Source organism: Corvus moneduloides, chromosome 3 (assembly GCF_009650955.1).
Source record: "Corvus moneduloides isolate bCorMon1 chromosome 3, bCorMon1.pri, whole genome shotgun sequence".
Classification (NCBI taxonomy): Eukaryota; Metazoa; Chordata; class Aves; order Passeriformes; family Corvidae; genus Corvus; species Corvus moneduloides.
In genome coordinates this window covers 85,719,151-86,295,866 of record NC_045478.1, presented here as the reverse complement: position 1 = coordinate 86,295,866, position 576,716 = coordinate 85,719,151, and the positions used below count along the sequence as shown (strand labels likewise).

At 39.8% G+C, this 576,716-nt stretch overlaps 5 protein-coding genes and 1 long non-coding RNA gene across 17 annotated transcripts; 5 read left to right on the top strand and 1 right to left on the bottom strand.

Moving 5' to 3' along the window:
* The first annotated feature begins 246,242 nt into the window (after nt 1-246,242).
* On the top strand, nt 246,243-423,372 carry CRIM1 (cysteine rich transmembrane BMP regulator 1). The gene is given in 19 exon segments (XM_032102594.1): nt 246,243-246,314; nt 246,316-246,426; nt 246,428-247,055; nt 260,925-261,098; nt 331,554-331,796; nt 336,928-337,048; nt 354,592-354,713; nt 367,279-367,461; nt 371,521-371,718; nt 387,749-387,877; nt 400,377-400,533; nt 403,150-403,271; nt 406,857-407,066; nt 410,546-410,761; nt 412,469-412,690; nt 417,135-417,329; nt 418,322-418,444; nt 419,822-420,009; nt 420,427-423,372. Coding segments are annotated over 19 exon segments (3,576 nt in total). The 5' UTR covers nt 246,243-246,257; the 3' UTR covers nt 420,604-423,372.
* Nucleotides 423,373-425,604: 2,232 nt separating this feature from the next.
* FEZ2 (fasciculation and elongation protein zeta 2) lies at nt 425,605-453,855 on the top strand. 3 transcript variants are annotated; one of them, XM_032102588.1, is made up of 10 exons: nt 425,605-425,890; nt 427,386-427,494; nt 430,557-430,673; nt 432,077-432,221; nt 434,877-435,145; nt 437,890-437,970; nt 443,199-443,274; nt 445,475-445,540; nt 451,237-451,265; nt 451,714-453,855. In XM_032102588.1, exons 1-9 carry the CDS (start codon nt 425,655-425,657, stop codon nt 451,245-451,247), a joined length of 1,110 nt encoding a protein of 369 aa, XP_031958479.1. In that variant the 5' UTR covers nt 425,605-425,654; the 3' UTR covers nt 451,248-451,265; nt 451,714-453,855. The 3 variants fall into 3 exon arrangements, with proteins under 3 accessions (XP_031958479.1, XP_031958477.1, XP_031958480.1); XM_032102586.1 differs by lacking the exon at nt 451,237-451,265 and having other exon boundaries at nt 425,607-425,890; XM_032102589.1 differs by lacking the exons at nt 437,890-437,970; nt 451,237-451,265 and having other exon boundaries at nt 425,607-425,890.
* LOC116441061 lies at nt 437,977-443,192 on the top strand. Of its 4 annotated transcripts, none has more exons than XM_032102590.1 (2): nt 437,977-441,146; nt 441,277-443,192. In XM_032102590.1, exon 2 carries the CDS (start codon nt 441,357-441,359, stop codon nt 442,371-442,373), a length of 1,017 nt encoding a protein of 338 aa, XP_031958481.1. In that variant the 5' UTR covers nt 437,977-441,146; nt 441,277-441,356; the 3' UTR covers nt 442,374-443,192. The 4 variants fall into 4 exon arrangements, with proteins under 4 accessions (XP_031958481.1, XP_031958482.1, XP_031958483.1 ...); XM_032102591.1 differs by having other exon boundaries at nt 437,977-441,174; nt 441,349-443,192; XM_032102592.1 differs by lacking the exon at nt 437,977-441,146 and adding an exon at nt 441,176-441,261 and having other exon boundaries at nt 441,378-443,192.
* A 17,184-nt stretch (nt 453,856-471,039) lies between the features above and the next one.
* Nucleotides 471,040-500,815, top strand: LOC116441059 (opsin-5-like). Its single transcript, XM_032102585.1, has 6 exons — nt 471,040-471,295; nt 480,465-480,670; nt 494,095-494,194; nt 496,278-496,382; nt 499,323-499,546; nt 500,207-500,815. Exons 1-6 carry the CDS (start codon nt 471,175-471,177, stop codon nt 500,645-500,647), a joined length of 1,197 nt encoding a protein of 398 aa, XP_031958476.1. The 5' UTR covers nt 471,040-471,174; the 3' UTR covers nt 500,648-500,815.
* Nucleotides 500,816-508,109: 7,294 nt separating this feature from the next.
* Nucleotides 508,110-537,712, bottom strand: LOC116441058. 2 transcript variants are annotated; one of them, XR_004238864.1, is made up of 6 exons: nt 537,410-537,712; nt 529,286-533,646; nt 527,908-528,011; nt 516,553-516,612; nt 511,371-511,710; nt 508,110-511,272 (listed from the first exon to the last, which is right to left on the bottom strand). It is a non-coding gene; the product is annotated as an uncharacterized LOC116441058 (long non-coding RNA). The 2 variants fall into 2 exon arrangements; XR_004238865.1 differs by having other exon boundaries at nt 511,410-511,710.
* VIT (vitrin) lies at nt 523,735-574,596 on the top strand. 6 transcript variants are annotated; one of them, XM_032102571.1, is made up of 18 exons: nt 523,735-523,959; nt 537,801-537,870; nt 539,606-539,671; nt 540,644-540,800; nt 542,687-542,820; nt 546,970-547,047; nt 550,258-550,338; nt 552,102-552,302; nt 552,794-552,844; nt 557,531-557,569; nt 558,324-558,386; nt 560,134-560,181; nt 564,573-564,635; nt 567,326-567,473; nt 567,668-567,771; nt 568,272-568,498; nt 570,548-571,061; nt 571,427-574,596. In XM_032102571.1, the coding sequence occupies exons 2-18, from the start codon at nt 537,840-537,842 to the stop codon at nt 571,603-571,605; spliced, it is 2,184 nt and encodes a 727-aa protein (XP_031958462.1). In that variant the 5' UTR covers nt 523,735-523,959; nt 537,801-537,839; the 3' UTR covers nt 571,606-574,596. The 6 variants fall into 6 exon arrangements, with proteins under 6 accessions (XP_031958462.1, XP_031958465.1, XP_031958463.1 ...); XM_032102574.1 differs by lacking the exon at nt 550,258-550,338; XM_032102572.1 differs by lacking the exon at nt 557,531-557,569.
* The last annotated feature ends 2,120 nt before the right edge of the window (nt 574,597-576,716 follow it).

The following is a 576,716-nucleotide window of genomic DNA, read 5'->3' as shown; positions in this document are numbered from 1 at the left end:
GTCCTTTTCACTTGCTTTGCATTCTTGGTAACCATTCTACGAAAATTTTTTTGCCTCAGTTCCTGTAAAGAATTTTGTGATAAAACCATATGGACTTGAAATGAAGCAGCTATAATTTTTAACCCTTCAATTATTTCAGGCACAGCATCTGCAGCACTGGGAACTGTATTTCTATACCACTGTCACTTCCTCTTGGAGCCTTTAGCACATACCTCACAAAGACCCTATAGCAGCGCTCAGTGAAAACAGAAGTGAGGGCCAGCCTGTGATGTTTTGCTGAAGCTATTGCAGTCTTTTTTCAACCTGGTAAAGCAGAAGACAGTAGGTAAAGAGGTTATAGATGGGGAAGCAGCAATGATATACCAAATGAGAGAATAGCACTGTGGGTTACTCTACACAATAGTAATGACGTTTTTAATAATATTTTCTCTGGTTATCCATGTTGTTGAGAATATGTCTTATGTGAGAAACTTCCTGTTCCTTCCTCAGTAGAAAGTAAAAAATTAATATTTCACCAGAATTAGTGCAGCATTTTGGAAAATTTTGTATAGTTGTGGACAAGGTAAGAAACATTTTGGGGAATGCTGGCAGAAATTAAGGAAGCAATTACTAAAGGAGGTACAATGTAGATATATTCTGGAATGTATTTGCAACACTTTCCCTCTGGCATTTTAAAGACTCCTGAAGACACTTGCTGTGTCAATCTACTGGAAGAGAATTAAAATGTGTGTATATTACTAGTTAGCTTCCTTTGGGGGTTCAAATCAATCTCCAGCAGCATTGGTAGGTTAATCAATGCTATTTCCCTAAAACTAAACCAGTTGTTTCCAGCAACAGATCTCTTCTGCCCTTACAGGTGTTCTACCTTGACTGCAGCAAATTGGACAGGGGGCTAATCAGGTTTTTGAGCTCAGGGTAGCATATTTACTTTGACCTGAGGTTATGCAGATGTCAATCAAAGCCAACCATTTCCAAACCAAAAGAACTGCAACAGATCTTCTTGGCCACCTTGGCTTGCCTCAGACAGAAGTGTTACCTAGCTGGCCTCAGCCTACCACTGTGGAGGCCAGGAGGATTTGTAGAGGATTTTTCTTGCAACTGGCAAAGCATCTCATATTTATAATTAGTGCCTAGTACTGCTATGGATGAGCTGGCTAAAAATACTTTGAAAGAGAAAAAGGGGATAAAATACATAAATGAAAAATAGAAATGCAGTGTCTTTGTCCCTTTATATTTTCTGGTTTGTAAGAATGTATCTAGCCTAAACTGTGATGAAGTTTCCCTCTGAACCATTATTAAGAAGTCCAGCATATAAAAAAGTATGCTATCCATAAGCCAAATTTCATAAAGCAAATGTAAAGTAGGCAGATTTACCTTGAAGAATCTGTAGTCAGGGACCTGAGTACTTACCAAAAATTCATGGCTTCCCTTCTTCAGAGCATTCAAACTCCAGTAACACAACTACAGGAAAGGAGAGGGAAAAATTCAAACACTCAGTGAATCAATAGGAAGTAGGCGAGAAGCGGCTGTGAAGTAACTCGCAACTAAGTGGATTAATCTGGCACAAAAATTGGCAAGGTTTTTTCTGCTTAGCTTTACTAGCTGAAATTTGAACTGAACATGGAGCCTCCTGTGGCCTGTTTAACCTCCTGCAATCCTATTAATCTGAGAGATTAAAATGTTCCATTTCTTCTAAAGGAAAAGCAGTAGCCCAGAACACATGCTTACATGATTCATTAATTGTGGAGGAAGCTATTCCTGTTTGATATTTAACCGATTTATTATTATTATTATTATTAATTATTATTATATACAGTCAAAGTAAACATAAAAAAAAAGGTAATTTGAACTGAGAAATCAAAACCTAGGAAATCTCAGAATAAAACACAGATTTTTTTTTAATTTTGTGTGTGTGTGTGTTTAGTGATTTTGTTTTATTCCCAAAGGAAGAATGTGGTAAAATCAAAGCAAAATCACAGAGGGTTACAACATCCATGAATCTATGTTTGAATATAAACTTTTTCCCCATATTAGAAACCACAGTAGTTGTGAGAGTAAATAATGCACAGTTAACCACTACAGTCAATGAGTTGTCACCACAGTGACTGAAGAAGTTCACGTACACCTTCCAACATCAAAGCCTGCCACACACTACACTTAAAATCCTTGCTGCTAAGTGCCTGTCCAGCTCTTCTGATTAACTGGTTGGAGCATGGATTGCAGCCAGAGATTGCTCTTTCCTTCATCCCTTGCAGATGTCACCATGCATTGAAGAGAAAAGCATTATATTCTTCTGAGCAACAACTGCCTTTTGCTGAAACGAGAATCTTTGCTTCCTTCCAGGCTCATAGGACAATAGAGCTACAAAGCACAACCTGGTTTTCTTTATGGAAGCAATGCAAGATACAGAGGAAAGAATTTACAATAATTTTACACTCAGACCTTCTTCATTTCTTTTTTTTTTTCCTGAAATTTGATGTGAAGTTCCTAGGAAACTATGTGCTTATGTTAATGTAACATTAAGGTTTATAAATCAAGTTCTAAAATGTCACGAAATGCAGAAGTCAGGCTGTAGGCTCAACCTTTACTCTGGCTCTTTGCCTCTTTCTTAAAATAGAGTCAGTCTTTATTCTGTTATAAATTATTACTCAGACTACATAGGAGTCAGTATAACACAAACTAGAATTCTCTACAAAGGTTTATAAATAGTAAACGCGACAGAAAATGCTGTGCAGCTGGGCTATATAAGGAAAGGAGCAATTTACTCACAAATGCTTCAGTATGTTCTTCCTCAGGTTTCAGTTTGGCTCAATCATCCCTCTGTCTTGATCATCTCTCTGTTATTATTCATGCAAGGAGATTTTGGATATCATTGGTATCATGGAGTCCTGCCCCTCACAGTGATACTAATATTCATGTGCAAATGAAAGTATTCGTATGTGAATACAAGTATTCATTTTCTCCTTCTGTCATAGGTTAGCAAGCATAGTCCCAGAAGGGACGTCCTTGCTAAGGGGTGCTTACAGCTTCCTCTGGGAACTGATAGAACCTATCAGCTGGCCAGTTTGAATATGGACAATTCTCTAAGCCACTTAAAATTGTGATCACCTCTGTGATCCACATTTAAGAATAGGCAAACTCCCCCTCCAAACGCTCTCTCGTTTCCGGCGCTGGGACAGGTGGCTGCGGGCCCCAAGTGGGGGCCAGCGGGCCCGGCCAGGCCCTGCTTGGGCCAGGCCGGGCCGGGCCACGGCCATCCTGGAGCCATGGACCTGTTCCAGCCATGGAACCCCCCCCCCACTGCCTTGCCGTGGGCAGCTGGAGCGGCTCGGCTCTCCCCCCTCTCCACTGCGATAAGAAACATTCAACATTCCAGCTGCAAAGCTGCAAGGCCGAGGTGAGAGTAACCCTTTTATTGCTGTGAAGAGCTGAAAACCTGAGAGAAGAGAGAGAGGAGATGCTTAAAGCTGAAATTCTGTTGTGAAGCTATGATATATCAGAGTATCCTGTTGTAATTTCATGAAGATATGGGGGGTGGAGTGTTCAACTCGTAAGCAAAAGCACCTGCGCTGAGATAGGCAGATGCTGACGCAGCTGTAATTTCATGAGAAGTTTGGACAGGGAGAGATGAACCAGATGAGGACTTTTGCTCCAAACGGGAAAGGAGAAAACCTCAGTCCGTAGAGATGAACCAGATGAGGACTTTTGCTCCAAATGGGAAAGGAGAAAACCTCAGTTCCTAGAGATGCTCCCAGAGATAGTCCTAAAGATGAAGATGATGAAGACCCTTTGCTCCCAGGGAAGGAGAAGGGCCTCTGTTTTTGTTTCTGAACGGCTCAACCTTAAAATTGTACCCCAAAAAACTTCAAGAGTGGACCCTCGAAAGCAGTTGCGGGAAAAGCTGCAAGTCGGGGGAAAGGACTCACACGCAGGCAGAGAGACTCCTCTTCCTAAATGGACTGAACAATATTTGGAAGTGGGCGGCTGTCTCGTTGTGATAATGTTTTCATAGCACGAGCAAGAAGAGACTTCTCTTTCTAAATGGACTGAACAAGGTTATTATGGAAGTGGTAAACAGACTGAACATCTTAAGGGTTGTCTTTTCACATTGTCAGTGGGAGAAGGGAGGAAGGTGGGGGGAGGAGGAGAGTTCTGAAGGTGGTATAATTTTTTTTCTTCTTTTAGGTCTGTTAATAAACTTCTTTATATTCTTTCAAGTTTGGTGCCTGTTTTGCATTTCTCCTAATTCTTATCTCACAGCAGATAAACAGTAATGAGTATTTTGGACCAAACCACTACACTAAATTGGTGTTTCCGCCCGGGAACAAACCGAACCCGCGACAAATGGTGGAGAATGCGGGCAATTGATGAGAACTGTGAGATAATGATTAATTAGGAGGAATACTAGGCAAAGCAAGTATTAAGTCATAAGTTAAGTAGCATGATAGTGAGAAACTTATATTGTAATTGTATTGAACTATCTAGGGGTGGAATATGGTAGAAGTTGAATGTAATTTTGATAATAATTCTTAAATGTGTCTTCACAGAGGTGAGGGGTGGAGAATGTCATAGGTTAGCAAGCATAGTCCCAGAAGGGACGTCCTTGCTAAGGGGTGCTTACAGCTTCCTCTGGGAACTGATAGAACCTATCAGCTGGCCAGTTTGAATATGGACAATTCTCTAAGCCACTTAAAATTGTGATCACCTCTGTGATCCACATTTAAGAATAGGCAAACTCCCCCTCCAAACGCTCTCTCGTTTCCGGCGCTGGGACAGGTGGCTGCGGGCCCCAAGTGGGGGCCAGCGGGCCCGGCCAGGCCCTGCTTGGGCCAGGCCGGGCCGGGCCACGGCCATCCTGGAGCCATGGACCTGTTCCAGCCATGGAACCCCCCCCCACTGCCTTGCCGTGGGCAGCTGGAGCGGCTCGGCTCTCCCCCCTCTCCACTGCGATAAGAAACATTCAACATTCCAGCTGCAAAGCTGCAAGGCCGAGGTGAGAGTAACCCTTTTATTGCTGTGAAGAGCTGAAAACCTGAGAGAAGAGAGAGAGGAGATGCTTAAAGCTGAAATTCTGTTGTGAAGCTATGATATATCAGAGTATCCTGTTGTAATTTCATGAAGATATGGGGGGTGGAGTGTTCAACTCGTAAGCAAAAGCACCTGCGCTGAGATAGGCAGATGCTGACGCAGCTGTAATTTCATGAGAAGTTTGGACAGGGAGAGATGAACCAGATGAGGACTTTTGCTCCAAACGGGAAAGGAGAAAACCTCAGTCCGTAGAGATGAACCAGATGAGGACTTTTGCTCCAAATGGGAAAGGAGAAAACCTCAGTTCCTAGAGATGCTCCCAGAGATAGTCCTAAAGATGAAGATGATGAAGACCCTTTGCTCCCAGGGAAGGAGAAGGGCCTCTGTTTTTGTTTCTGAACGGCTCAACCTTAAAATTGTACCCCAAAAAACTTCAAGAGTGGACCCTCGAAAGCAGTTGCGGGAAAAGCTGCAAGTCGGGGGAAAGGACTCACACGCAGGCAGAGAGACTCCTCTTCCTAAATGGACTGAACAATATTTGGAAGTGGGCGGCTGTCTCGTTGTGATAATGTTTTCATAGCACGAGCAAGAAGAGACTTCTCTTTCTAAATGGACTGAACAAGGTTATTATGGAAGTGGTAAACAGACTGAACATCTTAAGGGTTGTCTTTTCACATTGTCAGTGGGAGAAGGGAGGAAGGTGGGGGGAGGAGGAGAGTTCTGAAGGTGGTATAATTTTTTTTCTTCTTTTAGGTCTGTTAATAAACTTCTTTATATTCTTTCAAGTTTGGTGCCTGTTTTGCATTTCTCCTAATTCTTATCTCACAGCAGATAAACAGTAATGAGTATTTTGGACCAAACCACTACACCTTCCAAGACTCCTGGCTACTGAAGATAAGCCTGTCTGGCTTAAAAGGAAAGAATGGGAACACCTTGAAAGTAAAAAAGTCTTTAAAGCCTTCTGCTTCCTGAACAGCTGTCAGCAGTAGCAGGACAGGACTCTGCCCAAGGTTGCATTTGTCCAGGATCCCACTTACAGCCACAGTAAATACCAACTGTGTGATGGCAGCTATCCTCAAGCATGGGCAAGGAAGACAGGACTGATCATTATTTGCCTCATGGCCCATTCTTTAGTCACCAGTCACCCCACATGCATCTTTCTTACTCCTTCTCTGAATAAAACTCTTTCAGATCAGCAGAGGAGGTATATATTAAGGAAACTTCCCCATCCAACCATCCAGGAGCCAATCTGACAGTCATACTCACACCACCTGAGCTGGGACTGAAGATCATTTGCAGCTACACCACCCTGGGGGTTGCTGGCTTCTGCTATATCTCTGTGTCTGGTCACCTGGCTGTGCCACAGGTCCCTGGGCCCTTTTTCTGCAAAGGGTTGGCAGTTCCTGGCCTCTTGCCTGGGGCTTCTGCCACCCAGAACTCAGTCTGCAGCTTGCACTGCAGCTTGCACACCGAGCCACCTGCACTGAATGTATTCCTCAACATATATTATAAATGGGGTGTTTCACAGACATATGTATAGCAGTTTCATAAAAGGGTGGCATGTAGGGCTCCATCATCTGTCAGAACTCCAGCCCAGCATCCATGCTGTTTGAACTACACCGTACCTCAAACTGGGAAAAGTACCACAATAACTGTTCATGTATGTGCAAAATATCTCTTCCATGTGTGTAACAAAAACCACAATGTGCCTTGGTGGAAAACTGGCCTTACATCTGAAACAGTCAGAAAGAAGCAAGAGAGGAGAGGCTTAGATACTGGTAGCAATCAGTTCTGTTTCGAAAATGAAGCTCTTGAGAGATAAAGAGTATATGAGAAGGCTGTGCTTTAATTTCCCAGCATGTGAAGGAATATAGTCTAAATAATATCCTGGATATACCACATCTAAATATGAATGCACTATATTAGAAAGAAGTCAACTTCTGGTCAAGGTTATTACCCTGGATAACATCTACTGAGATTTTTCAGGCTCCCAACAGCAATCTTCATCACACAAGTAAGCACAGTATTATTATGTCTGTGACTTTTGAAATTTTGATAGCTTTCATTCAGATACTTATCTCTGGACAGAAAGAGAAATTTTACAATTGTACCACTGCACAGTTGTCCCAGTTATAAATAAATTATTTCAATTGTAGTCAAAGGCATAATGCATACTGCTTTGTAACAAGTACCTGCTTCATAGAGATTTTTGAGTGGTCTCAGATTTCTCTTTGTGGAATATTTTTACCTGCTGTGCATAAGGATGTGTACTTGCCTTGAGGATATATTCAAGGTAAAAGCTTGCTCTAAGTGACATTTTTTCATTCTGCATCTGTATTGGAAACTAGGAGAGGGAAAGGCATCTCCAAGTGTTGTGAGGAGGTCACAGAGTCTGTTCCAGAATGAGAGTAAGGTATACCTCTGGACCAGGCGGGTGAGATACAATGAAGAACTGATAGACTCTACTCTGCCATCATCATACACTGGTGAAAGGAATGAAAGCCTATGCATTGTGAGATAAAAGGATGCTTCACCACTGAGTTTAAATGCCACAAATTACTTCCTGCTGCCACTGTGTGCAGTGAGGAAAAGCTCTCCTCCAAGGCTCAGTGTTTTCTGTACTTTTCACCATAGTCTTCATTTTGGGCGTTACCCATGACATGATGTAGCCTAACGTGAACAACTCCCTGGCTAAACCAACTTTTCTTTTTTACATAAGCCTGTTGGCATATCATAACGTCATGTTTAAGTTCCCATCCATTAAATGCTATTCTTTGCATCTTAAATTATTTCAGACACTTTCCTTTCACATTAACTAGAATTAACATTGACGTTGTGATATATTGCAAATGACATCTGTTGGAGTAACTTTTTCCCTAAGAACTATATTTCTTACTAGCCATAACCTCAGAATTTTGGGGAATTATTATATAATGTTGTTTCCAATCAAAATAAATGTGTTCAGTTTTCCTATATGCAGTGACATTAAATAAGTTACACAGCTCAGTCCTCTTCCCACTAAATTTGGTGTCAAAACTCCCACTGACTTCATGGGACCAGGATTTAGATCTTAGGTGATTACCATTCATAGAAACTATGGGTTAACGTCTAAAAATAGGAAAAGTTTGGCCACATAAATCTCCTAAGACCTAGAAATTTTAAACATATCTGTCGCTGCTACTTATACAACACTCTATATGCTTTCAGCCCCCCTTTCACATGCTTTCATTAATTGCATGGAAATACTTGTGAATACAGTCAAAAAATTAAATAATTTTAATATTTATTTTTAGGGGCAATTTTAATCAACAGGAAATAGAAATTTACCTATCCTCCTTTCTCCAGACAAGGAAACAAATCTTTTGAAGGTTAGCTGCCAAAGTAATATCCAGAGAGGGGCTTTTGCATGTTTAACCAGATGTGTACACAAACTTTAACTCCCTTATTGTCCCCCTAATCCAGAGGTGTCTAAATTCCCTAGTCTCTTAAGCGACATCCTATGTTCTTGTGCCAGAAAAAAAAATTTCCAGCTGTATGATATTTGGTGTGCCTTTTTTTCACAAGATTATTGCTGGTTCTGACCATGCCCCAAACTTTCCCTGGTGTCAGGTCTGCCATTCCTCACTCTAAGGAATGAGCAATGTGAGAAGTTGTTTTACACAGAGGAGCCCTCCACCGAGGAAATACTTAAGTCCTGACCCATGCTGAATGGGTGAGGAAATTCTCAGTGCAATTACTCTAAACCCTTTCAAAGAAAGACTTCCCTCAGGAGAGTCCCTGCAGGCTAATCTTTCCAGGTGTCCAGCGCAGTTTGTGGAGGACAGTGTTACCAGACATAGGCAGAACATTTCAGAGGATTCTAACCTTTAAGACTGCATAAACTACCTCATTTCTGCAGAAATCCCAAGAGACAATATACCTCCAGAGCATGAGGCCCTCCCTATTTTTTCAGGCTTCAAGAAAGGGATAGTCATATGTTGCAGGCCCAAATGAACACTAAATATCAATATTTCTTGCCTAACTCAGCTCTCCTATTTAGTGTATTGATCTGCCCTTCCTTTCCCATTCCTACTGCTGTGGAACAAGGGAGGAAAAAGAAGCAGGTTCACAGCATTTATGTCAGCTCACCTCAAAACTACTCCCAACAAGAATTCCTATTTCTTCCCTTTTCTTTGCAGGGGTGCAAATTGCAAGTTGCATTCTAGCTTGCCAAACACTCTGCTCAATGTTTGTGAAAAAAAATAAATTAGGGTAGAAACCCAGAAATGTTACTGGAAAGGGCACATGGGGCAGAAGTTGCCTGCACTCTTGCATGTCCCAGTACCTCTACCTGCACTGCTGGATGAGGAAGAACACAGAACTTCTCTCCTTCATCACAGCTGTAGCCTGCCCTGGTTGGGAGCACAGTTACAAAAGAATTGCAATCTCTTATCTCACCATGCAGACCATTTAGAGGAATAATGTCAGGAAAAGCATAAAAACCAACCAGTCAACCAACCAACCAACCAACCAACTAACCAAAAAAACCCCAAAACCAACCAAGCAAAAATACCCCAACAGATAATTTTTCTCTTAGATTACGATTAGTTAATAATATTACTTTACTGTCTTAGAATCTGAATTCTTTGTTATAACTGAACAAACTGTAATACATATTTTTAAATGTCAGAAATCCCTTCTGTATCCAAATCAATATAGAATAATACTAATAATTTTCCTGTAGTGGTAGAAGAAATACCTGAGGCAATAAAATGCTTTGAAAGGATGCTTTCCTTATCAAAATTCATAAAATCATGAAGGCTTAGTGGATTCTAGTTCTTCTTTTAAACAGATATTTAGAGAAAATGGGGAAAAGGGTTATTTTGCCACATTCAAGTGTGGCTTTTTCTCAAAATTCTAGGAATCTTACGCAGTATATCAGATAAGAATTCTTGTCCTTAAGAAAATGCAGTGGCTTTGCAACTAAATGTTACCCATCTGGCCAAAAAATTCACCACAGAAATTGTATTCAGTCATGAAAAGAAAAATTGGAGACAAGCATTAATAACATTTTTATACTGGTTTTGCTCCAAAATTTTTAACAGTCAACACAAGGGACAGAATATGAAATAGTCATGAAACAATAATAAAACCCTATGCATTATAAATAAAGTGAGAGAATCATAGAGTGGCCTGGGTTGGAAGCCAGAGGTGAGGCTGACAGGTGGGTAGTTCACACAGTCCTCATTTCTCCCCTCTTTAAAGATGTGTACAATATTTCCTCTTTTCCAGTCACCTGGGACTTCATCTAAATGCCATTTTTCAAATATCATGGCAAGAGGCTGGGCAACTACATCAGCCAATTCCCTCAGGACTCTGGGATGCCTCTCCTCAGATCCCATAGATTTATGGTGGTCATGAACTTGATCTTCCCTTTCAGTGGGAGGGACTTTGCTCTCCCAGTCCCCATCCTGCTGTCCATCCATTTGAGAGGTGTGGGAAGAGGGGTTGCCATTGAAGACTAAAGCAAAAAGTTACGTACCCCAGCCTTCTCCTCTTCCATAGTTACCAGTTTTCCAGCACTGTTTATCAGGGGGAGCATGTACACCTTCTTTGACCTTCTCTTTCTGGTTAACCTACCTGTAGGAGCCCTTCCTGTTACTCCTTGTGACCCTTGCCAGTTTCAGTTCCATGTTTGCCTTGGCCTTCCTCAGCCCATGCCTACACTACTGTCCTTCATCTCTATACTCTTCCTACAACCCAAAATATTTAATGGGGAATATTTCTTGTTTTATTTAATTTTACAGCAAAAATACCTCCCAATCTATCTTCCTTTTATTTACTCTTCCCTAATATCCTAATATTAGTGAAATATATCAGGACACTTAGAGCAGAAATTGGTTGAATTGTCATAGGATCATTCAGGTTTTGCAAAAGACCAGGTAGTCATTATACCAATGTGACTATAACTGCTTTTAGACATTACTTTGGATTTTCCTTTGTGATCATCTTAATTTTAAACAGCAAGAGAAAAACCTAGTGGCTTTTCAAAATGCCAGCTACTGCTACAGGTTTAGAGACTTGTCATAAAGTACAAATATGATAACTAACAGGGGGGTGCCAGAATTAACTGTGGTAATAAAGCTGACTCTTTAAAATACATTGTTCTCTTTCAATTCGGAATGCAGAAATTCAGTTAGAAAAAAGAGTCAAAGAACCAACATTTTCCACTTTTCTCGACTGTTGAAGCATCTTGAAAGTCAGTGGAGATAAGTAGTTTAAATTGTTGAATCTTTAGTGTTACTTTTTCTTTTATTTTTAATCATGAAAACAATACTTCTGGGTTAACTAAGTGTAAAAAGATTCTTTACTCTTTGTAGTCAGAATATAATGTGAAACAGAGCTCCAAAAGAACTTTTCATTTGATCTCAACACACAGTACCTATTCAATCCACATTTTCACAGCATTTATTAGACTGCAGTTAGTATCTATGGGCAACAACCAGTTATTCACTAATTTACTTTATCTTCTACATTCACGATGAAAAAAAAAAAATTAGACTTCAACATCTCCATATATGCAGTGGGATGTGGTAATTGATGTCTCGCACCATGGGAGTTCAGTCTTTACTGAGAATTATTTTATCAAAAAAATAGCTCTTCTATAAAATTTGTGTAATTGGTATACCCATTAAACTATTTTAAAAAATGAGGAATGCAGCTTTGTGCCTAGCTTTTCTACTTTCAGGAAACTTCTCCTACAAAATTTACTTAGAAATTGCAGTAAGATATTTCCCTGGAGGGACACAGATTTTGGGAGCTGTAAACAGTCAGTTTGGAAGCTGGTCCACACAGGATCTTACACAGAGCAATTTCACCATTTTTGTACTTAAAATGCTTCCTAGCCCCTCCCTCCAGTCTGCATTCATTCAGATGAAACAACCATAATGAAGTTTTGACTGGGCAGGGGAAGTCCCAAAGCCAGCATCAATCAGCTAAGCTCTATTGAAGTCAATGAGCTGAGGTATCCTGGCTGAGGTACAGGCCCCTAATCTCTAAAAAACGTATTATCTACACATTTGGTACAATAAAATGCAGCAAAGCTGTGAAATTTCCATTTCCAAGTTGAATAGGTCTGTGGAGGTTGGTGATGGATGGAAGCAGCCCTGATCTCAGTGCCAGCGGGGGAAGGAAGGATCCCCTCTCTTGCTGTGGCTGGGCATTATCACATGAAAGGCAGCATGTGATAATGCCCTGGGAAGTATTAATCTGGAGTGCAGTGCCACTTTTTCCTCTGCTAGAGTGAGGCCTCTGTGTGTACAAACAAACAAGCTGCAACAGGGCCGGGTGTCCTAAGCCTTCCACCAAATACAAACTTTCATGTATTTATTTATTTATTTATGCAGTGTCTGCAGGGCATTTAAAGGTCAGTATGGATTACCTTGACTTGATAGTGCCTGGAAAGTTCTGTCAACTGTAAGTGCTTAAACTGAATGCCATGGAGCTATTTAAAAACTCTAACTTGCATAAAGGTACCTCTCAAGTCACTTTCCTGTATCCTTTGTTTATAGGTATGTCTTGGGAGTTCTAGTATTCCACATTCCTAACATAAATTTTGCAAGTATGAAAAAACATCTGATGAAAACGCTTTTGTAATCCTGACTCTCAAAAAAGATACCATCAATTACAGGCCGTTTTGTGTCTGTTAATATTGGGGTTTCTTCAGGTTTTGGGTTTGGGTTTTGTTGGGGATTTTTGTAGTTTTGGGATGTTTTGTTTTGATTTGGCGATTTTTGGTTTTGTTGGGATTTTTTTGTCTATTGCTAGTTTTGCTCACAGAGGTGACAAAGGAACAAAAACCTTGACAAAAAAGCCACATTAATTCTCCATTAGTCTGTGTTCTCATTTACACCAGGCTTAATTTGAGACCATATGTGTATTTCACATTGTGCCAGCATAAATGACTACACAGGTTCAGGGCAATACAAAGTCTGCCCTAAAACCAGAAATGTTCAGATCATCCATGAGCACTGTTACCCAAGAGGCCAGTTTATGCAGTGAGGTTAAAGGAGATAACTGGAAGTCTCACCTTGAGCTAATGATCCAACATACAGGATTTAAAAAGTGAAAATTGCAGAGCAATAAATGAGTGTACAAGAGTCCCATCATGCATACAGCTGAACAGACAGAAATGCATAGAAATGGGCTTACTCTTTCAAACCCCAGGGTCGTATGTGTGGGAATAACCTCAGTTAATCTACGTCATCTAGGACAGACTGCTAAAGCAGTTTTTAAAATTTATTTTCCAGTAAAGCCACTCTTGTATAGCTTATGACATCAGGACAGTCTCACTGAATTGATTAGAATGTGGCATAAACAGGTGGATCACTGGAGGTGCAAGGACTGAAAGCATGCTGGAAGGGAAAAGGAAGGAATAATTAGTGGTATAATCCCCTAAGTGTTTGAAAATCCAAAGGAAGAGGGCCACTGGGAGTGAAGAAATGAAGGTGACTGCATTTGCTTGTGCCTGAGAGGTGCTATGGAGGTGGTGAGCTGAGAAGTTTTTTGTTTGGGAGGAGGTGGTCAGTGATGGCTGAGTCAGGGCCTTCCATGGGCATAGCACTGGTTTCACGGGTGTTTAGTGGGTATCTCCCCACCAATACTCTTCACCAGACAGGAACATCAGAGGGATCACAGACAATGGGTGACAGCCAGACAGCAATCTGGCTGCTGGGGGTTGCTTGCTCTAGGCAAACCAGGACCTGTCTGGGACCACACAGGCAGCTGGCATCATGGTCCTTCACCAGTTTGACCTGATTTGCTTAGATAATTTACCACTCTACTCTTCAGTCCAAATACAGATTAGTGAAAAAGTCCTTCCTCTTCATGTTCTGATTGAGAGGGTCTCTATTTTCTCATCTCTTTTAAAGTGATGATTTCATCCTTTTGCTAATAGTTCTATTCTCAGAGACCATCTAAAAATTCTCTAAAGAAAATCCCATTCTCCTTCTTGAATGCTTTCCCTTTTACTTATTTTGCTGTTCTCTGCTTTTATGACTATTGCCTTCTTTTTCTTTATTTAGACCACATGCTGTATCATTATTTCAGCTCATTTTCTTGTACTTTAATAACTTTTGCTCATTCCCACAGTAAATGTGATTTGCAAGAACTGTGATTTTGGAATCCAGAGTCTCCTGTCATTTTTCTTCAATGTTCAGCATTGCAATACTTTTTCTTTCTTTTTTTCAAGTCTCTTTGCTTTTCATGTAATTAGACTGTTCCTTTTCTCTTATGCTTTCATTGTCCCATATATCCCTGATCATGTCTTTCCTTTGCTCCTCATCACTTTATTTTTTGCATTTGTGCTGAACTAAAACAAGGGATAAGTGCAAAGTTGCCCTCCCCACTTCAAATCCTTCTTGACATGCTATACTTTTGACCCCCTTTCCACCCAGTTGTGCAAGCCTACCCTATTCTTCTTATTGAACATAATAATTCTTTGTTTTAGAAACTGCTTTACCCTCTTTCACCTCCATTTTCTCATTTATGCAAAAAATATTGCATATATGCAATATATGAGTTACCAAAGTTACAAGTTCTAATACCAGCTCTGAATATCTTTATTTCTGTATCACCTCTTAAAATATATTATTCAAGTTGTGATGATGTGAAAAATCTTTTGTATTTAAGTAGAAATAGAATTCAAGTGAGAGCATCTTGTAAATTAACTGCTAACACATGCATTAGGCAGAATAAGTTTGATATAACACAAAATGGTATTTTGATACAGCCTTTCATTTTATTATGAAAAGCGTACTTCAGTCATTCAGGTTCCCAGGATTATGAATTGACAGTTGACACTGAGGAAAAACAGATTTATTCTACTTTGGGCTTTTTTAAGCAAAGATCTAAAGAGTCCCCCCAGATTGTTGGACTTGAGACTGACTGTAAAGCTAAAATTTATTTTACTTGTCCCTAAGCTCCTGCAGAAGATACAGGTTCTTCATACTTGTCACTGTTTTGCTCAATTTAATACATATTCTCAGAGAAACCCTTGCCTTGAGCCTGGCAGAAGGGGTGGTCTTCCCAGGCCCAGCCAGTGACACTGTGACCTGAAACTGAGATCCCAAGTCTGGAAATGATTCCTCTTAATGCACAGGCTCTTCTCACTCCAGCCCAAGCAGCAGTTAAACATTTTAAGCATAGCAAACAACTTCAAAGAGGCAGCCTAGTTTTTTTGAAAACCCAGGTAAATACATCATTCCACATACCTATAATAAATCAGATGTGATCTTCTGAACATCAGCCTAAGCAGCCACTCCCTGGGGTTTTTGCTAAAGCAGAAATGCCTGAACTTTACCTGGCCCCATTCATCCTGCCCTGCTTGTCTTCCCTCATACCAGCTTAAATCCCATGGGCAAGCCAGGACCAGAGCAGCACGGCACGGCACTGGGCTTTGGAACACCAGTCAGGGTGGGCTTGCACACCAAACCCTCAGGGCCAGGGTCTCTAGGTATCTGTAGAGTGGTATCTGTGGAGTCTGATGGTGCTTAAGGGTTGTCCTTAGGAACCTAAGTTGCCATGTAAGTACGGGCATCCCATATGTGAAATATTTCACAAAAAATCCTGTTTTCCAGGATGCTAAATGTTGCTTGACAAAGCATGACTTAAGTATCTTCAACTTGGCCTGATATCCACAACAAGACTCTCAAAGTAAAACATTTCTGGCATGGTCATTAGCACTTTTAAGTAGGGTTTTGAACAATTAACGTTTTGTTGTGTTCCCAGAAGACAAGCCAGTTGCTTTCTATTTAATGAGTGCCAATTCTGATATTGTGACTGGTTTTTTCTGAGCAATAGTGAACACCCACCTAAACTCTGAGGATGTTGTTGTTTTCGGAAAGCAATGCTTCTGAGGGAAACAAGATTCGGTTTTTTTCCTCTGGTCTAACTTGCTCAAAAGAAAATAAGTGTTGAAAGTGTTTTAGTGACATAAATAAAGCTCTGGAAAATTAACACTGATACTGAACTTTTCCACCCCATAAAAGTCTAGATTCTCAACCACAAGGAACAAAACTTGTTTTCAAGGTAACAATGTACGCTGAAGATTTTTGTTGCTGGAAATTCTCTGAGGTAACTTCCCCTGAGAATAAGGCACACTTTGGAAAAGAGGACAGACAGAATAATTTTTCTGTATTTACCAAGTAACTGAGTGTTTTCTCAGTGAAAAGTCAAGTAGTTATATGGTTGGATTTTGCTAGTCATTGACTGTGGGATTAAGTGATTTCTCCTATAAAGTATTTCTCAGGTTCTTATGACTTATGTATAGTCTGTATTGATTTCCTGTATATTTAATCAAAATTTCTCGTATCACATACTTTTGCTGTCTGATAGTTTCAGCAAGTAGACTCATTGCAAACCTGTGTCTCCTTAGAATACAGCCCTCCCTTCCACTGGCAATAGTAATGTTATAAAATAACAGTGATTAGTCTCTGTCACTGTAAAGCACTTAAACCATTTTTGCCAATCCAGCCTTGGTTTCCAAGGAAACAGAAGATAGTAACACAGGAGAAAGATTTTTATTTTTGGGGGGGGGTTGCTTTTGTTGGATTTCATCTGTCTTCAAACTTCATTCACAAAGATGTCTTTCCTCCATATTTTTTCCTTTAAACCTATAGATTTTAGGGTTCAGTCATCTGGTTTTCATTTTGCTGCAACTGGTTTTAAAGAAAATTTGTTGCCAGCAAAATTTAACAGGATGATAGACTTGGATATTGGAGCCCTGGGTTAATTCACAAAGTTGTCTTAAGTCAGTTTCTCAGAGATAAAATGAAGCCTTAGTGGAGCCTGTTGCTACTGTTATTATCAGGAGTAGGAGAGATAAAAGCTATTACCTAGATTACCACTTTTACCATATTGAGATACAAGTGTAGAGATGAGTAGATGAATACGCAGTCAAATTAGATTTGGGTTACTATGTCCTTAGAAGGAGGGTTTCGGCCTTTCTGAGAAAATGGAGATACTTCTTTAAAGCCATTTGAAATATATTACTATCTCACCCTTCTGCATTAAGGACTTTTGAAAGGTTATCTTATCAATTAGATTGTCTTGATTTTAGGTGCAGTCCAGAAGGCACGTGTTAAAATTTTAGAAATTTAATATATCAGATCAAATTAGCTGTCTGCCTCTGTAGACAAACACTTCTAAAGGTCACAAAGGTGAACTAGATACAAAGCATTATTTAGCACACAGTAATACTAAAGAGAAGTACTATATTCCAAGAATAAAGAAGCTGAGCTGAGCTTCTTTTCCATGCAAAGCTTGTTCATGAATAAAAATGTAATTTTTTTATCAATTTTTTCTTACCAGTAATTTTGTGACAAAAGCTAGGGGTGACAAATGAGATACCCAAAATAACCAATTCAAAACATTGTCTGTTCAAAGGATGAATGATCATATAAATTACTTACAGAATAGGCTGCCATGCTACACAAACAATGAGACAGGTCCCTCTAAAACAGAGGAGACTGATTGCTTCATGTGGTTTTTATTCTTTTCTAATTTGGAAATATACAAGAGATAGAACAGAACACGAGATGAATAGGGAAGGTGAAAAAATCTACTTATAACATACTCTTTCCCTCTCCATATTTTTAAAAAGTATTGTGGCCTGTGGAAGCTAAGAATGCTTCTATGTTTTTTCATTACCTCTCTTATTATCTGCGTTGTGTACTATATGGGAACACTCACTGTGAACTAGTGTTTCTCTGTGACAGGTATAGCTGTTCCTGCCTTGAAAAGCTGATGACTTTGATTTCAGTGAACATCACCTCAGTGTTTAGGTGCTGTGTTTTGTCTGTTATTGTTGTAAAGTTGTTTATTTCCATCCCTGGGCAGGGGAAAATAAAGCAACATAGTCAATATACATATGTATTTTTTTACATCCCCAAACGATAACTTATTTTCATATCTGTGCGTGTTCCTCCATAAACAGAACATTGTGGCACTTTATCCTTTTTTTCACCGCTCCTAGAGAAAACAATCATATTAAAAGTCTGCTCAGGCTCCCAGTGCTCACTTGAGGCAGCTGCTTTAGGCACAGCAGCACAGGCAGCCCAGCACTGCAGCAATGACACAGAAGAGCATATCCTCTCTACAAGTGGCAGTTTTGAAATACCTCCGATTTTTCCTTTGTTGTCCTAGAGGAGACCTACAGAAAGCACAGCTCTAGACTTGCCTTCCCATTCCTTCCACCACAGTGCCTTCTGCCTCCCTCAGAGTCCCCTCCAGCCACCCACTGACTTCTGCATTTGGTGAGGGTCATGGTGCAGCCCAGGTGCCAGCAGCGGAGCAGGACTCTCACCATGCCACAAGCAACTCCTGGACCAGAGCAGCCAGACCTCTTTGGCACCACCAGAGATGCCTCAAACCCCAGGGGTGAGAAGAGCATAACTCTGAGCACTGTGACACTGCCAATTTCTCTGAGAAGCTCACTGGCCTCCACAGCAGGTGCCACCAAGGTTTTAGCAGCTGTTGGCATGGATTTACATGGTTAGCAGCATCACTTTTTTAGCACAGCCATTCTCATTGCTGATGGGACCCCTGTCCCTAACTGCTTTAGTCACCCTTCAAATGTGCATTACAAGTGAAATAATTGTATTTTCTGATGAACAAAATAAAATTTGTCTCCCAAATTTATGTATATGAAGAACAACTATCTTGCAAGATGTTCAATGATTTTTATTTCTTATACCATTATATCCCCATGGACTTTTTACTGGGACCACCAATTAGCTTCACAGACACAAATGAGAAACAAAGATACGATTTTTTGCTGCTGTCACCATGGGACTCATTTTAGTTAACGATAGAACAGGGAAACCTTCCAGGTCTTTTTCCCAATTCTCTCAGCTGTCTAGACCCACAAACTTGATTTTACCTGAGTAAAGACTTCATCAAATATATTTATTTTCTTCCACAACAACTAAGCATAGCAGTTGGCTCAGCTAAAAGGAGCCCAGATTTTCACATTGGTGATATTATAAGGGGAACCATTCCTGGCCCATTTCTTTCTCTTTACAGCTTTTGATTTACAAGAAGTAGGCTGCCTTTAGAAAGTAATAACATGGTATCTTTACAATAAGTGTTGTGCAGCAGTATCACAGAGTACTTGTTTTGGAACAGATTCTTATGGTCTCTTCCACCAAGAAACAAAAAAGCAATTTACAGAAATAAAAGTCGACAATTTGAGAGATTACTTCACCCATTTTTGCATCAAGGCAAAGTGGGATTGTGTGGAACTGCATGGTGGCAGGTAGTAAATATGGCACAATGATGTCCATAATAAAAATTGCTAAAGGGAAGTGAATATCACATTACAACGCACTTTCAAGAGTTTCAGTGAAAGTTTTTATCTTAATATTATCACAGACTTGATACACTAAAACTGGTACTGTTTGGTGTATGTTGTATTTTTATTTAGCTAAAACTTAATGCCAGGGGAAATATAGCTACAGGCCTTAGTAACAAATAATATGAAGCATGTAAATTTAAAGCAAAGACTGCAGTACTGACTGAAAATGTATCGTTTGAAGTAATTCATAATTTTATTTGTATATTGTGAGATAAAAGAATTCTTTTTTAATGTATTTTTTCTGCTGCTACTTAGATTTGAAAGAGAAATTAGTAAAGAAACTTAAAATGAAAATTAATGCTAAGATTTAGGTGTTAATGCCACCCTCATTTTAGATTGTAATAAATCTAAAAATTTTTAATAAATCTGTAAAATAAACTTGTATTTGATGGTTTCCTATTCTGAAACCATAATATTTTACCTGACGAGTACTCAGTACTCTGATTCCTTTTCTTCATTATTCCTGTTTAAAGTCTTACAACATGAATGGTTATAAATCTCTGATGGCTCAAAACTTATCCTACAAGGGTTTTAACAGAGGGATTTCAGTACTGTGTGTTATGAGAACAGCCTGCTGAAAACTCATGCCAAGTTATAAACAATCCTTCCCAAAGGATATCAACTTTCCATCACAATTCCCTTGTGATTTTCAGAAGTCAGTATGTGCTTTAAATTTTGGCTCTGTGAATGACTTTGTTTTCTGTTCTGGCTTGTGGCATCCATTTTCCGTACTCTCCTAATCTTCTCGGGTAAACTCTGTGAAAGATAATTTAGGCTGGCAGCTCTCTAATACTCCACCCAATACATTTCTGCAGCACCTGTGCTCTGTCCTTGCTCAATAATCTACCTGAAAATTTTAACAATTAGGCTTGCCTCCATGATTTGAATTTAGAAAGGAGTGGATGGGTTTCCAGAAAGTAGGACATCTACCTGCACAGAGAGGACTGAAATACTAGTGCCCTCTGAGGATGCTTAATTACTACAAGCAACCCTAATTAGTGGGAGGAAATGGGGGAAAAAAAGGCAGCAGGATGGACATCTGGTACAGTTTCCTGATCTCTACCTCTTCAAAATGTAACTTGCAGACAAAATCTGTAAACTGAGCAGTAAACCTCCTGTGTCCTAATGGATCATGATGTGAAGAACACAACACTTTGATGATTTCCCTCTATGTATAAAAAAACTCCATCTTCCATTCCTTTGTATGCTTAAAATAAAAAGGTACTTAGCAATTCATAAGCCAGAAAACTTGCCCATTAGTTCCCTTACTTCTACAGTAATGCTGTCTTATGTGCTATGAAATTACTTCTACAGGAGTCAAACTACAATTTATAAAGAAACTGTGTGCACATAGTGACAGCCAGCAATGATCAGAAGAGGAGGAGGAAGGTTGAAGAGTTTTTGCCCTCCAAGTGTGGTATCAGCCAGCTTGGAGGAAGCAAGTGTCAGAAGTGGACACGTCCCAGGGCATTAATTTCTATCTGAGGTAGAGCAATTCGGATCTCAGTTGTTCTGCCTCCAAGTTCCCTACACAGAAGTTTGTTATGCCTTTATTTTCTGAACTGTATGTCATATTATTTTACTTCTCTCTCCACTTAGAGATTTGTGACCAAATCATCATTTTAGTCTAAGATAGAATATTTTGTAATTAATTAGGCACCCTTAATCTCCCCCAACTTGTCCTACTTCTTGTGACGCAGCAGCAGTAGAAGATCCACGGGATCTGATCTGCCCTTCCATCTCATGGAAAATCTGCTGAAGAATGTGAAACAAATTGTAAATGAGAAGTACCGTGTTGTGCTCCTGATTGCTGCTCTCTAGTTTGTCATCCCTTATTTATCCCAGGAAAAAAAAAGCATGATAACACATAAAACAAAGTATTCCACTTGGGAAAATAAACACTTATTATCTGTGAAAAATACGGAGGAAGTTATTGGCAGCTTTTAGATGTTTTTTAAATGTTTTGGTAGTACTCCTGGAGTTTTCTTCAATCATTCTTCCTTTCTATTTTTCAGGCCTGCCAGTCTGTAATTTATTAGTGGCCCACAACCCAAACAGAACAAACCCAAAAAATAAAACTGAAATAAATATGTGTTTCTAACTCATGATAAGAGCATCATGTAATTTCAGATTAAATTACATGCTTACAACTTTTAATAGTTTCCATTAGTGAGCAAAAAAATTACTCAAAAAATCATCAACTACCTACAAATTGACGTATTTTTTTACCTGATTAATTTAATTATCATGCTTTGTTAAAATTGTGCAAGTAATTAAAATATAAATCAAAGGTGAATCCTTCACCTTCACCTTTGATGGAGCATGCCCTTCATGCTCCATTTACATTTTGGCATCAAAAGTCATTACTTCTACATTTGCCTATTGCCTCTATTTCCACTATTGTTTCCTTTTTTTACTTCATTGTCTTTTTATTATATTGTAGTTTTATACATAAATGTATCATTCAGAAAACAAGCTTTGGGCTATTTTGCTATAAATGTTTTATTTCTGATAAGCTTGAATGCTTTGATGTGGTTTCTTTAAATGAATAATTTCAGAATTATGATTCTAAAAAAAAATTCTAAGAAAATAGGGTTTGTAAATCAACTTTCTGACAAGAAAGAAAGAAGGAAGATGAAAATCATAAAATTTTACCTCCAGGAAGGAGCTTTTTTGCTTTTTGTGTTTAGAATATTAGATGTTTTGAAATAAATTTTAATATGTCCTTCATATTTCTACTTCTTTTTTAGGCAAAGTCTGTTAATTGGTTTTCTTTCCAGAAATCACCTTCCATGCCATGAGAACATATGTAATACCAAGCATGTACTTGAAACTCCCTGAACAAAAGGCTCATTAATAGAGTTTAAAAGTTTATTAATTGGTTTCTGTAATTAGGCCATCTGTCACAAGAAGATGAAAACCTATGTGAAAAGAGTCATTCATTTGTGAATTGGGAAATACTTTCAGTGTTTTTACTGTTTACATCCTTATTATTTCCAAAGACAAGAATTTTTTCCTCCAGTACCTGCCACTTCTACTCAGAAGGAGATATGTACTAGAAAGGCAGAGAAATACTACAGCATGTTCTCATTTCACATTGTTTCTTGAAACAAAAAGCCTCATTCTGAATTATAGAATCCTATAGGTTGGAAAAGACCATTAAGGTCATTGACTCCAACTGTAAATGGCCATAGGCAGCTATTTCACAGAGAAATCAGTGACATTCAGGTGCTCGACTACTGATTAATGATATGAGCCATGAGGCTATCCTCCCAAACATGGGGAAAAAAGAAGACAAATATTTTAATGTTTTGCTTTATAGACAAAGTGTTAAAAAAGGTGATCCTGTAGTAACTTTGTCTCCTGGTTGTTGGGTGTTAGATACCATACTAAAGTTGGTTTTGTTACAAACTCCTCAGGGTTGCCTTAGTCCAAGTCTGTAGATATCAGAGGGTGGATTTGCTGCTCCTCTGGAGAAGAGATGCTTAAGTGGGAAAATATCCCATACTATTTTAGCAAAGACAGAAATGTTTCAGAGCACAATTGGTGGCTGTGGTACATTGTTTTTAGGGACATCAGAGCTGTGACAAATATGTCCCTGTGCTGGAGGAAGCTTTAATGTTTCAGGGCTAGTAGCCAAAAACCTAGCAAAAAAAGATTTTCCTGAAATTTTCAGCCATCTCTGAGCTCAGTTTTGTTCCCAAATTTTCCACTTAATTTTTTGTCTTGGACTGAAGCTGTGAAGTTCTCTGCCCAGGCTGAATTAAATCTTCCTGCAGTTTACACTTGTAAAAATCATGGATGACATAACTGTAAACTTGAGGGAAATAAACATGGAGGATGGCAACTAATCAGACACAAAACAGACTATTTCAAGCAACAATTCATATAAATTTCATATTGCGAGAGCTGAGTGAAAAGCTTCCATGCTTATGGCTCCTGCTCAGCAGAGTTTAACCCTGGTCCCATTTTCTGGGGTTCCTTGTACCTAACCAGTATCAGCAGATAATATCAGACAGTGTAACAGACCATGCCGAGTCCATGATAAGGAGTTGAACTTAGGATTTAAATGCTAAGAGCACTCACCTCCACAGCTGGAGCAAAGGAAACCAATTTCTTGGCTGGTAGCAGTTCTCAAGAGCTGACATATAGAGCTACTAGAAGGAACCTGGTGTATCTACATTTCTAATGGTTCTACAAGACTCAAGTATCATGCATGACTACTTCTGTTTGTGCAGATCACCCACAGGAGACTGGTGGCACTTTCTTTAGTTGGACAGTCCAAAAAATTTAGACTTCAGTGTCAACTCTGACATGCATTTTGATAACAAAAAAAGTGACAGTTTTCATATTTGTCATAGTAAATCACCCAATACTAAGCCAATAGAAACATTAATAACCAGTATATCCTCTGCAAAGGAGGTCTCCAGAAAAGTGCTTCTTGAAAGTCATTTTCCAGCAAAACATTCTGCAATGAGATGATCTCTAGAGCTCTCTGGAACTCCTAAAACATTAGAGTTTAAAAGACAGAAGCTGCTCCTGGAACAAGGTAAAAATGTGGTTGTGTGTTCATAGGCCAAACATGTCTCTCTACAAACAGTACTTTGGGAGAGGCAAATCAGGATTATGTAGCTTCATTGTACATTGCATAGTATTTCAAATAGACTGGGGAGCTGGCTGGATGAGAAGATGGGAATTTGGCAAGCACTCTACAGGCTATCTGGAGCCAGGAGTATTTATCATGGTCACATAACTAAAGGCCCAAAAAGTATCTATATACAAATGGAATATTAAATTACAAATCAATCCCTAAAAAAGCAGTTTCCAGGAATTTTGAGAATTTCAGATTGATTGTTGTCCTAGCTTTTATTAACATTACTTGTAAGAAATAAAATTTTCAATCATAAGCAAAAAAATTGGGATTTTACCAGGGATTTTGGTGTTCATTTCAGATACCATACCTATTTTCTACAAGGGTGTAAGAAATTTTTTGGAGGAAAAGGTCTTGTATTAACTGTCAAAGAACTGAGGCACACATACAAACCAGCCATATGTAAAGCACTTGACTTGCTGTTGTGGTGGCCACAGTCCTGTGTGTTGGTTTGCAACACACAGATTCCCTTTCTGTGACTGACAGGTGAAGGTCTAAACTGTGCATTCAATTAACAAGATGTGCTGGAGCAACAAGAAATGACATTACCTGACTCTCAGTTATCCCTACCTCTTTTCCACAATCAGTACTGCTGAAAAAAGGTTAGTTCAGCAAATGGGTCTTATAATATTGTCAGCTTCCTAGGTTTGATTTGGATTTAAAGTTAGTACATTTTCCAGCTCTGAGGGGTTGCAAAGAAAAACTGAGAAACAGAATCCTGGCATCTTACACAAACACACACACACACACAAAAGACAAATAGAAAGAACCAAAAACATCTTTGCAATTAGATCTGTTTCTTTTTAAACCAAACTTTATAACATTTCAGACCTTGGTTAATATGTATTTTGGGCTTTTGAAAAGCTTGGAGTTTAAAACACGATTGCTGCTGCTTCCCAAAAGAGGTTACTTAGGAAGAGGCATCACTAATGGCTGGTACCTTGTGAGGCTGCATGAGAAGAGTCTTGAAGCATGGAATAGCAAGGAACAGAAAATACCATGGCTTGCAGTGATTCATGGAGGTTCATACTGACTCTGAAAACAGGGAAGTTATGTAAGTTTGAAAGGGATAAATAAATGACAGGAAAAAAAGGCAATAGTTCCAAACCATGATAACTGCAGGCAAAGCCTGAAATCATTGCTTTATGAATAAACCTGCTGCTGCTGCTGCTCACTCAGCATCTCCTTCTCTTGTACATTTGCTCTGACACAGTCCATGCTCAGAGTTTGCGTCCTTTCCTTTCCTTCTTCTCCTGGAGATAAAAACCTAATTGCATTAATGAGTTCATGTAAGGCATTCATTATGCCATAAAACACTGAAAGCATCTTTGAACATTTGCAATTTCTTTTTATTTGAAGATATTTTATTAGAACATTAGCAACAGGCCCAGTAGTTTTAATGTCTCAGTTATTTACCACTGATTTGGTGATGAGTTTTTGACTATTTGGGTTTGGACAGTTTTTTTGGTTCCTTTTTTTTCTTCTTTTATGACAACCTACAGGAATAAGGAGAAGGAGCTCTTGATAAAAGATAGATATCTTTGAAGCTAAGACAGAGTGAAAATTTGGAAAAAAATAGAACCCATAACAAAGAACTTAAATCTGTGTAGCTACCTTAATCACTATGTTTCCTGAATTTGGTACTGAGGATAAATTACAGGGATGAATGTGAATTTTCTTATATTCTTTGCCTTGTGAATGTTCCATAAACACCAATTTCTACAGAAGAAGTTGATTTATCCACCTTCTCATAATGTATTTAGCAAGTTACTTAAGCACATGCTTATGTACCTTTAATCACATTGTTTTGATGGATTTGGTTATAATATTCCATCAGCTTCTAAAAATATTCAGGTACTTGAGTGCTTTGTTTAACGAGGTGGTAAAAGCAGGAAATACAGGCTACAAATTACCTATGCAACTTAAACAGGAAAATTTCCAAGAAAGAGTTAACAATCTTCCTAACTCCTATATGTATAGCACCATGGGGAGGACAAGGCTTGATATCTTGGGATTAAGCACAACCATAAGCCAGCCCTGAATGCTGCAATGGAACTTGAGTTTTCTATGAGCATACTGCTGAACTTGTGTTCATCTCTAATCGATGAATAATAAATACACCTTAAGCCTACTAATTGTCTAGGGTTGTCTTACATGGCCTATGTCTCAGAATAATTGAAAGCATTTCAAAATTCTTCTCAGTTCAGAATACATGATATTATAAAATAAACCTAGTGATTATACAGTCATTAATTTCCTTCAATTATTTCTTTCACTTTAGCAAATCTTAACTATCCAGCCTCTCCACAAAGCATCATGGCTTTCCCACTTGAAGTCAGATAGAGAAAACACTTTATAGGCTAGCATGAAATTACTTAATTTGGTTTTATTACACAATTTATTTTTAAATCCTGAAATGTGAAGGTACACTCTCAGTTTTATTTCCTTTAAGTCTGTTCATTTTAAGAGAGACATCTATTTTTGTTTGTTCTCTGCATACTCCTACGAATAGAAGAAGTAGCTATGCCTCTCAACAGAATGAACTAGAGGGTTTGTTTTTGCGTGTGCAGTTGCTCAAGAAAAGGAAAACAGAATTTTGCCAAGAGAGGGTTCTGTTTGTTCTTTTAAATTTTTTCATATTCTTAAAATGACATTGCGCTATTGAGTCTCCTAAGCTCCAGTGCCATACATCAACAGCATCCTAGGGCAGAGACAGACTGACAGGCATCCTGTCTCTTGCTGCCAAAACTTACACAGATGCCTTACAGAATGCCCCACTTCAAGATGAAAATCATTACATCCAGGACAACAGAAGAGGCATTTGCAAGTCTGGTTCTGGGACCGTAAGTCACAGAGCATCAACATCTTGAGTGCAATAAATAACAGCTCAGCAAAATCCGCTGTGGTCTGACAGCGCTTTCTAGACGTTACTACAGGACTATCAAGGAGGTGCTAAACATTTCAGCACTATGAGCCCTGAGCCTTGCTGTACCAGTAAACCACAGCAATGGAAAGGATGCAGGCTGCATGCCTGGAAAATTTATGTGTTTCCCAAGCTCTGTGAATCACTGCATCATATCACAAGACTTTTTGCTTTTGCATTTAATTAGAGGACAGTGATGATTTTCATAGTGATTGCTGCTAGAAACGCACCCAGTAAATCAGCCATGTAAAAAGTGGGTGAGGTTTTGAATCTATAAAGGCACATAATATGGAATCTAAATTTTATTACAGACAAATGAAAACAGCCATATAATTCAGATTTACAATCACAGATTTTCTTTGTTTAATTAAAACACAATTTTCTAATTGCAAGAGTAGAAAATCTGGCACATGAGCTTTTTCCAAGTGCATTAACAATACAGTAACAACTGTGGTACATACAGACAGGCAGAATTTGATTACTGGAATCAGCTATTTTACCCAAAGTCTGCCACCCTGGAACTTTATTTCAAGAATGAAGCATCATTTCACAAGTGGTATAATTTTATGGTGTAATAAACATTGAAATTGTAAATACAATTTCTGGAAAAAGCTCTCTTTACTGTTGCTTGAAACATTTTTTTTTTATATGTAACTTTTTTTTTTCTTAAATTGCATTTGAAACAAAAGCCAGTAAATTCGGCCCCTGCATGGTTATATCACTCCACTTTCCCTAAGAGTAAAAATCAGGAATAAAGAAGCAAAAAAATAGAAGTGTAATGTGAGAATATTAAGGCCTTCCATTTTTACATTTCAAGACCTATAAAATTATCAAGTTTGTCAGAGTTATTTTCTGTAGTAATTTAGAATAGATTCTACTAGTCCCTCTAATCTGGATCATCAGTCTAACTGTGTCTTAATAGTGCCAATATTTCACTGAGACTATCAGCCATTGCTCAATAAATGATGATTGCTTAAAATACTCTTCCTGGCCACTTTGCTTTTGGATATGCTTAGTTAAGTTACTTCTGATCCTGCAGATACACCAAATCAGGATATGCTCCGTGGTGCTTGCTTTCAAAATTGTCAACATAACAGAGCTGTAATTCTAGGTAAGACTCTGGATGATACTACAATAAAAATACTAAAACAGAAATTGCTGTAACATTTGAGTGGTTGTAAGAACTTAGCCTTTTCTTGCTGGTTGCTTGAATTAAAAACTGCTTGGGTCTAGCTGAAGACTTTACTTTCATTTCCATGCTTTGACTGGCTTTCTGTTCAAGGACTTACAGAGAGAAAATGTGTACCAGAAATCAACATCAGCGTTTCAGTCAGTGCCTCAAAGCTAGCCACCTATAGCTAGGTATCAATGATGTGACCAAGATGCAGAAACTGAGCAGCTTTTGCCAACCAGGGTCACAACTCCTACTCATTCTCTGCACAGCTCAACTTCACCAGTATGTAAAGCTTTGAGCTGCCTAATCCAGCTACTTATACCTCTTCAACTGGCTCAGCCTCTGTATGAGAAGAGCCAAATGGAGAGCAGTGGTCATGCAGAGGATATCTCCCACTTCCTGTTTTCCATGAACACATTAACTGCCCCCCACCTTCCTCCAGCACCTTATTCTGTGCTCCTTTTTGGAAGGTGATGGAAGCTCTTCCACCAGATAATTTAAAAAGGGTCAGATCAGTTCACTAGGTGTTAAGGATTTCTGAGACACCAGTTATAAATATGACACCTGCAATGATTCTCTGCTCAGACAAGGTAGAAAGTGCCTGAACTTGTAGTGGAGAAGGATTATGATTCATTTTTCTTCTTTAAAATTGACAGGGGAAAAAATAAAGTGATATAGGAAACGGCTGATACCTCAAACAGCTGGAATACACTACAAAAGAATTTACACTAGGCTGGTCCCAGCTACACAGAAACATGTTCATTCTAGATTCTGCTAAAATGAATAGAAGCTCCCAGTGACAGGCAGAGTTGAACGCGAAAGTGTGACCAAAAGCCTAACCAGCTTAGAAAATAAAAATATTGTAAAGTCTACACAAATCAAATTGCATGTGAAGTTGCTAAATGCAAACACGATGGACATTCAGGAAGAATGTACATGGACTGGATGCTAACCAGCAAGAGGAATTGTGCTGACTTAATGTCCTGAAGTACATACATCACCTCCACACCTGCTGCTTCCTTTTTTCTGCCACTATTGAACTGTGATTGAAAATCAAGTTATGTCTTTGCAGTCTCAAAGTCAGTCAGGACCACTTATGTGATTTCAGGCTCTTTTACAATTACAGTCATCCAGTCCCTAAATTCAGAGATACATGAAAACCACTGAAACAAACAAGGTGTTCCTGCCACTTCTGCCAAGGACGGATGATCAAGCCATAGTGATGCACTTCACATCAATTCCAGTGCTCTAATGGCTACTCTGTAGAAAGCTCAACAAAAGAGATTACAAGATTAGAGAGAGGAGGCAAAGGCAAATGTTGAAGCCTTTTACCGTGTTCTAGCTAGTGTGTGCTTCAGTTTGAATAGACAGTGTTCAGCTCTGTGGTACTCGGAGGACTGTGAGCAGTCGTGGTGCTATGCTGACAGCACAAACTGCACTGAGCCTCATTCAGCCAACATTAAAGGCTTCATCTCAGTTTCTTCTGTATGTCTGCTCAGACTCACCCTTGTGCTGGGTCTGTAACTGCAGACCCAGACATCTTTATTCTGCCATCAACCGAATCAGAAATCTCAGCTACAAATCTTCTTGTACCCCAGGCTCTGAGATAAACATCCAAATCTAAATCCAGTCCATTGCATTGGTTTTAATTTTGGCTTGGGATTGGGTTTTGTTACAGAAGAAGATTAAAAATGCAAAATACTTCTCAGAAGAAGTTTCAGGGAAAGATTAGACTCCATTTTATTTTATTTTTATTTTAGACTATAATTTTATGGACATAAAAGTTCACTCCACTCAAAGTCAGCAACATCTGTCACAAAACAAAGTGACAACATTTTCTGATTAGGACAAACTTCTCAAAGGAAGCTTGGTGCTATAAAGTGAACATTCCCTGCCCCAGTGGGACATGCACCCCCAAGATTTGTACCCCAGACCCCCAGGGAGATTTGGAGAGCAGTGGTGCCATGCTCCAGCTAGCTAGCTGACTGGGAATCTACCAAAGCATATTAGGTTCATAATGGGGCCAGGATCTTGGCCTCCTGCACCCCAAACCAACATCCCAGCCATCCAGCTATCCCTTCTCTGAGATGTGTCTTACCTGATTTCTCCTTGTTGGAATTCCTCTGTGCTCGAAATTCTTCCGTAGGCAGGTACATGGTCCTCCTTTCTTCATCACCAGTGCCTTACCACCTTGGCAGGACACTTAAACCTTTCTTTCCCTTTTCCTGTTCTGCAGAACTGCGTAATTCCTTCAAAGGGAAGTAATGACCGTCCCCTTTCTGCCCAGGTGTCTAGACTATTACCCTCGAGGCAGTAATCTCTCTTGGCTTCTGTGGGACCTGTTTTGGGTCTTTGCTCCAAACTAGAACCATAACATGAGTCACTATGAGAGGCGGAGGGCCATCAGTGCCATGCAGCAGGGCTGTCCCCAGCACTACCATTTTATTGTTGTTACCCTCGTGCCGCACAGCCACTCTTTCAGAGCACCTCCTCAGTCCTGACGCTAAAGGGACACCAAGTTTAAGCCTCTCACAAAGCTTTAAATATTAGCTAGCAATGGTGATATCAGGACCTTGGCACGGCAACCAGAAAAATGACTTCTCACAGATTCAGGTGGCTGATAAGAGAAGGGGTTTGAGATTCTCTGTGGTGCCTAAATATGATGCTGAAAGTAGCCCATTTGTGGACTGAATTCTCAAAGCACTGATTCAATCAAAACACTTATTCTTGCAGTTTAAATTTACACTAACCCAGCACAGTGCCCTCCCCAAATCAAACAGATTCATCACATGCTTAAATTTGAGTATATGCTGTCTAAGCTCTTTGTAGAATCCGGATCAAGAGAAATAGCTGGAGGTGGCAAAAGTGCTCAAAACAAATACAAAGCCATTATTAACATTGAAAAAGAAGAACCTACATAGAGAAAGAAAAAAGCCCACCCCTAGGGCATGTTAAAGAAAGTGACTGGGCAATAGTTTGGACAATAAATACAGAAAGTTCACTTCTTTTAGTGATTGAAGGAGCAGATTGATGCCTGTTTGCTGGTTTTGCTCAAGCCCAATTTCTCAGATTAATCACCACTATATTGTGTTATAAGAATCCCAGGGGAAAGCATTTTTCTCATTTAGCAACATTTCTGCCTTTGCACATATAAGGTGTTACAGTTTCTGGTAAATCTCTTCTTTTTATTTCTGTTTTTATCTAGTTATGGGTTATTAGTTGACTAGGTACACAGTAAATTTTGGGTTATAATTTTTCCTGCTAATGTTAGTTTTTTCAGAAACATCCCCACCCAGAGAAAAAGCGAATCCCCAAGGCAGTAAATACTGGACAGTGAGAAAATAAATTTTCAGGATGTTTGGAGTAGGAAAAAGCAGACCTGATCCAGACCTGACTACTTATTATCCAAACCCTTTTGCAGCCCTTTATCAGTGTTTTAAGCCTGCACCAAGCAGTAGATGTTTGATAGCTGATTATAAAAATTCTTACTTTTCCAGATTAGCTGTAAACCACTTTTAATGTATTCCTTCTGTTTGCTCATACAGCCAGTTTTTATTATTGCCACTGCGGAAAGAAATTAGTTTATCTGCAAGTACAGATGTAGTCATTTGCAGAGATAGCAAACCAGAAAATAATTGCTTACCAGTGTGCTTTCTTTTGTTTGCCCTCTTTCAGAGAATTCCTTCTGGATTTATAGATGTGATCATGAGTTACTGTTAGAACTCCATTACAAAAATCCAGTATTTGCCTCTCCTGTATAATCACTGTTACTCCCCACTGATCACTGGTAGTTCATGGGTTTTCTAAAATTTACTCTTTACTCTTACTCGTTCACAAAACCTGACCTTACTGCTCTAGCAGACACCCCAGTGATGCATATCAGTGCTGGACATGTGCAACTCATCTTTTCTTATCTGTTTTACAGGCTTTTTCCCTATTCTTGCTAGAATAGGGACAACTGTTGCAACATAATTAAGATTCCTGCTAATCAGTTTGCTCATCCAAGCTATCTGATAACATCATATATAGACAAGATAAACAGGCAATTATCATGGAGAACATTTGCTAAACAAAGCTATAATTAATAATAAATGAAACTGGGTTCCCAACTACTTAAGTACAGTAGTTATTAATTATCATGTGGCCCCAAGCTATTTGTGTAGAGTGTATAATTTACAATTCTGCATGATCTCAGCTGTGCTCCCTGAAGCCTACAGAGCTATCTTTTGCATAACTTTAAACTCCGATATGTTGGCTGTGAAAGTTTCTGCTGTCTTCTGCCCCAGCTTTCTCCATTATAAGGCCAAGAAATTCAATCTTGTGTTTATGTGGAAGAAATTACAACTTTTAAACAGCGGTATGTAGAAAATGCCAGAATATAGCATGCAACTGAATTTGATCTGGTTTTGTCACCTGTCATACACAATCAGCCTCCAGCTGCGTAGTAAGCAATTTGGAGGTATCCAGCATTGTCCTACATATTTTTCACTTAAAAAATTATTAACAGTCCTGTTTTCATCACCAGACAGCTTTACCAGCCAGTTTCCAAAATCCTACATAATTTAAACTTTTATTGCACATGGTAAAACTCCTTCAGAAAATTAGATATTCTGTATGATGTAAAACCAGATATCTTTCCCACTAGAGGTGACAGTGTCATCATAGACCCATGGGCCATGCAATGCCTTCAAGGTTTATGCACTCACCTGAGAGGGGGATGAAATACTAGGCTGCTGGCAATACTACTCACACTACATTTTTACAACAGTACAGTCCGGAGCTCCAAGATTATCACTTGCTTCCACACCTTGATTTCTCACTGTGTTTCTTTCAAATGGTTCCAAGAAGTCATAAGCATTCTCCTGGAGGCTTACCAAATTTAGAACTCAGACTACTGACAGGCTGTGTGTTTACAGTGACAAAGACCAGACATTTCCAGAACAGGCCTGTTCATATTTGCCTGGTGACGTAAGACACTGTATAACTCTGGTGTAGAAGGGAAAACCACAGCATCCACACAGGCCAGACCCACTGGCTTTACTCACCACTTTCTGCAAGCACACCCAAGTTCTCTCTTCATCTCTCACTTTCCTGAGCCACAGAGCTCCTACTGCAGTTCCCAGCAACTAAGTTCTTTTTTTTAAAATGCACTTATTTTGGTTTTGCATCTTCTGACTGCCTTGTCAGCTGCTCCTTGAGAGAAAACACCCAGTGGTGATCTATTCTACCTCCAACTAACTGTGGCTTCTCTGTCTTTAGCAATTTAGTCCTATCAACTGGTCTTGCCTCCCTGTTTCACATCTATGTCTCACTTCTCTGTCCCACTGAAGGTATTGAATCTCAGTATTGAGTCAGTTAAAAAAATGGTCAGTGAAAAAAATTAATTACTTAATTTTTTTTAGAAGACCCAGATTCTCCACAAACGCCTAAGCAATTTAAAAAGATATTGTCTCTCTGGCATGCAGCATCACTGTGTTATCTGGTATTCCACAATGTTTCCCATGTAATTTTCTTTTAAAATGATTAATTTAGGAAGATGAGTCAAGTTGGCAGTAAGCATGGTAATTACCATAAACCATATAACAACTTCTCTCTGTGGCAGACTCCTGCCATTCCCCTTGCCAATTGTACAGGAGAATTAAAGGCAAACTTCAGTCCAAAGTAAATACATTTCTAGTCTTTGGAAATGCATGTACTTAACTAAAAGTGTAACAGGATCTTCAGCCTCTGTGGCACACCACAAATGGCAGACTTGAAATTATCTGGATGTAATGGTGGCAACAGTGACCAGGTGCTTGTTACAAGCATAGTCTGAGGCTGTAACTGGATGCTGGTAACTGTTCAGAGGGTTTATTGTGTGCCTTATTTTGTGGGGGTATGGTGGGCTTAAGCTATGTGTTGTGAGGGACTTTCCCAAGTAATAATAAAAAAACAAATAAATGAAGGGAAAAAAAAGAAGAAATAATTAAACCCCAATATTTTTGCATATTTTTATTAACTTTGACTTTTTCCAAAACTTTAATCCTAAATACCATGTAGAGAAATGAGGTGAAGGAATTGAAAATTCCAAAATTCTAATAATGATTTACTGTCACATCTGGAAATCTCTCATAGGTAGCGTATTTCTGGGTCAGGAGACTCATCCTCCATACCACAGAAGTTTGGGGTAAAAAAATAAAATCTGATGTCTCTGCTCCCCACAGGTTCCCCAGCTGTCTGGTTCTTTGCCCACACCTTCTGCCCTGTGAGGGTCAGAGCAAACCAAGATGGCTGGTTTAAATCACCATCTCGTGTTTTTGGGAAGCCACCGATTGCATGAGGGGATACCATTAGACATGGGTGGCAACAACAGCATTAGTGGGAACTCGAGGTGAAGCGAGGTGAGACTGACCAAGGCAGCAGGTGCTTTTCCAAAAGGAGTTCCACACAGCACTGAGAAAATATTCTGGCAGTTAAAATACAAACACTGGACAATAGCTCAGATAGCCCTGTACAGTCCAAAATCAAAAGAGAATGTAGAATTTGGGAAATATGGAACCATGCAGATGGAAAATGCATTGTGTTGTGATCAGGTACCTGTGGTACCCATCAATACATTTCACCTGTGGCCAAGGGTTCGAGTAATATGATACATTATTAACAGATGCTGCCAAAATTTCTGCCTCTTGACTTGGAAGCTGGCTGAAGCAGGTGGCTTCTGGAAGTCTACTGGCAGTGGTGTTTTAAGTTTTTCAGAGATAGTACAGGCTAACACAGAGTTAGAGAGATCTCTTCCTTGGTAAAGGAGAGAAAAAATGGCTTGGACTTTAAGAGTGTAGAATGCAGTCAAACCACACAGGAGCTTCTACTCCAAACAAGGTCCACACTGCCTCTTGATGAATAGGCTGAATATCCAGCATGGTGCAGCTTTACTATCCAGTGCATGGAGTTAGTGCTTTTCCTTCTCCTCCAGAACATCAGACTGCAGCCCTGTCCAAAAAAGCTCTTTCGACCTCTGTGTGTGTGTGAGAGAAAAACTCTAAAGGGGCAGCCTTTGTATCTAACCCCACTTTTATGTCTTTTGAGTAGACTCTAGGTCAGAAACATTGATCTGTGAATTGGAGAGAATGTACAACTAACTCTGCCTGTAGCCAACTCTGTCTATCAGCAGCACATTTTTTCTGTAGGTATGTGTAAAAAGGAGTACTTTATTGGTCCTCTAAAAGAAATTTACAAATAGAAGGCCTTTCTCAACCTCTTGAAATATCGCTTAAACTCAAGTACTTCTGCAAATATTAGTTGAAAGTAAGAAATGTCTATTTTCTATGAAAAAATTTCTGGTCATATGATTCTTATACATATTTTCCAATGAGCTGAAACTCTTTAAACAACCAGTTCAACATTCTTAGGGACAAAAGTACTCAGTAGTTAGTTTTATCAGCTGGATCATGTATTTATCATATATGTGATTTATCAGGTATGTTTCTGGAAATACCTCTGTGACAAAACTGTTTTTACAATTTTGCTTCCCCAATATTTCTAATTATTTGTTCTGATTGTACTTTTAAAATCTTGTTCCATTTAACTAGAAAATTTAGTGGGTGGCAGGAAAAACATTTTTTCTCTGTTTGCACAGGCTGAAAACAGTTTGGGTAGTTAAAAATTGCAAAGAGAAACCCAAACAAACCCTATGATAAAATTACTTTCTCATAACCAATATTGTAAAATACTTCAATTCTTTCATTTTTTAATGTATGAAATAATTATTAGCATTTCTAGAGTTTATTCAAAATTAACTGTCAATTTTTTTGAAAGATTTGCAAGAGGGGAACCCTGGTCCCATTAAAATCAATTGAAGTTTGCTGTGTGATAGCAATAATGATAGCATTTTACTCAGAGATCTGAGCCATCACTGGATTAATGTTATGTGTATATCAGATCCCAATATCAGACATGAAGGACAGATATACTACTGTATTAATTCACAAAAATTAGTTATTTTTGTACATATTGTAATTGTTTTATGTTAATAGTTTTCTTATTAATCTCCCATAAAAATAAAGGGAAAAAATACGAATTTTAAAATCATCTATGTTTTTTATCAATCTCTTAATGTAAAAGTAGGAAACATGAAAATTGTAGGCAGTTTAAATAGTACTCTGGAAAGACCTCAAAGGAATGATGAGCACATCACTATTTTGGAACGGGAGTTTTCTTAGTTTGAAACACTTTTGTTAAGTTCTGAGCTTCAAAATTATAGTTTCTGACACTGACCCACTGGATCTCACCTTCTCTCAAGATAGATTTTGAGGATGAATGGGCAGTCACATTCTTTTATTCATCTTTCATCTCATAAAAACAAAGTGCTATGCCAATGCCACTGTTCTATTTCCAGGACATGTTGTCTCAGCAGGAGGCTACCTGTGAGATATGATCTCAAAATACCTTGGTTATTCAATTTTTCTAAATATTTTATCCTTCACATCAGTAACACAGACAAGTTTTTCTATGTCACAGGCTATGGCAGCAGTCCAAGATGCTCTGAACAGCACAGACTGATAAAGGGCAAGCAGTTCAGTCCCCAACAGACTTCTTTTCCTTTTTTCCACCTGTAAATCAAATGTTTATCCTTATGAATTACGAGTCACAAAATTTTCTAGGCCAACAGTCAGACCTCAGTGGGTCTAAAGATCTTGTTCCACACGAAAAAATCATACAACGAAGTTAAAAGAGTTCGTTAATCACACTGAAGGAGCAGGATCCTTATGTCCATAACCCATTGTATATTTACCCTACTCTTTATTGGAAACTGGACAATATGATTTGGCTCAATAGTACCAGAAATTAGTAAAAGTTTAATGTTGCTAAACCTTTTCAATATGTTGTTTTGGTACTCAGCTTTTTTTAATGAGACCACTGTGAAAGTCAAATGCTTTTGTCTAAAAACTCCCTGAAGACAGACACAGGATTTGTTTTCTTACAACTTCCTGTATTGATCACCAGATATACCTTAGTAAGGGATCTTAAAAAAAATTATTCTATCAAAACTATAGGGAAGAGAACTGCATATTTGTTGTTATTCCTAAAAATTAAGTTAATAAATTAAATTGCAGTAAATTCCATGTAGTATGCTGGTCTTGTACTCAGCAATGATAAATACCATATGGGGCTATCATTCCAGTGGGATTCTGAGATATAAGAATTTTTCTCCTTGATTAGGTTGCTGTAATGTCACAGAGAAATAAATCAAACAAATAATTTAGGTGTAGCTTCTTCTTAGGTGCCAATATCATGTTTCATTTCTAATTCCCAGTGGATCCCACTTATCACAGGGAAACTTCACCTCTAAGTGCTTATAAAAATATTTTTAATAAATATATTAGAATTTTATTAAATTTTTCTAAGCTTAAGGAGAATTTTTTCGTAGGCTTTTTGTTCTGCTCCAATGCTGACCCTTGTAACAGATTAGCTCTTCTATTAGCAAAGCCAAATGCTTATCAGAACTCAGGAAAAGAGTTGAACTGACACTTGACAGAGATTCTTGACATGTGCATTAATAATATATGAATGTTTATTTTCAATTTTTCACAGTAACATAAGATCACATGTTCACACACTGGCTGAGGTTGGAAGGGGCCTCTGGAGGTCATTTGATCCAAACCCCTGCTCAAGCAGGGTCGTTTAGAGCAGGCTGCCTGAGACTCCTCCACACAACTTTTAAGTATCTCCAAGGAGGGGCACTCCACCACCTCTGTGGGTAACTTGTGCCATTTTTTTGGTAACTCTCGCAGTGCAAAGCATTTCCTGATGTCATGTGTGTGCCATTGCCTCTTGTTACTGGGTACCACTGAAAACAACCTGGCTCTGTCTTCTTTACACCCTCCTTCAGATATTTGCATACACTGATGAGTTACCCCCTTAGCCTTCTCATCTCTAGGCTTAACAGTCCCAACTCTCTTAACCTTTCATCGTAGGAGTGGTGTCCCAGTCTGTTACATATCTTAGTGACCCTTTGGTGGACACTCTCCTGTAGCTCCATATCTCTCTTGTTCTGGATGCAGTAAACTGTGATCCGTTCAGGAATAACTCCACTGACTATAGCATAACCTCAGGGCATTGCACTTTTGATTGAGGGACTGAATATGGGTAGTAATAAAAGGTAGCATAAACAGCCCTTTTTCTCACATAACAAATGGATGTTATTTGGTGGAGGAGCGTAAGAGATGGTTTTAGTTCAGGCTATCACCCAAATCAAGTTTTGAACAGATTTTGTGTACCGGGACATGAAGGAACTGAAGATATTACAGCCTGGTAGCATCAGAGCTATCTGAAGAGAGGTCCCTATTGTAGAGTTTTCCCCTGAGCACAATCCAATCCATTCAGCTCTGTACAGAGAAGGCCTAAAATCTCACCTTTACTGATGTCACATATAGGCTTTTGCTCTAAATATTCTTTGTTCTGAACATTTTATCTGTTGCTTCTGCACCAACTCTTATTATTGACCTGAGTTTACACAGAAGTAGGATATAGTCCTTCTGTAACTTTCAAATAACTTATCCCAGTTGTTCAATAACAGCTGAACCCTTTCCAAGACAGGGATGCACAGCAGCTTAGGAAATATGATGCACATATGACATAAATATGAAACCTGCTATCACTTTTGTAAGGAAACATGGACTAGGATTTAAAAAGAACTGTATGGATTTTAGCATCAAAAAATTATTTTCAGAGAAGTCTGCAGTCAAGGTGAATGTCCAGTAATTTCAACAGCAAAAAAATGGCATTTCCTTGGCAAGATCTTTTACTATCTTCCAGATGCCTTTTGTTTCATCTGTCTTTCATAGACAACAGATATTTAAACCTAGCATTATCACATCAAGACCTAAACACATAATACGCATGTCTTTTTCCCAAAATAAACACTAGTCTCACTCATATGAGCGTGTTTAAAAACAAATTAAAATCATACTTTATTTAGCTCACACAAGCAGTCTGGCTCAGTTCACAAGGGAGACTTTCTCCTACTGAACCTGCTCTGCATTGGGTAAATAACCAAGCAAATAACTCACACACCACAGGAGCAGAGTGTGGGAGCTGGCACAGTGCATCCTGGCGCTGTGCCTTAAATCCCAAGCTTGGGACCTGCTCAGCCCCTCCCTGGCCTCATGAATTGTTACTGTATGCAGCTTGGAAGAGTTTTGAGAGCAAAGAATAAGGGAAACCTGCACTGCAGGAGCTAGAGGCTTGCTAAGCAGGCATGATACCAAGATGTGAATTCAGGCCTCTTAGGCAGGAGAGGGTCCTGAATTGGTGTTTCCTGAATTGCAGGGGCCAGTTCTGTCCCTTAGAATTTGGGCCAGTCCAAAGCATTTCACCCTTTCAGGAAAAAAAAAAAGGAGAGGCCTGTGCTGTTTGCAAGGCACCCACATAAACAGAATAAACAGACAGACCATTTAGCATGAAGAAGTACTTACTACACTCTTTTGGCTTTGAAAGATTAGGATTGTACTTCATACTGGGAATAGGCAAGAAACCTGATCTTTTTAAGCAGATAGAAAAAAAATATAACTGTAAAGCAAGTGAGGGTAGGAAGTCAGATAAATTCAAAATTAATATTCTCCACTGACATAGTTTGGTTTTTTTTAAAGAGAATACCAACACCTTAGTTATTCCCAACCATTACACCAGGATCCGAATTCCACATACCCTTGGAAATGGCTCATAACGTCAAATCCAGCTTCTACAGTGTTTGTAGAGATAGGTAGGTATTAACCATTCAAAAACTCCATAGAAAAGGTGGAAAAGAAACTGTGAGAAGCTTCCACGTACGCATAAGAACTTTTACTAACTTGGTGGGTTTTCATAATGTAGCTTTTAGTAGTAGACATCATCATTACTGAAGTACAGCTAAATCAAAATTGCTGCAGTATGCTATTACCCATGATTGAGTAACACTGCAATTGCCATAAGGATTCAAGTGTGGCAGCCAACAAATTTACAAGATAGTCTTGCACAAAAAAAAGGGGAGTAGGTGGGGGGTAGCATTAAAATTTTCTTTATAGTTACCCGGAACTCTGAACTTCTTGACTGAAGTGCTTTGGCTGGTACACAATTGCATGACACAGCAATGCATATGGACATACTTTGACAACTTTAATGCTCTGCCTAGAAAACAAAGGGACTTGTTGCACATGCACACACATATATAGATATATATATATATAATTATCATAACATTTACATGAAGGTTATGAGACAAAAAATATCACAACACTGTGATATCACTCTGGCCTCATGTTCTGTTTCAAACACACAGTAAAAACACCTGCAGCTGTGAATACAGGTGCTTGAAGCAAGTTTGTGTGGTTGTAGACCTGTGGAAGGCTAGGTATAGGATGAACATTGCAATAAGGTGCCCAACATTAGGGAGTTCATAATATGTGTTATTAGGTGCAGTAACAATAAGGCATCTTTAAGTGGGTTAAAGAATTGTCTGGTAGATCCAGAGAATCAGAACTGGCTGGGGATGGCTCTAAAGTTGTTACAGTCAAGAATCAATACCTTGTCCCACAGATATCAGACTTCTTTGAAAATACTGTTGTTTCATGCGTACCACTGACAGGTCTTTGTTTCTTTGAAAGAAACACACACAACAACTGCTATTCAGCAACACTGCATCTGATATGTGGGAAGGTTACAAGAAGAAGTCTACCAAAGAGTTTGCTTTTCCCAGTGGCCTTTTTGCCTGTGATCTCAGCCTCTCTCAACATGACCAGTTAAGCACTGCAATGTTTTAGGAACTGTTCTGTCCCTGGCAGACAATACTGCAGAAAATGGGTGCCTGGCCCTCCAATTTCACTCTGGTACTGCCTGTCTGGTCTGTCAGAACCCTTTTTTGTTGATGTTGTTGCATTTTTTCCCCTTTAATGACTAACATACTTTAGTACAGCACAGACTGGCTGCAATGAACAACAAAGTAACAGGGTGAAATTTTAGCACCTGCAGGATACATATCAGCTAAGTGGATCCAGTGGTTCTTTCCGCCTTACCACTAGCTTCATAATTGTTTAATTCATCTGTATTTTGGCTACACCAAATAATTCACAGTATTGTAGAAGTTATCAGGATGGAGGGATTACTATTGGCATTTTAGTACATAGAAAGCATAGAAACTTATTGGGCATCTAAGGTAGCTGGATTTTCCTGGTAAAATAGCCACTGGTGATATAATTATGACATTCAGATGTTCATCTTTATGTCTCAAGCTTAACAGTCCAGTGAATGGATGGAGCTGATTATGGCTTGCAGAGTTACTGTTTCAAGTTGTCTGTAGGTTCATTAATACAGTATTGCATTGCATGTGCTTAGTTCACACTTTCAAGGTGAACTCCTACCAAAATGACTAAAGATCCTATCTGTGAAATCTCCTGGTATTGTTCCCTCTTCCAAACTGCCTTGGCTAAGATAACTTGCCATTGCATCTGCTGTTCTTCACTTAATTGTTGTTTTCACAAATATTTAAATACAAGGCACACACTTTAAAGAAATGGTTCCTTTTATTTTGCCTTATGCTAAGCTACACCTGGTGTAAAAAGGACCATGCTACAGCTAAGAATATGTAATTGACAAACAATATTTTCATTTCTAATTCAAACTTCCAGTTATGTTATAGAATTATACAGCCCCACAGCATATGGATTGGCAACATTCTCCCATGTACACACTTTACAGAGGTTCAGTGATCTTGGAAAGAGAAGATGGGGGATGAGACATTACACAATGCAGTAACACAGAACCCCATAACACTGTGAAATTATTGCTGTTGCTTTCCAGCATGTTGGAGGAGTTGGTGCTAATGCTTATTTTTTGCCCTCTTAGCCAAAATGTCACTAGCCACAATTGCTCCTGACAAAATTAATCACATTTTGCCATATGTTTCCTAATGATCTGCAGATGACAGTTTGATAGCAGCTGTTGTACACCAAAGGTATGAAAAATAAACAAAGAATGCATCACCATTAAAAAGCAGAAAGGTTCCTGTAATTACAGATCTCTGTCAGAGTGCAAAGCCTGGGGTATGTAGACAGCAAGGTCTTTTCAATGTATGGATAAAAATGATTTGTTGTGATGTTGGAAGAAGGCATGCACGTGTCAGTAACTCTGCAGTAGTTTGCTTAAGTGAATAAATATAAATTATATCAACTCCTCTATCCTAGCACTCCATAAGAAAATATCCTTACTAGTCAGGCACTATCCTTACGTATCAGTCAAAAATGATTGGTGAAACTATAATATTAGCATAAAATTTGTATCTTACCACCTTGACTCTGAATCCCTTACACAAAGTTCATGCTGTTGTAACATTTTTTATTTCTGATGAGTTTCTTGTGAATTGTGCAAATTAATCATGTGTAACTCAAGTTATCAATTTGCTATGAAAACACTCATGAATTTAATTGCTGATAATTGCATTTCAAAGTGAAAATTTTTCCATCAAATATTTTAACTCAAACCTTGTTTTCAACTTTGATAGTCACAGGTTTTTTTTTATTGAAGATCATCTTATGTTTTGAAATCTATTCAAGCACAAGATGAAATATAAGGGAAATGCCTGCATTGGGAAAGAAACCCAATCCCAGTGCCTTTACTTTAAAATAAAGAAACAGAAAAATAGCATTTCACTTTCTGGGGAAAAAAAAACCTAATAAATAAAATTAGGTAAGATATGAAAAGGTATTTTAAGAACAACTCTTTTCAGTTTAGGAATTATCTGATGTTTAAGGTCCCTTCCAAGCCAAAACAATCTAAACTAAAATTTCAGAACATTCTCTAGAACACAGTATATAAGTTAAGAGTACTTGTTCAACAAAGTCTGAACTTTGATAGTGAAAATTTAAATTTTTCTAGGTTGAACCAGTAAAGTAACCAGCTGAAGACGTGCAGAAAAAATACCATTATAAAAACTAATACAAAATTCTAAAGGTTATAATGTCTTCTTCTTAGGGTTTCTGCATACTCTCTTTCCTTTCACTCTGAAATTCACAACTACTAGATATGATGAAGATTTGCTAAAAAATATTAAAAGATGGGTTCTCTTTTGTCATGCTGAAGCTCTTTTCTGAGTTCATGCTACTTTGTCCTGGGAGAAAGAATTTTTAAATTTTTATAGCATTGAGGAGTTTTTTTTCCTCACTAGAGGCATCTAAGAGAAATGCAGGGTCAAACATCCAGCATGCCCTCAGCAAGGACTGCATTTTTTTTGGCAATTTTTCAGGCACAGCTGAAGTTATTTGAACATCTATTTGATTTACAGATGCAATCAGGTACCTGCATATACAAGTGATTGTAACTGCAGGTGTTAGATTGGGGACTGTCATTTAAATTCTGCCTCAAAATTTACAAAATAATTATTGTTGAAATTATTTATATGGGTTCATTAAACAAATAATCTTTCATACTTTGTATTTTCCCCATGCCAGGAACTGTTTAAATCCTTAGGTAGCTTTTCTGTTGCTCTCTGCTCTCATTTTCTTCCCTGCTCCATTTTTTTTATATCGAATACGAACAAAAAGGCAAAATTTACTCTGCGTAGGCTGTGCACCTGATTCAGTTGTAGACTTCCATGGCTAAAGGATGGGTCACTTCCTTTTCCATACAAAACCTGGGAACAAAATTAGACACTTACGTAAAAATGGTGCGAGCCATGCATGATTCAGGCTTCAGCTGCGTCAATGAAACCATTCTTACTGACACTGGTAAGCCTTTAACAACTGAGCATGATGGCCAAAATCTGGCTCCCCATATTATTACTCCATCTAACAACCAATCTCAAAATCAAAGGTAATGTTTTCCCCTTCTGTCCTTTTTAGCTGTCCTTTGCCTGCACTTGTAGGAAGATAATCAATACACATGAAACAGAAAGATAATGGAAGACCTTGCTCTTCAAAAGTTTGGCATGAGACAAAGTGACATTACCTGATCACAGAGCAATTCTGTCCCACAGACAGCTAGCATAAGGACTAATGCCACCTTACCCATATCTGTAAATTTATGTCCTAACAATTTATAAATTACTAAAAAATACCAAGCAAATAATGTGTAATGATACTCTCTGCACTCTTACAAGAATAATATAAATCTTCACCTGCTGTCCCTGGGGGCCTCTCCTAACATTTCTGTGTTTTCTGGACTGCAGAAGGACCATTAGAGTGACACATAGTTCAGCTGTATTGACAACCCCTGTATTTACTGTTTCTGCACAAGACCAAGCATTCCACTGGGCCTGTGGAAAACTCTGTGGCCTGTAGAGGAAAAAAAACCTTCAACACTAAAAACTGCCTTTTTTTATGGACTCTACCAAGTGCTGTACATTTTAATAGTGTAAATTATTCCAAAAATTGAGCCATGACAAAGAAGATTTTAGTATTTCATTTAATTATCTCTGGTAATAATTTTGTTCTTTCCCTCTTACATGAATTTTATCTCCTTTTTTTAAGATAATAGAAAATATAATCCTCTTCTGCAAAAGTGGTGTCTAACTCATTCAGTTTAGCCTGGCAGTTTTCCAGGTCATTAAAGATATTTTTCAGTCTTAAATTTTGGCTATGACACAGTCGTCTCTTTACTCTGTCTAGATGAAAGTTAGGAGTATATGTCATATGTTTTCCTTTCATTACTCCCTTACAGGATGCATGTTGGTAAAATTCATTAATAGGAATTACAAAAGCTATTCTTACTTGCCTGGACTCCTGTGAGGGCAAAGACAAGCTTTCCCCAAGCAATACTGAAAACAGCAGAAATGAAAATAATAAAAAATAAAATTTAAAAACCCACCATTACATTTGCCTAAGCAAAAATGCAAATTAATTAATCAGGTTATCTGGAGGAGGGTAACAACAATTAAAATCAGCATCTCAAGGAAAGGAACATCTCTGGGTGGTACCAATGCCAGGAGAGCTTTAGCACAGTATATGAGCAAGGAGCCAGACAACAAAGATTTAATTTTCTCAGGGCTTCAGAGCATCTGCCAAGCCCCATTGAGAAAGGAGTGTCTTCTGCAAAGAGAAATGGTATCCCTACAGAAAGCAAAGCTCTGGGCATGCAAAGTTGTGTGAGGTGACATTTAATAGCCATGGGGCTGTAGCATGTCCTTCTGCTAGCTCCTGAATCATACCACATGTCATCAACAGGATAATTAGAAAGATTTCTACCGACATTAGCAGGCCTTTGGCCAAGCTCCAAGCAAGGTGTAAGTGTATGACTGGTGATGGCAAACAGACAAGGACTTTGCATCAAGCTATAGATGTTATCTGGGAGGTAAATGCAGAATCTGTTTATTATGATTCCTCACTGAAATCTGCAAACATATTTCTGCTTCTTAATATTGTAAGATAAGCATAATTACAAAGGAAATTAGAATAGAATGACAAATGTAGCTAGGGGGTTAGTAGTCATTAACATATAGAGATTGGCCAGGATATTGCAGTGGGGGAGAATGAGACATTAAAAGGTGCAAATGCCAAAATTGTCTAACATCATTTTTCTTAATACAAAGAACAGTTAGTTGAACAAAAAAAAAAAAAAAAAAACACCCCTATATAAACTTTAAGGTAGAAATGTAATGCTTTTAGGAATTAGAAATTCCTTACTGAAAATTTCCAGTTACCCTTTATTTCCAGTTATACCCTCTGTAGATTAGCTTGGAGAAATTGTAATGTTCTCTACAGCTATGGAAAATTCTGGAATGCAGCAAAACAAACAAATGAGAACCCTGTAGAAATTAATTAGTGCCTTTCATCCTTCTCCAGAACCTGGCATGCTGTATTGGAAGGAATCATGATCCCAATGCCACCAACCACACACTTGGTGACTGCAATGGGATTTTCGGTGAATCCAATCTCCCCACCGTGTACAGTCCTTCATCTTTCCTATTGTGACATCCAGAGTACTTGGAGTCTCTAATACTCTGTGCAATTAACTTTCATAATTTGATAAGAAAAAAAGCTGTCCTTTTTTGAATATCTCGTTGTTGGTCATCATGACCTTGGGAAATCATCTCCCTCATGAAGGCTTAAAGAGCAGGATAGAGCACATCAGAGACAAAACAATACTGTGGAAACTTCCCTCTTTTCGATTAACATATAAAGTTTTCTTTAATATTACCAAACACCTTTGATTGTCAACTCTTAAACAACTCAACAGACCGTCCTTCCCTCTGCAGGGCATTCACTTCCCTTTCCCTTGGGAAGCAACAAAACTGCTATTAGAGCTGCAAAAAGACAACACAATTCTCTCTTCATCTCTTGCCACATGATAGAGACAAGCCCTTGATTATTTCTGGCTTTTGGAAATACAACAGGTACACAGCAGCCTATGAAATGGCTGCAATGTGCAGCAAAAAGAAGGACAGAAACATCTAAAGATGTGTTGTGTTTTAACAGGCTGTGACACAGCCTTGGCATGTGCCAAGGGGGAAGGCAGAGGGAGCTGCCTGGGAAGCATGTAATGTTTACCTTCCTGACACAGAAACATTTTTCCTGGGCCTGTCATCACTTCTCTTGAATAATTGCCTGGAGGAAAGCAAATGGTTTACACTGCTTCTGTAAGAACAAACCAGTCTGCCTGCCAGCATCACTGGGGCAAGACTGCCCCACTCTCCAGGCATTGGGCTGGGTCTCAACTTGCTCAATAAGCTTTGAAGTGAAATACAGAGTGGGTATATGATGTAAGAGACAGTAGCTGCAGTTAGGGAAAGGAAGGAAGGAAGGAAGGAGACGGATGAGACATGTCTATGAAAAATTCTCCTTGGAAGATAGTGCCTTTGCAAAGTCTAGAAAATAACCACTCCTTGGTGGATATGAGAAAGCACAGGGAGGATGTTTCAGGTGTCTGAATTGCCATGCCAAGCACATACAGATTCACTGCCCCTCAAATTGTCCTAGTCAGGACAGACAGACAGGATGATGCCTGCAAGTGTGCAACTGCACTCCAGACAGTATCACTGGAACTTGTGCACATATTTAATGACTGACACAGTATAATGTTGCCAGGGTTGACCACATTTTCTGTTGCAGAGGGAAAGGTGTGTCTAAGCACTGGGCTTCTTTTGAGACCAAGCATCACACCTGCCCCACTGTTAAAAGTACTAATGTGAATATAACACCCTTCTTTCAATCTGTCTGGAGAGACTGTTTATTTGGTAGTATGACAGATACATCATTCTCCACCAACATTTAAAATCAGATCTGAAGAAACACTTCAAAAAATAAAATGAAGATGAAAAAGGACCTAGGCTCTCCAGCCAGGTGATTAGATGCTTTTCTTTTGTTCATGGTGTTTTGCAGAGAATTCAGGCAAAAAGGGAAAGAAGGTAGGATTTTCTGATGGGCAAATGTGTGTGTCTCAGCTTGGAGTGGCCACAGAGAGAATCCCTCTCTGCTTTTCAGTGAGTGACTGATTTGTCTGTGACAGGACAGGACAGTTAGATGTAAGAAGCCAATGTTTGTTACATAGTGTAAAATCATTGCTTAGATTCCTTTTATTTTACAAAATTTTCAACCAGGAATGCACCCTTTGCGTTACAGTGCAGGATAGGAACTCGCCACCCTTAAGAGCTGCTAGAGAAGTGGTTCCTTGGTGTGATGAAAAATGTGTGATCTTTTATTTCAAACTGAATTTAGAGAACACCTTTTATTAGACCAAATACATGGTTGCCAGTGAAACTTGCATATGGGTCCAGAGATTTTCTTTTTTCACTTATTTTATGCCTAGATCTGTGAGTTTTGATGATGCCTAATCGAATAAAAAGGAAATTAGAGAAAAAGGCAGGATGGAGAAAATAGTAGAGGCATTTATGCATTTGGTAGAGGTACAGAGAAAGATAATAGTCCCTTTGCTACCAAAAGAAAATGGGTCAGCAAGGTTAAAAGGCACTGGAAACAACACTGGTGGCAATGTAATTTCTGAAATTGAAAGTGGTTAGGATTTTTACTGGCCTGTATAAGAACTATATGGTAATAGTACTGCAGCTGGTGAATCTTAAAAGGCAGCTGAGGAATAAAAGCATGAGGTGCTGCCAAATGACCTCCCTGGAAGCCATGGTACCATCAGTTCCAGTGAGGATGTACTTTACAGACTTCCCTACAGGATGCTTTGCTTGGCCCTTCAGCCCATCAGCTCTGGAAAAGGTGGTAGGCACAGAAGTATTCATTTTAGGTTTTAACACTGTAAACATTAAAAAGGATTTTTTGCTCCCTTTTCCCCTCCACTTCCCTTAGCCATTCACGGTCCCTGGCTGCGATGGGATCAGAAACAGGCAGAAATGCAAGCCGCCAGTGCCACTGGCAGTGAGTGGGTGGCGCTGGGGTGGACAGTACCCCATCTCTCACCACACATCAGCTCTGGTCTGATCTGCTGGGAACAAACTTCCTCTTTCTTAAGTGCCTGCAGTCCTCACTGCCATTTGCCCGCTGGTGTATGGAGACAGATCACTTTTACAGGCAGTGGTTGTCTTCCTCTCCATCTGTTTGCGCACTGAGAAACAGGGGGAGAGCCTGATTGCAGTCTAATCTAACTTTACAACACTCCATCACTTAAAATAACCCACCGAAGTGTCCTTTCCACTAGAGCTGGCATGCATGCGTAAAGCATGGAATCCCATAGACTTTAGCCCAGTTCACACCACTGCTATGTAAGCTTGGACACAAAGGGATAGTAGGAGAAAGAAAACATTGAATATTTTCATGGTTTAGTTCACTATTTTACCTTAACTGGAAATAAAACACTTTTGTGTTTTAGAGCTGTTTGATCTTTGCAAAAAGCATGAAAATGGCTGATGAAAACAATTGTTAGGGAAAGATTTTCTATTGGGAAAATAGAGGCTCTGCAAATCAACATATCTCCAGGGAAAGACCATTTTTATGGAATTTTCCCCATCATGATAATATAAATTTAATACTTTATGTTTACATTAATTTCTGCATCCAGTTAGACCAGCATTGTGCGTGATGGCACTTGCAGCCAGAAAATACTCTTCCTTATTCTCCCCAATGAGCCAAGCTTTTTGTTTGATCTGCATCTCCCTCATGCACCAGAGTTTTTCACTGATGATCATTTGCTCTGATGAATCCCTCGATTTCCAACTGAACTCAGAAATAGGAATGGAAGAGAAGGGAAACCAAGAACCACATTACAAACAGGCATTAAAGAAGCCCAGACATAGTGATAGCAAAGTCAGGCTGAGCTAGATGGGCTGATATTGCCAGTTCCCTTTGATTTTAAGTAATTTAATTCTGAAAAAGCTCTTAAATTCTTGATTGCTTGTTCTGAATCAGGTTTGGATTTAAGTATACTTATATTTTGCTTAGACATATTTGACTGCTAACAGAGGAATCAATAAAAGACTGAGATGGAGAATAAATTCTGTAAATGGTGTGGCAAGTGCAGGGAACATAGCAAGGCAAAGCCCTGATGAAGCACAGAGGGGTGAAGAATTAAAGGGAAAACATGAAAGGACAAAACTTGCTTGATTTCAGTAGAAGTTTGATTGTGACTGTCTTTCAAACTGTGTCATGCACCACTGTCGCCTGACGTTGCCATGGAAGCAGGAAAGCTTCTCACACTGATATTTGTGACACCAGCACACTGGGATTTCCTGTCAGACTAGAGACAGCTACTGAAATCCTCTTTCACCTGATCCTTAGGTGTCCCTTCTTAAGGGTTCACAATGGACAAGGAAGAGGACTTTGGGTGAAAAGTCATCATCCCTTTCAGGAGCCATGCGGACACCCCTTTATGGCAGAAGAGCTGTGACAAGCCATGCCTGGGAAGGTGCAGTCCTCATGGTATGTCGTGACCATCTGGTTAGCTCCATGGGTCTGCACCATCTAGAAGAGCTAGAGGCTGCCAGGGTTAAGTACAGAGGCTTTCTGTAATTCTCAGGCAAGGAGAGTGCTGCTACATTGGGAATACCTGGGGGTATGGAGGGTGGTGTCCTTCTTTTCCTGTGTTATGATATAGTCTGTCATATATAATCTCTCTGCTGTAATTAGGAATAATTCCTAATCCATGCTCTGTACTAAATATATTTCTTTAATATATTGCTTGTTTAAACTCTAGTTTTATGATATGTTTTTCCTCTGTTTTAATTAGGAAATGTGATAAAGCTATTCAACGAAGTGGAGAACAAGGTCTTATCAAATGAAAACTTGCAAAGGCTGCTTTATGACAGAAAAGTGATAAAATAATAATGCAAGTTCTTTCATTTTCGACTGGCCAGATTTACCAGTACACCACAGACGCATCACTTCTCAACAGCCACAAAAAACAGCTGTAAACCTGGATTAACCAGGCTGTTAAATCGAGTTTACAGCTGCTTTGCATCACCAGAATGGCCCAAAGCAGGCAGCACATACCAGTGAATATGGGTCTAATTGTACACTAATGAACGATGAAGTAGTTTAGGATGCAGTATTCACTTTGGCAGAATGAAAACGAAATCTTTATATAGAGCAGATATGTTAGAATTTATCCTGGCTTTGCTCAAGGGGAAAAATTCATCCTCTTTTATTCTGAGTGGATTATAATTAAGAAAAACATCAGAGAGAAATTTTTCAAGGTTAGAAATTTAAAAGAGCTTTAAGAATACATCCACTCTTTCCAGATAAATTAATGCCTGCTCAGACTAGAGTTACAACAAGTGGAACTCATAGTTTAATTATAAAATAACGGTCAAAAAAACCTGCTTAGGTAAGCATGTGTTTCCATTAGGGAAGAAAAATCATTACAGAAAACAAGATTAAAAGTTAATGTTGCAAATCTCATTGTCTGTATAACTTCATTAATGCTGGATAACTACTGTATAATTAGCACGGTGTTCATTGTAGAAATCTATTAAAACAGTTGAAATTAAGTCCACCTGCTTAGTCTGTAGTTACCTTAAAAAAACCCCAAGATCAGAATATCTTTCCGTGCTTTAAGACATCTCCTCTGTAAATAAAGCTTATGGCCTTAAGGCATTCGTTTTGCTGGGAATCCAACAGTCTTCGATATAATTTGACAAACACAGAAAGCATAAAAACTCCAGATGACTGGTTCTGGTTTGTATATGCAATGAATCATGCTTAAATTGCAGGGAAAAGCTGGGACAGGACAACTCAGGAGCAGAGTAGTACATTTCCCTCTTCACTCTCCCAAGCCTTCACCAACAGTAGTGCGAGACATGATCTGGAGATCTGGGCCCTCTGTAGTGAAGACTCCTGCATCACACATCCCTCCAGGTCACTCCTGAAGCTGAGAAGGACCTGGCCTTTCAACTTGACTTACCTTGGAGGCTCTGCCTTCCAAAATCGATTGCCAAACCATGGTTTTCATTGAAGCAGAACTGAGCCTATTTTCCCAGGCTGGGCACAGTCTGACTGTGGATCCATTCATGCAGCCAGGGTTACTGTGTGATACTGTGTTCCCTATCGTCCGGCTGTACCTTTCAGGCAGATCGAGAGAAGTGGGGGGAAGGTGGTGGAACTCCTTCGGCGGCTGTGTTCAAAACCACAGATAACTCGCCTGCTCTCTCCCCAGCTCTCAGCTCTGCAGCAGGGCAGAGAGTTGCATTCTCTTGCTTTTTTGCTAGCTTCTTGTTTGTTACCTGAAGCAAGGAGCTTTCCTGGGACTGTGGCTTCTTCTTTTTTCTCCTAGAACAGTTCAGCTCCGGGCCAGATCACCATCACCAGGAGGCCCCACACCGTGGCCCAGAGGGGCCCATGCAGCACCCCAGCACTGGAGAGAGCAGAGCCACACCTACAGAAAGGACTCTGGATCTACCAGGTCTTCTCCACAGCGAGAGGTTTTATTGTCTAACATTATTCATTCTCTTGTGCATGTGTGCACCCTGCTTGTTAAATAAACAGCTTTTTTTCACTTTTCTCCAAGAAATTTCTTTCCGAACCTGGTGGCGGAGGGGCTGTTCTATCAGAGGACCCATTCATTTTGGACATTTCCTCATAACTTGTCTCAAACCAAGACACAGGCGCAGGCTGAGTTGAGCACAGCTTTGCATACTGAACCTTAGCCCCCATCCACACAGACACCCAAGGCTCTGCCAGCTGTGCACGAGCCCATGTCCCTCCTCTCAGCTGGATGGTGGTTAGCTTAGACCAAGGGCTGTTCCCACCACAAATACGTCTTCCCCTTCGCAGCTGAGCAGCAGCCAGCTGGCCCAGAGCACGAGAACAGAGAGATGTTCGCCTGTGAAACACCGTGTAAAGTACCAGTAAAATATTACATTCATTTTGAAAATGTATTACCCCAAGAGGGATAAAAAATATACCAGCTTAAAGAAAAAGCCAGGAAAATCTGGTCTTTAGGCTGTAAGATATTTAACCTTTTTCATTGCTGAGTGCTGAACATCCCACACACTTTCAGTGATAATAACAGCAGTAACAATAATAAAAGGAAATCAAAATCTGAAACAAAGGTGGAGCTGAACTCAAAATACTAATGGTATTCTGAAAATTATGCACCTAAAAGGCACAATTTAGAAAATCATACTTAACCAATGGGAAGAGAAAAAAGGAGGAAAACCTTATGAAAAAAAAGGAAGAAACTATTCAGAAAAGTCTTTTGTTAATGAAACTACAAAAGTGAATGATGAATCAGATTGTGGCATGTCATTAAAAGGAAGTGCCTCTTCCCTATGAAAATGGCTTTTATCCAACTCAAAAATACAATTTTCATGTTGTATTTAATGGGGATCTCACTTCTTAGGAAAAACCCACATGCACAAAAAATACATTTCCAGGGCCAATATAAAACCTTTTGATAAAAGTAACTGCTTCAAACAAGCAAAAAGCTTGTGGACACATTCATAAATGACAATATTACAACAATAATAGAAGATGGTTGTTTAAAAGATGCACACTGCTAGTGCTTCTCTTTTTTACACAGCCCAAGACATACTTTATTATAATAAATCCAGTCAAGTCCAAATGGAAAGATACTGCTAACAAATATGTGCAATTCTCTGACTATAATCCCACAGGAAATATATTGCTGCATGTCCTTACAGACCAGTCTCTCAGCTAGCATAAAATTTTGTCATCACCTTGTTCTCAAAAGAACGAGCCCAAATTACACCCAAGGAGGATCTGGACTCCCATTTGTTGTGACTATGTCTCTTTTAGTGCTTCATTATCATCTGCATAGATGAGCAGATTAACTGGGTACCTCTGTCTGGGAGGATAAATATACTTGTATCTGATATCTAGGAGGAAGGGTGGATGTTTTTCTGGATACCTGCTCCCAGAGACTAGATTGGTTTATGGAGGAGTCTTCTGATTCTCGTTTAGGGAACAGTTAACTTTTGGGTCAGATTGCACGTGTTTTGGGAACAGTTTGCCTTCTGGAAGTAGGATCTTGACATGACAGACAGGGGACAGAAGGCAAAAAAGAAGAAATAAGGTGCTATTTCACTCTCAAATTAGGGCTATGCATCTGTGGCTGCTAGGCAGGGGCAGCCACAATTTCAGCTGCCAACAAAAGGCCACGGCTAAGCTCTCCTTCACTGCTCAGTGGGGAAAAAGAGTGACAGAAGCCTGATGTGCAGTGGATGCTCAGTGAGTCCATGCCCATCCACCAAGGACATTGAGAAAAATCAAGCACGTCACTGTGAGTTTGTCCCTGCATATGCTTTCATGGAAACATGTGTCCTGGGGGATAGAAGATGTTCATCTCCAGCTACAACAGCAAGCACTTAAGCATTTGTGTAAGTGCATTAGTACCGTATGGAGCTCTCAGTCCAACCATTCTCCACTTAACCCATACTCTAAGAAATATTCAGCACTGAAAAGGCACTGAAATATTTTACGGTGCACGGTTAGCCTGCAGTATGAAACACAGAGAATTTGCCAGTAATACAGTCCCTGGTACCCGAGACTTCTGTTAGGTTAGAGTGAGAAGAGAAGCCTCTCCCCGAATGCTTTGTTCTGTTATGGTAATCTACCCCAGTTCTGCATTCCCGGCTGGCTGTTGGCTGGTCTGCTCCCTTGCTACCTAATATGTTTCATATCCCAGAAAGTTCTCCACTCCAAGTTCCTCCCATTGGCCTTTGCCTCTTGCCACACCCCCAGAGCTTCCCCATGGGTCCCCATTCCCTAGTCCTGCCTTTGTACTGTCCCCCGTGCTGTCAGAGCATTGGTTTCTGTTGCTAGCCCCAGGCCCATACTTAAGCCTGAGCTTTCCATTGTTGTCGTCTTTGCCTCTGGAGCCCTCCACAGCGTGGATGCGATAAACTGCTCCTGTGGAAATCTATGCAAGACCCTTCCTGCCTCTTTGCCATTGAGCCATATTACTGCAGCTACCCGTGTGTTTGTGCGTGCACGCGTGTGAGCGTGTGTGGCTGATCCTGCTGAGCGGCTTCGCTTTGGAGATGCTTTTTAGAGATCACTACACCTTGCACTCAGGCACAGAAGCTGCAGAGCCAGAGACAGCGATATATTTCAGGATCTGTGTCTCTGTTGGAGTCAAAATGGCTCAAGGTGAACCTTACACTGATTTAAAATAACTTGGAGGACATTAACTCTGAGTGTGCAGTACAGCAACCAGCTATTGCCTCCCTTGGTTTAACTTATTTAAAGAAGTTGTTTTGCATGCCTCCATCACATGTGAATGTAAATCCTTACACTCATCTCTGAAATGTCTGAAAATGGCCCTTTCTGGGATTAGATCACTGGATAACTCATCTGATCTGGTACCACATTTCATGTGTTATAACTAACACAAAAAGAAGGCTGGTGTCCCACCTGTCTGTACACCAAAAGCTAGGAGGATGCAAACAAGAAACTGGGTGAGATTCCTCTAAGAGAAGTGTTAATGATCAGACAAACAGGGACTAATTACAGGCAAACCAGAAGGCCTACACTTGACTCCAGGAATACACCAGACCTAGTGGCAAAAGAAGGTCCTATCAGATTCCTAAGAACATATCCTTTCTCAAGAAGAAACATAGAAATTCAATTAATACCACAGATTTAATTCAAAGCACTGATAGAAAATCTACTGTGAGCGGAGACAAATAGATATTTAGCGCGAAAGCCGAAGGTCGGACAAGGCAGATTACTGATCTTCCCCCTTCTAAACTAGCTTGGTTTCTACATTGCTTTAAACATGAAGCTGCAAGTTATGCAACGTGATTTTGCCAAGATGCAAGTTTGGAAAAGATCTCCATTAGATACAGTTGAATATGTTGGGGTTTTCATACCAATGCTACGTCTGATTTTCAACCGAATATAACCTCTTGAAATGTGATGTAAAGTGGAAAAATAATGACAAACATGCTATTTTCTCATATAAAGGGAAAAAAGCATTTCATACACTATTTTGCAGTAATAATTCTTGGTTAAAGATCACCTTTTGTTAAAACATTACATATGAAGAAACTTGGGAAGAGTTTTGAGATTTTTTGTTTCTTCATTTTAAGTTTGGATAAATTACTTTATTTAAAAACAGCAAGATTGTCTGAACAAGATAGTTCAGCTTCTATGGAAAAACACAGTTGTCAATCTAATCTAGTTTCCAATAAAAGCAAACAAGCAGGTTAACTGCACTGAAGAGATTTCTCTTATAAATGAAACATTGTGTGTGTTTCAGGTACAACAATCCTCCAAAATCCCTGCATTACCGATTTTTATCCATGTTCTGACAGTTAGATACACTTAGGAAGGAAGATCTTCCAGAACCGCTATGTCAATATGCTAAACACTGCTAATGAGACCTAAAAGATTTGGGTTGGGTTTTGTTGCAGAGGTAACATTACAATTCTTAATTCATAAGAAAAAAACAAGAAAAGATCACTTTTTAAAAAATATATTTATTTCTATTCAAAGCATGATTTACGAATAGACAGAATGATGGACCATATCCCATTATAGATATAATCCATGGGGTCTGGTGTATCATATTTATCAACAAAGATTTGAGAGCATTACTGTTACATCCAAGTGAGTTCTGAAAAAGCAAAAAAATCCATGTTTTCTGTATATTCTCTCTAAATATACATCTGTGTTTTGACAGGCATATATATACATGTGTATGTCTACAGACATCTCTACAGTGAAAAAAGAAAAGAAACGTACCAAAAGAGTGAGAAATATTTCTGACAAAGAAATAACTAGCACATATGTTTCTCACTTAGACTACCGGGACAGCATTGGAGAAATTGGGTTTCTTGTAAGGTTTCTGCTTTGATTTGTCTCCAGAGCACAGGATGGACACCTGTCTCCTCTTATTCTACCATGTGCTGGCAGAGATTGCACATCTCCTGTCACTAGGTCCCTAATGCTAAGGAACCACAGCAGGGTGATGGCAATCCCCTCTATAGTTATCATGTCTTGGGCACATCTGTGGAGACAGAGAGCAGTGCTGAAAGCCACAAAAATAGGCCATGCTACATAAAACAGCTTTTTAGGAGTATATGCTTCAAAACTTCAGCTTGAATATCAGTCTTACAACTGCAAAACTCTCTGTCTCAGGCCTTTTTAGTGCTAGAAGTGAATTCTGGGTGTCTTTGGTATTATCCGCTTCCTGTCATAGGAAATATCCATTTCCTTTTCTTTAATTCTACAGATTATGTAACTCTTACGTAAACAGAATCTGACAGTTTTTCAGGACTCTTTCTTGGTCTTCTGACTTTAGGACTACTGTATCTTTAGGGAGAAATATAGGTGTTTGCTCAGGAAAGGAAATAAATGTGTGGAAGGTTAGCCTGCAACAAAGAGGGAAAAAGATGTCAGTTTGAAACTGCTCAAAAGTTTGGGTGTTGAATGAAGTTTCTGGAGAAGACAGTAGCAGGCAGATAAATTTCTTGAAACCACCGTATTACATTTCTAACCTAAAAGATCTCACCTGCTTGACTTCCCAGTGACAGATGAAATCATGTAACACATACATTAGAAATGTATGTAGAAATGTGTATCAATCAAAAAACAGTGAAAATTTTCTACCCTTTTGTCTTTCTCTTTGTTACAGCAAGAGACAACAGAGGAATGAGCCAATCCATCATAGCTTGTACACTCAGACTCCTAAGGCTTGCAGGATGCTCTGTAATTCGTGATTTGACCTCTTGGTTCCTTCCTCTTGCTAAGGTTCTCACAGAAAAAAATTATGTGCCAATGAAGAGTGACACAAGATTCATCTTGTTTGACTGGCTAGGTCACAACAACAGTTTGGGTTAGTCTATAGCCATATGTGATGTCTGGGAAAGATATAGTGAGGCTCTGTGGAATTACTTCCTACAAGCATCACCAGCAAAGCCACAAAATACACCTAGATCTATCAGATGGAAGATCAGGTGATCCATAATACGGCAGCAAGCAGAACAACATAAATATCTTGGATTAAAGAAAGCAAAAACCAATCTGAATAACAATGGGTAGCACCCTGCACTGCAATTGTGTGCCCACTGCACTGCTCTAGCACATGCAATGAATATGGTGCTGTAAGACTAATGCCATAATTTCCATGCTGCTGCCACTTGGCTGCCAGAAAAGGAATGGTCAAATTCAGAAACCAGGACAAACTACTGACCTTGGGTCTGGCTAGTCCTTAGTTCCTCAGTGGGTGGGCTGAGCTCCCTGGCTGGTGCTTGTTTGGCCTGCAAAGTGCTGCAATGTCCTCTGGGAGATGAACCAAGGTACACTCACTGCTGGCCCAGGTTCAAGAGTTGGGAGTACATGTTTGTGCTCCTGTTCACTCAGCATCTTCTGCACCTGCATCTCCTACTAGCTCATTATTGTTGTTTAATCAACCATTTGTCATCCTTGGACACTATGGGCCAGCAATCCCTCGGGTACCAGCCTCTTGCCAGGGCAACACAGAGGCACTCTATAGATCTGCTAGCTCACTGATAACAACAACCTTCATGGTGTTGTATAAGCCTGAGACCCAGATTGCTAGAGATATTTGCTTACCCACTAGGAAGGCAGCAGTGGGAATCACAGAGGGATAACATGCTCTTCCTATCTGGCCACCTTTGCTCTTCCTATCAGGTCATATATTAATTTACTGAATACAACTGTATACAATGAGTCCTGCCACATCCAGCAGTGATGCGCTGCCCTCATGCACACACACACCTCACTCACTGCTCTGCTATTTACCTCTGATTTATGGTCCACTGGCAATCCATATGGAATGGGATTGAAAACGTTGCACCAACTGAATCAATTATAGAGCACTAGATTTATAGCCCACCTACTGTATTTAAAAATAATTGAACTGTGAAATGATTAAGTTAACTGAGAATTCCTGTAAGTTTGAGGGTTAGTTAATTACAAATGGCAATTATGGAAGAACAAAAGTATATTAAGCAATAGTGGCAAGAATAATCTCTGGTACTTCAGAGGTCTGTTTTTAACTTCAGTATGTATGAGCACTCATCAAACCAATGAATCTACAAGGTTTGAATCTTCAAGAAAGAAGAGTTAAAATAGCATCAAATGTACTAGAAAAATATATTAATTTCTGAGAAAGCAATACTGAAAATCAGGCTAATAATGAAATAAAACTAAATAAATATTGGGGAAATAGGCAAAAGTGGGAAATTGCAAATACTAAAGAAAATTGCAAATACTAAGGAAAATATTTGTGCTGAAATAGTTGTATGACAAATATGGAGACATACATGGAGAAACAGATTCAGTGCATCATTTTTAGAAAGACGTTTTAATAATACAGGATGGGGCAAAGAAGACAATTCAAAGTGGCCTTTATTGAAATCTGTGATTCTGGTCACCATAAGAAGAAATATTACAATAGCATTTTAAGCAGAAAAAAATAATTGGAAAAGCTCAGATGATCTTTACTTGTAACAAAGGACTGAGTAATGAAGTCACAAATATACTCTGCTAAAAAAAGTGAATACACAGACAATATTGTCACAGACCTAAATGTTTTCTTCTCCTTTGTATTTCACCAAGTAAAATGGGTGACATTTCTGACTCTCAGACACATTTACTATGGAGTGAAAGCTATGGAAGAAGTCTCCTAAATGTCACCTCAAGAAAAACTATGTAATTACACTTCCTTGAGAAGACAAAACTTTGGTCATTGCAGAAACACTCTAGCATTTCAGGGGCCCAGAGAAGGGAATATACAGAAAAATCTTATCAGGACATCCTTTAGACAAAGTGTTTGCATTCAATTATGTCAACAACAGGCTTCCCATCTGCTTCAGAAGGAAGAGGAGATTAATAAAATTAGCTTTCACCAAGACAGAGTTAATCCCCACTTCCCACTCCTGTCACTGTGGAGAGGCAGGCTGCAACATGGTCCATGTGGTTCATGAGCCACTTGCCCCAGCACCCTATGCTGGTGGTGAGATCTCAGGGACATGGCAAGGTCACAGCTGTCCTTCTGGCCCTGCTCTTCCACCCTTTTCGTCCCAAAGTCCATTCATCACTTGGCCCAGTGCAGATGGCCCCCCGTCTCCTGATAAATCTCCTCATCTTATCCCAGTATGAAGTTTTTTTAACATCCTCTCTGGCCAGAGTGCCCATTTGACAGTATCACAAAAGTCTTGTTTACTAGATTGAGAACAGAGCTAGTCAAAACCTTGTATTTATTGGAAACAGTTATATTTTGCAAAAAAAACCCCAAACTGAGGTGAGTTACAGAAATAGTACTGGCGTAGTATAGATGTCCATTTCAAATGACCTGATGTTTCATTATGCACTTCCAAAAAGTTTTCTGGTTTCTTTTTTTCATGTTTACATTGATTTTATAGAGTTTTGCAACATCAGTAGTGGGTGCACACTGCATGTCATATGATAACCTCTTATGTTTATTTTATAGTCAAATTATCAAAAGGCTTTATTAATAATGATTTACCATCTTCTTTTCAGGCTCAAAATATCTTCTCTCTGAGTTGTATTGACAGTTTGTGTGATAATAATAGCTTTTTCCCTAAGAAAAACCTTTTCAAGGATAGTTTCTTAATAGCCTGTAGAAACTTCATTTATCCTGTCAAGTAATTATTCACAGAAGTAATATCATGAAGTCAATATGACATGATCAAGGGGAGAACTGATGATCACATCTGGGCCACATCTCCCTAGTGATTTGAAAAAGCCTGATATGTGGAGACCCTTCTTTGATTATTAGGTTCAGCAGGAGCTGAAGGGCTTCAGCAGCATTAGAGGCACTCAGCATCTCCCAGGATCAGCACTCCAAGCTCCAGTAGTCAGGTATCTCTTGATGTACCTGAAAGAGGTTCTTTAACACTTCCTTATAACAAAATCCTAAACATTTAGTAGATTGTGAAAAAATCTGTCATAAGCAGTAAGCCCTTTAGAATAGTGTAAATTGACTAGTCATGGGAAAAAAAAACCCCACACCTAACAAGAGAACACCCAGGAAAATGGATTGCTACCCTGACTTCAGAAACCTACTGTGCAGCCGGCGAATTGTCTGTGCAGTTCCTTGGCATGGTGTTATTAAAAAGAAAAGCCAGGAGAAAGTTCCTCATAATCACTTCCACAGTTTTGATGGTATCATTGGAATATACCTTTGGAGCAGAAATCGCACTGTGAAAGCACATAGCATTATTCTCCAATAATTTTGTTTATTATTTTCATCTGCTGTGCATTTTTTACCATATATTAAGTATGTTGGCTTTCCCAGCTGTTGCATAGCAATGGCAATGGCTGATCTGTACAGTACAACCAACAGCCCATGCAAAATTTCATAGAAGCAGTTTTCGGGGTGCATTGAAGGACGAATGGAGGCATCACAGATGTTTGGATGTGATTTGTCTTCATTTTATCTCTTAAAGAAATTCAAATACCCTTTCTGTCTAGCATGATAATTTGTTTAGCGTAATGTGCATTTGGTAATGATAACAAGGGAGACATGTTTAACCTAAGGTACTGCACATTGCACTCAAAAGAATTGACTCTTTAAAGTGTGCTTGAATAAACTGAGAATTTAAACTCTCAGTCCCTGTGAACAGCTCCTCTGATATTGTGTTTGTACGAGAGGAAAACTTTTAGGACATCTCTAGGAAACTAATCCCCAGGAGGGCTGAAATTCAGAGGAGGCTAATATGTCTGCACCTTTGATTCACTCTCCACACAGCAAACCCAGATGGGATTATGTCAAAGCCTTTAACAAAAATACTTGGGGAATTTTAAACCCAGAAGTATCTGCAACCTTTAGAATCAGGATCCTTTTCACTAGGTCTTCTTTTGTAATATTTCTGACTTACACATATGCAAGTCACTTTGCAGGGATGACAGGAGTAAATGTCATTAAAAGTCTCCGTGTAGTCTTCATGCACGGCCATGTAGCAGACACTGCTGAAGTATGTCAAAGTAAGGGTTAATTTAAGGAAAAGAAGCACATTTAAGCTTCTTTACTTTTGTTTGTCTCCCTAAAATTACTAAATTTACTGTAAATTTAGAAGTGCAACCAGTGATTTGTTCATATACTGCTTACAATCATTTTACAAGGCAAGAATTTACGTATGAGAAAATGCCTTGAAAAATCTGTCTGAATTAAGTTCTTTTCCAAAACTTTGATTCACTCACTTAGCACTACAATACAATGCATAATTTGCTATTTATTGACAGCTCAGTGTCTGCACAATAGTATCAAAGTCATACTTTCTGAAGAGCAGTAAGTATGCAGCAGGAAGGTTAGTGCAGCAGAGCAACTCGCCTCTGGTAAGATTAGAAACACCACTAATTTCCAGAACTATGTTTTGACAAGCAGCAATACAGGAATCTTTGATAAAATCCTTTTCTTTCCAGTGAGAGAGACCACTATGTCATTTAATTGCATTTGAAGAGGTTTTAAACGACAGGTTTTGTTCTGAGTAGGTGGTGACAGTACTGCAGAATTTCACAAGATGACTATGATAAATGCAGCAGCAAAGGCAAAGACGGCTTAATAGACAAGGAAGCTCAGCACCTATTATTACTGCTCTTTCAAGAAGTGGGATTTCCTTAAATCAATTTCATATTTCAAGGGGTTTTAGTCAGCATTCAAAAAAATTGTATTTAGAACTTAACAGATGAAAATCTACAGACACAGCCCTGGAGATTCTGGTTAGTGTAATGGAAATTGGCTGTGAATGTCTAAAGAAATATGTTTGAAGATCTCACTGTCACATAGAAATGAAAAGTCAAGCCTACTTAGCACTTCAGCTTCGTGTCATAATTATTTTTCCTTGTCCAGCTTTAAGTTCTTGTGATCTGTCTTTTCTGGAGGGATCGGAAGATTTTTTTTTAAACATTCATCTCTCAAAATGGATATTTCAGGTTCTCAGAAAAGCCCTCCATAGCCCCTGGAAACAATGTCATTCAGGTAGCCAAGGGAGCCAACCCAATGTCCATTTCACATTTTACTAGTGGCATTCTGCTGTAAGATCAGTCTCATTTGGAGACAACCCTAAGTGATTTTGCTTCTCTGTGCAGGTCAATGGATAACTAAATGCCTGTGAAATAGTACCATGGCAGCAAGGTAATACACCTATATTTCCTTTAATGACAGTTTTTGTTTTTCACTACCACTCTACCCCATTAATCCCACCCTGAGAGCTGAAAAACGAGGTTCCATATATCCAGGTAATGGGTTGCATGTTTTCAAGGTCTCCTCCATATCCAAGTCTTCCTAACTCTTGAAGAACCATTACCAAAGTTCCTGAATTCTTTCTCATCTTACACAATGCTATAAAGCACTTTATACTTCAATGAATTCCTGATGAGGGCTGCTCTCCACCTTCCATATGCCAGCCCCAAGATCTGCTGAGTAACAGGATACAAAGTCAGCTTGCTCTACATTTGCAATCTGTAACAGGGAAAAATACTTGCGCATTAGAGCTTACTCTTGTTGGAGTACAAAGCAAGTAGAATTTATTCTACTGAGATTATAGTAGGCAAACCCATGTTTCTTCTCAGAAGGAAACAAGCCTGTTCTCACCACACGGCTCAGGGCCTGTGTTCTGTCTCACTGCCCATCCAGCTCAGCACTGAGCCCAGACTTTGACCCAGCATGGGCCAGGGTGGACGACCTAGAGTTGTTCTGCTCAAATTCACTTGCAGTCTCTGTTGGGTTACCTTATTTTTAATGGCACTGCAGCCCAGCAGCACCCTGCTTTGGAGCTTCCCACCATTCCTGGGGAGCTCGAAGGAGTCATGGGGCAATGCTGCTAGCAAGCGCTCCTTTTCCATCCACAGCTGATCCTTCACTCCATAAACACCTGCAAAGTAATCTCAGAGTGTGGTGGAAAGGGGGTTTGCGGCAGGCTGGACACAGATGTGTGTCCACAATGTGATGTGGGATTTGTCAGAGGCATCTTTCTCTCAGATGGAACAGCCGCATCCTTCCCTTCTGTCCAGGATGGCTGCATGCTGACTCGTACAGTCTGTTCTGAAGTTATTCAAGGTTTTTACTTCCCCCTCACCCTTTAATTTTATATGACATGGGGATTTTTGGTAGCAAGTCTTGGACCCTTGTTTCTATGAACACGCCATTCATGGTTACCTCAGAAAGCCCTGCCTGGACTTGTTTAGAAGAGTAAGTAACAAATCAGATAAAGTCTGTGTGACAGGGCAAAATAGAGTAAATCACTTTAAGAGCATAAATCAGCCTCCTGCTGCTTGTCCTTGTAGAGGTTAAAGACAAAGTGACAAGCAACAGAGATCAAGGAATAGAGTAGCTAAGCTGTCTTGCAAGGAGTTTATAATCTTCTGGTAATTAATCAACAATAGTGGGGTCTGATCTGCAAACACCTACAATAACTGCTATTCCTCACCCTTTTGCCCAAATGGAACAAAATACAGAAGTGTCTCAGATCTGTGAAAATGGGCAGGGATCTTGAAATATCCCGACATACCAGCTGGAATAATTCAGATGAAAATTTTTACACAGATAGGGTTTTAGCTTTGAATAATAGGAGATGGGAAACTTGGAGCTTCTTTTTCCCCCTTTTTTTGTTTGCTTGTTTCTTTAATTATTCCTATATAAAAAAAATCTTATTATTCTATAAAAGATTACTTAGCATCCATTAAAGTACTTTCCTGGCATAGAAATTTGCAGAAGGAGAGTATTCATGGTGAATAAGAAAACACTATTTTTAGGCACTTAGGTAAGGCAGGTTACACAGGTATCTCCCAGCCAGAAATGAAACCTTGCCCTCGATCCTGGCCCATGGCACAGTCACTTTACACTGCTCCATTGTCTTGGGGTGACCTTATGATGTGTATCCCATATCGCTGCCTATGCCCAGAAATTAATTTTTGTGCCTTTCTATGCCTCTAAACTGAGCCTGAAAGGGGGAAGGAAAAAACTGAGCAAAACTTTCTCAAAGCAGTTTGCAGCTCGTTCAAGGTTACAAAAAGATAGCAGGTTTTTTTTTTCCCTAGCTGGGGCAAGGGAGGGAGGAAGCACCCGGCTTGTTTTTTTTCCAGTCAGTTTTTTTGGCCAGTTTTTTTTCTTCTTGTTCTCCGGAGAGAGACTGAGAGTTGGACTTTGGGTTTCCTTCTCTGGAATTCCGGATTTTTTCCCCTTTTCTACTGGACTGCTTGATTGCTGTAACATCAGAGCACATCGGGAGGACTTTCCACCGGGCACAGAAGGCCTGGCCCCGGCCCAAGCCCCAGCTCCGAGGAGACCAAAGGGAGGACTCGAACACTTTCCCAGGTTTTTTCCTCTACCGCGAAAGATTTTACCATCTAACATTATTTTCCTTCCCATGTGTTTGTTAAATAAATAGTTTTATCTTCTTCACTTTCCTTCGAGGAAAATTTATTTTTTCCCGAACCTGGTGGGGGAGGGGTAGTTGTGCCTTCTCTCTGAGGATATATATATTTCTAAATTTGCCCAAACCGGAACAAATTTAGTGGCGCCCAACTGTGTGGCCCGAAGGAAAGTGAAAAAAACCTGTGCTAATTATATTTTGGTTTGAATTTACTTATTCTGTGTTGGGGTAAAGTAGTCACTATGCTGATTGAGTTCATAATGTCTCTCTGGCTCGATGTATTCATGTCTTTCTGGTCCTTAGGCTTCATTGAGGTACTAGTGCTTTTTTGGTCCCTAGGGTTGTTTGCCTATCCACAACTTGCTCCAATCTTGTCCCTGGTATGTAAATTTTACAGAGAAGGGAGACGAATCAGGATTTCTATTTTGCTGTGCTCGGTGATAATGATTTATAAGAAGTTGATAGAGGTACAAGCAGCTGTTCGAGGTGTGTATGATAAGTGGTTTCTCCGTCCTAACCCCAGTCCTAGCTTCAGTAGCCTATTTTGGGAATTTATTAGTAATTGCACCCAGATTGTTAGAGGAGGAGGAGATGGGGTTTCCCTTCCCTTTAAATTTGATAGGTTATCTTTTGAGAATGTTCAGTATCCCCTGGATGTTAAAGAGACCACTCTCCTGGTATTTAATCTGGTAATCTTCCTCTATATGATTCACAGCTTGTCTAGAATACGAGCTCAGATTTCCAGGGTGACTGCTGAGACACCTGACCCAGAGGTGGAAAATCCTGAGTGGTGTGGGGAATGGGAGGACATCGGCCAAACCCTAAAGAAATTCTCTGACCCGATAGTTTGGGATTTCCCATCTGAACAAATTCAGAAACCAGCTGAGGTGGGAAAATATCTGAAAGAGAAGTACAATGACAATTCTAATGAGAACAAGCTCCTTGCAATATGCTGGGCTTTGGCATATGCCTATCGCACACTGCAGCAGGTAAAGGTAGAGAGGCAGGAAGATCAATCAGCAAAGCCTGCAGACACCCCAGTCACTCAGGCTGCAGATAAACCAGACAGCAAGCCCAAACCAGATGGAGAGTCTAAGCCACTGACAGTGGCTCCTGTCACGAGGAAAAAGCACACAACCAAAACTGATCGCCCAGTGAAAGATGATGATGATGCAGGGGAAGGAACCTCAAAACCACCGACGGACTCCGGCACAGAAACCATTACTGAGTCCATGTCCATAAAGGACCTTCACAGCCTAAGAAAGGATTACACCCGACGGTCCGATGAATCCATAATAAGTTGGATGGTCCATATTTGGGATGCTGCAGGTGATGATGTGATGCTGGACGGTGCTGAAGCGAGGCATTTGGGATCCCTGTCACATGATCCAGTGATCAACCAAGAGATGAAAAGGGAGGCTAACTCTACCAGTCTCTGGAGACGGATTTTGACAGGCGTGATGGAAAGATATATGTGCGGAGATGATCTCTACATGCAGCAAACCCAGTGGAAGACCATAGAACAAGGGATCCAGCGCCTGAGAGAACTAGGGGTGGTAGAGGTTGTCTTCACAAACGACCCAGGATTGAGAAGTCCAGACCGGGCCAGAGTTATTCCATACATGTGGCGAAAACTCATACATCTTGGGCCACCAGAATACACTTCTGCTTTAGCAATAATGAAACCAGACTACGGTGCAAATGAGACTGTGAAGGATATGGCAGTGAAGCTCCGAGCATATGCAGACTCTGTGCATGGCCCAACACATGCAAGAATCGCAGCTGTGGAAACACGTGTGCAGAAATTGGAAGATAAGATAGAGAAGAATCACCAGGAGATTAAAGAGTGCCTTCTCCGCGGACGTTCCCCAGAGAGAAGGTACATCCCACGAAGTGAGCTGTGGAATTTCCTGTGTGACAGTGGGGAAAACATGAGGAAGTGGGGTGGACAGCCCACGTCTGCTCTGGCAGCACGAGTGAGTGAATTGAAGGAGCGCAAGTCTCAGAAAGGAGGATCTACCAAAAAGGAAGTAGCTCCAGTTGCCTGTAGCCAAACTGCCGGAAATGATGGAAAAGACGATGGCATGTCCAATTCCCATGAAGGAACCTCTAAGGTGCAGGCCCAGGGAAAGAAGGATAACCAGGCATAGAGGGGCCCTGCCTCTAGCCAGGTAGAGGTCAGGGAAAACCGTGTTTTTTGGACTGTGTGGATTCGTTGGCCTGGTACATCAGAACCACAAAAATATGATGCCTTGGTTGACACTGGTGCGCAGTGTACAATAATTCCATCGCAGCATGTGAGGGTAGAATCTGTTTCTATTTCTGGTGTAACAGGTGGATCACAAAATTTGACCTTGGTGGAAGCTGAGGTGAGCCTGACTGGAAATGAGTGGAAGAGACATCTCATTGTGACTGGCCCAGAGGCCCCGTGCATTTTGGGCATAGACTTCCTCCGGAACGGGTATTTTAGAGAACCAAAGGGACTCAGGTGGGCTTTTGGAATAGCTGCTGTGGAGGCAGAGGGCATTAAGCAATTGAACGCTTTGCCTGGGCTATCAGAGAACCCGTCTGCAGTCGGCCTTCTGAAGGTGGAAGAACAAAGACTACCAATTGCTACCTCGACAGTGCATCGCCGACAGTACCGGACAACTCGAGATGCTGTGATTCCCATCCACAAGATGATCCGTGAGCTGGAGAGCCAAGGGGTGGTCAGCAAGACCCACTCACCCTTCAACAGCCCCATTTGGCCTGTGCGCAAATCTGAAGGAGAATGGAGATTGACTGTGGACTATCGTGCCTTGAATGAAGTGACTCCACCATTGAGCGCTGCTGTGCCGGACATGTTGGAGCTCCAGTACGAGCTGGAGTCCAAAGCAGCGAAGTGGTACGCCACTATTGACATTGCCAATGCATTTTTCTCCATTCCTCTGGCAGCAGAGTGCAGGCCTCAGTTTGCTTTCACCTGGAGGGGCGTGCAGTACACCTGGAACCGACTGCCCCAGGGGTGGAAGCATAGCCCCACCATCTGCCATGGACTGATCCAGACTGCACTAGAAAAAGGTGAGGCTCCAGAACATTTGCAGTACATTGATGACATCATTGTGTGGGGGAACACCGCAACAGAAGTGTTTGAGAAAGGAGAGAAAGTTATCCGGATTCTCCTGGAAGCTGGTTTTGCCATCAAGAAGAGCAAAGTCAAGGGACCTGCCCGAGAGATCCAGTTCCTGGGAGTGAAATGGCAAGATGGACGACGTCAGATTCCCACTGAGGTCATCAATAAGATCACAGCAATGTCTCCACCAACCAACAAGAAGGAAACACAAGCTTTCCTAGGTGCCATAGGCTTTTGGAGGATGCATATTCCTGAGTACAGCCAGATTGTGAGTCCTCTTTACCTGGTTACCCGCAAGAAGAACAATTTCCATTGGGGCCCTAAACAGCAACAAGCCTTTGCCCAGATCAAGCAGGAAATTGCTCATGCTGTAGCCCTTGGCCCAGTCAGGACAGGACCAGAAGTGAAGAACGTGCTCTATTCTGCAGCCGGGAGCCATGGCCTGTCCTGGAGCCTTTGGCAGAAGGTGTCCGGTGAGACTCGAGGTCGACCACTGGGATTTTGGAGCCGAAGCTACAGAGGGTCTGAAGCCAACTACACCCCAACAGAGAAGGAAATCTTAGCAGCCTATGAAGGAATCCAAGCTGTCTCAGAGGTAATTGGCACTGAGGCACAACTCCTCCTGGCACCCCGACTACCAGTGCTAGGGTGGATGTTCAAAGCAGAGGTTCCCTCTACCCACCATGCCACCAATGCCACATGGAGCAAATGGATTGCTCTCATCACACAGCGCGCCCGTATCGGAAAACTGAATCGCCCTGGGATTTTGGAAATAATTACAAACTGGCCTGAAGGTGAAAACTTTGGTCTCACTGATGAAGAAGAACAAGTGACACGTGCTGAAGAAGCTCCACCGTACAACCAACTGCCATCAGAAGACACACGCTACGCTCTTTTCACCGACGGTTCTTGTCGCATCGTAGGGATGAAACGAAAGTGGAAAGCAGGTGTATGGAGTCCCACACGACGGGTTGCAGAAGCTACTGAAGGAGAAGGTGGATCAAGCCAACTCGCTGAACTCAAAGCTGTTCAACTAGCCCTGGACATTGCTGAAAGGGAGAAGTGGCCAAAGCTCTACCTCTACACTGATTCATGGATGGTAGCCAATGCTCTGTGGGGATGGTTAGAAAAGTGGGAAAAAGCTAATTGGCAGCGTAGGGGAAAACCAATCTGGGCTGCTGAAGAGTGGAAAGACATCGCTGCCCGAGTAAGAAAGCTGGTTGTGAAAGTCCGCCATGTAGATGCCCATGTCCCCAAGAGTAGGGCTAATGAAGAACACCAAAACAACAAGCAGGTAGATCAGGCTGCAAAGATAGAAGTGTCACAGGTAGACTTGGACTGGAAACACAAGGGAGAGTTGTTTCTAGCTCGATGGGCCCATGATGCCTCAGGCCATCAGGGCAGAGATGCCACTTATAAGCGGGCACGAGACCGAGGGGTGGATCTAACCATGGACAGTATCTCCCAGGTTATCCATGATTGTGAGACATGCGCTGCGATCAAGCAGGCCAAGCGGGTGAAGCCTCTGTGGTATGGTGGGCGATGGTCCAAATACAGGTATGGGGAGGCCTGGCAGATTGATTACATCACACTGCCTCAAACCCGCCAAGGCAAGCGCTATGTGCTCACAATGGTAGAAGCCACCACTGGGTGGCTGGAGACCTACCCTGTGCCTCACGCTACAGCCCGGAACACCATCCTGGGCCTGGAAAAGCAGGTCCTTTGGAGGCATGGCACCCCTGAGAGAATCGAGTCTGACAATGGGACTCATTTTAAGAACAGCCTTATAAACACCTGGGCTAGAGAACATGGCATTGAGTGGGTGTACCACATCCCTTACCATGCACCAGCTGCAGGCAAAGTGGAACGGTGTAATGGATTGTTGAAAACCACTTTGAAGGCACTGGGTGGGGGAACTTTCAAAAATTGGGAACAGAATCTAGCAAAAGCCACCTGGTTAGTTAACACCCGAGGTTCCACCAATAGAGCTGGTCCAGCCCAATCTGAATCCCTGCATACAACAGATGGAGATAAGGTCCCAGTAGTGCATGTCAGAGGTCTGTTAGGAAAGACTGTGTGGATAAATTCTGCCTCGAGTACAGACAAACCCATCCGTGGGGTTGTCTTTGCTCAGGGACCTGGTTGCACATGGTGGGTAATGCAGAAAGATGGAACAACACGTTGTGTACCACAGGGAGATCTGATTGTTGTGTGAAAACCACCTGTAGTGTGAAATGCCAGTATATCCCTGCTTGCTGATTATCACTATCACTGTTCGTATATAGCTGTGTATATATATATATATATGTATTAATGTGTGTGTAAAATTGGAATATCTTAGTTTGGGCATTGAGCCAACAATATGGGATAAGGGGTGGAATGTCTTGGGGTGACCTTATGATGTGTATCCCATATCGCTGCCTATGCCCAGAAATTAATTTTTGTGCCTTTCTATGCCTCTAAACTGAGCCTGAAAGGGGGAAGGAAAAAACTGAGCAAAACTTTCTCAAAGCAGTTTGCAGCTCGTTCAAGGTTACAAAAAGATAGCAGGTTTTTTTTTTCCCTAGCTGGGGCAGGGGAGGGAGGAAGCACCCGGCTTGTTTTTTTTCCAGTCAGTTTTTTTGGCCAGTTTTTTTTCTTCTTGTTCTCCGGAGAGAGACTGAGAGTTGGACTTTGGATTTCCTTCTCTGGAATTCCGGATTTTTCGCCTTTTCTACTGGACTGCCTGATTGCTGTAACATCAGAGCACATCGGGAGGACTTTCCACCGGGCACAGAGGGCCTGGCCCCGGCCCAAGCCCCAGCTCCGAGGAGACCAAAGGGAGGACTCGAACACTTTCCCAGGTTTTTTCCTCTACCGCGAAAGATTTTACCATCTAACATTATTTTCCTTCCCATGTGTTTGTTAAATAAATAGTTTTATCTTCTTCACTTTCCTTCGAGGAAAATTTATTTTTTCCCGAACCTGGTGGGGGAGGGGTGGTTGTGCCTTCTCTCTGAGGATATATATATTTCTAAATTTGCCCAAACTGGAACATCCATCAACCTAAAACAGACTTCAATCTTAATTTATCCAGCTTCAAAGAAGTACTGCAGGCTTTGCAGTGTTGCCATTTCAGATTCCATGGTGCAAGACCCCCCAGCTAATGGCAGGGTGTGGGACCCTGGCAGGAGTCTGCAGCCCACACCAGCTGCTCCAAGCATAGGCTGTGCTAGTGTTCTCCAGCACAGCCCTGAGCAGACTGGTGATCAGAAGACCACGTACCGTTCCCTTTTCAGTCACCACTGAAGACTGGGCCCCATCATTCTCATGCACAGAGAGTTACAGGCCAGAACAGAGTGCTCTGCTCACAGTTGTTCCTGAGAGCACTGCACATCCAGTGTGTGGTAGGCATTGTCACACATGTAATACACTCAACCCTTTATAACAACTAACCCACCCAACTGACCCATTCCTTAAATTATTTAAATTAGTTGTCTGTGCAAATGGTAATTTACTCTAACATTCATCAGCTTTTAGGATTTCCAGATATGACCATTGCTGAAACCCACCAAAGCCACCTCCATGAAACATTTGTGTCCCCTGCTGGAAGGACCAGCAAAGCTCCACCTGTGGACAGTGAAGGTGGCTGCTGCAGGGAAAGGACAGCAGCAGAGAGACAGGAAGAAAGAGGGAGGAATCTTGAGCTTCCTCCACAGTCGTAAGACTGTACATCAGGCTTTCCCTGGAAACATCCTAAGGGAGATTAAGATGCAGGGCTTTGCCAGTCAAAATCAACTTCACCTCATGCATGTGGGTGCTTAGCTTAGCTGGTCACCCAGAAAGGATGGTCTTTCAAAACAAGCAAACTGTTTTTTGAAGATCATACAATACCTGGTGCGTTCTCTTTCTTAGCAACTTTCGTCCTGTGCTAGCAGGACTGGAGTGTCTTTGCTAAATGCAACTCTGTGGGCCCTGATTTTCTGTATCTCCTGCTTTACCTGTGTGTACCAAAACCCAGCAAGGTTGCCTTGCCTACTGCTGCAGTGTAGACACACATCCATTCATGCAACATTCTAGACAAAGAGAAGAAAGGAAGTGCTCTTTCCAAGCAGGAAGACTGTGTTATTACAGGATCCTGGGGACAAGGTTTCATGTCAGTTAAGGACACCCCATTGCTTAATGAGCAAAACAGGGGCTGTTGATAGTCCACTGAATGGAGTTAAAGGGACAATTTGTAGTAAGCTGATTAATGATGGACATTATTCCATCTAATTAATTCACAAGAAGGAGCTATGGCTGACGAGATACAAGAGTCTTTAAATTTCTCAGTTTGCAGCTAGAAATTGACTTTAATAAAAAGCAAAAATCTGAGAATGACCAAAAAAACATATTAGCAAGAATCAAAGTGGTTTTAAAAAACAGCTAATCAGAGGAAGACAGATTTGACACCATGAAGACAAATTATCTACTAAGAAAAATTAGGTTGAAATATTATGACCAAGAAAGCAAATCCAGCCTTGCAGGCAACAAAATGACTGCTTTAAAAAGAATTCAAAACTCAAATTAAGGTGTAATGAAAATAATGTGGAAAGAAATCTTAACATATGACTGACAAATCTGGACAACTCGGTAAGGAAGGCAGAAGTTCTGGAATTTCATTTTGAGATGAACTAAAAAAGAGGGGAAAAAACATGAACCTGTAATGCTTTATAGCCACCAAAAATAATGTTTAATCCCTTTACAGAAGAAAAAATATCTTTTTCACTGGTTTTCCCTCTTCAAAATTCCCTCTCAGTGTATCCTGAAAGTCTCAATTTCTACTCAAATAACAGTAGTGATGGTCATATGACAACTGAATTAAAGAAGTGAAATTTTATTGAGATAGGAGATGCATATGTCAAAATGCTTTACTTTGTTTTTTTAGTGGGTTTTTCTGGTTTTTTGTTTGGTTGGTTTTTTTTAATATTAGGGAAACTATAAGTTTTTATATACACTTTATATACACTTTCAAAACAGTTTAGAAACCCGAAGTGCTGCACTTGTCACAGCTAAGTCATTCCCCACTCTCTAAACAAGGAAGATCAGTCATGACATTTCTGGCATTTCTAGAGTAACAGGTAGAACACAAACATGCTTTAAGTAAATGTTTTCTTCCACGCAACATAAATGAGTGAAAAAAGGCACTATCACCTTTTCCCCAAAGATTGCACACAACATCTAACAAATAGTCATAACATATTACTCTGCACAGTCTTTCAGGGAGTTGAGCTTCACCACTGAAGCTCAAAAGTGAACCACTGTCGACATGTGGGGGTTAGCCTGGATTGTCGGCCAGTGCCCACACCAACTGCCCAGGGACCCTGCTGATGTTGTGCTTGAGACCTCAGGAGCAGTGTTGGCTCTGCCTGGCACCCCAGGCAAGCAGAAGAGGGCCCTGGTTTCTGAAACCTCAGTGAAATCCTGTCTGTCTGCCTGATCATTTGTATGGTGCTCAGTGGCACATCCTCTGAGCCCTCAGTCATTTACTCGTCCCTGAGTCTCATAGTAATTTAGCTCTTACACTGAGCCTCTGAGTAATTAACTAACACTTTCCTATCTTTTCTGATTCACCTGTGTGTCTTAAAACTTCAGTGCCTCTTCCATAACACATTAAGGTAGAGATCCCTGGCTTCTCTACTCTCTGTGTCACACAGAAACACACATGCTTACTTGGGAGATAAATACAGACGAGCTGTATTTATCACTGCCTACATTCTGCCCCAGACTACTTCTTCCTCCTCCTTCTCCTGCTCCTCCTCCTTTTCCTCCTCCTCCTTCCACATCCATGCTCCAGGGGTCTCCAGGGGTCTCATGCTGATCATTTCATATCATTGTGAGAAATGCCTTCACATTTATGATATTCTGCCTCCATCTAATAGGCACATCACTCCCCAGGGTAATCTTGGTGTCAGCTAGAGCCACACTAGCCTGTTTGTGTGTTGCAGATGAATTGTTCTTGGACACCTTTCTACTTACCAACACATCTAGCAACGAGGCACTACTCTGGTGATATATTGCTAAATTTGCTGGGTTTTGCCCTGTCATTGTGAAACTGGTCTTTTTCTTTTTTTTTTAATCCTAAAATCCCAAATGTCTGAAATGTTCAAAGCAGCTGAGTCTAGACAATGGTCTGGCTTGGATTTTCCAATTTTATCTCCATCTTTTCTCCGGGCTCAAGCATTAGGACGTAAGCAGTGACAGGATATAAATCCAGATGACTTATGCTTTTGTTTTGTTGTTGTTGTTTTTTTTTTTCCCCAGTAATGCACTATCTGGGAATAGAAAAAATAAAATTAATTTTATTTTCCTGTAAAACATGATGAGAGTGGAAATAGCAGGTTAAAGAAAATGAAAAGCAGAGCATGCAGCTTTCAATCAAGGGACTTTTCTCTGTAATAGATGGGGAAACATAAGTAATGTGTATCAGGAATCTGAGCAGATAGACTATAAAATATCATTTTTATAACTTGCAAACATGAAATAAACTGGGTTTTCCAAGTGAAAAGATAAAGCAGAATCACATTAGAGATTACTGAAGGACTCACTGCTGTTGACTTTTTTTACAAGAGCAGTTCGGAATATGTGGGTGAACATGATGTGATGATGGAGAGTTTTCTCTTTCTGTCCTATGGTAATCTGCACAGCAACATGAGGTACCCTTGCAAACTAACCAACACAAGCAAAGACATTAAAATCTCTGAGGACTCAGAAATATAAAAACTTGTTAGGACCTGCAGTGCTGAAGATGGAGCACTGATACTCACTCCCTGCTCTGGTTAGTTACGCAGTCTGCATATTCTTTATCATAAGGATTGCTAAAGTTTTCCTTGAGGAGGACCATGTAGTGCCTGAGCCATGTCAGTGACTGCAAAGCAGAAACATTCTCTTCACCAGTTCCTGCACTACAAAACAATTTGGAAACCTAAAAGTGAGAGGAGTAAGATTGTGCTTGTTCCCAAAAAAAAATGCACCAAGAAAACCCATACACGTGCAGAAAGCCCTGCCTCACCCAAAATGTGAGAAGGAGATACTTAAGCACTACCTTATGCCATTATGTTAGTGTGTGCTTTAGAAATGCAACTGAGTCCTGAAGAATAGGAAACCCATGGAGAAAAATACCATATAATCACCAGATACTGGCTGCCATGTAACTCACGTGTGTGAGGACATAGAAAAAACACAATTTTGTCACCAAGCCTGGGATGCTGCTACCTAACGCTCATGTTTTCACAGAACTTTTTCAACAGGGAAAAACATGTTACCTGACAAATTACATTTCCCTTCCCTAGAATAGATATATGCAGAAGGTGTCAAACCTTCTGTATAAAATCATACTGAATAAGAAGTTTCAGCACCCTTACTAGGAAAAATGAGACTTTTCCAAAATACACTAGGGGAAAAAAATCCCCCTTTAAACTAGTTTATGTTAAGAAATTACAGTTTTTCTACAGAAAACACAGAAACGTCATGACTGCATGTCTTTCTTTCCATAACTTTTTCATTCTTTTTTTATTTTATGGAGGGGTGTTATGTTTGGGTTTGGGGTTGCTTTTCTGTTATAATTTGTTCGTTACGCCAGTACTAATGTAAAGGTTCTGTATAATGAGCTTTTCTCAGTAGTTAGTAATCTAATACATTGCTAATGCATTTTCTTAACATTGAGCATATATCAATATTTCCATTTGTTGTTCATGCCAAAAACCATGATTTTGTGGTAAATGTGAATGTAACTGCAAAAGTAGATTATTCAAATGTTACCTGGATGTGTCAGAGCTGATAATATTATTGGATAATGTTTTACTAATTGATAAGATAATGCTGTACTAATTATCAAGCCACAGCTTAGAAAAATAAGGACACATCATATGGGAATATATTGAGACATTACTCTTATCCTTTGGCATAGAAATCAAAAATGATAACTGTTAGTATGGGCATGTACTGGCATTTTTAGGAAGCTTATCTTACATCAAATGAAATGTGGTAAAACCACAAGGCTAAACTTCAGTGTTGAATATGGTTTGACAGTCAAGCATCTAAAATTAGATAAAATTTCATCACTAGTTCATCAGTTCTGTAGTTTCAGCTCTTGAGTCCTAAAACCCCACCTCTGAATGTATTGTCTCAGTTGGTTGTGGAAGATGGTATTTCACACACCAGAGGCCGCATTTCCCTGACTGAGATCAGTTTAACTGCAAGCAGTTTGTGACATCATCTGTAAACACAAAATACACCTTAATGGGATGCTCACATGATATTATTTTTACCTTATATGTGGCCCATCTAACATCAAGAAGCTTTAAGTAACTCTTAGGAGGAGGGTGTAAGAGCCGGCAAAGCAAAGACAAAGATAATATGGTGAACTGGGCCAAAATTACAAAAGAAAGATATGCAGGTTTAGAGCTTGTTCTAGCCTCATCTAGATTCCAGCTGTAAATCCAGTTGGAATCTTTGAGCTGACTTTAATATCTCATTAGTATTTAATTCTTTGATCAAACTCCATTTAAATAAATTTGTGTTTATATATATATATGTATATACACACATTAATATATGTATATACACACATTAATATTTGCACTTTCATACATTTATGTGTGAGTATCTATATATATGCTGTAGAGGAATAGAAAGACAGATGTATAAATGCGCTTTACAAAATAAAATTATATTATAAACTACAGGAAGATAAAAAATAAGCCCGCCTTCTTCCTACTTGAATTCTATCAGAAAAGCACTCTACTTATATTTCATTCTCTTTTTTTTTTATGTATGTTCAATGCTTACAGCATGCTGTTTTAATTACAGATTGTCAGTGTGCTGGGAATTAAGGCCATGTTACACACAGACAGATGTTATTTTATAGAGTGTCATTCAATGTAATGGTACCAGATTTTAGCACTTAGCCTGCCTCCAATTACCCATTAACAGTTTGCGTAATTGGGGAGCAGGAAAATACCTACTCTGCATTGTACAAATTATTTCAGGATATCTGCTTCCCAAACTTTGTGTGATGAGAGTCTTTCCCATGAGCAGTAAGCATTGTTTAAAACAAAATGTTTTAACCAGGAAAGGAGTAATTGAAAAGCATTTGAGTATTTCTTCTGGGCAAAGCTCCCCTTATTACCTTTATTTCCAATCCATAATGAAGCAGAAGTCTTGCCTAAAATCCTGTGCAAATGTATCTGATAGAAGGAAACAATCTGAGATAGAATATTCTGATGGCACAGTTAGCTGGTTGTTTGCATTCATTTCTGGTTTCTTTGTGGGTTTTTAAAGGAAAATTTGTGTATGTAGGCAACTGTCACTTTTATTCTGTCATAAAACAACCACACATCTGGAAATCCCTCACATTCAGCACATCCTTTGTCAATGATGCTAAAGCAAGCATCTGCTATGTGCCTCTTCAACAGCACGCAAAATGTTATTGAGTATCAGGCAATGATATGTGGTTATTGTTCTCTTGGCACATATTTTGGATCCCAATTTGTGATGGTACATACAAAGATGGATGGAGTTTTCCGAAAAGTTTTACCAGATCCATAAGCAAGTTTACTAGAAAAAGCTGTATGCGTGGGGCTGTAATGGCTCATCCAATACAACTGGGAAAAATCTAATGATGCCAAGCTTGATAGCCCAGTTTCTGGTGAAGAAAAGGCCAGACTCTCCAAACACACATTCAACAACAGGTCCTTATTTTAAGTCCATAGTCAGAGTGCTGAAGCCATTAATATCTTCTAGAGTAGTGCTTTTCCAGTGGGTCTGAAGTGGAAGCAGGTCTGCACATTCATCCTTGTTTGTTGCAGTGCCCACACCAGGACCTGGGCAGTGATTACCTCTAGGACAGCCCAGTGCCCCAGGGTCAGCTTCACCCTGGCGGCAACCAGTTGCACCACAGCTGGACTCTTAACTTTCACTATTGTTTTGTGAGCAACAACTTCACTGGAAATTATCTCCTTCCACAGGTGGAATACTTGTGTCTGTGTGTATGCATGCGCATATGCTTGTAATCAACTCTGAACCGCTTGTGAAAAAAGACATTTGCTGGGGAAGAAGTTTATTTTTCCTTTTTGGGTACTCCTACGGTTTCTAAATTCTGGAAAAATGTCAAAAGACAGTGCACAACAGGATCATCTTTCTTCATTAGACATTTTTTGGTTTTTTTCTAACTTGCTTATGTTTTTCCCTTTGTGGAGCATTTTTTTGGCAGTGAAAAAACAGAATTATCCAAGCAGGAGCACAAGCAAAGCTTGTCAAGGGTGGTACTCACCAGCTCTTAGTAGTGAGTAACAATGGCATTGTGTGAAAAGAACGAGCCATGCTGGAGAGGCTCACCCCACCAGGTATCTACCTACACTCAACAGTGTTCTTCAAGACTGAGAATCTCTTCTGGGGAGTTAAGCCCCCAGAAGTACAGCCTGAAAGGCTGAGGAAGGGCTGCTTCACCAGGGGAAATAACTTGAGACACAGAGCCATAGACAATATGAAGAATGGACAGAGTGATCAGTGCAGTCCCTGCCATGGGCAATACCAAAGACAAAGCTGGGTGTACTTATGGAATGATCAGCTTTAAGGGAACATTATTTTTTTACATAACTTGTCCTAACTGATTCCCAGAATAAAATAATGTTCTGACTTGCTCCAGTTAACAAAACCCAAATATCTCTGGCAATGACAGACCATTGTCCTTACCTGTGGCTCACACATATTCAGTTGCCACATTCAGTGCTCCTCTCTGAACACTGAATATATCCACGGACACAGGAAGGCAACATTTTGCACCCTCTTTCCACAGGATCTTATGCCATTTGCACTGCTTGACTACTGATCCTAGGTTAGATTGGGTTAGACGGCTGAATAGCAGAACAGCAGAACTGAGTGTACATCTGTACATCTGGTGCACAGACACCAGAGTTCCCTTAATTACAGGGAATCCTTTAGAAAAAAAAACAAAAACATACTGGATAAAATGTGCAGAGGTAAGTTTTCCTCTTCCTACCCTGTTTTTCCTGCTTTGCCCTCCCTGGGTTGTAAGTCAGAAGGGCCAAGGTTTTCTTGAGTCTTCTCACTCCCTTGCAGTTACATTTTGAGGACCTGGGTACAGAGCCCAGGTCACAGCAGCCTTGTGATAGTTCTAGCTCCTGTGAGGCAACCTGTTCATTCCGCCTTCAACCACAGCTAAGAGGCTGGGACAAAATGTGAACCTGGAGGTATACAAAGAGCTGCACAAATCAAACAGACAAGGAACACAATTTATATAACCAACCAGACAGTTTATTTTACAGATTCACTTATCTCAGTTGCTTTTTTAAGGTAGCACTCAAAGAAAACATCTTTGTTACAATAATGTGCAGATCTGTGATGTAATGTGTCAAATTTCAATATGCTCCAATAATAAATCTCTAATCTTTACCACTCAATTGTGGTCAAAAATCTCCTGAGTCAGCCTTTGAGACATTTCTAGTGGTAACTTGACACAAGAATATTGTGTACTTTGCATTGTGATAAACATCATATTGCATGTGCTGGGTTTTTTGACTATTTTAAGTGTCAGTCAAGTTTGTGGCTAAATGTACCAAATAGGCTTGCGAGAATATGCTTCAACTTTACTCATAGGCCTGGATATTTTTGACACACATTTCTCTAGTTTTTGATTTAGCTTCATCAAATATCGTCATTTCTCTGGGGAATTACCATCCTTCTTTTGGAACAAGTATTCTTGTTTTCTTCAAGTTATTTTGTACAACAGCTCCTAAATCATGAGTTTCTCCAGTCCATTGCCAAATCCAGACAGCATGTCAAATTCCAGTCCCAAGTACACTGGTGTTAATTTGGGTACTAGACACAAAGGATATACTCCTGATTTGTGCCTGTGAAAGGCAGAGAAGTCTCTGTAATTTTCTGAAGAAGAATTACAGGAAAGTACTGCAGCATCAGTGGGGAAAAACTGGTTTTGTATGAAAGAACAATTGTTTTGCCCTATCAGAAGTTTTGTCTGCAGGACTTACCAGATAAAATGAACATTAAAATCTTTTTAAACCATAATAAAACAAACAGAGGAATAATGCAGGCATTGAGCTCCCTTTTGTCTTATGCTCAAAGCCCTGGTTCATCACTGTATTCCTCTCCCTGACTTTAGTGACCATCAAGGTGGTCAGAAGGCAGCATGCACACACTGGCATGCCCTCCTGCCATACTCTTCCTGAGCATACACTTTGGGAGCTGTAGCTCCCAAAGGACATGGGAAATGTGCACATCTTTGCATTCATTATGTCCAGATGACTTTGCCAAAATGCAGTAGAACCATCTGATTTGCTAGATACTCTGAACTTCTGTCATATCTTGAAAGTAAACTGTAATGTTCCTTTGCAAATCTGTTTGTTCCACTCTTTAGGTTCCCAGCCAAGGCAAAGTAACCATTTTTTCCTTCTTTCCCTCTCTTTTTTAGACTCTCAAACAATTTGATTCGCACATTAGGCTCATCTATTTTTGTGAATAATTTCTATTTTTATCAGTCCATTTCCATTATTTTTTTCTGGAAATAGGCACTGCGGGTTGTCAGTTAAAATCTGTTGATTAAATATCCCAGGTCCTTAAAGGATTTATCAAATTATGGCAACTCAAACTTCCTTACCCCCCTTTTTTTGGTAGTATATTATAAGTTGATAAGCATCAGCAGTTGACATTTATCAAGCAGAGATGCAGGTTAGCTACTGTTTGGCAATACTTTTCCACACTTAAATTTGCTCAGAATACACATCCCTTCAATCTTCAGTTTATCTATTGCAAAGTCATTTTTTGACACTGGAATCCTGTCTTCCCTGGGCAGTGGCAGAAGGGATTTAATAAATAAGATAATTGTGACAATCACATAATTCCCTCCAGCCTCATATGTCAAAGACTTAAGCCTCATGCAAGCAACAGAGTTCTTTAAGGACTGACCCTGCAATAACAGTCACATTGCACCTTTAATTCCAGCTAGATCACATCCAGTGATTCAGTTTCAGTTTATGTTAATACTCCAGGCCATGAAGTAGTGTGTCCAGGGAAGAGCTGAATGACTTGTTCATCTCCTCTAAATCCAAGGGAAAAGCACATTAAAACTCAGGCAGAAAACCAGGCAGGAAGCTGAGAGTAGTTCACATTATCCAGGGTTAAAACAGCCCAGAATGATTAACTATGTCCTCACATAGAAAAAGCATAAGACTAGAAATATTTTGATAAAGTGCATCTTTTTCCCCAGATCTTAAGGTAATAATACCATGAGTATAAGTTAATAATACAAATCAGCAATCCTTACTCTTTAGATGTCCTAAAACCAGTAGCTGAAACATTGGTTTCTCCTAAGGTAATAAAATAGTGTGTAAAGTATGAAAAAGAGTAGAGCACGGAAGGCTGGACACTGAGTTCTGTATAACTTACCAGGAGGGTGTTAGGGCCTTTTTTCTTTCATTTGTTCCAAAGCTGTATTTCAGATCAATTGTGATAACTATAATACAGAACTACCTTATGAGGAACAGCTGAGGTCACTTGGTTTGTTCAGCCTGAAGAAAATGAGACTGAGGGGAGACCTCATTGTGCTATTCAACATTGTCATGAAGGGAAGCAGAGGGGCAGACACTGATCTCTTCACTCTCAATCAGCAACAGGACTCGAGAAAACAGCATGAAGCTGAGTCAGGGTAGGTTTAGGCTGGATATCAGGAAAAAGTTATTCACCCAGAGGGTGGTTGGGCACCGGAACAGGCTCTCCAGAGATGTGGTCACAGCACCATTTGGACACACACACACATTTGGACAACATATGGACACGTGATAGGATCTTTGGGATGTCCGGTGCAGGGACAGGAGTTGGACTCAATGATCCTTGTGGGTCCTGTCCAACTCAGGATATGCTATGCTATGCTATAATTCTATACTATAATCCTGATGGGTCCCTTCCAACTCAGCATGTTTTATTCTATAAATTTAGTGGGGAGTTAATTTCATCATATAGAATTTGGTACAGAAGGTATAATTACTCAGTTTATCCTGATGATTCAAATAACACACAGAGAAGCTGTAATTTTGTAAGTGATTTAGTAAGTTTTTTATGATAGAAAAGGTATTAACAAAGGAAAAATTAACAGAGAATATCAGGAAAAAACTTCCAGATGGCAAGATGTATTCGTTGGTGAATAACTTCCCAAGGGATGGGGTGGAAGTTGCATTGTCTGCAACTTTAAAAATAGACTCTGAGAAGTATAAGAAAACCTACACTAAGCAATGATCTTGCAACAACAAGAAGAACTGTTCAGTCTCTTCTCTCTCTTCTTCTTGTTCTTATTTACAGTTCTCATCCCCTTGTTCCGGGACTGTCCTCTCTGTGTGTACTTACACGGCTCCAAAAATCAAGAACAATGGCACTCACCTTCATCACCAGATTAGGCGCTTCCAGATGTACTGTGTGTCCTATAAGGAAAAAGGTGGTACAAAAATAAGAGGTAGCATATTTGCTTTTTATGAGTACAAAAGCATCTTGATTCTCAAATACTGAGAAAAATTACAAGAAAAGAGAATGTGTAAGATTGTCAAACATCTTGGTGATACTAGAAAGCAGAACAAGGTTTAGGGTGGCACACACAGTTAATATTAATTGTTTAATTTGCAACTGACCTAAAACATGATATGTTAGACAATGATTTATTAAATGTTTTTAAGAATACAGATGATACAAAAATCAATCTCAATTTTTATAATTACACCTTATTTCAAGGAAAAAAATAAGATCATACACTTACTGAGTGATTCCTATTCAGACAAAATAATTTTCTATATTTTTGGTGCTGTAGGACCTATGAATGAATATAGTTCCAAGGTCTTTTAATATTACCTAACTTTATTTTCAAAAAGAATAGAGAAATCTAAAAGCTTGACTTTCAAATACTCCTTAATTCATCCAAACAAAGAGTTTGTGGTGGTACAGATGCTTTCCTACAGGGGTGCCATCACTTGTATCCCTGGCATGGATTTTGTTGTCAGTCTGAACAAAATTATGGAATAACTACTTAATAAGCTGGCCAATCATCCATTTAGTGAATTGTAATTCTTGCTGTATGAATTGGCAATGGAAAACTGAGCTAGATGGTCACTCTAATGCAAGAGGAGAAAATTGGCCTTCACACAACCTATTTGGCTTCCAAACTAGGCTGCGTAAGCACTCCCAGAGCACCTAGGCAGTACACTTGATGAAAATTAGGCTGTTGCTTAAACAAAAATGTTTAAGAAAATCAAACCAGAAATATTTTTCTATGAACCATTTAAAATTTAAAAATAGAAATCAGGCATATGTCCACCACTTTTAAATGCCAATTTCCAGAACTCCTATATCCCACATTATGCCAGTGAGGTAACTGAGCTTGATCCTTTCCTGTACCTGGCTCTTGTTTGCTGAATTTTTGAGCAAAACACATCATAGCCAGAGTTAGAGCCATGTCCGTCAGCTTCAGTTTCTCTTGATGGCCTGCAGCCTTTAATAGAAATGCAGAGCTGCTGGGGCACCTCTTTGGAGTTTGCCCTTGTGTGGAAAAGTCTCTCTAAAGAAGACCTCTCTCCTGGCCAGCTGTGACCTCTTTGTACCTGACATTAGATGTTTCAGCCCACTCTGCTCCAAGCACTGCTCTGCTGCATGTTGTGCATGGCATTTGTCAGGCTGCATTTGAGCCCAGATGAAACTTTGTTCTGCATCTGCACCCAACCCACCAGCTATCTGCTAGGAAAGGAACATCTTCAGCAGCACACACTGGTTACCAGGTCAAGCGTATGGGATTTAAACCACAGAATCATTTATGGGATAAGCAGAGGGTACTTCAGAAACCTTCTCCCTCCTTGCAGACTGCACCAAATGGGACAGGCTGCAACTTTGAAGGAGCAGTTCCACAGTTAAGACACTGGATGACTGGGTGAAAGCAAGTCCTTTTTCAAAGACCATTCATTGAAGGAAGCCAGCCTGCCTCTTCTTCCAGCAGAAACCAAATGTGCTGGCCAGCAAGTCATGCATAAAGCTTATCATCCTGCTCAAGGTGCTCCCACAGGACTCTTGACTGGGATTGGGGACAGAAGAGAAAATTTATTATTCTAGAGAATTGTTGCAGTCTGCATATGAGGACAAGTCTGGTGGAACTGAATTTTCATTTTTTTTCTTACTGTTCATGCATGGACAACTTGGAGCAACAGATTGTTATTTACATCTGCTGAAGTGCTACAAAGAGAGACAATTTTGCAGGGCCACATAGCACCCCACATAGCAATGAGCAGCTAAAGCTGAACATTAAATGTCATAACCTCTGTGGAAACCTCAATGAAGTAAAAAATCTATATGCCTCAGTGCTCACCAGAAAAATTATCATGCAAAGGGAGCACCCTGTGTGTTTTCTTGAGTAACACTGAACAATTACAAAATGCTGCCAGCGTGAGTAAGGGTGATCTAGCAGAAATCTTTGTACACAGAAGATGGCCAATTACACCATGCTTCCTCATCTGTCTGACCCCTCCTCACTGCTTTATGTGGCAAAGAAGAAATTGCTACCCCTATGAATTGTGTGTAAATTTACAGGCCACATCAGCTGAAGTACAGAGCAGGCAGTTTCACAAGGTTTCAAGCTGTTAATGGCTAAAATTCTGGCAAACATTAAAGCTTCTTTAGGGCTAAGCCTTGTTCTTGCTGAAGTTAACACAGCCAGTTCTCACCCTTCCTGCCAGGGTCAGCAGGAAGGGCAGCTGGGATAAGTATCATGTGAAAGTCTGGTTGGGAGCCGGGACACCTGTGGAGCCTGTTTGGCTCTGGCCTCTGTGTATGTAAGGAAAGGCAAGCTGGAAGGGTCTGTATTTTATGAATACTCTCACTCACCTCTCCCATAGTAACAAGGTGAGCAGTGCTTTTAGGCTTGTGGCACTTAAAGCAGAGTTTTTCAAAGTCTTCCTCTCACAGAAAAAAAAACTGTAACTCACCTACTATTAAATAGTGTCTGAGTCTGCAGCTCCTCTGCTTTTCCATCTATAAGTAACCATGGATATAACTGTCACTGTCAATAGGTTTCCATTTGGGAGACTACCTTTGATCAAAGTGTGCACAAGAAACTTCTTCCATTGCAAAGAATGCAGTATTTATTAACCAAAAAGCACACAGCCATTAGAAAAATACTTAAAACTTTACATGAACATTTAAAATACTTCATATGCCCATAAGCTTCCATATATTTATTAATTCCAGCTTGAGCTGGTTCACTTTACCCATCCCCTAAAAAATGTCGGGCTTGGTAAGACTTCTTTCATTTCTAGAACTTATGTCTCCTCCAGCTGATATCTTTTTTGCTTTCTCCTTTAAAATTAATTTCTTCTTCATCATACCTAGGTTTTATTTCTTTTGTGCTCCTACTCAAATTCCCTGGAGGCTGTGAGCCTCCAGGTGAACCTTACCAAACTGGTTTGCTCTTCTCTCTGAAGGGGAGATGGAGGCTGTTTTTAAGAGGTTTTCTAGAATTTTCTGCCTGGAAAGCAATAACTTCAAGTTTGCAGAGTTCTCTAAATAGTTAGATATGCAGCATTCGTGGTAACATATGTGGAAACAGCTGGGCATACACAAGACAGGCAGCATCCTAAGACAGAAGACTGTCAGGAATAGGAAAGTGTATGGGTTTAGCTCCAGCTGGCAACAAAGCACCTCATGGCCACTCACTCATTTTGCCTTGGACTGGAGAGAGAATTGGAAGGGTAATAGTGAGAAAACTCACAGCCTGAGATAAAGACTAATAGGTAAAGCAAAAACTGCACACTCAAGCAAACAAAATTAATTCACTACTTCCCATGAGCAGGCAGGTGTTCAGCCATCTCCAGGGAATCCAGGCTTTGGGAAATGATTACTTAGGAAGAAAAATGCCATCACTCTGAATGTCCCTGCCTTCCTCCTTCTTCCCACAGCTTTACATACTGTGCATGACAGCATATTGTATCGGATATCGCTCAGGTCAGTTGGGGTCAGCTGTCCTGGCTGTGTCCCCTCCCAACTTCTTGTGTATTGCCAGCCCGTTCACTGGTGGGGTGTGGGGTGAGAAGCAGAAAAAGCCTTGACTCCTTGACTCTATGTAAACAGTGCACAGCAATAACTAAAATATCCCTGTGTTATCAACACTGTCTTCAGCATAAATCCAAACCACAGCCCCTTACCAGCTACTAGGAAGAAATTTAACTCCACCATAGCCAAAACCATCACAAAAAGGACTGCACTGTTCACACTAGATGTCTATGACTTGATGGTTTATGACAAGGGAGCAGAAAAACAGAATAGCTACGGATATTTTCAAGGGAGAAGCTGTGTGTTTGGGATGGCAAACTCTCCTGAGACTGAGGGTTTGTGTCCTCTCCAGAAGCACCAGTTATTGCCTTCACTCCACTCACACCTCTGAAAAGGGAGATTCAGCCACTCACCCATCCCACACCACGAGCAGTTCATATATGGCCAGCCCCCATCTCCTCATCCTTAGGGTAGGAACATTCAGTTCTGTGTCTCTTGAATAATGAACACACACTCCAGAGTGACTGGCATTGGTCAGGCCTGCAGCAATAGAAACTTTGTAAATTACTCTTCCAGATATGCACAGAGGATTTTCTTCACACTGGTTAGTCCTCAAGACATACCATTTGTTTGCAGATAACCTCAGGCTTGAACATAAGTTATTTTTCACTGAGAATTACTTTGAGTCTGAGCAGGCACTAATCTCCTAAGAGGAATCCTTAGCAAACAGAGCAACTCCTTTTGTTTGGTTGGTTTTTAAGTAATGTATGAAAACTCACTTTTGCCAGACCTGTAGCCAAATGCCTAGACAAGAGCATGCATTTCAAAACCCCACTAACACATAATGGAATCATAGCTTATGTTTGTTTGAGTCTGCATATTTGAAGAGAACTTATAAAGTCACTTAACTCACAAATTTTTGAGAGAAGCCTTGTCAAGGGCATATGAAATAGAAACACTGGCCTGATGGTGCTCAAGAATCACTGGCATCAGGCCTAACTCATTATTTTATGAAGGACCTGGCAGTCAATCAATGGGAAATTATCTGTGCTGTATTGACATAAATCATAATTGGTCTCCCTTGAATGCCATGCCAAATCCTTAACAGAATGAGTTACTGTATGCTTTATACAAGTTTTCTTTCTTTATCAGTTCAGTTTAAATCCATCTTTGAATGCAGATGAACAGTGGCAACCTCAGCAGAGCAATCCCTCGGGAGCACAAGAACTGCCATACCTAACCCAGCATCCTGCATCGTACAAGAGATAGTATCTGATGTCTCAGAAGCCAGGGAAGTGAGAAAGAAAATGCATCTGTTCAACCATGCATTGGGATTACAGGAAGCATGATTTTAAGAGACTTTTGTGTTTCTTCTCTAAATGGGAAATGTGGCTGCATCTCTTTTTTCCCCTTTCTGCAACTTATACATAGCATTTGCATATAGGTGCCTATCAATACAGTGTCACATTCACAGACTCAAATTTTGCTCAGAAACTGATTTTTTTGCTGAGTATGACCTTTTTTAAGAACCTGAACGAAGAGCACGGCAAAGCAGCACTTTTATTTGTCCTCTGGTTCTCAACTGACAGTTTCTTCTGTGGGTACAAGAGTTACTAAAGGTCATGGTATCAACCTGGACTTCCAGTGCTGCTTGTCACACTCTGCCCAGCTGATGAAGTGTCTGAAGAGCACAAAATAAAGGAAGCTTTGCCTTGAAGACTTGCCACCTTGCTCGCAGTCATCTTAGCAGTGGAGTTTCCTCCAAGAGCACTGCTAACACAAGGACTGCCAAACTCTCTTTGAAGTCTGTGGCATCTCTGATGATCAGTACCAAATGAGGCTAACACCGGCCTCTCTTTCTTTCCAGATTTGTTTTCTCCAATTAAAAAAGACTGGAGAAGCAGGGTTGATGGTTACTCACCAAAGCCCTGCTAACTCCCTGTTCTGGGACAGAAAGAATGAGAAAATGAGAGAAAAAGAAGGAAAAAGCTATAAGAAAGGAAAAGGATGGGTATGGCAGGGTTTCATATTCACAGCTTTCTGGTGAATGGGAATGTTTTCCATCATGCTACAGGCAATGAATCAAACTCCATCATGCCAACTGGCTCTGCCTTCCTTTCTGAAGCAAGTCCCAGGGCCTGGAGCAGACCTTGTCTTGAAGAGCCACTGCTGAAAGGGTCAGCTGAGATGCTGTGGTCACATTAAAGGAAGAGCAGCTTCAGTGAGTTCATGGCAAGTGAGAGCAAACATAGGCTAATGCAACACTAACACTGCAGTAAATCTCTCCTCCTGATGGCTCTTTTTTCCCCCCTGGCTTTTGTTCCTGTATTTATTATACATATTTTCCAATCATACTATTCTACTTTTAAATTTCTGGTGAATTAATAACTCCTAGACCAGACAAACTGGCATTCAGAAACTTCTTGTCTTTCTTTTTTTTTTTTTCAACAAGATGTTCTAAGTTGAAAAACACATTCCAGGATGTACTTCCACCAGCCAAAATAAGCATGCTTTGTATCTGTTCGGGCACAAGGCATACATCTTAGATGCACTTGTATTAACTCACTAGCCAACACAGACCCAGGACTCAAAATGGCCTGTAATTTCTTGGCTCTTGAACTCTGTACTTACAGTAATATCACAGGCTGACAGTTTGTTGATTAAAAGCAAGCCAAGTAAAGCACATGCAGATGTCAGTGCTTGATTTAAATGATTATTCACATACTCTCCTAGGTTAGATGGAAAAAAACCCACGTTTCATTCTGCAGCATAACAATGTAATGCATAATCTGGAGTAACAACAGGACTTTATTTCCCCTCTTTAGTAAAATTGCTCTTACTATAGGTTTGTATAATACCTACATCAAGTTTTAAGTGATCTTTTGAATATCTTTCCCCAGTATTGTATCCCTGGAGCTATTCTCAGCTTTAGAAAGACCTGCTTGTTTTAAAAGAAAACAGACAAATAAACAGATTTATTTTTAGGTTGTAATAAGTTAAAAAATTAAATAGACTATTTTTTCTTTTGCAGAACACCGGAAAATCTTCAGGCCATATAAATATATGTGATATATACTTTGCAATAATAAGACACAGTGGCCTTGAAGAAATTAGCAAGCCTTCTGATCCAACAGTATTTCATACAATAAAACTAGAAATTTGAAAATATACTCATCATGTCAATGTATGATAAGAATCACTTATCCTGGAATGAGATAACAAGATAAAAGATAATATAAAAAGGTAAAGAAATACAGAAAAATATTGTATTTCGTAGTAAAAAATGCAGAAACGTCTTCCCCATGAATCTACATGAACCCAAATTGTAGAAAAAACCCAAAACATTTAACTGTCCTAGGTAGGTAGGAAATTATGTCAGTATTGGAGATACCAAAATTGTCTCAGAAAAATTTCCAGGCACAATGTGGGAGTGTGAAGAGCTATGAAGAAAAGAAAATGGATAAAGATAATAAAACCGTGATGCACTATAGGAAAGTAAGCCTAGGGAAAAAAGCTCTGTGAGCAGGTGAGTGAGTGATCTGTTGTGATGTTATTTACTCTGAAAAATGGTTATTAGTAGTTATCTCTCTCTTCCAGATATACAATCAGACCAAGTCTTCATTCCAAGATACTAAAACATTCCCAGGAAATATCTAAAATAATAACAATACAAGAGGAACTGTAAGCAGCAGTGAGAAGTGATAAAATACAAAAGCATACTTTCAACACCCTTGCCAAAACCTCCATTTTATATCAAAAGGTTAATAATATTTTCTTTGTTTTTTAATAGTTACATAAAGAGAGACATCCTCAGAATAATTTCATGCACAGCTAAATTAGTCAAGAGAGTCTCAGAAGAATGTCTAAGAAGAAAAGAGATCTGTCTCACTCCAAAAAAAACCAGCATCTTGGGACAAAAGCTTGATAGCTGGGAACAAGTGAGAGAAATAAGTGTAAGCAGTGCTGATTTGGATGAGGGACAAGATTAACAGAACAGAGGAAAACAACATCGTAGGAAGAACAAAAAAGGCAGAGAACAGGCTGCATTTCTGAACATCTCAGATGCCTGTGTATTAATACAAAAAGCATGAGGAGCTATCTGGCAGAGCTGGATGTCCTTAAACAAGAACAAAATTATGAGTCAACTAGAATAGGGACCTGGTGGGAATACTCACATGGCTGGAATATTTACCAGCTTATTCAGCCAGGGAAAGGCAGAGAAGAGGTGCTGCTGAGTGGCAGAATGTAAAAAGTTCTATAGAGAAACATCTTGATAATAATGAGGAAAAAGAGCAAAGGTGTTATCCTGGCAAAAACAGCCATCAAACCAGGGGGATCAAGTGGAAGACACTTCTGTGAGAAATTAGCAGAAAGCCCCCGGGTACAGGGCTTCACAGTAAGAAGCTTGAAAGCTCCAAGCATCTCTTGGGAAAGAGGAGAGCAGGCTCTCCAGAAACTTCCCAAAGAGGAAGTTTGATGATTTTTTGATGCAGAAAATTGTGCAAGGAACCAGAAGGGAAGTAGATCTGCAGCCTAGCCTGTAGGGAACAGTTATTTGAAAATGTCAGAGTGGAAAGGAAGAATAGGAGGGAGCTGAGGAAATGAGAGTTAAAGAGTCTCCACGAGTGAAAAAAAAAGCAAAGACAAGAAGATATTGGACTGCAAAGAGGGACTCGAAGACCTAATAAATAAGATCCCATGGGAAACGGAAAACAAGTTCAGAAATGTTGACCCCTAAGGAGATAATAAAAGCAAAATTGTGGGATATTGTAGTCTGTCAGGGAGGAAATGGGTAGGAAATGTACCAGGAATAGTTTGATAAACCATGAGGATCTCTGAGAGAGGAAAGAGGTATACCAGAAATGGAAATAAAGTTTCACTGCTCAGAATTACTACAGTCAGAGAGATCATTGTGTGAAATGAGATATGACTCAAAATAAGTCATAGGGATGACAAAAAAATCCAGAATTTCATTGGCAGGTTAAAGAGAGAGAGAGAGGCGGGGGGGAGAAAGTTTGAAAAAAAGGATAGCGGAAGCTAAATGGCTGAAATGCTTGGTATATTCCTTTGCTTCAGTCTTCATTAAATTCTACATGATAAGAAAAGCTATCACACACGAGTAAAAAGAATCTGGATCACTTAAGGGAGAAACAAGCTACTGAGCACTTCAGTTTGGTGTGAGGATCTGTTTACCCATTGCTTTTCCTATCCCACATTGTTCCCCCTGTTCCTTGCCCCTAGCCCTGGCCACTCCCTCGGGCTCTCCCTATCGGTTCCTGTACCCCAACCCTGCCCATGTACCGCCCCTGAGCCCCTGACAAAACCCCCTGCGCCCGGATCACAGGGTCTCTCTGCCTCGGGGGGTCTCTGGGACAAGCTGTAACCATTAAAAGTGCTCTGAAGCCTTCATGGGGAGACCCTTCTGGCCTCCTTCGCCGTCACTGTGTTGTAGAGCTGAGAGCTGCCGGAGCAAAACCGCGGAGCCGTCCCAAAATGGACTGCGGGAGGGCGGCAATGGTCACACTGCCCTAAGCAGCTCTGCTGAGCTCTCAGGGAAAGCTGCAGCTTGCTAAACCAAACCTAGCACTACGACAGTTTGGGGTCTGCTTTTCTATTTTTTCCAAATCGCTTGGCCTAGTAGATTCACCTTACCTTCTTAAATGTAGTGAGTCAGTGTCAGAATCATTAGTGATTGCCTTCATGAAAGTTTGGTCAGGAAAACTGAAAAAGATCAAACAAGCCACCTATTTCAAGAGCTGTAGAAAATAAAAGAATGGGAACTTCAGTTAACATCAGTTCCCAGGAAATGCCAGAAAATTAGACAACTATTTGCAAAAACTCAGACTCCAAAGAAGCAAGTAAGAGGCCAGGTTGGTCTGTCAAGCACAAATCAATCTGAAGCTGTACAATTTCCCTCTTTGACAAGGAACAGGCTTTGTGGACAGAGGAAAACATGTCAAATGTCTTCATTTCTGTAAGGTTCTTGACGTTGTCTCAAGTTACATAACAAAGAAACTAGAGAAACTTGGTCCAGGTGAAACTACTAAAATGTGGGGAGAAAAGCTGCTCAGATATGCAGAGGAAGGTTCACAGTCAAAAAGGAAGTCAGTGTCAAGTAGCATTTCACCACAGATGTATCCTGAGCTCACACTACTCTTTATTAATGGCCTGGAAACTGTGCAGAAGGTATGGTCACTACATTTGCATATGACACAGTAAATTAGAAAATGGGGTAAGAATTCAAAAAGATCTTAGCAGACTGAAAAACTGTTCTGTAGAAATATTCACTTGGCATCAAATCTGCAGGAAAGGAACTCTGAGACCAACAGACAATCAAAGGTTGAACATGAGTTACCAATCTCATATTGTTGCAAAAAGTGTAAACATTGTGCTGGCACATGTAAACAGAAATATTTTGTATGAGACACATGGAAAGTTTCTTCCACACAGTTTTCTAAAATTCTTTGTCCAAAGAAGGTATTCTTTAAGTAATATTAGTTCAGTGCCATAAAAGCATATCAAAATCCTCTTTACAAAGAACGATACATCAAATGAATTATTCCTATACTGAATACTAAAGTGAATTCACACTGGCAAGAATACAGAGATGCTGTCAAAGTCTGTGACATGAATACTGTCTATCTCTGTCATGAACAGATTTGGCATTTGGAAAGATACACAAAACTCAGACATCAACTTATCACCAGGAAAAGGCAGGAAGATTGAAATCAATTAACAGTAAAGCAAAGACAAGTCCCCTTTATCGTCTTCTTCTATCCCCTCATTTTGTTACCACTGTCTTTTACAAAGCCAATGACAACAAATTCATTGTGGCTTATATCTATGTTTATAGTCACATTTTGATCTCCATGCACTGTCACATTTTAAACCACAGCAGAACACCATTTCTTGGCTTCTTTTTCTGAAGATGAAAGCAAGAAGTATTTTGTAGAAATGCAGAGAAAATCCCTTATCACTGCATTATTAACTGAAAGCCAGTATTTTTTTGTCTCCAGCCAGGCTGAGATGCCCTCCAGGTCACTCAGCTGCCAACCTGTAACAATGAGAAATAAATCACCCAGCTGCTTCGTTATGGTTTTCCCAGCAATGTTAGAATCTGCTCTGCTGGATTTCAAAAACAGAAACAACCATAAAGGTCCCCAAAAAAACCCACAAGCTTGGATGGGTTTTCTGAAGGCTTCACACTCTTTGTTGGCACAGGAAACCTTGTTCAAACCTCCAGCTCTGGCAAACACCTCATAGCCCCATGGGTCACACAGAGATGATTGGAACATCTTCTCCAGTGTCTGTACCAGGGGTTTCTACATTAATGAGAGCTCAGCTCCTCAAAACAAATGTTAAAATAACGAGACACAATAAAACAAATAAAGACAATTATAGGTTTGGGGTTTTTTTAAATACACTGATCCCAAGGAAGAGAGAATAGATGTGCCTTTGAGACATTGCCTGTATACAGCTACCTCAAATTGAGGAAGAACATAGGGGTAAGAATGGTTGACAGTAGGCTGCCATCACTAATCACATGCAGTTGGCACGGTAACACTTTCTTATCTTCTTTCCTATAGAACTGCATTATTCCCAATACTATGCAGCATGGCAATTCTGAGTTACTCATGAGAACATAGGAATTATTGCATAATTTTTAAAAGCTTTTGCTGACTTGTGTTAAATAAACTGACCTAGAGTTCTGAATAAACACAGTAAGAAAAAAATTGTTATTATTAAAGTTACTGACTGCACATTGTTATATAAAATATAGAGCTCCCCAAAGTTTTTAAACATTTAGAGAAAACAAAATTGGGCAGAAATATGTTGTAAACAATGTCTACCCATACACTCAATTAATAACTCATAATAAATATGTCATAGGTAATTTTAAAAGGCCTTTTGAAACATCAAATTATTCCGCTGCAAGTAATGAAATATTGGTTTGCAATATTTTAAATGTGTGTGACTGATGAGCTGAATTCAAATCCTTGAAATCTATTTACCTCAACTTAATTTTATTTTGAAATATTTTCTGAAGCAGATAATTCTACCTCGTAACACCTGTGTTTTACTCACTCAAATTGTTCTCATTTTCAATGTTGCTCGTATACTCAACAAAACTCCTTCTTCAACATGTCATTTGTTCTGTGACAAATGGAAGCCTTCATTTTCATCAACACCCTGAAGAAGGTAAGACTACTATAGGACCACTGGGAATAAAATAAATAACATCCCAGTCATCTCACAAACTACGATAAACTGTTATCCAAACCATCTCAGATTATCTGAATCTGCTAAACTAAATTTGTGAGTTTAGATATCAGATACATTGGAGTAATTTCAACAGTTTCTACTTCTCCCTCCTTCCCTTCCTATTTCTTTAGCTCTTCCCTGTTTCTCACTCTTACTGTCATTCTTAATGACATTCCTATGGTTGCTCCTATGGCCAGACTGACTTAAACCTTTATGTGTGTTTTAAGCGGCCTCTCCCATAACACAGAACATTTTTACATCCTTTTAACAATCTGAAATCTGTATTTTTCAACTTTGATAATGCTGAGATTTGTGGTAAGGACAATACATGCTTGAACTTTTAAAATTACTGCTATATTCCCAGCTTCAAGACCCAGTTTAATGGGTCCTTTTAGGCTTATCGTATAGCACCCCATAGAGTTTTAGGCAGCTACCAAAGCAGATCAGCCATAATTGCTTCCTTAGAAATTTTGCATTAAATATGTCACAATTATAAGGTCCAAGTGAAGCAATGGGTTATAAGTTATCATTAAAGTAATGAGATTTTTCAGCCAAATTTATTTAGCTATTTATGTAGAATAAGTACCACAGCTGTTTGCTATTGGAAAGGATTTGACTAATAGGGGAGTAGTGCCTTGGATGATATATCCTATATCCAGGATGGATATAGGGTAGCTGAAAGAGGATAGGCAGCTCTTGGAAAGGTACAGAGAGGCTGAAGTAACCTAGGAGAGAGGGAATGGAAGGTAGGACAGGAAGGCAACAGCAGCTAAAGCCCCTGAAGGTGTGGAGGAACCAGATCTTGAAGGTGAGAAGTAGCTGAGAAGGCAGCCAGAAGATGGAGTGGTGTGATGTCACCTCTAAGATCAAGAAAAGCTTATTCCTTTAGAAATGTCCAGCAAAGCAACTTCTAATGAGATCTGTCATATGTTAATAACATACCATGTGTGCTCTCCAAATACAGCTAAAAATGTACTAGAGACCATGGGCTTCCTCGAGTATCAGCCCTGTTACTGGTATAAACTTTAATAAATGTTACTAGTAACTTCATTATGGACACAACAGTTTACATCATTCACACAGTAGAACGTATCAAAAATTTTAAAAAAATATCTGTAATGCTTCAGAAACACGTCCAGGTGGAACTCCCATAGTATCTTCTAGCCAGGACAAGGAGGAAATTGCCATTATTAAGCAGCCAATTAATGTCCAGTTTCAGATAGAGCCATCAGTCCTCAGGATATGTGTATGAACCTCATGTAAGACTGTCCAAAAAAGGGTGTCACTGCAAACTCCAGCTGTCTGAGGATGTTGCTTGGGCCTGGGATTGTGGCTGTGGGCAGTGGAGACCAGGACTGACATCTGGCAGCCAGGATATGCTTTAACTGGATTAACTACACAATAAGGTACCTGTTGGCTGAGTTTAAGTCAAACTGCATTTTTCTCCTTTTTTATTTGGTTCCAATCTTTCTTATCCTTAAATATTTTAGAGGTACCCTTAAAGATTTTAATACTCTGATTTAAGTTTGGCTGGCACTTGTGGAAAAGGATGAACCAGAACAAAACAATCCCACAGCAAGTGTTCAGGCTGCAGGGGGGCAGCAAAGCAATTAAAGCTGTGTGTGGGCAGCCCTCAGGGACCCTAGAAGTGCCAGAGAAACCAGGGGACAGAGCAAGGAAAAGCAGTGTCTGGGGACAGTTTCTCAGCAGCTCTGCACAGGGTGCCAGAGCCCTGCCTGTAGCCAGGGTGGGCACCAAACCACTCCTCCCGCAAGGAGCAGCAGACTGAGAGCATTGCTGCTGCTCAGACTCACACACTGGGAGGGTGTTTGCAAAACTGTGATTCACAAAGGTGGACATGCTTAGAATCCAGGATGTGAGGGACAGAGAACTCACAGCAGCAAGGCAGGAGTCAATTCCAGCTGACTTCTGGCAGAGGGAAAGGAGATCCTGGCACAGAAACTGAAGCTGGCCTGGCTTGGCACTGTTTGGGGACCAGCAGAGGGGAGGGAGGTAGAGAAGAAGTGAGAGACTACATGGTCCCTTGAGGGAGGAAAGTGCAAGTGTTTTGGGTAAAAGATCAGGAAGTCTGTTTATCCTGAAAGTTGTGAAACAGAGTTTGCTAACATGATATGCTGGGACAGAAAAATATAAATAGCTTACTTAGAATCTTTCCCATAGTTGATAACATTATAGACTACTACGTAAACCTAATGAAAGCCCAAGGTGGACTGAGTTTTCATTAGCAGACAAATGGTCCACACAGGGTACCCTGAGGTGTTTGTGCCCATAATTCTGATGACTGCATAGGTAGAGACATAAACAACTTTATGCTTTTGCACCTATCACAGAAACATGCAGTTTCAATAGTTCATGAGGTCATTCAAATATATGAGTTATGAATACATTTATGTCAACCAGTATATACACAGAATAAAAATTTAGATCTTGTTACAGTACATATAATTTTTCCTACATCCCAATTTCAATTGATATGGAATTGAACATCACTAGCCTTGGCTGGATTTCCCTTTTTACAGTTGAGATAAAGTATTTCCAGTATTATCATTTTGCCTTCCTCCTCCATTGCATTTGCTTCTTCCTCCTCCATTGCACAGTTGATACCTGGTCCAGGATTTATCATTCAAAAGCCCAAATGTTTGTGCTAAGAGCCACCATTGCTAGTCCAGGATGAGTTTATAGTACGAATCAAAGGTTGCTTCACACTCATGTAAGTTGGCAAGTGTGAACCTGCTCCTTGGAGCAAGCCAGCAATGTCTAAATGAACCAGAGTCGACAGCACCCCTATACAGCCTCTATCTAAAAAGTGTTTGACTGCCTTCCATGCTGGAGAGCTGATCAGAGCAGAGAACATAACTAAATAAAAACATTTACTTTAAAAATCCATCCCCTCCTCCCAGAAAATACTTGGTATACATCAGAGCACAACCTGCATTGTCTGCAGGCAAACACAAAAAGTGATGCTGTTTTATGCAAAAGCCATCTTGTAAACATTCCATACTACCTAGTAAATTTTTCTGCATTTTATGGCATTTTTCTATGGGCAGGGACCTCTAACCTATCTTAGAGTACTAAAAGCTGAATAAAATGTATCTCATCTAGACAATTTTAAAAGTCATTATGTACCTACACATTTTGCCTGGCTTCCCAAGTGGAACAAAGTCATTTTGTGGAGCTGCTGGTCCCGCCAGTGGCAAAAGAAAATGTCACAGCATCTTGCTTGTTCCTGCCTCACTAGTAGCAAATAAAACCTGTTTTAACATCGTGTGTTTGTTTAAGCAAGAAGCTTTTACAAAATTACTTCTCACTCATGGAAGAGCCTCCCAGGAAGTCTGTCTGACTACTCATGACCCAGTTTCATTTTATAGCTCTGTAGTAGGCTGGGATGATGGGAGCTGGTCATCTGGTCAAGATGCCAACAGCTGCCCACTGACTTCACCCATTTGTGGCTTCCTAAATACAGGTTCAATCAGCACTTACATGGACTTCTTTTGGCCTCACGTTCTGTTATGTTTCAGGTCTCCATCGGCACCAGACCTTCCCCATGTCCATCTTTTTCACCTCTTGCCTGTTATTAAGTTTGGACTGGAGTACTGGGACCATCTCCTGCAGTACCTGGGCATCCCAGCAAACACAGTGGAGTACTGGCCCTGTTTGAAGAATCAAACCCAAATGTTGCTGATTTTAATTTTTTTTTTCTTTTAGTTTTTCTTTCTCTTCTTCTCTATCCTTTCTTTGCCATTGTGTCATGGTTTTTTTTATCTTTGTGTCACCTCTGCTGTGTCTGGAAGTATGTTAAGAGCCTGGAGCAGAGCTAGAAATGTAAGAGCTGACTTTTAGCCATTTGAGGTTCTGGCCATGAACAGCCGGGAACTGCTGACAACACATCAACAGGCCAGGGGAATAAATTCTCTCTGGTTGCTGAGAGCACTGGTGTTAAGATCCAATTATTAAGGTTCTTTAGAAATTCCTCTTCCCAAATTAAGGTGCAAATGAGACCATATGCCAGTGACAATAGTAAGGGTTTTATTTGATGAGAGGGAGAGAGAGAGAGAGAGAAAAGGAGAGACAAGAAGAGAAAGAAATAGAAAATAGGTGGGGGGACAGAATGGCAGTGAAGGAAAATATCACCACTACATGGATCCCAGTGATGTTCCACTGATCCTCTCCAGCTGGTCTTCTTGGTGGTGAAGGTCCCCCTGAAAAGCATAGAATCCCACGGCTTAATATACCCTTGAGCCAGGTGGCAATGTCCCGGCATGTTCCCCAGGGGGAGGAGGAGCATCTCTTACAGCAGTCTGGGGATCTGTTGCATCCAGTGGTGCAAAGCCTCTGGGGAGCACTTTGGAGGGTTATGACTCCCCCTCAGCTGCCTCTCATGTGAAAGTCCCGTGGATGTGGCCTGTGGCGTTGGGGGTTCCACAGCTGGGCTGGTTTGTGTAACGGGATGTCGCGGATCGTGCGGCTTGTCGGTGCTGGAGCGCAAGGTGCCGCGACCTTCCTGAAAGCATCTCCAAAGGGAAGCCGCTCGGCAGGACCTCCACACACTCACACAAGCATACACACACACACACACAGCTCCAGGAATGGATCGACGGCAAAGAGGCAGGAAGGGTCTCCGTATGGAGTTCCACAGGAGGAGTTTAATGCAGCCACATGCGTGAAGGGTTCCATGGACGAAGACAAATAACATGGGAGGGTCCAGGTTTAAGTACGGGAGAGGATTGAGTGTCAGAGACCAATGATCTGAGGGCACAGGGATGGTACACAGGCGGGACTAGGGTAAGGGAGCCAATGGGGAATTCTGAGGGAGTGGCAATGGGGCAAGGGCCAATGGGGGGACCTGGAGTGGCGAACCATCTAGAGCAGGAACACATAAGGTATAAAGGGGCAGGGAGGCCAACAGGCCAACTGGGGAAGCAGAACTGGGGTACATTAACATAACAGAGCAGAGCATCTTGGGGGAAGCCCTTTCGGTCACCCTAACCTGGGGAGGATCTCTTGGTACTAGGGACTGTCCCACCAGTGGACTCTCTTTGTTCCTTGTACCACAGGCTCACCGGCCACCACAACAGGGGATAGGTGTTCACTGTCTCTGACCAGAGGTTATGCCACGCATCTGAAACCTCCTCCCCCCGCCTCGGTTGCGGCGGAAGTCTGTGTAAGCCTGGCTTCTGTGAGCTGTGCTCTCTCCTCACCCCAAACTCAGCCAGGGATGATTGAACAATGGGTTTCCCTTTATCTAATCAGCAGTTTGGCTTTCAGTACAAAGTCCCAGGCTTCAGGGAGGCTTCTTTGGTTGTAGCTTCTTTATAATGAGCAAAACTTTATATCAGTGTTTGAGGCATGAACTATTTTCAGTCTCTGACAATTGGTCCCTGCTGAAGGTTTTATAGAAAGTATAAGGGATGGGAAAGGAAAAAACGCAACAGTTGTTCTCATCAGTCACTGATACATCGGGGCACTCCTCCTAAGATTTTTGCAACTGAGCACATTAATTGTTGCTGTAGCTAGGGTTAGTTGAAAATGGCTTAAGTCAAAGCAGCGGATGAAGCTTGGAACAAGAATTAGAAACCAATGCTCCAGAAGTTTCAAATTTGAGTGTGAACTTCTGCTGTTCCTGTATTTCAGAAGAATTATCTCTGATGTCAAGAGGCCCAGCTGTAGAGCCAAAGAACGAAAGGCGTTCTCCACACCACAGCCCCTCTGTCATTTTTCTGTGTTTAAGCACACAGCAGGCTGTGCCTAAGCACGGGCTCCAATCCGTGCTGAAAAGGAACCAGCAAGGTGACTGATGCTCTATTTCAGCACCACATTTTTCTATCTGTCTGCTTGTTTTGAACTCTTTCAGAGTAACAAGCAAGATTAATGCTAAGATTATTACTGGTAATAATCTATAAATATTGGTGAAGTGATAACATTTTCCACTTGGTGGCAGATACTCCTTTTAAAAAAAGCACAAACCTCAAAGACACATTTAATGCAGTTTTTTACTGAGGAAAACCTCTGTGGTGCCTGATGAGCACAGAACATGTGGATTCAGGGCTGAGCTGCAGAGTTTAGGGGCAAGGACTTGCCCCAGGAGCCACATATATGGCAGGCAGCCATGCATGGACACATTTTCTCATGTGCTTCTGAACCCACCCATACCTATGAGTGTCCTCTAGGGTTGACAGGAAGATTTTGGCTTTACCATTCGAGGAGTCCATGACACTCCACGAAACCCACAGGCCTTGGAGAATGTCAGAGCATGCAGGTTTTGGGTGTGTCAGCAAATGTTCAGCTTCCTGTAGGCTGTGTAATTGAGAGGAAATGCTCCCTCTGCTCCTGCTTTCTCCCACCTACCTGCAGGCAGGTTGGAGGCAATTTTTCCCCATTCCCTCATGCGGTGCTGCAGAGCACCCAATAAAGGACATTAAATGCGAGGACACTATTTCTAATTCAGGCCACTTGGAACACAAGCTGCTGGGAGCTGGAGAGAGCTCTGGGGAGGTATTGCATGGCCCTTGCTTCATGTTCTCTCCAAGGCATCCAGTGTCATTCCTCTAGGAAACTGGGCACTAGACTAGATAAACTGTTACCCTGCCCCAGGACAACCAACCTTTTCCCTTTTTCTTCTAAGATCCCACCACAGTGGGAATGCAGAGGACAAATTTTACCCTGATAGCTAACAATGAACATCTCAGAATCATGTGAATCCATCTACCTGCAAGCAGGACTGTTGCACATTCAATCAGGTTGCTGACTAGAAACAAGGTCATTATACTAGCTGGCAAGCAATTAGTCAATTAAGTTCATGAATGTCAATGCATTTTTCTATGAAAACTTTTCTTATAAAACACACAAAATATTTACGGTCTTACTCTTCCTTCAATATTCAGCATGGTCCTTAAAATGCAGCCCTTTTTTTTCTGGTGAAAATTAATGTTTGTCCTCAAAACAAGGCCACTGCTAACCAGTGTTCTGAGAATACTTCTTGAAGTAATACTGTGTCAGCTGGGGAAAAAGAAGCAAACATTGCAATGATACCTCTCTCTTGAGCAAAAGACCGTGGTGGAAAACAGCTCTGTCACATAGTGCTGTGGACAGTCATGTCCTTTCTGCAGCAGGACATCTCAGTTTCTAGGTAATGCCTTCATCTCTAACATAGCTGCATATTCTTTCAACAAAGAAAAGATATCCTGAGGCCATGACATGTACTTCTGTAGCTGAGATTTATTTTTAACTGTGTTGAACAAGAACACAGCAATGCATCCTCTCTTAGCACAAAGCAACACTCTCAAAGTTCTCTTCTCTCACAACTGAATAGGAAGCTGAGTGCTTCTGTCTAATTATTCTGACCTTTCCACTATCAGGATTTGACTAAGACTATTCAAGGAGCAGAGAAAGAGGCTCTGATTTTGCTTCAGTAATGTGTTGCTTGGTGGGATCATAGCCGTCTGACACTGTACCATCTCTCCTCAGCATTCACTTCCTCTTGAGCCTCTTGTTTGATACCAAAAAGAAAATATCCACCGAAAACAAAACAGCAGGAGAATATAAACCATTCTCATCAATCCAGCACCTCTCCTGTGTAAGCGTGGCTCTTTGCCATTGAATTTTAATGCCAATGAATCCCATCCCAGAAAGGGCATGGGCCACTGCTTAGTGATGCTAATGAAATCTCCCTCCCTCTCTATTACAGCCCTATCTGCTTCAAGAACTGATGGTGGAAGGAAGGTGGCTTTCTCTCAGTGAGAGAGTCATATGTGATATGCACAAGTGATAGGCCCAAGGGGGCTATTGGGAGGACCAGGTGCCAGGTGCCAGTCATAGCTCTGCCTCAAAACCAAAATTACATTTATTTCCACTTTCCAGATAGTTGGCATGGTGCTGCCTTTGTGCTAAGTCAACCGCATCATGTCTCTACACAGGGAGTTTTGTGAGGGCTTCCAGTTAGAGTCACATTTTCTATCTCATTACTTTGTCTCTTGCTCATCCTGACCTTCTCACAGGGCTTATTTTCCCCTTCCTGTTCACTTTTCTTTGTCCCCCTTTCTGCTGCTTATGATAGTGACAAGGTACAAAAGTGGCTATCTAAATTTCCTTTCCTTCTAACTAATTACTTTTGCAGTCCCAGAGGAAAAATATTAAAGATAGGTACCATACGAATTGGACATGAAATTTTATTCAGAATTCCCCCTGCTCCATGCTTTTGCTATCTTGTATTGCCTGGGACTAGACTGGTGGTTATGATGTAGAAAAATGAACTGTGAAAAATGACCAAGAGCAGAAATGTGGAAAATGACAAGTAAGTAATTAGCACAGTTTAGCCCACTGATCTGAATTTGTTTTTATTATTTATCTACTGACATTTTTGTACAGCATTGGAAAATTCCTTCTTCCATCCAGGTGGACTACTGAATACCCATGCCATCTGCTTAAATGTCTAATTTGCAGTATGTCATCTATATGACCTTCAGTTTTCAAATCATTTTATAACCCATCAGTCTGTGCATCTGGCACAATACCCTCTGTGTACCTGGTAACTGGTTAGCACATTTTAACCTCTCTCATGGCAAACAACAAATATTTTCTATGCTCATCACAGCTTTGTTCCTTCCCATTCCTTTGCTATTGCATGAGGGCAACATAATGAATTTGTCAGGATCAGAGTCATTTTCATCTGACATTTTTCAAGAATCCATTTGCTCACAGCACTCAGATTTTTTTATATATTTTGGCTGGTCTTACCTGTCCTGCAGACTCCGTGAAAAAATACCAATTCTGCATTTTTAAAAAGGAAAAACTGTTCAACTCAGCACAGAGACTGAGACTACAAAGATCATGTAAGACAAAATACTGTGGACTGAGAGCATTATTCATGCAGGTGCTCACCACGTGGTATTCTTCATAAAAATAGTATCCGGTGCTGTCGTCACTAGAATTGTCCAGAAGAACAAACAAAGCCAAACAGCTTGCTACGTGCTCCAGATGGGGTTAAGTGAATGTCTGTCCCTTAAAGCATTTTCTGAAAAGTTTATATGTCAAGTCCTTCAGCTGCCTGGCCATCAGTGATTTTTCAAATGCATTCACCGTTTCCTTCCTTGCTCCCAGCCAGTCAGATCCTGCTGATGCGGCAATACCAGGAATGTGACTTATGTTAGAAGGGAAAATGCTCACCCAGCACATGTTCAGCATGTGTCACAGGGAAGACACAAGCCCGAACAGATAGCAAGAGCCAAAAGATGCCTCCTAGTTCTGATCTCTGACAGAGTGAAGCACTGGAGCTCTTAGAAAAGCTTTTGTGCTGAAGGAAGTAGATCGTCAGGGCAATGCAGGGCAGTTTGATGAGAAAAGGTTTGCATCCAGCAGCACAAGGCAGCAGAAATGGAGGGAAATTAAGCTTACTATCTTCTGTGGGGGCAGTAAGAAAATTGTCCATATCTTATGGTGTAACCTAGGACACTGGAAAAAGGCGTTAATACTCTTTTTGTTTAAACTGGAAAGCATGGCTCATATTTCCAGTGGTCCTGCTAGGTTTTGGCATGAAATAGGTAAAAATAGTCAGTGTGAATGTGCCCTAGAGATGCCAAAATGAATATTGATAGGTCAAACATAGGTGTGCTTCCTCATCAAAAGAAAGAAGGATAACACTGAAGACCATTTCCCTGCAAATCAAGATGACAGCTGGTAATTGACATCAGAGCATTTCTTCTGTCACCTCTGATGCCTTGGTTAAATCTTCTTAAGTCTGCTGAGACTAAAGTAAACATTTTCTAGTCTCAGCCAGATGTTGGCAAACAGGACTTGACATTGTGAGTGAAACTGGCCAGGAGTTTTCTGGCTAGTTCCTTTACTGGAAAATATGAATTTGGAAAAACTGACACTTTAGTCCAAAGAACGTTTCTAAGTTAAAAGATAGAGAGAGGCGTTTGCCCCCGCAGTGATAATGAGGATAGTAAGAAGGATATCTTATCCTTGCTTTGTCTTACTCAGATCACAGACTTTGGTCTGGGTCTGCTTGGTGAGAGCCTGGTCCTTGACTGCAGACACAGGGGTCAGTCTGCCATCAGCACCTCATGGGTTCCTACTTGATACCTGTGCAACTGTTAATGACAACAGTTGATGTGAGAGACAGATTTTCTATAAATTAATGCGCATACTCTGGATGAAAGAAGAGAGCTGAGCTTTTTCCCTCCAACCTGCTGGAATTACACCTATCTCTAATTCGTGGTCGAAGTGTGACTTTCTAGAAGAAAGTATTCAGTTTCATCCAGTCATAAGAAAGGAGGGATGCTGAAATCTGAGCAGAGTTTGAGCACAGCCCTCACCACATGTGACTCACCGTGCTGGTCAGTGCCAGCCAGCTGAAACCCACCAGTGGTAACCTCGCTCATCCCTTCTGCATTTGACTGGTGTAACGCCCACCTTTTATGAAATATCCTCTCTGTTCTCTTCTTAAGCCTTGAAGATTTTAGCAACCTGCTGTCATCTATGAAACCAAGATCAAAGGCAAAAAAATGCCTGTCTAATCTTGAATGTAATCCTCCTTACGTGCATTTGTTCCTGAGCTGTGGGTCGGTGCCAGCAGCCTTTATATCCCCGTCTTTGAGCTCAGGGATTAAGACACTGGGGTCACTCATTAAGACACTGGGGTCACTCACACTGTTGCCACCATGGATCTGACTATTTTCCAGCTGTCCAGTTTTTGCTACTATTCATGGTGTGTAGTACATAAAGACACGAGCAGAGTTTGTGAATAGTCCCACAGCATATGACAAAGCTATCAGAAACTGGCCTGGCATCACACTTGTCATACTGCTTTTCAAAATGAGAGTTCCTGTCATTAAACAGCCACTGACCCCTTGGCAGCAGGACCAGACAGGTGGGACACTGCAAACAGCTTCCCCTGTAAATGCCAACACATTGTCCTTATCTGACACTGTACAGCTCCAGGTGATAAAATCTGTTTGACAAAAGTGGAAGCTGGGAAGCCTGCATCATCAGACCTGTAGGAAGATGGAAAAGTAAATAAATGCATCACTTTATTTCCCTCTTTTTTTTCTTCCAGATGGATCTTTTTTTAGCTTTCATTCATGCTGTATTTCTCGCACCTGCGTGCATCTGTTGTCAGTAAGGCAGAGCATTCAGCACAGACCACAGATCTTTCCTTGTGTGCATCCTCTCAGAGCCTGGCCAGGCTCTTCCTTCCTTGATGGGGATTTAACATCACCCTTTTAATATTCCCAAGATTTTCTTGGGTTTAAATATTCCAAATATTATGTAGTTCTAATTATTCCAGTAAGACTGCAAAATCTCAAGTGCTTTTGTTCCCTGAAAAGCTGGCAAGGGATGTGTAAGTTGTCTGTGCTTTTGTTTCACTTACTACACAATTTGTTTTCTCTGTCTCTCCCACTTGACAGTGCAGAACCAAAATCTGCAAACTTCTCTCTAAACCACCCTGTGCCAAATCTTCCAGGAAGTGATCTGTAGTACCGAGTCCCATAAGGAGCGGTTGTTCCCACTGCAACTGACAACAGCACAAGAAAAGATGACTAAAAGCTATGCAGCTCCTATATTCTTTACATCTATGTGGCTAAAACCTATTTAGGAAACAAATTTCAAAATTTCTGTTGTGATTTTTAATTTCATCTACAATTGCATTTTTTGCGTATAGGAATTATTTTATCCACTGCCTTAAAGAAAAAATTTACCATTTTTATCTAAGGTTACAATGAATTCAACACATTGATACTACCTAGATATAGTGCATTTAGGATAATAATTCTAACTTTAAAAAACAATCTTTTTCTTAAGCTTTTAAAAAGAAAGAGTTGATTAAAGTGTTTATCTCTTAGCTAAGTAACATTAGTCATTGTTCATTGTGAGAAACATAGCCACATATTTAGTGTAATACAGATTTCTGTTGATTAATTATGAAAAACAGTACCGCTTTTTCTTCCCTGGAGTTAAGAAAAAGACTCCTGTTTAAAAGAAGGACTCTTGAGAAAACAAATTTCATTTCAAAGGTCATTAGCAAAAAGAAGCCTTTGTTTTAATCTTAATGGAATCATTCTCCTAGGATGACACAAATATCCATAAAGCACCATGATTTCATTTGGGTTTTAAAAAAACAAAAACAACTTTATTTTCCCTTGACACAAAACAAGATTAGCTGGGGTGGTTCTTTTCTGCATTGAGTAATACAATAATGGCTAGGTTGTTTTTCTCTGGCCATCGCACGAGCATGCAGGGAGCAGGGATGAAAACATAAAGTATTTCCTCTGCAGAGCCGCTGAAGAGCAGGAGGCGTTGTGCCTGGGGCACAGCCTCCTCCTCCCACAGCTCCCGGGGCTCGCTTCAGCATCACACGTGCCTGCCGGGCACAGCTGGCTCCCAGAGCCATGCAGATTCACCCCTGCACATTTGCAGTCATGGCCAGGGAGGGAGCGAAGAGGAGGTTGGGCTGGGGTCTCGTATTCTCTCGACCAGCCCACAGACCCCACCTGGTCGCAGCACGCAGAAGATGAAGCTGCAGCTTCCTCCGTGGAGCGGGGTGGGATTGCCCTGCGGTTTGCAGCTGTGGGGGAGGCTGTCCTTCCCCCAGCCAGAAACCGCCAGGGGCTCTGTTTACATCACTGCAGCTGTGAGGTCCTCAAATGCAGCCCAGCTGTTAAAAGCCAAAATGAGCTCCAAATAGTGTGAACCAAACTGTCCTCCTACATCTGCCTCTTCAATCCCATCCAATAAAATGTCCACTGGTAACAAAATAGAATGAGGCTGTAAGATGCAGAGCACGTGCAATGGTTGGTAGATATATCCTACTGTGCCTCCATGGAAAAGGAGCTATCCCAGCCCCTGCCAAGGCCCTGGAGAGGACCCCTCACCTTCACAGAGGGTAAAGTGACCAAATTTGAAAATATTTGCCTGGTTTTTACCAACTCTTATCTGGGAAAAATCTCCAAAAATAATTAGGCTAAGATAAGTAACTGAGTTTACTTAATTTGTTTACAAACCTCTTCTGTTAATAAAGAAAAAAAAATAGGGAAAGGTAATAGGGGTTTCTTCAAACAAATACTGTAAGGTCTTCAGACTTGAAAATATGTTCATTTATCAGAGGGCAAGCCCTTCGAAAATACTGGAAACGCCCAAGTGCTGAAAAAAATATACTGTACCATGTTAGTCAATTATCTATAAAAGCAAGGGGCCCAATTGAAAAATATTGCCAAGGTGGAGAGGATCAAAATTTGCTCATACCCTATGGCATGAATCTGAGAATCTGGCTGTACCTAATAAAAATCTCCTCCTTGATGCATATTGCCCTATGAAAATTTGTGATTGCTAAGTTCAGGGGGATTTTTCTTTCTTTGAAAGCATCTACAGTGAAAAAAAGACACCATCAAAAAATCTTTTAGAGCACAGAAAGAAAGAGATTATTGTGTTTGTAGCAGATATCTGCTGGAAATTCTGCTCCAGGTATCATAACCTGAATGTGTTGTGAAATAAAACTACTCAGAAAGTTCAACAAATAGAGCAAATTGTTTTCTTCATGGTTCATTGTGAGCTTAGGTACCTTATACTTCCTCAAGGAAGAGCTAGTGCTGCATTTGAGAAACACGTCATGCTCCAGATTTATTTGCATATACAAGAAGAGTACTTTGCAGCACAGTTTGATAAGCAGTTTATAAATAGCAAATGTTACTGATAAAAAGAAGAGGGAGGGTATTTTTCAAGACAAAGGTTTTCTTTGGGAACAACTGAAAGGAGGGCATGTAGGAAGCCTTGTACCTCCTGAAGCCCTCCTGGAAGTAAGTAGCACTCTAAACAAAGGCATTATCAAAGGAGTCCTGAGCATCTCAGGAAATTAGCTGTGCTACCTTAACCACATTTGTATTCAAATCTCTATTAACATGGGCATCAGATCCGTGCCACACTTTCATGATTTTGAGGCCCTAGCACAGACATGTGACAGTCATTTGCATTGTATGCTTTGAAAAATACTGCTCAATATAATAAATCTATTTTCAGAATGTGCAAGAAAGGAAGACTTCATTTCTAAATAAAGAAACCATTTTCAGGAAATGCAGAGTTTCTGTCAAGTTGTTAGAAAATAATTTTAATAAAGCATTTGCAAAATATTAGAAAATATAAATAATGCATTAATTATTATTTCATAATAACAATAAAGGTATTTGCTTTTAATACGGACTTTCCCCCTTCAAAAGGGCATTTTTTTACCAGTGAACAGCTGATGTTTTGATCAGCAGGAATAAGAGGAAAAAAAGTTGTGAGTAAATGTTTTTAAATGGACAACTAGATAAATATGCAAATAATCTATGCAACATTCATTTCCTATTATTTCCTAAGTAAAAAAATACAGAACTGTTCCATCAGATTCTTCAAAATAAAGTCCTGAAGGGTTGTTAAAAAATGACCCATCTATTCCTACATCTGCTTAATTAATGCAAGTGAACGTGTCAAATATCCATTCTGGTAATGGATTAAGAAATTATCTACAAGCGGCTTTGGAAAGCTGTAGGCAAACAGAATTTCTCAGTATCACTATGCAGAACATCCTGCCCTACATCAAGGCATAGCTTAAAAAGTTGAGGTAAAGCAAGCGGGTTACAAAAATATGTACAGCTTTAAATTTTCCTGTAGCAGACCAAAGCAGCATTACCATAATAGTTACATCTATCATGTCTTCTGTCACATACTTTCTGGCTCTCCCGCTCCAGTTTTGCCAGTCTCAAATGCATATTTCTCTCTTTTTTGCTGGTGTATCTATAAAGCTTCAGGCGAATTTCCCTCACTGATCCCCTTGCATGCGCTCCCTGAATTAAGCCAGAAAGATGCTTCTTATCTCCTTCAAATTCCTCCTCATGGCATACATATCCTGTGATGCTGACAGGGAATAAAAACCTGTAGCTGCTAGGAGCCTAGGAATCACCTAGGAGCCACTTTGAAAAGTGCCTTTATGAAACAATGTTAGTTGGCAAAGACATGTATGATTATGTTGCTCATGCCCAAATTGTTTCCTTCACTTAACTGTTGTATCCTGGCCTCTGCTGATGAAGGAAAACAAACAGCATAATTTTTACAGATAAGGAGAGCAGAAGGTGAAGGAAACATGGCAGATGGGCTTTCATAAGAAGAACATTGACCTAGAGCAAATAAAACATTATCATTGAAGGAAGTCACTCTTTCACAAATACAGAGAGATTGCATGGGACATTTTTCTGCAAAATATTTAGCCATTGGACATGCAGTTTTAAAACAGCTAAAAGCCTTTTCAAAATTCAAGTCTGGTTGCACAGAGAAGAAAATGAAAAAAAAGGACTTGATGAAGCAATTAGTTTCAGCATACCATATGAGAAGCTTCCATTGTGGGTGTTAAATTCACAAAAGGGTTGGGAAGATCAATGCATCTGGTTCTGTTATATTGTCACCTCTTAGGAATATGAAGAGACAGTAACTGATGTCCAGACATCTCTGGTGCCCAGATTTTGAGATGTTCTTCCAAGGAAACCAGCTGAGGCATGCAAGATACCAAGTCCTGAAGGGATGGGGTCAACAGTTGAAGACCACAGCTCTCTATTTAACACTCCTCTGAGGTGCTTCCTTGTTTCTCAAGGACCCTGGTCAGTAACGTGGCCCCAGCACTCCATAGGGCCTTTTCACAGAGAATCAGCTCAAGATATTCTGGCATTTCTAACAAATTTGTAGATGCGTGGGGCCTTTGGTGCGAACCTTCCTCTTTTTTACCAGAATAGAGGACAGGCTGCAAGAGCTCTGACCCCTCTCTAAGGGCAAGTCTTTTTTGTACTGCCCTCCTGTCTCTCCTCTCCATCATCTGGCCTTCTTTCTAATCTGCTATTACAGATTTAAAAGATTAAAAGGATGAACTTTGACCATAGCAGCCAGAGGGCCTTCAGATATGACTTGAAAAGCAGGATGGTCTCTGTCCAGCAGAGTGCCACTGAACAGGAGACGAGGCAGTCTTCAGAAGGGAAAGGGACAGATTCTTTCTCTGCTTGTTTCACTGGCTGGGTAAATGCTGGCTCTCCTTTGCGTTTTCAAGAGGTGTTGAAACAGAGGAGCAGATCGTAATTAGCATGATTGTTTCTCCCAGCCATTATGGACAGGGACATCTCTGCCTCTGGGACATCTCTGCCTCTGGGACTTCGACTAGGAGAATCCTGCAGTTTCTCAGGAGTTTCTTACGTGCTGTAAGAAGTAGCCTAATTAAAAAACTCAGTTAGGAAAGAGCACTCTGCAAATGGGATACAAAAGTTCTTCCTGGATGGGAGAAGATCACATTATTCTTCCGGCCCACAGGCTGCCTCACCCTTCCCTGTCCTGTGACAGAATGCAAACAGGAGGGACAGGAAGAGCCTGTGTCTGGGTATGAAAACTTGAGACATGGGACATCAGAAAACTGCAGAGAAGTGCCACAATCACGAAGAAAACATTCCAGCTAACTGAGGAGGGGGAGAAGATGCAACACTCCCTACAAGACCCAGAGGTTTTCTCTCAGGAAAACTACCTAAAAGAGTATTGGTCCCTTGCTTGGTTGCAGAAGAGACAGTTGAGCTGTGTAAGCCTTGAGAAAGGATTTATACCATGAAGCCCAGTTTACAGATGTACTAAAATGAGGCAAGAAAGTGTGTTTTGGACACATCTGTTGTACCTTCTACTGATTAGCTTTTTGTGTTCCTCTGATGAACATCATGGCTTCTCTGCAGTTTCTTCTTAGATATACAACTGTATAACTGATCATAAATGTCTATAGTGCCACTTCACTGTACAAATACACAATAGGAGGCTACAAGCCTGACACCTGAAAGTTCATTCAATTCCAGGTCTGATATTTAGGCATCATATTATGTGTACATATTTTGGATCTCGCTCCATGATCTTGTACATGTACTGCTTTTTGGTTCCCCAGAAAATCAGTAACCTTGTCAATATTTAAATATCAGATTAGTCTGGTGTGAACTGGTCTTTGGTGGGTTTTGTTGAATTCTGTCCTCTGTTCTTTTCACCTCTATTTTTCATTATCATTTCTTTCAAAATTCTTTCCTCCTCCACTGAGTGCTCCTTAAGTTTTTTTTATGGCAGGCTACTAAATGATCCATTAGCCTGAGAAGCTAGCTATTCATCTGTGGTTCCATACTTTTATACTCACAAGACTGGGTAGGCTACAGCTTAAATGTATGTAGTTAAAATACAGGAAATTCAGCACACCTACTTTCTTAATTTCTACTGAGTGAGACTAACAAACTGGCTTTTACTGGCAAATTTCAAATCCTGTACTTGTTTTCTGGTGCTGCTCTTACACAGAGAAATCACAGGGTATGTTGAGAGAACAGAAGAAACCCCAGGACTGTCCTCTAAGACTCTCCTGTGCCAAATTCTTTGTTCTTGCCTGTGGTGTGTGCCCAGACTTCGTATTGCATCCTCTCCCTCTCAGCCTTGGCTCCATCATCCTTCACTCAGCTCTTGGCCTCTGATCTGTGTGCAGAAACCAGTGCCCTACAGTAAGAGCCTCAGCCTCACCTAGGGCTGGGGCGTGCACAGACTCCATCTCTCACTCTCATCCACCTGCTTCCAGGACCAGGTGTCTCTGCTACTGCTGCAAACGGAAGTACAGAGCAGCTCCACAGATGGCTCCTCCTTGATGCTACAGGGTCTGAGAAAGGGCCTGAGATTGAAGGTTCCAAGGCTGAGTTTCCAGCTGCTCAGTTAGGACATCCCAGAGAGCTCAGGGACACATCCTCTGCTCCTTCAGTGCCTACAGGAGCAGATGTGCTATTTCAGAGATATTTCAGAATTACGGAAAAAATTCCTACTGCCAGCTGATTTTCTTCTCTCTTCTAATGCCTTCTGCTGCCACTCCTGATTCCTAGGAGCCATTTTCTTTCTCTTTCTGGGTAAAAAAATACTTCTGAATTTGAGCTACTCTTAGTCAATTTGAACCTTTGTCCTATATTGAATGTACTACTGAACAGGTACTACTGTACTACAGTACCACCTGTACTACTTTTTTGAAGCCCAGCACTTGAAGGTTAAATAATTTTCTCAATATGTTTTAACACTTTTCTTTAGAAGGCTTATGTCACCCTTATATTTGGTGGTTTTTACTTTGTCCTGTGCTTTCTGATCTGTATGAACCGACTTCTTTGCTGATGTGTCCCTGTAATAACCTTTTGTTTACTGGGCGCTCACTCCTATCATCATTCAGAAGCAGTTGTTGACTCAAATAGCTTTGGGACTATTTTCTTACAATTTTCTCCCTCTGCTTGTTTGGCAAATTCCTTCTAGGTTTTATAATTTTGATTAGAGGAGACTTCAAGCCTCCTCCACATTCAAACCCCTGAACACTTCAGTCCAGTTGACTTTACAAACCACTTCCTTCAATTTCACAAACTTTGCCCTCCTGAAATGACTCTATTTATTTTAAACTTAATCTTAACTTCTGTTCATACAATGCAAGGTAATTTTCTACAATCAACCCCCTTAGAAGGTCCTTAAGCCTACACAAAATTTAGTCTGAAATAAGTAAGTGCAAATTCTCTTTTCCCTTTTGTGATTGTGACAGAGAAAATGAACAGTGTTTAAGGACTCTGCACTTTTATCATCATAATGAAGCAATAAGATCTGTAAATACAGTTTTCATTTATCATGAGCCTTAAATTTGTACATGTTTCATCTGGAAAACTTTTGTTTTGCAAGTGAACTGAAATAACATATTCTGAAGGTAAAATCTTGGCTTTATGGGAATAAACAAGGAACTGAATTTAGTAATGTTAGGACTTTGCCCAAGAGTTGTGAAAGTGCTATCAAGTGTGGAAGCTTTCAGCCCGCTCTTAGAGAAGCTGGCTGTGCATCACACCCTATGTGTCAGGAAAAACAGGCTGATAAAAGGCATCTGGGAGTGGACTCATTATTTTTCACTTTTGCATGTACTCTGTGTATTTTTGCAGAAGTTCTAGGTAATTGTTAGGAGTCCAATGTGGCAAGAAAATGTTGACCTAAAAGTGAAATGTGAGGCTTAAAACACAGGCCCCAACTAAATCATAGATGTTATAGTAATGTGCACTGGGGCTCAGACATTATCTTCACGAGGGGATACAGTTTTTTTTCTTTTAGCTTAGTCGGTGTTTGCTTTATTAGTCTTGTAACTAAAGATGGATAAAAAATTCTAAAAAGAATTCATTTGAATTTTCCTTCCTCATATGAAAACCACGGGCATAGACTACCCTAATTTGTAGCTTCATGATACTCAGTATTCAAGAAGCATTCAGGTGTCTAGGCTGCACTCTAAATGTCCTTGCAAGTCCTAGAAATTCAGTGCAACTGTTTACTCCACAAAATATTCCAGGCATTCATTACCTTGTTTTGCACAAGAGTTTCCGTAGTTTAGCCAGAAAAGAGAACTGTTATAGCATGCCACAAGCAACAGACAGAAAAATCCCAGTAACCGATAGGCATGAGGCCATCTTCCCTCTAAGACATCTATGTATTTGGGGGATGGTGAGAACGGGTGTGAGGCAGGGGTGCAGGGAGCCACTGTCCAAGTTGACACAGGTAATTCCAAGATAGTTTAAATATCCTTACAACATGCTTCAGTCCAACCCTGGTGGGTGGGACGTCACAGAAAGGACCGAGGAGGTGTCAGATCCTGTCTGTGTGGCAGCACAGAGTAGAGAGCAAGGCAAACCGTCCCACCACAGGCAGCTTCCTGGGTACCAGTCACACAGCCCCTTGCAGGTGTCTGCACCATGTTGATGGTGTCCTTGCATCAAACATTCAAGACTTAGGAGCATTAAATACCATTAAAAATATTAAGTTCCCATTCTTCAGTAAGATGCTTTTTGCAATGCAAAATTGTTTTTAACAGTGTTACTGTCCTTAGGCATTTCAGATTCTGTGTACAATTACAAGTCAGATTTAAAAACTGGACTTGAACTCACGGTTTGCTTAGGTTCCTGTGAAATTTTCCCCAGAAGAAATTATCCCAGTGTGGGAATTATGTGAGAAATGCCTACAAATCCTTATTACTTGGCCCAAGGAGCAAGTTCTTAATATATTCACCAGTTTTATTTGAAGCACTCATACTATGTTTTTATTTTATTTCCTCGGTTCAGAGAGATGAGCACAGGGTCTGAGACGCCTGAAGGAGCAGGCCTGCACTCAGCTCAGCAGGTTTTCACATCCCAGGCATTCCCTTCCACCCATCCACTCTATACCATGAAGCCTGTTCTTCTTTGCTACCTGTCTTCCATCTGAGAACAAATATACGTAAGATAGGAAACATGAGCAGGAGGAACAAATCAGAGGGGACCACATATTGTAATGGAACATACATCTTTTCTTCTTCTCTAGTATTTGCTAGAGAATAGATATCAGGTTTCTGACTGACCAACCCAACTGCAGCAGGCTTTATAGAAAAATGATGTTTTAAAAAGCCTTTTAAATCCAGGTTTCTCATGATCGCTCCTGGCAAAGAATTAATCAGTTCAACATGTGAGGGGGTGTTTTGGTCACTGTTGAGTTGATGTCTGAACTGCATGCAGACAAAACAGTCTGTTTTTCTTTCAAAGAAAAAGCTCTGTTGTTTCGTGAAGGACTACAATTCATATTTTTTCCTGAAAGGATAAAAATAATATCTATATTTATATTTTTGTTCTGTGAGCATATTTTTTTTACTTGGGTGGTAAGCTACTAACATTGTACTGAATAAATTGTGGCCTTTCATAAACCTGCCCTCAAAAACATAGTAGCTTAAGCCAGCTATCAATGTTGTCAATAATATGTTTTACAATTTCATGGTTGTCATGTAAGAATTCAGATAAGTAAAACAAGAATGACTAACTGCTATGGCAAAATGTTACAGACATTTACAAATAATCAGTCATTGTAATGAATTACACCCTTGTATTACAGCTAATTATTAATGCTTGCTTAACTGTGGGGGGAAGGAGGTGGTAGTTATTTGATTACTGATTATAATTTTCTAGTTACAGCTGAGAGACAAATAGTTTTCTTCCATTTCCAAATAACAGCTAATGGGCTAAAATATGTCTGGGCAAATCTCCTGCATCTTTACACAGTTTTGCAATAGGAGCCCAGCACAGGGTAAAAGCCAGGGTTCAGGGTGGGACACTGTTCTTTCTCACCATGCAAATGCATGTTTTTCTGAATGCATTTCTCTTTCTCTCCTCTCTTATACCACTTGCAGCACTCATATGTTATGAGGTGGTTTCTCCAGGGAATGAAACTCATGGAGAAAGAGTGAATGTCTTTTAGCCAGTGGCAGTCAAGAAGGTTCACAACAAGACTGTGCAAAAGCTATTTGTGGCCACTGCCTGTAACACAGGGAGCACAGGTGTTGGCAACACCTCTGTGAAGGGTGGCCCAGAGCAATGGACCAAAGACAGAGATGTGTGCTCCGGGGGAGAACTGTTGTTGGGTTAAGGAGAATTTTAGAGAGGCAGGTCTCCAATTCACCCTTTAATTTTACATCAAAAGTAATGTCTGCTAATGACTGCTAATCTCTTGCCTCCTCATACATTGGTTAAGAGGTTAACTTCCAAATAAACCTCCAGGTAAATTCAGCATGGCACTACTCTTTCCATTTCAATTTTTAACAAACACCTTGTTCTACTATCAAAACCCTCAGTTATTTTTTCTTCTTAACACACTATCCAAACATATCCAGTGCCATTTTGTTCATGTGTATGCACCACATTGCTTTGCCACATCAGCTTGTCATCCTTACATTTCATTCTTTTTGTCAGATTCCAGGTTCATTATCTTTTCATAGATCATCATTTCACCTCTGTCACACACAATGTTACTCTTTATTTAAAGCAACCCTGGCTTGAAGACATTTAGAGGAATTGTCTCTGCCACTTCCACTAATGCACTGGTGAAATTCATACAGTCCTTTTAGTCCTCAGAGGTATTAATTTTTATAAGGCTTTTTGTCTCCTCAGAGTGTGGGAAACCCTTTTGTCATTAAGTAGCTGAACAATACATGAAACATAACCTTGTAACTGTTCATGCAATTATTCGTTGCCACCCTGTGTCACTCTGGACATTCACTAGGGCAGCTGAAAGACCTCAAACACAACCACTATATGGTATATATCATTATTTTTATATCTAATCCTCAGCTGTACCACCGAGGATTCCAACAAATCAACACATATTCGAGTCAGTGAAATCAGGACCTTCCTGTGTAAAATTTTTACTCCTCCATTTCAAAAAATAATAATTAAAACTACTGTACAAAGACTTCCACTTACTTTGTGGAAATCAACATAAACCTAAATAATGGTCTAACCTGATGCAGTGAACAGCAAACTCCCACAGCAGAGGGGCAAGTCCATGGGATGCTCTTTGGCCACTGTGCAGGGCCAGTAGCTCTGGCAGAGAAGAGGGGCCAGCAGCCAAGGGAGAACTCTTTCATCTCCCTTGTAAGAAATATTGGAGCCTTTACATCTGAGTGCTCAGTGACCACTCTCCTGTCCGCTTCAGAGATAACTGAGGTGTGAACAGGAATTATTTGCTCCATTTTGGAATGTGATTGAATTACAACTAGAACCAATGTCAGTTGTGTAGATTTCTGAATTATCAAATTCCTTCAGTAGATAAGCAGACTTCCTTTCTTAGCTCTTTGACACTCTTTTGGTGATTTTAATGTCTTTATTAAATTACAGGACCAATTTCCATCTAAGAGATGTTCAGACATAAGCTAAAGAGCAACTTACTGGATTGAAAAAAACCAGAGGCTAATTTAATGGTGGTATTATCAATCAAATGATTAGCTGCCATCTCTTGCTTTACCTTGAGCATCAGAGTCCTAGAAACTAAAATTGTAATAATAATAAATAGAAAGCCCAAGAACAATCTGAGTGCTAAGGAAATGTGGCAAACTTTGAACAGAGCCAGAAGGAAAGGAAGATGAAAAGTGTGAATTAATCTTAGCCAGAGAGAAACTTAGAAACTCTAAAAATACTGCCTGCTGTCTTTTCCCATATACCTTCAGCAGTGGGCAGCTACCAATGAGTCAGTCTGTGTTTGTGAATACGTGTAAAGATAGCTGATATCCCAAGGCATCAGAAATAGCTGCCACCAAACACAGAAGTAGTCCAGAGGATCCAGTAGAGACCCTGGCAATAACAGATAACAGTGATGGGAAGGGGAAAGGCTGCAATTCACCTGTATTTTCACACATTCCCGACCATTTTTCTCAAGAATATGACCGTCATCCCCCAACTATTAAACCTTCAGGCTATGCAGCTGTATACACCGAAAACTGACTACAGCAGCTGCAATTCATCTTTACTCTTCAGCAAGTACTTCTAGACTAAGAGGTAGCTTTTAACAGGCTGATACTGAAATCCATGTGGCATTTGAAAGTGCTTAAGTATTAATGGGTGTGTGGGGCTGAAATGTTACCAGGTGGGCTTCCCAAGGGGCCTCCTACAAAACCAAGCTCAACAACTGGCAACCAGCTTCTCGCTTATAGTCGTCTTCTTCTGAGCGATGTATCTGAGTGAAATTAAACTCTCAGGACATGCCACCTGTAATGCTTACAGAACCAAGAAAGCATTAGGAAAACATGTAGAAAATGAACACATCATCTCATTTGCCTCAACTGGTCTCCATCTGCAGCTGAGCAACGGGAGCATACTCTACCCACCTTCTCATCCAGATCCACCTCACACACTGGAAGGGGCCCTGTGCAAAAGCCTGGGCACCTGGAGCTTTGGTGGATTGCAGAGTTTCAGTAGAATATCTGTCCATGACGGCGTTCCTGTCAAACAAGAGGAGAAGACAAAAGGCTAGGAGTTTTTGCAGCACTTTGAGCCAAAGGAGAGACACTAACTAGGGCTTGACTCCAACCTAATGCGAGGCTGAGCCCATTGGAGGCAGGCCTCTGTCAAAAGGGTGGAGGTTTTCTTCAGTTCTGAGTTTTGCCCACAGTTTATGCTGCAGCCTGGCCATCTGCGAAGCATCAGATTATAGTTGTCTGTGAGTCTCCTCATCTGACAGGAAGGTGTGAAAGAGGATTTTGAAAAAAATATGCAGTGGAATTTCTGTTATTTATGACTTTTTCCTATCAAAAGTCAAGGGGTTTTATATGTATTTAGTGAATTGATTTTTTTTCCTGCCTTCCTATCCCTTCACTTTTTAATCTGCTCAATGGAAATGCTGAGAGGGAGCCGATGGCCTGTGGGGAAAGCGGGTAAAATCAGAAACACATTCAACATGAGAGTCTGTGAGAAATCTTAAGAATTATTTTTTTCCCTGAGAGAAAATATTTCTTTAAAGTCATCTCTAGTTTTACATAGAAAAGGGACTTGGTTATGTCAGTTTGGCCCAGAAATTTTACTTTCATCGAAGCTTATATTGAGCTAAGCTGTTTAATGTTTCTCTTCTCCCTGATCTTTTCCCTAAAGGGGGACCAGATTGCTACTGCATTTTAACTCTGCCAAGTAGATTTTCATACAATTTTCACCAAATTTCTTCCTCCTTTCTACAAGTTCAGTTACTGCCATGCCACAGGGTTTCTTTATAAGAAAAAATGTAAAATCTCACTAAAGACGTTTTTGTGCCAGCTTCACTGTCAGACTGAATCTGTTATGACCAAGACCTCAAAACTTCGAATAGAGGATAAAAATTAACATATTTAGCTTCTGTTAAATAATACAATAAAATAACAAATACACACACCATTTTGAATTATCTCCATATCATATAAGAATGAAAAAGGATTGCCTCCCCAAGTTAGCTGTTAAACACTTATGGATGTACTGTTCTTTGGAAATATGATAAGCAAAAGAAATCATGCTTTCAAAGTGCAAAATAACCAGTGGCTAACATTATCAGCAGTGTGTCACAGAACAGTTTGGCAGGAATTCATACAAGTTTCCTTATTACCAATGTTTGGTTTTCTCCTAAAAGATAACTAATTTTCCATGAAGTACAACATATCAAAAACTCTATTACAACCCAGAAGGTGTTGGTGGCTGCTTGTGTACTATGGGGGATGGCATATGGGCTCTGAACTTTGCAGCGTTCATGTCTCCATGAATACTGTCAAGTTACGCATCAAGCCTCTCTTCAACCTCAGCCTCCCCTTCATTGCACAACAGTAGAACCCTTGTTATCCTTTTTATTTTATGGGCAAGTTCCTAAATCCCTATTGCTCCCTGCTGGATTGCAGCTCCACTGGCTGTGACCTGGAGAAAATTATGCTATTCAGGCAGAAGGTGGTAGGATTTGGCCCTCAGAATCCTTAAGGTCAGGAAATATTCAGGAAAAGCCTCTTCTTCTGAGGTTCTCACCTTGATGTTCTTCACCAGGTTTGTCCTGCTGCCTCTCACTCTTAACATGAAAAGGAAGGAAAGAGTTGTTCATGTGATGGTTTGGGTGAAAGCACTTTGAAAAATTGAACAGGAAAAGAAAAATACAGGACAAAAAGAGACTTTACATTGAAGATTGTATAAAGGTAACTGGTGGTACGACTTAAAGCCTCTGCACAGTTGAGGTATCATTTAGAAAATTACATTTTTACTCCATAGACAAGAAATGTCAGCCTTTGGTCTTATCTAAATACTTTACTTTGGGGTATTTGTGATTTTTCATCATCCTCCTGAACTTCTCTGAGGAAAAGAAAGTGATGTAGCAACTGACAATCAGCATAAACAACCTCTAGACTTTAGTGAATTTTCCTGCATAAACAGCAGGAGGTCTCTCATAGAAAGAGGCCTTCTTTTCCTGAATGTCTAAAGGCAAAGATGCATGTAGGATTTATTTGTAGTACAGCAACACAAAGAGGCTCCAGCTGAGATAACATTGCTTTTTTCCAGGTGCTCTTTTCACTGAAAAATAGAAGTCCTTGTGTCTGAAAGTTTACAGTCTATCTACAGGAGACAAAGTAGATATTATTGCCCCTTTTCTTGCACAGACGGCATTAAGATGCTAAGAAATAAAATAATTACTCCAGAGTACACCAGAGGAGTCCAGAATCTAAATTTCCCATACTTATTGCTTGGGTAGAATGACCTAAATTTTCCTTGCCTCCTGCTCTGGCCTCTTGGGTTTGATCTGACGTGGTGACAAACGTGGCCCCGTAGAGGGTGCATAGAACAGGCACAGAGCCAGGAGCAAACCACTATCCCCTCACGGATGCTCCAGTCACCACACAACCCTCCCACTGCAATGTCTCCTACTCAGGGGAAGCGAGGGCTGTTTGCTGTAGAACACAGTGCAAGAGGCCCCTTGAAATGACCCATGTCTGCAAACAGGAAGTCTTCTTCCTTGCTCCCAAATCAGAGATTTCCTTCTACTCCAAAACATAAAGTTTTAGGCCTTGTGGGATCCTCTTATTACCACTATTAGCTTTACTTTGGATGATCTCATCATTCATGTAAAATTCCGTTCCTACATGAGAAATATATACAAATGGAGGGATCAAAGAAACTCATAGGGATTAACACTCTCTGATCTCCTTTGGGAAACTGAAAAGTATTTTATTCATGTCCTGTTTTTCAGACCAATAACTTTCTGTATTTATTGAGTCTTCTGAGAATTTTCTCCCAGCTTTGAAATTTAGCCAAACTGCTTTCCTATTCCCTATGGATATCCTGGCGTTTCTTTCAGTCACCTGTACAATACGTTTTTGTTAAACTAGTATTGATCGCCACCAAAGTCCTCAACATTTATTAAAGCACTATTAAAATTTTATCTTGTAGAGAGTTTATTTATCGGAAAGAGATAGTACACTTGAGTCCCTTCATGCCCTCAGTAGACAGCAAAGTTGAGTTACCACTGTCTCTACCCAGCAGAGCTGAAAGGCATCAGCAAGATTAAATATTTCCACAAAAGGTCACATCCATGCACACAAAAATTGCCTTACCAACACCTTGCCTCTTTTACCCTCTTCTAAATACATGTATTATCTTTTCTAATATCCAGCTTTATGATATTAACACATCGTGATGATTTTCTTGAAGAAATACACAGTTGGACTAGCAAATTCATGCAAAAGTTCTGCCAAAATTCTGGGAAAGAATTTATCCCTCGTTGACTACAGGAACCTCTTGCAGTTTTGCTTCTCCCTTTAGCATCCATTGCCAGATGTATTCCTGCTATCAGTCTTGTCTTTATCTCCCTATGCAGCCTCATTTCATCTACTGAAAAGAAGTTGCAGTATTTATTTGAGTTTTGAGTAATACCTGCCTATTTTGAATCTGTGTCCACTTCACCTTCTCTTTCACTATTTTCTTTAAAAATATGCAGCTGAAGAACTTCATGCCTTTTTTTGAGTGTCCTTTCTGAGTTATGAGTCAGCTTGACTTAGCAATTCTCACCTCAGCACTACAATTTTTCACTTATAATACACAGCTCTCTTCACCCACCACCAAATTTTTCTGTTTCTTAGATGCTCTCTATCTGACTGCCTAGGCTCAATATACTTATGGCAGTTATTTATCTGTTTACATCCAGTGCTTCTTGTCAAAAATATTTCTATGTCACTCCTGGTACAAACTTAATGACACAAACAGCTTTGTGAGCCTCCTCTGCACTGATGCCCTATATTCTCCAGTCCAGTCTCATGAAAATTATCTGTCACATTTAATCAAACTTAAGCTTTTCAACATACTAGTCTTAGCTGTCCTATTTGTGTCTCAGATGGGATTAGTTCATGTTCACTTGGTCCACGGTTATTTTCTATAATGTCATTTCTTTTACATCTTCACTCACTGCTTACCTAAATCAAGTCTAATAAGATATTGCCTCTTCTTGCTTCAGTGATTATTTAGTGAATAGCTGCTGGTTGTTACACCTTTGAACATCTGAGCACAATTAGTAGTATTTTTTTCTCCCATCTATTAACTTACATGTTAAGGCCATCCAAAATTACATTTTCCATGCTCAAATAAGTCATTGGGGTCTACAAAGAACTGACAGTACCTTCCTAGTAGAACTTTTCTTGCAAGGCATCTGAGAATTTACAGTGATCCAAAAAGTTTCTTTTTTAGCCATACTTATTTCATTTTTCCAAGAAACACACAATGAGGTATCCGTATGATATCAGACAAGTGTCCTGTTGCAAAGTGGTTGACTAGGGATTTTGTTTAAAAATTATTTGGTAGTTTGTGGATTTTTTTTTTCCTTTGCTGAGAGGTGTACAATGACATATTTGATTTTCTCCTTAGCCAGATTAAAACCAGATAAAAAGATTTCTGCTCATGCCTTCAAAAATATGCATTTGGGTGGAAGCCAAGAAAAGAAAGCAGGATCTGCACAGATGAATCAGTCTTAATAATTTATTAGTCTAAGAAAAGAGGGTTTATAGCTGAAACCTTTTCGTATTTTTAACATTTGGTTCTAAGGCTCCGTATAAGATAACTATAAACTATACATAAGGTTGCCAAATTAATTATTGTAGAAGAATGTAAATTCAATTTACACCAGTGATAATCCAATAGAAGTTCACACTTCGGTAAATAAAAATTTTTCAAATAGAATTGAAACATTTTATTTTTCAGATACTATTTTACAGTAAGACTTGCTACGTAAATTTTGTGTTCCAATACAAGTTTTTTTCCAGGAGAAAGCCATAGAACATTTACATTTGCATTTATGTTAAAAATGTGGCTGTCACTGATCAGGGAATGAATGCATAAATCTTTATTTTAATTACCAAAGTAAAACAGAGGAACCCTTATTTCAATTGTAGGTGTGCTACTTGGAAAGCTGCAGCTGACTGATATCTCACTACTCTCCTCAACTGGAAACTGACCATTTTCACGAAATAACACACAATTGAGCTTACTTTCCTTGAAACTCACAAGCAATGCAAGTGTATAATCTAGGTCTCAGTATAATAGCTGTGCTGTTTATTTTAACCTCCAGAGAGCTCTGTTCAATCCCATCTCTTGGGTGCCTTTCTTAAACTCCCAAAAAGAAAATAAAATCTGACTTTCTGTGCTCCAAAGGCACTTACATTACATTGTGTGTCTTTATAATTAACTTTTTTTATAACAATGGGGTTTTTTCCCAAAGGCCTGATTTCTCTCACTGTTTAAGAGAGTGGCACCCAGCTGGGCAGTTGCACTGAATGGTCACAGGGTCTTTCAGCTCTCCCATTAAGACCTGCCTATTTGAGTGTTTTATAATGTGGCCATTTTTATTCACATCAGGCTAAATCTTGGCAAGTGTGTTCCCAGCTTAGGAGTAAATTGTTTGTACAGAACTGAATTGATCTAGTTGTTGCTCAGTGAGAAAGATGCCAAAAACCACAGTTCCTGAGGTCAATTTCCACCTTGCAGGCAAGCCGGAGGCTAGCTAGGCATTAAGTAGACCTTGGTCTGGGACACCTATGCCCTCGATCCCTCCCATTTCTGTCCTGTCCTCCCAGTCAGTTGTGTCTTTTCTCTTTCTGCAGGAGCCTAACTGAAACCCATTTCTTTCCTTATCAGACTATTTGGGGAACATCCATGTTATTCTAAACCAAAATACCGCCATGTTGCTGGGAACAAGATGGACTCCAAGGACTATCTACAAGGTTCATCTTGATGTTAGCTTCAAAACTAGATTCACAAGCAGTGCAGATGAAGGTGTGGAACAATCAGGCATGGATGGTCCTGGACAGGTCACGGAGCTCATCCCCAGGAAAGCTTGCCTCTGCCACCAGACCACTACTTGGGCATCAGACAAGGGAGCAGCCCAGGCTCAAAAAGCCTCCAAAAGTCTCCCGTAACAGCCTGCAAACCACCAGTCCTCAGTACCACTTTTCTGCCCTCAGGTACCCTAGACTGTATTTTTAAGATTAATGCATTTTCATTTCAGCAGTTCTTTTAAATTATTATTTGATGCCTCTCTGTCATCTCTTCAAAACATACTGATTGCATTCTAAATACATAGTATTTTATTACAAAGAAAAGAAATAAAGTAATAGCCTACTGTTGCAGTACTTCTTCCCACTGTTGTTTTTATCAATATAAACACCATATTCTGGTCTTAGGGCGGTTCATTGCTGCATTTTTCCTTTTTACTTATGAGGCCCACTTTCATTTCAACTGAAACAGAGATTATTTTCTGAGTACTAAGTAAAATCTAAGGTGTTACTTAATCCTACTAGCAGAGTCATCTTTTTATTATCTGTAGTTCATCATGGAAATTTCAGATGCTCTCTTGTGTCCTGTTAGACATGCCTACAAATGGAATCAATCCCAGTAGTGCATATCTAACACCAAATTGTGTTGATCAGCTAAGCTGGTATGTTGCTCTATATTTGATTAAGTTGTTCTTTTGCTATCTTAATTGTAAATAATTTGTCAGTTTTAGTTTCCCAGTTCAACACTGTTAACAGACAGATAAAGTTTGCATATTCCCTATGTATCCCGCTGTGAAGCTAAAAGTGTGCTGTCAATTGCCATGTAAAATCAATTATTTTTAAATGCAATGTCTTACAATTATTTCCTCTACTTCAATGCTTTTAACCTTCGTCCTTTGGAAATCCTTCTACTACTGGCACTGTATCTTCAACAAAGTAAATTCAATCCTGTATCATTTTATGGCACCTCTGTCTGCACAAATATTGGGGTTTTATATGAAGATGTGGCATAAGAAAAAAATGTAGTATTTTTCTTATTATTTTCCTGTTTGATGCAAACTATAAAAAACGCTTTTAATCAGTGGTGCTGCTTCCTGAGAAACTAACTCTTCCCATGTTTGCTCACTCCAGGTAAGTACCAAATAGAGGTAAGCTTGGTAGAATTTAGTTTCAAATGCTACAGTATAGACTGTAGCTATCCACAACATCCCAAAGAGTTCAATAACCACATTGAACTAGGTCATCTTGTTCATAGACATGACACTCTAAAATTAACCTAAAATTAAAAGTCTGCACACAGTTTTTTCTTAAATTTAGTTTTGACCAAAGCATTTAAGCTTTTGTAGTTCATTGTGGAAAGTATTCTGCAGAAGGGTAGACCACAACATCAGAAGGTGTCTTCTGGAAACTTTAATCTTCCTCCACTTTATTTACCCTATCCCAGTCAATAACTATTTCAGGGCTGCCCTCAGACATGGCCCTCCTTTCACCTGACCTATTTGCATGCTAGGCACAAAAAAGATGAGATATGCTAGGATGCAGACACACACCCAGCATCTGCTGCCAAGGCAACAGGAACAGGATACTTCAGATAAAGAAGGGATGACGTTTTGGTCCTGCCAACACCCATTGTTTCCTTCAGGAGAGGCCAACTTTGCCAGTAGATCTGGAAGTCATCTAGGATAAACACTTTGCACTTGGCTTACCTTGAGTTTGTCTGACTGAAGCAAGTACAAAGCATGACTTTCAATAATGCTATTTAGAAGCCGGAATCTGGGCGCTTCCTTCCTCATGTATATATAGCCTGAGCTCACGTGCCTTCTTCTTACATCACTGCCTGAGAAGACATCATCTGATTCTTGCAGTATGTGTCTTCAGCATAACGCTGGCTCACATCTTTGGCCACTTGTGGTATTACTTCATTTCAGCTCTTTGATCAGGTTTGTGCAAATTAGAAAAGGACAGTTTTAGATAAACACATGAAAAAAAAATGGGCAAGTTCAGTGAAATTATTTTCTTATCCCTCTTTTAAATTTCACAGAATGAAATGGGCTGAAATTTTTTATTTCACAGCAAGCAACTCTGTTGTGTGATGTTGGGCATGGAAAACTCTTGCCTTTACCTTCCTGGAGGACTGCACACAGAGTAGTAGCTGGGAATGTTCTCGGGAACACCAGAGCACAGGAAAGAATCTTTTAATTGTCTTTTGGAAGCCATTTTATGAACACAGGAAGGGAGTGCCGTGTCCATTTGGAGAGAAATGTATGCGCTTGGAGCACAACATTCTCTATGAGAAGTCATTGGAGTCTGGCATTGAGGAAAGCCTTATGCAGCCAGCTCACATGGTGTCAGATACTGGTGTTTTTCAGCCTCTCAGATGTCATCACAGTTCATCAGAAAACAAGTAGAAAATCCTCTCTGTGTACCTCCCTAAATGTACATTATGTATTGTTGAGGCATGTCTGCTGAAAGACCTCAAAGCCCTCTGAGCTGAAGCGGCTGCAGAGTGCAAGGGGAGAAGTTGCACACAGGCCCCACTACCCGAGACAGAAGACCTGCCTTAAGTTGTGTCAGGGGAGGTTTAGATTGGATATTATGAACATTTCTTCATGGAAAGGGTTGTGAAACACTGGAGCAGGCTGCCCAGGGAAGTGGTTGACTCACCATCCCTGGAGGCATTTAAAAGACATGTAAATGTGGCCCTTAGGGACATGGTTTAGTGGTGGACTTGGCAGTACTGGGTTCATGGTTAGACTTGACGATCTTAAAGGCTTTTTCCCACCTAAATGACTCTATGATTCTAAGATGCTCTCCTCATAGCCTTCTGCCATCTCCAGTGTACCTAAAGAAGATAAACATTTTTATGCTATGACATTAGAAACTACAATGGTTGAATGTGCACATGGTGTATTAGGGGACAGGCTACATACTGTCACCACAGGTGATCAAATCTCTAATGATGAACCAGATTTAGATTGTCTCACACTCCTTAAAAGCAGTGATATAAACCATTATAACATTCACCATAAATATTACTAGCATATTTAGAGATATCAGGCAAAAATGCTACTTACTATGATTATGATGATGATGATTATTATTAGGCAAACTTCTAGTTTGAGTCACAAAATTAGATTTTTTTTTCCTTGATTTTTATTTAACTGAGTAAATAAATGTAGTTGATGCACCATGGAGGAAACATTTGATTATCCGTTTTAGTAAACCACAATGGAACATATGAAAAATTTTAGTGGTTTTGGAAAGACTAAGACAATGCTATAGGAAATATTTCTGAAAGCAAAGTAAGTTTGAAAAGTTGTTTCCAAAATGTAAGTTACACTTAGCTGAAGCAAAAAGTTTTTAGTGATCCTCTGTCCTGAAGTGTATATTAAAAAAAAAGAATATACAAATATATATTTTTACCTAACTGTAGTCACTGTAAGGTGCTTTTAGAAAGTTTGGGTTTTTTTATTGAAACTATAGTTCTTGGCAATATTTAAGAGACTGAAATAGGAATTTCTGGTACTACATGCTTATCCTGTTACATTTTAAATGTACAGAACTATCCAAACAATCTGCCTAACTGTATTAAATTTGGGAAGTTAATTGGCTTTACTGGAAATATAATTATGTATCTGCATATTCAGGTATTCTATGTCCACTGACAGTTATTTTTCAGCCATGGTGTTTTCATTTTACCTAAGCGCTTATTTGGAAGTTTCATTTAGAATAGCAGATAATAAAGGTTAGTGTTAACATTCTTGGCTTCAATGCAAAGGAAATCCTCCTGAAATATATCTCACTGTACCTTGTATCTTCAGGATTTATGTATTCCCATGTCCAAGTTTATATCATCTAAACAGCAAGTGGCTATTCCACTCCGCCCTTTCAAAAGCTTTCCAAAAGCTCTCAGCGAGAGGGTTTTTCCAATATCTTTCCTTTCTTCTTGTATCCAACAAAAGCATTTTAATATTACAGCAGACAAAGCTTCTCTTGTGAAACTGCCCTCACTTCCGCAAAACATTAAGCACATGATTAGCTTTCAATGCATTTTTTAAATTTAAGCTCAAAATATATCCCCATATGACACACATAGCTGATATATCACATATGTGAAAGTAAATGCATGCCAAAGTGCTTTACCAAATATGAATGGCTGTCCTGTAGGCTGAAAGATAAGTATGTGCTTAACTACTTGGACACTCTTAATACCAGTAGAGTTTTGTTCCCTGTATTTTTTTTATTTCTAAACAAATCCCACTAACAAACCATAAAGAGGTTTTAAAAAGGAGAGTTCTGATGGCTTTATGAAGGGTTTCCATTCAATGCTTAGGATCATGTTTTTACAATTGCACATTAGTGCTTATTTTGGGGGATTTTATACTACTTAAATTAATTACTTCTATGACGTACAGTACTTTATGTTGTACTATCTTTGATTTAACTGAGCTAAATTACAACCTTTCCTTTTTATTGATTTTTTTATATATAAAGTGTAATTTAGTTTTCTCTTTTTTTGCTCTTTCTTTCATTCACTTAAACTATTACCATAATGCTTTTACTTCTGTATGTGTCAGATTTACCCTTAAAATGAGGCAAACAAAAAGCCCCCAGAACGTCATGGGGTTTTAGTTAATTAAAGATAATAGTTCCACAAGGAGTAGATGCCAAAAGTTACACTCTTTCTACAAGACCAGGTAACAATTGAGTATGTCAGAGATTATGTGCCCAAGCTCTATAATTATCATCTCCCCTTTCTTTTACAAGTTTCTGATCAGAAGACTGTGTGCTCCAGGAAAAAAATTTCAGTGTAATTTTTCTTATGTTGTTGATCTATAAAAACAAAGATCTCATAATACTAGCAATCGTATAAAGTTTACACAGGTGTGTTTTCAGAAAGAATAGATCATATCCAAATATCAAAATTTACTCAAACTCTCTTCCCAGTTAACTGTGAACTTTGCCTGTCACAAGAAATGCAGTCAGTCTCATACCACCTAAAATATTTTCTTAGATTCAGAAGAATTTCCCACAAATCAGATTTATTTTCAGCACAGTACATTGTCATACAATAGAGATTATTTTGTATGAAGAATTTTTACCTACTGCTACAATAATCAAAATTATTGATACATTTTCACTATCATCTGTGTTCCTTCAGGTCAAAGCTTGCTTCTGGTGCCGCCAAACCAAAAAGAATAAAGAGGCACAGCTGAAAAATCTGTTACAAAGCTATAGTTTTATACTTGGATTTCTTGAACCTCTTTTATCTATACAAGGGGAATCCCCCTGCCTCAGTTCTATGTATACATTGCCTTTCAGAAGCATCTGATTAGTTTTTCGGCCTCAAGGCTCACCCTAAGTATTCCACCAATTGCATTGTTCAGTCCATGCCTTGAAGTAAGACATACACAACAGTTGCTGGCCCCCTTTTACACTGTGGAACATTTTTACTGTTAGCAGCTAAACCATCCCCAGTATCTCCCACATCCTCACTGAAATACCTTCCCTTCTGTCTGTACGACAGTCTTTATGAGAAGCTCGTTCCTGAGTGCTGGTTTCACTATTCTAAATAGGAGAAACCTTCTGACCTTTTCCAGAAGCTCACAGGCACCAGGAGAGCCATAAGTCACCCAAATCTGGCCGTAAAACTGCCTGCATGTCTACTCTTTCTTCTCTTTCTCCTGTGCCTTCATATTTCATTCTGTCTCTTGGTGGTCATGGATGTATATATTTACCTAATAGCAAAGTCTCTCGTGTGCTCTTGATAAAGAGCCTGGGGTCCCACCTGGAAGGTTTCATTGGCACAGGCACAGAGATGTTAAACAACCACAGACAAGCTGTAGGTAAAGGCTTCCGGAGCTCACGGGGTTGTGTGATCCCAGATGTGATTATCTTTAACATGGCAGTGAGCCATACAAAACAGACACTGCTTTAATCTGGCCTACAGCTTGCAAAAACCTGGTGATAAGCAAGCAGGCATGCAGTCCTGCTCCTGACAGCTTTGGTCCTGCCCACAGGTATCACCCAGAGAGCGCAGACAGGGAATGACAGAGTCAAAAGAAGGTGACAGATCCCTGTTAAGAGCTAGTTGAAATGTTTTCATTTCCAGTTGTGATTGATGAGGCTAAGGAAAGGGTCAGCACACGGATCACTGTTTTCCTTCATTCTCTGAAGAGGCACAAGATAAATTGCAACCAGACTGTGGGTTTTTTTCTGTACTTTACAGCAGTAATTAGTGATTCCAGTAAACAATATATTTAATAACATTATTTGAAGTAATAGTGTGCACCTGTGTTAATTTACAGGTTTTGCAAAAGCAGGGCCAAGGACTACCCACTGGAAAAATGGGAATGAGATCCAGCCACGTCTCTCCTGGACAAGCTCTTTTCTCATCATTCTCACCTGGCAGCAGCAGAGCTCTACATGTAGCTGAGCATTTTCAAGGGGTTTGCAAATATTTTATTTCTGAGTAAAATCTGCTTTTCATAGTTATTTGATTCATTCTCAGTTTTGCCTGTTGTATTGGTCATAAAGAAACCACCTAACATTTTTTAAAATGCATTCAGATACATCCCCGAGTAAATAACACTGTCAAAAGTCTTGCTGGCTCACCCATGGTCCATTGCTTCTATTACAATGAAATCAATGAAAGAGGCACAGCAGTGTCTTGAGAGACCCTTTAAACCTGCGCAATAAAGTGAAAGGCTTGGATAAGGATGTGCCATTAAAGATTGTGGATTTAAAGGCACATATGTGGCAGATGTGTTTGATTGTACAGAGAATACACAGCAGCTTCCTATTTCCAGTGACCAGAGTCCTGGCATATTAACATGGAACAAGTTAAATAAATGTCAGAGCTTCTAATCCTCTAATACAACCATAGTAAATGATTGTTATTTACTGCAATAATGTGACAGTGATAAAATAAAACAGGACATAAACTCAGGTAGGTAGGCACTAAGACGGACTGCAAATTTTCTCTTTCTCAAGTACAGTACAGGTATTTTTAAGTGGATATACAAAAATAGTCATCAAATATCTAAATTTAGGCTCAGGAGTTTATCACACACACACACCAGCTCCATGCACCTCGCTGAGAAAGGTCAATGCAGCACGACCCAGACTGTGCAAAGGGTTCTCCAACTGGGAGTCAACTGTTGGGATCAGTGGAATGGCCACAGGAGTCAAGCTCGGGGATTACAACAGAAATCTGTAAGTATTATGAAAAATATTTCATTTTTCAACAAAGTAAGGGAAAGATTTATAAAGGAAATCTATATCTTTAGTTCCCTAGGCAAGCCATCTTTTTCACTGAATAGCTCAAGCAGTTTTCCCTCTGCTTGAATAACCTGCAATTATTTGCTTAATCAGCTGTTCTGTTCATTGAATCTGGACACCTGATTAGGAAAAGGAACTTCCATCTTATGAATTAGATCATAAGCCAGGTTAAAAGAAACTACTGAATTTCAGATGGGCTGCATGGAAATTTATGAATTTCTGCAACCTGAGAAGCTTGTTTAAAATCATTTGGCAAACAAATATAAAAAATTAACAGTTTTGGGAAAAGTCACCAACACTGCATGAGAGTCCAAGAACAGGAGAAGGAACTGACCATTATTTTGTCCAAATATAGAGGTCTTCAGCTCTGTATTTTGGGGATTACTGAGCTTTGAATGGAAGTATAAGTTTCACATGGGATCTTCTAAAAGAAACTCCCACTGAGCACACAGTGCGCCCCAAAGCCTGGCAACAGTCCATTGCCTTCGTAGCTTTTCAAAACAACTTTTTTTGGCCAATACTGGTTTTAAAAAGAAACCATGTAACTCTCTCAAACGTATCAATAGATCCCATGTCCAACTTGGTTTGTAATCGTTCAAGTAGATCTGTCTTTAACTCCTACCCTCCAGAAAGATAGATGGATGCAGTGGACTATGTAGGTAAGATTTAAGTTGGATTTAATTAAAGAAAACTCTTAAATAATCAAGATCCTTTCCCTTCCAATGTAAACATGAACTATGTCCTCTCATACAATAGTGCTCGCAGCAGGGACTTCCTGTGGATGTTGTGTTAGCATTTTCACACGTCGTGTGCCTGCCTGTGAGAGTCCAGGCTGCTGCAGCATGGCAGGATGTCTCTGCTATAGGCAAAGTGCCCTGTGGCAGTCACTGCCAAGCACAGCACATTATCGAGACTCCCAAGGGAGCAGAGCAGGTGTGCCCTGTTGGTCTGTCACCATGAGTAAGCAGGTTCACAGCTTTCTAAGGCCAGAAGGGAGTGTTATGATCACACCCTAGCTCCACATTTCTCCTTTTGCATGCGAAGGAATATTTAAGCAAGACTGCAACAGGACAGCGCTAGAGGAAACAGATACCCTCATTTTTCAGTATTGAACAGAAATGTCAGGTTAGAACCTTGTTTTTCTGACAAAACAAGAGACAATTATCGGCACTTATGTCTCAGTCTATAATTTCCACATGGGTTTTACCCATTTTTCCTATGGTGAGGGAAAAAGCTCTCTGTTTACAACTAAACTACTCCTCGCTTTCAGGGACAGACTTCCTGAAATTTATGAGGATCACTAAGAAAAGCATTCACTTCTTCATTCTCATTGAATGTTCAAAAGATAATCACAGGAAAACAGTCTTTCAATAATTTGGAGCATTAACTTACTGCAAGAATTAACTTAAAATGCAAAGTCCTAGCAACCAGAGCTACGTAAAGGCTACTGGATGGTCTCTAGACCCTCCAGGCACCTTCACATGTAAGATTATACTAATTTTTAAGACAGGCATCATTTATGGGAAGACACAACCATAATATGAACTGGGCAAAAACAACCATGGCACATGTCCAGGGATGTGCACTGCCAAAGGGCTGGTGGGTGAACTGCAACCCTTTTGACTCCCTTTTCCTCCTCATCCTGTCCATAAACCCTTGTGTCCTCAGCTCTGACAGATGCTATGAAAAAGCTTCACTTCAGGTAGAGAAGAAGTCATAGCTGGAGAGCATCTCTCCTTCCCTCTCTTTTTGGAGCAAAGTGGGATAACAGAAAAGAGCATCAACTTCCAATGAATACATCCTCATAGGAGGCCCTATAACAGATCGATCTATCTATCTATCTATCTATCTCCCAACCAATGTGGTCTTTGAGAGGACATTTTTCTATACCCTCAGAAACACTGTAGGTACATATATGTGTGTATATACACTCACACAGCTGCACTATTAGATCACATTTAGAGCATAATATACAGTCCCAGACTGGCAGGGGATTTTTCAGTCCATCAACAACAAACTGGTGTTCTATCAGCACTATATTTAAAATAAATCATGTTTGAAATCTGGTGCATGTCACTGCCACACAATAGAGGATCCAGGGCTGACACAGCTGCCAAGAGTGAAAGACTACTGCTTGTGGGTGTAAAGAAGGAGGTTGATTAAAAATATTTGGATGTATGCAAGCAGGGCTAAATTCAGGGAAACACATAAATCAATAGACATCAGCTTTCAGCCTCTCTTGGGGAAGGCCAGAAATTACTCTCACCTGTAGGAAAGTAAATTCTAATGAACACTTGCAATATAATGATAAAAACTTCAATTCACTTAAATGGAAGCACCTGACTATAAAAAGTAATTGATTACATGCTATAAAAGAGAAAAGGCAATTACAGACACAGAATGCAAGAAAATTCTATTATATACAGGATGAAAATTGCTGTACTGTAAATAAGAAAAACTCTCATTTATGTATTTATCTAGAGAAGTTCTGATCTATGATGGCTACCTCAGAAAACCATTGTGCCTTGTGAAGTTGTTGAGTAAGTAAAATGGAATTTACATCCCAGTGAACCAGAGAATATAATGTTATCAGTATAAATACTTTATTTTTTTCCCTTGGTTATAGTAATATTTTTTCAAAAAAACCTGATTCTGCAAATGTTATCTGTCCTGCCCACAAGCAAATTTACTGATGTCTAAACATTTCTAATTTGTGCTTGCTCTCAAATAGTCCAAGAACTTACTTAGAACAGGACTTTTATCCAAACATGCGGATTCTCCAAATAATTTGAGTAAAATACTTTTTAATCTTTGGGCAATTATCAAAAATTTTCATTTAGACTCTACATTTTTGGGAGGGTCATTGCATTGGACATTGCAAATTATATAATGCACGACTCCTCCCTCCTTGAAACCTTTTAACCTGCAGACAGCATAGAAGCCAGTGAATTACACCGTCCCCCTGACCTTTAGGTTAAGCCAAGTCTGCTCTGCAGTACATCAATGAAGCAGTCAGTTTTATCACCCCCCTTCCAAAAGGCTACTGAGTATTAAAACTATACAATGGCATTGTATTCAAAGGGCAAATCTGAACACATGACACTGATTTCAAATGCACATCCTTACCGCTCATAACAGACTTGATCCCATGCCCACTGAAGTCACTTGGGATGGAATTCCCCTCTTTTAACCTTGCACAGTTAGCACAAAAATATCAACACCTCAGCCAAATCTTTGCCATTATAGTCAATGGAAGAAAACAGGTCCTTTAGGGTGTGTCTCGTCTGACCAGTTCTTAACTTCTACACGAGGATGGAATAAATCTCCCTCCTGGAGCTCCTCTATTATTTCCATTGATTGTAAAGTGATCACAGCATAACTCAGATGACTTTATGGATATCTAAAGTTAGTAAAGAGAAACTGGAACCTCTGGCTCACAAAGGTATTTAGTTTTGGTTTTTTTACTCCCTACGAGGTAGCACCATGGTGCAAGTGTGAATCAGGACATGGAAATTTTCAGTCTCTACAGGTGTACTTATGATGAGGAAAACTTCAAAATAACCTGGAGAAGGAAAGGAGTCTCCAGTTCCTTTCTGAGAAACCTTAAGTGCCCCAGTGTGCATCTTCAGGGTTACACAGATCTCTCGAGATGAACAGCGAAGTGAGTGTTTATTTAAATTAATTCAAATGCATTAAATGTAAGTTCTGAGTTGCCATACACTAGGTCAGAAAACACAGTCTCATTTTACACAAAGACACCTTATGCGGTCTCATGCAAGCCCCACACATCAGCTCCTCAGCCAGCACTTGTCACAATGTTTGGGGAAATCTCAAGCAATTGCAGAGTTGTACCCCAGCTCTGTGCCAGGGCTGTCCAGCTTGTCCCTACATGTGGACATTTCTGTGTTTTCAGTGCTCCCCAACAGTACTGTCTGGCAGATTGGATTGATGGGCAGCAGACAGGATGAGCGTGGCCAGCACAGGGCAAAGAAGGGTACACAGCAATCACTCAGGGGCATGACCGTTTCATGAACTTGATCCAAAGACTGTGAGTGTATAAAACTCACTCTGGTGTGAACTTGCAAAGTGTCTGTTCTGTATAAACAGCTTTCACCGCCCCTGCATTTTCTATTTGCAACATTTCAGATGCAATTCTAAGTTGTCATCAGTGTATCTAATATAATTCAGAGACTGGGCACTGAGAGAGGCGGGTAAAAGCCTATCCCTTTTATTCTAACTCTGCTTCTGCTTAAAGTAACTGAAAAACCATATTAAATTACTTGAGAACAGAGTTAATCATCTTCTTTTTTGTTCTGTGAACTGCCAGGAGACACTAAATACAAATATAACACTGTAACATGAGGCACCTTTTCTATTCCTTAATATTTTAAGAGCTAATTTGGTTTTATACTAATTATTTGATTTATTGTATTTATTATTGAAATTTACATGTTATGAGAGAAAGATTCTAAGTCAGGAGTTTTGCCTGAATAAGAAGTACAAGCCTATAGCTTCTGTAAATGAAAAGTTGGCTTGTTTTTTCACAGACAAATGTAACATGCTGAATGCAACAAAAACAGATTTAGAAAAAGGAAATAATATGAAAAGGAAAAGAAAGAGATTGAATTTCCAGTGATGTACTTTCAGGCATTTGCATTAATACTTAATGCTTCCAGCTCTGCTCTCTCAAGAATCCATAAACAAGATAACTGGCTTCTTTATGAAAGGATAACATGAGATGTAGCTTCTTTTGCAAAAATTACTAAAACTCTAACTGCTAACACAGTACCTGCCCTTAAGAAATGCATATACTTAAATACATTAATTATAATGTGTTGACTGTATTATCTAAGAAATTGATTTATTTTCTTTCCTTCCAAAATTGTTAATCATGTCCTGTGGCAGATTTGTTTGAGTGTACAATTCCCAAGCTTTTATGCTTTAATTTAAAATAAATTCTGAGATGCAAATTTCATTCTCTTGTTTTCCTTTTTGCTTGCTACTATATTTCCTCCTGTGCTCCCCAATCCATTCTGGAGATGAACTCCCCATTTTTTTAAGTCCTGTTCAGAGATTTTAGGCACAAAATCCTCTCTAAGCAAACACAATTACAAATTTTACATTAATTACTTTTGTGATGGTAAGATTCTCAAATAGTTACTCAAGTACACTGGTGAACAGGTTTGAATTTTAACACTGATAATATGAATGTATTTTATTTTTATACTTGGGAAAGCCATCTCTTGACCTAAAGCTTCATAGAGCTCTGTGCAGCATCAGGTGATCAGCTCTGAGCCCTGAGGACAGATTTGTGTGAACATAAAGGCTTTGTTGCTGCAGATGAACCACAGTTCCAGTAACAAGTGTTTGCAGTTGGTCTCTTTATTTCTTTATTGCAAAAAATACAAATGAAATAGAATATAATCTCTGCTTATTTTCATCATTGTGTTGGATGGATCTATCTAAGATATGTCATCCTTTTTTTCTGACCCAGTGCATGGGAATGGTCCTCCAGTCACACCTGACATGTGTAGATAGGTCAGAAAGAATTCTGGTATCTGAACCACTAAGGCATAAATTGGTGTTTTAAAATAGGAAAGAAACTAATTAATTTAGTCTGTTACACTTATTGAAACTATATTGTGATTTAGCTTCATTTCACATCTTTATTTCCTGACATTCGTCTTAGACTAACTCTCGATTCTGCACAAAACTTCAGCACCCAAGACCAAGCAGAAATAACACAGAAATCCAATGCTTAGTAATGCTCATATTTATTGTGTTAATCATCTGAAAGGTATTCTTTAAGTTCATTCAATAACTTCCACAGCTTTCCATTCTCCAAGGAATGGCCTTGAGAAGATAAATGTACCCTGAATTCCATGGAGAAGACAGGGGAAGAGTGGGGTAGCTGGACTACAGGACTGAGCAATTATCTTACATAGGTACTACTGGACAAAGAAGCAGATTGGGACTTGTAACTCCATGGCTGAATGTTGGAGAGCCTGCTAATGGGAAGCAACTTTGGGAGATTTGCCACAGAAAGGGAAGTTTGCTTCTGTCTTTTCTCCACTCCATTCTGTTTTGTTTAACTCCTTCTTTCCCAAGGTGAAACAGGTCAGTTCATAAATCTGGCCGAGTTCAGCACAGAGGAGAACTGGTTAATAATGATTTTGCACCCTTCCCATTCATACAGATCAGGTCAGTGTTTTGGCATGTTGACTTGAACAGGAACCTCAGTCTCAGGTCTCCATTTACAGCCCTGAAGCAGGTACTTACTTTCAGATGAAATTGTGAGGAGAATGCCTCTTCAGATGGATTTAGTTTCTGACAAAATCCTGTTACATGTGTTTGAAATAAAGTTGAACCAGGCTGGACCTCCTTTCCTCTCTATTTTTTTTTTTCTTCTTTTTTTTAATTGTCAAGCTAAATGTGACTTTTTGTCAAGACAGACTAGGCCCTCCTAAAAGAAGAAAAGTTGGCTCAGTCCAGGCACCGGCATGAGGCAGCATCTTGGGCACAGAATTAATTCAGGAAAGCATTCACTGGGAAGACCAAGAGCAGTTAAGTACAGCAGCCATAATGTTTGATACACAGGCTTGTTGCCATCCTGCCACCCTTCTGCAGTCAGTCTCACCCTGTAACTTGTACCTCTTTCTACAGAGCAGCGTGGCCAAAATGGGATTGAAGTCAACAGAATTATTTCAGCTTCAGAGCCCCATGCCTGACAATAATCCAGCTTTCCTCTGCATTTAATGTGGCCCTAGCAGACCACCCTGAGCAGCAGCATATACAGACAGGACTTTCTGTGGAAGCGCCCAACTAGCAGTGCCTGCTCCCCCTCCAGCCACAGCAGCACCAGCCCAACACCTCTGATTCTGGGGTTCATTTTGTTTAGTGTAGGGAAAAAAAAAAGGCCAAAACTTTTCTCAGTGAACCACATGCATAGCTGAGGGAAAGGATGGGAGATGGCTGATGATCGTCAATTAAATTCAAAGTGCTCACTACTCAACAAAAGCACCATAGGAATCCCAAAGGTGACTCTGTGGTATTTCAGAGTGGTTCTGCTGCTGCTGCTGTTGCTCTTGGGGTTTTTTCTTAAATCCTGAACCAAGATTTTTCTTCTAGAAGTGAAAAAGAAATCCTGAGCTAATGTGTTATTGAAGCACTGCAAAACAATGCATTCCCTTTACTTCCGGGGCACATTTTTGTTCAAAATAAAACAGTAACAAAAATAAAATTACTTCTATGCTGTTCGGAAGGGGACTTTGTTAGGCAGCCAAGAATCTTCCCTCATTATTTCAGGCTGTCATTGAGCCTGACTTTCATAATAATAATATTTTTATTACTTTGCATTAATAGGAAACACGAGCCAACACTATCCAGATATAGCTGAGATGAGTGATCACAGCTCCCAGGACTGCACACATAGCTCACAGCTATGTTGTCTTCCTCAACACAGAGCACACCACTAGAACTGCAAAGAAATCCCACCACCAGCCCCTGGCACAACTTGGCAGGAGAGTCTTCAGGACTGCACATAGAAGCTCCCATCCCAGAAAAAAATGAAGGGGATCTTCAAAGGCAGCCTCAGGGAAAAGAAGCAGGTTTAAGAACATGGGGTATCCAGGAGATACCACATGTGCCAACAATCCCTTGAGAGGCTTTGGGCATACCTGTAGTGATTTCCTCACTTGAGAGTGATGAACCTCCTATGTTTTTAGGATATCATGTTCATTCAGATCCCTCTATCTTCACCTTGCACAGCCCTATGTCCTTCTCTCTCTCATCACCCGTTACAAAGTCCCCATCTGTAGCTGGGTGTGTATGCTTGCTCCAAAGGGTGTGTATGGGTGTATGCTCCAAAGGCTTACCACCCTTCCCCTTCTATCCCATCCTGTTTTGGTTTGGCCATTATTTCAGCACCTGCTTACAGGAATATAATTGATGCCATTGGCTCTTGTAATGAGTTGAAGGATCTGGCAGAAGTTTCCTACTTGTTCTTCCCTTGGTCACTCTATCTGATAAGAAGTTCATGATACTTTCCTGTCTCAAATTTCTATTTTAGATGTACTTCAGAACAAAGCATACCCCAAGTTATTTCAGTAAGTTTCTGAGGGCTGAGAGCAGATTTTCTGTGTTTTCTTTTTTATTGTATCTAAACTAAGGATATACACACTCTGTAAATGTTTCCTTCTTTTAAGGAAATACAGGGTGGAGGGGGGTGTTTCTCTGATCTGACACCACTATGCTACATGCCTCATGACTGCATTTGTATTCCTTCCATCTACACCACTGTGTTTATTGTCACCCACCCCACCCCCTGCACTCAGCTCTCTTAGACTCTACAGAAAGCAGGCCTTCATTTCTCTCAATAAGACAAAAATTCCTACAAATACTTTGCCCAGGTTTTAAACAAGCTACAAACAGAGCCAGAAGCAATTATCACCATATCCATTAAATGATGATTTTAGCAGGAGAAAATCAGGAGAAATCATGCTTTCTCTGGAAAACAAAATAGCCCGTCAATCTGTAATCTCTTTTCCAAAGAATCCCTGCATCACCATTAGCTAAAGGAAACTACTACCTCACCACAGCCTCCATCTCTTCTCCAACAAAAAGGTTAGAGGTATTTCAAAGCAGTTATGACCACATGTGTATAAACTCTCTGATTTCTAATCTATGGCATGGGGAGAGCACTTTATACTCTTTGTCCCCTCTAACATTATCCTGCTGTCTGAACATCCAGACTGAAGGTTGCATTTCTCGTGTACCTGGTCTTGCTTCCACAAGATGAGTCATTCTCCCTGTAACTACTCACTGCCACACCATCTAACAGTTCTCTCCATCATATCCATTAAAATTTATTAAGCTGAATCAAATATTTTCCTTAAAAACGTCCATTGCCCCACTAAAAGTGGAGAATCCCACCTGAGCTACTTGAAATAATTATTAACTTTTGGTATGGTTAATATCTTGTGGTTGCCTGATTTCCAGGCCTCTTTCAAGAGTAAATGGTTCATATAGCAAGAGCCAAAAAATTATTGGGATGTTTTTTACAGTAAGTATGAGATTCTGAGCTGACACAGATGTCCTGCTAACTAGCCAGAAAATGTGACTGCCCTGACTACTGTAGTGCCATGCCAGTGAAAGAATCTGCATCTTCATCTGGCATTTTGAGGATAATTTGAGACCAAAATCTATACCCAACTGAAAGAACAAGCTGTGTTCAACCCAGAAATTACAAACAGCTATTCCTTCAATTTAGGCAATCCATAGGAAATAAGCACTTTGCCTTCTGGCTGAGTGCCATTTGCTCAATACTCTGCTGTCTACACAAATGGAAAAATAGATATTCCAGTACCATCTGATATATTTTCTAGGTTACGTGCAAAGATGTAGTTTTATCAGTAATTTGGTTTGTAGGTACAAAAACTGCATCCATGAAGGCTTTTATTAAATACCATCAAGCACAAAGAGATTTGTCACAAGCACCTCAACTTCCTACATAGGTTATGTACCAAATCAATGGACCTTAAATCCAATACTTTAATCCTGGTTAGTACTCTCTTCCTTGAATTTTGCCAGCCCATGTCCATTTCCACACAAAGCCCAAGAACTCAGATTCTTGTGCCCATCCTTTCCCCCAAACAATTATAGATAAAGGATGCATTCTCCTCACATTACTTCTTCTGTAACCCATGGACATGCTAAGACAACTACCCATGGCCACTACTTGTTTCAGGCAAGTACTTTGATGTGAACTACATGACAACTTCAGAATTAACAGTAATCTGACACACAAATTATTAATTATAATTTCCCCAGTTTACAATGTCCAAGCTTCTTAGACTGTTAAATACCTTTGCCCATTAACTGGCTTTAAAAGTTGTGTGATTAGGAACAGTGTGCCTTCCTGTATCAGATGCTTCCATAATAATCAGACCAGTCTGTAACTCTCACCACAGAGAAAATAAGCTCTTAACTGTATCAGTACCATATATTTTCTCAAATGAATACACTGACTGAACATGTGATATACATAACGCTTTTTCTGTAGATGGTTTGACAGTCAAAGACCAGGCAAGTCCTAGGGGTTTTTTTGCTTGAAAACTCTGTTCTTAGCCATATATTTCTGTTTTCTTCAAAGTTATATTGAGATAACGTCTTGCATTTAGAAATATAAATAAAAAAATCCCTCTCCATCTCCATCTTATCTTCACATTGTTTGTCAGGCCTTGTGGCTGGAGTCTGCTTCACTGTGTGCACGGTGGGCATGTGTTCTGATTCCTGCTCCCCCATCATGCACCACTCAGCACGAAGAAAGCAGTGACTGGAGGGATGTCCACTTATCAGTCATTGTCAGGAGCTGGTGGTGACAGTGGGAAAGCTAACAGCCCAGAAATCTCTTAAACAACCAAAGTGCAAGAGAAGAAAAGAATCAAAATAAAATAAGGTTGCAGACAGTGGAAAGCAAAGACTGTTATTAAAAGTATATGAACACTTTATTGGCGCAAAAATAGGTGTTGTTGGACTGCCATGTGTTTGTACGCACAGAAGTAATTAATTGATAAATTGGCATTGTTCAGTGTTCAAAAACATTTTTCAAAGTTTTTCAAATTAAAAAGTCAAATATTATGTATTGAAAATATTTCATATTTTATGTCTTTGGGTATTTCTTCATGTCACTGTTTAGTAGGATTTCTTTCAGGCATATGTACTGGCTTACAAATTATTGTAAATTCTATTAAAAATGTTATCTTGAAACATTCACTCTCAGCAGTGTTTTAAAAGAATATGCAAATATATTGGTCTTCACTCTTCTGAATATTGAGGAACTAGTCAGCTAATCTTCCTTAAAGTAAACCAAACTATACCTTTTAAAAGGAATTAAATTAAATTTTCTCCTGAAAATTGAGGTGCTCAATAGTGGTGGAGCTGTATATAGAGCTCTTTCAAATAGTTTGAGAAGGAAGACTACTCCTGCAGTATTTCATTTTTACGCTATTATTAAAAAAAAACCCTTGTACAGTTTTAAGCAGATATAGGGCTCCTTAAAGGTGAGTAAGTCACCACAAAGCAACTAAGAATCATGCAGTGAATCTCTGCTAAACTCTAACTAAACTATTTGTCTTTGTGGTAGCAGAATGTGTAGACAATGGGAAGAGCTGAGCAGTCTGCTCCAGGAGGGGTGTTAAAGAGCAACTTAGACCGTATCCATAAGCAGTGACATGCTGTTTCCTTGCACAGAGGTGCAAAGCATTGCCTGAGGGCCTTTTTGCAGCTTCAGACTTGTTTCCACCACCCTGATGTGTCAGAGATGGGAAGCAGTAAACCATCAACCCCACCGCTGGAGCAGGTCATCATATTTATAATCTCCGTATGTGTACACACTGACCCACCTCAATTCCTACTTTTGCTCCTCTTCAGTGCCATGTGCCTTTGCCAGATAAAACAACGTGAAATAAAATCCCACAACTGCATATACATTTTTCTTTAAACAAGAACAAACCTGTCTTCAGCCCCTGACTCACCCTAACTCACCCAAGCCATAGGGTAGTCCTTGCTTGGGGTGAGCTTTTGGCATCCTGGAGCTCAGCAAGGGGAAAACTCTATACACAAGCCATGGGGGATCATTCAATGTACACTGGTGCCTTGAAAGTAGCAGATGCAGTTGTTCCCACCACGACCTCATCCTGGCTTTATCAGCAGCTGGATATGCACAGCACTTTGCAGTCCCATCTGGCCAGAGGTTTCAGCTTGTTCTGCTTAGCTGAGGGGCACCACACACTGCAGCAAGGTGCTACAGGAGAAGAAAGTGAGTGAGGAGGAGGCAGCAGAGGATTTGCAGGACAGACAGCTCTTCAAGTGGCTCTGTGCTCAGCCAAGGGGAGTCCAGTGCACTTGGGGTGCAAACTCAGTTGCCTTCAGGACTTCATGTCATCCAAACAACCTGGAACAATGAAGCCATTCTTCAGAGGAGTCTGCCTCCAGGAGCTGAGCAACTAGAGGGCAAGATTTATCCCTCCATGATCAGGGATAAAGCAGCACATCTTGCAGTCTTTTCATTATTTTGGCTGTTAAGGATTTGTCTTAAATCCTTACACAGTGTCAGCCATGTAAAACTTCACTGTAGCATCTCCTGTTAAATCTTCATTTTTATGTTGGGAGGTACAACTAAACTCCAAATGGATTTTGAAGCATTTCACTTAGCTGAGAGTGGCTTACTGCAGTCCTAATGTATTAATTTCATATGCTGAGCTTTACTTCAGAGTGACGAGATAAACAGTTTCAGAAAAACATTTTTCAGTAATTCATAAACAAAAATCCCAGCACTGGTCCAGCTGAGAAATCTTTTTCTCATAAAAAAGTGTGATGCATCTAAAATATGTGTTGACCATCAATGCAATCTGTAGATAAACAAAAATCTGAGAATTTCATTATTTGCACTTGTCTATATTTGGTATTAATATAAAATAAACAAGAGCAGACAGTCAATTTGTTTTATACTTAAAAAATATCTGAAAATATAGATGCATTACCAACAATTATTAGCTTATTATTCTAAAAGGATTTTGTAAATTGTTCTCCTTAATATACTACCACAATTTTTATAAATTGCTCTATTAGCACAATTTATGGAAATTCTGTCATGCAGACTGTTAGTAAATTGAGTCTGTTTTTCTCATTTATTTCCATTTTCCTTTGTGAGGGCACAATTCAGCAGAAATACAAGGATCATATTCTTCTCTCAGCTACACCAGACATTTTCTGAGTTACTACACTGGACTAATTTTAAGAAAGTGAGCCTAGATCCTGATTTTCCATGTTGTTAATTCCATAAAAGACAAAAAGGTTCTTCAAAATGTTTCTGCAGCTGAGATGAAATTAGTTTACCCATTACTAACAGGATGCTCAAATATTTCTTTTTTTTGTCTTATCATAGTATTAGGCTAGACAGTAAATTCTAATTTCATCTAAAATAATGTGGTTAAATTGCCCATAGAATTATTGTCATTTAACCAAGTTTTGAGCAAATTATCAATGCTGGGGGAAAAAAAAAAAGCACGTAATAAATTAGCAAAATGTGTAGAAAAGGCAAAGACAATTAACAAAAATGGGGAAATTATCCTCACTCTAGGCTGACTTCCAAAGACTCTGGTAGCAATTCCCCATTGCACACGAACCTGAGTGAAGCTCCTTTCATGAGACTTTTTTCTCTATCATAAACAATATGGGCCACATTTCTGAAGACATGCATTCCAGAGGATACAGCATCGCAAACAACTTAATCCCAAATATTTGGAAAATGTGGGGCTAGAACTTGAGTGCTTTCAAAGACCAAAAAGAATCCCATAGGGTCTTCAATAAGTTTTGTGTAAAATCTTTAATGTTTCCTGTCTAAGAACAACATCCTGGGATCTCCCAAGAAACACTGCAAATTGCTCTGTTTAGAGGACCTAAGGAATAAGGATCATGTTTAAACTGAAAGAATATGAAGGGGAGCCAGTCACCCCAAAGAGGAGGGGGATGATTTTGCCTCTTCTATCTCCAAAGGCTCACAGAGGCAGCAACAGACTTGACATCAGAGGGAAATAAATGTCCCTGTAACTTCCCTCCATAAAAGGCATTTCATGAAGGCGAGGCACATGAAGCCAGTCTTGTCAGGGAAGGTTAATAGAGGTGCTGGAGGTTGGAGGCACTGGGGAGTGGGGTGTTACACAAGGAGACAGCCCAGAAATGCTGCCAAAAGCACCCTGTCTCACCAGCAGCAGGGCAGAGGAAAGTAAGAAGAACCTGAGATGTCAGAGGGGAGACAACAGAGACAGGCACAAAAAGTAGAAGGCATTAGAGCAGGTGAGGTATAGAGGAAATGCATCCAACTGTTGGAGAAGGGTGAGAAACAAGATACACTGGAGATAACATTTAAGGACAGCTAATAGTTTCAGAGCAGGACCAGGCAAGGCAGAAAAGTGAGACTGCTGCAAGATGTGATTTTTCATCAAACCAAGAGATTTTGGCAGGTTTTTGCCATCCTGAGTGCTAAGGGACCTAGTAATGAGCCTCAAGGCTTTGGGGTAGGAGTATTCTTTGCAATGCAGAGTTTCTGCAATTTCACTCACCCACACCTCCTGCCTTTTGCCCCTCTCGCCTCTCTAGAAACAGCAACTGCTTCCTAAAATGTTTGTGTATTACTTAATACTGAGCTCAAAATCAGCGTCAGTCTTATTTTAATGAGCACAATAATATAACTTGTGTTCTTTCATCTGATGGAAAGCACTGGTAAGACAACTGGGGCCCTGCCTCAGATGGAGCAATTTACTCTTATTGTTATAGGAGCCATTTGTAGATCATTTGTTTCTCTAATATAAAGGCTTACATGAGAAAAGAAAATACATCCTGATCAAGATACAAACATCTTTTAAAAGGGAAAGAAAATATATAAAATGAAATAACAAGATCAAGGATTAAAACCAAAACTGACTTTTTTCATTATTTGTAATAATTTTCCCTTTAAATATATATTTTTAATTATGTTCATGGTTTCATAATTTGATTAAACATTTACAGAGGAATATATAAATGCAAATGTTATAAGAAACCATGCAACAAGGGTCCTTCAACAATAGTCGTGTCACTGTAATACAAGCATGAACGGAAGTCACATAACGTCCTGGTATATAGCCCCCTAAGAAGAGAAACAAAAGTTTCTTTACTTTTCTTTCATCTTCTGACTTTAGCCAAGAATAACCAGATCACCAGTGGGTCATCAGGTAGCACTCTCCGTGTTCACTTTTCCCCCCACTAGTTTTCTTTTTTGACAGCTTTACTATCACAGGCAAAAATGACACAAATAGAATCATCACAGAGTCATAGAATGGTTTGGGTTGGAAAGGACCTTAATGATGAAAAATTTTTAACCCCCTTGCCATGGGCAGGGACACCTTCCACTAGACCAGGCTGCTCAAAGCCCCATCCAACTTGGCACTGAACACTGACAGGGATGGGGCATCCACAGCTTCTCTAGGAAACATGTTCCAGTGCCTCACCACCCTCATGGTAAAGAATTTCTTCCTAATACCTAATTTAAACATTCCCTTTTTCAGTTTGTTATCATTCCTCTTTTTTCTATAACTACACACCCTTGTAAAATGTCCCTCTCTGACTTTCTTGTAGGTGCCCTTCTGTTGGGGTCCCTCCCCTGCCGTGTAGCCCTGGGAGAGGGGCCCTGAGGGCACAGACACGGGGTTTCCCTGCCCCTGCTCAGCCTCGTTCCCACTGGTTGGTTTGTGTTCCCTGCGCGGGCAGAAGGACCCTTGGTCCCGTGACTGGAACAGTTCCTCAGCAGAGCCCCGGCCATGCGGCTGGAGAAATAAACATCTCTGAAACAGCTATCAAGAATCTGTCTGTCCATATATATTTCCTTTCCACGGGACTCCTGGTTTGATATATGTATGTTGCAGGATCCCCACTGCAACAAATGGTGGAGATTTGTGAGCAGAACGATCCCCGACCCCTAAGCGACTGATTTGTGTGAGTAAACCCTGGAAACTTTGGATTCCTCTTCTTGGTTTTGCTTTGCTATTCCATATCTAAACTATGGAGGAACCGTGGGAAGACTCTTGGCTCTCAGAGCCGCATATGGACATTTATCTTAAACTTAAAATGATTCTTGAACAACGATTTGTGAATTTTAGCTTGATTCAAGCTCAGAAAGAACTGAAACACTTCCTGGCATGGTTGTTTAAGAACTTTTTCTATGTTTCTTGGGATTTAATTCTTACCAAGGGCTTTTGGAAAACCGTTTGGACACAGTTAATACTGGAGTCAAAATATATGCTGATGGAAGAATATTTTCGTGAATATTATTTAGTTACCAAGACGGTTGAGCAATGTCAGCTGTGTCCTGGCGAAGGGAAGCCTGGCGCAGGGACCGTGCGGCCCAGGCCACGTGCACCGAGCGCTCTGCGAGCAGCAGCGAGGCAGTTCCCGCGCGCGGGCGGAGCCACGCGAGCCGCAGTGTCGGCAGCGGAGCGAGGCGCGGCGGGACCCGGCGGTGCCCGCACGGCCCCGCGCAGCGCGTGGTGGAGCGAGCCCCGTGAACGCCCGACCGAGAGGGGCGGCGCACAGGCGGCGGCTGGCGGCGGTGGCGGTAGAACAGAGCCGCGCCCAGCCGAGACGCGCGCTGGAGCAGGACACGGGGGGGTCGTCGCTCGGGGGCCCGGCCGAGACGTGGGTGCAGCGCCCGGCAGCGGCAGCGAAGCTGCGACCAGAGGAGGCGACGCACGGAGAACTGAGCGGCGCGGCCCGGCCCGGCCCGCGCAGCCCCGAACGCGACCCCGGGAAGAGCCCGCAGGCACCAGCAGCCCCGACAATTCCAACACGGGAGCGACCGAAAGAGAGAGCAAAGACGCAGCGAGACAGAAAACAGCAGCCACTCGGAAAAAGATCATAGTAACTAAGACCTTAGGGATAGTAAAATGGTATAATGTTAAGCAAAATTATGGTTTTATAACAAGGTGTGACAACCAGCAAGACATATTTGTGCATAGAACTGCTATTAAAAAGAATAACCCTGAAAAATGCATCCCAAGCTTGGGAGATGGAGAAGTCGTGGAATTCAAAATTATACGAGGTAGAAAAGGGTTACAAGCATCGCAGGTCACTGGGCCTGATGGTGTTCCTGTAAAAGGCAGTATATATGCAAAAAATCGTAGTCATGTTAGACAATATCTCCATTGTAAGCCCCCCCTACAGTTTCCCTTTCCTAATCCCACCTTTCCCTTTTACCCTATGTCCTATTACCCCCAGTGTATTCCCAATCCGTTTTTTCATCCATGGTTTCCCTCACAAAACCATGCTTTTGCCAACTGTTTCCCCAAAAATCCCTTTCCAATGCCGAGTGGAGGATGAAAAGGGGAAGGGAAGAAGTTAAACCCTCTCCTGCCTCAGTTTCCCCACAAAGCATGCTCAGAGTTCTGTCTCCCTTCTGTCAGCCCTAAGATGTTCCACAGAATCTGATTGGACATTTAAAGACTCAGGAGGGTGGCTTGTTTTGTCTTGAAACGGTTCTTGTTATGTTTATCCAGTTGTTTTCATTCTCCTTTTATTAAAATAAAACGGGTGAGGTGTTGGGGTCCCTCCCCCGCCGTGTAGCCCTGGGAGAGGGGCCCTGAGGGCACAGACACGGGGCTTCCCTGTCCCTGCTCAGCCTCGTTCCCATGGGTTGGTTTGTGTTCCCTGCGCGGGCAGAAGGACCCTTGGTCCCGTGACTGGGACAGTTCCTCCGCTGAGCCCCAGCCATGCGGCTGGAGAAATAAACATCTCTGAAACAGCTATCAAGAATCTGTCTGTCCATATATATTTCCTTTCCACGGGACTCCTGGTTTGGTATATGCATGTTGCAGGATCCCCACTGCAACACCCTTCAGGTACAGAAAGGCTGCTATAAGGATCCCACAATCATATTTGTGTAAATGAATGTACAGCAGAACGCAGGTCTCCACAACCATCTGTGCTTTATTTAAATATCACATACATTCGCATACTTGCAGGCATCTAATAATGAGCAAGCAATGAGGTGTTTGAAGGAGCAGGAGAGGATGCATTTTAGGGAAGCTTTTGCCCTAACTCAAATCACTGTTATGTTTTCAGGGTGTGTGATTCATCTGATGAGCTTTTTCTTCCCTTCCCCACATAGGCAGAACAGTGAACAAGAATACGTGACAGGGTTTTACCATGTACTACCAGAGAGAAATAATTAGTAACTCTGAAGACGTAAGAAAGGGAGCTTTCATAGTAACACTCAGCTTGCACTTGCAGGCATTTTTTTTATTCTCTTGTTAAAATGAAAAACAGGATAAGGACTCTTGATCACAGCTTCTGCTTCACTTTCATTGCCATTGATGGCAATGTTTAAATAGTTTAAAATATTTTCTTAGTCCCCAAATTCTTCAAATAAGTACCATTAATAGATTGTTTTACACAGGCACCAAGAAATGACTAAAAATTCTGTAGAATAGACATTCCATCCAGAACACTAAAAAAAATTTATGATCTGGTAATGGAGATAGCAGGAAAGATTTCGAAGCATCATTAGTGTCTAGGATGCAAGTCTCTATGCAGACTTCAAATACATGTGCATGAAGTCAGAACCTGCCCTATTACTGAACAATGAAGGATATAAGGAACCAGCTGAAGTTCTCCCACTAAAAAGCTGATTGCATAGCCATATCTGGTAAGAATCAATCCTCTCTTCACAGGGTCTGAACTTTAACTACTGAACTTTACCTGCTAAGCACCTCCTTAGAAAAAAAGAACAGTAAGTTGTACCTAAGGTGAAGGATGAAATAATAAAATATTCAATTCTAAGAAAAGAGGCATCTGGGAGAGACCAATCCAGGCAATTCAAAGACAAAAAGATGAGCAGGTATGGCAGAGAGACAGTCATTACAGCAGGGAAGGGATGAAGACAAGTCTGGAGAGAAAAGGATGAAGTAGAAGGTTGAGCAAAAGTAAGATAACCAGAGAGTAGTTGAAAACTACAAAGGAGGTCACAGATAATAGGTGGGAAGTCAAAAGAGCTGCTTTTAGGGAAGATTAAACTCAGATTCAATTGAATTCCCTTTACAGGGCAGGTGATGGGACTGTTCATTCAGATAGCTGGGCAATAGGGTTAAGAAACCCTAGTATTTGCTCAGGGGACAACTCCAGCTGAGACAGAAGTCTCTTGGAGCACATCTTTCCCCATCCTTACTCTCATGTATTTACCTTAGGAGCATGTTTAAAGGGGGGCTTTGTCTGCTCCAGGCTTTTGCTACAGCAGGGAGTTTTAAGCTGTTCAAATACAGCTGTTCAAGCGTATCAGATGCTTGCTTTGCTCTGGGGAATTTGGAAATTTTATAAGGGCACACTGCACATTTGACCCCTATGGAGGGTACATAATAAGAGAGCCCTGCTTTTGCAAGTGGTTCTTAATTTAAATGACCCACCTTTCCCTGGGATTTTAAATTAAGAGTTCTGGGATTTTCTCTCTGTTTTTCTCATTTTTGGATTCTTTTTTCCCTCTCCATTGTACCAAAGTCTGTCCCATTGCTCCAAAACTAATATAGCAATTTGACAGGAAATGTTCCTTTTTTAAAAAAGGGTAGGGATGTGAGTGATGCCTTTTCCTGGTCTTAAAATCAAGAGTCAAACATGGTTAGAAGGGAAAAAGGGGTTTTACCTTGGTATTTATTTTAAGGATCCTTAGGTGCACTATGTCCAGGTCATATGCATCGAGATGCACCCTGCAATGCCCCTACATGATAGATCAAGTATAACATTATAGGTCTTACTAATTAGCATATCTATCAAAAATTCCCCAATGAGAGGCTTGAGTGAGCCTCCCTTCCCCAGGAACCTTCCCCTGGATGGTTCTATCTCAGTTTACAGAATGTGTTCTGGAGACGACCTTGGTGTCTGGGGCACACTGATCCCTAACTATGAGGCTTCTAAGATGTTTAGTCTCCTAGCTTGACAAATAAGTCTAAGAATGTAGGCTAAAAAACATTAAGAATACAAAAACCTATAAAAAGGTATATAAAAGGGGTATAAAAGAAAAGGCAAAAAATTAGCATAGCATCATGAGAAGGTAAAAAATTAATTCAGTAAATACTCCAGAACAACAGAAAAAATAATCAAGGGACAGGGTGAGGCAAGTACAATCTTTTTTCTTTCTGATGTGGTTTATACACATCCTGGTTTTGCTCATTTTCAAAGCAGTCTTTGTAACCATCAAACCATATAGTAGAGCCCTCTTATTCTGTCTGTAATACCTTTTTATACTCATGCTAATTTAAGTCAACCTAATTTCCAATTTCTGTACAAATGCTTCTTGGGCTTGGGTAAGTGAGAAGATGGTGATTCAGCCAGTGCATCTCTCGCTACCCTTCCTCACTGTCCTAGCACAGGGAGGGTTTGTAGCTGTGCTCTTCACACTGTTCCTGTCACACAACTCTCCTCAGCTCCTTTTACTCAGATTTGCTTCCTGAGGATCCTGAGCAAGCTGGCCTCTGATCTGGCTGAATCCAGCTTTCTGCCCACCTGGTCTCTGTTTTGCTGCTTTTTCTCCTTCCTACCCCAGGAGTCAGAAGCTTTGTGCTTTCCTCCCCCCCCAGGACTCACAGCCTGCTGGTTAGGAGTTAATTAACCCCAGACCCTCTCTTCTGCTTTCTGCATCTTCTGAAGAAATGTCACCAACTCTTCTTAGTCATCTCCACCTAATCTGTTGCTTCACTGTATTCCTGGATGGCTTCATAACTAAAACCCTTCTTCCCCATTAGTTTCTGCAGGATCACCCAATGTGGTGATCCTGTAATAATCAATCATCCTCATTTGGGGATCACTGGACAAGTCCTGACATGGTTTTGCCCTTGATGATTACTCATCTCATTGATCCACTCTTCAATATGATTCCACTAACATTTGTACTGTCAGAACTAAGGGGATGTGAAACAGCATAATTAATCTGAGAAGAAAGAAAATGTCTCTGCCCCACAGGAAAAGGTTTAAAACAAATTATAGTTTTGATAAGTGCAGGACTTTCAACTTTGTGCTTATATATCGGGAGCTTTTGTCAGAACAGAAAGAACTGGAAGAAAACAGCAGCAAACCAATATAAGCTATTTGCATAATAGACCTGCTACTTCCAAATACTGATGAACAAGGTTCCCCTTGGCTAAGTTTGAGGGCAAAGGCAATTTTTCTTGTTTTAACATCAGCCCTTTCTGTTCCCTAATCAAGCTGCCATTTTCTGGTCTCTCTACTTCTCATATCCAAAGTTTCCTTACTTTTTAACAACCAGAAAATTTTGTTCAGAGCTCATTATCAAAGTAAATTCTCCCACAATTAGTTTTCTAGACATACAAACACAGAAAATATGCAAGTAATAATTTGCATTTCATTTCTCCATCTTCAGAAGATTCACCAGGAAAAAAATGCAACCCTCCACTGTGATTCTGCAAACACACAAAAGCATCCATCGCCTAATGAGAACACCCATCTTATTTAGATACCTGAACTTGAAGTGATCAATTACAAGAGAGGGACTGTATCTGTACATGAATGCCAAATATTGGTGGAAGACATGCTGGGACATGTGGGCTAACAGCATTTTGGGGAAGTTGGGCTTTTCGACATTTACATAAGCCTTCCAGATTCTGTAAACTCCACGTGGGGTTATGCTGCCTTACTGAGGCAGCCTAAATGATGGATGAGTGACATGGCATCCCATCCATCAGAAGACAGGGAAGACAGGAAACGGGGAAGGTAGGAATAGTTTTGTCCAGATATGAACTCTGCCTTCCTTTTAACTGATGCAGTATCACCAGAGTGGTTCTCCAAAAACAAGTAAAGTTTGTTCTGTGTGCTCTCCAAAGCCTTTCAAAGCCCCTCCTGTGGTTTTCCAGGACTTCTGTAGTTTGGTTAGACACACCTGCACACTTTCCTGCCATGTGCTGTTTTCTATTTTCCACTTCCCCACTCTCTAGGCACGACAACCCCTAAAAAAGAAAGCAGTGACCCCCAACAAGGAGTTTTCTTCACAAAAAACTGTCAAAGCCAGTACTGGACTGGAGAACGTTTTTTCATCTTCAAACCCACAACTCCATTTTGTATAATTTCAAAAGTATTGCTCTTCACCTATTATGACTTTATATGTTTTCTATGTCTGCACAGGGCTCAGACCAAAAGCAAGGCTGTCATGGTCAAGCACCACCTGAGTCAGAACTTCGAGCTGTCTGACAGATTTTCCATGTCATGCAATAGCTCTGTGTTCCCAGCTGCAAACTATACATAATGACAATCTGTGTTGCTTCCAGAGACTGTCCACAAGCCAGAAGTGTCCAAAGCATGGATAAAGACAGTCCCTGTGAGCAAGGCCAAGAATAGCAATGTCAGTCTGGTCTACCAGGCACACACCTGAGGTACAAACCAAAAAATCATCAAAAAAGAAACGTCATTGCTCACAAAGGGATAAAGGCATTTCCTTCCTGTTTGTAGAAAATTTTCAGATATGCAGCTGTGAAATGCTGGATAAGAAAAAATCCTTCCTGATTTACATCTCCTGAAACAGATTTAATTAGTTGTAGAATATCATAAAATGCCTAGGAAGCAGGCACTTGCTGATGTATTAACCTGGGAGCAATTTGAGGAACTGTTCTTCAGCCCTCTAGACATGCGAGATGAAAGAATAGACAGATCATTAGCCAACAATGAAATTAAAAAGAAAAATACAGAGACTAGAAAGAGCAATTATCACCTCCATTAAATTTTATCCAATTCACTGTCAAGTGTGGCTGGAAAAAGGGACAACAGCTGGCGTCCTGACACTTCCTTGGTGAGCTGCTGCATTCAGGACAAGCGGAGATGAAATGTAGGCCCCTGCACTGAGGGTTAGGTAGGACTTTGGCATAGCAAATCACTCGCTCCCAGGATCACAAAATGTTCACAGGGAGCTGGAATTAAGCTAGCACTGATGAATAATTCAGAGACAGGACCTGAATTTGGAGTCGCTACTCAGACCTGAAGGGAGTAGCTGTTCTGCCTACAGAAGAGCCATTGGGTGTCGTAGTGCTAGGTTTGGTTTAGCAAGCTGCAGCTTTCCCTGAGAGCTCAGCAGAGCTGCTTAGGGCAGTGTGACCATTGCCGCCCTCCCGCAGTCCATTTGGGACGGCTCCGCGGTTTTGCTCCGGCAGCTCTCAGCTCTACAACACAGTGACGGCGAAGGAGGCCAGAAGGGTCTCCCCATGAGGGCTTCAGAGCACTTTTAATGGTTACAGCTTGTCCCAGGGACCCGTGATCCGGGCGCAGGGGGTTTTGTCAGGGGCTCGGGGGTGGTACATGGGCAGGGTTGGGGTACAGGAACTGATGGGGAGAGCCTGAGGGAGTGGCCAGGGCTAGGGGCAAGGAACAGGGGGAACAATGTGGGATAGGAAAAGCAATGGGTAAACAGATCGCCACAGTTGGGACTTCTAAATAAAGTCATATTTTTCATAACGTGTATAAAGCAGTCAGCAAGAGTCCTCTTCTGCTCTCCATGGGCAATCCTCTTGCAGGGCAGAGGCTTCCTTCTGATGACTCTTAGTAATTGCATGACTTGGTGAGCAGCCACAAAACCTTCCTGCATGCTGCTGGACCATGGCAAGGTCTGTCTGAACCTTCTCTCAGTTCCAGGTAGTGACTCCTGTGCCTGTCTGCACCTAAGGGACTTCCTCTCCTGAGCCATGACACAGTCATTCTCCCCTACTAAGGTAACAGACTTAGGGCTACAGCTACCTTGCACAGAACAAGCTTTAAAATATTTTATTAAATTACCAAGAACGCGCACCAGTAATTTTCTAGCTTGTTCTCTTAACTGTATCCAAGAATATTAGTAGATCATCATGAGTAGATCATCCAAGAATGCTGTCAAATGAGGATCTCCAAACTAAGAGGAAAAAATTTATTTTGAATACTTGTAATGTCTGTGATTAAATATGTATATCTCTTATTTCTATTTTTCAGGCTTGCTTTGAAGAATAGGTCATATTTAATGTCCACCATATGGGAAACAGCCCACCAAATGAAACACTACTTGGGATAATTTCATGGGTATTCAGAAGAACACAAAATTAATTAATTTTCCTTCTGGTTCTCAAAATGTACCTAGACAGAAAGGGAGGTTTTATGAGATACTAATTTTCCTTCTGTCCCAAAATACCACAGGAATAATTTTCTTGATATATTTTGCTATTTCAAATGCTTGTCCTGATCAGAAATGAAAAAATTCAAAGGATGAACAAACGTGAAAGGTTAGCAAAACATATTTGAACCTCAAAAATGTTACATTTGCAGTTTTGGAGAAATCTAAATGTCATTTCATGCAAACAGATTTTCCCACAGCTCTCCTTAATTCTTAGAGAACATGATAACAAGGATACAGTCAAGAGGTAAAACCAAGATTAATGAGACATAAGTGAGGCACTTAATAGTTGTATCTATGGGATGATATGCACAGGAAAATGATGAAATGGTCATGAAGCATGATTCAAGAGTGAACTTCACAAGAAAAAATATGTATCACAGGAAATATATTTGCATTTTAAGAGGAGAGAACTCAATAACCCAGCAGGGCATTTCCGTTTCTAATTACTTGCTACTGTGATTCAGTGACTGGATTCTGGGTTTTGTGAAAATGCTTCTGTACACTGCATGAAAGAGATCAAAAGTCATCCGTTTTTATGCTAATATAAAGGAGCTCAACCTCAATACAAGATCTGCCTTCACAGACCCTTATAGAAATACAGCATCCAATTAAAAGCAGCCCAATACCTTTATTGACATAAAGCTCTACAGCAGCATGCACATTTGCAGAGTCCTACATCATCTTAGTCAATTCTTTTTAAGTAATTCATTGTTCAGGTGACAAATTTCTCAGCTTTGTTTGCTGACAAACAAAACCTGTGCTTTCACATTTCCTCTCATCCAAGATCCTGGACCAGGACTACAGAGCTAGAAAGTACCCCACAGAATATAAGAAAGAGAATAAATTATTTTGAAATACTTTTGACAACTAGTATAAAACACTGAAAGACCTCAAATATTCCTTTTGCAAAATATGGGCTATTTGTCCCATTTGTCCTAACATTTTCCTTGGAGAAAAATATATTCTTTTAATGTTGTGATTTTTTTTCTTTAATGACAATGCTGAAGATTGTCTTTTCCCATTTTTTGTCGCACTGAACCACCAATCATAATTTTTAGATCATTTCTCTCAAAGGAAACACATTTTATCCACACTGATAGCACTCTGATGTGAGTACTAGCTGATAGTAAGCAAAACGGGAAATTACCAAGATGCCAATATTTTTCAAAGATATTCCTGAGAACAGATGAGTCTAGGTTTTATATTAGCCTTTAATTCGCTTTAATATAAAGTTTCCTAGTTCAAATTTAAAATTTATGAGAAACACAGTCGCTCTCTGTATCACAAGGTGCTACAGTTCCATGGTGATTTTGGAAGGTGACTTCTCACTACTTTCCGGGTGTATGATTCTTACTCTATGAATGTGAGGGGGGTTTTTTTATTCTGGAAGATTCATTTGTTGAAGATTAATTAATAAGCTTCAAGCAGCCTACTTTTGCCCTAATCCTCTGTCATGTTAAGGACTTCACCCAATCTGACAGCATGAATCAGGAACTGATAGAGAGGCCTCTCACTGCACCTTGTAAATGAAACACATACACAGGTACCAGAAATTAGTTTCCTTCCTCGAAGCCAGAATGTTCTGGGACAGAAGGACAGGAGTACAACCCAAATCACTAAACTTTGGAAGGAAATTTGAGACAGGACAGGTAGCAATAAAAGAGAAGAGACAGAAGAAAGTCAGTTTTTTCCTTCCTCTAGGCTCTACTGACATAGTAAAGTTTTATTAGAAATGGGATCCATCACATCCATCCATGTTAAAAGGGTTCAAAACCTGGCTTCCTTTTTCTGCTTTGCTTTGACAACCAAATGCAACACCCGGAGAAGGGAAGGAGGAGGATGGCAGCATTTGGCACCTGCTGCCATAAGGTGTTCAAGTTCTTGGGGAGAGAGGGCTATGGATTTACATGTACCTCACTTATGCTACAGTTTGTAAGACAAGGATTTGATATATGAATTAATACAAAACTGGATCTAGGAAAGGCAAAAAATAGTATTATTAGGACAAAACAGGCCTCTGAAAGGTAGCTGCAGTCCTAAACCCCTCACTGCGCTGTGGGGCGTGCAAGTGGCTGTCCCCACCACTGGCCCCTTGCCCAGGGAATGGGGCTGCATCCAGCCTCAGAGCCATGGCAGCCACGGATCAACAGAGAGCCCTACTCATCCTCTCCATCCTGCCTCTGGGATCTGGGGAAGAGGCTCAGCCCCTGTCCCTCTGGTGTCCCACACAGAGACCAGCCTGTAAGAAGACTGCAGATGTGACTCACTCACATCCCTTCCAGGGCTCTGGTTGCTGCAGATGTCTCTGCCACCTGGGAAGACCAACTGGGACATGTTTAATAAACTCTGTAGCACTGACCAGATTTGGGGAACACATATTTTACTGTGAAAACATGGAGCAAGGAGCCTTACTAAGAATGCAAATACAGTGCAAGACATTATGTATGAAATATGTTTGAGTCTCAAAAGGGTACTCAGAGGAGTGTCACAGCTGTTAAACAGCCCTATGCCAAGTGCTCAGCACAATATTGCTCTAAGACACTGCACTCCTCAGGAGCCACCTGGGTGAAGGGCATCACCTGGGCATCCCTGGTGCTACTAAAAGCTTTATGGTAAAAATGAACCCATCAGGATACATTCTTTGTCCTGACTTACTTCCAAATTGGGTTATTCAACTATGACCTAAGACATCAGCTGGATTCTGTATTTATCCCTTCCCTCAATAGACTGGTATAGCATGTGGCTATACACCATTAAACAGCTGTTGGCTTTCCACCAAAGCTGGCCATCATTCAGCCATGGATAAAATAATTATGTATAGCACTTCATTCTGTCTAGCCATCCCAAGACAGCTGCTCAAGCATTAAAGAAACAGATTTCAGGGAATTTTCCCCCGGCCCCATTTCTGAGGTGTTGCATGACCAGCACTCTCCAGCACAAAGGTCTGTGTAGTAAGGCCTCTTTTTAACTTGCAAATGGGTGTGTGCACAAAGGCCCACAACAAACTTCAGTCTGAGCTGGGGAATTTGGTGTGGTTTTATAATGCCGCTTTTTTTAATAAGGTATCCAACTCTAGAGCTGCTCTAGGTAATCCTAATAGGTACTTAATGATTTTCTTCATGTTACTGTTTAGGCTTGAAGTAAAATAAAGTTACTGTGCTACACGTGTTCTACAGATAAATCTTTTTGCATTTATTATTTTCTGATTGCCTCTTGGACATTATGTACTTTTTTCTTCAAACTCTCAATTTGTAAACTGCAGTTGAGAACAATTTATGAAGCACCATTTGAACCAAAAAGCATTTTTAATGAGTATATTTTGCAAAGGGCAGCAGCACCACAAATAACACTAATTAATAGCTTTATTTGATCTGGGGAGGAGGAAAAAGCAAATAGAAACTCAGATATTGATTTGTTCAATGGTCTACTTATTGTAGAAAAGTAATCCTCTGTGTTCTCCACGGAGTTCAATTTTCATTTCTTTGCACAGCATATGCAAGTACAACATCTGAGCAGAAATGAGAACTGGGAAATTCTCCTTCTGACAGCATACAGTAAATGACGTTTCTTTTGGCACTTGATCAGAAGCAACTTTAGTTTTAATACCGCTGAAAAAGCCTTGATTAGAGAGACACATTTTCATTTCTTGCCTATTTGTTCAATATCTACAAACTGGTAAAGCCAAATAATTAGACTGGGCAGTTTAATTCTTAAAGAAGAAAACAAGCAAATACTGCTTAGTTCTTTAACGCTTTCCCAGTTGTGTTCTTTATTTCCTGCATTTGTCAAAAGCTTACAATTTTCTTTCTCTCCCTGCTCCTTCAAGACCTTACTTAATGACTTAGTAAGTAGGATCCTCATGAGTAAATGAGGATGCATGGAGAATACACAAGGGCAGTTTTCACAGTCAAGGGCAAACAAGCCCTTCCCAAAGGTCTGTACTTCCCGCATTGCCACACAGAGCCTGTCATTTTGCAGCAGTTTGTTCTGCCTTAGCTCAGGCTCCTCCAAAGTTGATACTGAATGCACTGATTCCCTAACTCTTGAGCAACCCTTCTAGCATAGCCCACCAAATTTGCTGCTCTAATTGCAAGACTTACTAGGTTTTTTGTCATGACACCTAAGTTGCTTCTCAGATCTTTCTGAGAGTATCTTACTCCCCCTGTCCCCTCTTGCACTTCACACAAAACAACAGCCCCCTGTGTGACAGAATGTAACAAAAATTAAAATAGACTTCTTTAAAAATACTGTAGATCTGTAACACAATGTAATATGGAACACAAAGATTATAGAGATGATTCTAAAATATGTCAAATAAAAATTTTAAAACTACAGGGGCTTTGACTATATCCATATCTCTTTGGTATAAAAAAAAACCCTAGATGTGGAGAAATAGTTATAGCCATTAGGACATTTTCAGGGCTGCAGTAAGTCTCTCCATCTGCAATCACCCTGAGGGACTAGTGTCACACTGAGAAGTAACACAAATACAACACATTTTACTATTGTGATTTTCTGGATGCTATTTTTTATGTAGGACACCTGGTAAGGGGGAATAACAGAGAAATTTCCCCAGGCCCCAGGGCAGAGTGATCCAGGAGTGACGGATGTCCTGCACCCTGATCACTTCTTCCTCCTTCTCCCCAGCTCCTTGTAGACAGCTCAAGGGCTCTAAAGCCACTGGCTCTACAGGACTGGCTCTGGGTTACAAAGTTAAGGAAAGCAAAGAAAGCATTTCAGATGGCAGAGACAGATCAGCTGCAGAGAGAGAGAGAAGTGAGGATTTGGTTTGCGACAGGACCACAAACCATTTCACTGAAATAGCCTCGCTCCAGGTTTTTTCCATAGGGATGCTTTCTGATCAATAGAAGGGAATGCCTATCTGACTGCTTAGCAGCATTCTCTGCTTTGTAAACTAAATTAATAGCATTTCTCAGGTATGCACATTCTAATACCAGTATGTGTTTGGATTTCTTCCAGGTTTGACATTTACTGTGAATTTCCAGGATTTATGTTCTGGAATTTCCTTTGTAAAGCAATATGAGATTTACAGATAGTCAAATACCGCTCTACTAGAGCAGGCATTGTTGTTGTAACAACATGGTCCTCAAATGCAGAAATTTCGTATGTGAGTCCATGACGGACCTATATGTCTGATGGGACTTATAAAAACCATCAATTGTTAGTTACATCAAGGGCCAAAATTCAGTCAGCATACTGATATCAAACACATGGTGCAGCCTGATGAAAGTTCTTCTTCTGTCCAAAGCCTAAAAGGCCGTCTCAGAAGGTTCTCTGTGATGAACCCATGGTCAGGGAGAGGAGGCAGTGGCACCCCCAAAGTCAGTTGCAAGTTCAGCAAGGCAGAGACATCACCCGAGCTTCTGCATTCAGGGTGTCTTTCTGTGGCAGATATGCAACATATTCTTTGCTCTCCATGTGATTAGTTTCCAATGATATTAGAGGTTTTCTGCTGAATGTTAACCTCCAGTTATTAAAGCCAGTGATGCTGCCTGCTCTGTGCATGACACCACCACCACTGTACAGGTGATCGCATCTTTCATGGACTTTGCCCATCCATCCCAACTGCCTTGCTGAGCACTGGGTCCCTGCAGCAAATCAGAATGAAGGGCAGGTTCACTGGCTAGTTCTTCCCCTACTTTGTGTCTGTCTGTCCCCTGGACATTTCAGTGTGTATTGAAAGAGCAAAATTGGGCAACGAGCCTCTGGCTGTCTCTGTATTATTTTAAACAGGTATTATGGAGGCAGAGAAAGACACGTATTTAGCCAGAGCTGCACAGAAATGCTGTATTTCCTTTTAAATATGCATAGAAAATTTAAAAAGAAAAATGCTATGCTTCAGGACTGCCTTTGGCTCTGATTAGAAACAGCTGAGCAAAGCCAAATGTTCAGCTGTTTCTGCAAAGAGATTAACACCTGTTGAAGATAGAATAAAAATATGTGACAGAGTTTAAGAGCAAATATCAAAAGACCATTATTGTAAAACTAACAGTAACACCAGTGACTGATCGCATCCCCACCCTGTCATGCTACATCATTCCTGGGAGGGAAAAAAGCACTTTAACACATCCACAGCACATAAGTAATATGTGCACATATTGTCAGCTCTTCATCCACAGCTGGGAGAATGGCTCCTCAACCCCGTTGTCCAAAGAATATTTACAGATGGTATCAGGTTGTCATGAAATAACATCTACCCAGGCATGCCATGTACGCTTGAGGCAGACAGCTGTATTATAGCATGTGTTGTTATAGTTCATGCTAGCATCCCATTTGGGCTAGGAGGAGCATTCTTAGTGTTTTACAGGGAAACCCTTACAGTACATAAAGACTGGGGAACGAGAAGTTGGAGAGCAACTCCATGGAAAGGGACCTAGGAGTCCTGGTCAATGGCAAGTTGAACATGATTCAGCAGTGCCCTGGGAGCCAGGAGGGCCAAGCATGTCTTGGCGGGCATCAGGCACCGCATTGTCAGCCGGTCAAGGGAGGGGATTGTCCCACTCTGCTCTGCACTGGGGCAGCCTCACCTCGAGTGCTGGGGGCAGTTTTGGGTGCCACAATATAAGAAAGATATGAAGTAATTAGAGAGCATCCAGAGGGCAACAGAGATGGTGAAGGACCTCAAGGGGAAGCTGTATGAGGAGTGGCTGAGGGCACCTTGTATTGTTCAGTTGGAGAAGAGGAAACTGAGGGGAGATCGCATTGCATTTTCCTCCTGCCAGGAAGTGGAAGGGCAGGCACTGATTTCTTCTCTGTGGTGACCAGTGACAGGACCCAAAGGCATGGCCTGAAGCTGTGTCATGGGAGGTTTAGGATATTCACCCAGAGGGTGGCTGGACACTGGAACAGGTTCCCCAGGGTGTGGTCACAGCACCAGCCTGACAGTGTTTGTACAACGCTCTCAAGCACATGTTGTGACACTTGGGGTGCCCTGTACAGGCCTAGGAGTTGGACTCGGTGATCCTTGTGTGTCCCTTCCAACTCAGGATATTCTGTCATTCTATGTGTGATTTCCACATTTCTATTCCCTTGTGCTGCAGGCACAGTAGGCACAAGTTTTACCTCTCTGTCTATTGGCTGAAGGAAGCTTCCTGCCTCAGGGACCAGAATTTCCCCTCAACCCCACAATGCCAGCCTTGCCCCAAACGGTACTGGGAAAGAAGGCCTGGCACTGCCAGAGCTCCCCTACCACCCTGAAGTGCCCTCCCAAGGGCAGCAGAAAAGTGCCAGGCCCTGTGGGCTGCTCTGCGAGCTCACTGCATTTCTCTGAGGCTGATGCTGAAACTGAAATAAGTGACCTCACATTTTTGACCCCAAATCAGAGTTTATTTCCTGATGAAGACCAATTGCGGGAGCACTCCAGGTCCCAGTGGGCTCGTGTGGCGATCTGTTTACCCATTGCTTTTCCTATCCCACATTGTTCCCCCTGTTCCTTGCCCCTAGCCCTGGCCACTCCCTCGGGCTCTCCCTATCAGTTCCTGTACCCCAACCCTGCCCATGTATCGCCCCCGAGCCCCTGACAAAACCCCCTGCGCCCGGATCACGGGGTCTCTCTGCCTCGGGGGTTCCCTGGGACAAGATGTAACCATTAAAAGTGCTCTGAAGCCTTCATGGGGAGACCCTTCTGGCCTCCTTCGCCGTCACTGTGTTGTAGAGCTGAGAGCTGCCGGAGCAAAACCGCGGAGCCGTCCCAAAATGGACTGCGGGAGGGCGGCAATGGTCACACTGCCCTAAGCAGCTCTGCTGAGCTCTCAGGGAAAGCTGCAGCTTGCTAAACCTAGCATTACATCATGCTCCCCAGTTCATCAACATGGAACTCTGCAAAGTAGGGGCTACCAGGCTCACCCTGTGGTGTGCCCACACTTCCAGAGAGGGAAGCACTCTAGACAGTGTTGAAGGTTACGCTTGCAGGGTCACTGAGAACACACCTCAGGAGGGCCCTGTGGTGCAGATATATACCAACATGCACCACACCACATGGTGGTGGCAGGGACACAGCCCAGGGCTGCGCTCTCTCAGTACTGATTGGACCTCCACAATCTCAGGCATGTGAATTGTCACTTACTCCCCTCAAGAGGAAACACTGCAATTGTACCTGAGGCACATTTGGGTGTGTTCCAAAGCTGCCTGTGGTGGCAGAGAAAATGAGCCCATGCCATCCAGGCTTCCCATCAGCATCTTCACTCCAGCTGCTAGAGACTGCTGCCACCTCTAGTCACTTAAAAACTGGCTGAGGCAAAGGCCATGCCTGGCTTTCCTGTCCCTGCAAACTGAGGAACTGCAGCTTGCTTCTCTCCTGACGATGTGTCATTCTTCGGGCTGTGCCCAGATAGAAAAGCTGCTTAAATGGCCGTGTCCAGTCCACGTCCCTGCACAGGTTCCCCACTCCCGATGGAGGCAATGACTCAAAGATTTACGCCAGCTAAAAGTTTTGAGGCACATTTCCTGAAAGCCAATTTCTTTTTATTCCAGAAGTTATTAATAATAGAAAAGCCTGAGTTTTGTTGGCTGATCTCTTTATTTTTTTTCTGGTCATTTATTGCAGCTCCATTTATTTCTTCCTCTGATTTCAATTTCTGTTCTTGTTTCATTTTGATTCTAGTTTCCTCAAATATTATGCACATAATTTAAGTAGCAGTATTCAGAAAAAGAAGACCTGGGAGACACCTGTGTAACCTAGAAACTATGAAAGGATGCAAAATGAAGAGAGCACAGAGAATGAGAAAAAAAATACTGACATTTTTATTCTATTTTCTTTCAGTGGTGTATATGGAATGTTGTATTTCTCATGTTATTAAAAAAAAAAAGTAGATATAGGAAGCGTTCTGAAAATATACTTTGAAAGGATAAAGAAACTGGAAGACTATCCATAAGAAGACAGACTATAAAGATTTAGAGAGAAATTAAAAAGATGATATGCAGTAGGTATATCTAATAATGGATTTTCAGAGAAAGTAATTCAGTACATCCTTTTTCCATACCATAAAGGAAAGATACTACCCCTTTGGACTAGAATTTCTTTCAAGACTTTGTGAAAGTCTATTTATTTATTTAGATTGTCAAATTTTCACAAAGTCGCTGGATAGGTTTAAAAGTAATTAAGAATAAACATCCAGACATTATTTTTAGCGTATTATTAGAGAACTGATTGCTTTATACTGTTCACCTTGAAATATCTTGCTTACACCTCTGGAACAGCTAATATTATCAGTTTCATTGTTAGTAGCTGGACTAGGCCGACCAAGAATGGAAATGTTGGGGTTTCTGTAACTGTACAGACTTTTCCAGGTCCAAGTGAGAAGAGTAAAGTCACCTATTTATTCTTAAATGCAGTAGTTTATTACTTGGAGCACTTGGTTTAAAAAACCATAACATTTTGCATGTCAAATACTGCAAACTAAAAAAGTAGAAAAAAAGAGGCTACTGAAACTAAGACAAGGTTAATAAATCTTTTTAATGCTTGAATAGCTAACAAGGAAGGGCATGCAAGGACAGACTTAGTGATATAATCATTACCAAAAAAGGATTTTGTGTCACCTACTACAGAAGTGTAGAATTTAAAACATTTGAAATTATTGCCTGAACACGAATTTCCTTGGGCCAAAATACCATATTTCTGGTAATTGCTTCATGCATTATCTGCAATCACAAATTATTTCACTCTGCCATTCACATGAAAATGATCCAAGGACTGTTGATGCAAGTTCAAACCTATTTTTTCTCTGAGCTGTCACTTTCAGGTGAATGTTGTAGAACAGTGATTTTAATTGCCAGATTCCCTCAACCAAAGGGGTCCATCTGGCTATGGCACAGAGAATCAGAAAAGAAGTAGTAGAACCCTCTGTTTACAGCTTTTAATGGTTCCTTTACTTCTACAATTAGCACTTTTCATAACTGAAGGTAATCACTTAGTTCTCACATCCCAGTTTTAAGCGTCCCCCATTTTAAGGATCATCAGATCTCACTGCTGGAAGAGGCAGTCATGGAGTTTGACTCACTGAAACCAAGAGTTACTGTATCAGAGAGAAATTGCCACCTACATTGATATAATAGTGTTCTCCCTAAAACGACTCTTCAGAGCATCATTTCTGTACAAAACTTGCACGAAGTAATCAAAATGAAACTTCTGTTAATTGCCTAAGCTATCTGAAGTTCCCCAGTAATCTGACAAGCAATTAGCTGCATATTTTCCAGAGGGACACTTGGGGGAGGAAACAATGCGGGAGGAATGAGGTATCCTGTAGAAATGTGAGATTTCAATGACTTGCATTTTCTTGTATTTATGGATATAACCCTACCAATGTAGTTAGAGCTTTTGTTACTGCTTGTGGCAAAAGCTTGCATGTACCATAAAGGAGCCAGTCTTTAGACCCCTGTTTGAAGCACTGCTGGGCAGGCAGCCATGGCAGCAAGCTCTGCAGCTGCCTGGGAAGCCAAAGGCTTGGCAAGGCCTTGGCTGTGGACTACTACAGTTACATTATCATCTGTTTCAAGCCAGGTTGGGTGTGTCCATATGAACAGCAGAAGCAGTTTTGGCAAGAGAGCAGATATGGCTACACAGCTCCACTTTTTAAAAAAGCACTTGAGTTATAAATGCTGGAGCTGAAAAACACTGATGGTTTCAGACCATGCATGAAAGACAGCAGAAGGCAGAAGTTATTGAATCCACATGTGAAATGGAAGAAATTGAACCCATTTCTTTGTGAGCTGGTTTGGTTATTACAAAAGTAGTCCACCAGGTAGAGCATGCCACAGACAGGGCTGTAGACATACAGTAACCTGCCAGCCCATGTCCATGATGCAGAGAGAGGGGTTCTGGTAGAACAACCTTCTCACAGAAGGCTCTGTGTGTTCACTACAAAGGCAGCAATAGCTCCACATGCTCCACATGCTCTTTTGAGAACAGCCCAGTCAAAATCCAGGATTTGTTCCCCATGGACTCAGGTACCAAGGTAAGCATCTTGGCAAAGGAAATCACATTTTGTCTGAAAAATAGTAACGATCTCATTACCAAGAGTTGGAGATTTTCTTTGATTTTGTCTTTTTTCTCCCAATTTGTTCAAAGGAGAAATCAAATGGACAGGTTTAATAATTATAGGCAGTGTGGTTTGGCAAGCTCAGTATCTCTTTCCAAGTAGTAGCAGCTGAATACAGTAGGCAATTCCCAACCTCCTACCCCAGAGCGGGCAATCTCGGTCTTCCCTTGCTGTGTATTTCCTCAACTGCCAAGTACAAAACAAGTATTGAAGGAATGCTGTCAGGTCACATCGAGACCTGAAAATTTAGAATTTCTACCTACCAACATGAGCAAGACTGCAGACAACAAAAACCCCTTACTTTTACCTCTATATTAAAAAAAAAAAAAAAAAGAGCATGTAAGGTAGCAACCTCTGTATTTCAGAACTGCAGAGGTTCATCTCCTCACAGGTTCACTTGTGCAATTGAGTAAATTGCCAAAGAGAATTTAGGTCTCTCACTGTTGCTAAAGGTGAGGGAATTGGGGGAAAGGGGGGAAGAATACAGAAACGGAAAGTAAATTACATTTTATAAAATCCCTCCATGTTTCAAGCTGGGGAGTTCGATTTAATGTGGTAGATGTTCTTGGAAGTGAGCATTCTGGATTTCATGTGCTTTTTGAGCTTTAATTAAATAATTTGAAAAAGAATACCATATGTGCACAGACTTCTCAAGGGGTAAGCATGTAAATTTCTACGTTGATATTTGCAGACTGTTCAACTCATACCAGTGTGGAAGAAGGCATAGGGATTTTTCATTTGTTCCAAATAAATGCCTGAGCAGTTAGGAAACTAAGTGGGCATCTAGTAATCTTTGTCACATTCTCCAAGGTTCAAGTTCCCCAACAAAGAAGCTACTGCATTACTGAAAAATTTTGCCAGAAAGAAAACACACCTTTATGAGTGTTTTTGTTCTCCCATAGTAATAATAAAAAAGCATTAAAGCACACATAATGCAGCAGTCAGTACCTATTCTACCTGTGCAGAAAAAAGCAAAAGGAGCCCAGAAGAACAAAGGGAAGGCATAAATAAGTGCTAACACGGGCACCAGGTGGAGCGGCACAGCCATCTGTACCCTGACTGACTCACTCACCCGGCTTGTTTTTATATACATCAGCCACGAGGCAAACTCCCTGTTATGTGTGGCTTTGATAATACGTAATTAGTTGGTGATTTAGCAACCCTCAAAAAAAAACAGGATAGTAATCATGGCAGGGGGAAAGAATGAAAAGGAGCTGAACTAGCCTCTGCAGCAAGCAATTTTTGAACTCTTTGGGTAGTTTGTCAGACTGTAACAATAGAAGTGATTTTGGAAATAGGAGCAGTTGATAAAGTGGCAATGCTGATGATTGACACCCCTCTTCCAAACTAAAGAAATTCTTGTGAATCTGCAGTGTAGAACTCTCTTAAGAAAATATTTTAAAACCTGAGTAACTACTGCAAGCATTGTTTCTCTGATCAGAAGGATGAGGTGAGCAACAGCTACAGAAATGGGGGTACAAGGAGGCAGGAGACAACCAGGCTTGAGGTTTAATTCTGGGAGAAACTCACAGCTCTCTCATCAAAAAGAAAGCTCATCTCTATTCCTCATGATGAATAAGATAAAAAAAAAAAAGTATTAAAATTAACAAAAATTATTCCCAGTCTTCACTGCAACCAGTGTGGAATGTGCCACTAGCATCAACTGATGTAAATATCTGTTCAATTCTGCTATTAAAAAGACAGGAAATATTCTCTGTTAGGAAGAAAGCACTGGAATTATCCTTTGCATTCATTAGAGGTACATATTACAGGGGATACGCATTTATTAAAATATGTAACATAATTGCAGTTTTAGGGAAAGGCTCTGAGGGCTTACAAATATGATCACATTTTTTTAGTTTGTGATCTCTGGGATCACAGACTGGGAAGAGAGCTTTTACCCAGTCACTTTATCATTCATCTCAGCTGCCTCTCTCTGCCACAGAAATTCTTTCCAAAAAAGCTAACCTGAAGGCTCCAATTTAACTTGCTGCTCTGTATTTATGCTTAGGTATGTTCCCTTATGGAAAACTATTTTTGAGCAAGCATTTTATATACAAGTGCAATTTACTGTGCAAAACTTTGTGCAGGAGAAATAAGAGCATCATGTTTGTAACCTTAAGACTCAATATGAGCAGAGTTTTGTGGTTTGTTTTGGGGTTTTTTTTCATCTAAGCTCTACAAAGCAAGAGATCAACTCAAAAATATAAAAATGGTGTTCTGGAGTTGGAGGCAATCCTCGACTTCCAATTATCTCAGACATTATCTCAGAATTTTGTCTTTTTGCCCTCAAAACAATTCCAAATTGTGAGATCTCTAAGTTAGAGATGGTTTTGCATTTAAGATCTCTTAACATTCCAGTGCATTCTAACTTAAATTCAATAGTAAACTCAGCTTAAGAGCTTCAATGTAGAAGCTAAAAGTTTGATAAAAATTATCATAATCAAAAGATCTATCAAGGCAGGCTTCTCTTTTACTGGCTGATTTTAATCTTGAGTTTTCACTTAAATAAAGAAAAAAAGAAAACCTCACACTTTCCTAACTCTGAAGGAACTTCATTAGAATTAAATTTACTGACCAAAAGTTTATTCTCCTTCAGCTACTCTTGCTTAGGCACAAATTCTCCTTACACTTCTTCAGTCACCCGTCTTCACCCGTCTCTCTGGTGTTCTGCACAGTTTTGAAAAAAACTGTATACATACACACACACACACACACACACATATATATGTATGTCCACTGGGGAAAAAAAAATTAAGCATTAATTTTACTCTTAATAAAATAGGAAATACACACTGCCTTAAATCTCAAATATTAAATCAGTTGTTTTTATGAGATAAATTTTTATTGTCACCCCAGTTGCACAGACAAGAGCCACGAGTCAATGGTGTAATTGTTTGTTCAAAGGGAGAAGCAAGTGTGTGTGCACTCATGCTAGCTAGAAGGGTGAGAATTGGAGCTGCACAATTTCTTCCACAGGACTGACGGGATGTTGTCTGTTGTCTACCATACCAAATAAAAAGGGGGAAAAAATCAGAACTTTACATTTGAAAATTGGGCACACATGATATCAAATCAGTAGCTTTCAGGTAGGAATCATACTGCCCTTTTGGTCATGTTTTGGTCCCTTTGGCATTTTAACATCTAGCAGTGACTCTTGCAATAAAATCAAGAGGAACAAGAATAATAACGAATTCAGAAAGGGTACTATGAAAATATGAGATTAAAATACAGTTTTGCAAAAAAAGAGCTTATATGCAGATTGCATATAGAATGTAAGATTTCACAGTAGTTTTCATATTGATAAATATTGTATAAAGCATATGAAGACAAAGATTCCTGCTGAGAAGCTGTCTGGTTCATTTCCAAGACATAAAGCAAGAACTTCTAAAATGTAGCTGAGGTGATGAGACACACATTTCAGTTTTATTTCTTAATTTTGCTGACAGACAGTATCGACACCACTTGTTGCCAAGTTGTTCCGGAGTTTATTTTTCCCAAACAGCTCCTTTAAAAAAAACTCTTTTGAATGTTGAGAGCACTCCATAGATAATGGCATGGTGCAATCTTGAGACCTCTGCCTCACCAAAGATAATGGCAGTTCCCTCAAAAGCAGTCAGATGTGCTCCTGTTATTTAGTGATATGTATCTGTGTGATGCATTTGAGTCTATTAAGGTATATTGGTATATTTGGGATATTTCAAAGCACAGCATTCTTGTGATTTAAAAAGCTTTTTTTCAAATTATACATGATGTGTAAGAGTGCGTTTGAATCCTGTTATACCAAACTGTAAGGCTCATCCTTGGAAGAAAGTACTACAGATCTGGTTGAGGGACATCTGAAAATTCAAACAGGCTTTGACTTCAGGACAGAAGCTTGTACTGCTGGAAAAGGACTGAAATTTAAGATCTTCTAAAAACTCTGGCTATTTGGAATTATGGCACCAGCCAGCAGCATCAGCATTTCACGAATCTTTTCCAAAAGCAGGGAACCTCTGATTTCAAATAGGGTTGTGACCACTTCCATTTCCCTCTTCAACTGTAGTCCTTACCTTTCTTCTGCAAGTGTGAAGGAGTAAGAGAGTTCAGGAGGCAGTTACACTCATTTGTCTTAGTCATCTATTTTTTCTTTTCCTATTTTTTAGGTAGAAGACACCCAGCTCTTTCTATGCTCTTCAGTTTCCTAGTGCTAAAATGTAGTTTTGTATTTCCAGATGTGCACAAATTTCTCTGAAAAAGAGAAGAGCTGGGACAGACAGTTCCTGAAGCTTAGAAGTCATAGATAACATTGCATAAAATTGCTCTTTAATGTGTTTTTGGGGGCATCTGTTTGATCCTGAAAGACCTGAAATTGTCATCTGCAATTTCTGATAACTTCTGCTTATCGGGAGTGTCCTTTTCTAAGACTGTGCTACATATGATGGCACTTGGGAGGTGGTAGTAGGATTTACTCATTACTGAGGAGTAGGATCTGATTAGATAATTGGCTCTGAAATGGTGGTTTCGCCATAAAATAACCCAGCTCCGTGCTACATCTCTGTCTAGCTCTGGGAAAATATGCTTTTTGAAATTCCTAGCTAAACAGACACATGCTTTCATAGATCGTCGGAGTTCGTAAACAGTGTGGGTTCATCAAGTTGGCAATTTGGTTTCATTCTGATCCAGTGCAGCAGTCAATTTGTTGACTTGATTTTGATTTGATGTCTGTAATGCTCCACTTTTACTTTCGTGGAATATTAATGCTAGATTGGCTTTGATTTCATGGTTCTATTTTACTTCAAGTTTCTTAACAAAATATATTGAACTGATCCTTCAAATGGGATTTTCAAAAGTGCCTAATCTGCACAATTTTTTCAGTATGCAGCATCATTGCAGAGTATTTGAAGACATGAGCTAGCCAACCCAAAACACCAACTAGCTCTCAGTGCAGCAAGGAGTTTGCTCAGTACAGCAGTAAGCAGGACAAATACATCATCCAATGGAGTAGGTATTTGCGGGGGAGGGAGGAGGAAAGCTTTGTTTCCTTTTAACTTATTTTTATTTTTTCTTAAGAGTAATTGTTTTCAACAATGTCCAAGACAGAACAGAACTTCCGTGCTTGTATACCATGAGCCACCCAAGGATGCTTCTGGACGGAGAAGAGGGGTGTTTGCACACCCGGACATCGCTATCTGAAGTGGCCAGCTAGAGCCCGCGTGCCACCGCACTGCAAGAGGAGACAGAAGGCTGCGCTCACACTCACTGCTTGCAAGGACTTGTTTCTTCCACCTGTCAGAGACCAGTCCTCTAAATTATATGCCTAACCCTGAGTAGAGCAAATAGTCCCCAGAGCATGCAGAAATGCAAAGGCAATTTCTGTGTTCAGCTGAGGGGTTTCTGATAGGAGGCAGGGATGGCTGAATTGTGAGGAAAACACCTCATGGAATGTTTTGTGCCATTTATTTTCTTCACAGTGAAGGACATGAAAGAGTGATTCAGGTCTGCATACGCAGCTCCCCACCCCACATTCACCTATAACACTGATCACACTGAGTACACTCACTGCCAGCGGTGACTGAGTTGACAGCAGGACTGCAATTTCACAAATCTTCACCCTGTGCTTGAACTGCAAGGCAGCCTTGTCTACTCTTCTGCGCTGCGTTTGCAAGCATCCCACAGCTAAAGTGAGGCTAATTCACAGCTCTCAACACCCTCATGCACTCCTGTCTTGACTTGGTATTTTAAAAGATTGAGAAATGTAAATGTTCATGACCTTAAAACTGAATCATCTTTTCAGTCCAGTTGCTCTTTGTCTTTCTTCAGGCTCTAAAGAGATTGGTTAAAGAGATTGCCTCTAAAGAGATTGGTTTTTACTGTATTACTATGCTGAAAAGCTAAGTTAGTGCTGCCACAGGTCACCTTCTTATCAGTTAGTTTTCATCTGGAGTTGTCACTTATCATCCTCAGCTCAGACCAAGCACCCCCTTTTCTGAGTAACAATTACAGAACCACAGAATCATGGAATGAGCAAGGCTGGAAGGGACCACATGGGGTTATCTGGACCAACCTCCCAGCTCAAGCAGGGTCATCCTAGAGCACATGGCATGGGATTGTGTCCAGATGGTTCTTGAATATTTCCAGTGAGGGAGATTCCACAACCTCTCTGGGTGCACAGTCACCTACACCATAACAAAATTCTTCCTCATGTTCAGGTGGAACTTTCCTGTGCATCAGTTTCTGCCCATTGCCTCCTGTCCTATTGCTGGGCACCACTGAGCACAGCCTGGCTCCATCCTCTTGGCACCTCCCTTCAGATACTCACAGACATTGATGAGGTCCCCTCTCAGTGTCTCTTCCTGAGGCTGAACAGGCCCAGCTCCCTCAGCCTTTCCTCATAAGAGAGATGCTCCAGTCCCTTAATCATCTTTGTTACCCTCCACTGGAGCTGCTCCAGGAGCTCCACGTCTCTCTTGTCCTGAGGAGCCCAGAGCTGGACACAGCACTCCAGATGTGCCTCACCAGGGCTGAGCATAGGGGCAGGATCACCTTCCTTGACCTGGTAACATTCTTATGCTGGTATATTGTTTCTGTAAATCAACCAAATAATATCAGTCTCTGTAGGAAAGCAAATTCACCTGGTAAACAGGACTCACAGTGGTTACCTGATGGAGTTTGTTGTAGGAAACAAGTTCCCATCTCCTTTGCAAATTTCAATCTGGTATGTTCGACTTCACTTTCCTCAAGATCCCATCTTCCCCTGCCTTCCTCTCAACACTTCTTCCCACTGACTTCCCAGGCCTTTTTGCTGCATTTCCTTCCCAGGCTGCCTCCACTCCCTCTCCAAGAGGCCTTTCCCAAGTATTTGCCATATGCATGGCCCCAGCAGTCAGTGCTGCACCTCTCATAAGTTTGTATTTTTCAGCTCCCACAGTCAAATGATTAGGTGAGAATCTTGGCTAATGGTTTTAAGTAAGTTTCCTAGACCTTGTGGTAGCAAAGAGAAACTTAAAAACATGACTTAAGTGCACCCTAAAGGCTAAGAAACCTAAAGGCAATACACCACACCCTAAACTTATTTTATTTTTAAAATCTCAGTTTTAAGTTTTTAACCAATCTCAGGCCTTTCTCAGGCTTTTCTTGTGATTTGTGAACAACTGGGATTGGCAGTGCTGCAATCTGAGCAAGCAGGTTGGAAAATGTATTCCTACACTGCAGCTGATCCCTAGGGTCCACTTCCCACTGTTCCCACCAGACTACGTCTCCTGAAATGACCTTCTTCTGAGATGCACCAGGGACTCCACAGCATCACATAATGAACCACTGCATTGCCTGAGTTTCTGCTTCCCCATTGCTATCTTTGGAAAAGTTAATGACCACGTTGGTTTTTTGAACTATCCCAGTGAGAGTAGTGTTCTTCAGGCAAGCACAGATATCTGGAAGCAGGAAAAAGAGGTGTGATCAAATCCATGTGTTTTCCATTCCCAGAGGGGTATATTCAGCCTTCACCAGCAAAATTGTCCTCACTTGCTTTTCTTCTGCAAAAGAATGATTCCAGGCACTCCTTCAGCTTGGTAAACATACATAACTAGAGGTTGGACTTTTCCAAGTAATAAGTTTTTGTTTCTTTTGTTGTCATTTCCAAACATAGGAGGCCCAGAATAAAGGTTTGTATAAGATTTGCCCATCAAAGATTATTGATTTCCTGCCTAAAAAACACGGCATTTCACTCCAGCTGCTTACTCTGTTTTTCTTCTGTATCTTATTCTGCTCTCAGATCCCCCTGTCATGCTGGGCAGAAGAGCCTGCCTCCATTATTTAATCTCTAGCCTCGGTAAGTGCTTACATTTTAAAGTTAAATTGATTTTTCCCTCTGTTCTGTGAACACTGTCACTTGGTCTTCTAGCTACACCAGTCCACCCACAACAGCCAACAGAATTTGCAAAGTGCAAAGTACAAAGTATACATTTTATAAGAAGCCTGAAGAATGCTGAATTCTAATGAAGCAAGGCCAATGTAATAAAAAGCACTGAAATTCAGTGCTGATGCTACTAACGTCACTGGTAGACTTAGCCCTGCTGCGATGAGAACTGCAGGCATTACTAAGCATGTCTTCCTTCTTAATAGCTCAATTGATGGTTTCAGTAGTGATGCACAAGTTGCTGCCACGTGCTAGATAAAAATAACTAAATACAGTATGTTCACAACAGTGATGATCAATGTGGGTTATGACAAAGAGTCTTCTAAAGGGAAAACACATTTCCCAACTTTGGTCTACTAAGAGTTAGCTGCTTCATGAAACTTACTTGAAATAGAAAATAACTTTTTTTCATTTGTGCACAGTCTTACTGGTCATGACCCATTACTGGAGGGCAATAGCAAATAATTTATTTATTATTAATTTTTAATATAAATATACCAGAAAAACCAAATCCCTGATATTTCAAGGTAGGGGTTGGAGCTTAAAATCACAGAAGTCTGTGGCTTTTTTTGTTGTTGGGTGAATAAACAAATTACCACAAAACCGGAGGATGCTCCATTGACAGGAACCCAGAGCTCCTGGGATGGAGTCACAGAGGATAGAAGATGACTTGTGGCATCTCATATTAAAAAAACCTAATTTCTTGATGTCCAGACAGAAAGGCTGCACCAAAAAAAATCAGACAGAAGAGCATATCAGAAAATTTGCAGGTCCTCTGCCTACCAAGGAAATGTCTAAAGTGTGACATACACAGCTCACATTAAGTAATTAATGAAAGACTTGATTATGCTACTGACCTTGTGAAAAAATATGCTTTCTGTCACTGAAAAAAATCAAACTCGTGAAAATTAGCTGCCCCTTCCTTCTACAGATGAACTACAGCGACCTCCTCCTTAACTCTCTGCTTCACTAGATATAAGTGGGGATAGCAGGAAATCATCTTATTACTGTTAGTTGTTGGCTACTGAGAGAAGCTTCAGTAGTAGCTACATGAGGGCATTAAAAGCCTTGAAATGGAAGCAGACAGCTGAGGGAGGGATGGGCTGGGAAGGAAAGTATAGAGAGAAATGAGACTGCAGCCTACTCCGGCTGCTGCTTGATCTGTGAAAATAGTAGAGCCTTTTCTTAATATATGCTTTTAGGATGGGATTGAAACACTCAATAAAAATACACCTGGAGCTAACAGACAGTTAGGTTTTATTGCTGCTTCTTTTTGTCTGTCAGTACTCCTTAGATTAACCACTTTGCTTTAATTTCAGTATTTGAACAAATGGTGCTATTACAAGCTTCTCCTCAGAAGCAGTGAGGTGGTTTGTTTTGGTAGCTGAGTACATTATACCCGCAGACTATCCTCTAAGCCCTAAAAAGAATAAAAACCTTTGTACTGTGCTAGATAGTCTGTTAAGTGAAAACTGAAAATTTTAGAGGCAAAACACCTCTTGCAAAACATGACTTCTACCAGTGGCGTTGTTCAACTTCATGAGGAGTTGGGTTTCCCACACAGTGAGCTTCCCACTAATTGAAATCAGTTCAAAAAAAGCACACTGTGAACTCTTACAAAATTTACAGGAATGCAAACCAGTGGATGCCATTACATCCACGCAGCCTGAAATGCATGTTAAGATAGACAAGCTCCTCTTCTGCTGAGTTTCCCCAGAGCACTGCTCTCACCTGGTGAAGCATCAGAGCAGCATCATTTTTCTGCTGACTGGCACCAGATGCTGCTGTCCTGCAGGGATGAAAGGGATCAAAGGGAGCTGGTTCTCTAGAGAGCACTGCCAGCTTTCCCAAAGTCTGACAGTGGCAACATATGCTTACATTTTCTGGTTTTTAACTTGTAACTCTTATTCGTGCAACCCCAAGACAAAGAGGAAGGTAGCAGTAGCCATTTTTGGTCTCTCAAACTCTCTGGTAGCTATGCTCCTTTTTCTGTTCAGAAGGCTGCCTTAGAGGAAAGCCAGGTAGTGCCTATATTTGCATGCCAAGGCTGTGATATTGGCAAGATCAAGGCCAAAACTGTGCCCACTTTTTCCCCCGGTAGAAGCTGATTCACCGAGAGCTCTGTTATGTGCTGTGTCTGCTGTGCCACATATCGTGAAGCAAAGCCAACAGCCTGGCTAGGGATCAGTATTGAACAGAGAGATGACACAAATCACTGGGGAACTGAAATGACTCACTGACTTTGCATTCAGCTCCACACCTACAGCTTCATGGTTATTACATTAAAAATAAATTAAAGCGCTTTATATTATCTGCTTTATGAGGTAGTATTAGTGACAGCTACCAGAGTGCTGTGCTTCTGTAAAACCCACACTTTACAAATATTAAATTACACAATTATTTATAAACACAGCAGCTTTGTAAAACAATAGAGATATGGTAAATGTAACTAAACCCATGCACTAAAGTTCAAAAGAGAGAAATAATGAAGATGTCATCCTGTCGTGAAAAATGAGTGACAGATTAATAAATTTTTCCACACATTTCAATATATTTATCATAATCCTTCACTGAGCATTTCTAATTGTGACATGTTTGCATAAGATCCCTTTCTTTAAATTGAGTTTTAGCAAGTGCTTGCTCTCCTAGAAGAATAATAATGCCAGACTGGACCAGTTGTCCACTGGGTGAAATTCATAACGACCACAGTTCTAATGTAGCTGGATGATGAACTTGGTCTTCAACTTTAATCTTTTAATCCTTGTGATTAAAGCATAACTATAAATGAAAAGAAGTTAATTCCTAACACTAAAGTTGTCAGCAGGATATTTTCTTCCACTTACTTCTCTAGCAGTAAAATATCACCCATAACTGTGACTGGGAGTTGTTCTTAATGTGTTGAATTGGTTTATCCTAGGGTTTTGGGGTTTTATTTTGTTTTCTTTTCTTTTAAGATTTTTAACATATTTGTTTTTACTTTGACCTCCACTTAAAATAGCAATAACGCTTTGTTCTTCCTCTTTCCAGAGCTGCTGAGGCTATGTTTTTCCAGTTATTTTTTCTGTGTTCTTTGCCTTACATTACTCAGGGATATTTTTCTGCTTTCACTCTACCATGCTTTAGCCTGCTTTTGTTCCTCCAAGTTCCTCAGTCATCTCTCATCCAAGCTAACCTGGATCACTTTGTCTACTGCATATTTTTCATCTCAGTGCTCTACCTACTTTTCAAGAAAAATATGCATGTAAATACGTGTATTCAGAGAGGGAGCCAGAGGCACTTTAGTATTAACCTTTGCCCTTACTAAGAATTAACCATTTAATCCCACTTTAGCGAGGTTTTCTTGTTTTTCAGTCAGGATGGTGCAGCACTTCAGCTCTTCTTCCATGAAAACCTATTATCCTCAGTCATACCTCTAATGAAGGATGAAGAATTTTCTGAAAGGAAAATCCAATTTAAATGCCATCCTGTTCTTTAGTACTAGATTTGTGTTAACTTATTCAAGGAGTTGGGTTTTTTTTAATAGAGAAGTTATGATTTATCACATGAAACACAATCTCGATTAAAAATACCTGAATATTATTTCAGTATCTCCAGGTGTCAGCACTCTGATCTTATAACATCCTTTACTTTTGTTCCTTATAAAGAATAGGTTTCAGAAAAATATATCTGCTATTAATTCACGTGGTGAAGATTAAGGTGAATCTTTCGCCATTCCCTCTCCTTAGCTACAGTTCTGCAAAGTTACAGGTTTTCATGCAGGCTTTCTGATTTCACTTTATTGAAGACTGAAGCTTTATTTGGTCTTCTGTATCTCTGGTTATTTGTGTTGCCCAGGTCTCCCACATTTCTGAATTCTCATATTTTTTTCCCTCTTTATTTCCTTCAGTTGAGCAAAACTACCATTTTTTAAGAACTTCTGTTTGCTTAGGAAAAACCACTTGAAGCCTTGCCACTGAGTCTGGGGTGTTTGCTCTTACCATCCTGCTTTTCATTGTACCTATTTCTGTCAAGAATGATTCCAGGTGGCCTTCACACTGGTTTCTAATAATTTTCACATTTTAAAGTACCTTTATCTGTAGGAATTTTTTTGCCAGATTTCCTATTACACAAAATACTTTTTTTAAAAAAAGCTAAGTGTTAGGGTGATAATTAATTTCTAATAACTTATTTCTTTGGAACACTCATCAGAGCTTTTTAATGCAAGTGTCTATATTTAGGTTGAAAAATAATTTGATTTTTCTAAAGCACTGAGCTCTCTGGAACCAGATGAAACTGCTCAGCATTTTAAAATCTTTATATTTGGAAGTAAAATTTTGCATACCACTTATTTTTAAAGTCCTGAACCACATCATTTGGAGAAAGAAAACAAACTTTACATGGCACTCCAGATGTCTAAAACAAGCAAATAACATTAACAAAACTAGGTCTCTAACAGCATTTTAGAGATTTTAGAGAAAGCTTGTCTGGTCTGTAAATGCTGTAGGGCCAGCTCATAAGCAAAAACTTTATGAGCAGAAATCTAGAGACACTAAGTGCTAAAGATAAGAAAGCAATTTAAATCTCTTCCGCTGGAAATATTATTAATTACCAACATTTTTACAGTACTGCCATCACCAGCACATACCCAAAGCCCCCAGAAATTATTTAGTGACCTCAGCCTTTCTTTCTTACAGCCCTGTACAGACTGACATACTTTCCACAGAAGCACTTGGCTTCAGTTAATGAAGTTATCATTCAATGAAAGATAAAGGCTTGAACAAAGCTTCTGGTTTTGCTATTTTGCTATTTTTCCAGAATCTCGCATAAACAAGACTGTTGTAAGAAGAGCATTTGCAAAGCAATTGTAAAGGGCATCATTCTACCACACCAAAATTATTTAGTCTGGAGCCCTCCCTGGCTTTCTTCTTCAGCTTTATTGTCAGTAGCTATGCCAAAAAATCGTAAGGCATATGAAAAAAAGGTCAAAGTGAAACAGTATTTTGGGGTTTGTTTTTAAAATAACTAAATTCAAAGCAAATTTTTTATTTTAAGTAGATTAAGCATTAAGATTAAGTAGATTAAGTTCAATAGGAATCTCTGAACTGAGTTCTGACTCACTTCAGCCTAGCTGTCATTGTTCCACAAATTTCACAAGCCAGTAGACTCCTTGACACGTAAAAACCTTTTAGTTCTTTAAGAAATTCTACAGCAAGCCAAAGTTAAGAAGCTGCTTCAGTATTTTACACAACTTATTCCAAGTCATTCTTCTAAAGTCCCTTCCCTTAATAAATCACTTGGATAATTCCAGCTCCGCCATCAAAGATAAGTGCTGTCATGCATAGGTACTAAAGCTGTAGTTTCCCTCTGTTATTCCAAGTAACAGATTAGATAGCAATCTAATGTGATCTATTTCAAACATAGGAAAAAGAGTATTCATTTTCATTCAACAATAGCATGTTCATGTTCATCATCATTATTATTATCATTATCAGTTTGATGGCCTTCTTCCCCAAGAGGCTCTTACCTTCTTGAGACAATTATCTTCTGCTGCTGAAAAGATTAAATATATGGTGAGATGTCATGTTTGAAAACTATATCAAAAGCAATTTTTTTGGTTTTTTAATATTTGCTCAAATGCCAGAGAGTGTTTCCTAACAAAACCATAAAAATCTTTCAGGTAGACTTTGGTACTGAATACACAGATGGGAGCAAGTTCTCAGGGAGGATAAATATTGTGTCTTCATCTAGTCATGAGTGATTTATGCCCTCTAATGTAGCCCAGTTAAATAACCATTTCCTGTTTCCTTAGTTACTATCTGAAGTAGCAAATGATGGCTACTGCAGAAGCAGACGTCATTCTCAACAGTGAGTAAAGTGACAAATGGAATTACATGGATTGACTAACTCTGAAGATGACACAAAATGGAAATTCCTACCAGAGAAGTGCTTGAAGACACATTGTCAATAATTTCCTCAGTCATTAAAAGAGCAGTGCATTCAGTGCTGGCAAATCTTTTGAGAAGAGATGTAAAGCTTTTCTCAAAAGAGTTCACACAGGCTCGTCCTTGAAGACCTCATCTGGGCTCTCCACTAATGGAAAGACAGACAGACGGGCATGTCACTCACTTTCTCGATCTGCTTGAGCCTATTTATAACCCCATCTTAGTGTGTGTCAAACCACAACAGGATTTTCACCTGCATCCCAAGTCTGTCTCCACAACAGTCAGAACTGGCAGTAGTATCTTCTTCAAAAAGAAACCCCAAACCCTCAGTGAGTGACTTGCTAAGAGCAGATGTGGCATGTTCCACAGGTGGCATGTCACATGGGTTTCTTTGCCCTGCAGTCTCTAACAGACTTGCTGGTTTGTCAATACTTTTCCAGCAGCAGATTTAATGCAAAGTAGATTATTTCATCTTAATTCTACTACGAATTTAGGAAACGTAGGTATTGAAAAGATGAGATTTGGCATCGAAAAATACCTGGAAATAACCACTATTGTAAAGTTGCCTCACATTTGTAACTTTAAAATTCCCACCAGCTGGGAAGTTAAAATACAAGACAAAGGAGGTGAGGGTAGAGAAGAACTAAAAATCTTTTCCTTCTTTGTTTTTAGTCTGTTTGCATCACATGTAGCCAAATCATTTTCTTTTAGGTTAGTCCCAGGTGACAAATTGCTGAGCAACACAGTGTCACCCTTACGAAGAGCAAGCTGCCCTGTCACATTTAGTCAACGGGCTCTTCATATTCTAATGGATTTATATCCATACATTAAAATGGTTTGGGTTTATTCATCACGATTATTGCAAGTGTGGGCTGCCCATTAGTTTGTCTCTTCCAAATTGAACTGCTTTATGGAACATTAAGGTAAAATAGGAATGCCCTGTGGGAAAAGTAGGAGTACTCATGGCCAGTCCAGGCTCCTCTTGCACAGGGAACCTGAGGAACCACCTTGCAAGGCAGCCGCAGGTGCTATCCTGCTTTCATTCCCATTGCAGCGGGCTCAGGCCATGCCAAGGTGGTGCCATGTTGGGGTCCCGCTCCCTCGGCGCGGGGGAGCCGCACCGTGCTGTCAGCACTAGAGGGCACTCCGGCATTAGGAAGTGCCGCGCCGCTCCGCAATCCCCGGGGTGATGGAGGCTCCGCCGCTGTGGGACGGGCCGGGTGCCCATCATGTATTTCCCACCGGGAGACCCTAGGCGTGATGAAAGCAATGCTCTCTCCCTGCCCAGCCCAATAAAGGGGACGTGGGGGGTGTCATGCTGCCAGTGAGGAGCTGACCAGGTGATACTGCAACCTTGCCAGCAGAGATAAGCAATAGTCGCCTTAGGCGTGAAGCAGCGTTTGGAAGAAGCCACGTGGCTCTTCCCAAAGGAATGGTTAGTGTAGCACTTCTCAGTCACTGTGTTGGGTTTCTTTCCTCATGGCTTTTCCTTCAATACCCTGGTTTTAAAGAAGCTCAGTTTGCAACTACTCACCCGTCTTGCAGAAAATGCCGCGTCTTTGTGAATGAGCATCTCCACCTCCTCTCCAGCAAGGCAGGGAGAACGGCACATTTCCAGACGATTGCTTTTCCTCAGATGCTAATGAGAAAGCTGTTTAAGAAGTGTACAGCTAATGGGCTAAAATACGAAGGAGGAGAGAGGGCTACTCGACCAGACAGTCACTTTCCAGAAGGGAGAAGAAGACTGTCACTGAGGTTCAAAAAAACAGCCCATGGCTAGAACGTGAGAGGAGCCCATTCTCAGTAAGTTCCGCTATCCTTTTTGTGATGGGAGACTTAAACTGACCTTAAACCATCTCCAGCTGTGCTTTAGGAAATTTAGCGTTAGTCTAAATGATGTTAATTCCAAAATATTCCCTTCATGACTAATTCATATTTTTCCTTGATATTTAATCTAATTTGCTGCAGGCTAATCCCTTTAGGTTTTGGCCTGTTGACAAACAAAAATGACTAGTCCCTGTACTCCTGTTCCTTCTCTCTGTGGATCTATGGATACTTATTATCTCTTTCAGGTGTTTTTTATTTCTTCAACAACTCTTAGAACATAAAAACAGCTGCTACTCTTCCTAGTTGAGGGAGAAGAAGATTCCAGGTGTTCAGAGATGACTGAGGGAGACATTATCAGCAAGTTTTTGTAAATGCTACATTCCGCATACATCTATCTGGACGAAATTATTTTGTGTCTAAGTGCCTTTAATTACCACCTATAGGCTCTAACTGAAATACTTCTCCCTGGGGTGTTTTCCTCCTTGCTCTTCTGGGTAATATATCAGGGTATCTTTTTCACTGCTTCTGTTGGCTTTAGTTTAACAGCTATTACATACTTCATTAATATTTTAAGTAACACATAATAATAATAAATAATAAACTTAATGCTTAATGTGACCCTTTCAAACGGCAGTAGCTTTGGTTATGATCCTGGACTACAATATTCCACAGATCCTTTGCAGAGAGTTTCTCAGTGATTGATATATATGGAAATTTGCTCAAGAAAAACTGGCATGCTATGGCCACCAAGTTTCTGTTGCCTAAGAAGACAATGTCTCTCTGTCATCCTAGAGCAAGGTTTGTATTCTTTTCTTTTGTTTAGAAAATACTCTGAAAATTCAGACTGCAAAAAGGTGGCTCAGTAGTTTTTGCAGCAAGTGGAATGACAGTCCTAATTTCAGCCCAAGTTTTCATGGGCAGCCTTGGGGAGCTATTTTACCCAACCTGCATCTCTCAATTTCACTTCTATAAACTGAAGATAATGTTCCTTTCCCGCCTGGGAAATACACTGATACTAGTGAGATATTTGGATGCTATAAAAGAAGACCTAGGCAAAGCTTGTGCACAGTCAAATTATGAAAGTCCTGAAAGATAAACAAAATAAATCAGATTTAATATTCTTCAGCTTTTGTTTACCTACCTTCAACACTAGAAATTCCCTGGACTTACTGCTATTCCCTTGTGCTGTCTTCATAAGTGAAGCCTTGAGCTGGTCAGATCACTTAAACTCAGACAAAGCTTTTTCCACAAGCTGCCTCATTGTGGTAGCTGGTTTAGGCACCCCAGCCACAGCAGTGGCTAGAACAAAAACAAAAGAGGTTCTTGGGACATAGATTTCTTTTTGGTTTGGATTAGCATGCACTAAGCAACATATAATCAATGCAAGGAAATTTTTAACCCATTTTGGCTACATTTTAAAGAAGAAATCATTTGGAGGCTAAATTGGAGAATGAGAAACTTCATCTCAACAGGCTGATTTTTGTAATAAAAAACATTTTGCCTTACAGGAGGAGAAAAGGAGAGGCATTCCCACCTGCTGCAGATGATGGCTGCCTGTGTCCTCTAAAGTAATGATCCATCCTACAGGCCAAATTCTTCCAATCTTGGTCTTGGAGGCATCACCTACAGAAAAGTGCCCATATGCTTTAGCATATCTTTTTTAAATGAAAAATTGTTAATTTAAGCATGCTACAGGTATACACGTGAAGCCATAAGGAAAAAAGGAAATCATACAAGCTGAGCTTAATTTCTAAGCCCTTGTCCCACAGGATTACTTAAACACATGAGTGCAAGGTTTTTCGGATAACTGTGGGGCATTTGAGCAGTATAAGGCAAGTCCAGAAAGTAGTGGACCCACTGCTCATGCCCTGCAGAGTCTCAGCGAGTGTGCATGGGGAATGTGAGGGCCTTCCTAAGAACATGTGTGCACTGTGATTGTACAGGTCTGCCAGGTAGAATATCTGGCACTTGCAAAATTGTGCTCATGTATGCCAAAGGGCTGGATCACAGGGCTGGAAATCCCAGGTAAAATATGGAGGTCCTCAGAATCTTCCCAAGCTTTTCATTTGAAGAATTAATAAGAGAAAAAATAATTTTCAGGGAAAAATGTGCATATATCAACCCTGTTATCAAATATTTTATTTTGATTTCTTCAACCCCCCTGGGCAGCAACCAGTTCTAAGTTACAACACTGAACTGGATGGAATTACTCACATATTGGCATGTAAATAGGTGTCTGCAGAATTCTGAGCCTGCTTTAAGATTAAACTTTACTGCCAATGGCAATAAAGATGTAATTAGCATTATTGTAATAATGGCATCATCTTTTGTCTTGTTTTTTCCCAGTCAGGAATTAGAAAAAGGAAATAAAATTATGTCAGTCTGCATGAGAAGAGTGCTAGACCTGCAGAGTTATACAGAGCACTGCAAGCATCTTGCTAGTGCAAACAAGAGCAACTCACCATAAAATTAAGGGAACAAACACTACCCACTCAACAGCATAGAACACAATGTTGTTCTTTATTATATTATTTAAAAGGGGCAGATTTAGTCAGTCATAAATTAATAATTCAGAAGGTGTAAGAAGGCACAGCCAATTAGCTGCAGTAATTTGCATTTTTATGCTCCTTCATTAGTTTTCTAAGGTTCTTCTCTCCTATTATAGCAATGCAAATGCCATCTTCCAAAAGGTGAATAGCCAACCTGTTTATTGTTTGCATGGTAATGAAGCCTTTTCAATTATTGAAAGACCAAACAATTTAATAATTTTTAAGACAAATTTTTGTTGCTACAATATCTCTTCCTTGTGTTGTTTTTCAAGAAACATGCTTTTTAAATGTAATTTATTTTAACCTGAAGCAGGGAGTTTATCAGGCAGCTGATTTTCTGAGGTTCCTAGAATCATACCTAACTTTAATCATGTGAGTAAATCTCTTGAAGCAAGGTATTAAAATCCTTTCTTAATTTAGAGGCTGACAAATAACTCAGTGTATGATGTCTTTGTTTGCAGCGTAGGGTCTCTTTATCCTTTGTGCAGGAATGAATTGAGAAGGGTTTGATATATGAATTTGACCATTAGGGGAACTTCCCTTTCTTATGCCCATGCCCCAGGTATCTGCTGGCACAAACACCTTCAAAAGCTTCCTGCAGCCTGCCCCAGGGATCTCCCTTTTGGTCTTTACTATCTGTGGGCACAGTCTTGCTAAAGTTGACATCTTTAGCTTCTGAGACATATTCCTGAGACCAGCAAGGTTAAAGTCTTCCTGCAGGCATAACTGAAGTCCTGGTCACCAGAGTGCTGCAGGGCAGCTGTGCTTGCTTGGTCTCTGCCTTCCCATGCAGGGCACCAGCAAATCCCACTGGCTTCCCAGAGAGCTGCTCCTAACCTGCAGCTGGCCTGATACGTACTTATTTTTCCATTTTTACTCTGGTATTTTCCTTTCCAAATGCTTTCCATGTGAGGCCATTTCATTTTATTTTTATAATTATTTTATTTTTAATGCGGCCCCTCATTCCAGATGTAGATAGTACATACACACACTCAAACACACGTATAAGCAAAGTAATGCTGAGGCTGCACCTTTATAGAAATGTATCTGAGGCAGAGGGTAACCCAGGAGAACTATACAGCTGTTTCAGAGGGCCAGTGGATACTAATCTCAAAAAAAAAAAAGGGAAAAAAATTAAAACCTGGAGAATGAAACAAAGATATGGTATGTTTTCTGAGGCAACCTCAGAAGGGACTTGCGTGTTCAGGTTACTATGACTGCTATCAGTTGGCTGCAGAAGACAGGAAACCTGCCCTTCTCTGTTTGCATCAGCAGAATGCTTTTCTTTTGGGATATTTGGTCTTTCTAGGGGCAACCTGCAGCAGTGCTTTCTCCTAAGGAACATGGCACCACTCCCCAGCCCACTGAAATCCACTCCATCCTGTTCCCCAGTTGCTTCAGCCTTTCTTTCTTTTAGCAGAGGTGGAGTTCACAAACTGCACAGATTGTCTTGGAAATTTTTGGCAGCAAACAACATACAAGAAGGCACAGATTTTGTCATTTCACTGATAGTGCAGAGAGCAGGCCTATAACACAGAGCAAATGACCAACCATACAAGAAGCAGGGTGTGTTGGTGTGTTTTAAAAGGCTTTCTTCCTTTTTTTTTGTTAACTTCTTGGTGAAGGCTGCATGTGAAGGCCAGCCTCCAAATCACTTCAAGCAGGAAGGGCAGGGTGGCAGAGAAATGGATGGCTGAACCAGCTACATGACTCAAAGGCAAGTGACATTATGCCAGTGGGTATAATGAGGTGAAAATGGTGCCAGCAGGCGCAACAAGAAAAGAGAAACAAAATGGCTTGAGTTAATATGTAAGTTGAAGTAGAACTGGCTAAAAATAAAATAACCAAAACTTTGCAAACTATACAAATAAAGACATCTGAAAGTATAAAGGAGAATATTTTCTAACATCATAGTAGTGGCAGGAGTCTCTATCTGTGCCCTTACTCCAGCCCCGTTACCTCTTCCCCTTGCCCCCAAGGCCAGCCCCAACACATCTCCTGCATGACCCCATGCAAGGGGACAGGGGTGGCCCACAGGCAGGCTGGGGCTGTGGGCTGTGGGCTGTAATCCCACAGCAGGACAGAGCCTCCTGACTTGCAGAGTTAATGTCAAGAGCTGCAGTGCTTTGTGCTTTCCTCTTCCTACGTGGACAGAAAAGAGGGTCTCTGAACATGCTTATTTGGAGACAAAAGACCAGATTTTGTGATCTAAGTGAATTTCTGTTCTTTACATCAATCAGAAAAATCAGTCTTTCATTACGTAGTGGAGAACTTAAAGATTTCATATCTTATATGTCTGATACTTAGCTTATAAATTAAAATTATTTGCAAAGCAGGTTTTTAAAAACATCACTAAGACCTTATTGCAGATCATCTCAAAAAAATAACGTGACCATTCATATCTCTGACTGAAATATGTTAGTATTAGAAGGGATCTGTTGACTATTGCATGTGACTTCTTATATCTCACATCTACAGGACTCCCCTAAATGAATTTCTGTATCAAGACCAATAGTGCAGCTAAGCCAGAATAAAAACTGATCATGGTTTCAAATTTTCTCTTCAGACAAAGTCCATTACAGTAAGTTTTTCCAGTGGTCAGTTCCCTTCTCTGAGGTTAATTACTTCAAGGCTAAATTTCCCTAATTCCAGGCAATGGATTTTGCTAATCTTTTCCAGAGAAATTAGAAATGCCTTGGTACCATTTTTCTATTCTTCAGTAACTCAAGAGTTTGAACTGTAGTCCTTCATTTTCAGCATATTTTCCAGCTCTATAAGCTCATCCAGAGTTGCTATCAAACCCTTCTTTCTAAAGAAAACTAAATAAATAATGTTAAAAAAAAAAAATTAGAAAAAAGGCCAAAATCCTTTTCCACACGGTAGGATGAGCAGTGATGAAGTACGATGACAGGCTGCTGGACTCCAGCAGGAGCACATAGGAGGAGCTGTGCAGTACCTCCCTTTCTCCTCTAGCAGAGGCACAAAGCCTCAAACTTCCCTTGCCAAGGGGCTACAGTCTGTGTAGCACTTCCCCTTTTCCCTCACAGTAAATCTTTGCCTGAATAATGCAAGCTCTCTGCTTTTATTCATATTCTCCTCGTTATAGTCCAATGATCATTTTAGCACTTTGGCCGTGGTGCACCACAGGAGCTCCACGTGTATCTGATTATCCATCATAAAATCAAATCCCTTTCAGTCCCTTTTTCCCAGCATGGAGTCTTTTCCATCCTACAAGTGTGGCTCACACTGTTCTTCACTGCACAGGCTTCCAAAAAAATGACTTGTTCCATTTCGTAAAGAAAGTCAGATTGCTCTGTCATTCACCAGCCTTATTTATCATTTAATCCTCCACTAGTTTTAGTGGTATAAGAAAACTTCATGGAGAAAATGTCAAGTTTTCTTGTCTCATCAAAAAAGATAATGTCTGAGAGAGATGGACCTCACGAGGGCCAAATCCTCACCATGATCATTCCTTATTTGCAGTTATACCAAAATATACTTACATTATATTTTAAATAAAATTCATAGGTATTAGGTTGATTTTCTATTCCTTTATTTTCTTCACAAAATGTCTTCTGGCATGAGTGAGAGCACAGCCTTTCGAAAAGTTTATTGCGTCAACAATACTATCCTGATTGAAAAGAACTTGTAATCTTATCAAAGGATGGGATCAAATTAGTCTGACAAAAATTATTTTTGTGAAACTAATGTTGATGGACATTAATTGTGTTAAAGCAATCTCATCTTGATAGGCCCTTAATTTCCTGGCTTAGTCCTATTATCATTTTTGAATATTGGTACACATTAAATTTTTCCCAACTCGAAATTTGAAAATTCTCATGTTTCAACACTGTGATCACCAAAATAAAATGCCTATGAGGGGCTTTTGCTAGTTCTTTTAAAACTATCAGATGAAAGTTAATTAGACATGCAGATTTTAAAATGTCTAACTTTAACAAACTGCTGTGTAACTGGTTAGAATTAAAAGGACTGCATCATCATGTCATATGACTCTACCATGTGGATTTCCCCAAATGCAGACTCCAAGTGAATGAGATTCTGCCTTTCATGAATTCTTGTCAGTTCTGCTATCATCATACAGTCATGGAGCAATAATACTATCAGGATTCCCAGTACAACTGGGAACTCCTTTCTCTGCCTTTTCATTCTTGGATCTCCTAACCATAGATGTTTGTCTTTAACATTTTGCTTCCACTGTCTACTTCCTAAAATCCAAGAGAGTTGTTACTATGATTGCTCCAGCTTTTTTCACATTTCATTATGATTTAGAGAAATTTTTCATTTTACTTTGACCCATACTGTTCTTTCCTCAAGTCACTGCAACAACATCATTCTGAAGTGTGCAATTTGGGCATCTAGTAAAATGTTATTCAACAATGGACAATTATGTTTCTCATGTTTCTGTTTACATTTTCTCTAGTTGATTGTCTCAATATTATTTTCAGCTTTATTAAATTGTCCTTTTCAACCCCCTGAGAATATGTATTCTTGGCAGAACTCACAATAAAAATGTAATCAAGATAAAATCAGTTTCATCTATTTTTTCAGTTCTTTGATTAACTCTTCACTTCGTAAGGTCTTGAATAGAGTTAGGCCCCATTAGAAACAATTTTTGTTCATATAGGAAATTGTTATATATAAAATTTTAAAAATTCAAAGGCTGCCTTAAAATCAGCTACTTATATCACATCTTTCAAACTGATGCCAACCCATAAAAATACTTGTTCTAGCCACATATTGTAGCTCAATGGTTGCAGAGCCAATTTCCTTATTCTCTAGTGTGTTTGTGCATTTCTGGCAGGCCAAAGCAGGCCAAATTCTCTTGTGCTTTGATCCTACAGAATCCTTCTCTTTTTTTATCCGTGGCCTGTAATTTGAACTTGATTGAGGCCATTTTAAAACGGAATCTGTCTCATACGGCTGCATGTTTCATTCAACCTTTTCCACACAGACTGTTACAGCCATTAATTTTAACATTACCAGCATGGGAATCTTCTTATTTGTTTTCAGAACATCTAGCTTTATGCTAATTATTGAGAAATTTCCACTGTGTATATAGCACAAAATAAATGAAATGCTGTATCTATTAGAATCAACAAGTTGCAATTAATCTATGTTATTTAAATATTTTTAAATTTCACTGTTATGGTTATATTTGCCATAGACAAGGTCAGATAAATTAAACCAGTGTGAAATGCCAGGAAAAGCAGATATTCCCTATTTATTTCTCTACATTTCATATTCTTACAATCCTTCCACAGGTTATAATGAGTATGAAATATGACTGAGTCTAGACAAATGTGTTAAGGTCTTCTATTAGCAAATTTCTTGGTACAACTGTCATTATTTTTTTAAGTTGCTATGGAGACTTACAAGTTTGAGGCATCACTGTTTCAATGATTTTCCATAGCAATACTGCTTCGGCTCCAGTGCACACCCCAAAGCAAACATGAACGTCCTCCAAGATAATTTATGTCCAGTTGAACACACTAAAATATCTACACAATTTCCTAGAATATGGTAGTAAGCAATAAGATGTGAAAAAGGACTGACCTACTTGATAAACCTATTGTTAGATAGAATAAGTTTCATAATTGAGATTTCAATAAAATAAAAGTTAAAAATACATAGCTGGGAGAAAATAGGAAAGTCAGAGTATTTTGTCAAAATAATATTTTTATTCTTTTCCAGTATTTTAGATTTTAAACCTTAAGACCAGGTCACCCCTGGTAAACCTCAGACTTCTCAGAAGATAAAATACTAGACTTTTTCAGGTATATTTTCTTCCTCTTTATGCTTAAACAGAAATAACTATTTTCCTTTTCCTTTTTAGCTAATTGCTGCTTTATGGAATTGTGGAAGTAATAAATTTTAAGAATTGTGTAGCTCAGTGGCAATAATATCAAATGACAAAATTCTAAACTACCTTTTTATGGACAAAGCTTGTAACTATTATGTGGATGAATGAGGAACTCTCACTCAGGCAGACATGTAAAATATTATGTTCTGAATTTAAAATACTCAGAATCTGATGTGTCTTTCACCAAGTGCAGAGAGATATAAGCAGCCAGGAGTAACTAATTTTACACCAGTGGAAGTCAGAGAAAATACAGGAAGTCGCTCCAGGCTGGAAGTGAGGTAGACCTCACCTCCCAGAGGTGCTGGGCAGGGGCAAAATACACTGAAAATTTTGCTTCCCACCATTTATTTTCACTGATGCTTCTCAGCCTTTTGTTGCAGCCTCCATCTGTTTGCATGATGAACCCAAAACAACCTTCTAGAGAAATAAAAGAGAGCAGTTCAAGTGAGAACCAAAAGCAAAGTCAATCAAAGCAATTTTTGCCATTGTAGTGATACTTCAGACCATGGTTGAGTAACTCAAATAAGTGATTCATGAAACAAAAAGGCCACAGAAAAGTTACCTCTCCTAAGAAAGAGATCAAGGTTCTCCCTCCACCATTCAGCCCCATGATTTCCACACCCTTGGTGAGCAGCAGCGGAGGACATGCCCTCACATGGACATGCAGCCCTTGACTGGGGTTCTAAAGGAGCAAGAGCAGCCCTGCTCCCTCTTATTTCTCATCATCACTAACATCCACACACCTGGCCTGCCTTCCTGCAGCTCTCACATAACTCAAGGCTACAGCTGGATGTTTTTCACACATCCAGCTTTTCTTTTTTTATCAGTTTACTGAAGTCTATTAATAAAGAGAAGTAATAATAACAATAAAATCCCCTTCCTGTGTTTCTCTTAATCATTTTATTTCACTGTTTGGAAGAAGCACCAGGAGACACCTTCAATTTTTTAAACATGTTCTGGCTTTTTATTTTCCCAATGTTTCACATTGAGGGTTAATTTTGTTTGCAGGTATTTTGCTTGCATTGCTAACATATTTTCCATTAACATACCCCTTTGTAGGCACATCAGACCACAGGATGCTCATCTAAGAACTTTTTTACAATGAAATTGCTGTGTGGTGTGTATAACTTTGAGTTTTCACCTCAGTAACATTTTGTTAGAAAAAAAAAGAGCATTTTTCTTCAAACAGCTTGGACTCTCTGCATGCTGGAGATACTGGCTTATGGGAAGACTACACTGGATTGCAAGTCTCTGCATGGGTTTTGAACTAGTGACTAACCAATTGAGTGGCCAAACTGGTTCTGTGGACACAGATGTGTAAGTTAATTAAATTCTGTGACAAGGAAGCAGAACAGCACTTTCATTTATAACCATGTGGAAAAGTCTTATAAATGTATGACATAGGGCTTAACTTTTTCTGAAAACAAGCTTGCATGGAATACCTCTATTGCAATGCAAGGGAGCAAAGATGCAAGATTGCAGCACCTGGTGTAAATGGGCACTGTACAGAGTATGTACAGGACTAGTATACACGGTCATTTCCTCAGTACAGAGTACATAGGACATGCAGCAAATAAACCAGTGTCGTTTGATACCATAGATCTGACACTTTTTGGTGTGGAGAATGAAAACAGTCTGTATTTTAAGGTTAAGGGTGGACTTGTTCCCCTAGTTATTTTACTTGTTTATACATGGACATCAAAATGACCAAACTGTGTCAGACCACACATTCATCTATTCTAGTAGCCTAAAAGGGTCCCTTTAAATTCATCAAATCACCCTCTAAAGCTGTGATAACGTGGGAAAATTCTGCTTGCGTAAGTAATGTTTTACTTGGAATAAAAATAGTCTGTGATACATGACAATAATAGCACAGTTGAAGTCTGAAGTATCTATCCATTCAAACACTATTAAGAAGAGAAGAGTGGGCTTTTGCTATTTTTTCAGCCTCTCAAAAGAAAAGAAAAATCAACATAGCTACAATATGTAAAATGGTAATAATAAGAATTGAAAATAATTCTAGCTTTCCAATGAATTTGCTCCTAGCCCAGGATTATAAAAGCCATGTACTTAGAAAGTGGATTGCATTTGCAGTTGAGAAAAAGCATTCCTATCACCATGCAAATCTCTTAGGAGGAATATCCCAGAAATGGACATATGAACACTTATTTCTGTCCAGCAGCTAAAACTCGTACTTTGCAAGGAAATTTTTAATAACTTGTGTGACTCTGAATTAATACAAGCAAGTCAGATGCAGCTGTGAAAAAACACTCTCGTACAGAACTGATCTGAGGCTATGAACTATTATAGACTAATTGCACCCATGTGATTGATCCCTATAGGCACAGATGGACTCTCCCCTCCCAGACACTGATATGTGTCCCCAAAGGAAACAGGCATAAATTAAATGAGAATAATCAGCCTGTTTCACAGAAAGCTCAGTGAGACTTCCATGCAAAGGGAAATGTGCCTTTAGAGCTCTAATCCATCTGAGCCAAGTATGATTAAGAATCATGAAGAAATGGCTGAAACTCTGGGGTAATGGTATTTGAGTGAAGGTATCACTCTGCTTGCACACCCTGACTTTTGACTATTTAACTGTGTATTTTATGTCTACATAGTACATTGCAGAAGAACATGTACTGACACTGCCTTTCAGCGAGGAATATAGCTAGGACCAATGAAAAAAAAATTCTAACTAGCTGCTAGGGTTCATTTTGAATCCATCTACTGAATACGTGGGACCAGATTTCATTACAATTATCTCAGGAGACACCCGAGAGCCCCTGGGCTTGGAAATGATGGCTGAGCTCTGCCCAGGGTGAGGGTGCACCCGTGGGCATTCTGCCTTCTCACAGCTGACCTCCACCGGGAGCAAAGCCCACTGCTGACTGACAGCCAAAATGAGACATCAATCACAACGAATTGTGCAGATCTTCAATCCTCCCCTTTCTTACAGGGAAAAAAAAATGAACAAAATTAACATGAAATTACTGAAACTCCACTGAGATGAACAGAATAATTCCAAGCTCAATAAAATTATTCAGAAAGCGGCTTGGGTTTTTTTACCATCTGACATCTTCATATTAAAAGACTGACATCTTCACTTATGTCAATCTTTTGTTCCATTTTGATTTTTCATACAGGAAATCACACAAAAATCAGTATAAATAAAAAAAAAAAAATAAGGCTTGCCAAAACCCGCATAGGCTTCTTTTTCAAAACAGGTTTGATATTATTTTTAACTAACAGGATCATCCTTTACAATACCTGTCAAAAGAAACTGTAACTAAGTTCTCCTCTATTTCAGGATCTGTACAGAAGTACTAAATTCTTTCTGTAATGGTTAGACTTGGTTTATCTTTATCCTAGATTCTCTTCACAGGCTAAAAAGATGATGAAATACAGACTTCCTTAAACTAAAAGTGTTGGAAAATGCAGATAGGCATCTAATGACATCCAGATACATAATTCTATGGATAGGATGGATAGGGGAAAGATCCTTTTATTTCAGGTCCAGGTAGCCCTTGATACTGGACCTGACATACAGGGGATCCTGAATAATGGGAGGTGTTTCAGCTCCCTGTGGTGATGCCATGCACTTCGCAGCATTTATTATCAAGGAGTAAGTGGGGAGCCAGAGGCTGCCTCTTTCGCAGAACGAGAACCAAGCGGCCACAGCACCTCAGGACAGGCTCTGTCAAAGGTAGCCGTGAAGCAATGCCTGAAGTTGCAACTCACTGTTAGTTCTTTTTCTCAAGTAGATGATCCTTAGACTATAAAAACCTACAGTTTCTGTCAGCTAATGTAGGAAACCCTTTCCTTTAAGTCAGTGGTGTCTGTGCAGTGAAATTTAAAGTCTGGATCCAAACACAGCTGATGACTCACTTGGAAAGCTGCTACAGCCACACATAGCAGCACTTGTAATACCGGCCACCTTCTTTTTTTTGGAAAAAATAATCCCAATATTTTATATACAAAAAAGAAAGCAGATTCTCCTTCATTTATGTTAATAAGTTCTATATTAATTGTTGTCTTTTTCCTGCATAGTGAATTTTATGACTTTAAACTCTAAAGGTGAAAGAGTAAGAAGTTATCCTCGTGCTATGAATATATATTAGATTAAGTGCAAATATAATTCTTACAGTGGATGTGCATTTGGTTTGTATTAATTATACCTCTGTACATCTGCCACCCAGTTAGCTCCCAATATAGCCACACAGCTCCAGCAGCTTTACACAACTGAAAGGAGAAAATAAATCATTGCTCTAATGAGAGTTCAAAATTTCATTAAAGAATTTGCTGGAAGAAATATGAAAATAATTCTATCTGTAACAACTCTGGAATAAAAGAGAATATTTCAGCATGTATTGAAACATGACCTAAAAATTCCAGTAAAGCATTCTTCTTTTTCCTATTATGTGAACTGTAAGAAGTCTCTGTACTCTCTAGAGTAAAAGTAAGTTTTCACTCCTGGTAAAATCACAGCATGTGGATTTTTCAGTATGTTCTATTTTATGTTACTGAACCTCAGATTTTTAAATTGTCAGTTTCGTTTATAAAACACCAGAATATACTAAAAAAAATGTTTGAAATACCAACATTTATCCTTCAAATATGAGACCTCAAGAGCACTAATTAATATAGATTAATTAGTCAATGTCTCTGACCAAGATCTTATCACTTGAGAGAGTGTGTGTGTTCTAAGATGTTAGTACAGGGTGTTTCTAGTCAGCTTGGCTTGAGAAGAATATAGAGGTGGAGGAAAAGGGAGGGATTTTCTGTGTAAAAAAGAAGAAAACTGATAATGTGCATGATAAATCCACATTTTTGCTGTATTTGTGTGCCGTCAGCTTGCTCTGAGATTCTGAGTTTACACTAACTGATTACAAATAAGCACACAACTGCAGAAGCTCCAGTTTTCCAATTGCTATTGTAAGGAAGTCAATTGTCCTACACATGTAGGGCAGCCCTGGATGTGAGAGATATATTGGCATCTCCACTTGTGACTTTCTGAACACTGCACGATGAACGATGGCTTGGGGAATCACTCCCAGCTGTTTGCTTGTTTTCTTTTGAAAATAGAAGGCGTGTTTGACACTGGTATGTTATCTCTGCAGCATAGCTGCAAAGCAATTCCAAGAAGCAAGATAAATTAATTTTTAAGAGGTAGCACATTCCTCTGTGTGGAATATAGAAGACAAGTCACATTTCAGCTTTAAATTAGCTTACAAAACCTATCTTTTAGTTACAAAAAGTAAGATTTTTAACTGCAGAAACACAACAAATTAGGAGGATACAATCACTTCTTAAGGGTTTAAAAAATTGCGAGTATCAGTTTGACTTTTGGTTGTTTTGTCACACGTGTCACATGTGTGATGGGTCATTTCTGGTCATGCAAAGAGGGTAAGAAATACTGCAACCTAACCCTGAACTCAAGGAAAGAAACAATTAAAGCATAATGTGGCTGTACAGTAAACCAAATAATCATATCAAAAATTATCGCAGAATGGAGCAGGGTTCATTCTTTCTAAAATATGTGCTATTGGTTCACCAGTAACTTCAAATTACTGATATAAACTTGATAACACTAAAAAAGTCCCCCAGTGTTCTGTACAGGATATCCAATTGATTTTATGTTTTCCATCATTTGTTTAAACAGAGTGGCTTACTTTTGTGCAGATAAGCAGCAGTTTCAGGTGCACAAACAGCAACACATCTGAAAGGAGCCTTATTCTCAAAGGGGTAGCAGCCAGTATGCACTGGACTAGGTCAATATACCCTTTACAAGTTACCTTCTTTTTCAAAAGAATTTTGGTTACATCCTGAGATTATCACAAAGGAAAGAGGGACAGATTCCAAAGTCTTTCAGAAACTGTGAGTTTAAGGAACACAATCAACACATACTTTGTTTGATGTTCACAAAATAAAAACTTGGAGTGCACGACAGAAACTGACTCTCCAAAAAAATCAACAAGAGATCTTCAACTATAATGCCAAGAATGTGAAAATCATGCTTTGCTTATGTATAGTTACAGCGAGTGCTTTAGTGAACAAAAAGCAACTGCCCAGAAGCCAGCTGTGTACATGTTTTTATCCCTAAAGCAGCTGCTGCATTTGACTATGCCCCTACGAGAGAAAGAGTCTTCTCTCCCACTGGCCACTATATTAAGTAGCTCGCTGTAATTGCTGCACAGCACTTGGCAGGGGCAGGCATGGTAACAGTTAGCATTAATAAAAGTAGAAACTGTTTTCGCAGTTGCATGTCTCACAGTCCCATGTGTGAAACATTCCACATTTCGTGTAGACAAACAGGAAGGACATCTACAGCATGGATGACTGTGGATTGCAACAGAACAAATGCGCGCAGCAAAGAGCGTGTCCATGTGAGCACAGACAGTATCGAAGTTAAGTAATTATGCAGTAAGAAAATATGCAAGTATGATGATTTCAGAAATCACTACTTATTTATTTCGTGTTTCAGTGCTCAGTGTGCACTAATAAAAATTAATAACCTCGAGGGGCTCTTTTAATTTAAACATTAATCTCTTAGTGCATGAAAAATAATGTGTCTGTGTGCATGTTTCGATAGATTTTTCCTTACACCTTCATCCGTAGGGAAGGAATGAGTCAGAGCAGCCAGCATATAGCTCTATCTGTACCTGTCTATTCCCAAAATATCACAACAAATATTTAAGGATCTTTTCAAACGACAGAAGTAAAGGTCAGGGTCATAGCAAAGGGCAGTTTGTGGAGGAGGAGATTAGCATTTCTCTAAGTGATTTCTTCTTCCATCTACTTTTTTATATCCTCTATAAACAGTCCTCTCTAATTTCAAACACATTTTTTGAATTTTGCAGCGAAGTCAGTTCTAAAAAGGTATCGTCCAAAATAAATGTTTTTCTTGGCTCATTCATCAGCTATCCTGTCTTTTCTAGTATAGATATGGGTGGAAGAAGGCATCCGTGTGTGTGTGTATATTCTGTATATACACAAATATCAGTGTTGCCCCTATTTAGCATTCTGTACCCACACACTACTTACGCAAAGGTATTGACTGGAGAGCTTTGTTACTAAGATTTTTTTTTTAGTCTCTATTTCATTGAAAAATAATTATTTAATAGATTGATTAAATTAGGTTTTATCTGTTTTATCTGACTAGTAGGCTAATGCCAGCAGAAAGTTCCAGGTGCTCAGCTCCTTTACAAAACAGATCTTTATTTTGCATATCCAAACACAGGGCAGATCTCCAGCATCCCACACACACACACTGAATTCTCCTCTTTTAAGCAGCTGTAAACTGTGTGCTAGGTCGTCTCTGAATTCATACAGACTGCATCCTCATTTCATTTATTTTTAAAGATTGCCTTTAGATCAGAACTTGGTAAATGGCTCGGTGGAAGGATGACACCTCCACTGCCATCCTCTGCCTTGTCACCATCCAGCAATAACCAGCTGCTTCTAAAACAAAACTAAATGCAGTGTTTCCTAAAGACTGTGGGATAGAGTGTTCATTTCATTTGTGTTTTGGCAAGCAGTTTTCCAGGTTTCAGATGAAATTCCTCAGTAATAGTTTTCTCTCTCTCTCTAAATGTGTGGCCAAAAAGCATAAAGAACTTCATTCTTAATAGTTTTTCAGTTCAGGTCTTCACCTACTATTTCGCAAAATGAAGAGAGACAAGGAAAACAGAACCAGTGATCTGACAGCAACTCATAGGCATCTCACACAGGTATCATTTATTCCCATTCAAGCTGCTGCCACCAGCTGCATTCAGCCCCATCCCTGCCTGGCTTTGAGCATGTTGGCACAGCCACTGACAGGCCCTGAGTAAGAGACTAGAGGAGTCAGGGATGCTGAAGAAAAGACTCCAGAAGCCCCAGCCCTGGCCCCGCACTGGCCGTCAGCACTCTTGGGGCAGCAATAATCCACCCATCCCACTGGCACACCTAAATGTAGGGCTGCTCCCCAAACTCATCACTGACAGCACCTGTGCCTCTCCCCTGCCCCAGGAATGTAGGCCATGGCCTGCCTGCTCATGTTTCTGAGGGCTCTTGGTGAATATTTCCTTCAAGCCTCCCCCAGTTTTTAGCCCTGTACTACCTTCAGCAACTGATCAGTGCTGAGCCCATGAAAAGCTCCAAACAGAACAGTGGAGACACAGCCCAAGAGTGCAAGAAGATTTTTCTCTACCCTTTGGACTGCACGTGTGACAAAGTGTATAAACATGATGAAACAATACCTAGGCTAGAGAAAAAAAAGAAGAGACTGTATCAGCTTAAAATGCAGAGTACATGCAGAGTAGCTTGGGAATTTGCTCCTGATTTCAGGCAAAAAGGTAAGAATTCAGGACTTTCTCTCACCACATAGTTTTTGGAGAGAACTAGAAGGGTAACTATAAAGAGGTAGAAGTCAGTTCTGGAAATGAGTTTTTGTGTTGTTTGGCTGACTTTCAAAGGATCTGATCATTTTAATACTGTATGTATTAAACTGTTCTGTTAATGATGTGTTAAGGCAGTCATGGATTTACTAGAGGTTCTAGGCAGATCAAGGCTACATCTTCCCCACTGGGCACACAAAATCTTGGACAGACATCATTTAGCTATCATTTCAATCAAGGAAAACATAGTAACTCCTTTCTAGAGCTAAACTAATTATTAACATTAACTTTCCTTTTGTTGCACATAATTTCTGCTAGAAGGATGACTCCAGGAATGTTTCATTGCAAATTTTCCATAGCTTTTTCTTCTTTGGTTGCCTTGGTGTATGGCCCTATACTTATACTATTCTCTATGGCCTGGCAATATAGCCAGAGGCATTTTGAATCACTTCACGTTCAGAAGGAGTGGCCTTTGTGGATGTGGTTTTAGCCCACTGGAAAAATAAAGGCTGAAACATACTTGCTAGCCACAAATTTTGCTGTTCCATTGGAAGAGGATGGGTTTGAGCTTTTGAGCCTGCAACATCACCATTAATAATTTACGGAAGACAACAATCCTGTATCACTCATCAAACAATTTAGGCAAAAAACAAAACAGTAAATTATCTGCAAAGGTGAAGGGACAGATCAGAGGCTATTGATGATCTCCTACAGATGTTGTTAGAGAGTCACATGGATACACAGAATGAAAAGGCAAAATAGATTCCTCTTTATTGGTCAAGTTCTTAAGAACTGTGAAGATGGTTAGTTTAATTCTGTGCTCAAGCATGAAATCTGCCTATGCTAGTTATTAGATTAACAGGATTTTTTATTATTTACCTTGAAATATTAAGGAACACATTCTTAGTACCAGAAAAGTCCTTTACAAAGAACAGGACACCAGCACATACGGAAAGCCATGTTTCTCATGTGCATAATTGCAGACTGGCATTTGGGAGAACTGTTTCCTTGTCTCAGGTGTATCACTGCTTATCTGGGTAACCATGGAGAAGTCATTCCCTTGTCTTCTACCACAGCTTCCCCATCAGAAGAGTATGAATAATAATGTCAGGCTTCTTTGGAAAGAACTTTGAAATCTATTGGTGGAGAGCATTGTGTAAGGACAGGGTATTACAGGTAATTTATTTATGGTTTGTTCAGCTGTGTAGATACTAGTCTAAGCTGCCCTACAGCAGTGATCACAACAGACTTACACTCCTGGCAGTTAAAGTTCTTCTCTTGTGTTCACTGCCCAAACTCTTGTTCCAATTCCCCTGTCTCCTGCAGCTGACAGGTAGAAGATCCATCACAAGTTCTGGCCCATTTTAGAGCTGTCTTCATAAGTCCTGGGTATCCCAGTGTCCAACCTCCACTGGCTTGGGTGCTTCCTTCTCATTCCCACACTCCATTTTGTGACATAATGTCTCACAAGACCCATCCCTTTTAGTGCCACCGGGGCAGTGATCCCCACTGCACTACCTGCACCATGCCAGCCAAGGAACGAACCTCCTCCTCCCACTTTCTCAGTCTCTCTGGCAGTTGAGGGCTGCCACAGTTTGGTTAAAAAAAAAGGAAAAAAAAAGGAAAAAAAAATAGCAAAGCACCAAAGTATTTTCTTGTCTGGAAGCACAGCATCTGATAAGGATGTGCATGACTATAAGCTGCTGACAGCAAATTGGATGAATGCTGGTTTGCACACATCTCCAAGCAAGCAGGAACTCTATCAAACTTGGTTCCCCACCCCATGAGGAAAGATTTTCAAAATAAGCAGCATTCTCCAATCCAGTAAGGTTGAAAAGCATCACTGAATTAAAGGGGATGACAGGATGGTTTGCATATTTGACCATTGTTATATGAATTTGACTGGAGAGGAGGAGACCAGCCACCCTAAAAACAATGGCTTCATTAACAATGTGAGAAATCTGCAATGTTAGGATGAAGCCAACCTGGTTTACCTGAAAAATAATATAAATAATGGACAGGATAAGGCCTTGAAATTGCCATAGAAAATACTTAGGGGGGCTCAAAACCTATGTAATAATTAGTCGCAGTTTCATTAGGTTTTCCCCCAAAGTTTTGTCTCCCTTTTCAAGCACTACCATTCATACGATACAGCTTAGTCACTACCAATTGAAAATTAATTATAGGTCTGATCTAAAAATTAAATCTTCCATCCTGTCTTTATTAATTCCCAAGGCAATTCCTTTCACTTCTTTTTTACCATAATCTGTTTTCAGCCCTACATCACCACTGCCTTCAGAACCGTCATTTTACTAACACAGTATTTACATTATTTTGATTCATAATACACCATCACAACAGAGTCATTCTTGGCGGTAGGTCTGTGCTGCCCTCCTCCCTATTTTTTTAAAATCAAAACAATCCTTTACCATAGCAACTTTTCTTGGCTACCTCCTCATTCCAATAACTTGTGAGCAGCACACACTTGACAACACTGATCAGACCACACTGCCTCTGTGCCAAACTGAAAGGCCACTCCTCTTTGGAGCAGTAAATGCAATCCCAAAGTTACAGGATGAAGCTGTTGCAGGTCTCTCAGAAAGCTCATATTCTTTAGAAAGTTACTGAACATTAAAAGTTGCTTGTGCCAAAATTTCGGAACTTAGAAGTAACCCAAGGGAGCAACTCCTCCCTAAGCCTTTTAATTTATGATAGGAAAGGAAGAGCTATAAAAGCTAACAAACTTTTCATAAAACTGGAAAAGGAAAAAAGTGTTCAACTCCAGAAAGTATCAGACAAGGAACAAAAGGTGCCAAAAGTCATGCTGAACCAACTTCTTCCAACAATACTTAAGTTACTGCCAGTTTGACATTAGATTTCTGGGTACATGTGAAAGCAAGAGCCCACTTATTTAACAAGGGTTGTTATTTTACCTATCTAACCATAACTTTCACAATTACACTTTATGCAAAAATATCACAACATTATATTTTCCTTCAAAGGTTTTCTACATAAATTTCCTCATGACTTAAAGCTATATATATTATATATATATATAAAAATAATTTCAATATTCACACTTATGTTTTCATACTGCAAAACTTTTTCAAAGTTAAAGTGCAAGAAAAGGGGCTCTGATTGTTATTGAATGATTTGAAAATGATTGAGAATTATTAATTATATTTGTACTATCAGAATAAGAAACAGCACTGAGAGTCTCAGTAAGCCATTTCATACTTCCATATCAGTACAGTTAAAATAGTTTTCAATTCTTTTTATAGTGAAAAACTAATATTTTTCAATTTATTTTTGGTCAGAAATGCCATCATTAGCCTCTGATTGCAAACCAACAACTTAAAGAAAAAGACTTTACCTGCCATTAGTAGAGTTGGATGAAGATAAAAAATATTCAAGAATGTAACATTTCAGTGTAGCCAAAAACCTGTGGAGATTATTAAAAGTGAGAGATTTTGAAGAGGAAGTAGCTACTATGTAAACATAATAAACAATATCACCACATAAACAGAGAATCCCATAAATTGTATGGCTGTAAAAAGTGGTAGGTTTTTTTTATTGGTATAATCTTAGTGATGCCATGCATTCCCTATTTTTCCTGAAAATGACCAAGGTTTTGTAATTCTTTCAAGGTTCAGTTTCTAGTCTTGTTGCCAGAGATTTGCATGCAGAGATAAGACAAGTGCGGCAGCAGTGGTACAGATATAGTCAAAGGATATGGAGCAGTCATGCTCCTTCTTCTTAGAGCAACCTAGCTCTTACTGCTCAGGTCTACACCCGGAGTATTTGTTCTCTCCAAAGCCATGAAAAACAACAATAGATTCACCTCCACTCCTGAAATGAGCCCTTCTGTCTCTGCTCTTTCTTATAATTTACCAGGGCATCTCTCCTTAGTGTTTTCCTTACTGACTCCAGACTTTGCTCTTTCTAACTCTTCATCACCTCATCTGGCAACTTCAGTTGTTCCATGAAACTTGTCAGGCTCTTCATGATCTCCCCAATGCCTTCAAATGCAGCTAATACTGACTGTTCCCCTGGTCCAGGAAAGTTTCTGTTTTCATCTTTACTTCCGCTACTCAGACCCCCGCCAATATGTGTGAGAAAGTGTTTCTGCAAGGCTTGTCAGAAAATTCTCCAGGTCTCATTCTTCAACTTCATTTTCCTACCATAAACATGATCTACATTGGTTAGATTTTTTCTTCTTTGTAGCCCATAAATCCACCTCTGCTACTCCATTTGCATTGCTAATGTAGGGCTGCTTATCCACTCTTCTTTGGCAACCTGCATTCTCTGCTGTTCCTGAAATAGAAAAGATTTCTCCTCTCCTCTACTGTCCTAGGGAAAACCTCCTCATTGCACATAGCTTAACCAAACTAGGATCAAAGTGTTTTGTTAATGACATTATTAACTGGCAATCATGACCAATATCAATAAAAAAACAGATAAAGCATAATATTATATAACACGAAATGCTCATAAATATCAATGAGTTTCAAAATTGCCTTCTACAAGTAATCCCAAGAAGGACTGTTACCCCATACACACAACTAAGTACATACTCATGCACACACACATACAGTGGTGTGTAGATCGCAAGCTCTCCTGGCAGCTCAAATACTTGCAGACACCTCCAGAGGGAGATGGGGACGCTGTCACTTCCTGAGGACCCGTGCTGCACCCTACAATCCACAATGCACCCCCTGCACCTGCTGAAAAAGCACTCCAGAATGGTGGATACGCACACTCTGAGTTGCTGCCCCCCACGCCATCAGGCTCTCAGCTGGCTGCAGACTAAAAAGCAAGTTGTTAAAAGCTCTTTTTAAACTTTCTCAACAGCATCGATCTTATTTTGACTATTTTTTATTCAGCATTGATAATGCATGAATTATTGCAGCAGACTGATGCTTAGGCTATCAGGTCATGGATGCCTCCTCTGCAGTCTACAGAAGTTACCTTGTCTGATTTTTCCTCAATTCATTGTTTTGCATTTTGCACCCTTCTCCCTGTAAAATGTGAGAGTTGCAGGGACAATGGCAACAGCCAATTTGGATAGCTGCAAAAAGAGAAACAGGCTTCAATCTATAACCCCAAAACTCTGTGTAAAGACCCAAATCCGTCAAATCTGAAACTTGTTAGAAGAATATAGTGCTTGTCAACATTTTTGTGAACTGTTCCAAAATGTGAATGCTAACTGATTCATTTCAAACTGTTTTAGACATTCCAAGGTTGTTTGGAGTTGTTTTTCTCAGAATGACAATGGAGTATTTTGGAATGAAGCCTGATATATTTTTCATAGGCTGAGAAATTAATAGACTAACTCAGTGAGAGCTCACTTTGTTTTTGGCAAAACTTATTGTGTTTGCATTCTCGATCCCTTTCTTAGTTTGTGTATATTTCTTGTTTCAAACAACCAGTAATATATAGTAATTTGAACTCTGTGTCATGGAAGTGGTTACGTTTTATCAATGCCCTTCAATCAATCCCGAGTTTCATGTTAGTTCCAGCCTCTTCTCTGATCTGAGATATTCTGTATCCTCCCAGACCAGTACCTTTCACAAAAATCAAAGGCTTATGCTTCAGAAAAAAAAAAGTATCTATATTTTACCTTTCCTTGTCTGACATTTTTGTCTGGGAAAAAAAATCACCTTAAATCCTAATTAAGAAAGAATTTTATAAATAAGTAAGATATGCCTTTCAGAAATCAAAACTTGCTTGGTAAGCAGCAATTGATTCCAACTTTAATAACAGAAGGTGCTTTAAACCACTAATACTGTTACCAGAAGATTATTTGTGAATCTATTAAAAAAGACCTAAAATTAGGTTTATCCAGAAAACATAAAAGTAATTAGCTATATAATATTCACAGGGACTTAGTTGCAGCACCTCCTGTCTGAATATTTGCATTATATTTCTGTACCTTGCTGATTCACTATTTAATTTCAAGCTCCAGAAGAAAGCTTATCTTCTGTCCTGTATCTTATTTCCTCTATGTGATGTCCTAAATTGCACTTGAAGCCGTGCTTCAGAATTTTTCTAAAGAAAGTTACTTCATTTGTTTTGGCACTTTCTCTTTGCAATTTTTCCAGTTGTCTTCTTGCTTTCGTTATTATTTTTCAAAACATGACTCAAAAGGATTCCATCATGCATTGCAGATGACAAATAGAGATCCTATCCTACCAGATGAACATTTCTGCTGATAGAGAGAAAGTATGACTCATCCTGATTTCTTTCAAAATTGGGCTGCATCAGACCTAAAAAATCAAAATTCATTAGCTATCCCCATGACAAATGCATGTGAAAGATGGTGCTATTGAATTAACTGTGTTTCTTTGGCCTATTGTGTGCTATCTTTCCTTGCACATCTACTTAGAGCTCAGTAGTTCAGATTTAACTCAGTGCCAGTGTTCCTTTGTTGTATTGCATGGCATCTCCACATGGAAAGGACAAGATTTTTTTCCTGCTATTATTCTCATATTCACAATTATAACTTCCTTTATATTGAAATGACCATTTCTCCAGATGCCCTGGGGCCATTCCACAGTCAGGGTACCCCACTGCAGTAGGGCAGACAGGCGACTCCCTGCCCCAGCACGAGTTCACAGACCTGCAGTCTTCATGCACACACAGAAGGGCCCTGCACTGCCAGCTTCTGGCTGCTGAAAAGGGATATCCTGGGAACTCTCAACTTTCTGAGAAGCAGCATTGTTTACCTGAAAATGATCGCTAGGAGTCAAAGAAGGGGTGAAAAATAACAAGCTGCAAAGCTGATCAGAATGTGTGAACCTAAGATTCAAGAGAAGTCCTTTCTTCAGAGTTTTAGTTTTTCTTTTCTCACAGTACAGTTCCTAGGACCCTTCTCCCTCCTTAGTTTCAGCCCATACAAGAGACATGCAAACATTACATTTCTCAGCAGCAGACCCTGGCTCATTCTTCTAGTGACTCCTATCAATGCCCACCACTACCTCTTACATATTCACAGGAAATCCTCTGTTTTCCTCTGTTTATGCTCCCTGTTGTCCCACTGAGCCATGACAACTACACTTAGACCGAGCAAGGCCTCTAAAATAATCTCCCAGACATGCTGTCTGATCTAGTATCTGATCTCCTAGTCTCATTGAATGGGAAGATTTTACTCACCATCTATTCAGCGACATGTTCAGTGTTCCAACTGGTAAAAACGTTTGAAAGGCAGAAAATCTGCCAGAGATCTTTCAAAATTCCTCTCATAAAACAACCTCCATTCACTTGATAGATTGAGATGAGATGCTTTACATGGTCAATATTGTAAGTATGTTTGTGGGCCCTGTTTATGGTCTTATTTCAGTGCAAAGAACAACAGATGAGAACATAATTGAATAGAGAGTTGAAAAGCACCACAGATTAATAAAAAATGGTAAGAACTAAATAATTCAGCTTCTGTAATAGTAAATATGTCTATCCTATTAAAATCCTTAGAAAGAATTAATACAATGATAGATAAGAGCAAACTGATGGATACAATTAATTTGTTCTTTGCAAAGACTTTTGAAAACCAAATCTCCTACAAGTGGCTCTTAAGAATACTTGGAAATCATTGGAGAGTGCATCTACAACAGAGTTTTAATTCAAATCTTCCCCACTTTCTGTGGTTTGGGTTACAACGTGGAGCTGCCTCAGAATGCACAGGTTTCCTTCCAGACAGAGCTAAATCAGAAGATGCAGGCATAAAGCAGACCTGTGATACTTCAAATGCTACCATGTACTTTAGCTCCAGACTGTATCAGAAGAAATCTAGCTGAGTACAAACTCCCAAAATGCAGGAGGCATATACATGAAGAACTGCCAACTGCTTTGGTCTACAGACTTGCTCACCCTGAGATGTTCTGCTGGCTGATGCAGCCTGAGTCTGGGGCTGACATTCATCCTGTAAAAGTTACTATATCAACTTGTCTGTCCTAAGTTAGGATGTCCCTTTGGGGCAGTAAAAAATCAGCCTCATGTGACTAATCATCTGCCTTTTGGGTGGTAAAACTAAATCCCTCAAAGCAACTATACAGGGAGAACTGACTTGTCCCAGGGAATGTACTGTAAGGAAGCTGGTGGTGGGAAAAGACTAAGGTGGCTCAGCAGACCAGTGGAGTGAAAGGACTTAAAAGTCAGCTAATGGGCACTGGGGCAGATGGTGGGGCTGGAAGATTTTGGAGAGACCCTGGGGTGTGAGGGTCAAACTGAGATGGAGCAGTGGACCTTTTTTGAGGTGTCTGTAAAACAGGAATTTATTGCTGCTTGTCTTTTGGCAAACTCTCACCCCTTTCTCAGCCACAGAACAGAGGAGGAGGAGGAAGAGGAGGAGGGGAAGGAGGCAGGAACTTGTTTATGCAGCAAGCTCTCCTCTTACACACAGTCCTTGTGCCCTTTGGCATAGGCAAAGCTGTTGCTTCTGCTGCTGCTGGCTATTTACTACTGTGCATGAGCAGCAAGTTGGCCCTGTCTGTCTTGAATGAGACGCCCAAAGAACAAGGGTCTTCTCTGGTGCACCAGCTTACAAGCTGCCTTGCCAGCTCTCCTGACTGACACAGGCTCCAATGGTGGCTGTTACGACTCCCCTCTGCCTGCAGCCATATCCTCAACAGCCTACAGTTCTAACATTTTGATGAGGCTAATTGCAAGTGTCAGAGATGACAAGTGTCCTGAGATAGTTCACTGCAATGAGATCACATCTAGCAGCTAGTCTAAATGATAGAGGCTGAGAAAAATGTATGCAAGGTCAACAAGCATACCAAGTGCCCCTGATACCAGGCTCTTATTCTCATATTAAGAAGTTCCAAAAGTTCTCTAATTGTTATATTTGCATTTCTTTGGAATTTAAACACTTAAAATACATTTCTCTTCACCCATTCTCAGCAAAAAACCCACATTCTCAAGACTGTAGTCTTACCTTGAACATTTCCCTGGTATTTTGCTGCACTTTGGGTGTCACTTACCCGGCAATGCATCCTGGCCAGCAATCTAAAAAGGGAATTCCAGGTAGTGTTTACACTGGCACTTTCCTGCAGTTCTCTCTTTCCCCTCTGATACAGCTTCTCTGTGTGCAGCATCAAATTACCATGTTGTTTTTCTACTGCCATATTGTATTGCAGTCATAAGAATTTGCTATCTACATTTAGGCCTGTTTCAGTATTCCCTCAGAAGCCAATATTAATAATAATCATCATCATACTTTTCAATATTAATTCTCCATAAAAGATTTCACTAACTGCCTACATGTGCGTTGGATCTCAGCCTCGTGACTCTGTGCTTATTCATAGAAAATATTTTACATAAACTCAGTACAGTGTCCCACTGCTTAGAGAGAGAGACAGCAGTTCAAACGGATCTGTGAAAAACAAGAGAATTAACTTGTTTTGATGAGACCAACCAAGAAGCTTGGCTGAATGTGCTACATCAGAATCTCTGGCACATCTCCTCCACTTTGAGGTACTATGACATCAGCTATTTTTTGTTTATTGAATATCTTGATAAACCAAGGTTTATTTCCAGCAGTAGTTATTTCAGTAGGGTTGCTTCAGTAAAAACAAAGGCAGAACTTGCACCTAGTGTGTTGTGTTAGGTTTCTACATGCTCTTTCTCTCTCTTGCTTCCTCTCAATTTTTAATGTCTCCTCTTGCTGCCTTTTCACTGAAGAAGCATAGCCAATTGCAAGATAGCTTGCTCACATTTGAAAAAGCAAACCTGGCTGCTCTCCAAGATTTCTCATTTTCAGTTACCTGGAGCATTGTTTTAAACAGGAACCACATGTATTTACTGGTAGGCAACCCAATAATTTCATTCTCCACAGGAATTTTGGGATGCATACATTAATGGTATAAGCATGGGGGAAAAAAAGTTATTCTGAATGAGAAACCTAGTGTTTACAAAAGCAGTGTTTGATACTTCAGGGTGGAATTTGGTTTCATTCCCCAGCATGTTAAATCATAACTAGGCATGTGTGATCTAATACAGCAGAGAGATTTCCTGATTTGTTTTTAATTGCCAGTATACACAGACAGCATTTTCAGCACAAGTTATTTTTACTTGAGATGAAAGAAAATGGGAGCAATAACAAAGCCTTCATGAGAAAATACTTTTCTGTAGCATATCACATTGACTCTGTCTTGCAAAATGTGAGTTTCAAGAAATGTCATGATGCCCAGAAAAGGAAAGTAACTGCCTAAGGTCCCAGATTAAGAAAGGATTCAAGCACAGCTCTAAATTCAATGGGACTTAAATACAGGCTTTTTTTAAGCACCTAATTCAAAGTCTTCATAAACCAGGATGTTTTTTTATATATACATACATATATAGCATATATATTTATTAATCACTGTTCATTGTAATGGATTCACAAATAAGAGAGCCACATGTAATATATACCTAACATGGTTCCCATGACATGTTTAAACCTAAGTTTTATTCTGTATTTGCCCTATGGCTGAAGGTAGCTTGTTAGGAAGGGAATTGGCATTTGTTCATTCTCAGCCCTTCATCTGTATTAAAAGATTCACATCCTACTGTAACATTTTCATTTACAACCCCTTCAGGCCAATAAAAAGCATAATCATTTTCCTCCCCAGTAACTTCCTGGACATCAGCTTTAATTTCAGCACACTTTTCTCTTCCTAAACTTTTTTGTCTGGTAACAGCTGGTCAATATATTTCTTCATTATGCCCCTTTTTCCAAAAACAGCCATGCCATGCTCCCAGTAATATACCTTCCTGACACCGCCTTTGTCCTAATTGTTTCATCCTTTGTAATTTTATGCACATCCTACTGATGGATGCGGAATGTCTGGGAGGCGTACATTATAGATTGTATTTCCTGCACCAGATTTATCCAGTTTCTGTGCAAAATACATGCTATCTGTAGCAAATCATAAAGTCTAGAAAGCCTTTGAATAGTTTCCAGTATGGTGGACTTTGATACAGAGTTTGTATTTGCAAATAAAATTCTGTTTAATTTCCCCCAGAGCTTTTTCAAAGGTATGTACAAAAACCTCATTTATCCATTTGATCCTGGGAGATAAGCAGCAGTTCTAACATGCTTTAGTGAATGTGTCTGAAATTGTTTCAAAACAATTGTGGACTGTTATCAAACAATTTCTTCAGATAATCCAGAAACAATCAATAAACTCAACGAGTTTTTGATATTCTGGCCAGTCGACAAAGCTATGTGCTGGGACAAGCACCAGATATAGCTGCCTACATGACTGATTACTAATCTCTGTGAAATCTAGATAATTTCTATCTCATTTATGTGTCCTGCTACAATGTGAAGGATTTCAATCCCATTCATTTTCTGTCACTTTACCATCCAGAGCAGCTATTAAAGTTACAAACTGCATTCTCAGGAAGCAGCGTATTTTCTGAGGCTGCCCTTTCAAAAGCGTACTTATTCAAAGTAATTCTGCATACTAACCCATGACACTCTTTCAGTGCCCTCTCTTCCATGCTTTAGGAGTATTTGAACTCTTCCAGTTCTAGATGTACAAACTCTGGCATATTTGTTAAAAGAAATATTGAGCTGCTAGCATGCTAGGCATGTTAACACTGGATAGAACCTACTAACTGTTGTCATCCTTGTCAAAGACCTTTTTCCTTGCTCAGAGATCAGAGATGATGTTTAAATTAAGGCAAATAAGAAAAATTAAATTTCCATGAAAGTGCTAAAAGATTGTCCCATAGCTTAACCTGATGGGTCAAATACTCTCACTGCTCAAATTCCCAGCAGAGAAAGAAATAATCTTTTACAATTATGAAAAAGGTAACAAAATCATACAGGCCAAAAATATTCTACAAGTAGCACTAGTAATTTTGGTTCCAGTTTCACATAGCTCTTTAGGACATACTTAATTTGTCCAGTTTTCTGAATCAGAGTCTTAATCAATATGTTCTTTATCACCTCTTTTATTCAGTGAAGGAAAATTATTTTAAGACCAAATCAACTGGAGATTGTATCTAAAGAACAAATAAAAGTTATGAAATTGAGTGATTGGTGAAAAACATGCCTCTAAACTTTAAATCATTTTAGAAACACATGCTAGTAGATAATTATTATTTAAATATTACATTACCTAAAACCCCCCACCCCCTTCCTACCTTCCCCTCAGGTTAGCCACCATTAGTGTAATTGGCTGATTTTCTGAATGCATTGTCCTTATGAGGAATCTTAAGGCAGATGGTCTGAAGAGCATGAGTGGCTCTCCAAATAATTTCAAGGGAGGGTCTCCATAAACACAGAGTAGCACAGGATGAAGCTCGGTGACTTCTGTACCAGAGACTGACAAATGCAAACTCAGTGGGGAGAGAAGGTGGCTGCTGCAGGGACTGACTAAGGAACCAGGAACTCCTAAGGACCCATGAAGTAAGGACAAAAAGCATGGGAATCCAGAGGAAGTATTTAGTCCAGGCAGGAAGCTGAGGTGGTCCTTGCAACCTGATTGTTACTGAATCATCAAACTTCAGGCTGAAAGCCTTCTGTGCGGCCTCTTCAGGCCTGATGAGAGTGTTGTGCTTTCTCCCTCTTCTGTGACAGGGACAAGTTACATCTCCTCCTCTTTACTATGTATAAAGAAAATGTTGAGGAACAGTGTAAAAATCTCAGAGCAGTTATTTTGGTTCTTTTGTTCATGATAGGTGATGTCTGTCAGGGCCCTGATTGCACTCAGGGACTCTGCAGCCTGTCTCCTGCTCCATCTCTGGGGCTTGGCTGCCTGTACCTAAGGACAGCTACCTTTTGGTGCAGTGGTGTCACTTTGGTCAGACTCTTGGGAAAGAGCTGGGAGAGGCCTCCATGGGGCCTCCATTCCTTGCCTTGTAAGATGCCTTCAGGCTTAGGCCCTTGCTTCTAGTCATTGCTTTAGAGTGGTCTGTTTTACAAATATTTGTGCCTAGATCCCAAAATCCTCTTCTCAAAACTGAAGACAGCTAAAACACCCAATAGATCCTTCTGCCTACTTTTAAGACAAATCTCCAGGCACAGTAGCTCGATTAAGGAGAACACTCAGACTGAGGGCTCATCTCCACGTGAAAGGAGAATTTCTTGACCTTTAGCTAGTGGTTAATTGAAATCCCTTCAAATGAAACTCAAAGCATTTCTGTCCATGGAGAAAGGTGTGGCAAGACATAAGGGTAGACACCATACCTCTTGGAGTCATGAGGGAGAAAGGAGACCGTAAAAGCAAGAACCTCTCAGGTTTCACATTATCCAAAACGTAAGTCAATATATATTTTTATTCGTTGGCAGGGTATTACATGTGTGGTAGACACAAACACAGACACAATACCTGTTTGTGTAACAGCCCACTCAAAGCTGAGTAGCTACCTCTCAACATGCACACTCCCCTCACCCCCATTTTCCATCCCTTTGATCCCTGAAAATATTTACTTTACACTGAAAGCCAAAACCTTCTACCCAACTAAACTAACAGCTGCTCAAACTTCTGAAAAACAGCTCCTAAGTCTTTTTCTACCAAAAAAAAAAAAAAAAAAAAAAAAAAAAAAAAAAAAAAAAAGCCCAACCTGATCTGTTTCGTAAGAATTATTCTCTATAAACTTGTTGTCTCTGTTTATGGACCTGTTCCCTTCTGGAAATATAGGTTGCATCTGCTTGCTTGGTTGCAAAGGGCTTCTGTGATGAATCATTCCAACATACGCCTGTCCCACATACGAACTGCCTTGCAGAGATGTATCAAAAATTGGCTTAACAGTTTGGAGCAGCAGCTACAAGTTTGGGTCTGACTGGGAGTTTCTCAACACTTTATACTTTGGCCTGTGTTGTAAATTTTGCTGTTTGAAAGTATATTTTTGAACTACTACAGTGAAAAGGAACAGAAAAAGGAAAAAGCAATCACTTAAATATGTGAAATGGCACACTTAAGTTAGCAAACTGGCTCCAAATAACTAAGAGTAAAATGAGGGTGGCCAGTGCATTCTGAGCATAAATACCCATGTCCATCAAACTGTCTTAGGCCCGGGTGCCTGAAAACAAGAAAGTGTTAGCTCAATATGCAAAAAATAATAATAATAATATCCCTGAAATGGCTGAGAGACTGACTAAAAGCCTCTACATTTTGCAGTAGACAAAAAGGAAAAGAAAACAAAAATGTATCAGGAAACATGGAGGAGAATTGGCACAAGGGGTGGTTTTTTTGGTGGTTACAACAGAATTCCCACTACCAGTTTACACTTCGAATTTACTAACATGAATATAAAGCATTCATGCAGTTTCATCTGCCATGTACACCATGTGTCTGTGCTGTCAATTTTGTCTCCGGCAGGGATTAGACTGGGACACCTCCACAAGCAGCACTGTTCTCTCACTCACACAAAGCGGCATGCAGCTTACTATCAATAGTCAATCAAACCATGTTTTACCCCTATTTATCACAGCATGGTTCAGCCAGGAATTGCAGGTTTCAACAAAAATGAATAATTTTACCAGCAAGCAATACAAACTTGAGATGCCCTTCACCGGTCCCAAAATATCTTGTTTTCCTGGACCACATCCATACCCTGTATGTCAATGGTAGCTGTAGTCTAGCTGAAGTGACTCAGATTCAAAGCACGAAGTGGGGGGTTTAACAGAGGAATTTATACTGAGCCTCCGATTACTTCATTTTCACATAAACTTGCGGCATTCTGGGTGTAGCTCGGAGCCAGCTCTGATCGCGTTCGCGGCACCGCGCTCCCTAACACAACCCGGGGGACACAAACTTTAAAAGCAGGGCATTACCCCGCGCTTCGAGACACTTTGCTACGAGGAGCCTAGTAAATTCCAGCGGGGCTGGTGGAAAAATCCCGAAGTTGCTGGCTCGCCGGGCAGGCGGGGCTCGGCTTCCCACCCAGCTAAACAAACGGCTGATAAGGCGGCGCGGGCGGCAGCGCGGAGCTCGGAGCGGGGCCGCGCTTTCCCAAGGTCAGCTATTTAGGGACAATAACAGGAACACGCGGCGGCGGCGCTGCCCCGCCCCGCCCAGCGCTGCCCGCCCGGCCCGCGCCGCCACCTGGCGGCACCGGCCCGAGCCCGAGCCCGAGCCCGAACCCGGGAGCCGCGGCGGGCCAGGAGGGCGAGCTCCCATTCTGCGGGCGTGGAAGCGCTGACCCGGCCTGCCCAGCGCCTGCCTGCAGCCTGAGGGATGGGCCCGCCGAGGCCTCTCTGCCCTCAGGGTGCCCTCAGTCCGGTGTCTCCACAGTTTTCCTGATGGTCCCATGTCTTCTTTCTTGTGAAGAAATGGTGGGTTTAGATGAATTTTCACAAGCACAGTAGTTGGCTTCAAAGAAGATGGACAATCTGGTTAAATACCCTGACGCTGTGTCCTTTTTTATCGCAGTAGGTCTATTGTACTAAATGTTACGGGTTTGTGACCCCCCCCCTACATCTCATGCACACTGTGCCTTTACTCCCATGTGGGGTGTACTTGGAGTTCCTGCTAGTCCAATGTCCCATAAGTTACACTGGCATCCCTGGCCCTCAAATAACAGGGGCTTCAACTGTATTATACCAACAGTTTGTCTCTGTGGTAGGGGAAGCCCCTCCATGGTACTGAGCAAACATATGCTCAAACTCAAATGTGAGTAATTCTTCATAACAAGAAAAACTTTGCACTTCCTGGTGAACGGGACAAGCAGAGTGCTTAAATACACTCGTTTCAAAGAACTCTGCCTAATCTTCTGAATAAATAATTTCAGAGAATAAGAGCAGTAACAATCTATTCATTTTAGTAGCAGAATAGCAAGAATATATTTTAAACCAACTATTTTTTCTGTCCCAGGAAACGGCCTGCCTACCTCCTTTTTTAAATACTATTTTTATACTCCTGGTGGCCTGGATTCAGGATGGAGTTAATATTTTTCTCCATGACGCAGTAGGCAGAACATGCTGAAACTTTATGAACCCAGAAGAGTATTCTCTATGATAAACAAAAACAAACTAAAAAAAAAATCTCTTAAGAACTCTGCAACTCATATGGCTTTTACCATCTGGCACACAGTCCTGGCACACTGTAAATCTTTGCAAGTGGTATCTCCTTTACAGACCCTAATACATAAAACCCATATGCCAGTGGCTTGTAGAGGCCACCCCCTCAAGTTGCCGTCATCACGTTATCGCGATGTGAGAGCTTCTAGGAAGCCAAAGCTTTTATGGTATTTCAGATGGTAAAAAAAAGTCCCTTGCCTCCAAACTGTAACAGTATGGACATTGACAGTGAAGCAACTTTCAGTCATGATGCCTTTCTTTAGAAATGTCACCAATCACACTCAACACAGAGAGCTGGGAGTTGAGCAAAGGCAAAACTTGAGAGGGGGATTGAATGTTGAGTGCTTTAAAGATAATTCCAGGGTTATCTCTGGAAAAAATTAAAACAACTCACATTGAGACATTTAGTAATACAAGATACTGAGGTTACATTTGATGAATACCAACCCTAATGACAAATATACTCTGTGTAAATCTGAGCTCCATGACTTTTGGCAAGGATATTTGCCAACAGCTCAAAAGTCCTGGCACAGAATATCCACATGCCCATAAATTTCTGCAGGCACAAATACATCTGTTAAATCATTCCTTCATGCTTCCCTTCAATATATAAAATCCTAAGTGTTGAGCACTTCATCACCAAGCTGTCATAGGCCATCCCTGACCTCCCCAGCACAAAGGGATTGGAGCTCTGAGAGAGCTCAGAGTAGGTTCCCTGGAGCAGTATGTCTTCATCCCCAGCAACTGAAAGGATACGGGAAAGCAGAAGGCCCTTAAAAAGTTAGATTACTCTGAATGAGGGCTGTCCTCATGGATTACTACTAGATTTTGATGCCAGAAGGCATAATCAGGTCTAAGCCTATGAATAATACACACGTGGTAATGGATCCAGCCTACCTCCTCTCTATAGTCAGGATCTTTTTGATCTGCTAAAATGAGGCTAATGAAAATAAGGGATGTCTACATCTTCCCCAGACATTGTTTGCTTTCTCTGAGGAGCTGTCACCATTTCTTACCTGAAGTGGGGAAGCAGTAGAACTGTAGTAGGATAAACACAAATTGTTTAATCATTTACTTTATACATAGAGACATTTTTCTCAAATGTTGAGGTCACACAGCAGCTCTTTCTTACGGCATCACTGATGAAGGAGCATCCTGTTAGATTGCTGATGCTGCTTCTGGATTATCATAGAAGGTGGTTGTTGAACAAGGGGACTTTATGCAAAACATCAGCCTACTATCTGTACACACACAGAGGGCTGCACAGATTAAGGAGCATATTTAGGGTGAAGCATAATAAGAAAACAAGAATCCAGTCTGGAAAACCAGTGTTTCTTCTGTACTCATACATCCACTTAAAATCTGCAATTAGTTACATTTTTGTTCTTAGATAATTAGACAACCTGATCTCTTCTTTGTATAAATATAAAACGTTATTAGAATTCCTACCCTGATAATACCAGCAGCAACTTCCATAACCATTCATGGCTCTTTTCTTTGACTAAGGGCTGTACCAAGAGAAGTGAAAGAAAGCCACTTCTTCAAGTGACATCAAGTGACTTTCATCCCAAAGTGCATTCTTCATTGCTCACAATTTTCAAGTACAGAAACTCTACCAACATTTTGGTATTGTAATATTTTTATTGAAAGGATTAAGAGATTTTTAAATAGATAAAGCAATTTTTAATTTGATAGAACACTAACTTTTGTCTGGTCGCAAATGTAATACTAGAGGAATAATAAAAGACTTAGAGTATGATTATGGGATATTACTCTTATAAGCTCAAATTAATAATTGTTAATCTATTATAATAATTGATTCTTCTTACCATAGCAGCCACAGCCTCTGTCATAGCTTTCTCTGTAGTAAGTACTGTACCAGAGAAAAAAAGTGGGAAAAATAATCCTTTCTCCAAAGCCTTTAAATTTAAGGTTACATACAGCAAGTCCGTTGTAGTAGGGGGTTATGAACAGGGAAGTTCAAGAAACAGTAAAGCCAGTTTGATCAACATGATGGATTGACAGCCTTTGACAGAATCTGTCTGCTTTCAAGGATTTGCAGAAAATTTTGCCCAGAGACTTTTAAGGAAATGTTTACAGGTAGATGACATGGTAAATTTGCACAGGTTCACAGGGAGAACCCATGGCCTTCTCACTATGTGAAAAGCGAGCTTGGAAAGGCATATTCCAAAATGCTAACAGGTGGATGATAAATGCTAGAATCTTAATGTGACAGGAAGCAGAGGCAAGATTTTAAGCCTGATCTAAAGAAATGAGTGGGAGAAATGATACGGGAGGAAGCCTGAGTGGGAAGAGCAGGACACTGCTCTGTAGGGTTGAAGAACAGGGAGGCCATGTGTTGATGCACAGGAACAGATGGGTCTGTCAAAGACAAGAAAGAGAAAACCAGTCTTTGCAGCAGAATTTTCAATTAATCTCCTTCCTTTTGTCAACCTTAGAGGGGGAAAAAAGGAAGAAATAAATAATAGTAAATATTAAAAACAAGAATAGTTTTGAGATGTAGCAGGTGTCTGACAGGGTAAAAGAAATGGCATATTCAGAGGGAGTGTAGTGGAGAAATTGGTGGGTTTAGGCACAGCACTACAGCACAGTTGCAGAGAAGCCTGAGTGATATCAGAGGCATGTGTGATGTTGAAGCAAATGGTGCTACTTATTGTCTAGGAAAGACATTCTGGGTAAGGATGGAGAATTACCTCTGAGCCTGAATATGAGTAGGTTTTAAGAGGTTTTATTGGGAGCATGATAAGTAGAATGTCTTTTGCTCTTAAGCGTTGACTATGAGTTTTAATATAAATAGGAAAATATATGTATCAGTGTAAGTCTTGACAGTAATATCTACCACTGATATAAAGAGCAGCACCATGGTAAAGTGAGTGATTGAAAACGGGGATTATAACTGAGGAAGTAAGAGAAGGTAAATATGGTTCTGGAGCTTATGTTCAACAGATGTAGCAGAAACTACAGTGAAAAAATGTTCTATATGTCCCCTGTCATTAAACAAGCAAGAAAAGTGAATAAAAGCCCGAGTCAGAGTTGGTTGAGAAATTTCATATCATCAGCATTTTTATTGAAGTGAGGAAACCAAAGCCTGTTCATATCATATTTTTTAGACATCTTGTTGAAGACAAGTTTCGTGATGAATTTAAGCTGATCTAAAAACAGCCTGATGCTGAGATGCGTGGTCCAGCTTTCACCACATTTCTGCTGCTTCATTTCTATTACCAAGGTAAATCAATTTAAAGTTAACCCTGGAAGAATATCATGAGTTTTAAGCAACATCAATGCATTGATCTGACCTCCCTGAGACTGAACAAGTCACTGTAGCAAGGGAGTGGACAGAAACAATCAGTTCTGGGTGGAATGGAGAGGGAAAAGACAGGACTGCTCTTTTCCAGGGCAACAGTATTAGATCAATTTTAAAACAGCGGTACAGAATTCAAAGCTGGTGTCAGCTTTAGGTGTTCTGAATGATGATTAGGAGTATCTAGATTTCCTAGGCTTTGTGCATTTCTGTCCTCTCTTCAACAGTATTACAGTAAAGGAAAACAAATTTCAATATAAAAGACCGATGATTAAAAAAATGACATATCCCATAAATGGCAATTTTTCATGGAAATTTTCTTTCCATAGATTTTCTTCCACATTTTTCATTCATTTCAGTCCTTACATTCCACAGAAATGCATACTTACTTTACATTGATTTCATAGTTCAGATTGTTGGGGGTTCAAAGGCTGTAGCAAATTTTCACTTTTGAGTAATTTGTCTATCCTTACTGTATTTTGAGATTTAGAAAAATGCAGTATCTTATTCTGAACAATTGAATTTTCTTTCTGTTTTTTCAAAGTATCATAAAATATTTAAGAAGTTGTTAATATCTTGTGTATTCTGGTTTATGTTTCATCATTGGTGTTTTTACCCATAAATAGCTTTGAGTGTGTGCCTAATACAGTGATCATGCAAAAAAAACAAGAGACAAAAACAAACCAACCAAAAAAAAAAAAAAACCCAAAAACATGTGAGGATATTGTTGCAAAAACTCAACAATTATTCAATCACCCACATTAAAAAAAATACACAAATACAGCCCCAGCAAGTATTTTCTGGGTATATTTAGCAATTAAAATTTGGGACATTCAATGTTTACTGAACTTAAAAACTGGAGGCTTGAGCTCACAGAAATAGACTTTAGACCACTCATTTTATTAATACCCGCTTGCATGCTCATCCTATCAGGTAACATGAATAATGTGTGACTTATAATGCTTACTCAATTAAGCATACCAGCTCATAGTTTAAATATCTAATAATGATACTTGAGCAAATTATAATTGAATTTAAAAATGCATTGAATGCACTCCCATTGTGGATAATTTGGGGAGGGCGCTCTTATTTGTTTTGGATAAATCTCAAGAACAACAAATTACATTTTTCATTTGAATTAAATGTTTATTTCCATCAAAATGACACAGAGCTGATTTTAGTTATATCCATAGGTGCCAGTGAGAAACAGCATTGTACTTTTAAACATATTTTATCAGCTTTGATTTTCTGTCTAATCTTAATTCCTTTTCCTCTTCTTTTCCCCCCTCATTTACTGTTACATTTCTATTTTTAACTATTGGGATCTGAAGTATGTTGCCCATAGTTTGCATTTTGATTTTATACCAACATGCTATTTTTTGTATCTTTCATTTGACGTGTCTTAAACCTATGAAGGTTTCATGAGAACCATGACATCATAAAAAAGTAATCTGAATTTAATACTAGGAAACCAAGTGGGGAAAAAACTTAAGAAAAGTAAACAAGGGCTTCTATTGCAGTAATTGCCATGAAAAGTTTGCAACATACCCATTCTTAATGAAACAATATACTGAACAATCCTTTAATGACACAAGTGTACACAATATCTTTCCTATTTTAGGAATCCACACAACATCTAAAAAAAAAAGATGTTCAGAAATCAAAGAGATTATGTAACTCTAAAGTACTCAATTATAAAGGAAGACAAAATAAAAAGTGCGGAAACAATTCAAACTTACAACAAAATTTATTAAAGCAATTAATATATTCAAGACAGTACAAGCAACATTGTTGTGAATTCTGAACAGAATGAGAACTATTAAAGAGCAAAACCAAAAAGGCAAGATCATTCTTGTCATGAGCTGAAACCACTCATAGATGCATCTCTGGCTTTGCCTTTGCTGTTGTGATTCTTTTAGTGGTTCCGGTGGTACAAGGGAGACTGTTAGACATCAGCTTATAACTTCTGCCCTGTTTTCTTTGGGAGCCTAGCATATTTCAGAATATCCTGTACCCCATTTTAAGAGGCCCATATTAATCCTTAAAGGCCTCTGGTTCAGGAAAGTTAACTTTAAGCATGTGCTTAATCACTTTCCAGAATCAAAACCTAGAAAATCAACTTTTTAAGTGCAATTTTTAATAGATATTGTTGGCAGAGCAATTTTTATCATATTAGTAGAATCAATCCACCTTGATGCCCTTATCCTTTTTAATAATTTGTATTCTCATCTGGCATTTTTACAATCCTACATTAAACATGAAGATTTCCTATTGGAGGTGTAAAATAGCCCTTCTGAAAGACATGGGCGGGAAACACCCCAACATTATGTTAGCTAAAACTATGCTGATTCTGCTTTGACATTCACCAAAGATAATGAGATACAGTTACCTACTTATTTCTTGTCACTTTTGTTATTACTGAGGTTGAAGTACTTTTTCCTCCTATAAATCTTCACGTGTGTATTTACATGAAATCAATAGCTAAAAAAAAATCCCAAACCTAAGCCTTTTTATTTTCAAAGGACATTCACTTTTATGTAATGCTCCTGATATGATTCTTGGGGCTTTCCTGTGCAGGGCCAGCAGTTGTGTGTCCCTTCCAACGCAGAATATTCTTTGATTCTGTACTACTTGACCCACTTTATTCAACCAGGATGATCTATCTATCAGTAGAATTAGCTTTATTTCCTAGAAATTATGATAAATGCTAGGATATTGAATAGCTATCCCATGATAAGGGATGTTGTTTAATCACTGTCTGTATTACTTGAAAAAAATAGAAGTTCACCCAAATATAAAGTAATCTGATAAAATCATCTCACTGGTCTCTGAGATTCTGATCAATTTATTATTCTTAATCCTTCAAATTTTAAGAAAAATTACATCCTTTCAACAATACGTAAGGAATATACTTCTCTTTTTACAGAAATTCCTTCCCATCAAACTCTGTAAAAAGCAGCAAATCATTATACCCCATCCAGAGCATCTGTTGCTAAATTTGGCTCTTTTGCTACTTACTCAAATGTGAGGAATATTTCTAGAGGACTACACTTTGTAGAATTGACATGCCAAAAGTTCACTGACCACACTGTCTTCATAATAGCTTTGTTTGCTAGTTAGTTGTTTCTGAGTGCACTTATTCAAAAGGATTTTGAAGCTGCTGATGTGTTGTATTTGGTTCTTTTGAAATGCTGAAAACAGTGTCTTATTATGTTTAGATTTTAGCTTACATTTGTAACCAGTTCTAATTGTTTCATTTACTCATGCTCTTTTAAGGTGGACGGCAGAAAAAATCCTCTCTTTTCAAATTATTTGAAGATTATCCTTCAGTCAACCGTCATTACATTGAGTTAGTAAATAAATAGCTTTTGCATTGAAACTAAAATTACAGCTGTCAGGTTAATGTACCCAGATGAAACTTAAAGAGTTCAGGGCTTGGCCAAAGTTTCCCTGCACAGCCTGGGACAGAACTCTTCATCTTCTTGCACTTAAGTTTACCTGTTGTAAAATGGAAAAATGTAGCTCGTGTCTTCGTCCCCACCTTTTTGCATTACTGCAATTTTATGCAATGAGAATCAAGAGCTTTCACTAATTATATAATAAGAACCATAATTTGTGAACAAATGTAACAGATTCATGATTTTAAGAATTAGGGTAGTACCACTGAGATGCTCTCTATGTGGCCTGTCTTTTTGGGGTCCTTAGGATTAGTCCCAAAGTATGAAGACTACTGTGGTATATTTGCAATTAGATGCTAATAAATTGCCTCCTTGCTTCCATTTTCAAGAAAGACTTAGAGACAGCTCCTGGCTTAGCCAATATGCTAATGACCAAGATAGAACGAAAAGAAACTGCATCTCCCTTTGTATCATGACATTCTGAATCCAGGCTGAAGGTTAGATCTAGCCTACCTTTTTATGACACTGAAAATGATACATGGTTATCTCTAAATATCAGGTGCACTTTTCTTCAGCTGTCAGTTAGACTTAATTCTGTTGTTAAAGGATTTGGCAGTTTGTGACTATTAAAAACAGTTTGCAAGGGATATTGTTGCCCTTGGCTGAGTTTTGCATTTTAGCTGTATCCCTATTTTAAACCACTGTATTTTCCATGTCGCATGAATTGTCAAGTGTCGTCTTTCAGAAGAACGGATAACAGCCCTCACTACAAGCACACAGAGTATACCTATGTTCCCGGTATGCTGTTTATGTATTTTATATGTTGGCTTAATATTTACTTAAATGCACGTAAGAGAAAATAATATCCATATGTTGCAACAGTGAAAAATGAGCTATAAAATTATCACAAAAATGAAAGTCAGAATGACAGAATATTCTTTGTATATTCACACCAGCAACAAAATGTAGAAATGATCTAAATTCAATCTTCCCAGATCTAAAACTTCCAAGTAAACACCAACTTGGGACTTTCAGCATTTCTCATTTCCAAGTAACATGGCTTCTAGGAGAACAAATAAATTTAAGCTATTTTAGTTTGGACAGAAAATGAATTCTAATTTGCAGACACTTTCTCAGGGAAACCTTTAACAGTAATGTCTATTCTTAGCAACAGAGGAAATTCTGAGTACCTCTGTGACTTACGTTATCTGATACCTAATGTTTCTGAGCAGTTTTTTGGGGGGACAAGGTGAAGTCCCACATGAAGACACCATACGTATGCAAGTATTTGCTCCATCTATGAGAGAGTAAGTTTCTTTTAGAAGAGGAGTGTCTAAAGGAAAAGAGTGTCTTTCTTTAATTGAGACAAACAACCCCTAACAATTCGTTTGAAATCATAAATTTCTGCTTGGAAAATATGCACTATCTGCATTTGTATCTTGTTTAAATAAGAACTGATTTTTTTCCTATTCACATTGTTCGTGAAGCCCTTAAAATGAAAAAGAATCACATCTTATTCTGATAAAATACGTGTGTTTACATGAGTATATTTTATATATATATATATATATATTTGCGCAGACATATATGTGTATATATGTACATAGATATATACATATTTCCAAGAAAGGACTAATTACAAAACAGGCTCAAAAGATTTCTCCAATCTCTTACTTTCTAGTATGTTATACCCTTAGTAGAGGGAGGCTTTCCAATCTTTGGATATTTAAAGCAATATCTGTCAGCATTGAGTATGAAGTTAACACCAGTTGTGAATACAACCTTCCTGCTGGGCAGTCATTAGAAAGTTGTTCTTTCCGATTCCTGTGTAAATATCTAGGTTAGATTCCTAATAAAAATTCTGTGAACTTTAGCTGAAACAAAAATAACAGAACTATTTGAGGTTTGTTACAGTCACTTCTATATCCAGCTGACCTTGTCCCAATTTTAGCTTTGTTTCCCTTTTCTGTGTGGCTTCTGGGAAACTGCTTTGAAAATAAAATCTTCTCAGAGGGTCAAATCCTGAACTTCTTACTCTGACAAAACTTCTATTTAGCTTTGCCTTGCAAACAGCTGCCTTTGCACTCCTCATTTTTTTCAGAATCAGTGCTAAAGTTCAACTGCTAAGGCAATGGTAACCTAGAACAAATTAGGATATATTGAACACAGCCAGTTTGTGCCAAATGAAGATTCATAATACTGGAAAAAAATTACTACTAGTTCAAGCATACAGGAACCTTAATAGTAAATAATGGTTGTACATTGAACATAAAGAATTTGTTTACTTTTTTTTTTTAAGATGTAGAAAAAGTAGCAAACTAACTTTACCCGAGAAACTAATATTAAGTTCAGCAAAGTGTTTTCATTTCAGACCATATGCTAAGGACTAGACTATGCCTTTAAAAATCTAGTACAGAGCACTCTTCCCAGGTTTTCATCCTGAGATGATGGGAAGAAAGGGCTAGAACACATTGCTTCCCTCCTCCACAGGGGAAGCTAACATTGTCCAGTCTTTAGCATTGCACTGGACTGTAAAGCAAGATCAACACAGGTATCTGCCTCTTTGTCCCTTCATGTCCCATAGTGGGAGTTTGTACTACTTGTGTTACCTACCTAGTTACACTGAGAAAAACATTGGGAGGTTGTATTTTTCTTTTCCTTTGTTTCTTGCTCTTCCTCAGTTTCTCTATTACTATTATCTTGACCTCTTCTGTAAAGTGCTTTAAAATGTTTAATGAAAATACTACATTGCTTATATTTATTTTTAATTGAAACAATAGGAGACAATTGCAGAGTCACTGGTAATTGTTAGAGCAGTTTTCCTTTTAAATAGACTGTCAGTCTGTTCAATGATGATCAAGTCTGTACCAGCAAAGTTTAAATTTCTGTCTCTGTTTCTCAAATATGCTAAAAATGTACATTCTGTTCTGGTAAGCTAAAAGAATCTTAAAACTTAAACCTCAAAGGTCTCATAAATCAGAGTTTTCCCAGGGACATAGTATACACTTACTGTGAAATGCTGTAATAAAAAAATCAGGATGCCTAATTTGTAGCCACCACTGCACTTGTGAGCATTTTGTAAGCAGAAGACAGACTTCTAACTAATAATTTTCACATAAGTTCTCCCGATCTCGTAAGCTGTCGCAATAGACAGCACAAATATTCATGTGTGCAGTCCTGGCCCCTGTTAGTGTTGCAATGCTCCATTAAAATGGTTGCTTGCTAAGCCTCAAATGCTGCTGCTTCGAATACTGACAGTGGCTAAGGATAGATCTTTCACAGCCTCACAAAGCCACAGCAAATGAAACACTCCCCAATGCAGACCTGAGCTGCTGTGACCTCCACAGTGGCAGAAATAGACTGTACAGACTCTCCAGCTTCCCTTGCCTTTACCCAAGTCAGATGCATGCTATTGTCCAAAAAAAAAAAAAAATGCTGAGGATTGCATAAGGCATCTGTGAAAGCCATACTCTGCAAACCCTTTCTCTGTCTCCTGTTGTTTTTGCCAGAAACACAGAGGGAAGTATAGCGTTGGCATCCTCCCCACTTCACCCAGAGCAGTAAAAAAGTCTAACAGAAATAGCCAAAGGATTGAGACAAGAAGGACCTGTGGGCCAGTATGCCATACTCATCTGATGTTTGTTTCTTCTAGAAGTACAGCTGTTGATTTTGTGGGACTACCAACAAAAACCGGACCAGATGATTTATCTACTGGAGTAAATGCTAGTACTCACTCATAAGGAGAGCAGGCACCAAGAACTTGTGAAACAGGTGCTACAAAACATAGCTAAATTGGGAAGAGATTTTTGGATACCACCTACATGGCAGAACATACAGTATTGATTTCAAACTCTTCAAACGTTCATCTTGAGGAAAACCCCCACAAAAAATACTTTGGGAGGAAGTCTGCAACAGGGTAGATACACAGTCACAAAAATATGGCAACAATTTCATAGGATGATACACTACTAAATGAATAATAAACCACCTATTCAGGATGTAACATTCTACGTTACATTTTATGACCAGAAAAACATTTGCAAGAAAAACACTGACATACTTAGAGTTTTGAAAAATTATCCTCTTCAGCATCCAGTAGGATACAAATCATTCCCTAGGGCACCATGAGTTCTAACATCCTTTGAAGAACAACAATGGATTAACCTTATATTGTATGCCACAGGTAAATTATGGTCTGTTAACTGAAGTAGTAGATTTTAAAGCAATCAGATGCACTTGATTTCAAATAAAAATAGTCTTAAAAGAACACTAAAGTAGCAAAATTATGAAATGTCATGAATTTAAAAACTTTGATTTGACCTACTTGAGCATATGCACTATAACAGTCTTGTTCTGCAGTACACAAAAATTCTTGGCAAAGTAAAGCTTTTGCAGGTCTCACTTTGGTAAAACTAAGTAAAAGAGAAAATTTCTTTCTTCTTTCTTTTGCTTCATTCACCATCTATCTCAAACTCTAAATGGCAGAGAGGGATATGGCGTAAATTAGGCATATAAATTAGCCAAATGAATGTTACACAACATGTTATGTGCACAAAATTAATGACACCCACTTAAAGTGTTTAGTCAGAAAGTGCAAATGAGAAGTTTTGAGACCTTTATCAGAATGTCTTTAACAAACTCTACTGAGAATATAGAAATTATATTGTTAAAGGATTATAATTTGGATAATTCTGCCTGGATGTTCCTTAGATCAGCAAATTCATCTGTCTTATTTCAGGACTGTTCTTTTTGTCTCTTAAAGTAATCTTGATGTCAGTAGTAGAGTTGTACTAAATATTGATTTTTGAGAAGAGGAGATGACTGAACATTTGCACAGATACTTCTTTACCTTTCGTTCATTATTTTTCTTTGGAATTTAAATATAAAATCTGCTTGGAACAAGGAATAAATGTGAATCCTCTGTTCCACTCACCTGGGCAGCCCATTCCAATGCCCAATCACTCCTTCTGTGAAGAACTTCTTCCTAATATCCAACCTAAACCTCCTCTGGCACAGCTGAAGACTGTGTCCTCTTGTCCTGTTGCTGGTTGCCTGGGAGAAGACGCCACCCGCCACCTGGCTGCACCCTCCTTTCAGGGAGTTGTAGAGAGTGATAAGGTCCCCCATGAACCTACTTTTCTCCAGGCTAAACACCCCCAGCTCACTCAGCTCCTCCTCACAGGACTTGTGCTTCAGGCACTTCACCAGCTCCATTGCCCTTCTCTGGACATGCTTCAGCATCTCAACATCCTTCCTAAACTGAGGGGCCCAGAACTGGACACAGGACTCAAGCTATGGCCTAACCAGTGCCAAGAGCAGGGGAAGAACCACTCACTGGTCCTGCTGGCCAGACTATTCCTGATACAGGCTAGGATGCCACTGGCCTTCCTGGCCACCTGAGCACACTGCTGGCTCATGTTCAGTCTGCTGTCAATCAGTATCCCCAGGTCCCCTTCTGCTGTCCAGCCACTCTGTCCCCAACTGATAGTGTTGCAGGGGGTTGTTGGGGACAAAGTGCAGGACCTGGCACTTGGTATTGTTAAACCTCATATTGTTGGATTCAGCCCATCAATCCAGTCTGTCCATGTCCCTCTGCAGAGCCCTCCTACTCTCCAGCAGATTAACGCTTGCACCCAACTTGGTGTCATCCGCAAATTTACAGATGGTGGACTCAATCCCCTCATCCAGATCATTGATGAGGATATTGAACAGGACTGGCCCCAGCACAGATCCCTGCGGGACTCCACTAATGACCAGGGACCAGCTGGATGCAGCACCATTCCCCACCACTCTCTAGGCCTGGCCATCAGCCAGTTCTTAACCCAGCAAAGAGTGCACCAGTCCAAGCCATGGGCTGCCAGCCGCTCCAGGAGAATGCCATGGGAAATGGTGCTGAACGCTTAGCTGAAGTCCAGGTAGACAACATCCACAGCCTTCCCTGCATCCACCAGGTGGGTCACCTGGTCATAAAAGATCAGGTTGGTCAGGCAGGACCTCTGAAATCCATCCTGCCTGGGTCTGATCCCCCGGTAGTTCCATAGGTGCTGTGTGATGGCACTCAGGATGATCTCTTCCATAACCTTGCTGGGCACCGAGGTCAGGCTGACAGGCCTGTAGTTTCCCAGGTCCTCCTTTCAGCCCTTCTTGTGGATGGACATCACACTGGGCAGCTTCCAGGCATCTGGAACGTCCCCGGTAAGCCAGGACTGATGATAAATGATGGCGAGTGGCTTGGTGAGGGCATCTGCCAGCTCCATCATCACCCTAGGATGGATCCCGTCTGGTCCCATAGACTTGTGAGCATCTTAGTGGCTCAGCAGATCACTAACTGCTTCCTCCTGGATTACAGGGGGGCTATTCTGCTCCCAAAATTGTGTTGATGGGCACCAGCCCTTTAGCCACTTATTGATAACATGGGTTTTCCTGTTCCTTTGATCATTCATCCCTGCTACTAAAGGAATTGAGTAGAATGCCACCTGCACTCCTGTCTCATCAACCGATTGACCCAGAGCCTTGAAGTCCTTTTTATTTACCCTGGTACCCTTCTTATCAACCTCATCACTGCCAATGTGGACAACCAGCAGAGAGTAGTAATCAGAGGGATGAATTAGTTCAGAGAGTCTCCTGGTAATATCCCATACCTGGGCCCCAGGGAGGCAACATAAAAGTATCTACTCCCTAATAAGGAAATGTGTTGGAATTAAGGCTTTTATGTTTATGGAATGTCATAATATGTTCTCAATTATTAATTATTAATGTAATTCATTTTTTAAAAATGTAAGGATCAACTTCCTTCAAGAATAACTGAAGCAAGGTCAATTCCAATGGTCAGACTTCTGAAGCAGTCTTTTTGTAAATGGAGGCTAGAAGGATGGAAAGAATGAAGAAGAATGAGAAAAAGACCATAAGGTCTGACACTATGAATTCTTCATTTCCATCTTCTAGCTGGTTTAAGGACTCTTCCCTTGTTCTTAAGAGTGCATTCCCCAGAAATTAAGTAAAATCATTCTCTATTTTGCTTACCAAAGTGCAGAGGGAACCAAGCCAAGGTCTGTTCCCATCCTGTTCCAGCTTACAAAGCAAGTCTTAATTCTTGGTGGAGTCAACTTCTCCCAAAGGCATGTAGCAGCACCATAAATATTTCAAATACCAACTGTGTGCTGGGAAGCTCCGGGAGGCATTGGGGTCTCAGTGGAACATGATGCCTCCCCTGGGAAGTCATGAGGTTGTGTAATGCTGAGCTGTGCTTACGGGGATAACCAAGCTTCCTGTGTTGCTTATTAAAACTTAGATTACTTCTTGTTCCTTTTAAGTCTACGTTTGTGGTTTCTTATTAACCATTCCTTTAGCATATTATCAAAGTCTGATGATACAAAGTCCAGTGTGTGCATTCCTTTACTTTTAGTCCAGTTTCCCCAGGAATATATCTTGCAACTAGAGCATTTGTAAGCTTTCATGTTGCCTATCTGCCAGCCCCTGGTAAATCTGTTAGCTACTTCTGCCCAAATTCAACAGGGAGCTGGAAGACTCGTCTGTATACATTTCCTACAAGTCTCATGAACTAGCCTCAAAGGTCGAGGGGATACAGACATTGGTGTCCTGGCAGCAAAGGCTGCAGTGTGAGTGCAATCATGGGTAGGCATAGGAGAATCCACACAGAAATTCACCCTTAGAAAAAAAAATCATATAAAATATGCTTCATTAATGCCACTGTTTATGGAACTACTTGATTTAGGTAATATATCTACATTGGAAAATCAGATGACAGGAATATCTTTGTTAATTTATGGATCATTAACAATTTTGTATACTTATACTAATGTATGTAAGTAGCAAGACATATTGATTGCCTGATCCAGCTCCCATCAACATCAAAGGGATCTTTCCACCAAGTTAAGAGGGAATTGGACTAGGCCTATGCATAAACATTTATAATAGCAACATTAAAACATAATTATTTTGTAAAAAGCTCAAAAGCAGAAACAAAAGAAACTTTTTAATCCAGTTTTTAATGCTGTGGTAGATTTCATTTATACAAAAAACCAGCATAAAAGGAAACCACAAATTCATATTCATAAAGTCATAAATGAGTGTACCATAAGTGCAAGTAATGTTCACTTCCTTCACTATTCCTGCAATTTTATTATATTTTGGAAATGAAACTTTCCATTATTCTGTAACACTCTGCTTACAGAGGTGGTTTTCACTAAAGTACAAGATCGCCAAAGTTACTCTGCTGGATGGAAAATTAATGTATATGAGGTATGGGATTCCATTACTCCTTTTTTAAAACATCTATATAAATTAACAGGAAAATTTTCAGAAGGCTTGGCTTTCATGGATTCATGGAAGTCCTACAGAGGCTTTGGTAAATGCCTCCATTGAGGAAATATTTCATATCCTCCAGTAGCCTGCTATTCTACCCAAGAGAGCATTCATATGCTTTTGAACCTAAGTTGAAGCTCAGCTAAGAAGCCATTAACTGTCCAGATTAATCCTGTATTGGAAAATCCTTCAGGGGGGATGGAAATTCCAAGGCAAAGTCTTAGCAGATTTTCCGCTGTATTGTTCTTGTCGGGAGAAAGAGAGGTTGTATTCCCACAGAACCATCAGTGGGCCCAGTCCAAGGGGCTCTCACAGGATTCATCAGGGTCTAGGAGCAGCAATCACGCATAAAACTCCCGTGTCTTCTGATTGAATTTTTGATCCACTTCTCCCAAAAATTGTATTATCAAATTCTCCCTCTCTTGTTGTAACAGTCCCAGGAACAAAATTCGGGAAGTCATTGTGATGCCTTTTCCTGGTCTTAAAATCGAGAGTCATACACGGTTAGAAGGGGAAAAGGGATTTTACCTTGGTATTTATTTTAAGGATCCTTAGGTGTACACGTCCAGGTCATATGCATCGAGATGCACCCCGCTGAGTCTATCTCTGTCTCCCCCCCCAACACTGGGTATAACATTATAGGCTTTACTAATTAGCATATCTATCAAAGATTCCCCAATGAGAAGCTCAAGTGAGCCCCCCTCCCCAGGGAACCTTCCCCTGGATGGTTCTATCTTTGTTTACAGAATGTGTTCTGGAGAGGACCTTGGGGTCTGGGGCACACTGATCCCTAACTACGAAGCTTCTAAAATGTTTAGTCTCTTAGCTTGACAAACAAGTCCAATAATGTAGGCAAAAAGCACTAGGAATACAGAAGTTGTAAAAGGTATAACAGGGGTATAAAAGAAAAGGCAAAAATCTTCACGGCATCAATTGAAATGTATATAGTTTAAATGTGCTCAGGGCAAAGCTAACATTAGTTAAGAACTTCTGCTGGTAGGTCTAGGTCTCTGGTTTTGTTTTTCCTCAAAGGAAATCTTCAGGCCTATGAAAGACCATCAAAAATAGGAGGAAAGTTCCTGAGAATAAAACACTTTTTTCACCCATAGAATTCATCTTGGGGTTATGTTTTTTGCTACTGGAAAGTATTTAGACTTCTTAAGCCTGTATTAAACATCTGATTATTGTATCAGTACATATGTGTGCACACCAAATACTCTTTAAAAAGGGAAAAAGAGAAAGGTTTAAATATAAGCTATAGTTATAGGAATAGTTTCCAGTGCAGGACTGTGCATGGACTGAATCCTGAATGAATAGCTGGGCAACTGTGTAAATTAGCCCTTTCTCCCATATTCGTGCTCTTCTTGCCTCCATGAAAAGAATGCCCTCACATAGGCCAGACCATAGCATGCTCCCATCAAGTCCCCTGAACTGGGTAATCATGGGTACCCAGTAGCACTCAAGTAAACCTCAATAGAGTCTGGCTGTCTTTGGAGACTAGAGCCTGACTTCAAATCAATACAAGCATATCGGGTTTTGCACAAAGTACATTCATCACCTATATACATTTAAAATCGAAACTGTGTCTTGTTTAAGTCACATAGGATGTAGGTTCTTCAATAGGTTTCTGAACACAGAATTTAAGTTCCTTAACTAGCCAGGGCACTCTGGAAATTTTTAGATACCATTTCTCTGCTAGTGTACTTTTTCCAATCTCAATGAATGAATTCTTCATTCCTATGCCTATGACACAACTACAGTCTGTGAATTCTCAGAAGAAAGACATCTTAAAATTCAATATTCATTCATGACAATATTAATTTTGGTTAATTAAATAGGACCAAGCGCAGGGTATATTAGCAATGAAACTGTGACTACATGGTAAAAAAGCAGACCACAAGACATAGCTGCAATTCTGTTTCTTCTGCAAAGATGGATTATTGATAAGAGATCTTTTTTTTCTAAAACCTGGAGGTACTATTGCTGATTTTAAAAGAACACTTAGTATGTTTCAGTTCAGCTGATTTTGAACTACTACTTAACTACCCTAACAGATAATTTTCTTCAGAAACTTAAATTATAAACCAAAGGTTTGTAAGCTGTCAAGCAGTGACTGACCCTGCTTCCGGCTTGGATAATATATTTTCTTTTTGATACTCCTTACACTAAAATTGGTAGTTTGACTGCTTCTTTCTAACCTGTCTTCTCCTATATAGAAAAATTTTCCAGACAAGCTCAACTTGCTAAATGGCATATATAAAATTGTATTTTAAAAAAAAATAGGTATTTTTGCTTATAGTGTGAGCATATGAGGTGTCAATTATAAGAGAAACTCATACCTTGGTTGCTGATTTTACTTGAGACCAAATTAGCTGGGAGGAAAGTCTTCAGGTGAGAAGGTGTGAAAAGTTATGGCAAAAGTATTTAGTTTAAAATATTTATAAGCGGACTCCTATTTTACTCTTCTTGTGTGGCAGTAATTCTGAGTAAAGTTCTTTCTATAAGGAGGTCGCCATGTCCTGCAAAGAGCTAAAGAGGACACCATGACACTCAGTGCTTAGGAGACTGCATTACAGTTTGGTTTACCCAAAATATATCAGGAAAAGAGAAGACTGCTGTAAAGGAGACCTGACTGACACAAGAGAATACAGTAGAGAAACTGGATCAAATTATTACCAAAACAGCAAGAAATCAGACTAACATGTCTATGAATTGATTAACCATGTCTATGAGTAACTTCAAACAACTACATCAAGGAAGATTATCTGAATTATCATTTTTTCTCAGGAAGGCAGAAATAGAAATGAAGTGTTATGAATTCCTGATTTATTCTGTGTGGCAATAATTCTTCAAGTATTCTTATGGAAATGGCTTTCCCTGGATAGTAAGAATGTAATGCGGTACAATTTTTTGTTTGTAGAGTTCCCTCTTATATTTTTACCTTTCTGTAATATTTTGTTAAGAAGTCTTGTTTACTATCATTCAGAGTGTATTTAGACTTCTTGTAGTGGCTTTGCTGCAAAGGAACTGACATTATATATTAATAATATTTTGGGAGGTTTTCACCAAAGCATACAGAAAATGGTCACTAGTTTGCTTTGAATTTGCCAAGTCATATTAGCAGAATAATTTTTAAAATATCAAAAAGTAGTAATTGACATCTCTACATAATGGATTGTTTCAACATGTCATTGTTTATGTATGTAAAAGAAAAGGCAAAGAAAAGAAGGGCTATGTCATCCAGATGAGAAAGGATGCATGCTGCTCTCCAGCTTCTTGAGAAGTTTTGAGCTAGTGTTACTCAAGGGTGGCACTATCCCCTCACTGTTCCCTAATACACTGTGAATGAGGCTTTCCCAATGCCTTTAACTGATGCTGTCCATTGTGAGAGGCCTGTTAGAAAAAGAGGCACTTAGAGACAATATAATGATTGGTGGCTGGCAAAGACATGAAACATCTGGGCTCCGTGTTGTACTTTAATGAAAGTGGAAGTGTCCCCACCTAAAGAGACTGAGGATCTGCCCAGAGTCATCTGTGCTGTGCTGTGGCCATGCTGCTCAAGAAGGAGGATAATACAGATTCAAGTCCTCTAAGGTAGAGAAAGGATCTCCTCAACATTTTCCCCCTTCCTGGGCTGTCTGATATGAAGAAAAGCCCTGACAGTAATACCACTAGGAATCTAGTTTTCCATCTCCTTGAATTTAATCAGTGTGTGCCTAAAAACTGAAATACTTTAGAAATGGCAAACTAATCAAGATATTTCAACTTTGGAGAATCAAATATAAGATTTCCTCAGTCTGGATGAATTAGGTTCCATTCAATTTTCCGGATTTTAATCTTGGTGAGAAGAAATAAAAATATTCAAATGGCTTTATCGTCTGTGTAATTGGTTTGACAGCTGAATAAAAAATTGCCACAAACCGAAACCCAAAAATAAACAGAAAAAACCCACCAAGAAACCACCTCAGAGTCTTTCCCCCCCCCCAAGCAAGGTTCTTTGTGTAATGCAGCAGAAATGAGTGTCACCCTTCAAAGACAAATTCTTTCAGATTGTGTTGAATAATTCATTTTCTGTTTTCTGACTGAATTTTGTAACAGTTGGTTGTCTTGTCAAGAATCCATGTGATCATGTAGAGCACATTTGGATACACGTAAAGATGTTCAGTTTTCTCATCTGCCTTGCTGGGGTATGAAAATTGTCTCATTATCCCTTAGATTTCCAGCTGATTTTTGCTGATGGAGGTGAATGGTCACCGAGACACAGTATTATCATTGTTGCCATACCTCCTGTACTTGAAAAGATGTTATTACTACATTCACTGCTATTTGCTTTTGTATAAAAAGAAGAGGCTTGAGCTAAAAACGTCATCTGTTGAGCACATATGCTTCTATTTCCAAGAATCTGGATAATTTAATTATATTATCTGTTACAAAATGTTCTTCATACAAAAAGCGCTATTTGAACAAATTATTTTAATTAATACTGAATTTCAATGCATGTCATAAAATGTCAATTTTTCTCAGACAGAATATGCTTTTGTTGACTGATGTGATATGGGTAAATTAATGCAAAATAAAAATTTAGTCTATTAACTACCATTTTTGCCAACTGGCAACATTCACTCTCTACCTTTTTTTATGTGATATGTATTTGGTGCCAGAGAATGCTGTGTATAGGATCTTATCTTCAGCCTCTCTTCTGAGCTACTGTTTTTCCCTCATTTACTACTTTTGCCTGTTGCCTCAATTTCTTTACTAAGGTTACACTTTTAGACAGCATTTTAAATAATTCCAAAAACCTTTGGGTGAACTTATACATAACATAATAGAGTTAATTCAAATAAGAAATAAGTTCTGTTAAATACGCAAAATACAGAAATCTTCTTCTCAGTTTTTTATAAACTCAGTTTCAATTCCACAGGACTGTGTGAATAGAAATAGCTGCAATTCTGTGAAATCTGTAGAAAATATGTGCTTTTAAACTTGCCTATCACAAATCTCTTCAAAACAGTTCATATTTACAAAAAAAAATAAAAAAAGTAAAAGGAAGAGGAAGAGGAAAAGGGGGAAGGGAGGGGAGGGGAGGGGAGGGGAGGGGAGGGGAGGGGAGGGGAGGGAGGAATTAAAGCCAGGATGCTAAAGAAGACCAAGGCTGAATATTCACAGAGGTGAGAAGTGTCTTGCAGCTACAATGGCAGCTTGGAGATAGCTCCCCTAAATGTCCAAATTTCATTGCTTTACACATGCAAATATACCTGCATCTTAGAGAAATTTTGTTTGTATTTAGTAAGGCTTCCCTTAGGCCACAGCAGAGTTCCAGCTAAAGAAGGATTTGTAGATGTTGCCTCCAAAGGTCCCAGTACCTGAAAGATGAGACTAGGAACCAGTGGCACCCCGAAGTGTGAAGGTAGCTGTACGACCCAAACAAGACAAAATTGCCAGGTACCAACTGCCTTGTCACATCTTACCCAAATGATGCAACAATGTCCAGCCCTCCTCTTCCACCACTGCAACTCCCTTCCTTCAGCAGCACTGGCTCTAATTGCATTGAAAGCAACACAAAGTTTAAACTAACATGCAGTTGTGACAGAAAATCACCATTCTAGAAGTTCAGCATTTGTTAGTGGACCATAGAAATTACCTACTTTTTCATATATTAGGTTGAGATTATATTTATTTGTAATTGCTGATTTTTCAATTTTTGTATTTGGAATATTTTAATAGTATAGTTTTAACCCTCATATATCCGGAAGGAAGACCTACAAATACATGTAGATATAGAAACAGCACTTTGACTAACATTAACATTGGCCACTCAATGTGATTTTTAAAGATACTGGTGATTTTGTTGTTGTTCTAACAGTAGTAACACAGAGAAAGGAAGTGTTCTGCACACAGTATAGCTGTGAAATAAGCAGAAAAATACATCTAAATGGAGTCCTAAGAATACCAAAGAACCATTTCTCTGCCCCTCTTCGCCAAACATATTGACAGTTTCCGATTTCCTTTAGGTTTCACCCAGCAGTAAAGGTCATCAATAACCTGTCCCACCTGACAGTGCATGGTAGAAATTGAGCTTTCATCTCACTCATCTGAAATACATGTCACAACAGGTGACAGCAGTTGTCTGCACTGCCCCCAAATTGTAGAAAAAGCTCATTTTATAGCCCTAGTGTGCCTTGGTATTGATCGCAATGAATGAAAGCTCTGAACTCTAGAACAGGAAAGTGACTGCGAAAACAGGTAGAAATAAAATAGTATTTTGGAATGAATGGGAAGTTTTGCAAAAGACAGAGCACCTGATTGCTCTGATTTGATTTGCAAACAGTAATTTCAGATAATATGACTGCAATGTAATCAAATATTTCCATATCAGATGTGAAGTTCTTTGTAGTGAGCTCCCAGGAAGTGAAAAATCATCCCTGTCTGCTTCTGAATGCTCTTAAATACAATGCTTAAGGAGAATCTGAGATCAAGTGAACACTATTCCTCAATGAATATTTTCCCCAGCAGAAGGTTTAAATAGAGAGACACGCTTTGGCATTTAAAGGAATATAATCTAAAGGACAACTGTCAGGTTTAACCTTTTACACGTCACGACTGTTAAATGGTTGAGACTACTGACAGACAAAATGTATAACAGGGAAAGAACAACTTAGAAAAATTAACCTGTAATAGCTTATAGTATAAGAAACAATATGAATAACTAATGGCTTGTTCACATCTGAGAATTTCAAATACCCTGATAATATTCTATGTGTTGACATTTCCTGGGTAAGTAGTCTTGTTTCCTATTTATTCTACATATGCTATCAATATTGTCACGGTTACAGTCCAGCTAAATTATTAATACATGTGTACAAAAATTCTGAGAGCGGTTAGATTTAGAATGAAAGTAAACATTCCAGATTTGTACATTGCTTCTCTACCTACAAAAAAAAAAAAAAAAGGAGAGATCAGAATCACAGTTGAATAAAGTTACATGTATTCCACTTAAGAAATTATTAGGTAGAACTTTATGAAGTTAATCAGAGCATTTTTACCAGCTTCACTAGGTGTTCTGTCCTTTAGTTACATGCATAAAGTTCTGGTAATTGAACGTTAGCTTCAATGGGTTTTAGGAGTGAGACAAATTAAGATTTTTCTACTAAAAATATGTTCATCGGAGTGTTAAACCAAACGCTTTTTGTCACTTTTAGGCTTTAAATCTCACTTACTAGATATTGCATTTTAATAGCAAAAAGGCAAAGCACTGACTATAAACTGAGATGTCTCTTTGAAATATTCATGGTGATCTGGAAAAATTAATTGATACAGAGAGAATAATGAATGTCCAAGGAACATTCCTTTTGATAATTGTCACTTTTCTTTGCCTATTTTGTAAAAAAAAAAAAAAAAAGAAGAAGAAAAAATTCCTTTTCTTATAACAAATTTAAAATATCAAAGGTATTACGGAATAATTTGTAATATAAATACCCAGGTGGACTTGAAATACTGCATACTGCATAATTACAATTTTTTAAAGCTTCAGCTAAATAATTAAAAATACCCTATCTTTTTAGTATTTTTAAAATTAATTGTGTCTCAGAATTGTTACATTGCGAATAAATATAACAGAGCTTTAAGAATTAGAAGAGTCCATTTGTATAGTTTGTTTGTGTTCATTCCAAAAGGTTCTCTATAAAACATATGATCTAAACCCAATTGCATCATTTAAGCTGAATCAAGGACACAGTTTCTTGTATAAATGAAAACAAAAACAAAGCAAAGAAACAAAAATCCCACCAAAGCTGCAATTTGTGAGATAAGAAAATGTTATTAAAAGAATAATGTATTGGCACCTTGATTTGCTGAAGCAAATATTGGATGACCAAGGAAAGGAAGGTGATTCAAGATGCTTTTGCCCTGCCTTGATGCTGGATATAAAAACTCAGTTGTGTAGAGAGGACATGGACTTTTTACATCCCACTGCCAGCTGTTCTGAGTCTCTTTCATGTAAGTCAGGGGAACTGTGAATTGTTGTCCTCTTCCTGATTGCCTGCTCAGGTTCTTGAGACAGTACTGTTTTATCTTCATAAAATCTACTACAAAGACTAATACATCAACAGGACTGGAACACCACTCTAGTCTCAGTCTGATCACAAGATCCAGCTGAAGGCTGAGAGAAACATTTCCAAAATGCACATCAGTATGGTGACACTGCTACTCCAAGTGCTACCAAGATGGACAGTAGCTGAGACAGAGGATGAAAATGCTGTATACAGCCTGTACAATAGTCACAAGTGTGATCTGCTTGCTGCATGCAAATCTAGTAATGAAAAATCACCTGTAGAACCAAATCAAGTGGACAGTAAAAAATACCTTTTTACTCCTACTCTGCATTGCTGTGAAGAGTTAAGCAGACACAGCATAACAGCAAATCTTTCTCCCTGTTACTAAGTAAGAAAACCCTAACAGCTTCACTGCCATAGGGTAACAGGAGCCCTGTAGCAGTGTTTCTGGTAGAATTGAAGATTAGCTCGTGACAGTTGACTAACTTTTTTTCAAACTTTTAATCTAAACTCTCTGTATCTCCTTTTCTGAAGAAAAAAAAATAAGATTTTTTTAAACAATAAAAAAGTAAAAAGAGAAAAAACCCAGTCAAACGCTCAAGAGAATATATTAATTATATTAAACCTTACAAAGTCTTTCATAACTAAACTCCCTATCATGAGTTAAAGCATGCTAAAATCTACCTATGTGCTCTAGAACCTAGTTACACTGGGGGACAGTTTATAAAAGGCTGTAATCAGCTGTGGGGGCTAGACCAATTAACTAGGAAAGGAGGTGGGAATTGTTGCTTTAACATAATCCCACAAATAAGGCGTTTCCTAGAACGGGGGTCTGCTTGAGCTCAAAAGCAATGATGACTGGAACATTGAGAGAAGAACCCATCTGATTTAAAAGGGATGGCATAGTAGGCCATTGACATTCATCCCCTATATATTATGACAGGCAAGGACTGGGAGAATAATACTGATAATGTCTTGTGGTTTTATTCTTTTATTGTTAGGAAGTGATAGAATTTGAACTATTGAGGAAACTGCTAATATATTGCAAGTACCTACCAATGGTAGGATGCTATTCCCCATAACTCCATCCAACCCATCTATCCCCCTGCTTTGAGAAAGTTTTCTTGTCTGCCTGTTCTCCATGAGTCTGAACTAATCAAACCATCTTCCTTCCCATCTTTCTTATTGCTGAGACTTCTCTGCTCCTCAGGGCTTGTTTCCCCTCACCATCATTTTTCATGCGAAATCGTAATTTTTGAGGCAGAAATATTTTGAGAAGCAGGAGATGCTGTGTTCTCTTCCTAACTGCATCACTGCCCCTGTTACAAGCAAGTCGTCTTACCTTCCTGCTTGTTTCCGTAACTCCCATCCAAGTCTCTAAACTTAAGATTCTAAGGTCACACTTGAACAGATACATGCTGTTCAAAACGCTGAGTATACAGCTACATTCATTTGCTTCTTTCAGCCAAGCCTGACCAGGAAATCTACAAAAGTGTCTTCCTGCAGACTGAAACAAAAGGTGTAAGGCCTAAATATCCTTGGAAAAAAACAATAATAATATGTGGGGGGTTGCCCTAAGATGTTACAAAAACTAACACAGACTAAACAGTTGTTATGAATGTTGACCTATACTACCTTGTTCTCTCACTGTAACCATACCCCAGTAAAACTTAAGACACATGAACTTTGCATACGGTATCTAAGCTGTACGTGGTTCTAACCAAGATACTAAAAAGCTGAGTAGTTAGACTGTCTGCTAACTATCTATCAAGAGAAATAAAGCTCAAACAATTGATAGAAATACACGTTTACTCTGGGAAAATGTCCCTGCCTTACTCTCATAAGCAGCATTATCTCCCTACGATTAATGGAGGAACTAGAAAAATCTGATTCCCTCAACATTCTTGGTAGATACCAGAAGACAAACCTCTTAATTTGGCATAGGTGAAATTGCTGTAATCAGAACAGCCTTTCACATTGGCATAAACATTTTTGCTAACCCACATCATCATCCACAGAAATTGAGAAGGTGATTATAGACATGAATGGAAGCAATTCAGTGGGATAGGTGGCTTTTATGGCCAGTTATATTTATCAGCATTAAAATCTACAAAGAACTAGAAAAAAACACTGGAAATTTGCTGTGATTCGTTGGAATAGAAGCTTCTATCCAGCTTTAATAAAGATATCAAAAATAGTTTTCATTTGCTAAGTAAGTAATGAAGCAGGTTGAGATTGTTGTAACAACCTCTAGCATCTGTGAGTTCCAGCCAAATACACAATGGTGCCTGAAAAAGTTACAGAAACATTGTCAGGAAACTCCCAAGGGGTTATATTTATGGCAAGATCCTCTTGCCATAAAGCAGGATCAGCTATAATTGCCTCTCAATCAACTGCTGATGAGGGTTGTGGACTACACGTATTGCAAGACCAGAGACTCCTGAAATGCTCTGCATGAGACAGCTCACATCCATGAGCAGGAGAGTTGTGTTGGCAGGACACTGACACACTGGTGTGCTCCACATCCGCTGGGTCCCCACCCTCTGCAGTCACCATTGTCACCAGCTCTCTCTTTTCCCCCTTTCATTCTCACAGAGTGATCCCAAAGACCATCTTGCATTCATCCTGTACCTCCTAAGGTTTGAGGTAGGGTTGGGTTTCAGGTGTTTTGTTTCTTTCCCTTTTCAGGTTACTCTTAATAATCAAAAGCTGACTAGCCCCACACATATGAATGTACCTGACTTAGTGAAATTTCTCTAACACAGATGATATACTTTGGAGATGTTTCATAGGTATAATCCTCCTAGAAAAAGAAAGAGGGAAGATCCTCATTGTCATTGATATTATCATTATAAATCTTTTTTCAATGGTTGCCACTCACTCATTATTCAACAACCTTCCTTTCAGCATTTGATTGAGCTGAAAACCAGAGGACAAGCCATTTTGCCCCTATTTGAATCAGTTGTTTGAAGTGTTTCAAGCTCAGACAAGTTCTGATGAGTTTGAACTGAAAGAGAAAGTATTACAGCAGGGCCCTGACTTACCTTGATAAGCAGCTACCCACCAGCTTTGTCTGTACCCACCAGCTTCAGCCCTTCTGCTTTTCCTTCAAGAGCTCAAAACAGTGTTCAGAATAGGAAGTACCTTGCTTAGAATGCTATGAACTTTCCATGGACCTACTAAACTAGGGGAATAACTATGATAAACCCACATTCACATCCAGTGTATCCCTGATCCTATTTGATTTCATCTATTTTATACTGCACTTATTGATACATGGCAGATTGCAGTGAAATAAACACAGTATTTTCAGATTCATATTTTAACATTTTAAATCTTATCAGTATGCAGCACTATGAAGAGGATTGTGGATGCTGATCTAATCCACCTACTTCCTGGTGGCCAGATTTTCTGTAATAAAAATGCAAATAATCCCTAGAATGACATACCAGTTTAAAATACTTCTACTTTTCTTCTGTAAACTGACAGCAAATTGTCTTTCCTTGCTAAGTATGCTTATTTGTTAAGAATATTTTCTTCATGCTAAAGAAGCTAAATCCAACGTGACCTTGAGTGTGATCAATTTAAATACAACACTGCATTTCTAGACATAGCAGTTATTTCTCCCAATATGCTTCTGGTACATATCCTTAAATAGATATTGACTTCCTAGTTCCTTAGCTTTGCAATTTTAAAGTTGTATATTCTAACATGTTAAGGTCTGAAAAAATCCTTGGGTTGAATCCACAGTTTCAGTGACTTAAGTGCAGTGTGAAGAACTACACCTATAAATGGCCAGTCCTATTCATTTATAGCTTATTTATTTATAATTTGTATTAATATATGGCTTCTAAATTTGAGAAAAAAACATTCACAAATAAATTAGTCATGCAATTGTATTTTAAAATTTCTTATGCAGTTGCTCTGAGGCCATTAAAAAAGCAGATACTTTTACTCCTATTTTCCACATGAGGAATCAAAGATGTATTAGGAAAAAGCTACAAACCTGCTTGTTAGGTATTCCAGACTTAAATTTTGAACTACTGAGCTGTCCCAAGCTAAGGATTCAACTGAGAGGAAATACTTGCAGGGCTAAAAAATACCCCAGAGACTTCCTGATGGAATATTTATTTCTTATGAAAAGGTTCAAAACAATTCATACAAAGATTGTTTCTATTAAAATGAACTCTTATATTCACTTCCTCAATTTCCCACCATTTTCCATTTAGGGGTTTTGAAACACCTTGCAGCTACTAATGTAATAAGCCCATGGTATTTCTGTGAAGATGACAGAAATTATTCTCATGTGGTTTAGACTGATTCAGCATTGCTTGTATTAGTGGCAGGTTTCATCTTGATCCTTTTTCTTTTCTGGTAGTAGAGATTGCTCATGTGTATAACCTGTTTACGAAAGAGTTTATGTCAAGAGACTGCTACAAAGGAGACATAAATGATCTTAACAAACTAAAAAATATAAAAGAAATTTAATGTGCAACAAAGACACGATGAGGTACAGAATAGAAACAAAAATTTGTGTAGGAAAAAATACAACTTTGGTATTAAAAGCACCAGTGTTCCCAAATTCAGAGATATATAGGGAGTTACTGGCATATATCAGCACAGTGGAAACAGTCTTTTGAATTCAAATGGGGACATTTTGATATTTTATTTAGGGGTTGGGGGGAGAGATGTTTTTATTTTTGGTAGTATAAATATCCTCAACCATGTAATAAAATGAAATCAATTCAGTTATCATTATTGTGAATTTCAGACTTACAGGAGATTTATGCTGAAATATGTATCTTTCACATGGGGAGATTTCCCAGAAGGAAGGGTAGTGAGTACAGAACTGAGGTATCAGTGAGGGGGATGGTAGTTTTCTCATATCACTGTGTGGTTTCACAAAAGCTCCATGATGGCCGAGAAAGCTGTACAGCTCCACTCAATTACTGCTGCAACTTCATCCAGCCTAGATGTGGCTTCAGTACAACACTAACATTACAGGAGAACAAGCCCAGGAAATTTCAGCTGCTACAGCCTGTTTATTAGAATGCTCTTCTTCCTCCCACAGTTGTATTCAGCAGTATTTACTAACCTGTTTCTAGGGGAAATAAGGAGCCGGGTTTCACTTCAGTAGCTGAATCCACTTACTCCTAAGCTATTTGGATCAGTGGAACCCTTAATAAATCAAGAAGCAGGTAGCAAGTGAATTTCCCAGTAAGAATCCATCACTGCTTCTTGCTAGGAAAAGCAGGGATATTCACTTTCCCTGTAAAGTCATCAGGTATCAGATTTGCTGATTTCCAAGGACTACCTCATTGCCCCTATGGACTCTTCTCAGGTGCAGGGCAAGAGAATTCCCTAGCTTTCCTGTTGAATCAGTGCCACTGTGCACTGAAGTATTTAGATTCCTGGGGCCAGAAGAGGGAAACACAAGCATAAGCATGAACAATTTGTGACTTGTACCTAAAGGGCAATGCCTAAGGAGACAAGAAGCCTAAATTATGGTCCTTGTTCCATACATATTTCTGTATTTTCCTCTCTTACAGGCAACTATCACAGGATAAACAGTGTATAAATGAGGGTACTAATCCTGTTCCCATCTGAAGCCTCTCTCTCTGGGCAGTCAGTTCATAAGTTTGCTCTCTTTTTTTCAGGGCCCTACAACATTCTTATCTAAGCTGTCCCTAGCTTTCCTCTTCATCTGTTTTTGTACTGCTTCTAGAGCTTCTTTGTTCATTCCCACACAAGCAAACAGGCACAGTAGGTCCAGTGAATTCTTTGTGTGTTGAATATACTGTACATCAGTACAGTACATGATGGGTAGGTCTGGCATGTCTGGGAAATATTGAACTGCCTGAGCATGCAATCCAACATGTCTGGGATTTCCATGCTGGCTATGTACATAAGTCCTGGAAAAATACGTACGTATTTTTCATAGACCAGTTCATTTTTTCACATGAGGGGATTAATACATTGTAATCAGTTCACTTTTCATCTTTTGATAAACTAAGCCTATTAAATTCAAGCCTCTGACCACGTATTGTATGGTGCAGCATCTTCCCTAGCACTAAAATCACTGTTGTGATTCCTTTCTGCACAATCTCAGGTTTGTGAACAGTGTTTTAAAAATACAGTCGCAGGAACTGTATGGCTCATTCAAAAAGCAATCTCAGCGATGCTATACATGGAAGGCAAAACCCCTTCATGCGCCTTGTCAGTAAAATACCTGACCAAAGGGCAGTGTTTCCACGTTATAGGAACCAGTATGTTTTTACAAACAACTCTCATCCAAATCACAGCGGGGGTTTTGGTGGAAATTTCTGGTGAATCACAAGTACTCTGACCCCTGCAGGTGCTTCGGCAAACTGACATGAGAGGACTGAGGATGAGGGGAGGAAGAATTTGCATTTTTGAGGAAACAGCACAAAATTTCTTGGTGTGTCGCTTCACCCGGGAGTATTGTCTATTTGCCGTAACATTCAGAGTTTGAGGCCTTGTCTAACATGACCTTCAGGGTGCTTTCCTGCCCTACTGCTTTCCAGAATTCAGGAACACACAATGTTTTTGGTTGTTGTCAAATGTATATATTAGGTTTGTTCACACCAAAACACAGTGCATTTAGCAAGACCAGCTTGTCATTTACTTTCCAAATCTGCTAAAAAATATACCACAGTATTACTTCAGATAATATTGCCCAGTAAATCACTGTTTGTCCATTTGTTGTTGAGAAATGTCAGCTGAATGGCCCTAATTCTATGTAATGTCTGCTATATCAAGTGTTTTATTGCAGTAATGGGGCTTCACTGAAAAACAGATCAACAGTCTTGCAAACTATTGAGACTAATGAAAACATTGTAGCTCTTGAAAAATATCTCCCACAATTTAGTTTAAGTACTGAATGGATCACAATATAACCTGCTCTCTGCTACAATAAAGCCATTATTATTTCTAAAATTAGACAAATAAGGGAAATGCTTTCTTTTAGACAAATATGGAAATGCTTTATTTTTCAACATCATGTTACATGGCTGCACTGTTTCCATTACCAATAGTCCTGTTCTAGCAATAAGGAATCTCTGCTACCAGTAGGTATTTAGGCTGGAGTCAAAAACGGTGAATTACAGTGCTTTTAAAACTCACCTAAAAGGTACGCTAGTGCTGACAAAGCTTTACACTATAGTTTCGTCTCTTCCTGGTGGCAACTTTGCATTGCCAGTTCGGAGCTTTGCTCTTCCATAGCAACTCCTCGATTGACACAAGAACTGGTTGTGCCAAAGTGGACAAGTGTGTGGAATTAGAGAAACTGTAGAAAGCATACCTTGGCCTCTCTGTAATAATCTCCATTAAGGTTCCAGACCCTCCTTCCCAAATTTCTGGCACCAGTACACGCAACCCAAGCCTTCCCAGGCTCAGCATCCTGAAGCTGACAAAACCCACTTGCGGAACCAGTGGCTCCATACTCTGAATGGCATTCCTGACCACGGGGGTGCATCGTTCCCAAAAGCTACCATCACACCTTCGGCTGGACAGGACACGGCAGAGACAGGTCCCTCCCCGAGATTATACCGAGGGGCTGCCCTGTGCAGCCAACTTCCTCCCGTCTCCTCCACCCGGTCGCTGCCGCCCGCGGTTGGCAAGCTCAGACAAGGCAGCATTTTGACCTTCGGCGACATCGTTCCTTTCGGTTTCCCTCCCGCCGCCCCCTCGCCTCGGCTCGGGGCAGGCAACTCCGGCCAGCCGCACTCCGTCGGAGCGAGCGCCGCGCCGAGCGCTGCCGCCTGCCGGCCTCGCAGGGCCAGCGCCACAGCGCCGCCGCACCTCCGGGCCGTCCTTGGCCCGCGCAACCCCAGCGCACCGGGCGGCGGCAGGGCCGCGGCTGCCCGGCCGGCTCTGGGCAGTGACGGCAGCAGCTCGGTAGGGAAGACCGGCCGGCAGCCGCGGGCGCCTCTTGCCCGCGTGCCGACGAAGAGCACCAGGCGGCCCGGGGCCGGCTTTTGGTGCCGAGGTCGGCGGGCGAGAGGCGGCACCGCCGCTTGTTTACGAGCGGGCGGAGGGGCGGCCCGGGATAGCGCTGCGCCACCGCTAGAGCGGGACAGCCCCTCCCGCCCCCGCGGAGCGGGTCCGCCACGGCTCCCCTGCACCCGCGGGGCACCTGGGCGCGCCCGGGAGCCCGGCTGCGGGAACGGAACGGGGCGGGGCGGGGCGGGGAGCGACCGGCTCTCCTCTCCCGTGGCGCCGGGGCTGAGAGGGCGCGGAGCCGCTCCCCGTCCCGGATCCCCGCGCCCCTCGAGGGAGCAGGCAGAGAAAGATGAGGAGGCTTTCACCGCCGCGGCCGGGGACGGCGAGGCCCCATTCACGACTCCCCGCAGCATCGCCCTGCAGGGGCTGCGCCCTTCGTGGGGCCCTCTCCCTCCCCGCCCCCGGTATCCCCCGGGCCGCCGCCAGCCCGTCCCCGCGGTCTGGCGCCGCCGCCCCGCTCCGCTCCGCGCCCGGAGCCCCGGGAGGGGGAGGGGAAGTGCAGGGGGAGGCGGAGGCGGCGGCCGCTGTGGGGCCCAGGCTGCTCGTCGCCTCCGCTGCGCCTCTTCCAGCCCCAGGATCTGGGGCTGGGGGGGGCGGGAGGAGAGGAGGCGGGCCCGCCTCAGCAGTGCCCAATGAGAGAGGCGCGGACGGGCACTTGGGGCGGTGCGGAGGCGATCATCGCCCAATGGGGGGCAGGGCAGAGGGCGCACTTGGAGCGGGGCGAGAGTGAGGCAGGAGGCGAGTCGGGACTCGGGACGCGAGGGGGGCAGAGCCAGCAGCCGTCGCCGCCGCAGCCGCGCTCGCAGCCGCTCGCACGGACGGCGCCGCGGGACCGGGAGCCGGCGGGCGAGGGACGAACGGACTGAGGGACGCCGCTTCCCGGAGGGGGCAGCGGGCGGAGCCGCAGCCCGCAGGAGAAGTTTGGCTGAAGCGGCCGCCGCCGCCGAGAGAGGAAACTTTCCTCGGGGGGCCGGAGGCGGGGGCGGCGGGAAGGAGCCGCGGCACGCTCGGGTCCGCCGCCCGGCGAGGGGGCTTCCGAGAGGCTCCCCCCGGCCCAGGCCGGGCTGCGGCGGCTGGGATGTACCTGGCAGCGGTCTCGGCGGGGAGGAGACGCCCGGGCGGAGACGGCAGCTGGCACCTGGCGGCTGCGGGGTGGCTGTTCCTGCTGGCCCTGCTGCTGGGCGAGTCGGGGACGCGTGCTCTCGTCTGCTTACCCTGCGACGAATCCAAATGCGAAGAACCGAAGAGCTGCCCCGGTAGCATCGTGCTGGGGATCTGCGGTTGCTGTTTCATGTGCGCTCGGCAGCGGAACGAGAGCTGCGGGGGAGTCTATGGGCTTCACGGAGCTTGCGACCGGGGCTTGCGCTGTGTCATACGACCGCCGCTAAACGGAGACTCCATCACCGAGTACGAAGTGGGCGTCTGCGAAGGTGAGAGGCGGTGGGACACCATCTATCTCTCCGTCCATCCCCTGGGGTGGGGGTGCCCGATGGGCGGCGGGAAAGGAAGGAGGGCGCACCTAAGATGTCTTAGGCGCTGGTGCGCCCTCCTTCCCTTCCAGCCCGCCCGCCTGTCCCATCTGCGAGCGTGTCTTGTAACCTTCCCTGCTTAAAAAACCCCACAAACTCCTACTTAGAAGTTTGGCCCTTAATTTTCTTACCCTGAACTTTAAGGTTCTACCAATTCTCCCTTCTCCGTAGCGTGTCACTGGTTTGCTAATAGCTTATATCAGCTACTGATGCCCAGCTAAAATTCCTTGATAAAGGACTCGGTAAGGGTTTGGCAGATGGAGATCGGCGGAGGTCAGTCGTGCACACATGATGCCTGTTCCGGATTCCCTCCTGTGTAAGGAAACAACAAACACTGATCGTCTGTTACAAAGTTTTCTTTCCTGTTCCTGTCACTTAATATCTCTCTGCCTGTCCTGCTCGGCATATAATGATAAGGGGTGTCTTTTTCCCTGCTGGAGCATCAAGCGGGTGGGGGAAATAACCACGGCAGAACTCCTCTCAAAGTCACTTCAGCTTCCTGCCGTGTGCTTGTGAGAGGATGAATAGGTATCAAATGCAAAAGGAGTTCACCCCCCTTCAGCTTTTATCTAATAGAGTTACTAAGATTTTATATATATATATATGTTACAAATCAATGAAAGGCCAGGGGTAAATTTTTAGTCTCTCTTTCTCTTGTACCTCCAGTTGCCTTTTCCCCCAAGCTGAGGGAAAACATGGCGCTCTAAAGAGATTAAAAATAAGCAGTAGTTTGGGATATGTATAAATGTATATGTGACTCGGAGCGGGAGCTTCGACAGTTCTGGAAGAGGAGACGGTGGCGGTCTCCTCTCGGCGGGTAGAGGGCAGTAGAAAGTCCAGAGAGCTGGTGAGGCTGCATCTGTCCAAAAAACTTGCATTTAAAATGATGCACTATTTTAAGAAAGCTAAAGCCGGTCATTTTTAGTGGACAGCTGACCTTTGTCCTGGCGCTCATTATTAGTTTAAAACTCCATTTGCCTCCGTAACAAATAAATTGCAAACCACAGCAGAGCCGGGCAGTGTGTCCTCCCCTGTGCTAGAACCAATACCATCAGCCTCGGGAGCTGATGCTTGGGGAGGACGAGCTCCAGGTTAAAAGATGGATTGTTAAACATTTTAAAATGACCCTAAACTGTTTCTAAGACCTTGGTTGAGACTGTGTTGCTGAATATATACATTACTGTTGTCTCTTATTTTTAATATGTGTTGGAAAAGTTTTTGTAAATAGAAAAGTACAAGCAAAGGTACTTTGAAAACTTACCTGGTTTTGCAGGAGTTTCTCCTATCGTGTGTTTTCAAGTAAAAGCTGAGCTAAAATAGCTTCCCCCCTTCTCGATGGTTAAAGGAACTAAAAGCCTACAGTCATTAAAGGCCTTAATGTTTCAGTTCCCGTACTGTATCACAATATGGACATCTCTGGCAGTTTAGGAGTATTTCATTCCTTTGAAGTGATGCAATCTGTACGTTGCTGTAGTTCAACTCATAACACGTCCCATCTACTGTTGAAAATAGTATGAAGCATTTGTTGGCAAGATTGTGTTTCAATTAGTGTTGTGGTTAGAAACTAGTTCCAGCTGTCCCTATAGGAATAGTCCTAGGGGAGGGAGGTAAAGAGGAGGGAGATAACGATCTATTAACTATAACTAAGGGAGATAAGTTAAAATAAGAAAATTAAATAGGTGAGTTATCTATTTAATTTTCATTCTCATAAGTGAAAAGCAACCAAGCTGAACTGTCAGCCTAATAAATAGTCCTGGAATACCTATTAGTGAATTGTCAGGAAACTGTCTCATTCTAAGAAACAGAAGTAATATGTTGTTCTTCATGGTGCGTGTTTTGCACATGAGGTGGCAGCAAGGATAAAAGGGTACTGATTGTACTGCCTCTGATCACTAATATGCGGTTGAATAGCTCTGTTTTTTTCATTGTGATGACCTAAACAGTTGTGCAGTTTACAGGCACACATGCAACAGGCTAGGCTGGTGATGCCTGATGTGAGTGGTATTAAGCCATGCCTTTATCCCTTAACAGAATAAAGGCTGCACTTTTTTTGTTGTCTTGCGCACTGGGAGTGCAAACCCTTTCCTTCCCCAGCCCAGGGAGGAGGAAATAGAAGTGTCTTGCAGAACTGTGTGAGTAGAAATTCATGTTTTTACTCTCCTTCCTGTCTCTAGCTTTTTATTTCATTGCAATTTTTTACACTGAAATGACCCCTACTGGCTACAGTTATAAGCATGGCTTTTTGTATCATTTTTGAAGCTTTATCCCTGTCTTATTTCAGACCGTCAGCATGTGCTGATAGAAGACTTTGAGAGCTGGAATAGCAGCAGGTAGAAATACTTGTCTGCTAACTTGGTTTTAGCATTTAAACGCACTCGACATAAATGAATTCTGTAACACCTGACAGATAAATCTCCCTGGCATCTGTTATTGGTAGCTTCTCTTTCTGAAATTACAAATAGAGTATTCTTTGTTAAAGCACTGTTTATTAATGAAATCTGTTGCTGATCCTGAGGGGTTTTTTCCTTTATCATTCTAAAACCTGAAGGAAGTTCTCATTCATCTTACCACCTTAACTATACACATTTCTAAGCAGTTCTAAGGCTCCATTTGTGTCGTTATCCTGAAGTGGGTAAATGCCTTTCCTGAATGCAGTTCTCTTCTTAGTAAATAATAATTCTGAGGTCCTGGTGCTGATGGCTACACCTCCTGAAGGGCATTCTTGAGAAACTTTGCACACCTCCAGCCCCTGTTGACTTTACAACATCCTTTACTGGATTGGTTCAATGAGGTGTTGAGACCCTACAGCCCCTTCCAAAGGCTCTTAGGATTGAGAAATTTTTAATGCAAAGCAGGAACTGCCTTGCTCTCTGCCTTTGAAGGTGGTCCTAGAGCCACCACTGAATTAGACTGAATTCTCCAGAACCATCTTAGCCTTGGCTACTGCAGCAGTGCAGCTGGGCAGGGCTCTGGCTTTCCAGGGGATCAGAGAGCCTTGAAAAAACTCTGCCGAAGAAGTTAGGTTATTCTGTGAAAGCATTTCTTGAGATGACTCTCTTGTCCTTTTCCATGCTTCCCTGGTTTCTGGTGCTATTAGATGAAGAGGCCTAGATTGCTGTGCTAAACTCTCTGAAGTCATGACAATAGCAAATAATATAAAGCTGAAAATGACCTGAAATTATTTTTAACTGTGTAACAGAAACATAAGCTTTTGTGATATATGTGAAATGCTTAGTTAACACAACTGCTAGTCTTATGGTGGTTTTAGTTTCTCTTTAGAATATACTTCCATATGAATTAGCTTCTAGGTAGATATTGAAAGAAGATATTACTGTGCCACTAGCTTACCAATAATATCTATTGTTTTGTTTGGTCTTGGTTTGTTGCTTTGGTTTTAGTGGGGTTTGGGTGTGTTTTTTGCTTTAGTTGTTGGTTGGGTTTTTTTTTGGTGGGGGGGGTACAGTTATTGCTGTATTCTTTTTGCTTACTGTAGGTAATTTAAGGCTTGCCTTGAATACTTGAGGCTTGTCTGCCTAGTGCATAACTTCTGAACTGGAGTTCTCTTGGGACCAGGAGAAAGTTGCTGTAGTCGATTTTAGGCAAGTATTGGGAAGTATGTGTGTTAATCTCCTAGGATGATGGCAGAAGCTTTCCTTACTGTGGCTAGTCCTAGTCTCATTTACTGAACTGCATCTTTTTGGGAGTTTGGAGCATTACAGTCTGTCTGACTCCTTGTTGGAGCAAACTGGGAGAGCTTGGATGTGTCCATTGTCCCTGTCCCCACCTTTAAGTCTGCCAGGTTTTCCTCCCTGAGAAATATATAAGGGCACAGTGTATGGTATGTAACCAAAGCTTGGTGAAACTGGAGTTGATGGGAAGAATTTAAACCTTGAAAGGCTAGCTTTTTTTTTTTTTTTTTTTTTTTTTCAAAATTTGGAAGAGGAAAGCTAAGCTTGTTTTTTGTTTTGTTCAGGCATTGGTTTACATGTGTGCTAATGGAGTTTGTCTGTGCTTTACTGAAGTAAGAACAACTTGCTTATAGACTTGATAGTATTTTTATCATAGGTAGTGCTGATGCTTGTAACTTCTGTTGCAGAACCGTGTTTTCGGTTGTTTTCAGTCCTGTGCTTTCTAATGGGTCAATGGACACAAAGCCCTCAACTTGATGCTCTGTCTGCAGACAGACTGCTGTACAACATGCTTGGCTTCTTGCCTGTGATGTAGTCCAGACCCCTAAAGATCAGGCAGTATTTTGCTTTTCGTACAAGTTACTGAAGTTCAAGTAATTTGGAAGTTGTATGTGGGTAACCCAGTTGTTTACATCTGTTTGGACTGGAACAGTCCAAAAACTTTTTGTTTGGTTGGGTTTTTTTCTTTGTTAAGTAGTGAATGGCTGGGAAAATGTCCAAATGGTTCTCATGTCCATGTATGTGCAGAGAACTTCCTTCAGAAACATCAAGTGTTAAAACTGATGGTCTGGTTGGGGACTTCATCAATATTAAGTGGTGTACCAATGGTTGTTGGTGTGAAGACAGTCAAAGTACTTCGTTCAGAGGCTGTCAGCAATCCAGACAATCAGGGAGACAAATGGAAAAATTATTCATGTTGTCAAAAAAGAAAATTGTCGGAAAAATTACTGAAGTTGTGAAACTGGAATGAGAAGTAGTTCTTTGGTGAATGTTCAGCTTCTGATATGCTAGTCTTGATCAGATTTAACAGTCCCCTTCCCCTACTCCTCCTCCCTGCCCCCCCCAAAAACACTTATTAGGAGAATGCTGACTTCTTACACACAGACTGGATAATTTCTAAGCTATTTCTACCCTGTATTCCATCAATGCTGAGATCTCAACATCAGTAAGAACATGTAACTCTGAGTGTGGCATGGAATTTGAATTGGATCAGGTGCTTATTTGACTTGGAAATGGTTTCCTCTCTGTTTCTGGGCATCATGTTTCAATTTTAGAAAAGACTTGCTTCCAGTATTTCAGCAAAAATTAAATGGAAAAGTCCAACAGATGTGATGCAGGAATTGGTATGGTTTTGCTGTTGTGGATCAGCACAGTTAGTTTAAAACTAGAAATCTCACTGTAGATAGGCTGGATTACTAAATTTTTTAACTTCTCTAAGAGGAACGTTCTCTTTTTATTTATTTTTAGTTTTTAAAACTTTGTATAAGCATCCTCTGCTTATGTTAATTTTTCCACACAGTGATTTTTTCCCCAGGTTCCCCAAAATCATGGTGCTTATACAGATTTTTTCCTTTTTATTTTTTTATACTACCTTCGAACTTGCCCCATGGCATCTTTGCTGGTTTAAGCACCCTCTAGCTAATTCAAGGATTCTTGCATAATTTAACTACTTGCCTGGTACTTATTCAACCAAAATGTCATTTCACTGACAGGTGTATTATGCAATAATTAGCCCATTAATATGGTTCAAAAATGCTTTCCTCTCCCCCTCCTTACTTTGTGCCCCGTTAAGGATTTTTCATCTCAATAAGTAAAGTTTATAGGATCTTGCAGACAGAACCAAACGTTTCTCTGTTTTAATGGATTAAATACTTTGTAGAGGTGACCTATTAAGTATCTCTTGTGACTTATAAACTGCTTTCATTTGAGAATGCATTTAATCCACAGGGAATGTAAACTTGGAAATCATGAACTCAGGGTTTTGCCTGACACTTTGAGTGACACCGGTTGTGTCTGACGATACTGGAATTTGGAAAATGACTGATACTGACACAGAAAGCTTATGTAGATGGAGAAACTTACCAACATAAAACAAGATGGGAAGACAACTTTGCATAGAGGCTATCTAGATTAAATTCCACATAAGCGTAAGGATTAAAAATAGTCCCTGAGCGTGCTCTTGTCTAAACAGACTAGTTTGGCCTTGTTTTGGGGAAGTAATGTTTTGAGAAGAATGGAAGCAGTTCACACCTTTACCAGAGGCAATACTTAGTCCCCAGCAGCTCTCCCTGAGTATACTGGGTACTTAACTGGAGAATCTGCAAATCATGTTACCACCACCTTGTGGGTCATGAGTGTGCACGTCTTTATTAAGACTGAATAAGAAAACGAACTGGGGAGCACAGGGTTGTGGGCAGGAGGAAAAGCACTGACTGGCTCATAGGCATGCACCAATTCCCATGTTCTTACTTATTTCCTAGACTTTAAGTCTTATATAGACAGCTACCATTAGGCTTCAGTTGTTGGTTGGGGTTTTTTTGTTTGTTTGGATGAGTTTGTTGTTTTTTGGGTTTTTTTCCACTGGTGAAAAGTCTAGCAAGAGTAATGTTTCTGAATCTAAGACAGCCCTTTCTGTTGGGTCATTTCTCCTTGAAATGAATTAAATTTCAGTGTTTTGCTACAGGCTGTGTTGTACTCTCCTCAAGATTTTTTCAGAAAGGCTGGATGTGTGTGTGTGGCGGCATTTTTTCCCCTCACTGATGGGTTGTTGATAAAAAGCTGGGGTCATACTGATAATGGTGTTATACTCACTGATGTAATATGTGCTGCTTTCACAGTAGAAATGCCAAACTTGATGTCTATCTCTAAGTGAGGTTTTAGAAAAAGAAAAGAAGCCTTGAGGGTAATTCTAAATCCAGCCTAAAGTTTTTCCTGTAGTCTTCTATGACTAAGAAATGGGGTGTAATTCTTCTGAAACATGTTGTAATTGTGTTCAGTGGTGCTGCATTAATGTCTGGGGGGGAAAGTGGCAAAATACTTAGGATATCAGATTTCTTACAATAGTGTGGACTGTTCTTGGTATAGGTTGCTTTACTCATGGCCCTGTTCCAGAATTTGTCTTTGACAAAACTTTTCCTACTCCTGTCAGCTTTGCCTCTGCCTAGCAGCTTCAGCAAGCTGCCAGCCAACTACTTGTTTGCAGTGAAGCTGATGCGTGCTGCTGTACATGCAGGCTTCTGAAGTGTGTGGGTGCAGAGTGTGGCTTGGGAAAAAAAAAAAAAAGAAAGAAAATTGGAATTTTAGACTGCTTTGGAAAATGGATATGAAGCTTTGGCCCTTTTCTGAGGCTCTAGCAATTATTTTTGTAAAGAGTTTTCTAGAGCTAGAGGAAAAATCTGCTATGACAGCTAAAACACCGCTGTCTGTGCTCGTTCTAATCACAAGAGTACTGGCAGACGCTTTTTCTGACCAATTAAATCCTGGGACACAGTGTAGTATTTTCAGTCAGCTATTTACGAACAAGACATGGTTCTGGTCATTGGATTAAAATAATTTGCCTGTAAGTCTTTTTTCAGGTGTGTAAATGTGTAGGCGTCAGACTTCAAAACTCATGATTTAATATTTCAAACCATCTTTGGGGAAGAAGGCTTTTGGAAGTACCGTTTACTTTTGCTGTGAGGAGCCCTAAGAGTGAAAGTCATAAAAAAACAAGACAAAACACACTCCTTCCCACTCCCTCTGTCCCTTGATTCCCCCTGCCCAAAAAAAAGGCAGGGAGAGGTGAGTACCTGGAGAGGTAAAATATTCCCGACAGTGGAACTTGCAGTAATTGTGCACATCACATGCTTCACTTAACATTTCCATTTATCTCCTTGCCTTCCTCAAGACTTCTGTGGAGTTTCTGATAATTCACTGGAAAGCTGATCTGTTTAAATACATTCTTCGTTCCTTAGTATGAAATAACTGCCTTCAGACATGTGAAGAGCTGCTGCAGTGAAAATCTCTCACTCTGTTGGGGATTTGATCGCCTGAGATACATGCTAAGATAAAGCAGGCAGTCAGGTTGGAGACAAGCATTCCATGTATGTGTTTCTGAGGTATCTAAATGTTATGGTACAGTTCTGCTTTCTAGCTTTGACTAGAAATTTTCTCAGGAAGCTGCAAAACCCTTTTATACTGCTGTACATTCCACATGAAGATTTGGTCTTGGAAAATGAACCATTCCAAAATGTGGAAAAAAAAAAATGCTTTCTCACAAAACTCTCAGCTGTGTGTCTTACCATAAAAGTTTCTGCCGGCTCTAGTCCTTGATTCATGACTTCAGTGGAGGAATAAGTTGCAAGAAGGAAAAGGATTGAAGCCAGTGTATGAGCTCAAACTCACTTCAAGGCTAGTCTTCCCTTCTGCTGCTTTTCAAGGTCTGGGGCTGGGTTTCAAGCATTCTTTAGTGGTGATTAGTCATTTCTATTGTTCAGCTGCTCCAAAACATGAATTTCCTTTCCATCATTCTTTTTTCCTGTTCAAAGAGTGTACTGGCAAGAAGCATTTCCTTTTTTTATTTTAGCAAGTTAGAATCCTTTCAGAGTCTCATACCATCTTAATGAATACCACTGATTTGAAAATGCTGTTGTGTATGCCAGTGTTCTGGAGTGGTGGGGCTCGGACCTGGAGTCTAGTGTCATGGAGGAGTTTCTGAAAAGTTCCCCCCCCCACTTCCCAGTTCCCAGAGGGCAGTCAGTACCAGTCTCAGTAAGGATTACTTCTCTCTTGTCTTCAAATGCGGATATAAAAGGATGCAAAAGTCTGTGAGATGTGACTTGGACAGTTTTACTTTCAGGTCATCAATGCATTTTGTGGTGTCTTTGCTCTTTTCAGCATCCTAAGAGCTACCTGTGATGCTGAAAAAAGGGGCGGAAGTAGCTGAGTAACATGCTTTAGTTAAATGTAAATTATGGGAGTTGACTCAATCCACTCCAGTTAAATTGCAGTTCAAAGGGTAGGGTGGTAAACATAAGATTATTGTGGGTGAAATGCTTGTGAATTGGTCTTCATCAGTGATACTTTAGTGACCATTTCAGTGTTTCTTGCTGTTTTGAGGTGATGCATTATCTTTGTAAACTGTGAAGGAGAGCAGTATAGTGTTTTCCAAACAGTAGCTGATATTCATTAACTGTCCAGAAAGAAAGAGAAGGGTTGGGACACAAAAGAGAAGTTTCTGTAGCAGGCAGAAGGAATTGAGAACTTGAAGGGAAAGCAAAAATTTAAGCAGTGGAGAAGGAGTCTCTGAAAAGGTCTTTCCTTGTACTTTTAGCTTGCACCTGTTTTGAGATGATCCTTTGCCAATGGGGACAATAAATGTAACTATAGCGAGGTACTGTGTGCCTTGAAAGTAAGGCTCAAAGTTAGTTTCTAAATATGATGTTTTTCTAAAAATGCAGGCAGCTCTTTGGGCAAAGAAGATGAATGCTTCAATTGTGAGCATCGTGCCTTGCATGGTGCTGTGTTGTGAGTGCTGGTATGCAGGATTTAGTATGGAAGAAGTGATGGAATGCTGCTTACCAGAGACATGATTCTCAGACTATTTCCAGACTAGACCTGTTTAAGGACCTCTTGTTCAACTTGTTAATGCCTTAATCCTCTTCCCTACTTTAGATGCATGCTATGACAGGACTTGGGAGTTCAGCAACCCAGAGCAGTATGTGAATTTTTAGCAAGCTGAAACATTTGCTTTGCAGAAAGCAAGTGATTATATGAATGATAGAAAAGGAAAATGTTTGGAATTAATGTGAAGTCTCCCTTCCTGTGGCTTCATTTTGGTATGAAAGCACAGTTAGAAGAATTGAAAAGGTATTATGTCCTAGACTTAACTTTGATCTGAGTAAATGCAGAACTACTTTATTATCTGGAACTTGCCTGAATGAATCAGAAAGAGTGGGGAACTGCATGTAGACAGAAATTATTTGAAAGAGAAATGACTTTGAAGCTGTAGTTATGAGCCTGCTGGGAGCATTTGAACTGCTTCGAGGCTTGTGTGCAAAAGGTACTTGAGTGACTGTATAATAAGAGTCCAGTGACAACTCAGGACAGCTAAAAAGTGTGGCCCTTTGATTTCTTGCCCTTACTTGATCATGCCAGCATAATGAGGTGGTGAAAATCACAGCTAAACAAAGATCAGTTTGAATGAAAACTAATAGTTTACTTGGGCGGCTTTTCAGCTGGATTGCTTCTAAAAACCCCAGAATGTTAAATACATACTTGATTTTTATATTTTTAGGTGTCCTAGAAGTCAGCTAGGGGATAGGATATGCATACTAAGGTTTGAGGCTTAGATTCTTATATTTGGGATTTGTTGGCCCTGCTTGCAGAGAAAGCTTTCAGAAACTACTACATCAATTTCTCTCTTCACATCATCCAGATTTGAGAGGTAGGCATGAAAGAACAGCCTTCTGAAAAGGAAGCCATAGAGGTCAAGTAGAGCATGCAGGAAAATGTATACAGCCTGGAATAGTTAATGAACTGTCCCAGGTCCCAAATCACTGGTGTGTAAAAGTTTGGTTTTGGAGTAGTCCCCAGGACATAATGATCTTTGTGAGTAATAGAGGCTAGGTTATATGCTTCATACAAGATAGCGTTCCATTGTCAGTTGACATACTGCTGACCTCTAAAGGAGCGAGCAGGTTATACTGGACCACCATTTATCTGCATCAATGAGAGCACTGGAGGCCTTTGCATCAAGTATCCAAAGCTTTGATTTGAAGTGAGGTGGATTCATCCCTTTAGCTCTTGTGAGTACTTTCATGTGGTTGTACCTTTCATTCCAAAGAATTTTGTTCTGCGTATATTGATGTGACTTCTGAGAGTTTATTCTAAGTGGTAAACAATTACTCATTTAACAGGACCTTGAAATTCTGTTCATAAAAGGACTAAATCAACCAGGAAAAGGACTCAGTCTTTAGTCTGCATGAAAAATCATGGTAGACTTGGCACTGATTTACTGAACTAAAATAAGCTCTTGCTACATGTTTACTCCTTCATTGATGGAAATCGTGTTTCTAAATAAACTTCTGTGAAAAGTAAGCTGCTAGAAGATGTGCAGGCTAAAACTGGATTTGCATTCTTCCTGCCTGAATGTAACTTTTTTGTATTCACACCAAGTAATGAAAAATAGCTTGTTTGAAGATTCAACATGTTAGAAGTATAGTCTGCACAAGTATTACTGAGGGATTTCTCTTCTCATTAAGACTTTAATGGCTACTGAGCTAATTTTTGAGATGTGGGGCAGTGAAGACTTTAGGTGTACTTACTGTTGGGCCAAGTGCTTCCTGTGTACCTCCTTTTCTGGAAACTTACGAGAGGTGGCAGATGTGGTACCAACCACTAACCTGTCCTGGGAGTCAGGGTGCCACAGTGTGCAGTGCATCTGCATTGAGATGTTCTACCGCAGGTAAGGGATGACTTTGCTTTCTGTGCCAGCTGGGTCCCACCTTATGTGGGGTTGGCAGCTCTCATGTGACAAGATCTTGCTGATCTGTCTGCCTTAAGAAGATCTAGTGCTGAAATGCCACAAGGCAAAGCAGCACAAATGCTCTAAACTGGTTTGCTAGAAAAGCAGCAGAGCATCGCCATCTGTGTGTCCTTCCAGTCTGCACTGCACAGGCCTGGGAGGCGCAGGGCTGAGAGTGCATGCACTGCCTCTGGGCTCCTGTCCTGCACCCAGGAGTACAGGAGGAGTGTTCATGTCAGAAACAAGGAGCAACACAAGCACTTCTTTAAGGCTGTTAGACTGATCTGGATGAAGCTGTGGTCCCTGCTGTTGCAGAGTTTGAAACAGCCAGTCTTGAACCATAGGTGTAGCTTTTGTTCTTGTTATGTGGATTACTGCTGTGCCTTCTAAAATACAAATTGTCCAGGCTGTATTCCGGCTTCTCAAAAACAGGATGTATTCTTGTTCTCCAAATTCTCAGGGTTGTTTTTTTTTTTTTTTTTCCCCTGTGTATGTATGGCCTCATGACGAGAATGTCCCAAGCATTACTGGAGAGGCATCTTCTTTTGAAAGAATTTTAATAGTTTCTCTTCAGGAACTTCTGCACTTCCTCTGACTTTCATTGATACAGTTGCTGTATTGGATGATAGAAAAAGATTACTTCCTGGGGTTAGTGACTACTCTGCTATTTTTATGGAGAAGGGCCATGAGGTTCCCATGGAGGTTCCCATCTTCATGTCTAAAATGGTCTTTGCTGTTTATCAGTGCTTTTTGTCAGCAGGGTACTTTGCTGACTCATTAGTTCTATTAGGCAAGTGGTTGTGCAGGGAGAAATATACCTGTGAGAATCTGCTCTGACACTTCTATAGATCATGTACAGTACCAAATTGGTAAATGGCTCTTTCTAGATGTTCTTTTATTTTCCCCAAAACAGGAAAAACTTGAGGTTAGAAGATACTCCGCATGTTTCTATTAGTGGAAAGAATTTACTTGTCAACTTCAGCATATGTGTGTATATACTGTTATTTGCTGTTAGTTTTTAGGCTTCTATTGAGCATCAGTCTACTGAATGACAGTTTTGTATTTGGCTGTGGGCTGTCATACTGGAGGACAGCTTCTGATAACCCCAACAACAACAAGAAACCTATCCTTCATAACTGGAAGATATTTTAACTTTTTTGGAGTGTTTCTTGGTAGGATCTATATTGGAAACTTGCTTGTTGATAGTAAATAAAATAGGAGTGAACTACTTAGAATGCCCAACGTGACTGCTGCTGTTGAGTGTAAGGGTATAAAGATTAAAAATATCTATTTTTTCCTATGTTCATTATTAGAAGTCAGTGGACTCTGTGCAACTATTTTGTAGCACTTAATTTTCCAAGCTTGTCTGTCTGTAAAACATCTGGCATTCTCTAGTGAAGAATACCTAATGTTTAATTTAGTTTCTTCAATCTTGCTTAAAAAGTGTCTGATAGGACAAGGGGGAATGGCTTAAAACTGAAAGAGAATAGGCTTAGACTTGATGTTAGGAAGAAGTTCTTTACTGTGAGGGTGGTGAGGCACTGTAACAGGTTGCCCAGAGAAGTTGTGGATGCCCTGGCAGTGTTCTAGGCTGGGCTGGATGGGGCTTTGAGCAACCTGGTCTAGTAGAAGGTGTCCCTGCCCATGTCAGGGGGGTTGGAACTGGATGGTCTTGAAGGTCCCTTCAAATCCAGGCCATTCTATGATTCTATCTTGGTTAAACTTGTGAATTGGTGGGATGTTGCTGTACGTGCACTTGACCTAAGGAAACTTAGGTATTGTAGGACTGGTTTTGGAATTTTGGATTGACTGGATTTGTATCTCTTTATGGAGAAAAAAAATACATCTTGTTGCAAGTAGCCTCCTAAAAGGGAGGCAGGCAGTTGTGCAGTGGGAACACCAGTTATGCGCAATTGTCAGGGTTAATTCAAAAGGAACAGTTACTTAGGCAGAGAGACTCATCCTGGCCCCACTATCCCTAGACCCTTGACAGCAAGGAGTGCTGTGTGCTTGATCAATTCTCCAAGAATATGTATGATAATTCAGGACTGCTGGAAAACCCATTTTTGGTCATATAACAGAATTGGAGGCCTGGCATCTTGCAGCTTTTCTGTAATAAAAAGTTATCTCTGTGGAGGGAATTCTATGTGGTGTGTTTTTTAATCATCTTTTAAAATGCTCTCTTTCTGACTCAATTTTGACTTCTGTAACAGCTGCAGATTCGGTACAATGTTCTCACTTCCATTATAAATAGAACTTCTACTATCTGCAAAAGTTATTTCTGTTAGACTAGCACTCATTTGTACTGCAGCTATGCCTTTTCCTGAGATGACTTTGTTTTTCATACAGATGGAAGTAAACAATGCCAGTTGCTTTAGCAAAATGGGCAGTAGAAGAGCTGTGAGACATGGTATTTAACAAATCCCACTGTTCAGATTAATCCATTCTTTTTTTCACATTACCTTCTGTTTAGCACTGCGTTGAACTTGAAGTGAATCACACCCAACTTCAAAGCAGCTGAAATTTATGTACTGCAGCTGAAATCCAATAGTGAGTGAGTTTGTTTGTTTATTTTAGATGAAAACTGGGATGATGATCAGCTTCTTGGATTTGAGCCGTGCAATGAAAACCTTATAACAGGTTGTAACATAATCAACGGGAAATGTGAATGTGACACCATTCGGACCTGTAATAACCCATTTGAGTTTCCAAGCCGGGATACTTGTCTGTTGGCCTTGAAAAGGATTGAAGGTAAGCACTTGTCTTCAGTAATTCAGAGTTAGTAATTTTTTCTGTGCAGTTGATGAAAAACTAGAGTTTAGTTTATGTGTTTTAGGATGACTTGTGTAGTTTCAGATACCTCTGGTCTTCTACATGTCAGAAAACAGGTGTATGTTTTAGAGGAAGATAGTACCTCATAAGCTTGGAATTCCAAATGCTTAATTTTAAGAAGGAAAAAACCCCATGCTTTGTGTGCTATGATGTTTGCAGATTTTAAGACTAAATGGTTCTGTTTGCAGTGTGTGGTAGCTATCTTTGCTTATCTTTAGCTGCAAAGTAGTGTGGAATACTCTTTAGATGTGTTGATGTGACTGAATCATGAATTAACACAGTGGATTTCAATAGTAAAGGCATAGAAAAAGGAGTAGTTACCAATTATACTTGTATCTTTTATTATATGAATGCATGTATTGCTACTTTTTTTAAGTTTACATAATGTTACATTACCTTAATGCTCATATTTTACACTACTTATGTCCTTTGATTAGATTTGTATTAGGTCCCATATGTTTATGCTTATTCATACATCCATATTTGTTTTGCTTTTTTTTTCTTTTTGTTGCTTATGGCTGAACTGCAAATGAGTTGGCTCAAATGTATCCAGCTGGAATTAAATTTACATGGTGTATTTCTGGATTGTTCTGAACAGCAGTCAAAGGAGTGATCTTGGACCCTTTCTATGATGCTGTAATTACTGTTTATTCTCCAAAGTGTTCAGGAACATGCAGAAGTTGATTAGTGGTGTGAACCTGCTTAATTAGACTACTTTAAAACAATGTTTAAAGTCATATTGCAAAAGTGAATGTATTTACAAGGCTACTGACCATATTTTAGGTTAAGGAAATCTTCGACTTGAGAAAGTGTGATGTGATGTTATCTGTTATACGCCTTTTGTGTTAAGAAAATTGGTTTTGTGCTACAGACTTTATCTAAGGAGATGTTGTGAGAAACTGCAGAAACATACTCATGATTGTCGGTCATGATGTTGTTCACTAAAGGCATCCAAGTGCTTGCTCTGGGATTTTTGTGGGATTCTTTTCTTTTGTAACTCTAGGAAGAGCAGAGGCAGAGCTTTTGGTCTGTTGTTGGTGTAGTAATAGGCAATAGCATATATGGGTTCTTCAGTCTTACCACTTCTTTTTTGACTTGGGAATGTGTAACTAAGTCCTGTAATATTTCAGCAGGATGCCATTGGCATGGCAGTTCATCGTATGTTTAACTTGCTGTGAAAATCTGCTGTGGGTTGTCTTTTTGTACTTTGCATCCTTGGAGGAAATGGACTTAGCTTGTGGAATGGCATAGCTGAAGCAGGTTGATTCTGAGTTGCTTTCAGCGATCCCTTTTTTCAGCTAAACTTTCATTTTAAAAAGAACAGCATTTTATAATTAGCCATGAGGTAACAATATTCTACATGTAAACTGTCTGGTATAAGAGCTGTGGTGCACTTATTTTTTCAGAGATGTAATTTTCTTTTTTTTTTTAAACTCAGTTTTATTTTTTTGTGGAGTGGGGAGGGTGTTCTTCCAAAGCCTCAGACTATGGGGCACCAGTAGAAGTGTTTAGGGCCTGTTGACTTTTTAATTTTTCACAGTTGGGAAGGATGGCTGATGCAAGTGTTGAAGCAACAACAGTACCTTTAAATAACAGAAGTCTGGCAGTCACAACTTGAGTGTTAAAACAGTCCAGCTTTTACTCATAAGAATGTGAATTTGCATTTGCATCCTCAGACTATCAAACTGTGCCACTGAGGGATGTTGGAAGGTAATCCCTTTGTATTTACTAATAGACAACAGAAGCCATAATGTAATTTTGATTTCTGCATTTTACAGATACAGTCTGTTAAATTTGCCTACTGGATTTTGCACTGTAAATGCTTATTCCGTCTTTCTCCAACTAGCATTGGTAATTGAATGCTAGCTGCTAATGGAGGTTGTTTCTTTAAATGCATTAGTTCTTGTTTTGGTAATTAAAACCAAAGTAATGCTTCATCCTGTACCTAAGCTAACGGAAAAGAAGAATAACTTTTTTCCACTAGTGCTTGCCACGTCCCTGTTTGCTAAGCAAGCCAAGTCTCTTAGGTAAAATGGAATAGACACTTTGGTGTGTCTGAGCCAGTACTTGCTGCTTGAATATTTCAGGTTTTCAAATTTTAATAGTCTGAAAATGGAATTCAACCACTTGGAAAGTCCACCTGAAACATGGCTTAGGTAGCACACAAACCACAGGGCTCTGTGATTATGTTAAAATAGAGAAGTCTTTCAGTTTATTTAAGGCAAGCTAAATCTTAAAGTGTAGTGTCATGTAAAAAGGAATGATTCATAAGATCTGTTAAATATGTCAAATTAAGATTTTCCTAAAATCCAAATTACTGATGTATACTTCACTCTTTTGGCTTGTCTGTTAAAGATAATAGCAGGAAGATTTGAAACTAGTAATTTAAACCTTTAAATACTCTAATAGACTCTGTTGCCATGGAAAGTGGGACCAAGGGAGGGTAGTCTAACTTCTCTCTCCTCACCACACTTTACATGGATAATTAAATATATAGTGTGATTAAAAAGACGTAAGTTGAATACCTGAATGATGGATACATGGTAAGAGTTTCTGAGGAAAACTGCTCAGCTTGCAGAAAGCCTGCAGATAAGGAATCTGTTGCATAGATGCAACCTGACAAGTAACAAACAGTGGGCTGAAATCTGGAATACCATTTCCATAAGGGAATGAGCTGAGGGATTGAGGCTTTTGCATGTACTTCATTTTCTTGTGTGTTTTTCTGCTAGCACCTTCCCTTTCAAGAGTCTTTCCAGTCATCTTCCTTCTTTATCTAGTTTGCCTTATACTTAAGCTTTTCAGCCTGTGTGTGGTCTTCCCTTCTGGGCTTGATGTCAATTCTAGCTTGCTTACTCTACTAACCCAAAGTTTTCTCTCGTTAGCTTCATGTAGGATCTTTCTTTTCCTATTGGCTTGGGTTCTGCCTGCCTTCCTGGGCTCCTCATATTTCATTCTAACTTTACCTCTCTCTGTCTCTTTCTTTGCCTACCTATTTAATTCTGTTTGTATCCCAGTTCACTTAAAACAACTTCTATCCTTCCTTCCCAAAATCAGGTCGCCTGGGCTCTAATGTCATGTTGTTTTGATGTCACTGACAGGACCATGTTCTTTATTTTGTCTGCCTGAGTCTTGGTCTACCTTGTACTGGGAAAGCCTGTGATGAGATTAATCTCTACTCAATTGTGTGTAACCTCTGTAGGGGTGCTGATGTCTATTGGCAAGAAAATATGGCAAGGCTAAAGTGCAATCTCAGTGATACAGGTAACTCAAGGCAGTTGTCATATCCACCCCTTGTACTTGTTTTCCTGGAAAACAGTAGGATTATATACATTTGAAAGAATTGGTTTTGTCAAAAAACTTGGTTAGCCACCTTTTATCTAATTTTCATGTAGACATGCTGGAAACGTTTAAAGAGTTGTTACTTCAATAGAGTATTTATGAGCACTTATACTTAGAGGTCTCCCAGCTCTATCACCAGGCTTGAAGTGCCTGTTTCTCTACATGGACCATCAATGACTTTTCATAGAGAAGGTTTGTATAGAGGTTGTGAACGATCCTACTATGAGGAAATGCACACATTTGGGGCTAGAAAGAAGCTGTCTGGAAAAGCTATTGCATACCTAGTGTATGCAATACCACCCCACCGAACCTGGTGGGGGAGGGGTGGTTGTGCCTTCTCTGAGGATATATTTCTAAATTTGGCCAAACCGGAACACCTAGTAATAATAATAATAACAACAATAATAGATTCCTATGTTGGGGTGTTTGGGTTTGGTTTCTTTTTCGTTATTGTTGTTTAAAATGCTTTCGGTTATTGTCTTGATGAGTGCCTGTTCTGATATGATTCAGGAAATCCTGTGTTCTTGAGCTTGGAAAGTTTGTTTCTATTCAGGAGCCTGCTAGTGATGACAGCTTGGTTGAACTTGGACTGCTGGAGTGGACTGTGAAAAATATGGCTGGGGGTGACCAGAAGATGCCTTCTGTCTGCTGAGCCACACTTAGCAGGTCAGGAGTCTTAATAAACTGCATCTATGCATTCTTGCAGTCATGATTTGAAAAGAATTAGCTGCAGCCAGGACAAAGGAGTCAGTTCTTCAGACTTGGTGTGAGATGCTGAGGATTGGGGATGAGGGAATTAAGAGGAAGTAACTTTTTTTCATCAGGATACATTTGTAGTGTATTGATAGGAGGTAGCATGGAAAACTTGTAATGTAGTGCCTGTTCAGTTAGCTGAAAATCTAGTTTCAATGACTATATTCCAGTTCTGGGGTCTTCTGCTTTCTCTCCCTCTATGCCTGACTGGCAGCAGCTCAGATAGCCCCACAGAGCTTTAAAGAACAGGAACCTAAGGGTGTTCTTGAGCCTGCTCCTCCTCCTCTACTAGAGCAGGCCTGGATCTGTGCTCTTATGAGCTGCCTCTTCAGAGGCATCATCAGGTCTTCAAAGTGATAGCTCGCTTCTTAATAAAAACTCCCTGCTAGAATAGCTGTCTCCTCTCCCCTCTGGGAAGTGAGGGGAAAGTTGGGGGTCTGAGGCATGCAGTCTTTCACTAGGTGGGCTGTACATCAGGTTGGGTTCTCTTCAACTGATTTACTGAAAACTTCAGTCTGCAGAGACTTCTAAAGAGTTTGCTTTAATAATACCAGGTTCTGATGTGACACAGACAAACACGTTTTCCAGAGAGAGCATATAAGTTCCAGTCATAGCAAGGATGGTGGCTTTGTCTCATAGGTTCAGTGTACACTTGAGCTCTAAGAGGAGAAACCAGTCAACTTCATCAGTTCTACTCTATTTAAACCATAAGCATTTTCCATATCAAAGTTAAACTCAGTCTTTATTCAGAACAAATGTGAAGGATAAAATTTGTACCTTTTTTGATGAAAGATATGATTAATGCTTTAGGTAAACAAACTCCTTTCACTTGCATCTCTGTCCACATGTAAAACATGCTGCTGATACTAAATTATTGAAACTGTTGTTTTAAGAGTTTCTTCTTGGTTACCTGGCTTGCACCTTTCCAGGCTGTTCACTGCTGTCCTTCATAGGTGAAAGGAAAAGGCCTTTTAAGTTGCTGGTATCTATTAAGCTGGCTTATTGCAATGCTCTCCTTGCATTCCATTATTTTTTACATGTAACTGAATAACTTTATGCTGACAAATGTTGCAATACCTGTTAGGCCAGTCCTGGAATAACAAATATGAGAAGGTAATTTTATTCTGAATGCTTGTTTGGTTGTTGTTAAGTTTGATTTTGTGTAAAACTTCACTTGTGTGGTCTTAATGGCTGTATTGAAAAACTAGAACAGATCCAGCTTTATGCTGACTTATCAAGCAAGGAGTGGAGTGAAATACTTTCAGATGTGCTTAATCTGATATACTTTCCACTCCCTCTGCACAACAATTAATGTATGTTTTTGCTCAAATAACTGAACTTTGAAGGTTGGCATGTATTTGCAATAAGGAATGCAGTTGTGGCAAACTTCCAGATTTTACCCTTGAACATGCTTGTGAGAGCCAAGTAAGTGCACTTGAAGGCAAAATTTTACATGAGTACAGGGAAAACCAGCATTATAGCTTTTGGGCTTTTCTTCTGAGTACATAAAGACAGAAGGGAAAAACCCATTTGATATGGAAATAATACAGATTAGGAATAGTAATATAAACTTCAATATACAAAACAATTTTCCGAAACAAAAAGGAAAGAGAACTCGATCATTAATTGCTGAGAGGATTCTGTGACAGTGGCACATCTGGCAGTGCAGTTCCTTTCACAGCATGACAGTGCAGTGTTACATTTGCAGAACTTGCTGCTTTTTCCTGACTCTAGTTCCTCAGAGAACTGTTCCCTGATCAAGGAAGTATCATCTTTTCCTACTATATTGGCTATCTTAGCATGTCCTATTTTTGAGGCAAGTTATCACACAGACAAAATTTATGCCATGAGATTTCAAGCTAACCAGAAGAAAACCTTGTGGAAGTTTCAGAAAGACACCAAAAGGGAAAACTGATTTTCATATTTCTGTATTGATGTGGCTACCTAATTTTAGGCTTAATTAGATTATGAACAATGAATTTTGTATTAATAGGGAAAAAGCTGCATTGCAGGAACTGTTAGGAGGGAAGATTGAATATAGAACACAAAACTGAGCAGCTGGCTAAAAAACCCTAAAGTGTTTGCATCACAAAAATAGTTTACAATCGGAAGTATTGTTGTATCTTTTCTATTTTTCCTTGCCATTTTATGTAAATGTGTGGTGCTTTTGCAGTGTAGTAACTGAGCTTATTGCCTCGCTATGCTGCACTCACTCCTGTGAGCTGCTGTACAGATGCCATGCCTGCCTTTCTACATCCAAATTCTTGGGCATGTAATGCTTATGGAGAGCGTACTGGATCTTCAATTTGTGACACTTCAGTTTCCTTCAAACCTGGCAGTTTTCAAGATTGCTGTGGACAGAAGTGTAACCTTAGCTGTAGGTCCTGGGAGTGGACTGTGTGACAAATGCCTCCTACAAAGCCAGCAGTCAGATGTGATGGTCAAAGCAGGGTTGTTCTTAGAAACAAAGGAGCATTCTTCTTGCCTTTTTCTGTTTCAGATGCTTACCTGCATTCACCTGAAACTGAATACAGGATAACTGATTGTACCTGGAGCTTCTATGAGACCAGGCAAGAACAGGGCAGGTATCTTACAGCTGAGCAGATCTTGCTCTTGATAAATTCTGTGCCTCCCAAAAGCTCTTTTCCATGTTGGCAAGTAAGCTGTGCTTGAAATATGTCCACTTCAACTGTAGTGGCAAGTTACAGGTTTAAATGAATGCTTGACCTTACTTCTCTTCAAGTTGAGGAAGAGAGTGAAAATAGAGCAGATGACTTTCAGCAGAATGCTTCCAGATGCAGTGTTGATTTTAAGGATCAAAAGTTAGTTACATGTGACAGAAGAGACCTGAGCAAAGATCTCAATTTGAATGGTGTGTAAACATTAGGTTAATGTTGTATAGTAGCAGGAAGGTATATTCCTGTGGCTGGGTCACAGGTCTTGTTTTGACAGGGCAAGTCATGTTTGGATATACACGGCATTCATGCTGACAGAGATAACGGAGTGTTGAGTGAATGTATCCAGTGATAGTGGTATCAAGGACATACTGGTCAATACGACAATTTTAGTACAGTGTCTATGTCTATAAATAATAAGAAACAGTTTATAAAATCATAGAATTATAAAATCAACTTTTTTTTCTTTTGTTTGATCACCTCCAGTAACTTCACAGCTGTCTCTTTAAAAGAATGATATACCAATATTTTGTGATTCTGAACAGTTGTATAACATGGGACAAACTATTTTAGCACTTTGTCTCCAAATTTAGGCCTCGAAGTCGTCGTGGTGTTGTTTTCTAAATAAAATAAACATTATGCCACTTCCACATCACCAGACTAATTTTTCTTTGTAATAGAATGAGGCATTACCAGCAAAGTGTTTGTGTTCAAGATGTATGTTTGTATGGAGACTAGAATCGAAGCAAGATCCTTTGAACCAGTTAGGTTTTAGAGAAACTTTGGTTTTAAATGTGAAGCCTGACCTTGAGATTGGTTGGATTTTCTTTTGAGAAAGCCATTCAAAGACTTTCTCAGCCTTAATGATGATAAAAAAGAGCTCTACCCATTCCTGAATTCCTGCAAATGTTCTCTTCTCTGTTGTTCTAGATTCCCTCAAGTGTTCTGTGTTCAAAGTATTTTTTAAATTATAGCTGCTCAAGTCCATGAAAACTTCCTTCTTCATTCAACAAGTAACTTATACAGCTCGTCTAGAATCAGATCTTATGTAAGTTCTGCCTTTCTGTCCAGAAGAGGTAAAGCTTTCAATAACTCCTGGCTGCAGTAAGGAACAGAAAAAATGGTACTTTTGTATGTTTTAGAGACATGTAAAAATTGTTGTCATAGTGACAAACCAATCTACATAATTTAAGGTGCTAGAATTTAAATGACTTGTCAGATATATATGCCAAAATTGCAGTTTCTATAAATGACTGCACTAATAATGTTAAATGTTGAACATTTTTGGCACTAGCATATAACTTTAGAAGGACAAAGAAAACACTCTTTTGATTTAAAACAAGTATAAAAAATCCCCCAAACTGGAAACTCACATCTGCTTTTGACCCCTGGTTAGGAGATGCAGTCATACAGCAGCAGAGGAAATGCTTGACATTCTCATCATGTGGGCTGGGGCTTCCAGCCCTTTTGGCACACGTACGTGGGCAGGTCGGAGATCTTTTCTTTGCAGTTGTTGTGTCAGGCTTCTTGTAAATAGGGAACAGAGTAATGCCAAAAGCAATATGTTTCATTTTTCTGCTTTGGGTCTTTCTGTAATTTGTATTAATTGCTTTATGGGAGTTTTAAACACAAGTTCCTAAACTCTTGTTCATTTTTAGAAGTCAGCATAGAATACTAGTATCAAGGTTTTACAACTTGAGTAAAAATAATATATTTTTAAAAAACTAATCTGGATGCTTCTGAAGAAAACCAATTATCCAAAGTGGTTTAATAAACTTGTGACTGATGTACCATAGTACAATGATGGATAGAAAACAAGATGTAAAATAAGTCTGTTAAACAAAATTTTCTAATTACTGTGCTGTTATAGTTTGTGGGCAGTGTGGGTGTTCTTTACCTGTGAAGATCACATGTGACAGAAAGCTAAAATACCAGTCTTGATGCTGTTGCTTTTCAGAAGTCTTGCACTTCATACTGCCATATCAGTTGAAGAGTTAAAGCATATACTTCAGTCTGTGACATCATTCGGAGCATCTAGTCCTTACCATGGTGCAAGCCACTGTTCTTAGCTTCCAGCTTGCAATAACTGGATACCTTCTGCTGGGGCTTTGAATGTCCTGCAACATAGGCATAACTGGGTAGAAGGACAAACACCTTGAGCCTGGAACTCGCCTGCTAGAGCCGGAGAGCTACTGGAAGTTAAATGCTGTCAATCTCCTTGAACTGGATCTGTCCCTGAACAAGATGCTGGTAGCTGCCAACATGGGTAAGAAGACCAGAGTAAGGCAGGACTCCTCATCCCAGCTTTACCAGAAACTGGAAACTCCAAGTGAGCCAAGCAAGATCAAAGTGCAGTGTGTGTGTGTGGAAGAGAGGGGAATGAAAAGAGAAAGAAAAACCCGTCTTTTTCTCCCTGACATCTCCTCCTAGTTGGAGAGTTAAAACACTTAATGGATAAGCATGCTAATACTGTTTGTTGTGTGATCTTATGTGTGTTAGGCAAGAAACTGATTATTTCAGGATGATGGGTATTTGGGAGAACATACAGGTATCTGAGGTGGATGGGACTCAGATCCTGGCTCGAGGGTTGTACCTGGGTAGCAGGGCCCTTATAAAGAAACACGTGATCTGTCTGGTTCACTGGTAGGTTTGAATCTCTTACAAAACATGGTACACATAACACTAATGAATTAATTTGAGGCATGGTAGAAAATGAGAAGAGGAAAATGTTGCCATTTTCAACATGTAAAGTGTGCTATTTTAGAGCTTTTCATTACTGCATGAAGTTATTCCAACTTTAACAAGATTCTGGTTTTCTAAGCATGTGTTTGCTTAGATTTTTTTCAAAACTCTGTAGGGTGTCACTGAGATTCCTAAACCAGGTCTGTAGGAGCTAGCATCATATAAAGGCATTGGTATAAAAACAGTTTACTCTCTCCTTTGCCATTGTCTGAGAAGGCTGTTTACTGAAATGAGGACTGTTTACTTAAATAAGGACTCTGTCTGGCCTCTAATTAACAATCCCTTGTGTGGATTGTCCTGTATAAGGGACTGTGCTTTACTGCTATATTCTGCAGGTTCCTTACACTGCAGAAGAGTTTCAACAGATCTGTTCAGTACTAACGTGAAGTGAGATTAAGAGAAACTTGAAAGCTGAGATAAAGGTGTAACTTCACAATAACACATCTGACTTATTTTGAATGAGACTATAACATTCCAGTAATGTGAGTAGCTCTCTTACCTGTAGACCAGAGCATGAGTACTCATTGTAAGAAAGTTCTGCACTTTCTGTAAGCCATCATTGATTTGGTTCAGGAGGGTGCAGACAGAAGTGTCTGTGTCTGACATTGAGTTTACTCACAGTCCAGCTTTTGTGAAGCATTGATTTGCCAATGCACTTATTCCAATAATCTGTGGTTTTCTTCTCAGTCCTAGGGATTATTGCTGTGAAAGCTTCTAGCTCATTGACAAGGGAAAGAGCACTTTGCTTTCTAGCAGAAATCTAGTCTGTCTTTATAGCTGCAGTCCACAAAACCCATCACTGTGTGATCAAACAGTTTCACATCAAGTCACATATGCACTTCTTTCCATCACTATGGTAGTTCTTACTTGCTTGGTATTTTACATAACTGAAATTCAAATCTGTGGAATATGGAGCAAGAAATAAAACTTACTGAAATCTTATTTCCTCATGAAAGCCCAGTGGTAATCTGTCAATGATTGCTAGGTCTGTAGGATTGGCTCACCTGTGAATCCTTTGTGGCAGATCCTCCCTTTTTTTTGTTATTTTTCTCCTCCCTCTTCTTCTTCCCCACCTCTTAAGGGCAAAATTGTCATAGGCTACATACAGTTAAGGAACTTTCTGGGGAGTGCAAGGATTGCTATGGAGTTGGAGGAAAAACTTGAGAAGGCAAAGGAGATTTGTCAAAAGGATAAGACAACTGTATCATGCTTGTGATTTTGCTTATGTTTTGGGGTTTGGTTTTTTTGTCCTTTTTGTTTTGTAGCTTGGTGGCTTTTTTTCTTTTGCTTAGTGAGGGTTTTTGTTGTTCTTTGGGGATGTTTGGGGTTTTTTTGTTTGGTTTTTCTGGACTGAAACTAAAGTATCTCAACCTATCTGCTATTTACTAAGGTATGTGTAGTAGATACAGACCGGAAGTCCTCATGGTGTTCCAGCGTTACAAAAGCTGGCAAATGGGAGCTGAAACCTAAAGTATCTGTGAGGTATAGCCTAGTAAGAATATGACATCACTTCAAATTTCTTTGTCAATTTTCCCACAGAAGAAGCATATCTGTCGTAAATTTAAAAAGACTTGTTTGTTACCTGGCTACATCTGTGTGAGGTGTGTTCTCTGAATATGCCTTTGAAAAGGTTTATTCTCTTAAAAATAAATTAAAAAACCAGCAAGCTGCTCTGTGCTTTGTAGTCTGGCAGTTTTGACCCATCCTGGCTAAGTTGAATGAATTGATACTTCCTTTCTCATCTGTGTTTTGTGTAAACAAAGACTGACCTAGTTTAGGCATTAAAATGCTTCTGGCTTTGAATCCCAAGTGGAAAAGGGGGCTTTTGAGTTTATGGCCTGGTGAAAAGGGGGGTTTCTGCTGGCTCTTGCCTTAAGGAGTTCATGGCTCTATGCTCCTCTGTGTCTCTTCTCTCTGTTGCCTTGACATGACATGCTGTGTGTCCATGCTGGGAACTGGGGAGGGGAATCCCTTGAGCTATCGGGGCCAACAAAGATTCTTTATTGACAAATTGCGATTCAGATGGTGTTGTAAAGAAAATGAGGCTTTTGTCATTCTTCTGCTTGTCTCCCAGTCTCTGCTTTTCCCTATTTCCTGCTCACGATTACTTTTGAGATTTATTAGATTTGAGGAATTTCAAGGAATGGATAAGGACTTCAAAGATATTATCATTCTGCAGGTACTGAATGTGGGCAGGTGACTGAGACTATACAGCAGGAAATCAACTTTGGTGTTAGGCAGCAGAGAATCTGTGGGAGCTGGAGGACTGATGAAGGGAAATCTACTACTCCTATTTGAACAACTAGGAAAGCTTCAGCTGGAACTCTCATCCATCTTGAGTGCTACAGAATGCAATTCTGAAACGAAGCCGCAGGCAACCAGGCTGAGTAATTTCAGTGCTAGTGAAACTATGTGTTCTCTATTCTGTTCTCTGCTGTCAAATGCTTCCAGTAAAAAAAAAAAGGTAATAATAATATGATAGATACAGTAATTTGAGGCTCTAGATGCCACTAGGTGGCAGAACCCCTGCATCTATTTTGTGGATTTCTTTCTGTGCCTTGATTCTTCATCTGAGTATATTGAAAATACATTTCAGCTATCGTGTAATGACAATAGACATCAGTAGGGACGCTTACATGCTGTCCTAATTGGGCTCCTATTGGCTGCTGTTGTGGGAAACATGGAGGGCTTGCAACACACTCTTGTCCTTACTTGTTCAGACTGCTTTTTCCTTCTGAAAAGCCTGCTACTCAAAGCAGTTGCTTGCATTTAGTTGCGCTTGGATGTCAGCACAACTCTTTCCCTTTTTCTTGATTCTGTTGTTAACAGATGGGAAATGAGGAGATGACAAAGTGGCATTTAAGAGGAATGCTTTGTAAAGGATACAGTGGCAGGAAAATGGTGATGGTGAACGGTTACACCTGTGGTAGAAGGTGTGATTTTTTTGAGTGTTGGAAGCTCAGTGTTTTGGAGTAACTCATTTCTCTTGGTGAGACCCTTGTACCTGAGTAGTTATCAGCTGGGAAACAAATCTGTCTTGAGGAATACCTGTTAATGATTCTTTTTAATAAGGTTCCTCTTCTGTTAGTGCTAGTCTTTGATTGCAATGTGTTTGTCATCCATTCATTGTGGAAGATCGTTTTAGCTTTGTTTTTATTGCCGTTTTGGCTTATAGAGCAGCTGGGATGGTGGCTTGAAAGCAGTCCAAAAATAGGGTCATTGCCTGCCTCTATTTACTAGTAGAGAGCTATGTAGTTCTGGTTGTTGGGGACAATATGAATCCTGCAATTATTGTGTATGTTTACGCATTGTATTAACTGGGATACAGCCCTCATCTTGCATTAGGGGATACAGTGCTACTAAGGCAGGAGACATCCATGTCGTCCTGATTTACTCTTAATGCCATCTCTTTCAATGAATACATCTGTGAGTGCATGCTTAGTAATGAATCTGATAAGTACTGATTGATGAATCTAAAAGCAGCATGGGTCTGTTTCTTTTGGTGCTGGATTTTAGGAACATCACCTAGATATTTCAATTTGGAGTATTAAAACTGAAGTGTCAGATTTCAAAGCCACTTGATTAGGGTTTTCAAAAGGTATTAGAATCACTGAACAGAATGTGGTACCTACTCTGCATTTTGTATACAGTTGATGCTGTGCTGCATGAGGGCAGTTTAATTCAGATGTTTCTGACCACCTGTAAAGAAATGTGAAGGCATAACAGCTTACTCCAGTTGTTGGATAAATATTGGTTAGTTTATAACTTTATTTTGCTCTTCTGGAATAAACACATGAATGAGAATCACCTTTTGAATGTAGTGTCTTAGAGGAATTGTACAAGTCTCGTTTTTCTCAGTAAGTTCAAATAAAAGTTTGCATGCAAATGGCTTTTTCCCACCTCAGTTTTCTTTCAGTGCTCCAGTCAGCTGTGCGCAGCCTTCTTTACCTTTTTAGTACATCTACTGTGCCTGCTTCTACCTATCTCTTCTCCAGCTACCCTGCATCAAATCCGTCGTTGCTTCTGATGATCTTCCTGGGCATGCCCACACCTCATGAATACCTCATTCCTTCCTTCATCCTCTGTGGATCTGCTCTGAACAGTTGAATAAGAAATGCAAGTGCTGTTGCAGCGACTGTCCAGCTCTGCAGTACCACTTTGGGGATGTGATAGGGATGTTTGTGAACTTGTGCTCTTGGTGGTGCTAGATGTAACCCTCTAGTCTGGACAAGGTGGGTTTGGGTGGGGTTTTTTTGAATTTTTTTGGGGTTTTTTTTGAAGAAGGAGATTTTAGGCTGTCAGATGCAGGCAGCATGACCTTTTTTTGACAAGCTCTTTACTGGCAAGCATGTCTGAAGCTAGTTTGTCTTTACTGTTCCTTTTAAAACTACTGGTGTTTCTTTGAAGTGTCTTTGTGGAATGTGTATGGAAACATTGAAGGAAGTACTGTGAAGGAAAGAAATTCACCCAAAAAATAGAGTAGTTTTCAGGGGGGTGCTACTTTTGCTCTCAGTCTCTTTATCATACAAAGGTAAATTGAAATAACAACCCCAAATACCAAAAAGTCATCTATTTTTAATTTAAATGTATTTTTAAAAATACACTATGCTGACAGAAAGGCCTGAAGCATCTTGGTGTTCAGAATTGTGTGTAGTTTCTCTTTTGTATCTTGTTCATATCATTAGCTCTATATAATTTCTACCTATAACCAATACCACAGAGATCGTTCAACAGGCTTTATTTGTGGTGTAACATCTATCGGTATTTATGCATAATATGCCTGCAGTTCCAAGTTATGCTCAAGTTATTGTTTTCCTACATTATGCAGTAGGAAAGATGGTATTTCTTGAAAGTTTGAGGTTTGTTGTTATAAATTAGATTTTTTATGTTTAGTTTTATCTAATTTTAAGTAGAACTTTAAAAATCATGCATAGAAAGCAATCTTCCTTTCAGACAGGAAATTTTGTTGACTGTGTGTTTTCCTGTGACATGTTGAAAATAGCTGATGGTTGGATCATTGCAACTTGAGAGCTCCAGCACAAGATCTGTATAATGCTTGGAGACTCTTGCTACTGTCATTTGAGACAGTATAAACCTAGCCTACTAAACTGGTCATAAAAGCAAGTTTGTACTAAGCGGGTGAGCAGTGATGTCTGGATGTAACATCCCAATTTTGTTGACTATTTGGAAGTGATGGCAATTCCTGATGAAGCTATTGCAGTGGAGAGAAACTTCTTAAGCAAGCTTTGGCAGACCTCAGATGCTGAAGAGTTCAGTGTTGGTGAAGGGGGTTACTGAAAGGAAATGTAGTGGACATATGGAGACACTGAAAATACTACAGTTCCAAAGATAGCTGTGGACTATGCATTAAGAACAGCAATATTAGAGATAATGGTGTATTTCTGTCCTGTTGATGAGACAACGACTAATACTGAAGTGATGTCCCCCTTGTAATAGAGGTCTTGCATGGTGTCTTGATGGGTTTTTGTTTAGAGAGAGAGCAAACTGGAAATCCACTGTGAGGGCAAATACCTTGTGTAATGCATCTGCCTTGGGTTATATTAGACCTTGTTTTGGAGTGTGTGGAACACTGTGTGATATCTGCCCATGAGATTGGGTGATGCTCTCAAAAAGAGGCTTGGCTTTAAAACAAGTTTTTGTTTTGTCCTGATGTACAGGGTTGTACTGAGGCTGTATGAGTGCAGTGAGCTTTATTTAGAAATTCCTGAAATTATAATGATTATCCTTTTAGTCTTCCTGAAATAATGATTGTTTTAGTCTTCTTGAAACAAAATGCAGAGAAGACTGACAATGCTGGTTTGAATGTCCAGATTGTGCCTATGGTTCAAATGAATTTTCTGCTGACTTCTGTGTGAAGAAATTTAATTTCGTCCTTGCAGTTCTTCTTTCATTTCAAGGTAGATGTAATTGCTAACTGGGATGCAAATGTTTAAATTCTCCAGTGGGATATTCTTTTTCTGCTTATTTATGAGAGTGTGTTTGCGGAGTGATGCATTGGTCTGGTGTGTCTTGTGCCCCTTAGGGACCTCAGTGACCCTGGGCTGTTGATTTCAGAGGGCTTCTGTGACTCTGCCTAGCCAAGAAGCTAGGCAGTAAGGTTCTCTAGAGATGTCACACTGTGTTAAGTGAATTAGGTTTGGACTGTGCAGCCAGTGGTTCTTACCAGCTCCAGCATGATCCTTTTTAGCAGGTGGATTAAGTCTATCAGCTCTGCAGTCCCTGGCTTCCATCAGTCTTGAGCCTGTGGATTCGTTGGCACTGGAAAAGGTAAGTCCCTTAAAAGGGAATTTTCTTTGGAATAAAACCACCCCATCAAACCCAGCATCACTTTCAGTTAGTTTTTGAAGAGGCAATTGTAAGAGTTAGTGCTGTGTATTTAGCCCTTTATCACTAATGCTGCACATGCCAAATTACTGTAACTTGGAGCACAGCTCTCGTGTTTCTCAGCGTGACTTTTTGGGTCTCAAAAAGTTCTGCTGGAACCAAGGGGATCACAGAGTGCTCAAGAGCAGTTCTGTGCTCTTCCTCATGTGGTCCTGTTTGGACAGTGTGGGAGACAAATTACAGACTGCAGTTGCTGGCACCAAGTATCTGCAGAGGCTACTGACGGATGCTCTCGCTCATCTCTCCCTACAGTAGTGGGGCTGCAGCTGATCCGAAGAACTGTGCAAGAACAAATGAGCTGAGCAAGAGTCATGCCTTCTAAATGTTTTGAGACACTCTTCTTGTGTGTGTGAAGGTGCTTACCTCCTTTCCAGAAGATTATGGTAGAATTACTTTCTTTCAAGTGCAATAAATGGTTATTGCCTTCACTGCCCCATTAAGACTTAGCAAAAGGAATGTTAAGTGTACAGATGTTTTATCTGTGGAAAGCATGAAGTGTCTCTCAGTTATAGTCAGGTCATACAGCTTTCTCTCTCTTGTTTAGAAGTTCATCAATGGATTGTGGTTCTTAATGTCCAAAAATAATTACATGATTGAGACTTCCACTGTCTGTGGTCTGAGAGGCTATCTCGATATTTACAATTCTTCCTGCTCCACAGTGAACATTGTGCAGCAGTGGAAGGAAAGATGACTGTTGTCTGAGTCAACTCACTCACCTGCCCCCACTGCAGGTCTTGACCACGTAGGAATTCAAATGCATTTCAGTTTTTGATTCTTAATCTATAGGACTTGAAATAGCAGTTAAACGGAGGGAAGAGCATTAAGAAAATAGTAATGGAACAAGAATTGAAAAATTGGGGAAAAGGGATAAATGTTGAAAACTGTTCCTGACTCGCTTTCTAGACATTAATAATGAGGGATTTTTGGTTTCTGATCCATTTGAAACATCTCTGCAGAGGATACTGAATTTGTCTTGCCATATTTCCATCTTTTTTGCTTGGAGAACTGGTGCTGAATCATGAGTGAACGTTCACTGGAAATTATAGTACTGGTGCACTGTAGTTTTCACTACTGAAACTTCTGATGTAGCAAATAAGAGTTGTTATAATCCATGTTACATTGTAGATAGCTTGACTTGGAAACTTCTTGTTTAGTCAACAAACATGATGGTAACTGACTCTTTCCTACTTTTCTCATTCATTTTGCTCTTACAGTTTTCTAACTGTAGTTACTTTCCTTTTTACATGCTAACATTTGTGTTGACTTTCTCAGCTAGTTGAAGGAGCTTTATATTCTTACATTTCACTTAATTTACCTCTAGGATTAACATTTTAGGGAGTTCACTGTTCCTGATAATAAAATCCTTTCTCTTCTAGTCAAGACATCTGCTTTGTTCTGTTACGTACTCCCCAGAAACTATGAAATGTTCCCACTTCAATATTATGCTAAAATTGCTCCTTGCTAATTACATGTGGAAGTACAGGATAAGTTTTTATCATTATTTATAATACTTTCATTTCTATACTTTCATGGTCAAGGGAAAAAGAACAAAACATAAGTGTGTTTTTAGATGTTAGTAATGAAAATTTAAAAAATTCTATTTAACTAAAAAAACCCCAAAACAATTTTAAAAATCCTGAAACATCTCAAAATGAAAAAAACCCCAATGGTTGGACAAGGTAGGAGAAGCAACAACCACTATCTTTTACTTTCAGTCTCTTCCCTGTAGAGAAGAGATGGAATCTAAACTGCATTAATTTTCAGTATTTTGCTCTTGCATAGTCATGTTTAGATTCTCTAGTATTATGCAGCCTGCCTGCGTGCCAGTTAGATTTAATAAAAAAAAAAGTCAGCTTCTTTATTTTCTTAAAGTTCCAGGTTATATAAGAAGCAGGTTAGTGTTCCTAGGTCAGCAGACATATAACAAATACCATGAAAGCCAGGTGCTTGGAGAGGTTCCTGACATTTAAGTGTGGTGGAAATTTCCTTAGTTGTAGTCTTCAGCTCAGACACAATCTCCTTCTCATGCTTTCACAGCATGCTTGTCCTTTTAACATGAAGATGAGTAACATAAACAGAAGTACTCAATATTGATTCCTTGCTAGTTCTTTATAATTCTTGTGTGAAGCATTTCTTCCTTCAGATTTATTTTTGGATTTTGGAAATAACTGTGACAGACTGCAGAGTCCTTTAGCTTTTTTAGTCACTTTTGGAATATAAAATATTTTATGCAAATATTAAATAAATCTCAGTTTTTCTCTCTTTGGTAGTTCCCCTCTTCCTCTTCTTCCCCACTTTGTGGACAAACCTTTACCAGTTGTAGCCTTCACCTGTAGTATTTCCATCACTGTTGGAATTCCTTTTACTGTGACACATTTATACAGATGTAATTATTTTTTGTAATTCCACCTTCATAACATTCCTATTACAATGTGCTCCCATTAGTTCTTAGTACCCACAATTGATGCTGTTTTATTTAATATTGGGAGTTTTCTCATTGTTTTCTGTTATAACACACCAATGATTTTATTCACTGACAAGAATCCTGTTTGGTTTATGTATTTGTGTGTATAATGTATATTATTTTAGATTATCTGCTCTTATATTCTCGTCAACTGATATATTTCTGACTGAATTCTAAAATGTTGATTTTTAAAAAGTATCTTTTAAATAGTATCTAAAGTCTCAGTTAAAAAATTAAAACGATTGTCTGTCCCTGTAAGATTTTAAAAGCAACACTAAAATATTTTTGGAGTAATATACTATTGTACTCAGCCTCATTCCTGTCTCTGCATTGCCTGCCTGTTGCCTTTTACTTTCAAAGCTGGTGGTACAGGTAAACACTTCAAAGATTGAGGAAGAGGATGCACTTGAGCTCCCCTCAAAGCACTTTAGAGAGGAAGTACAACTGACTCATCAATGAAATTGTCTATACAGCAAATGCTGGTAAGTGTACTAAATGAACTGGAAAAACATTGTCTATGGTCTTTTAATTTTAGTAGTCCTGTAATAGGACTACTGTTTAGATGAAAATATATGTTTGCTTTTCAAGTTGAATGGTGCTAAGTTAATCATTCTGTGTTTAGTACATCGCTTATCTTGCATCTAGAGTTGTCCATTTCTTTCAGCCAATACAAGAAGTTACTTTTCCTAGCCTACTACCTTTCTTGACTGGCTTTCTTCCTTACAGTATATTCTCCTCTTCCTTTCACAGGAAGAATATTTCTCAGCAGCAGCTCTACTTATCCAAAGCACTACTTTTTTTGGTGGAGGGGGGAATTGTTTCCTGAGGTATCCATGGAAGCATGTATGAAAGTGTCTTAGATCTGCACTTAGGTCTTGCTGCTTATTTGCTAGCAGTGTTGAGTGTTTGTTACACTCAAACCATTTTGAATCCTTCTGTAATCAGATTTACTTTGTCTCTCCAAGATGTGGGGGATACATGATCTAATAATAGCTAGGTGAGTGTCAGCTGATGCACTTGTAACTGCTCTTGTCCACATGCTTAGCTCTACTGCAAACGCAAATGCAAATTTCTAAGTTTAGTTGGAATTTGCAGTTAGGACAGAGTGAGCACCCTGTCATTTCTTGTCACAGATAAGCTGATAGGCGCTATCATTTTAAGACAAGGTAATATTAACATGGTTTATATAGTGTGTTGTGTTCTTGATATCACTGGAAGTGGAAATTTAAAATTTGACCATTATTATCCATCCTTAATTTCTATTCTGTTTGCTTTATATACTACTGCTGCTCTATATTAAACTTTTGGATTTTTTGTTTTGTAAGCCCAAGAGAACCCTTCAGTAATAAAATAAATTCTTGTAACTTCTTTTAGAGAAACTTTCATTGTGGTAATTTCCTGGAAAATTTTACACAGGCGTTTTCAGATGCTTTGGGTTTTGTTTGCTCTGAATTGATCCTCCCCACCGTCCTTACCCTTACCCCCTGCAAAGTTCCAAATACACTTTTTCATTAGTAAATTCTGTCAACTCCAGACACCTTCAGATGCATACTTCTGAGTAGCTTCAAACTTTTGTGCACTTTAATTTTTTCTTTCATTTTGGGGGGAGCTGCATGTCGCAGGCTTTCCATCAGTACAGGCTGGAATCCTTATTTCCCTTCAGTGTTTTCAAACATGGTTCTTAATGGCTTGAGAGACTATTTTAAGCGAATCTCTGCTTGCTTGTCTTATAAACTTTGCTTGCATTAACAAAAGCAAAAATACTTTCTGAAATGCTAGTTGTCCCCTTTGCTGCACAGCTATTGAAAACTTTCAATAGCATTTTGCTTTTCTGGTGCTGTCATTCCTGGTAAAGCTTTTCCATGTTGTAATTACTGATGTAGTTAATAGTGAACCTTGAGAAGCAAACAGGCTTTCTGTGACAATTTTTTTATTAAACATTCATTGAAACATCTGTTAACTCCAGTAAGGACTGAAGAAAATACCATGCTGTCTCAAGGTAGTGTTTTGGAGCTTAAGGCTCTAAGGGGCTTCCATTACTCCAAGTTAATTTTAGCTATGAGAGAGAAAAATTCAAGGGAGAGAAAACTTAAGGCCGTCTATTTGAATATTGAGAGACAGATGCTGCTTCATAAAAATTCTCTTATGAACTGCTTTTGTCCTGAAATGCCCATCTTCCAGATATGAAGTGATACCATACAAGCGTCAGTGTGTGTGTACGTTGGTTTTGTTAACGTGCAAAGGGACTGAAAACTGAAATGGGATAGAGCAAGAAATGCAGTGATGTCTGTTGATGGCAACTTTGATTAAAGAAAAGCAGGCCAAGAATTGGTTGACTTAGATATAATAAGCAGAGGAGAGAAACTAAATAGATGATAAAGTTGACAGCTTAAGGTCTGTGTGAGAATCAAAGAAGAAGGCTGAGGTGTGATGGTAACTGGTGTGGTGCACAGGAAGGTCTAGGAATGGAAGTAACAAAAGAGGTGTTAAAAACTTACACTCAGTTATCTTCTTCAGTTATGTGCAGTTTTGAGAAGAGGAAAAGGGAGAAGGTGAAGAAAGCAGTAACTAAATAAAAGCCTAGCTCTGTAACTAGATGAGGATAAGACAGTCTTGAGAAGGCTGCAAGATTCTTGAGCCACTTGAGAGCGGTTGAGAACGCCTGTCACTGTGAGTGGAAGAGTGTCACTCTTAAGGAAAATTGTCTTACTGGATGATGAATCACTGACAGGGAAAAGTACAGAAGATACAACTGAGCAAAGTGAAGAGTATTAATTCTCTGGGGCAGAAAGGTCAGCTGTGGATTTGGAATTTAAGGTCTCTCTGTGCTTTTGATTTTGACAGAAACATGACATCTAACAGAAGTGATACTGCCATCCTGGAAAGTCATTGTAGTGTTAAATACCTGTTGAAGGGCTTTCGGCAGCCTGATGGTTTACAAATGTGTTCAGAGAACATTTGATAAGATAGATACTGAGTAGTGGCAAGGTGCAGTCTGTCAGGATGAAGAACTGCAGTATTGCTCACTTACAAGCTTGTTTTTCTACGTCAGTGCATCTATGTGAAGAAATGTTCCTTCTGTTATTGTAATTAATTTTATATTGATGGGCAGTGAGTGAGTGGGGAATGGAGTAGCACTTAAAGTAATGTTAAAAGCATTGGTTAGGTGTTTGAAGGTGTTTTGAGCACTTCTTTGTAGAGTACCTACTGGGTCAAGATTTTTGATCGCATAGTGTGGGTTAAATTTTCAGTGCCCTGGGGTATGGGGTTTTTTTTAAACCTGCTGGTCTTCATGCTTAATGAGACATGTTTTATTAAGCTTTAAAGCTTTGGAGGTATTCAGCTTCTGACTTCAAACTGGGAATCTTTAGCTCCTCTTCAGTTATCCTGGCTAATTCCATATAGAAGTGTTCTTCATTTTCGTAGGGGTGGTGCATGTGTTTGAATGGCAGGAAGATTGGGTACATGTCTACGTTCATTCTGTTCTTACACAAGCTTAATGCTTGTTTCATTCTTTATTTAATATAATTCCTAACTTTCCTTTGCTGTGTTTTTTTTGCTTGTATTTTGCTGGTAAAGGTGTTAGCATAATTTTGATTGAGTGATTTTTTTAGCACTGTCTGAAAAGTAGAGAGGCCCAAATGTAAACATCTGTCTCTATTTTTGTGGAGACATGAAACTATAACCTTTTCATAGAATCAGAGATTCACCAAATGGTTTGGGTTGGAAAGGACCTTAAAGAACATCCAGTTCCAACCCCCCTGCTATGAGCTGCAACACCTTTTACCATCCAACCTGGCACTGAACACTTCCAGGGATGGTACATCCACAATTTCCCTGGGCAAGCTGTTCAAATGCCTCACTGCTCTCACTGTAAAGACTTTCTTTCTAATATTTAATCTAAACCTACTCTCAATTTAAAGCCATTCCCCTTTGTTCTGTCACTCCATTCCCTTCTGATTTGTCCCTCTCCATGTTTCTTGTAGACACCATTCAGGTAGGCTGCAGTTAGGTCACCTCAAAGCCTTTTCTTTTCCAGACTGAACAAACCAAATTCTCACAGCCTTTCCTTATAGGAGAGGTGTTCCATCCCTCTAATCGTCTTTGTGGCTCTCATCTGGACTCACTCCAACAGGTTCAAGTCCTTCCTGTGCTGGGGACCTCAGAGCTGGATGCATCACTACAGGTGGGGTCTCACCAGAGCAGAGCAGCAGAATCCCCTCCCTCACCCTGCTGACCACTCTCTGTTTGATGCAGCTCAGGATACAATTGGGTTTCTGGGCTGTGAGGGCACATTGCTGGCTCATGTCCAGCCTCTCATCCTCCAGCACCCCCAAGTCCTTCTCCCCAGGGCTGCTCTCCATCTGTTCATCCCCAGCCTGTGTTGATACCAGGGACTGCCCCAGCTCAGGTGCAGCACCTTGCACTTGCTCTTGTTGAACCACATGAGATTCCCATGGGCCTGCTTCTCAAGCTAATATTTTGAGCTATCCCTGTGAGTATCCCTCCAGGAATACTCCTTGGCAGTCTGTAAAGAAGAGACTCCATTCCTTCCACTTTTTCACTTTAGTGTTGGGGTGTTGTCTGAGCCATGCTTACCTTAAGTGTAGTGAGTTCGCCAGGTATGTTAAGTCAATAATTCAAACAGATACAACTTCATTGATGTGTTGTCTTTATTTGACACACAGGAAGTTTTGTGGTTTAATTTATCAGATAATGAGAGTTTTTCTCATTTACTATTGTTTCTCATTTCACCCCTCTTTCCTAGGTAGCTATAGTTCCTGGATGCTTACAACTACATGTAATGTGATGGACAGAGCTTAGACAAAAAAAGCTGGTTTTTGAGCCTTTTGAGTTATATTTTCTGTAACTGATAGTAAAATGTGACTGTCCTTGAAAACTTTATATAATTTGTGGAAGCAGTGGGTTATTTTTGATTCTCAGCTCCTAAAAGATGGAATTTCAAAAACTTCGAGAAGCTTTCTTGTAAAGAAAGTTAACATCAGGGAAAGGTGAACTTCAAATAGGAAGATGTTCTCATTCTTGTTTTCTCACATCAACTTATGTATCATCACATCAACCTCTTGTCTGTAGCTAAGCTTTTTATACCTCTAAGTTCCACAAAGATTGAGTTTCAAATGTGATAATGCCAATAATTTTGGCAGCTGAGATGCCTGTCACTTTTACTTTAAAATAAAAGCCACATTTTTTGGATAAAACACTTGTAATAATTGTAAAAAGCATGTTAGAAGCATGAAATCTTATGACAACTTTGTCACGTGTCCTCATTTTAGACAGGTAAATTGTCTTAAATTAGCTCACACAGTTCCTAAAAACAGTGTTTTGCACTAGTCAATACATTTTATATTCCTCCTCTTCAAAGACTTCTGAGAATTGATAATTTTTTCCCCCTCTGTACAAAGATTAGATGAATTTTGCACGTACTTTCCTAAATTCCAACAAAAGGAATAGGTAAGTGTAACAGGCTTGTCCAGGCCCTTTTTAAAAAGCTGTGTGTAAACAGTGCAATCAAAGAATTTACTGATACACATGTACAGACAGAATAGTTTAAGATAGGAGTGATGCATATTTGCTGTGTGATCATTCTCTGGAGGTTGCATTAATAGAGAAGCCTAAGTCCTTTCATAGTCTTTGTCTTCAAAGGACAGTAGCCAATACAACTAAGTACTGCAGACACTTGAGGTTTTGTTGCCTAGTAGCACATGGTCTTGCCATAGCAAAATCAGTAAGTGTCCATAATAGCAATAAGTTCTATTCCTGTGTAGCTTGCTACACCCCATTAAGCTTCATCAGTTCCCCTAGTGTTTAGATAGCACAGGTTTGGATGCATGCCTCATGTGTGCATTTGGCTTCTGATAACTGTTTATAGCCATCCTTCTCTCTCTGATTTTTTTCAGCAGAGATTCCTATTTAAGAAATGTGTGGCAGGGGAGAAAGAGAGATATCAACAAGCCAATGCTTCTCTCTAGCCTCCTGATGCCTCAAGCAATTACTTTCCTTTTTTCTTCTTCATTATGGGTTAGTGATGAGGTTTTTTTGGACTTTCACATGCAGTTTAGGTATCCATGGTATGGAAATGTGACTGAGATAGAAGTACAGGCTGATACTTCCCTGATGACCTTGACTGACAATTCTTTTGCTTCCTGGTAGGTGGGAGCCGTAACACTTAGTATAAGGACTCTGTTGTAGGCTGGAGGAAGAGGAAGACTGCAATAAACAGGATAACTGGTAAGTAACACTTATCCCCTTCCCATAAAAGTTCTCCCAGTTTATGGCAATTGTTTTGGAAAAAACTATTGATTCTGGATGAAAAACCCCCATTCCTGAGGCTTCCCAGAAAATGTTCTATATTACCTAGTGACATATATTAAACTCTCAGAGCATCAGAGTAGCTAAGAATAGTTGTTTCAAGTTTTGAGGGTGCAAAGGGTGGTCTCAATATGAGAGGCTTCAGAGTAGCAGGTATTTCCAGTGTATTTCTGGATTGAAAGTGCTCAAATACAACATTAGGAAGCGTATTAATTTTTGCTGCGGGTGAACTTTCTCTTTCTCATCTGTCAAATAGAAGAGCATGGTTTCCCTGCAAAAGGAATAAAGGCATTTCAAAGCTATGTCTGCTGTTTATCTGTACAGCGTTTTTATGTTGTAGGCAAATATATGTTAATTAATCTAATTGCCTCTGATATATGTTTGGAATGATGTGTTTCATTCCAGTACTCTTAAAATCTTTAAGATTTCTGGGTGATGGCATAATAGGCTTCAGGATGGACTACTTGGTGTTTATCCCAGTAAAATAGCACATGCATTTTGTAACCAGAGTAAGAGAATGGTGAAAAAATGCCAGCTACCTGTCTTGTCCATCTGTACTTGAGCAAAATGAGTGGTGCCACTTAAAACTGGTACATGTTGCCATTAGTGTAGCCTTGAAAAGCGGGTGACTCCTCAATGCTTTGTGATGAAAATGATTCTCAACTTCTTGATGATGTGTGATGAAAATTGCTATTTGCATGTACAGCATCAATATTGCAGCTCTTTTTTGGTGTTGCTTTTCAATGTAAAGTGCATGAGTGTGATTACTGTGCCAGAGCCGGCGCTAAAAATTACTAAAACTAAAAATTACTGGAGAGGTTTCAGGAATTGTCCTGATTGCCCTTGTCCACCTGATAAGTTTCATAAGGTATTAGAAGGCAGTGATAGCACATGGTAAAAAATCTGGTCACAGTAAACTAGGAAAGTTACTGTGCTTTGCAGGTAAATATTGCAATAGTTTTGCAGGTATAATCACAAAAAAGGGTTGTGGAATTCTCATTCATTGAACAGTGGTTGCCATCCTTCTGAGTGGGCAATGAGTTGGGGTAAATTTGTGTTTTCAGAACAGAAGCCTCTAAAAGGCCTTGAGAAGAGTTGGTAAGGTAGTTATGCTGACAAAGAAAGCTGCTTAGGCAAGTAATTTTTTTACGTTATTTGCTGAAATTTGCATGGTGATAAAAACAAGCTATTGGCAAAGCAGGAGGACAGATGGATTACAAATGCAGTATCACATGAGTTTGCCTTAGGATCTTGAGAATGCAAGGATAAATGATTCCTTTCTATGGGATAGAATAAAGCATTGTTACGAATTAAAATTGTGGTCCCTTGCATCTTTCAACAGTACTTTAACAAGAATGGGAAACATTGGAGGATGAGACACACTTGGTTTGTTGCTGGACTCTTTGTTAAATATATAAATATTTATTGGCAAGCTATTGTCAAACTTTTACTTGACCTCCAGTTACATGGAAGCATTGCCCTCAAAGAGTTTCACTTAAAAAAAATCAGTTGATGATTCATAATTTAATACTTCCCTTGGTTTTATTGTCATCAACTTTGCACGCTAAAGTTATTTTTGGCAATATTACCATGTTGTGATAGATTTCCACCCTTCATGTCTTGAAAGCATATTCGTGTCTTAAAACCATATTAATGCTTCATCAGACTTTCTTAACTTCAGCTCTATATATATAGTCTGGTAGCTCAGCAAGTATAGAAAGACAGAATATATTAAGTTTTCTGTAAGTGTGGCAGGGTTCCTCCTAAGCCCTTTGAAATAGAGATATTCTTTCTGCTTCAGTTTCTTAACCTGAGAAACTACTATGTATCTCTGTAGAGCTTAATAAAAATTGGAGGGTGTTCATGTATTTTAGTATCTCTAATAACCAAGGCAGTTGAGGCTAAAGAGCTGGGCTTGCTGGGCTCTGAAGATAAATGGAGTTATCCTACAGTTGATTTTAGTGAACAGTTAAATTTTAGTGAGGTTATTTGAGCTGAAAAGAAAATAGTGAATTAGTACTGAGAACTTACTGGCATCTTCTTGGAGCTATTAAAAGTCATAAGTATTCAACTTTTATCTGCTTCCAGATGTCTTGAAGGAGAAGGAAACACTTTGGCTACACATGTGTCAAATAAAAGGTGTGCTAAAGTCTGGCACATTTGTCTTTAGCCCTTAGTTTGCTGTAAGTTACACAGTGACCCTTTCACAAACAGTTTGTCTCTTGCACTAACGCTACTGGGAGAATGTCCAGTAGTAGTTTTAGCTAGAAACAGCATTGATTTCTGCTTTGATATATCTAGTTAGCACCCATGCCATCTTACCACTTCTGACTGGGAGCAGAGGGCTTGATAGTCAGCCTCAAGAAGAAGCAAACAGATTCAATGCAAAACAGATCCTTTTTTTTCTCACTTTTCTTAGAAAACATGAGAAGTCTGCTTAATTGCTTTGTTCCCTCTTCCTACTCCTCTGAGTTGTTCAGAAAATTGTAGTGGTAATATTCTTGCAGGTTTCTGTGCAGCTTTTACTTCCCATTCCACTTGTTCCCATACAATTTGGAAAAGTGGCATTTCCCCACTCTGGCAACAGCTGATTTTCCTCCTCAAAGGAACTATATGGATGTAATGAATAACTTCTACTTCTGTGTGAGATTTCCCATATGGAGATGATAAGACATTAACTACAAAATAGTGCATGATGTGATGTGGAAGTGCCATAGTTACTGGTACTCCATTGCACCATTAGCCATCTGACTAATAATTGATAGCTTATAGGTGATTATAGCTAATGGTGGTTGTTATAAATTATGCATGGACGTTAAAGAGAAAATACTCCAAAACCAGAAATTGTTTCAGATGTGTATCATACTTAGAGTGAGGGAGAAAAAACAACTGGTTAGTAAGGTAAAACTTGTAGAATCAAGGATAAACAGTTTTGCAGAAAGCAGTAGAAAACAGTTGGTGAGTGATATGGAATGAGAAGTACTGCAATGTGAGTTAAAAAAAGCCCAAAACAACCCCACAACAAAAAAACAGCCCTGAAGTCTTAAGTGATGAAGCATGCAGCCAGCTTCCTAAGAAACCAGAAATGCCCACTGTAACCTAGTACATTGGGCTGAAATGATGTTTGTTCAAGAAAAATTACACATAACCCAGAAGATTGTTTAGAGCTAAGACATAAAAGTAAGTGAACTAACATATTTTGAAAATGTGATGTTTGCAGGCTGCTTTCCAGGCAGACAGATCTGGTGTTTGACCACCCTGCTGTGAAGCACGTTTTCCTTGTGTTGAACTGGAGTGGCACTTGCTGCAGTTTGTGACTGTTGTGCCCACTCTCCCGCTGGGCATCTCTGTGGAGAGTTGGGTGCTGCTTTCTTTGTAGCTCCAGTCAGGCACTTGGAGCCAGCAAGTAGAGGAGCACTGCAGGAAGGGGTCACCTACTGTTCAGGGCTGTAGCCACCATGCTTTAAGGCTGGTAGTCTGCCATGTTATTCACTCACCTTGCAGTGCACCTGTCCAGTCCATTTCTCCCTTTGGTTGCAGAGGTGTTATGGGGGACCCATGTTCAAAGCTTCGTTAAAGTCAAGGTAAATGACTTTAATGAAGAACATGGGTCCCCCGTAAATGAACATTTAAATGATCCACTGCTCTCCCCTCAACCACCAAACCAGCGTTTTTGTTGTAGGCAGTGATGAGGCATAATTCCAGCAATGGTGGCCGTTCTGAGTCGCTTACTTCATGTAGCTAGAAGTAGCTTCCACAGTGAGTAGGTCTATATTCTTCTTCTGTACTCAGGAATTCTGTAAGTCCGGTTGCTCTTAGAGGTCTCCAACTTTACCTTTCTCAATCCTGATATAGTCTTTCATCCTTATGAATGTGCAGTGCAGAGAGCCAGGAGGGCTGATAATAGACCTTATCAGGAAAGACTGAGGCAAAGGAGACATAGATTAAATCAGCCTTCCCCATATATTTTTACTGTTAGGTCCTCCTTCCATTGGGTAGCTACTCTGCTTTCCTTAATCTTCTTTTTCCTGTCATTGTAACCTGTAGAAATCCCTGTGGTTTTTACCCCCACTACCAGTTTCAAATACAGCCCAACTTTGGCTTTCTTGATGTCATCCTGGTGTGTCTGAGCAATTGTCTCTGAGTAGCCCAACTCTGCCTACACTTTGAGTTTGCATAAATTACTCAGGCAATGCCTGGGAAAGGTTGGATTTACTTTATTGGTTCACAGACTTTGGTTATTGTATACTGAATATGTGAACTGGTCTACACTGCAGACTGAGAAAAACTTCACCATTTTCTAAAAGGACAGCAAAATTTAATAAATATTTGCAGCGGTGGGGTTAGCTATCCTTCAGGTACACAAGAAGGAAAGAGACTTTTCCAAAACTCAGCATTAAAATTTCAATGAAAAGCATTATTGTAGTCTCTTGGCTCCCAAGATTTTGTGATACATTGTCTTCCTTCATGACATTGTATGGAGAAAAATATTCATGGTTGAAGTACACTTAAGAGCTTTAGAAAAGCAGCATGTGATAAATTTTATCTATAAAACAAACAAAAGGCCAGATGATGAGCCTTTGGGAGTTACTTGCTTAGTACCAGTCCTAATTGAATTTGTTTTGGCACTGACAAGAAATTGGTCTTATTCCAGTATATGTGAAAATCTATGAAAGAAAATGGCAATAGTTGTCTCTAAGTTTAAGTATCTTTTCATGCTTTCCTAGTAAATTCAAGCATTCAGAAAGTTTTAGTAACTGTTTTGAACAGAAAATGTGCTATACATGATGAAGACAAGCAAGAGAGAGATGTTGTGCCTGGGTGTGTGACTAATAAACACTGCAGGGCAGAACAGCACTTCCCAGTTGCTAAGCAAAACGTTCAGACTAGTTTTTGTGAGGCTTCCCCCGTGGAGATTTACCACCTTGTGTGTACACTTGAGGGAAGAATTCTGTGCTTTGTAGCTCTTCTTCCCTTTGATTTTTTGCATTGACTTGGTGATCTATATAGTGTCCTCATTGTTTTAATTGGCTATAATTTACTGCAAAAATTTTTCATACTTGCTTTATTAAGTAGGTGATGGGAACTGTATAGGTGGTTCATGAGTCATAGAATATTAAGCAAAATAGGAAGGAAGGGTGGCAATAACAGTGAGTTTGTTTTTAAAATGTTGACAATTATTCACTTTGCTTTTGAGGAATATTGAGTAATTAACACTTGCTTAACACAGACTTTTTAATATAAAAAAGCAGGACTTCAGTTGCACCAGAAGCTGAAGAGAGCAGCATAAGTATAATGGAGGGCAATGCTAAATGCTAGAATGTTGAATACTGGAGTACCTGTATATTGGGGTACTGTGTCATGTTAAAAGAGTAGATTTTTGTATTGCAGTCAGTTCTGCAAGTGGTAGTGTATGTATTAATACTTCCACATGATTATGAGTTGTGCAAGAAGTAAAGTATATTATGTATGTCCAGAGAGTTTCTGTCCATGCTGCTTATATTTTGGAGGGAGGCAAAAGAGAAAGAAATTTGAAATAATTGTGTAGGGGGAGGGGAGACTGAAAACTGATCATTTAATGAACAGCATAATGACTGAAAGTCTGTTGGGATACAGCTGAAAGGGCATACTGTAATTAGGTCATTTGATGACCTGTTTAAGTAGCCATTGCATATTGGAATAAAAGATCTTCCCTGAAGCTCTGCTGAGAGTCAAGGTTTTCATCTTCCTTCCTTCCCTAGCTTTTCCTCTTTCCAAATATATATGCACGGCATCTATTCATATTGAGATTTCACAAATAGGTATTTTAGGTCTGATAAATCATAATTTTTACTTCATGTATCTCCTACTTTTTATAAAATCAGTCTCTTGTAGTAATCTCTGCACAGAGGTGTAAATGCATATTTTTGCAATTTCAGAGCTCCCTGTTTTAAAACAAGCATGTTTCAATGTAGGTATCAGTCGTATTTTTAGGACGTGAAAGAACAATTTATGCCATTTAAAACTTTCTGACTTGGACTGTAACATAGTGAGATCTAGCAGTAGCTTACAGGAAAGTAACATTCTGGAAACCGCATCATTCAAGGAAATTCGGCACTTTGTTTTTACAATGGCCTTAACAGTTAGTTTTTCATGCAATTGCATTGCTCCTTAATTATAAATTCCTACTTCTGTGGTTTCTTAAGAGGAGCTCTTGAGATTTTAATTGGTAGTTCATCATAAAATCATACTTCAGTTCTCAGTTTCTAAATTTTTGGAAGAATATTTATGAATGGAAGGAGAAATATTTTCAGCACCAAGTGGAACATTTTTGAGAAGACAAGCCAAGACACAATGGAGAAAATGCTTAGTACTAATGTTAAGGATTAAGTTGCTAATCATGTCAGGCTTCACCTTGTGCTGCAGTACAAATATGGAGAGTATAGTGCTGCCTGTAACAAGTTGAACTCTGAAATAGTAGAAATTAATGAAACCCAAGCACCTGTTTCTTGGATATTACTCTAAAAGAAGGGGAGCTCTTATATTTGGAGTAGCAGGTCCAGTAGGGTTACTAATTATGCCTCATCTCCTACATAATTTTAGTTGATAGAGTTCAGCATACTTTCAGGTTACAGCATTTTCCAACACCAGATTCTTGTATCTTAAGCTGGAAGATACCATCTAATCTGACCTCCAGTTTAAAATGACAACTGTAATTTTAGCCAGTGAAACTTAATTGAAGAGATTATTAGCAAGATTATTCATATGCAGTAACGAGTGGAAATACTCAAATGCAGTACACACCATAAACCATAGAACTCTTTCTTATTCTTTCCCAAAAAACCTTTAAATTGAAATTCAGGCCTTCCTTACTTTAAGATGAAAATGAGCATTCAGGCTAGTTGTTTTCAGATTATATAATAAAAGCAAGGCTGCTGGATAAAAAATTACGTGTATGCAATGTCAAAACTTAACCTCTGAATAATTTTAACATTTTGGAAAGAAAAGCAAAGATTCTTTTTCTGCTTGCTGTAATGGATTTTCTGATTTGGATGCTTTGAGGTGGAACTGTCCTGTACCATGCTTACAGTAAGTCTTCCAAAATGCTAAATTTTCGCTTTAAAAATAGATTATGTAAGAGTACAAAATATTGAGTCAAACTGCATACCACAAGAACTCATGTCTGCTTGGCAAAATGTTAACATTACTGGTTTAGAATCAGAACTATCTATTCTGTCTTGCAGAGTTTTGCTTTCCAACCAGGCAGTTTTCACAGGCTTCCTGCTTCATGGTAAGCCTTTCCAAATCCCCACCTAGACCTTGAGAAGATCCTGCTGTCTTTTTCACGTCTGTGGCTGGTTTGTTCACCTGTTGTGTGCCTTCTCAGGGATCTCCTGTGCCCTGGGATCCTGGGCTTACTGTATCTCTGCCTGTCTGCTGTCTTATCCTGAGACTGTGGCAGCTTCCCCTGGCTGGGTGTGGTTAGCTGCCTCCAGGGGAAGGGACACTTTCTGTCTTTCATAAGATCTCACCTGAAAGAGTTCAACACACTGAACAAAGCAAACATGCAACCTTCTTCATGGCTCGTCACCAAATGCCGAGTGCTTGTTTAATTGAAGAATAACACACTCAGCACTGAGTACTACAAGTGTGCCCCTGAGTGAGCAGAGCACTGCCCTGGGGATACCCCTGCACATTCTGAGATACCTGACTTCAATACAGGAAGAGCATAGCTGTCTTAATGAGCATTTGACAGGTTAATCTGTGGTCTGTTGTCTCTGCTTTCTGATGTGTCTGTGTAGGAACCTGGCAGAGTTCCCCAGTGACTGCAGGCTGCCTTGTGTTGTTTCAGTGGCCCCACAGCACTGCAGCTTATGGTTCACCACAGGGTAGTTGCTTTGTGGTGAACCTTAGGAAGTCTGGCTTGAGACCATTGCCAGCTGCTGTTCCCAATGCTGGTACAGCTCCAGAGGCAGGAGAAAGGCAGTGCTAATGCAGGGTTCTACAAGTAGTAAGGCCAAGGACATGACATAAATCTAACAATCAGTTATCTGAAATAAACTGCATCTTTTTCGATTGCGATTTTTCACTAAGGCTTTGTAATAATAACCCATTCCCAAATGATGTATTTCTGAAGGACATTTTACTTCCACAAGGAATTAACATCTTTGGCCAAAGCTTGAACTTTCCCTGTGATTATTAAATATGAGATGAACTCCCTAGCAGTCTCTCCTATACCAAGGACTTCAGTTCTTTTTTTGAGGCATAGTCAACCATTCTGATCTCCTGCCCTGTCATCACCGGCTGGTCTGGGTTGAAAGCTTAATTTTACTGAAATTTAGCCAATGTATCTAGACAGGAATCTTGAATTACAGAAGATAACAATTCTAATATTACATCATCAGCATAGTCTTGTGCTGTAGTCATATGCTCATGAATACTTCTTTCACTTTGTTTTACCTACAGTATGTATTAAAAATTGATATTTATTTGTTGTTTTGAGTTGTTGTAATCAAGTATAGCAGTTAAATAGCTTGATCAATGTGGCTAATGATATAGACGGGCTGCATATGATCATGTGTTTTGAGGTGGTGTTGCTTTTTTTATTTTTTAAAGGACATTGCCATAATGTAAGCCTGGATGACCATCTCAAATTACATTAAGGGTTATACAGATTAAAAATAAAAATCTTTTTCTGTTCAAGTTACACATAAAGTAAGCGAAGGATACCAACAAATGTTTAACTGCAAAGAGTCAGAAAATCTGGTTAGCATGGAGGCTAGCATTGGAAATGTAGCAGTGTCAAGATTTGTATTTGGTATCTTATCAAGAGCTTAATAAGGATCTAGGGATAATGATATTGTGGGACAGTCTAGTAATCTGAGGGTGGCAGCTGCACTTTTTGTGAGAGTGACCATTTGTCCTTCAGCCTCGCTATTTAACTGTCAACTTTCCTTTTTCTGTTTTTTCTTAGGCTATGGTTACAGTGAGGCAGGAGTAATATATCTGAATAATTACACTACTTGAATATTCATTACTTGGTTATTAAGCAGTGAACAAATACAGATAATTTTAAAATATATGCTTTTGCATGGCAGTGAGACAAACCTTGCCTTAGGTATTGGTGTTAGATGTGCATTCTGCTTGTTTTCCCTTTGACTTGCTCTTACAGCTCTTTTTTTTAATCAGTTCAAGAACCTTACTAATGATAACTAGCTTGTGCTCTTAGGAAAAGGTACCTAGATGTGTTTGTAACTTTTTTAGAATTGGAAAAGTTCGTTCTACCTTGTAAAACAACTTCAGTGTGTTTAATGTATAAAGAGAAGTGTTATGGTTATTTTTATTACAATTCTGTAACAGCAGAAAAGATCCCGTTGAAGGGCTGGGTACATGGATTTTAAAGATGAAGGTGTAAAAGATCTAGAACCTGCAAGCTAAAACTTAGAAAAAAAAATTTCATTATTGTTAAGGCTGGTTAAGCTTTAAATTATTATTTTTCCTATCACTTGCAGTTTTAAAGCCAAGCTCTGGGTATCTTACTAAAAAGAGTCATGAGCTTAATTGGACACAACAGCTGCTTTTTTGTTTGTTTGTTTTGGTGGGGTGCTATGTTAGTGTTAGAGAAGTCAATGTATATAATACTGATTCTTCCAATTGATATTAAAATAGTTTGGGGATGCATATGTATGAATGATTACAAAATTTATTTGAATGGAGTGTAAAGCAAGGGAGTAATGTATATGGTCTACACTGGTAAAGAAAAAGTCATCTGTACTAGTCAACATGGATTCACCATGGTGAAGTCATTCTTGACCAACTCAACAACCTTCCTTAATGATATGACTGGCTTGGTAGATGAGGGGAGAACAGTGGACAGTTGCCTACCTTGGCTTCAGTAGGACTTTTGGCACTGCCTCCAATAAGATCCTCATAGAGAAGCTGATGAGGTATGGGTTGGGTGAACAGACCATGCGGTAAAAACTGGCTGAATGGACAGGTACACAGTGTGGTGGTCAGTAGTTCAAAGCCTAGTTAGAGTCTGGCAGCTAGTGGTGTACCCAGGAGTGAGTACTGGAACCAGTCCTGTTGAACATCTTCATTAATGATTTGAATGATGGGGCAAATTCGTTGATGATGTAGAACTGGATGAATTGCCTGGTATGCCAGAGGATCATGCTGCCATCCATAAGGAACCCAACAGCCTGGAGAAATGGGCTGGAGGAGCCTCATGAAGACCAACAAGAAAAAGTGTCAGGTCCTGCATCTGGAGAGGAAAAACCCCAGACACCACCAGTATATGCTGGGGGCTGCCCAGCTGGAAAGCAGTTTGGCAGAGGTGGCTCTGGCAGTCCTGGTGAGCATGGACCAGCTCTGTGCCCTTGCAGCAAAGAAGGCTGATGGGGCTGCATCAAAGTGTTGCCATCAGGTGCAGGGAGGTGATCATTTCCCAGTACTCAAGCCTGATGAGGCCATACCTGGAGTACTGTGTCCAGGTCTGGGCTTTCCAAGAGAGATTTCTGGCCATAGCAGAGAATGTCCATCAAAGAGGACAAAGATGATTAGTGACTGGAGCATGTCTCCCATGATGAAAGGCTTGAGAGAGCTGGTGGGAGTGTTCTGCTTGTCAAAGAGGAGGCTTGGGGGTGGTCTCTACAATGTATATAATTACCTGAAGGGGTGGTCTCTACAATGTATATAATTACCTGAAGGGGTGGTATACAGTAGACAGAGACAGGCTCTTTCCAGTGGTGCCCAGTGACAGGACCAGAGGCAATGGTCACACACTGAAACACAGGAGGTTCCCCTCTGAACATCAGGAAACGCTTTTTCACTGTGAGGGTGACCAAGTGCTGGCACAGGTTTAACCAGAGTCTTTATCTTTAGAGACACTCAGAAGCCATCTGGATGTGATCCTGGGCAGATCACTCAGTATGGCCCTGCTTGAGTAGGGAGGTTGAACCAGGTGACCTCTGGAGGTCCTGTCCTGCTTGAACTATTCTGTGATATGTGAACTAGGATGCTGCAATTACATAAAAACTTTTTTATTTAAATAAAAATGGACTGTTTAGAATAGTATTTAACTGCCACAATTTGTAATGTGATTTTTATTTGAAGTTTTTCACCAAATTGAAGAGCTTTTTATTATATGTATGGAATAATTAAGCAAGACTCTGGGACTTGAATTTCAGGTTTGAAATTTGGACCTTGTGTATTTTGTCTTCCTGATTTAAATAAAATAATAAAATTGACTTTGTTCTATGGAGGGAAAAAAAGAATTTGCCTTGTTAAAAATAAAAAGGCTACTCGAAAGGGCTTTTATGCTCTCTTCCACACAACTGTGAACTTCAGTAGGTGTTCAAGGAAGAGGATGAGTAATATATCTATTGTTTGGCTGAAAAAGATGCAGTGTTTACTGCAGGTGAAAATTTTCCAGGGTAGGCATGTAAGACAGGAAAGCACTGGCTGGATCATACTGTTCTTTCCTTTGAACATAAAGACTAATCATTGTTGTCAGTGCAACTTTTAAAATACAGCCTTAAGGGTTTTGCTGCTTTGAAACAGTTGTAGAGCAGTAGAAATAACATCCAATTCAGAAATTGTGATAATTGTGACTTAAATATTTGAATTTATTCTTCTGTATTCTTAGTATGCTTCCATCTTAGTATCTTCAAACTGCAAGCCTTGTATTATGTAAAAATATTAAAGCTGCATTCTGCAATAAATGATTGCTTTAATAGTTGTGTTACAATGCCAAAGTATTGCAAGAAAGTGACCATTTTCAAAAATAACTTTCATATATTTTTTGAAAGGTTATTTCAATCCCTTGCCCTAAAAGCTTGGATGAAGAACATGTAATTTTTAGAGTGTGACTTGGTTTTCATACTATTACCATTCACATTTGGAAGAAAATTGACTCTTGGTAGTGTGTCTCACCTCGTATACAACATCCAAATTTTAGTTTCATAGTTAAATTGAGATATTCTTGTCTTGTTTCAGAACTGTAGAAGAAGTAACTATGAAGTCATGAGAAATCCAATCTTTAAAACAAAATATTTGAAAATACAGATGAACATTTTCTCTGCATGTATCTTTTGAGGGAGGAAAAAGTCCAACAAATGTTGACATCCAAAATTAATTTTTCCAAGAAAGTTTGTTGCAAGTAAATATGGACTAATGGCAAGAGCTTTTTTGTTGTTCTGCTTTTGGGGTTTTGCACCTCTCTCCCTGCTGCTTTTCATGAGTGTCCTGCTTTGCCTCAGCAATCTTTTGGTGTTTTTCTGGTTCACCAAAAGTACTACAGAGTTTAGCATTTTAACAGGGTCAAAATCCTGTCTTGCACAGTAGACAAAACCTCAATTTTATGTTATTACAATGATAGCAACTTTAAATTCAAAAATATGGAAGATACTGCAGTTTTTTAGACTGCTCTATACGTCCTCATTAAGTGCTTAATTTATGGAGCTAATTTAAAGCTAAGAAAATATTGTAAAACTACTGTATTTTTATTTTTCAAAATGCTTTTCATGTCATGCTGACTTGTTCCAACAAGAGAACTTCAGCAGGAAGAAAATAATGTTTTATCGTGTGAGAAGTGCCCTAGACATCTTGTTTCTGAACTTTCATCTCTAAAGCCTCATTGAGGAAGGTGTGAAAATCAAGTTGTACTTGCTCACTTTTATCATGTGCTGCTTGCAGTATACCCTTAAAGGATGTCCTGAAGTGGTCATCTGCCACTATTACAATATTTGGAGGTTGACAAAACTTCTTCACTTCATGAGGGCACTTGAACTTACTTCTGTGCCTGAAGTAAAAGGCCTTCGAAAAGCAGCTCTGTAGAAGAGCCATAAAGAGTTTAAAGTTGTCCCTTCAACTAGCAGTTGCAGCAGTTTAAACTACCTGATGATTAATGGTGGGTGCTTCCAATATGGAGAGTTTCTATCCTCTGCTGGCTGAACAGCGCCTCTCAGCCCTCTTCCAGTTGTCTGCCTCTTCTGACTCCTCCTCCAAGGTCTCTTCTGCAGTGCATCTCTTACCTTCTCCCACATGCTTCTGTACATGGCACAAACAAAGTTCATAAATAAAAACCATAATTATATCTTTTCTCTCTATTTCTAGCTTACTTCAGACAGTCTCTTTCACAGCAGAGTATGGTGTCTAGCAGCACTGCAGCATCTCTTTTAGCCTTGGTATGGTTATTAGCATACAAACATAAGTTTAGTATAAAAACTACTCACAATACTAAAAACATGAAAAACCAGTTAAACTGTTCCTTTCTTAGAGTGCATCATAATCTATTTTACTATGTCTCTATTCACAGAAAAGCCCAGAAAGCCTATACATTGTAAAATAGAGTGGCACATATGTTCTTTGAAAGAGTTGAAGATTTTACTGGGCTGTTTGGATTAGGGTAGTTTCTGATAGGTGTAATTGTGATACATTCTGCACTTTTTTTAGTGTGTCAAAAGTATGGATTTGTTGCACTGTGGTTAACAGGGAAACTGGGGCAGATGATCCCGGTCACCAAAGGTCTGAAATGCCTTCGCAGACATCCAGACTTGTCCATAGTGTTATGTCAGGATGGGGAGGTCGGGTTCATAGTTCAGACACTTCAGCTGCATGCCTCAGGCTGAGCATGCCTAGGTGATACAAAGCTCCTCATCATTGTTCGAAAAGCTTATGCCGTGTTTTATGTTTTTCTGCCTCTTTTTGCATCTTTCATGGCACCTGCACTAGGCAAAGAAAGATGCATGCATGGTATGCAATTAACAGCTAAACATATGGTGATTGCCAACTATTCTAGAAGGCAAAAGAGTACTGAATTAAAAAAAAAAAAAAAACGAGACCAACAAGAAACAAACAAAAAATCCCTCCAAACTCCCTGCCTACCCCATCCCTCAAAAAAACCAACCCAAAGACAAAGAAACCACCTTTTCCCTTTTTCTGTGGATAAGGTTTTTTCTCAGGTTGCTAGATAGTGGCAGTAATCAGATACTGGCTTTATTCCTTCTTATCCTTACCTTTTAAGAGTTTATTTTCCTGTATTTCAAACTCTGTCCTTATTTGACTGGATTTAGCAACCAGTTTAAAACCTCTCAGGTAGAGGTGCTAGCAGATTGCGTAAGCTTGAGAAACTCAAATTAAAAAGGATTAACTTGCTTTTAGCACTGGCAAGAAATGCCAGCATTGCTTCTCTTCTCTCATTTTCTTGAAGAAATCCAAGCTGGCATTGCTGAAATGTGATGTTTTTTCTCCTTAATAGAAGATACTGGTGCTGAAATACAAGGAGTTCTGGGTTAAAGGGCTTAGTTTGCCAATTAGAAGCAACCAAAATATGATAAGTACAATTTCAATGGCAAATGATAAAACGTGTTAGTTACAATTTCTAATGATTAAGTGTAATCTAAACCAGAGACTTTTAATGCGACCTTATTTTGTTGTTTTGCAGGGGTTTTTTTTCCTCTATATAGTTTTTCAACATAACGTGCTTTTTATTTTAAAACTTTGAGCAATATCTATGGCACTTGTGGTTTGGTTTCAAAGAAAACCAGACATGCATCTGAAATGTGTTTGAAATCAGGAGTTGAAGGGCAGTGTGTTGAATGGGCAAAAAGAAATATTAAAAATCTTTTATCTTGACATTTCCAAAAAGTGATCAGTTTCCATTTGCAAAAGAAAGTAACTGCTGTGGACTATCCAGACCTGAAGAAAAGGTCGGGAGTCTGTAATAGGCAAGTGTGTAAAGTATTGCATTGGTCTTTTGAGAACATGAGGCACATATTTACCCCTGTTCCCAGTGTTATATATGGGGCAGACCTCTGCAGATGAAAGTGCAGGATTAATGCAGCAAGTAGACAAAATAAAAGGAAATTAGCAAAAATCAAGTAAATTGGAGAAAAAATATTTCTTAACAGGGGTCAGTGCTAAATCAAACCTGATAAATTGCAGTGAAGAAAAGCTAACTTTTGCTCAGAAGTAATATATATTTATATATATAAAGTAAAATTACTCAGGCTATTATTCAGGGTAGGAGAGGCAGATGAACTTTCTTGTCCAGAAAGGCTGAAATGAGCTTTCGAAACGAGAGCTGGATCCAAGGTGCTTGTTGCTCTTGACAATCTGTTTCACGTTCACCTTTTCTGATGACAATATGTGCAGATCTCAAGTGGAGTATACCAAGACACTTGAGAAACACTCCAGACAGAGTGCTGCAAGCCCAGCTGCTTGCAGATGTACCAGGGATCCTGCCTTGCAGAGGAAATTGCTGCTTCCAGAGGGCAGTTGTTCTTCTGCAATAGGTTAGACATTGCACAGTTACAAATGCCTTCATTCTACCTCCTGTTTCTCTTGTATTTTACAATTGCCTGTTTGTTGGATCTGAGAGATAATTAAGTAACTTAAAAGATTAATTGGTTTCATAACTGAATTTGCATTCCAGGGATTCTGGAATTGCAGGAAGCTATTCATGCAAAAAATGCCTTTGTATTAGTTCTAAATAGCTCTATAAATGTGAGACCAATAGGTTTTATGACTGTGGCTTTTAAACAAATAACTCATCTGTCTTCAACATGATTCATTATTTTAAACATTTAGGGTGAGATTGATTGTCAAAGGTGATTAAGATGTTTTTATCTAATATTTTTTCAGTACAGGATTTAGAATTTAATTAATAAGATGTTGCTAGCCAGCTGTCTTTTACATGGAAGAAAATATTCTCTTTGTATACTTGTTTAATTAACAGTAGTTATAGGTAATAGATCCATCGAAGGCTTACATTGTAGCACAGACAGAAAAGATTAGCAGTTGAGTTTGTAATTTTTTTGTGTTTAAACCAAATGGTATGAACAAACTCATAAGTTCCTTGTCATAGAGCTTAGATGGGCAATTTCATCTGTTTTTTTATTAATATTGATAGATCTCAAGGCCCAGACTGGGATACTGTGCTGTAAGGGATGTCACTTTGTGGTGCAGTGTAATCATCTATAATTTTCTTCTGATGTAACAAGGATTTGGAAATTGAGGAGGAGAAATATTTATATAAACAAATACCACTTGCCTTTCCCCTAAGTCCCAGTTTTTTCCAGATACAGCATGTGTGCTTTTATTTTGGTTTTGTCCTAGATGACAATAAGTAATTACAAAGACATCGTTGCTTTGCTGTAGATTAACGTGGGTCTGGAAATGTTAGTACATGGAATACTGATTTAATTTATTGGATGCAGGTTTCTCATAGTTTCTTCTACTTAGCTTGTATCTTTTGTTCATGAAGTTAGTTTCTATGTAAACTGAATTTCTCATATAGCTGTTTATAATGAGAATGTTTACAGGAATTTCTTTGGGATAAAATCTTCCATTTTATTAAAAACACTCTAGACAACTGTTGCTAAGCTGGGATCTATGATATGATTTCCTTTCAAGTTTCAAATATATTTCCTTAGAATTTTGAATCCAGTGAGCTTCACCTATCTCATCTTCCTTAATTCAGTTTTACATTTTGTTCCATTTTGTTTGTAGGTGCTCTCCCCACTTTCCTGGTTGCACAGTGGGACTTTTCCCACTGCTGCTGATGCCCAGACGGTCTCCTTGCGGGAGGAGCAGCCTCAGCCGTTCTGTGGGTGAGTAGAGGCCATTGGGATGGAGGCCTGGACAGTAGCGCCTCTCCTCCTACTTGCTCCTCTTCTTCCCAGGCAGCCTGTAAATTCCCCTCAAACTCTACCTATTTGTCATGCAGCATTTGCATTTCCCTCCAGTTTACAGGCATGGTGGAAGTCTTTTGACAGAAGTTTTTATCTAGAGACAAACTCTTAATAGCCTTCCAGTTATGTGGCAGCTCCTCGTTAGTCTGCTCACTGCAGTGAGAAAGAAGCATCCATTCCCATGGGCCTCTCAGTGTCTGTCATTCCTTCCATCAGAAATCTTGGTCTTTTAGAAAGCTGAAAGACACCAAGTGTTACAGGTCATGGCTTGAATGTGTTCTGGTGCTTCCTCTGTTTCTTCTTTATCGATCTGTAACTGACGAAATCCGGAGTCCTGTTTTGTTGGTAGGAGTTGGTAGAGAGGTGCAGGACTGCTAGTTACCAATGGGTGTGGAAAGAACTAACAAAACCTCATAGGTTTTTTTTTGGTTTGGTTTGGTTTTTTTTTACAGTAGGGCTCCTGGAACCTGTATGTTTTTGGAGGTGCCTAGCTAAAAGAAGATCATAGGTTGAAAATGATATACTCAGTTCTGTTTCTTTTTAAAGATCAATTTCTTATCTTTTGTCTGAAGTAATTCAACAAGATACTTAATCACTGATCATGGAGCTTTTCATGTCGGTTGGAAGTGGTGCTTTGAAATGGTGCTTGAGTCAACAAGTTAGACAAGCTTTTTCAAACTATCAAGTTTTTGCTTTCCTTAAGTGGTGGGATTAAGTCACCTTCATGCTGAGCATTACTTTGTTAGCTAGTAGCTCCATTTAGGATTTGCATAATGTTGTCTTTAAAATAAACCAATGTAGTTCAAAAGCTATATAATAGCTGTTACTGCTAAATGAGCATCTGAGAGGTTCATATACTCAAGATTTAGTGATGATAATCTGTTAAACTGTTTAGTAAGTGGGTGCTTCAGTTTGTGGACCAGCACTAGATAATAACATGGCAACTGCAAAGCTGCCTAAATGAGAGTCTAAAGAAGATAGTGGTAAAAGGACCATTGCCATTCCTTAGCATCTTCCATTACTTGAAATAAACACCTCACATCTACAAAAAAAAATGTGTGAGCAAGCAAAGTAGAATAAGAGGAGACTTCTGAAGTAAATGTACTTTGAGGTGGAAATGGCTTTCATGGTACCTCATAAGTATTTTGTTTTACCTTATACAAAGATTATTTCATCTTGTTAAGACTAGATAATTTATTAGAATCTCTGTTCATTTGCCTAATTAAATAGTACTCAAATTTAAGCATTCAACATTTGTGTCGAGTAGTATTTTATAGAATTCCATACAAGGCTGTGGTCAATTAAAGTAGACTTAGTGAATCCTTATTCAGGGCAATGTAAGAAAAGTTAAATTCAGATTAAAAACTAATGTATTGTTTACAAAATGAGATTAACTTTACTCAAGTTAATTTGGAGCTTTTCTCATTTCAAGTCGTAGTTGATATGAAAACTTTGAAGAAATGTTGTCCTCAGTTTCTTGGAACTTTTTATGGCCAATGTTTCTGTATTGCTGGCTGGATCTTGACTGCACATTACTTCTTGTTATCCTTTACTTTTTCTCTGTACTTTATTTTGATAGGAAAAATCCTTACCAAGAAATATTATCATTTAACATGTACTGTCCAGTGTTAAGTAATGAATTGCTGCTGTTGTATTAATATGTTAGAAAATACAGAAGGTTAAAAAACCCCCAGCTACTAGTATCGTCTAGGGTGGTAAATCCTAGCAGCTACTATTTGGAGATGCTTGTGTCTTGCTCTTTTAATGAGTTCTGCAGACAGCTGTAGCACTGTTGTATGAGTTAAATGATGAGCGGTGGTGGTGTTATAATTGTAGTCTGAGTGGCTAAGTGGTGACTTGCATTGTTACATTTTTATGCTTGTTTTTATATGCCTTGATCAAAAAAGTCACTTAATACAAGTTAGAGACTAAGCATTATCTGTACTCAAATTACTATTATATCATAGTTTTTGTCTTTTTGGTTGATATTACTACTGATTCTGGCTAATTGAATTGTATTTTACATAGATGTAAGATTTGGGGAGGGGTGGGGTACTCTTATTTATTAAAACTGACATGGCCAATGCACGAATACCACATCCACATAGTGAATGTAGGTATTTGGTGTCTGTGAAAGGAATCGTCTCTGTGTTAAGTGTCTGATGCAAAGATTTTTAGAATTCCATTGCACAATTATGTTCCTTTACTCTGTGTGGAAAGATCTTTGCAGTATGAAGCTACATACTACACATTTGTTACAAATGTATCTTGAAAACGTTTTTCATTTTTAGAATGAAGACTGAAGGTGGTATGAAAATTGCCTTTGATATATTTTTATTCGTGCCATAAAAAACTGATCAGGCAGGGAAATGGTAGGTGTGTGCTTCGGTTTATCTGCAGTGTTTGACCTCTCAGTGAGCAACAGGAGTGATTTCTGTTGCAGGGAAGCTGATAGTGGGCAGGTGGCCAAAGCTGCTTTGGCTTACTGAGACACAACTGAGGAGCAGGATGCTGACCAAGTCCAGCTCAGGATTGTTTTGGGATGTAAGTGAGCAAGCAGCCCTGCCAGGTTTCCCTCTGTTTCGAGTGAAGCCATGGTGCCAGCTGCCTGCAGCAGCAGTGTGGGCGGTCAGACGCCTTCCCTGGCACTGCCTCCAGGTAGAGATCTGAACTGTGGTGTTAATCCTCTTCTGTTTACTCTGCCTCGCACTAAGGGAGAATTTTCGTGTTTACTGCGTCACTGAATAAAAGCCATTTACACAGTATGATATTCCTTCTCAACTTTATCACTTCTTCCACTCCTTTAAACTTCTCCTAAACTAGGTTTTTGTACATTTGATGGTAAATTTTCTTGGTAGCACGAGACCTTTTTTTGAGATTGATTCAACCTTCAGGCAGAATTGTGTCAGTCTCTTCAGCTGCCCAGCTGTCTGATACTCTAGTCATCTCTGTGTATTTCATATTACTATCGTCATTAAAAATTGCAGTAGAAGTTAATTTGAATTTTTTTTCTCCTACATATGCTTTTATGGACAAAGTGGATGAGTTCATTGCTTGTTTGGTTCTGGCAGTAACATTTAATGGAGAAAGCATATTCTTGGAGCAGGCATGCAAAATGCATCTGAGGGTTGCTTGGGGGGCGAAGGAGGCTTTGACCTGCTTGCAGGTTTGTTTTAATGTGTTCTCAATTCATGGCTTCCAGCGTGTTTCTGAGCACCACACTCTGTGGCAGGCTGATCAAAACATCAACCTTTTCTCCATTAGTTGCATCTTTTATTTCTTAGCTTCATGCGGCTTCTGTGGTGCTGACAGTCCCGTCAGGAGGCCAAGCCAGGGAGGTTTGCACAAGGAATGCCTGCGGTCAATGCCAATGATTCTTGCTATGCAGCTTTGCCTGTTTGAAGATCAGGATTATTCTCAGTCTGTGCTGTGTTCTGTGGTTGTGTCGTTCCTCATGATCTATCGAACCTAATTAACTCTTCCCAAATTTGTTGTAGCCCTGAGTAACTCTTCTGTCTCCAGACAAACCAAGTGTTTCTTGTTTACTTTTAGCCATTTCAGTGGTGCTGCCTGAGGGAGGAGTTCTTGGCTACCTCTGTAGGCCCAGTGCAATACAGTATTTTTGAATACAGTAGAGCTTTTTTGATTGATCTTGATACATATTTCTTTCTCATCCACATTTGTGGTGATGCAGAGAGATTAGAATATGACTGAAGAGATTTGAATACTCTAGAAATACCTTTTTCAAAGAGACAGTAGCATGGTTTTTCTGGAGATACATGTCTTCTAGCTATTTTTTTTCCCAGTGATCTTTACGCTTCTGATTTACAGTTAACACTATTAGGACAAAAGTCCACTAATACATTTTGTAACTGTTCTCAGTAGTAGAAGATATATGAATAATATTGTAGCAAATTCAATGATGATTTTAATGAGTGGGAATTCCATAATGACATAATGTTCTGGGTTTTTTAATACGTGTGTGTGTGTATACATATATAAAAAAACATAAACTAAACCTATAGACCCATCTGAATTTCATGATGTGATGCAGCACTGTTTCATAACCTATTTAAAGTACTCCATTGCTTCTGTATGATTTCAAAGAACAACTGCATGTATCTCCAGTGTCATGCATAGTTCAGCATGGTCAGAAATATCTGGGGCAAACCAGTATGCTGGTGAGAAAAATACACTGGTAATGATAATGGTACAGAGATGGTGTCTGATTTGTTTTCCCCAAAGTTTATCTAATGGTCTTAAACTAGTAATACAGGAATTGCTTTTTTGTTGTTGTTATTGTAATCAAACATGTTTAGCTTCCTTTATTGTAGAGTAATATTAAGGCAGACTTCTTTATATGTAATGAAGCTGCTATATGGTGAAGGAATTAGATAGCCAGGATATATATATTATAAGCCATGGGCAGTTCCAGTTGTCTGAACCTCTGTTTTTATAAACAGATTGACAATTTTATCCATTACCATTTGTCTCACAACAAGATTTAATAATTTCTTTGCTTTCTTCCCACCTTGTAATATAGAGTAGAATATTAAGCATTGTCTGTATGTAATACTTGTTTATAGTTTGAATTAGCAAAATTTTTTTCCAGATGACTGTTTGTATATTGCATGTACATTTGTACATGTGATTTCTTTTGCTGTTTAATTGTGAAGAGGTGTTGCTGGCTATGCATATGAATATTAAATAGATTTTTATCATTACTCAGAAAATTATTGGCAAAAATGTTTAAAGAGTAAACTAACTTTACAACACAGGAAAAATAATTCTAGGAAAAAATGAAAATCTGAAGTGAAATTAAAAAAAATATTTAATCTGAATAAGCTTTAGAAGTAGCATTTTTTTTCTCTTCTACAGTTTTGATTTGCTATTCCTAAAGAATGGGAAAAAATAAAGACTATCTTGCTTGAAATTCTTGTTATGAAAATTTCAGTTGTACTTGATACTAAGATGGTGACTTCTGGTATGAGCTTGGAAGCTTAATTCAAGTTGGCTGATTTGGTTGTTCCCATATGCATAGAAACTAGCACTGTGTCCATGGGAAGTTTATAGCCTCTCTTACTGGACACAACAAAGAAATAGCATACATGTGGTGTAACATCCAGCCAATTATTTGAGGTCTGTATAGTCATTCTGTTGTTTGCTTGTTTAGTATTACAGAAGGTATTTCAATACCTTTTTCTTCTCTAATAAAAAACTTCTTTTTTACCGTCTCATATTAGGGAAAAGCCCTTCTTAGTTATCATTCTTGTCTCTGGTATTTTTCCTGTTTCAAAGAAACTGCTGTGCTTTAAACTTCATTGGATTATGCATTTTGCTTCTGTGTTCATACATGTGCATAGTTGCTTCCATTATATCATGCCTGGTACAGTAACTAAACCCATAATGTAATGGGGAGGATGCATTTGGTCTTAAAGTAGTCTCTTTCTTTTTCAGTGCTACAAATTAGTTTTCTTGAGATCTGATGCAATTATTTTGAAAGCTTCCTTTTTAATTTATACTTCTAAGGATCTCATGAGCACTGCTTCTCTATGTGTTTTCTTCTTACTACATTTATTCTTGAGTCAGCAGTAATGAGTCTTTAACTCTGGCAGGTTTGGGCTGGAACCAACAAGAAACTACTTAAAAAAAATGAAAGGTAAAAAGGAATCCCAGCAGACAGCAAATGACACAATTCTTAGGGTTCGGTGCCAGCTAGGAGTGTAAACTTACAATGTTTTACTTGTTAGGGTGTGACTGTATGTGTTTAATCCTCTGTCATACGATCTCTGAGGGCTAGTTTGTGATGTAAAGTCCTTACAATTAACTTACTTTTACTCTTTAAGAGCAGTGTTTATTCCACCACTGATGGAATACTCTCAGGTGCAGTACGTAATCTTAACAACCTCGTTTTGTTTGTAATTGTTAAGGCTTTTTTTCCTGTCAATAAAAAGTTCGTCAGTGTTTAATTCCACGTCATTCTGTGCTGTTCTGCGAAAATGTCTTTGTATGAAAACTGAGTTGACTTTCACTGTTACTTTGCTGATGTTCTGCTGACATTTTGAGGAGAGTAAATGTACAGTTGCAGGCTTGACTGGTTTCTCTTGAAGTTTGTTGCTGAACCACATGGCAATGATAAAGTACTTATTAAAAAGTGTAACATTTTAACACACTTGTATCAGAAAGCATGGTCCATATGTGTAAGCACAATGGATAGCTTTGCTAGTATGATACCAATGAAGTCAACACAACCAGCAGCAACTGACCTTGCCTAAATTTTGGTGGGTTAGGCCATTAGGGCACTGCTGTGGTTGTTTTTTGGTACAGCCATGCTTTGTGTAACAAACACACACTGCAAGTACGCTGAGTGTTCAGTTCTCTGTATGTTAGTGAGTACATAAGGACCCTGTTTTATATCATGTTTCAGGTTCAAATTTAGTATTACTAGCTTCTCAGTTATATTGTGTCTAAAAGGTATTTAGACAATTATTGGGTTCTGTCTGTCTGTTCTTTGTCACATCTGCTTTCAAGCTAAGGATGAGTTCTAGTTTTCGTGCTTCAGCATGTATACCTTTAAACATAGGTTAAAAGTACCGCTTAAAAATTTTAAGTGGGTGGATGAAGTGTGTTTCTACTGTTTGTTTCTTTGTGTGCATTGTATAGTACGGGACGAAAAGGCTATCAAACCTGCGCTGATCCTTGCTGTGCTCTTCTCTTGCATTATTGGTGGCATTTCCTATGTGAGAGAGGTAGGAAGGGGGAAAGTTACAACAAGTGTTGAGATAATTTAGCAATTAAAATATTTTTGTTGCTGAACTTTAAACATGTAAATTTAAGTGCTTTTTGCTACATCTGCTTCTGGATGATTTAAAACCAAAGTAAGGACAACAAAGCGCAATCCCAGAGCAAATAACCAATTTAGGTTTTGTTTTCTTTGAGGGTTTTGTATTAAGCACATTTTAATGTTTATAATTTAAAAAAAAAAAAAAAAAAAAAAAAAAAAAAAAAAAAACCAACCAAACTCAGAAGAACTTGTACCCGAGATCTAACTTTGACATTGATGATTTTTGTACTTGGAGATAACCAGTAGGAAATGTATTCATTATATTCTTTCTTTTACCAGCTATCTCTTTAGTTTTTGATATGACATTATCTGTCAAAATAGACACTGCTTATATTTGGCCAGGATATAAACCATTCAAAAGATGTTTGCAAAAGTTCAGTAGAGATTTAAGAAAAAATTGCCTGTCTTTGTTTTCAGAGGATTCAGCAGGCTTTTGGACATGAGAAGGCAAAGGAGGACGTCATGCAGTCTTGCAACTCTGTGTTGTCAGGTGTGAGGATTGAAAGCAAGGACAGACATTTGGGCTCCTTCTTCTCCACTCACACTTGGACAGCGCATTGGAAGGAGGATGTTTGAACTAAATGAAATAGGGATGGGATCTGAAGAAGGAGAGGAAAGAAGGAGTATGAAAGAAGGAGAGGGCTAGGCAATTAAACATGAGGTGAATGGAGATGAGGGAAATGGAGGAATTCAGAAAGGAAGAACTACAACAGCTAGGGGAGTGATAAGGGCTGATGTTTGAAGAGGAGATGGGGAAGGAAGATATGCAATAGTTTGCATCTTTGTACTTTCACTCTCTGCAGTTCAAGCTTGGAATAATTGACAGGTTTCGTGTATTTACCATTTGCTTACCAAATTAGTTAGGTCTTGAGTCAGTGTTGGTCCAGATAGAAATTCATTACTTCCTCTGCCTTACAAGGTATTATCATTAGAAAATATTTGCAAGCATTGTAAATCTGTGGTGAATCTAATAAATATCCTTCCTATTCATGAATTAATACAACTCCAAATGATGCAAATTCATATTCTATCCTAAAAATAAATAAATAAATGCAACTTTCTAAAAGGAATATTGTCTCAAAAATCCTTGAATTCATGTGGTACATGTAGAGTTACATTCAAAAGGATCTGTAAATGCAGCTTGTATTTTATATGTTTTTAATAGTCTTCCTGTTGCTGTCATGGAGTAAAATGTTTCTGCATTTAATTATTTACTAGGCAACAGTAGTGGGGCTTGGAAATGCATAAACTAATGTGGACAGAGTTGGTCTGGAAACTAACTGAGTTGTTAGGGAAAACATTCTGCTGAAAGAAAATATGGTATTTAGCTAAATTCTAATTCTCTTTGAATATCTCAGAATAATCAGAAAGGGTTAATCTCTTAAGGAGCTGTACTTAAGGGTGGGTAAAGCTGTGTGCATTCACTAGAATACCATTTTGCAAGTTGACTTCTGTTGTTACCTTGTGCTAGTTTAGAATGGTAAAGAGTTAATTTTCTCCATAGGAGTTTGTATGGGGCTGGGTTTTGGATTTGTGATGAAATAGTTTTGATAACATACTGATGTTTTAGGAATGGTTAAACAGTGTTAACATGGAGTTGGGGCCTTTTCTGCTTCTCATGCTGCTCCACCAGGGAGTTGTCTGGAGGTGCACAAGGAGCTGGGAGGGGACGCAGCTGGGATGACTGACCTCAACTGCCCAAAGAGATTTTCCACACCTTGCCACGTCATGCGCAGCAACAAAACATGGGGAGAAGGGGAGAGTTTGCCAGCATTGACTGGAGTTCAGTAGGTTGGCTGTTGATGAGCAATTGTGGGATTTTTGCATTATTTGTGGTGGTTTTGTTTTGTTTTTCTTTGAGGAGTTCTGTTTTTCTTTTTATACTACTCCTTTTTCCTTATTAAGTTGTGTTTATCTCAACCCATAAGTTTTTGCACTTTTGCCCTTCCAATTCTCTCCCCATCCCAGTGGTGGATGGGCGGTGAGCCAGCAGCTGTGTGGTATTTGAACTGCCTACTGGGATTAAACCATGACATAACTTCAGTTCATTTATGAAGGTTTATCAAAATGAAGTCTTGAAAAGTTTGGCTGATTGCCTGCTGAATATTGCAAGTTAATATGAAGTAGTATTCTAGACTCACATGCTTTCAAGATCTGCCAGTGGCATGTTGTATAGATTCCTCTATATGTGCTTTAAGAGTTTGCTTGCTTATTTGGAGACTTCACCATATTCGTGTTAGGTTTGACATTTTGCTTCTCTATATCACTACTTCTGGAATCTAAAGTATTACAGAAATCTATTTGTTGGATACTACTCCTCATGAAGTTGAATCACTCTAGTGAAGTTGCGACTGCAGTGAGCCTTCTACAGTTGAAATCTTTCTACTCTATACAGATATATATTGTAAGATGATCTTTAGGTGTTATTTAATATGCATATTGTTTATTTTTAATATACAAGATTCTAGTGTCCTGTCAATATGTCCTCGGTACATTTTCTTTCAAAGTCCAAGCAGTATTTATTTTCTGTTTGAAAGAAAAATTAAAAAAAAGATTGCAAGTAGTACTAACTTTAAAAGGATAGACAAAAGGTTCCAGTATCCTTGTTTTTCAGTGGTGCATTTGTCATTTAGTCTTGCTCAGTATACAGATCTGAACTTAATCTATGTATAAAAATACAAATATTTTCATATACTAGTTATATTGTATTAAATATTCTAATAATGTTTAAATATATTATATATAATGAAAAATTAAATATCTGAAAGATACAGAGGAATGAAAAATTTACCAAAATAATTCGCATTTCACACCATTGTAAAATAGGTCATTATTTTTACCTAACTGTAACATGATAATGTTATTGAAGCACAGAAGTTATGTAGCTATAGCATCTGAGCCTTGTTAGCATAACAAATGTCACCCACTTACTGTTGGCCTCTGTACAACTTTATTTTCAGATGATTACTACATTGCTATGTTTTGTAATAATAACTGCATTCACAATTGAAGCATCCGTGTGACTGGTATTACAGAGCAAACACAGAGCTGTGGCTATGGGCACGAATGCAAGTGTATTTGTTTTATTCCAGTGCTTGTCACAACCAAGTCTTTTTTTGAAGGCAAAGGCTTTGTAGTGGAAATGAAAATTATTTCTTACTGAAAATCTTGCACTCTTAAAGTTGAGTTCTTAGAAGAAAAGAAAATGTTACTGCAGGCTAGTCATTAATGTAGTTAGACACAGTGCAGGTATAAATAATACGTATCTGTCTAGTTATTCCGTGTGGTCATCTTGATTTACCACAACATGTACGGTAAACCTCAATGTAATCAAAAGTTTGTGATAGCTGAACTGTGGTTGCTAATGAAGGTGGGTGTGTTTAGATGGAGGAATGTAGCCTGTTGGATGAAAGTTTGGTATATTGGGACTGGCCTCTTACTTGACCTGTATAAAGGTGGCTGTGGTCTTTTCATACTTGTCTGGACAAGAGTGGCCATCTGAGGAGGGGCTGCACTGGCTGAGTGAAGATGCAGGACATGGTAGCTCCTAGACTGTGCCACCCTCTTGGGTGTTGGGCTTTTTGCTTGGAAGCAAATGAGCTTCTAGGATAACTTAAGTTTATATTAAATATTTAGGGACGAATTTGTCTTAGAGCTGAGGGGAAGAGTACTATTGTTTCTACCCAGTTGTTATTCAGTACAGCACACACCCTGCACACCATCCTCAAGTACTAGAAATAGCAATGCTGAGATGAGAAGGAAGGTTGTCATATCTCACCCTAATGCTTCTGGCACTATCCCCTTATATCAAATCAAGTCAGTAAATTATTGAAGAACATATGTTAGCTCTAGGAGGAAGCTTATTGGCACTTTAGTCTCTATATGGCTCTCTCTTAACTAATGAATTAAGCTAAGTTCAGAGTTAATATTTAGATCAAGGGCAGAAAAGGGCATCTGATCTGACTGGAGATTATATGGCATACCAAAATGTGAGGTACTCTGAAAATTTCCTCTTGTTTATTCAGATTTGTCTGTTACACGTAAAGTTGAATTCAGGTCACAGTTTAAGAGATGAGGAGTGCATAAACTCCCCACTGCATTAGCAATTTGTAGACAAAACTAATTTCTATTTTTTGCAGTGCATAAGCCTGTGCTACTCCTGAACGTTTTAACAGCTTCAGGAGGCATAACTGAGATAGATGGAGGATAAAAACTCAATCCAAGGTTAAAAATACATGTCTTTGAACTTTCTTTATCACAATTTATTGGTCATAAGCATCTAGCTCCAAAGTAAAATAAGAAAGCCTTTGAAGTTTCTGTTTGGCTGGTGCCAATGATGGGATGGAAAACCCACCCTAAAATGCTCTACTATGCTAAATAGTGTACTATTTTACTATACGAAAATGCCCCACTGGGACAATATGTTACTAGTTGTGAAGATGGTTTTGTTTTGCCCTCGTGAGAAGCCGATCGGGGCAGAAGCGTGCCCGTCGCGGGCAGGAGCAGCGGTGTGTCGCGCCAGGGGCTGGCGGTGCAGCGCGGATGGCGAGCCGGCAGTGTGCCCTGGCGGCGGCGGCGGCCAACTGCAGCCCGGGGTGCGGAGCAGCGCTGCCAGCCACGCACCTTCCCTGCCGCGCTGGGGCACAGCCTCGGCATCCCTCCTGCCACAGCCGTGCTTCAGCAGGAGCTGGACAACACTGTCTACAGTCAGGAGATGTTTTGTTCTGTCTAAAGAAAAGGAAGCAGCAGAAGGGACTTTGACGCTGTCTTCAGCAGCCTCGTATTTGGTCGCAGAGAAGATGTAGGTAGGCGCTGCACCAAGGTGCACAGGGGAAGGATGAGAAGCATCAGACACAAGCTGCGACAAAAACATGCCAATTACATGGTGGGATGTGGGAGGGATAAACTTCCCTAAGAGGAAGTGGAATTGCCATCCTCAGGGTTGTCTGAACTCACCTGGACCTCAGCAGCTGACTAGCATCATCTTTTCTCAGAGTAGGGGATGGGACCAGATGACCTTAGGATGTCCAGTTAGACTGGAATTACTCTGCAGTTGACAGACTTAGAAAGGATAGATCCACACCAAAAGTGATAGAGGGTCTCCGACTTGCCTTGAAAGTTCTGAAAGTACTTGCCTTGAGAAAAATGCTCAGAAATTTGACTTAGTGACACCATTCTTAGAAGCAGTTCTGGACTGCTTATTACCTGCAAGCATTTGTTTTTCTCCATATGATGTCAGTTGGAACAGGTAGTTTCTATGAGTCATTAATACATTACAAGGTGATACCTATGAGACACTAATAGATTACATAACCTAGTTGGTTTAGTTGCTGTCTATATTTCCTCTCTCTCTACCTTCCTTCCTAGGATGCATTTGAGGCAGCTTTCAAATTTACGCCATAGAGCTCACCCTGCTGGGACAGTGGTTGGCTTTTCTACCTTTTCTTAGAAGCAGCTCCCTTCTGAAAAAATTGTTTGGGAGCGATTAACCAAAATATGTTTTCTTCCATTCTTGTTTTGTTCTGATCAGAATAGGACGTTTTTAGCAAACTCTCTAACTGCATATGGGTCTATGAGGTGTGAGGGTTAATTTAAAGAAGAAAGATGGATACATTATGCTTTGGTTTAGACTGAGTTTTGCCTACCAAAAACTGAGTGAACTGAAGTTTCTTTGTAAAACACCAATTCACAACTACTTGCCAGTGACTGACTTGTGAATATGCATTTTTATTACCTTCTTTTCAACTGATCTAGTCAAGGATGACTACTTGGATGCCATTTTTCTATTGAAGAAAAACTTGTCCATTTATTCCTGAATACTAGGAATTTTTAGCAGCTGTAAAGCATTTTCAGATACATACTGAAAAGTTGGGATTTTGTTTGGTTGGAGTGGAGTGGTTGTTTTGTAGCACCTAGGACTCTTAACTGGAAAAAGGATCATATGTTGCACAAAGCATGAGATCACATGCAGAACAAGTTCCCTTGCACTTGTGGAGAAATCGTGTTGCTAAAAAGAGTGGTAGATTGGGGAGTGAAACAATCAAAATAGCTTGTCTGAATTTCCTGAAACCAGGAATAGAAACTCAATCCATTTAAATGTGGTCCTGAAATTTGGTCCTAAGTCTTCTGAATTTTCCATGCATTGGAGCATCATTTCTATATATGTTAGGTGTCTCTTGGTTTGGATACTTCACTGTTATATAAGCATTTCTATGCCTTTGGTCATGTTTTTGTTCATTTTCATCTCTTTTTGTGATGCATTTTTTAAAATTTGGGTTTGGGGTTTTTTTTTTGTTTGCTGTGTTTTTGGGGTGTAGGGAATGGTTTTGTGGGGTTTTGTTGTTTGGGGTTTTTTTCAGTCTGTGCTCTTAGTTACCACACTGTAATGCGCAGGACAAGAGACAATATGAATCCACACAAGTACTTACAAGTCCTTTCTTTAAGTCCTGTCAAGCATCTAAGGCAATTTATGCTAACTGAATATTTGTCCTTAAATCTTGCTATATAAATAATTAATTTAGTAAGGCAGTCTTTCCACGTTTCTTAAACAATGCATTTACAGGTTACTTAAGCTTGTATTGTCCACTTTTGTGTGATCTAAGTGTTGCTTCTTTTTGTAGCGTAACAAAAATTGTAGCTGAACGTGACATTTACTCAGCTTAATTTTTATTTATTTAATGTTTTTTTCCTGAAATAAGCTGGTGCTGGATAAGTTGGTGCTTAAGTATATTTTAAAGTGTCTTAAAATCGACTGCATAATTCAAGAAAATTATGTGAAGTGGAAGAAGGCCAGTTTATTAAAGTGATAATTAAAATCCTGCTTTATAGGATATCAGGTAAGTTAAGTGTGAGGTTAAGGGTTAAGTGCAAGAGATTTGTTAAACTTACTAGCTTTGTTTCCTTTTAAGCATTAATGGGTCATAGTGCCTGGGGAGGGTATGCATGTGGTAAGAAATTTGGAGTAAAATTTTCAACTTTCTTCCTTTGTATTTCAATTATTCTTTCTTTTTATGCTGGTGGGATTCTTAAGGCGTGTTTCACAAGGCATGCAGGTGACAGAATTGACATATTTGCATCCTATTTTGCCATTACTGATATATCAGTATTGCTTAATCTTGTCTTTCCTGCTTGGTTATATCACAGAGACTTTGGATAAATGTTAGTAAGTCTTGATCCAGATTTCCATGAAAGCAAGTACTTATTCTGTGTTGAGAAAGTGCATTCATTGCATAGATTGAAAGAAAGATTAGAACAGAATTGTTAGATTGTTGGCAGTAGTACTCAGCGGCATGTTTTACACGTTATTCTTTTTGTTGGAAAAAAAGTGAATTTTGAGTTGTGCTAATGAAAAGTCTCCTTTAAAACTCACCTCATTAATATTGCCTTTGTTAGCAATTAGCACCTACAACTGCTTTAACTAAAGACCTGGTTTTTTCATTTTTTCTCATTTACTTCTGTTGCTGCTGCTTTACTGTGAGGACTGCTGTTCACAGAGATGTACTGTGGAGGAGATATCTTAAGTGACATGTGAGATACCTCATCATGTAACACTAGATTTTATTCTCTCTGCTGTCTTTTTCCAGCCAAATAGGGGAAAACAATGAAATCTCTGCTTTGAGATGTGTAAGCACCAGTGTCTGTGGTATTTGATAAGGCTGTTTGGTGGCTTTTGCTTTCTGCTGTTACCTCGTTGAATGTCAACAGGCTTTCCTGGTTAGCACTGCTCAGGCTTTGCTCACTTCTGCAATGCTTGGCCTATATGAAAGAATAACTTCTCAGCCTTGGGTCTCTTGAATGTATTGTGTGAGTTTGTAGGATCAGTGCAGTATCATGGTTGTAAGGACCGTTGCATCTTTTGAGAAAAAAATTTCCTAGTGTTTGCTAGTAACCTTAACTCCTTTCTTCTATTTTCCTTAGTCTGTTTCAAGCATTAGAACCATTTTGTTCACGAAAGCTCTCTATTAAAATTCTGGTCTTGCTGCTCATGTTGCCTCCCAGGGTGTGTTTGTGAGGTAGGATCCACTGTCATTGTAACATGAGAGTACAGAGCCAGTCCCTTCCTCGGGGCACTCAGTAGATACTGTTCAAAACCGCATTTGCTGTCTTCCCACTTCTAGAGTTTTTCCAGGTTTGACACGGAGTCTGTCCTCACCAAATACAACAGTGTCCTCACCAAATACAACAAATACAACACAACAGTGTTTCTCTACTGTTTTAAAGATGATAATAACTTCTGTGGATAGTGTGCCATCTTCATACTTGACCAATTTATTAATAAGTCCGTACGCCTTGTCTCTGGTCACGGAACCACATACTCTGTAACATGTGTGCTGCAAACTTTTTTACATAGGATTAATGTACATTGATTGTGTCCAGTTCCTGAGTTTGATCTAAAAAATGGAATGGCTTTGGAGGTGACTGAATCCCAAACTTGTGCAAGGGGTGCCATCATGGGAATCTTGCTGGCAATAATACTAGTTTGCTTCACGTAGGAAGTGCATCTGTAGCTGCAGTTTCCTGGCAGTAGCTTCTGCCACAATGCCTAATGTTCCACAGTGGTTTGTAACCTGCATTTTAGTGCTTGTAAATTTAATCTGCATTCAAGATTTAGCCAAACTGCCATAAGAGATTATGCTAATCTAAAGCTTCTGCATCTGAACTTCCTAGTTTGTTCTATTTTCAGTTGTGTCGTGGAAACTGCTGTGCAAGATGCCACAAAATATGTTCTTGCTTAGTGTTTAAGAGAAACTAGTATTTTGTTTTAAGGTAGATTTTTACACAAAACAAGTACTTTGCTGTGTAGTGTACTGATGGAGATGTATAATAAAAAAGACAGATTAGAAAAGATGTGAAATAAATAGTAATTGAGGTTTGCTTTAAAGAGGACATAAACAATAAGTGGATAACTTAAGAGGAAAGGTCAATGAAGAATAAAGATTAAGAAAAGCAGAGGGTGAAGAATCAGAAAAAAATGTCTGAGCCAGGATAATTTGTGATACTTTTTGATAGTATGATTAAAAAAAAAAATCCAAACAATACACTTGGGGATAAACAGATTACTGTGCTTGCAATCCTCTAGATCATTCCCCTTTAATCTGCTCTTGGAAACAAACTTTCCAGGTATTTAATACACAACTGGATGCTTCAAATGAGATCAGAAACTGAATCTAATTAAAGAACATTGCAGCCAACAACATTCTGAAATTGAGAGATTATTTTTATATATTTGGCATAGGATCATTGATCTTTTTCCAGACTCTGTCTTTTTTTTTGTAATACAAGGTGTTGGCTTCCATCCAGCTTGAAACAGAGGGGTCCAAGTTTAATGACTACTGAAGTCAGCAAAATACTTGTACTAGTGTTAACAGAAGCTCGGTGCTGTGTAAACTCTGACTTTCTGCTTTTTTGTAGTTCTGACATTTAATTCCCTCTGTGGGTCGTTGCTGCTTTAAAGTAGAATAAGGGATGCTGCAAGAGGGTGGTGATACCTAGTAGTGTTTAATGTATGGTGGACTTGAAGCTGTGTTTAATGGATATCATCAATTTTTTTTTTTTTTATGTACCTGCATAGTCCTATGCAGGCACCTGTTTAGTGACTGACTGAGGAATAAAGACTGTGGATATTGCATGATTCTTAGTTTGTCTTAAATGTAATCTGGTTTCTTACGTCTTGTGCAGCAGTACCGCAGAGCAGAACAAACTTCTCATACTGTGATTCCTTGTGGTCTTACTGTGTTTGAGGGCTGGTTATGAATCCATGTGTGCATGTATTGCACACGCGCCACCACCCACCATCCCTGAAATGTGTAGGTTTTTCTGGTTAGGATACTGCTGTAGTGTGAAAGCAGGACTAGTAAGATGATTCTCAAATTTCCAGGGGTCTATTTTTCTAATCAGTTCTCAAAAACCTTCAGTCAAGCAGTATGGCACCTGTCTTTTCAAGCTTAAGCTGTCTAGATCTTGGAATAAAATTAAAATTTCTCATGCTTCTTTTGTCTTGTTGCTTTTTTCCCCAGTATATATTTTGGTTTTCCTTTTTTATTTGTGTGAATGACAGTTGTAAAAATGCAGAAACACCTTCAAACTAGCAGTGAAAGCAGGTATTGCAAGCAGGAGCTTGGAATTTAACAGAATTCCTTGCATGATTTTTAGATGCTTTATTTAATTTTATTTTGCCTAGTGCAAATGTTCTTTGGAGTCACGAAAGCACAGTTTCTATTATATTTATTTATTCCATATTTTTACATGGAATATGAGAAATTGCCTTCAGTATAAGAACCAAAGAACAGAGTGCTTTGGCTTCTTTTACACTGGAGTCTTCTGATAAGCTGCTTATTTCTGCATTTTGCATTTTAAGTGTCAAATGTGGCAGTTTATTAGAAGACTTTGCCTTTGGAGAAAAGATAATGTTTTGTGTGGAATATCCACCATTTCTGTATTCAGTGAAATGCTCCTAACTAGAATTTTGTAAAGTGTCATTTCTCAGCAAAAATAGATCTAGTAAGAACCAATATCTACTTTTTCTGGAGAACTGAGCTGTTTAATTCCTTCACGTTGACAATTTCTCTTCTAACTGGAAATGTTGTAAAAAGTTTGTAGAATCTCTTCACTGCAAGACACTAAGAATTTCTACATCAGAATTCTCTGATAGTCAGTATAGTGTCAGTATAGATTTCCTCTAAAATTATAATGGCCCCTTTTTGCTTTGCTGTCATATTTCTTATTATAGGTAGAGTTGTTTTCTGTTGTCCTAAGTAATGCATGGAAATTTTGTTCAATAATGATGCAGATTTGGTAACTGATGAGTAGCAAAGGAACAGTTAGAGTAGTTGGCATTAAAACTCATTCTGGGGAGACAACAGAAATGTTAATGTTAAAAAAGACATAAAGGAAAAAAGCAAGAATTTGGGAAGATCTCTGGTTGTATGGAAAATCTTGTATAATAAGAATGTGTTTAAATTCTAAAGTAGAGAGGTTATTTTGAAGGGTTTAGGAAGAAGCTAAGTCAGAGAAGTCAAGAGAGATTAACCAAGGCAGTTGGGAGTGTGAAAATGTCTTGAAACACTGAGGCATTGGCCTTCGCCATTGGAAGCAGTCACTTTCTGTTTACCTAAAAGAAGGAAACTATGCTTCTCTTTGTAGTTTCTGACTACTGTGATGTCTTAGGTTAATAAAGAGAAGATCAAAATGTTGAACAGGGTTGATTTTCTTGATAATTATGCATCTTGAGTATTTTTGTGAAAGAATTTTAGAAACACATGGTTAAGCCTCTAATAAAAATACAGAGGTTAAGCTGGTAAGAGACAGAGGTTCTTTGAACATAATAACTGGGAAAACTAGTTTGCATACTGGAGTTTACTTGCCAGAAGTGTCTTAAGGCATTTAGGTCCTTCTTATACTGTGTGTGGGCTGGGTGTTGTGGGTTTTAGTGGGGTTTTTTAACATTTATCAGTTAATTATCAGAGAGAACTGAAAGAAAACACATACCTTAAATTTATTTTTATTAACCAAGCAAAACACTGAAGGGCAGACAGGAGTTGATTCAATTTTGCTAACAACAAAAACTACATTTCTTTGACTATCAAACCCCTCATTTCTAAGTTAATGTTTACAACTCTGGTGCTTTTTTTAATCAGCTCCAGAAAACTGATTGCCCTTTCTGCTGTTCCGTCTCAGTTGCTAGCTTCATACACATGTGAATTCTTACTCCTTGTAAACTCATGTATGTATTTTCATTATAATTTGCATTTATTGCAAACACAAGAGTCCTTGTTCTGCTTATGTTTTTAGACTTTAAGTAAGAAGCTAAGAGTAACTTGAGACACTACTTTGGGTGTGATTATGTGGTAGAGTAAGTTGTTGGGTGCTCCTTTCATCCTGAGCTGTCTTCAGAGGTTTGTCCTTTGTGAGGTATACGGTGTGTCCTCGAATTCAAATCCCTTTCTCCTCTCCACATCAAGGTGTGCATTGCAGCGCTTCTCCTTCAGTGAATATTTGTGATTATTTCTCCAGATATCAGCTAGGCTCGTATCACGGGGGGGGGTCCGATGCTGGTCAGCACCGGTGTGCCACGACCTTCCTAGAAAGCGTGTCCTGCAAAGAACAACTCTTCCAGGGGCGGTGGCAGGCCACCCTGGGCAGCAGGTGACTTCAGCAAGTGTAGCAACTTCTCCACTACAAGTGATTCCAGTTCTTGTGATATCAGCTCTTTGTGAAATCACCCAAGGTGAACTTGGGGACAGGGAGACAGGAGCCTCATTTGGCAGTTCCACAGAGGCAGCTTTTATTGTCCAGCAGCCCCTATGAAGGGAAGGCCAGGGACAAAGGCTCCCTCCTGAGGGGCAGAAACAGGGGGCTTTTATGGGAAAGGCAGGGGGTGGGGTAGAAACCAACTAGCCAACTGGGTACAGGCTATCACCATATAGAAACAAGGCGTGCTGGGGGTGGTTCACTTTGTCACCATGACCCTGAGGAAGGTTGCTTATCTCTGGGAGAGTCTTTTTGCCCTCAGGCCTCTCTCCTCCAAGGGAGTGCAGAGGGCTCTTGTGCCAAGGGCTCCCAGCTCTCCAAAGGCTCGTACTGTTTTCTTAAGCTGTGCGAATTGAAATTGTTCCAAATAGTTGTGCTTTGTCATCATTTTGGCACTTACTCAGCATTACCTTTGGTTTTGCAGCTGAATATACTGTTGCAATAAATAGTACTTTCTGCTTTAAGTAAATTTACTGCTTGTGTACATTTTTGTAAGTCATCGAAGTACGTGCAGTTTATATTGATTATAAATCTAGTGTTTCCATTTTTGGTTTATTCACAGAATGATTTGGCATTCTTTAAAGTCCTGAGTCTATAGGTGAGACTATCTCATTTCTGTTTGCATACTCTTTCTTTGGAAATTTCAGTTGATTTGCCAATATATAAAGATTGAACAATAGTAGGAGTAGTACCATTCATCCAGCACAACAGGCTCTCTTATATAAAGAAATCACAGTATACAATGTTATTCCAGCCATGACAGTACTGAAAACATTTTTAAATTTTATTTTGCAATAGAGGCAACACAGCTGTAAATCTGACTACAGCTGTTGGCTCATTTCTCCAACTAACTTCTGAAGGATTTTTACCACTGGTGTTTAAAGGTGCTTTATTTCTGTTGAACACAGTGCAGTTAGCAGTAGAAATGGGTCCTGTCCCAGGGATGGCACAGCTTCCCCTGTGTTCTGTGCAGTGGGCTGGGCTCATGTCCTTCATGTACAGTTCTGTCAGCTAATGTTATCTATTATTGATTTGGATTAACTTGTTGGCATCAAGCTAATACTTATTCATTGAAAGCAGGTTTTGAATAAAATGAAGGAAAAGTAAAATTACCTTTGGGATTTCAAGACCTGAGTGCTTCTAAGCATAACAGAAGAATGCTGTGAGCTGGGAGATCTGAAACCAAATGCAGCTACTGCCACGAACATTATTGGTTTTATAGAACTTGCATTTGCATTTAGATGAAGGTGTTTGACAGATCCTCACTGAGTCTCTTAATTCCTTCTTCGGAAGACATCAGTTTTGGGTCAGGATTGTTTGCAATTCTGGTGTGGTGTTTTTTGGGGTTTGTTTGTTTGTTTTGAATTACCACTTTTCTTTTTAATATTTTAAGTATTGGAAAAGAAACTAGTTCAGGAAATGGAATTATAACATTGGAATAGCTTTGCTATTTACCCAGAGGGGATTACTGTCTTCCTTGACTGTAGCCGTCTCGAGTGATATAACCCTTTTTCTGGTTATTTGGTCCACGAAATGGAAAATCTTTGGGAAATCTGTAGTGAATACTGTGTTGCAAAAATGTGTATCAATGAATGCATGTTTGTTAAAGCTGGTATCTGTGACTGTCTTTTTGTGTGTCACTTTTTTTAGCCCAGGTTAGTTCCATGCTGTTGTTATAATACGAGAAGATTAGGCTATAATGTGGGTGAGACAGGTTGCCCCACTGTGTGCCCATAAAATGCAGAGCACCAGAATGCTGGGAAGTGTAGCAAGACTCATTAAGAAAATAGAACGGATTTTAAATAAAGTCCAGTTTTAGGTAAAAGGTCAGGCTCTAGTTCCTTTTTTTATTTGTAGCAGTTCACCCATATACAGTACTGTGCATATTACACGTGTAAGTTAATCTCATTTTTTAATCTACTATAACTGCCCTTTTGATTCTTGAAAATCCTTTTGGGTGTTTTGCATTCCGATATCGATCCCTGTCTGTCTGACTGCTTCAGCTGGGTAATCATTTTTCTTGTTTATCTCTAATCCTTTAAATATTTCCTTCCTGCCACTGTATAACAGTACAGTATGCCTGTTGTTTGGAATGTATCTCAATGATGACTGTAAGATTGTACAATAAAAGTGACTGTGTTTGAGCCTAGATTTCACAGAAATGGTTTACAGTGAAACAAAAATAAAAAGCTGAACATGTGCCTTCAAAGCATGTATGCCAACTGTAGTGCATTGCTTTGCTTAGTCATGTAAAATGTTCATCTTTATAAACCGTAACCTATTCTGAACTACTCAGAAAAATGAAATATGAAGCTTGCTATTTCAAAGTGCTTCTTATTCTGTATTCTTTGTATTGACCTAACAGAAAGAGAATGTATTCTCTCCATCTCTGTGTGTGTATATCTGTGTATATCCATATGTATTAAAAACTTGATTTTAAAGGATCAACTGTAGAACAGTTTAAATATCTTGATAGAAACATTTGGACCCGTCTCTGATACTTCTTTTCAGCCATCTCCTCCAATAAAACATTCTGTCCTCGTTTCTATGGTGACCGAGTAACAGCATCACATGAAGTTCTGACAAAATGATAAAAATTCCTCCCTGAAATGGTTTCCTGAGAAGCATGGATGTGTTCCACTTCACCTGAAGAATGAGAAGACCCTCCCATCCCCATCAGGGCTTTTCTATTTCTCCCGCACTAGATTATACCCTCGGATCCTTTCACCGTACTAACCAATGCTTTAACAGTTCTGCTTTTCTCATTAAATAAAATTGGCATGTATTTTCTCTGCGTGTCAAAGCAGAGCATGCAAACATAATGAAGGAAAAGAATTTGATACAGAGGTGAAAGCAAAGTGTTTAATATTTCTTGAGGAGCCATTTTTATTTACATAGTGCTTTGGTATTAACAAAGATGGGGGGGGGGAAGTTGAGGGGTGGTTTGGCTTGGTTTTTGTTACAACTGCTCTACTTAAACAAAAGAAATGAAGAACGCCTGAGATCTAGGCTTCCTATATTCAGTGACTGTCTTAATAAAAACATATCAAACCAGTACCCAGTATTGCATAAACCTTTCAGGAAGGTAAAGAAGCTGCCTTCTCTCAAAGAAAGCATTAGTTGCAACATAAGTGCTTCAGTAACTTGCCATTATACCTCCACTTCCCCATTAGAACTTTGTACGGTCATGGGAAGTATAATTTTAAAAACACATTGTAGCTTTTGATATGGAGAAACTTTGTGACAAAGTTCTGGGTTTATGGCTGTTGCTTTATAACAGACCCTTTCTGAAGTTAATGGAAAGAAAAAAATTCAAATCCATATCTTTATTTCTTATTATTATTCTATCCTTTGAAGATTGTTCTCTTCCCCCTCATACACCTTATAACAAGTATGCTGTGGTTGCAGTGAAAGGTCAGTTTGAATGTTGTTGTGCCTCAACTTCTGAGATGCTCAGCTTTCCTGTACACTTCTGAGGTGAAAGTGAGAAATTTTTTTGGGACATCCTGACTTTTTAAGTGAATGATCCCTGTTTTAATGATAAAGCACACAGTGCATTGTATCTTATTCAGCTATTATTTTTCAATTATACATTGTAACTTAGGTTATTCTTAGTAATTGTAGGGGGTACTCTCTCTTGCACTCAATAACAGCAAGGTCTTTTCTCAGTCTCTTAGCAAAGTACAAGGAAGTAAGCCTGAACCTCCAGATCTACAGAAGTAAAGTTTGTCCTGAAATGCAAAACTTCTACCAGTAGTAATTTATATCTAAAAATAACACTGTCACTGGTAAACTGGAGAACTGTATATTAAATTATCTCTAGAGCTGCCTTTTAGAGTAGGGATTAAGTTTGTTTCCAAGGAGAGGATTCTTGTTTGGAATTCATCAAAATGTTAGTTTTCCTGTCTGGATTGTGTTCAGTTTACTAAGAATGTTTTATTTCCAGCTACGTTTCTGAATTTCTTAAGAAAATTGTCTGTCTCAGAATAGTTTGTTCGCAAAAGCTTGATTGATCCAGACTCTTCCTTTATCTATGTAGAGATTCTTTGTTGGCTCAGGCTGCTGAGATGTCAGGGATACTAGAATGCTACCAGCTTCGGTGGTGTTTGATGAAAGGCTATAAAGAGAATGTGTCCCACAGAGAAACCTCGTCAGAAAACCAACCAACATTTTCTTTTCTTTGTATAGTTATTTGAAATGCTGCTTTTTTTGAACATAAAAGCAGCATTTGCAGCCAGCAATGTTTTCCTTAGTGAGTTTTAGGTCATCAGTTCAGACTTTTAGGGGAAGCTTGGTGGATGCATACCTGAAAAGTGATTGTTCTCCTTATTAATGGTTGGGATATTTTTTAAAGGATATACTGAAATGTGATTGAGTTTCATATGGTTTTTTTCTATTTCCTCAACTTCAGCAAGGCTTTTGACACTGTCTGTCACAACATCCTCATAGGGCAGACTCAGGGAGTATGGACTGGATGAGTGGACAGTGAGGTGGACTGAGACCTGGTGTCTTGGTTTGAGACAAGTTTAGGGGGAAACGCTCTGGAAGGAACCACTCCTCCACAGAAGGCAAGTTTTGGCACTCCCTCCCCCCACTGATGGAAAGGAATTTCTTGGAGGAAAGTGAAAAAACTATTTATTTAACAAACAAAGTGCTGGCAGGGCACAGGAAAAAATTAATAGCTATTCAATATTAAACCTCCTCACTGTGGAGAAAGCTGGTGGATTCAGAGTTCTTTTCTGTAGCTGGCTCAGCCCCTCCTGAGGTCCAAGGCCAGGATGCGGTGTCCTCTCAGCCTCCGTGCTGGTCCACGGGGTCCGATGATCTGGTTCTCGGATCACAGCTAGGCCAGACAGTTCCAGAAGAGGTAGTTACGGGAGGATTTCAGTATTCAGTCCTGGGAAAAGCTTCTTGTCTCAGCTAACAGGTTAGCTAAAAGCAGGAGTCAACTCTCTCAGCTCTGCTGCGGCAAGAGAATGTGGGGGAGTGTGTATGAGTCCTTGAACACAAACCATGCCGGAGAATTTGCCCAGCTTCCCCCCCACCCCCTTTCCTCGGACCCGTTAAAGCTGCAGGACCCATTTCTGGATATAAAGCAGACCATAAGGGAATACTTTGTCATAAAATCACCCCAAGACACCTGACTGAACGGCAGATCGCAGAGGGTTGTAATCAGTGGCACAGGGTCTAGTGGAGGCCTGTCACCAGTGGTGTCCCCCAAGCTTCAATACGGGGTTCAGTATTGTTTAACTTGTTCATCAATGACCTGGATGAAGGAGCAGATGCCTCCTCAGCAAGTTCACTGATGACACAAAGCTGGGAGGAGTGGCCAATGCCCCAGAGGCTGTGCAGCCCTTCAGAAGGACCTCGACAGGCTGGAGAGATGGACAGGGGGGAGCCTTCTGAAATTCCACAAAAGGAAGTGCAGGGTTCTGCACCTGGGTAGAAATAACCCCAGGCACCAGCACAGGCTGGAGCCTGACCTGCTGGAAAGCAGCTCTGTAGAGAAGGACCTGGGGGTTCTGGTGGACAACAAGCTGTCCATGAGCCAGCAGTGGCCAAGAAGGCCAATGGAATCCTGGGGTGCAGCAGGAAGAGCATTGGCAGCAGGTCAAGGGAGGTGATCCTGCCCCTCTACTCAGCCCTGGTGAGGCACATCTGGAGTGCTGTGTCCAGCTCTGGGCTCCTCAGAACAAGAGAGACGTGGAGCTCCTGGAGCAGCTCCAGTGGAGGGTAACAAAGATGATTAAGGGACTGGAGCATCTCTCTTATGAGGAAAGGCTGAGGGAGCTGGGCCTGTCCAGCCTCAGGAAGAGACACTGAGAGGGGACCTCATCAATGTCTGTGAGTATCTGAAGGGAGGTGCCAAGAGGATGGAGCCAGGCTGTGCTCAGTGGTGCCCAGCAATAGGACAGGAGGCAATGGGCAGAAACTGATGCACAGGAAGTTCCACCTGAACATGAGGAAGAATTTTTTTACTGTGTGGGTGACTGAGCACTGGAACAGATTGCTTAGAGAGGTATTGCACAATCCTGTGTCATGTTCTCTGGGGGGAAGCTGCTTGAGCAGTGAGTTTGGACCAGATGACCCACAGTGGTCCTTTCCAACCTTATCTATACTGGGATTTTGTGATTAACTGTCTGATTCTGATAATCAAACAGCATAAGTGTATAGAAGTCCTCACTTCAGTAAATTAATTGGTGAGTTGTATAAGCAATTTCTTTCCTTTTTGGAATAGTAAATTTATTAAATGAGGCGTATCAGTTGTTTCAAATGTAGAGGTAGAACAATGTTTTATAAAAATATAAATTTAATTAGTGCAATAATTGTCCTGAGTACAGCCTCTTGGTTAAGAAACCATGTATCTGCTTTAGCAATTTTACTGCCTCTACATGCAGTTAGGGTTGTATGAAGTTCTTCTTGTGAAGGCGTCTGCTCTGTGGGTGAGGACAATGCGACACATGTATCTTGCTGTGTAATCTGTGTGTTAAGATGCCTTATTATTAAGGAATATGTATTTATTTGCTATACTAATTTATTTCATAGTAAATCACATGTATAGTCCTATAGATAGGTCTCCCTTTCCACAAAAGCCTAATTTTTTACATTCACCACAGTGCTTTGAAAAATTATGTTCTCCTGTTTCTGGACATACATAGTATTTGTTTATATTCTATTTATTATCAAAATAAAGATAAGAAAATGGAGTTTAAGTCCTGATGCATTGTTTGACTTTGAAGACATGGGTCAGGAAGAACCTGATTTGTGTAACAGACGGTAACTTAAAACATCTAGGGGACAGGTCAGTGCTTTGCAGTGTATGTGTCTATTTGACAGAGAAGCAGCTGGCTCTGCTTCTTTTGGTCTGTTGAGAAGTTACTTTGAAACAGTCTGTCTGGTGTGTAAAAGGGGCAAAGTAGCAGAAATAGCACTGGTGAGTGATTTTTTGTGGAATACGGCTTGGCATTACCCTGCTTTCTGTCTTTTGAGGCTGTTGGCGTATTTTTAATTATTTTGTTCTTACATGGGGTTTTTTTAATGTTCCTTTTGTAAGGGCTAGAAGTGTTTGTTAATAAAGAAAAAAAGAGCTATTAAACAATTCTTGTTTGATGAAATCTTAAATAGCTGTATGTATTGGAATTAAATCAGGAATTCTGCTAAAACAGTGACATTTATTGCTGTATTAATGTTTGTCATTTATTTTGAGAACAGATTAAATTTTGACACCTTCCTCGATGAAATAATGAAAAGATAGAACTAGTTTAGTGTAATGAATCCCTGTGGATAGAAAAGATCTTGTCATTTGCTGAGATAACAAGAAGAAAAACCTTGAAACTTTTCTGAATTGGTTGCTTAGAAGTAGTGGTTTTTATCCAAAATTGGTATCAAAGTGAGGAGCCCGCATCAGCTTTTACTGAGATGCAGTAAAGCTGAACCCCCACCTTCTTACATTGCAGTGAGTTCTGGACCTGGAATGCACTTACACTAGGGCGGTGCCAGCTGATGATAGTTTTAACCAACATAGTAATGCTACACCTGGAGCTGCTGGATTTTCATGTTTTAGATAAAGATTATGCTTAAGGAAACACTTCATAGACTGCTGACCACATACCATTTTAGTCAGTAGCTGCTTTCCATAAATGAAAATGACATCTAAATCAAGAAAAAAAGTGTGACATAGTCTGCAAAAAGTTTCTTAACCTGCCTTTGACTCTGCTGTGGGCTGGAGTTTGGGAAGCTGAAATATAATTGTCTGTTGGTTGATTCAGTGTGGGTGAATATATTTGAGTTTCCTGTTGCTCAGTTGCGTTTGTATATTGGGAAGGGAATATTTCAACATGTACATAGTTTGAGATGTAATTTGGAAGTACAGTATTTACATGAGTATTAGCAGGGAGTTATTAGTAGAGCTTTGTTTGTTTATTTTTTGGGATTATGAAGTACAAAACTAATAGTGATGTGGATTAAGAAGAAAAAGGTTTATAAATACCTACTGGTGTTATGCTACCCGGTATTGAAACATAAACATGTATTTTGCAAGATAGTGGTTAGGTTTAAACCATTTCCTCTGAAAACAGTGCTGGCTTTAGGTAAGACTCCTGTTGCAGTCTATTAACTTTAACTACATCGAGCAGAATAACGTGGAAAAGACTATTGAAGATAATAACTGTAAAACACTGAGTGAATATTTCATACAGAAATATTTTACATGGTTCTATATTTTAAATTTCTCTCTTCTATTGTTTGTGATGCTTCTTACATGTAGGTAGTGACATATCCTTGTTTTCCTATCTTTGCTAGGTGGTCTTACCAACTCCAGCAGTAGACTTTGCATTGGTCTTCAAAAAAGACCTATCTAGAGTCCTTAATAGTCTGAATTTGAACAGTTTGACGTGCATTTCTGACAAACCTTGGCTTTTGGAAAGTTAGCCAAATTGGTCAAAAATAGTTTTTATTGTATTTGACCTATTGCATTGGTCAAATTTTAATTGTATTGAATTATCTAAGCAGTCCTTAAGGAAATGCTTATTGTCATATAGGTACATGTATGTATGTAAATGCAGTCAAGTGAAAAATAGCAGGTCAACTTATTAAAGTACTTATAATACGAAGTATTTGCATGAGAGATTGCGTGGGGATGGGATTATCTATTAGTCATGGAAATCAGAAGATCACTGGATGCATAACGCTAGGATAAATACAGTAATGAACAGTGGGAATTTAGGGGTCATCATGAGTACAAGTGCTCTATCAAGAGTCTGTCATGAGTATTTTAAAGGCTTTATTATTATTTTTAAGGGCTGCTACTGCAGCAGTTCTGTCACTGTGCATGTTGAGCAAACATGCAGTGGAAATGAAAATAATTTTAAAAGCTAGAATGTCAAGCCTTTTATTATATCCATAAACTAAAGGCTATCAATAAAATACTGAAACTAGTATGTTATCTATTATTTATACAACTCTGCAGTGAACCACTGTAACCAGTAATGTTCAGTCTGAACAATGTGTTTAATAAAGCAGATAAGAACCTAAACGTAAGTGTAGGTTTAAAAAAAAAATTGGTCTTAAAAATGTTATTTAAAGTTCTAAGCAAAATACGTATCTAGTCAAGGCTGTTTTAAATATAGATTGAAATAGTAGGATTTTTAACTGTAAGAAAAGAGCTATGATGCGATCTAGTACCTCATTTAGGTTAGTAATCTTTGATGGTTTTAAGAAAAAATATAAAAGTACTTGTACATGAAGGAATCATAGAATATCCTGAGTTGGAAGGGACCCATAAGGATCATCAACAAACCTCACCATCATCATAGTCAAACCTCTTACCTTTTAGTATTAAAGCTGCTGAAGTACATAGGAACAACGCTTCTAATGTGAACATTGGGACTGTGTACAGAAAAAATCCTCTTCTGCTAATGTATGAGCTGTTCAAATATGTTAGCTGTTGAACTTTTAACTTGCTTTTTGAATATGTGAGAGCTCAGTTCAGGTTAATAAATCAATCCATTTAAATCAGTCCATAATGGAAAGTCTTGGGAAACCGAAGGTATAGGTGTGAAAATCAGGGCTGACATGATATGACAAGTTGTTTCTTAACATCTTTGCCAAATGTGTGACTTCACAGCTCTACCTGAGGCTGTGTGGGTTCAACCCTCACACACATCACACGGATTGGAAACTTGTAGAAATATTTTATAAGGCAGCTGCCGTCTTGCAAATACCTATACTTTTTAAAGGATATTTGGAAATTTTCACTAATCAGTTCAGAAGCTGCTGTTTCCTTTTCTTTTTTACTATTTTGGGAGGAGGCAGAAGAGAGGGAGCTTTGTCTGAGTTTATCTTTACAGGTTCAGTGTTTTACTGACACATATGGCATGATGATTTTTCTCTCCTTTTCAGAAGAGAAACCTGATTGCTCCAAGGCCCGCTGTGAGGTCCAGTTTTCTCCTCGATGTCCAGAAGATTCCATCTTGATTGAAGGCTATGCTCCTCCTGGTGAATGCTGTCCACTCCCAAGCCGTTGTGTGTGTAATCCTGCAGGCTGCTTGAGGAAGGTTTGCCAACCTGGCTATTTGAATATATTGGTTTCTAAGGCATCGGGAAAGCCAGGGGAATGCTGTGATCTCTATGAATGCAAGCCAGGTAAAAGTAGACACAATTTCTTTTCCCATTTTTCAATTTTTTCTGTCTGAAAAGCAAAATAATCTATATAAATGCATCCAATAAAGCCTATATTGTTTTCTGAAGCGGTTTGTATTTTTTGCTGTAGGGAGTTTTAAGAGGTGAAGGTACATGGGACTGTAAAAATGAAGGTGTGTGTTAGGAGGGTAGAAGAACAGTGACTTTGAAGTGATTGGGGAAGGAAAGAAACGAATGGATTTAAGGGAAGTGTAGAGCTTTGCATATGGGGATTAGAAATTAAGAGACCTGGTAATAAACCTTGTGTCTTCAGAGTCTAACTTGGTATCCTGAAGAATTGTAGGAAAGAAGAGTTAGAGAGGAACTGAACTACATGAATTATAGCTGAAATGCCATGTTGCTAGAAAAATACGGGATAAAGGGCTGAGTAAGGCCTGGGAGGTAGGTGTTCATGCAGATACTCTTGTGGGGGTGATGTCACCCATTTTACTGAGTATGTCACCAAGTCTATGGAGTTAACATGCTGAACAGAGAAAATTGTGTTTCCGTTTTTTGCCACAGACCTAAAAACTTAAGCTCTGTGAGTAATGCTTCCAGAACACTTTTCCTGCACCTCCATGTCTGCTTAACCAGCCTCACAGGGGTTTTGCACCAGCAAGGGTTTTCTGGTGGAAACAAAACTGGGAGGACTACTTCCTGTGACAGCAGTGCTGCTTTATGCCAAGATAAAGTGCTTGCGCAATTAAAACATAAATTGTGTTTATTTCTGCTCCTTAAAAAAGATATCAGTGCTCTCTAGTTTACTCTGGCATTTCAGTTGGGCGCCTTCTGCTGAGAACTGTGTATGTTCAAGTGCTGTGATTGACAACAGAGTTAGTGAAAGGAAAATAGAAAGCGTTTCCTCAACACTAAATGCTAGAATAAAAATAAAATATTTCATTTTGAGAGTCCCTTCCTCTTCTGTCCCTTTTACTTCAGGAATACAACTAAAGGCATTGGTATTTAGTTAAAATGCATAGTGAAGAAACTTAGTATTTAGTCACACATGTCTATTAACCTCCAGGTTAATTAGCTTTAAACACTCTTACCTGTTGCTCCACCAAGCATCTCATCACAGTTGTACCTACTGAGAACAAGTATGTCATGCTCCTTATTTTACTGTGATTGTAAAGCTCAGAGATGAGATAACCCTAGTCTGGTTCCATAAGCAACCTCTTTTATTCCTACAAGATGTATGTAACTGTCCATTCATGAGTAGTGAATTTAGTCAATATGTGTTGAATTTAATTTTAAGCTGGAGATTACATTTCTCAAAATACAGTTTCAAAACATTTTTCTTCTTTAAGATAGTTTGAATGAGCAATCTCAAATGGAACTGCATAATGTGTTAACAGCAAAAATAAAAATAACCCAAAAAAAACATTTGTGGGAGTATATGTGCTAAACCACTATGAACAAGGACATTTTAAAAATCATGTTTGTTTAGTTAAAGATTGAGTTAAAATCTAATTTAAAATGCATTTTGCTGCAGTGTTGATAGGAACTCTGGCTGTCGCTTCTGAATAAAACAAGCTAAATAGTTTACTTTGGCAGTTGTCTAACAGATGTTTGTTGTACCTTTTGTGATAACTTTGGTGTTGTATGTGGTGCAGTGGGGAGTGTCGTCTTTTAGTTTCTGACATCCTTGGGAAAGCATTGGGAAATGTCTGTCATGATAGACATAACCTGTGTTGAAAAGACCACTCATTTGTCATTCTTTCAGAAGTCTTTTTGGTAGAGCTTTCATTCACTCATCTCCAGCATGGCCTGAAAATTCCTCTTTTTTTTCTGGTACCAAATAATGGTTTAAACACAATTGTAAAGAAAATGTTATTGTTTGGCTTACTTCTTTGAGGAATCCTGTGCAGTCAGGGCTTGATGGAAAGTCCGAGATCAGCAGCAAAATTTAGTAGGTAGTGTGTAATGACGCACAGGGAAGTAGTTTGTGCTCCACCCTGATACAGCTTCAGCATAGAAAATCAGGTCTGGATCTTTTACAGTCTTGCACTAAGGACAAGGGTCAGCAAAATCAAGCTTTTATACACAGCTCAGAGAAATAGAATTCTATAATGTTTTTCTTTTACCCTCTGTTACTTACAGAAATAGTACTTGTATTTTTTTATTGGATGATTTGTCAGAAGCTTATGTTGACAGAACTTGAGATAAGAGTGGAAAAGGACTGGAGAAAAAGAGTGAGCAAGAATTACAGATACATTTCTAATGGAGCTGGAGAAATGGCTTTTAAGTTGACAATGAAGGTGAGGGAGGGGAAAAAATCAGCAAATGTGGAGATCCATGTTGGGAAATACCTGGGATAGAGCGGTTAAGGGATAGGGCAGCTAGGAAAGTGATTCAGGCAGTGATACAGCTGCATTGAAGGTCCAGGAATGATATGGTTGTATGTAATACATTCTGAAGTGTCATGGAATGTAAAAAGGATACTCCCTTTCCACTTCTCCCATGGCAGCCAATGTGACTACCATTATCATGTGTAGTTGTGTTGCGTTGCATTATTCATGAGGAACCAGTTGAAATGCATCTGAAGTGAAAGCAAAGGATGTCATGTCATGCTTCTATGCTGTAAAAGCAGACTGTGCATCCTTGTACTGAACCCTCAGAAATCCGTGACTTCTGAAGCCTTACCCTGTGCTGAGCCACTGTGTTTCATGAGAAATGCAAACACTGACTTGCTCCTGCACCATTAGATGCATAAGTATTTATTTAGATCTTGCCCTCAACTGTACATTGTATTAGTTGAAAAGCCAGCCATTTTATTAGCTGAAATATGTCAGGGTGAAACTTAACACACTTAATATACTTTGTTAACTTACTCTACTAGAAAGTTTTATTCACCTAGTTTCATTACAGTTTCAAAACCTTTGGTTTTGTAGTCTACAAAGGCAGTAGTACGCTATTACAGATATGTCAGGGTCTGCAACCATGGCAGGGTTTCTGCTACATTCTTATAGAAAAGTGGTACCTCTCAGATGCTTCTATATACAAATTCAGTGCATGAGAAAATTCTTTGAAGACTTGTAAGCAAAGGTTGTTTGGGTGAAATTTTGCTGATAAGAAATTTGAACATCTTTATGAGTTCTTGAAGACACTGATTTTTCAAACTATTTAAAGCTTAAAGCTTCTATGATAGACAAAAAAAAGAGTTTAGAATAAAAGCTTATAATAAACTGTTCATGAAATATACATGTTAATTATTGGAATCACAGTAGGATGTGAAAAAAACCCTAGAAGTTCAGTGGCAAATGTTTGCAGTCTTATTTTTTAGGACAGTAGTGCAGCTAATCTGGGAGTTATCTTTTAAAGAAATGAAGAATCCAGTTACAGGCTGTTCTGTAACCTCAGAATATTTCGTTTGTTCCAGTCTGTAAGTTTGTCTCAATACTTTTTCCAGTTTGAGAAACCTGTTTAAATCTGAAAGAAAGTAGGAACTTTTTTTCCTTTTTCAAATATTTTTCATTTCTTATTTGTCTTCATCTCTCTCCTGTGAGAAAACTGGGGGAGAGATGTGACTGTTCCACCTGCAGAAGAGGAGACTCAGGGAAGATCTCATCAGTTCATATGAGTACCTGAAGGGAGTGTAAAAGCAGAGCCAGGTTCTTTTCAGTGGTGCCCAGTGACAGGACCAGAGCAGCAAGAGGCACAAATAGAAACACAAGAGCTTCCCTCTGAACATCAGGCACTTTTTCACAATGGGGGTAACTGAGCACTGACACAGTTTTCCCAGAGAGGTAGTGGAGATATTGAAAAACTACCTGGGCATAGTCCTGGGCAGCCAGATCTACATGGCCTGGCTTGCGAACCTCCTGTAGGTAGGTCCTGTCCTACCTCTGTAGCTGTTTTGTGATTTATCTAATAATGTAATAATGAAGAGAAAAAAAATCCGTTTGAGTAGTCTTAACTTGGGGTTTGTTGTTAAAAAAGACAGAGTGCTGCTTTTCAATATTAGTGAGCCATGTACTATCACACTGTAACCACTGCAGTGGAGATATGCAGAGCAGATGTAATTCTGAGACTGATGTCTCATGGTGACTAAGTCAGTTATTGCTATGTACCACTGAGGATCAAGCTTGGAAAATGTAGGACCAGAAGAGAAAAAATGGGCCTTTGAAGGTTATGAGCTCTTGTAAGAACAGTGGGTAGCATTGCCAAGCTGTTTTAGCAGTTCAGTAAGTAGCTGTGATAGTGTCGATATTGCAGTGAAGTTTAATCAGTAATCAGGGATATCATACTGCATAATTTGCAGCCTGATAACATTCTGTTCATCCTGCTTGCTCAGTCGGAAAGTAGCTCATTTCTTAAAGAGGGAACCATGTTTTATTCTGCACTTTCTTAGTACAATTATGAAAAAGCATAGCAGATACGTAATACCTGAGCTGGTACTGTTTGTTACATGGAAGATTTAGTACCAAATAAGAGATAGATGTGTTTCAGCTTTCCTGAGTATGACTTATAAAATTAAATACAGATATTTGTTGCTTTCTAAAAACTGTTGGTCAGGTTTTCTTGTTAATTAGAATTCTTCATCTCACTAATGCAGAAAGATTTGTTAATTTGCATTTCATTTTTGCCATATATAAATATACAAACAAGACAACCTAATAGAATAGTCTTTAAAAATGTGCTTTACACATGCACACATAAATCTATAGTGTATTTTTTTTAAATATCCTATAAACCAAGTATTTTGCTGTTTAAACAGACTTTAATTAGTTAAAAATTAAACAATGATTTTTTTACTATATTAAAAGCTGTGGGAAATATATATTCTTCATAACTAGGATATTTCTATTAACTGATATTCACAGTTGTAATGATTGTTTAAAGTTGTCTGTCTAACTTCCATAAATTTTTTTGTTAACTAATATCAGTTCAGTTGGTTCCTGAGTCAATAATTTTAAAAAGTGAATCTTAAAGAGAAAGGCAGGCTTTTTGTAATGTTACCTAGCAAGCGTGCATTCTTTGGATAATTTTTGTGACTTATAAGGCTGATGCATAAGTGGTTGCTTATGAGGAAGTAATTTGCAAACAGCTTCTAAAACACGACTAAAAGAAATTTTCTTCTTCCCTTCCTCTGTAGTGTTCAGTGTGGATTGCAGCACAGTCGAATGTCCCCCTGTTCAGCAAGTTGTTTGTCCCCTGGATAGCTATGAAACCCAAGTCAGGCTGACGGCTGATGGCTGCTGCACCCTGCCCACAAGGTTGGTGTCTCGATGGCTCAGTGTCTTTAACTTGTTCTTGACAATTCGAGTATTGTAAATGCAGGATAAGAATGCGAACTTCTGTGACAATAAATGCTGATTCAGAATAAAAGCTACATGAAGTAGGTTGTATCAGTCTGATGGAAATACAGAATCTTTTATTTTTAAGGTAGAAAAAAAATCTTCACAGTGCAAATGCATGAAGTTGGTTTTTGCTACAATTATATGAGTTCATGTCTCTAGATTGACTTTCAGTTAATTCAAATGATTTTGCAAAAGTTAATTTTTGACAGTGTTGGATGGGAAGGAGTTAAGTGATGGAGATTACAGAAGACATGCTAGAGAAAAATCTCATCTAGTTAAAGGAGAAAAAAATCTAATTTTTTGTTATGTGGAAGACCACTGTAAAAAGTTTAAAGGTGAAACTCTCTGGAACTGTAGGGGTACAGAAGTTTCAAGTACTTGCTTCCATTTTACTTCTGTTGTTGTTCAACTAGGTATAACTTACTGTGATTTTAAAAAATAAGAGAGTTTCAGAGTTGGTTTTGTTCCACAATTATGCACTATTTTAGTTTGTGTTTTTACAACAAATTTCCCAAAACCTGGTTCATGAATATGCCAAATAAATACATAATCAAGCAAAAATTAACATAAATGAAAACATTTTACACCAAAAAGAAAATTTTTCTTGTAAATGTAACTAGTTGGCTTACTTAGTGGAAGGTCTTTGCACCCATAGAATATTGTCGTATTCTCAGCCCCTTGTGTAAAGTAGTAAAAAACTTGCAAAGAGTTCAGAAAGTAGAAGATGGCAAAGGTTGTATAATCAGGGTTGTTCTCTTTTGGGTACCCTTTCGGTGTGCATTTACTGTGGCATCTTTTTTAAAACCGTTGTTTCCATGATGTATGAAGGTCTCTTATTGCATGGAGAGTCAAAAATGTATTTATTTAATAAAACTAAGGCAGAAAAAGAGATATGGAAAATATCACTTAATGCACTAATCCTGACTCTTAAAATTTGAAAGTGTATTTCTAAACTTGACGGGTTTTATTTGTAATTGTAGAATTACAGACTACTGAGAGTAGTCTGATTCTTATTATCCTTTCTCAGTGAACGCTACAAATGTTACTTAGTTCAGAGTTGTTTTCTTTTATTTTCCTGTTTCCTGAATTTTGTATACCAGAACATGGTATGGATTCTCAGTATCCTCCCTTTATTCTCAGACATATTTTCTGTAAAATCCCTAGGAATTGCAATGAGAGCTGACTTGGCTGGCTGGGACTGTGCAGGGGTTTGTAGATTTTATACAGTCATCATATTGCCATTGGTGCAAATACAGCTCCACATGTTCAAGACAACTAGAATAAAATGCTGCTAAGGACTGTATTCAGAAAGATAGATGATAAAGTCAAAGAAGCAGTCTCAGATTCATATTTCACAAATTTAGAGTTCAGATTAACACTTAGTAATCTTGAAACAATAGAAAGATTAATGGTACATTTTTACTCTCAAATTTGTTCCAGCTTGTTGGATGAAGAAGTGACACATAAGCCAAATTATTTTTGTATCACAAAAGTAAAATTATGTTCTATTTTTATGCAGTCTAATATGTGGTTTGATTTTTCTAGTGCTTGGGTGAAGGGAATGAAAAATATCCATTTTATTCTTTGTCAGTGATAACTTCAGTGTTCCTTCTATCAGGAAATATAGAGTACCAAGAAAAGAAATCTTCATTTACTTCAGAAAAATTACCAGTTCAAAATATCTTCTATTTCTAGTACACATGTGAGAACTGACCTTAAATAAAACACCTAGAGCAGCAAACATGTTTTTGAAAGAATCTTTTTATTTCGTTGAGAATGTTTAAAAATAAAGTCAGTTGGTTTGCTGTGTGTTAACTGATGCCTGAAGCGTCCTTGTCCATGCGTGTGGGAAGTCAGTGATGAAACCAGTATTCTCCTGTGCACAAAGATCCCAATTGTACAAGCAGGCTTACAGCATGTGAATTACTAGATAATTGTGAATTCCTGAAACCTCTTTGAAATCAGTTGTTGTGCATTCCTGGGATCAGAGTTTAACAAGAGATCAGAGCTGGGATAGATGAGTACTTAGCCCCTGGAGTCTTAGGATCTGATCTTATGATTGGAGGGGGTGTTGTGTTAATAGCTCTGCCCTCCTTGATGTACAAAACTGCAAAATACCTCCACAATTAGCAGAACCTAATATGTCTTCAGGCAGGTAGAAACAATTGTAGGTGTCTTGTACTCCTCCATTATTTTTTAATTTCGTGGCTCAGTCTATGTTGCTGTATGTAGTTATTATGTGGGTTGCTATTTGGATTGCCTCAAATCAGCCAAAACAATAATACACTTTTTAATGGAGTAGGTGAGAAGGAAAGAAGAAAAACTGAATCTGGCAGCAATGTGTTCATATAGATGCTTTACATGTTGTGTGCTTGCTAGAAATATATTTAGTTATTTTGATTTTAATATACTACTGTGCTTCTTAAGGAAGACAGCTCCATAGTCATCATTCATGTGCTGTAAGTAAAGATTTTACTTGAAGGGGGGAATAAAGAAATATAGACATGGGGATAATAGAAAAGAAAGCTTTAAAAAAGGTTAGAGGGAAGAGAACTGCATGTATGTAAAGAGAGCAGAAAGGGAAACAAAGTGCAGTTACTTGGAACATGAAAATCGAGCCATTTGGATTCAGGTTCAGTGTTTCATCAGATTTGAGGAGAAGTTGGAGCTTTATATTTGAAGGGTGTCTGTGAGACTTGCATGTCAAAATTATAGAAAAAAGTGCATATTTATGGATAAATGGGTCTACACTAGGAAAATGGGATGGTTTTTCTTAATTTCAAAATTTCTTAATAAAATATTAAGAATGATGAAATATAAACATTGCCTTGTCTGAGGTTCAGTTTAGGATCACCTAATTGCATATCATATCTCTTTTTAATTGTTAGAATTAATTCAAAAGAAGTGGCACTGTATTGTTTTAGTGTACATTTGAGAATAATTTATTAAAAGCAGAGACATTGTTCCATAAGGTCATGGACTTTAGACTTTAGACCATCATTTCGACTTTATGAATTATGTTTTTAAGACTATTAACTCTTTGAAGAAATTATGATCATCTGTTTCATTTATTGCCACTAAAATAAAAGCCTAATACCAGCAGAATCAGAAAGCAATTAAAGGAGAGTACCATGGTTAAGGACAGATGATGTGTCACTGAGCTGGTTAACAAGTAGTTGATAATTTTACATACAGTAGGAGCAGATTGACTTCTGTCTCACATCTTGTTCTTGGCCTGTTTTTTGTATGTAATATACTAGGAAAATGAAGATACTTAAATCTGATGTTAAATTGGCATTTGTTTGTGAGCTTGCTCTTGAATGCGTATTCGTAACAATGAAAACTCCTCCAGCAATGCCAGGGGAAAAGTGGGAATAGTAAACATCTGATACCATAAATTCTTGTTCTTGCACTCAGAGATTACATTTAGTGTCACACTGATTTCTAATGCAGTGGTTCAAACAAAACAGAACATACTGATTTGGCATCGACATCAAAATACCAGTTGCTTTAGCTTTCATCAGACTGTTATGAGATGATTACCTTAAATTTCCAGCTATTATGTTAGGAAAGCTAAATGTTTGGAAAACAGGAAAACAGCTATTATGTTAGCAAAGATTTAGAACAGTCTGTCTCTGGTCTTGGTAGAGATGCTTGCTTCTCCAAGGAGGTTGTTGAACAGAAAATGTATTAGAGCTCTTACAGAAAACTTAACCACAGGGGTTTTTTAATGTAAATTTGTTGTCTTCTATTACAAAGTTGAATGAAGAGATTATCAATATCAACGTTACAGAATCTGATATCTTCATATGTTTCCAGTTTTTCTGTTGTGAATGAAGTTCCTTCAAATTTTCAGATTCCTTTGGGAATCTTTTAAGTGTAAAAATCTTTATCAAAATCTGTTTAATTTTTTTATCTGTGAAAAATGGAACAGGACAGGGATTATCAATGGCTTATATTTCTATTGCTCACATAGTTTTGTACATGTTTCATAAGATTTTTACAGCAAAGTAAATGACCTGTTTGGATAGATTCGCACCATGTATTTTTGGATTATCTTTTCCTCTTTGTGACTGTTGTCACAATAATTTGGAAGTTTAGTCTTTAATAGGTCTGTAGTTTTATACCCCTGCTTCTGTGCTGTTATCTGTTACAGATTAAGTAATTTCAAGATTCATTCAGTGCTCTGTTCTCAGGGATATTTCACACACACACTCCTCCTCCCACCCCAGCTATTCTTGGTCAGTCTTCCAATAAAATCAGATAACCAAGAAAATTCCATAGAGAACAACAAGATGTTAGTACCATGCCAATATTAAAAAGAACAAAAACTAAGTAATTAAATCTAGTTGTCTTGTTATCAGTTCTGAGAAAAATAGTAGGAAAACTGATAGGGGTTTGAATTAAGGATTAAAGGATGTAACTATAGCTAGAAGCAACCAATGTTGCTGAAATCTGATTTTGTCTTCTGAATATACTAAGCTTGCCTTAAAAACTGGGCCATTAGAGTGCTTTCCTTTTCAATTTCTGTCTTCCATTGTCACTAGTCCTTTTTTTGTATTGGATTCTAGCTTTAAACAAAACAAAAATAACTAGGACTTTTTAATTAATATTGTCTCACAGAGTTTACTTTATAAAACTGAAAGGTATCCTCTTCCTCAAACTACTTAACATTGAAGGACATTCCCCACACCTCCCTCAGATTTTGGGAGTGACAGTCTGAATGAGTCAGTATCATTGTCCTTTAGCTCCTGAGAGGAACTCCAGCAGCATATGCATGCTGGCTTGACTATCTTGCTGATAATATAGGATATAGTCGTATTCTTCTGGGAGGAGAGAAGCATCCAGGAGTATGTTCACTAAATCCCAGTAATAAGTTTGCTTGGCATACTTTTTTAAAAAACTCACACCATAATCCTGAATATATTCTAGATTTCAAAAAATTCAGAAATAATTGATATGTTTGTGTATCAAAATTTCCAGTACTTTATTTTCTACCTGAGTCCTAGCTTTAAAAAAAGCTGTTTCAAGAATGATGTGGTGTGATGAGGAGAAGAAAAAGCAGTTGTAAATTAAGTATAACAGGAGCAGATAAATTTCATATGCCAAAAAAGGGATTAAAAGCTTTTTACAGATGCAGTCTTGCAGGATTGGAGCCCAAAAGGGCTTGATGTTTGAGTGAATGAAGACGCTTTGAACTGGACTATTTCACTATCACTTAGTTACAGATAGCTGAATGGCATTACAAATGCAAACCTCTCAGTTGGTTCAAGTAGCATGAAGGAGTAGGATTATGGTTGTATTGTTTAGAAGAAAACTCCTGAAAAAATTTTGCAAAGGAATTAGTCATAGAATTCCTTTTTCCTTGTTTAATGGTCTTTTCCCTGTCATTTTTCTCTTGTGTGTGGCTGAAATGTCTCAATCTGGGGCTGCTGTGGATGGCAGTGCCACCATTTGGTCTGCAGTATGGTAAAGAAGTGAAATGTGCTTGGTCAGCAAATCCAAGTGTTAAGTCTCTGGATAATAAAATATTGTTTTACCTTTTAATCACCTACTCAGCCCCATTGGAGGGTCAGAGGGGCAATTAATATCTGCATTAACGCTTTACTTAGAAAACAGCCCAGTTCTTTCCCCCCACCTCAAATTGTTAAATACTTTCACTTTTATACAGCTCATGAAAATGAGAAATACCTTGATGTAGTAGGAAATAGTTTTTTAGATAAGGCTTAATTTAAGCTATATCTGGATAGAAATTGAATATAACTTAGAACTAGACTAGGTTTTTCTATCATATTTAGTTACCTTTCAATGTGCGAAATAGTCGGAAGAAGAGTAAATCTACAAAAATGTACTTCACTTTAAGAATCTTCTTAGGAGAATGCTCTTTTTTATTCGTCCTGTATGTCCATATTTTTAACATGAGTGTGCTTTATTTAGCAGTTCTAAAGGCATTTAGGCTAAGTAGTGATCTAGATTAGTGATCTAGATCTAAAATTTGTATATACCATTGGTGGATTGGTTTTGATTCCAAAGGAAGACATTACCTATTTTGTTACTTTTAATCTTTTATTTCTAATAAAAACTTGTGTTGTCTTAGGCACAATATAGATGCCACTTGAGAAATTCACCCTTAGCTGTTCATTTGTATTTTTCAGAAAACCTGTAAATATGTTATGTAGATATGTCAACCATGCTGTCTTTTCACGTAAATGAATTGAAACGGAAGTCCTGTGGCAGACGATTATGCAAAAATCACACCTCTTTAGAGGTCATTTAAATTGTTTTAGGATTAGTGTAGTGGTAGGGCGAGGGATTTTGAATGGAAAGAGGGTAGATTTAGATTAGATATTAGGAAGACCTTTTTCACTATCAGAGTGGTGAAATACTGGAACAAGTTTCCCAGAGAACAAGTAGATGCTCCATCCCTGGAAGTGTTCAAGGCCAGTTTGGATGTGGCTTTGATCAGCCTGGTCTAGTGGAAGATGCCCGTACACATGGCACCTGTTCTATAATTCCATTATTTTTTATCCCCCTAGATGACTTTGTCCAGTAAGCAATTGCTTTTAATGTACTTTATCTGCTTTTATGGCACTTGGACATGTTGTTATTGTATCATGTATTGCATCCACAACCTGTCACAGCATTAGACCTACCAGCCAGTATTGTGTACTTCATCTTAACACCAGTGTCTAGGCAATCCAGTGCCAGCAACATGAAAATCAGCACAGTTCTTTTCCTCTCATTCTATGGCAGCCACCAGGATCATATCTGGGAAGTCTATTGTTGTAAGTTCCCTTTTAAGCTATTATCAAATATATTTGCATTATATTTGAGAGCGCCCTTACACAACTAGCTGGATGTTTTTATTCTGACAGCACCTGTAGAGGTGGCCTCTGAGTCCCTGATTAACTTTGCACCTATCCCATTTAATAGGAAGGGTATTGTGCACCTGCTCTGTTCATTCTTCTTTGCTTTTTGGCTGTTTCAGATCTTCTCTATGTCATTCCTTGTGTTTCTCACATTTGTCTAGATTTTCTTAGGTCTTCCTGTCTGTGGAAGACCTTAATTTTATGATAAATTGTTTTGGTGTTCCATACAGCATTCACCACTTTGATTTCTTCAACCTTCTTTAGAGCACAGTCGTGATTTTCCAGCAAGAGTAGCTTTTTCATTTTCCTCTGTACCAGTCACCTGTCTTAAGCAACTTTTGCTGATACAGAGGTCTCCCTTGTATTTGTTCTAGAATTTTAGATCCTTCTCCTCCACCCATCTCATCCTCAAGAATTGGTATCCAGGACAAAGTGGTTGTGAATCCCAATTTTTGTTAAAGGAAGGTTCAGCTGGAACTGGTAAGACCAATCATGGATCCAAGACCTGTATCTTCCTGAGACTTCTATTGAGGGATTGACTCCTGAGTAACCTGGGTAGCTGGATCAAAGGTCCAACAAAAGCATGTTAAGAACTCTGCAGAAGCTTTGTTATGCCTTCAGTTCTGTCATCAGCTTCTTGGAAACTCTGGTTTCTAACCATCCTGGCCAACTTGCTGAGGTTGTTCCTCATGCACTTCAACTCTAGCAGGCCACTTTGCTTTCTCAAGTGCATCAGTACCATGGTGGTGTAACACTTGATGTTGAATTGGAGACTCTGTTCCTGATCGAAGAGGCAGGTTTATATTGAAGGAAAGCTCTACATTAATGACAGCTGAACCCATCCTATGTCCAGGTTTGTAGCAGGCTTTTGTTTAATGGTTGATGAATAGAACACTGCAATTTTTTGAAGTTTCATAGTATCTGGAAGTAGGTGTTTAGACATTTGCATTTTGGTCTTTAAAATTAAATCCTCGGAAGTTAGGAATTGGTGAATATTTTTCCCAGGAAAACTATTTTGCTTCATTCAGGTCTGCTGAGATATTCAATCCTTCTTACAGACTGCACTGTACTTAATATCCACAAAAAGCGAGGATAACAGGGCATGTGTGTAACCTTTATAAGGTGACCCATGTTTCATGTCTATCTTCTCCTGGTGTCTTCCAGGAAAGGTAGTGAATTGATGAACTCAGAGTTCAAGCATTCTCCTTCTTCCCTACTACTGCTGCCTCGGGAATCCCTGTGTGTTCTCAACGTGATGGTAGTTATTGCTGCCTTGGCGTTCAGCCTCACCATGTGGGTTGTTTTGGCAAGCAACCATATTTTCCTGAAGTACACAAATGAGGAGAAGATGATATGTTGGTTGGTTGCTTGTTTCTTTAAAGCTGTCTCAATAAAACTTGAACAGAAGCTCTTGAAACATGAAACATTTCTGGAGCCTGATGGCTGACTTCTGAGTGTCAGAGACCTCAGAAAAGGAGAGGAAACATGAGAACGTTTGCAGAAGAAATAGCACATATATCTTTTGCAGAAGAAGTTGTAAGACAATACAGAGGTCCCTGCTTGCATCTTTTGTAAGATCAGCTTTTTGTGTCTGTATGATGGGTTAAAAACACATCTGTGGTCTTCCACCAACTTCTAGGAAATACTGAATTGGAAAACCTGAAAACAATGCCACCTTAAAGGAAGAAGCACATTTCCCAAGAGCAAAACAAAAAAAGCCATTTGCACTGGTGGTGGATGTATTGATGATAGCTATGCAAGCAGTTTCCTTTTGATGGAAAAGTATTTGTAGTACTTTAATCTGATCATGTGCTGAGTTAATGGTATATTTACTCCTCCACTGTGAAACTTTTAAAGAAATTTTAAGCCAGATAAATTGAAGTGACTCCTAATTGTATCTACTTTTAGGTGGTGTTTTATACTTGAAATTAGAATGAGGTTGTCGTGTCTGCAGAATTTGGGTTTGTTTCCATTCTTTATAAGCAAGCTGGTGTTTGAACTCTTTCAGCTTATAATAAGCTGGTAGATATGTTTTTCTGTTTCAGTTTTTGTTTTCACATGTTGGTCTAACAATTAGCGTGTACCTTAATCACACTGAGTATTGCTTTTCCTCTTTCTCCTGAGACTTTCCCACTGTGTTTTGTTTCATTTATTCTACTTAATCAGCTATTACCTTGTTTGGAAATTGAATAAGTGATTTAGTAGAGAATAATGTCTGACTGTTGTCTTGAGGCTTTGTAGTGGTTTGGTCCAAAATACTCATTACTGTTTATCTGCTGTGAGATAAGAATTAGGAGAAATGCAAAACAGGCACCAAACTTGAAAGAATATAAAGAAGTTTATTAACAGACCTAAAAGAAGAAAAAAAAAATTATACCACCTTCAGAACTCTCCTCCTCCCCCCACCTTCCTCCCTTCTCCCACTGACAATGTGAAAAGACAACCCTTAAGATGTTCAGTCTGTTACCACTTCCATAATAACCTTGTTCAGTCCATTTAGAAAGAGAAGTCTCTTCTTGCTCATGCTATGAAAACATTATCACAACGAGACAGCCGCCCACTTCCAAATATTGTTCAGTCCATTTAGGAAGAGGAGTCTCTCTGCCTGCGTGTGAGTCCTTTCCCCCGACTTGCAGCTTTTCCCGCAACTGCTTTCGAGGGTCCACTCTTGAAGTTTTTTGGGGTACAATTTTAAGGTTGAGCCGTTCAGAAACAAAAACAGAGGCCCTTCTCCTTCCCTGGGAGCAAAGGGTCTTCATCATCTTCATCTTTAGGACTATCTCTGGGAGCATCTCTAGGAACTGAGGTTTTCTCCTTTCCCATTTGGAGCAAAAGTCCTCATCTGGTTCATCTCTCCCTGTCCAAACTTCTCATGAAATTACAGCTGCATCAGCATCTGCCTATCTCAGCGCAGGTGCTTTTGCTTACGAGTTGAACACTCCACCCCCCATATCTTCATGAAATTACAACAGGATACTCTGATATATCATAGCTTCACAACAGACTTTCAGCTTTAAGCATCTCCTCTCTCTCTTCCCTCAGGTTTTCAGCTCTTCACAGCAATAAAAGGGTTACTCTCACCTCGGCCTTGCAGCTTTGCAGCTGGAATGTTGAATGTTTCTTATCGCAGTGGAGAGGGGGGGGAGCCGAGCCGCTCCGGCTGCCCACGGCAAGGCAGTGGGGGGGGTTCCACAGCTGGAACAGGTCCATCGACCCAGGATGGCCGTGGCCCGGCCCTGCCTGGCCCGAGCAGGGCCTGGCTGGGCCCGCTGGCCCCCACACGGGGCCCGCAGCCACCTGTGCCAGCGCCGGAAACGAGAGAGAGCTTGGAGGGGGAGTTTGCCTATTCTTAAATGTGGATCACAGAGGTGATCACAACTTTAAGTGGCTTAGAGAATTGTCCATATTCAAACTGGCCAGCTGATAGGTTCTATCAGTTCCCAGAGGAAACTGTAAGCACCCCTTAGCAAGGACGTCCCTTCCGGGACTATGCTTGCTAACCTATGACAGGCTTGCAACTGCACAGATGTCTAGTGAGACCCATATACATAATAAAGCAATAGAATTATAGTTTGGATGCTTGCATTTTAAGAGGGAAGTAGATACGAGAACTTCCCAGCAGCTTCCAATGGTACTTGGAGCAGATGATAATATCAACATTACTGAAGTCATATGAAGAGTGTGAAGTTATATTTCCTCTAGAAAATAGCAGGAAACATCATGTCAGAATTCAGCAGCCACAAATTCTGCTTCTTTCTTCCTTCTCAAAATATTGAATAATTAAAAAGTGGAACCGAAGGTTGTGGACCATTTTAATATAAAACGTAATTTCTCACTGCTGGTCTTTGAAATGTCATTGGTGAATTTCAGTCTGGTTTCTGCAAAAGCATTACAGTTCTTGCATGCATGGTTTCTACCACATGGAAAGGGTCTTATTAATTAAGTTGTTTGGTCTCAAAAACACTTAGATTTTGCAGCAAACTTCGAGCCTCATTTTTATTCAAGGTCGGATTGAACGGGACTCTGAGCAACCTGATCTTATTGAAAATGTCCCTGATCATTGCCAGGGTGGGAGTGGACTAGATGACATTTAAGGGTTCCTTTCCAACCCAAACCATTCTATAAATATCTTTCCTAAACTTGTACAGAATTGCCTTCAGGGATTTGAGAACGGTGTTTAATAGCATGAATGGCATGGAAAAACTAAACATGAAATAATTATTAGGGTGGCTTTTTTTTTTCTTGCAAAGAGGAGAAAGTGGACATGAAATTAAACAGTCAACTAAATTAAACAACAAGGAATTTGTGGGGGGTTGTGAGGGTTTTCGCTTTTTCTTTGTTATTTAGGGGTTCTTTCCTTATGGCAAAGCCATCTCTGATGGCTTAGTTGTAGGGAGATGTCATTCAGGAGTAAGAAAGTTTGGAATTACAGGAATATGGAAGTTAATGAATTACTTATAAAGCTATTATCTCTGAGTGGTTTTTGACCTGAAGTCCTTAGGAATAGTGTTTTATTTGTAAGAGGATCAGATATTTATAGTTCCTCATTAAACAGTGGTGGAATAGGAAAATAAATAGCTTTTCGTAATATCAGAAAACTGACATTTGTATAACATCTTAACTAGTACCTTATTTTTGGTTTTGAAATGTTTGTTATATTATGAAGGGTGAAGCAGATAAACCTAAAAAAAGAGTAACTGAGGTACACAGTGGTAAAAACCACAGAGACCTTCAACAGAAAAAAAGCACTAGCTGGTATGGCAAAATATGAGAAAAATACAGGGTTGAACTAGTTTACACTGTATTTTGTTTCCTATACTGATGAATTCAAAAGGGTCTATACATGCATCTGTGTACTTGGAAAAAGCCAGTGCACTTGAAAAGTCAGTGCACTTGGCCACTGGTTGTATGCCTACTGCATCTAAGGCATCACTCTTTTGTGACTATCCTCTTCTTCTATCTTGGCTCTCAGGCAAACAGACAAATTAATTTAATATTAGTCAAAGGATGAAATGAAGTTTTTTAGTCAGATGAATTCTTTAGATCCTAATCAGCCTTGGAAAGCTGGTAATCTGCTTGGTGTGAATGTTGATTTTTATGACATCTTCCCTTGCTTAGCATCTGTTTGCTATTTCCTAATGCTAATAATATGCAAAAGATGCACAAAAAAAAGTTCCCTTTCACAGTATCTTTAATTAAAAGCTTGATAGTTGCCTTTTGTAGTATTTAAAAGTCCCACGTGTATGAGGAATAATGGAAAAGTTCCCTATTATGTTGTGTGTCTCTAACAATATCCAGATTTTAAAAAGGAATTCTTACTTGGGAGCACACTAGCTTTGATTTCTTGAGAAGTAAACCCCCCGGAAAATTAAAATAGAAAGAACTTCCATGTGAGTCAGTTTACATAGCAGTGATGTAAAACTTCTGAGCATTTGCAAACAGTCTCATAACAAGTGTTATATGCAGCTTCCACAATTTTTCTGTCATCTCTCTCTAGAGGTTTATTATTGATCTTTGAAATAAAATACTGAAAGATTTCCATGAAAAAAATAGTATTTTCATTACTGACTTTCTGAATATCTTTAAAACCAAAAATGCATGAAATAGTGATACTGAATTTCTGAACAAAAGCTCTCCAGTCTGTGTGGCTGAAGATTTAGGGAAATTCTGGTTGAAATTCCTGTATGGTGGTGTCCCAATGGCTTTGGCTTTGCCTGCAGCGTCACTTTCTGTGTAGGACTGGAGTTTGTTTTCCAAGACTAGCATTTGTTTGATTCCTTAAGCTATAGCTTGACCAGTTAAAGCTCATCATCCTGTCTGCTTAACTCACATTGTGGATTCAGGTGTGAATAACATGGAAATAATTCTTCAATAATTTCATGAGATTGCTATGTCAATATTTAATTTTGCTGTATGATCATCACTTATACCATGTGCTTTACGGTAGCTGGGGTCTTGCTGTTAAACTCTTTGCTACTGTCAAGCTTTGATAATGCTGGACATTCTGTTCTGGAAATTCATTATTTCACAGTATCCTTAAGTGCTTATATTATTAACACATCTGTGGAAGTTTTGTCTGCTACATTTGAATAGTATAAGTGTTAATAATGTTAAAGCAAATTGTACTAGATTGCTGCAAGGGAAAAAAAAAAAAAGGACTGTGATAAAATCTCCACAGGAATGCAATGTATGTTTCAGGAATGCTTTTCTCTAGTCTCAGTGCTTTAGACTTTAATTTTGTTTTGATCCTCAAAATAAATATCCTTCTCATCAATACACCCCTGCCTCAACCCTCCCATTCACTAGTACTAAATCTTTTTTTCCAAGGTGCCTGTTCTTATTTTCATTGCCATTATGCCTTGTGCCTGGAGAAGTCTTTTGATCCTACCATCAAAACAGCTTTTCAGAGGCTAAGCAAGCCCTTCTCTCTTTAAATCTGTTTAATAACAGAAGTAAATGAACCAAGATAATTGGATTTGAAGTAAAAGTTGTCATTTACAAGTATTCCATTTGATTTTTTTTATCTTTTTCCTTTTTGCACTTTTGGAGACATAAAGGAGAAAGCAAAGTGATTATATTAAAAAAAACCCCAAACAACAAAAACCAGAACAAAACAACCCTACCAACAACACCCCTCAAACATAAACTAAACTGATAATGAACTTACTTATCTTCTGAAGACCTTAAAAACTGAATTTAAAAATCAGGCCATTTATATTACTGAAGGAGTTGCCTTCCTCAATTTATAAAGCATTGGTTAATGTACATCATCTCATTTCTGGTTCTTTGTATACTGACGTTTGCCTTGCTCAGTTGTTGAAATTTCTAGGATTACTGTTGTTGGGTGGGTTTTTCTTGGGGGTTGGTAGTGGTTGGGTTGGGGTTTTTTGTTTGTTTCATTTGGTTTTTTAGCCTGAAGAACTGGAAGCAATTCCTTCTATTAGTCAGGTTGATTCTGTATTTGCAAAATTTTAGTGCAGAGAACCTCTTCCTTGGGATTCCTGGTTCCTTCTAGGCCGTGCCACCACCTTTTCAGGTGCCGTAACGTCTCTCACATAACTGAGTCTTCTTTTTTTTCTTTCTGGCCCCTCTTGTAAGGTAACATTGTACTCTCCTACACGACTGTTCTTCCTTGTTAAAAGGACATGTTCTTGGCTTGACTTGAGTGCTGTTATGGTAATAACATGCCAAGAGGCTTGTTTCCTTACAGCCTTTGCTAATAAGGTGTGTCAGGGGCAGATACTGAGTGCCAGCTTCCCGGTACCTCAAGTACTGCCGCCCCTTTAATGCTAGAACTGGTGGATGCCACAGTGCTATTTGGTGTTGCAGTGGTGCCACTGCAGGTTGTGTGAAGGGAGAAGGTCCCCTATGGCGCAGTCTTCTCTCTGGGAAGGTTTCCTTGTAGCAACTTCTGCTGTGACTGTTTTCCTTAGGCAAGCTACAGTTACAGGGGGAGCAGCTCAGAACCAGCGTGGGGCCTTAGTGAACAGCAGTCTGAGCAGCTGAATTTTGTAGAAATTAGTCTGAGAGGGACTGTGGCCACTGTCAGCAGGCTTAACTCAAACTGTCCTGCTAAACTTCTTCAAACCTAATGTTCCATTAGCAAGGGTAAGATATACACAGGTGGATAGATGCCTGTGGCAGAGCACAGACCTGGGCTGCAACTTCACTTCTGTCTGTCCCTCTGCTCCAAGAAGCACTTCAGAAAAATCTAGTTCTATAAGGCTCATCTTGCTCTCTTGCTGAGAATGGGTTCACTTATTCTAAATTTCCAGATGTTGTTTTGGCAGCGTGACAGCCATGCTCAGCTACCAGAATTCCTCGGGTTTCTTTCTGACAGACTTCTGTCTCCAAAACAATGTTTTCCATGCTAATAACCTGGACAATGGTCAAAGGTTTTCCTAGCAGAACTGCCTGAAAAGAATGCAGACTATTTAAAAGTCCATCTGAGATCATTTGCTACTTTGACATTCTCCTATGCATGGATTATTTTTTAACCAAATGGGAAGTCAATTTATAAAATTTTGGAGTGTCGAGGTTTTGTTTGCTTACTCTGTGATTATGCTAAACTTTCATTACTCTGAATAGGAGGGAGTCTTTTCTGCAGAAAAGAACGTTGGCTCCCACCAGTCTTTTAAATATCTCTTTCATCCCTATTTATGGGAGATTGTCCTATCTTAAGCTATTTGAAGTGGTGGTTCATAGTTTCTTGTTGTTCAGTCTTGTGTTTTGGGTTTGGTTTTTTTTTTTTTTTTAAGCTGTTGACTGGGAAAAAAATGTGAGAGGAAAAGTACAAGTTATTAATCTAAGCATTTAATACTGCAATTCTTATCAGTTACAAGGAATGTGAGACAGAAAGAAGGTACTTCTGAGAAAGCTTGTTGTGAAGGCAGTAGAACTAAGAGTGGTAATTTCAGCTCATGAGACTTGGAAAATCAAGGTCCACAACTATTTTCATATTGTGTGACATTTTCTCTGAATTTTCAGGAAGTTTGATCTACCTATTTTCCCACAGGTCATCTGGATGTTGAATGTAGGCTTATTGAAGTGAAACTTCAACTTTTATTTAGGCTTTTAATACCACTTTGAGATTGTGTCTGTACTTTTGTTATAAATGTTTTAAAAGATTTTTTTTTCCTTTTTCATTAGTAATATGTAGGTACTTATTTCTGGGTTTCATTCTTTTCAGAAAGGAAAAGCATCTTTCAAAGCAGTCTGCTACATGGGTTAAGGTACAAATTCCATGAACCTGACAGTGCTAATTTTTCATTGATTACTAGAGGTCATCTTTTTTCTTCCCTCCCACCATCTTCCTGCACTATTGGGTCAGCAAAAGTGAGAGATATTAGTAATTCTGTAAAATTATTTACAGAGTCATCTTAAACGGAAACAGCTGTCACAAATCCTTTAGATTTTTTGATCACACGTAGTAGAAGCCAGGATGCCTTTTCTTCCTTCTACATCTCTGAAGGCAAACAGCATACAGTAAAGAAAATAATTGGATTCCCTCTTTGTATTTACAAATAAGTTGAGAAGAAAATGTCACAAGCAAATGTGTGATAATTAAAACTTTGGTTTCTATACTCTTACTTTTGTGTTTAGTCCATTATCCTTTACTGTTATGGGAAGCATAGTATTACTAAAAAACAAACAAACAAAAAAACCCAAACCCTGAAATGCCTGCTTTAAAGCTGTTACTGTAGCATACATCTGCACATGAAGTTAAATTGCTTCGCTTTATCTTAATGTATTTAACATTGTTCATGAAATGGACTTCTTTATCTCTTTACAGTAACATGCTTCTGTAATGCAGTATTTTAAAAATTCTTTTCAAGTAGTTTAACAGAGGTTCTTTGAGATTCCTTGACTTGTATTTCTTGCAAACTTCCTTTTGAGTGATACCTTACACTGGAGAATACAACAATTTTATCTAAAACTGATGAGGTTAAAGGGAGGGATATTAAAAACCTGTCTGTTGAGAGGTGGTTCTTCCTCATTCATTGGATGCTGATCTGAGATGAAATGGCTGTTGGGCAATTAAGGAGACATGCATGGTAGAGGAGAACCAAACTTCCTGGGTTTTGAGCATAAAGAATAAGCAAATGCATTAAGGGCTGATGCTGCTTCTTACTAACGGGTGGTTTGATGTGGGGGTTTTCTTGGGATACTTAAAATATTTGAAATAGTTATTAACAAGTAGAGTTCTTATTTCTTTAACTCATAATTACAGGAACTTCTATTATAGAATCATTGCTGCTTATCCCTATGATGTGCCCATTGTTCAGGGCTAGAACTCTGTTAAATGGAAACTTACCGAAAGTAGTAAGTGTTTTGACTTTTAAACTGTTAGTTAATCATGAAGCAAAGAATCTGGAAGCAAACATGACTATTGTTTATCCACATTTTGTATCTCCCAGTTTGTTAGGCTGTTTTCTCAAATAAGCAAATAAAAACTACTTACATGGAGAAAGTAGTCCTTTTAGAATGATCCTAAGCTAACCACAGTATGTACTATACCTAGCCTCCCATATTATTTGGCATCACATGTAATTGGTTTCTCCTTCTGCAAACTGCAGCACCATCAACACCAGAAGAGAACTTGGAATTATTTTCGTTTGCCTTAGATTTAATGAATCTGGTCTTCCTTTCTCTTTAATTTTTCCCAACATTACACTGGATATAATGTGGTTGCCTAATGAGAGAACACCCTTCTGATGAGTGGATGCAATTTCTGCTATTAGCGTTTCACCAATTTTCATTATTCAAGACAAAATTGGAGGAGAAGCCTTACTCTGCAAGTCTGGAGAACACAGTTATTGCAGTTTTCAAATTTTTATGCAGAGCAGAAGAGCACCATTGGTGTTGCACACTAACACCTTTTTGTTTCCTTGACAGCCAGCAGCGTTTGGATGGTTAAAAAGAACCCTTCAGGTTGATAAACCATCTTGGTTGTTAATAAAAGATGATTCTAAGACATGAATACGCCAAAGCTGTAACTTGTGCTCTTTCTGTTTTTCTTTTGCTTATTCTTTCACCTTGTATGTAGCTTCATTTATTTATGGGGTTTTCCTTGCTCTTCTTTGGTTTCAGATGCGAGTGTCTCACTGGTTTATGTGGTTTCCCCATGTGCGAGGCAGGCTCCGTTCCCCAGATAGTCTCACGTGGAGATGGAACACCTGGCAAGTGCTGTGATGTCTTTGAATGTGTCAATGGTATGTGAAACTTTCTCTTACACCTGAAGAAGAGGGTTTTATGTGTCTCTGGGAGATGCTGGGCATTTGGTTATTTTTATTATGTTGTCAAGATCTAAGAGAATTCATTTTCTTGAAGTTCACTCAGTAAGAAGGAACTGGAAGTTTAGGTGAAGATACTGATGTGGGAAACTGTCAGTTTGAAGTTGTCAGCTGCTTTAGTTTCTGAAGCACTTTTCTCTGTGACAGGCAGTCACAGGTTTAGCAAGACTCCCTCACTGTATGTTTTTCAGGTAGTCTTTTGCCATTAGCAAACACTAGAGGCCTTCTAGAAGTGAAATTTTGTTAATCATCGCAACTGCTTGTGGCAGCACTAAGTGCGTTTAGATGATGGGGTTTGCTTTAAGAATCAATTGCGGAGTAATTTTTAACACGAGTGTACAACCTTTAGAAATTAGAAGACAATGTAGGAATGTATTTATTCTCATTCTTTGCTTCCCAGTCTAAAAATTCAGAAAATACTTTAAAACCTTGAATTTGTCATGCAAGTGACTCTATCTCAGGACTGTTCTATGTATAGAACTGTTTATAGGTGCTGTATGTGGTGAGTTGTGAAGAAACAATATTTGGTTGTTGGTAAGGAGAAAAATGCTCTTGAAGCATTGCGTAATAATTTCTGTGCATAAAAAATTACAAACTGTTGCAGTATTTATTAATTATTCAGCAATATTTGATCTTGTTTAGTGTTACAACTGTCATTGCAAATGGAGAGAGGGAGAGATTTCCCCAGGAGAAGGTTTGTGTTATTTACACATAGCAATATTTTAAAAACACAAATGCTGATTGAAAAATAATAGTATGTATAATGGGATATTATATATAAAAATTAAGTTTTCCCATGCAAATAAAGGAATTTGTATCAGGAAGAGTCACAGATTCTTTACTCTCAGAGTAATTCTTTCACTATCTGGGTAAGATTGTATAAATGCAACTTATCTACTTTTTGGTTTTGTACACTAAAGTAATACTCATCTTTGTTTCATATTTGTTTCATTCTGTTAAAGTATCATTTCTGAATCTGATTTAACTGTGTGAGACACCTCAATGCAATATTTAATTCAGGATTTACTTTAGTAAAGAAATACAAAGCCAATTTCCAACATGATGTCTCAAAGGTACAATGCACTGTGCTAATTGCTTCTCTTCAGTCTGCATGTTATTTGTGGATACTGCTGACAAAACTGTTGCAGTACATATATTGCAGCAGGTGTGAGATGGAGCTGCTTTCAATGGCCCACTTTTTTTTGTGGCTTCTTCATGTCCTATTTCCAAGTAGAAGTTAGATTCATTTTTTCATTGGCAACTGAATTTAGACTGTCTTTAGCACTGTTGCCCTGGGCATCACTGCCTTATTGTGCACTGTAGCTCGCTCCAAAGATCCAAGCTGCTTTTGGATCAAGATTCCTTTTTGCCTCTCAGGCTTTCCATACTTTAGTAGCCTAGACTACAGAGTAAATTGGAAGAAAAAATAGGAGTCTTTGAAGGGAAGATGATGCCACAGAGGGAAGCAGAAAGGCCAGATTGGAGAAAAATGAAGGGTTTTAGGTCTGTCTTGTATATGTCCTTAAAAATCAGTTTTAATATATTCCAGGCCAGTGTCAAAATTATCTTTAATAAGCTCCTCTTTAAAAAAAAGAAAATATTTCTGACAAAACTGGTCAGAAAAGTTAAATACTTCTTTTAGAAAAACACATTTGTCATTATGTTTCTTAATGCTACAATCAAATTGTAAAAAATAATGCTGTATGACGTGACTTTAAAGTGCTTCAAGCAAACTTCCAGGTGCAGTTGTTAATGATGCTTCATTTGGGAAGTAGGAAATAGTTATAAACCTGAAGATGATAAATATTTTTAATAACAATCTGTGAGCAATTGTGAAACTACTCATGAGTGTGTGACATCTGGATTGTGTGGCATATCATTGGTATAGAAGACAGAATTGTCATAGAACATGATCTGCATTGCTTTATAATTTGGGGTTTTTCAAATGCATTTTAGCATGTTTAGGTGGTTTTTTTTTCAGGGACAACTACTACAAACAAAAACTCTAAAACCTCTAAATTTATTCTGACAAGAACTTCTAGATAAATGTTTAATGCAATGACAAATTGACGTGTGTGTGTGTGTGTGTGTGTGTGTAGTAAATCCCTACCATTACTTTTGTCAGTTTAAAAGGAAGAGGAGGGGGGAATGTTCTTAGTGAAACTGATAATTGAATTTAATATCCAGTTCTGGTTTTTTAATGTATTTTGAAATACCTACAAGTGCAGAGGAGATACAATTGATATCAGTAACAGATGGAGAAAATATCATACAGTGATAGGCTTAGATCAATTTCTTTGCTTCATTAAAAAAATTGCCTTCAAAGTAAGAAGAGTCAAATCTGTAAGATCTAGGACAAGCTGTTCTCAGCAGTGAGGGTGGCTAGCTGTTGGCACAAACTGCGGGGAGGATGCTGAATTCCTTATCTTCATCCTTTCCAATTAGGATTAGATGCCTTTTTAAAGCATGTGTTTTTATCAAATGTAATTTAATGAGTTTATAGATGGTAAGTGGGGAAGTTGTATAATCAGCATTACCAACAAGTTTCATTAGTTACTTTTGTGTTTGAAAACCTCTGAAAACAAGCAAGAGGATGGAATAAAAAAGAAATGTACATACTCACATTAGTATCATTTTCCTGCTATTATAACAACTATTGAATGAAATAATTAAAGAATTAAATAATTCCTTTGGCAGTGAGGGGAGCAGTCAGGAAGAATACTGATCATCATTACCTTAAAAGAAGGGTATCATTACAAATTAGCGTATGTAGACTGCAAAAAATCTAATTTGTATATTTAGGTAACCCTAATTATGGTCAGAGTGTTAAAGCAGGCCAGACTTCTGCAATACTTATTGCAATTTTGTGTTAATGTCATAGATACAGAATTATATGTTCAGAGTATGGGTGGGTTGGCTTTACTGTGTAGGAAAGAGCTCTGCTGTAGTTGTAGGATAACAGTGGCCAATGTTGTGGGGATAGTAATAATGGCAGCAAAATGATGTCATGGAGAGACTCTGCAGTATTTTCTCTTTGTTGTTTCTCAACAGTTTTGGGACAGATCAGGTATCCTTTTGCACATGTTTTTCCTGGATTTAATATAGAATTGATTTAGAAGCTCTGCGATATATATGTATATTTTGTGTGGTTATCTTTGTTACTGACACACACTGTCTCAAACTAGCTTTTGGTTAGTCTGTCTAAGAAAAGCATATTAATCTGTGGCAAAAGAAACTTCTGCAGTAGTTACTTCTTTTGCAGACTGTGATGTTTGATGTTGTTGCTGTTTGATTATAAATACAGCATTAAGTCAATACACTCGCCTTTATTTTCCTGCTTCATATTTATATTAGGTGTGTCCTTATGCTTCACATCGTGTGCAATCTGCTGTTTCTCATAGTTTATTCTGTATTTATATAGACATCATAAATCACCAAAATAACACTTATTCCTGCTTGGAAAATGGTCCTGGTGTTTTCATTTAATTGGAGCTTGTTGTTAAGTACCTAGTGTCTGTAACTGTCCAATCTTTCCATACATCAAACTTCTTTTTGGATTTTTTTTTATACAAAAAAATAATTTAGAAAGTACTGAGAACAATTTTCTTATTGGTGAGAAGAAAAAAACCTACATTGCAGATAGATTAAAATAGTTCTGTGTGATATTTTAAACATCATGAATGTATGCAGATATCAGAGTATTTTACCTAAAACTGTTACACTAAATAGAGATATAAAGTTGTGCTTTTTAAAGCACTACTGTATTTAAAAGAGTTCACTATTACAATTAATGCTTACTGTCATTAGAATGTGATTCTTGTTCCAAAGGTGAGTCAATTAAAAAGGTCATTTTTACAGCATGAATTGATTTCTACATTTTGAAGGGAAGCGTCTTTGTAAGTAAAATCATTCTATGTTGTTAAATGGTGGTAGGAATCAATCCAAAGTTCCCTTTTGACATGATCAAGTTCCTTGTCGTGATTTATCTAGGGTGAGTATTTGAGCCATCCCTGAGCATACCCTGCCTGGTCTTTGGATGTCACAATGAGAGCTCAGACAACAATGATGGCTACAACAATGTTATTTATTTCTGCTCCTTTTTCTTTGTCAGGAGAAAGGTCTTTACTGTTTAATTTGTAACCTAGACCTTGCAACTCTATGGAGCTGTTTGCAAACAGTGATTTAAAATGCAGTAGTGGTATGATTTTGTCAGTCATCTCTGCTTAGATGGCTGGCTGTTTCTTCTTATCTTACATTCTTGATGACCATCAGAGCAAGCCCTAGTTCGTGCATGTAACACAATTTTAGCCTGAAGGAGACAGAAGTGTGAATTGCTAAATTGAAATCTCTGGCTGGCATAAAATAGTATCACTAGAGGTATAACTGATGCAACTAAATACATCACTGCTTTTTGGATGTGGGAATCAGAGATTTGCACAGTGATGTTCAGTAGTGAAGTTTTCGGGGAAGAGCTACATCCATAGTCAAATGTACTCATTTCTGAGAAGTGTGAAGTTCATATAAAGGAAATAAGGCAACATGGGAAATCTGTAGCAAATAATTTCATCTTACTGTATGGAACTGAACAAAGATTTTTGTCTGTTGCATGGTTCCGCTGCCCTGTTTCAGGGAAAGTGAGAGTCAGTATTGCTTTGTTTAAAGGGAAGTTATGCCAACTGGCGTGAAGATTCCCCACTTCACTTACCTGAGAACTGCTTTTCATCTAGAGACTCCTAGATACTATGTGATACATACTAGAGGAAAATTGAGTGAGAGATTCCCAAGATAGGCACCGTTCCACAAAGTCCTGCATTTTACAGAAGCTAGTTTCTTCTGATCTGTACAAAATATATTACTCGCCAGGACTTTTGTCTGCTAATCCTGGTGTGCTGCTTTTACTCATGGGGGAGCTTGTTAGGAAAGAAAATTGATTCGACATTAAATTACAAGCATCAACAAGTGAATCTAAAGAGATTAAAAGCTGCGTGTGCAGCAAGAGTGCCAGTGCTTGGAAACAAGAGAGAGTCTCCAAACTTGCGTGTTCTCTAATTAGGTATTGATGCATGGATCTCTTGAATGTAAGTTGCACTTAAAGCACGTACTGACTGTGAGCTGTGCCATAGAAATTTGAGAGAGCAATTACCAAGAATCCTGCAGCTGCTGCCTTCTGTCAGTCAGGGCTTTCACTTCTCAGTAAGTTTCCTTGAAAACAACTCCTACTTCAAAAATGTTGTTGATTGGTTTATGAAATATGATACATTACATGTGTGAGTGGTCCTGATCGATGTGTCAGCATTATTCAAGGTCAAGGGGACTAGGCTGCTTTCTGCCATGGCCATGTGTGAGCTGTGATTTTAGAGTCCAGATCTGCCAAGGGTGGCTGTGGAGTCCCAATCTATTTTCCCCAGGGATTGAGGTATGGACTTTCCTTGTCCTATCCACTGAAAATGGGACTACCTGATGGATGCATGACAATAACTGGCATTGATCCTGGGAAGATCGAATCCCACCTTCCCCAGGACCTAAGACTTTGATCCTTTCTGTACTGCTGGTTTAGGCTATACTGATAATTGCATGGTAGTACAGAAGTGATTTCCTGCATCAGTAGGACCACTTGCTGTGACTCACAGTCTGCATTTTATAGCTGCTTCTGTGAATTTTTTTTTCCTCATTTGAGAAGATAAAGGAGGCATTTCCTGACATAAAGGAATTCCTCCTGACATAAAGGAGGCATTTCTTTTTTCTCTGTGCCTTCTGGCTATTTTCACACTTGCATCTCTATACAGTGATACTGCATTGGAAGAGAGATTAAAAACCCTCTTTAATCACACTTCTTGTCACCTGTTGGTGCACTTGCTCCTCACAGCAATTGCATATCCATTATTAATCTCATGGTGCAGAAGAGGATAAAGGTCATTCCACTGTTTCTAAAAGGAAATAAGAATGGCCTATTTCTAAAGGGAGCATCAATGAGTATGGAAGGGATTTGATGAGGAATAGACGGTCAGCAAGGAAAATATTCATCTTAGAAGGAGGAAATGAAGTCCAAGTGAAGCATCTCACAGACACCATCTACCATGGAGTTCTCATTATTTATTGCATTAATTTTGGCTGTCCTTATTGTACTTTCATTAAACTTACTTTATGTGAGTTCTAAAGAAATAAGGATTTGACCAAGGTAACAGTCTGTATCAGAGCAGAGAACTAAATAATCCTAATACTGATTAAACAGTACTGCATATTTTTCTTTGGCCATCCAAAACCACAGATTTTTGTGGTGGACTTCAAATAGGCAGCTGCTTAAAAAAATAAGATGTAAAAGGCAGGTTGTGAGATGCAAAAGATAACAGATTGTTTGGTACATAATAAGATTAACATTAAAGGAAGATAATCTGATACCAAAAAGGTAGAGGGATTTAGTTGTTGTGGGTTGAGGTTTGGTTTTGGGGTTTATTGTTTTTAATTCAGTCAGAACATCTGAAAGGTATTTGAAAATCATGGCTAAATCATCACCAGTCACAACTGTATGAGAATTTGGTCTAGTGTAGTGAAAAAGCTGGTCAGACTGCCAAACCAAGTAAAATGTTTTAGATCCTCCGAACCTGTATTATACTTGCCCTATAGTCAAATTGGAGAAAGTGTGTGAAACAGTGCAAGTAATTAGGAGTTACATTTAAAACAGGAGGGAAAAGGAAAACACAGAAAACTGAAGGCCAGTCAACCCAAAATTCCTGGTAAAAAATATTCAGTCTGTAGCTAAATAGATAAAAAAGATGGGGTAGGTGTTGTCATGACCACAGTGAGATGTGAAACCAGACTCAAAACTCTACAGTGGTTCACTAGGAGTAGGAGGGTTGTTCAGTGGGAAGTAGAGATTGAGTTTTAAATAAAAAAGTTAATTTTTAAATAAAAAAGGACAAAATCTAATTCACTTATTTCATGTTGGTTAATGAAAAACAAGATGCTAGATAGATTCCATGAAATGATACGTCATATACAAAGAATATTAGATGTCAAATGGTGCAGTTCTGCCCAGGTTTAAAAGTTAAAAAAAAAAAAAAAAAAAAGAGTAAATACTTTTAGTATTTACTTTGGTGAAATAGTAATGATTTTTGCCAAAGTGAATTGTCTTGGTAAACTAATATCTCCAGTAATGTTCTGACTCAGATATTGCTAGATTTTTAAACTTGGACAAAGTTCGGAGGACAAGGTTAGAATTCAGTTTTTCTTCTCAAAGCGTGGAGGAAATGGTTAGACCTGTTATAATGCCAAACCACAGCCTTGTGTTGCAGGTTTGGAGATTTTTTTTTTTCCCTGCAATTTTTAACTTCTCTCATGCACTAGAGGCTTCTTGCAGATGTACTGGTAATGCATGGTGGACTATGCTAGTACCTATTAGTGGTACTGTTTCAGATGTCTGTGCCCTGTTAACATGCCTATGGCTAAACTGATCACAACATGTGTTTTCTCCTGTGATGGACTGACAAAGACCACTGGGATTTAAACACATTCTTCTGTTATGAAGAACATGTCTTGCTTCCAAGAATTGTTTGGCAATTTCATCAAGAAAATCTGTCACTGTTTGGGGGTTTTAGAGCATAGCCACCACCCTCTGTGACCCCAGCTCCTCCTTTGTTGTCCTGGTATTTTCCTGTAGTAGGCCTTCAGGATGTTAAAAAGTAGCATTGCTTAATTTCTAGAAGAACGTAGGAGACAGAAGGGAGGTAGCCTTGTGGAAAGCCACAGAAACAATTAAACACTAAAAAAACATGACCTGGTGGAGAAAAACAAATTGAAAGAAAGGTGTAAATTTTATTTGTAAGAGGATGTAGGCAGGGACACCCTGAGGTGTCCTGAGGATGAGTCCTCTTGGCAAGAAATTCGCACACTGGAGGATAGAAAAAGCAGTAGAACATGAGACTTCGAAGATGGGAAATGTAATGAAGCTTAGGGGAAGCTTCCTTTCTATTTGTTTGCTGTTTCTGTCTAAGCTTAATTGCCCCTTTCATGATTTTTGCTCAGTTACAGTAAATAAAATTGTGGAATTGCTTAATAGGTAGGTTGCGTTTTCTCCGTTACTGGTGGCTTTAAAAAAAAGATTAAGACAGGAGTGTATCAGATAGAGCCGAATTTGGGTTTTCTCAGCATCCCAAGTATCTTTTAATATCTTTTACAGAATGCAGCTGCCACAAAATAGTATTTCATTCCTTTAAACTGTGAAAGTATTTTTAAATAATTGTATAAATAAATGCATTGATTTACAAATAATAGTTACAGTTTTGCTTTAATTCTGATTTCTCTGTTTCTGGATGACCCTTTTAGAATATGCAGGACCAAAGGACTTTCAGAACCATCCTGTAATGGTGTTAATAGGGAGTATGCTGCAATATAATATGCTGCAATAATAGGGAATATGCTGCTTAGGGAAACTAAGCAGTGCAGCCTGAAGAGTAAGAATCCAAATAGTTTTTTCTATCTAGCTTGTTTTTATATGCTTGCAAGGAAGCAAGACCATACAGTTGTCCTATAACATTGTTATGGGCCAATTCCAATGACACATAACCTTCTCTTTTTTAAACTCTACCAGCTCAGCTTTTGAAAAATGGAAAGCTATTCTGTATTTTCTTTATAGGCACACAGGATTCAAATTTATCGGTTTCCTTCCTTTTCATTTAATCGAAAGTTCACAGCACTTACCCTAGTTCTTTCCAAGGCTCTGGTACAAGTACTTCTTTATGCTGAAGGAACATGTGAAGTGCTGGAATCATGAACCTTTTAATCATTTCAACAACAGAAAATTGTTTTGAGTCTTTCTTCCACTTTGGGAGAGCTGCAACTTCTGATACTACGAAAGAAGATGCCCAAACTTGCCTACAGACAGCTGATGCCAGAAGCATCTCATGTGCTTGGGGTAACTGTGCGCAGACTGGCTGCCTTGCAAGGGATGGCTTGCCAAACTTGCATGTGTTTCTGAGCTGTTCCATGACTCTAATCAAAGAAAACCATACCTATTAGGAAATTAGAGAAATCTCAATAACAGAAGTTTTACTTTGGGCTAGTTCAGCCCGTGGAACTAATATGCATTTCATTAGATGTACATGTAGAAGGTAAAATTCCTTTGAAAACTAATTTGGTAAAACAGATTGTGTCCTTTTGCAGTTCAGATTGGTGATAAAGGTTTTGAGAAATGATCATTGTTTGTGTAGTGTGAAGCTGTGGGGTTTAGTGCAACCCTTACTTTTTGGGCTCTCACCCCCAGAACTAAAAAGTTGTGGCTGTGGGATCTGTAGAGCTAAATTTGTGTCAGAACTATTTTTTTTAACTCTGTGGCAGGAACTTTAATGCCAAATCAAGTCAATCTTAGTCATGCTTGACTTTATATAGGAGCAGGGATGTCATTTGTTCTTCCACTGCCAGAAAAAAACCTTGTATCTTTCTGGGGACTGTCCCCTCTGTCCTGGCTTCTTTCACAGATGGGTAGCTGTGTGTGTCAGTGCTTGGGCTGGATCGATCTTGTATTACTGGGTTATCTGAGAGCCAGCAGACACTGAATTTATGTTCACAAAGCCATGGCCTGTGTCTCATGCCCATTGCTTTGTTGTGGTAGTTGGCATCACAAAAGGGATTTGGAGTCTCAGATATGTTTAACTGCTTTGTGCTATAAAGTTTTGGCAATTTGAATTACTTTGTGACACAGTGAACTTGAAGAATCCTACCTGTAGTTTTCTCCTTATTGGAAGAATTCATGAATTTAGGAAAAGATGCATTTATTTAATGTTAGCTTTATGGTCTTCCATTCCTTTGTGACTGTCATACTTAGATCAATAAGGCAATAAAATGGCACTTCAAAAAAAAAAAAAACCAAAACAACCCAGAGCAGGGAACTGAAAGATCTTTCAGCATATTGTGGTGGAAGAAATGCATCATTATAATTTCACTGTGCGTTGCTCACTCTTTCATCAGGCTTCCTTCCACCTGGAGTATCTAAAGCTAGAGTTCTTTGTTTTGTGCTTGTTTTGGCTTGACTCAGTCTCAAGACTGGAGTCTTACATATGGTTCTAACAGAAGTAATCCTTGTCTTGTAGCTGGATGTAGAGGATTAGGTCTATAGTTTAGTCTGAATGTATATGCTTACCATAAGCCTGGGTGGTAAAAATACACATGTAGTGAAATTCTACAGTGGTTTTCATTGTACATGCTGTTTCCTTACAGCATTTGCAGTTACTTGCATAGTCTTGTTTGGACATTTAAAAATAACAATAATTAATGGGAGATGATGTTTCTACTTCTAATCAGTCAGGAATTCATATCTGCTGTTATGGGATGGGGGAATCAGTAAAAATCTGGAAAGCTGCAATCAAAACAGTGAAGCCAGAAGCAAATGGATTAAAGGCCTTTTGAGTTGTGTTGGCACTTTTCCTTTTTGAGAAGGTTTTTAAACTAACAGCTTGAGCTGCATAAACTTGAAATATTTCTCAAGTGTTTGTTTATGTGAATTGCTTTCTAATGAGGTCATAGCTGTTTTCCCGGACACAGTGGTATTTCCTCCTCTTGCTCTTATTTTTTATGCTGCTTTCTACATTATGCCTTGAAGACAGAACAGGCTTATAAAAATCAAACATTGCTCAGGATACTTCCAAGTTTCAACTCTAATGCTTTACAATCATTTCAAATGGCTCAAGGCTGGAGATCAATATAAGCATATGTGGAAATAAGCACTTGAAATGCTTTAGAGTTTTAAAGAAAACCTGTATCATTGTCAAGAGTAACTCAGATGTAAAGTTTTTAGCTCCCCAAAAGTTAAGAGAATTGGGGTGGGTTGAAAAGAATCTGCAAATGTTGATTTTTCATTTAAATATATTTCATCTCCCACGTGAGATTGAACTCTAACCAAAAGAAAAATCACCTGACCATAAAATGGGCAGTTTTAGCTCTATGTGGCTAGGCATTACATATGTAAGTAAATAGTCTTCCTTCTGTTCTACAGAAATCAGAAACATGAAAAATTGCGCTTTCTTTGCTTTGCTCTTTGCTTGAAATGCAATTAATTGTGTTGGGTTTATCGACAGTATTTGATACTGTTGTTGCTGAAGTAAATAGCATCCTGTTTGCAGAACCTTTGTTTTTTCAGGCTGCTAGATTTACAGCTTCTGAAAAAAACCAGACTGGTGAACTAGATACTGCTGTACTTCAGGTGGCTGCTTTCACATATTTTGGGCTAGTGTCATAGGAGGCCAAAATTTTATTCTGAAGTGGGGAAGAGGGAGGGGGCTTATGTCATTGGGTAATATAATGATGATGCTGTGAAGTCATGATTTCCTAATGACTAATGTGGAGTAGTATAGTTGAATATAAATTCAGAGTGTTTTTTCTGCAGTGTCTTGAGTCACAGTGATTCAGCCCTGAGCCATGAAAGCTGCACAGTGTCATGGAGGAGGGGGGATCAGTTGGGCTGGCTGAACAGAGTGGGCTTTGCTGGCGATAGGTGGTGGAGGTGGGTTCATGTATGTGGGGGAACTGCAAGGTCAAATCCTCTATGAAGACCTTACGATATATATATATATGATGTATAGATCTTCTTCATAATCTGGAACCAAATCTCTTTGGTATAAAATAATAATAATTAATAACAATAATAATAATAATGAGGGAAATCTGATTAAATCTGTAAATGGTTTCATTGGTTTAATTAGCATCTTTTTTTCCTTTTCTTTTTTTGAATGTTAACAAAGTAAATGGGCAATGTTCTTCCCAAAATACTTCAAAATTTTGAAAGGCTCTTACTTTCCCACAAAGTTTTAATTATAAGTCAAGGCTCTGCTGTAGATGGAGGCATACAAGAATGATCCATCTTATGTTTTTGAAACACTAAAGTAATCATGTAACTATTATTACAATTGAGTTTATTTTTCTGTGGGAAGTATAGTTGTGAGCTGGCTATTACAGCTCCAGGTTGCTTGAAAAAAGAAGTGTTCAGTTCTGCAAAACAGATCATGCAGTCGCAAAATGTTTTTCGATTGGACAGCTTTAGTGCAATTTATCCACCTGAGTACCAAGTCCTACAGAGAGGAAGATTACACTTCAGAGACATCAGAAACTGTCTTCTTAAAACAGAAAAACATACTGTTTCATGTGCTGAAATTCGAAGTAGCTTCAGGCTTATCGAGAATGAGAAATATTTAACTTGTACAAAGAAATACCAGTGCTGTAGACTTGGTCCAGGATTTTAATTATTTTTAGTTGAGACTTTTAAGTGTAGTCAATTGCTCTGAAGGTAATTTTGAAAGCAGCATTTTATTTTCTTCCGTTGTTGAAACAGACAATAAAATACACCATGTTCTTAAAATGAAATTGTATTTGAGTTTAAAAAATGAAAGAAAAATCAACTGTTTCTTTTATATGTTTTTGTCAGTAGCAGCATAAGCTTAACTATTTCCTGTTTAGCAATATCTGTGAAATACTTCTTTTCTCTTTCTTCTTTCAGAAGTGAAGCCAACTTGCATATTTAACAGCATGGAATATTATGACGGAGACATGTTTCGGATGGATGCTTGTCGATTTTGTCGGTGCCAAGGGGGAGTCTCTATTTGTTTCTCTGCCCAGTGTGGTGAGCTACACTGCGACAGGTACTATGTGCCGGAAGGAGAGTGCTGCCCAGTGTGTGAAGGTACAGTCTCTTTGTAATCCTGTCTGCTTTTAATTCTGCTGCTTTTTTTTTTTTTTTTTTTTTTTTTTTTGCCTGTTCAATGGAAATGAGCAAATGAGGGCTTTTGTTCTTCTGAAGTTTGCAGATTCCTCCATAATTCAGTTCATTTCTACATTTTTGCTGTGCCTGAGTGTGCTGTTATGTTCTTTGCAGTGCTTGTCTGACCTTGACACTACTTCTTAGACATGGTCAAGTGTGCAGTGCGTTTTGGGGGGGCCTTCTTGACAAAGGACATAAGGAACTGTTTCTAATTTCTGCTCAGACATTTAGACAGGCATCTCCAGGGCTGCAGTTGTGGCCCTGAGACAAATTTCAATTGCTTTGCAACCTGCTTCTTATTCTGTTCAGCTAGAGTAAGGCACAAAACTTCTTTCCTCTACAATTATAGCAAAGCCATGGGGCAGCAATCCAATGTCAATGTTTTTCTCTTCCTCCTTTGCCCTGCTGACAGCCTTGCTAGGCCTGCAGTCCTCCTAAAAAGGGCTCTGTGAGAAATTTCACATTGACCTTCTTGCTTATATTAGAAAGTACTGGAGGCATCTTCTGCTAGAATACAACCAGAATTCCCAGCAGAGGAAGATAGGGGTGGTGCTGTGCACTTGGATCTTGCCTCAGTGGGGGTCAGGTTATGGCCACCAGGTAGTCAAAAGGCCTGTGAGGCACATTTAGGTCCCTTTGTTTAAATGTGAACATAGAATATCTTCTCAGTAAGTGAAATCACCTGGAAATCTGAAATCTCCTCAGAGGAGGAGAGGAATCTAATAATTAATGTGAATTTCAAACACTTTGCAGTCTCCTTAGTATTCCTGTAGCTCCTTGCAGGAGCAAATAAGCCAGAAGATCCATTATAGTAATGTTTTATTCCAACAGAGAATTAGAAAGTAAGGTACCTCAAAATACATCTGAAAGAGGCAGCTGTAAGAGCTGGACCTTCTCACTCAGCACAGGATCTGGTGAAAAATGGCTTGTTTTGTTCCAAGCTACTGAGAGCTTCAGAGATTTAAACCCAAAATCTGGATAATGAAATATCAAGTGGGCAAGTTAGGAAGTCTTTTTTAAAGAGTATTTGGTAATTTTTTTTATATTTTGGTGTAATATTTTACATATTTAAGTGTAGGTTCGTATCAGGTTGATTACTGGTGTTCACATGTAGAGAAATTGAAGTGCAAATGCCTGTAGGCTTAGGTATTCTGAGAGATACCAATCCGCGTTGCCCTGTGTTTAGACCTGGCCTAGATTATTTGTTTGTTGACTATAGTTGAGGCAGGATCCTAGATTTTGGTCTTTCCTGATACAGTTGCCACCCTAAAACTTACAAGAGCCTTCATGCTGTAAGAAAAAAAAAAAAAAATCTGTGCTATGCTGTGATAAATGCCAAATTGAAAAAGTCTAGAGAAATTATGTCTGATGTGGTGAAACCCCCCCAAAGTAAGTGCAGATGCACTCCTGAAGAAATTGCTGTATGAGCTGCTGACTTTATAGAATATATGAACTCTCTTGCGTTCTTTTCCTATAATTACTATTTTTTTCACATATGTGAATATTCCAAGATTTGGCATTATGAAATCATGATGACAAGATATATAGATATATAAATAAGGTATCTATATATCTGCTTTATCTGTCCTGTCATATTCAGATATGGGTGCTGACTTTCCACATTGGACTTGCAGTTCTAGATACATCCTTTATCCTCTTTGATGATTTAAATATTCAGCTACCTTATTATCTATCGATAAATTGTTCTGTCATATCATACCACATTAAAATTTGATTTCTCCATTTTTGCAACCGTTGACTCAGACTAGCAAGAAAACCTGGTAACATTCCATTTCAGGTTTGATGAGTTGGTATGTGTTAGTCTGCAGTGGAAATGTCTTCTTTAAGACAGGTCCTTAGTAAGACAGAATAAAATGGATAATGATTTATAATTATTGAGTCCAGTTGTTGTTTTCTAGTAATGCCTGTGGCTTAATGCCAAGTTACAGGGTCCTTTGTCAAATCACCTGGTGCTATTTGGCTTGCTTGTTTCTACTGTGTGTTCTTTTGATAGGGGTTATGGCACTAAATTAAGGAAGTCTGACTTCTCAATGATTGGATACTAAGATATATGGTGGTTTTTACTAGAAATCCTTCTTGATTTGTTGGCATTCTTTGAAGTGAGCCTAGACAGCTGGCTCTATTAACATATTATAATTGTCCTGGTTCCTTTAAACACTTAAAAAAAAAAAAAAGGTGGCTCTGATCCCTTTTTTAATAACTTGAGTAAAGCTGACACCTAAATTGACAAGGTAAGTATTTTAAATGGGCAGAACATATCAGCCCACCCATTCATGCTTTTCTGGTTGTTGGCATTTTTTCTACCTGCTCTTCTTCTGTTGAGTGACTGGTTTTCAAGGTGCTTAGTTGCTTCCTGCTAATATTTACTTGATTATAGAAATATCAAGAAATATAAAACTTTTTTTTCTCCAACAATTCTAAAATGGCATGTAGTAAATTTGGTGTGAGTTGTATAGTACAGGCACAAGCCCTTCTTGACTTAACTCCTGGAAGAGTTCTTTCTCAAAGTTCTGTAGACTATATCAGCATTAGGAGATGTAATTTTCTGGACTCAGTGTATAGCTTTAAACACTGCTGACCTTTTAAGGGTACAAGGATCTATGTGCTTTGAGTTGCAATAGAAGGGCTATTGCAAATAGCACAAGTCTTGTATGCCTTTTCTGTGCTTTTTCTGTATTTTTTGTCAATCAGAATCCTGTACATAAGTTGAATGATATAAATTCACTTCGCTTGTTTGTGTATGATTTGATTTTTGGCTAGGTCGAAATGGTTATTTACAGATGTGAGGTCATCCTAAAACATGAAAGGTTGCAAAAGTTAAGAATCGAGGAAGCATTTTAATTTTTAAATGCCTTATTTTCACAAACATCTGGTTTAGGCCTTAATCAGAATTTTACCAAAATTCTGAATATCAGTACAGCTCAGGATGGGGATGACATTGTGTGCAGTTTCACTCCAAATGTTTGGAGTGTCATAAAGTGGCTTAGAATAAGACAACAGCTACTGGCACTGCTACAGGTTTTATCTACACTCAAAATGCATTGCCTTCCTTCCAAAGTGAAGTGATGAAACTTCAAAGAAATAATCCAAGTTTCATTTCATCCTTTTTTCCCTTCAGATAGGATATCTTACTTCTCCCACGTCCTTCCAACTTAACACTCCTGGAAAATTAACTTATAATAAATCACTTGTGCTTGTTTGATGTCTGCTATAAAAAGATGTTTTTGGTTGTATTTATTGCTTTTAATATGTTAAATCTGCTTTAATATGTAATTTGTAGTATTGCCTGCTTTGCAAATGTGACCTACTTACTGTACATTCTCAGATACTTTGTTTTTTGAGCTTGACCTTTTATTAGCCACCATGATAAATTGTATGCATTCACATTATATATATATCTTTTTAACTATTAATATCAGTGCGAATTACCACATCTCTGGAGTACTATTATTTCTGGAAGAAGGGTAAACAGCTGCTTTTATTTCAGGTAATGGGTTAGCATATACAGACTTGCATGGAACTTGAGGAGAAAGCCTGTATAAAATACGCTCCCTAAAATTCTGTTATTTAAATACCCAGATCTTAATTTGATTGCTAGCAGGTAAGTGGGACTTGTGGCTTTCAAGGGGAAAAAACTTCAACTGAAATGAAATTGAAAACTGACCTTGTTCAAAAAGCTAGTATATCTCCAAAACTGTGATGAGGTGTAGTTAAGACACACTTCCTGTTCCTGCAGCAAATGTGCCTGAGGCCTCATCTTTGCTCGTAGTGTAAAATAGTGATATGGTGCTGACATGAGTCATTCCAATGGGTCATTCAGAAAATTTAAATTTCCTTCAGAAAGCTAGTGCAAAAAAGAAGAATCAATAGGCCGAAGAACGATTTTTTTCTGAAGAACAAAATCAAAAAACTAAAACGTTCATTAAAACACACATTCTCTTGCAATTGCTGTCATTTCAGACCCACTTTATCCAGTCAATAACCCTGCTGGCTGCTATGCCAATGGTCAGATCCAAGCTCACGGAGACCGCTGGCGAGAGGACGACTGCACGTTCTGCCAGTGCATCAATGGGGACCCGCACTGCGTGGCAACGGCCTGCGGACAGAGCTGCCTAAACCCTGTCAAGGTCCCCGGGGAGTGCTGCCCCGTGTGTGAAGGTAAGAGTGGCATTTCCCCTCATTTGGCTTTGGTCTGTCACGGCTCCTGCTTTCCTGGCAATTCTCGGTTTACTTTAAAATTTTGGAGGATTGAAGAAGCTGGTACAGTGTTGGCTGATGACTGAATAAATTGGTGAGGGCAGGAAACATCAGTGTGGTTTAACTACACCTCTATGTTGGCAATCTTTGGTACTCTTTTGGCACAAAGAGTATAGTAAGAGATAGTTAAGATCAGCATTATTTACTAATTTTTCTCTTATCTTTGCTTAAACCTTGTTAATAAATACAGAAGTTAGAAGGTAAAAATGTTTATCTCTTGGTATTACTGTTAATTGAATTACTCCTGTTTTCTTCTTCATCACTGTCATTTAGGTGCAACAAAAAATCTCTTTGTACAACATAGTTTGGTATTGGACATAATTATTTCAATGAAACTTGTAAAAAGGGATATTACCTGGGAGACAGATTCATTTGTCAAGTTTACAATTATTTTTCATTTGTTTTTGGAAATACATGTATATGGTGTAACTGAATTGAGATTTACTTAACTATGAGGTAAATGCTTTCCCAGCCTGACCATGGAAATATGAAGACTTGCAAACTGAGACATTAAATAAAATATTTTGAATTGTATATGTAAATGTACATTTAGAGCTGCCTTTTCTGGAGCAGCTGTTCATCTCGAAAAACACCAGATAAATTTAGAAATGGTTCATCTAGACCTAAGGCCATCTTCACAATGCACAAACACTTGTTGGTGCTCAGTGAGTTGCCACTTAAGTTTTTCTCATTCCATCTCTGATTAAAAAAGATAATATTTTGGTATATCTACAAGTGTCTCAGGGCCCTTCTTGGTTTGCAGTATCCATCCAAATAAGCTCACTGGGATACTTACTTTTTAGGATAAATCTGAGAAGTATAAGGATTTCTACAGGTGCTCTTTAATTCCAGAATTCACATCACTAGGTATGAAGAAGGTGTTTGATGCAATGTGTAAAAGCTGCCGGTGAATTGTACAGAATTGCACTACTTGCACTGAATGAATTTCACTGTGAGGAAGCAGGTTAACTGCTGTTAATCCCCAGTGATCACCTCACAATGGATATTGCAGAGCCTGTGCTGTCACCCCTCATTATTTAGGTGTCTGTGAGCCAGCTTGGGAAGGCAGTACAGAGAGAGAGAGAAGCTGATGGAAGAATTTTCAACATGTTAGTACACTGAGAGGATTCTTTTCCTCTAATAAGGGAAGGATAGGCAAATGTCTCTATTTTCCTCTTCCAGACCAGAGGAAATTAATGAGAGATAATTGAATTAAATGCATAAATATATATATATATATATATGGGACTGAGCTAATTCTGAAGAACGTGGGAAGCAAACACAGGGTCAAGCATAGGCTTCCATCTGTCATTGCACAAGGTTGCAACATAAGCAAGCTGGTGCTTCATTAACACACCACACAAATGCCTCTGCAGTGCTCTCAGGACACAAATTAGGTCCTTTGGACTAGGTTAGGTAGTTCTATGCACTAATGTGTTTTTACTTTTAGAAGAAGATGTAGCTAGCAAGTGTTTAAGTCCACAGAAGTTGTTTGTAGTTGCTGGGTGAGTGGCGTATGGAGTTGCAGTCATACTTATCATACAAATGGATGTAAACTGACACAATAGAACTGTGGCATCAATATTTAAATGAGGTCCTGTGTCATCTAATTATGTTTTTATTAAAAAATAGTCTGACTCCTTATTTGTTTCTTGTGTTAGCTGTTGTATGGTGTATGTTTAATTGTATCATCTAGTTTGAGTGTGTCATCTGGAATGACAGTGATACTGAATGGTATTTTGAGGAACTCCTAAATTTTAAGCTTAAAAGCATCACCTTTGCCTTGGTGGTGTTTTTCTTTTTCAACAGGTGATGAAATTATGTGAGTGGTGGAACCAACAATTAGGGGAAGTGCTTCTTGTTCATGCTAGGAGGAGGCTTCAGCATACTTGGGTACCAGTGGCCAGAGAACATTTGAAAACACTTGAATCTCTCCTCTTTTATCCCCTCCCTCTCCCACAGCAAAAAAAAAAAAAAAAAACCAAAACAAAACAGATTATTATGATCCATTATTGCAAATTATTTAATTCCAGAAATCCAAATATGGGATTATTTCAAGGATCAAAAACCTGGACTGTTAAAGCACAGCAGTGAGTTCAGATGCTAGCACCCAAGATTTAAAAAATTGAGTTTGCAAGAAGCAGCTTTGGATAATTTGATGAGAAATTATTCAGCATCTGAGACTTAACAACTTATTTTGCAATAATAACAAATGAAAGAATCCCTGAGAAATGAAACATAAAGGGTACCAGCAAATCTCTTGAAGTTGTGTTTGGGGCATCGAACGAGTTCAAGGCTGTTAGGCCTTGTGATTAGCAGCCTGAATAAAAATATTTAGATACAAGAGAGCAAGGTGCTACCTGATTGGAAGTTTAAGACCTGTGTGTCTTTCTGAATCTGTGAACATTTTTCTTTGAAAGCACACATTAAGAAAATCCCAGAACGTTAGGAAAAAATAACAATGTTAGATGTTGGCTGTCTGCATTTAACATTAAGAATGTGTATTTTAAAATTATTTTTTTTAAAAGGTGATGTTTGAGATGATGGCAGCAGGAACTTGTGTGTTAGCCATAGACTTCTGGCCCATTTCCAAGGTCAGATAGCTTCATGTGTCTTAAACCCTAAATCTGAGATTAGTAGTGTTTCTACTTGGAGTTTAATGCGTGGGTGGGAAGCAAGTACTGTCTGCTTTCATTACAATACAGCTGTTGCTTGCTAACCCAGTAGGCAAGGGGCTTCTTTAGATTTCTGGTCTCTGGTTTTCTCCTTATTGTAAGGCTGAACTGGAGAAGTAAGTATGCCATGGGAAGACTGTTAAAAACTTCTACTTTTTTCACACAACTGATTTTTCCTGAATTTTAGTTATATCGTTTTAATGACAACCTAGTCCCATCTAAAATGCTATTTTGTTTCTGCCATCATCCAGCCACCTGACATCTCTATTCTGTTAACCAGGTAAGCTGCATGGATCAGTGCTCCTTCCCATTTTAAATCAGCTTCTCACTCTTTCTCCTGAGCATTGTTTCTGTTGATGAAGTTCTGCTGCTGATGCTCACTGTGTCATTCATGACCTGCAGGGGTGGTGGGAACAGGGGAGAATAATGTCCTGGCTGGGAAGCTGGCTGACAAATCAACCCCTTGATTTTAATGATTCTAATGAAAAAGATGTGCAGTACATTTAATGGAGCTAAAAGCAATGAAGTATATTCCAGGCCCATTTTTTCCTGAAGAGGAATTAAAATGCGTCCTTGTCAGGCATTTGATGCTTTTCTGCTTACCACCTCAGATTGCACTTGCATATCCACAGCTTAACCTGAATTTTGCAGTGCACTGTATGAGCAGAAGTGTTGACTGTCATGTGCTCTCCAGTTTGGTTTCTCCATCCTTCTGCTTCTCTTATTTCCTACTGTTCAGGAAAGAGAAGCACAATTCTGAAGTGTGGGCAAAGGTCTGGTGTCTGTGACGTTATATAGTGTCGTATTTTCAACTATGCCGGTTATTAAAGGAGAAAAAGCAGTGTACTTCAGTGATAGGTTCAATAAATGGGCAAAAGTAATGTAAACTTTGCAGCTGATTTTGGAGTAGTAGTTTATTAGTGATTGTAAGGATAAGCATACCTTGTTTTGCACTTCTCTTTTGAATGACTTCCAGTTCTCATTCACATCTCAACATAGAGTATATACCATAGAGAAATAACATACTTTTTGCAGGTTAATTTAAAATTACTTTTTTTCAAAAGTTGTGTTATGTAATTGCACCATGAATTTACTTTGCTTTTTTACTCTTACTTGTATACTACATTTCTTAATTCAGCTGTAGATCTTTTTGCATTAACTTTTTCACTTTTTTTTGTGGAAATAATGCAGAATGTAGGAAATAATTATTTGTATTCTAGAATCTTAACTATGCGTCACATCTAAAGCAGGAAGACGAATACCTGCTGAAAACCCCCTACTATCTTAGTTTAGTTGATGGACCAATTCGCACCCATATTTCTATTTAGAAATAAGTATTAGATAAAGAATAATAAGGAAGACACGTTATATACTTATCACTGTTTTTAAGCATGCATTTATTTCTCACTGGACTTCTATTTACATTTGAAAGAGAACCCACTTGCCAGCAGCCAGCTTCAATTGTGTGACCTTACTTTATGCATGTCAGATATAGGCTCTTTAATACGCAAACCAAAACATTTAGTCAAAGATATTTCTATAGTATATTTTGGGCTGAGTGTTGAGGGATTTGTGGAACATGAAACTGATGAGAAAATTCTAGTCAAAGCTGCTTGTAGATCTGGCCTGGCTGTGGCTCATTCAGAATAAAAGGTTATTAGTATCAGTCACTTCTGACTCTTACCCTCTGTCTTGGATCTAAACACTGCTGTACCTGCAGTTCTGCAAATTCAGTTATTTGTTGGCTGGCTTATAATCAGTTGCAATAAAGGACATGACTTGTTCCCCTAGGTAAGTTTACATTCCAGCGGCTTCATGAGGATAAATTTTTTCTCGGATTGCACTTGCAAAAAAATTTTGCTGCCAGAGATCACATACAACATGCTAGAAATTCTGTGTACAGAGGTTCTCAAAATATGAGCGCTGTATGTCAGCACACAAATCTATTCAGTCTTTGAATATGGTAAATTTAGAGCAAACTAGAACATTCCCATTCCCTCATGAAGAAAATCCTGATGTTCTTACTACCGCAGTGAGGAAACCAGGGTGTAAGGATTGTAGATACTGAAGTTACATAACAGTAGCTGTTCACACATTTCTAAATTAGAGACCAAGAAGTAGCAATTGTGGTATTTCTGTTACCATACAGAGTTGATTCTGTTCTCTGCAGTAAACCCTTTTTAATTCCTCCTAACATGCTGCTGTATGTGTGTCCATGGTGTATATCCTGTATGCATGCTATGCAATTCATGTTCCCATGTTGACTGGATGCCCAGATTGGTTTGATTTTTGTCTCAACATGGTTTGACCAGAGGTATGTGGGGGAGGGACTGCACATGTGCCGCTTGCAGGAGGCAGCTAGGAGAAGATGGAGGAAAGCCCTGTCTCTAGAGAGGTTTTGACAGCCATTTCCATCTCTCATGGAATAACCCGTCAGTAGGAGACCACCGAGGACGCTGTGTCCTCCAGAGAGGTTCTCCAATCGGGTGGGAAAAGGTCTCCACCAGTGGAATGTTCAACTGGGCCAGTGGTTTCCTGCGAGTGACCAGACCTTGGGAGGAGCTGAGGGGTGTAAAAGTAACTGCATCACGAGCTGCAGGGCTCTTTTTTGCCCTCGCTTTTTGCCCTTGCTCTTTTTGCTTGTTCTCGTTCACTCGCTCTCCCTCTTGCTGGCTGGACACCTGTTGACCACCTCTTGTGTCCTGTCCTACCACTTCCATCTTCCTCAACCCGCTCCAGCCATTTCCTGTCCTGCCTCCCTGCCTTCCTGCCTGGGTTCCTGCCTGAGCCACCTGCTTCCAACCCTGTCACTGATCCAGCCCATCACCGCGATCCGCGCCATGACCCTGTCCAGGGTTCTGGACCTCCTGCCCAATCCCCACTCACCTTGTGTCTGGCTGCCCGTCGCTGTGGGAGCTGTGCCTGTGTAGCTGCCTGTCTCCTAGAGCTGTGCAGCGTGCACACACCCCCTGCCTCTTGGATGTCAATGGCACACTCCGAAGTTCTGGTGGTAATGCCTGCTTTTGCTCTCTGTCTCCCCTCTCTCTCTGCTGCCCCCCCCCCCATTCTTTTTTCTTCTTCTTCCTCCTTTTCTGTCTTTCCTATTCTTCTTTAGTAGGGCAATGGCCTTTTCGTTACCAATAAATGGTTTTCAGATACACTATTTGCCTTGTTTGGCTTAATTCTCTCCTAGATCATCTGTTTGAAAAGAACCCCCACAGTTCCCCCTTAGTGGAACACAACATGTGCTTGGAGGCCATCCTTTATGAGTCCTGAACCAGAGTGATTGTTAAATAGCAGCTTTCCAGGAGCAGTTTGGTGATTAAGGGGAAAGAACATGTTGAATATGGATTAACAGGGCCTTGAGAAGGCAAACACCATACTGAAATTAAGATCAAGAGGAGAATTCACAAGACCTGAAGTAATCCTTTTTGCTCTCTTTCCTGTGGGTGGGTATGTCCCTGGATGACAGAGTAGGTACTTGGTTCTTTTTTGTACATTGCTCCTCTGATAAAGATGGAAGCTGGAAAGTGTTGGAGAGCTGTAAGTCCAAAGTTTGCAAAACACATCCTCGGAGGACAGGCTGAATAAATTGGATTGGTTCAGCTTAAAATAAAATTATTAAGTCAGAATGTGAACATAGCAGTCCTCAATTGCCTAAAAGGTTGTTGCAAAGAAAAAGATAAGAAAAAAAATGAAATTGGATTACAAAATAGAAAGATGGGATTTAGAGGAAGGCAGAAAGTTGTTGAGGACAACGAAATTCCTTCTGTGGCATGTTGTGACTAAGATTGTCTTTTTGATGTGTTCAGGGCACGGCAGTCGTATTTTCAGCCTCAGTGCAAAGAGACTTGCTCAGGAAATTGCTTACATAACTGAAAGCAGTAATGGTAATTCACATGTAGCTTTCAGTGTTTATGCAAGTGATGGCTGTAGCTTACCAATATAGAGCCCAATATATAGCTGGGGCCTTGTGGGGGAGGATGTTTGGGTTTTTTTTTAACTAAACATCAAGGTGATCAGAACCCTTTTGGCAGGACATCTTGATACAATATGTCCATCTTGAGTCACTTCTTGCCAGTTACCTGACACACAAAAGCCCATGGGCTGTGCATGCGGCCTATCAATAAAAACTCTATTTGTGAAGCAGGCGACTGGCTGTTCTGAGGTGGCTGTTTCCACAGGGAGAAAGGCAGAAAGCCTTTCCACAGAAAAGGCATGGAGACAGAGGCGTATTGAGACAGAACAGTGTGGAGGGGAAGACCTTCCTTCATCCTTGGCCTGTCCCCAAACTCAAGCTCTTCAGCTGACACAGCTTTTCAAGTCATGCGCCTCCTTTCTCTGGTGAGAGCTAGGAAAGGCAGGCCCATTCCCTTCTGTGGATCCAGCACAAAGAATTAGTTTTAAGCTTCTGATGGATGCTTCTATATAGCTTCTATATCTCCTGTAATGATATTGGCCCTCTGGGATTTGATTTTATTTAATCTATTATCTATTTAGTTTGTTTTTTAGACTTCTCTTCATTGAGAGCCAAGGCTTAGGTAATCATACTTGTGCTTTCCCCATGGTTTTTGAGCCAACAGCTTATTTTTGCAGCACAAGGAAGTCTCAAAGGGATCACATTTCTTCAGATTAAAACAGACAGCTAGGTAGAGGGGAGAAAGTGGTTTTCCAAGTGCCATAAGGGACTGCAAAATTTTGATATGTGCTTACACTTCTTTTGGCTCAGACCAGCTCTTCATGGGGGCTGGTCTGTGTTCTTGTTCCATTGGAGCCAATCAGATCCGTTGGCAATCAGCTGCAGTTAGTACTGCTGCTTACAGAGCTGCCTGCTTCTTGCTGGCTGGCAAATTTGCTTTCTAAGTAACATTACTGTGGTTTAAATAGCAATTCCATTTTTAATGAATTTTACCAAAAAAGAGGGAATATAGCATATGAATATATAATAGCATGTGAATAATACTAAAAGAGCTACAGTGGTAGAAATAACTGTTTCCCTCAGGCCATCTGCATCTGTGGACAGCCATCCGCAAATTAGAGTAATAGCTGTGTTCACAGGAAGTAAATATTGGTAAAGATAGTAAGAAAATACCTTTTTTTTTTTAATAAGGTAATAAATGCAAGTGTTCAGCACTGGCATTGATGCTAAAAATGTCCCTTAGGAAAGTCTGTGGTTGCTTCTATTCCCTTGCATCTCTCAGAAGCTCAGACTATTCATAGGGAAAGCTGAAACACAGTAATTGGTTAACTCACAGCACGTCCTTCTGCAGGAGAGCCCTCAGGTACAGATGGCAGGGTGCCAGCATAAGCTGTGAATGAGAAATTAAGTGTTAAACAAAATCCCCTCAGAGGATTTTCATGAATAAGACCCACAGTATTTCGCTGTCATTATGGCTGACACTTTATCTTCACAAAAAGAAATTAACATTTTCATCAATAAAGGAATCTAAACTCTAGCTGAGATGTAATTCAGTTCAGTTCCTTTAGCGTGTCTAGCACTTCATTAAGTAAAAACAGGCAGCAGAGTCCAGTGAAAAGAAATTTGATTCATTCAGGATGAAGTCAGTGGTAGCAAGCAGTGTTCACTGACACGGGGTGTGGGCCCAGAGTCCTCCTTAGAGCATGAAGTGTAAGTTATTGTTCGGCAGCAGCCCTGGAGCTCCCAACCAGCCCTTTCATCAAAGTCAATTAAGGGATGCAAACACCATGCTGCAGAGAATTGGGCTTATGTTTGCCAGATCATGATTTAGAATACTGGTTCTAGAGAAGGCGGATGAGCCTGTTGATGTGTGATGAAACCTGCTGCCCGTGCAAGCCGGTGAAATTCAGGAGGAGTACACGAGTATGAAATGACGTTTTCATGGTTTTCCATGATGCATCGTTGAATTCAGTGGAAGACTGCTGAAAGGATAAATAACCAAAGAATCCTAATGAATACATGTCAGAGGATGTCTCACTTATAAAGAACCTCATGGATCCTCCTAATTTTTTTCAGCACTTCTGGCTTTCATAGATTTACCCCAGATGTACACTAATTTAGTGTTTATCTTCACCTAGTAAAAATAAGTGAATGGCCTTCTTAATGTATCTGGACATTTCTTGATTGACTTAATTGATTCTGCTTTAACAAGGTGGTCATTTCTTAGTGTCGTTCCACCTAAAATAGTCAAAAAAAGTTCTTATCAGAATTGAAATTCATTTGAAGAGTATACATGCCTGTTAAACCAGAAACTGTTGGAATTGATTATGACAGACAAAAGGTTTTAACTTTACATTTTGGGAATAGAAAGTATGTATTTTGATTGCATCTCACTGCAAAAATGACATACATATACCCCCACACATGCACCTTTGGTACATAGAAGGCTTCTTTACTCTGCAGCAATAAATAGTCTTTGATTATAATAGTTACTTTCAAAGAAAAAATACATATTTTAGTAGTTTCAGGTTGGCAGCATGAATAAAATTTGAGACAAAAGGCTGCCAAACTGAACTATGTGTTTGGAGGTATTAATGAACATATTTTCAGAGTTACTTGAGAATTAGAAAGTTATATCATCTAAGTCCTTGCATACATTTTATAAATTGTTATGTGATGCTGAATTGTTGAACCCTGATAGCTGACACAGATAGCTAAATTCTGGGAAAAAATTTCCTGCGAGGCATTAAGTATTTCAAACCCAGGAAGGAAATTCTTTAGCTCAGGACTCAGGACTGATATTTTTCATGTAATGAATTGGAGGGGCGGGGAAGGCTGGAATGCGAACTATGAGGATGGAAAACATTTAGTCACTCTTGGAATGATATGAATGTTTTTACAGGAAGCTTAAGTAAACACACATGCTGCTGCTTAGTAGGCTGCAGTTAACTTTTTTGGACAGTAGACAAAATTTAAACAAGTATGCAGACTCGAATGAAAGGCTATTGAGCAGCACACCCTTCAGGCCCAGTTTTGAGCCAGTTATCACGTAAACCATTAGGTAAAAAGTTAGAGTACTATTTGGTTACGGGGATCTTTTCCTGTGTATTTTTTAATGGTAAATGCTTGAATGCTCTGATTTTGAATTTCTTTTAAGTTGATTGATGCTGGTTTCGTAGGATCAAAACATCAAACTTCTTCTAAAGGTGTAGTTTGTGTTATGAAATACTACAGAAGAGGGAGCTATTTCACTTTCCCCAAACACGGGCATGTTCTTTATTATTCACGTTGGAGATCTTTCTCCTTGTTTATAATATGATTTTTATTAATTTTTTTTTCCCCCAAAAAGAGGATTTAATTTTATGAAAACAAATGAGATCTTGGACATCTTAGAATTCTATTCTGTTGAGCTTATTCAGAAGAAATACATGCAGAGGAAAAAGCTTAGAATACAATAGTTACTTCCCTATTTACAACAAATTTTGTAAAACCATGAAGTAGGTATTTCCCTCACATGATATTACCAAAAGTATGAAACAAAATCTTTTAGGAGTTAAAATATTGCATTCCAGATGAAACAGAGCAAAGAGATTGTTTTTCATGTAATAATAATAATAATAATAATAATAATAATAATAATAATAAAAATACCTTCAAGAGGTGAAGCATGTGAAATGTTTAATTTAAAGGAGAGCAAAAAAATGAGACTGATTAAAGCTGGTTGTGGCTGTTGCTAAATAACTCTTAACAGACAATTTCTCTTACAAACACCTGGAAGAAATTTTGCTTCCTGAATAAAAAAAGCTTGTTTTTAAGTCATGAAGTAGATTCAGAGAGATAGTGTTAGACAAACATGTACTTATTTTGCAAAATGAAGGTAATCAGTACTTGGCAAAAGCATACAGACATCATCAGAAATTGAAATGTTTGTCTTTTGATTTCAGTTCCTTGATTAGGATTCATCAAGGATATTGCTGCTTCCCCTGGAAATGTCCTGAGTTAATATGAAAGTGAAATTCATGGAGTCATGCAAGTTAGAAAGGACCACCAGAGATTTTTCAAGTCCTTTGTCCTGCTCAAAGCAGGTCCAGTGGCAGAGGGATGTCCGGGCCTTGTCCCAGTTGAATTTTGAGTATTTTGAAGGATAGGGATTGCACAAGTCTCTGTGACCATGTTGTAGTTTGCTGACCCATGTGGTTTAAAAGAAAGATCAAAACAGTTTTTATTAAGTTGTACTTTCCCATTTCATGCTTGTTTGTTGTCTCTCATCCTAGCCTGGAGCTATCTCCAAGGTTAGCCAGGCCTTCTCATCTTTGTACCTTCCAGTTAAGGAGCGGTAGACAGCAGTAGGATGCCCCCTGACCCTCCTTCCCCAGGCTGAGCAAGCCCTGCTTTGTCTCTCAGCCTGCCTTGTATGCCACCTCTCCAGCCCCTGGCCAGCTCAGTGGCCAGCCTTGTGACGTGCTTGCTCAGGTGCGTCCGTGTTTCTCTTCTGCTGAGGAGCCCAAAGCTGGACACTACTCCAGCTGTAGGCTTCCAAGTGCTAAATGGAGGGCAACCATTGCTTCCTTGTACCTGCAGGCTCTGCTTCGGCTGGTGCAGGTCCCTCTGGTCCTTCACACAAACCAAAACTGAATGCTTGGTTCTCTCATAATATATTTGGCTTTGCAGTAGAGTAGTTAAGTGTAATCCCACTTTGCTTTCTGATACAAACTCTATGGCCAGAGTTCAGATTTTGAACAATGAAGAATATGATTATGAAGGTGGGTATAATTTTTCATTCTGGTTCCACACTCAAGAAGGATTCTATTTAGTTAGTTGTCTTTGATATAATTTATATAATTATGGTGACATCTTCAGTGAATGGTTTGTTTTTAATATGCAGGTAAACAGTAGAAGTCAACAAGATTGCAGTAAATTGTCCCTGATTTTTTTCTTTGGTTTTGTTTGTTTTCCAAGGCTTCAGCAGTCAGTGGTATATTTCAGTTTCCTTTCTCTTGTTTTGTTGTTTTGGTTTTTTTTTAATAATTGATCAAATTGTGTATATAATAAAATTCTAATCCTGAGAAACAAATTTTCCCTGATCTCACTGAAACACGGTTGCATCAATTTCTCTCCATGTCTGAATACTTGAGCAGTATCTTAGGACCGCAATACTCATCAAAGTATAGCAAATATAAGGCACAGTGCTAGACCAGATTGACCATCCTGTGTTCTTGTGTGTGTATTTATAGTAGTTCACATTGTTAACAGAAGAAAATATCTGCTCTTTGTACTACAAACTGTGTCACATCACTCAGGAGAAGTGAGAGGTCTCAGAAATCAAAAAAGAGGGGTGTAGAGATCGGTTTTGCTCATATTACAGAAGTATTCTAGATTGGAAAAAAATCAATGAAAGTACTATTCAACCTGGATAACTTATTTCCCTTTTTTTTTTTTGACAACCGGTTTTTGTGTTAGTATTGTTAATGTTGGTCCTTAAGGACAAAGCCAACTCCAGGCATTATTTGAATGTCACCGTCTTCCCTTCTTTCACCTTAAATGCAGTTTGATTTCAAGCTGGAATGAATGAGATTCAGGGTTTGATCTCATATTGTAGTATTTTTCAGTGAACTAGTCAGACTAGAGGTCCACCAGTAGATGAAATAGCTGATGTGGATTTTAAAATCATTGAAGTTGTTTTTAAGTAAATGGCATTGTAAAAAATTAATTCAGACATTTTTATCAACCTCACAGCAGGCAAATTAATAACCTGCACTAAAATTCAGCAGAGAAAGTATCAGGATCAGAGGGAATATATCAAAGCACGGTGTTCTAGTAGGAATCTGCATTTAACTTTATATATAAGCAGTTGACATCAGCAAAATCTGTGCTCCGTTAAATAATCCATTGTTTTCATCCAGACTCTCTTCAATCCCCTCCTCTTTATTTTCTTCTCTCTTTCTTTCTACGATACGGTTGTATTGTTGGTAAAGCACACAGGCAGAAACAGCACCCATTTTTCCCACCCATTGTCTGTGCATTTGTGCACTGGATCTTTCTTCAGCCATTTCTACCGAGAGCAGCAGTGAAAGCCCAGTTCAGATTGTGTGGTGGTACATGCTTTTTCAAGCTTAGCTACCGCTTGCCTATTCAAATAGCCAGAAGTCTGGCAGAGCAGATCTGGCTTTATTTGTTGAGTCTTGTCTAGTGAAGTGAAAAGGCCTGAATTTATTTTTTTTTCCTGGCTGCATTTTTGCACATGTGGGGGTAGGGAATGAAATTATTTCTTTTGTCCTCTGCTTGCAGCTCATTGAGAAGCAGGCATGCATATAAAATTACTGTATCTCGGGGCTTACCTTTAGGGAGAGGAGGGAGAAAGAAACAGATTTGTAAGCTTGACTAGAAACACTGAAGATGCTGAAAGCAGGCCCAAGAGTGGAAGGTAACAGGATAATAAAACACAATGAATTGAGGATGAACAAAAACTTTTCAAAGTAATATAACAACAGTTTTATTTCATCCCTTGTAAGAAATACTATATTACTGCATGTATTAAAGGCACAAAAAATGTGTCAATGTGCCCAAGAGAAGAGAGCATCAAAACACAGAGGTTTAGTTTTGGAAAGTCACAAATAATTATATTAAAAAAAAATATATATATATATATATATATAATTATGAATATTTATGCTGGTTTTCCTAGCTGTTAAGTTATACCTTTGATTAAAGGGAAGTTATCTTGAGGGGTGGACTTTAGTGATGGGGAGTAAAACACAATCCTCTTTCTCTCTAGGTTTAGTTTACACCCAAGTGGATCAATGGATACTAACTAATCTGCATCTCAACTTTCGATAAGGTCTTGTAGGCTTTTTGTATCAAGATGTTTTACCTCACGTACTGCAGTCAGATGGCAAAACTGCAGTTTCTTTCAGTTCTCTGCCTTGTCTTACTGTCTGTGAACTTTTCTCTGGGCAGCAGTAATGATTCATATGATTTGTAGTGGTTTTAACTACCTGTGAGTACAAGCATTGCTGTGGCTTTTTTGTCGTTTGAAGTGTAGGGTTTGTGGTGGCTGACCAGTAACCTGAATGTAGCTTCAGGGTAGCTCTTGCATTCTGGTCTTTTGCGTGTTTAGGATATTTTGGTTAGACAATGGAATGATGCTAAAAGTCAATTTGGTTGCAAAACTAGTTTATGTACTCAGAGGCCTACACAGGATTAATTAATGGAATGTATCATGTTATGGGCATATATTGGTATATAGCAATATCTTCATGATTCCTAAACTAATGGTTTGGTGAAGTTGCAAATGTTAAGTATTAGACATTAATGTGATTTACTCAGATACTTTACTGAATGAATTTGAAAACAACTACAAAGATTTCATTTAGACTAAAAGAAGTCTAGTTTGGAAATCCACAGATTTTAAAAAATTTTGCTCATTATGTCTATTCTTCTACACTACACATCCAAAATCAGAGCTGTGAGATGAAGAATTGATGGAAACCCATCCTTTGACCTCCAACCTAGTAATTTATATTAAATCTCTACCAAAGGAAAAATTTTAATTTAAATAAGAAGATATTTGAGGGATCTAGAGAAACATGATGCCATTATACAGATTTCCAGTTTGTATATGAAAAAAGGTGTTAGTGCTTTTCTATATGTTTTTAAAATGTATTGCTACTTTCCTACTAGAAATTATACAAGCAACAGAATTTGAATGTTACTCGGCAGGTGCATAATCTGAAAAATGACCTCTGAGATAAGTTTGAAGTTATCTAACTTAATTGTGGTGTCTTTAATGCAGTTTTTTCATTCCAAACTCTAGTTAGCTGACCTAATTTTAAAAGTATTAAAAATGTTCATCAGCTGTATAAACTGTTGTGCTGGGAAGAGCAGGGCTGGAGAGAAGCTATAAAAGCTGAAAATTGTGAAAGACAATGAAAGCAGAAAAGTTCATTCTTGTAATAGGATAATTTTCAGTTGACTGGAAGGCGTGGGTGCAAAAGCTGCCTGCTGGAATGGAGCCAATAGGCACGGAAATTTTGCTTAACAGTGTATACTTCTAACAGCTTAATCTACATTGAGTAATATTTTACCCTTACTTGAAAGACTAGCTGCCTATAGATAATAATAGCAAAATCTGTGGTCTGAGGATGAAAGATGACAAGATGTGGCCACCTCCAGTCCATATAATTTCTCCAGATTTTCACAATTTATCAATTTAAGTATGGAAGGCTTTTTAAATATAATTTCCTATAAATTTTCATTTCTTGAGATGGAGAAACAGAGTACACGTAAACAGTTGAAGCACTGAAATGAAAGCTCACAGTTCTTTAAGTCATGCAAATTTTGTGTCCTGAATATTTTGTATAATGTTAATAATGCTCATAACTATGAATTCATTGGTTCTTGAGTGCCTGCATTCTATGAAGGGCACAAGATAGACAAAATTAGTCTCAGAGAGCAAAAAGTTATTCAAGAAAATATAGGTATTGCTTTCCTTCTGTATCCTGTTTTATGATGGTCATTTTGAGGTTTCTTGTTATTTCCGTAAGTTTCTGGTTTTTGTTTTATTTTAACAACTTTCTATACTAGAGCACATTAATGTTTCTGTGTACCCTATGTATCAAAACAATTTTCATATTCCAGCATATTTAAATTGTGTCCAAAAGTAAGTATTATACTGTTGATAGATATCTTATAATTGGCAATAATCTCCTCAACTTCAGAAAGCATAATCTGGGACTGCACAGTATACTGTAAGATGTGATATTTTCAATGAAGAGACATGTTAAATGCTTTCCAGAGATCTTTCACATGCAGTGCATCCTACGTTCCCATCTGGTATTCAGAGTCTCTCCTGCTATAAATTTCAGTAGAAGTGATGTTATTCACACAGAGCAAGATTTGACTACTGCATTACGTGTTTGATGTGCAGCTTGGTAGTATCAATCAATTCAGCTTTAGAGAAACTGTTCAGTTTCTAAAGCAAAAATCCCATCATGAAGTTTTGATGAAATACTTTTGGAGAAAAGTGGACAAAATAAATATTTTGCACTCAGTTTCAAACTGCATGTTCAGGAAAGCTGATTTCATAGTGAACAAGAAAAAAAGTGGTATGTTTTTCTGTTTCAATACGTGAAAAATTTTCTGCAATTTCATACTGTTTTTGTTGAGTGTACATCACTTTGAAACAAAGTCTGTTTCTCGAATTGTTTCTAAAGTACCAAGAATATTCATCAGAAACAAAAGTAATTAAAATTACTCTCTAAACTATTACATTGCATGTGGATTTTTGTGAACTTACTTCAAATATTCAAGAACCTCTTATTCTTTTTTCTACCCCTAGAACCAACGTATATCACAATAGGTCCGCCCACCTGTGAGGTTTTGGTGAACTGCACTTTGACCGAAAAAGACTGTATCTATAGCTTCAAACTGGACCAAAATGGTTGTCGCATTTGTCAGTGCAAAACTAGTGAGTATGCAAAAATACAGTGGCTTCTACCTTTTATATGAAGCTGTATGTGAAAATGGTAGTATGCTGGGTTTTCCCATTCATAGTGTTGATTATATGTTGTGTTAGTATGTGTGTGCTTTGTAGTTGTTTATCTTTAAAGAATTGGTTCCTGATTTCTGACACTGCTTGCTTGCTTAAAATGTGTTTGGAGGAAAACGTACAGTGTTTGACTTGAGGTAAAAATTTAACAGCTGACTAGAAAAGGTAATAATTTGGGATCTAATATTTGTGTAGACTTTGAGAAGTCTTATCAGAATTCCACATTTCATTTTCCTCTGTCTAAAGAATTTTAAGAGCATCTAGGTTTCTGCACTTCAAAAACTCCTGTTGCTAAACAGCCTATTTTCAACTTAGCTTTTTTCATCAAAATTTAGATTTAGCTTTTTTCATCAAAATTTAGATTTTGAGGATAAATGTTTGAAAATTATATGCTTGGGAGTGGGTGTTTGTATATATATGAGTATATCCATATTTATATTTCTTTCTAGAATATATTCTTATATTTATTTTATATACATATATAATATTTTAGTTAGCATTTATGCAAGCTTTAACATCTATTTCTTCCCAAAGGAAAAACAATGTGCCTTGTGAGAACTTTATGTGTATCGAGAAAAACGTGTTTTCTATATGTGTTTCCTTAAGACTTCACTGTTTACAGATGAAATATAAAGGAATATCAGGTTGGCTTTTGGAATTGGCCAACAAAGGACACCTGTGGAGTGCTAGTCTCAGCTGCAGGATGCATCTCTGTGGCTGCCAACCCAACCTAGGAATGGGTTTAAACTCTCTTTGTAATGTTATTGTAGTTTTTCAGTTTTCTTGAAGCCTCTAAGTCTTTCACAACTAAAGTATTCCTCCATTCCTCCTCTTTTGGTTTCAGTCCACTCATTCTCAGCCACTTTCTAAACCAATATGACTATTGTAGGGGTCCCGAATAGAAATGGTTAAAATAAAATTCTTAATTAGTACAAACTAAAGAGTTTTAGGAATGGATTGGTGTTGGAGAAGACATCTTAACAAAAGTAAATATATGGCAAGCTGTAGTATTATCATGGCAATACAGAAATAATAGCTTTGATTCCAAGTTGTATTCGTGGAAGGATTAGGTTGGGTTTTCCTTAGGTTACATCCAAGCTGTTGCATATTTGCCTTACTTTGTTGTTCCTAAGGAAAATGTTAGAAATGTTAAGGTCTGCTTTTAGCATTGTATTTTGATTTTCCTTCTCCTTCTGTTATTATTAAATTGACTGGGGAGTTCGACACAAACAAGAAGATGGACATACTTGGCAAATTTCATCATCTCTGCCTGTGCATGCAAGTCCTTCCCTCCGGTCTGGTGCACTGGAGGCACACCATTCCAAAGGATGATTTCTTCTGTTCTAGGTTACTAGATTGCATATGGACACAAACCACGTCTCAGGATGTTATTGCTTAGAGTATTTCTGATTAAATAGTGCATAAGAACCTATTCAGGGGAATTTTTGTCTTTCCAGATTTGCTTGAAATTATCTTCATTTTACAGTAGCAAACTGTCCGGAGCAAACTTAATAGTATCATTTGTCATCTTTTGTTTTTTCCATTAAATAATGTGACTAGTAGATTGCTTAAAAATCTCAGTCATTTAGATAGGGGAGACCTTTATTTTCTAAGGAAGTGAAGAAAAATAACAGCTTGGAAATCATCATTTGGTGGTTATCAATCAAAATGACAGAAATTGAATTTTTCTGTGAAGTAATGTCTCTCACTTGCAAGGCTCTGCTCTGGACAAATGAGTGTGTGAGAAATGAGAAGAGAGGAGTCTTAGGTCAAATATGCTGAAAATGTACTGTGCTAGCTCACTGTGTTTTGCGATCCTGTGTACTTTAAAGTCCAAACCAGTTCAGTTGCATCTTGGTTCTCTTAGGGACGTCAGAACATGTATTATCTTTAGCTCATATAGACTCATGTGGACTTTTGGGAACATCACTATCTTTATACTGCATCTACTTGTTTTTTTCTGGTCTAAGCTGCTTGACAGAGTCAAATTTAAGTGCCTCAGTAAGAAAGCCCCCATGCCCACACTACCATTTGAAGTCATCTTATCCTTATTCTGCTAACCTATTTCCAATAAAGTTTCCTTTTTTTGTTAATTTCTTTTTAGATATCTCTGCTGAAGGTTTGTTATACTTCAGTTATTTCAGCCAAAATAAAAGCAAAATGACAAAGTAGAAGAACATAGAGTGAGGGTGTAATTTGTTCTTCATTGTTATCTTCATTTACATTCATGTAGCCAGAAATAAGTACAACAGGTTTATTTGGAATGATTATGTAAGTACAGTATAATGAAACTTGTTTGGTGCTTTATTCTAATTAGTTTCAAGTCTATCCAGCCTGGTTCAAGCCAACTACAGAATGAGAAGGAAGAAAGAAGCAAATCAAAACATTTCTAGAATATGATTTTAATAGAAGTAGTTTACTTTGTCTTTTATCCTTCTTTTTGTTTCTGCAGTGAACACAAAAACATGCTGTAGCAACATGCAGTGAAAAAATGCATGCTGTAAAGTAAAATAAAATAGCTTTTTAAAGTAACAGAGCCAGACCATAGTTGTAAGAGAAGGGAGAAAAAAAAACACACTGAGCAAAGAGTGAGCATAGACAGATATGGGAAGAAAATTCAGTAAGTACACATGGAACCACAAATGATGAGGGAGAAAGAATGATCATACTGACCAGCAGCATCTAGAAGCCAAAGCAGCACTACATGACAACAAAAGGTAAAAATTATAATCCAGAACCTAGTGTGCTGGTTTGGCCAAATTTAGAAATACATCCTCTGAGAGAAGGCAGGTTACAAACCACACCTCCCGCACCAGGTTCGGGAAAAAAAACTTTTTCCTCGAAGGAGAGTGAAAGAGATAACAACTATTTATTTAACAAATACACAGGAAAAAAGATACTAATGCTAAATAATGAAACCTCTTGCTGTAGAGAGAAAACCTGGGAAAATTTCAGAGTCCTTAATTTCAGAGTCCTTCCTTGGATCTCTCTCTCCCCTTCCTTGGAGCTGGGACAGGGTGGTGGGCCCACCTCCAGGGTCAAGGCCTCGGTGGAAATTCTTCCTGATGTATTCTGATGTTGAAACAGTCCAGCAGAGAAAAAAGGGAAAAAAACCAAGTCCCAGGAAAACAAAAGTTCAATTCTCCGTCTCTCTCTGGAGAAAGAGGAAGGTGAAAAACTGGCTGGAAAGCAGCAAGCCGGGTGCTTCCCTCCGCTCTCGGTCTCCTGCCGCAGCTGAATGCGAACCGGTTTTATCTCCGTGTCCTCGAAAACATGAAAACAAACTGAAAAACTGCTTTGAAAGTTTTGGTCGGGTTTTTCTCTTCTCAGGCTCAGTTTAAAGGCATAGAAAGGCACAAAATTAATTTCTGGGCATAGGGCAGCAACATGGGATACACATCATAAAGTCACCCCAAGACACCTAGGAAGAACCACTGCAGAATACCAAGAATAAAACAAGTAGGAAAAACATGAAAGGCATTACCCAAAAAAACCCAAACCAACCCCAACAAAAAACACAAGGATGGTATAAGATGATACAAGAGCAAAACACAAACAGAAAAAAGTAAATAAGAAAAAAATTGTAGTGTGCAATGATTGCTCTTGTGTTTGGAGTTTCTAGGCCGTTACTTTCATAGGGAGAACTGGAGTGGAATGAAGTCTTTAGGAAGACAAATACATTCAGAGGAGTCCTTGTGGAAGACCAGTGATCCACTGTTTGTGAGGCAGGACTCCTGTTGCCCTAAGGAAGACTAATGGGTATATTAAATAATGCCTGCTTATTGCAGTAAAATAGGATTTAAAATCTGATTGGTAGCTGCTGCTGCACATGAAGTCATTCTTCAGCAAGCGTCTGCAGTGCAGGCCTTGTCTGTTCCCTGGATTAGTTTCACAGAAAAGAAAAACCCTTTAAAATCTCTCCGGTGACTGAGACTAGTGTTTTACACCAAATGAATTGAACATATAGTGCTATTCAGGATATAAATGTGAGCACACATGACTTTAATATTTTTTTAACCTTTCAAATCTTACTAAAATGGAATTAAATTAGAGTGTTGCTGTCGATTTTAAAAATTGTTTGTGTCATTTAGAAAGCTTACCTTTGCAGTTCCAAAATGCAACTGTCATCCAGCTTCATTGATTTCAGACTCCTTATGGTGGCATGCCATTGTAGAAGACTGAGATGAGTCGTTTCCCCTGCACATTATAATTCATCACCTTCCACTTCATGCCATGGTCTCTTTTGTCTGTCAAAGCAAGTCATGCAATCACTGTTGAAAAATAAGAAATCTTGGTATATTATGTGTTTGCACAGTTCTCTCAACATGAAACCACCTTCTCCTCAACGCACATTCTATGGATGCACACAGAAATAATTTTGGAAGTGTTGATACCTTTTCCTTTAAAGAGAAGAACACGTTTTCTACCATGGAGTTAAAAGGAGGCACTGTCATTCAGTCTATACTAGCACGCACCAGAAGCATGGTCCTCAATATTCTGGCAAAGTCACACCGTCTCCCTTTATAGCTGATGAAGCAGAGTGAAATTCCAGCATGGACTTTGACTATGTGGGTCTTCATTTAGTTGCGTAGGCATTCAAAGGCAGGATTGGTAGGTTTGAGGAAAGGTAGGTAGGTTCATCTACAGGCTGTCTATAAATAGCAACAGTTAAGGCTCTGAAAAAGTGTAGGGACTGATGATAGAAAAAAGCCTAAGAAAACTTTGTGGGGACTGCAGCAAGAGAACACATCTCAACTCCTCGTTTTTGTGTGTTAGTTCTACAATAGTTAGAGTCCTAACCTTTCAGTCTTACAGCCAAAATTTGAATATTTCATTCCTGTATTTCTGTAAGTAGTCCATACTCAGGGATGTGTGTTCTCAACATGTAAACTCCCTCAGTGTTAATTTTTCCCATTTAAATAAACTAATTTTGTGTTTATTTCTATGTCAAACTGAGGTCAGACAGTAATTGGACACTAATTACACAAAATATTCTTCAGGCAATGCATAATTCCTGGAAGTAGTAAAGTAAAATACAAATTAGGTAACACTCTTCTGTTTCAGTAGCAATTATCTTCCACTGTTACTTTGATTTCCCAACAAATTCCATGGAAAATAAAAGTTATAAAATAAAAGTCCAGGTAATCTTTCTTAGTGCAAAGGAGAGCACATATTAGATTTTTAAGTAATTCTGTAAGACAGAAAAAGGATGTCTTATCCTTCTGCAGTGATGTAAAAAGGAATAGCTATTACATATAAGACCTGAGTTAATGAAATACAACCATGGAAAATTTAGGATGAAGCACGTTTCCTAAAAATTTAAGGCTCAGATCAGAAAAAAAGTACATATTCTAAGTAGAACAAAAATACTAACTCTAAGCACATGTGCAAGATAGTGGAAGTGCTCCTTGAAGAGGTTGGAATTATGATGAACAACTCATGCCAAATAAATATTATCTGTTTTCTCACGAGAGTGATAGTCTTCGGCAGGATCTCTGAAGATTACAATATCTTGGAGTTAGTGCTTACAGTATACCTAGTGCAGTAGAAGCAGATTAGGACTTCACTTGGCTTGACTTGTGAAAAAAAAAAAAACAAACCAAAACCAATGTGCTTGAAGCTTGATCATTCTACAGTGATTCCACCTTTGAGATGTCACCGCTACAGTTTCATTTTAATGACTTCATGTGTTGTATGTGAATCCTAGATTTGTTTAGAGCAAATATCCAAGTGGTTGATTTGCCTCAATGGACTCACAAGACTATTTTTTTAAACAGGGTTTTCTAGCATCACAGTGCCCAGTCCCTTCATTTTTATCCAGCTTTTGTGAATCATGATTTAAGTCTAACAAAAGGAGGGAGGGTTAGTGTGGATCTGTGGAGGCAATATATTCAGAGAATTCCAGTTACTGTTAAGTAACCTAGTTTTCTCCTTCATAAATTTGCCTCCCCAGATCCCCACCCCCGAAGATTAACCAGCAGTAGCAATCCACACCGAGAGGACGGCTGAGGAGTGCTTAATTGTAAAGGTACTGTGAAACAGTTCTCCTGATATGATCTGTCCTCAGCATCAAGAAAATAATGCTGGTAAAGGTATGTAGCTAGCTTTGTGTAGCCATGCTACAAATTTTCAAGAATGGACACCAGCCTAAGCCAAGCTGAAATACTGACATAGTCCTTGTCATGTATTTATTAATATTCTCTGGCAGTTATTAATTTCATCTGAATTAGAGGACTGAAAACTAAAAGTATTTCAACATCGAATGCATTTTCAAAACTTTTTAGAGTAAGAAGATTTTCAGTCCTTACAGTGCATATATCAGTGTGTCCATATGTAAAATAATTTATTGGAAAAACATAAATACCCCAGTTTAAGAGCCTGGAGTTTTTTAAATACCATATATATGATAGAAAAAAAGAAAGTCTTCTTTAAAAAAAATATCTGGAATTACAATCAAGCTATTAGAAATTCAAGCAGAAGACCCTTTCTAGAGCTAACATGCAATTCATGGAATTGAATTTGGTTTACTTTTCAGGGGGTTTTTTGGCAATATTTTATAACTCCAAATATTTGTAGGTTCATGTGAGGATGTGAGGTAGGGATGTGAGCACTCTGAAATCAGGAATAAATCATGCATACAATGGTTTGAATTTAGGACAAAGACCTGTGATTCCTATTGAGATGCGTTGCCCCTGAGATGCTATACCTGGGAAGGAGAGGTTGTGTTGTATCTGAAATATTCCACAAAGTTACTTTTGCCAAATGCAGACATTGCTAACATATGGGACAGAATGTTATTGTCTTGTTTGCGATGTGGGACCTCAACTGTGATAGATCACATCAGTATGTCAGCTGCTGTTACATGCTGATTTTTGAACATGTTTTATTCCTTCAGCAGCCAGTGACTCAGTTTTACAGGTATCAGACAACCTTTTAAAACTAGAGTTGATGTTAGTGTTGAGAGTAAGATACTTAGTGGAAAAGAGTTTTAAAACACCACATAGTTTGTATGTAACATGCTGTGTAGAGCCTCACCATATCTTGGTAATCATCAGTTCTCAAGACTTTCTTCTACAGAATGTTGTCCCATCCTCCATATCCCAAAGAGATTCCTCTTTAATGCTGTCATGCTCTTCTGAAATGCTCAATATTTGTTTTATTATAGTCTGCATGTATGAAAGGGTTTGTAAGTGTGTGGAGAAAGCGGGGGAAAGAAATCGTTATATTTAAAAGGAGTTTATGGGCAATGGTGATCAGGCTTAAAAACCTCACCAATATCTGTTTGTTAATAATTCACAAATAGGCTTTTTGGAAGACCAACTAATCTTCAGCTGTTCTTTCTGCTTGTATTTTTTCCAACAGCATCATGTTAAATTGATCCAAATGAATCAAATAACTTGAAATTCCCATATTTATGTCAGCATATAATGTGTTAAATTGTAGCAAACTACAGAACAAAGTTTTGTCTAGTACTGCGGTCTTTAGAGGACTCAAAATCTGTAAGCAATAGCTTTTGCCATTATGATGAGGACTAGTGAAGACTGTGACTGACTGTGAACTACCAACTGGACCTGTTGGTAACTGACTTTGCTGCTGCTTTTGCAGTCGTGGTTGCACATGGCGAAGAAAACTGCATGATCTTGTTGTGTGGGCGGGATTCACTGCTATAAGTACTCGATGCATGTTAGTCCTCAAGTGAGTATTAGTTCCAAGCAGGAGACTATTTAATAACATTGTTGGTTCAGGACAAACAACCTTTCCATGTTTAGTGTCCTAGCCTTCTACTGTACTTAATCTTTCAGCATTTTATGTAGTGTTTCAGCTAATGTCGTCACATTAAAAAGATAAATATTTGTAGTAAAAATACACCTCTATGAGCCTGAGGCGTTCAGGAAAACATTCAACTTTTCCTAAAGTCGTATCTCGTCAGTATCATTCTGGGATCAACCAATATCCTGCATCGAAACTCTGAGCTTGTCGTGCAAATTGTTTTCTGTGTTGGCACAACCTTATTGACATTCCATGTTTTGTAAGAAAAATTAATGAACATGTTTCTACTAACCATGTAGAACTCTACTCTCCACCCAGATATTTCCCTTAGCAGCACAATGAGAGATGTCTTCCCTTTAATTGATTTCCTGTTCATCATTCTGTTTCTCTTTTATTCTTTAACCTCCTATCTACCCATCAGTTTAGTTCCCTATATGTGATGTCACTATAACTAATCACGAAAACAAAAGACTAGCTTATACTATGTGATCAGAAGCTTGATCTCATTCTGTTAGAGTTGCAGTGACATGCAAGTGCATAATGCAGTTCAAACTCTGAATGGTAGTTTTCTTCTCCATTAGCTTTTAAAATGTTTACTATACCCTCATTTCAACCTGTCTGGTTGCCTTGATACACTTTTGAAGCCATTATTAGACCAGTTAAGGCCGTATCTCTTCTCTGCAAATGCATTCCATGATTTTGGATTCAGTTTCCTCATGACATTTATCTAAGCAGAGATGGAAAACACCCTCAAATGAATACCTTCTAACATTTTGTCATAATAAATTTCCTCAGTTCATTGCAGTTGACTGTCATGAACTAGTTCTCCTTGTTCCTCAGTATGTGTCACTTGAAATGCAAAACCTTAGGAAAAAATCTGGTTTTACTTATCTTTTCTTAATGGATTAGTGATTATTTTAGCAATGATTAATTTAAACCAATAGCTAAGGCTATAGAAAAATTGTCAATATGACAGTTGTATACACTGAATTGGATCCATATTTGAATTTTTAGGTTCGCAATCTTTTCAATCTTTTTCTCTTTCTCTTCTTTCTTTCTCCAATAGCTACGCTTTGCTTTGTGACATCGGTGATTCACTTAATTTTCTGAAAAAAAAACCTGGCTTAAAATGCTGGACTGTCCTTTTCAACAGGCCTGTGCAGCAGTCATAAACTCTGTGTACCAGATGGTACTTCATTTAGAGTCTGCCTGCAGTTGTCATGTTTTTAATAATGTTTTAATAGGATAAATTTAGATGATTAGATGTAAAATCAGAAAGCAGACCAGAATTCACATTCTTAGTTTCATGACACTACATTTCTTCGTAGAGAATTTTTTTCGAAAACTGTTTAAAATCTACTTCCACCATTTGTACTGTCATACTATCAGAAATTTAAGTGCAATAACGTGTTAATTTCAGTAAAAAGCATCAGAAATGTAATTTTCAGCATTTTATTAGAAAGACAGTGAGCAGACGTCTGTGGAGGTTATTCTGATCACCTCATACATAACATTGACATAACACTAGAAAGTCCATACATTAACAGTTGTCTGCACTGACTTCAACAAACTTTCCCTTTATGTTTGACATAGCCAGAATTTTGATGATTTTTCATACGCTCTTCACTGTCTGTTCCTGAAAGGCAATGGTGATTATTAGTCATCCACCTCAAGGCTCTGAAGAACTTTTCTTTCTTGGCCACTTACAAAGTGAAAATTCTTTCGCGGATAACTCACTATGTAAAGGATTAAGCAAGGAGGATATTGCTTCAAGACTGGATCTCCTGGTTAGTATGTCAGCTGTCTATTTGAGTTTTAAATATACTTAACGTCATGAGCTACTTGGGATGAGACACTTGGGATGTCTTCCTTCTTGTGTAGCACTGCCCTAGACACCCTGGGCCTTTTAATAAAGCATATTAACTTTAAATGCAACAAACTTGTTTTGCATTTCTGAAAAGCAGTTTCACTAGCCAAATCAGAGCAGAATACAAGACTGAAAACAAAGTATTTGGCTGTGGGATTCTGAGGCATACCTATTTTGCCATCTTCTGTAACTTCCTAGTCAAACCTGGATTTTGCACTTTGATAGTCCTCCTTAGCAGATAATCTGGAGACAAATAAAATGAAGAAATATGCTGACTAAAAAAGAAGTTGTTCTTTTTTCTGGTTTTTTAGATATTTTTTTAAATTGTTATTTCCAGCTCTTCCTTTTACTTTTTTAAGATGCCTGTTTATTTCTCCCATGCTTTTGCATATGTACCTTCCTTTTTCTTCACCTGTGTTCATGATCCTACTGTTTATAGGCAGCCACATAAACATTTCATCTCCCTGACAGTATGCTTCTGAAAATGAGTGGCTCTGCTCAGTTCAACCTGTGCAATTCCAGGTTTATTCACTGATCAGTTCTGAGCATCTGCAGGAGATATCATAACTTACATTATATCAAAGATCATAACTGGACATAATTTTTTTGGAGATAACCTAGTGTACTTCTCCGTACATTCTTTATAAAGTTCAAGCCTAGCTTTAAAAATTACAACTACCTTATAAAGTCTTGTGTAATGAAAAGTTCAGTTAAATTTAATTATCACTGTGTGTTGCTAGGGGATAATTCTGTACAAACATCCTAGTATAAAAGCTCAAAAGTGAAAGAAAAATTCTCATTATTTTAACTTGCTTCAAGAAAAGTCTTTGTGTTGAGCATAACTCACTCTTTACCAGAGAAAAATATCAAAGTTTCCTCTGCATTGTAGTGTCTTAAAATCAGCATTAGTGGCTACATATTAAAAAGATTAGTATTCTTGGTAGATCGGCCTGACTTAATCCTCCAAAAATGTGTAAACCCTCATGAAGATCTTTGTATGTGTGTTTCTCTCTAAAGCAAGAACCTGAGATAAGGGTTACTGTTGCTGTGCAAAGGTTAGATATGACTGAGAATAAATGCTTAAATCTTGTGGTATTGATACTCTGCTTCCAGACACAATCTCTAGAGGTTATGAAAGGATCGGGCATTTCTTTTTCTGTATTCTGAATGGCAAAAAAAACCCCACCAAACTTGCACCCTTTTTTCTTCAGACACCAAATTCGCATAAAAGTGAAGAGGTGAGACCCACGACCCTGATTATATTCATCCTATTTAAACTGAACACTGTTGGTTGGGATAATGAAACTCTTATGTTGTATTGCACTTGCATGCCCAAATTCCACTGCAGAAGTTGGCAGTGAATTTGCCAGTTTTTTCTGAGGTTTTGGTCTCATTCTGAGACAGTAAGAAACATGCTTTCTTTACCAGATGAGCATTAACTTGGTAGAATAGATAAGGAAACACTTAGCTTAGCCACATCTGGTTAAGTCTATATTTTGCAGTCTTAAATGCAACATTACAAAAACAGACGAGGAAGCATTTAAGTAAAGCAAAGATTCCTTCTGTAATTTTCCTTCAGTAAATTACCATGTTAGAGAATAAGCCAATGTTAATAACTGATCTTTGCTTTGGAAAAACTGTGTCCCTAAATGTTCATCCCCCTAAAGGAAAGTGGTCTTCAGGGCTCAAATGAGGAGCACATCTGGAAGAATACTCTTCAGCTGACCTCTGTACTACCAATACTTTATAGTGGTGTGGATGTTTCAGCTAGAGATCAGCCATCCTTTAAATATCACTCTTAAAGTCAGGCCTTTGGATATCACCCATCATATTCTTCTATCGAAGAATCTTAATTATATTTCCCCCTTTTCCTATTTTGATTTTGATTTCACTTTGGCTATTGTAATAATGGGCATTTCTTTCCCTTGTGTTTTGCATCACTAGTGTAAAAAACCTCATAATTTTCTGTTTCCTCTCACCTCTGCAGCCAATAAAAGAACATTGTATCCCACAATATGTTAAGAGTAGTCTTTTTGGCATTTCTTTGGCATTTCTTCTTTCAAGAAGAGTGAGAAGAAACTGATTAATCTCAAAACAGTAAATTGCAATGAGAGTGAATATAATGACCATTATTTATCTCTGTACCAGAAAAATTGAGATGCCAACAGTTCTACATCTTCCTTATACCATAAAAGGCAGATGAAACTTGGTACTGGACTTCAAGAGACAGATCTTTTAGTCTAGCATCTCTAAGCTTAGATCACATCTTAGGGTATCACAGTTATATTTTTTAAAAGCAGGTCTAAATCAAGTTGACAGCAAACAGCATAAAGAATAAAAGATTTTAATATATCCCACCCTTTAAGTTCTATTTAAAATAAGCAGAGGAGAAATAAAGATGATCTATATTGAACAAAAGCCTATTAAACCCATATAATGTGTGGCAAGTATGTGTTATTTTAGTTATATTATTAAAAGCCAATGGAGTCATGGATGTTGGACTTGGCTGTGCATCTGTTCATAAAATCATGTTAGTTTGTGGTACCAGGTGGTACTCCCCAAGTTGCTGACAGGAACTGAAGAATCCTGTAGTGTCTACTCATACAGTTTGGGTCATTACTGAAGAATTCTGTCAAATATTTTAAAAATAAGACAGTCTGAAGGTAAGGCCTAGCACTATTAAGAAAGTTACAAAGTAAAAGGGAGCAGGTTTGGTCTGCTGAGGATGTGTTTGATATAAACAGTTTTCATATTGTGATAAACTGCGTGTGTCCTTTGCAGGAGAGGAGCTGTGCACCGGCCTCATTTCAGGCTGTTCCTTGGACTGTTCCTTCGGCTTCCAGACTGACACCCACAACTGTGAGATCTGTCAGTGCCGGCCGCGGCCCAAGAAGTGCAAACCCATTGTATGTGACAAGTACTGTCCCTTTGGATACTTGTACGTATTCTCATCCTGAAAGCACACTTAAAGCACTCCCTGTGTGTACTGAAAATATGCAGAAATCCAGGAATATGTTCTTGTGTTTCCTTTGTGGCAAAGCGGGGGGAAGGGTGGGAAAATACAATGGTGTTATGGATGTGAGAGTGCAGTATTCTTCAAAATGGATTTTGATCAACAGATTTGGAAACAGCAGCTCAAAAACCAGCAGATTATGAAGGCAAAGCAGTGCTTAAATTTTTTTGAAGAATTTGACAAACAAGATGGGAAAGCTACTTACAAGTAATATCTCTTGCACGTAGCTTTTTGAAATTCTGTTGGCATGCTTTGATAACCTTTCATTTTATAGCCCATTTATTTTCTTCAAGTTATTATCTAGTATTTCAAGTTTCTTTTAATGTTAATATGACAGCAGACTAGTCTTAGTGAGACATTTCTGGTAATTACAGGATTTGTGAAGAACAGTACTATATCTTATCTACGTTTTTGTAAATGCGTTCAAAATCTGTATTTGTGGTGGACTTCTTTCTCCATATTTGTGGTATTTATTCAATTGTGGAACAGGTGATGAAAACTGAGCAGGTCTTTTGTTACAGAAATTTCTTAGTAATGGGTTCTGGTGGCATCTATATATATATTTTACCATATGTTTTATTTTTTATGGGTTCATTCCATGTTACTGCCTGCTTTTCATAATAGTTTAATTTCTACCTCATGACAGCAGATCTTCAGATAACATTCATATGTAATTTTTTTAAAATTATTTTTAATGAAATTTACTATACTTGCAATTCCTAGTGTTTGATAATAATACTCTTTAAATTTCTGGTTCATTCTAGGGTTCTCTTTGACCCTTGTTCATAAACGTTGCAGGTTTTTTAATAGCCATCTTTACTGTGGTGTGTCCTCTTAGTATACTGAGTAGTAAATGAGACAGGAAAACAAAGAATTTTAAATTAAGGAGATAATAAAATTATCTTCAGGCATGTTGACTTCAGGGGTGGCTGAGAGTTATTTTCAGTTTTGCAAGTGGGAGAAAGTAGAACCAGAGGGAAGTCACAGAAAAGGAAGAGCAGTAAGTTTTAGTCTGTATATACCACATAGTTAATATATTGACCTACAAAGGAAAATTGGAATTTACGTATGTGGGGTTTGTACTTAGATAAGCTAAAACACACTCTCCTTCCTTTATTTTTTTTTTATTAAAGTGTGTGCAAAGCAGTTTTATTAGAAAATCTATGTGAACTAAGTAGCAAAAGCATTTTACAAATAACAGCACATTTTAATGGGCATAGTATGGTAGTTGTAGGATTAAGATGTTTTAAGAACAAGTTGATTTCAAGCTGATGCCAGTGTTTTCAAGAACCCTGTCTTTGGGATGATCTTTCCGATACATTTTTGTGCACCTGAAAAACAGATGAACTTTAAACCTTTTTAAGCTATTTGGAAAATAGCTCTCAATTTAAATTCTGGGTTTACATGTACAATGTAATTTTATTATGCACAATGCTTGGCTGGTATTTTTAAGTGATGAATGTTTAATAAAGCTTTCAGATAATTCAATTTTTTAGAAATTGGAAATGAGCACTCTAATCCTGTCATTCTCTGCAAAATACGTGAATAATTACACTGAATGAAATTAGCAACATTTGAAGATAACTATGTATGGAACTGTTTGTAGTATAAAGGGCTAAAGTTGTGGCAAGAACTACTTTAGGATCATTTCACTTCGAGTTTTACCTTGGTGTGAAAATTATTTAGAGTTGTGGTTGTATAGTGTATTTGTTCAGTTTACTGCTACTGTGCCAAATTCCTTTTTAAAATACCATGTATTTGACTTCCATGCATGTTATGATCATTAAAAACATGGGATGTGATGGAGGACAAATCTCTATTTTAATGTAGCTACTTAGTCACAAATAGGACAAAAAGAAGGAAATATTGCAAGAAAAGTATATTAGAGAGTGAACAGTTAAGGAGTAATCATCATATTTGTGATTTCTTTTTTTAAGACTGTTAAAAGTTAGTAATTGGAAATACTGTGTTTTGCATCTTTAAAGAAACCAGAACCTTTTCATAACTGTCTGAAAAAATCTGCTAAATAAAGCTCACTGCTTGAAAGCTCTACACATTAATGGAAAGAAGCATTCCTTGTGATGCGATAGGCATACAGAAAGTCTTTCATTCTCCACTCTACTGTAAGACAATTTTTTATTCTCAGCCTTTTAACTAAAAATTAAATAAAGTTTTCTACAACTTGAAGCTGGGCTTTCTAGAGATTTACATAATTTATTTCTCCTCTGTCCTCCTAGGTCATGTTCTATAACTTCCCATGTCTTTTCTTTGTTTAGCACGTCTGTGCCTAAAGTTTGAATAGTATTATCTGCCTTTCTGAAAAAAGACAAGGAAACATTCAGCATAGGATTCACAGAATGGAGGGAGCACATGCCAGGGATGGAGACTTGTACAGCCCATAAAACCACTGAATCGAAGGGTGACACTTAACAATAATTTTCTTTGCTCGTCAGTCACTTCCTTAGGGGGATGCTCTTATTTTAAAGACGTAGATATTTAAAGTGACTTGCTTACCTTTTACAAATTATTTTGGTCATCTAGGAAGAACAAGCATGGCTGTGAAATCTGTCGGTGTAAGAAGTGCCCCAACCTGCCTTGTGGTAAAATCTGTCCATTGGGCTTCCAGCAGAACAGTCATGGCTGTGTTATCTGCAAGTGCAGAGGTATGTGCTGGTGCATTACCACCTCTAACTACAACTTGTTTTCAAAGCAGGTGGAAACCAGAGTAGAAGAAAAGCAATACTGCACAGAATACTTACAAATTAAAAATATGGTAACTGGGGAGGAGTTGGTTCAACATTGCTCAGAGGAATGTATTGTTTTGGTGGTGTTTGTTATCTGTTCATCTTTGCTTCAACAGAAAGCTTCAGCTCTGCTTTCATCTCCCACTACAAAGGCACAAAAAGTTTGTTATCATTAATAAAAATGGTATCAGGCTCTTAATAAGCAACTACTAATAATAAGCTAGTTGAGGGTATTTTTTTCAGTAGTAATGTTCGCCTTGGCTTCTTCACCATTGTCTTTTCTTTACAAACGAGTGTTGGATTTGTTAGATGTCCAGTATATCACCTAAAATTGGAGTGCTGTTTCTTGGATGCTTTTCAGGCAATCTTAGTGAACAATGAGTAGAGAGAACAGTTACCCAGGAGAAAGGTCTTGGTATTCTTAAGCTAAAAAATTCACACATGCCACATGCCAAACGTGTAACCACCACGTTCAAGGTGGATATTGAGATCAGATGTTCACTTGTTGTCTGCCTTATACTTGTGCTGCTTTTAGCATGTCTCGTTTTTATGATATTTTCAAATTGTGTTTTATATTACTCTGGGTATCAGACTTCCTGCATTGCTCATCTCCATGTGTTTCATTGACATAAGCTGCAATATATGACTTTTACTAGAAATTAAAATTCTAAATATTAAATAAGAAAGGGTAGATGTTGAATGGTGTCCCATCGAGTTAATTCTTATCACTCAGCTTGTCATTTGTCTCCATGTTCACAATCAGAACACTTTTCCTGATTGTCATAATGCTGTGACTAAATATATGCCAAGTGTTCCCTTAGATGTACCATAATTGCCTCCCAGACTATAAACTTTGGTCACTAATTACGTGTATGCACACTTTTAAGTGTTCACCCTAACAAGTATGGATTTTAAAACATGCACAATTATTTAGTGAAATTAACTTGATCCCTCTCTAAGTAGTCTTTATTGTTGTCATGATCACAAAGATACCAAGCCATGAGCATATCACTTCAACATCACTTCATTAGCAGTTTGTCAAAGAATGATTAGAACAATCACCAGTATGTTATGGGGAAAATGTGAGTCCTTGTTAAAATTTTGACCCAGAATCCCTAAGTAAGAGGAAGGGATGGGTAAATCCTCTGCCTGTGAATTAGCTCCACTTTCTAAATTGCTTCTGCCAGAAATAGCTTATGCTAGGATTAATAGATGTAGAACCATAGAAGCACAGGCTGGAGTAGTACTCTGAAAAACTGAGTCTACTTCTTTGCTCTTGCATAGAATAGAGTGTATCTGGATAATCCTTGACAGATGTTTGTCTAAAATTTAATTTATTAAGAATCTCCACTTTCGAAAGACATAAAAAACCAGAACAAAACAGAAAGAGAAAAAACCAAACCTTTCTAAAATAGTGTTTACCTGTGGTTAGAAACATATGACATTTAAAAATGAATTTTCTAAAATTTCTGTCTCCCTTTATACACATTGAACTGGTTACTTCTTGTCCTGAGCTTAGCAGATGTATGTAGCAGCTGAGCCCCATTCCCTTTAGAATTCTTGCAATATTCAAGGGGTTGCAACTGGAGACTAATAAACATTTTTTTGGGCAGGAAATGGGTTTCTAAGTCAAACAAACCCACTTACTGTGATTTCTCATCACTGTTCAAAAATTTGATATTGTACTTTAGCCATAGTAAAATCTTCAGACTAGCAGAGGTAGTAGTGCTGTATTTAAATTTACAGTGCTCCTGTACTTGTATCTTATATTGAACTTGCCTTTTTTGCAGTGGTATCACATTATAGACTTCTTTTCCTTGTGAACTACTGCATCTCAGATCATTTCAACCATACCTCTAGTTAGCCAGTTACTCCCATTTTGTATTTACACATCAGATTTTTTCAAGTATTAGCTTTGTACTTACTGTTTTCACTTTTCAATTTTTAATTACAATCTCAGTTTGTGAACTTAATTTTGAATAGCTGCCTATGTATGTTTCTCCAAATTTTGGAGTGTACTTCAGAATATTTCAGGAAAAAAAGTCTGATTGCTTCAGATACCCTTTTCCCTTCCTAAATAAATGGAGTCTTACTCTGTAGGATTTCTGAGTGTCAATAATCATTTTAATATAGAGCAGTATTTCAGTGACATTAATTCACATCATAATTTAAATATTCTCATACTAAAGTATGAAAGTGTAGTAACTGAAGTTTTTTTCTTAGTATTTCTGTTCATGCAATAGGATGAAGTCTGTTCTAAGAAGTATTTTATCCTTAAGCAGCATTTCTGTTTAGTTCACAGAATGGTATACTAATGTAACTTCTGTGTATTGACTTTCTTTCTGATAATGTGCCTCAAACTAGCTTGTACCATCTGCTTGTGAGATCATCTTTGATAGATCTGCCACAGCTGAAGAAGTGCTGACCTACATGCTAGTGTGCAAAAAAAAACCCAAAAAACCACACCTCAACCAACCAAAAAACTAACAAGCAAAAAAAACCTGAACACTTACTAAAATTACATGTAAACATTACTACTTCTCTTACATGATCCTTTTCCAAAAGTAAATGAAATTAAGATCTTAGTACAAATAACCTTATATATGTGTGTGTGTGTGTGTCAGCAGAATATGGTTGACATACCACTGAAAAGGAGTCACTTCACTGACAAACTGATCCTACATCCTTCATCATAATAGTGATGTGGATGAGGGAGTGTTTGGCTCTAAATTCACTCTGCTGATTAACAAAGAATATATTGAGGCTGAATCCTGCAGCACTTAAATACCCCTCAAGATACAAATGAAACTTTATCCTCTCTAGACCAACTGCTTGTTTGTGGTGACAGAGTGCAAGTAATGCCACAGTCTAAGCTACTGTATTCTCCTCTCAGTAAAAGCTAAAAGAAATGAGGGATGAAATTCCCGTAATTCTCTTCCAAATGTCTCATTTTTCATAGTAATGTAAACAAATAATTTCTCACAGGAAGTACTTTATGTAATATTTCCAGTATCTACCATTACCCTGTTAGCACCTGATTGCAATTTTTTATTATTCGTAAGACCATCCATAGCTTATTTAAATGTTTTTATATTCTACTTGCTATCAGATACATTATAGATAATCTAATGTGCTATGGTATTTAAGTATTTCATTTTAAATATGCTTCAAGCTTTCTGCTATTTCCCTCCATTCTCCTTTTTTCTTACATTATTTAGACGCTACTGCATTTCTGGTTGATTAAAAAAAATATAGGTTCAACAGAAGGAAGTGATTCTATTTTCCAAGGAAATACGTTCTACTACATCCTAGTGTGCCTTCAGTATACCTTCTAGTTGTTTCCTGTGTGTTGTTACTTTATTTCTAAGTGTAAATGAAAGAACTGTTATTCACTTGGCTTTATATGTGCTTTAAAAATAAATGCAATACAGACACGAAGTTGGTATTTCTTCCTCAGCAACAGATGCTTATCAGGACACCTCATTTTTCTGTGATTTTTTGCAGAGGCAACAGCTTCTCTTATGCCTCCTGTTAAAACAGGCTCTTGCCTGTCCATGGATGGGCGCCGGCATGAGAATGAGGAGAGCTGGCACGATGGCTGCAGGGAATGTTACTGTCATAATGGACGGGAAATGTGTGCCTTGATCACCTGCCCTGTTCCCAATTGTGGTAACCCCACCATACATCCAGGGCAGTGTTGTCCATCGTGTCCAGGTAACACATGATTTCTTCTACATGCTCTGGAATTGAGTTTCATTTTTCTCGTGTTCTGTTTCTTAATACATGAAAATAATCTCATGCATACTTCAGTAGCAGGCATAGATGAAGGTTTCTGTGCCCAAATGTAACATGGTGAGTTGCTGTCATTAAGTTCTCAGCTGTGGAAAATGGGAACTTAAATATTTAAAACATATGCATGTTGTGGGTCCTAACATGTTAATCTTTGACACACTGGAATCTTTAAAGTAGTAAAAGTAAGTAAAAGTTTCTAGTGTGTTACCTATAATAGCAAGTATTGTAATAAGCCATTATATTTTCATTTTCTGATTTTAAAGTGGAGTTTTATTAAAATGTATCTCCTGATGTATGTTTTACAACCCCTCAAAGATGTACACAAACAGATGTCTTAAGTAATCGAACATTATGATTCTGTGTTCTGAGGGAAAGCTCCTATGCCACCAGCAGTAGATTACTTTAATACTTTCAGTGGGAATGCCAAGTACAGTTCATGTTGCATTCCAATATAATTTTAACAAGTGTTAATATGAAAAACATCTACGAAAAAGTATGGGTGGAGTGTAAGATTAATGCCCTCTGTTTTCAGAATTATTCCTACAGTATTTCATGTGCTAAGTAGATTAATTTGTAATACAGTGATATTGTCTATGACTTTATTGGAGCTCATGTTAGGAGTAAGAACAATGAGGCTCATGAAACGTCTATAAATAGCAGAACAGTAAGACAGTACTAGCAGGATATAAGCAATTATGAACTGTTTCAAATTCTTTCTAAAGAACAGGAAATCCTAGGGGCAAAATAAGCAGCCAGATCCTCTTTCTGAAAGTGACAGAGAAGGGTGCTACATCCTCCCTGTGACCTAAGATAACCGATCTCTTTAGATTGCTTAGACACAGAGTGATCTCCAATCTGGTCACACCTTGTAGTAACTGGAAAAACATAAGTCCCCAAAAAGATGCAATAATCCAAAGGGTCTATCTCTCTTTCGGCCTTTCCACAATGATTTGTGTAGTATTGTAGGGGATGGAATATGTCATGTGGATGGGGGCAGGATAACATGTCAGTCTTGCCTTAGATAAACAAACAAGATTCAACATTTACAATGTGTGGTGGTTGTTCCAGTTCCAGCAATTCTGTTGTTAGGTCCCCAAGAGTCATCCCGGACTTCGTTCTACTGTCAGCATACTCGTGAATTTTTGAATGCTAAAATGTTCCTTATAACCCTATTTCTATATATTAAAAGGTTTATATGGATCATCACAATGCTTGTGGAAATCTCCAGGTTTCCTTTCAGATTTAGAAAGCCACAAATTGTTAGTGTTCTGCAGAACCGTGCTATTCAGAAAGTGTGTATTTGTTTGACCAGTTGCTTGTTCAGGTATAGAGTAGTTGCACATTTGTAGCACTTCAGTTGCAGAGATACATCATTGTCAATGATGCAGTAGGCAATATATACAGCAGTACTATCTGGTTATGCTTTTTTGATCAGGAATAGTAACGAGCTGTAGCAAAACAGGCCTGTGATTTTGCAGAGACCTAAATGCAAAGGAGATGGCTCAGAAAATTTCCAGAAAAAAATCGGTATTGCCTTTTCCATGGTGAGTTAGGATGCCATTGCATAATGTGATATAGTGTTCCAGCTGAAATAAAAATCTAACAGTGACAAGGCAGCAGACTTGCAATCTCATTTCAGGTAAATGCAGAATCACATGTGCTTCATAAGTGTAAGCAACTGGAAAAGCATAGCATAAGCAAATCAGTGAAAGAGAAAATAATTCCCTGAAAGAAAAGCACAGGTACTTTGTGAATAGAGTAAGATCAGCCAGAGTAAGCCTCCTTGAGTTCTACTGATCATTCTCCAGAAATGAAAACAAATGAGTGGTGGTTCTTCTATGTGGCAGTGTCCTTGAGCAAAGGGCACAAACGCCGTTCTCCAGACAGGAACACCAGTGCTAGGAGCACGAAGAGAAGCCATAAGCACTTTGAGAGCCTTGCCCTGCCTAAATGACTAGAGGAGCTGCTGTACACTTAATTTTCCTCCCCTTAACCGAGATATTTGGGTTAGGATGATGTTCATATTAGGCATCATTATAATGAAGTAGGAGAGAGGCACCTTCCAAAAGTGGTTTAGACATGTAGCATAGTTAGCAGGCAGTCTAGTTCTCCTCCATTCATAGCATAGGAAAAACTGAGGCAGTTTGGTTCTTAACAGAGGCACCTAACTTAGCTGTCTAATGTTAAATGGGTTGAATTCAGGCCAAAGGACATCACTTATAAGCCTGAAGCTTCACTTTATAGCTCGTAGCTTTCAAACTCATGGCTTCTGAAGCTGAATAAAACATGCTGTGTGAGACATCTTGGTATCTTTGCATAGTGCATGGAGAAAGCTGGTGGACTCTCTCTAGGTAGAAAACAACCAGCATGGTAAGCAGGCAACTATTATTGCCCACATTGCCCCTAGTGTGGGACAGGCTTCAAAGGATTTTAAGCAGGCTGAGGAGGGTGGCATAACCTTTTCTTGATGGTAAGTGCTTAAACACTCAAGGTACCAAACACCAAGAGGTGAAGAGTTTCCCCATTTTTTTTAATACCCCAGAGGCTGGAGGACACTCATGCTGAACAAGGGAAACAGGTTCAGTTCCTTCCTTAATATGAAAGAGGTCAAACTTGTTTTCTAAATCGCTGGGGTGAATCTTTTAGCCAGGGCTGCAGAGGTGATGTAATTAATTGTTTGAAAAGAAAGTATGGTTCATTTGGTGAGATGCAATTACTGGAAGAATGAGCCTACACACTGTGGCATTTCTTTGGATCCAGTTTTTTTTCAAAGATGGCTGATTTTTTTTTTTAATAGAACAGTGATGAAGTACTTCCACTGATGTTAAATGTTTATATGTTTTTAGGGGGCTGGAGGAGGGATTCTGTGTTTTGCTTTTTCTTTTCTGGTGGGTTGGGATTTGTTTCTTTAGGGTTTTGAGGGGGCTTGTTTCGTTGGTTTTTTAATGTAACATCAAACAACACAGATGATATAGACACATACCTGTTGAGAAAATTAACTTGTACCTGGACTTCCTAAATCCCAGAGGAGAAGCTTACTTATCCATCCTGTCAGGAATTGTAGCTGCAGTTTATATTTAGCAGTTAAGAAACTGTCTGATCATTAGAATTTTTCAGAAAATCACAGGTTAGTTTGATTTTTTTCTGAAATGCCAAGAATACTTGAAGTTATCTCTGATTTATATTAACTAGTCTTTATTCAGACTGATTCTCAAATTGTTTCTTGTTTATATATTTTCCATTTTTCATGAGATGCAGGTGCCATAAAGTCAAAAGAGCTTCATTAAGAATAATATATATATGTATTTTCAATAATAACAGAAATTCTTCATCTTGTGTACAGTTGTTCGTTATAAGTTTCACAGTTTATTTTGCCTGTCTTCCAATTCTGTTTTTCCCAGATGAAATAATCGTGCAAAAGCCAGAGCTCACCAGTCCATCAATCTGTCATGCTCCTGGTGGGGAATACTTCATAGAAGGAGAGACGTGGAACATTGATTCTTGCACACAATGCACATGCCACAGTGGACGTGTCCTGTGTGAGACTGAAGTCTGTCCACCTCTTCTTTGTCAAAACCCCACTCGCACACAGGACTCCTGCTGTCCACAGTGCCCAGGTATGTGCTGACATCCAGCTTTCATCAGAACCCTTCCTTGATCTGAGGATGTCTGAGCTTTCAGTATGAGAATGCTTCAGTGGGTGCTCCGGTGGTTGTTGTGGTGCCTTTGTTCTTCAGCAGTTGGGAATGACAGCCTGCAGTCCTCTAATTCAAATGCAGAGCTCGACTTGTGTGCAAGAGAGATCTTATGTGCAAAGACGAGTTGTGGCCCTGAACTTTGAAAATCTTTGAAGGCAATCTAATAATGTAGGGGTTGTGTGAGAACCAGAATCCTTGGAAGGTTTATGAAATATGTACTTGTTTATGGAGACATGCAGGATTAGAGAAATGTTGAAAGCAGTCGAAGTTTTAGGTACATACAGGCTTGTTTCTTTTCTTTCTACATGCTTTGGTTTCTATGAACCTTTTTATTACTATCTTGTCTGTTTGGGATTTGGTCTCAAAAATACTTCTGTTTGCTTTTACCTTCACATGGTATCATTCTGAGAGTGATTTGAAAGTAGCTGAGTGATATCAAAGCAGTGTCAAGAAGGTAACAGGATTTGCTTTCCCCCAAGGAAAGATACTCAGTTATAAATGAATATAAATTCCTATTTTACTTAGTAAAGGGGGGAGTTTATTGCAGTGGAAATCTAGTACAAACCTGTGAATTGCATGTAAAGTGAGTAAGAAAATAAGTCTTTATTAAAACCAAAATTAAAAGTTTTACTTTAGGAAAAAACAGAAGTTAGGTTTTGCCATTAGGTTTTGCGACAGGGTATTTGTTTGGGTGTGGGGCTTTTTTTCTGACACAATATTTTCAGTAAACAAGGTAGCCAGTTCTCCTGACTACATATTTTTCAGTATTAATAATGAACATTTGCTTACTTCAAAATACGGTTTTGGAAGAGCTGATCTTTCCTCACTGGCTGTATAATAAGCTTAGTCTCATAGCTTAATGCAGTTAGATTGAGAACCCGATCTCAGTGCTCTTACGAATCCTTTCTTTTCTTCTCCTTTGTGTATTATTTTCTCTGCACATGCAGTCCTTTCATTGACCCATAGTGTCTGTTAAGGTACAGCTTCATTGCAGGAATATGTCTCCCCCATGGACAGGCATGAAAATTAAAGCAAACCATTGGCATCAGGCTGAAGCACGATCAAGTTCCTTTAGTTTCTCAACAGCTTATAATTAGCTCATCTAAGTCCACCAGTGAAGGCAACAGCAGCATAATAGCTTTTCACTTTGCATCATTCAAGACTTGGGCTGACAGAGGAGAAGCTGGGATTCAGGTTTTAGATTTAAAATTTAATCTCTCCTGTTTGAGATGAATTCCTATATACCATGCAATTCAGAGCATTCAGAGTCACTTTTGGAGGGGCTGCTTCTAATAGTGATTGTTTTTCATTTTGCTGTCCTTTTTCCAAGGTGCTTTATTTCTTTTTTTTTTGCTTATTTTTTCTTGCTTTCTTTTTCTTTTTTTTCCTTTTTTTTTAGTAAACTCAATAAAGGTCTAAATAAGCATTATGCTAGAGCCTGTCATGAGATCTTCTTCCCATGTAAGGACTGAAGAGGCATGAGGCTCTGTCCTTCTAGTTCTTCTGAAATAATGAGCCGTTGTGTAACAATTCCAGTGTGTTCTTCAAGAGTGAACCCTCTGTTAAGGAGCTGTGAGAGAAGTTACCCACTGTCAGTTAAATAACTTAATCTGTTTATATTTACAGATGGATCTCTTCAGCCCTCCCCATCAAGCAATGACAGCATGCCCAGTTATTGCAAAAACGATGAAGGAGATATTTTTCTGACAGCTGAGTCCTGGAAGCCCAATGTCTGCACTAGCTGCATTTGCATGGATGGTGTGATTAGATGCTACTCTGAGTCTTGCCCACCGGTATCCTGTGAGAGACCTGTTTTGAGAAAGGGACAGTGTTGTCCTTACTGTATTGGTGAGAAAATAGTTGTTAACTTGCTGTTCCCTTCTTGGGAATAAGACAGAAGTTTTGTTTCCAAACTGACATGCTTTCCCTGTTTAGTGAGACGCAGTCTATGCCACCAGTGGAATTGGAGAGTGAAATCTGCATAGGGGGCTTTGAGGATCATGATTTGTGGTTTTTTAGGTAGAAACACATAGAGATATACATGTAATTTGCCTACAAACTCCAGAGGCCATCCTTCTGGAATCTTGGTAAGATACCTTATTAGATGAAGACATTACAAAAAAATTACTGTATTTTAAGGAAGATCTGCCAGGTAACACATATGTTATATCAAGATTTATGTGATAATGTGAGGAAAACATTAATTATGACTGCAGAAGATGAGCTGAAACATTCTGAAATTTCACAGAATGGAGAACTGTTAATAAGGCATCTAAATTAAAATACAGGAAAAATGGAATTTCATTAATGATAATATCTTTGAGATATAAATAGGGGAAATATATATATTTTTTTAAGTACTGAAAATGCATAAAGAATTAGGGCCATGCACAGGTGTTGAATTTGGAGCTGAAGTAAATGGTGGATGCTGTAGGCAATGAAAATTGCCAGGCATGTTTAAAGTAGCAAAATTTGAGATTACCGATCACTTTTCCTTTCTGTGTTGGAGTATTTATGTACAGATGACTTTTTTGTGAGTTCAGAGTAAGTACAAAGGCTGTAGAATGGAAGCTGCTGATAGACAAAAATCGTATAATGTATTTACTGAATTTAAGTCTTTGTAGCATTGTTGGAAAGCACTCAAAGCTTACTTACCTTCATTTGCAAAAGCAGTAGAAAAGAGATACAGTAGAAAAGAACAGTAAAAAAGAGTATAATAAAATTGATGGGCTTTAAATATTTAATTGAACATGTGAGTCAACTTGCCAATCTATAAACAAAGCAGGTCTTCATCAGAAAGATTGTGAAGTGTGTTCAGACATTGATACAACTCTTGAAATCTTTAAATCATTACAGATAGAGTAGCGTTAATAACAGGTGATACAGTTTTATATGATGTACAAGGAGTTCTATGAAAGAGTGCCTGGAAAAGTTACAAACTATTCAAGCTTCAGTTGCCTTTGGAACCCTACCTAGATTCCTGATGAGGACATTTTGAGGGGGGAAAGTACAATGTTATCCTATTATTATTTCTTCTCATGGGTTGTGTACAAAATGGGGAGAATTTAAAATTTCTTTGACAGCTGTCTTTCTGCAGGCTTTTCTTCCAGTGACTTTGAACTGTACAGTAATTTTAATCCAGAAAACATTTTAATGTTAAAAAAAATATCAGGTGTGTGAAAAGTTGGGCAATCAAACCAGCAGAGTCAGAACATGAGCTTTAGTACTGTACTGGAGAATTCTGTAGATGAGGAGGGGATGCACCACAGGGACTTGTGCAATGAGCTACAAAAATGAAACCTTTAAAACCTTGTTGCCTACATCTTGCATGTCAGGTTTGCAAATATACACACACAGCATGTAGGCATGGCTTTAATTAATTTACTTTGAATCCTATATAATTGTATAATATTGCAAATACTTAAATGTATGAGATATGAAAGCTTAATGATTTTTTTTTTGGTAGCAGCTGCTCAGCAATCCAAAATACAGAAGCCAGATTTTAATTAACACTCAGATATAAAGATTTTCAGTGAGGCTACATTTTACTAATCCATGTTGTCCTATGTAGTCAGAAAGTTTTGTGGTTTAAATAACTGAAATTCATGGAAACTTAACTTCTTTTATGGTTTCTATGAACTGTGTATACGCTTGCATGTAAGAGGAATAATGTCATGCACTTAATTTTCATCTTTCTGGTTCTTACTGGTTTAGTCTTCATTTTTGAGGACGGTGAAGCATATCCTTGCACAGATTCTTTCTTACTATTTTCACGTAATACTTGATAAAATGTTTAGAATCATAGAATCATTTAGGTTGGAAAAGACCTCTAAGATCAACGAGTCCAACTGTTAACCCTGCACTGCCAAATCCACCACTAGATCATGTCCCCAAATGCTGTGTCTACACATCTTTTAAATACCTCTAGGGATGGTGATTCCGTCACTTCCTTGGGCATAGGCAAACTCTGTGGAAATAGGCCTTCTTCATTTATTGGAATTTCAAAAATTATGCAGGATTTTAGCACTGCATTATTTTGTTCTGCTTCTTTCTGGATCCAGTTTGTATAGATTCAAATTCAAAATTTTACAGTCCTGGGTGCTTTGTTGTTTGAATCTTCAAATTCATCCTGTATGTTCAACATTCATCTTTCTCATGAAAATAAAGATTAATTTGGAAAGATAACCTTCTAGTTTAGAGAGCATAAAGGGATATCGATTTGATTAGAGGCAAGATTACTCTTCTGAAGAAAACAGAGCAATGACTGTTTGTTTACCAGTCATTTACCAGATGAGACTGATTTTCTGGTGCAGCTAGGAGAAATTCAAGAGAAGCAGATAGAGCTAGACGCTGAAATGTGGTTTTGTACATGGATTTCTTACTGCAAGTCTGTCTTTTCTCCACTGTCCTTGAGCACCTTTGGTGTTGTGGCCTTCATCTTCATCCTTGTTTATACTTGCATAGAGATGAACACCAGAACAGGAGACACTCACAGGATAGTACTTCATTAGGACTTAAAAATTTCCTTTTGAGGTTCAAAGGTACAATGCTGTACTTGTGATTTTACCTTTGTTCATTCTTCTAAAAAATATTTACTGTATTAAATCGTGATGTGTTCTTCACGTATTTGGAAAAGCCTGAGCAAGTTAAAGGACTTTTCCAGACAAACCAGTTGCTGAATTGAAGAAGGTGTCCTAAGTGAAGCAAGATAGCATTTTGGGAGCAAATCTGAATGGGCCAAGAGTGCTCAGCTTTAGGTCTGCATAGGTAACGAGCAGCAGAGGAGTGCTCAGGCTGGGTGCCTCGTCCTGTCCCCAGTCACACCTCCTTCCTGACTGACACAGGGTTCTGCTGGCTCTATATGCCAGTATGCACATCATCTAGCGAAGAACCTAATGTCCTTTCTGCAGCTTGCAGCCACCTTTTCCTCCCACTCTTCCTTCCCCATGCCCACACCACATGTTCTTACAAAATCTGCTTTGAGAGGCTGGGACCTATGAAAGTCATGAGATATTCCAAGGACCTCTGGAACCATTTGCGCTTTTCAGATAATTCCATTAATGTTTTCACAATAGTACATCTTGCTGGTCTTCTTTTGTATTTGAATTTACTCTCTCCAGATCTGTTGGACTGGTCTGCTGACTTCAAGCCTTGCTATTCCAAATTATGTCACTCTATTATGTTGTCACTAATTAAAACCTTTACTGATGGCCAAAATATATAATAAGGGTGACAAAGGGTAAATATGTCTAACTGGCATACTTAAAGATATAATCTGTGTGAATGTTAAACCAGCATTTATCTGAAAATTTAAGAAATTTGTGATTTCATTCTCTTATTCATATGTTTAATGTGCAAGCTCATGTCATCAGCAGGTTTCACAACAATAATTTTTGCCTCTAAGAAACAAAGGTAGCAGGAAACTAAGATGAAAATGAGATGCTGCTTGGCTTTTGGAGTTTCTGCTGTGTGGTTTTATTTTGATTATCCTTAAAGTGCTCCAGCAGCAAAAATCATCCTAGGCTAAGCTATTCATTACTGCCTTCTCAGTGAATTGGTTTACTGCAGACCACCTAAAAGGCTTGCATGGGATGCAACATTAAAAAGTGGTGTATTGAATGCCTAGGCAGAAAGATCACACTGATTTCCAATTTATATAATATTAACCATGAAAAAATGTACTGAGTTTAGTTATTGCTCTTTTCCTGGGGTTTCCCATTGATGCAGTTGCAGGGAATTATCAATCTCCTTCAAATCTGTTTTATTGTTGCAGTCTAAGCACTTCTAGTTATTTCACCTGAGAGTTGCTTCATCCTTTTTGGCATCCTGCCTAATCTGCTTTTTTAAGTGTTCTAGACAGAAGTCATCATTCTTGAGCTTTGCTAGTTAGAAATTTAACAGTTAGGAGTTTGGGGTTTTTTAGCTTAATAGGATTTACTAGGAAACAAGGAGGAGGATGAGTAGTTGGCAGTCTCAAACAGTCAAAGAGAATGAATTTTTATTAATTTTCACAGCACTTTTGATATCATCTTTCCATGTCCCAATCATCCATCCTCTAGCCTCTTGCATTAAGAAAATGAGGAGAAGTAGCCCAGGCTAATTATGTACTTGATAAAGAAGCAGAAACTACTTTTTTTTCCACAAAGATTTTCTGGAAGATGAAGAGAGGATCTTCTAATCACAGCTGGGATTTCTTTGTGGCAATTGTTTCACTTTTGTGTTTAGGAAAGAAATCAGATTTGTGTGTCATTGGCTGTTCCTGCATGATCACAGCACTGTTTTCCTTCCATAGAAGATACAGTTCCAAAGAAAGTGGTCTGCCACTTCAGTGGAGAAACGTACGCAGATGAGGAACGCTGGGACATTGACAGCTGCACACACTGCTACTGCCTGCAGGGTCAGACTCTCTGCTCCACTGTCAGCTGCCCACCTCTGCCTTGTGCTGAACCCATCAATGTAGAGGGAAGCTGCTGTCCCATGTGTCCAGGTAATGTGATGTGACAACCCAGTTCATTGTGATACTGGTTTCTTTGGGCCGATAATAAGTTTTTTTTAATTGGGTTTTGAATGTCAGTCCACGTTTTAATAGTATCACAAAGGCAACAGACTTTTAGACTTCAGGAAAATTAATATTCTTAACAGATAGGCACATTGTGCAAAAACATAGTTTGAATTTCACTTATTCTGAGAACTGTGAACTGAAAAACTACTTGCTTGCCCCTATTTTGTCCTTTCACAAGGCTATGGAAATATGTTAATGAAGTGGGAAAATTAATATCCTTACATCTCGCAGATTATGTCACAGTGATTAACATTTCTGTCTTTTCTGAGTCTCTTGGTTACTTTTCAAGTATCACATTGCTTTATTTATCACTTTAATTTGGCTTAAAAGCAATGTGACATTTTCTTAGCTATGGGCAAAGGGGCATAAGAATTGCAACTGGTTTTTAATGTGAGTCCTGATATACTTCTGCAGAAGTTTGCTCACCTTATTCAGTCAGCTGATAACTACTTCTGACAGGACAACTGGGGAGATTCAGCAGTACCCACTCTTGCAATTCTCCTGCTTTGAGGATTACAAAAAAAAAGCAAAGCAAAGAAACCAGTAGGGACTGTCAGCTGGGAAGACGTAGCCTTCCCTTCATTTTTTGGGGGGTTTTTTTCTTAAGTATCACAGAGGAGCAAGCCTGTAGTAAAGTATGTATTCTGAGATGGTATTTTCAAAAGCAAGTTTATCCACACCAGTCCTTCATCCCATTCACATTATGATCGTGGTAATGGCAACAGACATGTATCCCATATACAATATGGAATAAGTTTCCAAACAAAATCCCAGGCTAATGGTGAAAATTCTGAAACTTATAAAAGAATTTAAAGGACAAAGCACTGCAGATGGACAAGTGTATTTCCTGAACTCAGAGCAGCACTGAGAAGTTAAGCAGCCTGTAACTTGTGAAACACATTTATCTCATTTCACAGAGATGTATGTACCTGAACCCACTAACATCCCCATTGAGAAGACAAATCATCGAGGAGATGTTGAACTGGAAGTACCAAACTGGCCAACACCGAGTGAAAATGATATAATCCACATTCACAGAGGTCAGATCTGACATAAACTGGGATAATTTAGGACTGTGTTTATTCCCCATGTTATAATGCATCTACTTTTCCTATTCAGGAAAAGCGTTAGCTTCGAAAAGGTGGTTATCTGAGAATATTCTTCAGTGCATAATTCTTACATGCATTTTGCTTTGAGTAAAGATGAGTCAGTTGACTAAATTATATTTATACATTTTGGTCTCATTATCACTCCATGTTCTGCATAGAAGAAACATCTGTGTTGGTATGATGCAGTTCTATAAAATTAAGAATACGACAAAATGATGAATCCAAAGTGATTCTGCAGTGTCTTTTCTGATTCAAAAACTAGAAAGCAGGCCATTGGAGTTGATAGATCTTCATTTGATCCATTTGACAGTCTCATGAATAGATAAAAAAGCTTGTACCACCGCTCAACATATCATTGCCAAATGTCAGACCTTAGACAAAATGCCACCTCAGGTATAGTGACACACAGCTAATAAAGTTATCTAAGCATCTTTTATTTAAAACTGCACTGTAATATTATTCCAGCATAGAGGAAACACTCTGTGCTACAGTCTTTGTTAACCTTTTCTAATTGAAGAACAACCTCAATTATGTATTTTTTTAAATCTGAGGATGGTTTTTTTAATCTGAGAATGATCTCATAGCACACTATTCTTGGTAGAAAGGATGCATGAAATGTAACTGCTTTACAAAGCTCTAAGCTTACGCTTTTATAATTACAGCATTTTCATTTCTCAGGCATTAGTAGCTGGCTTGCAACTATCCTGCCTGGGGATTATAAACACATACTACAAACTGTGTGGGAATTTTGTATGTGTCATTTAAAGTTACCATTCTTTGCAATTACACATCAAACTTTCTACAGTCTCGTAGACTGCCAGCAGTCTGCTTTCACAGGCTGAGTGCTGTGAGAGTGAACAGTGCTGAGAGAGTGAACACATCGTACTTGTCCTACCAGTTTTTAAAAGTAAAAAAAGAAATCATTACTTTCATCCTAAGATTTCCAAGTTCTCCTCAGCCTGGAAGCACAGTCTGGTTTTTTTTACAAGTGGGAATTTGGTTGTGACAGGATAAGATCATGCAAACGCAACTGAGTTAAGAGGTTATTGTCAGACTTGGTCATTACTGTGCTTCAGATTTCCTTCTATGTCCTCTCTTTTTGATGGCCTTTTCCTGGCTAATACAGTCCCTCTACAAGATCCTAGCTTTCGGTTGTTCTAATTTATGTAAATAAGGTGACATTGCAAGAGAGAAAGTCCAAATTCATATGAGTGACAAGATGTACGACTGAGACTTTTATAATTACATTCTTCCCTACAGCCAAGGCCCCTTTATAATTACTAACAAATGCTCCCATTTGCCCTGCAGACATGAGCCATCTCCAGGGAGAATACCGGAGTGGCAGTGGGCCACACCCCAGTGAAGATGCATCCGTCAGCTCCGTTGCCTTGGTGACAATCCCAATCACGATAGTGCTGTTACTGATCATCGTCCTCCTGTTCCTCAACCAGAAAAAGCAGTGGATTCCAGTGTCCTGCTACAAAGCTCCAACAAAGGTGCCATGTCTATTTCCACGCTTTCCTGTTTTCAGGAAACCGGGAACAAAACATTGTGGAAAATGTTAAGCAATAAAGAGGCTGTTAAAAGAGGCTGGGGAAAAAGCTGCTGCACATCTGGGGCAACCAGGTTAAGCCTTTGTGTGGTGCTAAATTACCAGAAAACAGTTAAACCAGCCCAGCTGGGATATGAGAATACCAGAGCTCCTTTCAGAAGATGAAAAATGGTGACTCTGAAGAGACTGTTGGTCTGTTACTATGTCTGGCATAAGCCAACTTTAGCAAAAGTCCAAACTCTTTCATTGCCAGTTTGATTTTGTTTTGTGCTTATGGACTTGAACCAAAAGGACTTTTTGAATTATGTGTGGAATACAAAAATTGTATGATTTACTTAATATTTCCTTTCTGTTTTAACAGCCTTCTTGCCTAAACAATCAACTGGTATATGTGGACTGCAAGAAAGGTACCATGGTCCAGGTGGACAGTTCTCAGAGGATGCTAAGAATTGCAGACCCAGATTCAAGATACAGTGGATTTTACAGCATGCAGAAACAGAACAACCTACAGGCAGATAATTTCTATCAAACAGTTTGAAGAATTGCACCCTTACCAAGGATTTAAGAGAGAGAGAGAGAGAGATAGAGAAAGAGAGACAGTCTGCTATTAAAATAAAACTAGATATGTGCACTTGCTTAGTGGATTGTATTGGATTTGTGACTACATGTACAGCTCTAAGACCTTTCTGGGATGAGCTCTGACTCCTGCAATGTGCCAGAAAAAGCATTCCCACTTTTCCTTGAGACAACTGACCAAGTGTTTTCTTAGAACCAAAGTTTTAAAACTTGTTAAGATGTATTTGCTTGTAACATAGCTATAGAGGTTTTTTGGGAGGGGGAATCAGGGCCTAGGGGTAGGCAATGAGGTAAAAGGAAGCTTCAGAGAAGAAAAGCTGGTCATGCTTGGCTGGAGAAGAAAATATCCTGCCGAGCAGCAGGATAGTGGTTTTCCTTGTTGCTCTGAAATTACATCTGTTGCAGCAAAAGCCTAACCCCAGGTGAAAAAAAATATGAAAAGGTCTGATTATTTTTCTCCAGCTGTTGCTACAGTAATATACTCCTAGAACAGAATTTGTCACATCACAGGTGTGGTGTAGCTGCAAATATTTTTCTATATGATGAGAAGCTGCAGTAGTTAATGAAATAGCAAGGAAAAGATTATAGCAGAAAATAAAGGGTGGGTTTATTAAGGATGTATAAAATTATACCTTGTGCTGCTTTTTGTTTTTATTTTTGTTTTCTTCAAAGCTGATTGGCTAGATTAGCCAGACTTCAGCAGAGTTAGCAAATGACTGAGGCCTAAGTAATTCCTGATATGAGCACTGGATCTTTTGACAGCAGTATTGAAGGGAAGGAGGAAGGAAGGAAGGAAAGAAGGAAGGAAGGAAAAGTCAAGAACACCATGCAGTTCCAGGGGCTTTTGTTTGTTTGTTTTGTCTGTTGTGGTTTTGTTTTGTTATTTTATATCAATCTCTGGTTGTTCATACAGGAGAAGGAAAAATATTTTTGTTGGACAAAGCTCTTGCATACAAGAGAGTAAAAAAGAGACTGTTTTAAGGTTGTTGTTTTTTTCCTGTTGATGTTCTTATTTACTGGTATGCAGATTTAGAAACTACTTCCATGCTAGGAAGCTGCTTAATTTTAATTGTATATTACTCAAGCACCTTTTTTGAAGCTCAGAAAAAAAAGGAGATCATGCTTCTTTAAACTTTAGCATTATAGGAATATTTATGTAAATATAATTATGCTAAAAACAACAAAAAGTATTTGTATGTTTGTGTATATATAGTATATACAAATGCATGTAGATATACATATGTATATATACGTGCATGTGTATATACACTATACATATATATACTGTATATATAATATACTATGTATACAGTATATATTTTTTCTATTTTTTTTCTTGTTGAATGTATTTTTATCTGAGAGATTTTACCCAGAGCAGAAACAGATAACAGGCATTCCATATCAATGCTTAATTGCTTGTGAGTTTAGGAAAGACAAGAAAAGAGCATCTCATTCTACCTACAGTTTGATTTGATTTGATTTGGATTTGATTTGATTTGATTTGAAAGTGTTTGTGTGTGTGTGTGTGTGTGTGTGCACTCTTGTGTTGGCGTGTGTTCCATTCGTGCACAATTATAGCAGTAAGCGTTGCTCTTGCTACTTGCTACATTTCAGGGTGTTTCTTATTTTTCTTTTCCTGCTTAGCCTTAAAAAGGCTTTTTAATGAATGCATTGGCTAGAGACACTGATGACAATATACATGCAGCACTAATCAACTCCATAAAATAACACAATCAGCTCCTGGATTTTGGTTGGGTTTTTCTTTCTTTCTTTTTTTTTTTTCAAACAATTGTTTGAAACAACTACTGGAATATTGTCTGCATTAAGCTGGAAGTTTGTTGTAGCTTGCCTCATTTATAACTCTGACTGTATAATACAATGTTAACTTTCCAAACAGGTCTTGGCACTTTTATACTAATTACCCATTTGTGCATTGCCTTTTTTCTTTTACAAATGCTTGTCATAAGAGACACAGATACCCAGTATGCTTAATGTGAAAAGAAAATGTATTTTTTGTAAAGGAACTCTCAAGTATTGTTGTAAATACTTGGTCAGAGATTGCTGAACTTTAAAACTGAAAAAAAAAACCTAATTTATTATTATAATGACCTAATTTATTAATCTGAAGATTAACAATTTTTTTGTTTTAGAATATCAAAAAGGTGTTCTAGCTGTTTGCATCAAAGAAAAAATAGGTGTATCATTAAGGGTCAACATTTTTTCTGCTTATGTAACTTCAGTTTCCAACCACCAATAAGAAAAAATGTAGTCTCCCCAGTGTTTTGTACTCAATCTGATAATGAAACAGAGATGTTTCTGTCCAGTAACTACAGAGATTTTGTCAAGACAAAACATCCATTCCTTGCATAAGAGTAAGCAGTCTTTATCCAGAAATTGTAAATGCTTGCTTTTGTTTTACAATCAAGGCCATATTCTGAAAATATTAGCAGGATATAGGACATGGTGTAAAATGTTTTTATTATTATTATTTTATTATTATTATTATTTTAAAGATATGATTTATCCTATGTGCTGTATCCATTACACTCTTTTACTTTGGTTCCTGTTGTGCTCTTGTAAGAGAAATGCAGATATAATTTTCTGAAAAATAGATGCATATGTGGCACTTGGAGTGCACTGCGGTTCAGCAGATTGCTTGTTTACTTTTTTAACTGTAAGGCGGTTTCTTGTAATTTGGCTCTTGGCAGCACAATAAAAAATTTTAAACCTATTGATGCATCTTTTCTTATTGTTCATATTTTAAATGTTCATATTTATTACTTCAGTACACTGCTCCTGGAGACATTAGTTTATAGTTTGATATTATGGTGAGTTATTATTATGAGGATATTATTGTCACGCTGACCTGAGATCAGAACAGTTCAGAATGCACTGTGGGTAAAGAAGAGTTTGCTGGTATAGAAGATTCTGTGTATTACACTAAAGAATTTTCACATTAGAGAGCTATGTGGAATTCCAAATAGTTCCAGCGTTCAGTAAAGATGAATCAAAAGCAAAGTTAGGCCTTTGCCCTGCCATGGAGTTTATGTGGTCTAGTCTTACCTGTCAGAAAGCCATGATTAACCATACAAGATTCTAATGCAAGGTCCTACAAAAAGTGTATGGAATCAGAATTTGGACTTCCTGAGCTGCAGGTCATCTATTTCTCTATTAGCCTATAATGGTCTTTTTCTTCTAGTAATTTGTAAGTTAATGAACTTGATGTCCAAGTTCTGGTATGTAAGATCTTGAGGCAAGGTGGTTTTCAGGTTAACTACTTGCTCTGTGAAAAACTGCCTTCTTTCTTTGAAGCTACCCTCCTAATGGTTTCATTTAATAATATCCCTGATACCACATTCAAAGCAGCAGTAAATCAGTATTTATAAGTCACCCATTAATTTAGAGACCTGTATCTTGCTTTCATTTTTCTTTAAAAAGCCCAAGATATGATTCTTTGGCAGCAGTTCCATACCTTATGGCCAACCTTGCCATTCCTTGTACTTCCATGTACGTCCTTTAAAGATGAAGGGGACTGAAAATGTCCACACTGTTCACATGTGGTACTCCCTGGATCTAGCATGGTGTTTATTGTTTGGATTGCTGCTGACCACTGAGTCTGTTCTTGCAGAGCTAGCTGCAATAATACAAAATGCCCAGTAGTTACTGCAAAGCCCATAACTGACTTTAATTAGGATAGATCAGTATTTATGTGCATCCCTTTACATTTTCATATGCTGAATTTCCCCTCCCTTCGCTAGTTACCTGTTCCAGCATTATTGCTCCTTCCCAAGACTAAGGCTGTGGAAGACTTACATCTTCAAGAAAAGCATCTTCAAACTCTGCAAGCATTTAGGATTTTCATCAGAATGAAACAGAAAATATCATTGCACCAATGTATAAAACAATGGTGCATCCACCTTTGAAGACTCAAAAGTAGTCCTGGTCTTCTCTGCCTTACAGCATCTGATAGAATCGTATTTGGAATGCCTATTTACACTAGGATTTGTCAGCTTGTCGTAATCCTGAGTAGGATAGGATACAAATCCTTCAAATGACCTCAGTGGCACTCAGATGCTTATCGAGGAATGCATTTTTCACTTGCAGTGTTGCCAAACATCAAGTAGAAAGTACAAAAAGAAACTTAAAGGAGGCTCAAACCGAATCAGGAAGTTAAGCTGAGAAAATTCCTGGTACGTACTTTAGGGTATCAAAAGTTTATGGTGGGTAAAAAAAAAAAAATACAAGATAAAAAAAGCCCATCCTAAGCTATTGCGCCTAAGGGCACAACACAATGCTAGCAAAGGAGGGGCACGGGAGTGACAGTGCTGGTAAGAACAAAGTATCTCCAAAGCTTAGATTCTTGCGTACTAGGTGACTGAATGGATGTAGATGATAGTGAAAAAAACAGGTTACAACGAAGCTACTGCAAATATTCCTACCACGGCAGAGGCGCTGGAACTGGGTGAGCTTTAAGGGTCTCTTCCAACCCAAACCATTCTACACCTCCCCCTCCTGCCCGATGAGCCGGCCCTACTCGGCGCGGGGCTGAGTCAGTACGGACACCGCTGTCACGGCCCGGGCGGCCCCGGCCCGGCTCCGCGGGCGCTGGCACGGCCCGGGCGGCCCCGGCCCGGCTCCGCGGGCGCTGGCACGGCCCGGGCGGCCCCGGCCCGGCTCCGCGGGCGCTGGCACGGCCCGGGCGGCCCCGGCCCGGCTCCGCGGGCGCTGGCACGGCCCGGGCGGCCCCGGCCCGGCTCCGCGGGCGCTGGCACGGCCCGGGCGGCCCCGGCCCGGCTCCGCGGGCGCTGGCACGGCCCGGGCGGCCCCGGCCCGGCTCCGCGGGCGCTGGCACGGCCCGGGCGGCCCCGGCCCGGCTCCGCGGGCGCTGGCACGGCCCGGGCCCCGCGTGGGGCCGCCCGGCCCCGCCCGCCGCGCGCCGCCGGGAGCGCGCACAGCCAGGAGCGCGCACAGCCAGGAGCGCGCAGCGCCGCGTCCCCAGCTGCGGCGGCGGCTATGGCGGCGGCGGCGGCCTCGCAGCGAGACCCGGGCGATTGGCAGGACTTCTCGGGATTCCAGCCCTCCGCGGGGAGCGGCCCCGAGGCCGCCCGCGACAAGAGCGGCTGGGGCGGCGGGGATCTAGGGGCGAAGCTGTCCCTCTGTTTCGAGCCCCCGCAGGCCCGGGCTGGCGGCGGCGAGAGCCGTGTTCCGCTGCGGCCGCTCACGGAGCAGAGCGCGCTGCAGGACGACGAGTGAGTGCGGGCTGGGGGGCGCGGAGAGCGAACGAACGGGAGGTCCAGCCCGGCCTGAGGGGACAGCGCGGCCCAGGCAGCCCTGCGGGAGCGCTGCCCCTGGGCCTTGCCGAGTCCAGCAGGCTGCGGGAGCGGAGCCTTTCCCCGCCCCCGGGGCTGCAGCTGGCGACTGCCGGGCCTCGGCAGAGAGGGCACGTTCGGCCTCCGCGGCGCGGGTTTGGCATGGAGCCCTCCGGCTTTATCCCCCTGGCTGCCAGGGGAGCGTGAGCATCCCAGAGCTTCTTACCCCGCCGAGGTAGCGAGAAGTACTTGTTCTGAAGTGCAGTGACCGGGGTTAGTATTTGTTTAGCGTCTTACAAAGTGCCCACTGTCTCAGTGCTTGAAATTAAATGTGGAAAGTGGAGAAAGCGGGTGAAGAACAAAATCGCAACTGCGATAATTGTTTGGGGTTTTTTCCCCCTGAGCAATAGAGCCTTTCTGATCCGTGCTGCTGTACAGTTTTTAACATTATTTTACTAGCATTTCTATTTCTTATTTTGTAGTAAATTTAGTCAGCTTATCTTCATTAAAAATACTGCAGTCTTACTTTAAGGTAACTAAATTTTATGCCGTGTTTTAAGAGAAGAATGAAAAAAAGCCTGTTAGCTAAACGCTGTGGTGTAAACAGTGAGGTAAGTTCAGAGTACCATGAATCACCTTGAGCAGTGATGAGGCTCTGTCTGCCCTTCTGTGTCTGCCTCGGCCTTTCCTCTGACCTCCTCTGAGCCTTAGCTAGGTGACCATTCCAAACATCCACCCACAGCATAGCGCCTGGAGGCAGGGCTTGGCTGGGGACTTGAGGAAGCAGCCTGCTTACAGGGCTGCCGTGGTAAAAGTCTGAGCTGCTAGCATAGGTCTGCATGTTCAAGCCTCAGCTCTGCATAGGCAAGCCTCCAGGACAGCCAGAGAGGATGTACACTCTAGAAACAGTAAAGACTGACTGAGCACAAGAGTGGTGGGCTGAGCTCTGCAAGAATACTTCTGGGAAAAAAAAATTCTTCCAAAATTTTAGTCTGATCTGTGTATTTTCATTATTCTGTGATAAATGGAAAGGAAGAAAAAGATTTGGCTCAGAATTTGCTACTCAGCCTCTGCTAAACAACGTTAGGAATGGAATTTATAGCTCAGCTCAAATTTCATTGAAGGAAAGGCTCATCCACCCCCAGAAAATATTTTGAGTATAGTTATATAATTAGTATGGAAGCTGTATCTTCATTTATTGTTTTGTTTCACTGCTGTGCATACATTGTTGTTTAAAAAGGGAAGTAAATTATGTTTATAAAAAAACATCTTCTTTTAGCTTTAAAACACTAAAAATATTGTCAGTAACTTGCAGATGAATATACAGGGGGGAAAATGTAGTTACTGATGAGATATCATTAGGAATATGTTTGTTACTGATCAGTTGCTACTTGTTTTGAGGTCTGCATTTTTGTTCCTTTATTCCTCTCTCCAGGATTTGGAATGCTTTGACTGATAATTATGGTAATGTGATGGCAGTTGACTGGAAATCTTCCCACACCAGAGCTTTGCACTTGCCAACACTGAATCTTTCAGAAAAAGGGGTAAGTTCTGATCAGCAGAAGTACCCTCTTTGGATCTTTGGTACTCAACAGGGAAATCAAACTGCTTGCATTTGTATAAAAGAATGTTGTTATTAAGTGGCTGAAAATATTTTTAGTACTTGCCATTATACATGAGAGCTTTTTAAAAATCAAAGAACAATTGATGTATGTTTGCATCTCTTTGGGTTGGAATAAGTCTGGGTTAGCTTTAGATGACTGTTCATTAGAGTCAGAGCATGACAGAAGAAAATGTGAGATGAGAAAGTGTTTCACATAAAATCTTTCTGCTGTATGATTCATTATTGAACACTGGTCTGGGTAAGGGAGGAAAAGAGGCAGGAGTACTCTGATGTAGTAAATCCAGTGAGGACTTTTCTAAACTTCATCTCATTCTGCAGTCAGATGGCTTCTTTAACAGGAAAGGTGGCCCAGGAGACACTGAAGTGCAAGAGTTTGTTTTGTTTTCCTTATTTAAGAGTTAGAATGGTTCTTTGGGGAGGGAGCAGGGAATTAACCTTCTGAGAGGTTTATAGGAAGGGTTGTCCTCTGATGATCTTAAAAATGGATTAAAACGCATCAGGAAGAAAAGCTAGGAGGAATTCCCATCTCACAGGTTTTCTGAGGAAATGAGTGGCTTATCTTTTAAACATAGTGAAGTTCGGTTATGTTGTAAAAATATCTGAGTGTGTAACCTGAGAATCAGGTAGTGCTTTGACTTCTGCCATCCATTAGATAATCAACAGATGCTTTTTAATGTGACAGGAGCAAAGATTGTTCTGCTGAAGAGGATACTTTGGGGTTCAGCAGAGGCAGGTGCAGATTTGGAACTCTCTTGATTTGAGTCTCATGGTTATCCCTTCAATTTGACTTCTGTTTCTTCCAATTTTTATTGAGTGCTTTTTCAGATTTTATAAGTGGTTTTAGAGTAATTAATTCCTTAATTTCAAGTAAAAATACAATTCCCTCATGCTGTGAGCTTGTGTCACGGAAAAATGGACGGGAAAACTAATGGATTTCCTGATAAGGAACTAAGTATAATATATTAAAAAAAATGTTTCATATAGTTTTTTAAGTTATTTGCAGGAAGTTATGAAGAAAGTACATAAAAAAAGTTTAGAGTGGTGTTGCTGGATTAGAAAGAATCTTAGGTATGGTGCCAATCTTAGGTATGGTGCCAGAGAGAAAATGAGTTTATGGATTAAATGTATCTCAAGTTTTTTCAGCTTTCACTCCACATGGCATGCCTTCTGATGTGTAAAGAATGTGGGGAGTGTTTGACATACTTTTCTTCTGCTTCCTTGTGTTCAGCAGTACTGCTGGATATGTGACAGCACATATGGACGAGTTAGTATCTTGTTTTAACTTCCTTACAATGAAAACTAACAGCTAAGCAACACTTCCCTGATGCGTTTGAAACTAATAATATGCTACCAAAATTGTGCTGAAAGCATTTCTCCTCCTGTTTTAGTAGGGAAAAATGTAAGGTCAATAAGGCTGATTTGCCTGGTCTCAGTTGCTTCACGTGACAGGTCTGTGCACACTTTTACGCGTCTGTGACAGTGAAAGAAGTAGCTGGGTGGAAGCGGTGTGCACAGTGGTATGAGGAGTGGGATTGTGCAATTCCTTGTTTGTTTTTTTTCACTAGATTACTTTTAAATATGTCATTCCCTGCTAGCAGGAGAACAGAAGGAGGCATGGAGTGTGGCTGGGTGGAAAGCCAGGTGTTCCTTTTAGTCCAGATTACAGCTGATGCCATTTTTGGTGGTTTATTAGTCTGTATTATCAAAACATATTCTGAAAGTCTCTCAAAATGTTTCTGGAGATGTCAGGAGGGAAAGCAGATCTTCTAGATAAATTGTTATCCTTGCTTATTATCCCATCATTGTTGTCATAATCCTATATTAAAAAATATTTGAGGACTGCAGACATTTAAAAAATGTCAAATGGGGGTGTATCTGTGTAGTTCATGAAGAGAGAATCATAGTGGAGCGTTGTCACTGCACAGTTATTGGAATTCAGGTTCTGGAAAAAAGTGGACGTTTGACTTCATTCTGAGGGCTGAAGAAGTGCAAATTGTATGTTTTCCCCTACAGATGAGCTATTTGAGGATGTCAGTTGCAGGTTCAAAATGAATCTGAAAACTCTTAAGGTTTCTGAAGAAACAGAAAATAGGAGGAATTACAAGAAAAGCAGAACTGATACCGTGAAACCAAGGACTTTGTCCAGCCAGTCATGATGCTTGTAAATTAGCCCAAAGATCGGTTAAAGCAGTTGAGGTTGTCAGAGGTTAGGGGTTGCAGCTTTGGGGGGCTTTTCTAGGTGGCAGTCTGGTAATAGAGAAAGGACAGAAACAATTTTTTAAATAAACCTGGATATATCACTGTGTGAGAGTAAAATATGCCTGACTTATTAAGGAAGGGACTTAAGTCTTTTACTGTACGTATATCTTCGGTTTGAAAGGATGAGTATCATTTGGTGGTATATATGTGGCAACAGTGTTACTTCTCTTTCTTTTTGACATGATCCTGAGGTATTTAACAATACATTTTTTATAATAATCCGGGGTGATACCATTATTCTGATACTACCATTCAATATCAACTCTTTTCAACTTTTTTCCATGTCTTTTTTTATGTGACAAATTAGAACTATAAAAGCACTTAAAGTAAGAGGTTTGTGTAACATTTGATGTTACAGGCAAGTTTTTCACCCCTCACAGACGTTTGTCAATCTTCAGTTAAGATTTAAGTATTTATATTGAAATGACAGCCTCCCATGTAGATATCTGCATATCAGTGTGTATATGGTCTTTATATACTGACATTGTTTAAAGACATTAAAGACAGCTATTTTAACTTTGTCCAGTTGCAATTTTGATTTCGTTTTCCAGGCTATTTGACAGAAAGAATTATTGATTCCATTATTATGGGCCAAGATTCAGTTTCATTCTTAAAATTCAATATTAGTTCCCCTTTTGTTTTTTGTACATGTACATGCATTTTATACACCTACATTAGGGTTGTATATATATTTATATAAATATACCTTTTCATGCTTTTTAGGTAAATGACAACTTGAACCTCGACCTGTCAGATGATGAAGAGCTGAGAGAACAGTTGGATATGCATTCTATCATTGTTTCCTGCATCAATGAAGAACCACTCTTCACAGCAGAGCAGGTAAAGTGTTCAGCAAAGACAATGTTGTCAGTGTAGAATGTTCTTTTAGTTTGTTGCTCTTTTTTGTTGTTGTTCTTGCTCTTCACTGTAGCTAAGCTTCCTGGTTGTTCTTTGTTTAGGGTTTTAAGAATGTGTGAGATGTCATTATGGCATTCAGATTTGAAAAGTGTTTCAATACCTCAGGTGAGGTTGGTAGTTCAGGGTCTTTGAATTCTTTCTGTATTTCTTACCATGAATTAGTCAGGAATGCTACTAAATTAAATATTTGTGTTAAAAAGCAAAAATATTTTCAGAATCTCAGTGGTATGATAGTTTGTGGTTTTCCAGCAGGACTGTATGGCAGTTCATAACTTCACGGGGCATTGTTGTTAGCAAGAATTCTTCGAAGTTTTTGCCCAACATTAAAGCAGATCAGTGTTTCTGCTGCTAAGCTTTCAAATTACTTGGTATCCAAAGGCATCAAATCCATGGGTTTACTTCAGTTATCTGGAAAATTGCTCTTCTGGGTAAGGTTTATGAGAGTCAGGTCTGTTAAGATCCTGCTTTAGTAAGCAAACACAATAATCTATTTTGTTGTTGCATAAATGGTTACCTGTGAACTCTGACGAACATGGTTGTTAATAGTATGGAAGACAGGATTGCTTGAACTGCCTCGGCTCTTTTTTACTGTGAGTTGGATCTCAGCCTTTAAACTTCTAAAAGTTGATGTGTTATTTATTCAGATGTCTAGGTAATAATTTAGCCTGTAGAAATGTGTTCATTTATGAGATGTAAAGTAGGCTATCTGTGCACAAAATTTCTGCTATCATACTTTATGTCTGGCTCAGGTCTTATGCCCAGGGATGCAAGTCAGCTTCAGATTATGGTGGATCAGTTCATAAAACTTCTCCTGAGCACAATAGATTTTCAGGCTGTTCGGAGGGGCTTTTTGGGTTTATTGAGGTTTTTTTGAGAGGTTTTCTTTGGGTTGTTTGTTTGTTTGTTTTCATTTTGTTGGTTTTTTTTGTTGGAGGAGGGAGGGTTGTTTGTTTTACATAGAGAAGTGTGGTGAAATAGGGGGTGGGGGAGGTAATTGATTTTTGTTGTTGTGTCTTCCTTCAACTGAATACTCAGGAAAGATACTCCAGCTCACTCTTCAATTCAGTTCTCTTAAGCAGAATCATGGGTACCTTCATATAGAAATAACCCTATCATTTCAACACACTGCTTGTTACGCCATCACCAATTTACCGTTACAAGGTGTGGTTATTCTCAGAGAGCAAGGATGGGGAGGAAATGTCAGTATGATTTTATTGAGCCTCTTCCATCCAGTCTTGGTGCTAATTTCATCCAGCCTTGCTTCAAACTGCAGGCTGTTACTCTTCATGCAGGAGGGTTTTCATAAGGGTTTTCATTTCTCAAAGGTGATTGAAGAAATAGAGGAAATGATGCAGGAATCGCCTGATCCAGAAGATGATGAAACTCCCACCCAGTCAGATCGGCTCTCTATACTTTCCCAGGAAATTCAGACTCTCAAGAGATCCAGTACAAACAACAGCTATGAAGAGAGTAAGTGATATTTATTTAGTATTTTTGCTCTTATGTTTACTGAAAACAGTTTAAAGGGTAAGTTTGCCATGTGTTTGATTCATACCAAGTCCTTCTTACAAAATATCTGCATTCGAAAATATTTTCAAAATGTCCTGACAGAATAGCCTAGATTTAGAACGTAAATAGAGGACTTACCTTTGTCAGCTTTCATACGACTAAGAACGAAAATAAAACTTTTTAGAATTTCAATTTAAAGCAAATACTCTGCAGTTGATACAGTGGAATGAGATTCCTTCATGGGTAAAATGATAAGTTGGTCATTTTTTATTAAACTTCGTTATTTTCTGTAAAGTGTGACGTTTTCTTGATGCCAGTACACTATGTAGGATCAGCTAAAGCTCTTGAAAGCTATGCAGTAAATAAAGCTTTACCGTACGTTTGGTACAGTTTCAGTCATTGCAACATATCTCGATGGACAGTAACACAAAAATAAGGCAACCATTTATTTTTTCTGCCACAAGGACCATGCATATTTTTCAGTCCTCCCCTTCCATTCCTCTTCAGAAAGCTTAAAAATACCCCTTGTATCTTCTACTCAAATGAAATCATCTGTGCTTCCCTATACAAAAACACAGGAGAAAATACATTAATAATTTAATTGTAGTAGGTTGAATTGTATGAAAAAAACCTATGAGTAATCAGTTTCATGATGGAAAATTTTGTTTAATCTGTGCATTTGTCAGCACAAATTCTAGAAGGTAGTAGGGTCACTAAGAATGTTTGACAGATGATCTTTCTACTGTGGTTCCTCTTAAAAAGTTTGGTGCTTTCTTTCCTGTAGTTTGGGTCAACAATACAAACTCTGTAGAAGATTCAGAAAACTGGCTGACCTCTCGTGGCATGACTTAGAGTTTCTGCAACATTTCAGATTTATGGAAGGGATTCCAACCATGAAAATGGTCTCTTAACTGTCTCAACACATAAATTTGAGGAATGTGAAAGCAAAATGTATTGTGTTCAGCAGGGCTTCCTGCTTTTTTGACAGTTCCATATGTCTTTAGGTTTGGAGCTAATCAAGCTTGCTTAGTATTTCATATCATATTTATTTTGCTTTGCCTCAGGAGTCCATCTGTTGCATCTTTATGGTTTAAAGGTCAGTCCCAACTAAATAATGGCTGGAGTTACTTTGGCAGATAATTTAACTTCGCTTCGCCAGTTTCTCAGAATCAGCTTTCATGTCTTTCAGGTCACTATTTTATTAAGAGCTCTTGCTACCTATTTTTAGTGTGTGAAGGTGCTTCAGAATTTGTCTGCATCTCTGAAATTTTTACACATTTTTCCTAGAAACTGTCTGGCTTTTATAGGATAGATCAGAGATGCTCATTCATTTAGAATTCAGAGCAGGAAATCACTTGTATTTACTTTTTTCTTGAGTAGGAAAAGACACATATTAAGGCAGTCCAAAAATAAAGCTCTGGTTACACAAGTGAGTTCTTCAGCCTACTGTCTTAAGTTTCAGTGCATGTAGTCTTCTATATTTGAATTCCTCTGTCTTCACTCAGCTGTATTAGCTGAGTATTTCCTATGTAGCCCTTTGAAGACGTCGATAATGACAACTGATCTGTCATCAGTCAGGACTGCACTTGGGTAACCTGCACCCATGTTTTTGGAGCAATTGTTTCTTAGGCTGTGAAGCTGGTTCTTAAGTGTTGGGAGTCACAGGTGCTCTCTCTCAGTACTGTTACAGTGTTTGAACAGAGTTTAAGACCTAAGCTACCTTGAAAACTGTGGCTCCTTGATGGAGAATGGTCTTAACAGGTTTCATTGCCTTCTCTTTAGTTAAGTAAGTGACAAGGAGCTTTCTCCAATCAATTTTCCCCGCTGTAATTTAAGAGAAAAAATTCCCATTTCACTTGCTACCTTTGATGCTTCTAAGAGCTACACTTTTTTCTAGTTTGTGGCCTTATTTGTAGTTTTTAACAGTTGTCTGTAGGTGCTTTGCCTTACAAGAATTCTTGTAGACACAGTATTTACTAGACTGATTCAATGAAACTAAATAATTGCAAGCATCTATGCAGTGTCCTTAAACAGATTGTACCCGTCAGTGTAATTAGGACTAGCTGTTTCTCAGGTGCCAAATAAGATTATGTTCTTTGACACAGCAACTGCTGGGACTTAACAGCTTCCTAGGTGTGTCAGACTTAAACTGGAACAGAAAGCAGTCCTCAAAGATATGCCCACTTTTAACCCAAGCAAGCCTCAGAACATTTTCTTGGTTGTGATTGCACTCTCTGTAACACATCACCCAATAGTTCAGAATATATGAAAGCCTTTTACTTTAAACGGTGTGTGCAGAGGAAAGTAACAGTTAATAATTGTGTTAGAAGTTTAGCACTTACTTCAGTTTCCAGCATAAACGACCAGCACACTCTTCATATTTGCAGGTTATCTCAGATTTCTCAGAAGTAAGAAGAAAGTTTAACCATCTTTTTGTTGCTAATCTTGTAATCTCTGAGATGTGTTTATTCCTTTCAGAATATTGTTTTGTTCTGTGTGGTTTTAGAACTGAATTTTTTGTTTTGAAAAATTTCAGAGTACTTTTTTTTGTAATTCCCACAAATTTTCTCATGCTTAAAATCTTGACATACTACTTTTTATATTAACTATTTGTAGGAGTAAAAAGATTGTCTGTTGCTGAATTAAATGAACTGCTAGAAGAAATTGAGACTGCTATTAAGGATTATTCTGAAGAACTGGTACAGCAGTTGGCTCTACGAGATGAGTTGGAGTTTGAGAAGGAAGTGAAAAACAGCTTCATTTCTGTCCTCATCGAAGTACAAAACAAACAGCGAGAACACAAAGAAACAGCGAAGAAGAAAAAGAAGCTGAAAAATGGTAGTCCTCAGAATGGCAAACAAGAAAGAGGTCATATGCCTGGAACAGTAAGAAAATTTTTATAAGTCTTTATACATTTAAATTTTGGGGGGTTTTTTTCCCCTATGGGAAGAAGTAGTCCTAGATTATATTAAGATACCCGGTACTCCTGCTTCGATGCCTTCATTCACAAACAAGGCTTAAGCTTTTCCTATTGAGAATTTTTTTTCAAAGGGCTATATATTTTACTCTTCTCATATTCAGAAAAGACTTTTTAACTGTTTGCAAATCAGCCTGGAACTAGCATACCTTTCTTGCAAAAAATACTGTCTTTGGACGTACTGCTCTCTCTTCTATTATCAGTAGGCAAATTCATTTATCTGTTTGGTTTCAGTGTGTGAATTTTAGTATGTGTTAGTCTTGCAGGAAATTCAGTATTATTGTTGCTGTAGTTGCACAGATATTTATTGATCATGCTCATTCTCAGGTAGGAAAAAAGTGAGTGTCTTACCCTGGAAAAAAGTAAGTGTCTGACCCTGGATCTCCTAACCTGTGGCAGAGTTACTACATTCAACAAGAGACGGGGAGGAGGTCAAAGTGTAGTGCATGTGTTCAGGGAGGAGATAATTTGTTTTATTCTTTACAGAACATAGCAACAAAAGGAAAAATGTCTTTCAAGTAGAGTTGAATAAGAGGAGTCTGAGCACAAAATAAATTAGGTTATTAGCTTGTCAAAGCAATTTTTTCTTTGTTATCTGTCTAGTATAATTTAAAATTACTTAAGTGAGATATTAATGTTTAAATTTCTTTGTGCCTCTTATGGGATGCAGAAAATGTAGTTTTGTAGATCTTGGCTAAGTCCCAGAAAGAATGCTTCAGTTGGACATCAGAAGGTTTTGGGGTTTGCTTTTCAAATGTAAGGAATAAACATTTATAATTAAATATTAATACTTCAGGATTTATTTCTAAACTTACAAGCATAAGATACCTGTGATATAACCCAAATAGGGTTCTGATCTCATCTGTCAAATGAGAGATGTTTCTGTGTGTAGCTAAGTTTTAGTGGAACTTTAAGAAATTACATATCTGGAAAACCATACAAAATTGTTGTCCCTTTACAAGAGCACAGTCAGTAGTTTCTTTTTGCTTCTCAGTCATGGGAAACTAAAAAGGGATGTTTACCTAGAAAGAAAAATAACTACTTTGTTTTGAAACTTGAGTCTAGTGATTCATAAGCTATTCTGGTTAGGTTAAAGTTTAGAAACTTGAATGATGCTTTCAGGTATAACTTACATGTTCCCAGTATAAGACATTTGGTCACTTCAAGATACAGGTGTGTCACGTTGCTTTCTGAGAGGGATTGAACAGATTAGCTCACAAGTGAGACTGTAGCTGCATGTGTGTGATTCCTTTGAAAATAGATTTCACTGTCACCAAGGACAGATTTGAGAGCCCTTTCACACAAAGAGGTGCAAGGTTCCTTTCTTCAGCACCCTTTTTTTCTTCTTTCTTTTTTTTTTAAAAGTGCTGAGAATGTGAACATGCAGATAGTATGTTCTAGTAGCTTTGTGAAGTCAGAGTTTCTGTTCATAAATAATGTATTAGTTGGTCATTTTGTTAACTAAAATGACGTCTCATTTAAATACAAAGATTGGAAGTAGAGTTTTCATACTCTTAAGAAAATGAATTCTCCTGTAGATACTATAACTGAATATAAAAAAAAAAAAAAATAGGTATTCTAATTTTTTTGTCCTTGATACAGTCTTTGGGTAAATCAGTTTCTTAGACTTCTAAACTTTTACCTCTCTCACAAGGGGAAACGGGGGAGCAGATAAAAATAGTCAGGGCTTGAAGATACCAGTTCCTTTAAATAGGATATCTTAAAAGAGTTAAGATGGCTTTGGCAAAATTTATGTCTTTACTGACCTTGTGTGCTTTAGAAAGCAAATGAATACTGTATTCCAGCATGTTTTATTCCCCTCACATAAATAAATACATTCAGATAAACGTGCTGAGGTGTGGTCCCCATACTGCCCTGTGTCAGCAGCTTGGCTGTTTCATTTTATGTTCTTGTCACTTGCTCATTTTATATTGCATGCTAAACATCAAAACTGTTTTGATTTTGATTTTTTTCTTACTTCTCCAGCAAGCACAAAGGATTACAAAGTTCAAGGAAAAAATGTGTAGTTGGATTATATGCTGCTTTTTCTTGACTTGGATTCCATGTAATGGAGCTTGAAATCAATATGGGTGTGTTACTAACTGATTGTGTATATTTTATCATAATACAGAAAATGGGGAATACTAATTGTTCCTTCAATTGTGGAAAAGGAAGCATGAAAGCATAAAAAGTTTTTAAGAGGTGGAGCTGAAAATGACTACCTCTGAACAGTGTTTCTAGTATGTGCTTAAAATCTGAAAAATTCTTGTCAGTAGTGTCTCTAAACATACATTGTTCAAACACAAATGTTAGAGGGGATTTTACTGGGAGCTGAACTTTGAAAAATGCTATTTTTTTACACTTCTAAATGAAACAGCTGTAAAAGGCAAGTTTTGATTATCAGGTCTGCAGTGTGAAGGTTTTGTTTAAATAAATTTTGGTGTAGAAGTACTGCTTAACTGCCATTATAAGGTTTGCTTTTTAATTAAAAAAATTAAGTAGATGAGTGAAGAAATAGAAATGTGCTGAAATACATCTTGGAGCTTGTCTTTGCCATTTGTCTTTCATCGTCTTGATAAATACTGATTAATAGTCTTCTGAACTTTTCTCTGTCCCTTTTTTTTCTTTCTGCTATGTTTTCACTACTTTTAGCGCTTCAGCATGGAAGGGATCTCAAATGTCATACAGAATGGCTTCCGCCACACGTTTGGAAACTCGAGTGGAGAGAAACAGGTGCTGGGCTATCTTCTCCCTTTTTTTCTCATTCTTTGCCTGCACTTTTGGTAGGAGCTGAGATCTTGAAAACTGACAGTAGTTGAAGATAAATGCTGAGACAGGAAAAACCAGGACAAAATGCTGGAATCTGTGCTCCTTCCCTACCTCGGAATTGTGATCAGTTTACAGTCTCTTTCTCTCCTCAACAGCTCAAGAGAGTCAAGACTTGATACCCTGATGCACTGAGCTGATAACCCATGTTTGTTACGCCAAACTAAAAGTCTGTTTTAGCATAATGCATGCTTTAGATACATTGCATGTCTATAAAAATCTAATAACTAGTTAAAGAATGTGTATCAGGTTAGATGCAGTGTTTCCCCCTTCAGCATTAGAAACTTGCATAATGAAAAAAGGTTTTGTTTTCTTTTTTCTTCGAATGTTCAGAGCCGATACATCTAAAAACAGAGTAGCACCTGGAAAATGTGTAGACCGTATTGTCTTTTGCCTTTGAAAAACTGCATGATTTTAAAAGCAGCCGAATGTGTGCAATGCAGATTACCAATATAAAATACATGAGCTATAGTCAAGTCTGTGTCTTTTCATTGGCTGTTTAAATATTGAAATGTAAAGCAGAGAGCCAGCTTCAGTGGGCATCATGTAGATGTTGTATGTACCTTGGAAGCAAGGTTCTTATGCCTTATTTCAAAGTAATAACTTGCCTGCTGTTTCAGATCTGTATGTATGTATTTTATTAACTGCATTTTGAATTTTAGTGAACTCCTAATGCTTACACTGTTGTTTAGTCTTCTGGCTCACTTTACAAAATACTGGTATTTCACATTATTTAACGTGTACCCACTATTTAGTTTATGCACTTTTGTCAGAGGAGTCCATTAGAGTTATTTTTTTCCTCCGGTGAGAAGTCCATTGAGGCAATAAATTGGCTGGCAGTTTAGAAGTCAAGGCTGATTAGGCTTTTGTCTGGAAGATGAATGTTGTATCCTGCAGAGAAGTTTGGGAGGTGAAACAACTTCTCTCAAGTCATTCTGCAATCATGAGGCTGGAAATCAAAGACTTGCCCACTTCCTCAGGCAAGGTATATGTATGAGATTTTATTAATACATTATTCAGCTATTTGTTTTTCCTCAACTTTGGGGATCTTGAACACATGCACAGAACTTACCTAACAAGAGTTTTTATCACTCTGCATTATCACAGTACTAGTAAAGCTGTACCTGTGTGCTGGTTTTTTTTTTCTTTGCTATCTTACCACAAATTACAGCTTTTTATAACTGTATCTTTAGCTATTTTAAATAGCATATATTTTCATAAAGTGACCTTATTTAACTATGCCACTCCATCATATTTTTGGTTAAAAGACTTTCACTGTCTCCTATGTAGACATAAGTAGCATAATCATATGTTAAAAATAACACTGATTGAATCACTTTTGCAGTCATTTTTTGAGTTAATTTACTAATGTTATTCTTCATGCCGATCATACTATTCTCCTGATTTATCTTTTTCTGTATCCTTATGGTTATGGGGATTTCTTTCCCTTTCTTTATCTTAAAGCAAATCATGGAATTAACATGAACTTAAAATTAAATATGGGGTAGAAAGGTAGAAAAGATACCAGCTCTGTTCTGATTTATTCCTGGAAATCCATTTTTCTATGGCATTTGTTTTCTGTTTGGGAGTTTTTTGTTTGATTAGGGGTTTTTGTCGCGTTACCAAACCCTGGCCCTGCTTTTGAAATACTGGTGTAATCTTCTTATTGCAACAAGTTGCAAAATTAAACAAGTATCAGATATTCAGTTCCTTAATGCTGCTCTCACAATATTAGTTTGAGTGATTTTTTTCAGGGTGTCATTATAAACTCAGGTGTTTGTCATTATAAATTCAGGTGTTTTCTGCTATCAGGGAAGAGTTAGAAATCTGGAATTGTAGTAAAAAACAATGCAAGGACAGACAATTTTTTGTGTACCTTGAAAGCCAGAAGTTCCAACACATAAGGTTACAACGTAAAAAAGTTTATGACAAGTTTGTACAGTTATTTCAGAACTCTTTTCTATTTTAAAATTTTATTTATTATATTTACCACCTTCTACTACCATCTTATAGTGGGTACTTTCCTTTTTAAAATCTTAGTCCTTTTTTCTGTGCATGTGTTTGAGGTGTAAGTGAAAATTACTTTAGGGATTTTCAACACTTAAAGAGAAACTGCCAGTGGGAACTCCCTGTTCCTATCTGATAATGCAGTCAAAAAAAAAAAAAAAAGACATTGAAATGTTGGTAGCTCTTCCTGTGATCATATTTCTGGAAGAATCTTCAAGACAGTCATCTTCATTTTGGTTTTCAGGCATAGCAAACACTCTTCATAGGTGATGAAAAATTGCAGTGGGAATTGCTGCTTTATCATATCACAAATCTGCTTCAAAAATTTAGAGGTCACAGCAGATGTAACACTTGGTCATGTCAGTAAGCTACACTTCAGTCACTCCTTCTTTCTTTTCATAATACATTATCCTTCACACAGCGGTTCAGGAAATGAATTTTTATAGTGCTGTTACAGAGACTGATTGTTACAGCTGCAAAGGATGAGAAGAAGGAAAGTATTTCTGGAAACTAAGAAATTCCTTTTTTTGTTTTTAATTGCTATTATTAGAGAGGAAAAATGGAAAGTGAAGTTTACAGAAGAAGGGAAATAGGCTTAGTTGGTATTTGGTGCAGTGAAATATCCTGGTATTTTATTGTCCAGGTAAAGGGTAGAATGCCACTTAGTTCTGAAGGCTGGAAAAGACAGCCAGAAATCTGATTTCTGTGTTAGTAGATCCAATTTCATCTCTGCCATTGGCAGATTCAGCAGCCTTATATCTAGCTATTGATTGTGATAATTTTATTAAGAGCACAGTTCTCTGGTGACACTTGTTGGTTACATATCCTGGAAAAGAAATTGAAAATTGATTGTTTCCTAAGAAGCATTGTATGCTTTCCTCTGCTGTGCTGAGTGGACATGAGAAAATGCCAGAAGAAAAGGGAGGGAGAAAAGCACCCCGTGTTTGCAGAAAGTCTTGGGGAGGTGTCAGGACCACCTGTACAAGTGGTTAAGTGCCACTGAACTGGGTCTGTTTGGCTTTTAGGCAGATTGTGTGGTTGGGTGTGAGGTGCGTGATCGTGCTGCAAACACAGCAGTGGTTGCACGGCGGTGGTTCCACGGCAGTTGGTTCCACAGGAGGTGGTTCCACGGCGGTGGTTCCACGGCGGTGGTTCCACGGCGGTTGGTTCCACGGCGGTGGTTCCACGGCAGTGGTTCCACGGCAGGTGGTTCCACGGCGGTGGTTCCACGGCAGTCGTTACACGGCGGTGGTTCCACGGCGGTTGGTTCCACAGCAGGTGGTTACATGGCGGTGGTTACACGACAGTTGGTTACACGGCAGTGGTTACATGGCAGTGGTTCCATGGCGATTGGTTCCACGGCAGGTGGTTACATGGCGGTTGGTTACACGGCGGTTGGTTACACGGCGGTGGTTACACGGCAGTGGTTACACGGCAGTTGGTTACACGGCAGGTGGTTACACGGCAGTTGGTTACACGGCAGTTGGTTACACGGCGGTGGTTACACGGCGGTTGGTTACACGGCAGTTGGTTACACGGCGGTGGTTACACGGCGGTTGGTTACACGGCAGTTGGTTACACGGCGGTGGTTACACGGCAGTCGTTACAGGGCAGTTGGTTACACAGCGGTGGTTCCACGGCAGTGGTTCCACGGCAGTGGTTACATGGCGGTGGTTCCACGGCGGTTGGTTCCACGGCGGTGGTTCCACGGCAGTGGTTCCACGGCAGTGGTTACACGGCAGTGGTTACACGGCAGTCGTTACAGGGCAGTCGTTACATGGCAGTTGGTTACACGGCAGTGGTTCCACGGCAGTGGTTACACGGCAGTCGTTACACGGCAGTCGTTACAGGGCAGTTGGTTACACGGCAGTGGTTACACGGCAGTGGTTACACGGCAGTGGTTACACGGCAGTCGTTACACGGCGGTGGTTCCACAGCGGTGGTTCCACGGCGGTGGTTCCACGGCGGTGGTTCCACGGCAGTTGGTTACACGGCGGTGGTTCCACAGCGGTGGTTCCACGGCAGTTGGTTCCACGGCGGTGGTTCCACGGCAGTTGGTTACACGGCGGTGGTTCCACGGCGGTGGTTCCACGGCGGTGGTTCCACGGCAGTTGGTTACACGGCAGTGGTTACACGGCAGTGGTTACACAGCAGTGGTTATAGCTGCGTGTGGCAGCCCTCGGTCTCCTTGTGTGAAGTGCAGCTCTCCACCAGAGGCTGAGTTACACGTGACTCTCACTGAAGGGCTGTTACCAGGAGAGGAGGAGACCTTGTACCTTGTTTGTAATGTGTTTGCTGCTTGATGCTTGGAGAGCTACGAGCATGTTGAGCCGAATGAGACATTGAGGGTTACTTTGCCTACTGCCTTGTAGCTGTTAACCCAGAATAAAGTTCCTGTTTAATTCTTAAAAATTGACTTGAGGGAAATTCTGGGAAGCTTTTCCATTGTGAAAAATCCCAGCTATTTTAGTACTTTTGAAATTCTGGCCTCTTTAAGGAGAATATGCATTCATATAGGCTGCAAAGTAAGATGTTGCCTAAAATGCGTGTAATGAAAGACCAACAGGGTTACATCAAGAATTTGAAAATTAATCTTAGTTGCACTTCAGGTATGAAAATCTTGAAAGATTTAAGAAATTTTTTGTGGGTTTTTTTTTAAAGCAGACAAGAATTAAAGATTTCAGTAAATAGAATTAAAAAGGAGTTGGTTTGAAACAATCTGTTAGAACACGTAACTGTTAAAACTGATAATTTAGATCAAATTCCAAATTCTGGGGTATTAAGTTTCGTTAGGCTTGCCTTGTTCTTTTTTTGGTTGGAAGTGTATAGCAGCAGAAGGTGAAAGCCATCTGTTTTCATTTTCACCTAACTGTGGGGCAGCATAATTTTCTCTGCAGAGAGGACAGTTAGCTGCATGACTTCTGGCGGCCACATAATTTGGAAAAAACCATGGTTTTTTTGGTTTCTGTGATAAAAGCTCTGAGATAGGAGAGGTAAAATCTTAATCTATTCTGAAAAATGATTATTTATGGCTAGCAATTTCAATTGATACAATTTTTACAAAACAAAATGCAAGCAACAATGTTGCATGAAAGAACTGCCAAGTAACTCTGTTTTTCGTTTGACAGTACTTAACAACCGTCATTCCTTATGAGAAGAAAAATGGACCCCCATCTGTTGAAGATCTTCAAACATTAACCAAAAGTGAGCATATGAAATTCCACTGATCCTTTCCTCCTTTTTGTATTTTTCCTCAGTTTTGTATTTCCAGTTGCTCAAAGCCAATGAATCCATCCAGTTCTCTCTTCCCCCTTATCCCATGGCATGTATGTAAAAGTGCATGATTTTAACCATACATTTTGGCCAGCTTGTGTTCTGAGCCTTCATGGTAGGTTTGTTTCCTAGCTGTTCTCTGAAACCCTGAAGGCCAGAAACTAGCATGTATCAGGAAGTAAATGTTCTCACATTTTGATGTTGGCTGCATAGCATACAGTTTGGTCTTACAGTGCCTGATATATCCTTATTTGTTTACATTTGCTGTGCTTTATTGAGGTTATTGTAATGACTTTGACAAAATGGAGTGGATGTCAAGATACTTAGGACTAGTTCCATAATGATTGCACTTGACTGCCTTTAAAATAGCCTGTTTCTCTCTGTGGTTTTCATGGAGGGGTTTTGTTCTTCATAAATTTTGATAAGTAGGAATTCCAAACCAAACAGAGTTTTGTCAATGCTTTGACTTCCCCATTCTTCACACCTTTTTTAGCCCAGATCCTCAAAATTATTTGAAGTTGTAAGTCCTCTAGTTGTTTGATTTCATTGGGATTTTTTAATTCTAATTTGCAAGAAATCGAAGTTGTATTTTTAAAAAAATTACTTAAGGTGATTTAATGTAACAGAGCATCTCTAGGAGTCAATAGTATCTCTTTCATTGGATGTTTATAGGAACAGTTTGAAAATAGATGGTAGAATGTGTTTGATCAGGTCTCAGAGGAGAATCTCACTATGTCTTAAGGTGATTTTCAGCAACAGTTCTGTGGTTCCACAGGTGGCTGAGGGGTGGTAAATTGGTTGGCTCATTGGTTGTTTCCTGGAAAGAGAAAATAAATATTATATAAATTCAAGAGTAAATTAAATGTTTAAGTAGGAATTAAAGTTCCCTTTATTTTTCTACAGCCTTAGGTGTTAATTCATATTTACTTTATGACAAAGAATTTCTCATTTTATGTTTATTCTTGCAAAGAAATTTTTTCCTCTTGCCATATTTAAATTTCACTTGACACTTTTAAGCATGGGTAAAAGCCTTTTAAAAACATTTTGTGTTGTTTGATGGTTTATTAACAAAATGTCTGACACAAATGCATTGTAAAGAGTATTAACAGTACTGATTTTTGTGGGCTGGTTGGAACTTGACCCTCTGACTCAGTTGCAGACTTGTGACGCCCTGTCTCTGCTGTTGATAAGGCAGACAGTGAAGCAGGTGTTTAGGGTTGCCCAGTTGGTTTCTCTTTCAAAGCTGTGATTTACTCCATAGTTATGAACGCTAATGTCTTACTTCAACATGAAACTAGAAATAAAACACTTGTTATAATTTGAGTTTAGAGTCTCATATGAGGAATTTGGAGTTTATTAAATATTGCTTTTCAGTATAATTTTGTATTTTTGATTCTGTCCATCATGTCCTGAGTGCTTTATAAGGAACAGTCATCATTTTTCTTTATGTAGTGATAGACAGGCTTATATGTGTCCAGTCAAGCTTGTCCATGTGTTTTCCTTCTTCAGAAATCGGAAAGATGGACAAGATCTATCCATATATGTCACAAAAATGGCATTTTTGCATTATTCTAAGTTAATGCCAAATTCAGTCATGTATTCAAGATTTTTCTAAGCTACAGCAGATAACATTCACCATTTCAGGGAGGAAAATAAGCACCACTGATATTTCCATAGAATCATTCACAGCATTATCCCATTATTTGAGGTAATGATCAAAGATAGTTAAGAAATGCAGCATACTTTTCTGGCCTGAGATTTCCAGCCCATCAATATTTGTTAGCATACTTTAGTTTTGGATGTTGTGACTTCCTTTAGGTGAGAATTTTTATAGGGAGGAGGAGCTTCTTCTTGTTGTTGCTGTTGTTATGACTGATGGCATTTTACTGTAATAATTAACCACATGAAATGGGACTCTTGCATCCATGAATTGTGGAGCTGGGTGAGAATTACACAAGTGAAAGGTGGAGGGGATGTGACGTGTCTTGTATCTTCCCATATTTCAGTTAAGAGATTTCTTTCATCTGGTAGTAATATCTCTATGAGTACTTGGAAATGCTCCATGCTATTTCTTTTAAGTATTGTGTTTAATTTATGACTAAATATCTGATTTATTTTTTTCATACTTTAGTTCTTCATGCCATGAAAGAGGATAGCGAGAAAGTGCCAAGCTTGTTAACAGACTATATTTTAAAGGGTGAGTATGCTTCTTAGCAGGGTTTTTATTTGATGCTAAATTAATACATATATGGTATTAGTACCTAAAAGGTGTTTTTGAAAATAGTGATCCTACAGCATTCATGAATTATGTTGCTTTTCAATCAAACACAGCTCTCATTTATGTTCTATTTTGTCCAAGCTTTCTGAGCGTACAGTTCATAAATAAAACATGTTTGTTTGTGGTAGTAAAATATAACAAACTGCTTAATGGCATCAGCAGGAGCAAAGAAGTCTGGCTTATGAAGTGAAATGGGTATAGTTAAAATCTTCCATTGTACAGTTTTTTAAGTATTGGAACTCAAACTGACCATGGTAATAATGCATTTGCTATGCAGAGTGCTTACAGCTTCATTTCAAGTGTTACCTTCTGATCAACAGTAAAAAGTATTTATTTTACTTATTATACCTTCTTAGGATTTTATTTCGAAAGTTTTTGTGTGAATAATTTATTCTCCAGTCTTACGCATTGATTATGTTAATAGAATGTCAGACATTGAAAAACACTGCTTGCTTTAGCTTTAAGGAGTTGTTCCAGGTAGTTTCCATGTTGTTAGATTATTTTTAAATGTTTTTCGTCTGACTTCATTTTTGCCTAGATCTTGCTAATGCTTATGTTCTTACTTAGTTCTTGGTATATGATACAATTTTCTTAAGTGTTTAAAGTTTAGCAAATGCATCAAACTCCCAAGATCTGAACAAATAGCTGTACAGAAGGATGATGGATGCCTTTTTGTTTGCTGCCAAAATGTTCATGATATGCTGCTTTTCAGATGCTGCAAAAGTTTTTCTCTTCTTTTGGTATCATGCATTACAAGTCTCATCCTTTTTTCAAATACACTATCATTTGACTTAACTCACTCCATATGATTTTTAAAGGGTTTTGTATTTCTTACACAAACTTACAGTCACTCTCGTAATCTCATCTCACAGATATTTGAAAGCACTTCCAGGTTTAAATGATGGGTGACATATAGTGTTCTGTCACTTCAGAAAAGCTGAAAAAAGCCATTTAGTATTCTGGAAGCTCCAACAGACTTCATGTTGAAAGAGACCCGTTTCTAAGTTTTGTGCAGGGTTGAAGAAATGTCACATACAAGAAGAATGCAGAGGTCCTTTCAGTTGATTCCTTTGATTTTTCCATTGTTACTCTTTCTAAAAATTCTTCCTAAATTAGACAGATTTGTTTGCTTGTGAGCCATGTAGGAACATGGTCAAGGTTTTATCAGTGGTGATGGTACTAAACTGTAGTTTTGTGAAGCAGAATCTTTGACCCAAGAAGATGAACTGTTGTCAGTAATTAAAACTATTTGCTCTTCTTAATACATCTGGTAGTAAGTGACTGGATTTAACAGTGCTCTTCACAGTGTCTGCTCTTATTTTTAGATGTAGCTATCCAGAAGAACTTGCAGATTACTGGGATATTGAGAAGAAACTGGCATCTTAGGGAAATTGAGAAATTTTCTTTATAAGCAAAGAAAGTTTATAAAAGCAGATTACCTGAATATATGAGAAGATGACCTAGTAAGCTTCAATTGAAGTGCCTTCCTGCCTCTTGCATGCTTGTTACTTAAAAGTCACGAGGGATGTTCTACTAGTTAGATGCAACAATTACAAAAACATCATCCATCGAGTGTCTTGGGTCAAACAGGTCATTATATGCAAACACTGCTGTCTTTAAATTGTGAAACACAAATTGTGGGAACATGAAGCGTAATCACCCACATCACTCACAGTGAAAGGAAAAGGCAATTTCCCCTCAGCTACCACTTCCTTAGTGAACAGAATCAAGCCTTTCTTCATCCTCTGTGGGTTTGTGTGCCCAGTGGCAAGGAGTTGTGAGCACAGAATTCTACTTTTCCTTTCAGTGTAGCCTTAACTAAACTTTATATGCTATGCTGACATTATGTTAAATATTTATAACTCAGCTAACAGTGTTAACCTGGTAATGTGGATTTATTCTATGGCACAGGCAAAGTCTTCCAATTGTTTCTGAAGTTGTAACCTATTGCTCTTTTTCTGCTGCTAAAACTTCTGGCCTTAAATTCCAGCAAGGCTTTCATGGCACAAAATACTCCCAGCCATCTGTCTATTGTCTAGACATTATTTTTAAAGTTAGTTAAAAGGAGATTGGTTGAATTCTTTACAACCACTTAGATCAATGTTCAGGTGAGCTTTCATACCTGAAATTCTAACCCAATTCTTAAATTCCAAAATAAAAGGAGTGACCTACTTTTTGAGGATTCTGCTCTCTTCACTGTAAAGATTAAAAATGTCTTGGCAAGGTAAAAATCTTTAAGATTTAGGGTTTGAATTTTTTTTCTGAAAGAAGTTCTGGGCCCAGTGATAATAATCCGTATGGTGTAGTGGTAATTGTATTCATTTTACACTGAATGGATTTTACTGCTTTTTCTTAAGCTTTAATCAGACATGAAATTTTGAAATGTGTGAATTATATCACCAAAGGTACTTGGTTCTGTTAAAATCTGTTAAGTACATGTTCCTTTGAGGATCTTTTTTTTCCAATCTTACAACAAAAAAAAGCAGACAGTAAATGACATGTGACATTAGGATATGTGTAGCTTTATGGGAAATCCAGTTTGGCATCTGACTGCGCTGGTAAAACCTTTTTTCAAACTTTATATTCTGTTTTACAGAGCAGAAAAAGAAACTTACAAACAAGCTCTTAATTATTTTTTAAAGCAGCACTGTCTTGCTATTCTGTGGTATGTAAAAAATTAGAATATGCAGTCTTATGTGGGTGTTATGACTGTCCACAGAATAATAGACTTGCCCAGATATGGGTGGGCACTGTTGAAAAGTTGCTTTAATTGTTCAGAAGCAAGAACTGAAGAAAAAATGTCAGGAAAAAGATTATTCCCAAAGTATTGTTGGTACAATGTAAAGGAACAAATAAAAGAAGAATGCTGTGAACATGGAAAGGTAAATGGAACCATAAGATTGAGCATAAGTGTTGATGTAACAAGAAATCTTACCACATTATTGGTGTTCTGAAGATAGTGAAATAAGTTTATATTTTCTGTGAATTCCAACATGTTTTGTAGAATTCACTATCTTGAATAACTTGAGCTAAATGCCAAAATAATTCTGAAATTTGGATCATGTGGGAAGACACACACGCAGACTCCTCTGTGTTGTCTAATACTCACTATCTTCATTTCATAATGATTGAGTAAAGTTGTTTGGACAAGAGCAGGAACTTGAAGGACAGTTCTACAGCCAGATCTCCTATTGACCTTCTGTGTTACTATGGATCATTCTTGCACTTTATTCTTCATAACCAGCTAATCTTTCTGAAATGCTGGAAGTAGAAATCCTCAAAACCTGGTGTGGGCAAATCCAGTGTAATAAAGATATTAAAAAGAACAACTCAGTGCATTTCATGTTAGGGGAAAAAACCACTCTATATGCATTTCTCAATAGGATTATGAGTTTTGAAAATATTTCTGGTGCTTGCTTTCTTTAAAGCATCTTCTTTCCCCAATTTCTACTGCCCCTTGTGTCCCCCCAAATGTTAAAAATACCGTCATTTTCCTTGTCATGCTTAAGTCCCTCTTTCCAGGGGTGTTCAGCTTTCCCCTTGATCTTTTCTGTAAGAAGTATCTCCTCAAAGGTAAGTATCCCAAAGCCAGACTAAGTACAAACCCTGTGAGGAGTGGTACAGTGTAGCAGCTTACCTTCTCTTGTTCATGTTGCTCTTACTGCAGCCTAATTATTTTCAAGGGGATATTTTTCCTTTTGTGAGGTTCTGTTTGTTTTTACTTTTCAGTGAACATTTCTATCCTGAACTTAACAATAATGAAAGGGAATTAGTGATTTGCTTTGCAAGTGAACTGTAGTTCTTCTCCCACTAGCATATAATTTACATTATATTTTATAGATTTAGACCTTAAAATGGATGGTAACATGAAATTGATCAGCATTTGCAATTGTGCTTAGTTTTTTCTGGATGTATTTTAATATATCAATATTGTTACTACATTTTATCACTAGGAGTCATGAAGGAGAAACTGGGATTTGAAAAAGGGTAGGGGAATGAATTACTGACAGGGAAAGAAATACCAAACCAAGACTGAAATTCTTTACCTTAGCAAGCACGCTTCTGGACTGAAGCTGGCAGCTTCGTAAGGTCACAGTATTTAAATGCTGTTTGTGCTCATCTTTCTATTGACCTTTTTTGATGGTTGAACAAATACAATGTGCTTTGAAAACACTGTGCTTATGTCCATTGAAAGACCTAAATAAACCAAGTTTCTTGTGCACAAGTTAGGCTGTAAAGCAGATGGAGATACTTGTGTCATACCTTGTAGCTGCATTGGTTTTAGGTGTTGCAACAGTAATAGGTACCATATCCTTTAATGAAAGTGTGTTTGTATGGACTGCACATTGAATTTTTACTTTCTTTTTAAAGAAGCTTTCAGTCTTTCTTGTTGCATGTATAATGTAATGACTTTCTTCATTATGATTAATTTGCCGAGTACAATAATGCAGGTAGTATATTTTACAAATTATAAAAATTAGTATTTATATTTATGGTATTATATATATTATATATAGTGTAGTTGCACCTGTAATCTTTGCAGTATGGCAAGTTTAGGTTGCGTTCTGAAGAAAATCCCTCTGTGCAATTGTTTTTGTCTTCAGTCTCACAAATAATAATTGCCAATTTCAACCCCACAAGACAGAAACAAGTATTGTGGGAGTAACAGAAATACTGTAGGGAGCAGCATCTAGGTAGGAGAAGGACTGAAACTGCTGTTTGTATTGAGCTGACGGCTGTTGCCTTGAAAAGCCAACATCTGCTTGGGTCTGATGTATTCACCTACTTGAATGCACATGCAGGGGCTCCAGTCTGTTTGGAGCCATGAGAACATGGGAGTGCCTGCTGGGATGGAGTTCACAGCAGGTTTAAAGTAGAAGCTGAGGACAGCATTGTGGGAAGGGGAATCATCTTGTTTTATTGCTATATGGGTAGTGAAGAATATCTGACAAAATCTGCTGGAAGCAAGAGTTCCTTAATTTAGCTACTTCCAGAACAAATCAGTGATATATATGAAATGTTAACCGGTGTATACACAGAATTAAGGTGTTAGGGTAGGTTGTCTGGTATCACGTCTAGACATGTGTTATTTCAAGATTAGTACTTTTGTACTTCCAGTTTTTACAAAATGTGAAGATTTAGCTTCATGTACAAGGACAATTTTTACCTAACTGTTGTATAAAATATATAAGTATGTACTTACAGCTGAAATGATTGCCTTTGAAATCAGATGTGTTATTACTGTAAACTGTTATAAGATGTATTTACTGCTAAGCTGTATTGTTTTCCAGTTGTCCTCAAACAGTAATTGTGACAGAGTGCTAAAAATAATATGCTATACATTACTAGTTAGTAAAATGCCTGAAATTTTTTTCTGAATGTAGATGTCATGGAAGCAGAATAATTGTCCATCTTTCACCTTGCTATTTCATAACTGATCTTTCAAGTAAAAACTTAAAATATTTTTTTTTGTTTTAACGAAGCAAGAATTTGCACCTTGTTCTATTTAAATTATGCAAATATTTCAGATAATGAGAACATTTTATTTTCTTGCCTTTGAAGTTTTTGTTTAATTGTTACACCTGACTTCTTTATTTGCTTTTGTGTTGTGCTAGCATTGGTTTGAAAGCTGGATTGCTCTGAGGTTTGTGTCTTATACTGAAACAGGAATGAGAAACACATGAAGGACATGTCTTATCTTCCCACTGTGTGATTCTAGTACACGCACCAGAATTAGAAAGTAGAGTTAGAATCTCAAATTGTCAGTGCATATTTTTAAAATATAACTGCATGCGTCACCTGTTATTTAATATTTTGTTTTCAGATATAACACTTTAAAAAGCACTATTTAAGACATGACCTTTAGTTAACTCATTTCTGGATAATATTAGTTAAAGATAGTGGGTTGTGTCACTTCCTTAACTTTTGAGAGAGGCTGAAAACTTAGTTGCCAGTTTCAGTTGATTACTAGATTTTACTGTGTTACTAATAGGGTAGAATCCAATATTTAAGTATTTTAGTATATACATTACATTTTTATGCAGACCAGCTTCACTGATATTTATCTATGTGTATTTGTGGTTTTTTTGCAGTTCTGTGTCCTACATGAAGAGGGCTGCCTTTCAGAATTAGCCATGCTCCTTTCTGTGATGAGAAGCTTTCCTTGGATATAACTCATATTATTTTTTCATTTGGCTCTATACCTAAAGCAGTATTCATTTACCTCCTCTGTGTGTGTGGATTTTCTGATTATACAGTAAGTCAACTGGGCATGACAACTCATCCAGTTTAACTTAATAGTGCAATGAACTGGAGCAGGGAACAAACATTGTACAGTTTTACTTGCATTGTTCTGACTTTTTAAAGTCTATTTTTACATTGTATAGCATGTAGTAAATCCTCCTGCACATTTTGTTGTTGGAAGGAAAAGTAAACTTTGAATAGTGTAAATAAAATAAGCCTCATTTTAAGGAATCAGTATTTAAAAGCATCCTTAGTTCCTAAACAAAGTTTAAAAAACAATCTTAGTCAGACTTGGAATTTAAGATTCAAGTGAGTTCTCCAGGACACTCCAGGAAGGTGATTCTGAAAGTCAGAAATCAACACTGCTTTGTAAATGGTAGCCTTGAACTATACAAGATTTGTTCATAGATGAACAAATCCAGATTTCCTGGTTTGACATAAGTAATTGCGTGTTACTTGTTCTTGGTATTAACACAAACATCTGACTTATGTAGTATTTCATGTTTGGTTTTATTTTAGTTATTAATGTTCATGTGGCTTAGATATTCTCCCGTATTGCTGCTATAATTTTACTGGTTTTAAAAAGTGTTTGATCTTAATGAAAATGCTTCGATATATAAACATTTTAAAAGGCAGTATCTTTTTAAAAATACATGTACAGTTTGAAAAACTTGCACCTGACTTCCAAGCTAGTATTATATTGAGATGTTTGGTTTTGCGTACCTCTGGATTTTACTACAAATCTCTCTTGTAAATTGTATGCACTGTCTCCTCTGTGATGATGGACCTGCATTGAAACAGATGAGAATGTATTTTACAAATCCTGTAAAAGAAACGTACCCCATAATCTCAACTTTAAATACTTGTCACAAGTAATTCTGCCAGTCTAAAAGATGAGATTTAAATGTAAGGAGTACTAATTTAAAAAAACAAACAAAAAAAAAAAAAAACCCAACCACTTTTTTTCTAGTTTGAGTTCCTATTGTTTCTTCATCCAGATACATATACTGAATATCTGAAGGCATTGGAATATAAAGTTCTAAAGAGACAAACGTGTTTTCTTCAGTTTTTTCCATCTAAAGTCTTCAGGGGTTCTGTTAAAGAATACCTGAATACCTTGCGTCATCCTTCATCTTCAGCTTTATCGTCATCACCAAATACGATTTTGATCAGTAAAACAACATGGTTTGAAAATAGTTCTCATAGTGCATTTTTTTTGTTCTAAAGGCCTCAATATTTTTGTCTTTTGTGCCTTTTTCAGCTTAAAATTCTTTTTCTCCTCCCTCTCCCCCACTTGACCACCAATGGATACTTGCCAGCCTGCTCAGGAATAAATAGATCCTCTCCCTAAGTGTGTCATATATGAAGAAGTTTTTTTGTTGCTTTATTTTAATTCATTTGTGGTTTCTCTAAAAAGAAGGCTGCCATTTATTTCTGTAGCTGGTGTGTTATATATTCATTATGGCATGCTTTTTGTATAGAAATTCTTGATGTTGACTGTTGATACCTGGAAATAGGCAAAGGGGATGACCCTGCTTTATTTTAAAAAAGGTGCATATGTGAAACCCACCATGTCTCTGTGTGAGATTATTCAGAGGTGCTTCAATCTCCTGATGAGGCTTGAAGTGACAAGATGGAACAAAATAAACAACAATTAAGAGAAGAAAAAAAAAAAAGGACAACAACAGAAAAACTTCTGTCAAAGTTTGTGTTACTTGTACCAAATCTTGTATGACATAAAGTCACAAACTACTAAAAGTAATGAAACTGGAAATAAAGACCAGAAACAGCTTTAGTGAGCTAAGCATCTGCTTGGGAATTTCATGCCTCTCATCAGACTAAACAAGATTTCAGTATGAAAAGTACCTGTTTACCTTGTATGCATAAACAACAGCTGCCAAATGTGGCAAGTATTATATGTATACCTATATATGTACATTTAAAAAAACAGATCTCAAAACATTTGAATAAAAAGAACCATGCAAATCTGCTTTTCTGCTGAGTTCTATGTACTTTGTAGTCTCTACTATGCATCCTTTTCTTCCTGATCCATTATTGAATCTTGCATTCTTTCAGGGAGATGGATTTCATTCTTCTTTTTAGTTTTAGCATGTGACAGTTGTAAATGGCCACCCAAAAACAGCTGACAGATACCTGAGCAGAGATTTTGTGAAAATCAGTTCTAATTTTGATATGAAGAGCGCTGGAAGCAAAGTTGCCCTAAAGTCATTGAGTTTTAAGGTACTTAATTTATTTGTACCACTTGCTTTACTTCTTTGTCTGCTTTTATCTAACCCTTTTTCTGTGTTTCAGCTCTTTTGTTTGAAGTTTATTTGCTTCATGGATAGGGTAGAATTTTGAGTCAGGGACTATCTGGCCAGGATGTCAGAGGTAGTCAAGAGTCCTAAAATTGTGTGGTTTTGGTTAAGGGAAAAAACTTGAAAACAACATTGGTTCCCTTCTCGTGATAGATGTAGCTGGACTCTCAGCTGGTGTAAGAAATTGATGATGAAGAACATCTGCTGTTGACTGTGCCAGGTAATCGTAGCCTTTAACTTGGATTAGTACCATAGCTGTTCACATTGTTGCTTCCAGAGTGGATTACCCTGGCATTCTTTGTGCATGCTTTTCACCTGGAAGCTGTAGCTAGGCCAGAAATGGCACCCTGCGTGCTTGGCAACAGTGTTGATAATCAAGCGTATATCTGCGCAGCACCTTTCACAGCAGCCTCCTTCTCATTTCCAAAGGGACAATTTGTGGTCTGGGTTTCAACTTGTGAAGCTGTAGATGGTGCAGAGCCTGTGCAGCAGGAGGCCTGCTTCTCTGGCTCTGGCAGCCACAGGCAGTGGACAGCAGCAGCCTCACTGGCAAAGCTTTCTAGCAGAGTGCTCCTGGCTCTGATGGATCCAAACTGGAACATACTGACTCCTTGTGTCATTCTGCAGTGTATCTTTGTTTCAGGCAATGGTGGAACTATTATTTGATTCAGATATTAATCCTGATTTTTAAAACTTATGAACCTCCCAAGTTAAAAAACCTCAAAAAAACTATCATCCGGTAAAATACGAAATCTCAAAACAAAATGGATCTTAACTCACATTTTGTGAATTTAGTGTTCTGCTTTTCTTGTGGGCACAGAAGTGTTTATTCTAACCCTGAACAGAAACAATCTGATTGTAATACAGGCAATCTACCTGTTGTAATGCAAAGACAATACAATTTATTTTCAAGGTGTCTGCAATTTTGCAGGTAGCAGTGTGCTTGGAGCATTTAATAGGGCCCATGTAATGATGGAGATGTGCTAGTTACCTTCCTTGCAAAGTTTCTGACACCTGAGGAACCAGAAGGAACATGTTTAAGCAGTTTGTCCTGACTGGTGAAATTAGATGTCTTGTTCCCTTGCCCACATTCTTTTGACCAGGACCTACCTCAGGAATTCTGGCTGTTTTGTTTGAATGTCTTGATCAGCAATGGCTGTCTGGATTAGCTGATCACTGTTCTGTCCTAACAATAATGAAACTGTATGAACTGAGAGATATAGTTACTGAACTTTGTGCTGCAATTTTTTTCCTTTTTTTTCTTCATCGTGTAGAAAAGTTGGATACCAGGGTCACCATCCTAGAGCACATTACAGAGGATTGTGTCCAGACAGTTCTGGAGTATCTCCAGTCAGGGAGACTCCACAACCTCTCTGGTCAATGTATTCCAGTGTGTGGTCACCTGCCCAGTAAAGAAGTTCTTCCTCATGTTCAGGTGGAACTTCCTGTGCATCAGTTTCTGCCCATTGCCTCCTGTCCTATTGCTGGGCACCACTGAGCACAGCCTGGCTCCATCCTCTTGGCACCTCCCTTCAGATACTCACAGACATTGATGAGGTCCCCTCTCAGTGTCTCTTCCTGAGGCTGGACAGGCCCAGCTCCCTCAGCCTTTCCTCATAAGAGAGATGCTCCAGTCCCTTAATCATCTTTGTTACCCTCCACTGGAGCTGCTCCAGGAGCTCCACGTCTCTCTTGTCCTGAGGAGCCCAGAGCTGGACACAGCACTCCAGATGTGCCTCACCAGGGCTGAGTAGAGGGGCAGGATCACCTCCCTTGACCTGCTGCCAATGCTCTTCCTGCTGCACCCCAGGATTCCATTGGCCTTCTTGGCCACAAGGGCTCACTGCTGGCTCATGAACAGCTTGTTGTCCACCAGAACCCCCAGGTCCCTCTCAGCAGAGCTGCTTTCCAGCAGGTCAGGCTCCAGCCTGTGCTGGTGCCTGGGGGTATTCCTCTCCCTGTGCAGAACCCTGCACTTCCTTGGTCGGATTTCAGACAGTTCCTCTCTGCCCATCTCTCCAGCCTGTTGAGGTCCTTCTGAAGGGCTGCACAGCCTCTGGGGCATTGGCCACTCCTCCCAGCTTTGTGTCATCAGTGAACTTGCTGAGGAGGCATCTGCTCCTTCATCCAGGTCATTGATGAACAAGTTAAACAATACTGGACCCACTACTGTCAACCTGCAAGTTCTCACGTGTGTTCCCAGATGCCTCGGTCTCACAGCCACTTTACAGAAAACTTTCTCCCGCCAAAGACTAGAACTGGGGATAAGATGTGAGAAACAGAATCTCAGAAAGTAACAATCAACTGGTCATTCACTATAGTTCATTTGTGTCACGCACCTCCCCAAACACACACCCTTAGACTCAGTGTTAGGAACAGTGCTATTGTATTGAGTTTGGATACAATCTTAGCAGAGGGTTCACCTTGTTCGAGACACTTGGTAGCTTTTCCAAATGAGTACACCAGCGCAGTTGGCATCAGAAACAGGGATAGCCTTTTACTTATGTCCGTTCTGGAACTGGCACTCTGAAATGGTGAAGGTTAGAACTGGGCTAGAGTTAGCATCCTTTCTGGAGTTAGACCACAGAATGCTGCAATACCTCTCTAAGTAAAAAGGTGGCATGAGCCCATTGTCACCTGCTCCTCATTTTCTGCTTTGGAGAGTAATTTGTAATGGAATCTCTGTAGTGGCTCATGGCTTTCTAAGATCTGAACATTGCAGGTTACAGACGACTGGCTTTCTTTCTGTGGCATTTAAGAGTAATGCAGGTTAGTAGGAGTTCTTTCTAAAACGACACCCTTAAAGGACTTTTCTCTCAGGCAAGTGTCAGTCTGAAAAGCACGTGCCTGCCACAGGATGGCAGCAATCCGTCACCACTGAAGCATCTCTCAGTTCGAGTGTTGCATCGCAAGATGAAGCCCAAAGATAAGCTATTCACACACGATCACTTTGTGAAGATGATATGACAAGCACAGGAAAGCCTTTGTGTATACGTACTCGTTATTAATAAAGCCATGGTTTACAACGTTTGTTACAATGTGATAATTTGCTTAGCTACAAAAGCTGGCCCTGGGGATGAGCTCTGAGTATTTTCTCGTATAGCAGTTGGTATGGGAGTTCATTCTGTGGAGGGTTAAATACTGAGGGTAAGGTAAGTAATCTCTTTTTAATGCTCCCCAGTGAGCACATATTTCCTACCAAAATCTATGGGGTTTTCACCTTTAGGCCTGTGTTTCCACTTCCTAAGGCCATCTAAACAATACATCGCTGCAGTGTGATGTCCATCTGCAATACACCTCCTGTTTCCCTGGAAGTCAGGGCCTGTTTGAAGACATTCAGTGCCTGGAGCCAGTCATTACTATTTTCATGTGTATGTACAACTACTTGCAGCGAGTTTGCTGTCATCTCTTCTGAAACTATAAATTAATTTTAACACCCAGGCCTCCGTAAGTCACTTGTAGTGGTCCCTGGTTGGTTCTGTGGTCAGTGACCTGCCCCAGTACTGACTGGTAAAAGCAAGGCTTTGTGAAAGCTTAGGGGGGTTTATAACCATTACTGTGTAAAGGATCTTGTGAAATTAAATTATTCTTTGAAGGACGTACTTCGTGAAAGCTGAGCCTTTCTATTAGAGAATACGGTTTTAAACATCAAAAAGTGCAGGGGCAAAGCAGGATTTGTAGCCAGCAAGCTCTCTGCCCTGGCAGACAGTAAGTCATGATGCCTCCAGCCAGGGATCTGCATGTCCCTGTTCAGCACCACAGGAAGTGCAAGGCCTGTCTCTCTCACCTCCAAGCCCAGTAATGACTGCAAACATGAGCCATGCTAATCCTAATGGTGCTCCTGCAGAGATGTATCAGCTGCTCACAGAACCAGAGCTACCCACTGCCTAGAGAGTACTGAGGACTAGAAACTCCTCCAGCAGGGCGTAAAGACAGGGATGAGCCAGTCAGCATGGTGGCTGATGTGAAAGGGCGGGTGAGGAAGGCAAGTGACAGAGAGAAAGCCCTGGAATTCAGGGGAGCAGACTCGGGCTCCTTCAGGCAGCTTGAGGTGGGGTGCTCAGCTTTGCCATGACAGAGGTAGCAAAGTAAAAGTGTAAAATGAATGCAAATCTTAGCTTCACAGTGAGCAACAAGAGAGTGCTATAAATGTTGACTGTCTTGCTAAAGTAATAATTTCATATGACTCAGTACAGAGAGCCTGCTACCAGAGAAGGCATGTGACTTTCTCAAAGCTGTTAATAGCACTGACAGGTAGACTTTCCTGGCTGCTTCTGCTAGTCCACATAGCAATGCATCAATTGCTGTTCCAGAGCAATCCAACCAAAACATGCTTGGTTTTGTCCATTCTTTTCCCTGCACAGATGATGGAAAGTGCCACGAGTGTCTTTGCCTAGCTGTTTGATGTCATGTCCCTTTGGAGACAGAGAAGTCATTTTCAGGGATTTGAAGGAAAGTATCCTGAGACAGTATAATACTGGGATGACACATTTTTATATCACCGGAGTCAATAATCTGAGGCTGTGCCAGGAATAGTACTGAGAGAGGAAAGACTTGTGCTCCTCTTTACCACAGAACCCTTTTTCCCATGGTGTGGGAGACATACTCCTTCCAGTGTTGGCTGCATGTAATGGGGGTAGATTGGGGCACACCTGCATCTACAGTGAGAGAAATCATACTCTTCAGTGATGGGTGTGAGGGTGCTTAGAGTCAGAAAACAAAAGAACATGTGAAAAGCCCTGAGGGAGGTAGAAAAGGCACAGCTGAGATTTACCATCACTGAAGGCATCAGACCATAGGTGGGATCAAGGATCTATTTAACAAAGCATACCTCCTTATCCCTGAGATTCTAGCAGGTATGCATAAGGAGAGGGAACAATTGAGCTATTGGCAAGATCTGTATGATCTCACATGGTACACTGATTTAGGTTCTAGATTTAAAGATTTAGAAGGATAATTCTGAATTAGGTGTGTTTAGTCAGAGCTCTCCACTTGTTTTTCTTGCAGGGCCAATGCAGGCTCCTGACCTGTGTACCTCATCATGAGGATGGCATCAAGAAGCATCTGAAAGGTGATTTCCTTCTGCTGTTCACACAGGTCAGAAGGTTTTTGTTCTTGACTAACAGCTGATTGCAGTCTTTGTATTCATCTATTCTCAGTCTCCTGCTGCCATCAGTTTTCATTCCCAGAAATCCCAAGCAGGATGGAAAATCTAGGATTTCTGCAGAGAACCATCTTGGCTGCCATGCTGTCAATTACTTCCCTGGGTGTTTTGCTGTGGGGAAAGAAGGAACCTCATGGAGAATGGAGACACAACCTTGCATCTGTGACCAGTTGCTATTGTTTTTTGGGGTTGCCTCTGTAAGTTGAAATTACACAGATGTCTTTCAGTCTGACTTCATCTTGCTCCAAGTGGAAGTGAACATTCAGTAATAGTACTGCCACGGTATGGATAGCTCTACCAACTCGTCTTTCCAGTCAGGATGCTAGAGAATCAGTTTTTGTAGCCTTGTAAAGAAAACCCTCAATAGCCTAGAGCTTTACAATTCTACTCCTTGAGAGATACCATGTAGTTGAAAGCATTATGAGAAAGCAAATATCTCTGACCTAGTATTAGAAAAGAACCTTAAAACTCACCACAGGTGCAAGCAAGGCTCAGATCACTCACCTGATGTGTGGCCAAGCTCTGAGACTGACAGGGACTTTCAGGTTTGCCTGGGCAAATAAAATGTCCTTTGTGAAAAGCCTTGGCACCCTAATGGTACAAAATGCCATTCGAATTTTGTTCTTTATTTTTCCAGTTTGCATTGGTGAAGTGACCTGAGAACTGAGAGTGTTGTGAAAGCTCACTTCTTGTGTGTCTGTGCACAGTGATGGTCTCTGTTTTCCCTCAGCAGATACAGCCGTGGCTAACCTGCTCGAAGGATTATGAGCAAAAGTGAGCAATGTAATGAAGTGCCCAACTCCTTGGCCATGTCAAGCTGCGGTTTGGATGTAACTCTTCACCTCTTCCAACCTTGCTTGGTAGCATGTGCTCTTGCCCAAGTAAGCAGCCCATTTATTTATACACCAGGCAAACAGCCCTGTAAAGTTGATACTGCTTCTTTTGAAGTGCTGAAGAACTTTGCCATTCATTTACAAGATCAGAGAGACTGTAATTTTCAGACCAGCCAATCTGAAATCCCTACTGGAGTTGTTCCTGTTGCTTCTCTAAGAAGTCATCTGCTTCCATCCTTTCCCTAAATTCATCTCAGAGCAGAGTCCCTGCAAAGAGCACTGTTTTAAAACTTTGCAGGGAAAGAAGAGACAGTGTTTTCTCTTCCGTGAGTCTTATGTTGTGCTGAGTCTATTCCTCTTGTAGAAATGCTGCATTCATTCACATGGAAAAGCTGTTTGTAGCACCATATGGTTCTTCAGTTAAGTTACTGGTATCTATTACCCTTTTTGTCAACCTTTTGATTTTAAGTTGCAGTGTCAATACCATTTTGTTAAGGAGATCAACTTAGAAATGTGAAATGCTTGGAAGTTTACCAAAAAACAAAACTTTTTGTCTTTACGTATGTCTTGCATCAATGTTTCCCACTAAGAAGGCTAACATCTACAGCCTGTCTGTGTACCACCTTGGCCTCTTGAGGACTGCTGAGGTGATGGTATCTCTGTCTTCTGTAAGACTGTTGATCCCAACCTTGTGGTGAAGACACAGATAACCACTATTGCCCTCTTTTAATGTCCTTTTAAGGAAGAGGCTAGGAAACTTTATTAGTAATTCTCACTTGGCATTATCATAGGCTGAGAAAGCTTTACCTGAAACCTCTTATAATCCTTACATCTGAAACTACTTCTCTGTTGCAGGTGGTTGGGACTGGCACATTGCTTCAAATTTGCAGGGAGGAGCAGGCTGATAGAGTGATGGCACACCTGCTTTTTCTTTAGGAAATGCTGCTGGAAAGCAGTCAGCTTCAAATAAACCCAGTGAATTGAGAGAATCTACATTCTGATTTTGTACAGGTCCTGTGTTTTGGATGAGAAAGAAAATAAATGAGCACTTGAGCTCCATTAAATCCTTGTAGAAGGAACTGTAAAGGGAATCAGCCTTTCTCTACACAAAAGCTCAGGAAGAGGGAGTGGGGTGGGCAGTGGTGATGAGAGGAGAGATGGCTGAAGTGCTGCAACAGAAACAGGCATCTGCCTGTGCCCTTGTCATCCCAGCACCCCATTCTTTGGCAAATATGTGTGACTGCTTGCAGGCTTTATCCATCTTCAAGGTGGAACGTGGGGCTCTTGCACTGGGAGTTCTGGAGACACGAGCTGTTCCTCGCAGGTGCTGGGGCTGAAGCACGGCTGATGCTGGTGATGGGGCTCAGGTGTTAGAAAGTCAGTGGAGCAGCAGTGCTGCCTCTCCTGCTTTGCCCCGAGGTGCCCTGTTTTGGAATCATCAGCTGATTGTGTTTCACCTGTAGGGTAACCTATAATGTATCTGTCACGTTTCTAAAATATTCTTAGTGAAGCCAAAGCCCTGAAGACAGAGATCTTTGGCATTACAAAATATACAGTGTTTCTGACATTTTTCACTTTCTTTCACCTGTGTTGTTGCAAATGAGCAGGAGTCTTGTCTTTAGTAAATAAAAGCTTAAAGGAGTCAGAATTTCTTCTGTAAAATCCCACTGCTTGTATGGATGTGCAGCTCCTTCCTCTCTAATACAGTGAGTATGTACAATGTGGTTATAAAATATTGTCTATACACAGTTTATTGGCAGAAGGCTGTCTGCTGTAAAATGCCAAATTAAATTCTGAGCCAGAATGGAGTCCATTCACACAGCACTTGTATTCTGTGGCACAATGATGTTTCTGTTAAAACTGTTCATGTGAGGAAATAATGTCTGTGATAAAACTCACGGGTTTTACCATATGCCCCAGATACCTGGGATTTATACAGAATTCCTTTGGCAGTCCCACAAAAGAGCCACTAGGCACATAGTGGCAATCCAAACCTCAGTTTGCTTTTCTAGAAATTGTACTCCTGACTTCTTCCCCAAGTTTGGAAGAAAAACTGAAGTAGTTTGTCCAAAAAATAATGGTCCCACTAACTTTCCAGAGTGTAGATGCTAGTCTTAGAATCATATATCCCATTCAACAAGGCAGCAAAGGACCTTTACCATTGTGTAAGTATAAATACATTGTTTGGGTATTTTTCATATATTTTTGATGTATGGAGAAGTACCAGCCTGAAGTAAACTAAATCATATAAGGGGAAGGAAATTTCTGGTTTCCTCTTTGTTGGGAGCTCAGACATAAAGACTCATGGGTACTGATATTTTAATGCATGGATCCATACAGGCCAGTATATGAGAAGATATAAAAGCAACAGTACATAGGAAGTAAGGAAAAGTGTCTTGTTGTCCATAAAACTTTATAGTCTTGAGTTGATTGTGTATTGTGATATAGATTGCAAGTGATTCTCTAAATGCTTGTACTGTTTTCAAGTAACCTCCTAGTAGGTTAGATGCTTTCCAAGCTCTAATCTTGTTTGTGTGAATGATATTCTCTGTATTCTGGAAATGTCCATTATACCTGTGAGTCCATGAGATGTTCAGAAGCATGAGCTAGGTATCAGAAGAAAAACATTTTTCCTTTTCAGCATCCTGGGAGGAGGCATTCTTTCTGATTTTCAACAGAAACTTACAAGAAGTCCATAAAGGGTAAGAGCAGAAGAAACCAGCATGCTTAGGACTCCTCTGATGCAGCAGTTTCCTAGACTGGTCATTGTTAGGAGCCACTCCTATTTTCCGCTCCCACACTTGCTGGAATGCAAATATTAAACATTTCATACGAGTCTGTGTGATATAGTTTATAATAGCAGCTGGCACCTGGAAACATTTAATTGGATTCAACTGACAGAAGAATAACAGCAGGTTAAGATTATTTATATTTGCAGTGATTTCTTCCTCCTGTGGTGTATTCTCTTAATCCAGGATAAAATTCTAATTGTGGTTAAGCCCTTGGAAAGCTCATCACTTTGAATGGAAGCTTTAGGAAGACAACATACCTGAGGTTTGGGTGGGAAGTTTCAGGGTGTGAACCTTATTACCCTGTAAGTTCTGGATGTTTTATGCAAGGCAAACACAAATAAGAGTAATGGGGAGAAACCTCACAGGCTCTGTCCTGAGACATGGTGGGAAAGGCAAGGCAATGAAAGCACAGTGCCCTAGGTTTTGTTCTATTTGATGCTGCCTGCGCACAATCTCATATGAACACATTAAGATAAAGGTCTGTGTTGTTTTGCCAGTTTGGATGTTGCTGCTGAGCGTGCTCAGGGTCATCAAAAGTGATCAAAAAGCATCATCCAAAAGGAAACCCACACTTTTTAAAAAGTGTTCAGAATCAATGTGTGCATAATTTGACACAGGGCAAGAACAGATGGAGTTAAGCAGGAAGCTTGCTTTGTTCTATAATTTTATATGATGAACAAAACTTTGCTGAAGCCAATGCAGCTCTGTCCAGCCACTGCCTGATCTGTGTAACCTGTAGGCCCACAGATACAGTTTTTCTACTGCAATAGCTATTGCACATATGTGTATATATGTACACACACAGGCTATGTGCTGACATTGCGGTACTGAGGTATGCCAGGCTTGCTTTGCCTCAGATTGCCTTAGCCTGCCTGGAACTTTTTAGCTGGCTTAGCTGTAGCAGCAGTTTATTTTAATTATCAGGTGACTATTTCCTTATTTGGCCATGGGATATAAACACAATTTTTGTACAGACAAGAATAGCGAGTAGTTATTTTGTGTATAGTGAAATATGTATTCCATCATCTTAATATTGCGATGTAAAAGAAAAAAGGCCTGGCCTGGCAATTGAGGGCTGCCTGTGGCAACACAGGGTGCAGAGGAGAGGAATGCAGACATGAAGAGGATGAGAGAAGAGGGCATGGAAATGTCAGCTGAGAGCTATGGACAGCTCAGCAGTAAACCTTGGAAACAGGCAAAACTGGCTTATAGGTGGCCGAGGAAACAGATAAGAAGCATACAACATGTGTAAGATATTTTCTAGACAGGTCGTTCAGACATAATGTGGAGTACCATACCAAATAAAAATAACAAGGTGTAAAGTAATAAAGAAAATGTACCGAAAGAAGCCCGGAGTGGACATTAGAAAGAGAGGGAAGAAATCAGCAGTTTCAACATCATGCTTGGGTACTGCCATTGTGTTCCTTCCAGAAAAAAAATAGGAATATGATGCTCCCTGTAACCATTTCCTCCCCTGACTGAAGCCAACTGCATGAAGACTCAAGAGAAAGTGTGGAAGGGTGAGTATAACACCAGGGAGAATTGTAGGTGGTAGGAAGTATGTGTTGGATAGCTATTGAGACTTTTTCCCATGTTAGTGTTCTTTCTTTATTTTCTTTTCTCATAAATGAAATACACTTTGAAATGCTTTTTCTTCCCTTTTTTCTTTCCCTGTCTAATTCCCTAATTTGCTGAATTTGCAATAGCTTGCTTAGTGTCTAGAATGCAACTTTTAAGTTTCTCCTGACATTAAAGTCCTGCTGATACATGAAATTCTGGCGGTTTTGTTCTGCCTTTTCTGCAGGGAGTGATTTCTTCACTTGAGTCAAAGTGACAGGTCATTCAGTGCACCTGCCTCTTTCAGTGTATTTACAGTTTGGTAAGCAATAAAATCCCAATACATTCTGCCTTTTTGAACAAACATCTAAGAAATTAAGGATCAGTTTTCATGTTTCAAAACGTACCATTTTGAGATTGAAGGCATATGATATGATGCAAGCCCATATTTGGGGAAACTTTATGCTCTAGCTGGGCTCCCTTCCGAACTGAAGCAGTGAAGCACTGCTGCAACACAGAGAGTAAAAGCACCCCAGTGACAGAACACCAGCCAGCCACTCTTTTGAAGTAGGTTTGTTTAAACCTGCTACTCTAATGAGCTCACCAAGGATGACTGGAAGGCTTTTAAAGCCCAAAAGCCAAGTTTTACTGTAGCAGTCATATTCTTTCAATTAATAAAAAGTCAGTGCAACTCTTAAAGACAGGTTAGATATAAAAGAGCTCGAATCTTGTATCCCTTTGTGCCACAGAGAGGCTCCTGCCTTTCAGCCACTCTACCAGTGGTTGCCAAGAGTGCCCCCCCTCTTCTTAGGAAACTCCCTATCATCTCAGGAGCTAGACTTCCCACTCGTCACTGAGATCTCTCACAAACTGATTCAGCTGCCCAAAAGGTTTTAATTTCCTTTATCGTCACCTAACCAACTCAGTGTGAGTTCAGCTCAGAGCAGGGAGGTCAAATAATACAAAGCCTCAGCCACCTAATCTGCACAGTTTCCATTCTCCTCAATCATCTTTCAACATAAAAGTAGCAGATATCTGAAGTGGCAAGATAGCCTGTCTTCATATTAGCATCAATCTAAACAGTGTTCCTTGAGAAACAGTTAATTTCAAACTGTATATTGCAGTGATAAGCACTGACCAAGCAGTATTTTCTGTCAGGTAGTTTTCTAGATCTGTCACAAGCTACAGAACACAACTCCTCAGAGAAACATTAGCATTCAGGATTGATGAGAACAAGAATAATGTATGAAGCTGAATAGGCTAAAGGCCATTGAAATCGTGGCAGAAGTATGGCTTTTACAATATATTCATTATATAATGTAGCCATTTTCTTAACTGAGTTTGGCAAATAACCCAACACAGGCAAAGAAATGTGGTTTAGACATTTAACTAGAGAATGCATAGAGTGCAATTGTTTTCATGCTAAAATGTCACAGCAAGGGAACTCTCCAGGGTTAAACAGGCATGTTTTGAAATATAAGTGGTCAAGCATATTTCACATTATGATCACTCTTCAGTTTAAGTATTTCAGATGTGGTATGGTGCTACAAAATTGAACTTTGGCAACAAAAGAGCAGATTCAGATCTGGTTCTTACAGGTAGGCTATTCCAAATGGCTTGCAGCAGGCACAGACATTCCCATTTGTCCATCAACACATTTTAAGCATTACTGATCTAATCTCAGGATTTTTTTTCCTTTTCATTCAATGTGTGTTAGAAAAGAATATGTGCAAATACTTTCAACAAGTGTATTTTATTGGAACCAGGGAAAAAAAAAGATGATCTGAATTTGGAAAAATCTTCTGTCACTGATACAAAATGCATTTTCTGGCTACCTCAGTGAAATCCATAGGCATAACTCATCATTGTGTGATTGTTTATTGCAAGACTAAGTGATGTCTTGTTGGATATCAACAGTTTTTTCATTTTGTAGTGAATATTCTAATTCAAAAATGTGAAGCAAAAATGAAAATAATTTATCAGAAAGAACCTGTGTAGAGATGTTCCTACTAATACACCATTGGATTTGCCTCGAAATCCCTCAATTATATTTCTGTAAAATCTCAGAAGATTTTATGCCTTACAGAGACAAAACTGTATTTTTATTCCACACAACCAATTTTCTATCTGCTTATGGATTATTTTAAACCATCCCTTCTGAATAGTTTTCCTTTTGCCTCCTCCTTCAGCGGTCCTTTCCTTTAACCCTTATATGACAGGTATCGTGCAAAAATAGTGCTGTGAGAACATACAACAGCTTTCTGACAAAATCATTCCTTTGGCAACTGCCCGAATCTCTGTGCTCCTCAGGGAAAACAGGTGCTTGTTGGAAACGTTCATCATATGTTTTTTGTCACACACAAATTTTAATTTTTAGGATTTTTCTGGTTTTCTGTATTGGAAACAGTACACTGGATTCTAATGTACCTAGACTGAGCATCTCAGGCTGGTTAGTGCTGCTGTGATACTTGCCTTCTTGTACTGGTATATATGTCACTTTGAAAACATTTAGAGAGGCAAATAGGGAGGATTAAAAGGCTGTTGCACATTTTAGCAGCCCAAATCGGAGGTACTGCTGGCTTGTATCTGCTCTAAATTGGCTTTGCCTGCTACCTCAGAGACCCCTGGTTGGTTTGGTATGTTCGTAAAATGGGCTTTATTGCCCTGTTGTGTCCTAATCTGGTCGTTTCCTCACTTGCTTTAGTCAGGTGCCCTGAGGTATCAGTGATTTCAGGGGGTTTCCTCACTCATTATCCTGCCGGGCGCAGCTGCCCGAGCCCTCAGGTGCAGCCCCGAGCGGTGATTCCAGGGCGGCCATGGGATGCAGCTGGCAGGGGCTGTGCAGGGCTCGCTCCGGCCCCATGGGGTCGGCAGTGTGGTCCCCCCGAAGGTCTGCGGGGCGCAGCTCGCAGCAGGACTGAAGCGTCCGTGTGGCTGCTCCCAGCAGGGCTCGCTGCGCTGCCCCCAGGTGTGCCCGGAGCTGGTCGCCCTTTTCCCGGCTTGGCCAGGGCTCCGGAGCCGCCCCAGCGCTGCCCCTGCCCAGGGGGTGCCGTGGCCCTGCTGTACCTGGGGCGGGTCGCCGTGGGGAAGGCACGGCTGGGCTTGGGGCGAGCAGAGGGAGCAGAGGAGGGGCCGCCGCGTCCAAGGCGCGTTTGTTTTTTTGTGTCCCTTCCGCGGACCCAGCCTGCAGTTCCTATGGATTTACGAAAAGGCTGGTTTAGGCCCTTTCATATCCAAGTCCATTTTTTTCCCATGCCTTCCCACAGTCACAGCTATGTCAAACAGAGTAATTCCTCTGTACCATCACAGCGTTTTAGTTTCCTTGCCCTTTTCTAGAACGGCCCATAGCAGATGCTGCTTTAATCCTTTCAAAGCACTTTGTGAAGATAGTGAAGGCACTCGGGGATAATCTCTGTGAAGCCACTAAATTGGTCACCACCGAAGCACTGAGAGACGTGAAACTAGGCTCCAGTAATCTGCAGAGGGAGCTTTTCTCTCGTTTGGAAGCACGGTGACATGCAGACCCACCGAATAAACCACAGCAGTTTGCAAAGCCTCTGTTCTTCCCTGGAGGATGCCACCAGAGGGAGGAAGGAGAAAACTGCAAGCAGGTTAAGGTATTAATCACTCAGTGTAATGTGTGAAGACCGGGGTGGGGGGAAAACAATCATCAAAAAGGATGCTTAACCATGGAGAGGAGTTTACTCAGATTTATTTTTTTCCTTAAATACCAAAAAAGTGGGGGTTTTTCCCCTCTTTCTTCCTTCTCACTATTATTACAAGGGATAAGGCTTGGCAGAAGACTCTGTCATTGAAATGTAAAGTTGATATATCCACGGACCTGTGGTATTTCTATGAAGCCAGAAGAAACTCACAGCTGGGAAAAATCAAAATTCAGGTTCAGGATATCAAGGCAAATAATATAATTTGCCTTTTATTGTGGCAAAAAGGAAATAATTATCATGGTTACTTATTACCATTTAAAGTGCTTGTGCCAAAAGAGGTCACATTTATGTAAATCATACTATTTCCTTGCATAAAAAACCCTCTCTGCTGGTTGTCCCTCTCCCTATTTAATCAAAGTAGAGAGCACTAGCATTAGTGTGACAAGAGATGCCAAACTCAGACTTAGAAGTCTGGGCCTGTGTCAAATGCCATGGAAGAACTGCTTGTGCACAAAGGGAATTGCTCAGCAAGCATGCTGTGCCACCTCAGCACTGCCTGTGGTGTAGCAGATCAATGCACCCTATGCTTGCCATGAGGGTGGATTCCTGCAAGGTGGGAAACAACACCCTGTTCCAGGACACCGGGTCCTGGCTGCGCAGCAGGAGAGACCTGCGGAGTGTGAGATGTGCCTCACTGCTGGGGGAAACTCTTGGGGAGCTCTTCTCTTTCCTCTCACTAAGCTGAGGAATCTTGCCCAGAGGCCTTGGATTTGTCCCACGAATGGGCTGTTGGGTGGCTGTTTCATTTCCAGCGAGAGTAGAGGGAGCATGGACCAAGTTTCTGCCCAATGTAAAATGTTATCCTTTTGTGCATCTTTCTCTTGGTAGTTGATAAAATACCCTCCAATGAAGACATGAGCATTCATGGACAGAGATTTTGTGATGGATTCTCCTCTGAGGACCTCTTCTCTGACCCAAGGTCCTTGTCCTGAAAGTAGGTGACATTGCTGTGCTTTGTTGTGGGCCTTCTTGAGCATTGTGAATGTCCCAGGGCACTGCCTTCAGCAAGAACTCTCTCCCTGCCCTCCATCTGAACAGCCATCTGACCACTCACAGGTGGATAACTAGCCAGAAGTGGCTGCTGCAGCTCATTGCTGAAAATGTGTGATTGTGCACATTCCCCATGAAAGCTGACGCACGTTCACCGCTTTGCTGGGGGCCCAGGGTACTTAAATGGTTGCAGCGAGCAGCACCACAGCAGAGAAAAGGCCACTTGTGCCGGGCACGCCAGACAGCCTTGTGAGGGATGTGTGCATGGTCAAGAGATGCCTGAAGCTAGGTGGGATGGGAACATTGGAGCCAACCTGGAACTGTTGCAGAAGCACAGCAGTGAAGGCCTTTGGCCTCAAGAGCAGTGCTAGGGCCATTTTTAATCACTGAGCTGGTAAGTCCCTGGTCACTCTGTCACAGTCTGCTGAGCAGTGAGCTTTAGGAGGCTTGTCAGGGTTCAACTCCAGCTGTCTATTGATAGGTCTCTCAAAGAGTCAGAAGATGAGCTGTGGCAAGTGGCTGGGAAAATTAGACCACTTAGCTGCAGAAATGTGATCTATAGGAACTGCCAGACCCATCCTACAGACTTTAGGTTGGAGAAAGAGCAGCAGTTCAGTGCCTGGTACAAGAGCAAGATGGCTAGGGACAAGTCAAACCTGCAACCCTTGCAAGGCATTTCACTGAACCAAGTGTTTGGGTCATTGTCCTCAGCTTTAGCAGGAAGGTGAGAGGCTCCTCTCTTTCATCACAGCATGTCTGTGTCTCCCTCCTCATGGTAATGGATTGCTCTGCCCTTTAATTCTTGTCACATTGCCATTATTCCCCTCTTGTGTGGTGACACTTCCATAACAAACACAGGGAAAGCTTGATGGGAGCAGTCAGTCTGCCCCAGGAAGGACAAAGACAGCCTGTGGACAGAGGAGATCCATAGTGAGGTGCTCTATTGCCTTCAGCTGGATGCCACCACTGGGCCCAGTTTGCTGCCCAGGGTGAGAAGGGACAAGCCAGTGCAAGACGGGCATGGTGGTTTCAGTGCAATGAGAATGTGCTGCTCACCAGGAAAATTTTGCTGCTCCAGATGAATTAATTCAGACTCACATATTTTAGTTATGACTACAATCATTGATACCTCAGAAAAATTAAAAATACTCCTGACTGACTCAAGTCCGTGCACTTCAACAAGACAAGGTCTCATTTTTCAACAGTACAGGAAAAATCCCACATCATACTTCCAGCTTACTCCAAGATTGGAAGGTGCTTAGCAGTCTAAAAATATGATCCAGAGTACTTACATTTTTTTTCAACCTGTATTGGAAATTACCTTCCCTTCTTCTTATATTAACAGCTAACTTGCTGGCAAAGTGACTTCATAGATGATTTTTTCTGCTATGTTGAAGTCACGTTCTCAGCTAGTGACACCTCCCTGGTTTTTTTTCACTGTGCCTTTTTTTTTTTTTTTTAATTTGTGTGAGATTTTTCCTGAATTTCATTTGAACCAAAATGCAAGTCATCTTCAGTGAAGAAAAAAGATGAAAGTACAGCTATTTAAGCAGCATATCAGTATGGTGTGGGTGTGCCTGTGAGCCTGTAGGTTATGTGGTATTACCTTATTTTAAAGGAAGTTGTCTTTTGTCATATCCACACTCTTCATTAAAGATTTTTGCACACAGCAGTAATGAGGATACAAAGAAATCTGCTGTCTTTTGCTGACCACGGGTTCACAGGCTGCATTAATAGATAGGATTAGTGAAGAAGAATAGGTCAGAAGGCTGCAAAGCTCCTGTCCCTTGAGATTTCCTTCTTTAGATCATTAGTCTTATTGAGAGCTCCCCTGAATACAGTGAGCAGAAACTGAGGAAAAGGCTGGAACCATTTCGTTCACCAGGACGTGCTGGGGAAGGGCGATTTCTGGGTCATAAGCTCCACTGAAAATGTCTGTCCAGTTTTCTGCACAGGCGCCCTGGAGGAACAACAACATCAGTTTTCTGACCAGAGAGGCAGCTGTAACAGAGCAAGGAGAGACTATCATAGGTTTCTACCTGTTGGCTTTAGGTAGGTATTTGGCTTGGATGTGAAAGAGAGCTCTTAAATAGACATTATCAAGTTCAAAGTGATTCATTTGGATTTCATCCCTAATGGAACAGGATGGTAGAAAATGTAATTTTTTTTCAACAATTGCAAGATCAGAGAGGTACAGCTTGTTTTTTATAAAAAGAGATTTATATTTAATGCAGAAATCTGGAGGAAAAATAAATAGTCAAGCCTGTAAACTTTCAACTAACGTTAATTAAGCTTAATATGTAGGAAGATTTTAAAAGTACCTTATCAGAAGTATGTGATAATTCTGTGTCTGCTTGTGTTTTAGTACCACTGAATAAATGTTCTCTGATTTTCAGAGTTGTGGCTGTTGACTGTCAGTTGGCATCCTACAATTATCTTCTGCAGAGAAACAAAATATGGTTTTGTGGTTCTTAACTTTAATTGTTTGTATTGTTCTTGCTTTAAATGTTGGATGCACATAGAAATTGACTTCTTCAAACAGGATCTATGAAAGATCTAGGTACTGGAACCTTATCCTGTGTTAGCAGTCACAATACCAAGTGTTTCTTTTAGTTCTGCTGGAAGACAGCTATTGTAAGTGTATTACAGGGATTTGAAAATGGCACTCTGTATGAATGCACTCTGATACCACTGTAATTTTGTTTTCTTTGTTTAAATATTATCTATTTTGGGCAGGCTTATTTTGGGCACACAATACAAGGGAAAATTTATGACATTTCAAAGAGTGCAAGCATGTAAGTGCAAGTAATAAAAAATTTCAACCATAGAACCTTACAGGAAAATAGAAGAAAATTTAAGTTTTATTGAATCAGTTCTTCTAAACAGCATGTAAAAAAAGGTTTCTGTTTATAAATGATTGGTCTAACAGATTTTTTTCTTATTCTAAGCTTATTACATATTTCAATTAACTTATTAGCCTTCAGCTTACACTTGACAAAGGTCTGTGTAAGTTAAAATGTAAACTGCTAAGTATACTAATATGTTTACCTGAGACTTTCTTATTTTTATCTATAGGAACTAGGGAAAGTTGTGCTTAGAACAAAACCAGAGATTCTAGTAGAAATACATATGGCTTCTGTCTTAGGAGAGTTGATTAGGAGAGTGGTTGTAAGCTAAATCAGAGGTATTCCAATTTATCCCCAATCTGTTCACATCTGCGTATCCCCTCATGAATGGCTGGGAAATGTCTGCACCATCAGCTAAAGAATTAATCAGTTGCACTTAAGACTAGAAAGAAGACCTCAGGTCAGCAAGGCCAGTCCCCTGCTGAGACAGAGTATAATCTCATTTACACAGCTATCATGCTCTCTCATATAACTGGCTAGGGGGCTTTTTGGTGTTATCTCTCTTCCAATTGAAAGCATGTTCCCGATTTTGTTTCTCTGTTGCATAGGAGCCTTCACCTAAGTTTTTAGCTAAAGTGCTCACAACTTTACACACTTTTTGGTGACCCCTGTTAATTGAAATAATTTTTTTGCCGGCAAATGACATTCTATGGCCAATCTATGTTCCTGAAGGAACAATCATACCTTGAGGTCAACCTCTGTATTCCTATATTAAGCAATTGAGGGAATTCTGTTTTGTTGGTTGGTTGACTGGGGGGCAGGGGGTAATTATAATTTATTTATCTCCTGTCATAATACCTTCCCCCTGTCATTTCAGCAGCCTTATAGCCAGGACTGAATACAGCATCCAAGCAAGGTCTTGCCATCACTATTCACATTCATATTTACACTCTACCGACTCTACTGATCCCTCTCAGTGTTGCCTCTGCATCACACTGGTAGTTCAAACTTCTTCCATGGTCAGCCAACAGAGAGATGTTCTCCTCTGCTGCTTCCTGATACTGACCTCACATCTTCTAGCAAATATTTAGGTGCCTGAGTCTTTAGGCTATTCGGGTTTGATTTCTCCAGGTCCTTCAGCCAAGCTTACAGGTGCTTTGCATGTCATAAATGCTGTTCTTGAAACTTACCTCCAGATTCAAAACCCAAGTTGCATTTTTTGCAGAGTATGTACAACCAGCAGTAACACTACTTCAAGTGCAGTGTAGATCTGGTTAAAATTGATGGATGTAGTATACCTTTTGGAAATGAAACTTTTGAAAAAATCTGTTAGTCATACAGAAATCAGAAAAGTCCTAATTTCTTTTCTCCTCAAAGGTCTACTGTTGCACTTCTGCAAGCAACAGCCATAGCAATTTATAGTTATTAGTTTTATGTACACCAATAACTCGTTCTATCCAGGGAGCTGTGATGTGGCAGAACAAGGACTCTGTCATACAGATACCCTCTTGCCCCTCTGGCAGAGAAAAAAGGCCAGTCCATGCAGTAGCTTCCTGTACCTCTGTTGCTTTTGGGGGTCTGACAAGACAATCTACATTTGTAGGAGTCTATTGATACTTCCTTACACAAAGCCCCAAAGATGTTCATATTTGATACTCTTGGGGTTTTGATGCCTTGAAAAATGTCTTCAGTGATTACACTTCTGTAGTTACTGATTTCTTCTCTTTTGAATATGCATATGTCAGTGCAGCTTCTTGCAAATTCTGACGTACTTTTCCAAAACCAAAGAGATGTATGTGAGTGGTGTTAGCATTTATCCAGAAGACAGGGTTCCTCTGAATATCCTCACCTTCACGGGATAAAGTCCTAAAAACCTACCTATCTTTGGCCAAGTCTTCCCAGAGTCACACATCTTGACAGAGGACATGTGTATCCAAGAACCATGGTCTAACGCCCTTTGCTGAGATAAGGCATTTGTGTGTCCCCTTCTGGAAATTCTCATAGGTCATAGGCAGCACAGCTGTCATTTGTGACAGACAGGACACTGATGTACGTGTTGCACGTGGAACAGCAGCCAGGCAGTTTTGGATCCAGCTGAGGGGTCCTCAGCACCCTGCATGGCAGCCTGAGCACAGTGGTGTCGCACACTGACATCATGAGAAAACCAACATGAAGTGCGTGGTGCGTTTTGCAAATGCTGACGGGTGTTGAGATCACTGAAGTGCTTCTTGATACCCAAGTCACTGTTCCATTGTTCTCCTTGCTAATGTTTGGGTCAGGGGACCAGCAAAGTGGGGAGAAAGTGCAATGCCCATCCAACAGCAGTGATCCTGTCTTAGAGGGACTCTCTGCAAGTGATAGCAACCACTGTGTTTCCATGCACTAGGCCAACTGTGTCAGCATCCTCTTTCTGAAGGCAGCACTCTGCTCCCATCCTTCCCTTCAATGACCTCAAAACTGTCTCAAACAAGTGAAAGCTTGTCCTGCTGCTAGGATTACATCTGACCCCTTTTTGCCTATGCCCTGAGTGGTGTGGTACAATGGAAAATCTTTGTACAGTTTAAATTATGAGGTGCAATTTAAAAGCACTGCCCACTGCTGCTGGCTGCTAGACATCGGGAAAAAATATAAAGCATTTTTTTCTTCATAGTTATTAACTGGAATTCTTAAGCTGGTTTTTTTCCTGCATTTATACACAATTTGTTCTCTGTTCGCTTCCCTTAGTTTCACATTTAACTGGGGCTGTTAGAGTAAATATGAAGCATAAAAGGAAATTTTAATTCAGTAGGAGAGAGTACTTGTTGGAGAACAAATTCTGACTTTTTGTGAGTGCTTCTATCTGAAAGGCATGCTGAGAGCATTACCAATTCCATCAGAAAACTGGAACAGACCACAAGATCCAAATGTGCCTTTAAAAGACACATGTTTCTGAATGGTAATAGTAAACTGTTACTTGACAAGTGACAAAATGAGTGTTATTTTGGGATTTTGTTTGACAGATAAATCTGAGAAGGTGGGAAAGGAAACAAGCTATTCACAGAGCATTCATCCACAAAATTGCATTTATTGAACAAATAATCTCTCCATGCTTTGTCAAGACTAAAACAAGATGACTCTTCTCCTTCCTGTCAGAACTGGCAATACGCCCTGGACAGGATATTGTGTGTGTATAATTGGCAGCAAAGACTGAAAACAGAGCAGGGTCACTTCACAGTTGCAATAGTTAATGACAGCTTCGCAAATTCTCTGGATTTTATCAGTGTTTTAATTAAAGTTTTTTAGGTGGAAAATGTTTTGCAGCAAACCTCTTCTGATAGGCATTTATGCTTGTGTATATGTAGTTGCATAAGTTACTGATTTCATTCATGCCTGCTCTGTATTAAGATGCCCAATCCAATTTCTCTCCTAGAGAAAGGTTATTTGCTGAGGGAAGAGCCTAGTTTGTCTTGTAACACTGAGCCTCACTTTTTGCCCTCATTTCTTGAATTCTTCCACTTAAGGCTTCATATCTATTTTTAACTGCATATGGCTGAGTTGTAACACCCATTTTTCTATTTCAGTGCTGCCAGCTTTTACAAGACTCTGCAACTATGTCTAATAAGAGCAAGTCTAAGTAGAAAGCATAATAACCTATTTTGGCTGGGCACAGGTTAAGTCATTGTCCTGGTTTGAGACCAGTTGGGAGGAACATCCAAAATGAACGTCCTCTGATAGAAGGCAGGTTACAGTCATCCCTCCCCCACCAGGTTTGGAAAGAATTTTCCTTGGGGGAAAGTGAAAAAACCCCTATTTATTTAACAAGTAAAGTGCACACAGGCACAGGAAAAAAAAAAAAAAGAATAATGCTAAATAATAAAACCTCTCACTGTGGAGAGAACCTGAATAAAATTCAAAGTCCTTGTGGATGTGGCTCTCTCCTCTCCTGAGCTGGGGTTCGGCATGGGCCCCTCCAGGCCACAGTGTAGGGTGTCCCCATGATGCTCTGGTGTTGCTGAACAGTCCAGATGAGAAGAAGAAGAAGCCAAAGTCCCAGGGCTCCATATTTTAGCTAGCGAACAAGAAACTAGATAAAAAGCAGAAGGACTGTAACTTCCCTGCTGCAGAAGCAGAGCAGCCGGGCAGGAGAAGCCAGCGAGCTTATCTCTGTTTTGAACACAGGGCCAAAAGAATTCCACTGGCTGTCCCCTCTCTCCCTTAGCTAGCTTTAAAGGCACAGAACTCATGTCTGGCATAGGGCAGATGACAGGCAATACAGTGTCATACAGTCACCCCAGGACAGTCATCAGCTGGAAATGTGGATGACCAGCTCAGAACTATCAATTCACTTGTGCCTAATTTAGTACTCCAGAAATGATGTTAACAATGAAACTGCATGCAGCCTCAGGTGCCTATTGCTTGTTCAAAGACCATCTCAGGTACATGAGAGAAAAATAGGACATGTCTGAATGCACAGGCTTGAGTGATTTGACAGAAATCTTTGTCAAATTATAATGTACCTTTTTGATATTCTTAAACTATCTCAGTGTTCTCATTTGCTTTCAGCAGAGAGATTTTCAGCCTCCTTACTCACTCCTTCTGGCTACTTTTCTGGTGTTTTCTTCGCACGGGCTGGTGGGCATCACACTGACACAGGAGCTTGTGAATAGGGTTTCAGTTCCTGACTTTCACCAGCTTGCTTGCCAGCCCTTCTGTACTTCCCAAGAAATCACAGATAACAGCACCAGCCTCTCTTGTGGAGTGCTTTTGACATCTGTGGATTAAAATGCTCTCTTAGGGAGTGTTATTCCAGGAGAAGGATTACTACTGAATTATATAGAGGCAATACAATATTTTTAATATTGCTGTCCGTCCTATTCCTCCCACCTCACAATGTTTGCAAAACTACTTCAGCATTGGCATATTATCTGTATATTTTGCCACTTCAGAAGATCCAGCATCTCTGATGAACAATTCCCGTCAGACTGTGCTTAAGGGAAAAATGTGGTGATCCCTCTCTGAACTTTATGCTGGGAGGGAGTGCTCAGTTTCTACCTAGCTGCTATTTTTTCCTCTCTCACCACATTTTGACCTCAGCTGAAATCTGTCTTTTTCATCAGAATTACCTTAGTATGCTGGGTTTGGATTTTGGGGTTGGTTTGGGTTTTTTTCCACTTACTCTTATGAATGAATATTGGTGGCAGCTGGCAAAAGATGGAACAAGTTTCCCCTGCTGTTTGTTTTATATCTTCTGTCTTATTGAGATGACACCTGGCAACATGGAGGCACTTCAAAGTTCAGAGGTTTCTTTCTGGACTCCTGATCTACCTCTGATGTCCCCTGAGGCACACACCACCTGCAATGCAGCTGGGGAGATCTCTGTGCTCACTGGGAGTGTCAGAGCTATCGCTGTGCTTGCGTTGCATTTTCAACCTTCCTCCCTGTTATGCTGTCAGGGCTGGAGGGAGGAAGGGAGAGAGTTTGTTTGGTTTGAGGTGTTCTTTCAGTTGGGGTGATTTTCTGTTTTGGGGTGATTTGTTTGGGGTTTTTTAAGTCAGTCAGTCGGTACAGGCAGCAACCCAGACTAGCACATGTATCTGATGGCACAGAGATCCAGTGTCCCATAGTCACTACTCTAGTTGACAGCACTTTTATGTGATCACTGGTTTTGTTACTGAGTGGTTTACTAAGATTTGATTTTCTTCAGTTTCTTCTTTTTCTAAAATCAGAATTAATATGGTCTACTACCAAGACAGACCATTTTAGGAACTGGATATGCCAGTGCAGGTTCTCCACTGCTTTGCTTAAAAGGACTGTGCCTAATGGCAGAAATCATACTCGCTCTGTAACCTTATCCTCATGCTTTCCTCATCTCCAACCTCAATTTGTCAATGTACTTCCAAAAAATTATCACAAGTTCTGTGTCTCTCTCACCTACATCTAAAATGGGCAGTGTTGTTTAAAGTGACGTTTTGCTCAGTTTCTTCCCTAATACACTTTAACTGAAAACTCCCTTACTCTTCAGGCTAGGGGAAATCTGCTCTGTATATTCCTGGGAAGGGCAGGTGTCTGACACTGTGAGGATAACCCTCCTATCCATTACACTCCATTGGCAAAATTTTGCTATTTACAAAGGAGGTGCCATTTTAGTTGGTCTGCCATTTTAGCTTGTCTGCCATTTTAGCACTATGTCTTCATAGGGACAGGGAAAAATACTTCATACCTACTGCCTTGATAACTATTTTACCTTACAGAGGGTAGGACCAACATGCACAAACAACACAGCTCCCATGTTTGCATTGCAGGCTATCCTCATTCACTCCCAAAGCCTTCCTCCCCCAGTGCCCTGCTCTGCCTATTTATAATACCCAGACTCAAACAAAAGTCAGAAAATCCCTGACTTAAAGTGAATGCAGTTGTTCAAAACAAGACTTGATTAAGAAACATTGTCACCTAGTGGCCAGAACAAGATATATTTATTATTGCTGATCTTACAACAAGGTATATATAGAAGGCATGCGTGTCTCAGTGTATCATTGCACCAGTGGCTATTTCTGGTCAATACCATATGCTGACATTTCAGCTCTTCCCAGCTCAAATGCTCTTCAGTAAACCATGTGCATTTACTAAAAAAGCCAGAGCAGCAGCAGCTTGGCAATGCTGCAAAGAGAAACTATTAAAAGGAAATTGCTCCACAGAAGAAGCAGTTCATAGTGCCATACAGAGACCATCCCATCAACCACCTCCCTCCCACTCCAAAGTACTCAGAGCTACTCACCGTGAGGTACCTGCCCAATCTTTTTCTTTACAGAACAAGTGCCTTGCTCTTTGGCATTTCAGCTCCTGATACTCCCACATGGCCTGGAGATTGAGAGGCAATTTCCTCCCTTCCCTTCCTAGCCACAGCAGCCTGGCAGGGAAGCACCAGGTTCTTGACATATGAAGTGGTGCTTCCTGAAGGAAAGCAGCTGCCCCCCTTGCTAGAACATTAAACCTATCAGCCATCTTTCATCTCACAGACTCCTTTGAATACCCAGAGACACTGTGCAGTGCCATCATGTCACATCCCTCTTTATTGTCTGTGTTCATCTATTGCTAGGTCAATATACGCCAGCCTTACTCTGGGCTATCTACAGCTTGTGCCTGGGTAGAGGGCTGTGGGTCAGCCCTTTTCTCCCTCACCTGGTAATGTCGTACCCTGGCATAAGCCACCAGGTGTTGCATTCTTTGTCCTGTTGTAGGCAGCAGACACTCAAAAGAGGTCATGTCTTGCTCTACCTTGCCAAGGTAAAGTGAGGCCACCAAAGTCAAAAGTGGCAGAGCTGGTTTGTGGGATAGAAGCTGGAGCCAGCAGGGAGCCAGGTGCTGCCTGACCTGCTGCTCAGCCCTCCACCCCCTTAACTGGCTAAGCCACATTTTCAACACTGAACCTGATACTTATTAATAAACTTTCTGTTAAAAGTCATTCATCTCTGCACATCTACATAATTTCAAAAAGTGGGATGCAAGCTACCAGGGTCTTGCACTGATGGGCAGAGCAATAGCTCTGGAAACTCTAGGTCTATCCAACAGTGTCTGACTTTCACCATCTTTACAGTAATTTCCCTTGTGTTTTCCTCACATACTTAGACACATACGAGTCAGGCATCTCTCTTCCTGGAGAGTAAGAGAGAATGCAACTTTCTGTAAAAATAAATAAAAAGAGACTTTGAAGTTCTATTCCAAACATTCTTTTCATATGGATTACCATGTGCGTTACTGAAAAATATTTCCATCTAGGACAGACTTTGCTGCAAGGTGACCCTACACTGTTCTAAGAGAAGAAACCTAGCTGTATTATGTGCACTTCTCTAGAGAGGACTGATAAAACAGCTCCCTGGCGAAGTGCATGAACTTTCTGTGTCCATTATTGTATATGAGGTACCTAAACAGCTGCAGGTTTTGACAGATTGTCCGTAGTCTCTGCTCCACTCTGCCAGTCTTTCTTCCTTCCTGTTTTTCCCAGGTGTAGCACTTCATGATTTTCATCTATCCACTTACGGAAAAAAACTTTAGGGAAAAAATCCACTTTAGGCCCTTAAATGGTGCATCTGCAGTAGATGTAGCAGCTGCTCTTTGTGTTTGCTCTGTTTTATTGCTGCATTCAATTGCTCACTTGCTCCTACTTCTGAAATGTACCCAGCTGCTCAAAAAGGTTTCATGCATAGTTTTCTAGTGGATGATCTGGTTTAATATGCTTCTAATGGAACAAAAAGGTATTTTAGAAGAGATGTCATAAATTTACACACTCAACAGCTTCTTTCTTTATTTGCTTTTTGATTTCATAGAATCATAGAATGGACTGAGTTGGAAGAGACCTTAAAGATCATCTAATTCTACAGATTTAATTTTTTTTCCAGGTTGGTTGTCTTGGTTTGGAAACAGCATTGTGATTTTTGTCCTGTATAAACAAAGACATCTTCTGCAGCCTACCGACTACCTCACATTTAACTTGGCAGTGTCAGATGCCAGTATCTCCGTGTTTGGTTATTCGCGGGGCATCATTGAAATCTTCAATGTCTTCAGAGATGATGGCTTCGTCATCACGTCAATATGGACTTGCCAGGTAAGACTGGATTATACTTAATTAGACAGAAGAGATGCAGCTATTTCTGTGGGTGTGCTGTATATAAATAACCAGACAGGGCCCAAAGAATGAAAGGAGGTAGTCACTAACCTTTCAAAAGGAGAGTGCTCTCTTTTGTTACACCCATAAATCTGTGCATTTGATCAGTGCTTCACCAATTTTCAGTGGCGTTTTTTCCTGTGTATTCACAATAGTTCTTCCTAGTTTGGGGTTTTTTACTTCATGTCAGAGCTCACACTCATGTTGGAAAGTCAAGGCATAAGCTGTGCTTGTCTTCAGCTCACCTGAAGCCAACCTGGTTGTTGCTTTAAGCCAAATATTAAAGCGCCAATGTCAACTCCTGCTTGACAAGGCGTGTAGAGCAAAGCCTCCACACAGCACTTGGGCATACCCATACGTTTTAGCATGCAGCTTTTTGCACTAACTCAGTTGTAACTCTTCAGTCACATTCCTAAACGCTTGGTTCATTCATTGACTGTGGTAGAATGAGTGATTTAACTTTATGGCACAGTCATCCCTTATCTTGGCGTCAGCTTTTTGTTGAAGTGCTCGGAAAAAGTTATTATTGTTAATTCTGAAACATATCTATGTGGACAGAATATAAATGCACCCCATGGACAGCTAGGCACAAAGCTGGTTCCCTGGTGCTTTCAGCAACATCTGTGAGAAAGATTATACTCTGTTTCATCAAGGAATCAAAAATCTGAAAATGACCGGATATGCTACAGCAAGGTGTAAGAAAGATCATGATGAAGGAAAAGGGAGAGAGAAATAATCCTCTTTTCTTGGAGGTTTGGTTTTTTGGGGTTTTTTTAAGAGGAAGTTGAGCTATTGTGTAACATAGATGAAAGAACATTTACAGGCCATGCTCCCCTCCCTTTCAATAAAAAGGTTTGGTTTATAGAGAGGAAAACTTCCTGTAGGAGACTCTGATTAACCTAGGAGCTGTAGCTTGATCTAAAAAACTATTATTTTATTGTTTAAAATGTATCTCTATAGTCATTTGGCAGAAAAGGACTTATCAAATTGAAGCTAATTATTTCCTCAGCAAACTCGCACTCTTTCTCTAACAATATCACCTATAGTTGCACTCTAAGGTCTGCTGAGAAGAAACTTTGAATTTTTTTATTAATGGAAAACTTTGAAGTCATCATATAAATAAACACATACCTGAAAACTGTAAAATTTACACCCATACTCGGAATTAAACAGATGCATATTTTCCCCCTCTTTCAAGGAAGGTTGGAGCAATGAATGAGAAAGGAAAGTTAAAATCTGCATCTCCAGGTTCAGTTCTACTTTTGTTGCAGATTTCCTGTGTAAGACAGGGTAAGCCATTCAGTGTGAAATCCTGACCCAAGGTCAGTGGCTTATCTTAATTCTTACAACTCATAAGGTTGAAAGAGGTAACATTAAATGACCTTTCTGCATCCTTACTCCAAGCTCTTTCAGATTCCTGTCCGTACTGTGGCTCCTTTTTTTTTTGGCTGTAAAAAACAGCACACAGAGGAATCTGCAAGGCATGGCACACTGTGTTTCTGCATCTTGGTTTGCATGGGAACTTCTGTTCTGATGCAGCCTTACAGATTTCTTTCATGATGCTTCTGTCTGTCCCTCTTTGGCTGACTTGGAGCTATTAAGTCTTGTTAATGATGATCTGACTTCTTTTTTTAAGATTTAAAAATACCAGGATAGAGGTGTGCTTGAGCTTTGTGAGATGAAGGTGTGCTTAAGCTGGCTGTGCTTGAACTTCCTGTTCAAGGGGAGAAGTGGTCCATAACATTTTTAGGGTACCCAGATAGTTTGTTGGTCAGGGTGTGTTAAGTAATTTGGCTTGGATCTTCTTGTTTTAAATAGTATTAATTTGTAAAGTTTGGATATCAAGCAAAGTTTTAAGGTATAGGGATCCAAAGATTTTGTGCAAGACACTAATAATGCATTGGCTTTTCTTAACACTCTGATTTGCAAAACATTAGTTTCTGCTTTGATTATTCTCTGTAGGCTCTAGAAGGTAACATTTACCACTCCAAATAAGAATTTATACTCGTATTAATACTAATTAAAAATTAATGGTAATCTGGAAAAGTCAATTTGTACTTTGAATTAAGTTTGGATTTGTTGTGGCTTGTTGAGTGGTCAAGATGGTTACGGCATGTTGAGAGAATATCATGTAGGATTCCTATTTCCATCAAGATTTTGTTCTGTCTTGGAGAACCTCAAAAACATGTTTAAAACCTGATACCCATCTTCTCGATTAATAAGCTTGACAAAACAGAAGCCAGTGATGAAAAAGTAGGTTATGGCAATAGAATGGATGGATTTTAGCAACAATATTGTGCAGAAATAGAAGGAATCTTCTGTGCATAAAAAAAGAGATGTGAACATTTCCACGTGTGTGTGGACAGCCAGCACAAAAATTGTTCTAAAAATGGTTAATGTTGAACAGTAGTGTTTTGATTGCTGTAGTCTGAATTTGTAGTCTTGCTAGAAGGGGTCTCACATGCAGAACATGAGGAGTGAGGACCTTTGTGCCACGAAGGTAAAACCCATGCTCTCTGTGAGGACCTGCCGAAGTCGGTGTCTTTTGTTCCCCTCATGCACGCGGGCTCCTCTGCAAGTAGCTGGGGTGGCACTTTGCATACATGAGCATGGCTCTCTTCTTAGCATGGCCTGTGTGTTTTCCCTCACTTGGTTTGTTTTGCTGAGTGCAGAGGACAGCCTTACTTGGCTTTCTGTCATTGTCCGGTTCACTACACATTTGCTCCTATTGATCAGTCAGCTTCTGCTGTCAGGTATGCTTAGGGAAATTTTATTTTCCCAAGGTAGCCTGTCATTTCTATTTATGAAGAAACTATCACCTCACTTAATCCACCTAACTATTTTGTTTTCCTCTGACTCGGGTCTCCTTCTGTGCCCTCAGGTAACATTTTTGAACATTAAGGTTCACCATCCTTGGCTGCCTCGGTTGAAGGGAGTGGGGGAAAGACAGACAAATAGTACTTCTCTCAAAACAGCCTAGTCTTTGAAAGCTCTCTGTAACAAAAGATGTATCTCCAGGTACAAGGACCATCTCACTGCATACCTGCTGAAAGGGACAGAGAGGAGTTCTCCTGTTCTCCTCCTCTTTATGGAAGAAACAACACTTTTCTTTCCCATGCCGAACATTACTTTTTGAGTCTGACAGGGCTATTCTCTTGGGAATGAGGTTACATGGTACGTCCGTATTCAAGTGCTGCCTCTGCTGAATGTTCTGTAGAAATACAGTTTTCCAATGGTGGGTTTTGGAATCTGCTTTCACTTCTCTTTAATACCTCTGCTCTATCACTGTCTCTTGTTCCTGATCTGGATAGAGGAAGGACAGTCAGGCTCTGACACATTCATTTTTTAGCGTCTCCCAATATGATCAGTAAGTAAACTGGTTCCTATGGTAAATTTCAGGTCAGGAAATGTAACCCAGTGACCAAGAGCCATCTGTTGCCCATTGACCATATTCCGAGTGAAAAGCTACTTCAGAATATATTTTTGTACTTCCTGTATTTTTTTATTTGTATGTTCTTCTGAACCAGAAGTTACACTGAAACCTGTAAATAAAACTGTGTGCAAATGTTCTTACATGGAGGAAGTAGAGAAATATTACTTCTCTGCAGGCAAATATGGTTTCTTCTAAGCCTTATTTATCAAATGACAGAAAGTTTTTCTTGTATTTGTTAATCACGTGGCAAATACAACAAAAGTTGCAGGCTTCAGGAGGCCTCTAAATACAGGGAAAGGATTATAACCTATCTGAACTCCATAGGTACATTCATGTCTGAAAACAAGAATGGGCTATGGAGTTCCTTAGAATTTGAAATCCTTCATAATCCTGGTACTTCAGTTTAAACTTGTTTCCAGTCGTTCACTTTTCTAATTTTTTAAAATTATTTTTCATTATGCACTTTGGTTACTTAAATATTAATTTTATAAACACAGGTTTTACTATGAGGATCAAGAAAACTGACTCTTTACCGTGTGCTCACTCTGTTGGTATAGGCTTCTTTTAAAAAAAATTCCTTTTTTCTGCCTGTTTCTTACATGTGAGATGTGTGTGGGCTGTGCAGCCCAGAGCACAGAGTGGTTATCTCCAGGTTACGGTACCCTCACAGCCATACCCCCTGTTCCTGACGTGCTGACTGACGCTGTTACCGCAGATGCACTCACCTCACTATCACTAGCCCAGGTATTCCCAGCCCATCTGGCCAGCCAGATGGTGCCAGAGCATCCCCAGCAGACCTGTCTCTGCACAGAAACAGCCTCAGGAGCAGCCATTAAAAAAAAGTTCCACTTTGAGGTATCAGTGAGCACCACAGTAGCTTGTCTGACAGGATCCAACTCCCACTGACTCTGTCCCTGCAGCCTGCCCTCACCATCCCAAGCACCAGCCTTCAAGGTCCTGCCTTCAACCTCACAAGGCTGCTTTGTGTTGTGCAGCATAATAAAGACATGGAGGGGAGCAGAAGAGAGAGAAAAATTACTGTCTCATCCTGTGGCTGGTTTTGCTACAAAGCAGGGAGGAAACCTGGGTTTGAGTTCTGCAGTGCTTCCATGCTTCGCGCAGCGCTTCTTTATTCCTGCCTGGCATACCCTGGGCAGAAGCACACGGCAATGTGGTGATCAGCAGTAAGCCCCACAATGTACACAGGTATTGTTCTACTCTGTTAGCTCTAATGCACTGAAACTAATACTCAGTTTGCCTGACAGCACCAGATCTGCGGTGTATGTGCACCCTGAAAGGCCATGGTGTGCCCAGGAAGTCAAAAATTTTCTGGAAGCACCAGACTTCGTGTGTACTTAGGGAGGAGTAAGTGACCCACAGATACCTGGGATTTCTTGCACTTTAGCAGATTTCCTAGATTGTGGTGGTGCAGCTGATCAAGTTGCCATCTGAAATCACAGATAAATAGGGATGTGTAAGAAAAGCTAAATTAGATGTGTGATATCCCTACTTTACCAATGCTGCTGTTGGACAAGGAGGGTTCCCCTGCCTCTGATGGATGTCTGACAGTAATGTAGGGAGCCTCTTTTAGTCTCTGGCCCCAGTATTTGTTTGCTTTAGGAACATCTGGGCATCCCCTTATGATGAATAGTCTTGGGTCTCTGCTCCTAGGCAGGGAATGTGGGTCTGAGCACCTTCAAATGGAGAAAAGTAAATCCAGCTCTCCCACACACTCCATGGGGGTAAAGGGAGAATGGGTCAGCAATCCCTCTGCTTTTTACAGAGACATTGCTTAATTTTTGAAAGGTCTTGCACAGTTAAGGGAAGGATATGGCTGTGAATAACAAGGAATCACAACCCTTTGTGTTGAGAAGACATGAAAAATCAGAGGGTGAGACATGTGCATCACCTTGTTCTGTTGGCTTCTTTAGGAGCCTCATTTGCTCACCAGCTTAGCCACCTCCAATCTAGGAGCAGAGCTCAGAGCCACAACCCTCCTTTCACCAGGCAAGTGAGCAAAGCCTGCAAAACTGAGCATATTGGCTCTTATCCCCTTTTGGAGATTCAACTTCCAGTCACTAACTCTTGCTAGCACCTAAAAAGCTCCAGTATTTTGGGTGTTATTAAATATCTAGGGCTCTATCATGACATTTCTAGAAGAAATAATGTCCCCCTTTTGTAAAAAATAGAACTGAATATCTGAAACACCAAAAGGAAGATTGCAGCAGTAGAAAATGCTGAGAACAGTATGATGAAAACACATGGGCTGTTTTCAGAAGTTTTGAGGGCAGGGCTTTTAACCTAGAATAAATTCTTTTTTATTTTATTAATGGCATTTGCTTTCTCAGAACATGCATTTATCTCTTTTTCTATACACAGATTGTAAAATATTGCTAAATCTTGTCTGAGCACAAAATAGAGGATTAATACTTTCTTCTTTTAACAAAATCTTCTGTAAATTGTCTGATAAATCAAAAGCCCTAAAGGCATTTATGTTCTTATAAACAGATTAAATTTGGAGCCCATTAATTTCTGTTCATTTAATATGGACATAAACATAAAACCAACGAATTCTTTATTTAGCTAGACTGTTGACTCTCTTGACTCAGTTAGTGATTTTATGTATTTTATAAATACCAAGAAAGTGTTTACACATTACTATATGTGGAATGGTACTCCCTCACATTCTGGGGAGACAAGTGACCAATGGTAGCTCCACAGTCCATGTGACTGGTAATAAAAGCAATGTCAGATGGGAAGGACCAAAATTAAACCTTACAAGTTTTCATTTTACTGCCTTCCCTGTACTGCTGCTGGGGAGATTACTGAGGAAAATGCCAGCCACTACTGCCAAATGTCTATGCATTGTTTCTCATACTTGTTCCAGCTTAATCACCCATTCACCTTGCTCCATCATCCATTCACTTTTTTCCTTTACCTTTTCTGAAACAAATTTATATCTCAATTATGAATACTAGAATGTATCCTCCTTCTTGTTTCCTTGCCTACATGAGATTTGGATACTGAAATATAAAGTTGCAGAGGTACTAGTCTTCTCTATTTCTTTATTTCTGGTCTGCCTTCGTATAATCTAAAGAGTGTACACATTGCAGTCAAAGAGGTAAAGGCAACTCATGTAGACATCTGTGAGCTGAATTTTAATGAGAAAAATACTTCATCTGCAGGAAAGGGGGGAAAGACTGCACAAACAGAATCATTAGCAACATAGAAGATCATTTCAGTGTAACTAATGTGACTTCAGGGAAGTTCCGCCAGTTTTCATTAGTCATGAATTCTCCTTCATTTTCCTCTAAATTATTATTTCTGCAGTCAATTGTGACTAATTAGGTAAGTTATATATTTGGTAGTGAAAAATCATGCCCAAACTATCTGTTTCCTTGTTTAACAAGTTTGACATAGCCTCTGCTGTGACACCCAAGTTCTGTGTCAAACCACACACTGCTGCCTGGAATGGGCATTCGTTGCCTGAGAGTGCTCCTACAGAGCCAGGAATTTACAAAGCCTAAGCTTTGATTCCTGCACTTGCTTTTCCACCCAGAAGGCTTCTTATTTTTCTATGTGGAAAACAGTTGCCTTCCACATCCTTCTGTGCTGATGTCTAAGATATTAAATGTCTTCTTTCAAAAAATGCTGTCTATCACTCCTTCATCATTCAAGATCTTCTCACCATGGGGCTGAACAATTCATATTCTTCTGACTCCTCTCTGTATGCCACACCCTCTCACTGGCTTTTAGGCAAAATTTCATCTGAAATTAAAATACCACTCTGATAAAATTTGTAAATATCCTATATAGTTCTACCTCACATTTACTCATCTTCTCTATCACAAAAATATATTCCATTATGTGAGTACACGTAGTACATAGGAAGCAAATCAGGTCCTGACCTTGGTCCTGTGCTAAGTGAATCAATGACAAGATGACTGCTGCTTGCAGTGGGCTGTATATGACATGACATACAGAATTTCCACACCACTGTCCTTGCAGGAAGGGATGATATTGCATCTGGTGGGTTTCCAGATCGCCCTTTAAGGCCAAGAATAAACTGTATCTTTTATATTGCCTTCCATGCTCTCCCTGGTCTACTAGGACTCCTTGGAAATGCTTGTGACTCCTGTTATTTTGGTACAGGATCCATAGGGGGCAAGAGTATTAACTTAAGAGGTCTGCTAGTAGCCATGCAGCTTTTTCAGGTTTTCAGGAAAGTAGCATGTTCCTGTCTTGGCCACTTAAGGCCAAGCTGGTACCATCACTAACCTGTCCTGCCTTTTGCCTAGGAGCTTCATGAGCAGAAGAACAAGCTCAACTGCAGGCATTAAGCCAGCAGTGATGATGGCCTTGTATTAACCTGAGGGTGGCTACGTAAACAAATTCCTTCTTGTTGGGAAGCAGCACAGATGACTGTACTTTGGACAATGTGAAGGGTCACTTGTAGTCTCTGAGATGTCCTGGCAAAGTCCATGAACAGTGGGACTTCTGATTCCCTTGAGGTGTGTAAGACTAGAGAAACATTTAGCATGATATTCTGAAATGTCAAAGAAAATACATTAAAAACAAAAAGCGTGATTTTAATCTGATGTTCATGGATCTCAGTTTTCCACAGGCCACAAAGCCAAGCCTTGCCTTCTATGGTAATGTAAAGACAAGACAGGTGACTCTTCTTTTATCTGTGTATTTGTTTGTTGGTATTAATGGTGATGCTAACACTAAACAGGTAGAATTATCTGAATTATCATCACTAAAGTGGAGAGGAGTTTTGGCTCAGGCACACTGAAAAGAATTCTACATAGTGTAGCACAGGTGTTTCCAAAGGGCAATGCTAGATTTTCCTATCTGGTGCTTCTTAATTTCCCTCTACACTAATTCACAAAAAGACAATGGCAATTCAGCATTTAACCTGAAGATGGGAATCTTTCCATTGTGTCTGGATCATCTGGTAGTATGAACTACATGCTCCCTGTTTATTCTTTGTGGGCGGACATGAGAGGCATAAAACCTGCCATGATTCCATGGCATCTATCCAGAGCTAGAAAGCAGGTGTTTCCAAGCATTTGGAGATGGGGTATTTGAAGTAAGATTATAATCTGATGAGGCTGTGTAAGGAAATTCTGCAAGCAGTTTCTACCTGTTTGTTAAATGCCATGCCCTCGGTGGGGTTGTTGATTTCAAAGCTGTGCTCACTGATAGGGGCATGTATGACTAGGAGTAGAAATTGTGGCCTCAGAGGCTGCAAGTAAAGTAGCTAAAGGTCAGCCCAAAGTAAGTATGCCTTGAACCTCACTTGATTAACCTGGTATATAAAACTGGGTTCCGCAGTATTACTAAAGGCAAAACTTGACCTGCATATATTAATAGTGGCACTGAACATACATTGACTATATAGTATAATTAGTATAATTTCATATCTGGACGCATAATATAGTCTAAATACTGCATTCATATTTTTCTATCTTTAGAATATATGCCATCCACAGAAAGATTGAATCACTTTCTGAGCGCAAAATACTGAGTATCTGATGGTCTCACTTAACGGTTTAAACTCCCTAATCCTGTAGTGTATCAATTCTCATTGTTTACTGATACATGGAGTGGCATTTGTGTCAGAGGCCTCTAATGGCTTGGGTTAATGCCATCACCTCTAAGAGCAGCTACCCTTGAAGCCTACTAAGGCATTTTAAAAGGCAGAATGCAGCCATAGCAGAACAATGTCTCATGAGCAAAAGATGTTGTGGGAACTGTAGCAAATGATAAGTCTCTTTCACCTCCTATATTGTAGGAAATCTTAAAGAAACCACCTGAGTGCTTTAGGAACACTATGCATTGTGAGTTTTAATTAGTCTTCTGTGAAGACAAGTTTTGATTATGAACCCTGGTAGCTCTTCTAGAACCTCTATGATTAAAGATTTACTGTAGTCCAGTTGACGCATCATAGTATATTTGAGGGATGGGAGAATTGTGATGTCATCAGACTCAAGCGGAATATTTTTGCATTTACTTCAAACTTTAAGAAATTGTTACATTTAAAATGAAGTTTCTAAATTTTAAAATATCTATTCAAAGATATCTGCAATTGCTTTTACGAATGTGTTTCTTGAAGATTGATTTAAATGCTTTTTCATTTCTTGATGTTGAAGGAGGTTTATTGCCATTATCTATTTACACTATGATCTCAGAAGAATCTGATCTGTATTAAAAAAATATAGTAATTCTGAGAGACTTTATTGTGGCGACTTTAAGTCTATGCTGTGGGCAAATAACCCCTGTTTGAAGTTTATCCTTTTTACATATTCATTATCTCATTTTCAATAGAAGAAAAATACAGGATGCTGTGGTTCTGAAAGGAAACAAATGGACTTTGGGAAATTGCAGCAGATTTACCAGTAGGCCAGAGGAGGGAGTGAGGCAGCCTTTGTGGCTGGTGAGACCAATATTTTGGCCTAAAGTGAAAAGTAATAGCTATTTTGCCAATCTGCTTTTGTGCAATTAAGCCTTGATTAATCCAATAATAAGAACAATAGGTTATATTTTACTCTGCTTTAAATGAAGACAACCCTTATGAATCAGTAGGGATTCATAAGTATTAAAGGTAGTAAAAGTGGGGCACACCCAAGCTCACAGCTAAAAATTTCATAGTGCTCTGGGAATTCCAAACTCTCCCTGTGTCAAAGCAAATGAATTTGCATGCTCTATGTATTGTGGGTTGTAAGTAGTGCACCGAGAGCATTAGTGAGATTTAAAGTCAGGCACAAGTACAAAGCAGAAAAAACCCACAATTTTTTCTTCAGTTGTGTCTTACCTTCCAGGCAGCATAAAGATAATGAGCACCTTCCATGAGTATCTATATAGCCAAGGGAGTAATGCTGGTAGAGCACTGGGAGAAAAGCTTTTAAAATTGCTAACCCATTCCTGCTTCTTAATGGGTAAAAGGGAAAGCTGGTGTATTCAAATTACCATGCAATCAACTTTGTGTTTATATCAGAATTCGTTTTTGCCTGTTAACACTGCTGCTATTTGATCATAATTAATAATAGGAAGGACAAAATTGCATTACACAAAAATGGAGGAAATATTATGACTGTGGAAGGAAGGAGTTAGCTGGGGGGTAGAAAAAAAGGAAAACCAGAATTGTGGAAGAGGAAGAGCATCAATCTTCCAAAGTAATTAAATGTTATTTACTATTCTAGTATTTCCTTCCTCATTCCATACATCTTAAAAAATGCAGAAAACTGAAATTATCACATATTTTTGTAACCTGCAGATATTAATCTCTGTCTATAGAAATTGGGACTATGTTAAAGCAGTTTTCCTGTTGTTACCTACTTTGGGTGCCAAGCAGTTGCCTTGTTACCTACAGTCAGGGCTGTCTGTTCAAGAACAGAAGAAGTAGCACAGATCTTTCTTCCAAATCCAGTAGGTGTAAGCTTGAAGTAATTTGGCTACATCGAGAGGAAGATCCCTTGTTTTCTTCTGAAGACATATGGCTAAATGACACCCGTATAAAAGTGTTACAGCATTGACAAAGTTGCTGGGAAATGGTTTATGCATAGCAGGCCTCAAAAGCCACTTGTTGCCAATAAACATTTGGGTCAAGAGTGATCTGAGCATCATGCTCCCAAAGCAGCCTGTTGGATGGTCTCTCGTGGTTTAATGTTCCAGGTGCTGTGGCTCCTGTAAGGGCTGTTCTGCCTGAGAGCCACCATTTACCTCCTTTATTCACTTCATCCGAGCTCTTGTCATCCCCAGGGCTCCCTCTGCTTCATGACATTCCCCGCTGTCACCTGTTCCCAAACCACCAAGCCTGTGGCCAGCATGGGGGCAATGATAGCTGCCCTGGGAGGCTGCTGCCACTTAGCCACTCACAAACCATTTGGCCCTGGTAACATCTCTGGTGGTAGCTCCCACACCTGCGTAAGATCTGATGAAATGATGTTATGAAGTAGTATGAAAACAAGATGTGGTGCTGGCAATGGCTCAATCCTATGAACTATGTTGATTTAGATAAATCTGCATTTTATTAGCAAGGCCCCACTCCAAAGAAAACATTTAGGCTTTTCTTTCTTATGGTGACAGCTTCATCTTAAATGATAAAGGACAAGAGTGTATTTTTAGACCCACCTTTGTCCCTCGTAGGTGTGCTCAGAGGCTGTTTGGACCAATCACTTGATATAATTGTCTCTCTTTAGTCTGACATCAGGGAAGGAGGGTGGGAGAAAAGTGACAGTCACATCTGCCAGTGATAAAACAAACACAGATCTATTTCAGAAAAACTCCCCTGCTTTCAACACAGGCCTGTAATACACAGTGAGAAGCCTGTTCTGCTCTTTTAGCATTCAATCTCATGGCTCTTTAGACTTAATTTCAAAGTGTTTATTTGCATTCTTGTTGAAGTACTGCTTCCTTTCTAATCTAATAACTAATGCAATTCCTTAAGATTATGGCCATTATACTTTCCGCATCTACGAAGCATTGGCAGAGCAAATGGAGAAGCGGCAGCTGTTTGCACCAGTAAGACTAATGAGACACAGAGCACATTTACATATCTAGGTATTTCACCAGCCTCCACAGCACACAGCAGGCCAAATTCAGCTGAGTGCAGCTTCTACCAAGTAGCTGAGACATTCAAGAAAGTCTGTTCTAAACATGGTTGCATTTATACACCAAGCATGAGCTGATTGTAATCGGAGCACAGGTGGGTGTAGATTGTTGTAGTAGCAAGCCTTGTATGCATTTAAAATGTGGTGGGTCTGTAAAAGTTGGCCATAAAGAGTCTTTAGAATCAATATGAGGGCACTGGTAATAAGAAAAAACACCAGTGAAAGAAGTGATGAAGCAGTCCTTTTTCTAACCCTTTACCTGATTTAATTTATACAATCTCCCAGGGTCTTAGCTTTAAGCCTGGATTAAAGCCCCAGATTCAGTGCTGGGATAAATTGAATTCCACAGGAGCTGTCCCTGTTCATACAAAGACAGAGTTTGTTACTGTAGAATAATTGTGTGCTTTTCCGCCGATAATGTCACTATTTTAATGCCAAGTTACGGTCCAGAGACGCTTAATATTCTTGCTTCTCTAGATGTAAAACTGGGACCTCCAAGAGCTCCTCTGCTCTGGACAGTTTAATATATCAGTGCAAGATTCCAAACATAAAGACTGCCATCAGTGTGTTGCCCTGGATCATTTCCCAGCCATACAGTGCTCCCTAGAAGATGGCTGCATCCATGTCCACTACAGTCAACAGAACTTCCTGGTTACACCTGGACGTGGAGCTCACAGAGTTGTGGCCATCCTGGGATGTGGCTGAAGCACTGATGTCAGCGGGAGCCACAGAGCTGCACAGCTCTGCCTGTGTCACAGCAAGGGGATGAGGATCAGGGCTTCAGAAATAGCAGGCAACCAGTAGCACCAGACATTGAGACTCAATCTACTGGATCTATTTAGGTTTGGGGGTCTTTTTTGAAAAAAACCCAAATTTTCTCACTCAGCCAAGCCCATCACCTCCTACATTCTTCCCTCTTTGGCCTAAATTTCTTAGGATCAGTTTACATGTTTGTTCTGTATAAGCAGGGCAGCTGCATCCAGGGCATTTTTGCCTGGTCAGGGCTTTTCTTCTTTCCAGTTCAAAGTTTTTCTCCTTCATTTAGCAAGACATTTAAGGGAAGCACAGATGTAAGGGTGTGCTTGCTTGCTTATTGTATGTACATGACGGAGCACTTACATAATTTTTGAACATTTACTTGCTCACTGATCCTATAGAAGATAACTGCACCTGACATTTTGTATTTCCCTGCTAGTTGGGTTTCTGGAAAAACTTCTGAGTTCATTAACATGAAAATGACAGGAGAAATTCCTGTGGTTCTTTTCCCCCTCAATTCTCTACAGTAAAAGAACATTCTGTACTGCTTTGTTTTTCAGGTTGATGGCTTCCTGACACTTCTCTTTGGCCTGGCTAGCATTAATACCCTTACAGTGATCAGTGTGACACGCTATATCAAGGGCTGCCATCCTGAGAGAGGTAAGGAATAAAGGCACGTCCAGTTCTGCCTTCACTGAACCTGGTGCCAATCTGTATTTCTCTCAGTTACTATTGTCAGTCACTCAGACTATATTAAATATAAATTGAATTTATTGGAAACCAGGACATAATATTGTCATTTACATTACAAACATGTTTTCATAGAATCCTTCAGGGTAAACTCCAGCAAGAGCCAAATTATTACAAGTACACTTGGGCCATCATGAGTAAATTCATCCTTGTGCCAAAGATACCACAGGTCCTCCTGACCCTCTGTATTCCTCAAAGTGTGACTTAAATTGCTCCTAAGTGATACATCGTTGTCTGTATCTCACAGAAATAGATTTGATCTTCTATGAGATGATGTTTGGGAAGTTTCCGGTCAGGGATCAGATCCTTCATTCAGAAAGCTGCCGTACAAACAAACATTTTCATTCTTCAGGGTGTTTTGCCAGGGTTTATGCACAGCAGGCATCATGATGCCTTTAGATGGCACTGGGAACATTCAGCCTGCAGGTCTTTGCTCCAGCTTTTGCAGCACTGCCATCCCCACGTGCGTCTCCAGACTCCCCTTGGACATTTTCACGCCATGTCAGATGAAAATTACTCCTACCATCCCCAGAACTGACTATGACCCAACTCTGCCTGCACAGTTCCTGTCTCCTACCTGTCTCCCAGATCTGCAAAGCATCATTGCCACAGCTTCATACCCACACTTCTTCCTTCTCTAGTGCCCTGTTGATCTGTAGCGTTAATATCTCAAACAACCGCAGTTCATTACTCTCTCGGGTGCTACAAACATTTTATTCACCACTCTGTATTTTTGAACTTTGTTTTTTGTTAGCCTTTGGTTATGCCTCTGTGAAGACATATGATTGTCCCACTGTCCCACAAACCTGATATGAAATCCTTTAAACATTTCCTGCCCTTTGAAGCCCTCACCAGTCCATATATATCACCACGCTCATCCCAGGCACTCTCTTTCACTGGATCAGTAGAAACTTCCTCACCATTTATCCTGAGCCTCCTGCCTGCTCAAAATTTTGACTTCCACTGAGAGTCCTATGTATTCTCTCTTCTTTATACCTACACCTACCATAAGTTATCCCTAGGCTTCTTTTCACCAATCTTTGGACAATGTATGATCGATTTTCATGCCTTTATTACAAGTGGCTTGCACTGTCTTTCAGGCAGGAACCTCTCAATGTCTGCAGGAAAGTATGTGTAAGTATACAGGATGCATCAGATGAGTTTTTCTCTCTACTAGCACAAGGAGTAATTGCTGTGAAAAGAACTTCTGCACGGAGGTACTTTTTCTGCAGAAAGTTCTTCTGCAGTTTGTTGTAATGATAGACTTGTTGAAGTCAGCTTTCAGCACAAAATGCTGCTGGAGCTGATAGAATTTGGTTGTGATATAATCCTACATCTTCTATTCATTGCATGTTAAGAAGTCATATTTAAAACCCACATTTCTCTTTTGTGAAGCTCTACCACATTTCCATCTGATCGTGTGCATAATTTATGTTTGTATCTCAAGTAAATCTGAGCAAGTACCCAGTATAACATTACAGAAATGTTGAGGAACAGAAATTGGTGACTGCATGAATATTTCCTACATAAATGAAGAAATAACCACAGTGAATGGCAACAGCAGGACAGATTGAATCTTTTGTATCGAATGGTTAATACAGTCTGGGCTAGTTTCTCCCTTTTAACAGGGAAAAACCTTGAAGTGAGTAAGAAAGTCCCCTGAATTTAGATTTATCTTGTTTATTTCTATGTAAAATATAACTGTTTCCTGCATTTTACAAAATTGCAAAGTGTAAGTCTAGAATTTGCTAATTCCACAGTGCTCAACAAACTCATTGTCTCCTGCTTAAAAAACATTCATTTCCACTCTTCAGTGGTAACATAAGCCTGACAGATGCTTTCAAAATCAAACTTTTCTTATGAATATGCATTTTTCTATGTTAATATTTTTTAATAGCTGTGTTTTGCTTATTAGCTGGTAGTATAGGAGTCCATTTAGGTTTCAGAGATTGCCTTTCCAATACTATTTTCTGACACAAGCATGCCATTGCAGGTCACTGCATCAGCAACAGCAGCATGTCGGTCGCTCTGGTTCTCATTTGGGTAGCAGCTTTCTTCTGGTCCGCAGCTCCATTACTTGGCTGGGGCAGTTATACAGGTAACAGGTATCTTTCAGTTGTACTTACCTGGCACCTCTCCCCTTGACAAAGATACTTACCTTTCTTTCTTGCTGTTTGTGATAAATCAGACCGTGGAGCTGAGAAAATCATTCATCGTGCGTGACATAGGCGCAGAGTTTTGCCTGCTTTGGTATCAGCTATAAAGAGATTTTTTTGAAGATTTCACAGGAAAGGCTTGGACCAAGTGCATATTGCCTATGAAAAAAGAGAGGCCAAAAATACTTGGCATGGTTAAGCAGTGAGATAAAGAAAACTATCAAAAGACATCTTTCAAAAACTGTCAAGTTTAGGAAACTAGAAAAGAACACAAGTTCCAGCAAGTTAAACTTGAAACTATAATAAGATGAGCCAGAAAGATTTGACAAAACAATTTGTTGGAAATATGAAAACTTACATAGCAAAGGAACTAAAAGATGTTGGAAAGTTTGTCAGTCCAAGAAAGAATCAGGGCGCAAGATAAAGCCATATCAAAAAAGGGGGGGAATTTAAAATAGGAAAAAATTAATATAGTGAACACTGAAGGAATTCAAGGGCTAAGGGATATTTCCAGACCAGAAAATTTCTTCATGGGGGAAAGATGGAGAAATTGCCTCAATTCAAGCCTTTAGGAATTCAACAAAACCAGTATCTAGGAACAAATGGTAATGATACAGAAGTCTCAACAATTGAAATCATGTGACTGACATTGTCCAGCAGTTACCTGTCTGGATCCCGTAAGCCTCTGCATTCTTTGACAAGCCATGAAATCTATGGAGGCTTACTGAAGCAGCTATGTGCATTTATTTTCTTATTTACTAAGTACGTAACTTTGAGGTATCTCTGGACCCTTGAAGTGTGGGTGTGAGAAAAGCAGCCATTCCTATGGTTGGTTAAGTGTTCTATCCTTCACAAACCAAAATACACCCAAGATATTAAGCTCAATGGACCTTTGGTTTGAGACAAATTCCAGCTGTTTATTAGACTGTTTGAATTTTATGTCATATTTTTGCACTCTGGACCTGTCATAAACTTGGGTGGTTTGGACTGGTAATTTTCTGTGTATCTTCTGGTGATCTGTATTCTTTTTACACTAATCTACCAGCTCCTCATTTATAGAGGGACTTCTGATGTCTGCTTTTGGCCTTAAACTGGAGCCACGGACTTTTTGGGCAACACTGCTTTGTCAGGACATTCAAGTGCCCCTGTAGACCTTGTTTGTACTTTGAATTGACAGTGGTTTTCAAGACTACTTCTAGGAGTGCTTTCCCCTACTGAGACTCACAGCAGTTTCAGGTTCCTGGGCTATCTCTCTCTAAACACACCTCCAGTGAGGGCACCCATGGAGATGTGGGAGCCCAGCAGTGGCAAGTCCAGAAGCAGGCACCAGCAGACCACAGCACATTACAGCTGGCTGCCTTGGACCTTTCACTTCTACACAATATCTTCAGGGGACCCCAGGACCCCACTGATTTTTGGGAAAGCCACTTGTTTTTGTCCCTCCAGAGGGGGAAAACATAGCTCTGAATTCTGACTTGTGGAAAATCTGCAGGATTTTCTTTTCTTGTCATCTGGAGGCTGGTTTCATTTTTCAGGCAAAAGTTCCAAAAAGCAGAAATCCAGAATTAAGCCAGATTTTATGGTTATATTTTTGAATCTTGAGGTCTACTGATGAAAAAGGCAAAGGAGAGAAAAATCTATTTCTATTACAGAACAAATTCAGACAGGAAAACCTAGAGCTTTTGGTGATAAAATGCCAAGCTCTTTTTGATGAGAATCATAAAAGAGATTTTAAGGTTTTGCTCATTTAATTCCTCCTGTTTAAATCTCCTATCACCTGTGAGGAATTAAGGGAATTTTTTTTCTTCAAAACTACTCCTGGATGTTAGGGAGAGATCTGCTGCTAAATCATGTAGTCTTCACCTGTAACATATCTCCGGGACCTGTAAATACTTGACTTACATAATTTTGATTCATGCTTCATTTATTTGTAAGTCAATTTGTTGCCATAGCTGTTAGAAAAAAACCCCAGCTTTTTCCACTTAAAAAGGAAAATACACAATTCACGATCTATAGAAAACCCTCTAATGTTATAGAACACCCTCTAATGTTATAGAACTCAAGTTTTTCTATCAGGACATCTTTACAAACACATCAGGGGAACTAAAGAAGTCAACTGTTATATATAGAAGTGTTTGAGCCAGTTATTCCCACTGCCTATTCCCACATGTTATTCCCACTGCCTTTTCCTTAAGTACCTGATCAGCTGTTGTCTCACTTGTGGTAGACCCTGCAATCTGCCTGACTGCATCTCTGTGTTGCTGGACTGTGTGTTTCCCATTTATCGAAAGGTCTCATATCTTTCAAAGTATTTATATGTTTTATTGTCTCGTAATCTTTATCATTAGCTGTATCAATTTGGTCTCATGGCTCTCAGTAGTACTTCTCTGCAGTAGAAGTTCCATTGTCTCAAGGAGGCTCAATATTTTCATTTTCTACTTCGTTATGTAAGTAGTGACTTTTTTCATTTGGCATACGGTCTATGGAATTCCTTGTTACGCTGTTACAGTGCCCCTCTTACGAAGTTACTACATAGAGTGCTATGACAAATAAGAGTACGTATCACTCAAGGATATAAAACCTTTTTTTTTTAAATAAAGTGTCACAATTTCCTATCCTGAAACAACAGTTTGTGCATTATGGGTTTACACTGGCAGTAGAAACTCGACAGAATGATAATACACATTAAAATTTGTTACAGTCTAGCTGGTCTTGAAAAATTATTTATGTAGGAAGTAATGTCATGTCTCATTAAATCAGGAAGATAAATCCATTCTGTAGTGCTCAACAGAAGAAAAATACAGCATTTTAACTAATAAATTAATTGCTCAAAAGTAGATAAATATTGTAAAAATGCTGACCAACGTATCCTTGCTTTCCAGATCGCATGTATGGCACATGTGAGATAGACTGGGCAAAAGCCAACTTCTCTACAATCTACAAGTCCTACATCATCTCCATTTTTATCTGCTGTTTTTTCCTACCTGTCACAGTCATGGTCTTCTCATATGTGTCGATTATCAATACTGTCAAACTAAGCCATGCATTGACAGGACTGGGTGATCCCACAGACAGACAGAGGAGAATAGAGCGGGACGTCACCAGGGTGAGTCTGGGTTTCATGTTGGGTAGGATTCATCTCAATGAAATCTGTCTTTCCAAAAATTGGTCTCAACTAGAACAGAAGAGAACAAAACCAATCAATTGCATTTAATTTCTTGATAACTGTAGTGAGAGAGTCTGAACTCAGTGAAGAATATGAGCTTTGTTTAAAATTTCTACTGCATCTATTGGTTAATATTGGTGCTACATCACATGTGAAAAATAATCTAAATATAATTGGAGTGGGTTATACAGCACAAACCCCAAAAATTTGGTTTGGCATATGCTTTTTTCTTTCAGAAGTTACATTACTTCTGAGCATACTCAGAAGTTAGAGTGGAGATTTTAATTTACTCACTGTTTAGTTAAGTCTACCTGAAACCTTCTGTATGCTTATAAACATATGGGAATGTAGCTATTTTCATTCTGTTAGATGAGGCATTTCTCAACCACACACCATGCCAAAATTCAATATATAGCCAGGTCTGCCTGGCTGTATCAAAGCAAACCATTTGCTTTCCCATATTCTCCTGTAAACCATACCCTCAGGGCAATCTGGACTTTTCCCTTCCAGCCAAGTGTTCAGGTTACTATTCCCAGTGTTTTCCTTTCCTGATGTAGTCTTCCAGAATAGATTTAAGACTATTCTTCTTCTGTGTTTTAGGTTTCTATTGTCATTTGCACAGCCTTCATTATTGCATGGTCACCATATGCTGTCATCTCTATATGGTCTGCCTACGGTCACCCTGTGCCCAACCTTACCAGCATCCTTGCCAGTTTGTTTGCTAAGTCTGCTAGCTTCTACAATCCCGTTATCTACTTTGGAATGAGCTCCAAATTTCGAAGGGACATTTTTATCTTGTTCCATTGTGCCAAGGAAGTCAAGGATCCTGTGAAGCTCAAACGTTTCAAAAACCTCAAACCAAAGCAGCCACAGCCTTCTCAGAAAGAAGAGAAGTGTGCTGCAGAAATGCACCCTGCACCAAGCCCTGATTCCGGGGTGGGAAGCCCAACCAACACCCCACCACCAGCAAACAGGGAAGTGTATTTTGGTATTCTCGATACACCATCCAGGAACCCTGATATTGAATGTGATAGGTTGTAAGTTTTGTGGCTGTTTAATACATGCACTCTGTGTTCAGGAAGATGATCTACAGAGCAGCGCTTGAGTAATTTACTAATTCCCGTTCCATCTGTTTCTTGCTGTAGCACTGATGACTATACAACTCAAGCAAATCAGATGGTAAAGTGATATTTTTCCTTCCATGTAGATTACAAAATGCTACAAAGAACATTACAGTGTGGGCAGCACACCCAGTGCCAGAAACACTTCATTTTCACAGTCATGTAGGAAAAGAAAGACTGACTTCAGGAGACCAGGCATTAGCTAGCAAAAATAATTAATACGTTGCTATCCAAATTTTATTAGTTCTGGACTACATTTCCAAATATGTCTTTTGCTCTTTAACAGTCACAGCCACAGATGATTGTTTTAACTCAGTGGTGCTTCACAGCTGTAGGAGAAGATGGGCCCTGCTGAGATTTCTGTGGAGCTGCTACTGCTGCAAAGGCTGCAAGGTAGTGGGAAAAGCCATGTTCTCCCTTTAGAGCACCCAGGTGTGCCCACCATAGGGCTCCCAGGCCCCACAGGGACTTCATGGGAGTGTGTCTGATCACAGGATCAGAGAACAGTTTGTGTTGGAAGGAACCTTACAGATCATCTATTTTCAACCCCTCTGCCATGGACCAGGACACTTTCCACTACACCAGGTTGCTCAAAGCCCCACCCAACCTGCTCTTGAATGCTTCCATGAGTGGAGCGCCCTCATCTTCCCTGGGCAACCTGTTGCAATGTCTCATTACCCTCACAGTAAAGAATTTCTTCCTAATATCTAATCTAAAACCTACTGTCTTTCAGTTTAAAGTCTTTCCCCCCTTGTCCTGTCACTTGTAAAATGTCCCTCTCCATCCCCTTTTGTACTGGAAGGCTGCTGTGAGGTCTCCCCAAAGCCTTCTCCAGACTAAACAGCCCCAGCTCTCAGCCTGTCTTCATAGATCACCTTCATAGGTCATCTTCTGATGGCCTGTGCCTGACTCTCTGTATGTCTATGCAAGGATTAGGAGTAGTAATATACTGAAAAATGCTAAGCCTGGTATTTTCTAGTCACTGTAGTATGAGCAGCGGCTTCAATACCTTTCCTCATTGGTTTGCAGAATTATTTACACCTCCCCTGACCTTCCTGGTGAGTAGGGGCCTGGCTCTAGCACTCTGATTCAGGAAAGCTGGCCTTTGATTTTACTGATTGTCTCCAAAATGGGTTATTTTTCTACCTTTCTATCAAGGCGGAGCAAGAGATGTACAGGCAATGAAACCAAAACTGACACTTAGGTTTTAAGAGGACTGGTGAGGGTGTGGCATCAGAGCTATTTACAAAAGTATAATCCAACACTTCACTGCTGCTTCTAAAGAAAGCGTAGCTACCTGCCTATGGGTAAAAAGTGACTTTTAGGTAAACCCAACTAAGTAGCAACTAAGGATAGTGATTTAAATAGCTATGCTGTAGGCCTAAATCTGTTGCCAGACTATCAGATGTTACAATTATGTCACCAAGTTTATTTTACAGAATCAAAATGAGGAGGTATGTCTTCATAATCTCCTGTCTTGAAAAGTAACTGCATACCCAAGAGGACTTCTTTTAAAAATGTCTCTGTGTTAGTCATGAGGAAATTGTGGGTTCATTTAGTGCCATTTGCAAGTTAAACGGGGGAAAAAAGAAAGGGGAAAAAAAAAAGAAAAAAAGCAGCACACTCTTTGCTAACCTCTGCTACTTATGAATTTTTGAAATCTTGCTGTCTGGGTGTGCTAAAATGTAGCTGTTTTGCAAAAATATGAGCTCTTCCAGATTCATTTCTTGGGAAAGTTACAAAGAGAGCCCACCTTCCATTTCCCCATTACTCTATTTGTTTTGAGAAAATCACCTGTGTTTTGAAGTTAAAAACAAATAAACATTACAAGCAACACTGAGGAACTGTGTTTTTCTTTCATGGGCCACAGGTCTGAACTACAAGAGCATTCATTTTTCTGGAAAATTTTGAGATATGGATGCTATTTCATTACCATAAATAATTAAGGCAAATAAGTAAACATTTTGCTTCCAGATAAAAGATGCATGCTGCAGCTGCAGAAATAGATGAAATTGTTTAGGATCCAAAATCCTGTAGCAGCTGGATGAAGCCAGGGCTGGGCTAGCCAAAGTTAGCACACAGTTTTGAAAAGCTTCTAAGTGTAACAAAAAAAAATCCACCTCAGTAACCATGATGGACTGAGAATTCTCACTGCTGAAAGTGCTTGGGTTTTGCTCCACAGAGAGACAGAGGTGCTTGGGTCAGCCCCACTGCATTCCCAGAGACACCCGCAGCCACGTGTGTGCCGGACACCTGCCCAGAGCCACTCTGTGGCTGTAGGTGCCAGCCTGGCTTGCAATCTGTATTTCTGCTAATTTACAGATACCTAGAGAAAAATTCTTGCCCTGCTAGCGTTACAAAATGCTGCTGATCTGCAGGATTCAGACTCTGAAACAGAAAGATGTGAAAAAGACAAGCAGGGCAGGCAGAGCACAAGGCCATATTCCAGGAGTGTCCCAAAACTCCAGCTGGAAATCTCTAGTAGTTCATACACCCTTGAGCACATACAGTGAGGCTAGACTGGGGGAAGAGAGAGGTGTATGCAAAAAAGAGGCAAAAATAGGAGCAAAAATTAGAGGAAAAACATAGAGGGGAGGAAACCAGATCAGCGGGGAGCAAGAGGCCAGGAGTCAAAGGATGCATACCTGCTGAAAGACAACTAGAACAGACACAACACAGAAAAAGCCTTTACTGGACTGCTCAAGACCTCTCTCCTGCAAGGCCAACAGCTCCAAGTCCTTTGTGGATACATGGTAATACACCACAGGACTGCACAGCTGTAGAGCAGAGCAGATGGTTTTACAGGGTGCCACGAGATGTCTTTGCAGACCCCAACCTGTGTTCCAGGATCAGTAACAGCAGGGAGCACTTTCGTCACTAAGTTACTCGGGTAAAAAAAGCTTCCAGCCCTAAAGCATCAGTGCCCTGTAGCTGCACCCGACAAACACCAGCAAGTCGCTCAAAGGCATAAAAGAGGTCCAGAATCCATTATTGGAGTGCATGTAAGGGAAAGCACATCAGCATTTTAAGTGTGGGAATCATCACAAATCCATTTGTAAAACACTTTTCCTGTACCTTGGATTTCCTCCCCTTGTTTGTGGTCCCTCATGTGCCCAGACAAGGCTGGCCCCTGCTGCTGCACCCACAGATGGGCTCCTCAGCCTGCTGAGCCAGCACTGCCAGTCAGAAAGGAGCAAAGATCTTGGTGGCTTGAGACAGGCAGGAAGGATGCTGAAGAGGGGTGTGGGGTTTCATGATTTTTACTTAGCAAGAATGAAGTACAAACAACATAGAGAGTCCCAGAGTCAAATCACTTCTGCCCATAACCTTGCTGCTCCTCACAGCCTTGGATTTTCACCTGGTGACTTTTAGCAGCAGAGATGTGAGAAGGCTGTTGTCCTGACTGATAATCTGGTGACAAGGAGGCTTCTCTGGAAAATTGCAGGTCTGAACGCTCTCCACCTGAGATGGTCTGACAAGGGAGGTCCTGCTCAGCGTGACGAAGCAAAGAACTACCTTCTCCCAGTGCTTTCTCTTTAGCAACACTATATTTTTGCTTTTTTCTAATGCCAAAAGCTGATGGGTGAACCAAAGGCAGGGCTAGATGTCATATCTCTATGACATAGGATATCCATCCTAGTGATGCCTCTTCCGATTTTGTGAAGGCACAGAGGAGACAACCCACATGGGCTGCATAACAGCACCTAGTTCTTCCACTGCCTCAGCCATGGGCCTATTTCATTGTGTTTTGTATTGAATGGCTTAGTGCCAGCCTGCACAAATGAGATCTCATGTCTATTGCTAGTATCCAAATGGTTTCTTGTCATGAGGTAGGAGAACAATATTTAGATCTCTCTCCCTTTGGCATAGAAATTCTGGCCTGTAGGCTCCTTCTGTCTCTCTTGATCAGCCCTGGATTCTACTGTGAGATTTTGTGATTGTTGGGGTTGTTTTCATGTATGGCATACCAAAATTATAGCACCATCTGCAGAAGGTAGTAATGGCCACTAATTCTAACATTTTTGAAGGATACTGTCAGCGTTTTCTGGCTTGTTCCAGCAGGATCTGAGACAGACATCTTACCCTAGATGCAAAGGAACCCACCCAAAAACACTCTTGCTAGCTGTTTCATTACTCCAATTCTGTAATCACAGAGTTTTTGACATTGCTAAAAGCAACACTAGCAAAAAACAATGTGCTTGAGCATAATGAAAGTCACATGAAAAATGCTTGAAGCCTTAAGGCACCCTTTAAATTATGCCTTTAGCTACTCTACATATTAATTTCCAACCATTTCCCACTGTTTTGATTAGCTATTGATTAGTACACTACAGCAGGTGAGTTCTTAATGGCCACTAATTCACGTGTATCAAATCTCATTGGATCTTACTTGATTACTTCTTATTATCATATTATTCATTAGTACCAACATATCAGTATTATACCAAAAATCACTGCAGTTATTAATCATGAAGTGCAGTTATTAATACTCACATGTACAACTTTGGCCTTACAAGTGATTACCAACATCCCTGCCACTGACACAACCCTTTCTCTGGGACTACGGGTTCAAACAATTAAGTTAATTCAGGATTAATTCTATATCAATTTCCACATTTAAAAAATAGCCTCTTCTGGATTGGGGAGAGGGGAAAAAGTTATCATAATCCTTTGTTTATTTATGCCAAGAAAACCATTTGGGCCCACCTTTCCCCTGCTAGCATTTTTGCCAAGCTGAAAACCCTTCAGGATGTGGCACATTGAGATACACAAACGCATTTCTTAATAACTTCGACATTTCAAATGCAAACATGAAATAACTTGAGTGTGCAGTTGGAGGGGAGTGGGATAGCTTTACTCCAGTCCAGTCCAGTCCCTGTTCTCAGTGCTGTTAATGCATTTTATCTGATGACTCATGTAAAAGTATTTCTTGTAGCAGAGGCCAGAAAACAAGAAACCCTTCATCCCCCCTTAAGACAGTGATTTTATTACAGTGTGAACCACTCAGCTTGCACCCCCTTGCAGGCTCTCTCTTCACCCCATAAGATTCTTTATTCTTGGCTGCGCAGACTAACGCAATAAGAGAGAATCTAGAGTGTGCCCACCCAAACATGGCCTATGGTTTAGTTCTTATCCTCAGGAGAGACAGATGGAGGCAAAACCCATTCCTGAGGACAGGGTTCACAAGAGGCATTGTTCTGCTGCTACCCTGGTGAATAGTTTCCACCTTGGGCAATAACGAAAAGGATTGGTACACTACCTTGGCTCTGTTTTCAAACCAGCCTGGCAAACCAGGTTTTCTTGACAATGCTGTGTGTGCCTCTGCCTACCTCTCAAATTGCTGAAAATGTGGAGTCTGAACCTTCTCAGTAAATCAACAAATGCAAAGGATTTTTGCAAGCACTTCAGGAACTCTGCAGACCAAAGTGAAGGCTCCTGCAGGGTAAAATGGCTCTCTGTTTAGTTTTGGTCTGAAGCGCCTAATTCCCACCTGCAGCAAAAACTACCTAATCCCTTCCTGCACTGGTGATGAAGGAATATGAAAAGCTACAATCTTGTGCAATTGGGAAAAAATACCTCCAAGGTCCTCATGATCAGCATATATCCCTGCTTCTTGGGAGATGGCAATTAGGTGATTCCAGATGAAGCAAGCTAGAACTGAAAACATGGTCTTGTCCAGAAGAATGGAGTAAAGGTACTACTGGATATTCATATCCAGAGATTCTGCAAGAATCTTTGTGCCTAGCAGACTCTTAAAGAGCTTCATATACCCACACTGAGATTAAAAGAGGTAAGTGAATTGCATTGACTGCAGGAGTGTCATCTGGACCTGTGCTTTCCTCTATAGCTTTGGGTACCCACATGTGTATTTAACACATACTTCTTAAAGTACTTTCTTTTCTGGGTTGGATTATTTTTGTATTATCAATAAAAGGGGAAACAAGACTGAAAACATCTTGATGTGCAGGAGAAGCACAAGAATAAATATAAGATTTAAAGAATGTCAAAATAGGTACTACGGTAGGAACACAGAACAGTAAGAAAACTACTAATGAAATGTAATAAGCCCATTGCTGATAGAAAAAAAACAGGGCCAACGCTGAATAATAAAAACAAAAATAGAACTACGGGCTGTCTGTGCCAATAATCATCTTCTTTGATGCTCAGTCAATGAAAAAGGCCTCTGGGATAACAAATATGCAGCATTTAATTATGTAATAGGATGTAACCTAGTAAAAGGAGAGTGGAAGGACTTGCAAAAATCACTGCAATAAATGCCCTCCCTCACTGATATTTGACAGCCTTCAGCAGCCTTTCACACTGTACACCAGCCAGCCTGGCTGCTGGAAAAGAACCACTGCTAGAGCAAAAGCTGGGATGGTCCCTGGAGGGGTGCATGTGTGGCCAGAGGCAGATCTGCTGGGTCCAGCACAAGGTCCCTGCAAGCTGCCCAAGCACAACACACCTCTATAAACGTCACATCTGCCACAGTATTTGCAAAAACAAAGTGTGAAGTCAGAATAATATCTGGCAGTACAAATGAGAGCATGAACATCTCTGTGATGTGACCTGGCAAAGCCTTGTCATGTGCCAAAGACAAATTTCTAACAGATTCATATCACATTAATGTTTGTACAGTGAATTGGGAGAACTTGGGGCATGCTTTGCACCACTGGTAAACTGCTGTGTGAAATGAACAACACCAACATCTCTGAGAATGAGCTACCAATCATGAGATAACATGTAGCCTATACAGGGATTTAAAGGGAATAGAAAAGGGGCTTTAGCTTATCCTTGACTGATACCATTTTACCTGACAATCCAGCCCTCAGCTTCCTTTGCTGAAAGGCAGTTGAGTACACCAGCTGACACACATTGTTGTGTGTCCTATCAGAAAAAATCATCCCAGGCAAATGACCAGTTCAAGAATTTGGAAGTTTAACTTCTTAGCTCCAGAGATGAGACCCGTATCTCCCCACAGTTTGGAGGAGCTGTTACCAGACCATTCCACATCCTTGGAGTCATGGCAAGGGAAAACATTCACTTTGGAAAACTGATACACCTTATTCTTTGAAAGATGCTATACATTCTTCACAAGAAGCTCTTTAGTAGTTTGACTTCTGAAGGAAATCAGAGCTTTTACAAGAGGTGAAGAACATGGACTTGGGAAGTGTGGGAAAATGTGACTCTTAGGGGGCTGTGAGAAAAGACCTGGCTAGCACTAGGATAATTAGACAGGTATGTATGCTGATAAAGGAGCCAAAAAGCTTGACACCAGACATTAGAACAGATAAGAGGGAGTCTCTACCAACTCCTGGGCTGCAGCAGTGTTTAGCACACTTGAGTCTTTCTCAGGTTAATTTAGATGTCCTGTTTGCTTATGCCCCACTCACTGTCTCTCTGTAATGGTTGGTGGTGCCCACCCATGTCTCTGTTGATTCACCGTGACCTGAGGAGAAGCAGCGCTGCTGTTCCCCATTTCCAGTCTAACAGAAATCCCATGTTTCAAGCTTCATGTTTTCAGCTTGTTTTATTGGCACATCCCGTAATAACCCAATATGCATTTTCAGCAGGTGCTTTGGCAACAGAAGAGGAAGAGCACAGCCAACAATCAGAAACTTAGCAGGGGTGAATACACCACCAAAACACTTTCCAATTAGAATTCTTACCATGAAGAGGGCAATTGTTGCCAAATGCTTTTTCTCACCCAACCTCCTATGAAAATGGAGCATCACCATGGAATAGCGAAACACGGGGAGTTCCCACAAGGTTAACTCTTACCTGGTTCTCGCACAAAGAGCCCTGTAAACATTTCTCATGCTAGCAGAAAAGAATAGGTCTAGCATATGCATCAAAAAACCACTACCAAGGGTAATCTCTCTGAACATCTCCTGCAAAGACAACATGGATTTTGGGGCCTTCTCCCCTTTACAAGCATGTGCAATAGAAATGAAGCTAACAACATTAGTTATATTACCACAATCTATACCTGGAATGCTATTTCTGGCCTTATAAAATTATAGTTTCCAAATAAGACCCACTCAGTGATTCAGCTGAATAACCAAAAGACTTTTCCCTAATGCTTCCCTCTGCCAAATCTGGAATAGTACTTCACCCAGCAAGTTCAGTTGTAGTTCAGTGGGCATAGTCAGGTCTAAGGATGCTAAACATATGGTCTCTCAGCTGTAGATCCCAAAGGTTTTGATGAAGAGGACATGCCTCAGCTGCCTCTAATCCTGAAGAATTTGATTGCTTTCTGAGTAGCAGAATGTACCCAAAGAACTTCTGCCATTAAAAAAAAAAATAGGCTTATCTTATTTTTTAATATAGTAAGCAAAGTAAAAACTAGCTGTTGTCTGGGCAGTTGCAGTCATTAAAGATGTTTAAATTATTTTCTCTGCTTAATCACAACAGTAGGTTTACCTCATGTATTAGTCTCGCAGACTTACGGTATCTCACTGAGCTACCTAAACTTCAAAGGGCAGAATGTCCCGCCACCCTTACCTTACAGGTAACAGTAGGAAGCCCTCGTTTTGAACTGAACATTTTCATTTGTTAGGTTAATGTCAACACAGAAAAGACAGCTTTTCCAGACACCCCAAAAGAAAACCAGCTCATTCCTGTTATCTGTAAATCCTTATATTAGCCCAGGTTACAAACAGAGGATGAACGGCCAGACCAGGTAGCAAGCAGACATGCTTCCCGTCTCTGGCTGCCATCCAGGTGTCCTTCCATGACACCTGGATAAACCCAGCAAGGATTAAGTACTCTCAGCAGGGCCAGGAAACTGGCCTGGTCTGTGTGGCTGGCCTCCCCCTTCAGCACTGCTTTTACTTACAATTATTTCAGGCTTTGTTAACCAGGCGTGGTCAATTTGACTTCCTCAGCAACAAGCTTAAAAAACAAATAATCCAATTAATGGAAGAAGCAGGGTGTAAAAGTGTTTTGAAAGGGTTGGAAAAGCCAAGAGGAGCAGCTGGCACATCCCTGGTGGGACATCTCCTTCCAAACAAGGGCACACAGAAACCCCTTGTTAGCACAGCGGGGACAGCAGTGTGGCTTGCTTTTTGAACCCCGCAGTCCTCAGGACCATGACACATCACTGAGGCTCAAAACCAATACAACAAAGCCCTGTATGCCGAGCAGACATGCAGACTTACAGACCTGCAGTTAAATAAACTCCAGAGACAAATGCTAACAATTGTCAGTGCTGCCCACTTCCGATCCTACGACAACATCTCAACAAGGGCTTATATAAAACTTCTCTCTAGCTCATCAACCCAGCCTTCATTAGGCAGCAACAAAGAAATGTCAGAAGTTATTTAAGAGTATATATTTAGTCCTGAAATGAGTGTTTGTGCTTTAGCTGAGGTGGGAGAGGGGAGTGGGAAGAGGAAGATCGAGAAGTGTTCATAGTTACTCATATGGCAGCCATGGAGAATATGTGTAGGGCTATTCATTCGAAATGTTGTCTTTGATAATGGCATTCAGCTGCAGAAATCCCTAAATATCATTCATAGAGAGAGAGAACTCCTCTGCCTGCCTGGAATAATTAAAATTCAGGGCTTTGTTTCAAATTCCTTGTACCACTACTCCAATTCTCAGCCTCACTGTATAAAACCATGTGACAAAGAAGTTGTGTGACTACAAAAAACCCCACCATGGATACCCTTTTTCAGAAAGACTCACCACAAATATTAACCCTTTCAAATGCGGGATGAAATTCCTCCCAGCCCCAAGTAACAACTCAACATTGGTGTTTATGGCCACAGCAATATCAGCACATGACCAGGCCTGTAAGATTTATTGTTGATGGACTGAGGAAAAAGCTGTTGGTCTTCCCTATTTGATCCTGCCCCACCCAAGCAGCCAGGATCATGCCTGCAGCCTCCTTACAGCTTCTCCCCACAGTACTGAAGGAAGGAGAAACAGAGGGCATCAGAGAGGAAACACCCTGTCTCCCTTCACCATCATGCCCTTGCTTATGTGTTTATGTCTGTCCCTTGGAGCAAGGAGAGGAAAGGTCCTCCCTTTATCCTAGAGATAAAATCCTATTCCCTTGCAAGCAACAGCAAAATGATTAATTGCAAATTGCAAAGACTTCATCTGCAGGGTCTTAAGATGAGGCCAAGTCACAGAACATGTGAAATGTTGAGAAAGGAAAACACCAAGACCGAGTGCTGGGGTGCTGCAGGATAAGGTTAGTCTCTCTTTTTGAAATTCTTGTGCATAAAACTGTTCCAAAACTTTTTGAAGTTTTGTAGATTAGGAACAATAGCCACACTGACAGCAGTAAATTACACTCCATCAACTGTTAATGGCACAGAATATGCATACACCACTTATACTCTCCCACTGATGAGTGCCTGAGACAGCTCTTAGTCCAATGAGTTGATTTCCACTCTAGAAAACAGTTGAGGCAGAAGTGAGGATAGTGCAAACGTCTTCTGGAATACCAGTCCAAGCACTAAAATCTAGTTCCTAAGTTCGGTCTTCTTCACGCCAACTGACTCCATGGAGGTTCACTTGCACTGTCACGATTTCCTACAGAAGAAACACCAAAGACATAACAGAATGTTTTCAAAAACTCTTCAAAAACTAGAAAAATAAAGAGAGAAATAAATGAAATCTAGCATTTGTACCAGTTTCCTACAGGTGCTGCTAACCTCTTGATCACTCACTTTCTGAGCACTTCTTGTTTGTATGTCTTAATTTGCATGAACCACTCTTGTAGAAGACCAGAGGTGATGATGGAAAAAATGGCTGTGCAGATGTCCTTTGAATTCAATTTATCTGTTGTTTGTCATTTCTTGGATCCTTAGCAGGCACCAGCCTGATTTTGTGTCCCAACTCTGTGGCCTGCAGAAAGTCCAGGCTTGGAAACATGAAACAACAGGGAGTTTACTCAGAACTTCCCATAGCTAGCCAGAGTTGTTTGGCAAAATACATCACTCACAGTAACACTAATTCCATTCTCCACACCTGCATTGAAAAGAAACAAATGAAGTGACAGACTAAAAAAGAAAAACAATTACTTTCCACAAATTAACCCTATTTACTTATTACATAAAAATCAGGACTTGTTTCAATTTTCTTACTCATTCTTGTACTTTGACTTTTTTTAGATGATGAAATATATTCACTCATTGGGGGAAAACAAATCTTAAAAAGAAAGCTGTAAAGCATTAATTTTCTAAAGACCAAAGAAATTCACTTTAAAGCAGCAGAATCTTTAAAGTGTAATTTCAAAAAAAATTAGTGTCTTCTTTGCTGGACTAGAATAGTTGGATGGAAACAATTATAGTCAGCACTCGCAGGTTCTTTACAGGCTTTCTCACGCACTGCCACAAAGTGAGCCTCTGATGGTCTCCTGTCAGGTAACTCCTGTAAGCAGTGATTCAGAGTATATATAGATAATCCTAATCCACAGAAGTGACGGCTGGATGGCAGAAAGCCCGTGAGAAGGACATGTGGAAGGGGAGCTCACCAAACACAGCAGGGGCTGTATGCAGAACCACTGCACCAGAGGCCTCAGCAGCTGCTATTTACAGCTCATCTGGGCTGGCAGCAGCAGCTCCCCTGCTCCAGCACACTGGAGCAAACAGCCAAGGCCACCAGGGAGCTGTAACACAGGCTAGCATGTAATATTTCACCTTGCAGCTGGCACAGCTTGGTTTCCTACTTTATTAGCTCACTCAGGAGGGGAACACACCATTTTAGGTGTCTCTGCAGGCCTGACACCTCCTTCTCTTAATACTGGCGTGAATCAGGATTGACTCCTCTGTTCCCCCTGCAAGTGCGTTGCACAAGCACAACACGCCAGATGTTTCTCACTGACCATAAATGTCTTTCACTTTATGGTAAGGGACTCACAGAAACCATCACTAGCACTGAGCAGCCTAAGATAAACTCACCATGCAGAGTTCAAAGCAGTTTTGGGCTGCTCTGCCTTGGTGAGCTGTCAGTGGAGACACAAAAGAGCTGAACCAGAATCTGGACACACCAGCATATGGTTGTGGCTGTAACTCACCAAAATTAACACAACAGAGGCCTCACTCAGCCTTCCTCTGACCTTATTTTTCCCTGGCCTTCTGCCTGGGGCTCGCAACCCCTACCAGGATGCAACAAAAACCATTCGGATTTTGCAAACGGAAGCCCAAGCACTGATCCCAGCACACGTCAGGGTGTTGCAGGGCTGTGAGTGAAGCAGCAGGAAACCTCTCCCTTTTGCCTGGTCCTGAGCCACTTGTCCCCCAGCACATGCATTTTCACAGCATGTGTCTTCAGAACCCTGAGTGATAAGGTGACCTTGTCATAGCCCTTCTAGTACAAGGGGACCTGCCCAGCGGATGAGGCAAGGACTACAGATATGGTCTCTCCAGACTTCAATAAAGTGTTTGACACCATCTCGCACAGCATCCTCCTGGAAAAACTGGTTGCTCATGTCTTGGACAGGTGGACTCTAATGGGTAAAAACCTGGCTGGATGGCCAGGCCCAGAGATTTGTGGTCAATGGGGTCAAATCCACTTGGCAGCTAATCACTAGTGGTGCTCCCCTGGACCCTGTTTTTGGGTCCAGTCCCATTTAACATCTACACTGATGATCTGGACATGAGGATTGAGTGCACCTTGAGTAAATTGCCCGAGGACACTAAGCTGGGTGGGAATGTTGACCTGCTTGAAGGTAGGAAGGCTCTGCAGAGAAATGAACAGACTCAATGGGCTGAGCACAACTGCAGGAGGTTCAATAAGGTGAAGTGCCAGGTCCGCACTTTGGTCACAACAACCCCCTGCAGCACTATAGGCTGGGGGAAGAATGGCTTGAGGGCTGTTCTGCAGAAAGGGACTTGGGGGTGCTGGTTGACAGATGGCTGAATATGAGTCAGCATGTGCCCAGGTGGCAAGGAAGGCCAGTGGCATCCTGGCATGATTCAAGGATAGTGAGGCCAGCAGGATCAGGAAAGTGGTCATTTCCCTGTACTCAGCATTGATGAGGCAGCACTGCATTCAGTTCTGGGCCCCTCGCTTTACAAAGGACGTTGAGGTGCTGGAGCATGTCCAGCAAAGAGCAAGAAGGCTTGTGAAAGGACTAGAAAACATGTCTTATGAGGAACACCTGAGGGAGCTGGGTTTGCTTAGTCTCGAGAAGAGGAGGCTCAGGTGGGATCTCGTTGCTCTCTACAACCACCTGGAAGGAGGCTGTATTGAGGTGGGGATTGATTTCTTCTACTGTGCCTGCAGTGAGAGGACCAGAGGAAATGGCCCTAACCTGGTACAGCGGAGATTCAGGTTTGATATTAGAAAAAAATATTTTCACTTTTAGGGTGGTCAGGCATTGGAATAGGTTTCCCAGGGAGGTGGCAGAGTTACCATGCCTGGAAGTGTTTGGTGGCTCCGGGTGGCGGTTTAGTGGTTTAAGGATTACAGTGGTAGTGTCAGGTGGACAGTTGGGCTTGACGACCTTAAAGCTCTCTTTCAATATTGACTCTTCTTTGATTCTGTGATTCTATTAATGTCTATGGGATCATGGGCATCCCTCATAGGGCTGGCAAACCCAGAACCTATCTGCAAAATGCTTTTCATTTTTTGCTGGATTAAAAAAAGGTAATTAGCATAGAATCATAGAATAGTTTGGGTTAGAAGGCACGTATAAGGGTCATTTACTCTAACACCTCTATAATGAGCAGGGAAATTTTCAGGACAATCAGGTTGCTTAGAGCCCCATCCAGCCTGACCTTGAATGTTTCCTGGGATGGATCATCCAGACTGACCTTGATTGTTTCCAGGGTTGGGGCATCCACCACCCCTCTGGGCAACTTGTTCTGGTGTTTTATCACCCTCATTATAAAAAACTTCTTCCTTTTATTAAATTTAAATCAACCTTTCTTCAGTTTAAAACCACTAGCCCTTGACCTACTGCAACAAGCCCTGCTAAGAAGTCTGTCCCTGTCTTTCTTGTAGTACTGAAAGTACTGAAAATACCTTCTCAGACTTGATTCTGTAAGCTCTGCACTTCTCAGCTTTCTTTTCTGTAAAAGCTGCTTGCTTTTCTTTTCCTCTGATACTTTTTAAGAGCATGCATGGGGTTTAATTTTCTCTCTCCCAAAACTATTTTTCACTTCCCTTCATTGTTTGCCCTTCTTTGAAAAGAGCTTTGAAAACCTAAGGTGGAAAATGTCAATTATTGAAATAGTTGGAAAGCATTTACAGTATTTTCCACAGTATAAAACACTCAGAGGAGTTAACCAGAAGAAAATGTAGCAACTTTCCTCTCACAATTCTTTGGGAGATTTAATGCTGGCAATTATAAGAATGCAAATGGTATTTCCAGCTAAACTGTGCTTGTGACGAAGCAATTTATTAGTAGTAGTTTACTAAATTTGGGGATCAAAATACAGAGCTCACCTTATGGTTGTGTCACTGGAGGCAAGGAATGGAGAACAGAGCTTATTCAGACAGATTTATTTTTCTAATAAGATGTGAAGAGTTTTTTTCTTTCTTTTACAAGTAACAAAAGAGCAGCATTTCTTCTCAAGGGTTGATTTCAGAGAAGGATTTAAAATTGCATTAGAAATTTGTGTGGCCCTCAAAGGTGTCATAGAAGAAAGATGACTCTGTTTGCTACTCTATTTCTACATTACTGAGTTTATAGTTAATTGAATTGCTACTGCATTGAGTGATGTTTATGCAGACTGCCTGTTTTCTGCTTTTTGAGTGGAAATTGATAATGAAAAATAGCTGGCTTATAAAAAAGCATAGATACAGGCTACTGCACTTCAGAAACTTATGTCTACATCTTCTGTCCCTTAGGGTACACCTCACACCTCTGTATGACTGGAAATGTATTGCTCTGTAGGGCTGGAAAATTGATGCCTGGGTAAAATGGTGGAAATGAGCAGCAAAAAGGGACACAGCCTGCATTCCCAACCTTGACCACTTTGCACACATACAGCAATAAAACCTTGGTCACAAATATCCTGAGGGGGAGGAACGGAGATGAGTTTCCTGCTTGCAGCCCTGTCTGCTCTGCTGCCCTGGGCAGACAAAAACCTTTCCAATGTCAGGCTGGTTCACACACAGCAGGATAATTTTTTGAATTAGTGACTGACAGCAGTCTGGAGCTTCAATACCCTCACAGTATTGTTCATAGCAATTAACACTTTGGTGGTGACCAGTTAAACACCAGAAACACTCTCTCTCTCCCATCCTGCTGGAAGTGAAAGGAGCACAGGGACAGGACAGAGATGGCAAGAAGGAAAATTGCTGGCATTTCAGCCAGTCGGCTGGGGTCTGCGTGCCCATGGAGGCCCTTGCATCACTCTATATCCTCCTTGTACCTAGATCATAGGTCCTCAGGTGCACCCCCAGCATCTTCCTCTTGCCCCATCCCTCCACCAGGATCACAATTTTCCCCTCCTATATCCCCCACTCTGCCAGCCCCAAGCACCAGGACCCTATGGTCTCACTCCTTTTCTTCCCAATTCAATTCAACCTTGCTGAAATATGGGATGTTCTACCTCCACAATGTGTACCATCTTCCAGAGGTGGTGTTGCTGGGACCTGGATCCACACAAAAGGAGATTTACATGGGTGCAACACCATCCAGGAGTTAAGGGAATCTGTGTATTCCCACCCCATAATGAGATCCCTCATTACCACACTGGCACAAGGCCAAGCAACCCCGTTTCCCCTTTCACCAGCTGGATCACTCTTAGAAATTTTTCCTCCCTAGAGGCAAAGGTCTCTACAAGAACAGTGGGCAAGGAGAGCCTAGAGGGGGCCAAGCCACCACCACTCAACTGGGAGAGAAGTGTTAAGCCCTACATGGTGAGTCTGTTCACAGGGTCACATGCAGAAGGGCTTTTCAGGAACTCTGGAAAATACCTGTAAAGAAAATACATTAATCCACACAGTAAACACACTGGCATTTCTGGCCCTGCTGCATGTTTGGACACTTCTGCTTGCCAGGGCAGCACTCTATTTTCTGCATGTTGCCTCCAGAAACAGCCTGCATTTTGAACAGTCTTCAGTGCTGAGAGCCAGAGCTGGAGGAGACAAGGATAAGGGGACCACAGAGGGGATGCATTCAGTTGCTGGGAAGCAGCCATAAGCTCTCTACTGTGAAGTGGCTTTTACTGGCATCACCTATTTGCTCTGACACCTGATGCCCAATAGAGCATAAACAGAAAACCCATCAGGAAAATAGTCAGGAAAACAGACAGTAACCCTGTTAGTGGGTTTACATTTTCCAGGCCTGATTTGCCGTGAATAGTTGAGCTTTACTGCCAAGGTAAGGGGCACTAGGATCCAAAGTGAGACCTGGTATTCTTGGCGAACTGAATTAACAGCGGCAATGATAGCACGTGACTTGCACTGGAAGTGGGTAGACAGGGAAAGCATGCTGAAAAAGCCATTTGTATTTTCTGAGGGCTCTGGTCCTCAGCTGCAAATTTCAACACCGAATCCACCACTGCTGAGACTTTTGATTAACAAAGAGCACTCTCCTGAATAGATGATTTTACTCCTCATAAAAGAAGTCTTATGGTGATGAATTAGGTTTTATATGAGGTAGTAGAGCAATGAAATATACCCCACTTACCTGGGAAGACTCAATCCCTACCTACACTGGATTCTAGATGAACAAAGTCCACATGCTGCACTTCTTACAGACCCAGTTCTGTTCAGTCACGATACATTTCTGTCTGCAATAACTACAAGTTTTGCCCAAAAAATGGTACCTAAAATTGATTTCCATTGTGGCAGCATCTTGGTTTCTGATAGCAGACTAGAGAGATACAAACATCAGAGTCCACCTCCATAATATCACAGCTTTTAAAGCTGGTTGCACATCTTCAGATTCAAAGATCTGGGGACACAATCAAGGCAAACTCCTCTTCAGTATCACCCTTGGTCTTTCCTGATCCCAAACATGATGGAGGCTTTTCTAGCCCCTGCATTTACTGATCACTTCATTTATGTTTCAACATAGCATTCGTGGCAGCCTCTGTTCTAAATCAGGCATTGGGAATATGGGGCGCAGGAGGTATGGGTAGATTCAGCTGCATGGCAAAAATAATGATTTCCTGATGCACATGGTATCTCTGTGTTGTACTTCAAGTGCATCCTCCACCTCTTTTCTTTTTTCCTATAGAGATATATCTTGAAATAATTAAAGGAAAGCAATATCTGGGCATTGCTTCTTTCTGCTACAGTCCAAATTTATAAGCAAATGCACCAGACTTGTTGGTCCTAATTAGTATTGTCTGCATGCCCACAGCTAATGTAGTACATGTTAAAATGCTCTCAGAGTGGACAAACACTGAACAGAGAGTAGTAACTTCTGAGTTTGCTCAAATGCCTCATTAGATTCTCCTTCCAAGCCCAAGTTCACTTTTCCTTATGTCTTTTGACAATTATAGAGGCTAGCAAGGTCAAAAGTTTCCAAAAATGACCACTCAGAGCTCTAAAGAAACTCCCAACAATTAAAATCCATGACAGTTAAAATGGTCACTGTTCAACTGGAAAGACTCAAGCTCTTCATGTATCAGTCACAGCAAAAGGGTCCCTTTCCTGCTCCCCACTATGAACCTTCATCCTTGGAGCCTGTGAGCCTACCCAGTTGGGATAGGGATAGCAGGCTCCCAGGGACCCATTCCCCTGCTTTATGCTGCAGAAGACCCAGGGTAAGACGTTTATCAGCTCTCTCTTAAACATAGCCCTGGCAAACCTAAAAAAGCTGATTTTGTCATCTTTTATCACTTTTTTTCCCCTCTGAGGTATAAAAATGAACAGGGGACTTGGGACTTACTGACAGAGACCAACTTCTCTACAGTCTCAGGAAACATGGCCTTTGCCATCTTCTCTGAGAAACACACAGTGGTTCATATTTACACAGTGTAAGTTTGGTACACATCCATTTGACCAAGCATGCCAACATTTTGTATTCATTTGGCCCATGATGTCTCCTCATTCATAAAAAAGCAAAAACAGAGGCCTGGATACCCAGTTGCTCTAATTATTTAAAGGAGTTTCTGATGCTGGCAAGGTCTACAGCACACATAATTCAGCTTCCCTACCTTTCTCAAAAACTAGACAAACACGTCAGTGTATTTTATACAAGCCTTACAGGACATTGGTTATTTTATTTACCTGAGGCCAATTTCAATATAAGTGCTTTAAGAAGCTAAAGCCAAATAATGTTAACCCCCTAATTGCCTTGCCATCCCAATTATACTTTTAAGTTCCCACTCTGTTCTCTCTATGACTTGTTTTTTTCAGGTATAAATGGTTTTCAAGAACAATTTGCCTTAAGCGTAATAATGCATTAGTTAAGATTTTACTTCACAGAGTTTGAGAAATGTGGAAAAACTGCAGAATTTGAACTCCACTGCCACTTGCTAGGAGTTAACTCTAACTTATGCAACCATGCTGGCTTTGAACAGAGACAGCACTGCCAGGCTGTGTATGACATCTTGAGGTGTTTTAAGATTCTGGTCTCTGATTCCTGTGGTAGTATTTGGTTGAAAAGGCTTGAGAGTAATTGCTTGAGAGCAGAAAACTTGTTCCTTTTTGTTTAAGCACCTGGATAGGATTAGATGTGACATAGCTACATGTTGTCTTGCAGAAATCATTTAATTTTTCTGTTTTCTGTCCTTATATGAGGAGTCAGGACTGCCTTACTAAGCCCACAGTGATCAGCTGAGGAGATACATTCACCAGTTTCTGTGTAATGATCACAAGCCAGTTAGTTCAGTCTTGGGTCTTATATATTTCCTACTCATAATCTGGAGAGCAAATGATTTCATGGTTTTAGAAGAGTAGCCACAGCCTCGTGCCAGAAGAGCAGTGTGCACCTTGGGTCCCACAAGTGGGACAGAGATCTGGTATGTGAGATACTCTCTACTTTCAAGTGGGAAAAATTTCCCAGACAAAGTTTAGATTTCTCTAAAAATTGTGCAGGCATATCTTGTTTTATAACATACCTGAAGAGTATTTTCTTTGCCTATACCTACAGCAGTGGGGCCAGAAATTCCTCCTGAGTGTTGGGGAGATGAACAGAATGGCTTGGGCTGCAGTACACACCTGGTCCAAAGGATCTGTATGCCTGTCAACCCTTTGCACAGACCTCTTGGAAGCAGTTTATGGCTTTGAAATCACCATCCTCTGCTCTCACTTAGATGTTGACCTACTCTGTGAACGTACTACATGGTAAAACTTTTCTCTCTTCCTGTTTCAAAAAAAGTTTGACCTGTTCATGTAACTCACTACAGAAAGGCCAGACATGATCAAAATATTATGGACCAAGTCAGTAATGAACTTGGATGGAATTTGGACATGTAAGTGCAGAAAGTGCAAAACTACAGGTTTCCCTGATGGTTCCCTCACAGTAGACTCTTCTCAGATCAGGGGCCATACCAGCTGGTGAGCATCAAACCCAGAACATGTGAATTTGTTTGCATTTCAAAATAGGGGAGGTTTCCCCTGTATCATTTACCTGTGAATGAGTGCATGAAGAGAGAGGGAAGCACAAGGGATCTTACATTTTTGTATTGGCTGAAATATATAAGTCCACTAATTATATTATTAAAAAATGCTTTGTTAAAAATTGTTGAAGTCAGATTTTAATGACAATTAAATTAAGTGCAGTGATCTTCCCTTCAGTGAAGTCAGATTTTCAGCTGCTACCCACCATGGCCTTTACCCAGCTGTTACCCAAAGCAATGTTTTTTAAACAAACACTGTGTGCCTTGAAAATTCTGTATGACAGATGATCTCAAAATGAAGATTATTTAAGGGTCTGTGACTAAGGTCCATCAGCAAGTGTCTAGTCTTCCAGGTTGCTGCTACCTCTGTTTGAAAACACCAAAGTGAGTGCTGGCCAGATTATCTCCTCTGTCCATGCTAACACTGCTTACATACATCATATCTCTCTTTCTGCTGTTTTATCTTCCAGAGTGAAGGTAATATCTGAGTAGGTCATTAAATTTTATTCAGAATGTTAAGAACCTTCTCAGCTCTCTTTGACTCTCTGGTCCTATTCACTGCCTGCTTCAGGGGACAGATTAGAGGTCTGCGTTATTTTGCTTTCAGGATTTGTCTCAATGGATCATGTTAAATCCTGCTTCAACTAACATGCAGATGAAAATACAGTATAGTAAAACTTAAAAAATACTACCACAAACACTACCAAGAGTTAGCAGAAAACTCAGGTGGAGGCCTTAGATAGAACAATGGTGGGAGACATGAACACATACGGATACAGAGCACTTGTCTTCCCCTAGACAATCGTGTTCAATACTTATTGTCTTCAAATTAGTGGCTTCCTGACTGCACAGCCATCTCCTTTGCAAACAAATCTTTCCCTGTGGCAAATTCCAGCACCAAAGCAGAGCCATTCAATGTGGTCTACCTCTTGTTCCTGCTCTTTGTGTTGCCAGCTCTTGGGTGGCTGGAAATTGCCTCTGTCAGGAAAGAGCACAGGGAACGGCACTCAGAAATGTTGTGATAAAAAGAGACAGTCAGTGCCCTTCTCAGTGTTTTGTTTTGATACTCTTCAGTTCTCCATTACAAACAATAATGAGAGGCTGAATACCCTGAATAATAACAAACCAGATAATTTTCTTTTTCTGCCCACTCAGTGTTTCTGCTACACAGTTCTCGGGATGCTCATTGCCAGGATGCCAGGTTAGCTCTCAGAAAGCAATACAGAAATGTGCCACCCAAATGGCAGCATTCTTGACCCTGAGCCAGGAGTGGACCCAGCAAGGCTGGGAGAAAAAAGGTAGGTGCAGAGTGGACAGGGCTGTACCACTGCTGTGTTTCTGGAAGCAACAAAGCTCTGTTCTCACACCACTGCCTTTGAGCAAAGTCCTGCCAGGTCCACTCTGGCTCTGTGCCCGTGGTACAATTTACCCACAAATAAGATAATTCATCCATGGAAAATGAACAGTGGATCTATCAGCTGTTTCTTTTGTAAAACTGCCACCCTGCAGCAACACCAATGAAGCATGACCTTGGTGTAGGCACTGTTGCTCTTGCTTTGACACCTTGTCGACAACGTTCCACATGCCAACAGCTACAACCCTCAGTGAGCTGACGGGGGTACCAGAAGCTGAACCTCAGAAGGACTTTTTGCCTGTACCAGCTATCCCAGTCATCTGCTGTGTCTGGCTTCTCAGTTCCATCACTCAACACCATTCCAGCCAGTTTGATGCAGTGCTGCTGTGTGCTCTGCGGGTGCAGCCTGAGCCTTTGTCAGCCAACCATGGTTTGGTTTGCCAGAAGCTCAGTCTTCAGTACTCTCGCTTGCACTGGTTTGAGATCAAGACTCTTTGGTAATCCACTGACCTGAGACTTTAAAGCAATACAGGCAACTCAGCATCTACATAGATTCCCATGGATTTCTGCAAATAAGCTGCTTGAATGGAAAGGAAGTGGCTAAAGACCGGTGAAGGTTTGTGCCCAAAGATTTTTGAGTCTATCTATCAGCATCTGCAGGTAAGGAGTTGTCATGGGGACTTCAGCCTTTCATCAGCACTGGAAAATGACACATAGCCACTTAGCTACAAAACCCCAGTATTTAGATATTTGTCTCCTAGTACTTATATAATTCTAAACTTGTAGTCCTAAAGTCTCGGTCCTTTTGTCCTCATTATTTAGATAATTAGACCTCACAAAGCCTTATGAAAACGGTGATGATATTCCAAAATTGTTAACTTGAATTAATAAGACTTGAGGGGGGAGAGTGTTTCAGGGTTTTTTTCGGTAGATCTTCTAGGTAGAACTACTAACAGACTCGCTGTCTGAAGAGGCTTTCTGCCAGTCCACTGCATCCTGCCTTGCATGGACTCACCATGGCAAGCCAGAGCTCCTCTACTAAGAGAATCAAATGAATTATGGATCATTATATCTTAGAAACACAGATGGAACTTTTTGATAAACTTCTGATATTGTACTGTTTATTAATATGTGGAGCTGTTACACAGTTTCTGCAGGTACTGGAGTAGATATTTACAAGTACCAGGTAACCACTTTCCCTTTAAACTAAACTCATTTAGGGGATTTCTGAATCAGGAACTGTATGTCTTTCTACTGTGTCTTTTGAAGTTAATCTCCTGTATTTATACTAGATTTTTTTTCACCAATAATGATCTTAGATAAAACAGTGTATATTCACCCATGGATATTGTCTATGCACTTCAGAATACCTTGATGGAATTGCAAATTATAGTTTACATTCTAGTATACTGGAATATTATATCAGCACTTCCTGTGATAATCTCGTAAATGCTATGATCTTTATTATCTCAGTAAATTTTTCTTCTTGAAGTTACCCAGGAATTTTAGGAGATCTTCATACAGATACTTAAAGAAATTAGTCATTTTATATATCTCATTTGGCCAGATCACACTTAATGAGTACCAGTTTAGTAGCCTTTGGGAGCATTTTATTAAATTCTCACATCCAACTTCATCAGAAAGAACCCTCATGCCATACTTCTACTTCTCTGTGCCCAGACTCACAGGCTTATTCTGTCACTAATCCTCTGACTTCAGGGAAACTGCTGGGGGAATATGATGCTATTCACATAAGTAAAGGCATCACAGTCTGTCTCTTCAAAAGATATTTTTTCTCTTTAAACCCAACCTGCACCTAACTAACCTGGCAGCAATAATTTTTAGAGCTGTGTGGTTTACTCTCATCTACTTGTTCTAGTCGTTCCACTACACTGCTGATCTGCACAGGGAGACTGAAAAAAAATGAGCCAAAACATCAGTTGAGTAAACCTTCACTTCACAAAAGAGAAAAACTTGACAAATCTGACAGGCTAGTGCAAAAGGAGCATAGAAATCCCTACCAAAAATATGTGGGAGGGAACGTATATTTAAAATAGGACCGCCTAATTCAGCTGCTAAGTCAGTGTAAGGAGCTCTGTACGTCTGTGTGTGAGGGAGGGAGAGGGAAAGACAGAGAGGGAGAGAGGAGCAGAGGGAGGGAGGGGGGGGGGAGAAAGAGACCAGTGTGCCTTTCACAGAGCTGGGAGCTTGATGGGAATGTTTGATTAGCTCCTCTATGAAAGAAAAAAGGTGTCCAGGCCTCCCTCTGCTGCCTGCCTCTTTTTCTGTAAAATAATGTTGGCTGGAGTTCGGGGTACAGAAAAGCTTGGAAAAAAATCCACTCTCATACTGTGTGGAGAAAAGGAATAAAAAGTTGCGCACACCTCAAGCAAGGTAATTCTGATGTTGTTTCTCTGCTATATTTATTTAGGGGGGAGCGGGGGAAGTTGTGTTTTTTGCCTGTTGATAATAGTTAAATATTTTCACTGCTGAGAAACTGTAGGGACATGATGTTTTATTTAGCATTCCAGCTGTGTGCTTAGGATCAAAGACCTAAGAAGTTGAAGACATAAAAGTAGAATGAAGTTGTACTTTACTCATATATACTTCATGAAGTATTTATGAAAGCATTAAGCCCCTGCTGTTAAAGTGGACACATATACTCATTCCCTGAACAGCAAGAGCTTAGCTATATGATAAAGAATGGTGTGTATAAGCCACACACCAATAGATATTAATTCAAGCCTTCTGTTCAAATAGTGTGTGATAGACAGTGCAACTTGTTCCTAAGTTCAAAACTGTTTTGCTTTCAAGATTTTTTCACGAAGTCTTTTTGATCAATAAGAAGGTGTGTCCTGTATCATTAATTAACACTACCTGGCACTGGGGAACACTAATCTCCAAGGCACAGAATGGAAAATGGTATTATTCCAGTGATGTGTGTTTCTGTGGCGTGAACTCCCTCGCTAATGGATAGAGATGTATGAACAGTACAGTAGCCTAGACTCTATACAGCCTTCTGTGATGAGTGCTTGTTTTGGTGGTGAGGCTCCAAAAATGAATAGCATTGTCAAGCCTGCCACAGCCGCTCAGCTCTCTGTGGAGAGATTAGAGTCTGGATAAGTCTCTTCAAAATGTGATTTCTCTCCGCTAGTACAAACATGAACCAAATGCCCCAAGCTAAATATCAACTCTAGTTAATATTTTGTTCCTAGAGTTTATGGCAACTACACCACATTCAGAGCAAAAAGCAAAATTACAGATTACAGAGGCAAGTCCTCCTTAGAGCACACTGCTTTTTCTCTAACCTCTCCAAAATGTAAACAAAACACCAAAACAAAAGAAAACATACACAGGGAAAAATGTATTTAGATGGCTGTTAAAATACATTTTACTGAGAAGAGCCATGGGGTTGTATGTGTTTATAGCTTTTGTTTTCCTATATGCATCCTGAAATTAAAAACACTTTGCATTTGTCTACACTCAAAGAAAATCTATGTTTTTCTGTATCTGTATTATCATATTCAGACTTTACTCAGTTCATCACTTGAATGACAGTCATGGCTGTAAGACTGATCTCTTTCAGAGATGCACAGAGAACTCAAGCAAAAATAACTGCATGACAAACACATTAATTTTCAAGTATTAAGTTAGTATCTTATATTAAACAGACTTATTTTGCTTGCATTTTTTATCTAATCCTTTGAGTTGCTGGGGTTGTTCTCCCCGGGATGACTTCCTGTCTTTTAGCTATTCAGGACATAAAAAGCATTTATTTAAGAAGAAACTTTGAATGTATTGCTAATACTGTGTTTCCACCTGTAGTAGTAATGTTATGTTCTTAACTTGCCTTTAACTTGTTCCTACCTTTATTTTATGTAAGTCACTTTTCCCCTAGTGGTATAATTACAGCACTTACCACTGACTGGCTGAACCAAGCAGTTTTACTAGCTACACGAGCTTTCCTCACACTTGGAATGCAAGAGAGATACTCGACGTCGATTCTCTTTTGTCTAATACGGATGAGATCCTACAAAAGCCTTTCCTTTAGAGGGGGCATTAACAAGGTGTTCCCTTTTCACCCAGTTACTGACTTCCACAGAAGTAGCAGGAAATGAATTTTTACTCTCCTTTTTGTCAAAATTAATTGGAGTATTTCTAAAAGGGGACTGCCTGAGCCACATTGTGAACACAGAAGCTGGGAAAACAGACTAATTACTTCATGTTAAACATCAGAATTACAGAAAACATTGCTAAAAATAAACCTGAAGTTTATGTAACAATAGCATCAAAAACTTGACCATATCTGGTCTGTCTGGGGAATTTTGAACTTTTTCCTTTTCACCTCTGAACCCCAAATAAAGCTCTAGTCAGAAAATACTGCAAACCTAAGGCTCAGATCATGCATGTACAAGTCCCCCACTTTACAAAAATCTCCTAAATCACAGAACCATAGATTGGTTTGGGTTGGAAGGAACCTTAAAGACCACCTAACCATTCCAACCCCGCTGCCATGAGCAGGGATAACTTTCACCAGACCAGGTTGCTCAGAGCCCTATCCAGTCTGGCCTTGAACATTTCATGTGACATCCCCAACTTCTCTGGGCAATCTGTGGCAGTGCCTCACCTCCCTCAAAGTGAAGAATTTCTTCCTAGTATCTAATCTAAACCTACTCTTTTTCAGTTTTAAGTGTTGATAGGTAAGTCATTTAAGGCACCTGGATGAAATGAGCAAGAAAAAGTGATAGCTCGGTTTAGTACCTGCAAGTATGCCTGTATTCGTGAGAAAAAGTTCTGTGGCACTTGTAGACATGAACAGCCTGTATAGTGGGACTGGCACGGGCAGGTGCCAGAGCAACAAAATCTGTGTTGGTCCATTGCAATTGGCTGGGATGGCAGTGTCTTTTCTGGATGGGTAATGAAAAACAAAAGTCTGGAATTTCCTGGAAGTCCTGGGGGGATGGTCTGGCCCCCTGAAGCTCTGGGTACACACCAGGACTCCTCCAGCCTGCTGCACCATCAGCTGAAGTTTAGATTTCTCATTCAGGGCTCAGCAAGTGGACACTGAACATACAATATGTCCTTCCTTCTAAAAACCTGTCCATTATACCGGTTGTGTTGAGAAACAGAAACACAGAAGTGCAAAACTGGTGTTTGATTTTTTAAAAATAAAAGAAAAATAATAATCATAATAATCATCAGCACGTACGGTACAAAAAGCCAGGGAGGCTGCAGCTACAGTAGTCACGGGTCTGCCCTCTGCACCTTCCTCCTGTGGAGTAGATTTTTAAGTTCAGAGTCGGAGGGAGAAATAGGTGCTTAACACCTACTTAGAGCACTTCAATTCCTCTTTTGAACTTGCCGGGGCACAAGGAGCCCCCTTGTCCCAGCGCCGCCTGGGGAGCCTGCGCTAGAGCTCAGCTGGGCCCTGGGACAATGCAGCCCCTGTTCTGGGCCCGGCTGTCGCACAGAGACTATAATTATCTCTCTTCTAATGACCAGCCAGGCAAGATAACAGTTTTCATGCTATGTTTAGAAAACAATGTCTTACTACAAATTGACGGTTCATTCGTCTGCAAAAGAGTCTCTCTAACAGTCCTAAAGCAGCTGCCATTCTTTTGCATCCCAGTTCCTTTATTTGCTGCACATTTCCCTTTTGGAAAACCTGAGTAAATGCTGCGCAGGCAGCACAGCTTTCTGCTGCCACACAAGAAGCTCAGAAAGGCACAGAAATGCCCAAAAAATCTGTAGCTGTTGAGATCGTATCTCTGTTAGGAAATAAAACCCTGACGGTGTGTCTTGTCAGAGCCTGCATCGCCCTTGTGAACTCTCAAAGCCCCCAGCCCAAAGGGGCTGCAGGCACCGCTGCAAGCACGATGCAGGGCAGCAGTAAAACTGCCTTGTACCGACTCCTGACGATGCCCAGAGGAAAGCAAGCTGATGCAAAAAAGAGGGATGTGAAGGGACTTGTAGATAAAATGGGAGCATGTATTACTGACAAACTTTTCTTCCAGCACTGCGGCCCATAGACAAGTCAGGGTCTACTGAAATTCTGTAGGCTCCAAAGGCATCTGTGGGGTAGCTGTACTGAGAAGCAGCGACTGCAGCTTGTGTGGGTATAGCTGCCCCTTGCAAAGACCGTGAGTGCCAGGTTTGGGCAGTCCTGACAGCATGGCACTCATGGGCGAGCTGCCCAAGTATTTGCTCTGGGCTCAGCAAACATTCTGCGCCTAACTCTGTGCTGGGGCAGCTCTACATTTAGTGGTGTCTGAGGGCTGCTACCACATCCTCTGCAGGTGCCCTGCCAGCAGAGCCCATTCCCTATTTCTGCAGCCAGCTCACCCTCATCTCGCTTGCCATCTTTTCTGTTCTCCTCTGCAGCAGGACGTGGCTGGGTTGCCTTGGGCTGTCTTTCCTCTTTGGGCTCATTTTTCAGTGACCGGGGCCTGGAAAAAAACCCAGAAAGTGTTGAACAGAAAGAAAATTTCCCAACGGCTTGGAAGCATCAATATTTCTCATGAAAATGCATTTTAATTTCAAAAAATAAATAACACCATCTGCAGCGTTGTCCTTCTCTTTTTAAGCAGAACGCCCAAATCTATAGCTCATATCCTGAACTGGAAACACGTTCGCATTCAGAAGAGTATAAGCATCTCTGGTTCATTCAAATTATCTAGGTTTATGCAGCTCTTAACACCAGTCTTGCTGTAGTGGCTGAACTGACTTTCCAGCACTTCTAAAGTCCATCCCATCTTTGCTTTATCTCCAGAACTTCAGAGTGCATTAAGAGGTCAGTGGCACATTAAGAACACAGTCAGTTACCCTTAATGTGACTCATTCTACAGAACATCCCATAGACACAGATATAAAAAATACATTCAACTTGCATTTGCAAACTGTTACTCAGCCTATCACCTTATAAAATATCTTTGTAAATGTAACACATGTAACACAGCAGCCAACAGTCCTTCAGCTGGCAGCTTGTTTCATATGAAAGAAGTGCATAATTGCCAAGTGACAGTTACACATGCGCCAAAATTTCAGGGAAAATTCTGAATGTTCTCGTGTAGCTTCGTGCAGTCCTTTAATGTCCCCACCAGGATGATCTGGGGATTTCCAACACCTTCAGTCTTGTACACAAAACTGTGGAAATTTTTACCTCTCAAAAATCACTCATTTACAAGGAAGTTTGGACACAGCCATGTCTGTGCCTCTCAATCTCCCTGCCAGGTTCCTTTAGGGACTCAGAAGGCTTCATTCTTTTTTGTTTCCCCCAAATACATCGTTCACCCTTCAGCCCATAGAACAGGGGTGAGACATAGAGGAAAGCTGGCAGCAGTGCTGTGTATTCTGGCTGTGGACAACTTCAGTGAGTCAGAGCTACAAAAGGGTAAGGGCTCCCGGACTACAGGGCTATTTTCACAGCTGCCAGCCAGCTGAGGATGATGGGAGTCCGTCCTGCTCGCCTTGGTGGGAGCCCATCCTTCTCACCTCTCTTGCACTGCATCTTCAACACTTCAGAATTTTGTTCTCCTGGGCTTGGCTGAAGAAGTTTTAGGACATGAAGCATAGGAAGAAAGAGGCTGTTTGGAAATGAGACTACATGGGTAGGGGAGTGTCCAGATGAGGGAAGTGAGAGGTTAGAGTAGTTCCAATGGAACAATTTGGTACAAATATTACAAGGGCAATTACTGGCATCACATAAGTCAGAAAAACCTACTTTTACCCTGTTTTGGAGACAGATTTTCCACCAAACTGCATCTCAAAATATGTGGTCATTTGAGACATAAAGCCTCAGTCTTCCGTGGTCTACATCTTCTATTCTCATTGGTGAGATCTGTGTGTAGAAAGAAATACATAAATTAGGGAATAATTAGATTTGAAGTAGAAGCTCATATGGTAATCTCCTAAAGCCAAAGTTCAGAACAAAATTCCTGAGCATGGGATTATGCAATACTGAGGTCTGCAGGCTTGGTTTGTTTTAAAAACAAAAGACCACAAATTAAGAGTTCCTGCTCCCAGTCCATGTGGTTTCCTTTTTTGATCTTGGTCTCTCAGAAACAGAACCCTGTGATTCATTTCTATGCAAAACCAGAAGGTTTTAAAATATTCTAATATACAAAATTAGTAAAAGAGTGTTTCTCAGCAATTTCTGGCTGCACCTACACTGTCACAGTATCCAGGACTGGGCTCTGGAGGCCACTTTCTCTGCCATCATGTTTTCTAGCTCTTCATTTCCCCTCCAGGGCACTCAGATACCAAGGAATGTAGTTTTGGAAGCTTAGCTATTCCTCATGTTGTCTGCATGACCCATATGTTAGAGAGACCACTCCTGCCAATTGCCAAGGGCTGCCAACACACATGCCATAAGGCTGCACAGCTTGGCCCTCACTGTGTCATGTCTCTCACCAGCACCTCCACCAACAGCATGTCTTCAGAAAACCAGCACTACCCATAATAGCCTCATTTATAGTGCTGGCACTCATTCAAATCCATAGCTCACTTTCCTCCCAAAAGAAGCCTGGAGCCCCGAGATGTCTTCTTCAGTCATTAAAAAATGGAAACACTACTCACAGGTCCATGGTTTTCAAAGTGTTCCCCAGAAGAGCCCTCGTCAGGTGAGAGACCTCAGCCTGACTGTGCCTGCTGGGTTGCAGGTGGGCTGCAGACCAGCATCAGGTGGGAGGGATACAACTGGAACAGTCTGTAGCAAAGGCAAAGCAGCAATGACCACGGGCTGGGGAGGGTCATGGGCAGGGTATGGAGGAGGGTGGCCATGCAGAACGTCCTGGGGTGTGGGGTCGGGCATCCTGACCCTCAGCAGCTGACCCTTCAAGGAGGCAAGTGATTTGGAGGTCCCAACAAAGCAGCACTAGAAGATGACTGAGGGGCATAAGGTGGTTTTGGCTTTTGTAGTGACGTCATTGTAGTACAGGTTAGTTTTTTCTAAACTAAAGGTATCCAAAAGATATTTATCTGAGAAGGCTTGAAGGAAACATTTCCAATTAGAAATAATGCAGTTAAGAAGAAATAACATTTTTTGAAAAGTACAAAATATATAAGGAAAAATGTTATGCAGTGCAAGGAGCATGAGACTATCATTTTTAAGAGATCTGTAATGCAAAATTGAAACTAATTTCTTAACTTCAATTTTCTGGTTTCCACCACAGAAGTGGATTTCAGCTTAGGTTTTCAAAATGGTTTCTACAGCATTCCTGTGTTTCCTGATTTGCTGAAGACCTTTTGTGAAAGGTGGTTCCTTGATCAAGTTGTCATTACTTGACATAAATTAATTTCACCACTTACTGCCTTACTTCAAACCAGTGCCACATGCCAGGGTAGTTCCAGTTTTGGTTTGGTTTTTTTTTAATAACAAATATTTTCTGACTCCTTATCCAACCAGTCCCTGGCTTTGGCATGGGACATCACTAGTCATACAAACTGTAGGAGTTACTGAATTGATAAAAGTTTTCCGTGAGCTATTGTATAAATTTACTAGCATGCTTAACGATGAGTTTGGCTTTTGATCTAGACATATAATTCACTTTTGTAGTAAAGGGTTACATGTAACTTTAATAAGCAGAGAGTAAACATCCTAAGGTTTCTCTAAATTTCTGCTTCTAAGTTTCTACCTAAAAAAAATGTTGTTTTGTTTGAACATGCTACAGAAATTCCAAAACCATCCCCAGGGTTATGTGCAGTTTTTTCACTGCCTTTAACAGAAATTCTTTGCTTTCAGACTAAATATGTACCTTTAGGGCAATTCTGACACACGACACCAATTCTTAGTTTGCAGGCAGCACAACAGCATGGTTACTCCGCGCTCTTTATTGTCCAATCTGAGAAACCATGTATTGCACTTCAAAAAGTCACTTTGACCTGTTTGAACTATCTGTTGGAAATAGAAAATGGCACATTTTCTAAAAAAAAAAAGAAAGAAGGAAATGTGGCCACAAATCTCATGCTACAAAGCTAGCACAACCCTCCATGGCACTGCTGAATTGCAAGTACCTGCCTCTGCCCTCTATTTCTTGGGAAAATGGCAGTGCCAGAGATTGATGGCACCTGGCTGGGGTCTGAATGATGTTAAGCAGAAGTAGTCAAATTAGAAAAGGGGAAGAAGTTTGCCTGAGAGTGAGGGGGGCAGATATGTGAGCAGACAAAAGCCATGGTGGGGAGGAGAACAGAGGGAGGAATTTTTCTGGATAGGGACTCACAGGTTTAAGCTAACAGCAATTCCAAATGAGGTACGAAAGCTGTGCATCAAAATGAAAAATTAATGCATAATATATTAGCAGAAACCAGGAAAGCACACTGTAATGGTCCCCAAAGAAGTCATCATCCAGATAGTCCAAATTATATTTTCTCTGTGGGTGGGTGACATATTCTAAATGTATCCTTCCTTTGCTGGAAGGGGCAGGTCAGACCAACATAATTGATGGCTTTCTTGCTGAGACAGATGAACGTATATAATCATTGCAGTTTTTTTTAAGCTCTGAGAAAGGTCTGGCAAGTTAAATCACACTGTAGTCTTAAATAAATTACTTTCTTCTGAAAGAGCTCTGTGGTAAGTAGAGAAATCATCGTCACTGTTACTTTAACCTTATGTTTTAATTTCAGGGCATTGCATGAACACAAAATGAGTAGTGCAGAGCTGCTTGCATTTTTTTGTCTCTAAATTGCTGGATATAGCATCTCTTCATTATACTTACCTGAATGAGAGCTATTTTAGACTAAATTCTTCTTGCCAACCTGCATATAAACATTTGTTCAATCAGCTCAGAAAAAAATTACTCCTGTGCCCAAAGTGCAACTTAGGTAGAATTTAGACCTCTGAATCCACCCATACCTCACTTCAATGACTTGAGAGTGACTTGACAGGTACCCCACAAGACGTACTGGCTACCAGCAGTCTCCACAGCCCTCCTGTGAGCCAGGAACCTCACGGAGCAGAGCTGGCACCATTTTAAACATTATGTGGCAGCCACAACAATCAAAGTCTTGTAATAAAAAGCAAGTGGTGAGAAACTTTAATCAGGGGTAACTGTATCAGGGCTGTCCATGGCCTCAGAGAGTTTGAACCCAAGTTTTCTTCATTACTAAAGAAGTCCCCCATCATCAGACTCCAGGGCACAAAAGGTTGGGAGACCCCAATTTTCTGTGACAAAGAAGGACTCATTTGCAACCAGAAATGCCAAACATGGGGTCAGAAAGAAAGCAAGTGAGGAGGGGACTGACTTGCCACTTGCATGGGAGCGGAGGAGAGCCAGAGTCTCCCTGCTTCCTCTTCCCCATCTGAATGTGCAAATCACGGGCCTGCAGCAAGAAGTGGCTGCCCTGAAGGTGGGGGACCACCACTGCCCGGATGTGGGATTCACATGGCCACGGAAAGCATCTGGCAAACAGGCTGTGGCTACACTGTCTTAGGAGGTAAGGAGTATGTTAATGCAAAGAATCTTTAAGTGGAAGAGCACAAGCTGTCCCCAGGCCCAGAGACTCCTTTAACAGTGGTTTCGTTATTCATTTTACTAAACACACAACTGCTGAAGGTGTGACATATGATACTTCTTACAACCCCTCTACCACAAGGGAAAGACCTGCAGCCATTGAAGCCTTGTTGGCTTTCTGAGACACTGGGTAATTAAGTAGAGCGTTACTACTGTGCTCTGAAGCTCAGCAGTGCTTCCAGGAAGCAGTTTTGCATTCTTTCATATATGAAAGAAAACAGGTGACCATTCACTCACCTTTTTTTATAGCAGCAGGTGACGAAGTCTATGATATTTTTAAATTCCTGGATGCATATATTCTATTTCAGACTATTCTATTATTCTATTTAAGTCTATCCTCCCATGCAGACAAGCTCACCTCACAAAACAGCACCTCGGATCTTACATTTTGTGACCTGGCCTGGAATACCTACAGGCTAATCTAAGCCTCCGAAATGAACTATAGCTATCAATTCAAACTTTCTCAGCAAAACTCAGTACCTCCAGTTTTTCAGAAGGCAGCCACTTAGATATTCTTTTTATGTACAGACTTCCAGAGCAACTCAGTGCACCGAGGGTACATAACTTCTTCCCTCTGAAAAGAAAGGGGGTGAAACTAAACCACATGTGACAAGTGCCAGTCATATTACCTAGCGTGCACCAAAATGAACAGTTCTTGTACTGCCAAGCAAGGTACAACACTATGGGTACAGAGTATGAGCATGAAACAAAGAAAGGGTTAAACAATTTAAAAAGAAAACCGAACAACAAAATATAAAATGCTTTCCTCTAGAAGATGACGACCAGTTCTTGTTTATCCAAATCGGTTTATTCACACTTACACCCAGCCCACTTGATTTTCCCATGAAGGGCACATATTTAACTCAACCCACAGTTCTTAGAGATCATGCTGTTAACTCCATGCCACTTGCTCAAATAGCTTTCAAACAAAGTCCATTTCTGTTTTTCTTTATGTTGCCAGTGTTGCTGAGATATTAGAACCCCTTGAAAAGGAGAACAATAACACACACTACTATGGTACAAAGAGAGTATACAAATTAATTTCTGTGGCACAGGAGATTACAGGAGATAAACTGCTTACTCCTGCAGAGGCAAAGCACATGGCCCTAGCAAAGAATTTCAGCTTGCACGTGGAACGGACAGCAGTGCCTGACACCAAAAACCAAGGACTTAAAAATCTACACTTCCTCCAGAAAATGTTACAGTTTGCCATACTGTGACAGTTTATGTGCATTTAAACCATCTGTTTGTTTGTAGTATGTAGCAACTCTCTGAGATCTTTATAAAAGTCAAGTTGCTAATAAAAGGTCAGTATAAAAATCTTACTTTATACACAGAAAGAATGGTTTGCTAACTCTGTTTCTCCACTAACATTCAAGCTTTTTCAAGTGTTTGTGCTCAGGAAAAAGTAATCAACAAAATAGTCTTTCAAATAGACCTTTGATTTTAAAAGGTAAAATATCAGCAGCATTAGGAAACTCTGAAGGAGATGCTTCTTACTACATTTGTACTTAGCTGGGATTGAAGCACATATTAATGTAATGCATATACTTAATAGCTTTCCTAGGCATAAGAGTCACTTCTGTAATGACAGTCTGAAGGATTCAGATGGGAAAATATGCTCTGATAAACAGAGATCCAGCACACAGTTTAGGAGATTTAACAGTGAATAGTCACTACTTCCCAGTTCTGATTGGGACTGTAAATACTGCCTTAATAGACATCTGATTAGGAGAAATCTCAGCAAAACTCACACTCCAGACTAATCCAAAGTAGAAACTTTTCCGTTTGTTTTAATGGGATCTATTCATTTTGTAAAGGAACAAAGGAAGTACAGGTTTGTATTCAATAGCAAAGTATCATTCTTGATCTACAGATAAAACATCCCCAAACCTTTCAGTGGACCTACACAGACTAAAAAGTCTGTTGTAATTATGGGTTGGAGCCCTGCTTTCCCGTTCCTTCCCAGAGAAAAAAAAAAAAACCAACACTGCTTTATTGCAAGCTGTTGATCCCTTTACCAGCCTGAAGAAGCAGATGCCATGCTAGTGCACACTATAGGAGATCTCACATAGCTTAAATCAGGTGACACCCTAGGCCCCAAATACAATGAATGCACACAGACTTCCCACAACAGAAAGCCTGGAGCTTCTATGCCTGATGCTTAATAGTCAGCAGTGTAAATCCTCCTGTGCATTTCCCCATGTGACAGACCAAGGTCTAAAGGCCAGGACCACCCCTTGGAGTACTGTCACCAGAGCTGTGTCACAGGATGTCTGTGCATTTCTCCTGATGTGCCACTGCCAAATGTAGAAATTAATATAGTGGCAAAAATAAGTTTCTTTACTATTATAATTTATTTCCATGAAGATACTAGTATAAACTGCACCAGAAAAGGTACTGAGTCCACAGTAAGTGCTTTTCTGTTTAGCTAAACTGTTAAGTAAATCTAACAGCCTTGTCTAAATCCTTCCGGTGTCTTCCTTATTGATAAAGATCTGTTATTGCAGGCTGAGGCTTCTGCTGAACTCTGCTGAACCCCTGACAGGCTTTACATATTAAATCCTTTTAGATTTATTGGCTTCTTTCTGCAGTAAATTAATAATAATTTAGGAACAAAAGCCCACTTTCTGTTGCCATGAAGAGCAGTGCCCACCAGCAGACTAGGTAGAGATGCCGGTGCAATGCAATTGCAGGCAAGCCTAGGGTACTGCCACCCAAGAAGACCTGGATGGCTCCAGGAGTGGCTGGCCATGCCCTGGGGACAGCAGGGCTGGGGGGCAGCACGGCCTTCAGAAGGCAGTGGGAAATCTTGTGCAGCACTGGTGATACAGGTGGTTACACATTTTGTAAGACAGGAAAAGTTAGGCAGTATTGGACTCTCTCCGCAGAACACACAGCAGCCCACCCATGAAGCCAGATTTTACACGAATGCTTTACCATCTCAGACCTCTTCTACTCTAATTAAACTGGTGAAGAAAATATCTCAGCACCAAGTCAAATACTGTCGGGACAAATTCACACAAATCTCTTTGACTTTAAATAAAGGTGCCGCTGCTGAATTTATTCACTGCAAATTTTGGGAATGCTCATATTAAGATGCCTTTTGCAAAGTCTAAGCCAGTGTCAGTATAATCTTTAATGGTGCATGGTAGTTCTGCAAATGAATTGCAACTCTTATTCTGCCTCTTCTTTTTCAGCAATTGACCTAAAGTGAAAATCCTTTGAAGGAGAGCAATTGTTTGATACCTCTGTTGTGTTAATGGGTTGAAGCATAAAAGAGAAGAGAAAAGCATCTAAGTTTCGCTGACCACTCTTCTACATCTTGTTGCTACTTCTTTTAACAGCTTCACAGTGGAAATACACTGCAGTAAATGCTTAAAATGGATTTTTGTTCCAAAAGATGGGCAATGCTTTTTAATAGAACCTATCCATGACAGCAGAATATCACCACATAACTGCTCTTGCTGCTATGGCTTGTACAGCCTGGGGTCACCCCCACTGCACTGCCCATCATTTTTCAGAAAGACACAGTCACCATGCTGAGCCACTTTCCATAGCCCCTGGATTCAATTCAATGGCTTCTGAGAAACCTCTGCTGCTTTCAGCTTTAGCAGCCTAGCAGGAAAACTTTTTCAGGGAGATCACCAAGGAAAGACATTGTGCTATTAGGAAGTGACACTGTTAGTATGTCCTGGTAGTTGAAATTCTCCAACTGTGGCACAGAAACAAAAATCAGAGGTGCATCTGCTCTATGTGAAAAGAGTTATAAATTATATAGACGTATTACTGGCTAAACACAGTTTAGGTTAGCCTACTATTTTAGTCATCCTCATAGCATGTGGCTTGCTTGAAAAAGAGGAGCAATTAAAGTAAAAATATGGAAACATCTTATAGGAAGACAGAATGCAGATTTTCTTTCTCTCCTGTATCTGCCTTCTTAGTCTAACTTTCTGGGGTGACCTACTGATTAATTATGAGAGCCCAACACAGGATTCCTTCAACCATCATGAAATAACAACAAAAGCAGCAGGTGATGCCAAAGAGGAGCTGAGAGGGGTTATCTCCACAAAGTTTAAATTCTTGTAGCCTGGCCAAGAGCTTCAGGGATGGCAGGGGTCATGGATGCAGACCCAGAAAAAAATGTTTTCCAGATGTTCCAACAGAATCCTCTTAATCTCAGGTTCTCACGTACGTACATACACATACACATCCTCAGAAAAGGAAAGAAACCAGTAATTTGGCTCACAAAAGATGGAACAATTGCAAAATACTGTATGCAACATCTGTCAGGAGTAAAAGGATTTATTTATGTTCCCCATATGATATGAGATTACCTGGTGTGGTTTGATGTGCAGAAAATACGATTAGGTGATTATTTCTCAGAAGAGCAGTGAACAGATTTGAATAGATGTCAGAGCATGTCCGTGCCCATCATGCCCTCTCCTGATGCTGGCTTCTGAAGTAAGTATGTGAATGAATTCTTGGTTTCCTGGAGCAAAAGACAAATTTTGGAGACAGGTGAAAAATTAGTCCATGGGAGTGTGACAGCCCAAACACCATCTCCTCTGGGGATATCAGCTCTTCTACAAAGGGTGATAAGAGGATGCAGCATGTGAGGACTGTGAAAGGTTGAAGAAGAGTGCACAGTCCCTCTTTCCCCACCGTTCCTGTCTCATCTGCAATACCTCCAAATGAAGCCTGATGTACTCTTCTTTTCCTTTTCAGTGCTCCCTAGCAACGCTTCCAGATTTTGCTTTACTCACCATGAAGGCCACAGTCATTGCAACCTTCTTTGGTAAGTATAGTTGATGTGCTGCAATCAGTAGTTTATGGGTTTGTACTCTCCTGTCCTGGATGCCCAGTGGCTGCTGACTTATTCTCTTCCCTTTGGACTCCACAGCTGATGAAACTCTCAGTGGCACGTGTAAGCCTTGGCACAGATTTTCAGAAATGGGCTACACAAACTTCCTGACTTTGGCATAGAAAAAGTATTAATTACTTGCAGAGATCTCTAAGTACATGACCAGTTGCATGCAGTCCATATCAGGTGGGCCTGAAAAGTGTCTGTAATGTGAAGATTCCCTCTAAAGAAAAATCAAGTGTTTAAATTCTCCCTGTTCTTGCTCTTTCCATGAACAAGATGGTACCAAAAGGTTATAAATGTGTCTTATTTTCTTTCCCCTGGCAGTCGGGGTCTCACTTTTTGGGAGCATGTAGAAACTCCAGAACTTGCATTTCATCTTACATGAACACTCTGGTTGTGACATTCCCAGACAATATTCCCTCTAGCTGTTATCCTCAAGTCTGTCAGGACAGTTGTTCTTAGTTCAAATTCATAGCAATCTATGTAGTTTTTCTACATAAATTACCAGATTAATTTCTCCACATTATATTATGGTATAACATTCCAAGTAGTTGAGATATTGCATTTTATTTTCCACTCATGCATTCTTTTTTTTTTTAACTACAATTTTGCCCTGGTTACACAACTGCACCACTGACAAAAGGCCCCAATACTGCATCTACGCACTGTCACTTCAGACAGTGTGAGACTGCTTTTGCTTTTGAGCAAGTTCTAGGTGTGATAAACTCTATAAACTCTGCAATCAGTCTAGGGGGAGAAGAGCATAAAATAAAGAAATTAATTCTGTTGCATATTCTATTAAGATTAGCTTAAGAAATGACAAAAGGATCATCTTAGATCACATCATAGAGAGTTTCAATTCACTTTGAAAGCTCAGAGAAGGGAAAGGTGAATAGGAAAGTCAATATATTTGTAATGAAGTTATCAATTATCCATAATACAGTGCTTATAAAATAAGCCCAGAGGATAAGGAGGTTCTGTATATCATCACTTAGCAAGCGAACATAACAAGTAAGCTACATGCATTTGTAGGGATGTATCTTTTAATGTAACAGCATATGTCTCTTTTACTACTACACTTTTCAAATCATTATCCTGCTTACTGAAGAAAATGAGTGCCCTTGCTGTGACAGGATACTGGGACATGCCACCCTAGAAGCTCATACAGTCTGTAATGCTGCCCAGTATCCCACACCTGCTCCCACCAGCGAGTGAAACATTGCAATACAAAATTACAGGGTAACTTTCCCAAAGGGCTGTTAAGAAGAATCTTTCACTCCCGAGCTTCCCGGCTGCTTTATGCACAGAGCACATTGTTTCATTAACATTCCTATCACACCAATTACAAAGAGTTCCCACTGCTTGCGGAAATACTTTTGTGGTTTTCTGGACCACATGGACTCCATGGCATCTTTAGACAGGGAGTTCCACAGATGAATATGTGAACTGAACTGATCTTTAATCCCCTTCAAAGAACTTCCCCACAGTAGATGCCATCATGACTGCAAAGTTAACCACCAAGTAGAAAACTAGATGTGGCTGAAAAAACTCCTATTTCAGGTTTTCAACCTGTTGATTCAAATTTGAGAAATCTCATGCACAGGAGGTTGTGGCAGCTGATGTTGATAGTCCTCCTTTTTCCTGATACTATCTTTGTTTTTTCTAGGTGTGTTTCTTACATGTACATACACAGCCAAGGAAGCCACAAAGAAGACAAAAAAGGCTAAGCTATGTAAGTGGTCTCAGTAGAATTTTTGTCTGTTTTACAGCAGACATGTAATAATGCATAAGAAAGGTGCAAAGTGAGATTATATTCTGGTAACTCTTCACAATTGTCTGGAGTGAATGGCATATTTTAGCTAAAAGATTCTTTTATTGAAAACAAATCACTAAGTAAAGTGTGCATCACTTAACATATATAAAAGGAAAATTTTGTAATTCACTACTAAAATGTATCTTCATAGGTCATTAGGTACCACACAAGAATCAAAGCTAGCACTAATGTTTTCACAGAGAGAGAGAGAGAGAGAAATACATTAAATGAACCAGCTTTAACACGAAGCATATGTAGCTGATTAGTGTGAGACAAGTGGTGCATGTCTGTGCACTAGGATGTTTAAATTTCAGCTATACTACTGCAGGACCATTCTGTCTGCAGATTATTTTGCTCATGTAGCTGACAAACAAGCCTGCTGCGAGGTTGTAAATGCACACTTAAACCCCTTGTTCAAAGTAAATTGTACCCAGCAAAAAGTTTTAAAAATTAAGGGCAAGATAATGGGCTGTGACTGCAGCCTGACATTATAGATGGCACAGAGCTACATGAGCACAGCGGGAGGCTTGGGAAGCATCCCTACCCCCTCCTTCCCACGTGTTAACCACAGGCTGGGTGACTATACTTCTTTCTCTCTCCAGCAAAGTGTCATAACAGATATTTCCTTCAGAGAAGCAAACAATTCTGAAGGTCAGAAATATCCACAGGCTTCCTTATTCCATCCTTAGTTACTGCCACATCCCTTGGTACAGCGGTTATTATGTGTTATGTTGCAGATGCAGAAGACACAGATGTCTTGTATCCCAAAACTATTGAAATGAAGGCTCAAGAGGAGGGCATCCCTGTCACTCAGTTACTCACTGTTTCATGGCAAGATCACTCAGCTATGAAAACATTCAATCTGACTTTATCAAGATTTTGCATTCACAGATGTACCCCAGATTGATTGTGATGTCAAGGCGGGGAAGATAATCAATCCAGAATTCATTGCAAAATGCCCTCCTGGATGTCAAGATGTAAAATACCGTGTTTATGGCACAGACATTTATGCTTCTTTTTCCAGTGTCTGTAATGCTGCAATTCACAGGTGAGTGAGTTGAAATGAGCGAGGCACTCAGACAAAACTGTCATCTCGGTGTAGGGTGCTTTCGACTTTTCAAATTCTTTACTTCCTTGTAGGTTTGATTGCAGGCTGCTGTAGAAAACCTGAGAGAAAGACCATGTGTGATGGAATGGATCTATTCTTAAAAAGTGCTGTCAATCCTGTATTCCTATAGAAATTAGTTGTGTTTGAAGAAGTGTCTCACCTTTGGAGAAATGGCTTGAGATTTCCAGATCTCTCATTCATGCATAACAAATTACTATTGTACTATTATTATTCAAGTGGAAGAAGAGATGGAGCTGCTACTACTAATAAATCTTCAGAAAAAATAGGTATATCACCAGTGATGAATACATATAACTCTCATACTTCTGGGATTGGTTTGCTTCTCTGGGTTTGAATTTAACTGTCCTTGACATCAAAGACTGAGTAATGTGCTCTCCTGCCACATAAAAGGACACTGCAGGAGGAAGTGAGTAACATAAATTTTGTAGCACAAGTTTTTCAGAGTTTTATTAGCCATGCAAAAATGTGCATAAAATTCTAATGGAGGATAACTGCACTATCAAAACACACCGCACTCGGAGGCGGGATGCAGAGGCAGGATGTATTCAGCTGAAAATGCAGCAAGAAGTTATAAAGCCTGATTGACAGCTTGACTTAGTTCGGAGTTATTGGAGCTACTGCTGTGCTTCCAGTTCTGTGAAATACCTGGCATCTCGGGTAAAGTGGGGTGGATAGTTAAGGCTTTGGGACTTCACCCCTTGCCTCTGCACTGCCCAGCACTTAGGTTGAGGTGCCTGTGTGTGCACAGGGCTGCCACCTCCTGGCAGCTGTGCCCGCTCAGCCCTCGCTGGGGAGATGACTGCCAGGTGACCGGCTTTCCGACGGCAAACTCCTCCGTCAGATACTAGCGCACACTGGAAATTGTCTTGGCATTCAGAATTAGTCCCAAAGGGACGTTAAAAAATACTGGTAGCAACTGCAATCTCCCTGTAGCCTGGCCGGCTGTATTGTTACAGTGAGGGTTTCAGTTTTTCTCATTTGCCAGCTGGTTTTGGCCTTGTTAACTTAAGTGTTGCAGTTCCACAGACAGGGAATTTCTTCTCCAGACATTTATTTTAACAGCAGCTTCTCGCAATTATCAGAGAAAACTACACCTCTAACATGCTCTTCAACCCTGTTTGTTGCCCAGTACTTATTTTCCTGCCTGGTCATTACTGCCAGCCCTACAACTCCCCTACAGTCACGGTTGCTTCCAGGTTGACCTGCTATTCTAGTGATGCCAGAGCAGGTTGCATACACTGAAGATTTTCCATTTGTCTTGAGGTACATGTTACAGCACGTGGTAAGCACCACTTGACGTGCACCACACCTGGAGTCTGCCAGGTCTTCTACAGCTTCCAGCAATATTGTGTCCAGTTTACTCCAGGCTGAGGTCAGGAACAGCCTTGGGTTTTTGCAGAAGACACATACTGAAACTCAAAGAAAACACATTCTGTCACATGGCTGGCCTGAAACCTCCTCTGAGTACCTCTGCCTGTATCTTCAGTCATTCAATCAAGCTTGCAGGAATTTTAACGAAGGCAGTGGCTTTTTCTTGTGTGCAACTAGGTCAAGCTTAAACAGCAGACCAGTAGATCACTGGGAAGAGCAAAGAGATCCTGACAGCTCTTAGCAACAAACTGCTCTTCTTTGTGTGGGAAGAGCACAAATATTTCTTAGCAGCAGACTTAGTAGTAGCATCACAGCCCCACCACTACACCTGGTTTAAAGGTAAAAGGAAACACTTCATACCTCTTGCATTGTAGAAAAGTTTTGAAGTTTTTTGCAGAATTTCTGCCTTGAGACACTGTATTTCCTCCTTGCAGTGGTATCATTGACAACACAGGTGGGAAGATCCTTGTCCAGAAAGTCGCCGGGCACTCTGGTTACCGCGGGAGCTTCTCCAATGGTGTCCGGTCCCTGTCACTGCCACGCTGGAGGGAGTCCTTCCTCGTGTCAGGTACCATTCTGGGGTGGGGCACTGGAGCCACCTGCCCTCCCCACCTGCTCCCAACCACTGATTGCTGGGCAGCAATGGGCAGAGGTGGAAGCAGCCTCTCATTTTACAGACCTTGTTAGTCACCACAGGCCCACCCTGCCTAGCTTTGGCAGGAATAGCGCATTTGAGACACTTCTTGTTCTGAGCTTTCCATATAACCTGCAAAGAGACATGCATCCTGCCAGCAGTGGGCTCAGCTCAGCCCAGTGCAGGTCTGAGCCCACTGCAGGAGCAAAGGCTGTTCTGGAACGAGTCTTGGAAGGCACCTTAACTCCAGCTATTGATGTATAAATTTTGTTACTCTCCACCCTGGTAAGCAGTGCTGCTGAGGGACCTGAAAGGCCTTTTGGCCATTTGAAGCATCCTCAGCCTGCATCTGAGTTTGCATCTCCTGAAGTGGCTTCAGACATGTCAAACCCCATATAGCCCTACTGTATGTATGCTAACCCTGTATTAAGCAATTTGATTGATGCATCCCAAGTACGTCAGGAACTCTCTGTTAGCCAAACAGTTTTGATATCTAATCAGTGCAGGTAAATCCATCTTAATTTAATGCATTCCTTTTTCCTCCCCATAGTATATATGGTAACCCACTTCCATTTACCAACAAAATGCAGAGATTTAAAAAAATTTTTTTTGCAGATTAGATCCCCTTTACCCCAACTTCAGATTATCTTAAATCCACTTGCACTCATTCTGTGTGAAAGAGGGTTTGCTTGACCTTGCTTTACATTAAAATTCTAAATCTAACATTGGACCAGTTCTTGCTGGTCTGCACTTTTGGAGGTTTAAGATAGGTACAACCAATTGGTGTTAGTTAACTATATCATTCCTGGAAAAATCAACAGCTCAAGCAACTGAATATCTACTAAAAATAATGTGTTTTTCATGTGAAAATTTGTGGACAGCAAAGGAGGTCTCAGAAACTGACCAAAACAAACTGTCATCTTGATTTTGCACTTACGTATTTGGATGCACTTTTTAAAAGTAGTCTGCCATGGGTACACCATATTATGAGAAGGATTTACTTTGGATGAGTGGGAACTTCCTCAAGTAGCTGAATTTCTACTTGTACTTGTTGCAGTTTTTTTCTCCAACAAAAAGCACATTGTAATTCTGGTACATAAATGGGAAATAGGATTTTTTTTTTTTTTTTTTACCTCAACAGCTGCTCAGTTGTTATCCCATAAAACTGTAGAAATTCTTCCATGAAACGGTAGGGATTTTTGATTTATGATAATAAATCTTTATTCTTAAATAATGAGACACTAGGAAAGAAGGTACAAGAGACAGTTGAAGGAGTATATAAAAGGAGATGATGAGAAACCTGGGTATGTGCAGGCGTGATGAAATTTGTCCCCCATGCACTTAATTCTATGCACACTGAGTGCTCTCATTGATGACAGCAGAACTCTTAGTTTATAAACTCGCTCAAATGTATATTTAGTATATCATATAACATATATATCATATTTTATATGTGAATAGGAAGAAAACTTTCACTATACCTACTGAAAATGTGAGAAATTTAGAATTTTAGAGAAATTTAGAAGACTAAAACCCAGGAAGGTTGTGCTACTTAGCAGCCTGAGGCTGAATGCATACAGATCTTCTTCTCAGAAAGAGAAGAGCTGGGGATGGATTTTTTGTGATTATGAGTCATAAAAAGCCAGAGTTGCATAAAACATTCCCCAATAAAAATATAAAATCACCTAAGGCATTAATTTCAGGACAGCTTTAGAGCTTTAGAACTGAGTTCCCTATTCTCCAGCTGAATTCTCTTTCAGCAGACCAGACCTGTATGCAACACGGCACCCTGGGAATGTGCCAACAGTTTATTCCTAGTTAGGATATTGTCACCGATGTTTAAATTGTGAATGAACATGCATACAAAAGGGCACAGAAGAGGAATCCTTGGGGGACCCAGGAAATAAAGTGGCATGATTTAGGGGCAGTGGAGAAGGAGGTCTGTCCTCTGGGATTAAAGCAGCCAGCACACCAGGAGGTATGCAAATACCTTGGTGTTCACTTTCAAGCACTGAGATGCCTCCACACTCAGTTGAATGACTCCATTCAGTTTAGTGGGAGTTTTGCAGCTAGTGGGTAAAGAAAATAGTCCTGAACTTCTGGGTTTGCTAGTCACAGATAACTGAGTGGCTGAGCAACCACTGCTCTACAGCAGCCACCACGTTGTATTTCAATGGCCAAAGCTGGTGTTTTCAGCCCACATGAAAACACACTTTCAAGTATGTTAAGCAAACTCCAACCTAGATGTAGTTTTTTTCCAGTAGTGAAAAAGACATATTACCATTGCCCCAGAGAGCAGGGCCACATTCAGGTCAGGCCACAAGTCTACCTCTTGGTCACATATGGGATGCAAATTGCTGTTGATCAAAAAACCAAGAATCCAGCCTGCCCACCCTAGCAGGTGTATTTTCACAGAAGCAGGCTTCAGGTTTGCATTAGAAATCAGATTAGCACAGAAATATTCCAAATTAAGATCAGATTATCAAGCTACTGCTGCATCCATGTATCAACTGCTCAATACTGACAACTCATCCACTGTTGGGGATAAAGGAAAGCATTTAGAAATCATTTGTGATCCTGTAACTTTTCTGTCTTTCTACTGAATTAGAAGATCTCCCTAGTCCTTCTTGGCTCCTGATCCCAGTTTTAGCTCAGGGGTTAGTAGATATAAAAACCTGCTGCCCTTCACTTACACCAGCTTCCATGAGAGAAGCCCAGAGGGCGAGAAGGAAGCTCTTTCCAGTTTGTCCATGCATGCTAACTTGCCAGCTCTGGTCCTTGGTGGATCGGTGTTGACATTAGTGGAGCTGCTCTCAGTTTATATCACTGTAAATGAGAAATGGAATAACTTCTTACATCACTACTCCTTAGTAACTCTAAGCTCTTTATCTATGGTTTTGTAATGACAACTAGAATTTTAGAGAGGAGCAAAACAAAGGAGATAGAGACACGAAAAGGGGCAAAAGACGGACTCTCCAGCTCCATGGACATCTCTGCTCATTAGGGTTCCTCTAGCATACACCTTTCTTTGTGTGCCATCATGGGGGAAACAGCCCCCAGTTCCCAGGAGTGGCTCAGTCTGTAGGAATTAACTCTGTTTAGTGCTGTTGGTCCCTGGATTAATCACACAGGATGACAACTGACATGCTTTCAGTGCCATATATACCTCCTTAAAGAATCCCCCAAGGGAATAGAGGAGAGGTCATCATGACTCAGGTTTTGCAGGAGGCAGAGGTAGGTCTCACCAGAGCTGGTCCAGATACATGACACAGCACAGCATCTCGCAGACACACTCACCAGGGTCCGGAAGACCTACATCCATCAACTCCTAGAGGCCAAAGCAGTCTTCCCTGCTGGGCTTCTCTGCAACACTTTTAATTCAGCGATGTATGTGAGTACAAAAACTGTCCCAAGAGATGGAATTGCATGGCCACATGTACCAACAGAGTTAGCATCTGCTCTGGCACTAAAAAGATTTGTGGTTTAAAGCTTAACTGGGAAACATACCTCATTGTTTCAAGTCAGGACTCTCATTTTAGATCTAAATATAGGTACCATATGTTCCCACACACAAGCACAGCCTTCTCTCACTGTTATTACTGCAAAAGACTGTTGCCAAAAACGGCATCTTGCAGAAGTGAGGTCAGAGAAGAATGCTGTGTGTGTGATGAAATGAATCCCACATCAAACATGCTTTCCAAGTCAACCGCATAGTCAGGCACTGGAGAAGGCTGCCTAGGGAAGCTGTGGGTTTAATCAGAAGTTATACAGATGTCCTTCAGGAATGGTTCCCCTGTGCTTAATATCATTTGAGAGCAAAAGAATGAACTAACTGACCTCTGCAAATCCTCCCCAGTACTGTGTTTTCATGTTTTCTAACTCTTTTTTTATGATGCTGGATTTAGGCACTGATATTTTTAGTGATATGGTTTTGAGATTCTGCCATCAGATGAAAGAAATCTTCATGAAAATAAGTTGGGCAGTAAAGAAGAGGGATCTAATTCTGAATGCCTATGTTAGATGAGAATTTTATCAAGAAGAGTATTTTGTGATGCCTTCTAATACTTTTTTTTTTTTTTGTAGAGGGCAAGCCAAGAAAAGGTGTGACATATCCAACAACTCTTGAATATTCTTCATCAAAAAGTACAACAGTTAAGTCAGGCAAGTACTCATGACAGACTTTCCCTTACATCCATTCACAACTCTCTGTCGTAGCTTCTCAGTTGTATAATACAAAGATATAACTATTCAGAGGCAGATGTTCATGCACCCACTAGTACGTCATCCAAATCACTTATGGTATTTTTTTATCTTAAGCATATGGAAACCATCTCAGACAATTTCTATTTTTTGGTCACACCATGTTTTGCAGACTTCCGTTTCCCAACAGTTTCCCCTTTGCTTTAGATCAGTTACTGAATATGATGTTGTACTGGTTATATGAAAGCACTTGAGGTTATCTTGTTGGCTTCCTCCTAATGTTATTCATGTTATCTCTTGGGATATTCAGTGCTGAGAGTATAATATTAAATAGTAATATAATACAAATGACAGGGATGGTAATGCACAGCAGCTTAACTAAGAATGCCACAATAAAGAACTACTCTGGTAATCATTTTAGTCAGCATCCTACTCTATAAGACTCAGTTTAAATAATTTAGTTGTTTTCAGAGGTCTTTGATCAAGTTTCACGCTGGTGGGTAGTTGATATTCAAGTGCACATGGATTGCATTTTTGCTGAAATGACACTTGGTTTTGCTCAGTGTTACAGCTCTGTAAGGTTCAGACTTTTCCCTGGGGGTGCAAACAAAAAGAAAATCAATGTCCCATACTACAGTGCACTTCCCTTACACAGTCCTTTTGCTGATTGCTGAGCCTGAGCCTTCCTGAGCATATCCACTGTGAGCTGTGGTATAAGGAAATGTGTTGTATCTTCTCCATGAACTCAAATGCCTGGCATTGGGTGCATTCATTCAAGGCCACAGAGAGGTTACTTGGAGACTACTCTTCTCCTGTACATTACTGTTGGGTCCTTCAAGAAAAGTACAGACCCCTTTCATCACAGAATCATAGAACCATTGAGGTCAGAAAAGGTCATTATGTACAATCCAGCACTGCCAAGTCCATCATAACCATGTCCTTAAGTGCCACATCTACATGTCTCTCAAATATTCCCAGGGATGGTAACACCATCACTTCCCTGGACAGCCTGTTCCAATGCTTGACAACACTTTCCATGAAGAAATTCTCCCTAATATCCAATCTAAACCTCCCTTGGAGCAATTTCCTTGGAGGCCATTTCCTCTTGACTGACCCCCACCTCACTACAAACTCCTTTCAGATACTTGTAGAGAGCCATTAAGTCCCCTCTGAGCCTTAGGGGTTTTCCCTAGGATAAAACACCTCAGTTCCTTCAGCTGCTCTTCCTAAGACGTGTGCTCCAACCCCTTCACCAGCTTCAGTGCCCTCTGTCTTTATATTTTCTCTTGAACAAAGGCAAATTTAAATCTCAAAGCTGTGGTTGTTCGGACTGAATATGCGTCGCTCAATTGTATGCCTTTAGTTTGTAATACCTTTGAATTTACAATCAAATAGGTACAGACTTCTGTATTTCTTGACTACACATGCAGAAATTACTTGACCCAAATATTATGCAGTGCTAGAAGGGAGGGCAATACCTTAGGAATCTTGACTTTTTCTGAGAAATGTTTACTAAAATCACAACTCATCATTCCCAAGTGTAGCCACACTTAAAATATGAGCCCAAACATTTCACAGCAGACCAGAGACGATCACAGCCAGGATTGAGCTCAGCAGGCTGTAAGCAATAATGTCTTCCACCAGTGCTAAAAGCCACATAATGTAAGAATCAGTGTAGAAATGGGGAGCATCATCAAGTCAGGGTTCTGTCACACAAACAAAATACCAGGAGCCTGTTCCTGCAGCAAACCAAAGACACAAGTCTTCATTTTGTTTTTGAATCAAATAATGTGAATGAAAATGCCAGGATCCTAACAACAAAGACATGCATTCATGCAGAGAAAGCCCAGGATTTTCAGAGGAGCAAGAAACTCTTATATCAAACCCAATGACACTGTCTGATTTTGCCCAGCCCTGTCCCACAGGTAGCAAAGATATCTGATGGTCACAATCTATCTTCCCCAAGCCCTACTTGGCCCTGTCAGGCCTCTTTAGATCTGCCACCTCAGCTCAGCCATCTCAGCTGTTCTCTGTTACAAACAGCTTGTCTTTAAGATAAAAATCTCTGTAATACACTGCCAGGGCCATCCTGTGAAAGAGAATTTCCTACTTACTTTTTAAAATAAAAAAACCCAACTTTTTTCTTCTAATTTAAATTACAGAGACCACACTGTTCACTTTGATACTTAAATCCATTATCTGTAGGAGGCAAAGGCCTTTGAGTCCTTTGAGTATTACATTCACTGCTGTCAGATTAACAAAAAAATCCTGCTTCATACCTGATCAGCTGTCAGAGATGCAATTTTAGTCCTCATCCCAGAGATGCCAGAGATTCATAGTGCCTGACATTTCTTCAAATGTTCCTGCTGGTTACAGCACTTCTCAAATGCTGGGCACAGCAAGAAAAGCCTTCCCAAAATTGTAGGTCTTCACAGCTGCTCAAAACAATTAAAAGACGTTTAGTAAAAACAGTACAAATTTTTAGGAAAACATTGACACTGGAGTAAATTCTCAAATAGTTCAATGCTGCCAAAAGAGGTAGAGAATAAAAAAAAAAAAAAAAACCAAAAAAAGGAAGATGAAAATCATCCAGTACTCAGCCAGATAAAAAAGCAGAAGCAGGTTTTTTTGTGAGGTAGCAGTAAATAATATAAGTAATAAGTATTCCAAGTATGTTGATATCTCTGGGTCTTAGAAATAAAAAAAGAACCAAAAAATCTCCCTTTTCCTTCTAAGCCAGTCTATGGCATTCAGGACTTGGCCCCATAATGATCTCAAAATATCAGGCAAGAAAGAAATACATCTGAAAATGAATTAGTGACTGAAATATTGCACATTAGCTAGTATTTCCCAAACAACGTACACACATCATGACCCTGGTTCTCAGAACATGCTACTACTCAGAGGAAAAAATACAATGCACTAAATCTTATGAGTATTGGCTTACTAGTGGCAAACTCCATGCCTAAATTTGGCACAAAAGATAGGGGGTGACTACTCTCTAGTTGTCGCTTTTTCTCAGTAGGTGATAAAGCTCTGATTGGACTGACTGACCCACCTAATGGCATGTGATGGGATGCCTTCCTTTGGGGACTGAAAATCTCTAAATGGGAGACTTGAAACTATTTTCTTACAGAGCTGCCTTTTCTAATGTGCTCAATTTTGCTTCAGAGCCTAAAAAGCCAGAGCAAGACCTAAAAGGTATGAAGAGTGCAGACACCGCTAACACATCAGAAAAAGCATTGGAACAAGGTAAGGGTTGGAGATCTTGATGCTCTTTACAGGATCCAACCCACCTAATCTGCCAGCAGGTGCTTACAGGAAGAATTTTGACACTGGTTACACAGACAGCTTTACCTCCCCCATCCAAACTCCTCCCCACAGCCCCTTTCCCACCAAACCAACCTGCAATGGTACTTGAAGGACTTCTGCCAATTCAGAGAAGAGGGCACCCACAGAGTTTAATCTCTGCTTGTGCTTTGGGTGAGTTCAGGTTTTGTGAACTTGAAAATCTTGCATTATGATTCTCGGCAATCTCGTATGCAGGGCATGTGCCCTGTAAACCCTTTGAAGATACTGTGAAAGAGATGGGTACCCTGCCCGCAGGAGCACTGGGAAGAGCTACCCCTTGAGAGCCCTCATCTTGTGTTAAAGAATCCATGAGAAACCCAGCCAGCATGCACCAAGGCAACAGCTTTTCTGTGCTCTTACTATGCTGCTTCCTCAGGTTTTCTGCTAATACTGTTAGCTTCCAGCTTCCTTGCTCCTCACAGACTGGGGTATAAAGCTGGCCAACATGTCTGTTCCCTACTCCAGCAGCACAGCATCACAGGGGAAGACTCACTGTGCCCTCTGTTTTCTTTCTTTTAGCACAGTTTCATGGAGAGTGTACTGTTCAGCCCAAAAAGAGCCATTCATGCTGATTTTTTCAGTTGAGTTGTTTTGCTTTTCTTCTGAGCCCTCTTTCAGCATTATTCCATTAAAAGTGTCTGAGATCTGAGTTTTTCACTGCCTAACATTAGGTGATAATTAATCCACCAGACAGTTTCACAATGGTGCCTTCCAAAAGGAGAACATCCAGAAATAGCAATAAAATACAAGCTTGTGTCGTGCAGCAGTGAATAGAGTGCACACCATTCCCTTTCAATGTAGACAGTGCGTCAGGCCATCCCTAGGGCTATAGGCAGGGAGGAAAGAACGAGACCAAGGTTAACATGGAAGATATTTTAGGGCAGGTTTTTTGTAGCTAGATAGAGAAGATAACAGTGAAGACTTTTTTGAGACAATGACTTGGAAGAACCTAAGCATGTTGACAATTCTTTGTATGGCTATTTAGGATGCATATTTTGCGACTAGAATTGTCACTGTTCTCACAACAGATGATACATTTTAAAAGTAGTAGCAACTGTGAGATGAGTCAAACTTAGATGAGATTGGCACCTTCCAGGTGGCGCTCTCCCCCACTCCCCTCAGCCAAAGCCCTAACGCTCCCTGCTCTGGCTCTGACCCACTCCCCCAAACCACCTTTATCTGAAAGCTTTCTTTCTGTCAAAAACATTTCATTGCTGCAATTTTATTCTGGTCTATGACTCAGATTGGCCATCTTTACTACCAGATGCCAGCTGATTTCCATTTATATGGACCTTCTAAGTGCTTAATTACACTGAGAAAAGATGACGCCAAAACAGAAACTGCAACTGGCTTGTTGAACCATTTCATAGGTCTGAGACATCTGTCAGTTTGATGAGTGTTCCTGGCCAAAGCAGAAAAGTGTAGGGCAAACATTAATGCCTCAACAGGCTGTTGTGAGCACCCTCTGAGAGCAGAGCGTCACACAGGCACCTGCACTACACACCCCCACAGCAATGAAGGCACTAATGGCTCCACAGATGAGGATGCTTGTAGGTATCCTGAAGAGAATGCCAATTTCTGGGTTGCCTTAAACACTGAGTGCTGCTGCTGCTTCCATACCTGTCACACATCCAGCCACAGTGACAGTGTCAATGTTCCTACAGGGGACACAGTCCGCAAAGAGAATCAGACAACTCCAGTGCCGACTCCAGCCACACAAATGGCCACCACAACCCCCACGCCAATGACCACAACGACAGATCCTTCCACCACAATGCCACAGCCAACCAAGACACCTGCAGCAACCAGAACCACAGCAGCTGCAGCCAAGACTAGACCTGGACTGCACAGGGTCAGAGATATGGGTCAGTAGCGTGGATGTTTGCATTGCTTTCCTCTGGACTGACAGCTTTCCTAAAATTTAAGGAACGAGACATACAGCTGGATATACCATGACTCAGAGGATCATTAGTTCGGTAATTCAGTATAGAAATACTAGGAGTGGAAAAAATATCTAAGTCCAGCAGACCAATTAATGTGAGAGTAAGCTCTCCATCACCAAATGCTGTGATGATTTTCAGGTATAGAAGTCAATAAATAGTTCTTTGATTCTCATGTCTAGACTGAGAGTTCAACACATAGGTGAAGACTCATTTTAGATTACTTTTGTGATAACTTTCAATAGATTAAAGTTGTAATATATTTTTTGTAACAGCTTTTGAATTTTAAAGATTAAATTCTCATATATTTTTTGCACACCTGATTTTCCCTAATCTTTCTTTCTTCATTTATTATTAGACATTAGCATTGTGGGGTTTTGCTTCAATAGCTGAAAATTAAAATCTCTTATTTTTAGGTTCTAGCAGTGTCCACCCAGCGTATGCATCTGTGGTAGCTGCAGCAGCAAGTAAGTATGGTGAAGTAAGTATGCCACAAGGCATGCAGCACAGTGTATTTTAGGGCAGAAATGATTCAATAACCTTTCAAGCCTCAGCAAACTCAATGTCTGAATCCAAGCCTGGATTTAAACTGAAAACCAGACACATGGCCTGAATGTCAAAGATGCTGATCACCCACAGTTCTGAGGAAGCCCTTCTAGTGAGTATCTGCCCATTTCAGCAGTGACAAAAGCTGGGTTTTGCAAAACTTGAGACAAAGATTTTGCTGTTTGAATCATGTTTTCCTATTACTTCCTTCTGTCATACTCTTTCGAAGGGAGACTTGATTTAGTTGTAAAATACACGATGCAGAGGGCTGCACAGCCATCTAAGCTTAGGGCTGAAAGCTCTGAAATGCTGACATGCGTTAAACCACTCTTCTCTCAAAAACCTCCGGCTGTGGTTCTGAGCCTGGCATACATGTGATGTTATTCCTGGCTTGCCACTTGCTATTGACAGCAGAATGGCGGCTGCTCAGAGCTCTGCATCTCAGTCCAGGAGTCTGCTCCCAATCCAGCCCAAAGCCTGCAATACAAGTATATAGAGGTGTTTTCCCATACAGTGCGCAATTGCTCAGCTGTGCAGTCAAGAAAAGGAGAATATTTTCAACTGTTTGAAAGGTTCTCAGCATTGGGATATGATTACTTTTGAGTGAAAAGGCAACTGGGCCATCATTAGGATTCATGCTCCATAGCTATTTCTGAGTGCTTTCAATTCAGCTTTGCTCTCACATACATTGCTGCAGTCATTCCCACTGCCAAGTAGTTCAGAGCCAAGAACATGGCAGGGCAAGTATCTTTTGAGTAATTCAGGTCTTGAAGGGAAGCATAATTAAGTCAAATTTAGTTGTGAGTGCAGAATAAAGGCAGGGGCTGGAGGGGTTAATCTTATCAAGTCAAATGTGCAAGTAGGTATGTGCATGGCAGGGTTTACAGAAGTGACCACACAATTCAAAGGGGTTTAAATTCTGTGGAAATCTGCATCATTCAGTACCTAATGTGCCTGTAAACTTGGTTCTGCTTGTTGCTTTCTTTCCTATTTCCTATTCCCACAGGCTGAGCACAGAGGAGGCCCTTACTGTCTTTACTAGCAATTAGGAAAACTTGAGTTTCCCCAGCCAGGAGGAGATGCATGTTGAGAGTAAAGTTTTGGCAATGCTGAAATCAGTGGGAAGGTTGTATTTGTCTTTAATAAGACAAATCATTTAGTCAAAAAATTGAAAAAAAACCCCAAACAAAACGAAAAACCAACCAATGATCCCAAACCAAAAAAAAACCTCTCAAATTTTCCAATTCTTTCAGTGGTCACTTAATTGTAATTTGGATCCATCTTTCTTCACAATTTTCTTTACTGAAGTTCTAAGCAAAAATTAATTCCCAAAATATTAAAGTGATCAGAGCTAAGAACATGGTTTTTTGAGCTGGAGTGGTGGAGACCACTTCTGATTTCACAGACTTCCTTTCTAGGACTACGTCCAGCATGTCTGTACCTGATATCTGGCTTCCTGAATTCTCCTGACCTTTTCTTGATTCTGAAAGAGCTGGATAAAGAAAAAAATACAGAAAGTACAAATACAGATTTGATGTGATGACCATACATAAAGTAGTTTATCAGTTTTTCTGTCCGAGGGGTGTTTAGGACCCCTGCTATTATTCAGGCCAGAGTTTCTGATGATGTCGTTGGTCTTAACCAGAGTTTGGCTTGACAGAATCAAATGTCTCCTGTCCATCTTGGCTCACAGAGACTCACAGATCTACTTCTCACTGTGCATTGGTAGTTTGCCTGCAAAAGACGCCTCAAAAGTAAATATCTATGAAGTAGAGCACAGTCAGAATGAACATAACGTTTCCATTTCCAGCCACTGGTACTGGGAATAGCTCACAGGAGCAAAAAGGAAAGCAAGACTTGCAGATTAGAGCATGAGAGCAGGGGCAAAACTCCTGACCTAGTTCTTGCTATTCTTTCCCCTTTATCTTCTGTTTGTCAAAGACAGAGTAACAGGAAAAATAATGGCAACTCTGCTCCATTGCAGGACCCCTGCTTCAAAGACTTGATGTGGCAAAATTTCTAAATGAAAAAACACTGATGTGACTAGTGTGCCATATGACAATAGTTCCTACCTGCCCTACTAAGGCTTCTGCTTCTGTCCAACAGCAGTTAGTCCAGCACACTCCCAAGGGCCACAAGCTCACTTGTTCTCTCCCATCCCAGCTCTTCAAGTAATCCTTTCTTGCCCAGCATCTTGGACCCTAGATGAGAACTGGGACCAAATTCAGTGCTTCTGTGAACACTGTGGTCGTAAGCCGTGTCATGACCCTTGGTGCCACGTTGAAGCACTGAGCTGGCAACAAGCATCAGGCAGCGATTGTCTGGGCATCCTCAGGTGAGGTGCTTTCCTGCCCTCTGTGTCTAGATGGGTTCAATGGTTGCATCTCTTTTCAGACAGGGACTCTAAGGTGGGCACTGCCTACCACGGTACACTACACAGCTTCCATCCACAGCTGTGACTTAAAAGGGTAGTAAACAGAAAAGTATTGAAAAGACATGAGACAAGAGTAGTGTAAGTGCTAGAGAGGGCATTGAAAGCTCTTCTCCAGCAGGAAGACCAGCAGGGCTCATGCCTTCCGGAAGCACTGGACAAACATTCCATCCTGGCACCAGGGAGAACAGCTGGCGTTTGGTTTTGAATGCTGCCTTTCTCCCCAAGTTCTCCCTGACTACTTAACCCGTCAAGGGTGCTGGCCAAGTTGCAGATGGGCAGGCATGTTTTGTGCACAGAGTAGCCGCTTTTCTCCTCAAATCAGTTCTCATTATTTACAAGGTTCACTCTAAACTGCATGTAAACTGCTGTTCCCATCCTTTCCAGCCTCCATACCTCCCTGCTCACCACAGCACATGCTCCCAACCAAGATTTCTCAGCTCCACTCCTTTGATTTTTGACCTGGTTCTTGGGATTTGCCTGGTGACTGTCCATCCCCAGTTTGTTACAGACTCCTCCTAGCCTGGTTGGCCTCCAGCTTGCACAGAGCTCTGTTCCAATGAACACATATTCACATGTCACAGCCTCCCTGGCATCTCAGATTTGAAGGAAGAACAAGCCTTGCAACCTGGAAGAGCAATTCCAACCTTTCTTCCTCTACCACCACCATGTTTGTCCTAGCCAACAAAAGCATGGCAGAAACCAGCTTATTGCAGGGATAGGGGTAATGTGCCATTGGGAGGTACAGCAGGAGGGAGCAGCCCCACAGCCCAGCACAGTCAAAAGGTGCATAGAGAGAAATCCACATTGCTAACATTCAATTAAAATTCAAAAGTGGCATAAAATACTTGGATACTGAGGTAATCTCTCTTTTACCCTCTTGTACTCTGTTTCTACTGACCTTGTAAAGAGTGTTAGATACACATTGGGGCTCAGTCATGGCAAACATGAAACAAGGGGAGCTCTGAGACTCAGAGTTAATTTTTACCACCACTTTGGCACATACTGATCTCCTGTGTGTAAAGCCTGCCCTGCACAATCCCATGCAACACTGACTGCTGCACACACAGATTTTTCCCTCTGAAATCTGAATACTCAGCCTGGTATATCTGTGGTCCATCTGGAGCCTTTCAAGCTTAGAGTTTAAAAGCCTTGCCAGTTTTGGCAGATGAGCCTGTTACTCCCATAAACAGGATCTCTTTGGCATCTGAAGTTTACAAGGTCTCTCAGAACAGCTCCTAGAAATCCCATCAAAGGGCTTCTAGAGGCCTGGAAGGTTCAAGTTTGGGTCAAACACAAGCTACTTACTGTCACCTAATTTTGCAATGTCAAGTTCCCAAGGAGCAGCCATTCCTGTTTTCTGAGACAACCCTTCAAAATGGTCTCATTGATGACATCTATTGATAAAATAACCTCCCGGGCCCCTGTCCAGTGTTCACAGAGCCAGCTAGAACATTCCCACTGATTTCACCGGGCTTTCGAATTAATGTTTCTGGGAAAACTAATGAATAAAGGCTTGTTATAGGATAAGTTTGTTAACAGGCTTCTTAAGAATAATTAATGAAATGAAAGGCATGATTAAAGACATGGTTTTCATCTGCAAATGCTTTGAGCCTTTAGTATTTTTGAACAATGGGAATTTAATAACCCAATCACCTTAAAAAAAGCCTTTCATGTAGAAGACATGTCAGACACATGAATTCTCCCACATTATTTTTCCATTTTCTCATCACTTAATCCCTGCAGAAAGGGTAGTATCTGGTCTGAGGGGTTGTTTTGGGGTTGGGGTTAAAACCTTCCTCACACAACCAGGACAATTGGATGGTACTGAAATAAACACAGATCATCAATGTCAGTGAGAGAAAAAAAATTACAAGGGAAAGCAAACCACAGAAGTAACTGCAGATCTTTCAAATGCAGACCAGAGACCTTTATAAGTAACATCCATAACTGAAAGGAACATTAACAAGGCTAATCTGTATGACAGAGCATGACAATCCTTTTTTAAGAAGGCTCAAAATATACAGTTAACATCTGAGAAAGTCTGTTAATGATAGCTTTATATATGAACCATTAACTCTGACAGCTAAAGTGAGACTACGTGAAAAAGCTAGGTAGGAGCAGTCCTGAACCAAACATGGTATAAATCACAATTTCCATTTTGATGTCTACTTAGGACAGGTTCAGGCTGCACAAGGAAGAGGACAGAATACAGGTATGTTTTAAATTAACAACAACCAGTAGATTTGTACTGCTCAAATACTAGAAAATCTTGTGTTTAAGTTCCATGTGCTAACCAATACAATATTTTCAAAGCATTCCACCTCTGCAAGTAACAGCAATATTTTACGACACAATACAGGTAAAGGCATTACAATCCTCCTTTATTTCCTCCCCACAGATATTTCTACCTCTTACATCTACCGAGTCATGCAGTAATGCACTGTTTCTCCCTCCTAACCATGTTCATAGCAGGATGCAGTGAGAGAAGATATCACAGTGGTCATTGTGTGACAATAGTGTAATTTTTACAGAGAAAAGTAAACAAGATTGATTAAACATGGAATTGTTCTCAAAACAGAAGTCCAAAATCATTTATAGAGGTCTTTTATAATATTTGCTGTTGCAAAATGAGAGGCGAACGTTGTGTCTGTGGAAGTTGGCAGGACTGTGGTCTGACCCAGTTCACAGGCCCTAAGCACAGTCAGCATCCCAGGATGTTCCAGTGCACCAGATAATAGCTTCCCTGTGCAGCACCTACTAACATTTAAACTCTTTTGCCAGCCTCTTTCAGTCCTTTTTCTTTTATTATTAATTCATAGTTTCCATCTTCCTTTTTTGTGTGGTTTGAAAACGTGCAGAAAGACAATTTGGGGCCACTGCATCCCTTGTGATGACGCTTCTGTCTTCTTGCCCACTGGCATCCACTGGTATCTACTTAACTCTTGCTTCTTTGTTGGATCATGCAGGTGTTCAGCGCCAAGAGCCTGTTGCCACCTTCCAGAGGGCTGCCAGCTCTCCAGCCCACCTGGGTGAGCAAGACTGCTAGCAGCAAATTTTCCACTCTCTTTCATAGTTTCAGCAACCCCAAACTAGCCCTTGTACTGCACATTGTTTTCCTGCATCCTGGAGGAGCAGGGCAAGATTCATGCACAGAATGCCAACTAGCAGCTTCCTGAAAGGGAAAGGCAAAGAAAAGCTCAGTCACTGGTGACCAGTTGTTTCAGACCGTGGGGATCAACATCTACAAAGTGTTTTCAATTTTTCTTTAAAAACACTTTACAAGAAACAAACAAACAGCTCTTGCAGCCTATCAGGTCTTCGATAGAGCTAAATCTTCTGTTCCTGTGGTTCCCAGAAACCTCTAGGCTGACAGTGAAAGTAGAGGTTGCTTTTAATACTGAGGGTAGAAACATCACCTGTACTGTTCTCTCTTCCTGGAAGTGCAATTGATCCTTCCCCAGCAAGCAGCCCAGTCAGCAGGCACTTTGCAAGGCCTCCAACAACTTCCCAGGGGCTCCAGAGCTCCCAGCACACATACCAAACACTGACTCTCCCTTGATGGACAGCAGAGTTTCTCAGAGACAGATTTTGTCTGAGAGCACCCAGGCTGGCGTGAGGGATGGGAGCCGGGGTGGCAGCAAGGCGTGCAGGGCTGCACCGAGGCCGCAGGCCCACAAAGCCCCAACAACAGCAGCAGAGCAGGTCCAGTGGGGGTTCCCAGGATGACCCGACAGCCCAGGCTGCCAGGCACGTCCCCAGCAATGAGGCAGGGCACTAGGTAAGCAAGGCAAGGTCTGGGTCAAGATAGCAAGGCACAGGACTAGGCCTAGGGTGTGCACCTCTGTGCTGTCCCACGGAGGCTTCCCACAGCCCTTTCTCACACGCAGCCCTGGCCAAGGCAAGTGCTGTTCTGTCCTAGCGCTGACCTCTGGCATGGGCAACCAAACCCACTGGGGAGGGAGAGACTCCAGCAGATGAAGGCGTCCCTGGGACCTGAGGGCTTTGGTGAGAACTGGGAATCACAGGAGGAGTATTGTGGCAGGAAGAGCCAAGTGGTCATTCACACTGAGGTTAGAGGATGTTATTATGCAGTAGGTATTTCCAGATAATTCCAGCCAAGTAATTCAACCCAGCAATCTCCCAGTCAAAATGTCAATTTGTCACTGATCTAGTTGCAGCATATTTAAAATGCACTTGTCCAAAGACATACTCTTTGTCCAAAGACATTCATCTGGCTGCAATCCAGAGCAAAGCATCACTTTTTGGGAACATCTTTCAGCAGGTTCCAAAAACAAAGACATTTTGGGCTTTATTTATAAGGGCAGCAATTTTGATGAAGTTATCCATGCCTAATAAGTGGCAAGCAATTTTTAGACAACTTCCTTGTGTTTGGATGGGCTGAGGGGATAGAGAAATCTGTAGGTGAGAGGTACTTGCAGATTTTCAGTGAAAAACAACCTAAACCAAACAAAAGTATACTGAGGTCAGTGCCTCAGCACCAATGCAATTTAGAGGAACAAGACCAAAACAGATCCAAAGAGGTATATTTAAAACCTTAAAAAATGTTAGTGCTCTGAGGGCAGTGATACAAGGCTCTTAATTATGGCTTGAAATGTGCACATAAAGGTTCCCAGGTTTACTGATTTTCTCAGCTCCTAAGTTGTTCATGTAAGTTATTGTCTGAACTGACCTTTCTAAATTGAGTCAGAACTTTGTAATCTCTAGTATTTTCACTATTACCAGTAATAGTACTTTTTTCTCTTTCATGTGTGAAAGCAATGGAAACAGACTCATGGAAACCTGGACTGAGCCTTTTTGACACAGGTAAATATTAAAGCATCTAGTAACTAGTCTGGGAATAAGTGGTTTCTATCACACATGGGAAAAGCTAAATCTATTTATTCGTCAAGCCCATGACACTGGTGATAACAATCTCCTTTTAAGAAGTAATTGCACCATTTAAAATTATAAATAAGGTATGTTGTTTACATCTTAGTAGATTATTCTGCGCTTTCATCAGTCTTGAGTTCCTGCTTAAAGCAGGAGCAGAAGACATGAGCTCTGGAAAGAGTTGGCAGCTACACTACAGAAAGGGGTTCTAGCTACTGAAATCCATTTGTAAATGAGAAGGTATTTTGGGAATGCCACAGCTGAGATCACAGTTTAGAGCCGCAATCAGTGAAGAACATGACAGATTATTCTGATGCCAGTGTACTTAGGGGAGACATTCAGATAAGAAAAGGGGGGTTTAAGTCAAATGCAAAGAATAATTAACATCATTGAAATTTTCAGACATTTTAGCCTTAAAAACTGACAATATGGAGATAAGAATATTTTTATGAGTACTGGTGAAGTACAAGACCAAGGCTTGTGCAACCCTTATTCAGGAGCTATTCCCAACTGCAAATTCTACATGTTTAACAGCTCCCCTTCCTTGGGAACATTAAAAGCAGACCAATTCACATGCAATCACGCAAGATACAGACCAATTCATGACCTGGTGTTCTCCCTCTTACAAGGGGCCTGTATCCAATGTAAGAGGTCTTCCCCACCACCAGTTTTGCTGCTGGAGAGGGCTGTGCTGGTGGCCCTTGTAAAGACTATTCCCTTGAACACTCTTCTTACTTCAAAGCCATTAGTGTGCTTATTCAGGAAAAGCTACTGCATGAAGGCCAGGGTACAGAGGGATATTTTAAGGCAGAAAACTACAGATTGCATTAAATGCAATGAAAGACTGGGCATGGGGGAAGGGACGTTGTATTAATAGTTTCTCAGCAACTGAAGGGCCAGCATAGACTAGTGTGATAAAGTCTGATGAATTCAGATTGTCACTTCAAAGGAGTAGTTTCTGGCGTGGATGTAGTCGCTGCTGTCTTACTTAAATGAATGGGAAGTTTAATCAGTGTGGACAGCTGTAACAATCAGTGAAGGGAACTTTAATTAGCACAGTGTAGACTGCCCATGCAGCGAGTTGAAATTCCCATGGCAATACCAACATTAAATTGGACTGGCAGAACAGGGAGGCCCATGGAGACTGACCACCTTCCCAATTAGTTGGGGAAGAGTATTTGGTGGGTGACCTTATTGTTCTACTAAGCACAAATCAGCCAGCTGACCCACAACCTTCAAGAACTGATAATTGCACTGGCAAATAAAAATGAGAAATGCTGCACTGCCTACACTTGAGGTTTTACCACAGTGATAAAGCTAATGTCAGCTGGGAAAAGAATATGGATTTTATAGGATGCAGATGAATGCATGAGGCAAATAGCTAACTATGAATTATCTTTCATATACAATTTAGTTGCTAAAATGGATGGCACACGTTAATTTCTAATTTCACTACTGTGTTAAATCCACCTACTTTCTGTTCTGCAAATAAGGCAATGTGGGGGGGGAACTGCACATATGGGACACCAAGCTGGCACATGTGAGGTATGTGTGTGCAGGCTGCAGGATGAAGCGTGGCTTTGGTCTGTTGCTGTGGAACTATTATGTGCCTGTGTATTTAAAGCCTGTACTGGAATATACACAGCCAGGACGGCAGGTTGGTGACTATTTCAGGTTTTAAAGAAAAAAACCAATCATTGTCATCCATGTGGTTGACAAAAAGAGGCTATGCATTGCCAAGTCATGTTGCCTTTAACTTCCACATCAGATAAACTAACCATAAACCTGCACAAGCTTTACCTTCCTTCAAAGGCAGGTTTGGTCCCTGTCAGCAAGACTTTCAGGCCTGAGAGAGGTCAAAAATGTTTCCTGCAGCAGATATCACTGGACAGAACTGTTTGGTGTCACCCCTGTTTCACATCATTTTTCCTCAGTCAGGAACAAGTGGAGAGCCTCAGGCAGCGCTGGCCCAGCACCACCACTCTGCCTCTCCCTGGTGGTGTTGCCCCCTTCCAAATGAGCTCCCACGGGCAAATACACAACACCAGGTGCACTCTTCCCTGTTCCTTGCCTGGAAGCTCATCCCCAGTGTGCAAGACAAGAAGCACAAGCCAGCAATGTGCTGGACAAAAGCTCCAGCCACGACAGATGAAGCCAGTCAGTGCCTGGCTTGCCAGCCCACTTTTGAATGCATCCAGCCTGCTCTGGCACAAGAGGGCCAGCTCCACTAACTGTGGGAGAGAGGCATTTCTGTCACAAGAGCCAGTGCCAGGATGGGTGGAGAGCTCCTACTCCCAGTCCAGAAAGTATCCTGTCCAAAGTTTGGGCAGGAGCACAGAGGGGCTGCATGCAGGTCTGCAGGCACCACATACACAGTGACAAAAAGCAACACCAGCCCTGGGGCTCTCCTAACCTGGCCAGACATAGCAGAGAAATTCTCAAACAAAACACACAAAGCAATCACCAACTCTTGCCGTAAACAAAGTAGGGCAACTCTGTGCCCTTTGCCTACTTCACGCAGAGGTGGCCCCATGGGCTCCCATGCAAGGCCAAGCCCAGTGCCCTAGCTAGCTCCACGTCCTGGCTCTAGCAACAGGCAACAGCAGATGCCTGGGGACAAGCAAAGCAGAGCACAATCACTGCTTTGATGCTGCTGTTAGCAGGTCTGTTTAGTCCCTGCAGTAGAAACTTTCTTCACTGGCAGCTGAATTTCAAACTGAGAAGCCAAAGCACCCCTGTCCAGTACAGATGCTGCTGTGTGCTGAAGCCTCCTGGCAGGGATCAGGTACCAATCAGGTCAGCTTTACACCAGGTACTGCATACTCAGACTTAATACAAACATGGCCCCTGACCTAAAACTACGTGCAGCTTTCAGCATGCAGCTAGAAGGACACAAAAAAGGTTGTATTTGACAATTACAAGAGGTGGATTTTAGACTCAACAGGAATAGAAACAGGAATTACAGAGGGGAATGGCACTTCCCTCCATTTTCTTCACAGTACTCTGCATCATTATGGCTTGTTCATTAATACCTTCAGCAATCAGCTTAGGCTTTTACACCTCCCATCATGTTTAGGTGGTGACCTTCCCTGATGTCCCTTTAGATACACTGATACTCTCTCATGCTTGCCTTGCTCATGGTTGGCTGCTGTGGAGAGACAAACTCTGTGGTACCTAGTAATCTCTCACACTTTTCTTTATAAAGGTCACACTTTCTAAAGTTACCTTTTCAATGTTTATCTGAAGTCTGGAGTCTTTCCTCGACTTATCTGGTGATGCAGATTTAAGGAAGTCTTCCTTCTACTTTTCTTATAAAATGTAACATGCAGTTTACAAAAATAATAAGCTGATCTCCTGTTCTTTAGACCAACAGTTTTCTTGGTGAGTGTTCAGTTTGTAGCTTGTCTGATCATTGCTGTCTCTTCTGAGGATTATCCCAGCTAAATCCTCTTAATCTTGTCATGCTGTACTGAAAAGAAACACTCTTTGCCCTTGCTTGGAAGGGAGATGCTGGACTGTAGGAGAGTCTCGCCAGACATTCAAGTCATGAGTGAAGTTCAGCATTTTCAGACCTTCTGATGCCAGCATGATGGCGCCCTGTGAGTCAGTGCCTTTCACAAGGACATCAACTTGTGTTTTCAAGGCTGCTACCACCCAAATACTTCACTTGGGTCCTGAGCTAGAATCCACTAGTGACCCATGAGGCTTTCCCTTGACTTAACTGTAGCTCTCTGTTACCCTGTCTGTATTTTGCAAAATAACCCAGACCCCTGGGGGCACCTGAGGAGCTGTGCTCCCTGGCTTCCCTGGCTGTAATGAGATCGAGTGAGTTGTTGCCTGTGCCTTCCTCTCCAGACAGAAAACAACACGATAAATCTGTTGCTCGTCCACTTCAGACGTTGTGTAGCTCATTGTAAAGCACAGAGAGCCACCGTGGTGGCAGTGCTGGTTCTCAGGGGAAAACTGCTGGGAGTCACCATCCCGCACCGTGGCCACCAGCCTCTGCTCCTGAGCAGCCCACTACTTGTGCATGATGCTGCCAAACCCTCACAATTAGAGGACTGACTCCCAAAGGGGAGCACCTCAAATTTGGTGCTGGCAGAACTTTTGGTGGCATTCCCAGAAATGTCTCTGCTCTTGCTTTACCCCAGAAATTATGTAGATGAAAAAGGGTAAGCTCCAAGGATGTCCTACCCATCCTCGTTTCCCTCCCACATCAATCCTCAGGCCAGGGGGTCTCTGCAGTGACCCTGTTGCCCGTTTCCTTACAGAGCAAGGGCAGCCACCAAGCACACACTGATAGATCCTTTCCTTTCTCTCTTTAGGCTTCAGTTCAAAGGAAGAATTGAATCCAAAGCCGCTGGAGCCCATCTCCCAGGGGAATCAGAGTATGTACTTCAGAATTAATTTCATAATTAAGCGACATTATTAATTACGTATTGCTAGAATGCATTCAAATCAAATAGCCAAAGTTAAGTTTTCAAGAAAGGCTAAGAAAATCCAGAAACACATTTTTCTTTCTTGCACAGAAAGAGTAAGCACTCTCCACTGACCCCTCTTATACACATAATTGGGTTTTGCTTCTACAGGGAAGGAAATAACATCCAAAATTTAGCTTACCTGGGCAGGAAGATAGTGGCTACTCCCCACCACCTCTTCCTGGGCAGTATCAGCTCCATGCTCCCAGGGTGCAGAGCTTCTTCACTCAAGTACTTTGGTGGCAGAGGACAGCAATCCAGTGTGCTGCAACCAGGGTTAGATGAGAGAGCTCTGCTGACCAGAGCAGACTCCCATGGTGATGCTGTGTGCAGGCACCCTTTCCATAGGAGTGGGTCGGAGAGAAGGAAGGAAACCACCTGAGAAAGGGACCTGATACCTGCCACAGCCAGGAGAGAGAGGATGCAGAGGGAGCATCAAGGACCCCTCAAGTTCAGAGAGGAAAATGTAGGTTCTCCTGCCCTGAAAAGGAAATTTTCTACAGCCCTTTATAAAGGTTAACTCATTAATTCATCTTTAGATGAGGCCCAAAGTAGCAGAAGAAAGAGAAAGCAAGTTCTGAGTGGAGAGATGGGGTCGCCTGCCACCTCTTCATTAGAAGCCACCCTTCCAACAGTGCCTGGGTCCTCTCTTGCCCGTCCTTGGGCAGCTGAACACTGTCTGGACTCTTTACAGTAACTACTGAACCAAACGTCTATGTATTCCCAGGCACTCCTCTCAATATTTAAAGTATTCTTTTCCCTATCAAAAAAGTGAAATACAGCTGAAACTGATACAGAAATAAGGGAAAGAAGAAGAAAAAGGGAAGGCTCTTCCCTACAGACCCCATTGCACTGCATGAAAGCAGGGCTCAGTGAAGTGGAGATGCCAGCAAGGACAGACATGTTTCCAGCAGTTAAACTGAAATAAGTCACACCAGAAACAAAATTTTCATCCCGCTGATAACTCTAGGACCATAAAAGCCCTAATTCAGATCTTGCCTCCCTGCAAATCAGAAAGTGCTCACCTCCCTACAAAGCACTTTTAGTCTGTGCTCTTGCAGTGTCCCTCTCATGTCCCAGCACGGAATCTGAATCTGCCCCAGAAACCGAGTCTGTCTATTAAGTGTATGTAAATCTTTGCCTCCCCAGACCCTGCTGGCTAACAAACTGCCCACTTTCCACATACAGATCTCATGAAGTAGTTCCCTTTGAAGGACAAGAAATTCAGGAAAACTTGGCTGTTAATTGAGGTATTTGTTGTGGGTTCCCGACCTTGCCTCACGATCTGCTCTGAGCGGACACGGTTCTCAGTCACGCTCCTGTAACTCAGCATTATTAGAATTAGAAAAAAGAGACAGCTATGGGAGAAAAAATTGAAGGTAATGAGATGGGAGGCAGTTGCATAAGCCACTAAGAACAATTGGCGCTTTGTAGCCTTCGGGCTACCTAATGATTAAAACACAGTAGTTTGAACAGTCTGATTGGTAGGAGGCATCATCAGAGGGAAATCAAGAGATGGGGATGACCCAGACACTGGAGGGGGAAGATGTTAATTAGCGCTCTAGTTAAGCCAAATTTTGATCCCACTCCCGGTCGCAGACCAAAGATGAATGTTTCACCACTAACTTCCAGGAACCTGAAAGCAGGCTGACAGGGATGAAGACAGCATTTGCAGAAGCACAAAGATGAGGTTCATCTGTGTAATTAAAGGGAAGAGTTTGTTTGGGTACAGGCATACCTTTTGTAGAACATCACTTTCAGCCCAGAGAGGAAACACACAACAGCACGCTGCTGCTGTTGCACACACGGGTCCAAGGCTACAATGACAGGCAAAAGAACAGCCCCCACTCAGACTGAACATCCCAAGCAAAATCATCATCCTTGATGTTAGCTCCAGCCCAGATTGAAACTGATGAACAATTCTCATTCAGAAGTGCAGAGTTGCCAGGATTGTTGTCAGTAATCCTGGATTGCAGTCGCCTTGAAGAGACCCCACGGTGTCCTTCCCCTGAGGCACATCACAGGCATCACACATTTCAGGAACTTCCCTCCCTTCTGAGCAACATTAACACAGTAACTGTTCCTGTTATGTCTATTATATCAATTAAGTCCACAAAGTGTCACCAAGGAAATCCCCTTAGTTTGTGCTCTGCAGGTGGTCAGACCACAAAACCCAAGCACCATGGCTAGTTTTACAAACTCCCATCACCTCTGGCTGCAAATAAAGCACGCTGAGCCCAATCTGTGGCTCTGAGGGCACAGGATATACAAGCCAGCTTGCTCCTGTGGGGCTGACCTCCCTGGCTCCCAAAATGCAGTGCTCCCAGACTGACCCCTGTGAAAAGATTCTTGCCCTTTCATCACACAGCCAAGCTCAGATGTTGTATGGGACAAAATCATGCCAAGGACTGTGTTTACCAGCAAGCAGGACAGACTTGAGCCCCCAGCTGTGACTTATCCTTGTCAAAGGCTTTTTTAGTAGAGCTTACACAGCAGGACAAGTCACTGGATGCAGACTTTTGAGGCCTTTGCTGCTTGCAAGAAGCACAGCAATCAGAAAGGACTAAAAATATCTTCCGTGTTTCTTTATCTCTCCTCAGATTGCAAGGTTGATTTGTCCTTCCTAATGGATGGGAGCTGGAGCATCGGCAAACGCCGCTTTCAGCTCCAAAAGCGGTTCCTTGGTAACGTGGCTCAAGCCCTTGGCATTGGCAGCGCTGGTCCTCTGATGGGCATTGTTCAGTATGGGTAAGAGCTTCCCCGACACTCCCATTGCCGCAGGGCATTACTGCACACTCTGGCAGCTGTAGCTCTACGGCTGATATGTGCTAAAGGCCTCACTCCAGCTTGCACTCAGGAGCCAGGTAGCACAGACCAGTCCTATGGCTTTTGTGTTGTATGTGAAGCAAAACACTGACATTTGCTCTAATTTCTCCTTTTAGTGATGACCCTTCCACAGAATTTAACTTAAAAACTTATGCCAACTCCAAGGATCTAAGGAATGCCATTGAGAAAATTCAACAAAAAGGGGGACTTTCCAATGTTGGTAGGTGATGGGGCTGCTTGCACATCCTCAGATCAAGGACGGCTTCCGAGCCTGGGCTAAAGCAAGCCCACACCTCCTCACAGGACACAGAGGCTGTGACCAAACAGTGCTTAGTGCTAGGGCAGGGCTGGTGAGAGAGCACTGCTCCCACCATGACCTGCATGTGTTGATCAAGGGCACTGCAAATCCATCACAAGTTGACAGGACATAGCTGTCTCCTTGTGGGCAGTTCCCATCAACACTTTGGGGATACTTGCTGACCCAGCTCATCACCCCCAACCTCTCTGGGGCACAGGGAGGGGGTTCAGTGCAGGAGGGCTCAGGATGCAATGGCACCAGTAGCAGTGGCCTCCCCTCCTGCTCACGCAGCCACAGAAACTGCTTTCCCCAGCTCTCAGCAGCCTCCAACACTTAAGTCAGCTCTCTGCCTACTATTTCATGGGATATTATCAGAGTGCTTCCAGATCCATAACTCCTCCTCAACTCCTCTTCTATTACAGGGAAGGCACTTTCATTTGTTAACAAAAACTTCTTTCTGGATGCTAATGGAAACCGAGGTGGAGCACCCAATGTGGTTGTAGTGATGGTGGACGGGTGGCCGACCGACCGAGTGGAAGAGGCCTCCAGGCTGGCCAGAGAATCAGGGATCAACATCTTCTTTGTCACTGTTGAAGCAGCTGCTCAAAGTGAAAAGCAGAATGTTATTGAACCGAACTTTGTGGACAAGGTACTTAGTGGGCTGAGTCTGACCAGGAGCTTGGCTCTGACTAAATTTTCCAAGCGACTTCATTCAGGCCATTTCCCTTTCCTTCTTACCACTTACGGTTATTTCTTTTCCTTCTTGTACATACTGTCTTGAGTTTTTCTGTACAAAAACCAGGCAGTCATGCTGAGGTCAGAAAGGGGATGAAGTCAGTAAAGTTCTGGTTTGAGGTACATCATCAAGCAAATGGCTTTTGACTGACTAAACCCTGGCACATACCTACAGTTGTACTGAGATGCATGGTTTTCCAAATACACAGCAGCGTGACAAAGTACAGTTGCAGCCTGAGCAATTTGGAATTGTTTTTTCCACAAACCTCCTGCTGTGCATCTCCCACTAGGGAAAGGATGAGGAGCCCTGTCAACCTAATGTCAATGTTGCATTTACAAACAGGTCCCACACAAGCAAAGGGTGGCACAGTCCCAACATAGGCACAGTCTAGTTTTTCAGCTATACTGGATAACTCAAACATCCTCTTTCCACTGTGGATGAAGGTTATTTTTCAGTAATTTGTTTCGGCTGCTATGGACTTCATGGTAGCTCCTGGAAAAAGGATAAATCCCTGCCATGTACAGCAAAAAAAAAAGAGAATGTGAGCCTTGATTGATTTGTATTTGGCACCAACAGTAGCTGTCTGATAACAGTGCTTCAGGACAAGCTGGCACCCAGTTAGGGCAGGAGGTATCTATCAAGTGGAAAACCAGGCTGGGCTTAGGAAACAGGGCTGAATTATCTGGTACTTTCAGAAAACAGATTCCCATCTGAGCTGGGTTGCTCTGCCATGAAATAATCTCCCGTGAGTTTCAGAGCTGCTCCAAAGAGCTGCGCTGTCTCTGGTCAGCATGTAATTGGATTGTAGTCTCATTTGCATTTAGTGTTTTTAAAAGAGCAAAGCTACAGCGAGCCTCTGCAAACATGCCAGAGACACAGCAGGAGTGAGAGTAGAGTGGGCTCAGAACAGGAAGGTAAGGAGGGAATGGTGACTTGATACTGCTGCATTGTAACACTAAAATAGAAGTGAGTAAGAAGAACAAATGAGAGCAGGACACCGTGAGGAGCCCAGACTGGAGGGAACTGTAACTCCCTTGGAGCTGTTGGGCTTTAAGCAAGTCAAGACCAGTGCCTCGGTCTATTAAAACAGTCAGATACACACACCACCACAAAGCTGATAGATAAAGCCTGGCTTAACAAAATATTCTCACCCACAGAACTGAGGAATTGGTATTTAAAAGGCACTAAAGCCAAAGATGATTTGATCCAGCCTGTTTGCATCACTCCCCTCCTCCACCCCTTGACTTCCCCCATGTCCTCTTGTCCTCTGCTGTGCCAGCCCTACTTCCTGCCCATGCTGACCTGACTCTCACTAACCCTATAGAAGCCTCCCGTCGATCTGGCCCTTATGAGTATTGACTTATAAAAATTAATTTTATATATATATATAATTTTATTTTTTTTTTTTTTTTTACTATTTGGCAGAGCAAATACAGTGAGCCTGGGTTTTTCTGTTTAGAAGGGTATGAACCAAGTTTTCCTCAGCTTAAGCCCCAGGTTTCACTTGAAGGTAGTAGGGTTTGCCAGTAGGCAAAACTTTCCTTGCTGTTCTGAATGACGGGAGCTGAAGTTGGCACCTGGCAAACACACAGGCTCCTGCAATGTCCATGGGAGCCACACTAAGAGCAGCTCTGTAATTTGGATGCTTTTCCCGTGAACAATGTAACTCACGTAAAAAACCTTGACAGGTGGCAAACTTGCTTATTACAGTTCTCTCACTACTGTAATACCAGCTCCATCCCACAGCTCTAAAAAAAAAGGCAGGAAAAGCTGTCACATTACACAAGTATCCGTGATGTTATGACATCATTTCCCAGGGAAGCAGATGGTGATTGCGGGAGAGGCCATTTCAGACTCCAGCACTGCTCTTTTCAGGAGCCTATATTTACAATTTAACTACATACCCCAGCAGAAACATGCAGACTGAATTTCCATTGCATTTATCCTCGTGTTGCCTTGCAGGCAGTGTGCAGGACAAGTGGCTTCTATTCCATCAACGTGCCCAGCTGGTTCAGCCTCCACAAGGTGGTGCAGCCCTTGGTGAAGCGGGTGTGCGACACCGACCGGCTGGCCTGCAGCAAGACGTGCCTCAATTCCGCCGATATCGGCTTCGTGATCGATGGCTCCAGCAGCGTCGGCACCGGCAACTTCCGCACGGTCCTCCAGTTTGTAGCCAACATCAGCAAGGAGTTCGAGATTTCGGGTACCGACACGCGCATCGGAGCGGTGCAGTACACCTACGAGCAGAGGCTGGAGTTCAGCTTTGACAAGCACAGCACGAAGCAGGATGTGCTGAACGCTATCAAAAGGATCAGTTACTGGAGTGGTGGCACCAGCACGGGAGCAGCCATTAGCTACGCCTCAGAGCAGCTGTTCAGCAAGTCCAAACCCAACAAAAGGAAGATCATGATTCTCATCACAGATGGCAGGTCTTACGATGATGTCAGCATGCCAGCCATGGCAGCTCACCAAAATGGTAAGGTCTTCTATCACTGCCTGCTCTCCCCTCATGCCTCAGCACTCATCCAGGTCAGATAAATGCAGTTTCCTATGACTCGAAGGCACTGGATGAAACCTTATGAAGGAAGAGTAGTACTTGTCCCTGGGGTCCCACTGAGCTCCAACAAGATCAGCATCTGTTTAATAGCTGAATAAGGAACTTCAGAAAAAAAACTTATAAATCATCACAAATGCAGCTATCTAGGACATCTCAAGGGATTTTTCCTGTTTTAGCAACACAGGACTTCTTTGGCTTTCTAGTGAAGATAGGTATTGGTCTTAAATAAGATTTAATGCAATGAAAACTTTTATGCTTATTCTAAACTTCAGGTTTCTTTCCAGGAGTCATTGCTTATTCCATTGGAGTTGCTTGGGCAGCCCCAGATGAACTGGAAGCCATTGCATCAGACCCTGCTAAGGAGCATTCCTTCTTTGTGGATGAATTTGACAACCTCTACCGCTATGTTAATCAGCTCATCCAAAATATTTGCACAGAGTTCAATTCCCAGCCACGGAACTGATGGACTTAAGCAAGGCAGGACCCTTGGGCACTGTGCTGAAGGCACACCAAGTACCACAGGAATAATGCCAGCCCTCAGTTCAAGAAGCACTGGAGGTGTTTCCCTCTGGCACTTTCCAGTCAACAAGGTTGATTGCAGCTGTGTCCCTATGCATGATAATGCTCTGTGTAGACTGTTGATTTTCATTTTTTGTCCTTGCAGGCATCAGAAACTCTGATTTGGCTGGATAGAAAAGGAGGCAGTAAACATGGAGGAAATAACTGCAGTAGTTTGAAGAGCTGCTTCCAGCATAGAGCCCCAGCTTGCCCAATTCTCACCTTTGGGCACGTGCAAGCTTCTTAAAATGCGCCACCTGCTCCCTGGAGTGGCCAAGTCCCTTCAGGGAGTGGCCAGGCTAATGAGCAGCTGTGGTAGAAACACCCCATGCAGCACTGCCCACCACATGACACACAGGTCAGAGCTCAAATACCAGATGCTTCTTTTGGAGAGGGAACACAGCTCAATTTGAGTACCTTCTTAAAAGCAGGTACTCACTCCATACTGCTGTCTCGTCAGCAAGTTAAGCTTCAGCTAGTGTAAACTCAAGCACTGGGATTTATCCAAACCCTGAGAAACTGAAAAGCAAGTGAGCAGAAAGGGTCAAGCCCCAGGACCCTCTAATCCTTTGCCAACCCCAGTAAATCCTCAAATCCACATGGCAGCCAACATGCAAGAACCGGAATCTAGTCTCCTCCAACACTGCATTAATGCTTGATCTTGAGAAGTGTCTTTCCCCCTCAGCTTCATCCTTCACTCTTGGGGGGTTCAAGGCCTGCAGGACCACATGAGTGTTGCCAGGACACAGGAGACTTTGAGAAAAACTGTGGGTTTAAGTTGGTCACAATGAGAAAAGCATTTAAGACCCACCAGTCTGTCATTAAACCACCACTCAGAAGAGGAGTCTCTAGTGTGAGGAGAGCTATTCAAGAGCCATTAACAGGATTTAAGAGGGAATTATCTGAAGTTCTGTATTATACACTGGGAAAAGCAGAATTTCAAGCATTTACAGACACTCTCTGTCAAATTTAGGATTGACTTCTCTTTTATGGATTGGTTTAAAAATGTACCTACTACAGCCCTGGATCAGTTAGAACACACAGTGGTTTCTTAACTGGAGAACTACCCATGTCACTAGTCACTGGGGGAGGAGTGACACACTAGGAGGACCAAAAGAACTGCACTTTATTTTGCAAGCAGCAGTTGCTGGTTATGTTCCATCCAGTATCATTTAAGAAAATACATACATTAAGCAAAGTTATCAAAGGAACCAATGAAAACATGAGTGTTCACACCCCTTACGGCAATAAAAGCCATGCTGTGCCAGGCTCATGGAACTAACAGGAAATGGAAAGAAATTAAAACTCACATTTGCCATATTACTTGCAAATCAGGCTTTTAACAGCATTTATAGTTTTAATAACCATGAGTCAAGATATTTATTAGCCACATAAATTTTAACTGAATTGCCATAAGGGAAACTCATTTTATCAGCAAAAGTAACACTATTTTTTAAATTGTTATGTTTGGAAATACGACTGAAATAGCTCAAAACCTGTCAACTAAGTAAGCATAATGCAAATTAATAAAAACAGCAGATTCTGCATGATCCCCCTGGTGTGGTAACATAAACCAGGCTGGAGTCCACTCTAGAAGTTCTCAAAACCAATTCTGGATGAAACAGTGGTTTTACACAGTAAAAGCTCATCGCTTCCCCTTAGAAGAAACATTAAGTTCCAGTTTTAACTATCATCAATTCAACCATTCTACCCAGACTAAAAGCACAGGACACTGTCAGCTGCCACAAATATATTTGTATGCAGAGTTTTTACCACTAATCTGTGCTGCTGCAGTTCACAGCAATAGCGTGGTGGCTTGAAAAAATGATTAAGGATAGAGAGAGTTAGGTATGAGCAGAGCAACTGCTGATATCCCCCATCTCCTGACCCAGCTCCTCACTACCATTCTGCTGAACACATCTTTCTCTGTCAACAAGGGACATTACGTGGGCTGGACAAAACTCAAGCCCATAAACTGAATTTACTGGGGACTTCAACTCAGACACCAGATTTATTGTCTGAAAACCTGTTTGTTTGGGGCTTGATTTGGGGCTACCTGAGAAAAAGGCCTAAATCCTAACTTACAGTTACTCTCAATACTGTGGTTTAACTTTTAATGCAGCAGCTTACTACCACATATTGTTCTCCATATTGAATGTACTCTTGCAGCACCAAAGATTGGTACCCTGCAGAGACTCCCCAATGTTTCACTTTTGCTCTGCTAAAAGCACGGCAGTGATGGCCAAGACATCAGGAACAGCTAGAGCACACGTGTTCTTTAGGATGTGCATAAGGGATATATGCATATGGGATATAATTTTTTCTAAAGCTTGAACTTCAAGCAATGACATTAAGCTTTCAAATGCTCTTTCACAGGAAAGTTGCACAGCTATCTTTTGTCAAGCATTTATAAAGGGCACTTCAGGGCTTGTTGCTGTTCAAATGGTTTATCTTCAGTTTACAGAACAACTATGGCGCTCATTTCTCAAAGTGCATTTTTATTTACTTCTTGGGACGATCCTCAAATTGTCAAAACTCAAAGTATGAAAGTGGTTTAATCCAACTCTTGTCTAAACTTACACATCCTATTCATAAACACCGTAAAATTAAGCGGAAGCCTCAAAACTTTTAAGAATACACCCTTCCATTAAGAAAAGCAATCACAGAACACACTCCTCTTTATCTTTCATAGCAATCAACTTACTTGCAGCCTACTAAAGTCTCTAAATGCTGTTTTATTAAAAAAAACAAGATAGCTTACATATATAGATAAATGTTCAAAGAGGTATATTTGTTTGAAGAAAGCAGCAGAACTCCTTCTGTAACATATACAAGCTTTTTTGAGCTTATCAACATAAGTTGCTTTATCTTTTGCAATAAAATGGTCCTAAAGGCACATGCAGTGCATGTCATCTCATATGGGGTTAAAAAATAAACAGCAAATACAGCCCATGCCACTTTAGTTTCTGAAACACAGCTGAGGTTACTACTACATTATGGAAGACCTAGAAAGGCTGGCAAAGCCCCAGGCACTTCAGTGCTGTCCTTTTACATGCTCAGATGAAAAAGATCCTTAGAGTGAGCTACCACAAAATTACCTGTCAGAAGAATCAGTCACTGAAGTAGAGTCTAATGACTGAAGGGCATCAAGGTCATATGTACTTTCCAAAGTCTGCAAGATCATGTTCTTTTTGGAACCAGACTTCCTTTGGAAGATGAAAAAAGATAGCACAGGCTCTACACACTTTCTAGATGCAGGACTGAATCAAAAGAGGATCTGTATGTCCAGTCGCTTGATGCTGGGCCACTTAGTTTCAGATGTCTGACCAGTGCAGCAGAAGCTGTTGTCCGGCAGAGGCATCCTGAAGAGATGGGAGCTGTCTGAACTAGTCACTGCACACACACTCTAGAGGGTGTCTGACCACCCTCTCCCTAAGAAATAAGCATCTTTGCACTCAGAGTTGGGCTGGTGGCTTATCAGTGCTCAGCAACCACAATGCAGAACACCCACCTGGAAATACCTACTGATGCTCATGCTCTGGAAGCCTTGGAAGAGCTCAGTTTCAGCATCTCTTCCAACTCCAGCATTAGCCACTCACATTTTCAGTGAGCCACCAAATTCAATTAAGAGTTCAGCCATCAGAGAGAGGTAACTCAAAGTCCTGTTTCCCCGGAGTGGGACACTCAGCATTTCTGCTGTCACTGTGCCGCCCTGCACAGAAGGCATCGCCTGCAGTGTGCACCTCCTGCTCCTCAGCTGCTGCTGCTTTGCTGGTTCAGCAAGAGGAGAGTCTCTCCATGGCTGCTGCTGACAGGTGGACAGACAAGCTTCCCCTTCCTCCTCATGCTCCTTCCCCCATGGCTCTCCAGCACACAAGGAAAACCATACCAGTAACCAGGAAAAGCTCCGGAGTTAAGCATCCAGCCAGGATCAACCCAATCTAAACATATTTAGTGATTTAACACTCTGCCTATAACCCCACAAAAAATTATCCATGTTATCAACTTAGAAAGTCAAAGCAAGCAGTAAGGAGTATCAGAAATATTACTGAGACACCAAATTTAAGTCACTTTTCTGTGGTGTGTGTACTTTAAATTATTTCATGGTTGAAAAAAGTCACTATCATTCTGCTAGCTATTTTTCTCTGTCCCTGAGCAACATTATGGAAACAACTTGATCCCTTTTCTTTTCCATTCCCATCTCATTTTGAGACATCTTAGAAAGTACCAGGCCATTTACATCTGCTAAGTCACCTACACAATGAAAACATTACAAATGTACATCTATGCAGCTGAATGCTTCAAATTCCTCAAAATAATCTTTTTTCCTCGTTAAACTGGGGGAAGAAAGGTGATGAGGGTTTTAGCACTGCATCAGCAACACTGCTCACAATCAACTGTGTCAGTCTTACTGAATGGCAAGAAACGTGTTATTTTTCTTAACACCAGTTTAACCCCTTCTCAGATTTCTAATGAGAACTCTGATAATGCAGTTCAAGAATTCCAGCACTCATAGAAATTACTTCTTTTTAAGCACAAGAAATTGTAGAAGTTCCCCTGTATCACCAAGTGTACTCACTTTTCTCACATGCAAATCATCATGGGGCCATGTCTTGTTCATAGGCAAACCCATAAGCATGTTAGGAAGGCCTCCCACATGTGAGGGTCACTTGTACATTATTCACTAAATCTTCTTTCCCCCTACCTCAGGAACCCTCTAGAGGCAGTCACACTGGGGTGAATGAGATTGTACTGTCAATTCATAAAGCAATTCCTCCTTTCCTACGAGGCAGGAAGATGACTAGGACTAAATCAGGCTATTTTACACCTATCGAGAAAAGATGAGAACTTCACTTATCCCACCTACAAGCTCAGAAAAAACAGGATGGACTCACTGACAACAACTTGTTCTGCTCAGTTCTGTGTAGGTTCTCCTGCCACCCCTTCACAGTGCCATTCTGAGCACCTTCCTGTAGCAACGCAGCTGCCATCTGTGATGTGTGGTTTGCTCTCCCT

Coding starts and splice junctions, on each gene's coding strand:
- FEZ2 (XM_032102586.1), top strand. CDS start 425,655: ATGGCGGCGGCGGCGGCCTCGCAGCGAGACCCGGGCGATTGGCAGGAC. Junction 425,891..427,385: donor AGCGCGCTGCAGGACGACGA/GTGAGTGCGGGC, acceptor TCCTCTCTCCAG/GATTTGGAATGCTTTGACTG. Junction 430,674..432,076: donor CACTCTTCACAGCAGAGCAG/GTAAAGTGTTCA, acceptor CATTTCTCAAAG/GTGATTGAAGAAATAGAGGA.
- LOC116441061 (XM_032102590.1), top strand. CDS start 441,357: ATGGCGGTGGTTACACGACAGTTGGTTACACGGCAGTGGTTACATGGC.
- LOC116441059 (XM_032102585.1), top strand. CDS start 471,175: ATGTCTGTCCAGTTTTCTGCACAGGCGCCCTGGAGGAACAACAACATC. Junction 480,671..494,094: donor CGTCAATATGGACTTGCCAG/GTAAGACTGGAT, acceptor TTTGTTTTTCAG/GTTGATGGCTTCCTGACACT. Junction 499,547..500,206: donor TAGAGCGGGACGTCACCAGG/GTGAGTCTGGGT, acceptor TCTGTGTTTTAG/GTTTCTATTGTCATTTGCAC.
- VIT (XM_032102571.1), top strand. CDS start 537,840: ATGAAGGCCACAGTCATTGCAACCTTCTTTG. Junction 537,871..539,605: donor AGTCATTGCAACCTTCTTTG/GTAAGTATAGTT, acceptor TGTTTTTTCTAG/GTGTGTTTCTTACATGTACA. Junction 547,048..550,257: donor AAGTACAACAGTTAAGTCAG/GCAAGTACTCAT, acceptor ATTTTGCTTCAG/AGCCTAAAAAGCCAGAGCAA.